Here is a 576716-nt window from a genome sequence, read left to right as displayed (position 1 = left end):
TTTTGCACAGCGGCTGTTGGGTGGGATTTTATCACAGCAATAATTGGGCTGCTGCTTCCATCCATGATGATCTGTTGGGGGTTGGGGAACCGCAAATGTTATGCTCTGCAAGTAGAAGCATTTATGGAAATCTAGGGTTGCCAATTTTGGGTTGGGGAATATCTGGAGATTTGGGGGATGGAGCTGAAAACAGTGGGGTTTGGGGAAGGGGAGGGACTTCTTCAGGGTATACTACCAGCGTCATTGAGTCCACCATCCAAAGCAGCCATTTTCTCCAGGGGAACTAGAGCTACCAGCCTCCAGATGGGGCCTGGAGATCGCCTGGAAATACAACTGATCTTCATACTACAGAGATCAAGTCCCCTGAAGAAAATGGCTGCTGAGATCCCTCCCCTCCCAAACCCCTATTCTCCCCAGGCTCCACCTCGAAATCTCCAGATATTTCCTCACCTGGAATTGGCAATCCTAGTCTAGACTGCTCTTCGGCCTGACCCAGCCGGCTTCTTGTTGTGCTTTCATTTGGAGCAATAAATTGGGTCAATACAGCCAACGTTACTGATTGGGAATGAAGTGAGGCAGAAAAATCAAACAAGTGTGTACAGAGCTTACCAGCAACTACTGCAGAGGCGATCAATTCACATTTGTTTTTCTGTGGTTCTTCAACACCACCACCCCGCTGTTGCAGTGCCATTTGCAGTCAAACCAGGCTCGATGGGATAGTGTTGTGCTTTTTCTTGGGAGTGGTTTGTCTAGGCAGGCAAGCTCCCCTTTTTGCATGGGGAGTGCAACAGTTGGAAAGCCAGAGGGGGTGGTAGTAATTTTAAATTGTGGTTTTCAATGTGTTTTTAAAATGCATGTGTTTTTTAAATTGTGGTTTTTAGCATTTTTAAAAAATAATTGTTGTTTTACTGACATAGTAAGATGCCTTGAGTTCCACAAGGCAGAAAGGTGGCTAATAAATGTTATAAATAAATAAACAGGTAGAGGTAAAGGTAGTCCCCTGTGCAAGCTCCAGCCCATTTCTGACCCATGGGGTGACATCACATCCCGACGTTTACTAGGCAGACTATGTTTACGGGGTGGTTTGCCAGTGCCTTCCCCAGTCGTCTACAATTTACCCCCAGCAAGCTGGGTAATCATTTTACCGACCTTGGAAGGATAGAAGACAGAGCCAACCTTGAGCCGGCTACCTGAAACTGCCTTACATTGGGATCGAACTCAGATTCTGAGCAGAGCTTTTGACTGCAGTACTGCAGCTTACCACTCTGCACCATGGGACTCCTAAATAAATAGGACTGACTGGCACCCTTTTGCATGCAGTGCTGTCTATGCCTTGGTTGGGGTTGGGGACCCCTGCCCTATGGTTTGCGCAAAGCATGGACAGTTCTCTGTCCAAGCTAGCCATGCTGCTACTGGGAGCAGCTCAATGAGGGAGGCACCAATGAATGGCAGAGGGATGGCTCACTCCCAGCCATTGGTGACATACCTTGAACCAGTCGTGGTTGCCAACCTCCCAGTGGGGCCTGGAAACCCTGCAGAATTATGACTGATCTCCAGACTACAGAGATTGGTCCCGTGGACAAAATGGCAGCTTCAGAGGGCAAGCTCTAGGTGGATCACATCCCTGCTGAGCTCCCTTCTCTTCCCAAATCCTCCCCTCCCCAAGCTGCACCCTCAAACCTCCAGGAATTTCCCAACTTGGAGTTGACAACCTCAGGCAGACGTAGCTGCAGTTAAAAGCACAGGAGCAAGAGTGGTTGAAAAGTTGGCCACCCCGTATGAAGCCACCCTGGAAGCTGGCAGGATTTGGTCTCGGCAACTGTGCATTGCCTATCCCTTCTCTCCATGCCCCCTTAAAATCCAGCATCTCCTAGGTGGTGATTTCTCCCCCATTATCTGCCATGGCCCTACAGTATGTATCTCCACCACCACCCCGCCCCACACAACATGCCAAGCCAGCGTGTGCATTTGAATTCCCCTCCATAGTCCTCTTCCCTGCAGCAACTTCATCTGCAAAGCATTCGACAAAAGGGTTTGCCACCAGCAGCTATTAGATAAGTGGAAGCCGAGCCCACAATTAAAAATCTTTTTCTAAAATGCTAATGGAAACCCTCGACTGCCAGCAGCCTCTTTGTTCTTCCCCAGCAGTCCAAAGCATGAAAGGTTGCTTGGGGGATAGAGAGCTGGCACATTGGTTCCAGAAGCTGGGGAGGGATCCCTCTAAGCAGAAGGATAAAGGGGTGGGGAGAGAGAGGGCAAGATGCAGCAGAAAGGGATGTTCAATGCTCATTCTGTGGCAAAGGTAGTTATTTTGGCTAATCTGCCCAATCCAAAGGGCTTAGCATAGGTAATTCTGCCAACTTTTTGAGCTGGTCTCTCTAGCTGTCCCTTCTGGAGAAGTGTGCTGTGGCTCATGAAAGCTCATACCCTGCCAGAAACGTTGTTAGTCTTTAAGGTGCTACTGGACTCTTGCTCTTTTATACTGCTACAGACAAACATGGCTACCCATCGTGATCTATCTTCAATACCAGTTTGACCTGCAAGAAATCCATTCCTGTAAGCCACCCAGCCCCACTTTGAGTTGGAGTAAGAGCGACTCAGCGTGCCTGGACATTGGGGGGCGCTATGTTACTCTTAAGTTTGTAGTTGCTGTTTCTTTAATGAGATGTTGCTGTTTGGCTGAACTTGGGGGCTGCACTCTAACTCCTCCTTCTCCTTTCTCAGCAGCCGTTTTGTCTCTCTGCTCTTTCCACATGGTCTGCAAAGGAGGCAGACGTTTCTACAGGTCTCTCCTGCATAAACCATACAATCATACTCGCACTCACATGACGCTGGATTAGCTAGCCACTTGTATAGGGTCATGTATTCTTTAGATGAGGCTTTCTATCTTTTACCAACTGCAACAAGAATGTTAACAAACTGAACCTAAATAAAATGTACTTTCTACTTTTCTTTTGCAATTTACTTCTTGGGAAGACTGAATTTATTGCACTCAATATCTCGCTTCCATGACTGGGCAAACTCTGCTATATTAACCAAATATAAAATCCCAACACTTTGTTGCTCTGCTTTACCCAGAATCTTTGCTGTTAGATTCAAATGTTTTTTATCATTCTTTGTCATTCACATGGTCAGCCCTGTGCTTTTTAAACATCCAAGAAACCATTTGGGGTGTAAGTACAGTGCTTCCGGGAGGGATGGTGGTATAATGTAGCCTGATCTCGTCAGATCTTGGAAGCTAGGGTCGGTACTAGGGCTGTCAAAAAAAAAAATTCGGTACAGTTCGGATTCGGCCGAATTTGACCCTTGTGGGTTCGGTACGTGCCGAAGTCCGAACTCCCCCGCTTCGGATCCCCGGTAATTCGGGGGGATCCGGAGTTCGGGGGAAAATTCGGCCCCCGCACGCCTTCAGAGGGATTCCCTGAAGGCGCACGGGGCCCCTTTAAACTGATCTGCGCCTCCCAGCTGGGATGCGCAGGTCAGTTTAAAGGGCAGCCCGCCCCCCTTCAGCGGGCTCCACTGGAGAGGCTCGGGCTGCCCTTTAAACTGATCTGAGCCTCCCAGCTCCCGGCCGGGAACTCAGATCAGTTTAAAGGGCAGCCCGCGCCTCTCCAGCGGAGCCCGCTGAAGGGGGGCGGGCTGCCCTTTAAACTCATCTGAGCCTCCCAGCTGGGAGGCGCAGATGAGTTTAAAGGGCAGCCCGCCCCCCTTCAGCGGGCTCCGCTGGAGAGGCGCAGGCTGTCATTTAAACTCATCTGCACCTCCCGGCCGGGAGGCACAGATGAGTTTAAATGACAGCCCGCCTCCCTTCAGCGGGCTCCCCTGAAGGGGGGCGGGCTGTCATTTAAACTCATCTGCGCCTCCAGGCTGGGAGGCACAGATGAGTTTAAATGACAGCCCGCCTCCCTTCAGCGGGCTCCCCTTCAGCGGGCTCCCCGGCCGGGAGGCACAGATGAGTTTAAATGACAGCCCGCCTCCCTTCAGGGGAGCCCGCTGAAGGGAGGCGGGCTGCCCTTTAAACTGATCTGAGCCTCCCAGCTGGGAGGCGCAGATCAGTTTAAAGGGCAGCCCGCGCCTTTCAGCGGGCTCCCCTGAAGGGGGGGCCGAATTGGCCGAATTTATTCGTGAACTCCCGAACTCGCTGAATTCGGCCCTCCCGGTTGCCCGCCAGATTTGAGTTCGGATCCGTCCGAACTGAAAATCACCGAATCAGGGGAAATTCGGTTGATTTTCCGTTCGGACCGAACCGAATTGACAGCCCTAGTCGGTACTTCAATGGGAGTCCACCAGTGAAGACTCTGCAGAGGAAAGCAATGGCAAACTGCCTCTGCTTCTCACTTGCCTTGAAAGCTGCTTGCTGGGGTCACCATTAGTCAGATGTGACTTGATGGCATTTTTATACTTATGTACAGTATCTCAGTTTACTCTTGTTTTATTTCTGGTTCTGTTTTATTGTACCAAAGTCATGGAGAGCAAATTGTTGTTCAAAATCTAGCACTTCCCTAACAAGCAAACAACAGGGGGGGCGGGCTACCCTTTAAACTGATTTGTGCCTCCCGGCCGGGAGGCGCAAATCAATTTAAAGGGCACCCCGCGCCTCTTCAGCCGGCTCCCCTGAAGGGGGGCGGGCTACCCTTTAAACTGATCTGTGCCTCCCAGCCGGGAGGCACAGATCAGTTTAAAGGGCACCCCGCGCCTCTTCAGCCGGCTCCCCTGAAGGGGGGCGGGCTGCCCTTTAAACTGATCTGTGCCTCCCGGCGGGGAGGCACTGATCAGTTTAAATGGCACCCCGCGCCTCTTCAGCCGGCTCCCCTGAAGGGGGGCGGGCTGCCCTTTAAACTGATCTGTGCCTCCCGGCCGGGAGGCACAGATCAGTTTAAAGGGCACCCCGCGCCTGCTTACTGATGGCCGAATTTGCTGGATTTATTCGCGAACTCCCGAACTCGCTGAATTCGGCCCCCCCGGTTGCCCGCCAGTTTTGAGTTCGGATCCGTCCGAACAGAAAAGCGCCCAATCGAGGAGAATTCGGTTGATTTTCTGTTCGGACCGAACCGAATTGACATCCCTAGAGTAGGCCAAGGTCACCCAGCTGGCTTCATGTGGAGGAGTGGGGAAAACAACCCGGTTCACCAAATTAGAGTGCACCGCTCATGTGGAGGAGTGGGGAATCAAACCAGTTTTCCAGATTAGAGTCCACCACTCTTAACCACTACACCAAGCTGGCTCTCTAAGCCATTACACTACTTGGCCACTACACCACTCACACTTAGTTCCAGATGATTTATAAACAAACACTGATCCTTGTGGGACCCCACTGCTTACTTCCCTCCATTGTGAAAACTATCCATTTATTCCTACTCTTTGCTTCCTGTCATTTAACCAGTTTTTAAGCCATTAGAGGATCCATTCTTATGATGGAGTCTTTGGTAAGTGGAGTGAGCAGGGGTGGAGCCCCTAGTGTTAAATATTATTATCAGCCCGGTTTGGGGGTATGGCTATTTATCCACCTCCTGAATGGAAGGATAAAATCTTGATAACTACAGAAATGGCTATGCATGGAAGCAAACAGGCCCTGGAGCATATGCAGTCTTCCCCATCAGTACTGTATAGAGGGGCTGAAGCCATCATAACTCAGCAGAAGAGGAGGGGGAGGGGACCGGCCTGCTCCGCCACAGGAGGGGTCTCCGGAGACAGCATGTCTCAGCTGGAGCCAGCACAGTGGAGCTAATTCCCATCTGCAAACTGAAGAGAGGAAGAAATTAAAGGCTGACCTACATTTGTAAAGTGCCCTTTGAAAAACAGAAGTAGTAGAAAGGTAGGGTTGCCAGGTTCGTCTTTGCTACTGGCGGGAGGTTTTGGGGGTGGAGCCTGAGGAGGGCAGGGTTTGGGGAGGGGAGGGACTTCAGTGCCGTAGAACAAAGCTTCTCAAACTTTTTCCACTCGCGACCCCTTTTTGCCCAAGAAATTTTTAGGGGACCCTAGCTATGTAGGTATATAAAATAGGTATACAAATCAAACATTTACTGATAATAAACCATAAAGAAATTCATTTTAAAACAATTCTTTGGTATACATATAATTTTACCATTTATTACAGATGAAAGCAAATTTGCATACTAATGAGATGGATTCTTTTTTACATAAAGAATTAAATCTTGGCTGAATATTTCATACTGCAGGACGTAAAGCATCTTCAACGTTTATCAGAGTTGATCTATATTTTGATTTTACAATCGTCAATGCTGAGAATACATAGTACAAAATGGCAGAAGTGTGTTTAAGGCCATTTCAGAAATTGTTGGAAATTCTGTCCTAATCCCAAGCCAAAATTCATTTAACGATTTTTTAGGAAGCTCAAGTTTTAAACCTGTGTCGCTTGATAACTCAGCAAGTTCTTCTTGAGCTTTTAATGGCAGATGATTGAAGTTTTTTATTTCAACTGAGTAGGGTTTATGAACCCAATTTAGTTTTTCAGAATCAAAATGTGAAGGGTGTAAGCTCCTGACCCTTCGAACCAGAAATCACCACAGAGTCATATAGAATCCAAGCAGATGGCTTTTACTGGTCAAAAAGGCAATACAGTGCATACAGGGAACTATGGCAGCTATGAGAGTCTCACTAGTCGAACGATAATATAAGGCAGTAAATGGCGGGAGATTATACAACAACAGCATACACAGACAGAGTCAACTTTCCCAGGAGCAGTATTCCCAGGCCTTGGTATGTGTGGTCGGCCTTGAGGCTAGACAGTACAGTACCGACACAGAAACAATACTGAAACCGAGATAGCAGCCTGACATCCTGCTCCCCTTAAGGCCCCCTCCCAGTCTGTAAGGGGGATGGTCTGTTCGGGTAGGCAGTGTGAAAGGCATCGATTAGTTTGGGGGTGGAGACATCTCGTGCGCGAACCCATTCGTCGTAGGCAGGGGGGAAGTGTTTCCAACGGACCAAATACTGTAGGTTTCCATGGTGAACACGAGAGTCAAGGATTTTGGAGACCTCGAAGTGCTCCTCCCCCCCCACCATAATGGGCTGTTCGGGGGGCGGATCGGGATGCCATTGTGGAGAGGCCGTATGGGGCTTCAGGAGGCTAATGTGGAAAACGGGATGCACACGCCTCAGGGTTTTCGGGAGAGCTAGTTCCACTGTGACAGGATTAATGACCCGTGTGATCGGGAACGGGCCAATGAATTTAGCATTGAGTTTAAGGCACGGACGGGTGGAACGTAGGTTTTTGGTGGAAAGATAGACCAATTTACCCACTCGCAGTTCGCCCCCGGGGGAACGATGTTTATCAGCTTGTGCTTTGTATTTGCGCTTGGCTCGGTCGAGATTGTTAACGAGCCAAGGCCAAGTGGTACGGAGGGTGTGTGCCCAGGAAGCAACGTCAGGATCTCCCTCCCCTTCCACATTATTTCTGGGAGTAACAGGACCAAAATCCTGTCCATACACTGCATAGAATGGGCTAAAACCTGTAGATTGATGTACAGCGTTATTGTAGGCATATTCTGCAAAAGGTAACAGTTCTACCCAGTTATCTTGGTGGTAGTTTACATAACAGCGTAAATAACATTCAAGGACAGCATTTACACGTTCAGTTTGACCATCGGTTTGAGGATGGTATGCAGTAGACAATCCTTGTTCAACCCCTACCAACTTGAGAAATGCTTTCCAAAACTTGGAAACAAAACCACTGCCGCGGTCACAGATTATTTTGCGCGGAAACGAATGTAATTTGAAGATATGTGTCACGAAGAGGCGGGCCATTTTTTGAGCAGAGGGGATCCCTGCGCATGGAACTAAATGGATTTGCTTGGAAAACAAATCAGTAACAACCCATAATACAGTTTTTCCCCCGCTGAGAGGGAGATCAGTCATAAAGTCCATAGCAATCACTTCCCATGGTCTGTTGGGTGTTTCTAGAGGTTGCAGTAGCCCCGGGGGTTTGCCTTGTGATCGTTTTACTGTGGCGCAAACAGGGCAGCTGCGAATAAAAGAGTCAACGTCGGAACGCATTCCCCCCCACCAAAATTGTCTGCGCAATAAGTGGAGAGTTTTTAGGAATCCAAAGTGTCCAGCTGTTTTTACTCCATGAGCTAAGTGTAAAACGTCTTTTCGAAGTGCCTTGGGTACATACAATTTAGAGTCTTTGTACCATGAGCCTCCCTGTTCCATTACCCCAGGGGGTAGGGTGTGAGTGGAGCGTTCAGAAAGGCAGTGGTCCCGAAGGGTGTTTAAAAAGGATTCGGAGATGGGAACCTTGGCGGGAACCCCCCCCCGGCTATAGTAGTCTTAGGACCAGCAATGGGGGTAGTGCTTACGTGCGGTGGCGCGCAGATTGTAGGCGGTAGGGCAGCCGGTGGGGTTGGAGGAGTGCAATCGTCGGTTCGTTGTTGTTGCGAGGGCGGTTGGGTAGCCGCTCGGGTTGGAGGTGCTGGAGAACTGGATCTGGGATGCTGTTGCTGAGAGCGAGTTTGCACGGCCAGTACAGGAAGGGCTCCCCTTTGCGTAGGGGTGAACAGAGAGTCAGTTGGTCTCTCGAGTTTTACCGGGTATTGTGGCAACCGGGAGAGGGCATCTGCGAGAACGTTTTGCTTCCCAGGAACATGCTTTAGGACGAAACGAAACTGAGTGAAGAATTCAGCCCAACGTTGTTGTTTTGCTGATAGTTTATGGGACCCCGTGAGGGCAGCTAGATTCTTGTGATCGGTCCAAACCTCGAAGGGGATATTGGACCCCTCTAAGAATTGTCTCCATAGAGTCAGGGCATGGTGAACGGCCGCTGCCTCTTTCTCCCAAATGGGCCAGTTTAATTGTGCGTGCGCAAATTTCCTCGAAAAGTAAGCACACGGGTGAAGAAGGCCATCCGGACCTTTCTGGAGGAGGGCCCCTCCCATAGCTACATCGGAGGCATCGACTTGCACAATAAACATTTGGTTTGGGTCCGGGTGCTGTAGTACGGGTTCGGATGTGAAGAGGCGTTTGAGAGCCACAAACGCGGCTTGGCATTGATCAGTCCACAGGATTTTTGCGGAGGGTAAGGTAGCTGTGTTTGCTTTCCCTTTGGTTTTTAGTAGATCAGTAATGGGTAGGGCCACTTGGGCGAAGTTAGGAATGAACCCTCGATAAAAGTTCGCAAATCCCAAAAACTGTTGCACTTGCTTGCGGTTGGTGGGGGGAGTCCAATCGAGAACGGCTTGGACTTTGACAGGGTCCATGCGAAGACCTTGGTGGGAGATTATGTATCCTAGAAATGTGAGCTGGCTTTGATGAAACTCGCATTTAGCCAGTTTTGCAAAGAGTTGGTGGTCGCGCAGGCGCTGCAGAACTTCTCGGACTAGAGTTACATGCTCTTCCATGGTTTTTGAATAAATAAGAATGTCGTCTAAGTAAACCACCACCCCGCGATACAGCAAGTCATGAAGGATTTCGTTGATGAGTTGCATAAAGACCCCCGGGGCCCCTTTTAATCCGAACGGCATCATGAGGAATTCATACATACCGAAACAGCTAGAGAAGGCAGTGAGGTGCTCATCTCCTTCGCGGATGCGGACTCGGTAGTAGGCTTCTACCAAGTCTAACTTGGAGAATACCCGGCCCTCCTGTAACTGTCCCAAAATGTCAGATATTAATGGGATAGGATAGGCGTTGGTTTGGGTAACCGCATTGAGTTTCCTGAAGTCAATGCATAAACGAAGGTCGCCCTCCTTTTTTCGGACAAAAAACGCGGGGGCCGAGTTCGGGGCATTCGATGGGCGAATGAACCCTCTGGCGAGGTTTTTGTCAAGGAAGTCCCGGAGAACAGTGCGCTCGGAAGCGCTCATAGGGTAAATTTTACTTTTGGTTAATGTGCAGTCCTTGACCACCTCAATTGTACAGTCCGAGACCCGGTGGGGGGGGGTAAGGTATCACATTCTTTAAGGTCGAAGACATCCGCAAAGTCTCGATATACGTTAGGTAGGACTGGCAGTGCTGGGACATCGGAGGCCAATGCTGGGACGGGCGGATATAACAGCGCAAAGTTTTGTCGGTGCTGCTCGCACATGGGGCTGGCGAAGGAGATAGTGTTTGTTTCCCAGTTAATACTGGGACTATGTCCTTTAATCCAGTTAATACCCAAGACCACTTCAAAACGGATAGGGGCTATAGTGAAGTCTATTTGCTCCCAGTGGGAGCCAATTCCCATTGCCACCCCTATGGTGCGGTGATCAACTGGACCCCCCTGGAAATGGCTCCCGTCCATTTGGGCAAATTGGACAGGGGCGGGTAAAGCCTCAGATTCGGCTCTGAGTGCAGCAAAAGTGGCTTCGCTTATGAGAGTGCGACAGCAACCGGAGTCGATTAGTGCTTTGACGGGTAGTTGTGGGCCACCGTTAAGGTGTTGTAAAACTGCATCCACGTAGACGGTGGAGTCCACTTCTTTGATTTTGCTAGGAGCATTTGGTTTAGCAGGAGGATCCTGAGAGGTCTGTGGAGACGCTCCATTCACCACAGACCGGAGCCGTTTTTTGACAAGTCGAGGGGAGATTCCAGGTTTAAGGCTGGAGAATTCCAAGGATTTTCCTCATCCGAAGAGGGAAAGTTGTCCCCCAATGGGGCACTTGTAATCCGAGACCCGGCGGGGTCGTTGGTAGTAGGCAGGGAGGCTGGGTCTCCGGCATGGAGTGCAGAGGGTGTGGGTCTTCCCGGAGCTGCGCTGCGGGTGGCCGCGGTGCCTCTGCGTGGTGGACGACCTCTGGCGCGGGTTGTCGTGCTGGGACAAAATAATTCATGGCGGTGCGGGCAAACAGCTGCAAAGTGGCCCATTTCTCCGCAAGTAAGACAGGCACCTCTCTGAAATCGGGCTTCACGTTCCTGGGGCGGATGTGGAGGATTTCGTGGGACGGGCGGTGGTGCCTTGGATTGAGGCTTTTGGGTGCCTTTTTCCTTGTGCTTTTGACAGACTAGGGAAATAAAGCGTCGGCGGCTTTCCACTTCCTCGGCCAATAGAATCCAGTCCTCAAGGGTATCGGGATCGCCCCGCATGTATGACCAGTTCAGAACGTCAGGGTGCAAGGCTTCCCTGAAATGATGAATTAGGGTGGTCTCGGGCCAACCTACAATTTTACTTGCCAGTCGTTGAAATTCATCGGCAAATTCTCGAACTGTAGCAGAGCCTTGTTTTAGTTGTAAGAGTTCCGTTTTGGCTCTTTCCGCCAGGAAGGGGTCTTCAAACCTCCTTCTCAGAGCAGTCATGAAGTTGTTGAGGGAACTAATAGCCCGAGAGCGGGTGTCTGGGCTCGTAAGAGGTGAACCTCCTCACTTGGGCCACCAGTAAGATGAGGTTTACTGGTCCGGAAGCTCGTGGCCCATTGAGAGCTATCTCCATAAAGATCCTCGTCTTCAGACTCTCCTGAGTCTCGACGTCGGTCAGCCAAACGGCGTGCGCGTTGGGTCGCGCGCGACGGGACAAACGCCGGGGAAAAAGACAGACCTGATAGCCCTTGTACCGTGTCCTTGGGGCGCGTATCCATTTTCGCCCGATCCCTAACCCTTGCTGCTGCCGCCTTGGCTGCTTCAGCAGCCTCTCTCTCTCTTGCGACCTTAGCCGCTTCGGCGGCATCCTTATCCGCAAGAACTTTGGCGTTCTCAAGTCTTAGGGCAGCCTCCGCCGTAATGCGCGGTAAAAGTTCTGTTTCCAGGAGTGAGAGTATGGGGTCGGGTTCCCCGCCCAGCAAGGGTTGTATTCGGACCGCCAGTGCGGGTGCATCGGCTCCAAAAGTCGAGGTCAAAGCTTGAGCCAAGGTGGCTACCGGGGTGTCCTTTGTACATTCCACAAGGAGAAGAGCAGTGCGAATAGCGACTCGCTTGGCTTCAGCCTGACAGCTGGCCGCATCCGGGATCAGGGAAAAACCCTCCGGCGGGGCTCCTGCCATGGTAGAACTAGAGGAAAGAGTCTCTCGAGAAATAAGATTATCCAAAAGTCCAGTTAGTACTTGTAAATCCTCAGTTGCCAACCGGGCATCGTCCAGTAATTGATCCAAGTCTTGAAGATCTAAACGAGTATCAGTATCCTCCGACGTCAACATCCAGAGAGTCCCTTTAAGAGATTGCCACTGTTCCTGTACCAGTCCCCTCAAGCGGCAAACCTCTAGGGTGGTTCTGAAGAGTTCAGCGACTATGTCCTGTAACAGGGTGGGATCCTTCCGAGAGGAATCCAGGATAGTAGGTCACTCGGAGAGCTTCTCAGCTCCAAGCGACAGGCGAACCCCCCTGGGCTCCAGCCTGACTAGTAGTACAATGAAGAAGGTGAAAGATAGCTGCCATAATGTAAGCTCCTGACCCTTCGAACCAGAAATCACCACAGAGTCATATAGAATCCAAGCAGATGGCTTTTACTGGTCAAAAAGGCAATACAGTGCATACAGGGAACTATGGCAGCTATGAGAGTCTCACTAGTCGAACGATAATATAAGGCAGTAAATGGCGGGAGATTATACAACAACAGCATACACAGACAGAGTCAACTTTCCCAGGAGCAGTATTCCCAGGCCTTGGTATGTGTGGTCGGCCTTGAGGCTAGACAGTACAGTACCGACACAGAAACAATACTGAAACCGAGATAGCAGCCTGACAAAGGGAGGTTTTTCTGAAAATGTGTCTCCAGGCACTTCAGATGATCAATTATAACTCTTACAATTAAATCTTTGGGAAGGTTATTTTCAATTACAAAATCATCTGTAGCTGTAAACGTTTCTAAAGAACCATTCTCCACCCTACTCTTCTATATGTTAACCTTTTTAGTAAAGTCCTTACGTTGGCAGGCCTGATTTGTAATACTGGCTTACTCAGCAAAAACATTTTTCACAAGCAGCATTTGGATTGACAATGTTTGTTTTTGCCATTGGCAAAAGCAAGAGACTAGAAATTATCTCTCGTCCATCTTATTAAACAAATTTTGCTATTGCTACTAAAGCCAATTATTTCTTCTTGCATAACCCAAAACACTACTAGTCATCCTGGACTATGTATTTTTAATAGTTCTGATTTATGCAAGGTGGGGAGAGTAGGTGAATGAGCTGTATGCAGTGAGTTTGGCATTTTACACAAAAAACAAACTACCAAGAGCTATCAGGATGGCACCCAAGATGCTGCCCTGACACAAAACAATCAATACCACCCACAACACAATGTTCAAGGAAACTGTTGATGAGTTTTTAATAATTAAACCTCAAGCTACAACCTGTTATAGCAAACAAGTTACCATAAATGGACCAGTTTGAAGATTAGAATCCAATTTACATGTGATCCATATGGACATTTCATCATATTACATCCTATTGTATTTGTTGCAAGCAATAGTTAGCTTAGGATGTTATGTTGTATGTATGCTTTGTATAATAGTTTGATTCACTCTCAATAGATATTGCATTTTACCAATGTCAGTGTCTGTACTGAGTATCTGGAGGTTCGCAACCTTATAGAGAGGGGATTGGGCAGTACATTGGGGGATATACGTTGGAGGGAGCGACTCAGCATGCCTGGACATTGGAGGGCACTACATCCCCCTAAGTGTATATAAATGTTTTCTCCTTGAATGGGATGTCCCTCTCTTTGACTTAAACTGGGAGCTGCCCTCTGACCCCTCCTCTCTCTGTGTGTCCATTGTTCTTCATGGCTCTTCATGGAGTTACACGTTGCTGCATGTCTCTCCTGTAGAAACAATGCCACATGCTTCCATACACATGATGCTGGATTAGCTGGCCGTTTATGACAGGGAAAGTGGACTTCAGATTAGGCTTCTCTCCTTTTGGCTGCAAAATGAATGTGAATGGAATCTACTTGACAAAATGCAAGTTTTACTTTTTGCAGTATACTTCTGTGGAGATTTATTTTACTGCAATCAATATCATGCTTCAATGACTGAGCAAACTGCAATATTAACCAAATATCCCAATAATATGGAAGGTGGATGGGAGATCTATTAGTCTGTAGAGGTTCCTCCAAAATATTCTAGAAACAATCCTTGTTTATTAGTGGGAAGGATGAATACCTTACCTTTGTAGGATAATTGGGTACAAGAAGGGCTATTTGAGTGCAGTGGGGAAAGAAGAAGCAGCAAAGTTCTTTTAACCTGTGTGCTCCCTGACCTGGATGGTCCAGGCTAGCCTTATCTTGTCAGATCTCGGAAGCTAAGCAAAGTTAGCCCTGGTTAGTACTGGGATGGAAAACCACCAAGGAAGTCGAGGGTTGCTACGTAGAGGTAGGTATTGGCAAACTACCTCTGAATGTCTCTTGCCTTGAAAACCCTACAGGGTTGCTGTAAATTGGCTGCAACTTGATGGCATTTTACATACAACTAGTATGCCAAACATGCCACAGATGCCACCCGATCCTGTGTCCAGGAAAGAACTCTACTCACCATGATGATGAATAGGGTTGCCAACCTCCAGGTAATAGCTGGAGATCTCCTGTTATTACAACTTATCTCCATCTGATAGAGATCAGTTCACCTGGAGAAAATGGCTGCTTTGGCCATTGGACTCTATGGCATTGAAGTCCCTCCCCTTCCCAAACCCCAACCTCCTCAGGCTCAGCCCCAAAAACCTCCAGCTCTTGGTGCAGAGGGACCTGGGAACCCTAATGATGAAGATGATCAAGGCCTGAAAGATCCTTCTTTTCTCCTTCCATGTTTTTTGTTTTGCTTTGGTTTTTAATATCCAGAGTTCTGTAGAACTCAGAGCTTGCCTACTGGGTTGTGTGTTCTTTTGCTTGATCTTATGACTTTTCATGACTTTTGTTTTCAGAACCTATGGAGTATCTTCCCTGTTATTTATGCACAGGCAGACACACACACACACATCTGGGATCAAAGGTGTGGCTTCAACAACATTGGCATCAATCCTGACACCTTTCCTACTGATTCTCACAAGCAGCTCCCGGTTTTGCAGGGACATGTTGCTTCCAGCTCTGGTTGCCATGGTGATTTTGGCAAGTCCTTTCAAACACAAGGTATATGTATTGGAGGGGCTGCCTCTCACTCCCCCTCCCAGCTAACCAGGCAGACTTTTAACAACAGCTGGACAGTTAAGCCAAGGAGGGGGAATTCTGTATTAACCCCACTGTTTGCTTGTGGACGAAGACCAGGAAGATGAGTCTCAACCCGAGCACCTTTTCTGCTGCAGAGTTTGTGATAAAACAAATGTGGCCTGAATTAATACATTTATAAATGACTGTATATTGGCACAGCTGGTCACAGCGCCATCTAGAGGTGTCATGATTCTGGATTAAGCTGGTGCAAGATGTAGATTTTGTTGCATCTATTTGGAACAGCAACCACAATGTCATCAGTTCATCATTCATACATTAACACACATGAAGCTGCTTTATACTAAATCAGACCAACAGTCCCTCAAGGTCAGTCTTGTCTACTCAGATTGGCAGCAGCTCTCCAGGATCTCAGGCAGAGGTCTTTCACGTCACCTACCGCCTGATCATTTTGGCTGTAGATGCTGGGGATTGAACCTGGGCTCTTCCACATGCCAAGCAGATGCTTTACCACTGAGCCATGGCCCCTCCCCATTCACACCAATAGAAAGTTGCTCCAGAAGTACAAAACAATAACTGTTCATCTCAAAACAGGGAACTTTACAAAGTGGGGGGGATGTAGTCAGTGTGGGAAAATATCTATTGGTTCTGATATTTTCCGATCCGTTAGCCAGAGCGCATTAAGCTCAGCAAACAGCAGAAGCTCATGTGCATGTGTGTTAGAAATAAAAAGGGAAGCAGTTTTTGTTTCTAATCAGACTAAAATCATTTATTGGTGAAATACAATACCGATAGGAAAGGACAAACAAGTCCCCTATCCTAATCTATCTTGCTAATTCTCTAGATAGAAAGGTTCCATCTTCCTTCCACCCATTGGTGGGGGAAGGGCTGTGAGCAGAGCGCACGGTTCCTACCGTCTTGCTTGGATGAGGGGCAAAAGGGAAGAGAGAGTGAGAAGGGATGTTTCCCTAACTATGTAACTCTAAACATCAAAGGAGACAGGAAATGAGGGTGAGGTGTAAACAGCGGATGTCCCTCTCTGTCCTGTCTATCTATCTGACTCTTTGGTAAGATTTCCAGTTAAGTGACACAGTATATAGTCCATATATTCCAACAGTCAGAGGGACGGTAATAGGGAGAATGAAGAGAGTCTAATTGCTTCAGGGCCCTGACCTGGATGGCCCAGGCTGGCAATAAGGTGAGCAAAAAGAGAATTTGCAGAGCAGATGGCCAAAAACATTAAGACAAACAGTAAGCATGTCTTCAAATACACCAGAAGCAAGAAACAGGCAAAGGAGGCACTTTGGCCTTTGAATGACAGAGGAACAAAAGGATTACTTAAGGAAGACGGGGAGATGGCTGATAAATTGATTGAATTCTTTGCATTTGTTTTCACTGAAGAAAATGGGTGTGTAGCCAGAGCCACTGTTTTTGGGAAGAGTATCTGAAGAATTGAGTCAAACTGAGGTGACTTGGATTACCTTTCCTTTCTCCCTTAGAAGCTCCTTGATTCATAAATCTTGAGCAGCATAATTCAAAATCTATTGTTTAAGGACTGAGATAAATTTTGCCTATGCCAATGTACCCTTAGGATCACTGTCACTTAATAAATTTGGTATGAGCTCAGACTCAAAGTTACTAGTGTGATCTGTTACAAGAATAACAACATATCTTGACCTTAGACTTGGTTTACCAGCACGGCTTCTGCAGATACTGGGAGATTTTAAGGGGAGGGAGGAATTTGGGGAGGATGCAACATTTGCTACTTTTTAGTCATCCTGCATGGAGGCTGATTTTAGCGACAAGTTATACATACTGATTAGCAGATCAATACACATTTGAGTTCCTAACAACCCTCAGGTTTGTGCCAGTTGGCCCTGAATTTTTTTTGCTTCATCATCCTAGAACTTCATCTCTTCTCACCTCTATGCTGGCCATTTGCCCGCCTGCAGCTGTTGAGGGGTTGAGAAGTAGAAGAATGGCAGGAAAGTAGTGATGCCAAAGGAAGTTCTCCGTGTCTCTATGGTCACTATGGTGAAGTCACTAGTATGTAAAGTCCCCTGTGCAAGCACCGGGTTATTACTGACCCATGGGGTGATATCACATCCTGACACCTATTAGGAAGACTGTGTTTATGAAATGGTTAGCCATTGCCTTCCTCTGTCATCTGCACTTTTCCTACAGCAAGATGGGAACTCATTTTACTGACCTCAGAAGGATGGAAGGCTGAGTCACCCTCGACCGGCTACCTGAAACCGACTTCCGTCAAGATCAAACTTGGGTCGTGAGCAGTGCTTTGACTGCAGTACTGCAGCTCTACCCCTCTAGCAAACCAAAAGTTTTGTGCTGCTCAAAAGTTTGAAGATTTTTTTAAAACACCCTACAGCTAGGCTAATGAAATTCTCACCCATCTCTTCTCTGTCTCCCAGGTATCATCGCCAGATGTTCTCGTGAGCCCGGTCTGAAGGCACATCTCTTTCTGTTTCCAAGCATGACTGGCTTTCTCTCTCTTGCTGTTTATCTCTCTTTCAAGGTAAACCAACCTGCATATTAGGATGTCAGATTTCAACCTGTTAATAAAATGATTTCTGTGGTCTGAAAAGGATTCCCTGCCTCTCCCTTCCGTCTTCTTCATTGCAAATGACTGTTTATGAGGCCTCAGCAGCTTCCCAATAACTGTGATCAAAGAACTTGATTGAATCTCAGAATTTGCCTGTCAGAGTCAGACATCCTACAATGGGGTGCGTTGCACCATTAACATGATGGAAGGCAGGTCTTGCACATGGCTTTTTATTAGAGGCATTTATATTTTTCAGAGGTGCCTATTCAGCCTACACAGGGAGTGGGAATTATACTGTTGATTGGGGGGGGGGGGTAAAAGGCAGGGTAGAGTTTATCATCAGTCTGACAAATAAGCTCCTGAGGTCAATTTTGTGGCAAGAATAACCACCAGGTGATGGCTGTGGAGGGGACCAAACCATAGGCCTGGGTCTCTGCAGCACCACATTACACAATATGCTAGAATTTAATGACTGTAACTTCCAATGTGTAATATGGCTCTAATAAGCAGCAGGGGGGGGCTGTCAGGTCCCGGGCGGGGCTAGGAGGCTGGGTAGTCATGCAGTCCAAGGTTGAGTTAGTGGAGATCAAAGCAGGAGTCCAAAGGTGTCCAGAAGAAGAGTTGTTAATCAAGCCGAGGGTCAGAGTGCCAGAAATTCAAGCCAGTCGGAGAGAGGGTCAGGAACCGAAGTGGATGCAAAGCAGTCCGGAAACTGAATTGTTGCTTCCACGGAGAAACCTTTCAACAGCCTGGGATTATATGACTCTCCGGTAGTGTGCTCAATAGCCCCATCAATTACCTAGCATGGCCCCTCTCAGTATTCAGGGCTTTGTGTCCGTCTATACTCCCATGCCTGCTTGCAACCGGTAGCTAAGTCTTTGCGTAATCTTTCCCTAAGCCTATCTATCCGTGGGGATGAATCTTCTATCCTTGCTGGCTGACTCTCCTCATCATCAATCATGAGAGGAGTGGGAACTTCTGACTCCGATGGAGGCAAACTGCCAACTTCAGAGGAGACAGAGGGCCCCACCTCTGCCTCTGTTACCAACTCAGCCGGGATCTGTGTCTGTTCAGTATCTAGATCCCTGCTGCTCACGACAGGGGCCCAGAATTGATCACAATTTCCTTACAAGGGTGAGGGAGGGTTCATTTCTCCCCTGTGCTGTTTCTTCACTTAACCCCCTCCCTCCCTGGCTGGTTTAAATTCGGGTCAGGTAAAAATATTCACATTGTGCTTGTCTTTTCTCCTTTCAGGCTTAAAGCCATGGAGCAGCCATTTTGTAGTCGCACCCACCACCCTGTGACAGAATTCCCTAAGGCTCAAAAATATTGGGGACCCTGAGGGCATTGGTATTATAAGAGAATAGGATTGTAGTCTATGTCCTTTTATGCAGGGACCAGGGATGTTTACCCACGGTCACCCCCGTCAACTGCTTCGGGGCTTCCTTTTAATTATGAATGCCTTTTCCGCCCCTCAAAGGTCTCCTTGCTCTCCCCGCATGTTTTGCTTGCATTTTCCAGATTCTGGCTAAAACAGCATCTGGAAAACACAGGCAAAATTGCCTGAGAGAGGACAGATAAGGCATGCATAATCAAAAGGAAGCCCCGAAGCAGTCGGGGGGTGGGGGGTGCACAGGAAAACATCCCTGCATAAAAGCATATTGCAAAGTTTACTGTACATATCACCTTGCTTTTACTACATTGTCACATGACTGTAACATGGGTCCACCAGAAGGACTCTCGAATACACTGCCTGTTCTATTTATGGACCACTTTGACCCAGCTTCCATGATGGATATTGAACAACTCCTGGGATCGGTGAAGGTCATGACTTGTGCCCCGGATCCTTGCCCATCCTGGCGTTTAAAATCGTATTAAGACCACATCAACAAATCCTTAGTATCTATGATAAACCAGTCACTAACTTAGGGCACCTTTCCTTGAGCACTCAAAGAGGCAGTTATCCACCCACTACTAAAAAACACCATCCCTAGCCAATTATCATCCTATCTCTAATCTGCCCTTCATAGGCAAAATGACTGAGAGAGCAATAGCAGACCAAATCCAGGTCTTCTTGGATAACTCATCTGCTGTAGACCCTTTTCAATCTGGTTTCAGATGGAACTGTGGGATGCAGACAGCTCTGCTGGCTTTCGTTGATGATCTCCATCTAAATGTAGGCAAAGGTCAGGCCTTCTTGTTGCTCCTAACATAAGAACATAAGAAAAACCCCGCTGGATCAGCCCATCAAGTCCAGCAGTCTGTTCACTCAGTGGTCAACTAGGTGCCTCTAAAACAGTGATGGCGAACCTTTTAGAGACCAAGTGCCCAAACTGCAACCCAAACCCCACTTATTTATCGCAAAGTGCCAACAGCTGGGCAGCGGGCAGTCCAGGGAAGGGGGGGGCTTTGAAGATGGGTGGCCTCCGTGGGGGTGGGGGGAGTCCCCATTGGGAAGCTTCCCCCGTCACGGAGGCCAGGTCTACCCATTGGTTTCTATAGAAACCAATGGGTAGACTTGGCCTCCATGGGTCGTTTCAGTCGGGAGGCCAGGTCTACTGTCATGCAAACCAATGGGTAGACCTGGCCTCTGGATGGAGATGGGTTTCCCCCCCATGGAGGCCAGGTCTACCCATTAGTTTGCATGGCAGTAGACCTGGCCTCCTGACTGAGACCCCCCCCCCCAGAAGACCAGGTCTACCCATTGGTTTCTATGCACATAGAAACCAATGAGTAGACCTGGTCTGCATGGGGGGGGGGGGAGAAGAAAGCGGCAGCTTGACTGTGCCCGGAAGTGGGGGTGGCGGGGAATGCGAGCCTGGCCCTGTCCGGGGCCAGGATCGCATGGGACAGGGGGGGCATGCTGCCTGCCCCCCCACCGCCCCCCTCCCAAGCGATCCTGGCTCTTTTTATAAATATATAAAAAGCACCACTTGGAGGGTCGCTGACTTAGAGAGAATCTAATCCCTCTACACCAGGGGTCCCCAACATGGTCTCTGTAGACGCCATGGTGCCCACCAAACCTTTTCTGGTGCCCACCAAGTATTTTTAGGGAATGGGTGGGGCCAGGTAGGGCTTTTGCCCAGCAAGGCTTCTGATTGACTACGGGAGATTTAATTGGCTGCGTGCAGATTCTTTAAAATATTGCTTTTGCGGCAGCTGCCACCACAGCACTAGGATCTGCACTGTGTTACTGAAATTAAGCTGTGGCGATCATTTTGTGATCCACAAAATCAGTGTGGTGTAATGGTTAACAGCGGTGGTTGGGAGCGGTGGAGTCTGATCTGGAGAACCGGGTTTGATTCCCCACTCCTCCACATGAGTGGCAGATGCTAATCTTGTGAACTGGGTTGATTTCCCCACTCCTCCAGATGAAGCCTGCTGGGTGAACTTGGGCTAGTCACAGTTCTTAGAGTTCTCTCAGCCCCATCTACCTCACAGGGTGTGGGGAGGAGAAGGGAAGGTGATTGTAAGCTGGTTTGATTCTTCCTTAAGTGGTAGAGAAAGTCAGCATATAAAAAACTACTACTACTACTACTCCACCTCCTCTTCCTCTTCTTTCTCCTCCTCCTCTTCTTTTTCTTCTTCTTCTTCCTCCTCTTCCTCTTCCTGCCTCCTGCAGCAGCCATTTTGTTGCTGCACACACCATGCTGTGTCATAATTCCCAATGTGGCCACAGGTTCAAATAGGTTGGGGACCCCTGCTCTACACACAGTCACATCTCCCCCTCCCCTCCCCAACTTAAAAATGTGCCTGGCTCTGAAGTCCCTCCCCAGATAAAACCACCCCTACCTCTGTCTTTAAGACTCTTCAGCTGATTGGACCACAGCCTTTTATAGTCAAGGGCCTCTCTCCAGAAGTGCAATCAGGTGCAGCAGCTGGTCATTTTCCTTGCCATGTTTTCTTGACCAGCTCCCCCACATGGCAAAGATTCACAGCGATCATCTCCTCTGTTAGTTCGTTGTCAGTCCGCTTGCTGTATGAAGGGACTTAATTGGAGATGGGAAGATGTGAATCACACAAGAAAGGGAGGGGGAGTGGACAAGCTGGTGTGTTTTATTTCCAGACCCCCCTTTCTCCTACCATCCTGAGCTCTCATGTTTCAATTAAACAGTTTGATTAAGAAAGATGACAGGCAATCAAGAGGAGGTTACCAGGGGCCAGTTTAATGCTGTATGTTGGCATATTAACCAGTGGGGGGAGGGGGCAAAGGGGGCAAAACACATCATAGGTGAATTGTTCCTCCCTTTAATAACTCAGCTGTACTATCTCTGTTTGGCAGGTTGGCAGCATGGAAATGTATCTAGATTACCTTAGTTTCTACTCCTACTACAGATCTTTAAGCAAAGGTGTGAAGTCATTACAAGTATTTGAGAGTCTCCATTCCAACTATCTGCCCCTTTGATTTCCTGCCTTTGGAAAAGAACGTTGGGTCAAAGGTGATAGAGCACATTCCTTGCATGTGGCAGGGCCCAGGGTTAAGTTCCTGGTACGCCAGTTGTCTGGAATCCAGGACTTCCTTAGGACTTCCCTCTAAAGATTGCAAAAGAGGTTGATAACAAAATAGTACATGACTTATTAAAAACAATGGTTATGTATGTGATTTTGCTGTCAAGTCACAGCTGACTTATGGCAGCCCTGTAGGGTTTTCAAGGCAAAAGACGTTTGGAGGTGGTTTGCCATTGCCTGCCTCTATGTAAGCTGAGAGAGTTCTGAGAGAACTCACCCAAGATCACCCAGCAGGCTTCATATGGAGGAGTGGGGGATCGAACCTGGAAGTCCAGATTAGAGTCAGTCAGTTAACCACTACACCATGAATAAATATAGTTTGCATTCTGCAAAGTATAGATTTGTTTCTGGCTGCCTCTGGCACTGCCCCGCTGCAAGTCAGAGACTGTGTGTGTGTGGGGGGGGGGGGGGAGGGATGGAGAGATACATGCCAAAAGCTAGATGTCCACATTTCAGACACTCAAATTTTTGTGGTGACCAATGGATACTAAACTGCAAATCTAGGCTTTGTATTTGCAACACAGAATTATTTTGGAAAGGCTTCACCTGGGACTCTTTTGTTACATTGTCTTAGGGGACAAGATAGCCTTTTATTAAAGTTATGCTTGTTATGGAAGAAGATGGAAAAAGAGAATTTTTCTCCTTCTCTCATAAAACTGGATCATGGGCTAACCCAGTGGCAGAAGACAGGAGAGCCAAAAATATATTGCTTCATGACAAGTCATTCATTTGCAGCATTCGCCGCTGTAGGATAAGGGGATAGCTACTCTCTAAATTTTCTTTAAAAAGGGATTAAAATTCATGAATGAGGAAAGATTGGTCAATGGCGATTAGGCATGGTCATTAAATGAAACCTCCATAATCAGTGGCAGTGAACCTCTGAATATTTACTGTGGTGGGGTAGCAGGAAAGTGCTGCTACCTTGACGATCAATTTATGAGCTTCCTACAAGGATAAAGGGGACCTCTGTTGGAAATAGGATGCTGGGTTAGATGGGCCTTTGGTCTGATCCATTAAAAGCCCTTTCAGAAGCTGAAACTGATTTAAGTCTGAGGTGCATAAGTGACCTCAGATAAAATGGTTCCTTTTGCCGATTTCACATACTGCAGCCTGTCCTCAACAAGCTATCCAATATTGGAGCTATTTTTGAAGGCCTGTCCCTTCTGCTTAGGGGTTCCTCTCTCTCCTTTCCTCCCCTCTCTCACTGTGTGTGTGTGTGCACGCTACAAAATCTGATAAAGAAAATAACCACTGAAGAACTGATTGAGGCTATTGCAAAGTTCAACACACTAGTCAGCCTAGGAGAACCGATAACATATTGCTGCGTGTTTGTGTGTGTGTGGACTTTGTGGAAAATAATTGCATCACCTTCCCCGTGGCCCTTTAATAAATTGAGTTGATTACTCATGTGAGTTAAGTTCAAGCCTTCTAGACATATAGATGATTACAATACCAGATTAGTGAGTTTTACCAAGACAGCTGGAGAGGTTTTTTTTAAAGGTATTAATAATACAATGGATGTTGAATTTTCCCCATTGACTGCTAAATGGCAGCAGAAAAGCAGGTCTCTCCCTTCCTCCTGCCTCAGCTTTGCTCCCCCAATCGCTGCTATTATCAAAGCAGATGAAAGGCTCTGGCATCAACTACAAAGTAGGACGGCAGCACAGATATTCATGGGTGGGAGAACTAATGCCGGAATTCCAATAGAGATTGTTTGAATTTCAGCACCATGTTTGGTGAACAGCTCTCACCATTCGCCTTTTCTGCCAGGGGAGCGCCCTTGACTTCAATAAACCAAATATCTTCCTTCCTTCCTTCCTTCCTTCCTTCCTTCCTTCCTTCCTTCCTTCCTTCCTTCCTTCCTTCCTTCCTTCATAGGAGAGTGTTGGAAGTGCTGTTCTAAGCCTTCCTTCCTTCCAGCAATAAACCAAAGAATATCTTTCTTTCTTTCTTTCTTTCTTTCTTTCTTTCTTTCTTTCTTTCTTTCTTTCTTTCTTTCTTTCTTTCTTCCTTCCTTCCTTCCTTCCTTCCTTCCTTCCTTCCTTCCTTCCTTCCTTCCTTCCTTCCTTCCTTCCTTCCTTCCTTCCTTCCTTCCTTCCTTCCTTCCTTCCTTCCTCTCTCCCGACTCTGCCTCTGCCTCTCGCAATCAAAGGGAGAGGGGAGGCGGTGGGTGTCCCCTTTCCATTTCGGTGGCGGTGGGCTGCCGGGGGTGGCGCCAAGGGGTGGGGGCCTGCCCCAGCCCTCCAGCGCGTTTCTGGGCTCCCCAGTCCAGGGTCAGCGAGCCGCCAGTTTCTCCCGCCAGCGCTTCCTCCCGGCCAGCTTTCCCCCCGGGAGTGGAAGGAAGGAAGCCTTGCAGCCGCGCGGGGGCTCGGCTGGGAGAAGAGCCGGCTGAAGAGCGGGGAGTTGCTTCCACCGGAGCAGGTGAGGCCGGCTTTCTCGTCTCCCCGCCCCCCGGCCCGTCCTTCCCTCCCCCCCCCCGGCAGGCGGGTTGAAAAGCAGGCCCCTCCCGCCGCCCCCCCTCCACTCGGTGCCACCCGGCCGGCCTCTGCGCACCATGAACAGCTCCCGGGCCGTGGTGGCGGCGGCTCCCCGGTGGTGGCGGGCGGCCGGGGGCGGGGCGGCCGGCGTGGTGCTCCCCTCGCTCCTGGCCGGGGTGGGCTTGGCGGGCCTGGCCGGCAACCTGCTCCTGGGGGCGCTGCTGGCGCGCGGGGCGCGGCGCGGCCAGGCCCCCCCGGCCAGCCGCCTGCTGCTGCTCAACCTGTGCGCCGCCGACCTGCTGCTGGCGCTCTGCTGCCTCCCGGCGCGTCTGGCCGCCTCGTGGCGGGGCGCCTGGCCCCTGGGGGGCTTCCTCTGCCGGGCAACGGAGTGGCTGCTGCACGGCTGCCCGGTGGCCAAGAGCCTGAGCTGGGCGGCGGTGGGGCAGGCCCACTGCCACCACCTGCGGGCGCCCCCCCGCAGCCGGGGCTGGGGCGGCCGGCGCCTGGCGGGGCTGCTGGCGGCGCTGTGGCTGGCGGCGCTGCTCCTGCCGCTGCCCCTCTTCCTCTTCAGCCGCCTGGAGGGCGCCCCCCCGAGCCGGCGCCTCCACTGCGTCTTCCGGAGCCCCCCCGACGCCGCCGCCTTCATGGACGTCTTCGGCAAGGTCTACCCCCTGGCGGCCTACCTGGCGCCGTCGGGCTTCACCTGGGCGTGCTACGGGCGAGCGCTGCGCCTGCAGGCGGCGAGGGAGCCCGCCCCCCGCGCCCGGACGGCCACCCGCCTGCTCCTGGCCCTCAGCCTCCTCTTCCAGGCCATGTGGCTGCCCGCCTGGGTGGCGTGGCTGTGGGAGCGGCACGGCCCCCCGCCGCCGCCCGCCCTGGGCTTCCTGGCCGAAGGGCTGGTCTTCCTCAACGGCGCCGTCAGCCCCGGGGTCCTGGTGGCCTCCTCGGAGGAGCTCCGCGAGGGGCTGAGCGGCGTCTGGACAGGACTGCGCTGCGGGAGACGGGAGCGGGGACCCGCCGGGGCCGGGGCCGGGCCGGACCCGCCGCGGGAGGCGGCGGCGGCGGCGGAGAAAGCGCTCCCCGACGTGGAGCACTTCTGGAAGGAGCGGAGGAGCGCGGCCGCCGGGGAGGAGAGCGACCCGGTCCCTTGGGAGCGCCAGGGCGAGCCCTGAGCGGGGCAGGGGACGGGCGGGCCGGCCGGCTGGCTGCCTGGGCTCCTGGGCTCTGCCTTGCTCGCCCACCCGACGCTTCTCATCCGGCCCCGACGCTTCGTTTGCGCCCCTTGGGGCCAAAGCGCCCGGTCGCTGGAGCCTCCTTTCTTCCCTGTTCCAGCCAGGATTCAGCCGGGATCGAACGCGCGGACGTTCTTCGAACGTTCGAAGAACGTTCGAAGAACGTTCGTGTGTTCGATCCTGGCTGGAACGTTCGAAGAACGTCCGTGCGTTCCATCCTGTTCGAAGAACGTCCGTGCGTTCGATCCTGGCTGGAACGTTCGAAGAACGTCCGTGCGTTCCATCCTGTTCGAAGAACGTCCGTGCGTTCGATCCCGGCTGGATCCTGGCTGGAACAGGGAAGAAAGGAGGCTCCAGCGACCGGGCGCTTTCGCCCTTGCTGGGGGGGGGGGGAGCCCAGCGCCGGCCAAACCCCCGCGCCGTGGAAACGCATCGCTTGAAAAGAACCGGGGGAGAAGCAGGGGAGAAGGTGAAGGAGGGATGGCGGGGTCGAGAGCACCCCGACACTTCCGTGGGGCGGGGCGGGCGGGGGGAGAACTGTCCCCGATCCCCATCTTTGGTGACAAAATGATCTCTGACCTGATAGGAGGCTTTTCTTAACTTGGTCTTTTAACGCTCCCCCCACCTCCCAGTTCTTTCATGGAAGGGGGAAATCCCGACAGACTCCCAGGGAAAGCGACGCCACCGACTCTTTATACCTGCGGTGGTGCTGGACTGCCGTTGGAGAAGTCTTGGGTTCTGATGTGACCCTGCCACTGATCCATAGGGTGGCCTTGGGCTGTTCCCCCACCCCTTCTGCAGCTCTCCACCCTGCTTAGGGATGAGGAGGATAACATTGATTTACCTGTAGCACCTTAAAGACTAACAAAAATATTTTCTGGTAGGGTATGAGCTTTCGTGAGCCACAGCTCACTTCTTCAGATCTGAAGAATCCCTACCAGAAAATAGTTTTGTTAGTCTTTAAGGTGCAACTGGACTCTTGCCCTTTTCTACTACTGCAGACAGACTAACACGGCTACCCACTGTGAATTGATTTACCTAGCAGGAATGTTGTAAGGATTTTTTTAAATTAAGTTATTTATAGTCCATCTTTCTCACCTGAATTGCAAGATACGTATATGACATTAGAACCCGCTACATAAATGCTACATATCTTAATTTTTTAAAATCCTTCCCCACTTTCCTTGGGGTGTATTCTCCAAAACGGAATGGAGGCTGTTTCCAAAGATGTTGGCAGATGGACTCCTGTTTCTCCCCATCTCCACTTCTAGATTCCAGTCCAGTAGCCCCTTGGAGACCAGCAACATTTCCGGGGTGTAAGATTTCAAGAGTCAAAGTTCCCTTCATCATATCTTTTTGGTCTCTAAGGTGCTCCTGGACTTGACCCTAGTTGTTCTACTGCAGACCAACATGGCTACCCTTTGAAACCTCTGGTGGGGTGTACTGGTTAAGAACTGTGGTTTGGAGTGGTAGACTCTAATCTGGAGAACTGGGTTTGATTGCCTGCTTCTCCACATGAGCAGTGGATGCTAATCTGGTGAACTGGGTTGGTTTCCCCACTCCTACACATGAAGCCAGCTGGGTGACCTTGGGCTAGTCACAGTTCTCTCAGAGCTCTCTCGGCCCAACTACCTCACAGGTTGTCTGTTGTGGGGAGGGGAAAGGAAGGAGATTGTAGACCAGTTTGATTCTACCTTAAGTGGTAGAGAAAGTCGGGATACAAAAACCTCCTCCTCCTCTTCCTCCTCCTCCTCCTCCTCTTCCTCTTCTTCTTCCCCCCCCAATATAACAATGGGAGACAAATGGGAAGCCAACCTTCATGGATTCTGTGATAGTCTCCTCCTGACAAGCCTTCAGATTGGAATAAGATTATCTTCATTTCCTGCCTTTGCCATGTGGATTAGAATGGATTCCTGGATGCACATGGACTGCTCAATGAATTTGGGAGAAGGGGTTGCCAGTGCTATGCAATAAAGGATGGATGGGAAAGAAAGACATCTCTCCCCATCAAAAAGTTACTGCAGACCCCGATCGAAGGGATCTCTATGCTAGCCCCTTGTAGTGGGAATGCAGGAGGTGAAGCAGGACTCCCTTCAGACTTTTCAAAGGGATCCAAAGTGTTGGAAATGTGGCTTGCCAGTTCCATATGTATATATACATGACTACTTTTGAGCAACCATGCCAATTTCCTTGGAACAGAGAGGCTGCATTGTCTGAGTGTGTAGGTAACTCACAGTTTATGTTGTAAGTGAAAGGGAGAATGTTGTAAGCCACCTTGGGTCCCCGTTGGGGAGAAAAGCAGGGTATAAAGCAAACAAACAACTAAAACTGCCATTTATTGATAAAATAAAAGGTTATATTCAACATTCTTAATTAACTCTTATTTTTTTGCCTGCCCTAACCTGGATGACCCAACCTAGCCTAATCTCATCAGATCTCAAAATCTAAGCAGGGTTGGCCCTGGTTGGTACTTGGCTGGGACAGCACCAAGGAAGTCCAGGGTTGCTACTCAGAGGTAGGCCTCTGTTGTTCTCTGTTGCACACCACCTCTGTTGTTCTCTGCCCTGATCTGGATGGCCCAGGCTAGTCTGATCTCGACAGATCCCATAAACTAAGCAAGATCAGACCTGGTTAGTACTTGGATGGGAGACCACCAAGGAAATCCAGGGTTGCTATGCAGAGGCAGGCAATGGCAAACCACCTGTCTGTCTCTGCCCAGACCTGGATGGCCCAGCTAGCCTGATCTTATCAGATCTCAGATAAGCTGGGTCAGCTGGGACAAAGGGTCGTTTCATAATTCTATTAATTGTAAATCATTTATATTTATTTATTTATTTACTTCATTATACCCCTCTTTTCTCTCCAGTGGGGACCCAAAGCTGATCACATCCACTCCATTTTACCCTCACAACGACCCTGTGAGGCAGGTTAGGCTGAGAGTATGTGACTGGCCCAAGGTTACCCAGTGAGCTTCCATAGGAGAGGTGGGATTTGAATGTGGGTTTCCTAGTCTGAGACTCTATCCATCTCTGAGACTCTATCCATCTTTCCACCAAGTTTAAGGAAGGTTGTTTCCAGATGACAAGGAACAGGGCATGAGTCATCTACCTTCCTGCCATCCCCCCTCAAACTCCAGCAATTAGTATTCAGAGATATACTGTCCCTGAATGTGGAAGTTCCATTATCAAAGCTAATAGCAGTCAATAGACCAGTTCTCCATGTTTTTGTCAAACCCTTTAAAACTGGTGCCATTTCCACATCTTGCGCCAGTAGCTGTGTAAGCTAATTATGGGATACGCGAAGAGGGAACAGCACTTTGTTCTTTGAATGAGCGGTCTGACTGCTCTGACCCCAAGAGCCACTGCGTCCAGGCAGAAGCTCCCCCCAATACTCTTTGGGAGCTACTGCTTTGGGAAAAGCACTGACAATTGTTCTGAAAGAAAGGAAAGCATTGTCATGCAGGGAGTGGGGGCCTTTTGAAAAGATACAGACGTTGCAAGGACCAAGGCATCCTTGGGAATAAGGATAATCTGAAGCCCATGGAAATGGAATCAATGGATTGTGTTTCCTGAATGTGCTTTGTTTGTGTGTGATTTCCCCCCCCCCCAAATAATAGACAATAAAAAGTGCCAAAGCTGGGATAGTATTTCTCTTGAAATCACCTGTCTGTGTTTTTATAGGGCCGGGTGGAAAGAGGGAACAAAAATATGATTCTTGGCCATGGAAACTAAAAGAGAGGTGTGAGGCTGCTATTTCAAACACACAAATGGAGTAAGTCCCACTGTGTGTAGACAGACAACCACAGGAAGCTCCTTATACTGAATCAGACCATTGGTTTATCAAGGTCAGTACTACCCGATCCTTTAAGAGATCCAGTCAGGAAACAGCAGGGACTGAGCTTGGGACCCTCTGCACGCAGAACAGAAGCTCTATCACTGAGCCACAGCCCCTCCCCAACTTATTTCCCTGTCAATATGAATAGGTTTAGCCTCCTATCTACACCTCAAAGAGCTGCAGCACAAAACAATGTACTAGTCATTCTAGTCATTCCCTGTCCATGGGAAAAAAGGAGGACTTTATTTCTGGGAGGGATCAAGAGAAATCTCTAACAAATTTCCAGCATTCCTCTCAAGACTCAGATCACAAATTATATGACTCTGCGAAGCTGCAGTCGATCATCAGTTCAGTCTTCTATCCAGATGCCGGATCGGTCATCTTGAACAGGCCAGATGCTGAATCAGACCTTGATTCAAGATCAGTATCATCTACTATGACTGGCAGTAGCTCTCTAGGGTCTCAGGCAGAGGTTTCATATCACCAGCTAGCTGCTCCTTTTGACTGGGGATGCTGGGGACTGAACATGGGACCTTTTGCATACAGGTAAGAACATAAGAAAAGCCATGCTGGATCAGACCAAGGCCCATCAAGTCCAGCAGTCTGTTCACACAGTGGCCAACCAGGTGCCTCTAGGAAGCCCACAACCAAGACAACTGCAGCAGCAGCATCCTGCCTGTATTCCACAGCACCTAAACTGACATACTCCTCTGATACTGGAGAGAATAGATATGTGTCTTGATTAGTATCCATTTTGACTAGTAGCCGTGGATAGCCCTATCCTCCATGAACATGTCCACTCCCCTATTAAAGCCTTCCAAGTTGCCAGCCATCACCACATCCTGGGGCAGGGAGTTCCACAATTTACCTATGTGCTGTGTGAAGAAATGCTTCCTCTTGTCTGTTTTGAATCGGTCACCCTCCAGCTTCAGCAGATGACCCTGCATTCTAGTATTATGAGAGAGGGAGAAAAGCTTCTCCCTGTCCACTCTCTTCACACCATGCATAATTTTATATACCTCTATCATGTCTCCCCTTACCCTCCTTACCCTTTCCAAGCTAAACGATCCTAAGTGTTTTAATCCTAAGTGCTCCTCATAGGGTAGTTGCTCTAGCCTCCTGATCATTTTGGTTGCTCTTTTCTGCACCTTATCAAGCTCTGCAATATCCTTTTTTAGGTGTGGTGATCAGAACTGTACACAGTATTCCAAGTGTGGTCTTACCATAGATTTGTACAAGGGCAATATGATATCAGCAGTTTTATTCTCCATTCTTTGTCTAATTATGGCCAGCATGGAATTTGCCTTTTTCACAGCAGCCGCACACTGGGTTGACATCTTCATCGAGCTATCCACAACCACTCCAAGATGTCTTTCCTGGTCTGTCGCTGCCAGCCCAGATCCCATCAGTGTATATGGGCACTTTCACACAGCCCAAATAATGCACTTTCAATCCAATTTCAATGCACTTTGAAGGTGGATTTTACTGTGTGAACTGGCAAAATCCACTTGCAAATGATTGTTAGGGTGCAGTGAAAGTGGATTGAAAGTGCATTATTTGGGTGTGTGAAAGTGCCCTATGTTAAGTAGGGATTTTCCCCCCAATATGCATCACTTTACACTTGCACACATTGAATCTCCTTTGCCATTTTAATTCCCATTCCTTCAGTTTGGAGAGATCCTTTTGGAGCTCTTCACAATCTGTTTTTGTTTTAACCACCCTAAATAATTTGGTATCATCTGCAAACTTGGCTACCTCGACGTTCACCCCCAGCTCTAGGTCACTGATGGACAGGTTGAAAATCCCACTGCTCACATCCCTCCACTGTGAGATTAGATGCTCTACCACAGAGCCATGGCTTAGGCGTAAAGGTATATTAGAGAATTTTTTTTTTTATTAGGAGATTTTTTTCATGGTAAGAGTTGCTCAACAGTGGAATCAGCTTCCCAGGGAGGTGGTGAGCTCCCCCTCACTGGCAGTCTTTAAGCAGAGGCTGAACAAACACTTGTCAGGGATGCTCTAGGCTGATTCTGCATTAAGCACAGGGTTGGGCTAGATGTCCTATGTGGCCCCTTCCCCGTCTCTGACTTCTATAAGATACAAGTCAGAATGGAGATCTCTGAGTCCTTGTACATTGTACCTCTGCATCCTGAGCTCCTTCTTTGCAACACCCGTCCCACCTTCTGACTGGGATATAAGGGCTCAGGGATCTCCATTCCTACTTGTATCTGACAAAGGGAGCTTTGACTTTCAAGAGCTTGTACCCTGAAAATCTTGTTGGTCTCTAAGGTGCTGCTGGACTACAGTGTAGCTGTTTTTTTTTCCTTTCCTGAAAGACTTTCAAAAAAGTTGGAAGAGAGGCTAGAGATAATCCTTGAAGAGTCCTTGAAAAGTAACTGGCAGAGATGAATGAACACATTTAATGTTTCTGGATTTTCTGAAGTTTTCTAAAATGCACCTGTCAACCCTGAGGTACTCTCCAGGAACCTCCAGGTCTTGTTGTAACGTAACCGAGGTTAGGTTAGTCTACTCAATGAAATGCCACAGCTTTAAAAGGAAAGCTGAAAAGGGTTTTATTTACAAGAAAACACAATTTAAAATACAAGTTACAGATAAAGCACACTGGCAATAAAACAAAAACAAACTATCTAATCAGACTGCTGACTAACTGATACTTAGCAGATATTCTTACTTACAGCTCTGAGTCATTCCTGGTCACAGCCTCACGGCTGGGCATAAATCTTGCGTAGCAAAGTTGCAGAGTAACAAAGTTCCAAGCAAATAAAAGCGTAGAGGTAGCAAGGCATCAGAATAAAGAATGAAAGGAAGACGAGATAGCCACCATAATACCTAACTGTAATTATGGATCTCTAGGCTGGGGTCAAATGATCCCTCTGGGCCAATCAGGGCCCTGGCTCGGGAGAACCCTCTAATTGGATCTAATCAGTTCTAACCAGTATTCTTCACACACCGGATCCCCTCTCCCAATATCTCACAGCTGCAATGTTTTACCCAATTAATCTGAAAGTAAATGTCCTTGAACAATTATCTCATTGACTTAACAAACAGCAGGTGTAGGCCATCAAGTCTCTGAAAACCGACTTTGGAAAATGACTGCAGCTAACACTTAGCATTTTAAGATGGAAAACTAAACTTTGGTCAAGAAAGAAACAGAATGAATCCCTCTGGCTTGACAGCACCATTGTAAGATTTCACAAATATCTATCCTTTTAAAGCAAATGTTTTAAACCCTGGCATTTGTCTTCTTCAGCCCACGAGCTACTAATTCCAGAATAGCCCATACATTTTTGTTCAGGCATTTAAAAACTCAAAGACAAGAACTGCGTTTTTGACATGGTGTTAATTTTGGTTTGACAAAAGTAGATTTTGGAAGTGAAGTAAGGTTCCTTCTGTTATTATTGGGGACCCTGAAACCATGGCAACTGGTTACTTCCACAAGAGAAGGAGCATCAGGAAAAAACAGGAACTAGGTTTCAGTGGGAAAAAGCCCCTTTGGCCTACCTGCCAAAGAAGGGGATGAATGGGAGAGAGATGAGGGCTGCCTGCCAAAGGACCTGATTAGCAGAGCTTAGAGTATCTCCCAGACCCTGACCTAGATGTCCCAGGCTAGCCCAATCGCATCAGAGCTTGGAAGCTAAGCAGGGTTAAGCAGTACCCTGGTTAGTACTTGAATGGGAGACCACCAAGGAAGTCCAGGGTGGTGATGCAGAGGCAGGCAATGGCAAACCCCCTCTGAATGTCTCTTGCCCTGAAAACCCTCCAAGGTTGGCTTTGACTTGATGGCACTTTTCACCACTAAAATGCTTCTTTAAATTACATTTAGACACCTTTGTAAGCTACGTAATGGGGTGAAAAGTGGGGTAATATACATTGCCTAAATAAAGAAATTACCTGACCTGGATGGCCTAGGCTACCATAATCTCATCAGCTCTCAGAAGCTAAGCATGGTCAGCCCTGGTTAGTACTTGGATAAGATACCTCCAAGGAAGTCCACAGTTGCTACACAGAGGCAGGAAATGGCAAACCACCTCTAAATGTCTCACGTCTTGAAAACGTTATGGGGTCGCCTCAAGTTGGTTGCGACTTGATGGCACTTTCCATCAGTAAACTGTTTAACTGTATTATATCTAGGTACCATTGGAAGTGAAAAGTGGGGTAATATGCATTGTCTAAATAAATTATTAATGACAGGGAGGCAGGGTTAAGTGAACCATTGATGATACTAAATTGGATGGGGAAGTTAATAGCTTGGAGGACAGGAATAGGATGCAGCTGGACTTGGATAGGATGGAGGATTGGGCCCAGGCAAATAAAATGAAGTTTAATAGGGAAAAGTGTAAAGTGTTGCACTTGGGTAGTAAAAATCTATATATATCAGAATGAAGAAGAAGAGTTGTTTTTTATATGCCAACTTTCTCTACCACTTAAGGAAGAATCAAACCAGCTTACAATAACCTTCCTTTCCCCACAACAGACACCCTGTGAGGTAGGTGGGGCTGAGAGAGCTCTAAGAGAGCTGTGATTAGCCCAAGGTTGCCCAGCTGGCTTCATGTGGAGGAGTGGGGAAAGCAACCCAGTTCACCAGATCAGAGTCCACCGCTCCCTGACATGGGAAGACAGATAATATTGATATTTGATGAAGCACCTTAAAAGCTAAATTCTGCAGAATGATTGGCAGTCACTAAAAACATATTGTGTAGACACTTTTCTTTGCACCTCTGGCTGGATTGGCCAAAGCAAAAATCTCTCCCAGCTGGAAAGGAAAGTAATCAAGAGCATGCCTCATTTAGCAAACTGTCAGCTTGACACGTTCCTTTCAGAAGGCACTTTGGTCCACGTGCCTGCAAATGATCAGAGTCTGCCCCCCCCCCTTTCGTAAAGGCAGCTCTAACACATTTATTATCTTTAGACTAGCACTTTTCCGGTCAAAAGCTCCGAGCTTCGCATGCATCGATGGAGGTAGAACTAGAGGCAGGAGGCCCAAGGGAAGGGCTCACAGCAATTTTGCAATTCTCTATGGGTTGTCTCTGGCAGGGAATGTCTAGAGGCTTCACATCTACATTCATGTGCCCTGTGATCTGTCTCTAATTGTGTCTCTGCCACTGTGAGGCACAGCTGGAAAAGTTCTGCAGATGCTTGTTCAGAGCCTGTTTCTGGAATGACCATAAGTTGCAGCTCTGCTGGAACATGACAGAGAGGAAGCAAAAAGTACGAATGAAAAATGTGCACTTATTTTGCGGTTACAGGTAGAGTGTGTGTGTAGTGCAGTCAAGTCGGTTCCGACTCATGGCGACCCTAAGAATCAGTGTCCTCCAAAACATCCTATCTTTAACAGACTTGCTCAGGTCTTGCAAATTGAGGGTCATGACTTCCTTTATAGAGTCAATCCATCTCTTGTTGGGTCTTCCTCTTTTCCTGATGCCTTCAACTTTTCCTAGCATGATTGTCTTTTCCAGCAACTCTTGTCTTCTCATAATGTGACCAAAGTATGATAGCCTCAGTTTAGTCATTTTAGCTTCTAGGGTCAGTTCAGGCTTGATATGATCTACAACCCACTGATTAGTTTTTTAGCAGGCCACGGTATCTGTAACACTCTCCTCCAACACCACATTTCAAGGAAATCTACTTTCTTCCTGTCAGCTTACTTCATTGTCCAGCTCTCACACTCATACATAGTAACAGGGAAAATGATGGCATGAATTAACTTGATCTTGGTTGCTGGTGACAAATCCTTACACTCAAGAATCTTTTCTAGCACCTTCATAGCTGCCCCTCCCAGACTCAGTCTCCCTCTGATTTCTTGGCTGCAGCCTTACACAGGGGAGAAACCATATAATTGCATGGAGTGAGTAAAAAGCTTCACTGAGAGTGTGCAACTTATCCATCATCAAAGAATTCACACAGGAGAGAAACAAAATAAAAGCCTAGAATGTGGAAAAGGCTTCAGTGTTAGTGGAGGTCTGATTTCCCATCAAAGAATTCACACAGTGGAGAAACCATATAAATGCCTTGTGTGAAGGAAAAGCTTCAGTAGGAGTAGAAGCCTTGCTTCCCATCAAAGAATTCACACAGCAGAGAAACCATATAAGTGTGAAAAAAGCTCCAGTGTTAGTGGAGGTCTTATTTCCCATCAAAGAATTCACACGGGGGAACCATATAAATGCCTTGAGTTCAGGAAAAGCTTCAGTTGGAGAAGCAGCCTTGCTTTCCATCAAATAATTCACACAGGGGAGAAACCATATAAATGTCTAGAGTGTGAGAAAGGCTTCAGTGTTAGTGGAGGTCTTATTTCCCCTCAAAGAATTCACACAGGAGAGAAACCATATAAATGCCTACAGTGTGGAAAAGGCTTCAGTGTCAGTGGAGGTCTTATTTCCTACAAAAGAATTCACACAGGGGAGAAACTATATAAATGCCTTGAGTGCAGGAAAAGCTTCAGTTGGAGTAGAAAAAATTCTCATAGGGGAGAAAACACAGAATTGCCTGGAGTGTGTAAAAAGCTTCACTGAGAGTGGGCACCTTCTCTGTGTGTGTGTTAAGTGGCATCAAGTTTCTTCCAACTCATGGCGACCCTATGAATCAAAGTCATCCAAAATGCCCAATCTTTGACAGCCTTGTTCAGATCTCGCAAGTTGAGGGCTGTGGCTTTCTTTATTGAGTCGATCCATCTCTTGTTGGGTCTTCTCCTTTTCCTGCTGCCCTCAACTTTTCCTAGCATGACTGCCTTTTCCAGTGACTCTTGTCTTCTCATAATGTGACCAAGATCTGATCACCTCAGTTTAGTCATTTTATCTTCGAGGGTCAGTTTAGGCTTGATTTGATCTATAACCCACTGATTTGTTTTTTGTTTTTTTGTTTTTGGCATTTCATGGCATCCATAACATTGTCATCCAACACCACATTTCAAAGGAATGTCCAACTTTCACACCCATACATAGTAATAGGGATTATAATGGCCTGAATTCCCAAGTTCGCAAGGTTGGAAGAGACCACAAGGGCCATCCAGTCCAACCCCCTGCCATGCAGGATCCCACAATCAAAGCACTCCCAAAAGATGGCCATCCAGCCTCTGCTTAAAGACCTCCAAAGACGGGGGACTCCACCACCCTCTGAGGCAGCGCATTCCACTGTCAAACAGCCCTCACTGTCAAAAAGTTCTTCCTAATGTTTAGGTGGAATAACTTTTCTCTTAGTTTAAATCCATTACTCCGTGTCCTAGTCTTTGGAGCAACAGAGAACAAGCTATTGGTTCTCGTAGGTTATCCAGGCTGTTTAACCGTGGTCTTCATTCTGATATATATAGATTTTTACTACCCAAGTGCAACACTTTACACTTTTCCCTTCCGCTGGCTAGCTGAATGGCGCCGGGGGGAGGGGTTCGGAGGGGGCTTGGAGCAGGAATCCTCCACCACTGGTGGGGCATAGTAACCTTAGACCAGATTGAGAATTAATATTTTAATACCCATAAATTGATCACTGCTATAGTTACTTTTCAGGTACTGGGCCAAAAATTTCCCAAAGTTACCTGTTGCTTATAACAATAGGGTCTATGCTTATATGTTTAAATGCACACAGCAGAGAAAATGCTGGAAAGATGACTACCCTAATCAAAATAATGGTTGGATTTGTAAGTGGGAGCATGAACCAAGATGGCTCTGAGCAAACAGCTTAAATGGACTGAAACTTGTTTCCTGATCTTCATACAACCAAGGAAAATAGATTGACTTCAATTTTAATACAAAGACAATTGGAAATGCAGGCAACACAGACTCATGGCTGTAGGGCAGGACAAGCTCAGTTCAATATTAGAGAAACCAAAATCACCTCCTTCAAGGCCAGAACAGAGATATTATTATGCTTGCTTAAAAGACATTGCAACAAAACTTGTGAAAGAGTAGTTGACTTTTCATTATAATAGATAAAGATAAAATATCTACCAACATTTCTCCCTTGATTTTCTTTTCTTTTTTTATTTCTTCCTTATCCTTCCAGTTAAGGAGAAGGCCTGGCACTCAGAGTGGATTGGGCTCTGGCACCAGTTTTTTTTTGTTTTGTTTTTTGAGATAGAAGGCTACATGTTTATTCCTAAGGTTGCCAGCTCCAGGTTAGATAGATGGGGGCAAGGCCTGGAGATGGCAGGTTTTGGGGAGAGGATGAACCTCCGTGGGGTATAATGCCATAGAGCCCATTATCTCCAGCAGGACTGATCTCTGGTATCTGGAGATGCTAGATTCGAGTCTGTTAGCGCCTTCGAGAACAGCAAGGTTTTCAGGGGATAATGTGAGGATGTCTGCTAAAATGTTTCGTTTCACTCTCGTCTGCTGAAATGTTTCGTTTTACTCTGCTGTTGGGTCTGGCCCGTACAAGCGGTCAGATCCTGGTTCAGGCTCTTGACATGTTTTAGGGCTGTCTTTGCTTTTCAGTTGCTCTGTGATTCCCACTCCCTGTTCCTCACCCCTCCCGAGTCCAGACCTTGAGTAGCTAACGGCCAGGCCGTGTTTAGACTCCTGTTTCCTCCTTCTTCCCTCCCTTCCCCTGTGCTCCACTATCAGATAGCATTTCCCAGGCCCTTTGATCTTGCACCTGTGATGTAATCGTGTAACCATGCTTTAAGTTAGGCTTTGCAGCCCAGGCCTGTATTGGCAGCTTTGAAGCTGCAGTGTATCCATGCTTACTAGATGCTCTCAATAAACGTTTACCTGCTTCTGACATGCCTGTCTGAGCAAGTGACTTTTTGAGACGACCTAGGTTGGCTTGAGGACCTGACAGATAAGCTTTCAAGGTATCTGACAAAGGGAGCTTTGACTCTCAAAAGCTTATATCCTTGAAATCTGGTTGCTGTTTTAGGTGCTACTGGACTTGAATCTAGCTGTTCTGCTGCAGAACAATCCTCTGAAACTGTTGTCTGGAGTTGTAATTCCAGGAGATCTCCAGGCTCCTCCTGGAGACTGGTGACGGGGAATTTATTGCATGTTCCAATGAGGGTTTCCCATTGAGGCACTCCAAACAAAACATAGCCATTAAAGTAATCCTATATTAAAAGCTTGAGCTCATTATGCATATAACTTTTATAGTTTTAATGACATCACTGCATTACTAGGGAAGAACTAGGACAGAACAAATATCCCATCCTATTAGACATAAGCAAATATTGATGTATTCATACAGATTAAAAACTGTATCTAACTTCTTGAAGCTGCAGGGAGGGTTAGTCAAAATTCTACTCTTTACCACCTTATCATCACTCAAGGATGGACGCCTTCTTAAACAGTTAGTCCTTTTAGAATACCAAAGCTCCTATTTTGCTTGTCTATGGGGCATAGATTGGATGCTCCTGGTTGACAGTGGGACATAGAGGAAGTGGACACCTTGTAGGTAAGTGGATTGAAGTTAGGTACCAATTTGCCAGGGTGTTGTGGCTTGGAAGTTTTTGTGAGAATGCCAGAAGGAGTTTTCTGCAGAACAAAACTAAGCCAGCATTCATCTAAAATATGGAGGGTTCACAAAGGTATTTAGAAACTTTACATAATTTTTGTTCAAATACAGAACTGGATTATTTCCACTCTGAATTTGGTGGCAGCCCAGCATAGGGATTTTTATCCATCCATCCATCCATCCATCCATCCATCCAGCCAGCCAGCCAGCCAGCCAGCCAGCCAGCCAGCCAGCCAGCCAGCCAGCCAGCCAGCCAGCCAGCCAGCCAGCCAGCCAGCCATTTTATTAATATTTCTTAGACACATTTCAACCTTGCAGAACTCAAGGCAGCTTGCAATGAAATTAAACAATGATTATAAAAACACATAAAAACCTATAATTTAAAATCTTAATTAGTAGTGCCAATAAATAAAAAATAAATTAAAAACAAGATTAGCCAAATGCAGCCCAAAATAAAAAAAAAGGTATAGCTCCACACCTACATGACTTTGTTACCATAAATAAAATGATAAGTACTATGTGGGAAAAGAAGGTTATTTTGAGATTCTACCCTTGTCCAAAAGAGGCTTCAACCTGTGAATTAGTTCTTGGAGGCAGGTGGAAAGGAAGAATGGCTGGAGAAATTGCTACAATTTGAAAATGCACCTGCTTAATAATTATATGCTTGAAAGGCTCATGGTACCTGACAAGATAGCTCAAACCCAAAGATCAGAGGGTTGGCTGGGTGATGGGTAATTTACTCATGTGGCTAGGATCCAGACTTTTCCAGCTGGTAGATGTTGGCAGGATTTGTCCAGGCATAATTTCAGGTGTGAGAAGTTATCATTTGGTTACCTCTGGAGTGGGCAGGGACCAGAAGTGGTAAAGGATTAGGACTGCCAATGCCAACCTAGGACATTCTCAGTGCCTGGGTAGGAATGCCAGTGTGGTGGTTAGAGCATCGCACTCAGATTGGGAGACCCATGTTCGAATCCCCACTCTACTATGGAGCTTGCTGGGTGACTTTGGGTCATTCTCACATTCTTAGCCTAACCTACCTCCATCCAGTCCAGCATCCTTTCTCACACACTAGCCAAAGAGTTCCTCTGGAGGTCCAACAACAGGGCATAGGGGACAAGGCCTTCCCCAGATGTTGCCTCCTGGCCCTAAATAAAATTACCAGACTTGTGTGGCAGAATGATGAATTGTGCATAAATAGACTAGCTAGGGTTTCCAGGCCCTGACCTGGATGGCTAGATCAATCTCATCAGATCTTAGAAGCTAAGTGTCATGGTCCAGCCTGTGCTCCACTATAGTGAGGACTCCTCGGAGGAAGAGTGACCCTGTGTGGCCAGCCCAAGGCTGTCAGCAGAGAGCCAGCAGGAAGACCAGACCCAGCCACTCTCGGAGGTGCAGCCACTAGGCAGCCCAGAGGCACCTCCTACACCAGAGGCAGAAGCCCCAGACCCTGGCCCCAGTTCTCCAGGGTCACCAGCCCCCGTCGAAGGGCTCTGCAGAAGACTGCACACGGGGATGCAGGAATGCAGGCGCAGTGCAAGATTGGCTGCCAGGTATAAGCTACATGGGGGAAGCTCAGATGAAGAGTGTTGGCAGGATGATTCCTAGAGGCAGGCATTAGCTATAAAGCTCCCGGGAGGGAGTTGCAGGGCGTGGTTGCAACTTGTTCACCACACGTGTAACCTGCTGACCCCGTTGTGATTGATTCCTGAACTTACCTGACCTTGGACTGAAAACTGGCTTTGGAAACTCCTCTGGCTCCCCATTGACCTCGGACTGTTTGACTTCGCTTCTGAATTTCCCCAGCCCTGTTCCTGACAGACGCTGTATCTTTAAGCCGGCCGCTGATAAGCAGGGCAGGGCTGTTGAAAACACTAAGCAGGGTAGGGCTGTTGAAAAAAAAATCATTTTAATTCGGATTTGGGGTTAAATTGCCTCCCCCCCCCCCCGAATCCCAAATTCCCCTATATCGGTATAGGTAGGAATTTGGATTTAAAATCAGGATTCCCGAAAAATTCGGCTATTTAAAGTCATTTAAACCCATTTGTGGCTTTCTGCAGCCCTGGGGGGGGGCATCTTTTGAGCTGGAGGTCCCAAATTTTCAGGGTAGCTTGGAGGGACCCTCCTTGCAAGAACTCCCAAGTTTGGTGAAGATTGGGTCAGGGTTCCGGAGTTATGGGGTCTGGAAGGGGTCCCCCCATCTGCCCATTGGAATGAATAGAAGCCGGTTTCATCCCATGCAAGAGGCTTGGATTTTAAAAGGACATTTTCCTGTGTGCTTGAAGCTGGCTCAATCTGCACATGAACCGCAAGGAGATTGCCTATTTTGCATTTGTATATGTCTACAGCTTATCCTCTGCAACTAGCTATTGAGAAACTGCCTTCTAACTAGCTGAAGAAAGGCGAGGCAAACAGATCTCCGTGCAGTTTGAACACACTGCAAATTTTAAATCACGAGAAGAGACCACAGGCCTGGCCTAACTCTGGCCTATGCCAACTCCAGGCCAAAGCAGGGATTAGAAAGCCAGAAGTCTTCTTCAGAGACCAGTGCTCACTGCCCAGACCAGCTCACAGAAGTTCAAATCATAAATTGCCCTGGAGGGGAGCTTTCTTTGTTTCAAATGAAACAAAGAAAGCTCCCCTCCAGGGCAATTTACGATTTGAACGTCTGACCTGGCCAGCAGAAAGAACTTAACTCCCTGGTGTCAAAGAAAGCAGGAAGGCGTGTGGGATTCCCCCGAACTTGCAGAATTTAATCAGTGTTTCCCCAAAGCTGCTTAGTTCGGCTTCGGGAATCTCCAGCATTTTTTTGCCTTCTGTTCATCCCAAACTTGGAAGACACAAATCAAACTGAATTTGGCTGATTTCTAGTTCGGGATCAACTGAATCGACAAGCCTAAAGCAGGTTAGTATTTGGAGGGGAGACCACCAAAGAATTCCAGGGTCGCTATGCAGAGGGAGGCAATGGCAAACCACCTCTGAATATCTCTTACCTTGAAAATCTTATGGGATTATCATAGGGTTGCCAGGTCCTCCCTCTCCTCTGGTGGGAGGTTTTGGGGCGCAGTTGAGGTAGGGATCACGTGCACATGGCTGCAGCACTTCCGATTTACACCTGGAAGTGCCGTGGTGCAACAGGAGTTTTAGTGGTAAAAGGCCCGTTGCGATGCGGCGCTTCTGGGTGTAAACTGGAAGTGACACAATCGCATCAATACGGCTGCACGCACACGCGATCCCTGCTTCCGAGTCAGGCAATGGATTGGTGGGCAATTGCCTGCCAATCTAAGCAACCTGGCAACTCTAGGTCGCCATAAGTTGGCTGTGACTTGATATCACTTTACACACCCACACAGTAGGGTTGCCAACCTCCAGGCAACTGAAGAGAAACATCCACTCACTTACAGACACGGATAGGATACTCAGCCAACAAGAGGCTCGCTATATACATCTTTTTAAAACGGAACATCCACATGGTTTAAACTCCTCTTTAGATCTTACTAGTTTCATCTAATATTATATGCCTTAAATATTATATGCCTTAAATGTTTCCCTTAAAACTTTTATATCATGTGCCTTTAATAATTTTTTTGTCACCTTAATTAACACCACCTGGTGTAGGAAAAATTTGTCTTTAATTACCAATTATAACTATGAGGTTTTCACTACTGACATACGAGTCTACCCTAGAACTGCAAATGCTGTGGTCTGGTAAGATCACATTTGTCTTGTTGTTCCATCTCTTGGGTTTGTTCAGGCATGTTGTTGCCTCTTTCCATATTGTATATTATTTGTTTCAGACGGATTATATGCATGATAAATTTCATTCTCAGCATACGGATCTACCTTGCTGATCCAGTTTGAGGCAATTTTCAGCCTTATTATCCAGCGACCCTCGGGTCGGCTGGCAAGACAGCATCTACATTTGATTCTTCACCCATTTTTATTAAGAACTGTCTTACACCATTCTACCAGCAAGTTTTTGATTTAGAAGCACATTAGCGTCCACTGCAGTCCTTTCAGTTTCTACAGTTCGCATGCTCCACGCTTCCCCCTCCGAGACGTACCATTTGGGACGCCGTTGCTTTTGCAACCAGAAGTGGAGCTTTGGATCTTGTTACCTTGGCACCATTTAGCCTTGCCTGGTTTATAACTATAGACTCTATTCTCAGTTATATCAGTTCTTAGACACGAGGGGGAACTTTGTATATCTTTTTGTATATTCCTTAATATGCTTGATTACATGTTTTTGACTCTTTATATTCTGCACTTGTATTGCTATCTTGAATAGATTTAGATTTCAACTACAATTTTTGTGGCTTGTGTGCTTGTTATATTACTTGTTATTATCTTGGGGTGCCTGCTTCTGAGGTTATCTGCTTTCTGGGGTCACAATAGTTTTTATCTGCAATTGGATTTTGCCCAGGAAATATGGGTTGGGAACTCCTTCATTTAATATTCCTGATGGGCATCTTAACCTATGCAGAAAGCTGGTTAAACTCTCAGGCTCTTATAACGGAGCTGTATGGCATTCTGATTTGTAATTATGTGATGGGTGAGCTTAAAACCCAAGCGACTTGAATGTACTGGCCACAGAACAGCCGGCTAGCCGGCTTTTTATCCATTGTGGGGCAGAAACAAAATGAGCCATTGACTCTCCCTCAGTTACCTTCAACGACCTAGAAAATTTTGAGCCGGCCTCTTGAAGTAACATATATATTTCCCAAATACTACTACTACTACTACTACTACTACTACTACTACTACGTTCCCTTTTCTCATGTATTTCAATTATTACTTTGTTTAAAAGCCTATGTGCTCTGTAGGTTTCCTTGAATAAATGAACTACTACTACTACACATTAAATGCACAGTTTAAACTTTGGGTCAAAATTGTGTTTTAATTTTTGGGTTTTTTAAAATTTCCCCTCAATCTCTCTTTTTAAAAAATATTCCCATCCTCATTTTTATTTTTACCAAACATCTTTGTGTACATTATCCTTGGACTTTTTTAACGCTTTGATAGTCTGTTCCTTCACACAGTCATTAAAAACAAGCCATTAGACATAAGTAAAATAGAGACTATGCATAAAACAAAAGCACAGCATTTTAAAAGGCTGGTAAAATAAAAACCCCTAATTAAAAGCCTGGGTAAAATGTGTTCTGGACTGGCACCTAACACAAAGTAAAATAGTTGTCAGGTGAGCTTCAAGGGGGAGAGCATTACAGAGGCAAAGGGCCACCATGGTAAATGTTTTGTCTGTAGTCAGTATCCATCTCACATCTGCTGTTCCATATCACTCTGTGGCTCAATTTCCCCCTCAGTCGCAGATACTGGCCTGTAATTCAGTCTGCAACCCTCTTTTTCTCTCAATGACCAGACCACCATTCTGAGGAACTGGTGGCAGTTTTTCAAACCAACTTTCACTTCCAACTGTTACCAACTGTCTCCCAACTGCTGTAACCAACTGTCTCCCAACTGCCAGTTCTGCAGCCTCTCCCTCATAGGGCTGCCAACTCATGCTTAGGAAATTCCTGGATATTTAAGGGCAGGCTAGCTGGATCTTGTCATATCTCAGAAGCTAAGCAATGTGGACCCTGGCAAGTATTTAGATGGGAGATCTCCGAGGAAGTGACGGGTCATGACGTGGTGGCAGGCAATGGCAAACCACCTCTGGATGTCTTTTGTTAATTGAAAACCACACCAGGGGTCACCATAAGTCAGATGTGATTTGACAGCAAAAAACAAAATCAATAACAAAAACTTGGGGAGGGACTTCTGTTTCTCCTAGACTCTGTGGTATACCACAGAGCCTGTTATCTGAAGCTGCCATTTTCTCCTGCGGGAGCTGATCTCTGTTGTTTGGAGATCAGTTATAATTCCAGGAAAACTCTACCCCAACTAGAAGTTGCCAGCCCTATCTCCCTGTCCCCCTTTCCCCACTGTAATAATAATAATAATAAAAATTCTAAGGATTTTAGGGTCCCTTTCTCCATTTTGTGTTACATTACTGAATACCAGTTGATGGGAGAGGGGCAGCAAAGGGCAACCTGTTGACTCCACATCCTGCTTTCCTGTTTCCTAGAAGAGTCAGGATGGCTGCTGTTGGATGCTGAGCTTGATAGACCCTTTATTAAACCCAGCAGGGCTTTTAAAAATGTTCTCTTGCCAAAAATGGATTTCTGACATGGGTTTGGATCCCAATGACAGTTTCTGCTGATGGAAGGGGAGTGGGTGCTTTTCACCTTTTCCTTTCCTGCTGCAGACTTCTGATTCCCTGCCCACATGCTGTTCCCCTGGGGTGGGTGGTGGGTGGGAGGTCACCCTTTCCTCAGAAGTAGCATTTCAAAGGGTATTCTGGGCTTCGGTGGATGGAAATCCCTTCTGTTTGTGGGAAATCTCTAGTGGAATCCAAGTCATGGTTAGCTCCAGAATATGGTAAATGAAACCTTTTCTCTATAATTTGAAAATGCTACTATCTAGTGGTTCATGTCGATATTGCAAGGGGCTCTTATCATAGATTATAAGCATACTCTTTATGGGATTCTAGACGAGACAGACCTCTCACCTGTGATGTGCCCCTCAGGTTTGTGGTAGCTGAGTCACATCTTGCATCTTACCCAAACCCAGCAGTCTGTGCAATTACTTTACTGTGCTAACTACTGAGATTCAGCGCTGGAGCACAAGACATTGTTTTTCAAGCTTCGCAGCGTAATGTTTCAAACTACGAAACAATGGGAAGGATTTCCTGATCTTCGTCCGTCTCCAAAGATTCACTCAGATGCACAACTTGTAATAACTAGAGCTAAAATAAGAAAATAACGTTCTGGGCATATGCGATATGTTACTGTACTGAGGCAGCAACCAATCAGGGAGTAGCATAAGATAAAGGGTGAAGGTTCTGGAATGTGCCACATCAAAGGGAAGAAGGTCTGTTGAAGTTGCTGGAGAAAGAAGTAGATTCATGAAGAAACTAAGGCCAAGAGAAGAGAAATTGAGTAAGGAGCCATAGTATGGTAAGAACATAAGAAAAAGTCCTTCTGGATCAGACCAGAGGTCCATCCAGTCCAGCATCCTGTTTCACACAGTAGAAAACCAGCTGCCTTGGAATACCAACCAACCAAACATGTAGGCCAAGGCCTTCCCTGATGTTGCCTCCTAGTGCTGGTATTCAGCAGTCTATGCCTTTGAATGTGGAGGCTCTCTTTATTCATGGCAGGTAGCCATTGATGGACCTCTCCTCCAAGAATCTGGCTATAAGAATATAAACAGATAAATTGCTTCTTTTTTGTTTGTGCCGTCAAATCATAGCTGACTTATGGCAACCCTGTAAGATTTTCAAAGCAAGAGACATTTGGAGGTGGTTTGCCAGTGCCTGACACCACATCAAGACCCTGGTATTCATTGGAGGTTGCCCATACAAATATAACCAGGGCCAACCCTGCTTAACCTCTGAGATCTGAAGAGATCAGGCTAGCCTGGGGCTATCCAGGTTAGGGCAGGTGAATTGCTGGAAGGGGTTAAATCCAAGAAACATACACCTGAATCTACCTTTTAGCAAATCAAAACATTGGTCCATCAAGGTCAGTATTGCCTACTCAGACTGGCAGCTGCTCTCCAGGGTCTCAGGCAGAGGTCTTTCTCATCATCTATTGCCTGGTCCTTTTTAGCTGGAGGTACCCGGGATTGAACCTGGGACCTTCTGCATGCCAAGCAGAGGCTTTTCCACTGAGCCATAGCAACACAGGATGAATAAAGGAAGTGATATGCAATATTTGATTGAAAAATGGGCCGCTGATTTAATAGGATTAAAAGGACCTGCAGTGGGCTAGAAAGAACCCTGGTTAGTTATCTAATTCCCAAACCAACTACCATAGGGAGCAGCTTGCAATTCAGTGGCCAAGAAATTCTCACTGCCTCATTCCATTGGGTGAGTGAGACAATCAGGTGTCCCAAGGGGGTTTCTGTCCACCCTGAAGGGATCTCCTCCAGAAAGATGTCCCAGTTGACCAATATCCCCTTCTTCCCTTTACTCTTCCTGTTTCCTGCGACCTGTGTAACATATAACCAAGTTAGAGTTGATCCATTTTGATCTCAAGATCGATCCTCTGCAAAACCTGGCAGAATCCCCCAATCACTGGCAGTTTGTCTCACAGAGGGAAGAATTCCATACTCCATTTCTTGGTGACTTGATAACATGGCGAGAAATAAGAGGAATGCATGTGAATTTCTCCCACTGAGCTCAGAGGACATCTTCAGCAGCGGGTGTTTACTTTCCTATGCTCAGGGAGAGGCAGGATCTAAAAAACTTTGCTTCCTGTCCCCTGGGATAGGACCGCCACTGACATCCAGTTCTCCTCCTGCCTCAGTGGGAGAAGCAGGCTAAGTAGTTAGCTCCTAGCAGCTTCTCAGATTTTCTATTTCTATTTCTACTTTTATTTCTCCCTGGATTGTCTTCTTTGTGCTTTTTGTACAAGCTTGGTTTTGCCCATTTTTGCTGTCCGTTGCCTTCTTCGTCTTAGTCTGTTCAGCTTCTCTCCCCCCTCCCTCCACCCCTCGTTATCCAATCATGTTGGAGATCAAAGAGAAAGGAACAGAAGAGCTCTTTTCAGGAGACAAGGAGACAGTGGAGGGGCTTTTATCCAGCCACAAGGCAGCGGAGAAAGAGAGCCGAGGCGAGAAGGACGCAGTCGGCCGGCTTGCTTCAAAGGCGGCTTAACAGAAGTGAAAGGAGAAGTCAGGGAGCGTTAAAAAGGGCGTGAAAAAAGCATGCCCAGATAAAACGGGTGCTGCAACTCCCCGTTTGACCCAGAGGGGTAACGAGGGCAAACTACATCCCTGTATTGCCGGCTCCAGTGAGACTCCTGCTACAGGGACCGACGCGGGTAATGGGGCAGGCGAACTGGGCTTCATAAATCTGTTGAGACAAGCCCTCAGGGAAGATTGGCTCTTGTAGGTTATCCGGGCTGTAGACAAACTCTTCCTCAGGGAAGAGTTTGCCCAATACGGGATTCCTCTTGTGAGGTCCCTATGGGGTCTAGGGCAGCCTCTCCTAATGTAATGCTTACTGGCCGCTCAGATTCAGAGGCTGGGGGATGTTCTGGAGATTCTAGCCATGCCTGGCCAACCAAGGCAGCTAGGAAGGCTGCATACCCATCATCATCTAATAGGGCAAGGTCTCCTTCCCCTTCTTCTGCAGAAAGTGAAAGCGAAGAAGGGGAACTTTCCACTGGGGACGACTGAAGGGGAAAATGCCCAGGGTCAGACCTGTCTTTTTGTAGAGGAGGACTATCAATCCCTGCTAGTTAAGGTCATGGCAGCTTTAGACCTTCATGAGGATGAGGAGTCAGAAGCTGTTAAAAGCAAAACAAAGTTCAGGGGCACTAAGGAGTTCTTTGCCAGACTAAGGTCTCATACTCGCACGGTGCCTTTCCCTGAATACTTTGAAGATCTTCTCAGAGCAGAATGGGAGAACGTTCGCTAGCAGACAATTCCCATCTTCAATCAAAAGGATGTATAATTTGGAGTCGTGGGCATTGCACCTCCTGCAGGTTCCCTTGGTGGATGCTCCTGTTGCTGCCCTGCAGTCAGCAGGACTCCTCTCTGAGGATGGAGCGGGCAACATCAAGGACCCTTTAGATAGGAAAACTGAGCTGGCTTGTAAGCGTGCGCATGAAGCCTCTGCCCTGTCAATTCAGGCATCTGCCACATGTGCCCTATTCGCCCGAGCTATTATCACGTGGGTCAGGAAACTAATTGATTTGGTTCCCCAGGAAAACAGGAGAGTGTTAGATGGCCTCCAGCGGGTGCTGAGGGCTGTCAACTTTATGGCAGATGCTACCTTGGACTCCATGACCTTGTCTGCCAGGTTTCTGGCTGCTTCTTCACTCTCTAGGAGGGCCTTATGGATCAGATCTTGGTCAGCCAACATCGGGTCCAAGTCCATTCTTCTGGGTTACCCTTAAGAAGGCGGCCTCCTAGAGGCTAGATGACATCCTCATGGAAACGAAGAATAATAAGAAAGCCCTGCCGAAGTTTATCAGGAAGGAAGGTAAGGGATCTTACTCTTCTTCCTTTCGCCCATTTCGTGCATCGCACACCCTCACCAGGCCCAGATCAGACGGGAGGCAGAACAACTGGAACCCTGGCCGGGGCTCCTTCTGCAGGGGTGCCAGATTCCATAGGGGTTCCCAATTTCACCAGAACGAAGACAGATCCAACAGGTTCGGTGAAAAGCCGGGCAAGCAATGACTTCATAGGATGCCCGGTGGGGGGAAGACTTCAGGAGTTTTCCAGTGCTTGGGACTCGATTCTTCCAGATGCCTGGGTGCGAAACATCATACACCAGGGCTACAAGCTGGAGTTTTGGAAATCCCCCCAGACCACTTCCTTGTTTCCTCCATTCCCTCAAGACCAGACAAGGTAGCCCAAACCCAGGCTGCGGTGGACCACCTTTTAGAGATCAGGGCAATTGAGCCCGTACCTACCTCAGAGCAGTGAAGCAGGGTGTACTCCGTCTTCTTTAAGGTCCCAGAAAAGAACGGGGATTGGCGAGCTATCCTGAACCTGAGGCACGTAAACAAGTTCATTCGGCTCAGGCATTTCAGAATGGAGACCCTCCGTTCTATTGTGGATGCCTTTCACCCTCACACCTATTTGACGTCCATAGACCTGACGGAAGTGTACTTACACATCTCAATTCACCAACACCATTGCAGGTTTCTCCAGTTTACTCACTGGCGCCAGCACTTCCAGTTCCATGCCCTCCCCTTCGGCCTTTCTTCAGCTCCTAGGGTCTTCTCGAAGATTCTGGTGATGCTTGTGGCCTGCCTGAGGGAGGAGGAGATTTACATTTTCCCCTAGCTGGACAACATCCTGGTGAGCACGTTGTCAGAACACCTGTCACTCCAGCACACGGAGGTCGTCCTTCGCACCCTGGAATATCATGGCTTCCTAGTGAACCGGAGCAAGTCAAATCTTCAAGTCAAACCTTCTTGCAAGAACCCCCAAGTTTTGTAAAGATTGGGTCAGGGGGTCCTGAGATATGGGGCCCGGAAGGGGTCCCCCCCATCTGCCCATTGGAATAAAGCCATTAAAAACACATTCGCAGCTTTCCACTCGCAAAGAGATCAAGCCCCCCCCCCAAATCACACTCCACAGAGGCAATCAAGCCCCCCCAACAGAACAGCCCCCCTGAACCAGAAGACGCAAATTCCAAATGAAGGAGAAGAATGGGCCAGACAGAGAGAGACTCACTGACATGGGATGTACTAAAACGAATGACAGGCTAGCCCATTATAAACAACAGGAGTGGCTGCACAGCCCATTAGAAACAATAGGAGCCAGCCAGAGAGAGACTCTGTTAACCCACAGTTAACTCCAGACGAAGTTGGCAACCGGTGAAAACAGCAGAAAGCACAGTCCCACACAGAGGCAATCGAGCCCAACCCCAGCAGAACAGGTAAACCCACCCCCCTTTGGCTTCCCCCCTCACACACACACACACACACACACACACACACACACACACACACACACACACACACACACACACAGAATCTCCCCCCTCCTAAATACACACACACAGGAAAAAAGTTATAGAGAGAAGCCCCAAAATGGGTCACTGTGGATGTCTTCTTCTCTTCCATCAGGAGCAGGGACTGGGAGTCAGGACTCAGGAGTAATCCAATATGATTCTAGCAGACTCACACACACAGACTCTCTCTGGCCATTTACGCATGGGAGGTTTTGCGTTGGATTTGCCACTCTCTAGAAGAACATTAAGGATCGCCTGCTCCCAATCATTCCAATGGGTGGATGGGGGGGACCGCATAACTCGGGGGGCCCTGACCCAACCTTCACAAAACTTGGGGGTTCTTGCAAGTAGGGTCCCTCCAAGCTACCCTGAAGGTTTGGGACCTCTACCTCCAAAAATGCCCCCCCCCCCGAGCCATGGAAAGCCGTGAATGTGTTTTTAATGGTTTTATTCCAATTGGGGGGAAAGCATAACTCGAGGGGCCCTGACCCAATCTTTACAAAACTTGGGGGTTCTTGCAAGTATGGTCCCCTAAAGCTACACTGAAAGTTTGGGACCTCTACCTCAAAAAATGCCCCCCCCCGAGCCGTGGAAAGCAGTGAATGTGTTTTTAATGGCTTTATTCCAATTGGGGGGGACCACATAACTCGAGGGGCCCTGACCCAATCTTTACAAAACTTGGGGGTTCTTGCAAATAGGGTCCCTTCAAGATACCCTGAAGGTTTGGGACCTCTACCTCCAAATTTGCCCCCCCGGAGCCTCGGAAAGCCATGAATGTGTTTTTAATGGCTTTATTCCAATGGGGGGACCACATAACTCGGGGGCCCCTGACCCAATCTATACAAAACTTGGGGTTTTTTGAAAGTAGGGTCCCTCCAAGGTACCCCGAAGGTTTGGGACCTCTAACTCCAAAAATGCCCCCCCCCGGAGCCGTGGAAAGCCACGAATGTGTTTTTAATACCTTTATTCCAATTGGCTATTTGAGGGGGGACCCCTTCCGAGACCCATATCTCGGGACCCCCTGACCCAATCTTTACAAAACTTGGGGGTTCTTGCAATAAGGGTCCCCTCAAGCTACACTGAAAGTTTGGGACATCTACCTCCAAAAATGCCCCCCCCCGGAGCCATGGAAAGCTGCAAATGTGTTTTTAATTGCTTTATTCCAATTGGTGATTTTTGGGGGAACCCTTCCGGGCCCCATATCTCGGGACCCCCTGACCCAATCTTTACAAAACTTTGGGTTCTTGCAAGAAGGGTCCCCTCAAGCTACACTGAATGTTTGGGACCTCTACCTCCAAAAATGCCCCCCGGAGCTGCAGAAAGCTGCAAATGTGCACATGCACCCCCCCATGGGGATCTCTCTCTCACACAAACAGACACACTCTCTCTCTCTCCCCCTGGGCCGTGCAGCAGCTGGGCTCATGCACTCATCCATGACTGATTGGCCAGAAGAAGACCCAGCTTGGCTACCAATTGGCCGCGAGAGAATGCTGATTTGGGGGTGCCGAACTTGTACGAATTTATCCAGCGTCCGCCCGAACTCGCCGAGTTTGGTTCATCATTTTCCCGCCTTTTTTGACTTCAGTTCTATCCGAAGTAGAAACCGCCGAATCTGGGAAAATTGTGCTGTTTTTCTTGTCAGATGGAACCGAATCGACAGCCCTAATTTCTTCCACCGGACAAAATTGCATCGATTGGAGATCTGGCCCAGAGGATCATCCTTTCCAAGACATCCGGCCTATCTTCCCTCGTCAGACTACAGGGTCTAATGTTGTCATGTATAGATTCGGTCCCATGGGCCAGACTTCACATAAGGGACCTTCAGTGGTTTTTAAAACCCTACCAAATTCAGATTTTTCAAAAGAGAAACCCACGTCTTTCCACAGGACAGCCTAAAACGGTGGACCAAACTTTCCAAGCTGGCCAAGGGCTGGAATTACCTGCATTGCTCCATGACGCAGATTTTCAGAATGCAAGCTTGTAAGGTTGGGGGGGGCGACCTTGCACCAACCGTTTCTCAAGGTATGTGAAACCGTCTCTCAATGTGAATGTCCTTCAATCAAGAAACGGTTTTACTGCACATGCTCAGTAGCCTCCTATTCCATTACCTTATTTGGACTTCCTCTTTCAGGAGACTATTTTGCTAACTATAAACAATCAGTTTTAAGTTTTATCATCACTCTATATATTCAATTTTAGTATCATTCTCATCTACAGAAAAATACATTTCATTTGAACCCATTCATTAAGTTCTAGGATCTAGCATTCATGTTTAAATCATAAAATACAATTATAGTTTACATTACAAGATTATCAGTATCACATGAGTAGATAGAGAGCATATCTGCATGTGAAGTCATTGGAATCTGACATTCAGTTTCTGCTTTTCAATAGCTATTTAGGACACGAGTAACCGTTTCTCATTCCAGCAGCCATATAAGTCATGAGAAACCGTTTGTCATCTGGGAAGGTCTTTGGTAATAATAGAATAGAATGCTGCTGGAAAATTACTGAAGCCTCTGATAGAGTAATAGAAGCAGAAGCCTCTTGCATAGAATATTCTGCTTCCTTTTAAAAGGAAATTAAACCTCTTTATTGCAGTTTGTATGTGTAGTTGCAGTTTGTATGTGTAGTTGTGTTATATTCTGAATAATTCTGCATATGTACAACATTAATATCATGTTCATGTGCTCCAATATGTCAAAGCCTGTAATAATGCGGCTTTCAGCAGAAGAGTGCTCCAGTCAGTAGTTCCTGATGAATAACAAAATTTCCCTCCCAGATGTCTCCAGCTTTTGAAGATCCTGCTGCTGAAGATGTCCTCTGAGCTCAGTGGGAGAACGGAACCTTGGCTTACCTGTGAAGGTTCCTTCTACACTGAGGGAAGAGGACATCTTGCCCGCCCAGGGTGAAGAGATGTCTACGGAGTGGAAAGAATCTCTGCAGAGTTGGAGGTCTCTCACAACATTTTTTGAAAAATACTCACAACTACAGTTGATAGAAGGGGAGAGTTCCTACCTTACCTTCTTTCCCTGTTTTTTAAAAAAAGAGTTATACATGTTTGTGTTTTCATGGTTCTTGTTTATCTGAATGTTTGTCATTACCTGTTTGTTCACGCCATTTTTCTGAGTTATCTTCTCACCGTGGCTGTTTCTTGTCTCTTGTGGAATATGTTTTCTGCTTTACCTGCTTTGGAAATCCTTGAACTGGATGACAGAGGGTGGTACTAGCCTAGGGGACAGGAAGCAAAGTTTTTTAGATCCTGCCTCTTCTGAGCATAGGAAGGTAAACACCCGCTGCTGAAGATGTCCTCTTCCCTCAGTGTAGAAGGAACCTTCACAGGTAAGCCAAGGTTCCGGTTGACAGTTTCCAGGTGGAAGGAATGGAGATCTCCCAGAATTACAATTGATCTCCAGACTACAGAAATGAGTTCCCCAGGAGAAAAAAGGCAGCTTTGGCGGGTGGACTCTTATAATATCACATGACTGCTGAGCTCCCACTCCTCCCCCAAACTCCATGTCCTCTGGCTCTACCCGCTAATCTCCAGGATTTAGCAACCCTAGTGCATACGCATGTTTAACATCAGTTTGTTTTTTAAAAACCCTCCCTAAATTGAAAAATTCCAAATCAGAGCCAGTTCTGGAGAGAGAAGAGGAGGAGTAGAGTCCAAGTGGGTGGAGTGCAGTGAGTAAGTAGGGATGCCAGCCTCCAGGTGGGACCTGGGGATCCCCCGGAATTAAAGCTCATCTGCAGACTACAGAGATCTGTTCCCCTGGAGAAAATGGCTGCTTTGGAGGGTAGCATTGTACCTCTCTGAGGCCCTTGTCCTCCCCAGGCTCCATATCCAAATCTCCAGGAGTTTCCCAACCAGGATCTGGCAACTCTACCCCCCATCCCCCACTGCTTGCCAGGGGGTACATGACAATCCTAGCAGTAAGGGAGAGCTGGAAAACTGAGTACTTAACACATACTAGAAGGAGGAAGAGATAGTGCTAAGTGCTGGTGTTGGGGGGTGGTCACCAATTGCTGTGCTGTCCCTCCTGTTCCCATAGCAAGTATGATAGAATGTAGTGCTGCCCACTCTGGTTTTGGAAATTCCTGGAGATTTAGGGTGGAGAGGGTGGCGTTGGGGAGTGGTAGGGCCTCAGTGTGGTACAATGTCTCCAAAGCAGCCGTTTCTTCCAGGGAAACTGATCTGTGTTGTCTGGAGGTCAGCTTTAATTCCAGGAGATCTTCTGGCCCCACATGGAGGCTGGCAACCCTAGTCCATACCCACTACTTTTCAGTGCATCTTAATTCTGAGAAATCATATTCAGGATTGGGTTATTAAAAAGACCACATCTGAACACAGAAAGAGGAGGAAAAACAGAACTCAGCTCTGTAATATGGTCCCACAGGTAGAACACACTGGTGACAAAGCCCCCTTTGAAATAAGCACAAAGAATGCAACCCAAAAAACATGGTAAGTTACTTTTAATTTCTCTTCAGAGGAGTATATTTCTGATAGTTATAGTGGTTTTTCAGTGGAACAGGCTCCCTTGGGAGGTGGTGGCCTCTCCTTCTTTGGAGGTTTTTGGGCAGAGGCTAGACAGCCATTTGACAGCAATGCTTATTCTGTGAAAGCAGGAAGGGATAAGCAGGAAGGGATAAGTCAGTGCCTGGCTATTGTGGCCCTTTCCTCCATGCCCAGGGAAACAACAATCGCCAATTTTCCTCTAGGCCAGATTGACCAGTGATTGACCAGAGAGACACTGTCCTTCAGTGTTACTCCTCTGAAGATGCCGGCCACAGCTGCTGGCGAAACGTCAGGAAAGAAAATACCAAGACCATGGTTACACATCCTGGATAACCTAGAAGAACCAATGACCAGGGATCATGCAGGATTTTTTTTTTTTTTTGGCCATTTTCTGGGCATGCAGCAGGGATAAGATTGCCAACCTCCAGGTACTAGCTGGAGATCTCCTGTTATTACAACTGACCTCCAGCTGATAGAGATCAGTTCACCTGGAGAAAATGGCTGCTTTGGCAATTGGACTGGCATTGAAGTCCCTCCCCTCCCCAAACCCTGCCCTCCTCAGGCTCCACCCCAAAACCTCCCACCAGTGGTGAAGAGGGACCTGGCAACCCTAAGCAGGGGTCAATGAGGGCATGGGGGGGGGGAGTTGTGAATTTCCTGCATTGTGCAGGGGGTTGGACTAGATGACCCTTGTGGTCCCTTCCAGCTCTATGTTTCTATATATTCCTGATTTATATTAGTTTTAACGTGATTCCCCACTCCACCACATGAGCAACAGACTCTAATCTGGACAACCGGGTTTGATTCTCCACTCCTTTGCATGAAGACAGCTGGGTGACCTTGAGCTAGTCACAGTTCTTTCAGAACTCTCTCAGCCCACCTACCTCACAAGGTATCTGTTGTGGGGAGTGGAATGGAAGGCAATTGTAAGCCGCTTTGAGACTCCTTAAAGGTAGAGAAAACAGGGGTGTAAAAATTGTTGGGTCTTCCTCTTTTCCTGCTGCCCTGAACTTTTCCTAGCATGACTGTCTTTTCCAGTGACTCTTGTCATCTCATGACGTGACCAAAATACGATAGCCTCAGTTTATTCATTTTAGCTTCTAGGGTCAGTTCAGGCTTGATTTGATCTAGAACCCACTGATTTGTTTTTTTGGCAGTCCACGGAATCCGTAACACTCTCCTCCAACACCACATTTCAAAGGGATCTATTTTCTTTCTATCAGCTTTCTTCATTGTCCAGCTTTCACACCCATACATAGTAATAGGGAATACAATGGCATGAATTAACCTGATCTTCATTGCCAGCCAGTGACACATCCTTGCACTTCAGAATCTTTTCTAGCTCCTTCATGGCTGCCCTTCCCAGTCTCAATCTTCTTCTGATTTCTTGGAGGTCCCGTCTTTGGAGGTCTTTAAGCAGAGGCTAGACGGCCATATGACGGGAGTGGTTTGATTGTGATATCCTGCATGGCAGGGGGAGGGTTGGGGTCACTAGGGGTGTGGAGGGAGGTAGTTGTTAATTTCCTGCATTGTACAGGGGGTTGGACTAGATGACCCTGGGATTAGTTAAAAAACAAACTAAATCGTCCGCATAAGCTTTGACCTTAAAATGATTTCTCCCAAGTTGACAACCTATCATATCTTTATTTGTTCTAATCTTCCTCAATAAAACTTCTAACGTTAGGATAAACAATAAAGGTGAAAAAAGGACAGCCTTGTCTTGTGCCTTTTTGGATCTCAAATTGTGCTGTTAAACTACCATTAATCAACAGTCTCACTGTTTGATAAGTATAAATATTTCCAATAGCTGATTGAAAATTTTGACCCAAACCCATATATTCTAATACTTTTTTCATAAATTTCCAATTTACATTATCAAACGCTTTTTCTGCATCTAAAAATATCATTGCAATGGGCGTAGTAACAGATTCAGCATATTCTATAAGATCCAATACTATTCTAACATTTTGACTAATCAGTCTACCTGGAAGAAATCCAGCTTGATCCTCATGTATAACCTGATTCAGTACAATTTTCAATCTATTTGCTAAGATAGCTACATAAAATTTATAATCATTATTCAATAAAGAAATTGGTCTATAGTTTTTGACATCCAATAAATCCGAGTTTGGTTTTGGTATTAATATTATGTTTGCTTGTTTCCAGGTATGCGGGATGGCTCCCCTCTGCAAACAATGATTCATTACTCTTAATAAATATGGAGACAGTTGTTCAATAAAAGTTTTATAATAAAATGCTGTAAATCCATCTTCGCCTGGTGATTTATTTAGTTTACTTTTACCTATAACTGTTTTTAATACTTCCATAGTTATTCTAGACTCCAATAGTTCTTTATGTTTTTGTGTGATTCGATCCCATTCACATTGTTTTAAATATACCTCTATTTCAGTCTCTGAGACAACATTTTGTCTATAAAGATTTGAGTAATAATCTATAAAAGTTTCCATAATTTTTTGCTTGTCTGTTATTGTTTTTCCATCTCTCTTTATTTTTATAATTGGTGGTTTCCTCTCTTTAGTTTTAAGTTGCCACGCTAATAACTTACCCGGTTTATTGGCATGTTCAAAAAATTTCTGTCTATTAAACATTATTTTTTCTCTATTTCTGAGGTTATTAAAAATTCACATTGATATTGTATTTTTTTAACTTCTCCATCTGTTCTTGTTTAGATAATTTATCTTGTACTTTTCTTAGCTGTCTCTCTCCCTGTTTAATTTCCTCTAGAATCTTCTTCTTTTGCATTTCCCTCTCTCTGAACCATTGTGAATGTTGTTGTACTAATAATGCTCTTACTACTGCTTTACCGGCATCCCATACTATTTCTTCTGATATCTCTTTATCTACATTCTCCAAAACATAATTCTGTATGTCTATTTTTAATTTGTCTACTATCTTCTTGTTTTTCAATAAATATTCATTTATAGACCAAGGTTTATTTCTCTTATCCCCCATGTTAATTTTTATTAAAATCACGTTATGATCAGATAATACCTTTGTTAAAGTCTCAGGAGTTTCAGAGAAATTTGTAATACCTTTAGAAAGCCAAAACATATCTATTCTTGAGTGAGAGAAATGTCTAGATGAATAAAAAGTGTAATCCTTTTTGTTACCATTCATCAATCTCCATATGTCAAACATTTCCCACTGTTCTATAAGGTGATTAAAAATACCTGGTAGTTTACCCTCACATTTACCCTTTTTCTTCTTTGCAGATCTATCCAACCTTGGATCCATCACTCCATTAAAGTCTCCCATCCAAATCATTTTTCTTTAGCATGTTCAGCTAATATCACTGCCAACTCATTATAAAACATTTTTGATTACTATTAGGTGCGTAGATGCCAACTAACAATATTTTTTGAAAACCACTTACAATTTCTACCAATAGGATCCTTCCCTCCTTATCTTTATATAGAATTTTAGGTTCTAGTGTCAAAGGAATATATATTGCTATACCATTTGTTTTTTTTCTTCTTTTCATTACATGATGTAAATAATTTACCCAATTTTAATTGCTCCAATCTTATAACAATCTCTGCAAAATCTTTTCTTTTCCTCTTCCAGGAATCTCCTTCATTAACCTCACTGGTGTACCTTCTATTGTGAGTGGAGACGCAAAATGCTTATTCAAAATCAGGTCCCGGCGACTTCTAGAAAAGAGTTGAACTAAACAATCCCTTAGTCAAAAAGGGCAAGAGTCCAGTAGCACCTTAAAGACTAACAAAAATATATTCTGGTAGGGTATGAGCTTTCGTGAGCCACAGCTCACTTCTTCAGATACAGCTAGAATGTGAATCCATCGGTCTTTAAGTAGAGTATGTAAATGTGAATAGCAGGCTTGATTGGATTAGGTGTGATATGCAGAAGAGTCTGTGATGTCCAGGGGAGAGATGGGTGTGGAGAAATCAGCATTGGTAATGGGCCATGAATGCAAGGTCTTTATTCAGCCCAGGTAAATGCATTGACTTTAGTTTGAATATCAACTGTAATTCAGCAGTTTCTCTTTCCAATCTCCCTTTAAAATTCCTTTGTAAGAGAACTGCTACTCTTAAATCTGCAACAGAATGTCCTGGAAGGTTGAAATGTTCACCCACTGGTTTTTGAATATTGTGGTTTCTGATGTCAGACTTATGTCCATTTAATCTTTGTCTAAGAGACTGACCTGTTTGTCCAATGTAGATTGTGGAAGGGCATTGCTGGCATGTGATGGCATAAATCACATTAGAAGATGAGCAGGAATATGAACCTGAGATAGTATGGCTGACATTGGTGGGTCCAGAGATGGTGTTCCTAGAATCTATATGAGGGCAAAGTTGGCACCTTGGTTTGTTGCAGGCCTTGGTGCCAGAGTCCATGTTCTTGTTAAGTAGTTTATCATCATGGGTGAGAAGTTGTTTTAGGTTAGCCGGCTGTCTGTAAGCAATCCCTTGGAACTTTATTTCTTGTTGCATAAGCAGAGTTGATTCTGTAGGCTGTTATGATCATTCCTTCCACAATTGCTTCTTCCTCCTGGAGAAATTCAGTCAGCAGCAGTTTCAGATAATTTTTTAAGTCCTTTCCCTCCAGTTTTTCTTTGATGCCATGTATGCGAATCCAGCTCTCCTTTATTTTTAATTCTAACATTGCTGTGTGGTTGTCTCATTTTTGTTCTCTCTCTTGACTCGCCTCCGATGATAATTCCAGAGCATCAACTCGTTTTCTGGTTTTCTTGTTGTCCTTTGAATGTTTCTGGAGTTTTGCCTCTACCTTGTCTTGTCTCACGGTCAGAGATGAGATAGTGTCTTTCAAAGCAGAAATGGCAGCTGTATTTTGTCCAACAGCCATTGTATTTTGGTTTAGGCCTTGTTTGACTGATTCCATCTCCTGCTTCACTGAAGTCACCTCCTGAAGTGTTTTAGTCAGCAGTTCATGTAGAGAATCCAGGGTAACACCAGGTTTTTTGAGTGCCATCTTTGCAGTCACAGTTGTCTCTGTTTGTACTGGAGAAGTGGCTGGTGAGACAGCTGGGCTGGTGACAGAGGCTCTTCTTTGAAGTAATAGGGATTGCTGAATCTGAAGCTGTCTAGAATCCTTAATAAGTCCTCTGGGATGCTTTTCAATATCTTTCTTTTCTTTTCCTTTCTCTTTTTCTTTATCTCCCATTCCCAATAGATAAGACGGCTGTTATTTGTAATCCAGAAGAAAAGGAAGGGGGGGGGTGATGCTTATTGTTTAGGTCATCAGTTTAAAAACACATTTATCAGTGGAACTTCTCTTGGTTCAAAATCCGGACCAGAAAGAGTACCTTAGCATATCTATTTGTTCAATCTGCAATCATTTGCCAGTTATTCAAACTTTTTCTTTATCTCCCATTCCCAATAGATAAGACGGCTGTTATTTGTAATCCAAAAGAAAAGGAAAGGGGGGTGATGCTTATTGTTTAGGTCATCAGTTTAAAAACACATTTATCAGTGGAAATTCTCTTGGTTCAAAATCCAGACCAGAAAGAGTACCTTAGCACATCTGTTTGTTCAATCTGCAATCATTTGCCAGTTATTCAAACCCCCTCCGATTTTTAACTTTGTTTAAACAGTTAATTAAGCTGGAAGAGCTGAATTTCCAGTGCGCCACAACTGGCAAAAGGCCAAGTTTCGATTTGGATTTGTTAGAGAGTCTTAGAAAAAGTTCCTGAATGCTTTTTTATTCTTTAAAAACACTGTCAGACACCTCCGTGATAGCTGTTTTTAATAAGCTTTAAAAAATGAGAAAGAAACCTTGTTTGTGCGATCTGGGTCTCCTCGCCGCTTTTCCCCGGCTGCTCAAACTTTAATGGCACCACCTCCCTTGCTCACCCATCCAAACATCTGTTGCTGCTTCTGAGGCAGCGGGCGCTCCTAGGACGGGAAGCTTGGCAGCGCTGCAGTCAGCATCCCCTCTCTTTCAAGGGGTGCTCCGTGCCAGGTGCTGGGGGGGCGGATTCCCTGCCCCCGGGCCGCTTTGAGCGCAGAGCGCGATTGTTCGCGCTTTCATGGCATTCCCCCTGGATCCGGAAGTCAGCTCATCAAATTCTCATAGCAAAGTTAGAAGGCTAACAACACACTTGTTTGCAATTAACCAACACTGGATCTATTGCTCTAGCTTCACATGAACTGTGGGGTTGATAGGTAGTCCTCAATTGTTGGTACTTTTCCTAACCAACAGTAGAACCTTACAGAATTTATGTAAGAGTGCACAGATTAAAATGCATACATATGATTAAAATCATTAATATGCAACGATGGAGCATCGATACAAGATGGTAGAGGCTGGTGGGAAGAAGACACCTCATGCTGTCTAGCTGACTGTTTCCTTGGAGGCAGGGACAGCAGCAACATGAGGATTTGGGGATGTCAATTCATTCCTGTTTTGGTTTCTTGGGGGGGGGGATTAATTCAGGATCATTTGCTTTTTTGCATAGTATTTATTTAATTTATTTATATCCTGCCTTTCTCCCCAGTGGGGACCGAAAGCAGCTTACATTATCCTCTCTCCTCCATTTTATCCTCACAACAACCCTGTGAGGTAGATTATGCTGAGTATGTGACTGGCCCAAGGTCACCTAGCAAGCTTCTATGGCACAAGTAGGGACTCGAACGTGGGGTTTCTAAGATCCTAGTCAGACACTTTAATTACTACACCACACTGGCTCTCATAGACCTCTTATATTTAGGGTTGTCTTCCTTTTGCTTAAATGTGATACTGTGTTCATCTTTTTTGAACAGCATAGTCTATGATATGGTCCCACATATAGAACAGATGACAAGATGAGAAATTCTGTGCAAAGAGCTTCAAGTCAAGGCTCCAGGAGGTCAGGTATGATCATCGCAGCAGCAAAGATTTCATGAGTTTGCAAGTTGAATATGAGATTATGCACCTGCTGTTTATGCCATCCTTTGTCTTAGATAAGTTAGCTGGAACAGTTACAGAAGGAGGCCTGAGAAAATGTTTTTAGGAGTTCTGATTGGCCTTCTTATTTTGGTATCTCAGATGATCTCATAAGCATTTGCTGGTTGGTTATTTGCATCTTCTCTTATTAGAATAACCAATTCGATATTTAGAAGTAGTCACATGATTGTGAGAATCAACCTTAGAGAACGATAAGACTGATAATTTTACCTATAAATAAGCTGTCCTGTAAGAAGCAAATCAGATTTCCCGACTGAACTCTCAGAGAACAGAGATTTAAGAAGTAAAATCCCTGGGTGAGATATTGGGTTCTTTGGGCTTATTTGATAATCCCTAAAAGCAGAGACAGAAGGCTAAAACCTGGTATGTTTTAAATATTACTATCAATTATATGAATCAACAGTGTTAGGAATTCTTATCTTATTAGCATGTATGTCTACCCTTTCTATTGGGTTAATTAACGTATGTCTTTATTTTTCATGTCTTGCTTAATAAAAAGAATATCTTCATTTTTAAATAAAAGATAAAAATATTCTATAAGTGTTGGCTTGGTTGCTGGTTGCTCAAAAAGAGAAAAACTTGGACTCACATCCAGAAGATTATTTTGTATTATCAAAAGTCAGAAAGAGGAGTTTCTCTCTCTGCCATGGTAAAGCATAGAGAAATATTGTAGCTGTTGTAGTATTTCATTAGCTAAGCTTTTGAAGAATTGTCTGGTGCAGTCTCTCTGGTATTGCATGGAAGGTTTCTCATGCTTTATGTTTCTTCTTGTATTTTTTCTTCAAGGTATCTCTCTTCAGTCAAGGATTGCAAACTCCAGATTGGGGAAATTCCTGGAGATTTGGGGGCTGGAGCCTGAAAGGGCAGGGTTTAGGGAGGGAAGAGACTTAAGTGGGGTATCATGCCATGGATAAGGTTGCCAGCTTGACCAAGCTCCATAAAAGAGCCTACCATTCCCTGGGAAAGCTGCAGAAAGTTAAGCAAAGTTCCCAGGAGATGGTGTTGCCACTGCAACAAGCCATTGACTTGATTAAGTATGGCAAGCAGGCCATGGATCAAAAAAATCAAGAAGCTCAGGAGAATCATAGAATCATAGAGTTGGAAGGGACCACTAGGGTCATCAAGTCCAGCCCCCTGCACAATGCAGGAAATTCACAACTACCTTCCCCCACACACCCATACTGACCAGAAGATGGCCAAGATGCCCTCCCTCTCATCATCTGCCTAAGGTCACAGAATCAGCATTGCTGACAGATGGCCATCTAACCTCTTCTTAAAAACCTCCAGGGAAGGAGAGCTTACCACCTCCTGAGGAAGCCTGTTCCAATGAGGAACAGCTCTGTTAGAAAATTCTTCCTAATGTCTAGACGGAAACTCTTTTGATTTTATTTCAACCCGTTGGTTCTGGTCCGATGTTCTTGGGCAACAGAAAACAACTCAGCACCATCCTCTATATGACAGCCCCTCAAGTATTTGAACATCGTTATCATATCCCCTCTCAGTCTTCTCCTCTTCATGCTAAACATACCCAGCTCCTTCAACCTTTCCTCATAGGACTTGGTCTCTAGACCCCTCACCATCTTTGTTGCCCTCCTCTGGACACGTTCCAGCTTGTCTACATCTTTTTTAAATTGTGGTGCCCAAAACTGAACGCAGTACTCTAGGTGAGGTCTAACCAGAGCAGAGTAAAGCGATACCATCACTTCTCGTGATCTGGACACTATACTTCTGTTGATGCAGCCCAAGACCGCATTTCCCTTTTTAGCTACCGCATCACACTGCTGACTCATGTTCAGTGTTTGGTCTACTAAGACCCCCAAGATCCTTTTCACACACACTACTGCTCAGACAAGTCTCCCCCATCCTATAATTATGCATTTGACTATTCCTACCTAAATGCAGAACTTTACATTTGTCTTTGTTGAAGTGCATTTTATTAGTTCTAGCCCACTTCTCCAGCCTGTCAAGATCATCTTGCACGTTGGCTCTGTCTTCTACTGTATTTGCTACCCCTCCCAATTTGGTATCATCTGCAAATTTAATAAGCATCCCCTCTATTCCTTCATCCAAATCATTTATAAAGATGTTGAACAACACAGGGCCCAGCACACATCCCTGAGGAACTCCACTAGTCACTTCTCTCCAAGTGGAAGAGGAACCATTAACTAGCACTCTTTGGGTACGATCTGTCAACCAGTTGCAGATCCACCTAATAATACTAGGATCTAACCCACATTTTCCCAATTTGTCAACTAGAATACTATATGGAACCTTATCAAAAGCCTTACTGAAATCTAGATAAACTATGTCTACAACATTCCCCTGATCCAGCAAGGACTGGCTGTTTGATGATTTGTTCGAAAACTTTTCCTGGTATAGAAGTCAAGCTGATGGATCGGTAGTTACCTGGATCCTCCTTTTTCCCCTTCTTGAAGATGCGGACAACATTTGCCCACCTCCAATCTTCTGGCACCTCACCTGTGAGCCAAGACTTTTCAAAAATAATGGACAGAGGTTCAGAAATTACATCTGCAAGTTCTTTGAGTACCCTTGGGTGCAATTCATCTGGCCCAGAGGATTTTGTTTCATTTAAAGAAACCAGGTGTTTGTGCACTACCCCAATGGCAATTCTAGGCTGCAAATCCCTTTTCTCATCACATGTTCTGTTTATGCCATGTTGAGCACCACTTCCCTCATGAGAAAAGACTCAGGAAAAGTAGGAATTGAGGAGTTCTGCCCTCTCTTCATCTCCTGTTACAATTTCACTTTTCGGTCCACACAATGGGCTTATCTTGTCCTTGTTCTTACTCTGTCCATAGGAAAAGAACCCTTTTTTGTTGCGTTTAGCATCTCTTGCTAGCCTAAGAAGCTGCAGGAGATGTGGCTAATATGGAAGAAGAGGCAGCCAATGGAGCAGAGGGAGCCTGGTGGAGAGAGTCAGATGGAGATTGAATTCTGGCCCTGGGCCTGTCCCACAGCCTGTCCCAGAAGCTTCAAGTCACCTGCCAGAACCTCCTGGCCAATGTCTAGGACCTCCCTGTTTCTCTCCAGGAAAAGGTGCAGCAAACGTACAGCAAAAAGGCAGAACTGCAGGCAGCCTTCTCCAGTGCGTGATCCTTCCAAGGTATTTCCAGTGACCTCTTGGCCCAGAGCAAAGAAAAGATGGCCATGGCTCGGGAGGCACTAGATGAACTTCTGGAATATGTGGCTGGGAATGCTCCCCTCACCTGGGTTGTGGGTCCTTTCTCTCCTGCTGGAACTTTGACAGTGACATTGACAGAACCAAAAGAGGAAGTGAAGATGGATGCCTGAAGAGTTGTCAGCCTCAGACTTGAGGGATCTCGCTGGTCTGTGGCTTTATTGTTCCTTGCTGCCACCTCTGCTACATTCACGTCTTGCAGCTCCACTTTGCCGCGACTTCGCTTTGCCGCGTTATTGCTTCTATGGATTTCTGCCGCGCTTGAAGTCTGTTGGTTGGTTACTCAATTTGCTGTTTTGATGCTCCAAGAAGCCAGCTTGGATTATTTGTACATTTCAGTGATTGCACACAGTCTAATTGTAGACTTTTCACTTGTTGTACTGAGTTGTGTTGGAGTCACTATTCAGTGACTGATGTTTACATTGGTTTCGGAGCTTTAATTATGATATATGGTTTTTGAGTTGAGTAATCAGTGCTTATGATAAACCTGATGATGTTTTATGAAATTGTGTGATACACCTGTATTACCTTTGGTCATAGTTACTGCATTTTTGTTCATTATTTCTAATTTACAACCTACAGGTGGTGGCTGGAGATCTCCTGCTATTACAACTGATCTCCAGCCGATAGAGATCAGTTCACCTGGAAAAAATGGCTGCTTTGGCAATTGGACTCTATGGCATTGAAGTCCCCCCCTCTCCAAATTCCTCCCTCCTCAGGCTCCACCCCCAAAATCTCCTGGTATTTCCCAAGCCAGAGCTGGCAACCCTAGCCATGGGGTCCAGCCTCCAAAGCAGCCATTTTCTCCAGGGAAATGGATCACTGTAGTCTGAAGATCAGCTGTAATTCCAGGAGATCTCCAGGCACCACCTCCAGGGCAGCAACCCTACTGGGAACTGAATTCCCAGAAGGGATCTTGTAACTTGCATCTAGAGTGAACATCCATGTGATGAACCTGGATGTGACCTTGTGACTTTGTAATAGACTTCAGCCACAAGCTTGGTTTTATTCTAAATGTTTTCTCAACAAAGCAAGGAGAGTTTCTTTGCTTTACAGCTCTGTGATTTTGTTAGGGCTCTTGAGTCCCTCTGATTTCAAAGGAAAAAAATTAAGCATGCACTTAAATCTCTCTTGGTGAATACAATGGGACGTGATTTGGGCTGGATCCTGCAATGCATCTTTGTCAGTACTTAGCATATACCTCATTATTAATATGCCTGACCGGCTGGGTATTGGCAATTGTTGTGCTGCAAACTCTTGTCTGTTAGTTGAACAAATGCAGGCCTGACCATTTCCTTTAGTTTTCAATTTAGCAAAACATGTAGAAGAAGCCATTTCATTTTTTATTTTTATTTTTGCTGTCAAGTCACAGCTCACTTATGGGGACCCCGTAGTGTTTTTTAAAACAAAAAACATTCAGAGGTGGTTTGCCATTGCCTGCCCCTGTGTTAAGACCCTGGACTTCCTTGGTGGTCTCTCATCCAAATACTGGCCAGGACCAATCCTGCTTAGCTTCTGAGATCTAACAAGAGCAAGCTAGCCTGGGCTATCCAGTTCAGGGCATCTCAACATAGCCCTGTGATCTAGTGGTTACTGTATTGCTTTGGGATGGTCAAAGATACCCTTTATTTCCATGTGTCTGTTGTAAAAGGAATTATTCCTTTATGGGGGGATCAGTCTTTACAAATGTTTTACGTTGATTATAATTTTTGATTTTGTTGTTTCGTTTACAGTGTCCTTCAGCCAGAATAAGCCAGATGTTCCCCTCAGCGGCAGTAAGTCAGGAACCCAGAGACATGGCTCACAGCACCAGCTGGGGGAAACGCCATCCACCTCTGGAAGGAGCAGTTCTGGTCTGTAAGCTGCACATTCACAAGTGACTTATGGCACAGAGAAAGAATGCAAGGAAGAGACAGAAAATGACCTTGAGGGGGAGGGACAGCATCAGGGGAAAGGCTTTAAAGCTGGTTGGGCCCAGGAGCCTCAGAAAGCCAAATAACAGAGCATAGGCTGCCTGGGAAGGAGTCCAGGTGTGCTCCCTGGAGGACCCAGGGTCAAGGTCACCCCACAGCTAGGCTGCCAGGATCCACCATGGGCCCCCAGACAGAGATTCCATCTGCCTCCTCAAATACCCTAATCCAAACGAAATATCATAACAAAATTAACCTCTTGACTGGCTGTTACCATGTGTGTGTTAAGGGCTGTCAAGTCGCTTCTGACTCATGGTGACCCTATGAATCAAAGTCCTTCAAAATGTCCTATTGTCAACAGCCTTGGTCAGGTCTTGCAAACTGAGGGCTGTGGCTTCCTTTATAGAGTCAACCCATCTTTTGTTGGATCTTCCTCTTCTCCTGCTGCCTTCAACTTTTCCTAGCATGATTGCCTTTTCCAGTGATTCTTGTCTACTCATAACATGATCAAAATACGACAGCCTCAGTTTAGTCATTTTAGCTTCTAGGGTCATTTCAGGCTTGATTTGATCTGGTTTGGTTTGGTTTTTTGGCAGTCCATGGTATCCTTAACACTCTCCTCCAACACCACATTTCAAAGGAATCTACTTCCTTCCTATCAGTTTTCTTCAATGTCCAGCTTTCACATCCATACATAGTAATAGGAAATACAATGGCATGAATTAACCTGACCTTCATTGCCAGTGACACATCCTTGCACTTCAGAATCTTTTCTAGCTCCTTCATGGCTGCCCTTCCCAGTCTCAATCTTCTTCTGATTTCTTGGCTGCAGTCTCCTTTTGGTTGATGATGGAGCCACAATTTCAACTTCCTCATTGTCAACCTTAAAGATGAGTAATTCTCCTGTAGTCATTACTTTTCTGTTGGGGGTGGTGGTTGGAGTTTTTGTGTAAGTAGTGATCTGTGTGAGTTGATTTCTGGTAGACCTTGTGACCTGATTCAAAGTTTGTTTTACGGCTGACAAGGGTATCAAGAAATAGGAGTTTACCCTCAATTTCTTTTTCCATGGTAAACTGAATGTTTGGATGGATATTATTGAGATGGTTTAGAAAGACCATTAATTTTTCTTCACCATGGCTCCAAATAGTAAATGTATCATTCACGAACCTGAACCAGACTGTAGGTTTGTAAGGTGCTGATTCTAATGCTGTCTTTTCAAAATATTCCATGTAAAAGTTTGCTATTACTGGACTGAGAGGATTTCCCATAGCTACTCCATCAATCTGTTCATAAAATTCTTTATCCCATAGAAAATAACTTGTTGTCATACAATGGTGAAATAAGGTTGCTATATCTTCCGGAAAAATCTGATTAATCAATGAGATTGTGTCTTACTGGAACCTTGGTAAAGAGGGATACAACATCAAAACTGACTAATATATCCTGTGGATTGAGTCTCAACAGACTGATTTTGTTGATGAAAGGAGTTGAATCTTTGATGTAAGAAGTGGGTTTTTTGATGTCCTGTAGGAGGGTGGTCAAATATCTAGCTAATTCATATGTTGGGGAAAAGAGGAATAATCAAAACATTAATGGACCATGCAAAGCGGATCTGTGAACCACAGTTTCTCAAGGAAGAAATTAATAATCTAAATCATGCGCAAGTGCACGCATGTGCTAAATCAAGTTGGTCGCTGTACTCCGAGCTCTCCTTTGAACTAAAGTATTTATAGCTCAAAAGAATGTAAATAGGGGAGTTCTAGTATATACTAATGAGATAAGAGGGGAGCAAAACCAAGAGATGCAGTGGAGATTAAATTTTGTGCGGTAAGACTGTTTTATTTACAGCTCTTCTGTAAGGAAACGCCTCGCGGTGGCAAACAGCTTACTCATTACTCCCCTAATTAACTACTAAAGATGGCAGACAATATCAGGGAACTGTCAGAGCAAATAACTGCTCTTCAAAAAACAGTGATAGCATTTCAAGACAAAATAAGTGAAGAAATTAAGTTTATAAAGGAGGACGTAGCCAAGGTGAGGAAGAAGATAGCAGGAATTAAGCAAACAGCTTCTTCCGCCAAAGAACTTGCTCTAGAAAATGAACAGAAGATTGCTCATTTAACCTGGCAGATTAATGAACTTTCAGACCGTAATAGAAGGGCTAATTTAATTCTGGCGGGATTTCTGAAGAGATTTCTGCCAAGAGTTTAGAAGGGACTCTTAGGGAGTGGTTTGAAGATAATGGAGTCAAGGTTCAACTTGACAAAATGGAACGAGCACATCGCTTGCAAAGGAGTGGGAGGGATGGAGCCCCCCGAGATGTTATTATTAAATTTTCAAGAGAAAAAATTCAACAACAAGTATAGAAAGAATTAAAAAAGAAGAAGGATTTGAGCTTCAGAGGGAGAAGAGTTTGGGTGAGACAGGACTTTTGCCAAGAGACTCTTAAGAAAAAGAACTTAATGCGTCCCTATGCCCAAAAGCTGCTTATAAATAATGTAAAATTCTCTTGGGGCTACCCATTCTCAATAATTATATTTAAAGATGGAAAGAGACTTATAGCACATAATACTTCTGAAGTGAAAGAACTACTTAAACAGCTGGGAATTAATGCAGAAGACATGAGAGAGCAGGAAATGGAAGAAGAAGCAGAATTCTGTGAGGACCCCGAAGAAGGAGATTCAGGAAGAGCCGAAAAACGCCCCAGGACAGATTCGCGCAGTGGTACTACCTAAAAGGGATGTATACAAGCGTGAATTGAGCTAATGTTTAATATTTAGAGTATTAAGGAGAGGGAGGAGAGATGTGCACTCCATGAGGTGGAGAGAGGGGATGATGCATTCTCCCCAAAAGGTTTCTCAACCACAGGGGTGGGTGGAGAAGGGGAGGGGTTGGTTAGTAAACTATATAAAATATCCATAGCCACAGTGTCCCAAGGCCCCAAATAATAAGGAATATGGATAGGTCAATAAGACTACTTACACTGAATGTCAATGGATTAACTTTGGATCCTAAGAGATACAGGCTATCTAAATTGGCGAGAGACCAAAAGATTGATGTAATATGCCTCCAGGAAACACACAAGAAAAAAAATGACAGAAAGCCGCTGTTAAATGACCTGGCCTGGGAGACATTAGCAGAAGCTAGAAGTGACACTAAAGTCAAAGGGGTAGCAGTATTGATTCATAAGAAATTTAAAGTGGAGGAAGTGGAAAAAATGGTAGACAGAGATGGTAGATACTCGCTAGTCAAATTTAAACTGGAAGGTAAGAGGTATACAATACTAAATATTTATGCCCCAAACAAAGGACAAAAGAAGTTTTTATGTAGAATATTTAAAAAAACCAAACAATTCTCAGAGGGGGAAATTATTATAGCAGTGGATCTAAATATTGACATTACAAAAGACAAAATAATTTATCTGGGAGAATGGGGACTGAAAGAGGCGCACGAATTTATGGACTTACAACCCAAACCTACTCACATAACCAGCAGACATAAAACAACATCATGTATAGATTACATAATCCTAGGAAAGAGTAGCAATATGAACATTAAAGGAATTAAAACTCACTCAATCTAGATATCTGACCATGCTCCAATAAGTGTCGAAATAGAATTAAATTGGCAATAAACAAATTAAATCAGTTATTAGTACTGCATCATAAATTCATAATCTTAAATAACCACTACATGATTACAGTACAAGTGTTCAATGTTGTGATTGAATCTCAGGTTTAATCACTAATGATCTATGCATATCCCTATACCTGGGTTCATATACAATGTATAAATATATCCAATAATAATGTCATTGCCGTTAATAGTACTACAGTAGGTCTAATGTTAATAATGTCAACTGAGTTTAAGTGATGTAGCATATACGCTAAATTACGTTATACAGTACGAGATCCATACACACAGGCCTACATGCAAGTGAGGTGACACTGTGGCAGAGGTGACTGCAATACTAACCCAGGGATACTAAATCAGAGACAAATCACACTGTCCATTTGTAACACAATAACATTGCAGCAAATATTATTTTATAGTTTAGTACAGTCTAGACTACTGTGTAGTAGTATTTATTTATGGAAAGTCACTTAACATACACAGATTAGCATAGGGCCCCTATTCTAGTGGGGGCCCCGGGCAAGTGCCCATCGGGGCCATATGTTAAGATGGCCCTGCTCCTTAAGCTCCATCCCAAAAACCTCCCACCAGTGGTGAAGAGGGACCTGGCAACCCCACTGAGGAAGCTCCATAAAGCCTGTGCTTGAAGTTGGTTGCCAACCTCTAGGTGAGGTCTGGAGATCTCAGAAAATGATGATAGAGATCAGTTCTCCCACAGAAAATGGCTGAGGGTGGACTCTATGGCATTAAATTTACTGAGATCCTTCCCGTCTCCAAACTCCATGCTCTCCAAAATGTCCTCCCCAAAATTGCCAGGAATTTCCCAGCCTGAAGTTGGCAACTCTAGGTAAAGCTCAGCTCTGGGAAGGTCCTGGGTTTGCGTTATGCCCTACTGTTTGATCCACAAGACCAAGTGTGGCAGAATGGGCTGCTCAGACTTGCAGGCCCTATTCCACTCCTGCCCTCTCCCAGGGATTCTCAACCTCTCCTGGAGGGGATTGCCTCTCTCTCTTTCTGGGTATCTGCTGCCATCACCTGACCATTGTAGGAGTTGCCCATGGGGCAGGGGGCAGGGTCCCCCCCAGTGTCTCTTTCAAACCCTCAGACCTTGCCTTGGTGTCTCCCACTTACCCTTCTGGGCACCACGGGGACAAGATACTACCTGGGGTTGCCAGTGAAGAAATAGCTACCGTACTTGCCAACTGCCAACCTCCCTCCCTCCCGGGGGCCCCTTGTTTTACATAACATGTTCAAAGCTTGAGGAGGTCTATGTGGTACAGAGAACGATGGTCAGCATTCAAAATTAAAAAGTATTTATTAGAAGTAAAATATTTCCAAGCATACTTTTAGCACAACAACAGATTGAGCCAGGGATTCAAAAGAACTGAAACACCATTCCTCTCCCTCTCTTTCCCTCTCTCTATACATGCCCTATTAAAAAGTTAAAAGTCCCCTGTGCAAGCACCGGATCATTCCTGACCCATGGGGTGACGTTACATCTCAACATTTTCTAGGCAGACTTTGTGGGGTGGTTTGCCAGTGCCTTCCCCAGTCATCTTCCCTTTATCCCCAGCAAGCTGGGTCCTCATTTCACCGACCTCGAAAGGATGGAAGGCTGAGTCAACCTTAAGCTGGCTACCTGAAACTCACTTCTGTTGGGATCGAACTCAGGTCATGAGCAGAGTTTGGACTGCAGTACTGCAGCTTACCACTCTGTGCCACGGGGCTCTATACATGCCCTATTAGATGTTGGAATATAGGACAAGCTTTTAAACTAAGGATATTGTAAGTCTCTACTGAATTTCCATTACTTGGAAGTTTTCATCAGTGCCTGAGGCCAGCACATGGTCAAAATGCCTGCCTCCTCCAGGCCTCAGATCAGCTCTGTCTTCCTTGAATGTTCCAGCCAAAAAAAGCCCTCTTCCCTGCATCTCAGCAATTTTAATCCTTCAGTTTCTCCACCCACTGACCAGGTCAACCTGAGTCAAAGAAGTTTTTCCTGGAGCCTCCAGGAACTTTCTTTCTTGAGCCCTTTCTCGCATTTTCAAACCCCAAGTCTCTGGTCCCTGCTTGGGAAAAGAAGAATGGGGAGAACTTGACCCACTGCTTTGTCTCCTGATACCTCCATCTGCATTTCTAAGAAGGTGGCTGAGGTGGGGCAAGAAAGTGCTTGCCATGCCTCTTGCCTTCCTCCTGCCAAAGGAAAAAAATCGTTAAAAGGTTGCCTGCAAACCTCAAGGGAAAAGAAGCTCACTTCTTCACACCAGGCAAAATCTCTAGAAGGCCATATAAGGTAGGGAACAGTGGCGGTTGAAAGTTTGATTTATAGGGTTGCCAGATAAAATCTATTGCATAATCATAGGATGGGGGAGACTTGTCTTTGCAGTAGTGTGTGCGAAAAGGATCTTGGGGTCTTAGCAAACCAAACACTGAACATGAGTCAGCATGCTAAAAAGGCAAATGGGATCTTGGGCTGTACCGACAGAGGTATAGTGTCCAGATCACACAAAGTGAAGGTATCACTTTACTCTGCTCTGGTTAGACCTCACCTAGAGTACTGTATTCAGTTTTGGGCACTCCAATTTAAGAAGATGTAGACAAGCTAGAACATGTCCAGAGGAGGGCAACAAAGATGGTGAGGGGTCTGGAGACCAAGTCCTGTGAGGAAAGGTTGAAGGAGCTGGGTATGTTTAGCCTGAAGAGGAGAAGACTGAGAGGGGATATAATAACCATCTTCAAGTACTTGAGGGGCTGTCATATAGAGGATGGTGCCGAGTTGTTTTCTGTTGCCCCAGACTGTCGGATCAGAACCAGTGGGTTGAAATTAAATCAAAAGAGTTTCCATCTAGACATTAGGAAGAATTTTCTAACAGTTAGAGAGGTCCCTCAGTGGAACAGGCTTCCTTGGGTGGTGGTAAGCTCTCCTTCCCTGGAGGTTTTTAAGCAGAGACTAGATTGCCATCTTTCAGCATTGGTGATTCTATGACCTTAGGCAGGGAATGAGAGGGAGGGCATCTTGGTCACCTTCTGGGCATGGAGGAGGGGTCACTGAGGGTGTGGGGGGGAGGTAGTTGTGAATTTCCTGCATTGTGCAGGGGTTGGACTAGATGACCCCAGCGGTCCCTTCCAACTCTATGATTCTATCATCCAGGTAGGAAAACTCCTGAAGATTAGAGGGTGGAGCCTGGGGAGGAGAAGGACCTCAGTGGGGTACAATGCCATAGAATCCATCCTCCAAAGCATCTCTGTAGTCCTCCAGGGAAAATGATCTCTTTCAGAGCTTCTTTGAGCTTGAAAAAAACAACCATCCTCTTCTATTGGGCATTTGGCAAGGTGGATTTTATTCTCTTAATGTTAGATTGTTTATTGTGCTGGATCCCAACTATGACTCCTGCTTCTAACCATTGCCTTTTTGGTTATTGGCTTGTTGTAACTTTTATGGTATTTTATGGTTGTATGGGATCCATTCTTGTGTTAAATTATTTTGAATTATTTCAGCTTTAACTTTGTTAGCTCACGCTGAAAAGTTATCTGTAATTACATATAATGAATAAATAATAATAAATAGTGCTGACTGAAGCAGGATTTTCTTGCCTCCTTCTCTTCAAGGAAGGAATCTGAGTAATCGGATCAAGCGGTGCTTAGCGAAGCGTCGGATTCGACTGGTTGCCTCGTTGATAGTCCTGCTTTCGGTTCTTCTTCTTTTATCGTCTATTCTGCTGTGTAAGTTAACTTGAACCCTGATAGTTAAGAAATATTTTCAAAATGCTTTCCCAAAAAAGAGGACATGATGCAATCTCTGTAACTTTGACCCCTCCCCTTCCCCAGTTTCAGTCGGGGAGTTCATGCTGTGTTGACTGTCGCTCCTCTGACCTGGATGGCCCAGGCTAGCCTGATCTTGTCAGATCTCAGAAGCTAAGCAGGATCAGCCCTGGTTAGAACTTGGATGGGAGACCAACAGGGAAGCCCAGGGTCACTATGCAGAGGCAGGCAACAGCAAACCACCTATGTTAGTCTCTTGCTTTGAAATCCCTACTGGGCCACCCTAAATTGGCTGCGACTTGAGGACATTTTATGCACACACATTCTGTTGCTCATGCTTACCAACCAGTGGGGAAACCTAGAATTTAGTTACTGCATACAGACGATGGGAACTTGCCCAAACAGCCAGCACAATCCTCTTTCCCCACTTGCAATTCTTGACCCTGCTCCATTCTCTCCTAAGCCTCAGTTCCTGGCTGAGACTGCCTTCTTTCCTAGGGTTACCAACTCTGGGTTGGAAAATTCCTGGAGGTGTGGGGGTGGAACCTGGGTTTGGGAAGTGGAGGGACCTCAGTGAGGTGTAATGCCATAGAGTCCACCTTTCACGGCAGCCATCCCTGTTGTCTGGAGATGAGTTGTAATTCAGGCCCCATCTGGAGGCTGGCAGCTCTATGGCATCCTTCTCACATTTCCAATAGAGTATCTTTAGGAAGAACACACTGGGGGTGGGGAGTAATTGGGAGCCAGTGTATTGTAGTGGTTAAGAGTGGTGATTTGGAGCGGTGGAATCTGATCTGGAGAACTGGATTTGACTCCCCACTCCTCCACATGAAGCCAGCTGGGTGACCTTGGGCTAGTCCCATTCTCTCAGTCCTACCTACCTCACAGGGTGTCTGATGTGGGGAGGGGTAAGGGAAGGTGATTGTAAGACAGTTTGATTCTTCCTTAAGTGGTAAAGAAAGTCGGCATATAAAAACCAACTCTTCTTCTTCTTCTTTTATATATGGTGAATATAGCAGAGTTTGCCCAGTAATGGAACCATGAAATTGAGTGCAGTCAAATCAATTCTCCCAAGACATAAACTGCAAAAAAAGTAATACTTACATTTATTCACGTTGATTCTGTTCACATTCTTGTTGCACTTGATAGAAAAAATTGGAAGCCTCATCTAAAGAATACTTATCCCTAAACAAGTGGCTAGTTAATTCAGCGTCACATGAGTGCAAGTATGATATATTGTTTCTACAGGAGAAACCTGTAGAAATGTCTGCCTCCGTGCAGGTCCATGTGGACAGAAGGAGAAGAGACAATGGCTACTGAGAGAGAAGGAGGAGGGGTCAGAGGACAGTCCCCAGGTTCAGACAAACACGAACATCCCATTCAAGAGATAACACCTACATACTTTGAGTCAATTACCCACCCCCCCATGTTCAGGCATACTGAATCGCTCTTACTCCAACAGGGGGCACAATTTTTCTTCTGCCAGACCCACCTCCTAAAGGGTAGGTTCTTCTCCTGGGGTACTTATCAGTTAGGGTTGCCAACCTCCAGGTGGTGGCTGGAGACCTCCTTGGATTACAATTGATCTCCAGATGACAGAGATCAGTTCCCCTGGAGAAAACGGCTGCTTTGGTAGGTGGACTCTATGGCATTATACCCCATTCCCTCCCCTAACCCACCCTCCTCAGTTTCCATCCCCCCCAAATCTCCAGGTTTTTCCCAGCATGAATCTGGCAACTGAATTCCCAGTCCTTCTTTGCTCCTTGCGGCTACAGTCGTGCAGCCTGGGGAGGACAGGGACCTCAGTAGGATGCAATGCCATAGAGTCCACCCTCCAAAGCATCCATTTTCTCCCGGGGAACTGATCTCTGTAGTCTGGAGATGAGCTGTAATTCCAGGAGATGCCCAGTTCCCACCTGGAGGCTGTCAACCTTAGATGGATGCAACCCGCATTGATTTCAGCAAGCTTCATCCCTTTGTGGCACTTAGTAGCAGCTGATTCTTCCCACACACCCATCACAGGAAATGCGAGCTGGAAATGGTAAGCCCAATACACAGTACTTCTATGGTATTTCCTTCAGACCTTTGTATAGTCTGGGAACAGGCATCTCCAGCTACCTGCTGCAGCAACAAACATCCTGCCCATTAAAATGTTCCACCCTACACAGCCACCGAGACTTCTTTGCTCACTGCCAACTTGACCTCAGTGGGAGAAGTTTTGCATAAGCCCTCTGCATATTTTCCAAATCTAGGGTTGCCAATCTCCAGGTGTTGGCTGAAAATCTGGGATTACAACTGATCTCCAGACAGCACATATCTGTTCCCCTGGATAAAATGGCTGCTTTGTAAAGTAGACTCTATGGCGTTATGCCCCATTGAAGTCCCTCCCTTCTCCTAACCCCACCCTCTTCAGGCTCCACCCTCACAATCTCCAGGTATCTCCCAATCTGAAGCTCACAACCTTATCCAAAGCACTGCCATATGCAGGCATTGGAAAGAATCTCCAGGGTAAGGCCAGGGGAGTCCTCATTTAAATGCAGCATCGAGGAGACTCTGGGTCACTATCCCACCTGGCTAGAGCCTACTGTGTCTGAACAACACATGTCTCTTCTTCCTTCCTCTTTATTAGATCTTGATGTACTTAAAAAGCAAGCTGAAAAAAAACACGCCGCAGAAAGAATCCAGTATTTTATGGCACAGTATAATGAATCCAACAAAGATAAGAATGGTAAGTAAATTAGTTATAACAGGAATGATGAGAAACTCGGGATGCCAACTCCAGGTGGGAAATTCCTGGGAATTTTGCAGAAGGGCAGGAATGGAGGAGGGGAGGGACCTCAGCTGGGTACAATGCCATAGACTTCACCCTCCAAAGCATCCATTTTCTCTAGGGAAACAGATCTCTGTCATCTGGAGATCAGTTGTAAATCCAGGAGCTCTCCAGATCCCAACTGGAGGCTAACAACCCTGTAAGGACTCCTGAGTCTCTTTCCACCCAGGAAAGCTTATTTCTAGATCCATAATTTCATTTGGAAATAGGGGAGAGGATGGGATAGGAAAGGTATGGGGTGAGTGTAAGGTTGCCCTGGAAAGGTATGGGGTGAGCGTAGGGTTGCCCTGGAAAGATATGGGGTGAGCGTAGGGTTGACTTCCAAATTCCTTCTCCAAGCTCTTCTGAAAATTCCCCCTCCCATACCCAAGAATTCACAAGGCTCACCCAACATAGAAGTGAGTGTTTATTGTTTATTGTGAGCCTGTGTATTAGCATGATAGTACTTCATAAGGTACTGCATATGTTTATCCAGCTTTTCAGGCTCCACCCCCTTCAGGCTCCAACTGAGCAGAACTTTCATAAACTTCCTGATCTTTCTCTGGGATCACAAGAGCCCTGCTGGATCAGACCAGTGGTCTATCTAGTCCAGTATCCTGTTTCACACAGAGGCTAATTCTTCTGGAGGTCCAACAACAGGCAATAGAGGTCTAGGCCTTCATGAGAACATCAGAAAAGCCCTGCTGGATCAGGCTAGTGGTCCATCTAATCCAGCATCCTGTCTCAAAGAGGGTGCAACCAGTTTCTCTGAAGGGCCAGCAACGACATAGAGGCCAAGGCCTTCCCCTGATGTTGCCTCCTGGCACTGGCTCAGGCACACATAGGTGTCATAGAGTTGGAAAGGACCTTGTATGTCATTTAGGCCAACTGCCTTTTCAGAATGGAAAATTCAGTCTAGAGTATTCCTGACAAACAGTTGTTGAGGAACAATCAACCACACTTCTAGGTAATTGTTTGCATTGCTAAAATGCTCTTATCCAAAGGAAGTTACTTTTAATGTTCAGCCGCAGTTTAGCCTCCTCTAATTGAATCCCTTTAGATCTAGTCTTGCCTTCCAAAGCAGCAGAATGGAAGTCTTAGTCTTCTTCCACATGACAGTTCTTGAGAGTGTCTCCTCAGTCATATCTTCTCCAGGGTCAATATAACAAATTCCTTCAACATTTCCTCAAAGAACGGTTTCCAAATCTCTGATGATCTTGGCTGTGTTGCTGTGAACCCATACCATTTTTTTTCTTAAATTATGATTTGTGAATTGGACAGACAACTCTAGAGCCAGCAGGGCAAGTACAGACTTGTCTGCCTACCTCCCCCAACCCTATGCTAGGTGACACTGCAAGAACAGTGAGAAGGAAACAGCCTCCTTAGCATATGTGATAACGTCCTCCTTTCAGGCCACCTGGAAGCTGATAGCACAGCCTCTTCAATTACCTCAGTAATTAGAACTCCATTCAAGGAACTTAGAATCCTTCCTCTACATACCCCGATGTCCAGCTAATTGTTAAGTTATTGATGGCCCATGGATCATGATTGTGGTTAGAAAGAATCAGGTCAAGCACACAATAAAACAGAGTCAAAGACTTTTCTCTTAATCAATAAAAATCCTTTACTTTCCTAAACAGGGTAGGTTAAATGGGGTGAAAACAAATAACAATCTTTCTATTTAGTTCCCTATAAACTTGCTAGAAATGCTAGCAGGTACTAAGGCTTAAATCCCTGTTGTCTGTGTCCCAGCTCAGGAGAGCGGAGAACAGGCATCTTGCATCTGTGAGATTCAAAAAGCAACTGAGCATCCTGTCCTAAACTTTCACACCTTTAACAAAGGAACAGGGTAATAAACAATTCTGACTCCGTGCACGTTTGCAATGGCGATTTGCTAACCAATAGAATGCTTACATCTGTTATTTCATCATCACCTTGAGACTATCTAAACTGTTGATGTAAACAAGTTAACCCTTTAACTGCCCTGACAGAAATGGAAGTCGCATTGAATCCCCAACACTAATACCATCAAGTTGCAATATAACCAAACTCCTCTGAGTCACCTCCTCCCCTTCCTGGGAACCTCTCCCCAAACATCTTCCCTCATCTGGAAATCAACAAAATACTTAACAGTACTTAATCAGCAGGACCCAGGTATTGTTCCTACCTGCTGTCCTTTCTTACTCAAACTTCTAAAGTAATCAAAGAGTGGAACTTCCGGGTCGGAGACGAACGACGACGACAAGAGCGGTAAGCGCTCTGGTGGAGGGCTAAGGGGGGGAAACCACCTCCCCCCCGCTCCAGGCAGCACCCCTTGATGGAAGAGGGGGTGTGGAGAAGGTGGCTGCAGGCGCGCCATCCTAGCAGCTGTCCTTACCGAGATATCGGCGGGGACAGCTCGGACGTGCTGCAGCTGAGCAGCGGACGCCATACATTCCCTTTCGGATAGCCGGGACGAGCCGCAGGGATTCTCTGATTGTAACACAAGTGCAAGTAACCCTACTACTCTTTTTTTTATGGATATTCACAACTGAGGTGTCTAACAGGATTGGCTCTGAATAAACCTTCTACAATTGGTTCTTGTAGGTTATCTGGGCTGTGTAACCGTGGTCTTGGAATTTTCTTTCCTGACGTTTTGCCAGCAGCTGTGGCAGGCATCTTCAGAGTAGTAACACTGAAGGACAGTGTCTCTCAGTGTCAAGTGTGTAGGAAGAGTCAGAGAGGGGTTGGGTACAACCTTCTACAACTTTTGCTACAACTTTAGTAATGCTTTCTGAATTGAACTTGGCTTTTTTCCAGTTCAGTTGCACAGTTTAAATTCTAAGTGCCATCTACAGGAATTTAACAGTACAGGGAGGGGGAAACAGAAGTGGAAGAGAATGAAGGTTTAATAAATGCAACAATCCTGAAACTAACTATTCTCTAAGGTCTGGATATTATAAGTGGAGTTTCCATTTGTAGTTGGGAATATTGACATTGATGCTGATTAATTAGCTCAGTAGAGCCCATCCACCCCCCTTTCTCTTTTTCTGTGGAGTACAAATACAACAGCTCAAACTAATGGGTGACAAAAAAGATAAACATAATCAAGCCATCATTAAACAGCATAATTTGCAGCAGGTTTCACAAACAAGGAGAACCTCGGTGTCTAACATATCTGTGATGTCAACAGCTCCCTCTCCTCCAGCAGCACCTTCAGGCTTAGCTAAGATGGCACCTAAACCAAAACTTCCTGAAGATACTCTTAATTCACTGCATGAGATGATGACTAAGTCCTTACAAGAAAGTGCTGCCATCAAGGAAGCAGTTAACCAAAAGGCAGTTGCTATTTCTGCCTTAAAGGATTCAATTACCTCTTTAACCTTAAGACAAGACAAAGTGGAAGCCAAAATGCAGAAGTGTACTCAAGAGACCAAAGAAGTTAAGTAAAAGGTGTTCAACTTGGAACTTTCAGTGGAGAATATGCAGGAGAGAGAAGAAAAGAGAGAGGACCACATTGCTATGTTAGAACTTAAAGTCAAAGAAAATTTTATTCATGTACGTGGTCTAAAAGAATCAGTGGAAGGAGTGGATTTAAAAGGTTTTTTAAGGTACATTTGGCAGCATTTCTTCAAGAAGACCAAGGTATCACTGAGGGAATGATTGTGACAGCTTATAGAGTTAATTCGGCCTGCGTCAGAAATAACAAGGTGCCAAGAGACTGTTTGATCCAGCTTTTTTCCAGAAGTCACCGAGACCTCATTTTGAATCAACACTACAAGAGTCCACTAACAATAGATGGCGTTCCTCTAAGAATCATGAAAGAGATTCCTACCAGGCTTTTAAGGAAAAGAAATTTTTTTGCTGAGATTGTGGAAAGGCTGAAGCTTAATGTATTCAACATAGACAGGAGTATCCTCAAGGTATTTCTTTCTTTTTCAAAACAAGAAGATACAAAATCACTGACAGTCTTAAAGCTGAACAATTTTTAAGAAGATATGACAAAGATCTCCCAAAATCTTCGCGGCCTGTTCCAAAGGACACACCAGAAGAGGACTAGTCTGACCTGGCAACTGGAGGTGGACAACCTGTAGAAACACCAGAAGAGGAGTCTATCTCAGAAGATAATGATGCCTGAGCTGTTTTTCTATTCAAGATGGGGGGAGGGTGGGGGATGAAATAATGTATTAAAAATGGGGGAAAATAGGGATGGGAAGGATTATGAATTGAAATTTTTAAAATATTGTCATGGAATATTAATGGTTTGAATTCTCCCAATAAGAGGAGAAAGGTGTTTCATCATTTACAAAAATCTAAAGCTAATATTTTTTGCCTACAGGAAATACATATGTTACCCAAGGATGCAATGAGATTAGAGAATCTGAAATTAGGGAAATTATTTACATCTTGCAATGAAAAGAAAAAAGTTAATGGACTGGCTATGTATGTTCCTTTGATACTGGAACCAAAGTTAATTTATAAGGATATCGAAGGTAGAATTCTATTAATAGAAATTACATCTGGATATCAGAAAATATTACTGGTTGGTATTTATGCTCCTAGTATGAAACAAAAAACTTTTTTTAATGAATTAGCTCCAATACTGGCTGAGTATGGTAGCGAGAAAATGATTTGGATGGGGAATTTCAATGGGGTAATAGAACCAAAATTAGACAGATCTGGGAAGAAAAAGAAAGTGAAGTGTAAGGGTAGGCTGCCTGGTATTTTTTCTAATACGCCAAATCATTGGGAAATGTTTGATATTTGGAGATTTATAAATGGAAGTAAGAGGGGTTATACATATTTTTCACACAAACACCTTACCCATTCAAGAATAGATATGATATGGCTTTCTAAAACTTTAATGAATATTGCAGATAGCCCGGAGATTTTGCCTAGGGTATTATCTGATCATAATGCCATTATGATAAACATTAGGACAGAAGGTAAGAATTATAGAGTATGGTCAGTAAATGACTACTTATTAAAAAAATAAAAAGATTGTAGAACAACTAAAAATAAATATTCAAAATTATTTTATTGAAAATGCTGATAAGGGGGTTTCAGATGGGATGGTATGGGATGCTGGTAAAGCAGTAATTAGAGGTTTTTTGATTCAACAAAATACGAGGTGGTTTAAGATGAAGGAAAAACAAAAGAAAATAATATTAGAGACAATTAAGTTAGAAGAAATACAAATGAAAAGAGCTCAAGATAAATTAGATAAGCAAGAGAGGGCTAACAACTTGAAACAACTACTACAACAATATGAATTATTAATAACTACAGAAATAGAAAATAAAATTATGTTTAATAAGCAAAGATTTTTTGAACATGCTAATAAACCTGGCAAGTTGCTAGCCTGGCAAATAAAACAAAGGGGGGAAAAGACACCAATAGTCAAAATAAGGAAAGAAAGTAAAATAACAACAGATAAACAGAAAATAATTGAGACATTTGTAGACTATTATAAAAATTTATATCGGGAACAACCAACCTCAGACAGAAATAGATGTGTATCTGAAGCAATTTAATTGGAAATGTATATCACAAGAACAGAAGGGTTTTTTAGATTCTATTATAACCCTCGAGGAATTAAAAATAGCAATTGGTAAAAGTAAAGGAAATAAATCACCGGTCCAGATGGATTTACGGCATTTTATTATAAAACTTTTGAAGAACATTTTGTTTACAAAATGGTTCTATTCCACAAACCTGGAAACAAGCAAACATAGTATTAATACCAAAATTGGATACAGATTTATTGGAAGTTAAGAACTATAGGCCTATTTCATTGTTAAACAATGATTATAAATTATTTGTTGATATTTTAGCCATAAGGTTAAAAAAGGTACTAAATGAGTATATACATGAAGATCAAACTGGTTTTCTACCTGGAAGAATGATTAGTCAAAATGTTAGAACGGTGATAGATTTATTAGAGTATTCAGAGTTCACTCCAATTCCAATGGCTATGATTTTTTTAGATTCAGAGAAAGCTTTTGATAATGTAAATTGGAAATTTATGGGAAAAATATTGGAATATATGGGATTGGGTATTGGTTTTAAAAAAGCAATTGAGAGTATATATACCCAACAAACAGCTAGACTTATGGTTAATCGAGTACTATCATCACCATTAGAAATTCAAAAGGGCACCAGACAAGGTTGCCCTATTTCACCTTTGTTGTTTATTTTAGTTTTAGAAGTATTATTGAATAAGTTTAGACAAGGTGATAATATTGTAGGTATAAAAATTGGGAGGAATCATTATAAGGTAAAAGCATATGCAGATGATTTAGTATGTGTTTTGACTAACCCTAATTGTCAAATGGAATAACATTGTAGAAGTCTATAGAACGCTTGCTGGATTTAAAATAAATAGAAGTAAAACCAAGATTTAGGTAAAGAATATGACTCTATCACAACAAGCAGATTTAATTAGCAAAACAGGTTTTACTATTGAGTCTAAAGTTAGATATTTAGGAATTTGGTTAACTTCAAATAATCTTAATTTATTCCAGAATAATTATCTAAAAATTTGGCATCAAATTGTTAAAGATTTTAAACATTGGGAGAAAATACCGTTATCTTTATGGGGACGGCTCTCAGTAATTAAAATGGTGGTATTACCTAAGATGATTTTTTTATTTCAGAATTTGCCGATTATAAAAGGAGTAAAGATTTTTAAAGTTTGGAAGAAGGATATTTTGAATTTTCTATGGGGAAAAGAAAGGCATAGGATAGCTTATAATAATTTAATTGAATTAAAAGAAACTGGAGGATTGGGTCTTCCAGATTTAAGAACATATTATGAAGCAGCTTGTTTTGGTTGGTTAAGGAATTGGATATTATTGGAGAATCCTAGATTATTAGAATTGGAAGGATTTAATATAAAATTTGGTTGGCATGCATATTTATGGTATGACAAAGATAAAATAAACAAAGATTTTAATTCTCATGTTATTAGGAATAGTTTATTACAAATTTGGAAAAGATACAAAAGATATTGGGAAGTTAAAACACCAGGATGGATTAATCCTATAGAAGCATATATGAAAAGGGGAATGCAGCTTAATTTAGATATAGGTAACTATAGGGATATTATTGAGGATTGCAGGGATACTTGGATTCTTAAAACAAGAGAAGAATTTAAGATTGGAGATTGGTTTATGTACTATAAGTTAAAGGATATATTTAATAAAGATAAATTATTAGGGTTTAATAGAAATAAATCTAAATTGGAAGTAATATTAAATTTGGGTAATAAAGGTCAAATAACAAGGATGTATAAATTTATAATAGAAACAAATTTAGAGCAAGAGAGGATTAAACCAGTCATGATAAAATGGATGAGAGACTTGGGATATAATATTAATCTTGAGGTTTGGGAAAGATTATGGAAAACAGAATTTAAATTTATAATTACTAATGAAATAAGAGAGAATATGTGCAAGATGTTTTATAGATGGTATATCACACCAGTGATGGTAAGTAAATTTAAGATGGGAAATTCTGATTTATGCTGGAAATGTGGAACAGAAAAAGGAACCTTTATGCATGCTTGGTGGGTTTGTAAATTTTTTAAAAAATTCTGGAGAAAAATAGTGAGAGAGACAAACAATTAATTAATAGCAAAGTAAATATGGACCCAGCTTTTTGTTTATTAGGAATTCCTAGAGAAAATATGAATAAGAATGATAGAGTCATATGCCAATATAGTTTTGCTGCAACTAGGATGGTTATTGCTAAATCTTGGAAGCTTGTAAATAGACCTCTAATTAAGGACTGGAGGGAAAAGCTATGGTTATATATGCAGATGGCTAAATTAACAGATTCCCTGCAGGGGAAGGATATGGAAGATTTTAAAACTATGTGGTCCAAAGCATTCGCATATTGGGATAAACTGGCAAAAATTAATATTGTGTGTACAGTGAACAAGTTGTAGATTCAGTTTTGTAATTTCAATTAATGATAAAACGATTTATTAACAAACTGTTTAGACACTTCTCTGGAAGTTCAACACTGTGGTGGGAGGGTTTAAGAGTACACTGGTGGAGGGAGGTGGGAATATAATGGATAAGATAATTGTAATATGAATGTAATAACTGTATGTTTGGTTATTTTTTGTGAATTTCTTTATAGAGGTATCATTCCTATTATGTAGCTATCTATACTGTTACATTTTTTCCTCTTTTTTATTTTCTTTGTTGTTTGTATTTTGTTTTTTCTCTTTGTTTGAACATTTATTAAAAATCTTAAAAAAAAAACTAACCAAAGAGCAATCAAACTTTTGTTTCTGGCAATGTTTGGTTGCCAGTGAAGTCATAGCATCCCAGCTAGGCTTAGGGGTATAAATATGGCCCCTCTCACAATGGCAAAGTGTGAGCGTTTTCTTGGATCCAAAACACGGCGTCCTGTTCTTGCATGTACAGTCAGGTTGATTCTCCCTTAAGTGGTAGAGAAAGTTGGCATATAAAACCAACTCCTCCTCCTCCTCCTCCTCCAGGGAAACTGACTTCTATCAGCTGGAGATCAGTTGTAATACCAGGAGATCTCCAGCTAGTATTTGGAGGTTGTTAACCCTACTAGCGGCTGTCCTAAGATGCTAAAAACCCTTGGCCAGCCCTGAGCATTCTATTTTCTTTTCCTCATGTTTGTGATATTTCGGCATCTTCACTAAGCATTAAGGAGGCAGAGCTGTGACATATGCTCCTTAAGTCCTTCTTAACTCCTTTTCCAACACATCACCCAGTTTACACCCGCAGCAAATGCATTGTGTGTGATTCTTTCCAGAAAGAAATGAAACATTGCACACACCTTCCAGATTAGTGGCCTCAGAAGCCACCCTTATACCACTGGCCCACATCCGAACTGCTGGTTCTATGGATGGACTGTCCAGCTGTTTGTTCCTTGGCTCCTGTCTTGCAGCAAGGTTGCCTGTCAATGCAGTGTAGTACATAGTCTCTCTCTCAGTCTCTACCTACCTTGTGCTGCTTCTAAACCTATTAGTTTTAAGCAGGTAACTAAAATATTTTTAAAATAGACCACATCACAACAGCTGTGAAAATAGATCATGAGGGCATAACATTTCACTACTATTAACTTCTAATAAAACAGGTTATGTCTCTGCTTGAGCTATATTTTGGAGCAAAGGAAAGGTATTGTAGATAGAGTGGACTTAGGACCCTGGTTCAGTTCCCTTCTTCTACCACAGGAGTTAGGTGGGTGGCCTTGGGCCTTTCACAAACACACCACCTGGCCTACCTCACAAGGTGGTTTTTGTGAGAAAATGGAGGAAGAAGAAGAAGAAGAGTTTGTTTTTATATGCCGACTTTCTCTACCACTTAAGGCAGAATCAAGCTGGCTTACAATCTTCTTCCCTTCCCCTCCCCACAACAGACACCCTGTAAGGTAGGCGGGGCTGAGAGAGCATGACTTGCCCAAGGTCACCCAGTGGCTTCATGTGTAGGAGTGGGGAAAGCAACCCAGTTCACCAGATTAGCCTCTGCCACTCATGTGGAGGAGTGGGGAATCAAACCCGGTTCTCCAGATCAGACTCCACCGCTCCAAAACCGTGCTATTAACCACTACACGCTGGCTGGGCAGGAGGGCAGAATGATGCTCTAAAAGCCAACTGGGGGAGAAAAGCAGGATATAAAAGCATCGTCCTCCCTCCTCCCCTGATATTTCTTTAAATGTGTTTCCATTCAAAGCAGCAATGTTTCTATTGTGAAGCTGTGCAATTGCAGAACAATGAGAGGAACGGAATGTAGCATCCTAGATTCATTCTCCTGTTACCACTGTTCTCTTATGTAGGCTTGTAGATCTCCTGGAATTACACCTCACCTCCAGACAACAGGGATCAGTTCCCCTGGAGAAAAAGGCAGCTTCAGAGGATGGACTCTGTGGCATTAGACCTTGCTGAGGTCCCTCTCAGGCTCCACCGTCAAATCTCTGTGCATTTTCCAACTCATTGTTGGCAACCCTACTCTTACCCTTTGTCAGATGCTTTGCTACTTGGGGCTGTGACTCTTTGTTTAGGGGATTCCTTCCTTAGGGGCTGAGGGAAATCAAGGCTCCAAAGATACCCACCGTGAAGACCACCTTTGGTCGGGGGCATTCCTGATGAACTGCTGTGTCATGTGTTTCATTGCTGACTCATAATAGAGGGGGGCAGAAGTCCTTTTCAGATGACATAACTGTGGACAGATCGGTACACTTCCAAGGGGAGGGGTCCTAGGGGAAGGGCCCCACCCCACCCAATTCTTAAATAAAAGCATGCTTCCCTTCTCCCTTGCTAGGCATAGCCACCTATCTACACTATGAGTGTAGTACTGGCAGCCCCGTGTGATGTACAGGCCAGAAGGTTATGGCTGTCTGAGATCTCCCTGACTTGGATTTTTTAAATCATTTTTAGAGAAAGAAGCCATGGAGGCAGTTAGCGTAATCTTGGAGGTCATCAATGAACAAAAAGCAATAAATGAGCTTGTGGAACAGTCGATTGGTAAGTGATGTAGAATAATCTGCATGCAAGAAATCCCACCTGCTGTGAAAATGTCTTTTCAGTACCACTAAAGGCTAAAGGCCCCTTCGCCCAGGATTCTAAGTGATCTTCCAACTAAAAAGGCTACTTAATTAAACTATAAACTGATTTAGCAGATAAACAAAGCAATTAGAAAGAATTGAATGGCACAAATGGCTACCAATCGACGGCTGCGGCGTAGAAGGGGGGAGGAGAAATTCTTCACTTTTGATTCTCCATTCCTTTACCCTAGGAGAGTCCTCCAGCCACATTTTCATTCAGGAAGTGGCCTTTCTAGGAAGACAGGAAATAACAGTGGGCTGTTGGGCCGGATGTGCCCCACTCAGTGTAGCTGCAAAATAAATCCTACCCTCTTTAATCATAGAGTGGGAGCTACGGAAAGTCCACTGCCTTACAACTCCTTGTATACTTCCTGGAATAAGTTTTAAAGCCAAGCCAGAGTCTTCCAACAACTTAGTAGCTATTTTGCACTGAGTTACCTGCTTATATTCAACTTACTAGTCTGAAAAATATAAAAGTCACAGACAATCTTGGAAATTAATCATCAAAAGATACAAGAAATGTTGGCCACGCAAACCAAATTATTAAAGAAGAAGTTTGAACAGATTTCCATTCAACAAGAACAGTCAGCTATACAAATGACTTTAATTATTACTCAAAAATGTGATGGCATAATAAATGAGATCAAGGAAATAAAAGATCAAATTACAGTAATGAAAAATGGCATGAACAAGATGGAATTTACAGTTAAAAACATCACTGAAGAATTGAAAGAAGTTAAAATGGATGTGAAATCTCAAGCACAACAAATTGAAGCAATACGACTTCAGGAAGAGCGAGTGAAGGACCAACTAGCTGTTTTGGACCTGCAACTGAGAGAATCCAACCTGCGTATACATAATCTGCCTGAAAGACTAGGGGACACTAGAGAGACTATCATAAAATCACTTGCTGATATATTTCATTTAAATGAACAAGAATTAAATCACGCAATAAACAAGATATACAGAATCCCCTTGTCAACTCGAGTACAGAAAACAAAAGCTAGAGAGATCTTGATCTCCTTTTTTGACATCAGGATGAAAAAACATCATTATGAAACTTCACTTGGAGAATCATCTAAGTGTAGATGATACACTGTTAATAATTCTCAAAGACATTCCTCGTCACCTGATTGCAAAGAGAAACATCTATAAAGACTTTACTGAGACACTGAGAAATAAGGGAATAAAATATAGCTGGTTGCTACCACAAGGACTTCCCTTCACCTACAAACAGGTTAAACATGCTGTCAACTCATTGGAAGATATTAAAAACTTTTTGACAAGAAATAATGAGCTGACAGATCCTACTACAGGAATACAAAAAGAAGAATCAACAGCCCAAGGAGCAATGGGTGAAGATTGTCACAGACAAGAGACCACTTCAAGAAAGTATACAGATGGCAACAGAAACTCCAGACAGAAGAAAAGGTTTAAAAAGAAGGGCTAAGAAAGCTGGAAGAATACCAATTTGACTCTTAATATGGGAAATGGGGGGAGTAGAGGAATAACAATATCAAATTAATTTTTTACTTGGAGGTATATAAAGCCTCTTAAGATCTAATCCATTATAACATGACAGAGATGAATGACTGGAGAAAATTATGTCAATGTGTTTTGTTTTGTCTCTGTTTTTTCTTTTTTTAATGGTTTTCTTCTTTTTTCTCTTTTTATTATTAATATTATATTAATATTACTCATCGAAATGTATTAAATAAGGGGAAAATATAATATTAAAATAATAACCTATTAGTATTAGAAAATATTAATACAAAGGAGATATCAGATTTATGTAGGGAGGGAGGAAGTCGGTGGGGAAGTCAAATATTAATTATATTTAATATTGAAGTCATACACCTAATATTTTTTTATTTTTTTATCAATTCAAAGATTGGTATGTAGGATGTATTGTCAAATGAGATGTATAGTAATTTTTGGAAAAAAGATAAAAATATATATTAAAAAAAAGAAAATAAAACAGCCATTATTATAATGCCACATATAGATCTATGGTGCAGCCTCATTTGGAATTCAGTGTGCAGTACTGGTCACTGTATCTCAACAAAAGACATTGCAGAGCTGGAAAAAGTACAGAAAAGGGCAACCAAAATGATTAAGGGAGCTGAATTTCTATTTTTTCTAGCTATCTTCAACAACTCATCTTCAACTAAAATAGTCTGAATCTCAAACAAAATGTCTCAGTCAAGACCATTCTTCTAGGCAAGTTCAGACTTAATTTTATATGATTGCTGTACTCCAGTGTTATCTTGAAAATCAGATCCTGACATTACAGCAAATATTGTCGAAGGCTTTCACAGTCAGAGTTCATTGGTTCTTGTAGGTTATCCGGGCTGTGTAACCGTGGTCTTGGTATTTTCTTTCCTGACATTTTGCCAGCAGCTGTGGCCGGCATCTTCAGAGGAGTAACACTGAAGGACAGTGTCTGTCTCAGTGTCAAGTGTGTAGGGAGAGTAATATATAGTCCGAAAGGGGTTGGGTTTGAGCTGAATCATTGTCCTGCAAAAAGTATCAAAGGTAATGTGCTAATCATTGTCCTGTAAGTATCAAGGTGTGGTATGTTAATATGGAACCATTGTATCCTGAAGTGATCTGTTAATGTGTCAAATCCAAAACTAATCTGCATGGCTATTGTTGACTGTAGTCTTTGTTAGTCCGGAGGTTTTCAGGACAGGAAGCCAAGCCTTATTCATTCTTAAACTCTCTTCTGTTAAAGTTGTGCTGATGTTGATTAATTTCAATGGCTTCTCTGTGCAATCTGACAAAATAGTTGGTAGAATTGTCCAGTCTTTCAGTGTCTTGGAACACAAACAGGGACACAGACAGGATACAGGGTCTGTCCTTTTGCCCCTAATAAAAGTAGCATTGCTTAGGATCACCTGCCTGGCCGTGTGTGCTTTTTGGGATGCTAGGGACAGACGCCTGAGTCTGACACCACACCTTTCTTTTCCCCTCTCCCCGTGCCCTCCCCCCCCCCAGCTGGCGTTTGAAGCTAACCTCCGAGCAGCCTGCTGCCTGGATCCCCGCCATCAGTGGGATCTGCGCACTTCCATCTGCCACAAATCTCCACCCGGCAACCTTTCACCAGGTGAAGGATTGAGGGCTGGAAGCACGCAGCCTTGGTGCCAGACGGGGCCGCCGCCACTTTGCCTCTGATGGTAGGGATCCAGGCAGCAGGCTGCTTGGAGGTGAGCTTCAAACACCGGCTGGGGGGGGGAGAAGGTGCCGCCGCTGCTGCTGTTGCTCTCCCCGCTGGGGCTGGGCAGTGCCTTCTACCCGGCGAGGAAAGGAGCCGCCACCGTTGTGCTGCTGGGGCCTAGAAGTCTCCCGGCAGGGAGTCTATCCAGGCACCCTGTACGCACAGGCAAGCTCCTTCCTCTGTTGCGTGGCTTCCATTTAAATCACAATAACAGAAGAAGGAGTTCTCCTGGGAATGTAGCGAGAGGGGGAGGGGTCAACACGCACTTGTGCAAAGCACATGCGTGGGGACCTCACCAATTTGCTGCATTCCCGGAAGAAAAGAGGGAGAAAACTCCCATGCATAAATGGCCAAAATCACCCAGATCTGCTCTTCGTTAGATGCTGGTGTGAATATATGTTCAGATTATTTTCCTTTGGCACCTGCTTGCTCGATTTATATGGATATGTTTCCCCTTATGGAGCCCAAGGATGTGGACAAGATTCTTGGACAGGTGAGACCTGCTACCTGTGTTCTCAACCCTTGCCTTTCCTGGCTGGTAAAAGCTGCCATGGGGGGCTGGCCAAGTGGGAAAAGGGAATGGTCAATGCTTCCTTGAGGGCAGGAGTTGTGCCACCCATGCTCAAGGAGGCAATGACTAGACCTGTTTAAAAAAAAAAAAAAAAAAAAAACTCCCCGAGCCCTACTGTTGGAGAAGGTCTGGCCAGTATCCATCCTTCCATTGTTGGGCAAGGTGCTTGAGCGGGTTGTTGCTTCCCAGCTCCAGGGACTCTTGGAGAACACTGATTTTCTGGACAATTTCAATTGGGTTTCAGGTTGGGGTTTGGAACAAAGGCTGCTTTGGCCATCTTGGTTGATCACCTCTGCCAAGAACTAGACAAAGGGAATGTCATCCTGCTGGTTCCGCTGATCATTCAGCAGCCTTCAGTACTATTGACCATAGTATCCTACTGAGCTGCCTCTCAGTGCCGGGACTTAGGGGCACTGTGTTATGATGACTTGAGTCCTATGGTGGGGGTTTGGTCTCAGAAGGGGTGCTGCTGGGTGCCACAGGGTTCCTTCTTATCCCCCATACTGTTTAATATCTGTGTTATCACCAATATGCAGAGGAGACTATGCTACATCTTTTTTTTCCCCTAATTCCAATGATAGTGTTGATATTCTGAACCAGTGCTTGGAGACAGTAATGGGCTGGATGAGGGTGAACAAGCTGAAACTTAATCCTGACAAGACAGAGGTTCTCTGGCATAATAGAAACTGAGAAGACCAGGGACTTCAGATCTCTCCTGTCTAGGATGAGGTTATACTCTCCTTGAAAAGCCAGGTTTGTAGCTTAGGAATGCTACTGGACAAAGCACTCATCTTAGAGAAAAAGGTGGCTGCAGTGGTTAAGAGTGCTTCTGTCAGCTATGACTGTTCTTGGTTCAGTCAGATCTAGCCACAGTGATCCACGCCATGGTAACATCTAGACTGGACTATTGCAAATATGCTCTACTTGGGGCTACCCTTGAAGAGTGATCAGAAGCTACAGCTAGTGCAGAACGCTACGGCCAGACTGCTGGTTGGGGCTAGTGTGGGATCATGTGACTGGCTGCCGATTACACTCCTGAGCCAGCATGGCTCCGGACTGGGGTTATCTGAAGGACCGTCTTCCCCAATATGTTCCAGCCTAGGAATTAAGGTCACAAGGAGAGTCTTCTGATGTGATGCATATTGGGACAAAAAAATCCCAACTTCACATATACACTGATGGGATTTGTGCTGGCAGCAACAGACCAAGAAAGGGATCTTGGGGTGGTAGTGGATAGCTCAATGAAGATGTCAACCCAGTGTGCGGCGGCTGTAAAAAAGGCAAATTCCATGATGGCCATAATTAGACAAGTAATAGAGAATAAAACTGCTGATATCATACTGCCCTTGTACGTATCTATGGTGAGACCACACTTGGAATACTGTGTACAGTTCTGGTCACCACACCTAAAAAAGAATATTACAGAGCTTGAGAAGGTGCAGAAAAGAGCAACCAAAATGATTAGGGGACTAGAGCAACTGTCCTGTGGGGAGCGGTTAAGATGCTTAGGGCTGTTTAGCTTGGAAAGAAGGCGGCTGAGGGGAGACATGATAGAGGTCTATAAAATTATGCATGGTTTGGAGAGAGTGGACAGGGAGATGTTTTTCTCCCTCTCCCAAAATACTAGAACACGGGGTCATCTGCTAAAGCTGGAGGGTGAGAGATTCAAAACAGATAAAAGGAAGTATTTTTTTCACACAATGCATAGTTAAATTGTGGAACTCTCTGCCCCAGGATGTGGTGATGGCTGCCAGCTTGGAGGGCTTTAAGAGGGGAGTGGACATATTCATGGAGGAGAGGGGTATTCATGGCTGATAGTTAGAATGGATACTAGTCATGCTGCATACCTATTCTCTCTAGTATCAGAGGAGCATGCCTATTATTTTGGGTGCGGTGGAACACAGGCAGGATGGTGCTGCTGCAGTCGTCTTGTTAGTGGCTTCCTAGAGGCACCTGGTTGGCCACTGTGTAAACAGACTGCTGGACTTGATAGGCCTTGGTCTGATCCAGCAAAACCTTTCTTATGTTCTTATGTCTCATCAGTCAAAGAAGCTCGGTTGGTAGGTACACAAATCAGGGCTTTTTCAGTGGCAGCTCCACAGTTATGGAACAACCTCCCCAGGGAGGTGTGCCTGGCCCCACTCAGTGTCGATTTTTTGGAGGGAGTTGAAACCAGTTTCATTTAGGACTGAATTTAGTTACGTTTACTAGCAGTCCTGAGTTGGGATTTTAAATTTTGGGTTTTATGTATTTTATGTTGTAAGCTCCATAAGAAAGAAAAATGGCTAATAAATGTTTTTTTAAAAAATAACAAAAATAACAAAACATGTAACTCATACACACACAGCCAAATATTTGCAGACCTACAAGATAGCTTCTACTGAACACTCTTTCTTGTTCTCCTTCTTTTCTTTTTCTCATAAATTCCTTACTTGGCTGAAAGATGAAATCATTCAAATGTTGAAGGATGGCTGGAGACCATATAAAGGACACCTGTATTACTTTGAAGACCGTGAAGAAAATTTTGAATCTGCTAAAAAGGACTGTGAAGAGCGGAACTCCTCATTAGTTCTTATTGGGGAAAGCGATGAGGAGGTGAGAAGAACAACTGAGTACGTCAAAGGCATGAATAACCCTTCATAGATGGAGAACTATTTTACAGCCCTATTATGAAATTCTGTTGCATTTCCATGGTGCTTGTAGCTGGACATCCAACTAGTTCTTGCTTTTCTTTGGCCTCAGCAGAAACCCAGTGCTCATGAGTTGAATTTAAGTCCCATTCTCTCACAAACCAGTCACACCAGTGAGTGCTGGAAGGGAATGATTCTTATAAAGTAGAACCCTCTGTTTAAGGAGTCCATGTACGCTAGTGCTGTCGATTTGGGTCATCCCGAACCGAAAAACAGCCGAATTCCCCCTGATTCGGCGGTTTTTAGTTCGGATGGAACTGAACTAAAAAAAGGTGGGAAAACGGGGAGCCGAATTCAGCGAGTTCGGGGTGTTCAGTGAATAAATTCGGCAAATTTCAGGGTTCAGCGCAGCAGCATAACCGTCCGTAAGTAAGCAGCATTCTCCCGCGGCCAATCAGTGGCCAGGCTGGGTCTTCTTCTGGCCAATCAGTTGCGATTGAGTGCATGAGCCCAGCTGCTGCGCGGCCCAGGGAGAGAAAGAGAGAGTATCTGTTGGTGTGAGAGAGAGATCCTCCTTGGGGGTGTGTGCGTGTGCACATTCAAGCCATTCCGTGGCTGCAGGGGGCGCATTTTTTGGGGTAGAGCCCCCAAACGTTCAGCATAGCTTCAGAGGACCCTTCTTGCAAGAACCCCTAAGTTTTGTAAAGATTGGATCAGGGGGGCCAAAATATGGGCCCTGGAAGGGGTCCCCCCACCCTTAATGTGCATCTCTGACAATGGGGGTTTGCAATTAGCAGAGCTTGCCTCCCACGCCCAAAGCTCTCAGCCCCAACAAACAGCTGAGCTGCGGGGAGCAAGGGCAGGGCAGGTGTGAAGAAGATGGAACAGAAGACATCCACAGTAAGACCCATTTTGGGGCTTTTCTCTATAATTTTTCTCCTGTGTGTGTGTGTGTGGGGGGGGGAAAGCAGAGTCTGTGTGTGTGTGGGGAGGGAGCAGTTTCTGTGGGTGGGGAAACCAAAGGGGGCTTTCGCCCGTTCTGCCTGGGGGTGAGTGCCCCCTCGAGTCTCTCTCTCCCTGGTTTGAGGGGGGGGGGCTTCAGTTGTGTGTCCTCAGGTTTTCCCTCATTCATAAGATGGTTAGGTCTATTTTGATGCTTGCTCAAAAATGGTTTTCAAATTGTGACTTAAAGAATGCATTTGCCTGGTCCCGAGTCCGATGCAAAAGGGGAAATTCCACCCCTCCTGCTCCTTATGCATAGCTAGTGTGCCTCTGTCCCTTTCCATGGTTTGCAAACTCCCAGGCGTCACGTGTTGCTTTGCATGGTTGCAAACGTGTTGCTTTGCATGGTTTGCATGGTTGCAAACATGTTGCTTTGCATGGTTTGCAAACTTCTTCACACCTGCCCACCCTTGCTCCCCCAGCTCAGCTGTTTGTCGGGGCTGGGAGCTTCGGGAGTAGGAGGCAAGCTCTGCTAATTGCAAACCCCCATTGTCAGAGATGCACATTAAGGAGGGGGGACCCCTTTCGGGGCCCATATCTCAGTCCCCCCAACCCAATCTTCACAAAACTTGGGGGTTCTTGCAAGAAGGGTCCCCTCAAGCTACGCTGAAAGTTTGGGACCTCTACCCCCAAAAATGCCCCCCGAGCCACGGAAAGGCGCGATTGTGGTTTTAATGGCTTTATTCGGCTGAATTTTCCCCCGAACTCCGGATCTCATGCTGAATTGCACAAACCCGAAGTGGGGGAGTTCGGACTTCGGCATTTCCCGAATAAAAACGGGCTGAATTTTGCCGAATCTGAATTTTACCGAATTTTTTTTCCAACAGCCCTAATGTACACTCAAGGCTGCCTTCTACTGAATCAGACCATTGATGCATCAAGCTCAGTGTTGTCTACTCAGACTGGCAGCAGCAGGTCTCTGGGGTCCCAGGTGTAGGTCTTTCACCTCACCTCCTATATAATTCTTTCAACTGGAGATGCCAGGGATTGAACCTGGGACCTTCTGCATTCCAAATCGATGCTCTACCCCTGAGCCATAGCCCTTCCCTTGTACCTCAGTCAGTGCTTCTGGATGAAGTCCCAGGTGGTCTCTGGTGGCTGCTTCTGCTCCATCTAAGTTTCCTCTCTCTTTCAGGAAGGGAAAGCAAGTTGTCTCCCCCCCAATCCCTTCCACCTCCCCAACTGCACCACTACATGGCAGTGAGTTCAAGAGAAAAAAAAATGTTCTAGGGCTTAAGAGATAGCATACCAAGGAGACCAGAACAACAAACAAATATGATCCACTTTTTAATGTAAAACCAAACCAAAGCCTTCTGCTCCAGCCAATGAGATGACAGTGTGATTGGGGGGGGGGAGACTTTTGAAAGGAAGACATACTGCCTTTTTTGGAGGCAAATCCTATCTATGGGGGTTACCGCACTTTGTATTCCCAGCGATGTATTAAGAGTTTGAAAATGTAAAAAACATCGCTTTAAAAGGGTATTTGGATACCACGGTTTATAAATGGTTGGAAGACGTCTTCACAGCTAAAGGGGCCAAACGAAGTGCGAACAGTATTTTTTATAACGTTTTCAAACCCTTAATACATCGGTGGGAATACATAGAAAGTGCGAACAGTAATTTTTATAATATTTTCAAACTCTTAATACATAGCTGGGAATACAAGTGCGGTAACAGCCTATAGCTCTGCTGAACTGGTCAATGTTCCTTTCGGTTGTGTATCTGCTGAGCCATGACATATCTGCCCTCAGACAGATCTGAATCAGTATCATAGAGTTGGAAGGGACCACCAGGGTCATATAGTCCAACCCCCTGCACAATGCAGGAAATTCACAACTACCTCCTCCACACCCTCCCAGTGACCCCTACTCCATGCCCAGAAGATGGCCAAGATGCCCTCCCTCTCATGAACTGCCTAAGGTCATAGAGTCAGCATTGCTGATGGATGGACATCTAGCCTCTGTTTAAAAACCTTCAGGGAAGGAGGCCTTACCACCTCCGGAGGAAGCCTGTTCCACTGAGGAACCACTCTTAGAAAATTCTTCCTAATGTCTAGATGGAAACTCTTTTGATTTAATTTCAACCCGTTGGTTCTGGTCCAACCCTCTGGGGCAACAGAAAACAACTCGGCACCCTCCTCTATATGATAGCCATTCCAGTACTTGAAGATGGTTATCATAGCCCCTCTCAGTCTTCTCCTTTTCAGGCTAAACATACTCAGCTCCTTCAACCTTTCCTTGGTCTCCAGACCCCTCACCATCCTTGTTGCCCTCCTCTGGACATGTTCCAGCTTGTCTACATCTTTTTTAAATTGTGGTGACCACAACTGAATACAGTACTCTACGTGAGGACTAACCAGAGGAGAGTAAAGCAATACCATCACGTATCTGGACACTATACTTCTGTTGATGCAGCCCAAGATCGCATTTCCCTTTTTAGCTACTGCATCACACTGCTTACTCAAATGTTTCCTAATATATATTACTAATTCTCAGTATGTTCGAATATGCTCCTTCATCACCTTTCCCATAACAGCCAGCCAGATACTTCCTGGGATTCAGTCATCACGGCATGAAATCAGTGCCTGTGCTTCACCACTAGGCTTTCAGCCAATGGGATTTAAAGGGGTGACTGTATCTGAACATAGGTGCTCCATTGAGCTTTGGGGCTACCAGCACAGGCAGACTTCTTAAATTTCAATTTAAAGCTACCAGAAGTGGTAGACACCACCACATTTTGATGATGACAAAAAAAGAGAAGTTTTTATATGCCTACTGCTTCCACCACTTAAGGAAGAATCAAACCAGCTTACAATCACCTTCCCTTCCCCTCCCCACAACAGACAGCCTGTGAGGTAAGTGGGGTGAGAGAGCTCTAAGAGAACTTTGACTAGCCCAAGATCACCCAGCTAGCTTCATGTGGAGGAGTGAGGAAACCAACCCGGTTCTCCAGATGAGCTCCCACCATTCATGTGGTGTGGGAATGGAGACCCCTCAGCACTTGTATCTGATGAAAGGCCTTTGACTCTCGAAAGCTCATATCCCAAAATTTTTCTTGGTCTCTGAGGTTCTCCTGGACTCAAATCTAGCTGTTAACATAAGAACATAAGAAAGACCCTGCTGGATCAGACCAAGGCCCATCAAGTCCAGCAGCCTGTTCACACAGTGGCCAACCAGGGGCCTCTAGGAAGCCACAAACAAGATGACTGCAGCAGCACCATCCTGCCTGTGTTCCAAAATAATAGGCATGCTCCTCTGATACTAGAGAGAATAGGTATGCAGCATGACTAGTATCCATTCTAACTAACAGCCATGAATACCCCTCTCCTCCATGAATATATTTACTCCCCTCTTAAAGCCTTCCAAGCTGGCAGCCATCACCACATCCTGGGGCAGGGAGTTCCACAATTTAACTATGCGTTGTGTGAAAAAATACTTCCTTTTATCTGTTTTGAATCTCTCACCCTCCAGCTTTAGCAGATGACCCCATGTTCTAGTATTTTGGGAGAGGGAGAAATTTTTTTTGCCCCAATAGGCATCACTTTACACTTACTCACATTGAATCTCATTTGCCATTTTAATGCCCATTCTTCCAGTATGCAGAGATCCTTCTGGAGCTCTTCACAGTCGAATTTGCTGAATTTATTCGTGAACTCCCGAACTCGCTGAATTTGGCTCCCCCGTTTTCCCGCCATTTTTGAGTTCGGTTCGTCCCGAACTAAAAACTGCTGAATCAGGGGAAATTCGGATACGGATTGGCATTAGAAGAAATGTTTGTTTTTTTTTAAACCCATCCCTGAATTGTGCCTTTGCAGCAGCCACACAGGAAGCTGCCTTCTACTGAATCTGACCCTTGGTCCATCAAGGTCAGTATTGTCTATCTATACCGGCAACAGCTCTCCAGGGTCTCCGGTAGAGGTTTTAACATCACCTACTCTCTGGCCCTTATAACTACCCTTTTTATCTACCCTTGAAATCTATACGCAAATGAAAGATCATGCAACATTTATTTATTTCTATTTCAATTTATACTCTGCCCTCAATCTACCATCTGAGGCCGGGCTCGGGGTGGCTAACATCAGCAAACAACATACAATATAATAAACATAAATACAGTAAAACCATCATTATAACTTTAAAATTATTAAAACAATATCCTGATTTCTAATCACTTAAATATTTAAAAGAAGAGGTGCTTATAACAGATGTAAAGGGCCATGGTGCCCTGGAGAAACAGTCAGGACCCCCAGATGTAATTTAACAAAGGAAGAAAGGGGGTAGCGAGGCAAGCGCTTATGACAGCCCATTGCTGCCCTCAACTATAGGCCTCGTAGAGTAACTCCGTCTTGCAGGCCCTGTGGAAATCCTTAAGATCCCACAGGACCCTGTTCTCATTAGAAAGGGAGTTCCAACAGGCCGGGGCCATGGCAGAAAAAACCCTGGCCCTAGTTGAGGACAGCCCTCCTTGGGCCAGGGACCCCCAGTGGTTATTATTGTGTGTGTTAAGTCGTTTCCGACTCATGGCGACCCTATGAATCAGTGTCCTCCAAAGTGTCCTGTCTTTAACAGCCTTTGTCAGATCTTGCAAATTGAGGGCCATGGCTTCCTTTATAGAGTCAATCCATCTCTTGTTGGGTCTTCCTCTTTTCCTGCTGCCTTCGACTTTTCCTAGCATGATTGTCTTTTCCAGTGACTCTTGTCTTCTCATAATATATCCAAAGTACGACAGCCTCAGTTTAGTCATTTTAGCTTCTAGGATCAGTTCAGTCTTGATTTGATCGAAAACCCACTGATTTGTTCTTTTGGCGAAACCCACTGATTTGTTCTTTTGGCGGTCGAGGCTATCTGTAACACTCTCCTCCAACACCACATTTCAAAGGAATCTATTTTCTTCCTATCAGCTTTCTTCATTGTCCAGCTCTCACACCCATACATAGTAAAAGGGGATACGACGGCATGAATTAACCTGATCTTGGTTGCCAGTGACATATCCTTACACTTAAGAATCTTTTCTAGCTCCGTCACGGGTGCCCTTCCCAGGCTCAATCTCCTTCTGATTTCTTCTGATTTCTTGGCTGCAGTCTCCTTTTTGGTTTCAGGTCCACCGGTTGTTATTAGTAGATACCCCAGAGTAAAGCACTCTGGGGTGTGTGCCAGGAGAGACTGTCCTGCGGATACGATGGTCCCACACCATGTAAGGCTTTATAGGTTAAAACCAGCACCTTGAACCTGATCTGGTGCTCCACCGGGAGCCAGTGCAGTTGGTATAGTTCTGAATGTGGGCTCCCAAGGGGGTTCTGGTGAGGACACGCACCGCGGCTTTTTGTACCAGCTGGAATTTCCGGATCAGTCTTGAGGGCAGCCCTATGTAGAGTGAGTTACAGTAATCCAGTCTGGAGACGACCGTCACATGGATCACTCTGCCTAGGTCAGGGTGGGAGATATAGGGCACCAACTGCCTGGCCCGGCAGAGATGAAAAAAGGCCGCCTGGGCCACGGCTGTGACCTGAGCCTTCATTGATAAGAGGCATCAAGGGTCACACCTAGTCACATGACGGTAGGCACAGTTGTTAACTGAATGCCATCAAGAGCCGGGAGTTGGCATGCCACCCCAGGCCTTCCCAGGCCAAGCCAATTAAATCGATGGATTTAATTTCAGCCGGGTCTGTCTCAGCTATTGAGTCACAGCCCCCAAACACCTGACCAGTGTGTCCAGGGTGGAATCTGGATGGCCATCCATCAACAGATAAAGCTGGGTGCCATCAGCGTACTGGTGACAACCCAGCCCGAAACTCCAGACAAGCTGAGCAAGTGGGTACATATAGATGTTATATACCATAGGGCCGAGGATTGCTCCCTGTGGAACCTCGCACACCAAAGGGTGCTGTTATGGTTATACATGTATGGTTAAAGGTATGGATTATTGACAATTTACAGCATTGATCTACAGTCCAAGTTAACATTTAAGGTTTCAAAATTGAGCCTGCAAATAAAGACAGACACTTGAGAAAAACAAGTTGTTTATGAGACAGGATGTTAAACCACAGAAACCACAAAACAAGGTCAGACATTGGATAGCTTGTCAAGGTTACTGATAAGTTCCAGGTAGTAGAAAACAAGTTCATCTATCTTTGCTATTTACCCTTGCTTTCAAGTCAAACGAGAATAACAGGTTTATTGGTTCTAGTAGGTTATCCGGGTTGTGTGACCGTGGTCTTGGTATTTTCTTTCCTGACATTTCGCCCACAGATGTGGCAGGCATCTTCAGAGGAGTAACACTGAAGGACAGTGTCTCTCAGTGTCAAGTGTGTAGGAAGAGTAATATATAGTCAGAAAGGGGTTGGGTTTGAGCTGAGTCATTGTCTGCAAAGTATTAAAGGTAATGTGCTAATCATTGTCCTGTAAGTATCAAGATAATGTGCTAATGAGGGTGTGGTATGTTAATGTGGAACCATTGTATCCTGAAGTGATCTGTTAACATGTGGAATCCAAGGCTATTGTGGACTGTAGTCTTTGTTAGTCTGGAGGTTTTCAGGGCAGGAAGCCAAGCCTTATTCATTCTTAAACTCTCTTCTTTTCTGTTAAAGTTGTGCTGATATTTATGAATTTCAATGGCTTCTCTGTGCAATCTGACAAAATAGTTGGTAGAATTGTCCAGTCTTTCAGTGTCTTGGAATAAGACCCTGTGTCCTGTTTGGGTCAGTCCATGTTCAGCCACTGCTGATTTCTGAGGTTGGCCAAGTCTGCAGTATCTTTCATGTTCTTTTATCCTTATTTGTATGCTGCGTTGTGTGGTCCCGATGTAAACGTGTCCACAACTGCAAGGTACACGATATACTCCTACAGAGAAGAGGGGGTCTCTCTTGTCTTTTGCTGATCGTAGCATCTGTTGTTTTTTCTTGGTGGGTTTAAACACTGTTTGTAGGTTATGTTTTTTTCAAAAGTTTCTCCATCCTATCAGTGGCTCCTTTAATAAATGGCAAGAATACCTTTCCTATGGGAGGCTGTTTTTCCTGAGTTTTCTGATTTTTGTTTGGTTTAATGGCCCTTCTGATTTCATTTCTGGAATAGCCGTTTGCTAGCAGTGCGTGATTTAGATGATTAATTTCTTCTTTGAGAAACTGTGGTTCACAGATCCGTCTTGCACGGTGCATTAATGTTTTGATTATTCCTCTTTTCTGTTGGGGGTGGTGGTTGGAGTTTTTGTGTAAGTGGCGATCTGTGTGAGTTGGTTTCCGGTACACCTTGTGACCTAACTGAAAGTTTGTTTTACGGATGACAAGGATATCAAGAAATGGGAGTTTACCCTCAATTTCTTTTTCCATGGTAAACTGAATGTTTGGATGGATATTATTGAGATGGTTTGGAAAGTCCATTAATTTTTCTTCACCATGGCTCCAAATAGTAAATGTATCATCCACGAACCTGAACCAGACTGTAGGTTTGTAAGGTGCCGATTCTAATGCTGTCTTTTCAAAATATTCCATGTAAAAGTTTGCTATTACTGGACTGAGAGGACTTCTCATAGCTACTCCATCAATATGTTCATAAAATTCTTTATTCCATATAAAATAACTTGTTGTCAAACAATGGTCAAATAAGGCTGTTATATCTTCTGGATTCCATCCCACTCCGACCCATTGTGAGCGCCATTGGTTCCCCAACATATGAATTAGCTAGATATTTGACCACCCTCCTACAGGACCACATCGGAAAAACCACTTCTTACATCAAAGATTCAACTCATTTCATCAACAAAATCAGACGGTTGAGACTCAATCCACAGGATACATTAGTCAGTTTTGATGTTGTATCCCTCTTTACCAAGGTTCCAGTAAAAGACACAATCTCATTGATTAACCAGATTTTTCCGGAAAATATAACAGCCTTATTTCACCATTGTTTGACAACAAGTTATTTTATATGGGATAAAGAATTTTATGAACATATTGATGGAGTAGCTATGGGAAGTCCACATAGCAAACTTTTACATGGAATTTATTTCAAGACACTGAAAGACTGGACAATTCTACCAACTATTTTGTCAGATTGTACAGAGAAGCCATTGAAATTCATAAATATCAGCACAACTTTAACAGAAAAGAAGAGAGTTTAAGAATGAATAAGGCTTGGCTTCCTGTCCTGAAAACCTCCAGACTAACAAAGACTACAGTCCACAATAGCCATGCGGATTAGCTTTGGATTCCACATGTTAACAGATCACTTCAGGATACAATGGTTCCACATTAACATACCACACCCTCATTAGCACATTATCTTGATACTTACAGGACAATGATTAGCACATTACCTTTAATACTTTGCAGACAATGACTCAGCTCAAACCCAACCCCTTTCTGACTATATATTACTCTTCCTACACTCTTGACACTGAGAGACACTGTCCTTCAGTGTTACTCCTCTGAAGATGCCTGCCACATCTGTGGGCGAAATGTCAGGAAAGAAAATACCAAGACCACGGTCACACAACCCGGATAACCTACTAGAACCAATAAACCTGTTATTCTCGTTTGACTTGAAAGCAAGGGTAAACCGCAAAGATAGAGTAACTTGTTTTCCACTACCTGGAACTTATCAGTAACCTTGACAAGCTATCCAATGTCTGACCTTGTTTTGTGGTTTCTGTGGTTTAACATCCTGTCTCATAAACAACTTGTTTTTCTCAAGTGTCTGTCTTTATTTGCAGGCTCAATTTTGCACGGTCACACAACCCGGATAACCTACTAGAACCAATGAACTCTGACCGTGAAAGCCAACAATATTTTAATAACAGGTTTATTTGTCTTTTTGGGTTAATAAGCCTTTAAGATGAAAGTGTGAGAATGGAAATGTATTTTGAGAAAGGCAATATGTTTGGGTTATTCATATGACAGCTGTTTGTCTGATATGAGATCAAAGGTTGGGAAAGATGTTCAAAAAAGGGATGTTTTGTCTTTTTATACATTTTGATGTCTGAGAATGTCATAACAATTTCTTGCTGGTTCTCATAGCCAAAAGTATATAAAGGGGCTTGAGATTGTGAGAGGTTGGATATTCTTGGCCAGGCAGGCTTGCATGCTGTTTGTCTGAGAATTATCCCTGGCATGACACATTGAAGGGTACGTAACTTTACTGTATTTTTTCATTGTAATTTTTACTGTATTTCAAATCTGTGTTATTTTATTAGAATCTGTTAGATTTTTCTATGTAATCTACTTCTAATATACACTAGTGAGTTTTTTATTAGTATTATTGAAGCTTTTACAATAAAAAGGAATTTTTTTGAAAATTCAAAGTTGTGTCATTGCTTGAGGTGGCTAGTTAAGTAAGATAACAATATTTTTAGTGAAATATAAGTTCTAGAAACATAGCCATTTATCAGAGCATCTGATCTGCGTCAGTGCCGCTGTGATACCTCTTCCCCAAGTGCAACCCTGTCACTTACCATGGAGAAAGGAGTGCAGCCATTGAAGGGCTGGGCCTCGGATTCCAATGTTGGTGAGACGGTTGTCTAAAAGATCACAATCAACCATGTTGAAGGCTGCTGAAAGATCTAATTAAATCAGCAGCCTCGACCCACCTCAATCCAGTTGTCAATGGAGATTGTCTGAGAGGGCGACCAGAACCGTCTCCATCCCATGGCCAGGGCGGAAGCTAGACTGGAGGGAAATCCAAGGCTGATGACTCCTCCAAGAATGCCTGAAGTTGCTTGGCCACCACTCTCTCAACTGCCTTATCCAGGAAAGGTAGATTCGACAACGGGCAGTACTCGGACAGATACCTAGGATGGTTTTTTCAAGAGTGGACACACCGTGGTCTCCTTCAAACTCCCAGGGAAGACCCCTGTGCTAAATGACAGGTTGATGATTTGTCCCAGGGGTGCACACTGCATCCCAACTGACTTTCACCAGCCAGGATGGGCGTGGGTCCAGGAGGCAAGTAGTGGGCCTCACTGCCATCAGGATCCTGTCAACATTGGCCTGGGAGAGTCAACCGAATTGGTCCAATATTGGATCTGAAGATGAGCAAGGGACTTCCAGTTCATTAACTGTATCAATGTTGGCAGGGACGTCATGATGGAGTGACAAGATTTTATCTCTGCCCCTACTGAAACAGCTGCACTGGTTGCTGATTAAGTTCTGGGTGAGATTCAAGGTGTCGGTTATTCCCTTTAAAGCTTTACATGGCCTGGGCCCAGTATATTTGAGGGACCACCTCCTTCCATATATTTCCTCATGATTGGTCTACTCTTCATCAAGCGGTTTGTTGAGGGTGCTGGGACCCCATGTAGTCTGTCTGTCTTTCACCAGGTCTAGAGCATTTTGGGTGGCAGCTCCTTCCTGGTGGAATGCTCTGCTGGGGGAGATCCGTGCCCTTTTGGATTTGTCTCGGTTCCACAGGGCTTGCAAAACGGAACTCTTCCGACAGGCATACCTTCAAGTCTAAGCCACTGGTTTGGTCTGTTACCCTCCGTGTAACTGCTGGCCAAGTTGATTCTTCTGACTCATAATGCTGAATACTGTAATACTGTTATGTTGGTTTTGATTTTAGATTTTTGTGATTTTTATTGTATTGTAAACCACCCTGAGCTTTGTAAGTGCAGCATAGAAATCTAATAAATGAATCAACTTATAGAGCTGGAAGGGGCCATACAGGCCATCTAGTCCAACTTAATGGAGGATCAGCCTAGAGCATCCCTGACCCGTGTTAGTCCAGCCTATGCTTAAAGACTGCCACCTCCCTAGGTAGCTGATTCCACTGTTGAACAACTCTTGCTGTAAAAAAATATCCAGCCAGCACCTTTCTGCCCGCAATTTAAACTCATTATTGTGAACTCTATCCTCTGCTGCCAACAGGAACAACTCCCTGCCCTCCTCTAAGTGACAGCCCTTCAAATACTTAAAGAGAGCATTCTTGCCCCCATCAACCTCCTCCTCTCCAGACTAAACATTCCCAAGTCCCTCAGCCTTTCCTCACAGGTCTTGGTCTCCAGGCCCCTAATCACCCTGGTCACTTTCCTCTGCACCTGCTCCATTCTGTCTCCATCCTGTTGTGCCTGTTGTGTATGTGGGGCGGGGGAAGGAAGGGCAATTATAAGCTACTTTGAGACTACTTAAAGGTAGAGAAAAGTGGAATATAAAAACCAACTCCTCTTCTTCTTCCACATTCAAAGCTGAGTCTTGTCAATTGAGCCATGGCCCCTCCTAGGGTAGCCAACCTCCAGGTACTGCGGAGAAAAACGGCACCTCTGTACTTGTACCAAAAGGTTTAGAAAAACAGTACAGGAAACTGTATATACACAAAGTGCAAATATTTATAAGCTACTGAGGTGAAACATAGACCATATACGTGACATATATACAACACAATTATATACAATATGTACAGTTCACACAAAAAATGTAGAGAAATTTCCAAAGGTCTCAGCTGAGTACCACAAATATATAGAGGAAGTTCCAAAGGTCTCAACTGAGTACCAAATGAATGCTAATATTGTAATCCTTGTGTAAAGTTCATATAGAGCCACAATCATCGATGGATACGGCCGTTTCAGATCCACAGCAGTGGAAATCTTTCTTCAGTCCTTAATACAAAAGTGCTGTTACGTATTCATCATTCCTTTCCACACAGGGTAAGTATGAGCAATCAGAAGTCAGTAAAGTACATCACATTAGCTGCACTATGTGATGTACTTTACTGACTTCTGATTGCTCATACTTACCCTGTGTGGGAAGGAATGATGAATATGTAACAGCACTTTTGTATTAAGGACTGAAGAAAGATTTCCACTGCTGTGGATCTGAAACGGCCGTATCCATCGATGATTGTGGCTCTATATGAACTTTACACAAGGATTACAATATTAGCATTCATTTGGTACTCAGTTGAGACCTTTGGAACTTCCTCTATATATTTGTGGTACTCAGCTGAGACCTTTGGAAATTTCTCTACATTTTTTGTGTGAACTGTACATATTGTATATAATTGTGTTGTATATATGTCACGTATATGGTCTATGTTTCACCTCAGTAGCTTATAAATATTTGCACTTTGTGTATATACAGTTTCCTGTACTGTTTTTCTAAACCTCCAGGTACTAGCTGGAGATCTCCTGCTATTACAACTGATCTCCAGCTGATAGAGATCAGTTCCCCTGGAGAAAATGGCTGCTTTGCCAATTGGACTCTATGGCATTGAAGTCCCTCCCCTCCCCAAACCCCACCCTCCTCAGGCTCCACCCCCAAAACCTCCTGCTGGTGGCAAAGAGGGACCTGGCAACCCTAGCCCCTCCTCAATCTTGTGAACACACATGAAGCTGCCTGATACTGAATCAGACCCTTGGCCCATCAAGGTCAGTATTGGCTACTCGGACTTGAAGCAGCTCTCCAGCATCTCTAGTTAAAAGGTGCTGGGGATTGAATCTGGGGCCTTCAAGGGAGCTTTGACTTTTGAAAGTTTATACCCCAGAAATCTTGTTGGTCTCTCAGGTGCTACTGGTCTCGAATCTAGCAGTTCTGCTGCAAACAAACATGGCTACCCTCTGAAACAACATGGGATTAGAATATAAGCTTTCATGTAGAAACACAATCCTATTTCCTAAATTGTTTGCATGGCAAATCATGGCAAATTACAGTATGATGAAACTGCAAAGCATTTACAAATTCCTTGAACCAGAAGGGGTTGGACAAGGAGCATAGAATGCCTCAAAGAATCTTTGTGCCATATGCCAGGAAGCCCATGTTTCATTAAGAGTCCAACTTTGAAATTTGTGTTTTTACAGAAATTTTTGGAGACTGAAATCCTGCGAAGAAGCAAGAAACCTAGCGAGAGTTACTGGATTGGACTTATGAAACATTACGTATGGAAGTGGATAAACAACCAACCTATAACGACGCAGTGAGTTTCTCAAAAAAACGTATCTATGCCCTGTGTTTTAGAACTTCCATAGAAATGTTTTGTGTGCGTGTGCTTTCCAGAAGGCCGTAACTGAGATCTTCATATTGATATGCACTGTGGACCAGGATTTAGGTTCCAGAAAATCTGGGGTTTAATTTTGGGGGTTTCTAGAAGGCCACATGTGGTGGATGTGGAATGGTAGAGTCCAATTTTGTCAGATCTCAGCAACTGGATCAGTACTTGGAAGGGAGCCCTCCAAGAAAGGCTCTGCAGAGGAAGGCAATGGTGAACCACCTCTGCTTAATCATTTGCCTTGAAAACCCCACCAAGGGTTGCTGTGAGTCAGATGCAACTTTACGGCCCTTTCACACACAGAAAAGGCCACATCATAAACAATTGTCATGAAGTAGTGTTTACTATTGTATTTTGGTCACGTCATGAGATGACAAGAGTCACTGGAAAAGACCGTCATGCTAGGAAAAGTTGAGGGCAGCAGGAAAAGAGGAAGACCCAACAAGAGATGGATTGACTCAATAAAGGAAGCCACAGCCTTCAATTTGCAAGATCTGAGCAAGGCTGTCAAAGATAGGACATTTTGGAGGACTTTCATTTATAGGGTCGCCAAGAGTTGGAAGCGACTTGATGGCACTTAACACACATACAGTGTTTACTATTTGAAAGATGAACTTCTGTAGAGTATCATCTGAGAGAATGAGCTGCCTAAAGAGTATTCACATCACAATTACAAGATAATGTATGGGTAGAGCTTTTAATGCTAAACACACTCTATAAAACCTATTATTTTTAAAACTTCATGGCAAGTAGTGTTTAGTGTTTGAGTTTGATGGTTGCTTCAGTTTCAAGAAGGGTTGCCAACTCTGCTTTGGAAAATTCCAGGAGATTTTGGAAAGCTGGATTCTGGGGAGAACAGGGTTTGGGAAGGACCTCAGCAGGTTATAATGTCATAGAGTCCACTGTCCAAAGCAGCCATTTTCTCCAGGGAAACTGATCTCTGTTGCCTGGAGACTGGTTGTAATTCCAGGAGATCTCCAGGCCCCACTTGGAGGCTGGCAACCCTAGCTTCAAGAGATAAGCCATAAAGAACATTTAAGTAAACAGGGAAGAGGGGCTGTTACTCAGTGGTAGAGCTTCTGCTTGGCATGAAGAAGTCCCAGGTTCAATCCCTGGCATCTCCAGTTAAAGGGACTAGGCAAATAGGTGATGTGAAAGACCTCTTCCTGAGACCCTGGAGAGCCGCTGCCGGTCTGAGTAGACAATACTGACTTTGATGGGTTTATTGAATTGACACAAAGGCATGAACAGCTGCGTCCAGGGTGAATAACTTCCTGGTTGCCTGAGGTGTGTTCTCTTTGGTGCTGATACCTCAGGGGGGCTTCCGCTGGATCGTTAGTCATGCAGATGGAGGGGGAGGCTGGTTACGTGTCTAGTTGTTCCTTGCGAAATGGCATCTGCTGCACACTCGAACGGGATTGCAGGAAAATGGATTCCTTCTGGTTCACTCGGAGGGGCCGCGCTGCCTGTGGATCCTTAGTGCCTGTCTCGTGGGACGGTGCGTGAGCTCTCCCCTTTAGCGTCTGGGGCTTGCTGTCTGTCTGGAACGGTGGCGACATGTATCTTTGGGGTGGCCAGGTAACACAGTCCGGTAGAGGGCCACTGCCAGGTAACAGGTGAACCCCCCAACTCTAGACCAAGCTGATAATTAATATTTTAAGTTGATCAATGCTATCATTACTTTTCAGGCACTGGGCCCAACATTACCCAAAATCTTATGATAACACAGGGATCTGTGCTTATATACCCAAATGCTCAAACAGCCTCCGATGCTGGCAAGATGGAAAATGTACTGAAAAAAAACAATGGATTTGCAAGTGGGAAGGTGATAAGAGATGGCTCTGAGCAGAAACCTTAAATGAACTGAAACTTGTTTCCTGATCTTCATACAAGCAAGGAAAATAGATTGACTATTTTCAATTTTAATGCAAAGATGACAGGAAATGCAGGCAACACTGACTCATGGATGTAGGGTGGGAAAAGCTCAGTTCAGCACCAGAGAAATCATCTCCTTCAAGGACAGAACAGAGATGTTCTTATGCTTGCTTAAAAGGCATTGCAACAAAACTCATGAAAGAGTAGTCGACTTTCCATTGTAATAGATAAAGATAAAATATTTACCAACATTTCTCTCTTGATTTTTTAAAATTTCTGCCTTTCAATTAAGGAGAAGGCCTTACTCTCAGAGAGGACTGACCTCTGACACCAGTTTTTGTTGTTGTTGTTGTTTTGAGACAAGAGCCTACACATTTATTCCTATGGTTACCAGCTCTGGGTTAGTTATGTGGGAGTGAGGCCTGGAGAGGGCAGGGTTTGGGGAGGGGACAGACCTCCATGGGGTATCATGCCATAGAACCCATTTTCTCTAGGGAAACTGACTGCTGTTCTCTGGAGTTGCTAGATTTGAGACTATTAGCACCTTTTCAGGGTATAAGCTTTCAAGAGTCAAAGCAACCTGTCAGGTGTCTAAGAACATAAGAACATTAGAAAGGCTCTGCTGGATCAGACCAAGGCCCATCAAGTCCAGCAGCCTGTTCACACAGTGGCCAACCAGGTGCTTCTAGGAAGCTACAAACAATTGCAGCAGCACCATCCTGCCTAAGATAATAGGCATGCTCCTCTGATTCTGAAGAGAATAGGCATTGATGGAGGCAATCACCTGTTCACCTATGACAGTATATATAAAGGTGGCAAGTATATATAAAATGGCTTTTAAGATGAACCAAAGAAAATCTCCCGGTAAGGTCTGGAGGATTTCAGAGAGAAAAAGGACACAAGCTGAAAATTTGTCCATAGTCTGTGAAACTAGAGGTCTTCTGCTTTTTCTCTGCGGTTACGCTAGGAATTTCCTGCTCTGAGCTCATGGTCGCAGACAGGAGAATCTAAAATAAGCAGAAGGGCGGGGAGAATAATGTAGAGACTTAGTCTGCTTTGAAAGTATATTCAAGCTAATAGGAATGTTTCACACACACACACACACACACACACACACACACACACACATATATATATTAAGGATAACATAGGGAAAGCATAAAACATGGAACAGACAAGATTCTCCTCTTTCCCCTGGCTGAAAAACCAGGCAGGCTGCCTGTGAAAGGGTTGATGGATTAGACTTGCATGACATGAGAGTCTTTACTGAGTTAGAGGGCCAAGAGTGGAGGCAACAGGGAAAGGAGAGAAGTGACCTGGTCCAATTGATGGATGAGGGCATTTCATCCCGAAAATATCTCTGTCCACTGGCCTCTGGACTCAGGAAGACTCTTGCAGAATCCCACCAACCCAGACAACGGGTGAAAAAGGTCAAGAACCATATATGGAGTCTAAACACAAAGGCTTGGGAAAGGAGAAGTGAACCTGACAGCTCACTGAGATAAGCTTAGCAATTGTTAAGAGCAAAATAAAATTATGCTTAGAGGAATATATATATAGTAAAAGCAAGCTTGAACTTAATAGTTAATAGAAACAGTATATTAAAGCCATATATTGTAGGTATTAGCTTATGTAGAAATCTTATAAGAAAACCAAGTTAGCAAAGATTCAAAAAGCCAGTTGCTAGGAAGAATTAAGAGACTTCCCGTTTTTCTGCACAAACCTTGTTTCACAGACTCTGCTCTGCAGACAGCCAGCTAAAATAGACAATGCAGCCAGGGCAAAAGTGAAATGATTTTTGAAAGGAGCTTTTAAATAAAATACAAATTAAATGCTAGTTTAAGATGTACAATCCATGAATGCTATAGGTAAGGAGAGCTGCGAATGAGAGAGTTAGTGAACCTTTACCCAAGGTTAAATGGTAAAACAAGGTAGAACTCCTTCTGGGGCTAGATAGGTAGAGACATTGAACAACCCCCAAATGTCACTGTTAGCTTGCACAGTCTCTTTCTGGAGACACTATACAACACAGTAAGAACTACTGTAAGAAAACAGACTGCAGAAATACACTATTTAGATAAAGAATGTTTGTGCAAAGCCCTTAAGTCTGATAAGTTTGGAATATTGAAGTAGTTTGTACACAGGATGTCTGCTTCGTGGTTTAGATTGGGAGAAAATTTCAAATACCTTCAATTATTGATTTCTGGACTTAGCAATAAGTTACTAAAAGATTTCAGGGTCCCATATAAAATTAATAAAAGGTTAAAAGTACAAGACAAGACTTAAGAAATAGAAGTCAGACTGTGGTCAGAGAAGGGAGGGGGGAGTCTGGACTCTACCCAAGGAGTCCAACCGATGGTCGTTGGGAAAATGGGGAAATGAATAGAAACCAGACAGTCACAAGGTCACAAAAACATCAGAAATAACCTAGATTGTCAGTAAGTGTTTTGCGAAAGATAACCACATGGTCATAAACAACTCAAGGGGACATGAGGACTGAAACTGTTCAAATCAGCAAAACAGTAACCATGTTTAGATGGGAAGCGGGTGACTGCATGATGTCAATGTATGCCATTTATGGATAGTAGGACGGCCGAGAGAGTCTGTAACTTGGTGAAACCAATCAGGAGAAGCCAAGAGGGCTGGTGTTCGGGCATCTGTAGGGCTGAGCCTCTGAAGGGCTATAAAAGACTGAGAACTGCTTCACTGCTTTGAGCAGCTAGAAGCACTTGCATGTGCTAAGCTGTATCCCATTTATTATGGCCAAATAAATGCTTCAACAGATCTCTCCGTGTGTCAGGCCTGCATTCCTCTGCTCACAGCAGCCTGTCAAACTGAGAATGTTTTGCTTTCGGGGCCTCTCAAGGTCGAACCTGCTAACTGTTGAATTCCCGTGGGAACGGCTCCTCGTTGGGAGGGGGGGTACCGTGACCCGTTGTGACTCATGCTTTCCAATATAGGCCTGGTACTATGCTATCCATTTCCAGTCATGCCAATTTACCTGTTAGCTCTGCAAACCTGTATGTTTTCCAATAAATCAGCTCTCTTTTGGACTTCTCGTCTGTGGATGCTGTTTGTAAGATTACCACGGGGACAAGTGCTCACACTGTGTCTGGTCTTCCCTATCCCTAAGTAAGATTGGGTAAAGGGGATAAGAGTGTTGATTATTGATTATTGATTAGTATTTCTGACAGTATGCATCATGACCAGTAGCCATTTTGACTAGTAGCCAAGGATAGCCCTCTTCTCCATGAAAATGTCCCCTCCCTCTTAAAACCTTCCAAGTTGGCAGCCATCATCACATTTTGGGACAGGGAGTTCCACAATTTAACTATGCGTTGTGTGAAAAAATGCTTCCTTTTATCTGTTTTGAATCTGTCACCCTCCAGCTTCTACAGATGACCACGCGTTCTAGTATTACGGAAGAGGGAGAAAAACATCTCCCTGTCCACTCTCTATAAACCATGCATAATTTTATAGACCTCTATCATGTCTTCCCTTAGCCACCTTCTTTCCAAGCTAAACAGCCCTAAGCGTCTTAACTGCTCCTCATAGGACAGTTGCTGTAGTCCCCTAATCATTTTGGTTGCTCTTTTCTGCATCTTCTCAAGCACCTTCTCAAGCTTCTCAAGCAATATCCTTTTTTAGGTGTGGTGACCAGAACTGTACACAGTATTCCAAGTGTGGTCTCACCATAGATTTGTACAAGGGCAGGATGATATCAGCAGTTTTATTCTCTATTCCTCATCTAATTATGGCCAGCATGGAATTTGCCTTTTTTACAGCAGCCGCGCACTGGGTTGACATCTTTATTGAGCTATCCACTACCACCCTGAAGCGGGTCAGTGCGTTTCAGTGCCTATACTCTTAGAATCGACCCCTTCCTGAGAAGAAATATGTTATCTTATTCAGTGAGACACCTAATAAGCAAGACTCAACTGCTTTCTTACTGGAGTAAGCTTTTTATTGAATTGCTTCAAAAATATGTAAAATATGTACAGTATTAACATAATGTAGTATGTATGCACGTAGATGGTTACGAAGTCTTTAAATGTTACAAAAATTCAGACATTATGAGTCTTAAACATGTTCTTGTTGCAAGCAATCTTAAACAATCTATTTTATATCTCTATTTGAGAATATCAAACATTAAACAGTAATAACATATTATTCATATTCATCATTCAAATAATATAACAGTTACAGAAACTGTTAGTAAAAATGGTTAGTTCAGTGAATAAGATCTGATTTAGTTAAAAGTATCTTAATTCAAAGTATCTAGAATATCATTGTAATAAGTAGGCATACTTTACCCAATCATGTTATCTGTGAAACTCCCCAATACAGCAGGACTAGAGAGATCTGAAAGTTTCCAGTCCATGTTAAGGATGAATAGACCTTTAAGGTCCTCTATTTGTTGTTATAGTCTCTGAATATCTCTGGTGTATGCAAAGGCTAGAGAAATCTCTGATTATTCTCTAAGTTCATGTAAGAACTGAATTCATGAGCCTATAGAGCATATTTTCAGTCCATGCCAGGACCAGGTCCATGAAACTATAGAAAAATATCTGAGTGTTCTTAGCCTATGAGAGGACTGAGTCTAGGAGTCTCTCTGTTTTTCCAATATCAGAGAGATCTGTGTGTGAACCTCTAGTTCCATGTGAAGACTAGAGAGTTCCATGAAACTTTAATCTACACAAAGATTAAAGAGTCCTGTGTAAGACCTTAGTCTAAGGGAAGTCTAAGAACTTCCATGTCTGCAATAACTGAAGTGTCCATATAAGGGCTAGATAGATCTTAGTGAAAGCTCCTTAATCTATGCTAGAATTAAGGAAATCTCAGTGCCTCCATACAAGGGATGGAGAGATCTATAAGAAGTGAGCTAGGGAGCTCTGAGAACCTCCATGTCTATGCAAAGACTTGGTAGGATCTAAGCTCCTCCAGTTCATGAGGACTGGAAAGCTCTAAGAGCCTCAATCTACGCAAGGATCAAGGTCTGAGAGCTTACATCCCGCGCAAGGGATGCAGTGATCCATTTAGGCCAGAGGGCAGCCGCTCGCCTCCCTCCCCACAGAGAAGAGCAAAAACTGCCAAAGGGTGGAGGCAGCGGGGGCTGGTGAAGCCGCCGCCACCTGCCTCCCCCGGCCAGAGCAAAGGAGAAGCCATCAGAGGGTGGAGGCGGCGGGGGCTGATGAAGCCGCTGCCGCCCACCTCCCCCCTGGCTTGAGAAGAGCAGGAGATGGTGGGGAAAAGGAGTCACCGCCCTCTGCGCTCCCCTTCCCCAGGTCGAAGTGAGAGGAAGCCAAAGGCAAATGGAGGGTGCGGTGGCTCCTTTCCCCAGGCGCCGCAACCTGCACTTGCTGCCAGCTTCCCCTCTCCTCTACCTGCTTCCAGCCGGGCGGGGGGAGGGGAGAGAGAGGCACGAGGTGCGGGGGAGGAAAAGGTGCCACCGCTGCTGCTCCTACTGGGCCGGAAGTCTCCCAGCAGGGACTCGACCCAGAGGAGCACGCATGGGCCGACTCCTTCCTTTGTTACACGACTTCCATTTAAGTCATGATAACAGAGGAATGGGTTCTCTTGGGGATATAGCAAAAGTGGGAGGACTGAACGCGCATGCGGGCAAAGCACATGCGTGCAGACCTCCTCAATTCGCTGCATTCCCGGGAGAAGAGAGGGAGAAAGTGGCCATGCGTTAATGGCCTAAGTTTCTAAAAGCCAGATTCCAGGAAGTCTGGATTCTGGAAGAGTACTCTAAAAGAGTCTCTTGGCCTGTATTCCAAAAGGAGTTACATGGTCAGGCATGTCTAGGCTTGCCTAGTTTCAAATACAAGACAAGCCTCTAATGGTGTTTTATTAACTTTAAATAGGAAAATTTTACAAATCCATCTATTCCATGTGTTTCTATATGGCATTTATGTGTTAGCCCATAATAACCCCAAGATCCCTTTCTTGGTCTGTCACTGCCAGCACAGATCCCATCAGTGTATATGTGAAGTTGGGATTTTTTGCCCCAATATGCATCACTTTACACTTGCTCACATTGAATCTCATTTGCCATTTTAATACCCATTCTTCCAGTATGTAGAGATCCTTCCGGAGCTCTTCACAGTCCGATTTTGTTTTAACCACCCTAAATAACTTGGTGTCATCTGCAAACTTGGCTACTTCACTGTTTAACCCTAACTCCAGGTCATTGGTGAACAGGTTGAAAAGCACTGGTCCCAACACAGATCCCTGAGGCACCTCACTGCTCACATCCCGCCATTGTGAGAACTGACCATTGATTCCTACTCTCTGCTTCCTATTTTTCAGCCAGCTCTCAGTCCATAAGAGGACTTGTCCTCTTATCCCATGACTATGAAGTTTGCTTAGCAGTCTTTGGTGGGGGACTTTGTCAAAAGCTTTTTGGAAATCCAAATACACAATGTCCACAGGCTCATTCTTGTCCACATGCTTATTGACGCTTTCAAAAAACTCTAATAGGTTAGTGAGACAGGACTGACCTTTACAGAAGCCATGCTGGGTTTTGCTCAGCAGACCTTTCCCTTCTATATGCTTGACAATTATATCTTTAATAATGCTTTCCATCAATTTGCCCGGAACAGACGTTAAGCTAACTGGCCTGTAATTTCCTGGGTCCCCCCTGGAACCTTTTTTATAAACGGGTGTTACATTGGCCATTCTCCAGTCCTCTGGTACAAAGGCTGATCGAAGGGACATATTACATATCTTTGTTAGAAGTTCAGCAATTTCCCTTTTGAGTTCTTGAAGACCTCTAGGATGAATACCATCTGGTCCCTGTGACTTGTTAGTTTGCAGTTTGTCTAGACGTTCTAGGACTTCCTGCCTTGTTACCACTATTTGCCTCAGTTCCTCATTCTCCCCTCTCCAAAATCTCTGTTCAGGAGAAGGAATCTGCCCTGTATCTTCAACAGTGAAGACAGATGAGAAGAATTCATTTAGTTTTTCAGCAATCGCTTTATCCTCCATTAGAGTTCCTTTCCTCCCATTGTCATCCAATGGTCCAACTGCTTCCCTAGCTGGTTTCCTACTCCTAATACACTTAAATAATTTCTTATTTTTTGTTTTGATGTGTTTAGCAATATACCCCTCAAAATCTTTTTTTGCATCTCTAATTATCTGGCTGCATTTCCTTTGTGCAAGTTTGTGTTTGCATCTGTTTGGGCAAACCTTCCAGTTTCTGAAGGAAGACTTTTTCCCTCTAATTGCTTCCTTCACCTTACCCGTTAGCCATGATGGTGACCTCTTGGATTTATTACTACCTTTCCTGACCTGCGGTATACAAGCTAGCTGAGCCTCTAGTAATGTGGACTTAAGTAACCCCCAAGCCTTTTCCAGATATTTAACCCTCCTAACTGTTCCTTTCAACTTCCTCTTTACCAGTTTTCTCATTTTAGAGAAGTTCCCTCTTTTAAAGTCAAAGGTAATTGTGTGAGATTTCCCAGTCACTTTCCCACTTACATATAAATTAAATTTGGTGCCACTGTGGTTACTATTGCCAACTGGCTCAAATACGTCCACATCCCGTACTAAGTCACTGGCAGCGCCTCAGAGTATTAAATCCAGAATCGTCTCCCCTCTGGATGGGTCTATGACCAACTGTTCTCTTTGGCTTGACTGGAGCATACATTTATCCAATCAATATGAGGGAAGTTAAAATCTCCCACTATTACTACTTCATTACCTTTACATGCATCCCTAATTTCATTCTCCATCTCAAGATCACCCTGAGCCATTTGGTCAGGGGGCAGATAGAATGTCCCCAGTACTAAATTACCTTTGGGGCCCGAAATTTTCACCCATAAGGATTCTGTGGACAAGTCTGCCCTTTTCATGGTCTCTAGCTTATTAGACACTATGCCTTCCTTGATATACAAAGCAACACCCCCTCCAATACGGCCTTCTCTGTCATTTCTATACAGTTTGTAACCAGGGATGACCATATCCCACTGGTTCTCTCCCCTCCACCAGGTTTCTGTAATGCTCACAATATCTATGTTTTCTCTTAAAACCATGCACTCTAACTCCCCCATTTTTGCTTGGAGGCTTCTAGCATTAGCATAGAAACACCTCCACACTGTTTCTCTCTTTCAACTTGCCTGGCATGTGCCTTTGGGCATCTTTAATTGGCTATCCAGCATTTCCCCCCATCCCCTTTCATGTCTAAGTAATTCCCATGTGGGCAATCTGAAGCAATTTTCCCTTTGTCCGTGTGCACTGAGTTTGCCAGAAACCGGATGCTTCTCAGCTCCTGTCAGCTTTCCCCCCAGGTTCAGTTTAAAAGCTGCTCTGCCATCTTTTTTATATTATACGCCAGCAGTCTGGTTCCATCCTGGTTCAAGTGGAGCCCATCCCTTTTGTATAGGCCCGGCTTGTCCCAAAATGTTGCCCAGTTCCTTACAAATCTAAAGCCCTCTTCCCTGCACCACCGTCTCATCCACGCATTGAGACTCACCAACTGGGCCTGCCTAGCTGGTCCTGCACGTGGAACAGGTAGAATTTCTGAGAAAGCTACCTAGGAGGTCCTGCCTTTTAGTCTCCTGCCTAGCAACCTAAATTTGGATTCCAAGATCTCCGGACGACATTTCCCCATGTCGTTGGTGCCAACATGCACCACAACCACTGGCTCCTCCCCAGCACTATCTACAAGACTATCTATATGACGGGTAATGTCGGCAACCTTTGCACCAGGCAGGCAAGTCAACATGCAGTCCATGCACCCACCAGAAACCCAGCTATCTACATTCCTAAGGATTGAATCCCCCACTACAAGAAGCCCCCCTCCCCTCTGAGGCATATCCTCGGTACAAGGGGATATCTTTTCATCCACCAAGGAAGAGGTCCCTTCTAAGGCACCACATCCCCTTACCTCAGTGAGATGGCCTCCTTCCCATCATCCATGACTGGCAGGTTGCTGTCACCTTGGGACTGGGATGTGACTATTTCATCCCCGGAGTCCTTACTCACCTCTCTCTCTGCCAGCCTCAGCTCATCCAGTTAAGCTACCTTGGCTTCAAGGAAGTGAACTCGCTTCCTGAGAGCCAGGAGCTCCCAGCACCGAGCTCCCACCCACGACTTCTGTCCAGCAGGCAAATAATCATACATGTGACACTCCATGCAGCACACTGGATAGACCCCCGACCCCTGCTAGCTTTCTACCTTCATAACTGGTATTTTATTAATTAATTTATTATTATATTATTCTTTGGTGTTGTAACCCTGCCTTTATTCCCTTGCACTCTTCCGGTACCAAATAAGAAAAGAGTGCTGAGGTTCCTTGCCCTGCAGCTATCTGGTGCTAATTCACATGGATATTCAAGTTGCTCGGTACTCCAACTGGATGGAGATAATTACTCTGCCAAGATAACAAGATTTTTTACTCACCCTACAGATCCCCAGACACGATCCACAGGGCAAGAGCCCTTGTGCTCTCGAGCCAAAGGCTCGCACTTCTGGCGAGCAGGAGCCTTGCAATTTAAATGCTCACAGCCCCGCCTCTCACACACAAGCTCCACCCAGCACCAATCAAAACAACCCCATTTTACAAGGTAACAATCATGCTTTCAGGCAGCATTCAACCTGTAATCACCCACTGGCACAACAATCACAACCCTCTCCCAGCAAACCTCAATTAAATTCTCAGTTTAATTAGGCTTCCCAGCTGTTTTAAGAAGGGCAAAGTTTAGGAAAGGCGAAGTTTAAACTCACCCCTGCCTGCAGTCCCCAGCTCAGCTCATCTGAATCAATATCTAATAAATAGGGTTCCCATTTGCCTGGTTATGGCAGGCAATTTCCTGCCAATTAACCAGGCTGCCCACCGCCCCTCAGCTGGTTTGCAAGTAGAAGCAGGACAGCTGAAGGCGGGGGGAGTGATCTGCATGTGCAGCATAATGATGTCACTTCTGGCCTGTGTCTTGGGAGGAAATGCAGCTTGCAAAAAAGGCATAAGTTGGTTCGCAGTTCGTTCCTAATTCCCAGTTCTTATTCACATTTCCTAGTTCCACATATATTGAGGACAAGTTAAAAGCTTTGAACCCCAAACTACGGTTTGGACCACCATACATCATACCCCCCACATTTGGGGTACTCTGCCCTCCAAGGGGACATGTGCTGGGTCCTGGTCCAAAGCCAAGTTCTTGTGCCAGCTACTCTAAAGTGAGGTGCCCCCAGGACAAATGCATATACAGACACTGGGGGCCAGCTGCACCCCAAAACTATATTTGGACCACCCCAAAACACATATCCTGACACTCCATGGTGATACTTTCTCCCCAACTGCTACCCTCTGTCCCTGACCATGGAGAAAGGAGTGCAGCCATTGAAGGGCTGTGCCCCGAATTGCAATGTCGGTGAGGTGGTGGTCTAGAAGATTGTCTGGGTTGAAGGCTGCTGAAAGATCTAATAAAGATCTAATAATATCAACAGCCCTGACCCGCCTTGATCCAACTTCTGACGCAGATTATTTGTGAGGGTGATCAAAGCGGTCTCTGTCTAGGGTTGCCAGGTCCCTCTTCGCCACTGGTGGGAGGTTTTTAGGGTGGAGCCTGAGGAGGGCAGGGTTTAGTGAGGGGAGGGACTTTGATGCCATAGAGTCCAATTGCCAAAGTGGCCATTTTCTCCAGGTGAACTGATTTCTGTCGGCTGGAGATCAGTTGTAATAGCAGGAGATCTCTAGCTACTACCTGGAGATTCAACCCAAATAATTACAGCACTAGGCTCATACAATACGATTCCAAGAGGAAACAAACAAAATGGCATTGTCAAAGACACCAATAGGACTACAAACTGTCAAATTGTCACCCTCCTATACATAGCAATCACAAATAAACCAATATTATAAGGCAAGATTATAGACCAAAATGATAATAATGAACCTAAATAGTAAAGAAGACTTGCAATCGGGTAGGCGAAAAACAGTCCACAGTTCTTAATATGAACAATTCAACCCGGCTGGCCTCCGTGAGTTGGTCATGTGCAGTATGTAGGAATGAAACAGAGAAAATAACTGAAAAATATAATCCAATTCATGCCATGTAGAAAAATTGAGGGTGCAGATGAAAGTCCAACTTGAGAATCTACAAGTAGAATAGGAACCTGAGATCTACATAACTCTTGCAAGTTTTGCAAAAGGGCTTCATCAGCCTAAACAATATGATGGACACAGGTCTAGGAGGCATGTGGTGGGCCTCATGGCCATTAGGACTCTGTCAACTTTGGTTTGGGAGAGCCGATCGAAATGGTCCCATATCGGACGTGAAGTCAGCTAAGGGGCCTCCATGTTAGCAGGAAGGTCATGGCGAAGCGACAAGATTTTATCTGCAAAATACTTCATGAAAGCCTCACAGTTACTGGCCAAATTTGGATATCCCTCAGAGGGATGTAAGTGACCTAATTAATTTAAACAACAATGCTGGGCAAGAGCTCGTGGATGCAATGGAGGCCACATAGTAACATTCTTTGTGGCCTTCATTGCCACCTCATAGGCTTCAATAAGATGTTCTTGTAGCTAGGGCTGTTGAATTAAAAAATTTCGGTATAGTTCGGATTCGGCTGAATTCGGCCCGTCTGGATTCGGGATATGCCGAAGTCCGAACTCCCCCGCTTTGGGTCCGTGCAATTCGGGAAAGTTCGGGGAAAAAATTCGGCTGAATAAAGCCATTAAAAACACAACCGTGCCTTTCCACGGCTCGGGGGGGCATTTTTGGGGGTAAAGGTCTCAAACTTTCAGAGGAGCTTCAAAGGACGCTTCTTGAAAGACCCCCCAAGTTTTGTAAAGATTGGGTCGGGAGGGCTGAGATATGGGCCCCGAAAGGGGTTCCCCCACCCTTAATGTGTATCTCCGAGCAGAGCTTGCCGGCGCACAAAGCTCCCAGCCCTGACAAACAGCTGAGAGCAAGGGCAGGGCAGGTGTGAAAAAATTTGCAAAGCAATACAACTGCAAAGCAACACAAGCACGCAATGCAACACCTTTGCAACAGTGCAAAGCAACACCTGACACCTGGGAGTTTGCAAACCATGGAAAGGGACAGAGGCAGCTAGTTATGCATAATGAGCAGGAAGGGGTGGAATTTCTCCTTTTGCATTGGACTTGGGACCAGGCAGATGCATTCTTTAAGTCACCATTTGAAAACCAGTTTTGAGCAAGCATCAAAATAACCTAACTGATCTTATGAATGAGGGAAAACCTGAAGACACAAAACTGAAGCCCCCCCTCAAACCAGGGAGAGAGAGACTGGAGGGGGAACACACACCCCAGGCAGAACCGGCAAAAGCCCCCTTTGGCTCCCCCCTACCCAAAGAAACTGCTCCCTCCCCACACACACACAGACTCTGCTTCCTCCCCCCACACACACACAGAAAGGAAAAATTATAGATTAAAGCCCCCAAAGGGGTCTTACTGTGGCTGTCTTCTGTTCCATCAGGAGGGGCTGGGCGGCTGGGTAATTCAATATGATTCCATTTGTATCCAATATGAGATCCATATGTATGCATCTCTCGAGGGTGATCCATTCATCCCAATAGGGAAAAGGGGAAAGCTTATATCTCGGGCCCCCCTGACCCAATGTTTACAAAACTTGGGTGGTCTCTTAAGAAGCGTTGTCTGAAGCTCTGCTGAAAGTTTGGGGTCAGCACACCCAAAAATGCGTCCCCTGCAGCCACGTAAAGAGAAAAGGGGGGAGCCGATATTTCTGCCCCCACTGAACCCATCTTTACAAAACTTGGGTGGTCTCTTAAGAAGGATTGTCTGAAGCTATGCTGAAAGTTTGGGGGCTGCACCCCCCAAAAAGCGCCCCCTGCAGCCATGGAAATGGAAAAGGGGGGAGAGGAAAAAGGGGTGGAGCCCATATCTCGGGGGGCCCTGACCCAATGTTTACAAAACTTGGGAGGTCTCTTAAGAAGGCTCATCTGAAGCTCTGTTGAAAGTTTGGGGTCTGTACCACCAAAAATGTGCCCCCTGCAGCCATAGAAAGAAAAAAGGGGGGAGCCCATATCTCAGGACCCCCTGACCCAATGTTTACAAAACTTGGGTGGTCTCTTAAGAAGGCTTGTCTGAATCTCCGCTGAAAGTTTGGGGTCTGTACCCTCAAAAATGCACCCCCTGCAGCCACGGAAAGGAGCGAATGTGCACAAGCACCCCCCCCCACACACACAGGAGGATTTCCCTCTCTCTCTCTCTCTCTCTCCCCCCGGCCGGGCCGCACATCAGCTAATTCCTCCAGTATTCAATCCTGACTGATTGGCCAGAAGGAGACCCAGCCTGGCCACCGATTGGCCGGGGGAGGAGAATGCTGCTTACTGACGGTTATGCTGCTTACTGATACCCCGAATTTGCCGGATTTATTCGTGAACTCCCGAACTCGCTGAATTCGGCTCCCCGGTTGCCCGCCAGTTTTGAGTTCGGTTCGTCCCAAACTAAAAACCGCCGAATCAAGGGAAATTCGGCTGATTTTCAGTTCGGGCCGAACCGAATCAACAGCCCTACTTGTAGCTTCATTGTAGCTTCACCACCAAACTCGTTCTAGCTGTCTAAGTTCCCTTTTCATACTTCGAAGCTCTGCGATGTATCATGGAGCTCAGTTGACATGGGAGCAAAGAGGGTGTAGGTAAGCTGGAGAAATGAGTAATCAGGGAAAGAACACATGGGACCCCAAGTGTTGTAGGGCCTTTGATCCCCTGAGCACCCTTGAGGAGAATTTTGAGGAATATTGCTTGATATTAAATCCCAGAGGTAGCAAGAAGAGTGCTTCTTCCATTTGGGGATTATGGATCATGGCGAATGCACATGAGTGGAAATGCATGTTAGAGAGTATGAGTGAAAGGGCAGTTAAGGCAGAGCAGAACATGGAGGCATGTGTGAGAAAGTCTGACTGATTGCCTGCAGTATGGTTTACTTGTGGAGAAAAGCTCTCTGGCAGCAAGATTTAGGGAATCACAGGAAGAAGGGTAGCAGGCTAAGGCCACTATGCAGTCCACTCAGCAGGAAGTACTTCCCTTAGAAGTCAGCTGGAGGAGGCCAGGCCAGGCAAGTGGCGAGGTTCCTTGCCTGACGGAATCAGGGACAGAGTGTATTTGTTGGTTTGTTTTTCAGATTTCTAGCCTGCCTTCCCTGGCCGCAGCTGGCTCAGGGCAAGTAACAACATCTAAAACCTTACAATTCATAATAACATCAGTAAACAATTCTATAAATCCCTATAGCATAAAACAATTAAAATAAGACAATCAAAATCTACAGTTTTCATTGTGCTGTGAACAATGGAGCCTGTTGTGCCAAGAGAGAAAGTTGGAAAAGGCAGCTAAACTTGCATAGAGGCTTAATTGCTTCTGTCCACTGCGAGAACCATTTGGCTCTCTCTCTCTCTCCCCCAGCATGACATTTCCATGGGAGACACCAGATCTTGCCCCTGTAGCTCCTTCAAAGACCAAGATGACAGCAAGTGCTAATAACAGAGGAGTTCCCCAATGGGATGAAGTTAAAGAAACTGTGCAGTGGTAACCACAGACTCCAGAGCGATTGCGAACCAATTTGGACCTTTTCCCGAAGAGATTGTGATTGCTTGGATGGCAGCCACTTCACAAATGTACCCCACAGCAACCAGGGTCGATTTAACTCAGCTTGCCAAAATGCATGTGCCCAGCCCTAATGCACTGGCCATTGAGGTAGGAAGCTCTTCCAGGAAATTAAACAACTTAGAAAGTTATCCCTGGATGAGGGAAAATATACGGTTAGTTTGCCCCATCCAAATCCCTGAAATGATATTTGTTATGGAGAGACAGGTGCAAGGCGATAATCCTGAAGCCTATGTAGGGAGGAAGGAATTTGCTCACCATAGTTGCAGAAATACTTCAGACATGGAAATTATCAGTTGAATTATGACACTTTTAAGAGCCAGGAGTATGCTGGTTTAAGTGCCTGGCAAGAATGATTCTTGATCCAGGGTGTCAAACTCAACTGTTAAGATGGCAGGATATGACATAAATGTCACTTGTTCGGACCGGGCCATGCCTCGCCAGCCAAGAATGAAAGTGGGTGTGTGTGGCTGCTTTGGCTGGCTTGCGGGCCTTATGTTTGACACCCCTGCTCTAGATCCCACAGCCATAGCATGGAAAGACTTGGGCAAGAAAATGGGCATTTAAAACCCAGACTAAATCTTCCGGGAGTACATACCATGAGCCCATACAAATGGTCACTCATGCCAATAATGGTCCCCACTCTAAGTTCATTACAACTGCTCACCACCACCACAATGGAGGAAGAAACCACAGCTTTAATAACGACAACTATTCCAATGGTGGGAATGGAAACCAGAGATGGCAGGAAAAAATTGACCACCCCGACCACTATCGTAGGGAGCAGCTTGCAATTCAGTGGCCAAGAAATTATCCCTGCCTCATCCCATTGGGTGAGTGAGACAATCGGGTGTCCCAAGGGGGTTTCTGTCCACCCTGAAGGGATTGCCTCCAGAAAGATGTCCCAAATGACCAATATCCCCCTCTTCCCTTTACTCTTCCTGTTTCCTGTGACCTGTGTAACATATAACCAAGTTGGAGTAGATCCATTTTGATCTCAAGAACGATTCTCTGCAAAACCTGGCAGAATCCCCCAATCACTGGCAGTTTGCCTCACAGAAGGAAGAATTCCATTCTCCATTTCTCGGTGACTTGATGACATGGCCAGAAATAAGAGGGGTGCATGTGAAGGTTGACAATTTCCAGGTTGGGGGAATGGAGATCTCCCAGATTACAATTGATTTCCAGACTGCAGAAATCACTTCCCCTGGAGAAAAAAACAACAACCAGCTTTGGGGAGTGGACTCTTATGACTAGGGCTGTTGATTCGGTTCGGCCCGAACTGAAAATCAGCCGAATTTCCCTTGATTTGGTGGTTTTTAGTTCGGGACGAACCGAACTCAAAAATGGAGGGCAACCGGGGGGGCCGAATTCAGCGAGTTCGGGAGTTCGCGAATAAATCCGGCCAATTCGGGGCCGTCAGTAAGCAGCATAACTTTCAGTAAGCAGCATTCTCCTCCCCCGGCCAATCAGTGGCCAAGCTGGGTCTTCTTCTAGCCAATCAGTCAGGATTGAGTACTGGAGGAATCAGCTGATGTGCGGCCCCGCTGGGGAAAGAGAGAGAGAGGGAAATCCTTGTGTGTGTGTGCGGGGGTGCTTGTGCACATTCGCTCCTTTCCGTGGCTGCAGGGGGTGCATTTTTGGGGTACAGACCCCAAACTTTCAGGGGATATTCAGACAAGCCTTCTTAAGAGACCACCCAAGTTTTGTAAACATTGGGTCAGGGGGTCCCGAGATATGGGCTCCCCCCTTTTTCTTTCCATGGCTGCAGGGGGCACATTTTTGGGTGTGCCGACCCCAAACATTCAGCGGGGCATCAGACAAGGCTTCTTAACAGACCCCCCAAGTTTTGTACACATTGGGTCAGGGGCCCCCGAGATATGGGCTCCACCCCTTTTTCCTCTCCCCCCTTTTCCATTTCCGTGGCTGCAGGGGGCGCTTTTTTGGGGGTGCAGCCCCCAAACTTTTATCATAGCTTCAGACAATCCTTCTTAAGAGACCTCCCAAGTTTTGTACACATTGGGTCAGGGCCCCCCGAGATATGGGCTCCACCTCTTTTGCCTCTCCCCCCTTTTCCATTTCAGTGGCTGCAGGGGGCACTTTTTGGGGGTGCAGCCCCCAAACTTTTATCATAGCTTCAGACAATCCTTCTTAAGAGACCACCCAAGTTTTGTAAAGATGGGTTCAGTGGGGGCAGAAATATCGGCTCCCCCCTTTTCTCTTTCTGTGGCTGCAGGGGGCGCATTTTTGGGTGTGCCGACCCCAAACTTTGAGCGGAGTTTCAGACAAGTGTTCTTAAGAGACCACCCAAGTTTTGTGAACATCGGGTCAGGGGGTCCCGAGATATGGGCTTTCCCCTTTCCCCTTTCCCCTATTGGGATGAATGGATCGGCCGATCCTGTGTGTGCATCTCCAGAGCAAAACGTCCCGTGCCTAATTGGAATCATCTTGGATTATAAGTCCTCCCCAGCCCCTCCTGATGGAACAGAAGACAGCCACAGTAAGACTCCTCTGGGGGCTTTAATCTATAATTTTTCTCCTGTGTATGTGTGTGGGGGGGAAAGCAGAGTCTGTGTGTGTGTGGGGAGGGAGCAGTTTCTGTGGGTGGGGGGGGGAGCCAAAGGGGGCTTTTGCCGGTTCTGCCTGGGGTGTGTGTTCCCCCTCCAGTCTCTCTCTCCATGGTTTGAGGGGGGGCTTCATTTTTATGTCTTCAGGTTTCCCCTAAGATCAGTTAGGTTATTTTGATGCTTGCTCAAAACTGGTTTTCAAATGGTGACTTAAAGAATGCATCTGCCTGGTCCCAAGTCCAATGCAAAAGGAGAAATTCCACCCCCTCCTGCTCATTATGCATAGCTAGCTGCCTCTGTCCCTTTCCATGGTTTGCAAACTCCCAGGTGTCAGGTGCTGCTTTGCACTGTTGCAAAGGTGTTGCATTGCGTGCTTGTGTTGCTTTGCAGTTGTATTGTTTTGCAAAATTCTTCACACCTGCCCCGCCCTTTGCATGTTTGCAAAGGTGTTGTTTTGCAGTTGTGTTCCTTTGCAAAGTTCTTAGCACCTGCCCCGCCCTTGCTCTCATCAGCTGTTTGTTGGGGCTGGGAGCTTTGTGGTGGGCGGCAAGCTCTGCTCAGAGATACACATTAAGGATGGGGGGGACCCCTTTCGGGGCCCATATCTCAGCCCTCCCTGACCCAATCTTTACAAAACTTGGGGGGTCTGGCAAGAAGGGTCCTTTGAAGCTCCTCTGAAAGTTTGGGACCTCTACCCCCAAAAATGCCCCCCCCAGAGCCGCGGAAAGGCGCGGTTGTGTTTTTAATGGCTTTATTCGGCCGAATTTTTTCCACGAACTTTGAATTCCCGCCGAATTACACAGATCCGAAGTGGGGGAGTTCAGACTTCGGCATATCCCGAATCTAAACGGGCAGAATTCGGACGAATCCGAACTATACCGAATTTTTTTTAATTCAACAGCCCTACTTATGACATCACTTATGACTGCTGAGCTCTCTCCCCTCCCCAAAGTCCATGTCCTCTGGCTCCATGCACAAATCTCCAGGAGTTGGCAACCCTAGTGCATGTTCACATTTAACATCAGTTCATTTTTTTAAAAAAAAAATCCTTCCCAAATTTAAAGATTCCAAATCAAAGCCAACTCTGGAGAGAGAAGATGAGGAGTAGAGTCCAAGAGGGTGGAGTGAAGTGGTGTGCAGTAAGTAGGGATGCCAGCCTCCAGGTGGGACCTGGGGATCACTTAGAATTACAGTTCATCTTCAGACAACAGAGATCAGTTCCCCTGGAGAAAATGGCTGTTTTGGAGGGTGGCATTGTATCTCATTGAGCTCCTTGTCCTCCCCAGGCTCCACCCCCAAATCTCCAGGGGTTTCCCAACCTGGATCTGGCAACTCTACCCTTCTGTCCCCCACCAGTGGCCAGGGGGGACCGGGTAAACATAGCAGTAAGGGACAGCTGGTAAACTGTGTACTTAACATATCCTAGGAGGAGGAAAAGATGGAGCTAAGTGTGGGAAGGGGACAGCTACAAAGATGGTGGGGGTCATCAGTTGCGGTGCTGTTCCTCCCGCTCCCATAGCAAGTATGATGGAATGTAGGGCTATCAGCTCTGGTTTGGGCAATTCCTGGAGATTTGGGGGTGGAGCCCCTGGAGGATGGGGTTTGGGGAGTGGCAGGACCTCAGCAGGGTGCAATGACATAGAGTCCACCCTCCAAAGCAGCCGTTTCTTCCAGGGGAACTGATCTGTGTAGTCTGGAGATCAGCTGTAATTCCAAGAGATCTCCTGGCCCCACCTGGAGGCTGTCAACCCTAATCCGCACCCACTACTTTTCAGTGGGGCTTACTTCTGAGAGAGCATATTCAGAATTGGGTTATTAAAAAGACCACACTTAGCAGAACAGAGTAAGAGAAGGAAAAACTGAGGATAACTGATAGTTGTGGGCTACTAATGCTGATAATTGACCACCATTAAGCCATCTACTGAACTGAATGGGATTTATGTGGTTGAGGAAGATATCATCTCAATGCCGATTTCCTTTCCAGAATCTTCTACCATGACAGACACAATGTATGGGGGGGGGTCTGGGAATGGCCACGGATGCAGTGACCTCTGCTGCTGCGCCCGAGTCCATCCTGGCCCCCCTCTCAGCCACAGCTGCAAACAGTGTGGCTCTGGCCTTTACTCCAATGCCTGGAACAATGGCTGGGTGTCGATCAAGGCAAGCGGCAGGCTCTCCGGGGAGGGCAGCAAGAATCCCCTCCCTCCCCAACAACACAGCATGAGCTCTCAGGGACAGGACGAGAGCCAGGGGGAGGAGCCGAGTGGCAGGACTGGACCGCAGTCTCAGCCACCCCCTGCTAGGACCAGAAAACCCTAGCCTGTACTTACCTGGGGGTACAGACAACCAGGCCCTGCATCAGCCCCAGCCAGACACTCCATCACCCCGACTGGAAGAAGAGGGCTGCGGGCCGGTGGCAGAGCCCGGCTCTCTTAAACCAGTAGCCCAGAGATAACACAGGATACAAGGCAGGGAAGCAGAGCCACCAAATGTCTACACTAGGGAGGTAAGATCCCAGGTGGCTGGGGAGTAGGTGGACTGGCAGGGCCGGGCACGCTTACTTACAAGGAGCCTCTGGACTTCAGGGCGACTGCGGACCATACCATGGGGGAAGTGGGGAATCACAAGTCGTAGGGAAATGGGCAACAGCTGGGTGAAGGGGGCGGAGGCTGGGATGGATCTAGTGGGTGGAGAACAGGATGGGGATAAAAGGCAGGGAAATGAGACAAGGAGGGGAGAAGAGTGGACTGAAGCCTGACCTGGGGACAGTGATGGGCGGATGTCCAGGGCTGTAAGACAGGTGAAGCATTGTCTCCACGGTCTTCACCCTTTCTGAGGCTGGCTCAGGTGAGAGAAGCAAAGGCAGTCAGGACGGAGGTAAGAGAGAAGGACTCCAAGGGCGACACTAGGGTTGCCTGGTCCCTCTTTACCACTGGTGGGAGATTTCTGGGGATTTTTGAAGCCTTTGGAGTTTGAGGTTTGGGGAGGGGAGGGACTTCAGTGCCATTGAGTCCAATTGCCAAAGCAGCCATTTACTCCAGGTGCACTGATCTCTATTGGCTGGAGATCAGTTGTAATAGCAGGAGATCTCCAGCTACTACCTAGAGGTTGGCATCCCTAGGCGATGCCCAGATGTACACATCTGAAGGCCAAATATACAAACAGTGTTCTTTGTGATATGGTCCCACAGGTAGAACACAGGTGGTGACAAGGCCCTATTCAAAATAAGCACAAAGAATGCAGCATCAAAAACCTGGTAAATTACTTCCACTTTCAATTAATCTTCAGAGGAGTATATTCCTGATAGTTAGAGCAGTTCCTCAGTGGAACAGGCTCCCTTGGGAGGTAGTGGGCTCTCCTTTGGAGGTTTTTGGGCAGACACTAGGTGGCTATCTGATGGCAATGCCGATTCTTTGAACTTGGGCAGATCATAAGAGGGAGGGCAGGAAGGGATAAGTCAGTGCCTGGCTATTGTGGCCCTTTCTTACATGTCCAGGGAAATGCTGATTGCCACTTTGGGGTTAGGAAGTAATTTTCCTCCAGGCCAGATTGACCAGGGATCATGGAGGTGTTTTTGTTTGTTTTGCCATTTTCTGAGCTTGGAGCAGGGGTCACTGAGGGCATGGGGGGAGGTAGTTGTGAATTTCCTGCATTGTGCAGGGGTTGGACTAGATGACCCTGGTGGTCCCTTCCAGCTCTGTTTCCTTATATTCCTGATTTATATTAGTTTTAACGTGAATCCCCACTCCTCCACATGAGTGGCAGATTCTAATCTGGAGAACAGGGTTCGATTCCCCACTCCTCCACATGAAGCCTGCGGGGTGACCCTGGGCTAGTTGCAGTTCTCTCAAAACTCTCTCAGCCCCACCTACCTTTGGTGTCTCTTGTGTGGTGAAAGTGATTGTAAGTCACTTTGAGACTCCTTAAAGGTAGAGAAAATCGGGGTATAAAAACCAACGCTGCTTCTTCACTGGATTGTGCCAATTTCAGATGCATGGGACAAATTGCCTGGATTTCATGCATAATAGAATCTTCAGACAGTATAATGGTGGAATGCTCGTCCTGGACTTGCGCAGGATGGACAGAGGAAGCAACCAATAAGGGAGCAGCTAAACCAAAGGGAGGAGTTCTGGAATGTGCCACCTCAAAGGGAAGGACAATTGAAGCCACTGGAGGAAGCCGCAGCCATAGGAAGAAACCAAAGCAGAGAGAGGAGTAATTGATTGAGGTGCCACAGTTTCCAGGCAGGGGAAGCTCTGGGTTGGCTGAAGCCAAGAAACATTACCTAGCACACACCAAGTAATTATGGACCAGAGATGCAAGGTTTTGGTTGGAGAAATGGGCTGTAATTTCCTTGTTGCTCAAAAGATCTTTGATGGGCTAGAAATAAGTCTGTTAATTTGTTGATCTCCCAACCCCCAGTGGAATACTTGTCAACTTGTAACCAAGCGGCTGCCTTGTCCCAGGTCTGGCTGACCCACTCTGCTCCTGCTGGTCAGTGAAGACAGTAGAGGGAACACATCTCAGTAGAGGGAACGTATCTTGGTCATCTTCTGGGCATGTAGTAGGGGTCACTGGGGGTGGAGATAGTTGTGATTTTCCTGCATTGTGCAGGGGATTGGACTAGATGACCCTGGTAGTCCCTTCCAACTCTATGACTCTGTGATTCCAACCTCAGAAACACCTAACTTTTGCTGGTCTCTTCGTTGCCGTAACCTTAACAGTAACCCTTCCTGACCACCACCACCCAGCCACTTAGATCTAGACTGGTGAGGGCGTCAGGCCATCCACGGTAGACGGGCTCCATTCTGAAGGATGGGCCTAAGCAGGCCTTGATGTAAGCCTATGCCTCAGGGCAATCCACTAACATTTCCCCCTTCCCTGCATTGTTCCTGTCAGCTGAGGCTTACTTAAAACACAGCACAGCTGTGGAATGCCCTCCTCCCTCTAGTCTCTGACACTTTGTAGTGCTTAGCAGGGTAAGAAGATACCTCATTCCTCAAACCCCAGGCCAATCTGGATCACTGTGGGGTGAATATCCTACTCAGTCACTAAGTAACTGGCTACAAGACCTGTGCTATAATAGATGAGAGGGATGTCAGGGGCCCAGCTGCCTGAATCAGGTTGGGCCTGGAGATCAGTTCCTCTGGAGGAAATGGCTGCCTTGGTGGGTAGGTTCGATGGTGTACATTGCTGAGGTCCCTCCTCTCCCCAAATCCTGCCCTCTTGGGGATCCCCTGCAAATCTCCAGGAATTTTCCAACAGTTGGCAACCCTATCTGGGGAAGTACACCCCGACCTCTTTATCCCCTACCAAACCCCATCTTCTATTAACAATCTCATGGGATGTGCAGTTAGAAGACAATTCTGCAATTGCTCACCTGCTTCTGGCAGCTGCACACAAAGCTCAGGATGCTGCTGTTGACTGACTTTGGTCTATCAGGCTCACTGTTGTCTACACTGACCAGCAGGAGCTCTGCAGGATCTCAGGAACACAAGTCTGATATTTCAGCTGTTTCTAGAAAAAAATTAGTGGGGTAGGGGCCTTGGGGAAGTGTTGTTTTTTGTTTTAAACCCATCCCCCCAGGCCTTCAAATCTCTAAGTAGAGTACATCATGGTAGCTGATCAAAGATTCACAGCAAGGTTATAAGGCTATCAACACAGTTGTTTGCAGTTAACCAACACTAGATCTATTTAGCTGCACATGAACTGTGGGGTTGAGAGGTGGTCCTCAATTGTTGGTACTTTTCCTAACCAGCAGTAGAACCTTACTGAGTTTATGTAAGAGTGCACAGATTAACATGCATGTATATGTGTGTTAAGAGCCATCAAGTTGCTTCCAACTCATGGCGACCCTATGAATCAACGTCCTCCAAAATGTCCTAACAGCCTTGCTCAGATCTTGCGAATTGAGGGCTGTGGCTTCCTTTATTGAATCCATCCATCTCTTGTTGGGGCTTCCTCTTTTCCTGCTGCCCTCAGCTTTTCCTAGCATGACTGTCTTTTCCAGTGACTCTTGTCTTCTCATAATGTGACCCAAACACAATAGCCTCAGTTTAGTCATTTTAGTTTCTAGGGTGAATTCAGGCTTGATTTTATCTATAGCCCACTGATTTGTTTTTTGGCAGTCCATGGTATCTTTTACACTCTCCCCCAACACCACATTTCAGAATCTACTTTCTTCCTATCAGCCTTCTTCAATGTCCAGCTTTCACACCCATACACAGTAATAGGGAATATGATGGCATGAATTAACTTAATCTTGGTGGCCGGTGACACATCCTTACACTTACACATGCATACATATGATTGAAAGCATTAATATGCAAAGATGGAGCATGGATGCAAGATGGTAGAGGCTGGTGGGAAGAAGACACCTCATGCTCTCTGGCTGACTGTTTCCTCAGAGGCAGGGACAGCAGACATCTGAGGATTTGGGGATGTGAGTTCCTGTTTTGATTTCTTGGGGGAGGATTAATTCAAGATCATCTGCTTTTTTGCATAGTATTTATTTACTTTATTTATATCCTGCCTTTCTCCCCACTGGGGACCCAAAGCAACTTACATAATTCTCTCTCCTCCATTTTATCCTCACAACAACCCTGTGAGGTAGATTATGCTGAGAGTATGTGACTGGCCCAAGGTCATCTAGCAAGCTTCCATGGCACAAGTGGGGATTCGAACCTGGGTTTCTAAGATCCTAGTCAGACACTTTAATCACTACACCACACTGGCTCTCATAGACCTCTTACATTTAGGGTTACCTTCCTTTTGGTTAAATGTAGTACTGTGTTCATCTTGTTTGAACAGAATAGTCTATGATATGGTCCCACTTATAGGACAGAGGACGAGATGAGAAGTTATTCTGTTCAAAGAGCTGCAAGCCAAGGCTCCAGGAGGACAGGTATGATTGTCGCAGTAGCAAAGATTTCATCTTTTTGTTAGCTAAGTTTGCAAGTTGAATATGTGATTATGCACCTGCTGTTTATGTCATCCTTTGTTATAGATAAGTTAGTTGGAACAGTTACTGGAAGAGTCATGAGAAAATGTTTTTTAAGAGTTCTGATTGGCCTTCTTATCTTGGTATCTCAGATGATCTCATAAGCATTTGCTGATTGGTTATTTGCATCTCTTATTAGAATAACCAATCCTATATTTAGAAGCAGACACATGATTGTGAGAATCAATCTTAGAGAATGATAAAATTGATAAGGCTAAAACCTGTTTTGTTTTAAATATTATAATCAATTATTATATGAATTAACAATGTTAGGAATTCTTATCTTAGAATAGAATTATAGAGTTGGAAGGGAATACCAGGGTCATCTAGTCCAACCCCCTGCACAAGGCAGTAAATTCTGAACTACCTCCCCCCCACACCCCCAGTGACCCATACTTCATGCCCAGAAGATGGCCAAGGTGCTCTCCCTCTCATGATCTGCCTAAGGTTATAGAATCAGAATTGCTGACAGATGGTCATCTAGCCATCTTATTAGCATGCATGTCTACGCTTTCTATTGGGTTAATTATCTTATGTCTGTATCTTTTTAACGTCTTGCTTAATAAAAAGAATATCTTCTGTCAAAAATCATAATTTTGGTATTTTGGAGATTCAGCTGTAACTGTTCAGCCTGGCAGAAATTGTTCAGTTTTATCAAAGCTCTTTTCAAACCAACTCTAGTTCTAGATAAGATTACCACGTTGTCTGCGTACAAAAGAACCGAGATATGTCGGTAAGCTATTTTCTGGGGTGTAAATCTAAGTCGCTCAGCTCTCTAACTAGCCCATTAATGTAATAGCTGAATAATGAGGGGGCCAAAATGCAGCCCTGCTTGACCCATTTTTTGGTATGCAGTGTTCTGGATAGATGTCCTTGTCCGCTGCACTTTACCTTTAGAGAGGTGTTGTCAGCCTACTATTTCCTAGATCTCAATATAGCCCTGTGATCTAGTGGTTAATGTATTGCTTTGGGATGGTCAAAGAGCTCCTTCATTTCCATGTGTCTGTTTTAAAAGGAATGATTCCATTACTGGGGGGGGGGGTAATTTTTTTTACAGATGTTTTACATTGATTTCAGTTTTTGATTTTGTTTTGTTTACAGGGTCCTACAGCCAGAGTAGGTCCGGAGTTCACCGCAGCGGTAGTAAGCCAGGAACCCAGAGACATACCTCACAGCACCATCTGGGGCCAGCACCATCTGCCACAGGCAGGAGACCCGGTCTGTAAGCTGCATATTTACAAGTGACTTGTGGCATGTAGAGGGAATGCCAGGAAGGGCCAGAAAACAACCATGACGGGGACGGACAGCATCAGGGGAAAGGCGTTAAAGCTAGTTAGGCCCAGGAGCCTCAGAAAGCCAAATAATGGAGCAGGGTTTTTCTGGGAAGAAGTCCAGGTCTGCTCCTTGAAGTACCCAGGGTCAAGGTCACCCCCAGCCAGGGCTGCAAAGACCCACCGTGGGACCCCGACAAAGATTCCATTGCCCCCTCATATGACCCTGATCCAAACCAGATATAATAACAAAACTAATCACTTGACCGGCTGTTACCATGCATCTATAACAATAAAAGAATCCACATGTCCATCTGTCTGTTCATTTATGGCAAACCTAACTCCTCTGAAAGTAAAACTAAATAGTCTCAACATTGGCGACCAGCCTCAGGATGAACATGGGAGTCCCAGGGCCCAAAATGAAAGGAATGAGAATATCGTGGCCCAGGTTATTTCCAGATTACTCCCCCCACATGCACACATGTAATTTACAATGGAAGCTAAATGAAGTTCTGACTTCTGTTCCTCATTTATTACCACTAAGGCAGATTACCATTCAGTTTTCATGCATGTAAAGGGTGGAGGGGGAGAGCATCCTTTTACGACTGTGATAGATGATGGGGAAATATGAACTCCTCCCTTCCGTTCATAATATTAACAAAGGTTTGCTGCTATACTACTATTAAATACATTTTAAATTGCCAGCCAGGACAGATGAGAAGGAGTGCAAAGACTGAAAAACAGAGGAGGAAGGAGAAAAATTAGAAGGGAGGATAGAGGAAGACAGTTCATGAAAGACAGAGAGCAAAATGTCAAAAAGGGCAAGAGTCCAGTAGCACCTTAAAGACTAACAAAAATATTTTCTGGTAGGGTATGAGCTTTCGTGAGCCACAGCTCACTTCTTCAGAGAGCAAAACGAAGGAGGAGAAAAGTCTAAAAAAAATAGAGAAATGAATGAAAATACAATGAACATTTATTTACTTCTTTATTTTGCTACAACACACTAATAGGGCTGCACCTTTACAAGATCTGCATGTGCACACAAAACTATGGCGCTAGGTGGAACTAAAGGAAGAGGGTAATAATAGACTGTTGGAGACCATGACCTTGTTACTAATGTTAAAATGTTACTAATCTCCAGATGATAGAGATCAGTTCTCCCACAGAAAATGGCTGCTTTGGGTGGACTGTATGGTATTCTACCCTACTGAGATCCTTCCCCTCTCTAAACCATTCCCTCTCCCAGCTCCACACCCAAAATCTCCAGGAATCCCCCCACCCGAAGTTGGCAACCCTAGGTACAGCTCAGCTCTGGGAAGGTCCTAGGTTTGTATTCACGGACTGCTGTTTGATCCACAAGGCCAGTCAAAAGCTCTAGAAGGTCATGTAAGTCAGGGAACAGTGACAGTTGAGTGTCTGATTTATAGGGTTGTCAGATCCATGTTGGGAAATGCCTGGAGATTTGAGGGTGGAGCCTTGGGAAGATAAGGATCTCAGTGGTGTAAAATGCCATAGAATCCACCCTCCAGTCCAAAGCATCCATTTTCTCCAGGGGAACTGAACTCTGTAGCCTGGAGATGAGATTCCAGGGGATCCCCAGGTCCCACCTGGAGGCTGGCATCCCTATTGAATGTTCAGTCTGTCTGCATTAACCCCCTCATTTCTGAAGCCCCTGAGCAGCTGGCAAGGGACAGATTGAGATGTCGGCAAGTGCTGATTTCAATAGGTTGTCATGCCAAGCAGATGGCAGTGGAATGATTGCAGGACCACATTCACTGCTTGGATCTTTTTCTTGATGGAGCCTAGCTCCTGGACACCCAGGGGGACTGATCTCTTTCAGAGTTTCTTCGAGATTGAAAAACAACAACCATCCTCTCCCATTGGGCATTTGGGCAAGGTGGATTTTATTCTTTTAATTTCAGATTGTTTATTGTACTGCATCCTGACTATGACTCCTGCTTCTAAACTTTGCCGTTCCTGGTCATTGGCTTGTTGGTACTTTTATGGTATTTTATGGCTGTATGGGATCCATTCTTGTGTTAAATTATTTTAAATTATTTCAGCTTTATCTTTACTGGTAGCTCATGCTGAAAAGTCATCTGTAATATTGTATAATGAATAAATAATAATAAATAGTGCTGACTGAAGCAGGATTTTCTTGCCTCTTTTTCTTCAAGGAAGGAGACTGTGTAATCGGATCAAGCGGTGCTTAGCAAATCATTGGATTCAACTGGCTGCCGTGTTGGTAGACCTGATTCTGCTTCTTCTTGCTTTCATGTTTTATCAGCAGTGTAAGTTGAACCCTGACAGAAAAGAAATGTGTTCAAAATGCTTTCCAAAAAAGAGGGCATGATGCAGTCTCTGCCCTTTGACCATCCCCATTTCAGTAGGGGAGTTCTTGCCATGTTGACTGTTGCTCCTCTGGCCTGGATGACCCAGGCTAGCGTGATCTCATCAGATCTCAGAAGCTAAGCAGGGTGGGCCCTGGTTAGTACTAGGATGGGAGACCACCTGGGAAGCCCAGGGTTACTATGCAGAGGCAGGCAAGGGCAAACCACCTCTGTTAGTCTCTTCCCTTGAAAACCCTACTGGACCACCATAAATTGGCTGCGACTTGACGGCACTTTACGGACACACACCTGGCTTGAGCCTACTGTGTTTGAACAACATCTCTTGTCTTCCTTCCTCTTTATTAGATCTTGATGAACTAAAAAAGCAAGCTGAAAGAAAACACGCCGCAGAAAGAATCCAGCATTTTATGGCACAGTATAATGAATCCTACAAAGATAAGGATGGTAAGTAAATTAGTTGTAACAGGAATGATGAGGAAACTGGGGATGCCAACTCCAGGTGGGGAAATTCCTGGGAATTTTGCAGAAGGGCAGGAATGGAGGAGGGGAGGGACCTCAGCTGGGTACAATGCCATAGACTTCACCCTCCAAAGCAGCCATTTTGTCTAGGGAAACAGATCTCTGTCATCTGGAGATCAGTTGCAAATCCAGGAGCTCTCCAGATCCCAGCTGGAGGCTGACAACCCTGTAAGGACTCCTGAGTCTCTTTCCACCCAGGAAAGCTTATTTCTAGATTCATAATTTCATTTAGAAATAGGGGAGAGGATGGGTACATTGCCCTGGAAAGGTGTGGAGTGAGCAAAGGGTTGACTTCCAATTCCTTCTCCCAGCTCTTCTGAAAATTCTCCTTCCCATACCCAAGAATTTGCAATATTCACAAAATATAGGAGTGCTTACTGTATATTGCGAGCCTGTGTACTAGTATGATAGCACTTCATAAGGTATGTGCATATGTTTATCCAACTTTTGAACCAAGTAGAACTTTCATGAGCTTCCTGATCTTTCTGTGGGATTGCAAGAATATAAGGACAGCCTTGCTGGATTAGACCAGTGGTCCATCTAGTGCAGTATCCTGTTTCACACAGGGGCCAATCAGTTCTTCTGGAGGTCCAACAACAGGGCATAGAGGCCTAGGCCTTCATGAGAACATCAGAAGAGCCCTGCTGGATCAGGCTAGTGGTCCATCTAGTCCAGCATCCTGTCTCACATAGGGTGCAACCAGTTTCTCTGGAGGGCCAGCAACGGCATAGAGGCCAAGGCCTTCCCCTGATGTTGCCTCCTGGCACTGGCTCAGGCACACATGGGTGTCGTGGAGTTGGAAGGGACTTGTCATTTAGTCCAACCTCAATAAAGGAAGCCACAGCCCTCAGTTTGCAAAATCTGAGCAAGGCTGTCAAAGATAGGACATTTTGGAAGACACTTATTCATAGGTTCGCCATGAGTTGGAAGCGACTTGACGGCACTTAACTCACACACACACTGAAGCGGGTCAGTGCGTTTCAGATGACTATGCTCTTAGAATCGACTCCTTCCTGAGAAGTGGTATGTTATCTTATTCAGTTAGTCACACACTAAGCAGGACTCAACTACTTTACTCACATAAAAATGAGTCTTTTTATTGAATTGCTTCAATGTAATTTAATGTATATATGCAAGTATTACAAAGTCTTAAAATTCAGTAACAATGTATACTATAAAGCAAGCAAGTTCTACACACTATTCAGTTTTAAAATCCAGAGCTTATAATATAACAGTTAAAGGTCTGATTTAGTTCAAAAATTCTGATTCACAATATCTAGAATAATATATTTAAAGCCATACATACACAATAGCCAATGTTCTGAGACCCTCTGAGAGAGGTCTGAGATTCTAGCCCTTCTGTGCCTTTATTTATACTGTTTAAGTCACCTTCAATGGGCTTGAACCTTGAGCTTGAGCAGGATACAGTTGTACTGCACATGCTCTGTGGCTTCCCTTTAGACTACCATATAAGGACTTCCCCTTCCACCAGGCTATTTTGCTAAATTTTAAACAGTTTTGAGTCTTGTTATCTATATTTTTAATTTTACCATCATTCTCATCTCCTGGATAATATGAATAAAATGAACCTATTTATAAGTTTCTACCATCATTTTATCATATTAAAACCCAATATAATATTACAGTACATTAGTCAGCAAAATACAAGGTTGTAGGACAAACGTTGTGAAGGTGATGTCCTTTTAGTACAGGAATACAAGCATAATTCCTGCATGACACTTCAAGAATAGAATGCAAGCAGTGTTCTAGGTCCTTCAAGGATAAAGGACGAGCATTAATCTAGGTGAAATTTAAGTCTTTCAAGGATAAAGTGCAAGCATAGTTCTGGCTTGTCACATTTGTCCTTGGCCAAGAATGCTCAGGCTCGTATCTTTTTAAATGGGCTTTTATGAGCTGTTAGGGTTTTACATTGAACAATTCTGCACATGTACAGCATTAATACAGTAGTTTATATGCCCTAATATGTCAAAGCCTGTAACAACACACACACAGTTCCTGTTTGGAGGGTCCATGGCTCAATGGTAGGTCCTCTGCTTGATATACAGAAGGTCCTAGGTTCAATCTCCAGTATCTCCAGTAACTATCAGGTCATAGGTGATGTGGAAAACCTGAGAGACCCTGGGAAGCCACTGCCAGTCTGATAAGACAATACTGACTTTGATGGACTAAAGGGCTAATGCAATATTATTATGCTAATTAAAGAGGTCTACTTTAATTTGGGGAAATTAGCTATGGACACACAATGAGCTTTGCTAGAGGCTGGCGTATGGAACCTTTAAGACCTATTTCATAGGGATGATTACATCAGTATAAATACCCTCAATAAAGAAACGTTTTATAAATTTTAAGGACTTTATTAAAAATATTTAAATTGCATACACACACATAGAACCCAATACATTCAAGAACTAGGAAATAAAAAGGAAGGAGGGGTGGACATAAGGATATGAGGTTCCCAGGGGAAATATATTTACCAGTCAGACAAACAACATAAACGCATAAACGCCTGCCCAATGTATTATGCTATGGCCCCAGATCCATACTCTCTTTTGGTGTCCTGCAAAAACTCAAAACTAACACCAAGTTAGGGGGGGTAGTTAATACCCCGGAGGGTAGGGTCAGAGTTCAGAATGACCTCGTTAGACCGGAGAGCTGGGCCATAAGCAATAAAATGGATTTCAAAAGGGAGACATGTAAAGTAGTTCACCTGGGCAGAAACAACATAAGGCACAGGATGGGAGAGAGTTGGCTTGACAACAGTACATGTGAAAGAGATCTGGGAGTCTTAGTGGACCACAAACTGAACATAAGTCAACAGTGTGATATGGCGGCTAAGAAGGCCAGTGAAATTCTGGGCTGCATCAATAGGGTATTGTGTCTAGATCAAGGGAAGTAATACTACCACTGTATTCTGCACTGGTCAGACCTCACTTGGAATACTGTGTCCAGTTTTGGGCTCCACAATTTAAGAAGGATGTTGACAAGTTGGAGCATGTCCAGAGGAGGGTGACCAGAATGGTCAAAGGTCTGGAATCCATGCCCTATGAGGAGAGACTTAGGGAGTTGGGTTTGTTTAGTTTGGAGAAGAGACGGTTGAGGGGAGACATGATAGCCATGTTTAAATATCTGAAGGGATGTCATGTTGATGAGGGAACTAGCTTGTTCTCTATTGCTCCAGAGACTAGGACATGGAGTAATGGATTTAAACTAATAGAAAAGCGATTCCACCTAAACATTAGGAAGAACTTTCTGATGGTGAGGGCTGTTTGACATTGGAATGTGCTGCCTCGGAGGGTGGTGGAGTCCCCGTCTTTGGAGGTCTTTAAGCAGAGGCTAGATGGCCATCTGCCGGGAGTGCTTTGATTGTGGGATCCTGCATGGCGGGGGGAGTGTTGGGGTCACTGGGGATGTGGGGGGAGGTAGTTGTTAATTTCCTGCATTGTGCAGGGGGTTTAACTAGATGACCCTGGTGGTACCTTCCAACTCTATGATTCTATATTAAACCATGTCCAAATGAGGCCTGATATATCCCCTTAATGCCATGGAGCGCCACCTGCTGATCCATTGCATCTGTACGTCCAGCAACCCCAGTCTTGCAGCAGATGTCGCAGCCCCAATATGAAAAGAATGTGCCCAAAACTCATTGGCAGGTAAACCCATGCCTGCTAGTCCCCAACGAAGAACCCGTATGAATTGGAAGCACGTTAAAACCATGCCGTCCTCATGAATAAACAAAACCCTGGGGGAAAGAGGTTGAATCCTAAGAAACTGCCTCATAATTTTTACTGGGCACGGATCCACCCCTCCAGCTTCATGGAAGCTTAACGTCATACCCTTTCCCTGTTGGTCAGTTTTGGACTGACGTATCAGCAACTGCAATTGTCATTCAGTTATTACCACGTCATCCAAATGGACGGCCCGCCCAGACTTATCCCTGGTAGACCCCGATACCAACTCACCCACTCTGAGGACCCCATAAAATGCCAGCATGAAGGCTGCTGAGAACAAGGTAACCTCAAAAGCTGACCAACAGATGTTGGGAAGGCCCATTATCAAATGCTTTAGGATACCCTCCGTGACTGATCTACGCTTGTCTTGGCAGATAGGGGTGGCACGACACCAATCCATGTTAGTGTGCCTTGCCACAAAAGAAGAGCAAGGATCATCATGTCCATACGTTTTGCTAAAAAATAACATGGCAGCCATGTGCACCTCCATGGTCTTTACTGTGGGCCAAATACCAGAGAACCATCTGTTGAGGCAGTGGCCAAAAGTCTGAGCCCCCGGAAGCCTTTGAAAATGCCAGGAAATTTGCAGCAGCCTTTGTATAAGAGCACAATGTAGCAAGAGATACCGAACTGAAGACCCCTTGAATTAAGATGCTTCTACAAAGGGCCATAACTCCTTCAGAAACTCCTTGGGCAAAGGGTCCGCTTCCAGTGTTAGGCTGCGAAATCTCACCTGCTGGAGGCAAGATAACGAATTGGCTATTCCATTGTCAACCCCGGGGACATGACGAGCATGAAACATGATGTTTGCCATTAAACATATCAATACGAAGCAGTGCACTGAGTGCATGACCCTCATGGATTTGGATTAACCACTGGCACCACCACTTGGTTGTCGCACCAAAATTGAATGCATTTGTTTCTGAAATGTTTTTTCCAGATAACAACTGCAACCACTAAAGGAAATAATTTTAGAAAAGTTACCTAACAATTCCTGTCCCCACCCAGTGGCTGGGCCACCGCTGAGCGTACCATTTGCCATTAACGTATATACCAAACCCGATGCTCCCTGACGCATCAGATTATACATGCAAATCTTGCCCCAGGACCAATTGCTCTTACCAGAGCGATACTCCATTAAAATTGTCCAGAAAATACAACCATGTGCGGGCATCTTCTTTCTTTTCCAGTGTCAGCTGAATATGGTGACATGGGATCAGGCAGAGTTTGCTTAAGAACCTACAATAGCGAAGGAAATAGAGAATGAATACTGTTTGATCCTGCAGATTGAATGTATGTTTATTTATTTTTCTTTCTAGTTTTAGCCTCTGTAATTTTAGGATATAATCAAGCATTCTAATTTTACCCACATTTAGTATTTGTTCGGATATTAATTAGTTATACACTTTGATGATCTTGCCATTTTTAACCATTTTAACCATTTAACCATTTTAATAGCAAATCTATTTTGTATTTGTTTTTTTAATACTATCTAATTATACAAATTTGCTTTATTTGATGGTCTATGATTGTAAATAAATTATTGATTGATGATGATGTGGGGACAACCCCAGCAGTGGCCCTGGCCATGCAGGTGCAGAAGGCCCTCCATGGTGCAACCACCCTGCAGGCCAAATTCAAGTGCCCGATGGAAGACTGCAACTCCCTCAAGGCACGTTTTCTTCTATTTAACAAAAGCATCAGCAATGCCTTTAAAGCCAGTAAGTTTTCTTCTGGTAAGCGTGACTTGCCCGCTATGGTATCGATCTCAATCCCCAAAAAGGTCAGCTTGGAAGTAGGACACTCTGGTTTTTCCACACCAGCGGGACCTCCAAATCTGTCGCCAATGCTTGGAAAGTGGATAACAGAGAGCTGCGTGTCACAGATCCAGCAGGGCTCTCAAACAAAAAGTAATCCAAGTAATGTGTAAACGATGCTAACCACGTACTGTCCTTTAATACCCATTCCAGGAATGTGCCAAAGGCCTCAAAGGCTGCACATGCTATGGAAGCAGTTTTTGGACCGGGCACCACTGCATGTCTTTTTGCAGAAGACAGTCTCTGGTGTGTGAGGGATGTGTAATGTGGGGTGCTCCAAAGATTGTTTTTGGGTGCAGCTGAACCCTAGTGTCTGTATGTGCATTTATGCTGGGGGCACTGCACTTGGGAGCAGCTGGCACAAGAACCAGACTTTGGACCAGGACCTGAAGATCGCCAAGATGCCCTCCCTCTCATGAATTGGCTTTCACTTTGTTTTCCTGATGATACACTGTGGAGTCAGTGTCTTTACAAGATTTCCTCCTTTGCTTTTGCAAAGATTCCATACGTCATTTACGTCTTTGTTTCTTTATAAGCTCAGATTTTTTTTTGCTTTGAACTTATTTATTTCTATTTCATGTATTGTATCCTTTGGCTTATTACGTTGTTTGGGCACTGTGCTCTGAATAATGGGTTCATATTTGCTCATTAGGACTCTGTGGTTGTTAACAATCAATTTAATAAAAATGATTTTTTTAAAAAAAGGAAACTGTGGTGACTGTCATAGAATCATAGAGTTGGAAGGGGCCATACAGGCCATTTAGTTCAACACCCTGCTCAATGCAGGCTCAGTCTAGAGCAGTGGCTCCCAACCTTTTTTTGACCAGGGACCACTAGGACTTTTTTGTTCGGTGCAGGGACCCCAAGGTTCAAAATAAAAATTCTGGGAATTTGAAAATAAACTTTAATCATAACTGTTAGTTAAACATTAAACTTAGAATTATATTTGAATATATATATTTTATAATAGAGAACTTTTAATTGAAAATATTAATTTATTATGGGTTTATAACTTTGTTTCGAGGACCTTAATTTAGTTCTCACGGACCCCTGGGGGTCCATGGACCCCTGGTTGGGAACCAGTGGTCTAGAGCATCCCTGACAAGTGTTTGTCCAGCCTCTGCTTAAAGACTGCCAGTGAGGGTGTCAGGCTTTTGCCTTTCAGCTGGAGCAAAGGCTCTTGACATGAGTTAGGCCAGGTTCTGGCCATACGTCAAGTCCTTGGTTCTCATGCCTATGAGTGTCTGTGTACAGTTTCGCTCATCCTGTTTTCTGCAGCTGTGGTAGTGTTTAGTCTATCTTCCTGGGAACCGCTTATCTTGGGGTTTCTTAGCAATGTTTACCTTTTCAGTCCATAGTGCTTTAAGCATGTAACCTGCCTGTGTTCCCCATTACTAGCCTCACCTGCCTGTAGGCAATCAGCCCTTTAATCTGTCTTTTGCTCCTAATTAAGTATTACTGATTCAGAGCTACCTGCCGGGGTGAGTTTGCTTATGGGATGCTAGGGACAGACGCCTGAACCTGACAGAGGGGGAGCTCACCACCTCCCTAGGTAGTTGATTCCACTGTCGAACAACTCTTATTGTAATTTCCCCCCCTAAATATCCAGCCAGTACCTTTCTGCTCTCAATTTAAACCCACTATTCTGAGTCCTATCTTCTGCTGCCAACAGGAACAGCTCCCTGCCCTCCTCTAAGTGACAATCCTTCAAATACTTAAAGAGAGTAATCATGTCCCCCCACAGCCTCCTCTTCTCCAGACTAAACATTCCCAAGTCCCTCAGCCTTTCCTCATAGGGCATGGTCTCCAGGCCCCTGGTCATCCTTGTCGCTCTCCTCTGTACCCACTCGAGTCTGTCCACATCTTTTTTTAATTGATGCCTCCAGAACTGCACACAATACCCCAGGTGCAGCCTGACCAATGCAGTGTACAGCAGAACTATGACATCTTGTGATTTGGATATTATGCCTCTGTTGATGCACCCCAATATCACATTAACCTTTTTTGTCACTGCACCACACTGGTTACTCATATTTAATTTACGGTCCACCCGTACCCCAAGATCTTGTTCACACACAGTGCTACCCAGAAGTGTATCCTCCATCCAGTATGTGTGTCCCTCATTTTTGTTACACAGATATAGAACTTGGCACTTATCCTTGTTGAATTGCATCTTGTTCACATCCACCCACTTTTCCAGTGTGTTCAGGTCTCGTTGAATTCCATCTCTGTCTTCTGGTGTGTTCGCTACTCCTCCCAATTTGGTGCCATCTGCAAATTTAATGAGTAGTCCCTCCACACCCTCATCCAGATAATTTATAAAAATATTGAAAAGTACTGGACCCAGAACTGAACCCTGTGCCCCCCCCCCCGGACACCTCTCTCTATTCAGGGTACACCAATATACTTGTGGCATTTGTTATACTTTTGTTCTTCTTTTTTGATCATAATAGAGTGGGGCAGAAGCCTTTCCAGATGACATATCTGTGGACAGATCAGCACATTTCCAAGGGGAGGGGCCTAGGGGAGGGGCCCCATCCTCTTCTCAAATAAAAGCATGCTTCCCTTCTCCCTTGCTAAGTGTAGCCACTCACCTACATGCACAGAGTACTGGCAACTCCCCATGATGTCATATGTACAGGCTAGAAGATTATGGCTATCTGAGATCGCCCTGACTTGGATTTTTGCTATCTTTTTTAGAGACAGAAGCCATCAAGGGAGTTATACCAATATTGGAGCTCTTGGATGAAAAAAGAGCAAGAAATGAGCTTGTGCAACGGTCAATTGGTAAGTGATGTAGAAGAATTTGCATGCAAGAAATCCCACCTGCTGTGAAAACTCCTTTTCAGTACCACTGTTGAGGTGAAAGAGTCCATTCCCTTTCCTGTCTCTGGCCACTCTAGTTGATGTGAGGGTCTTTTAAAGATGTCATTCTGTTTAATTTTCATTTCCATAGATAGCATTTGATCTTTTCCCCCTTCATTGCTTTAAATGGAAAATATGTACAACTAGGGCTACTGACTTTGTTTCATTCCCCCATTGAGGTGTCCATGTCATAGTTCTTCTCCGCACTGAGGGATACTGCCTGTCAGACTACAGGCAAAACAGAGGAAGAATGCCACCTTCATAGGCAATTAAAGGCAAAACTGAATTCCAACTTTTAACATACACCCCTTTCAACTAGAATGAAACTCTCCTGGACAGTATCCCTCACTCAAGGGGGGAATAACATGGTAGTCTGAGATATTAGACCCTTGGAGAAGGCAGGCAGAATTGCACAGTGGCCAGTGGCTTGCAGTCTGCGTATCCAGACAAGCAGGCAGGTTTAAAGAAGGACAGAGAGGAGGCAATTTGCAGCTAATACAAAACATATTCAGGGTGCTGAAAACCAAGGCTGGCTGTGAAGAGATCCGGGAGGATCGCCACCAATTGGGTGAGTGAGCAGTAATGTGGCAAATGCAGCTCCATTATGGTAAGTGTAAGGCGAGGCACACTGGAGCAAAAATCCCATACCCTCATTAGCACATTATCTCAATACTTACAGGACAATGATTAGCACATTACTTTTGCAGGACAGTACTCAGCTCAAACCCAACCCCTTTCTGACTATATATTACTCTTCCTACACACTTGACACTGAGAGACACGGTCCTTCAGTGTTACTACTCTGAAGATGCCTGCCACAGTTGCTGGTGAAACGTCAGGAAAGAAAATTCCAAGACCACGGTTACACAGCCCGGATAACCTACAAGAACCAATGTTTTGTATGGTTTGGAGAACAGGACTCTGAACACATGACAGCCCACTGTGATCAATTTGCTACTTACTTTGCAGACAAAATCTCCCAGATACGCTCTGGGTTAGATGCTGGTATGAATAAATGTTCAGATTATTTTCCTTTGGCACCTGCTTGCTCGATTTATATGGATACCTTTCCCCTTATGGAGCCCGAGGATGTGGACAAGATTCTTGGACAGGTGAGACCTGTCACCTGTGTTCTCGACCCTTGTCTTTCCTGGCTGATAAAAGCTGCCGTGGGGGGCTGGCCAAGTGGGCAAGGGGAGTGGTAAATGCTTAAGAACATAAGAAAGGCCCTGCTGGATCAGACCAAGGCCCATCAAGTCCAGCAGTCTGTTCACACAGTGGCCAACCAGGGGCCTCTAGGAAGCCCCCAAGCAAGACGAGTGCAGCAGCATCCTGCCTGTGTTCCACCGCACCCAAAATAATAGGCATGCTCCTCTGATACTAGAGAGAATAGGTATGCAGCATGACTAGTATCCATTCTACCTAACAGCCATGAATACCCCTTTCCTCCATGAATATGTCCACTCCCCTCTTAAAGCCCTCCAAGCTGGAAGCTTCCTTGAGGGCAGGAGTTCTACCACCTATGCTCAAGAAGGCAATGACTAGACCTGTTTTTTAAAAAAAACTCCCTGAGCCCTACTATGTTGGAGAAGGTCTGGCCAGTATCCATCCTTCCATTGCTGGGCAAGGTGCTTGAGCAGGTTGTTGCTGTCCTTCAGTGTTACTCCTCTGAAGATGCCTGCCACTGCTGCTGGCGAAACGTCAGGAAAGAAAATACCAAGACCACGGTCACACAGCCCGGATAACCTACAAGAACCAATGAAAGGGGTATTCATTGCTGTTAGTTAAAATGGATACTGGTCATGCTGCATACCTATTCTCTCCAGGATCAGAGTGATGGCGTTCAGTAGTTTTGTTAGCCACCCAGTCCAAGTGAATACGGCAGAGTCAAGCACAGTTTAAATTAGTGCTATTTATTATACAGTGAATCAAAGTGCTTCGGCGGTCTCTTTCTCCATACGCCCCACACCACTGTACAGATATCATACAGTTATATACATTACTGACTCAGTCTATCAGCCAATCCACTGATAGCTGCCCAGCTCCCAGGTAAAACCTGTTCTGTCCAGTTTTCCTGCAGAGTCATGATGAGCTGACAATAGTCATCACTTCATCATGTGATCTCAGCTGTCAACTAGCTGTCTCCTAGATCACCACAATCTGCTTACTTTCTCGTCTATAATTTCAACACAGAGGAGCATGCCTATTATATTAGGTGCTGTGAAACACAGGCAGGATGGTGCTGCTGCAGTCGTCTTGTTTGTGGCTTCCTAGAGGCACCTGGTTGGCCACTGTGTGAGCAAACTGCTGGACTTGATGGGCCTTGGTCTGGTCCAGCAGGGCCGTTCTTATGTTCTTATGAAATCTTTTGAGGGCTTCTTTGCCATGAGTCCAGACAAAGAAAATGTCATCAATGAATCTTAAGTAAAGGAGAGGTACCAATGGGTGGGAGTTCAGAAAACGCCATTCTAGATCTGCCATGAAAATGTTGGCATACTGTGGAGCCATGCGGGTGCCTATAGCTGTGCCACTGATTTGAAGGTATAACTTGTCACCAATCCTGAAGTAGTTGTGGGTGAGAACAAACCTGCAGAGTTCAGTGGCAAGATCCTTTGTTTGGGGCATAGGAACAGGTCTTAATAAATAGGAACAATTCTTAATAAACACACAAATACGTACTAGCAAACAAGAACAAACCCCCAAAGAGCCATGTAAATTGTAAATTGTAATATGATACAACAGGAAGGTAGGACAGGACTGTTCTTCAGCTGCCATTGTAATTGAGCCCCTCATGTGGGCACTGGTTGCCTGGGGGGGCTCAGCCCCCTGGCCAAGTATGAGGGGCTCAAGCCCCTCAAGCCCCCCCCCCCAATAGTTTAAACCTATGATTATACTCCTCTTGAAAAGCTAGGTTTGTAGCTTGGGAATGCTACTGGACACAGCAGTCACCTTAGAAAAACAGGTGGCTGTGGTGGTTAAGAGAGCATTCTCCCACCTCTGGCTGGTGAGTCAGCTATTATTGTTCCAGAGTCAGTCAGATCTAGCCACAGTTATCCATGCCATGGTTACATCTAGACTGTACTACTGCCATGTGTCTACTTGGGGCTACCCTTGAGGAGTGATCAGACTGTGACTCCTATACTACAGCAATTACACTGGTTGCTGATCAACTCCTGAGCCCCATTCAAGGTATTGGTGTTGACCATTAAATCCCAGCATGGCTTGGAACTGGGGATATCTGAAGGACTGTCTTCTCCCATGACCCTGCCTGGGAATTAGGGTCACAAGGAGAGGCCCTCCTGACTGACTCATCAATCAAAGAAGCTTGGCTGGTGTGTACATAAATCAGGGCCTTTTCAGAGGCAGCACCACAATTATGGAACTACCTCCCCAGGGAGATGCACCTGGCCCCCCTCACTGTTGATCTTTTGGAGGCAGTTGAAAACAGTTTCATTTAGGACTGCATTTGGTTACGTTCACTAACATTTCTGAGTTGTCGTTTTAAATTTTAGTTTTTATGTTTTTTATTGCCTTTATGTTGTACTATATTTTATGTACTTTATGTTGTAAGCTGCCCTGGGCCCCATAAGGAAGAAAGGTATTTTATTGCCTTCATGTTGTACTTTATTTTATGTACTTTATGTTGTAAGCTGCCCTGGGCTCCATAAGGAAGAAAGGTGGCTAATAAATGCTTTTAAAAAATTAAATTGATAATAAAGTATGCAATTCATACACACACAACAGCCACATCTGTGCAGACCTACAAGATAGTTTCTATTGAACACTTTTTCTTGTTGTTCTTCCTTTCTTTTTCTCAAATTCCTGACTTGGCTGAAAGATGAAGTCATTCAAAAGTTACAAGATGGCTGGAGACCATTTAAAGGGCACCTCTATAACTTTGAAGACAAGGATGAGACTTTTGATTATGCTGTGAATGACTGTAAAAAGCAGAACACCTCAATAATTATTGTTACGAGCGATAAGCTGGAGGTGAGTACATGAAAGTCATGAAAAACCCTTCATAGATGGAGGACTGTTTTACAGCTCTATCATGAAGTTCTGTTGCATTTCCATGTTGCTTGTACATAAGAACATAAAAAAGCCATGCTGGATCAGACCAAGGCCCATCAAGTACCGCAGTCTGTTCACACAGTAACCACCCAGGTGCTTCTAGGAAGCCCACAAACAAGATAACTGCAGCAGCAGCATCCTGCCTGTGTTCCACAGCACCTAATATAATAGGCTCCTCTGATACAGGAGAGAATAGGTATGCATCACGACTAGTATCCATTTTGACTAGTAGCCATGGATAGCCCTCTCCTCCACATCCTGGGGCAGTGAGTTCCACAATTTAAATATGTGTTGTGTGAAGACCTGGATATGCAGCTAGTTCTTGCTTCTCTTTGGCCTCAGCAGAAACCCAGTGCTCAAGAGTTAAATCTAATGCCCATTCCCTCACAAACCAGCCACACCAGTGAGTGCTGGAAGGGAATGATTCTTATAAAACAGAGCTCCTTGTTTGCATTCTGGAAAAGGATAAGGAGGTGAGAAGAACAACTGAGTACATCAAAGGCATGACTAACCCTTCATAGATTGAGGACTATTTTACAGCCCTTTTATGAAGTTCTGTTGCATTTCCATGTCGCTTGTACCTGGACATCCAACTAGTTCTTGCTTTTCTTTGGCCTCAGCAGAAACCCAGTGTTCAAGAGTTGAATTTAAGGACCATTCTCTCACAAACCAGCTGCACCAGTGAGTGCTGGAAGGGAATGATTCTTATAAAGTAGAACCCTCTGCTTAAGGAGTCCTTGTACACATAAGGCTGCCTTCTACTGAATCAGACCATTGATAGATCAAGCTTGGTATTGTCTACTCAGACTGGCAGCAGCAGGTCTCTGGAGTCTCAGGTGTAGGTCTTTCACATCACCTCCTATATTGTCCTTTCAACTGGAGATGCCAGGGATTGAACCTAGGACCTTCTGCATGCCAAATAGATGCTCTTCCCCTGAGCCACAGCCCCTCCCTTGTACCTGAGTCAGTGCTTCTGGCTGGAGTCCCAGGTGGTCACTGGTGGCTGCTTCTGCTCCCTCTAAGTTTCCTCTCTTTCAGAAAGGGAAAGCAAAGGGTCCTTTCGCCCCCCCCCATCCCTTTCAGCTTCCCAACTGCACCACTGCATACCTATAAGGCAGTGAGTTTAAGAAAAAAATGTTCCAGGGCTTAAGAGGTAGCATACCAAGGAGATCAGTGGAGTGGGCTTTCAAGAGTGAAAGCTGCCTTCATCAGATGCAGGTAGGAATGGAGACCCCTCAGCATTTGTATCTGACAAAGGAACTTTGACTCTCGAAAGCTCATATCCCAAAAATCTTCTTGGTCTCTGAGGTGCTCCTGGATTCACATCTAGCAGTTCTTCTATGGATGACAATTGAATCCCTTAGGCATATTTGTTGCTCTTTTCTTTACCTTTCCCAGCTCCGCAATACCTTTTGGGTTATGCAATGACCAGAACTGATGAACCAATCTGGGGGCGGAGACGTGGTGATGCGCAACCCACTAATTGTAAGCAGGGCCAAAATGTTTCCACCAAACTAGGTATTGGAGTCCCCCCCTGTGGATGCGGGAGTCAAGGATTTTGGACACTTCAAAGTGTTCTTCCCCACCCACCACGCGAGGCACTTCTGGGGGGACTTCAGGGTGCCACTCAGGCGAGGGGACATGTTGCTTCAAAAGGCTAACATGGAAAACGGGATGGACTTTTCTCAGAGCCTTAGGGAGGATGAGTTCCACCGTTACTGGATTGATGATCCTCGCTATGGGAAAAGGGCTAATGAATCTTTCACTGAGTTTCTTGCTTGGGTGCAGGGATTGCAAGTTTTTGGTGGACAGGTACACTAAGTCCCCCACCTTGAACTCCCACCCTGGAGAACAATGTTTATCGGCTTGGGCTTTGTATCTTTGTTTCGCCTGTTCCAAATTTTTCTGCAACCACGGCCAAGTGGTTTGAATTGTGTGCACCCACTCAGAAACGTCTGCACCTCCCTCCTCCCTCGAAACATCTACACTGCCCAGAGGGCCATACTCTTTCCCATGCACAATGCGAAACGGGCTGAAACCTGTAAACTAATGCACAGCATTGTTATAGGCATATTCTGCAAAGGGTAAGAGATTCACCCAGTCATCTTGATGGTAATTGACATAACACCGTAAATAGCATTCCAACACAGCATTTACTCATTTGGTCTGTCCATCGGTCTGAAATGCACTTGACAACCCCTGCTCCACCCCCACCAATTTGAGAAAAGCTCTCCAAAATTTGGTTACATATTGAGGACCGCGGTCGGAGACCACCTTGCGCAGAAAAGAATGATATTGAAAGACATGTGACACAAACAAGCGAGCCAATTTTGGGGCGGCGGGCAAACCTGTTAAAGGAACCAAATGCACTTGCTTAGAAAACAGATCTGTCACCACCCACAGTACCGTTTTCCCTTTACTGAGGGGGAGATCAGTCATAAAATCCATTGTAATAACTTCCCATGGTCCTGCGGGAGTTTCCAAAGGTTGCAACAATCCGGGAGGTTTTACTGGGGGCTGTTTCGAAGTGGCGCAGATGGGGCAACTGCGAATGAACAAGTCCAGGTCTGATCGCATTTTCGGCCACCAAAATTGTCACCTGAGCAAGTGCAATGTTTTAACAAATGCAAAATGTCCTGCAGTCTTGGCTCCATGCGCAAGATGCAACACCTCCCTCCGGAGTACTTCCGGTACATACTGTTTGGTATTTTTAAGGTAGAGTTCCCCGCATTGGTCAAGATCTGAGGGGAGCATACTGGCCGAACACTCAGCTTGGTACCCTTGGACTAAGGCGTCTCTGAAAGAAACGGGTAGTCCCTCTAGGAGAGGATCGCTTGGAGCAGAGTTAGAAAGTTTGTGAGGCTCCCTTGGGGGAGAGTCAGCGGGTGCTTCCCCCGTCGCTACAGTCGGCGGTACTGGGCACAAGGGGGTGAGCGTTTTTGGTGAGCTAGTGGGCACTTCCGCCACTTCTGGTGAGTGTTGTGTTTGAGCACTGGTCTGCACGGCTAACATGGGCAGTCCCCTCTGTGCGGGAGTGAAAAATGACTTTGTGGGGAGCTCTAGCTTATTGGGATACTGGGGAAGCCGGGATAAAGCATCTGCCAGCTGGTTTTGCTTTCCCAGGACGTGTTTTATCACAAACTGAAATTTGGAAAAGAAATCTGCCCATCTTACTTGTTTAGCTGAAAGTTTGCGAGCTCCTGTCAGGGCTTCTAAATTTTTGTGATCAGTCCAGACCTGGAAGGGGGTGTCTGCCCCCTCTAGGAAATGTCTCCATACTTCCAAAGCATGTTTCACTGCAGCCGCCTCCTTTCCCCAAATGGGCCAGTTCAGTTGGGATTGGGAAAATTTCTTTGAAAAGTAAGCGCACTGGTGTAATTGCCCGTCGTCTCCCTTTTGCAACAAGGCTCCTCCCATGGCTACTTCAGAAGCGTCTACCTGAACAATGAAAGGTCGTTGACAGTCTGGATGCTTCAGCACAGGTTGAGTGGTAAACAACCATTTGAGAGTCTCAAAAGCACTTTGACATTCCGCCATCCACTCTACCCGAGCGGACGGCTGAGTTGCTGCGTTCCCTTTCCCCTTGGTTTTAAGGAGGTCAGTGATGGGCAACGCAATTTGCGAACCCGAGAAATTGTTGGACTTGCTTCCGGGTCGAGGGTGGCTCCCAGTCCATTACTGCTTGCACCTTTTTGGGGTCCATAGCCAGTCCCTGGTGTGAGATTATGTAACCCAGAAAAGTTAATTGGACTCGGTGGAACTCGCACTTGGAGACCTTAGCGTAGAGTTGGTTCTCTCTGAGACGCCGCAGTACTTCTTTGACCATGGCAACATGTTCTTCGTAAGTCTTGGAGTAAATCAGAATGTCATCTAAGTAAACCACCACTCCTTTAAACAACAGGTCATGAAGGATTTCATTAATTAGTTGCATGAAGACCCCCGGGGCCCCTTTCAACCCCAAAGACATTACTAGGTATTCAAGCATTCCAAAACAACTGGAAAAGGCAGTCAATGGCTCATCCCCTTCCCTAATTCTAATACGATAGTATGCCTCGACCAAGTCCAATTTGGTGAAGATGCGTCCCCCTTTTAGTTGGCTTAACAAATCGGGAATCAGGGGAATGGGGTAAGCATAGGTTTGAGTGACTGCATTGAGTTTGCAAAAGTCAATGCATAAGCGCAGGTCTCCCGTCTTTTTGCGCATGAAAAAGGCTGGGGTGCAGTTCGGTGCGGTGGAGGGACGGATGAAACCTCAAGCTAAGTTTTTGTCCAGAAATTCTCTAAGCACAGTCTTCTCTTTGGGGCTTATGGGATGAATTTTACTCTTGGATAAATTGCCCTCCCCCACCACTTCAATGGCACAATCCGATTGTCGGTGGAGGGGGGTAACACATCACACTCTTTGACATCAAAAACATCAGCAAAGTCCACATACTCAGGGAGAAATTGAGAGGTGTCGAGAGAAACACTCGATGACGGTCACACTGAGGTTGGGTGAACTCAATCGTCTTGGCTGCCCAGTCTATGGTGGGGCTGTGTCCACACAGCCAATTTGCTCCCAAAACTACTGCATAACGAATGCCTAGTACTATAGTGAAGTGTATTTGTTCCCAATGGTGCCCTATTCCCATGGCTACCCTGCCAGTGCATCGGTCTACTGCCCCCCCCCCCCGTATGTCACTGCCATCAATCAGAGCGAATTGGACAGGTTGGGGTAGACAGACTGCTTTCACGTTTAGGGCTTTGAACGTCTCTTCGTTAATTAGGGTACGGCCACAACCAGAGTCTACTAGTGCTTTGACAGCAATTTGCCCCCGCCTTGTAATGTTGTAAAATCACATCTAGAAAAACTGTGTCCTCTACTTCTCTTACCATCAGCGGAGCTTTGGGTTGCACGGGTGCAGGGGTCTGTGGTATCGCTCCCTCTACCGCAGACCCAGTCTGTTTTTTGGCTGCTCGAGAGCAGGAACCAGGTTCAATGCTGGCGTTTCCCAGGTCGCCTCCTCCTCCGACAAGCCAGTGCTGTCCTCAATCGCGGCAGCGGTATTTGTAATCCGGACCCCTGATGGGATAAATAAAGACGTCATTGTAATCTGTGACTCGGAGGGGTCGAGCAGCTGGGTAGTGAAATCCCTGGGGACCCCTGCATTGAGCATAAGAGCAGGGGGGGCCATGCGCCCGGCAGTGGCGGCACATCTGGTAGCCACGCTCCTCTGACGGTTGTCTCTACCTGCCCGAGTTGTACTCCCAGGGTGGGGACTCGAAACTGGCCGTTCCAGTCGTGCTGGGCAAGCTGCCGCAAAATGGCCATGGTCCCCACACACAAGGCAGACTCCACTCTGGAACCGTTTGGCACTCTCACTGTCGGGAGCCGGCCTCCGGGGAAATGGAGCGGGTGCCTGTGGTTTTGGCGGTGCGTGGAACTGCCATGATGCTGTTTTCTCAGCCCTGTGTCTGGAAAGGGCAAGGAATTGCAGACGGTTCTCTACTTTTTCCGCTAGTAGTATCCATTCTTCAAGGTTAGGTGGGTCCCTTTGCATGAACCCCCAGTACATGGTTCTTGTAGGTTATCCGGGCTGTGTAACCGTGGTCTTGGTATTTTCTTTCCTGACTTTTTGCCAGCAGCTGTGGCAGGCATCTTCAGAGGAGTAACACATGATTACCCAGTTCATGATTTCGGGATTTAGACCTTCCCGAAAGTATTGTATCCATGTGGCTTCACTCCAGTCAACTATTCTACTAGCAAGGCGCTGAAATTCACTTGTGTACTCTCTGATGGACTTTGTGCCCTGGAGCAGTTGGAGAATGGCAGTCTTAGCCTTTTCGCCTCGGAAGGGATCCTCGAAGCGTCTCCGTAGCTCTCACATAAAGTCATTTAAAGTCTGTACAGATTGGGCCCATAAATCGAATTGTTGAACCATCCATTCTGCTGCCTCTCCTTCCAGCAGAGACGACACGTACCTGACCCGGCTATCCTCTGTGGAAAAGGTGGGCCCTTGCTCTCTCATGAAACTGTCCACTTGATGCAAAAAGTAAGGCAGCCTTTCCACTGACCCGTCAAATGTCGCTCGCAAGTCCCTTTGCGGGGCGTAAAGGTGTGGTTGCGGGGCAGGCCTTACTGGTTGTGCTTGTGGATGACCCGGAAGTGTGGGTCCCCCGGGCGGTCCAGGAGCCAGTGCACCAGGCAGTCCTGGAGTGGGTTGTCATGGTGGGGCGGGTCCCGGCAGTGGCATTTCTGGTTGACCTGGTTGTCCAGGTGGCAGCGGGGCCGGTACAAGAGGTTGCGCCTGGGAACTCCTGTCAAGGCTTTGGCGCCGCCGTAGATCTGACTCCATGACTGTGGCCTCTCCTGAGTTTAGATTAGAACCATAAGTTCATATACAAAACTCTCTACAATTGGCACAGCCAGAGAGACTTTAAACAGCTTTAAGCTAACACATAGTATTTCTATATTCAGCATTGCTGTCTAATACTAAAAGGAACATGCATAGCATGTACATATACAATGCCTGATATTAATGATGATCAGAGGTCTTCTTTATAGCTAAGAATACTGATAGAAGTCTTTAAGGATTCAAGACTTAGAAAATACAGATACTTTGGGATAAATTTATATGTTCTTGTAGAATCTAGATACCTAGAGGTTTGCAGATGACATAGCAAGATATATTGTCTTCTGTATGTTTTGAATGATTTAAGTTAGGATGCTTCTAACCAAATCTTTTTCCAAAGAATTAACCATATTTTGACAGGATTTCTGTAACGTTATATTCTGAATGAAGGTGCATTCCACTAATGATACTTTATGAGATGTATTCTGACTAAGATACTCCTTTATGGAGGCATAGAGACTGTGAATGATTACTTGTTATATCTTGTTGCATAAACATGTTTAAGACTAATGATGTCTATATAATATTTTAAGACTTTGCAACCAAAAGCATATATTATATAATGTAAATAAATGTGTTTTTATTATACTTATACTCTTGTCCAGTATTATAAATTTATTGGCGTGTTCAAGAGATGTCCTAGGAACCGTAACAAGTTTCTAGGAACCGTTGATTCTGGTCTAGTGGTGTCTCGTTGAATAAGATAACATATTCCTTCTCAGGAAAGGGTCCTTTCTAAGAGTGTAGGCACTTAACGGCCCGAACCGCTACAATACTGGATGACTAAAAGCAACAGCTGTGTGGCTGCTGAAGACACGGATTGGCCTTAGGGCACTCCTGAGATATGCCTTTGCAGCAGCCACACAGGAAGCTGCCTTCTACTGAATCTGAACCTTGGTCTATCAAGGTCAGTATTGTTTACCTATACTGGCAGCAGCTCTCCAGGGTCTCTGGCAGAGGTTTTAATATCACCTACTGTCTGGTCCTTTTAACTACCCTTTTTAGCTACCCTTGAAATCATCCAGTCAGCATGCAAAGGTGAAGACAGATCTGTAAAGGGAATGAGAAATTATTCTGGTTGCAATACGCAACCCATGCAGTTGGTGCATGCCCCCCAATTAGCAGCTTTTCAAGTTTGTGATGAGTTGTCTATCTGGGTGTGACATTTTCGAGGAGGTGCAGGGGCAGCTCAGAACCTTCGCTTTCCATGGGAAGAAAGGGGACAGTAATCCTGGAGTGCTGCTTTCACAGTATATTAAGCGTTACTTCAGTTACTAGGGTTGTGCATATCGATAAACCCAAACTGAAACTAAACCTGAAATTAGCCATTTTGGCTTCGTTTGGGTTTACCAAACTGTTGGGGAATAGACAGCGAGCTTCGATATGTGTCAGACAGACAAGGGTTAAATTGATTGTATTGATGCTGACCAGTTCAAGAAGGTGATGTAATCGCCAATGTGGCAATTAGCTATTGGTCAGTGAGGATCAGTTGTAAACATGTTGTTTGTCACGTACCAGAATCTGCATATTACTGCTTTTCTTCCTTTGTCTAGGAGAGAAAGCAGTACCCAGTTACCTTTTGGATCTCAAACAGAGAGGATGGGGCAATTCAGTCTTTTAGAGGTGCCATATGATTAAGTTTAGATTCCTGCCAGTTCTTTTCTGGCACATTTAGGGAACTAGAGATGTAGTAAGGATTTATTGTTTTAAACTCAAGTTTACCCTACCCTATTTTGATAGAGAGTAAAGTTTGTTTTGCTAAGACAAAGGACTTTGTCTGTTCATTGCGTGCGTGTGCCTTAATTGACTTTCACCACCCATAATCAAACGATCCATAATCCTCTGAGAAGGGAATTTTCCCAACAAGCCAAACACCGAAACCCGGGAAGCTGCCCAAAGCCAAATATTTGGCTTTTTGGGTTTCAGCTAGTCGCCTTCTGCAGAATCTTTTGTGGCCCTTGTTATGCTTTAAAGGAGAGCTATCTCCTTTCTTCATGTTTCTGCCCCCTGGCTGATTGCCAGGGCAGCAAGAGGGAGGGAGCAGGCATCTTGGCCAATAGGAAGGCTCACTGGAGTTTCCCATTTGGCCAATGACAGCCATGCATTTTGCATGGCTGCAAAGCCAGCTGGTGCAGTCTACCTTGACATTTGCAACAGAGGACAATCTACAAGGGGGAGGGAGGAGGGCCAGTAATTCTTAGTGGCCAGTAGGTACCCAAGTAAGGAAGACAGTGTTCTTTGGCAATCACAGAAGGTGTTTTTTGGCTGGAATTATTTTCAAACTTTTCTGCACTTGGCCAAAGACTATAAAAGCAGGTCTGGTTCCCAGACCAGGCCATTCCTCAGAGGTTTGAGAGAGTTTGGTGGCAAAGCTTGGCTTTAGCTCCTGCTGCCCGATTCTCCCTCTGCATTCGTGGATCCTGGTGCCCCATCCTGACCTGCTGGATTACTACCTGCTGCTTGAATTGGATTCCTTCCTGCCTGGTGCCTGGAGGAGAAGACATCAAAGGGTTTGAGGGGGGACCTTGCCAGTGAGGAGGAGGTGGGGGGCCCAAGCAGCTACTCTACTGCTTGTCCCCCACCTCCCCCAACCTGCTACTTCCACACACACCCCCGGGCAACTGCCAAGATGAGCCGGGAGATGGAGCTCATCGGGCGGACAAGGCACATGAGAAAGGACATGGCGGCTGCAATGGTGAGGGAGTACCTTGAGCTGCCCTACAAGTCACAGTCCATGAGTCTGCTGAACTACTGGGCCCTGAGGGAGTCGGTCTCGCCAGACCTCTCTCTAATGGCCCAGAAGTTCCTCTCTTGCCTTCCGATGAGCGTCCAGAGCGAGTGCGTTTTATTCCCCATTTGGGTAACATACTCGGATAACACAATAATTGCAGTTTGGTGTTAAATGTTAAAAAAGACATGTCTGGCTGCGTATTCGTTTACTCTTCTTGTTGCTTTACGGCAGGGGTAAGGAATGTCAGGCCCGGGGGCCATTTAAGGCCCACGAAATCATTTGTTCTGGCCCTTTGTGGGTCCTGGCAGATCTCTAGCTCAGAAGGATCTAAGACTGGTGATCCACCCACTCCCGCAGACAGGAATAGCCTCTGTTCAAGGCAGATGTGAGTTTGTTTTGCTGAGAAAAGTAACCTTTTCCCCTCCTTGCAGAAGAGTAATTAACTATGGAGCTGCTAGGACCACCCAAGAAACTGTTAACCGTTTCCCATCTGGGCCATGGAGAAATGTATTCCCTCTGTACTACAAGAGGTGTTGGGATGGAAGTGGCAACAATGGCGGGGTTAAAGGGGGCAGTGAAGTAGTCTATCACTGTACTTTTATGGCTAGATTTTTAGATTTTGCGATTCACTAAAACCCACATTATATAACCAGTCATACCTTTCAGTGGAGTCATGTTGGGGAGCCTTCCCACTGCCTAATGGGTCACAATCAAAATGGGAGAGGTCTCCAATTTTGCACAATTTTTAAACCCTTTATATACGTTTTGGAGTTGTTTACTGCAAAATCATGTTTTGGGAATATTTCTATGCTCTCACAGATCAAAGACATATGAAATGCATTAATTAAGCAAAAACATGTTTGATCTTAATCTCTGTCCTTGATCCCATGTCCGACGGACATATGAAATACAAACATGTCAAAATACAAACATGTCAAAATAACAAGGTCCCTTCTCATGTCTTACTTCAAAAAGAGTTGACCACAATAACACTAAACAACTCATTATTAAAATGCATATGGCATTTCCATATACTCTTAAAAGCCAAACAGAGTCATATGAGTAAGACATCTCCTTTCCTGTTCCCATTGGGGGGGAAGTAGAATGAGCCAGACTGAGAAGGTCACTTTAACCATTTTTTCTTCTTCTCTCTGCTCTGAGCTAGCAGAGGATGGACCTAAACAGTAAAACCACAAGACTTTGTATCACAGGTTCTCAGACATCTGGCTATTTGCTGACAGCATAGCCTGCACTGCCATCCTTTCATTTAAATGTACTTTAAAAGCCAGTCAATGCTCCCTTAGGACAAATTTGAAAATTTATTTAAAATCATGTTGAAGTTTGCCATAAATCCATACTTTTAACACAAAATATATTGAAAAACCATAACACAGGGCCAGAATGTGCGGCGGTGGCGGGGGGAGTTCTTAGCCAGTGGGTCCTCATTTCATCCGCAGGAGCCGGCTGTAGAGTCCGGCCCCGACCATGCAGAGCAGGAGCAACTCCGGCATGCAGCTGGGCAGCTACGCCTGGCTGGTGCAACAGACCATTCTGTGCCACCAGATGGGCGAGTGTGCCACCGGTTAGATGCCTGCCTGCTTGCCCGTGTGGAGGGGTCATCTAGGACAGCTGCCTGCTTGGGGCTTGGTCGGCTAATTTTTAAGTTGATAATTTTGTTCTGCCTGCAAATGTTGTTATAAATATCCAAATGGCGGAAAAAAGGTTCTCTACCGCTGCTGTACGGCCTGACCTTGTTGCCTTCGTCGTGTGCCCAGTGGGCTGCATGGATTGCTTGCTGCTCTCTCATCTGCTTTGGTGCTTGCTCAGTTCTGTGTTTTATGAAAACTTGCATTGGTACCTTTCAGAGTAGACTGATTGGTTTAAAGGTGAAGTAACTTTGATGACAACTGCTCGTTTTTCCAAGGATAACTTATGCCTAATATTATAAATGGATGAAATCCATGTGGGAAAAGACCCTTAACATTAGCATAGGAAGATCACCTAAATTCAGGTATTTGCGAAAATAAGTCAAGGAGAGATAAAAGCCCTTGAAAATCAAATCAAAAGAAGCAACCATCTGCCAGTTAGAGCAAACCTAGCCTCATGGCTCAAATACAGGATACTCCCAACGTGTGTCGGGTCAGGAGACTGTGACAGGACTTAATCATTAATCATTGCTCCGTTGCTCAGTGGTGCAACACAGCCCTGTGGGAGGGGGGGGCACAGGAGATTTTGGTTTTCCTCCAGTCCCCCTTTTTCCAGCAGATGAACAGTTTCAGGTGAGTTGCCCCTGTGGGCATCTGACTGCAAGTCACATACCTGTGACCCAAAATGACTTGAGCGTATCCTTTTTTTGAGCCCTAATTAAACTCATAGACACTTGTCAACATGGGACATGGTGCTACTGGGTATGGGAACTTCTATGTTCAGCGGCAGTAAACCTCTGAGTACCACTGGCAAGAGGCAGCATCAGAGGAAAGCCTCGGCCTCTGTGCCCTGTTGTTGGCCCTCCAGAGGAACTGGTGGCCACAGCATGAGACAGGATGCTGGACTAGATGGACCCATTGATCCAGCAGGGCTCTTGTTACGTTCTTATGATATGAAATACAGCTTGTTTGCTGTGGCTTCATGCTTCCCCTCTTTTCCCACCTCCATCCTCATGCTGAGTAATGAAGTTCAATTAATGCTTCCCTGTTTAACCAAGTTTTAATATTCTGCGGTGTCAAAATGAATAACCAACAGGATTTAAAACCAAGATTTAAAACACGGATTAGCTAGTTTTTCAGGGTATAAAAAGTTGGAAGTGAAGGACTTTGCGCTGTCTCTTAACCTCGTACTCCAGAGGGGGACAAGACTAGTGAGTCAGAGAGATTGAGGGGACAAGACACTGGGGCATCCTTTCTCTACTGCTCTATCCCTTTGATGTGTAGATTGCTACTCTTAGGGAAACTTCCTTCCTGTTTCTTCACCACCTCCTCTCACACACTGGCACTCTTCTCCATCTTGCCACCATGAGGGAAGGACGGATGTCCTGGATCTCCCTCCATCCTAGTTAGTTAGAATAGATAGGCAACTATACTTTATCCTGTCCAGAAATTGATTTCCTACAATAAATGAAGTATATTGGTTAAATAGACAAAAGGCTCCTAGCAATTTGTTCCTGGCACACACAGAGGTTTGGATGGGCTTCTCTGCGCACAACAGCCTTTGTGCATTCTGCTAATGTAAAGAGGGATTTGGGCATAACAAAGCCCTCACAATCCAACAATAAGGTTTTGACAGGAAAGCTCTAGGAAAACTTTGACTCTAGAGCTTATACCCTGCAAATCTTGCTGCTTTTTAAGGTGTTATTGGACTCGAATCTGGTTGTTCTACTGCAATCCAACATGGTTCCCTCTGAAACAATCTGGGATTAGAATATGAGCTTTCATGGAAAAACACACTCCTATTCCCTATTTTTTTTTTCATGGCATACAATGGCAAATCATGACAAATTAGAGTTTGATCAAACTGCAAAGCATTTACAAACTCCTTGAACAAGAAGGGGTTGGACAAGGAGCATAGAATGCCTCAAAGAATCTTGGCACAATATGCCAGAAAGACCATATTTCGTTAAGAGTTTGTCAAAATGCCTCAACGTAGCCCTTATTTCCCAAGGGAAAAAACTGAGTGGCTCTCCCAATCCAACTTTGAAATTTGTGTTTTTACAGGACTTTTTGGAGGCTGAAATCCGGCGAAAAAGCCAGAGGACTGGGTCAAGTTACTGGATTGGATTAACTAAACAACTGCAATATCTGTGGGTAAACGGTGATAAATTAACACTAAGGTGAGTTTCTCAAAAAAAAAACTTATCTATGCCCTGTGTTTTAGGAACTTCCATAGAAATGTTTTGTGTGTGTATGTGTATTTTCCAGAAGACCATAACTGTGATCCTCACATTGATATGCACTGCAGACCAGCATTTAGGTTCCAGAAAATCTGGGGTTTAATTTTTAGGTTTCTAGAAGGCCATGTGTGGTAGATGTGGAATGGTAGAGTTATAGGGGGTTACCGCATTATGTTGAAAACGTTATAAAAAACATTGCTTTAAAAGGGTTTTTGGATGCCACGGCTAAAAAATGGTTGGAAGATGTCTTCACAGCTAAAGGGGCCAAACAAAGGAGGTTACTGCATTATGTATTCCCAGCGATGTATTAAGAGTTTGAAACTGTTATAAAAAATACTGTTCGCACTTTGTTTGGCCCCTTTAGCTGTGAAGACGTCTTCCAACCATTTTTTATCCATGGCATCCAAAAACTCTTTTAAAGCGATGTTTTTTATAACAGTTTCAAACTCTTAATACATCGCTGGGAATACATAGAAAGTGCGAACAGTATTTTTTATAACAGTTTCAAACTCTTAATACATCGCTGGGAATACATAATGCGGTAACCCCCATAGTCTGATCTTGTCAGATCTCAGCAGCTAAGCTGGGTCAGCACTTGGGAGCCCTCCAAGGAAGACTCTGCAGAGGAAGGCAATGGCAAACCACCTCTGCTTAATCATTTGCCTTGAAAACCTCGCCAAGGGTTGCAATAAATCAGCTGCGACTTTACAGCACTTTACACACAGAAAGAAGGCCATGTCATAAACAATTATCATGAAGTAGTAGAAAAGGGCAAGAGTCCAGTAGCACCTTAAAGACTAACAAAAATATTTTCTGGTAGGGTATGAGCTTTCGTGAGCCACAGCTCACTTCTTCAGATACCAGCTCACTGCTTCAGGTATCTGAAGAAGTGAGCTGTGGCTCACGAAAGCTCATACCCTACCAGAAAATATTTTTGTTAGTCTTTAAGGTGCTACTGGACTCTTGCCCTTTTCTACTACTGCAGACAGACTAACACGGCTACCCACTGTGAATTATCATGATGTAGTGTTTAATATTTGAAAGATGAACATCTGTGGAATATCAGCTGAGAGAATGAGCTGTGGTCTAAAATATCCCCAGTTCAAGGAGGCCTTAGGTCACTGCATTATAGGGGTGGTGATGCTGGCATAACTCAGGGTACTCATGTCATGATCACAAGATAAGGTATGGGAAGAGCTTTGAATGCTAAGCACACTGTATAAATACTATTATTTTTGACAGTTCATGGACAATAGTGTTTAGTGTTTGAGTTTGATAGTTGCTTCAGCTTTAAGTAGGACTGCCAACTCTGCTTTGGAAAATTCCAGGAGATTTTGGCGGGGTGGATTCTGGGGAGAACAGGGTTTGGGGAGGGGAGGGACCTCAGCAGGCTATAATGTCATAGAGTCCACCATCCAATGCAGCCATTTTCTCCAGGGAAACTGATCTCTGTTGCCTGAAGACTGATTGTAATTCCAGAAGATCTCCGGGCCCCACCTGGAGGCCGGCAACCCTAGCTTCAAGAGATAAGCCACAAGGAACACTTAAGTAAACAGGGAAGAGGTCAACAGCAAGTCACCAGATGCCCCATCACACTTCCAACTTGGCGACACACCTGCAGTACCTCACAGTAGAGTGTAGCTACTGCGATTCATGTGAAGATATGAAAACATTTTAAAATAATTGTTAACTGAATAAATATACGTTTTCATAACATTAGACCTTAAGATATATTTTCTTTTTTTTTATTTATAGTCGGCCTTTCTTGCTAAGACTCATAGTGCATTACCAGATATAGTGCAATCAGATAGCATAAACCAGGGTTCCCTAACCGTTTTTAGCCTGCAGACACCTTTTGAATTATGACAATGGATGGTGGGAGTAATCACAAAATGACTGCCCCAAGAGACGGCGCCAACCGCAAAATCTCCTGGAGTAAGGTCACACATAACTCTAATAGTAACTCTTCATAAGAACATAAGAAAGACCATGCTGGATCAGACCAAGGCCCATCAAATCCAGCAGTCTGTTCACATAGTGGCCAACCAGGTGCCTCTAGGAAGCCCACAAACAAGATAACTACAGCAGCATTATCCTGCCTGTGTTCCACAGCACCTAATACAATAGGTGCTCTTCTGATCCTGGAGAGAATAGGTATGCATCATGACTAGTAACCATTTTGACTAGTAGCCATTTCAAGCAGAAGTTCTGTTTAACTGGATATTTGTTAGTATTTGGTTGGGCAACCTCCAAGGAAGTCCAGGGTTGCTTCACAGAGGCAGCAATGGCAAAGTCACAGGGACCAGACGGTATTCATCCTAGAGTTCTTCAAGAACTCAAAAGGGAAATTGCTGAACTTCTAACAAATATATGTAATATGTCCCTTCGATCAGCCTTTGTACCAGAGGACTGGAGAATGGCCAATGTAACACCCATTTATAAAAAAGGTTCCGGGGGGACCCAGGAAATTACAGGCCAGTTAGCTTAACGTCTGTTCCGGGTAAATTGGTGGAAAGAATTATTAAAGATAAAATTGTCAAGCATATAGAAGGGTAAGGTCTGCTGGGCAAAACCCAACATGGCTTCTGAAGGGTAGGTCCTGTCTCACTAACCTATTAGAGTTTTTTGAAAGCATCAGTAAGCATGTGGACAGGAATGAGCCTGTGGATATTGTGTATTTGGATTTCCAAAAAGCTTTTGACAAAGTCCCCCGCCAAAGACTGCTAAACAAACTTCATAGTCATGGGATAAGAGGAAAAGTCCTGTTATGGATTGAGAGCTGGCTGAAAAATAGAAAGCAGAAAGTAGGAATCAATGGTCAGTTCTCACAATGGCGGGATGTGAGCAGTGGGGTGCCTCAGGGATCTGTGTTGGGACCGGTGCTTTTCAACCTGTTCATCAGTGACCTGGAGTTGGGGTTAAACAGTGAAGTAGCCAAGTTTGCAGATGACACCAAATTATTTAGGGTGGTTAAAACAAAATCGGACTGTGAAGAGCTCCGGAAGGATCTCTACATACTGGAAGAATGGGCATTAAAATGGCAAATGAGTTTCAATGTAAGTGTAAAGTTATGCATATTGGGGCAAAAAATCCAAGCTTCACATATACACTGATGGGATCTGTGCTGGCAGCGACAGACCAAGAAAGGGATCTTGGGGTGGTAGTGGATAGTTCAATGAAGATGTCAACCCAGTGTGTGGCTGCTGTAAAAAAGGCAAATTCCATGCTGGCCATAATTAGACAAGGAATAGAGAACAAAACTGCTAATAATCATACTGCCCTTGTCCAAATCTATGGTGAGACCACACTTGGAATACTGTGTACAGTTCTGGTCACCACACCTAAAAAAGGATATTACAGAGCTTGAGAAGGTGCAGAAAAGAGCAACCAAAATGATTAGGGGACTAGAGCGACTGTCCTATGGGGAGCAGTTAAGATGCTTAGGGCTGTTTAGCTTGGAAAGAAGGCGGCTAAGGGGTGACATGATAGAGGTCTATAAAATTATGCATGGTTTGGAGAGAGTGGACAGGGAGAAGTTTTTCTCCTTCTGCCATAATACTAGAACACGAGGTCATCTGTTGAAGCTGGAGGGTGACAGATTCAAAACAGATAAAAGGAAGTATTTTTTCACACAACGCATAGTTAAATTGTGGAACTCCCTGCCCCAGGATGTGGTGATGGCTACCAGCTTGGAGGGCTTTAAGAGGGGAGTGGACATATTCATGGAAGAGAGGGGTATTCATGGTGTTAGTTAGAATGGATACTAGTCATGCTGCATACCTATTCTCTCTAGTATCAGAGGAGCATGCCTATTGTTTTGGGTGTGGTGGAGCGCAGGCAGGATGGTGCTGCTGCACTCATCTTGTTTGTGGCTTCCTGGAGGCCCCAGTTGGCCACTGTGTGAACAGACTGCTGGACTTGATGGGCCTTGGTCTGATCCAGCAGGGCCTTTCTTATGTTCTAAAGTACCTCTGCTTGTCTTTTGCCTTGGAAACCCTACCGGGTCACCATAAGTCAGCACTTTCAACCACCACCAATCTATCCGTCTTGACCTGAATGGCCAAACTAACGAGTTCTCTTTAGATCTTGGAAGTTAAGCAGGGTAGACCTTGGTTAATACTTGGATGGGAGACCACCAAGGAAGTCCAGGGTCGCGATGCAGAGGCAGGCAATGGCAAAACCCCTCGGAATGTCTCGTGCCCTGAAAACCCTGTGGGGACATCATAAACCAGCTGCAATTTGATGGCACTTTCTGTAAACACTACAGAAGATGGTATGCAGGGGGTGAGACTACACAGAAAAAGCAAGTGAGAACTACAAGAATCGTTTCAGTGGATTACAAGTCTATTTCATTATAAAGGTGTCCTCCTGGACTGTTCCATTCTCTACTACAGTTCTAATCTCTTATTTAAAATGCCCTCCTGAGCAATACAGTTTCCTACATTCTGTGGAATGATAGAACCATGGGGGCCTTCCTGATGGACTCAGGCAGGATCTTCCACAAGGTGGGAACCATGACTGGGAATGCATGTGGACAGGCAGCTGCCAAATCTTACCTATTTGCAGCGTGGTGCCTTTAGGAAGCTTTGAATGGGTTAGTGAAGCTGTCATGGCAGAGCATAGTGGGAAAGGTATGTGGTCCTACAGGTATGTGGGTCCAAGGCCATTCAGGGCTTTGTAAGTGATAACCAGAATTCTGAATTGGACTCTGTAACAGATCAGTAGCCAATAGGTGTGATTGCACTGCCCAGGCTGTGGCATTCTGCACCAGCTGGAATTTCCATGTAGTCTGCAAGGTCAGACCCCTGTAGGGACCACTACAGTATTCTAGCCTTGAGGTAACCATAGCATGGATCCACATGGCCAGGTCAGTTAAGTCAAGCACTGGGGGCTCACCTTCTGGGTAGTAAGAAGGTGGTAGAATACCCTTTTTGCAGTTGCATAACTTGCTTCTCTGGCAATATGCTGGATCCAGTATAACCTTCTAAGCTCTTAACTGAGTAAGCGAGTGTCAGCTGGACCCCATCAAAGGTGGGCTGGGCTCTTTTGTCACAGGGCTGGCCCAGCTTGGGGTGAGGGATCACTGGCCCACCTAGGGTTGCTAAGTCCCCACTGGCAACCAGTGGGGGATGGGAGGGCGGTGCAAGCACACTGATCTCACTTCTGGATAGGGTTGCCAGGTCCCTCTTCACCACTGGTGGGAGGTTTTGGGGGTGGAACCTAAGGAGGGTGGGGAACAAAAGTCCTCAGTTTGCAAGACCTTGAAAGGCTGTTAATGATAGGTTGTTTTGGAGGACATTGATTCATAGGGTTGCCATGAGTCTAAAGCGACTTGACAGCACATAACACACATGCAAGACCCCCACCTTGGAGGGCCCAAATCGGGGATTTCCCCACCCCTGGCAGGGGCGGGCAGCCCTAGGCCTACTAATGCTCTTAATGGCCAATCCCGTCTTCTTGTGAGGTTAGTTAGGCTGAGAATGTGTAACTGGGACAAGGTCACCCAGCAAGTTTCAGTAGCAGAATGATTTGAGACCCTAGTCGTGAGCTTTAACCACTGCATCACACTGGCTTTGGTGGGGTGGATGCTGGTGAACAGTAGCAAGTACCAGGCCTGGGTGAATCACAAAAATCACATAGTAGAAAATGGCCTGGTGGTTGCTACCAGACCTGATCAATCCTCCCTCAAAGGCCCAAACAGCTCTTGAATGGGCCCTCCTCCACCTTTTACTCATAAAAACCAAAATTGGAAAGTTAGCAATACTTTTGTTGCTTAGAAGTAGCCACTGAGGGCAAGCAACCTTTTATCATTTTGGAGGTTTTTAACCCACCCATTTTTTTATTTTTTTTTTGTAGATATCAGATTTTATTTTTCTGATCTGTAGAAATATCTGTTTTCTCTGTTCATGGCTCCAGTCTCTGGTTTTAAGAACCCATGAATTTGGTTGTGTTGCAAATCAGATACTTTGACAAGCAGGGAACCCACAAGGACTTGCAGGGGGCATCTCCTTTCTCCCTTCCCCACCTCTTTCCATTTTCCTGGCAGCCCTAATAATCTCCCCTTTCCCTGCTTCTTTCTCTCCTTCCCACCTACCCACTAACTTATCATTTATCTGCCCTTCATCTTAACCTACATGTATTACTTTTTTACTTCATTTCTAGCCTGCTTTTCTCTTCAATGGGGACATAAAACAGCTTACATCGTTCTTGTCCTGAGATGCGTCCCCAGGCTGCCGCCCTGGGACTAGCCCGACCCCTGAAGCTTACCCAACCTACGGCCTTATGAGGCCTCCTTGAGGCTCCACCTGGCTTAAACGTGGGGCCTTAGTCCTGAGCGCTACCCTAGTCGGGCGAGAGTGGCGCAATGGCTGCAGGAAGAGTGCAAGGTCTGCCCCAGCTGGAGCAACAAAGGGAGGGAGCAGCCTCATGGCAGGGCCTTCAACAGTGGCAACCCCGATGGCTCAAAGTAGGCCAAGCCGACTGGGGCGAGGAGAGAGCCCCGCAGCACAAGTTCCACCACCCAACAGCTGACAATGGAAAGGAGGAGACCTCCTCGAAGCTCACGCCAGCAGTGTGTAGCCAGGAAGGCCCCTGATGGGGCTTCCCTATATGGACTCAGGGTTAACAGAAAGTGGGTGGGATCCAGGAGTCTCAGCTGCTCTCTATATACAGCAGTAAGGCGCCTCGGCCAGGGAGGAAGGAGACTGTCCGCAGGCACCACAGACGGGTAACGTGGCAGTCCAGAGCTTGGAGGAGAGGTCAGATTCCTCCAACTCTGGTTCTGAGGCCAAGGAAGCACCTGCCAAGAGCAACCCGAGAACAGTGGAGGGACAGAAGCCCCACAATTCTCCTCTCCTCCATTTTATCCTCACAACCACCCTGTGAGGTAGGTTAGGCTGAGTGTGTGTGACTGGCCCAAAGTCACCCAGTGAGCTTCCACAGCAGAATAGGTATCCAAATCTGGGTGTCCCGGATACTAGCGTGAAACACTAACCAGTACACTGGTATTCATGGGGTGGCTGCTGTTGAGCAGTAGCAAGCAGCCTGGGTAAGTCCTTCAAGTCACTTAGTGGCTGCTACTGAGCCTGGCTCGGATGAGTAGGGTTGCCAGGTCCCTCTTCGCCACCAGTGGGAGGTTTTTGGGGTGGAGCCTGAGGAAGGCAGGGTTTGAGGAGGAGAGGAACTTCAATGCCATAGAGTCCAATTGCCAAAGCAGCCATTTTCTCCTGGTGAACTGATCTCTGTCGGCTGGAGATCAGTTGTAGTAGCAGGAGATCTCCAGCTATCACCTGGAGGTTTTCTGTAACAACAAACACACCTATGCTGAATTTAACTTAGTTACAACAACAATCAGCACGCAGGCTCCAATACGAAATAATTACTCTTATTACAAGGAATATTTCCAACAAAAATAATTGTAATCTCCTCCAAAATAAAGAAGTTTACAACACTGTTTCAAAAGTAAAGCAGGTAACCAGTCCTGGTTAATTCCCCACAAAGGGGTACAACACAGTCCAAAGCTTAAGGAACACTAATGAAAAGTCCAAGTTCCTTGTGGTTCTCAAAACGTAATTGTGGTTACTTCACCCGGAAATAGTCAAAACAAAATTCTATGGAGGTAGTAACAATCCAGTTGTTGCTGAAAACAAAGTTGTAAGACGATACCTCTAGGTATTACCTGGAGGTTGGCAACCCTACTGATGAATCATAGAATTGGAAGGGGCCGTACTGGCCATCTCGTCCAAACCCCCTGCTTAATGCAGGATCAGCCTAGAGCAGTGATGGCGAACCTTTTAGAGACCGAGTGCCCAAACTGCAACCCAAAACCCACTTATTTATTGCAAAGTGCCAACACGGCAATTTAACCTGAATACTGAGGTTTTAGGTTAGAAAAAACAACACATACATTAACATCTTTTGCCTTAAAAGAAAAACACAATAACAGAGCTTTCAAGGATACAAACAACTTTTTATTGAAAGGTAAAAGTTTGCATTTGGCATGCTTTTGAACAATTAATGTTTGTTCAAAGCCCCTAAGCTGGGCGGCGGGGAGTCCAGGGAAGGCAGACGAGAGGGCTGCTCAACTTTCCCGCGCGTGCCCACAGAGAGGGCTCGGCGTGCCAAGTCCGGCACTTGTGCCATAGGTTCACCAACACGGGCCTAGAGCATCCCAGAGAAGCGCTTGTCCAGTCTCTGCAAGTGGGGGGGGGGAGGGAGCTCACCACCTCCCTAGGTGGCTGAGTCCACTGTCAAACAACTCTTACTGGGGAAAAAATGTTTCCCTAATGAGTCCTACCTCGAAGGTCTCCCTCAAAAGCCCTGGAAAGGGCCCTCCCTGTCCCGCTGCCTTTTCCCGAGAGAAACCATGCCTCAAATACTGCTGTGGTTGTCTACCAGTGGCCACTGCAAAGGGAGGCCAGAGGGAGGCCGGCACCGACAGGCTGATGTCACTTCCAGATGTGACATCTTCACATTGCTGACATTCACAGGGATGCTCTGGTACTAGAGAAAAACTATTTTACTATAGAAACTGTTTTACTATAGAATTTTGCTCAAATACTAGAGTGTCCTCGCAATTGTTGGTGACATGATGACGTCACGTCTGGAAGGAACGTTAGCATATTTACTCCAGCTTTGCTCCGGCCTCCCTTTGCAGCTAGCAAGTCTCCCCACCGGCCCCTCCGAATGGCGCCAGGGGGAGGGGGCTTGGTGTGGGAAATCCTCCACCACAGGTTGGGGAATGCCAAACCTAGGCCAAGTTGAGAATTATTATTTTAATACTCATAAATTTATCACCACTATCATTCCTTTTCAGGTACTGGGACCCTAATTTCCCAGAGTTACTTGCTGTGAAGAGAAGGGTCTGTGTTTATATACCCAAATGCAATGTGGACAGAAAATGCTGGAGAGAAGACTTCTGTGATGAACGGAGAGGTTGGATTTGCGTGTGGGAGGCTGATCCGAAATGGCTCTGAGCAGAAACCGTAAATGGCCTGAAACTTGTTTCCTGATCTTCATAGAAGCAATGAAAATAGACTGACTTCAATTTTAATACAAAGAAAATAGGAAATGCAGGCAACACTGACTCATGGATGTAGGGTGGGAAAAGCTCAGATGAGCATTAGAAAAACCAAAATCATCTCCTTCAAGGCCAGAACAGAGATGTTATGCTTGCTTAAAAGACATAGCAACAAAACTTGTGAGAGAGTAGTCGACTTTCCACTGCAATAGATAAATATAAAATATCTACCAACATTTTTCTCTTGATTTTATATTTTTGATTTCTGACTTATCCTTCAAATTAAGGAGAGGACCTTACTCTCAGAGAGGATTGGGCCCTGGCACCAGATTTTTGTTTGTTGTTGAAAGGGGAGGCTGCACATTTATTCCTAAGGTTGCCAGCTCCGGGTTAGATAGGTGGGGGTGAGGTTTGGAGAGGCCTCAGTGAAATATAATGCCATAGAGCCCATTTTCTCCACGGAAACTGATTGCTATTGTGTGCAGTTGCTAGATTCGAGTCTGTTAGTACTTTCAAGAACAACAAGATTTTCAGGGGATAATAATAAGAAGAGTTGGTTTTTACATGCCGACTTTCTCTACCACTTCAGGAAGAATCAAACCCGCTTACAATCACCTTCCCCTCCCCTTCCCACAATAGACACCCTGTGAGGTAGGTGGGGCTGAGGGAGCTCTAAGAGAGCTGTGACTAGCCCAAGGTCACCCAGCTGGCTTCATGTGTAGGAGTGAGGAAACAAATCCAGTTCACCAGATTAGCCTCCACCACTCACATGGAGGAGCCCAGTTCTCCAGATCAGACTCCACTGCTCCAGACCACCGCTCTTAACCACTACGCCACACTAAGCTTTCAAGAGTCAAATCTCCCTTTGTCAAGTATGTATAAGTTGTGAAATAAATAAATAAATATATATATATATATATATATATATATATTTCACAACTTAAAACAAAACAAAGCAAACAACAACATACATAAAAATGACTAAGTACCTATTATATAATATCCTTCAGCTACTTTTTGTAGCGGGTCTAAATCATTCCAAACCTGTTTACTTGTTTTTACAAATCATTTGTAAATCTAAGCTAAACACAAGTCTTTATAGGAGAAAGGGGACCTAGGCATATCCTCCCATCTTCTACAGTAGTTATGAATAATTGTAAATTAGAAATGAAGTAGGATCATGTAGTACAGGTAATATATAAATCTAAATGATTATATCTAGACTTCGAATCTAAAATAACAAGGAGACCTATTTAATGCCTGCAATAGCATTCTTTTTAAAATCTGATTACGCATTTTACTATTTTGTCACATAATCAAAGTACAGTTTTCAGTTCTTTTGGTATTCATCCCAAGATCTTTTATTCACAATGTTTGTCAGCCATCATTGCGTATTCTGCTAACTTTTCTAGCCAATTGTCTATTGATGGTGTTTTTTCTGTTTTCCAGTAACAGGCAATTGTCACTCTTGCTGCTGTTGTCATATATCTAAACAGTTGTCTTACTTTTATCCATTGCCGATGGCATTATTCCTAGCAGAATTGTTTTTGGATCTAGAGGAAAATTAATTTTCATTATTTTTTGTATCTCTTGATGTGCTTTGGCCCAATATTTCTTTTTTTTCCTGCAGGAGCACCAGCAATGAAAGAAGGTGCCATCAACTTCTATACATTTCCAGTAATGTCCATCCGTACTCTTGGTCATATTGTTGATATCTTTTGGTGTAACATACCACCAGCAGAACATCTTGTACCAGTTTTCTCTTAAGCTCTGGCTAGCAGTAAATTTTATTGTTTTAGACCACAGATGTGTTGGAAGTGAAGGCCTTTATGCTGTCTCTTAATCCCAGACTCCAGAGGAGTACAAGAGTAGTGAGTCAGAGAAATAGAGGGGACAAAACACTGGGGCATCTTTTCTCTACTACTCTGAACTATCCCTTTGATGTGTAGATAGCTGCTCTTAGGGAAACTTCCTTCCTTTCTGCTTCTTCCTCACCTCCTCACTTGCACAGGCACCTCCTCTCCATCTTGCCACCATGAGGGAAGGACGCATGTCCTGGATCTCCCTCTATCCTAGTTAGAAAGAATAGATAGGCAACTATATTTTATCCTATCCAGAAATGGATTTCCTACAACGGTATATTAATTAAATAGACAAAAGGCTCCTAGCAATTTTGTTCCTGGAACACACAGAGGTTTGGATGAGCTTCTCTGCGCAAAATAGCCTTTGTGCACTCTGCTAATTTAACAAGGATATGGGCATAACGAAGCCCTCATAATCCAACAAGATGTTCCCAGCTCTGCAGGTCTGTTTTTTGTGCCAAATTTTGCATCCATTTAATCATGCATGGTTTAATCTGTTCAGTTTCCATGTCAAACTTCAATAAAAGACTATATATTCTTCCCAGAAGGTGGTCTTTGTCTTTGTTAATCAATTTTTCAAACTCTTTTAAGTCCCTAATATTGCCTTCTTCCAAGCAGTCTTTCCTTATCCTTGAAACTAGTTGACAGTAAGTCAGCCATCCTAATTTTTTTCCCTCAGTCTTGATTTCATTCCAGGTCTTAATTTTTCCATTTGAAGTGGCCATGTCTTGGTATGCTATATAGTCCATTGTTTTTCTTTCTGTGGTGGTACAGTATGCCTCTGTTGGTGACATCACCAAAGATGGGGATGGACTTAATCTTTTTTTGACTGTTATCCAAAACTTAAAACAGGTTGTCCTTTATCACTTGTTGCGTTCCCATGTTGTGGTAATTTGCAGCTTTCCAAAGCTGATCGTGCAGTCTTCCTTCATTTCATCTTTTTCCAGTCTGGCTAATTTCAAATCTGGGTTTGACAAAGGGAGCTTTGAGTCTCAAAAGCTTATATCCTAGAAATCTGGTTGCTCTTTTAGGTGCTACAGGACTTGAATCTAGCTGTTCTGCTGCAGAACAACCCTCTGAAACTGTTGTCTGGAGTTGTAATTCCAGGAGAAATCCAGGCTTCTCCTGGAGATTGGCAATCATATTTATTCTACATGTTAGAGGTAACTGTTTAGGAGGGACTTAAGTGCTTCCAGTTTGTGTCTTGTGAAGAAATGCAACTTGCAAAGAGGATTGAATGAGGACAGAACTGGAGTTTGGCAAGCAGGGCTACAAACAGAACAACCTGGAAAAGGATTGATTGAGGTAGGGGTTCCCAACCTTGTTGATCATGTGGGCACTTATAAATTTTTGAGAAGGTGATGCCCCCGAGACCCTCAACCCCCAGGGACCTCCTTTTGTGCATGCATACACCTAAATGTGGGGCTAGGATTGACAGAAAGATTCTGAATTGAACTAATATCAAAAGGCATGAGTAGGGTTGCCAGGTCTCTCTTCACCTGTGGGCAGGTTTTTGGGATGGAGCCTGAGGAGGGCAGGGTTTGGGGAGGGGAGGGACTTCAATTCCATAGAGTCCAATTGCCAAAGCAGCCATTTTCGCCAGGTGAACTGATCTCTATCGGCTGGAGATAAGTTGTAATAGCGGGAGATTTCCAGCTAGTACCTGGAATTTAGCAACCCTAGCATTGAGTCATTCGAAAGGAGAACAGGAATGCAGGGCAGCTCCTCTGTCAATCATGCAAAAGCCCACCCTAAGAGGGATTCAGTTAGGGGCTATTTCCCCCAACGACCCCGGAGCCTCCTCCCAAATAATTTGATCTCAAGTAACAACCCAGATTTCTAAAATAATAAGTAACAGGCCAATTCCAGTAATTTCGTCAGTAACTAAGCAACTACACAGAAAGGTTCCCACCCTTCCTCCATCATGACAAGTACCTCCCCACCAATAGATCTAACTTGCCAGTCTCCCTCAGGGACCATTTTTGAGACTTCTCATGCACAAAAGGAAAACTCCCCTCTACTACATAGACAAAGGTCTTCTTTTCAGGCTGGCTCATCCTTGAAAGATTGCATTTTTATTATTCTCACATTCCAATGCCAACACCCCTTTTCTTCCTCATTCCAGGCAAAAAGGTCTAAAAAGTTCCCCCATCAGCCCCAATTTTTGTAGCTGGTTTTGGACTTATCCTGTTAACCCAACCATACAGTTGGCCCCTCATCTCTCTGCTCTCAGCTCTTCACTCCACCTGCCACTGCACTTCCCTGCCCTACCCAGTCCTGAAGTTTTGCTCCCGAAGCAGCTTTTCGTTGCCAAGGACATCCCCCATCTCTTTCCCTGTTTCTGATCAGGAACTGGTTTGTATGTTTTTCTTGTCCGTCATATAGGGTCGCCGACCTCCAGATACTAGCTGGAGATCTACCGCTATTACAACTGATCTCCAGCCGATGGAGATCAGTTCACCCGGAAAAAATGGCTGCTTTGGCAATTGGACTCTATGGCATTGAAGTCTCTCCCCAAACCCCGCCCTCCTCAGGCTCCACCCCTAAAACCTCCCAATGGTTGCCAAGAGGGACCTGGCAACCGTACCTTCATAGGATTATTCCCTCTTTTAGGAAGGCAGGCATGTTTTGTGCTTTATTTCTGTTTTCCATTCTGTAACTTTCATTTTGTTCTATCACATTGCATAAATTAATTTGGTTTCTCTTCTGTTTATAAAATAAAATCTCCTTCTGTTTAAGAGACTTTTTCTCATTTATCCAGATCTCATTCTGAATCTTGGTATACACAGGCTAAGATCCCAAGTATTGAAGTACTGAAGTATTGATCCCAAGTATTGAAGGAAAGAAAGGATAAACAGTATTGTGGTTGGAGTCTGCTACAGACCTCCTGACCAGGGTGAAAAGGTGGATGCTGCCTTCCTTGAGCAGCTTAACAGGGTATCCGAATAACAAGATCTGGTAGTTATGGGAAACTTCAACTTTTGTCTAGATTTTCTAGGACACTGGTGCTTTGCTTAATGTTCTTAGGCCAGAACTAGCTCAGGAAAAAATCACTATAGCAGAACACATAGACTTCACTAGAAGAAGAAAGAAGAAGAAAAAGAAGAAGAAAGAAGAATTAGTTTTCATACCCTGCTTTTCTCTACGTTTAATGAGTCTCAAACCAGCTTGCAATCACCTTCCCTTCCCCTCACCACAGCAGATACCTTATGAGGTAGGTGGGGCTGAGAGAGTTCGGGGAGAACTGCGACTAGCCCAAGGTCACCCTGCAGACTTTATGTGAAGGAGTGGGGAATTGAACCTGGTTCTCCAGATTAGAGTCCACTGCTCTCATCCACTAGGGCTGTCAGTTTGGTTCCATCCGAACCGGAAACCGGCCGAATTTCAGCTGATTCGGCGGTTTCCGGCTCGGATGGAGCCGAACCACAAAAAAGGCCGGAAACCGCTGTGCCGAACTCGGCAAGTTCGGAGGACCGCGGAAAAAGTTCGGCAGGTTCGGCGTCCCCCAAACCTGCCTTTTCCCGCCTTTAAAGAGCTCTCAGAAGGCAAGCAAACTTGCCTTCCAGAGAGACAACCTAACAAACCCAGCTCAGTTTGGCCAATAGGTGGCCAAACTGAGTCTTCTTCTGCCAATCAGAGAAGGGATTCTCACATTTGAACCTCTTCTCTGAATTGGCTAGAAGAGATAAAACCCCTGGCTGCTAGTACTCACCTTCCATTTGCTGCTGCTGCTGCTGTGCTGCTGAACCTTTGGCTCCTGACCTGAGGTGACCTGCTGCCTGCTGCTCCTGGCTAGAATTGTACTAGAATCTTCTCCCACCCTGACCTGACTGCCTGCTCCTGCCTGCTGGAAGAGAAGACATCCACAGTTTGACCCATTTGGGGGCTTTCTCTAAAACTTTTCCCCTGTGTGTGTGTGGGGGGGGGGGGAGCAGATTCTGTGTTCTGCTGGGGATGGCCTTGCAATTTGATTGTGTTTGTGTTCCCTTTGTTTGGGACTGAGATTCCTGCTGCTTTAGCTGGTTGCCAACTGTGCCTGGAGTGAGCTTTGTCTCTCTGCCAGGGCTGTGTTTCTGTGTTTCTCCCTGTTCTGGTTTTTTGGAGGGTTTCCTGTTCTGCAGGGGGTGGCCTTGCTTTGGATTGCCTCTGTGGGGGATTTGGGAGTCTGGGACTGAGATTTCTGCTGCTTTAGCTGGTTGCCAACTGTGCCTGGAGTGAAGTTGTTCCTAACTCTTTTTTGATCAATAGCTTTAAGCGAAGTCATTGTTGATTAATAAGATCTGTTAGGGAGTGTCTGGGTTTACATTGGCCCCTCACATTTAAACCGTAGGGGCAGGGCTGGTCAGCTTCGTTCTCACCAACTAAGCTCAGCTAGTTCTTTAAAAGGGCAAGGGATCTTGATTTTTAAATAGATTAAAGGGTCAAACAGTTGTTGAATAGCCTCTGGCCTGACTTGTGGCTGGGGACGGCTGCTGCCAGAAGATTTAGTCAACAGTGAGGGAAGAGTGTCCATCCGTGCAGAGAACACTCCTCCTGGTTCCTGAGGGAACCATTGTTGGAGCGCAGATTTAGATAGGCTTTGAGGTATCCAAGGCATTACTTCCCCCTTTTAAAAAGGTTTAGAAATCCATCTCCAGGGCAGTGTGACAGGTTAAACTTAGACAGGTCTCTAGACCAGGTTCACCAGCTAGTTTTATTTTTTTTAAAACCCAACAAACCAGAAGTTACTAAAGGTTAGGTTAGGGCCTCTTGTTGTTTGGGAGAAAATCCCTTAGTTGTCTTTGGGTTGTCAGGTCAGGGACTGATCCTAGGCCAGGACAACTAGCTAGGCCATTAAACTTCCTCCCTGCATTACAGGTAGCCAGAGTTATGCCCAGGGGAACAATGAGTGGCAGGGGTGCAGGTAAGAGGGCCCCCGGGGGAAAGCAAAGGAGAAGACTAGAGGGGGGAGGGGAGGGGGTGGGCTTCGGCTTGCCCCCAACCTGCGCTGGGAGCACCTCTGGAGGCGCCTTCCAAGATCCAGTGGTGGATCCTCTTTCCCGAGGGGGCCTCTGGAGCTGCCACCCCTGCATAGTTGACGGCAGGTGCTGGCACTGGGCTGGGGTCTGCTGCCCTTCAGGCTGTCCCTCCTCCTCCTGCTGCCATTGTTGAGCCTTTCCACCAGCCGCGGGGGAAGGAGGAGGAGCAGTTCGAGGAGGGTGGCGTCAGTAGGGCACCAAGAGGTGGGGTTAGGGCAGCGACGAGAATAGTCATTTGTTTCCTCGGCAAGGTGATCACTATAGCCTAACGGGTTGCCAATCTCCTGGACTGGTCATGGCAACCCCGGCAGATGTGTGCAGCAGCCTCTCCAGACCAAGTGGCAAGCCTGTGCCGCCATGGAAAGGACTCCTCTTCATCCCTCGAAACCAGCAGTCAAAGAGCATCAGCCAAAGTAGTCCCTCCAGCCTCCGGTGAACCAGAGGGAAGCCATGTTCCTGTATAGGCTCTATTCCAGCTGCAGCCATGTCAAGAGAAGCAGAATGTCAGGAAATCAGTGTCAAGCACACACACCCCTTGCAACATCCACCGCTTAATGGATCATCAGCAGCCATCCAGATATCATGATGACTCATTCCTCCACCTCAGCAGCAGCGACCCCAGGACATTTGCACAGATCGCACCCATTGTTCCTGAATGCTAATCTCGTCAGCAGAGAAGTTCCAGTTGCAAAAGCCATTGGAATTAGAATAGATTTCCAAATTCTCACTACTCCACCCCAAGCCACAGATTAAGTCTGTTGTCACCTTTTGTCACCTGGGAACCTAGGAGGGGTGAAACCCTTCTCCCTGCCCCCAGAAAAACAGTATAACTGGGGTGCTCTCAGCCCATTCGCTCTCTCTCCCTTGGGCCTTCCCCTCCATACTGCCTGGCACTCTGCCAGAGTGGGTGTTCATGCTTGGACACCTAGCCCCCCCCCCGTCCCCTTTTTATCCCCCAAAGCTGCATGGAATTCAGGACGGACTACTCTGCAAGAGAGGTGCAGTATATTTCCTCCTCTGCCTGCCACATGGCAAAAGTCTCTTCATTCCTCTTTTTGATTCCTAGACTCTGTATGTTGTGTGATGTGTATGTGTAGTTTTGTATGTGCGTGTGAACATATAATCTGAGTAAATTACTTTTAACCTAATTCCATTGCTTCTGCCTCTTTACTGGTCATGGTATGGACTCTGGTAGACAAAGGTTGCATCCCAGCTCAAGTTATACCCATTGCCGGTTATTGATTCGCTATTTCCCCCATATAACAATTCATAACCGGGCATTTTGGCTAACATCACCGTGGACGATTTACCCTATCGTCTAATGGAGAAGGTTGCCTTCCGGAGGCTGATCCACTACCTGGCGCCCTGCTACAAGTTCCCAGCTCACTTCACGATGGCACAGACCATTGGGCCCTCGTTGTACAGGGCCGCCAGAGCTTATGTGAAGGCACAGCTGTCCCGCGCTGCCGGGAAAACTGTGCACTTTACATCCGACCTGTGGACAAGCCAGCATGTGCAGCACGGGTTCCTCTCCCTCACCGCACACTGGTGGCAACCCATCAACCTCATAGTGGGGTGGGGGGTGGGGAGCAGCGCTAGGCAGGGAGAGTGCCACCAGGCTGGCTATCGAGAGGCTATGCTCCACGCGCAGTTGTTCGTGGAGGCACATACGGCAGCCAACATCGCCACTGCCCTGAGGGCAAAGTTAGAGTCCTGGGTAGGCAGGGATGTCGCCATGGGCTTCATGGTGACGGATGGCGGCACAAACATCAGGGCGGCAGCAGGGGCATTGGGCCTGGAGACACGGATTTACTGTGTGGCCCACCTTCTCCACCTCGTGGTCAAGGATGGCCTGGGCTCCCAACAGGAATCCAGACTGGATGTCGCGACCCGTGAGTTCTGGCATCTCATCATGAAATGCTGGCAGCTTGCGAGTCACTTCTCTCACAGTATGACTATGCACTGCATGAGATTCAGGCCCAAGAAGGCGTGCCAGAGCACTGCCTGAAGGGTGATGTAGACACTCGCTGGAACTCCACCCATGCCACGCTCAGGCGTTTGATGAAGCAGAAGAGGGTCCTCAGGGCATTGTTCTAGGAGACTGATGCCCTGGTACCTGAGAGGCAGCTCAGATGTGACGAATGGCTGGCTATCTCTCAGACTGTGACGGTCCTTGAGCCCTTCAAGGAGTGCAAAGACATGCTCTCCTCTGACACGGCGACGCCGGCTCTGTTCACTCCCATGACGAACATGCTTTGTGAGAGTCTGGATGCATTTCTGGAGCCGGCTGAAGAACATGCAGAGTTGCTTCCAGCAGTGTGCGACCTCGTGCGGAGGCTACAAGACGGTTTGACAACCCGTCTTATGCCTGTCTCCCAGGAGCCGGTCTACATGTTGGCGACCATGTGCAACCCGCACATCAAGGGCAGCATCGCCGAGCGGGCCAACCAGCAGCTGCACTGGAGAGACGAGCTCTCCCAGCGTGTGCAGCGAGTACAAGCCAAAAGGGGCAGCTACTACCTGAGCTACTAGGTCATGAAGGAGTCGGTCTGGCTGGACCTCTGTGTAGTGGCCCAGAGGCTCCTCTCCTGCCCTCCGACGAGTGTCCAGAGCCAGCGCCTTTTTTCTGATTTGGGCGACATGATCAGCCCACACCGCGCAAGCCTGGCATCCTGGCATGCAGAGTAGTTGGTCTTCCTCAAGATCAACTTGCCTCTGTTTGGCTTTCCAGACCTAGACTTTGAGAATGCATGAGGTGAGCACATGCTTGTGCCTGCATCTCCTCGGGGCCTGCCTTGGGAAGTTTGGGTGAAGTGCTCTTCCCTGATTAAAAAGTCATCAGCCTCAGAAAGAAGTGGCAGGTCACATTCCCAGTTGGATTGGCCCTTGGCAGTCTCCCCTTGCCAACCCATAACGCCACCCTGACCCCACCCGCAAGTACACCGAGGCCTCCATTAACCCTTCGTGGCCGTGTGGCACATTCTTGGTTCACTCACTCAGCCCCTTCAACTCATCACCACAGGGCCTACACCAAATTTGACATTGATGCAGCCGCACCCAAACCTCAGAAACCTACAGAATGGCAACAGCATCATGAAGGTCATCAAGTGTGTTATGTACCCCTAAACTGTCTTCTTTGAGGGGGTAGGAGGTGGTATTAGGGTGGCCTGTGGATTCTTGAAGTGTGCTGTCTGTGTGCCTTAACTTTCTTTGCAGGGGTGGGAGGTGGGAAATGGAATAGAAGACCCAGTGATGATGAAAGGCGGCCGCAGCAGCACCACACTTTCCACCTGGTGGACTGTGTGATCATGTGCGATACTGCAGAGAGAGGAGGATCTAGGTGCGACCAACCCCCTCCCTCTCACCGTCTGAGGCCTTCCTTCCATGGGGAAAATGTGGATTTGTGTACCTTTGTGGCATGGTCTACAATTGGGTTTCTCTGTCTGTTTGTGTGGGGGGGAGGTAGCCAGCTTCCTGCGAAGTACTTTGCTGGCTGTGGGGGAGACCCTGAGACTGAGTTGACAGATTGCTGAACTGTGGTGAACTGTGCTTGCTTCCTAATGAACTCTTGGCTTGCCTCGCCAGTGTGATTCCCGCCTGTGGGGGGGATCCAGTGTACTTTGGCTGAAGTTAGCTTGGGTTCCTAGAGTGTTGTGTCGCCTCACCTGTGTGATTCCTGCTTGCAAGGGGAGGGGGCAGAGGTTGGGTGCAGGCGTGGCCTCCTGGCAGTGTTCCAGTGGTGCAAGTCCCCATACCGGTGTCCTGGGAGGCTTTCCCAGGGTGTTCCTGGGGGCAGAGCTGCCTTTAGGCAGCTTCCCAACCCCTTTCACCACAGTGGCGTAGCTACAACATTTTTTTGGGGTTTCGAAGCCCTGTTGAAGTCTATGAGAGAATTTTCCTTTTTCTTCTTTTTAAAAGAAGTTAAATTTCTTTTCAGTGGCTGGGAATGGCACTGCCAGGCCACCTTCCCGGCTGCCTTTCTCCATTTTCTGTTACATTACTGAATACCAGTTGCTGGGAGAGAGGCAGCAAAGGGCAACCTGTTGACTCCACGTCCTGCTTTCCTGTTTCCTAGAAGCGTCAGGATGGCTGCTGTTGGATGCTGAACTTGATATTAGATCTAGCAGGGGAGGTAATCTTTCAGAGGTAGCATTTCAAAGGGTATTTGGAGCTGAAGCAGGAGAAAGGGAAGCCAAGAAGTCCCACTCTGTGGAGGGAAATCCCTTCTGCCTCTGGGAAATCTCTGGTGGAATCCAAGCCATGGTTTGCTCAAGAACCTGCTAAATGAAACTTGTCCCCTATAAATTTGAAAATGGTATCATCTAGTGGTTCATGTTGATATTGCAAGAGCCTCTTTATAATAGATTATAAACAAAAAATTTTGGGATGCTAGACAAGACAGACCGTTCATCTGCTCTTGTCTTCGTTTCTGTACATTGGGAGTCTTTAGGAAACATTACAGAATGAAAACATGAACTTTTATGTTAAATGTTACCATCCCACCATTCTTGAAGAATTCCCCAAATTTAGCACCCTCCCCCCAAAAAAAGATTTTGTAATTGAGAATATGAACACACATGAAGCTGCCTTATATTGAATCAGACCCTTGGTCCATCAAAGTTAGTTTTGCCTACTCAGACCAGCAATGGCTCTCCAGGGTCTCAGGCAGAGGTCTTTCACATCACCTACCTGCCTAGTCCCTTTAACTGGAGGTGCCAGGGATTCAACCTGGGACCTTCTGCATGCCAAGCTCTACCACTGAGCAATGGCCCTTCCCCAGACGTAACCCTCAGCAATGGGCTGATGATGTAACAACATGCTTCTTGCTCTTGAGAAAGTATGGAATGTTATGTGAAAATGAGTACCTGATCAGTGGGCAAAAGGAGAAAGCAGAAGGACAAGGAGAAAGGGGCTTTCTTACCCATCTAAAGCTTATTGTACACTAAGGTGACTGATATGCGCCCTCTAACAAGCTCTGGACAAGCCTGAACCATCTCTAGAAGCTAAGATGATAAAGCTGAGGCTATTGTACTTTGGTCACATTATGAGAAGAAAAGAGTCACTGGGAAAGACAATGATTGTTGGATATTAGGCCCTTGAATCGTTTGATTATGGCTATGCAAGAGTCAGAGATTGCACACAATAACCAGACAGAGACTTTCCTTGTTTTAGGAATCAAAAATCTTTATCTAAAGGAAAGGTAACTCGGATGAAAACAATAAATCCTTTCTACACATCTAGTTTCCTATAAACTTGCTAGAAATCCTAGCAGGCATCTAAGGCTTAATCCTTTTGTTCCATCTCTGCCCCTGAGAGCAGAGATGTTCCATCTTGTCAGTGTAAAATTGAAACGGCAAGTAAGTTCTAAACTTTTCCTCTCTTAACACAGGAAGAGGGCAATAAAACACAATTGTCTCTACATGACCTGAGAAATGTTACCAATGGCCGATTAGCTGACCAATTAGCTAAAAGACACATTGTTGTTACATCATCATACTGCATCTGTATAAACAGTCAATACAAACAATTTAACTCTTTGCTGTCTGACAGAAACGAAGCTCGCTATCTATTCCCAACACTAATGCTTGGGAAAACTGAAGGCATCAGGAAAAGAGGAAGACCCAACATGAATAGGGTTGTCAACCTCCAGGTACTAGCTGGAGATCTCCTACTATTACAACTGATCACCAGCCAATAGAGATCAGTTCACCTGGGGAAAAAAGGCTGCTTTGTCCATTGGATTCTATGGCATTGGAGTCCCTCCCCTCCCCAAACCCTGCCCTCCTCAGGCTCCGCCCCCCAAAACCTCCCACTGGTGGCGAAGAGGGACCTGGCAACCCTGAACATGAGATGGATCGACTCAATCAAGGAAGCCACGGCCTTCACTTTGCAAGACCTGAGCAAGGCTATTAAGGATAGAACATTTTCGAGGTGATTAATTCATAGGATAGCCATAAGTCAGAAGTGACTTGACAGCACTTCATACACAACAAGCTCTTGCAGTAAGGAGAGAGCTGAGGAAGAAAAATGACCTCTCACCTGTGATGTGTCCCTCAGGTTTGTGATAGCTGAGTCGCATCTTGCATCTTACCCAAATCCAGCAGTCCGTGCAATTGCTTTATTGTGCTAACGACTGAGATTCAGCATAGGAGAGCAAGACATTGGTTTACAAGCTTCTGAGGTTAACATTTTCAGACTATGAAGCTATGGAAAGGATTTGCTAATCATTCGTCACTCTCCCATGATTCACCCAGGTGCTCAACTTGTAATAACTAGAGCTGAAATAAGAAAATAATGTTCTGGGCATATGTGATACGTCACTGTACTGAGGCAGCAACCAATCAGGGAGTAGCATAAGATAAAGGGGGAAAGTTCTGGAATGTGCCACATCAAAGGGAAGAAGGTCTGTTGAAGGTGCTGGAGGAAGGAGTACATTGATGAAGAAACTAAGGCCAAGAGACGAGAAATTGAGTAAGGAGTCAAAGTATGGTAAGAACACAAGAAAAAGCCCTCCTGGATCAGACCAGAGGTCCATCCAACATCCTGTTTCACAGTGGAAAACCAGCTGTGCTGGAATACCAACCAACAGAACATGTAGGCCAAGGCCTTCCTTGATGTTGCCTCCTAGTTCTGGTATTCAGCAGTCTCTGTCTTTGAATGTGGAGGCTCTCTTTATTGACCATGGCAAGTAGCCATTGATGGACCTCTCCTACATGAACACATGAACACGGCCTTATACTGAATCATACCCTTGGTCTATCGACGTCAGTATTGTCTACTCAGACTGGCTGCGGCTCTCCAAGGTCTCAGGTCTTTCACAGGTCTCCAAGGTCTTTCACATCACCTACTTGCCTAGTCCCTTTAACTGGAGATGCCGGGGATTTAAGCTGGGATCTTCTGCATGCCAAGCAGATGCTCTACCACTGAGCCACGGCCCCTCCCCAATATAAACACATAAAGCTGCCTTATACTGAATCAGACCTTCGGTCCATCATAGTCAGTATTGTCTACTCAGACCGGCAGCGGCTCTCCAGGGTCTCAGGCAGAGGTTTTTCACATCACCTACTTGCCCAGTCCCTTTAACTGGAGATGCCGGGGATTGAACCTGGGACCTTCTGCATGTCAAGCAGATGCTCTTCAAACTCGGCCAAAGCCCTTCGTTATACTGAATCAAACCACTGGTCCATCAAGGTCAGTTTTGCCTACTCAAGCTGCCAGTTTTGCAGACTGGCACTGCTCTCCAGGGTCTCAGGCAGAGGTCTTTCTCATTATCTATTGCCTGGTCCTTTTCAACGGGAGGTGCCCAGGATTGAACCTGGGAACCTTCTACATGCCAAGCAGAGCCTTTTCCACTGAGCCACAGCAACACAGGATGAATAAAGGAAGTGATATGCAATCTTTGGTTGAAAAATGGGCCGCTGGTTTAGTAAGACTAAAAGGATCCACAGTGGGCTAGAAAGAACCCTGGTTAGTTATCTAACTCTCAACCCAACTACTGTAGGGCAGCTTGCAATTCAGTGGCCAAGAAATTCTCCCTGCCTCGTCCAATTGGGTGAGTGAGACAATCAGGTGTCCCAAGGGGGTTTCTGTCCATCCTGAAGGGATCTCCTCCAGAAAGATGTCCTAGTTGACCAATATCCCCTTCTTCCCTTTACTCTTCCTGTTTCCTGTGACCTGTGTAGCATGTAACCAAGTTAGAGTAGATCATTTTGATCTCAAGATCGATTCTCTGCAAAACCTGGCAGAATCCCCCAACCACTGGCAGTTTGCCTCACAGAGGGAAGAATTCCGTACTCCATTTCATGGTGACTTGATGACATGGACAGAAATAAGAGGAGTGCATGTGAAGGTTGACAATTTCCAGGTGGGGGGAATGGAGATCTCCCAGAATTACAATTGATCTCCAGACTACAGAGATGAGTTCCCCAGGAGAAAAAAGGCAGCTCTTATGATATCACTTATGAGCTCCCTCTCCTCCCCCAAACTCCATGTCCTCTGGCTCTACCAACAAATCTCCAGGATTTGGCAACCCTAGTGTGTGTGCACATGTAACATCACTTCATTAAAAAAAAATCATCTTAAAATTTAAAGATTCTAAGTCAGAGTCAGCTGTGGAGACAGAAGAGGAGGAGGAGAGTCCAAGTGGGTGGAGTGAAGTGAGTAAGTAGGGATGCCAGCCTCCAGGTGGGACCTGGGGATCCCCCAGAATTAAAGCTCATCTTCAGACTACAGAGATCAGTTCCCCTGGAGAAAATGGATGTTTTGGAGGGTGGCATTATACCCCACTGAGGTTCTTGTCCTCCCCAGGCTCCATCTCCAAATCTCCAGGAGTTTCCCAACCTGGATCATGCAACCTGGAGAAGACTGAGAGGTGATATGATAACCATCTTCAAGTATTAGAGGGGCTGTCATATAGAGGATGGTGCTGAGTTGTTTTCTGTTGCCCTAGAAGGTTGAACCAGAACCAACTGGTTGAAATTAAATCAAAAGAGTTTCTTTCTAGACATTAGGAAGAATTTTCTAACAGTTAGAGCAGTTCCTCAGTGGAACAGGCTTCCTTGGGAGGTGGTGGGCTCTCCTTCCCTGGAGGTTTTTAAGAAGAGGTTGGATGGCCATCTGTCAGCAATGCTGATACTATGACCTTAAGCAGATAATGAAAGGGAGGGCAACTTGGCCATCTTTTGGGCATGGAGTAGGGGTCACTGGGGTGTGTGGGGGGAGGTAGTTTTGAATTTCCTGTATTGTGCAGGGGGGTTGGACTAGGGTCCCTTCCAACTCTATGATTCTAACTCGACCCCCCCCCCCGTCCCCTGCATGACTACATGATATTTGCCTTCAAGAAAGAAACTGTACTCTGACAAGAGACTTTTTTAAAAAAATCGACTTTATTACACAAGTACTCTTACAAGAAACTTCCTTTGGAATACCTCTTTGTATATATGAATATGTGTTTTTTGTAGGTTTATGTGCACACTCTGGTTTGTTTGTATATTTATGTGGTAGCTTATAAAGAGTTTTTGCACTTTGTATATACATCTTTCGCTCCTGTACTGATTTCCAAATCTTTTTGATACTAGTACAGTGGTGTCTATTTTCCTTCCCCACCTGGAGGCTGGCAACCCTAATCTATACCCACTACTTTTTGGTGGGGCTTATTTCTGAGAAAGCATATTCAGGATTGTGTTATTAAAAAGACCACAATTAGCAGAACACAGTAAGACGAGGAAAAGCTATGCAGAACTGACGGCTGTAGGCTAAGCAAGCTGATAATGGACCACTATTGAGCCATCAACTGAACAGAATGGGATTTATGGGTGGCGGGGGGCTTTAAATATGACATTGATCTGAAGGCCAATTATATGAACAGTGTTCTTTGTAATATGGTCCCACAGGTAGAACACAGGCAGTGACAAGATCCCATTCGAAATAAGCACAAATAATGCCACCCAAAAAACCTGGTAAGTTACTTCCACTTTTAATTTTCTTCATAGGAGTATGTTCCTGACAGTTGGAGCGGTTCCTCAGTGGAACAGGCTTCCTTGGGAGGTGGTGGGCTCTCCTTCTTTGGAGGTTTATGAGCAGCGGCTAGATTGTTCACCCCCTATCTGTCCCAGCACCCCGGTATGCCATAACTTCATATGCGACCAGAGCTAACTGGGAATGTCAGACCACTGATCTGTCAAGGTGAACCAAACTTTCCAGGGCTCCGTAAGCCATCTTGGTGACCTGTGTAAAGCTTTGGACACTGTAAGGCAGAGATGGGTTGTCTTGCATTCCTGATAAACTGATAGCCAACACCTTAATCCCATCAGCAATTAGAAGCTATTCATCGAGCTCTGACTAATCTGCTTTGCATATCTAATTCACCTTTCAGCTCCATCTAACTTGCAGAGTAAATTAGCCAGCCACCTCCTGTCCACTCCTCCCTTCCTGGGTAAACTGGGTAAACTGGTATAAACTGGTATTTTCCTATATCTGAAACTATATGTTGAAGTTGTTAACCAATATTTAATGAGGTAAACTAAGCTATTCTTCTCCATTGCCATTACCTCATGTCCTTTCATACTTTAATATCTGAACTACTCAAGGAGTAATTAAACTTTTGGTCCCTCGCAAAACCCATTGTGTTGCCAGTTAGCATACTGCCCCAGGGCTCGCTTTGGGTATAAGTACTGCCCTTCTTGCCATTCAGATGTGTGCGTGTTTCCTGGATCTTACACCCACCCCCTGCCTGTGTGCTGGGATACTCTCTTTCACTCCCAGAAACGCTGGTCGTTTCTCTGCTTCTCATCTTCAGGGCTGCTATCAGTGGGATGTCACCATTCTTTGGGACAGGTAAATATCACCTTCCAACTCTCTCATGTCCTTGTGTCCAGCGTTTCCTCTCTTTTATTTCTTAGGCTTTTGAGTGTATTGGGTGTGTGATTCTGCTGTTGTACGTGTGTGTGCTGAAAATTATTTCCAATAAAATCTCTTAAAATTATAAACAACGCTTCTCATTTATGAGTATTTCCACTGGGATGCTCATCCTCGTAAAATTAGGAGAAAAAGATCTCGTACCCCTCCCTGTGGCTAAGCATAGTCTCTAAAAGCTAATTCCTCTATCTCAAGCAGAGACCATCTATAAGGGGTAACAAGATCGCCACCTGACAGCAATGCTGATTCTGTGAACTTAGGCAGGAAGGGCTGCATCATTGTTTGGCTCTCATGGCCCTTTCTTACATGCCCAGGAAAACGTCAATCGCCACTTTGGGGTCAGGAAACAATTTTCCTACAGGCCAGATGGGGCAGAGATCTGTGAGGGGTTTTTTTTGTGTGTGTGGCCATCTTCTGGGCATGGAGCAGGGTCACTGGGGTGTGTGAGGGGGAGGTAGTTGTGAATTTTCTGCATTGTGCAGGGGGTTGGACTAAATGACTCCTGAGATCCCTTCCAGCTCTATGTTTGTTTGTATTTCTGATTTATATTAACTTTAATGTTCATACTATATTGATATCTTTACATATAATCTAAAAAAACAAGCGAAACCTAAAGGGAAGGCTAATAAGAAAAAGGAACCAGGAAAAAAGAAGGCAGATAAGAAAAAGGAACCAGGAAAAAAGAAGGCAGATAAGAAAAAGGAACCACCACAAGAGGACAGTCAGCAAGGTCAGTAGAAGTCACCATTAGGGCTGTTGATCTGGTAAAAACCAAACCAAAAAAATACAGACTAAATGCCAATTCGGTATGTCACAGTTCGTGCTGTTGAAATGACTAGACTCTTAGAAAGGACCACTTCCTGAGAAGTGATATGTTATCCTATTCAGCCAGTCACCCATTAAGCAGGGACCAACTTTTCTTACCTAATGTAAGCTTTTTCTTGAGATGCGCCAATAAATTTATGAAAAGTGGGTATCATTAATAAAAACGCATTTATTTACATTATGCAATATATGCTTGTAGGTACAAAGTCTTAAGATATTATATAAGGTTAGACATCATTAGTCTATGTTTCGGTTGCAAGTAATCATTCACAATCTCTATGCCTCTATAAAAGAGCATCTTGTCTTAATACTATAATGGTATTTCATTTTAGAATATATTTCAGTTACAGAAATCTTGTAAAATATGGTTAGTGCAATGCACATTCATTCAACATATAAAGTTACAGAAATCCTGTCAAAATATGGTTATTACTTTGGAAAAAGACTTGATTAGAAGTATCTTAACTTAACATTCAAAACTTCAGAATATTTCAGTACAGAAGACACACTATACCTTGCTGTGTCATCTGTAAACCTTTAAGAATCTAAGTTCTATGAGATTAGATGAAGTTGTCCCAAAGCATATACACTTTTTATGCCTGGACAAAGTCTTAAAACCTTAAAGCCTTCTTTCAGTACTCTTAGCCTCTGGAAAGACCTCTGATCATCATTAAGATCAGGGATATCTATATGCATACTATACATGTTTCTTTTAGTATCAGACAGCAATGCAAAGCTTATGTAAAAGCCAATCAATACACTATGTGTTAGCTTTAAGCTGTTTAAATTGTCCTTTGTAAGACTCTTATGAAGTCTCTCTGGCTGTGCCAATCTTAGAGAGTTCTGTGTGTGAACCTATGGTTCAATATAATCTGTGTATGCACTGTGTATTGTGTCAGCATTGTGCATTTATCACAGAGTACGGAGATTCTCCTTTCTCGTCAGGAACATCTCTGGCTTCTGCTCTGAGGAGGTTCATAATGTCCTCTGTTAATTAGAGGAACTAATCTGACACTATCCCAGAGATCTATCTTTTAGTCCTATATTCATTAGGTTTTACAATCTTCATGCTTGCCAGCATTGAGAAGCCAAACAGGTAGATAGATCTTTGTGAAATGCCATTAATCCCTATTAGGATCAATGGGCTCAGTGTTCCAAATATGGAAAGATCACAACACTTAGATTCCCATTCAAAGGATAGGAATTCTAAGGGCTCTATTCCTCTTTCAGGAATAGAGCAGCCTGCTAGTATTCACTTCAGACATCCAGCCTCAATGAGTACTGAACATTCTGAAATGGATCTCCTTCAAAAGGAGTTGCCAGCCCCACAAAAAGACTGTAAATATTAGAAGGCCTCTGAGAGCTTCTGTCCATGCAAGGATCAGAGTCTCAACGTTTTACATCTCAGGCCTGAGATGGAGAAATGTTACGTCCGGTCAGCTGCAGTCTGCCCATCAATAACATTCTGAAGATCTGGCTGTCTTGTCCTGCCTTATATACATTTCAAATCAGTGTTATCAACACATCTGCAGTATGTGTTGTTGCCCCTCCGTTGTGGGTTACAATTCCACTGTTGAAATGTGTATTACAAGGGAAGCACTTTATACTTTGGTTCGCATCTTTTCTCCCTCCTAGGAGGAGACAGTTGCTTCAACACTTTACCGGGAATTTCCCTGAGCTGCAAGGATAACATTACGTTGGTACTGTCTTATCTATTCCTCTGGCAATGTTCCCAGAGAGTGCAGTGAAGCATTCTTCCACAGAAAGACCTTGACTATAATTCGATTTGGTTTACAGACAGGCTTCTAAACATTTCTCATTTAGTCATTTGAGGTCATTGTAGGGTTGCTAAGGGGTTTCTATGGAATTTCAATGGCAAAATCATCAGGGACCATAACAGGTAAATTTCTGGTTTGGGTATACTGAATCAGCAAAATCTGGGAGGTTGGCAAAGCCGAATTTGCCATTCCCGAATATCCGGCTTTCTACGGCTCCTGCAGAGGCATTTTTGCAGGTAGAGGTCCCAAAGTTTCAGGGTAGCTCGAAGGGACACTCCTTGCAAGAACCCCCAAGTTTGGTAAAGATTGGGTCAGGGAGTCTGGAGTTATGGGGTCTGGAAGGGGTCACCCCATCCTCCTCCATTGCAATGCATTGGAAAAGTGGCTGTGTTCAGACTCTTTAATGTGACCTTAGCAATGTATTTCAATGGGGAAGCCGGGCTTTAAATGGTGGGAAAGTTCACCCTGCACCTCCACAGAGACAAAGGGTATCACATAATATCTCCATGGAGGCACCAGGCGAACTTTCCCGCCCACCGTTTAAAGCCCGGCTTCCCCATTGAGATACATTTCAAAGGTAAAGGTCCACTGTGCAAGCACTGGGTCATTCCTGACCCATGGGGTGACATCACATCCCGACATTTTCTAGGCAGACTTTGTTTATGGGGTGGTTTGCCAGTGCCTTCCCCAGTCATCTTCCCATTACCCCCAGCAAGCTGGGTCCTCATTTTACCGACCTTGGAAGGATGGAAGGCTGAGTCAACCTTGAGCCGGCTACCTGAAACCAACTTCCGTCGGGATCGAACTCAGGTCATGAGCAGAGCTTGGACTGCAGTACTGCAGCTTACCACTCTGCGCCCGCCACAGGGCTCTTAGAGATACAGTAGATCAGATTAAAGAGTCACACAGCTACTTTGCCAATGCATTTCCAAGGGGGAGGATGGGGGCGACCCCTTCCAGACCCCATAACTTTGGACCCCCTGACCCAAACTTCACCAAACTTGGGGGTTCTTGCAAGGAGTCCATTCAAGCTACCCTGAAAATTTGGGACCTCTACCTGCAAAAATGTCCCCTCTCCTTAGCCGCAAAAAGCAACAAATGTGTTTAAATGGCTTTAAATGGCCGAATTATTCAGGAATCCCGAATTTAAACCTGAATTCCTACCTATACCGGTATAGATGAATTTGGGATTCAGGATTTCCCGGGGGGGGGGGGGAGGCCATTTAAACCAGAATCTGAATTATACCTAATTTTTTGAAAATTCAACAGCTCTAGTCACTATGTAGGGTTGCCAACCTCCAGGTGGTGGGGGATCAAATAACAGCAGTAATAAGCAAATACAATGTTAGTTTGCAAGTGTGTCAATTTCATTCACAAAATATATCAAGAACAATAACGTGCAAGGACAGAGATGTAGTATCAAATGCACATACAATATAACAACAATTCGTGGACAGATTCACAGATCAATAGATTCTGTGATAGAGAATGTAAAGTGCAAAAGTTCCAACCGGATTGTGCCGTTTAATGTCCCAGTATGAATGGTTCAATATAATATTGAGCTTGTAGCTTTGTGATTTCTGTATGACAATTTTTTAGACGTGGTTCCTGTGGTACCAATATCGTCTCTCTACAGGGATCCAGTAATTCACCTGTTTCGATTTTGTATAATCTTCCTTAGGAACAACATGGACTGCTAAGTAGCTTGTTCACATGTCGTTTGTCTCCCACTATAGATCTCCCACTATTACAACTGATCTCCAGGTGACAGAGATCAGTTTGGAAGGTGGACTCTATGGCATTATACCCCATAGAAGTCCCTCCCCAAAATCCACTCACCTCAGGCTCCACCCCAAAAAACTCCAGGTATTTCCCAATCCTGACCAGGCAATCCTACCACCATGCCCAGTATCTTGCCTTGTGGTACAGAGAGGAAAGGCCCAAAACTCGTCACACTGCCTGTGGGCCCAGGGGAGTCATCAAACCTAACACAAGCTCCATGTCACAGCAACCTGGGAAGCAAAGTAGAGTTGCCAACTCCAGGTTGAAAAATGCCTGGAGATTTGGGGGAGAAGAGCTGAGGAGGCAAGGGACTTCAGTGGGACAGAACTCAAAAACCTCTGAAGCTGACATTTCCTCCAGCTGCGGGCAGCTATGGGTTTCCATCAGAGCTGGCCTCCCTACCTCCCACCCTCCCCGGTTGCTGTAAATGGTTTCAACTAAATTGTGGGGGTCTTGACTGTTTCTTTTAGGCCCTACAGTGGTCCCTATGCCTCAAAAATAAGCACCATCTGTTTATCATTTTCATATGGAGCAGTTATATTGTTTTATCTTTATATCGTGATTTTAGGCTATTTTACTGCTTTTAATGTATTAAGTATCATGTTGTTATCAGCCCTGAGCCCGGCCTTGGCTGAGAATTGAAGGTGGGATTAAAAAAAATCTAAATCTAAATAAATAAATAAAACCTCTGCTATCTGGAAAAATTCTGGGATAACTCCAGGCCCTTCCTGGAGTTGGCAGCCCTATCCCAGAGGCAGCCTAAGGATGCTGTACTACCTGGGATGAAACAGGCAGCAGCACCTCTGGCTTGTACAAGAAAGAGGCCACAGACTGAGGAAATGCCATAAAGCCTGTGCTTGAAGTTGGTTGCCAACCTCCAGGTGAGGCCTGGAGACCTCCCAGAATGACGATAGAGATCAGTTCTCCTACAGAAAATGGCTGATTTGAAGGATGGACTCTTTGGCATTAAACTTTACTGAGATCCTTCCCCTCTCCAAACCCCACCCAATCCAACATTTCCAGGAATTTCCCAGCCTGAAATTGGCAGCCCTAGGTACAGCTCAACTTAGGGAAGGTTTGTGTTCACGCGCTGCTGTTTGATCCACTGTCACAGCTCTGAACATAAATATCATATAGAAGAGTTTGTAGAATTCTCCTATTTAAAGTTCATAAGTATTGCCAATTAGAGGCTTGTCTTTCATTTAAAAAGTAGACAAGCCTAAACATTCTCTTGCCAAGGAATTGTACTGTTGTACTCTTGTGCCAGAATTACGTTCTGCACTCTCTGTCCTTGAACGTTTCCACTTTCAGAAATACTTTTTCCTTTGACCTTTTCACACTCTCAGGAATATATTTTGCTTATGACCTTATCCTTGTACTCTGGCAGTATTTTTGCTAACTGTGACCTAATGATGTAATGTAATAATGTAATGTGATTTTATATTGAGTTTTAAGGTTTTAATATGAAAAAATGGTCTTAGAAGGTTAAGGAAAGATTTATTTTATCGTGTTCTCCAGAGAATGAGAATGCTGGTAAAATCAAACATTATAGAAACATAAAAAAGACACAAACTGACTGTTTAGTTTGTGTGGCTATGGTCAGCAAATGACCTGATGTGGACAGGAACTCCTTATATGGTAAGTACAGAAAAACTGCTGCCCCAGGGAACGTACAGTTCATGTGCAGTTTTGCACAAACTCATAGTATATCTCTCAAGATCAGATAAAGCCGTAAAACTAAATCCTGCCAAGGGCAGAAAGATACTGATCTTGAAGGATATAAAAGGAGGAGCTTTCTAGCCAAGAGTTAGAGAGTCCCTTACAGGTTAGAACCCTCTGGCCTAAATGGATCTCTCCATCCCTTGCATGGGATGTAAGCTCTCAGACTTTGATCCTTGCGTGGATTGAGGCTCTTCAAGCTTTTCAGTCCTCATGGAGGAGCTTAGATCTTTCCAAGTCTTTGCGTAGACATGGAAGTTCTAAGAGCTCCCTAGCTCCCTTCTTATAGATCTCTCCATCCTTTGTATGGAGACACTGAAATCTCCTTAAAGCCTAGCAAGGATTAAGGGGTTTTCACTAAGATCTATCCAGCCCTTATAGACATGGAAGTTCTTAAGACTTCTCTTAGACTAAAGTCTTACACAGAAGACTTCTCTTAGACTAAGGTCTTACACAGAACTCTTTAATCTAAGCATGGATTAAAGGTTCATGGAATTTCTAGTTCTTGCCCAGAGGTCTCTCAAACAAATGGAGGGACTCACAGACTCAGTCCTCTCATGGGCTGAGAACTCCCAGAGATTTCTCTATGGTCTCCTGAACCTGGTCCTGGCATGGACTGAAAACATGCTCTATAGGCTCATAGACTCAGTCCAGGCATGGACTGAGAATGCTCAGAGATTTCTCTAGCCTTTACATATACTAGAGATTCTCAGCGACTCCAACAACAAATGGAGAGTCAGATCTCTCTAGTCCTGATAGACTGGGGAGGTTCACAGATGACATGATTGGGTAAAGTATGCCTACTTATTTTATGATATTCTAGATACTTTGAATTAAGATACTTTTAACTAAATCAGCTTATTCATTGAACTAACCATTTTTACAAGATTTCTGTAATTGTTATATTTTCTGAATGAAATATTATTACTGAGTCAAGGTTTGGAACTCTCATAAAATAAACAATATTATATTTAAGATTTCTTGCATACATGAACATGTTTAAGACTCATAATGTCTGAACTTTGTAACATTTTAAAACTTTGTAACCATCTACATGCATACATACTATATGATATTAAGACTGTACATATATATACATATTTTACACATATTTTTGAGGCAATTCAATAAAAAGCTTACTCCGATAAGAAAGCAATTGAGTCCTGCTTATTAGGTGTCTAACTGAATAAGATCATACTTCTTCTCAGGAAGGGGTCGATTCTAAGAGCATAGGCACTGAAACGCACTGACCTGCTTCACCACAAGGCCTGGCAAAAGCTCTAGAAGGCCATGTCAGGTGGGGAACAGTGGCAGTTGAAAGTCTGATTTATAGGGTTGCGAGATGCAGGTTGGGAAACTCCTGGAGATTTGAGGATGGAGCCTGGGGAGGACAGGGACCTCAGTGGGGTACAGTGTCATAGAATCCACCCTCCAAAGCATCCAGTTCCTCCAGGGGGACTGATCTGTGTAGTTTGGAGATGAGCTGTAATTCCAGGGGATCCCCAGGTCCTACTTGGAGGCTGGCATCCCTATTGAATATCTGATCTCTTTGCATTAACCCCCTCATTTCTGAAACCCCTGAGAGCTGGCAAGAGATGGTGGTGGAGTCCCCGTCTTTGGAGGTCTTTAAGCAGAGGCTGGATGGCCATCTGTCGGAAGTGCTTTGATTGTGGGATCCTGCATGGCAGGAGGTTGGACTGGATGGCCCTTGTGGTCTCTTCCAACGTTGTGAACTTGTGAACTTGAGATCCAGAAGTCAGCAAGTGCTGATCTCAGTAGGTTATAATGCTGAGCAGATCACAGTGGAACGTTTGCAGGATCACATTCACAGCTTGGATCTCTTTCTTGATGGAGCCTGGCTCCCGGACATCCAGGTGGCAGCTGTGGGCATGCGTACCTTTGACCAACTGAGACCCTGTGATAGACAGCCTCTGGGCATCACAACAAATGCCAGCCTACTGGGGGGTGGGGGTGGAAAGTGCTGTCAATTTGCAACTGACTTATGACGACCCTGTAGGATTTTCCAGGCAAGTCATTCAGAGGTGTTTTGCCATTGCCTGTCTCTGCCTAGCAACCCTGGACTTCCTTTGTGGTCTCCCATCCTAGAACCTGGAGGCGGGCAACACTAAGAAGGTGTGTCGAGGAGGGTGGGGTGCCAAGAAACCATCTGGCCATCAGAGGACCTTCCTGGAGGAAGGCGACTCGGTCACAGTTGCCCATGAAGTGGTGGCTGCCAGCCTGCACTATGGTAGCTGTCTGTATGTTAGGGTGCCGTAACAAAGCTCTCATGAACTAACTGGTTCAAAAATGTGTCTCTTGACACAATCTGGTTATGCCAGCTGTAAGTCAACTTCAGTGGCTTCCAGTTGGTTCCTAGGCCCAGTTCAAAATGCTGCCGCTGACTTTCACAGCCCAACGTGTCTTAGGATGAAGGTTCCTCAGCAAACACCTTCTCCGGTAGGAACCTGTTCCCACACTGAAGCCAGCTGGTGAAGTTGTATTTTTTGGCCTCCTGCCTTCATGTGTTTGGGTAGTAGGCATGCATAACGGGGCCTTTTTGGTGGTGGCATCAGTACTTTGAAATCTTGTTCACGCAGGATTCATGTCGGGCCCCTTTCTTCCGGAGTTTCTTTGAGGTTAAAAAAAACAACCACCCTCTTATATTGTTTCCCAAATTCAAATCAAGTCCCACCCCTTTAAATGCTGCTCTGTAGTTGGCTGACTTGCAGTACTCACCCTGAGAGAAGAGTTCCTTCCCCCCGGACCCAACTGCCACATAAAAAAGCATTTTAAAAACAAAAAAGAAGCAATCTGAAAGGGGGGGGGAGAAATCCAAGCCTCGTTTTTTAAAAAGCCTTTCTTCTTCTCAGAAAGAGCTCCGAGGTAGCAGGAAGCAGGAAGCACTTGAATCCCTGCCTCTTTTCACACTGCTTTGTGATTGGCGGTGAGAGAAACCAATCTTCTGTGCTTCCCCTGTTTAGCTATCTGCATGCTGCCTTGAAGAGGGGTTTGGAAAAGGGTGGGGCAAAGCTCAACCCAAGAACAGAGTATGCATGCTCTGTGACTCTGGAATGAGCCAGGATGAACGGTTTAATTCGGGCCAGAAGAGGAATGGGAAAAGCCTGGTTCGTTTTGTGTTGAAACAGCGTTGAGCTTCCAAGGAGTGAGGTAACATGCATACTGAAAAATTTGATCCTGGCTGAAACAGGGAATAAAGGAGGGTAAAGTGACCATGCATAAATGACCTATGACTCCTGCTTCTAAACGTTGCCTTTCCTGGTTGTTGGCTTGTTGCCACTTTTATGGTATTTTATGACTTTATGGGTCATCGTGATATATTCTAGTGTTAAATTATTTTAAATTATTTCAGCTTTATCTTTACTGGTAGCTCATGCTGAAAAGCCATCTGTAATTACGTATAATGAATAAATAATACTAAATAGTGCTGAATGAAGCAGAACTTTCTTGCCTCTTTTTCTTCAAGGAACCAAACCGTGCTTAGCAAATCAATGGATTCAACTGGCTGCCGTGTTGGTAGTACTGATTCTGCTTCTTCTTGCTTTAATATTTTATCTGCAGTGTAAGTTGAACTCTGACAGAAATATTTTCAAAATGCTTTCCAAAAAAGAGGGCATGATGCAGTCTCTGCCCTTTGACCCCCCCCCCCAATTTCAGTAGGGGAGTTCTTGCTGTGTTTACTGTTGCTCCTCTGACCTGGATGACCCAGGCTGAACTCGTCAGCTCTCAGAAGCTAAGCTGGGTGGGCCCTGGTTAGTGCTTGGATGGGAGACCACCAGGGCAGTCCAGGGTCACTATGCAGAGGCAGGCAAGGGCAAACAACCTCTGTTAGTCTCTTGCCTTGAAAACCCTGGTTTGCCATAAGTTGGCTGTGACTTGACAACACTTTACACACACACACACACACACACACACACACACACACACTGTTACTCATGCTTACCAACCAACTGGAAAACCTACAATTTAGATACTTCACATAGACCCTGCTCCTTTCTCTCCCAATCCTCATGTCCTGGCTGAGACCTCCCTCCACCTTCAGGTTACCAGCTCTGGGTTGGGAAATTCCTGGAGGTTTGGGGGTGGAGCCTGAGGAGGGCAGGGTTTTGTAATGGAGTCCACCTTTCATAGCAGCCACCCCTGTTGTCTGGATATGAGTTGTAATTCAGGCCCCACCTGGAGGCTGGCAACCCTATGGCACCTTTCTCCCACTTCCCATTGTGTTTCTTTAAAAAGAGAATTCTGGAGGTGGGGTCAAAATTTTTCTTCTGCCAGACCCACCTTCTGAAAGGGTAGGTTCTGTTCTTGGGGCGCTTCTCAATTAGGGTTGCCAGCCTCCAGGTGGTGAAACTGTTTGGGTGTTCTTGGGGCAGGCTTTTTCACTGTATGAACTAACTAAATAAATGGCACACCTTACAGTGTTGTTATGAGGATAAAATAAGGGATGGGCATGACTGCATCAACTGAAAAAAGGGGGGGGAGAAAAGAAACTCCACCTGAAAGTAGATCAAAACAAAAGGGGTTGAGCCAAACACTACTAAAATATCAACAAATATATCTGTTTTATTAATATGGTACACAATTATGTTAAAAACAGAGCCTACAATGTAGGCTAACTAAAAACAATAAACATTTACATACAACACATTCACAGTTGATGTGTGTATGTATATATATATATATATATATATATATATATATATATATATATATATATATATATATATATATATATATATATATATACACACACACACACACACACACACACACACACACACACACACACACACAAACAAAATACATTAGGGCTGTCGATTCGGTTCGGCCCGAACTGAAAAACAGCTGAATTTCCCTTGATTCGGCGGTTTTTAGTTCGGGATGAACCGAACTCAAAGCTGACGGGCAACCGGGGAGCCGAATTCAGCGAGTTCGGGAGTTCACGAATAAATTCGGCAAATTCGGGGCGTCAGTAAGCAGCATAACTGTCAATAAGCAGCATTCTCCTCCCCCGGCCAATCGGTGGCCAAGCTGGGTCTTCTTCTGGCCAATCAGTCAGGATTGAGTACTGGAGGAATCAGCTTCTGTGCTGCCCGGCTGGGGAGAGAGAGAGAGAAATCCTCGTGGGGGGGTGCTTGTGCACATTTGCTCTTTTCCGTGGCTGCAGGGGGCGCATTTTTGGGGGTAGAGACCCCAAACTTTCAGCGGAGCTTCAGACGAGCCTTCTTAAGAGACCCCCCAAGTTTTGTAAACATTGGGTCAGGGGGTCCCAAGATATGGGCTCCACCCCTTTTCCCACCTTTTCCATTTCCGTGGCTGCAGGGGGCGCTTTTTTGGGGGTGCAGCCCCCAAACTTTCAGCATAGCTTCAGACGAGCCTTCTTAAGAGACCCCCCAAGTTTTGTAAAGATGGGGTCAGTGGGGGCAGAAATATGGGCTCCCCCCTTTTCTCTTTCCGTGGCTGCAGGAGGTGCATTTTTGGGGGTGCAGCCCCCAAACATTCAGCATAGCTTCAGACAAGCCTTTTTAAGAGACCCTCCAAGTTTTGTAAACATTCGGTCAGGGGGTCCCGAGATATGGGCTTTCCCCTTTTCCCTATTGGGATGAGTGGATCACCCGATGCTGTATGCATCTCCAGAGCGGCAAATCCAAGGCAAACCTCCAGTGCTTAAATAGAATCATATTGGATTACCCAGTCCTCCCTCCCAGCCCCTCCTGATGGAACAGAAGACAGCCACAGTAAGAACCCTTTGGGGGCTTTAATCTATAATTTTTCTCCTGTGTGTGTGTGTGGGGGGGGAAGCAGAGTCTGTAGGTGGGGGGGAGCCAAAGGGGGCTTTCGCCCATTCTGCCTGGGGTGTGTATGCCCCCTCAAGTCTCTCTCTCCCTGGTTTGAGGGGGGGCTTCAGTTGTGTGTCCTCAGGTTTTCCCTCATTCATAAGATTGGTTACGTCTATTTTAATGCTTGCTCAAAACTGGTTTTCAAATGGTGACTTAAAGAATGCATTTTCCTGATCCCGAGTCCCATGCAAAAGGGGAAATTCCACCCCCTCCTACTCCTTATGCATAGCTAGCTGCCTCTGTCCCTTTCCATCGTTTGCAAACTCCCAGGTGTCAGGTGTTGCTTTGCATGCTTGCAAAGGTGTTGCTTTGCAGTTGTGTTGCTTTGCAAACTTCTTAGCACCTGCCCCGCCCTTGCTCTCAGCTGTTTGTCGGGGCTGGGAGCTTTGTGCGTGGGCGGCAAGCTCTGCTCAGAGATGCACATTAAGGGTGGGGGGACCCCTTTCGGGGCCCATATCTCAACCCCCCCTGACCCAATCTTTACAAAACTTGGGGGTCTTGCAAGAAGGGTCCTTTGAAGCTCCGCTGAAAGTTTGGGAGCTCTACCCCCAAAAATGCCCCCCCTGGAGCCGCGGAAAGGCGCGGTTGTGTTTTTAATGGCTTTATTCGGCCGAATTTTCCCCCCGAACTTTGAATTCGCGCCGAATTGCACAGACCCAAAGTGGGGGAGTTCGGACTTCGGCATATCCCAAATCCAGATGGGCCGAATTCGGCCAAATCCGAACTATACCGAATTATTATTTTTTTCAACAGCCCTACAATACATACAATGACCAAACTAAGACCAGACACGTTTTGGCCATATCTAGGCCTTCCTTGGTGGTCGTACATAAAATATACATTTTGATATCTCCATTAATGTAATACAAGGTAAAAATATACATAAAAGCCTTTTATTTTGTTTGGCTTTGTGTAAGAATGTTTATTCTATGTGTATTAAAACATGGGTCACATCTCATACCTTGTATATGATGTCAAGCTGCTCAGGATGTGTACACATCAACAAGCTTGAAAGATGTATACACACTTTGAGAAGCTTGACATCATATACAAGGTGTGAGCTGTGAGCCAAGTTTTAATACACATGGAATAAACATGACTGTGCACGCCATTTGCTTGGAGTAAAAGGGAGATAAAAATATTTCCCATCAATAGGAGGTGGTTGTGTCTTTGGCCGCCTGTGATGACACAGGCATTCACACAACCACGTTCCAAGCAGGACTTGGTATCACCATGGATTTGCTACCTGGGAAGCACATGGTATGAAATACGTAACATTCTAGTTTAAGCGTTTGGCCCCGGAATAGCAACACCACCAGGAAGCAGGAGATCTGCATTCTACACCACCAATGAATAGCTATCATACCTTGAATGTTCTCCCAATCAGATGTTTGGGAGAGGCCCTTTACTGAAAGTGTAAGAATGAGGAGAAGAAAGATGAGGCTAGGGTTGCCAACCCCACCTTCCTCCGGCTCCACCCCCCCCCCCCAAATCTCCAGGTATTTCCTAATCTGGAGCTGGCAATCCTATCCAAAGCACTGCCACATCCAGGCACTGAAAAGAATCTCCAGGGTAAGGCCAGTGGAGTCCTCATTTAAATGCAGCCCCGGTACCGAGGAGACTCTGGACCACAGGGTTGGGGTCACTGGGGATGTTGGGGGAGGTAATTGTTAGTTTCCTGCATTGTGCAGGCGGTTGGACTAGATGACCCTGGTGGTCCCTTCCAGCTCTATGATTCTATGATTCCCACCTGGCCAGGGCCCACTGTGTCTGAAGAACATCTCCCTTCTTCCTTCTGCTTTATTAGATCTTGATGAACTTAAAAAGCAAACTGAAAGAAAACTCGCCATAGAAAGAATCCATCATTTTATGGCACAGTATAACGAATCCTTCCAAGATCACAATGGTAAGCAAGCTAGTTAAAACATGAATGGTGAGAACCTGACGATGCCAACTCCACATGGGGAAATTCCTGGAAGTTTTGCAGAAGAGCAGGATTGGAAGAGGGGAGGGACCTCAGCTGGGTACAATGCCAGAGTTCACCCTCCAAAGCAGCCATTTTCTCCAGGGAAACGGATCTCTGTCATCTGAAGATCAGTTTTAAATCCAGGAGCTCTCCAGGCACCAACTGGAGGCTGACAACTCTTTGAGGACCTCAGGGTCTCTTTCCACACAGGAAAGCTTATTTCTAGGCTCATAGTTTCACTTGGGAAAAGGGAAGAGGATGGGCATATTGTCCTGGGGGAAGTGTGGGGTGAGCAAAGGGTTGACTTCCAACTCCCTTCTCCCAGCTCTTCTGAAAATTCCTCCTCCGGTACCCAAGAATTCACAATGTTCACCCAACATAGGAGTGTTTATTGCATATTGCGAGCCTGTGGATTAGCATGATAACACTTCATAAAGTACATGCATATGTTTATCCAGTAGAGCTTCCATGAGCTTCCTGATCTTTCTGTGGAATTAAAAGAACATCAGCCCAGCTGAATCAGACCGATGGTCCATCTAGTCCAGCATCCTTTCTCACACAGGGACCAACCAGTTCCTCTGGAGATCGAACAATCCATCTCTTGCTGGGTTTTCCTCTGTTCCTGCTGCCTTCAACTTTTCCTAGCATGATTGTCTTTTCCAGTGACTCTTGCCTTCTCATAATGTGACCAAAGTATGATAGCCTCAGTTTAGTCATTTTAGCTTCTAGGGTCAGTTCAGGCTTGATATGATCTATAACCCACTGATTAGTTTTTTGGCAGACCTCGGTAGCCATAACACTCTTCTCCAACACCACATTTTGAAGGAATCTACTTTCTTCCTATCAGCTTTCTTCATTGTCCAGCTTTCACACCCATACATAGTAATAGGGAATACTATGGCATGAATTAATTTGATCTTTTATATCTCTTTCATGGCTGCCCTTCCCAGCCTCAATCTCCTTCTGATTTCTTGGCTGCAGTCTCCCTTTTGGTTGATGATGGAGCCAAGGCATAGAAAGTCTTCAACAATTTCAATTCCCTCATTGTCAACCTTAACGTTGAGTAATTCTCAACTTTAATGCTTTTATTAATACAGTAAAACTGCATTGGTGTTTTTTGCAACTGAGCAACACTAATGCTTCATGTTCAGTTTGTGATGGAGCATAATCCCAAAATGCTTTTCATATGTACCATTGTCAAGCAAGGTGCCTCTGCGTTTGATTCTTGTTGCCCAAATGCAGAATTTGCAATTCTCTGCCAAATTTCTGTTTATTTCTAGTTGAGCCAAGTGTAACCCAGTATATATAAACCCCTCTCCCATTCCCCCCTCCCAGATGGAGAATCAGGGCTGGTTCAAATTGTTAACTATGAGCTTCACACAAAGACAACATGAGGTCTCAACTAACTTTTCTGGAGACCTAATGATAAGACTGGAAGTATAATTAGAGAGCAAAAACTACTTGCAGACATCCTGGCCTGGATGCTAGCCACCAAGGCATAACTCCAATGGCAGAGCAGAGAAATTGGAAATATACTAACTAGGGTTGCCAACATCCAGGTAGGGCCTGGAGATCTCCTGGAATTACAGCTCTCCTCCAGACAACAGGGATCAGTTCCCCTGGAGAAAATGGCAGCTTCAGAGGGCAGACTCTGTGGCATTAGACCCTGCTGAGGTCCTTCCCCAGGCTCCACCCTCAAATTTCCGTGAATTTCCCAACCCATTGTTGGCAACCCTACTCTTACCCTTTGTCAGATGCTTTGCAACCAGGGCTGTGACTCTTTGTTTAGGGGATTCCGTCCTCAGGGGCTGAGGAAAATCAAGGCTCCAAAAAAACCCACCGTGAAGACCTCTTTTGGTCGGGGACATTCCTTAGCAACTGCTGTGTCATGTGTTTCGTTGCTGACTCATAATAGAGGGGAGCAAAAACCCTTTACAGATGACATATCTGTGGACAGATCAGCACATGGCCAAGGGGAGGGGCCCCATGGGAGGCCCCACCCACCCCCTTCTCAAATAAAAGCACGCTTCCCTTCTCCCTTGCTAGGCGTAGCCACCCGTCTACATGCACAGAATACTGGCAGCCCCATGCAATGTCATATTCACCAGGCCAGAAGGTTATGGCTGTCTGAGATCTCCCTGACTTGGATTTTTGCTATCTTTTTAGAGGTAGAAGCCATTGTGAGTGTTGGAGAAATATTGGACCACATCAAGGAACAAAAAGCAAGAAATGAGCTCTTGAAACAGGCAATTGGTAAGTGATGTAGAAGAAGCTGCATGCAAGAAATCCCACCTGCTGTGAAAACGCCTTGTTGTCAGTACAACTGTTGAGGTGAAAGAGTTCATTCCCTTTCCAGTTTCTGGCCACTCTAGTTGAAGTGAGGGTTTTTTAAAAATGTCATTCTGTTTAATTTTCAGTTCCATACATATTGTCTTTGATCTTTTTTCCCTATTTGCTTTCATTTTTTCATTCTGTCCAATGGAAAATATGTACAACTAGGACTACTGTCTTTGTTTTGTCCCACGTTGAGATGTGCATGTCATAGCTCTTCTCTGCACCAAGGTATACTGCCTGTCAGACTACAGGCAAACCAGAGGAAGAATGTCACCTTCATAGGCAATAATTGAATTCCAACTTTTTACACACACACATCTTTCAGCCAGAATGAAACTCTCCTGGACACTATCCCTCACTCAAGGGGGAAACCACCACACAAAGAAGGCCAGAAGGATGGTGGAGAATATTCTAGTGTCAGAGGCGATTCAGTTTTTCACATGATGGTCTGAGATATTAGACCCTTGGAGAAGGCAGGCAGAATTGCACAGTGGCCAGTGGCTTGCAGTCTGCGTATCCAGACTAGCAGTCAGTTCTGAAGAAGGACACAGAGGAGACCATTTGTTTGTATTCTCACTCCACACCAGAGGTGTATATATGGAGTGCACATCATATCTTGGGCTGTATGTTGTAGGCTTTGTCAACTGAGTCAAATTGAAATGATGAGAGGTGAACTTCTAGACCTGTTGGCAAAACTAAAAACCAGGGTCCTGATGGCATACACTCCTTGTTTTCATAGAGTTGGGACCACCAACCCCCTGCACAGTGCAGGAAATTCACAACTACCTCCCCCAGTGACCCCTACTCCATGCCCAGAAGATGGCCGCCCTCCCTCTCATCATCTGCTTAGGGACATAGAATCACCATTGCTGACAGATGGCCATCTAGCCTCTGCTTAAAAACCTTCAAGGAAGGAGAGCTTACTACCACCCAAGGAAGTCTGTTCCACTGAGGAACAACTCTGTTAGAAAGTTCTTCCTAATGTTTAGATGGAAACTCTTTTGATTTAATTTCAACCCGTTGATTCTGGTCTGACCTTCTGGGGCAACAGAAAACAACTCAGCACCCTCCTCTCAATGAGATGATCAAGTAAAGTCACTAACCAGCTAGTCCTGGGCTAAATTCTACATGTGTTAACATGTTAGACTTTGACAGTCAATCCTAGCTAAGCCATTCCATCTTTTCAGGGTTGTCTGGGGCCTACTGGGCCTCCTGCCTGCCCTGGGCTATTCCCAGATGCCACCCTTCTCCAGGCCTCTTGTTGCTGCCCAGCTGCCTCCTCACCTCCACTACTAGCATCACCTCACCTACCTTCCTCAGCAGCTGGGAATGGTCAGCTGATGCAATTGTGCAGGACCATTGCACTAGTTCATGGGAGACTGAATTTTCAAGCAGGTGGCCATTACTGACTGTGAAAAGGTAATTAATTTTAAAATGTTCCTGGTGGGGGGAGCATTTTTTGAGGTAGAGTCACCAAATTTGCAACATAGCTGCAAGGGATTCTTCTTGCATGAACCCCAAAGTTTGGTAAAGTTTGGGGCAGGGGGTCCGGTTTTATGGAGTCCCGAAGGGTTAGCCTCCATCCCCCCTAGAAAAACATTGTAAACTTTACCATGCATGGACGGGCGGGGGGGGGGGTGATCCTTTCCAAACCTCATAAAATCGGACCCCCTGACCCAATCTTCACTAAACTTCGGGGTTCATGCAAGGAGAGTCCCTTGAAGCTATCCTGAAAAATTTGTGGACTCTACCTCCAAAAATGCTTCCCTTAGAGCTCATTTTTAAAAAAATCCCATACTGAAAAGCCTGGGGAAAGCTGAAGCTGAAAAAAGCCGTATACCTGATCCGGCAATCGGCTATTCAGCTTTGGCTTTATTCCCAGGTTTTGGTATCTGGTAAAACTGAAACCCAAATATTGCTGAAACAGTTAATTTTGAAAAATATTGTCGAGGGCTTTCACGGTCAGAATTCATTGGTTCTTGTAGGTTATCCGGGCTGTGTGACCGTGGTCTTGGTATTTTCTTTCCTGATGTTTCGCCAGCAGCTGTGGCAGTCATCTTCAGAGGAGTAACACTGAAGGACAGTGTCTCTCAGTGTCAAGTGTGTAGGAAGAATAATATATAGTCAGAAGGGGGTTAGGTTTGAGCGAAATTCATAAACATCAGCACAACTTTTACAGAAAAGAAGAGAGTTTAAGAATGAATAAGGCTTGGCTTCCTGTCCTGAAAACCTCCAGACTAACAAAGACTACAGTCCACAATAGCCATGTGGATTAGCTTTGGATTCCACATGTTAACAGATCACTTCAGGATACAATGGTTCCACATTAACATACCGCTCCCTCATTAGCACATTATCTTGATACTTGGACAATGATTAGCACATTACCTTTAATACTTGTAGGACAATGACTCAGCTCAAACCTAACCCCCTTCTGACTATATATTACTCTTCCTACAGACTTGACACTGAGAGACACTGTCCTGCAGTGTTACTCCTCTGAAGATGCCTGCCACAGCTGCTGGCGAAACGTCAGGAAAGAAAATACCAAGACCACGGTCACACTGCCCGGATAACCTACAAGAGCTAATTTTGAGTTTATTTTCGGTTCAGGTTTATTGATATGCACAACCCTAATCCTGACAAGGCACAGGTTCTCTTGACAACCTTGAAGTCCTCTCCAGGAACCCCAGAGCTTGTTGTAACGAAAACCGAGCATAGGTCAGTCTACTCAATAGAATACCACAGCTTTAAAAGGAAAGCTGAAAAAGGCTTTATTTAAAAGAAAATTCAAAATACAAATTAAAATACAAGTTACAGATATGGCATACTGGCAATAAAATAAGAAAATAATCTATCTAGTGAGAATGCTCCCTAGCTGACACTTAGCAGATGATCTTACTTACTGCTCTGAGCTGGTTCTGGTCACAGCCTTGCAGCTGGGCATAAATCTTGGGTAGCAAAGTTGCAGAGTAACAGCGTTCCAAGCAAAATGAGGCGTAAAGGTAGCAAGGCGTTGTAGAGAATCAAAGTAAAGAAGCATAGAGGGGGAAAGGAAGATAACCACCATATTGCCTTAATGCAATAATGGATCTCTAGGCTGGGGTCAGATGATCCCTCTGGGCCAATCAGGGCACTAGCCTGAAAGAACCTTCTAATTGGATCTTCCCAGTTCTAACCAGTATTCTGCACACACCGGAGAGTGAGCTCATCTCCCCTCCCAATTTCTCACAGATGCACTATATTCCCCAATTAATCTAAACGTAAGTGTCCTTGAGTAACTATCTCGTTGGCCTAACAAGCCGCAGGTGCAGGCTGCTAAGTCTCTGATAACCGACTTTGGAAAATAACTGCAGCTAACACTTAGTATCTTAAGATGGAAAAGTAAACTTTGGTCAAGAAAATAAAATGAACATTTCTGGCTTGACACGCCCCCTTCTAAGAGTTAACTCATTGACCAATGTTAATGTGGTAACTCCACAAATACATATGACAGTTACATTGCAATCCTACATAGCTACTAACAATACAAACATAAAGAAAAAGTCAAGCTACAGTAGCATTTGAAAATACATTAATAAGCAATGCAATAATACACAGAAAAATTCATTCTTCACCCTCTAATGTCAACTTAGGGATTTCACAATTTTATTCTTGAGCTACTTAACTGGCAAAATCACACTAGCCCTGTCTTTATACAATTTTAACCTGTTGGCATGCAACACTGTTGGCTTGCTGTCAGAATTTAACTCTTTAACCAAGTAATTATAATGCTGTAGCACTTGAAGTACCTCATAAGGGCCAGACTACACGACTGACACCTTAGTCACATGTTCAATTGACAGAACTAAAACCTTATCTCTGACAACAAAAGATCTATGCCTTGCATGCTCGTCTTGAAAAAATTTCTGTTTCCTCTGTGCAGCCTCCAAATTAAAACCAGCTGCCTGCCTGACCTTCTCTAGAGGATCCTTTAACCTATTCATATAGTCCACCACATTCTTAGAACAGTCAGACAATGCACCTTCCCAATCAGCTTTAAGCAAATCTAAAGGCCCCCTCACATTACGACCATACAATAATTCATTAGGACTAAACTGAAGACTTCCCTGTGGGACATCTCGATAAGCACACATAAAATAAGGTAAAGCAGTGTCCCAATCTTTGTGCTCTAGAGCAAAACATTTCAGCAAACGACCCAAAGTTTGAATCATTCTCTCTGTTAGGCCATTAGCTAACTGATGGTAAGCCATAACAGGAAGATGGGTAATTTTTGCAATTTCATTAAGCTTAACCATAAGATTAGCTATAAAGTTCTTGCCCCTGTCTGTTACTATAGTCTCTGGAAAGCCAAATGTACTTGCAAATTCAAGAACAGTCTTAGCCACTGCCTATGCTGTTACTCTACTCAGGGCAAACGCGACGGGATACCTGGTTGCGTAGTCCACATAGACAACAATGTATTGTTTACCTGACCTGGAGGTTAGTAACGGGCCTAACACATCGAGCCCTACTCTTTGAAAAGGAACAGTAACCACTGGGTAAGGGTGCAATTCAGCTTTAGTCTTATCCTTCCCAAAGCCAACACGCTGACAAATGTCACAACTGCCTACATATTCTTGAACTGATTTTGTAAGTCCATTCCAATAGACGTTGTGCTGGATCTTTGCTGTAGTACTCTTAATTCCAACATGAGCAGCTAAGGGGTTGTCATGGGCCAATTTGAGGACTTCCTCTCTATATTTCCGAGGAATCACCAAAAGCCTTGCTGTGGCCCAATTTTCTGAGCTCCCTTTCAGTATAATCTCCTTGTACAACAGTCCATTATGCCACACAAAATGACTGGGGTTATCTATTGTCAGAGGTTGAGGGTCATTGGCTTGCTCTCTACAAATCTGTAAAGTCTCACACATCATCTGGGCTTGTCTAAAGTCCTGCACCGTAGCAGAAAAGCTTGAACTCTCAGTGAAGCGACTAGCAAACTTTTCCAGCCGTGTCTGAGCCATAGCTTGTTCTTGCTCACAATCTAATAACAAAACATTACCACTGCAGCTCTCAGAAAGATTTTCAATCCCTATAGGAATCTCAGCTGGGCAAGTGTCGTGGTTGCCATTCTTCCGGCCTGGAGAATCAGCATTTTCCTCCCCGCCCCCTTCACGATTAGACTCACGGTTTGCCTGAGACTTGGTGATTACTGGCTGCATCTTGGCACATTCAAATAAAAGATCTCCGCCTACAATGAAATTATTTTCTCTTTGCTCATGCACTAGGACTAACTTAGGCCCATTCCAGTGCCAAAATTGCACATGGATCTCCACTACAGGCATGTGTTTTATCTGTGATTCAAAAGCTTGAACTTTCAAGAGCCCCACGGGTTTCAAATCAGTCCCTTCCAGCACTTTTCTATGAATCGAGCTGATATCTGCGCCTGAATCGACAATAGCCGCCATTGCCTTGTGATGATTTACAATCACTTGCTCAGTTCTCATTTGTTCAACCCACACTTTTTGTTCTTGAGGAATCAAAACATCAGTGTCCAAAACTTTAAGCTTGCTAACAACAGCAGTAAGTCCAACCTGAGCAGAAGATTTCTCACTCCCTTGATTATTAGCTGGTTGTTTTTGTAACTCCCTTCTGTTAGCAATAAGTCCATGAGGCCAGTTTTGAGGAACTGAATGCCTCTTCACTACTTGACTAGGTAAAACATCTGGTGCATACTGTGTATCCCAGTCCTCTCCACTTTGCTGTTCTACTGGGTCAATAACACTCCCACCAATACATTGGACTTTAGCTGGGGCTTGTGGTTATTTACTTCTCCATAAAGGACAGTCCGTTTTAACATGTCCTGAACGATTACAATTGTAACATGTTTGTACAGATGTTGAGCTAGCCAGTGGTTGATTTATCTTCTGGGAAAAGTTTCCAGCAGGATCAAACTGATTGCTGGGCCTAAACTCCTTGCCCTCCTGCTTCCTCATCTCAGACTCCTTAGAGAAAACAGTGGCTGCAGTGGTTAAGAGTGCTTCAGCCACCTCTGGATGGTGAGTCAGCTATGACTGTTCCTAAGTCAGTCAGATCTAGCCACAGTGATCCATGCCATGGTTACATCTAGACTGGACTGTTGCAATGTGCTCTACTTGGGGCTACCCTTGAAGAATGTTCAGAAGCTGCAGCTAGTGCACCTAGCTCCCAATCCACTCCTGAGCCCAGTTCAAGGTGTTGGTGTTGACCATTAAATCCCTGCAAGGCTTGGGACTGGGGGTATCTGAAGGACTGTCTTCTCCCATATGCTCCTGCCCAGAAATTAAGGTCATAAGGAGAGGCCCTCCTGACTGTCTCATCAATCAAAGAACCTTGACATCAAGCCCCAAAAGGAAAGACGCCCCAGATCGTCAAAGAAAAAATGAAGAGAACGGAGAATCATCCAAATTGAGTGAGGCAGCAGCGTACTAAAAGTTGAGATGGAGAAACTACAATTAATTTCTTTGAATGTAAATGGACTCAATTCCCCTATTAAAAGAAACAAAATATTTCATCAATTGATCAAACAAAAAGCGAATGTAATTTGCAAACAGGAAACATATATCAAATGAACTCATGAACATTTACTAAAAAAACAAAACATTAGGACATGAAGGGGTTGCTTCAGCTAAGGAAAAAAAGAAAGGAGTTCTCATTTACATAAGGAATCCACATCTTCAAGTAATAACTGAGATTAAAGATCCAGAGGGAAGATATCTTTTAATTAAACTACGATCGTCGGAAGGCAAAATTTTGAAGTTGATGTGTATCTACTCTCCAAGTAATGGAAGGCAACAATTTTTTGAAAAAGTATTCAAATTATTTTTGAAGAACAAGAAGGGGAAATAATCATGATTAGAGATATGAATGCCATATTAAACCTGAGGAGTGATAGATCCAAGAATCACAAGGGAGGCCGTTTACCAAAACTAATTAAACAAAATATGGACTTATTACAGATTCAAGATGCTTGGAGATCTAAAAATAATCAAAAAAACAAGGTTATACCTTTCATTCACAGAGACATGACTCCTATTCCCAAATTGATATGTGTTGGATATCTAAGACATTATTGAACAATTTAGAAACTGTGGAAGTTTTACCAAAACTGTTGTCAGACCACAATTTACTTGAATTGATTTGGAAATATGAGAGAATGGGAGCTAGAAGATGGAGACTTGATAACAATCTACTGCTGAACAAAGAAATTGCTTTACAATGTAAGAAAGAACTGAAATTTTTTTTTGAGATAAACTGTACATTGGAAGTTTCAGCCAGAATGGTCTGGGACGCGAATAAAGCTTTTATGAGAGGAAGATTAATTGCTATCAACTCTAAACTCAAAAACAAAGAAGACAGCGCAGACAATCTTTGATAGAGGAGCTACAAAAATTGGAAGAACAACATGCCAAAGATGGCAAAAGAAATACTCTGAAAGATAGAAAAAAGATAAAAATAAAAATTGACTTGTTGGACACAGAAGAGATGCAAAAGAAAATCTTATTCGCAAAACAGAAGTTTTTTGAACAGGCAAATAAGCCAGGAAAATATTTGGCCTATTATATCAGGAAACAAGTGGAGAAAAAGATGATAACGGGGGTTAAGATATTGGACAAAGTCAGTTTTAAAGAAAAAGATATTACAGAACAATTTACAAAATACTTTGAAAAAGTGTATCAACTTCATTTCAAAGGTCATAAACAAGAGGAAATTGAAAACTATATGAAAGACTCCAATGTAAGAACATTGGAGAAAGATGACTCATGGTGGAGTCAGAATATTACTATATCAGAGATTACTTCAGCTATTACAAGACAGAAAACAGGAAAAGCACTGGGACCAGATGGCTTGACAGCACGTTATTACGAATGCTTTGAAGAAGAATTAATTTTACATCTCCAAAAGTTACTAAATGAAATTCCACAAACTGGAAAATGCCCTGACTCATGGCAAGAAGCCCATATCACATTAATACATAAAGAAGGCAATGATCCTCAGAAACCAGGTTCTTATAGACCAATATCATTATTAAATGTGGATTACAACATTTTTGCTTCAGTATTGGCAGAGAGACTGAAAAAGAAAATGAGACAAATAACACATCCAGACCAGACGGGTTTTATTCCAAAAAGACTTATGCGAGATAACATACGCTTTATTCTCAACGCTATAGAGCATACCAAACAGTTGAAAAGGAAAGCGGCTTTTATTTTTCTGGATGCTGAAAAAGCCTTCGATAATATCCACTGGGATTTTTTATTACAGACTCTTCAAAAGTCAAATTGCGGTGATAAATTCTACAAATGGATACAGAGCATCTATCAAAAACAATCAGCGAGATTAGTTATCAATAATAAATTATCAGAAAAGTTTGAAATTAAAAAGGCACTAGACAAGGATGTCCACTTTCACCTTTACTATTCAATATGGCTCTTGAAATATTGGCAAATAGAATAAGACAAGATGAGAAAATAGGTGGACTGAAAGCTGATGGAGAGGAGTATAAATTGAAATGTTATGCTGATGATGTGGTTCTAACATTAGAGAACCATACAGAATCAATTGAACATCTTATGGATGAATTAGAGAAATATGGACAAATATCGGGATATAGGATAAATAAACACAAGACAAAGATTATTTTGGAGAATTTGAGCAATGCGGAAAAACAAATCATATAAACTCTTACAGGATGCGAGATAACAGACGATCCAGTTAGATATCTTGGAATATACATTACTGGGAAAAACCTCAGATTGATAAAAGACAATTATTTCAAACTGTGGTTGACAATACAGCAAGACTTAAAAAGATGGACTAAACTTAATTTATCATGGATGGGAAGCATTGCAGTTGTAAAGATGAATTTGTTACCAAAGCTATTATTTCTTTTTCAAATGCTCCCAATTCAAATTGAAAATAAGACACTGAAAGAATGGCAGAGACAGATTAATAAATTCGTTTGGGCAGGAAAGAAACCAAGAATCAACTACAGAATTATGCAAGATGAGAAGAGAAGAGGTGGACTTGCTTTACCAAACATTAATCTTTACTACCAAGCTGCTGAATTAGCATGGATAGAGGAGTGGATAAAGAAGCCAGACCAAACAGCTTTGAATATTGAGAAGGGAATCTGGACCAAAGGATTTCATTACTATCTATGAAAAGCTAAGAGTAAAGAAATTTTTGGAGAGAAACATGTTATTAAAGATGGACTAATGAAGATATGGCTTAGAAATAGAAACAGACTGAGTCCGACGCCCCCACGAATAATGTCCCCCATGGATGCATATTTGTCTAAGGGGGAGAAGAAGAAAGTAGATATGATTATATACCAAGATATGTTGAATGACCAAGGAGACATAAAAACAGGGAATGAAATTAAGATGAATAGAAACACTGACTGGCTGACTTATAATCAAATGATTATGAAAGCACGACAAGATTGTTCATTCCAGGGTCTGATAAGAAAAAAAAAACAGAATTTGAAGACCTAATTAGTAAGGAAACAGATCATGTTTGGGGGGAAATTTATAAGCTTTTACTTAAAAATGAAACAGAACAAGAACAAGTTAAGACATGCATGGTGAAATGGATGGAAAATTTTAAAAAGAGGATAACTTTTCAACAATGGGAAAGACTCTGGACCTAATCTATCAAATTTACAGCTAGCAATAATTTACGTGAAAACTGGTATAAACAATTTTTCAGATGGTATATCACACCGATGGATATGATAGCCGCTGTTGGAAACGCAAAGACATAGACGGAACATATTTTCACATGTGGTGGACATGCAAGAAAGTTAAGAAATTTTGGATACAAATCCATCAAAAAATGCAGAAAGTTTTAAAAATTAGATTCCCGATGAACCCAGAGATCATGTTATTAGGAATTGAACCTGATAATTTGGACAGAAACACGGGAGAACTATTTGGCTATATGACAACGGTGGCCAGAATAGTACTGGCAACATTGTGGAAACAGGAACATATTCCAGACGTGGAAGGGTGGCAACAGAAAATGGATGAATTTGTGGTGATAGCCAGATTGACTAGTTTGATGAAAGAGAAGACAACTGATGAATTTCAACGAAAATGGGAATGTTATTTAGATTATGTACAACAAAAGGGATAGATTGTTAGAAGCAAAATTTAGACTATATAAAACGTAATAATTAAAATAGAAGGAATTTATTATATAAATTATAAAGATAATGTTGAAGACTTTTGAGATGTAAGAAGAAAGACTCCCCAATGTATGTGTGATCATATGTTTTTTTGTTTGTATATACTGAAAATTTTAATAAAACATTTTTTAAAAATCAATCAAAGAACCTTGGCTGGTGCGTACATAAATCAGGGCCTTTTCAGAGGCAGCCCCACAATTATGGACCGACCTCCCCAGGGAGATGCACCTGGCCTCCCTCGCTGTCGATCTTTAGGAGGCAGTTGAAAACAGTTTCATTTAGGACTGCATTTGGTTAAGTTTACTAGCAGTCCTGAGCTGCGATTTTAAATTTTGGTTTTTATGTATTTTATGTACTTTTATGTTGTAAGCTCCATAAGGAAGAAAGATGGCTAATAAATGTTTTTTAAAATATAAAAAACAACAAAATATGTAATTCATATACACACAGCCAAATCTTTGCAGATCTACAAGATAGCTTCTACCGAACACTCTTTCTTGTTCTCTTTCTTTTCTTTTTCTCATAAATTCCCGACTTGGCTGAAAGATGAAGTCATTCAAAAGTTGCTGGATTCCTGGAGACCATTTCAAGGGCATCTTTATTACTTCGGAGACATGGAAGAATCTTTTGAGTTTGCTATGAATGACTGTAAAAAGAAGAACTCCTCAATAATTGTTATTAAGAGTGATAACGAGGAGGTGAGTACATGAAAGGCATGAATAACCCTTCATAGGTGAAGGATGATTTTACAGCCCTATTATGAAATTCTGTTGTATTTCCATGTTGCTTATACCTGGACATTCAACTAGTTCTTGCTTCTCTTTGGCCTCAGCAGAAACCCAGTGTTCAAGTTGAATTTAAGGACCATTCTCTCACAAACCAACTGCACCAGTGAGTGCTGGAAGGGAATGATTCTTATAAAGTCGAACCCTCTGCTTAAGGAGTCCTTGTACACATAAGGCTGCCTTCTACCGATACATCAAGCTCTGTATTGTCTACTCAGACTGGCAGCAGCAGGTCTCCATGATCTCACGTGTGGGTCTTTCACCTCACCTCCTATATGGTCCTTTCAACTAGAGATGATAGGGATTGAACCTGGGACCTTCTGCATGCCAAACAGATGTTCTACCCCTGAGCCACAGGCTCTCCCTTGTACCTGAGTCAGTGCTTCTGGCTGGAGTTCCAGGTGGTCTCTGGTGGCTGCTTCTGCTCCCTCTAATTTTCCTCTCTCTTTCAGAAAGGGAAAGCAAGGGGTTTTTCCCCCTCATCCCTTCCACCTCCCCAACTGCACCACTGCCTACCTATATGGCAGAGAGTTCAAGAAAAAAAGGGCTTAAGAGGTAGCATGCCAAAGAGATCAGAACAACCAGCAAATATGATCCACTTTTGTTTATATAAAACCAAACCAAAGCCTTCTGCTCCAGCCAATGAGATAACAGTGTGATTGATGGGGGCGGGAAGGAGGGGGCGGGAAGACTTTTGAAAGAAAGACATGCTACCTTTTATGGAGGAAAATCCTGTCTATAGCTCTGCTGAACTGGTCGATGTTCCTTTCAGTGTATCTGCTGAGCCATGATCTACCTGCCCTCAGCCAGATCCAAACATTTCCTAATATATATTATTCTCAGTTTGTTCTAATTTGTTCCTTCATCACCTTTCCCATACCAGCCAGCCAGATACTTCCTGGAACTCAATCATCAGGCATGAAATCAGTGGCTGAACCTTACCACTAGGCTGTCAGCCACTGGGATTTAAAGGGGGGCTGTATCTGAACATAGGAGTTCCATTGAGCTTTGGGGCTGCCAGCAGTGGACAGACTTCTTAATTTAAAGACACTAGAGGTAGTAGACACCACCACATTTTGATGAGGGAAACAATATAAGCTATCACATGCTGAAAAAAGGACCTCCCCCCCCCCCATCAAAATCTGTATTCCATCACATTCATTAGGTGTCTCCATGAGAAGGTACGAAAATCTCTCAATTTCCTCCATTTGGAAATAATTTTACAAATATCTTCCATGGTTCTGAGCTGACTTTTTTTCCTAATGGAAATGTCCCAACTCCTTTAGCCTCTTCTTATATGGATGATCATTTCAGAGAGTAGCCGTGTTGGTCTGCAGTAGAAGAGACTTATTCAAGTCAGGAAACAAAGAAGATTTTGGGAAGAGTGAGCTTCCGAGAGTGAAAGCTGCCTTCATCAGATGCAGGTAGGAATGGAGACCCCTCAGCATTTGTATCTGACAAAAGGGACTTTGACTCTCAAAAGCTCATATCCCAAAAATCTTCTTGGTCTCTGAGGTGCTCCTGGGCTCAAATCTAGCTGTTCTTCTATGGATGACAATCGAATCCCTTAGGCATATTTGTTGCTCTTTTCTCGACCTTTCCCAGCTCCGCAATACCTTTTGGGTTGCACAATGACCAGAACTGTGCACCGTCTTCTCAAATGGCATGATCCAACTGGCAGTTTGATGTTCAAGCCCCTTCCTGTCTTTCTTGATCACTACAGCATTTTGAAATAACATTTCCACTCAACTGTATTTGGTGAAACCCTGTGATCTTTTACCTGGGTTTTTAATGCTAGTTTCAAATCTCATCAATTTCTGCCCTGTGAAATTGGGACCTTTTGCCCATTTAATTGAGTCTCCTGTGCCATTTTGCTGTTAGCTGAACCATTTGAGCACCTGAACACACAGAGACCCAGGTTGGAATCCTCATTTTGCTGTGAAATGTATTGAGTGAAACCACACAGCAAGTTGGTTATATACTGAATAAGACCACCTGAATGAATCGATGTCAGCCATGCCATGAGGATAAATACATTGAAACTGAACCCAAGTAGATGGGAATGATGTTGTTTGTATTTGGAAAAAGTAGCCCCTTGAATTAAGAAGAGGGGGGATATTACCTAGTGAAAAGGTTAGACTGGATAACTAAATGCAACAGCTGTGTGGCTGTTGGAGATACGGATTGGCATTAGGGCAAGTGTTTTTTGTTTTTTTTTAAACACACCCCTGAGCTATGTCTTTGCAGCAGCCACACAGGAAGCTGCCTCAAACTAGACCATCGGTCCATCGAGGTCAGTATTGTCTATCTAGACTGGCAGAAGCTTTCCAGGTTCTCCTGTAGAGGTTTTAACATCGCCTACAGTCTGGCCCTTATAACTACCCTTTTTAACTACTCTTGAAATCATTACGGAAATGAAAGATCATGCCACATGTATGTATGTATTTATTTATATTTCAAGTTATACTCTGCCCTCAATCCACCATCTGAGGCCGGGCTCAGGGTGGCTAACATCAGCAAACAGCACACAATATAATAAACATAAATATAGTAATACCATCATTATAACTGTAAAATTATTAAAACAATATCCTGATTTCTAATCACTTAAATATTTAAAAGAAGAGGTGCTTATAACAGATGTAAAGGGCCATGGTGCCCTGGAGAAACAGTCAGGACCCCCAGATGTAATTTAACAAAGAAAGAAGTGGGTAGGGAGGCAAGCGCTTATGACAGCCCATTGCTACCCTCAACTATAGGCCTAGTAGAGTAACTCAATCTTGCAGGCCCTGTGGAAATCCTGAAGATCTTGCAGGACCCTGGTCTCATTAGAAAGGGAGTTCCAACAGGCTGGGACCAGGGCAGTTGAGGACAGCCGGACACTCTTTGGGCCAGGGATCCCCAGTGGTTGTTATTAGTAGATTGTAAAGCACTCGGGGGGTGTCAGGAGAGATGGTCTTGCAGATACGATAGTCCCAGACCATGTAAGGCTTTATAGGTTAAAACCAGCCCCTTGAACTTCATCCAGTGCTCCACCTGCGCTGGCATAGCACTGGCTAAATATGGGCTCCCAAGGGGGTTCCGGTGAGGACACGCTGCAGCTTTTTGTACTAGCTGGGCCTTCCGGAACAGACTTGAGGGCAGCCCTATGTAGAGCGAGTTACAGTGACCCAGTCTGGAGATGTCCGCCACATGGATCACTGTGGCTAGGTCAGGGTGGGAGAGATAGGGCACCAACTGCCTGGCCCGGCGGAGATGAAAAAAGGCTGCCTTGGCCATGGCTGTGACCTGAGCCTTTATTGATAAGACCATAAGAACATAAGAAAGGCCCTGCTGGATCAGATCAAGGCTCATCAAGTCCAGCAGTCTGTTCACACAGTGGCCAAACAGGTGCCTCCAGGAAGCCCACAAGTAAGACAACTGCAGCAGCACCATCCTGCCTGCGCTCCACGGCACCTAATAGTATAGGCATGCTCCTCTGATACTAGAGAGGTATGCAGCATGACTAGTATCCATTTTAACTAATAACCATGAATACCCCTTTCCTCCATGAATAGGTCCACTCCCCTCTTAAAGCCTTCCAAGTTGGCAGCCATCACCACATCCTGGGGCAGGGAGTTCCACAATTTAACTATGCGTTGTGTGAAGAAGTACTTCCTTTTATCTGTTTTGAATCTGTCACCCTCCAGCTTCAACAGATGACCTCGTTTCTAGTATTATGGGAGAAGGAGAAAAGCTTCTCCCTGTCCACTCTCTCCATACCATGCATAATTTTATAGACCTCTATCATGTCACCCCTTAGCCGCCTTCTTTCCAAGCTAAACAGCCCTAAGCGACTTAACTGCTCCCCATAGGACAGTCGCTCTAGTCCCCTAATCATTTTGGTTGCTCTTTTCTGCACCTTCTCAAGCTCTGTAATATCCTTTTTTAGGTGTGGTGACCAGAACTGTACACAGTATTCCAAGTGTGGTCTCACCATAGATTTGTACAAGGGCAGTATGATGTCAGCAGTTTAATTCTCTATTCCTCGTCTAATTATGGCCAGCATGGAATTTGCCTTTTTTACAGCAGCCGCACACTGGGTTGACATCTTCATTGAGCTATCCACTAACACCCCAAGATCCCGTTCTTCATCTGTCACTGCCAGCACAGATCCCATCAGTGTATATGTGAAATTGGGATTTTTTGCCCCACTATGCATCACTTTACACTTGCTCACACTGAATCTCATTTGCCATTTTAATGCCCATTCTTCCAGTATGTAGAGATCCTTCTGGAGCTCTTCACAGTCCGATTTTGTTTTAACCACCCTAAATAATTTGGTGTCATTTGCAAACTTGGCTACTTCACTGTTTAACCCTAACTCCAGGTCATTGATGAACAGGTTGAAAAGCACCGGTCCCAGCACAGATCCCTGAGGCACCCCACTGCTCACATCCCGCCATTGTGAGAACTGACCATTGATTCCTACTCGCTGCTTCCTATTTTTCAGCCAGCTCTCAATCCATAAGAGGACTTGTCCTCTTATCCCATGACTATGAAGTTTGCTTAGCAGTCTTTGGTGAGGAGCTTTGTCAAAATCTTTTTGGAAATCCAAATACACAGTGTCCACAGACTCATTCCTGTCCACATGCTTATTGACACTTTCAAAAAACTCTAATAGTTTAGTGAGACAGGACCTACCTGTACAGAAGCCATGTTGGGTTTTGTTCAGCAGGCCTTGCCCTTCTATATGCTTGACAATTCTATCTTTAATAATACTTTCCATCAATTTACCCAGAACAGACGTTAAGCTAACTGGCCTGTAATTTCCTGGGTCCCCCCTGGAACCTGTTTTTTAAAATGGCTGTTACATTGGCCATTCTCCAGTCCTCTGGTACAAAGGCTGATCGAAGGGTCATATTACATACCTTTGTTAGAAGTTCAGCAATTTCCCATTTGAGTTCTTGAAGAACTCTAGGATGAATATCGTCTGGTCCCTGTGACTTGTTAGTTTGCAGTTTGTCTAAATGTTCTAGGACTTCCTGCCTTGTTACCACTATTTGCCTCAGTTCCTCATTCTCCCCTCTCCAAATTCTCTGTTCAGGTAATTGTGTGAGATTTTCCAGTCACTTTCCCACTTACATATAAATTAAATTTGATACCATTGTGATCACTATTGCCAACTGACTCAACTACATCCACATCCCGCACTAAGTCACTGGCAGCACCACAGAGTATTAAATCCAGGATCGCCTCACCTCTGGTTGGGTCTATTTTTTAAAATATTTTTTTTATTATTTTTCAAAATATATAAGCAAACAGTTCAACAATTAATAAAAATCATCGAGAAAAAATAAAAACAATGAATTATTGTTGAAAATACAAATATATTTAAATAGAATATAAAGACTTCCCCTTCATCTACTTCTATCTCATTATAAATTCATGTACTCTTTTGTATAAGATTCTAATCCTAATATTGTCACATATAAATGAATTTATCAAAATCAAATAAAATATAGATTCATGTTATCAAATCATATATAATTATTGCCTCTTTAAATCGACCTTGTTATAATAACTATATATTTTAATATAAAAGCATCCCTAATAATAGGAAGAAATTGATTAGATCAATGAATAACCCTTAAATTCCCCCATTTGAAGTACATTTTCACAATAAATTCTCCATGCCTCCCATTCACCCATAAATTGTGTATTGTCTTTTTGATTTATCAGTGCCGTAAGTTTTGTCATTTCCACCAGTTCCAGCATTTTTTGTATCCAATCTTTTTTGTCTGGAATGTCCGTTGATTTCCATTTAGCTGCATAAATCAATCTTGCAGTAGTGGTGGCATAAATTAAGAATGATCTCTGAGTTAAAATAGAGTCTGGTATCATACTAAGTAACATCATCTCAGGTGTTTTAGGTATATTGTTCTGTATAATCAATCTTATTTCATTATAAATCATGTCCCAAAAGTTTTTTGCTTTGTCACAAGTCCACCACGCATGATGAAATGAACTCATTTCTGTGTTGCACTTCCAACACTTTGGGGACATTGATTTGTAGATCGTTGCCATCTTTTTGGGTGTTAAATACCACCTATACATCATTTTGTAAATATTTTATCTTAATGATTGAGCAAGAATAAGCTTCATGTCTCGAGACTAAAGTCTTTCCCATTTATCCAATAATATATCATGGCCCAGTGTTTGTGCCCAGGTAACCATAGTAGGTTTTATCCGTTCTTGCTCACAATAAATTTCTAATAATAGTTTATACATCTTGGATATTAGGTGATCATTTGTAACCAGTAAAAGTTTTTGAAAAATTGATTTATTTTTAGAAAACCCTGTTTTCAAGTCCTGAATATAAACAGAGTTTATCTGATGGTATTGAAACCAGGTCAAAAGATTCTTTACTTCATCATAGTCTTTCAGTGAGCATTTATTACCTTCCCACTTTATAAGGTCTTGATACGTGATTAATTGTGTGGGCCTAAGTGGTCTTAATGTCAACATTTCTTGTGATGATATCCACATCGGTGTCTTTGGTTCAAGAAGATGTTTGTATTTCTGCCATGTTTTAAATAAAGAGGATTTAATTCTATGTTGCTGAAATGATGTATGCATTTTAATTTTATCATACCACAGATAACCATGCCAACCCCCTCTGGTTGGTCTATGACCAACTGTTCGAGGGCACAGTCATTTAGGATGTCTAAAATTTTTATCTCTTTGGCTTGACTGGAGCATACATTTATCCAATCAATATGAGAGAAGTTAAAGTCTCCCATTATTACTACTTCATTACCTTTACATGCATCCCTAATTTCATTCTCCATCTCAAGATCACCCTGAGCCATTTGGTCAGGGGGGCGATAGAATGTCCCCAGTACTAAATCACCTTTGGGGCCCAGAATCGTCACCCATAAGGATTCTTGGACGAGTCTGCCCTTTTTATGGTCTCTAGCTTATTAGACACTATGCCTTCCTTGATATACATAGCAACACCCCCTCCAATACACCCTTCCCTGTCATTTCTATACAGTTTGTAACCAGGGATGATCATATCCCACTGGTTCTCTCCCCTCCACCAGGTTTCTGTAATGCTCACAATATCTATGTTTTCTCTTAAAACCATGCACTCTAACTCCCCCATTTTTTCTTGGAGGCTTCTAGCATTAGCATAGAAACACCTCCACACTGTTTCTCTCTTTCAACTTGCCTGGCATGTGCCTTTGGGAATCTTTAATTGGCTATCCAGCATTTCCCCCCATCCCCTTTCATGTCTAAGTAATTCCCATGTGGGCAATCTGAAGCAATTTTCCCTTTGTCCGTGTGCAATGAGTTTGCCAGAAACCAGTTGCTTCTCAGCTCCTGTTGGCTTTCCCCCCAGGTTCAGTTTAAAAGCTGCTCTGCCACCTTTTTTATATTATGCACCAGCAGTCTGGTTCCATCCTGGTTCAAGTGGAGCCCATCCCTTTTGTATAGGCCCGGCTTGTCCCAAAATGTTGCCCAGTTCCTTACAAATCTAAAGCCCTCTTCCCTGCACCACCGTCTCATCCACGCATTGAGACTCACCAACTGTGCCTGCCTAGCTGGTCCTGCATGCGGAACAGGTAGCATTTCTGAGAAAGCTACCTTGGAGGTCCTGGCTTAGTCTCCTGCCTAGAAACCTAAATTTGGATTCCAAGATCTCCAGATGACATTTCCCCACGTTGTTCGTGCCAACATACACCACAGCCACTGGCTCCCCCCCCAGCATTATCTACCAGACTACCTATATGAAGGATATGTCTGCAACCTTCACACCAGGCAGGCAAGTCACCATGCGGTCCATGTACCCCCCAGAAACCCAGCTATCGACATTCCTAAGGATTGAATCCCCCACTACAAGAAGCCCCCCTCCCCTCTGAGGCATATCCTCGGTACGAGAAGATATCTGTTCATCCACCAAGGAAGAGGTCCCTTCTAAGGTACCACATCCCCTTACCTCAGTGAGATGGCCTCCTTCCCCAAGGGCTCCATCATCCGTGACTGGCAGGTTGCCGTCACCTTGGGACTAGGATGTGACTATTTCATCCCCAGAGTCCTTAGTCACCTCTCTCTCTGCCTGCCTCAGCTCATCCAGTTGCACTACCTTGGCCTCAAGGAAGTGAACTCGCTTCCTTAGAGACAGGAGCTCCCTGCACCGAGCATACACCCAGGACGTCTGTCCAGCAGGCAGATAATCATACATGTGGCACTCCATGCAGCACACTGGATAGCCCCCCGACCCCTGCTGGCTTTCTACTAAAGCGGGTCAATGTGTTTCAGTGTCTATGCTCTTAGAATCAACCGCTTCCTGAGAAGAAGTATGTTATCTTATTCAGTTAGACACCTAATAAGCAGGACTCAACTGCTGTCTTACCGGAGTAAGCTTTTTATTGAAATGCTTCAAAAATATGAAAAATGTGTAAATGTATGTACAGTATATATTACAGTATGTATGCATGTAGATGGTTACAAATGTTACAAAGTTCAGACATTATGAGTCTTAAACATGTTCATGTATGCAAGCAATCTTAAACAATCTCTATACCTCTATACGAGAGTTTAAAACCTTGGCTGGTTCACCTTTAAATGAAAGACAAGCCTCTAAATAAGACTGTGCTTATGAACTTTAAATAAGAAAATTCTACAACTTCTGCTATTTGATCTTTGCCCGTTACACTACCTTCATAACTGGTATTTTATTTATTAATTTATTATTATATTATTCTTTGGTGTTGTAACCCTGCCCTTTATTCCTTTGCACTCTTCATGTATCAAATAAGAACTGAGTGCCGAAGTTTCTTGCCCTGCAGCTATCTGCTGCTAATTCACATAGATTTTCAAGTTGCTCAGTACTCCAGCTGGATAGAGAGAATTACTCTGCCAAGATAACAAGATTTTATACTCACCCTACAGATCCCCAGACATGATCCATAGGGCAAGAGCCCTTGTGCTCTCGCTCCAAAGGTTCGCACCTCTGGCGAGCAGGAGCCTTGCAATTTAAATGTTCACAGCCTCCACCTCTCACACACAAGCTCCACCCAGCACCAAAACAACCCCACTTTACAAGGTCTGCATTTTGATTCAGCTGAGCTGGGGACTACAGGCAGGGGTGTGATAAGGAGGCATCAAGGGTCACACCTAGCCACATGACAGCAGACACAGGTGTTAATTGCATGCCAAGAGGCAGGAGTTGGCACACCACCCGGGGTGACCAAGCCACAGGACCTCTATCTCTGATGGATTTAATTTCAGCCAGCTCTGTCTCAGCCATCCAGTCACGGCCTCCAGTCACTTGACCAGTGTGTCCGGGGCAGAATCCAGATGGCTGGCCATCAACAGATGAAGCTGGGTGCCTTCAGCATACTGGAGACAACCCACCCTGAAACTCCACAGTCTGGGCAAGGGGGCACATATAGATGTTACATACCATAGGGCTGAGGACTGCCCCCAGTGGAACCCCACACCAAAGCGTGTCACTGCAATACCTCTTCCCCAAGTGTAACCCTCTGTCCCCGACCATGGAGAAAGGAGTGCAGCCATTGAAAGTTCAGTTCAGGTACCTTTATTGGCATAACACCAATAAAGTCTAGGCCCTGGATTCCAATGTCGGAGAGACAGTTGTCTAAAAGATCGTAATCAACCATGTTGAAGGCTGCTGAGAGATCTAATAAAATCAGCAGCCCCGACCCCCCCCCCCAATCCAGTTGTTGACAGAGATTGTCTGAGAGGGTGACCAGAGCTGTCTCCATCCCATGACCAGGGCAGAAGCCAGACTGGAAGGAATCCAAGGCCGACGACTCCTCCAGGAATGCCTGAAGTTGCTCGGCCACCACTCTCTCAACTACTTTATCCAGGAAAGGTAGATTCGACACCAGGCAGTAGTTGGACAGATACCTAGGATATTTTTTTCAAGAGTGGACACACCGCTGTCTCCTTCAAATTCCCTGGGAAGACCCCTGTACTAAATGACAGGTTGAGGATTTGTCCCAGGGGTGCACGCACTGCATCCCGACTGGCTTTCACCAGTCAGGGTGGGCATGGGTCCAGGAGGTAAGTGGTGGGCCTCAGAGCCCTCAGGATCCTGTCAACATTGGCCTGGGAGAGTCAACTGAATTAGTCCAATATTGGACCTGAAGACAAGTTAGGGAACTCAAGTTCGTTAATCAATGTTGGCAGGGATGTCATGGTGGAGTGACAAGATTTTATCTCTGCCCCTACTGAAACAGCTGCACTGGTTGCTGATTAAGTTCCGGGTGAGATTCATACTGTAAAAAATATCCAGCTGGTACCTTTCCACCCGCAATTTAAACCCATTATTATGAACCCTATCCTCTGTTGCCAACAGAAATAGCTCCCTGCCCTCTCCTAAGTGATAGCCCTTCAAATACTTAAAGAGAGCAATCATGTCCCCCTCAACCTCCTCTTCTACAGACTGAACATTCCCAACCCCCTCAGCCTTTCCTCATATGTCTGGGTCTCCAGGCCCCTGATCATCTTGGTCACTCTTCTCTGTTTCCGTTCCATTCTGTACCCATCCTGTTGTACCTGTTGTGGAGGGGAGGGGGAGAGGGAAGGCAAGGCGATTATAAGCTGCTTTCAGACTCCTTAAAGGTAGATAAAAGTGGGATATAAAAACCAACTCCTCTTCTTCTTCCACATTCAAAGCTGAGTCTCAGCAATTGAGCCACGACCCCTCCCCAATCTTATGAACACACATGAAGCTGCCTTATACTGAATCAGACCCTTGGCCCATCAAGGTCAGTACTGGCCACTCAGACTGGAAACGGCTCTCCAGAGTCTCATACAGAAAAAGGTCATTTATATAACGTACTGCCTGGTCCTTCTAACTGGAGATGCTGGGGACTGAACCTGGGTCCTTCAAGGGAGCTTTGACTCTCGAAAGTTTATACCCAGAAATCTTATTGGTCTCTTGGGTGCTACTGGTCTCGAATCTAGCAGTTCTGCTGCAAACCAACATGGCTACTCTCTGAACAACATGGGATTAGAATATAAGCTTTCATGGAGAAGCACACTCCTATTTCCTAAATTGTTTGCATAGCAAATAAGAGCAAATCATGGCAAATTAGTTTGATGAAACAGCAAAGCATTTACAAATTCCTTGAACCAGAAGGGGTTGAACAAGGAGCATAGAATGCCTCAAAGAATCTTTGTGCCATATGCCAGGAAGCCCATGTTTCATTAAGAGTTTGTCAAAATGCCTCAATGTAGCCCTTATATCCCAAGGGAAAAAACTGAAGTGGCCCTCCCAGTCCAACTTTGAAATTTGTGTTTTAACAGGAATTTGTGGAGGATGAAATCCTGAAACGAAGCAAGAGGGATGGGGAGAGTTACTGGATTGGATTAGTAAAAAATTTCGTATGGATGTGGGTAAACAACCAAACTATGGGAAATCAGTGAGTTTCTCAACAAAACGTATCTATGCTCTGTGTTTTAGGAACTTCTGTAGAAATGTTTTTTGTGTGTGTGCTTTCCAAAAGGCCATAACTTAGATCCTCATATTGATATGCACTGCAGACCAGGATTTAGGTGCCATCAAATTTTAGGTTTAATTTTTGAGGCCATGTGTGGTGGTTGTGGAATAACAGAGATATAGTCCTCTTTGTCAGATCTCAGCAGTTGGATCAGTACCTGGAAGGAAGCCCTCCAAGGAAGACTCTGCAGAGGAAGGCATTGGCGAACCACCTCTGCTTAATCATTTGCCTTGAAAACCCCGCCAAGGGTTGCAGTCAGCTGCAACTTTACGGCCCTTTCACACACAGAAAAGGCCATATCATAAACAATTGTCATGAAGCAGTGTTTACTATTTGAAAGATGAACTTCTGTAGAGTATCATCTGAGAGAATGAGCTGTGGTCTAAGATATCCCCAGTTCAACGATGCCTAAAGAGTATTCATGTCACAGTTACAAGATAATGTAGAGCTTTTAATGCTCAACGCGCTCTATAAAACCTATTATTTTGAAAGTTCATGGCAAGTAGTGTATGAATTTGATGTTTGCTTCAGCTTCAAGGAGGGTTGCCAACTCTGGTTTGGAAAATTCCAGGAGATTTTGGAGGGCTGGATTCTGGGGAGAACAGGGTTTGGAGAGGGGAAGGACCTCAGCAGGTTATAATGTCATAGAGTCCACTGTCCAAAGCAGCCATTTTCTCCAGGGAAACTGACCTCTGTTGCCTGGAGACTGGTTGTAATTCCAGGAGATCTCCAGGCCCCACCCGGAGGCTGGCAACCCTAGCTTCAAGAGATAAGCCACAAAGAACATTTAAGTAAACAGGGAAGAGGTCAACAGCAAGTCACCAGATGCCCCATCACACTTCCAGCTTGGTGACACATCTGCAGTAGCTCACAGTAGAGTGTAGCTACTGTGATTCAAGTGAGGGAAAGAACATTTTAAAATCATTATAAACTGACCAAATATACAATGTTGGCATAAAACTATACCTCAAGATTTATCTGCAAGGAAAGACAGTTCAAAAACATAACAATGGGAAGGAGACAATCTTAAATAAGCTGCCAAGAAGAAAGACCTGTGGACTAAGGTGTCACTACACTAATGCACAGAGCATGGGAAATAAGCAAGATGAACTAGAACTTTTAATAGTACAAAGAAAATATGATATAATAGGCATTACGGAAACCTGGTGGGATGAGTCTTAATTGAAGGGTATAACCTATTTCAGAGAAATAGACCAAATCGGAAGGGGGGAGGAGTAGCATTATACGTTAGGGATGATTACACCTGCGAGGAGATCCAGGACTTAAACGCTGGGACCCAGCTTGAAACCATTTGGGTAAAAATTAAGGGGGAGAAAAATAGTGATGTCCTTGTGGAGGTATATTATAGACCCCCAAGCCAAACTGAAGAGTTAGATGATGCTTTCCTTGAACAGATGTCCAAACATTCAAAAAAGAAAGATGTGGTAGTAATGGGAGATTTCAATTATCCTGACATCTGTTGGAAGGCTAACTCTGCCAAAACAACTAGGTCCGACAAATTCCTCACTTCCCTTGCAGACAACTTCATAGTCCCAAAAGTGGAAGAAGCGACAAGGGGAACAGCCATTTTGGATCTGATCTTAACCAATAATGATGACTTGGTTTATGGGGTAGAAGGAGTGGGATCTTTAGGTGGGAGTGACCATGTTCTCCTGGAGTTTGTTATACAGCAGAAAGGAGAAGCAAGAAATAGTCAAACATGTATTCTAGACTTTAAGAAAGCTGATTTCAATAAATTTAGGGAACTACTGGGTGTGATCCCGTTGGTGAGAATATTGAATGAGAAGGGAGTGCATGAAGGATGGGAAATTCTTAAAAGGGAGATATTGAAGGCACAATTTCAGTCAATTCCCACGAGGAGAAAAAAAGGTAAGAGGTTTGAAGAAACCAGGGTGGATGTCTAAAGAACTTTTGGTTGAGATAGGATTTAAGAAGGGCATGTACAAGAAATGGAAAAAGGGAGAAATCAACAAAGAGGAATTCAAACTAGTAGCCAGCACATGTAGGGAGAAAGTCAGGAAGGCTAAAGCGCAGAATGAGCTCTGGCTAGCCAGGGAAGTTAAAAACAACAAAAAAGAGTTTTTTGGTTATGTCCATAACAAAAGGAAGATCAGGGTAATGATCGGGTCATTGTGTGGAGAGGACGGTGAGTAATTAACAGGGGAGGCAGAAAAGGCAGAATTACTTAACTCCTTTTTTATACCAGTCTTCTCCCAAAAGGGGAATAGCGCTCAACCTGGGAATAATGGAGCAGAGGATGCAATAGGGGAATCACAGCATAGTATAGACACTGAGATAGTATGGGAATACCTGGCTACTCTTAATGAATTCAAGTCTCCGGGGCCGGACGAACTGCATCCAAGGGTGTTAAAAGAACTGGCTGAAGTGATTTCAGAACCACTGGCAATAATCTTTGAGAATTCATGGAGAACAGGAGAAGTTCCAGCAGACTGGAGGAGGGCAAATGTGGTCCCCATCTTCAAAAAGGGGGGGGGAAGAAATCCCAAACAATTATCTCCCAGTCAGCCTGACATCAATACCAGGTAAAATACTAGAGCAGATCATTAAACAGACGGTCTGTAAGCACTTAGAAAGAAATGCCGTGATCACTGACAGTCAACATGGGTTTCTCAAAAACAGGTCATGCCAAACTAATCTCATATCTTTTTTTGAAAGAGTGACAAGTATGGTAGATGAAGGGAATGCTGTGGATGTAGTGTACCTTGATTTCAGTAAAGCCTTTGATAAAGTCCCCCATGATCTTCTTGAAACAAAGCTAGTAAAATGTGGGCTGGACACTGCTACTGTTAGGTGGATTGGGAATTGGTTGACCAACCGAACCCAAAGGGTGCTCATTAATGGCACAACTTCATCCTGGAGAGGAGTGACCAGTGGGGTACCACGGGGGTCTGTCCTGGGACCGGTACTATTTAATATTTTTATAAATGACTTGGATGATGGAATAGAGAGCATGCTAATCAAGTTTGCAGATGACACCAAGTTAGGAGGGGTAGTTAATACCATGGAGGACAGGGTCAGAGTTCAGAATGATAGACTGGAGAGCTGGGCCATAAGTAATAAAGTGGATTTCAACACGGAGAAGTGTAAAGTACTTCACCTAGGCAGAAACAACATAAGGCACAGGTACAGGATGGGAGAGAGTTGGCTTGACAACAGTACATGTGAAAGAGATCTGGGAGTCTTAGTGGACCACAAATTGAACATGAGTCAACAGTGTGATATGGCGGCTAAGAAGGCCATTGCAATTCTGGGCTGCATCAATAGGAGTTTTGTGTCTAAATCAAGGGAAGTAATACTACCACTGTATTCTGCATTGGTCAGACCTCACTTGGAATGCTGTGTCCAGTTTTGGGCTCCACAGTTTAAGAAGGATGTTGACAAGTTGGAGCGTGTCCAGAGGAGGTCAACCAGAATGGTCAAAGGTCTGGAATCTATGCCCTATGAGGAGATACTTAGGGAGTTGGGTTTGTTTAGTTTGGAGAAGAGAAGGTTTAGGGGAGACATGATAGCCATGTTTAAATATCTGAAGGGATGTCATGTTGATGAGGGAACTAGCTTGTTCTCTGTTGCTCCAGAGGCTAGGACACAGAGTAATGGATTTAAACTAATAGAAAAGCGATTCCACCTAAACATTAGGAAGAACTTTCTGATGGTGAGGGCTGTTAGATGGTGGAATGCACTGCCTCGGAGGGTGGTGGAGTCCCCATCTTTGGAGGACTTTAAGCAGAGGCTGGATGGCCATCTGTCGGGAGTGCTTTGATTGTGGGATCCTGCATGGCGGGGGGAGGGTTGGGGTCACTGGGGATGTGGGGGGGGAGGTAGTTATTAATTTCCTGCATTGTGCAGGGGGTTGGACGTGATGACCCTGGTGGTCCCTTCCAACTCTATGATTCTACTTGCTTTATTTATAGTTGGCACTACCAGATATAAATCAGTACAATCAGATAGCATAGCACAAGGTCCTTGTGCTGTGGTGGCAACTGCTGACAAAGCAACTTTTAAAAAACCTCTGTGGTAGAGGCTGTTATTACCATAGAGATTTGCCCAAATTCCAGTGTCTCCCTCGATTGTGCTGCCAGAGCCCGGGGCTCATTTTAAGCCCTGTAAGACCCTCATTGACCAGTAGGATGGCGCCAGGGGAGGGTGCCCAAATTGGGGGATTTCCCAACCTGGCAGGGGTTGGCAGCCCTAGGCCCACTGGGAGGCCAGTTCACCCTCCTTGTGAGTAGGGTTGCCAACCTCCAAGTGGCAGCTGGAGATCTCCTGCTATTACAACTGATCTCCAGCCGACAGAGATCAGTTCATCTGGAGAAAATGGCCGCTTTGGCAATTGGACTCTATGACATTGAAGTCCCTCCCCTCCCTAAACCCCGCCCTCCTCAGGCTCTGCCCCTAAAACCTCCCGCCAGTGGCGAAGAGGGACCTGGCAACCCTAGGTTACTTAGGCTGAGAATGTGTAACAGGGCCAAGTTCACCCACTGAGCTTCAGTAGCAGAATGAGGCCTCCAGACCCTAGTGAACTCTCAACACTTCACCATAGGGCTGTCAAAAAAAAAATTCGGTACAGTTAGGATTCGGCCGAATTTGACCCTTGTGGGTTCGGTATGTGCCAAAGTCCGAACTCCCCTGCTTCGGATCCCCGGTAATTCGGGGGGATCGGGACTTCGGGGGGAAATTCGGCCCCAGCGCGCCTTCAGAGGGATTCCCTGAAGGCGCGCGGGGGGCCTTTAAACTGATCTGAGCCTCCCAGCTGGGTTTAAAGGACAGATCAGTTTAAAGGACAGCCCGCCCCCCTTCAGCGGGCTCCGCTGGAGAGGCTCGGGCTGTCATTTAAACTGATCTGCGCCTCCCGGCCGGGAGGCTCAGATCAGTTTAAAGGGCAGCCCACGCCTTTCAGCGGGCTCCCCTGAAGGGGGGCCGAATTGGCCGAATTTATTCGCGAACTCCCGAACTCGCTGAATTCGGCCCCCCTGGTTGCCCGCCAGTTTTGAGTTCGGATCTGTCCGAACAGAAAATCACCGAATCAGGGGAAATTCGGTTGATTTTCAGTTCGGACCAAACCGAATTGACAGCCCTACTTCACCACACTGCCTTTGGTGGGGTGGATGCTGGTGAATAGTAGAAAGCAGCCAGGTGTGGGTGAATCACAGAAGTCACATAGTAGAAAATGGCCTGGTGGTTGCTACCAGACCTGATGAGTCCTTCCTCAAAGACCCAAACAGCTCCAGAACTGGCCCTCCCCCACCTATTACTGCCCCAAACCAAACTTGTAAGGGTAGTAATATTGTTGTTGATAAATGATAAATTCCTTTTATCATTCTTGAGGTTTTTAACCCATTCAATTTTTGCCAGTGAGGACAAACAACAGGAATTCCTTTTATCATTCTGGAGGTTTTTAACCCATTCAGTTTTTTTGTAGATATCAGATTTCATTTTTCAGGTGTGTCGAAAGATCTGTTTTGTCTGTTCATGGCTCCAGTCTCTGGATTTAAGCACCCACATATTTGGCTATGTTGAGAATTAGATATATTGGCAACCAGCGGTTGCTGGGGAGGTGGGGGGACTTAGTAGCTACAAAGGGAGGCCAGATGGAGGCTGGTTCAAACGGGCTGATGTCACTTCTGGGTGTGATGTCATTACGTCACCAACAACCGTGGGGATGCTCTGGTATTTGGGCAAATACTCTACGATAGAAGCTTTTTTTATTATAGAGTTTTGCCCAAATACCAGCGTGTCCTTGCAATTGTCAGTGACATTATGACATCACTTCCTGAAGGGACATCGGCATGTTAATTCTAGCGTCCCTCTGGCCTCCCTTTTCAGCTGGTAAGTCTCCTCACTGGCCAGCTGAACAGAGCCAGGGGGAAGGGGCTCAGAGGGGGCTTGGAGCGGTGAATCCCCCAACTCCAGGCCAAGTTGAGAATTAATATTTTACTTTAATATTTAAATTGATCACTGCTATCATTACTTTTCAGGTATTGGGCCGATCAATACTCAAGGAATAATAGTGATAATGATACAGGGAACTGTGCTTATATACCCAAATGCACACAAAAATTACAATGCTGGCAAGATGGATCCTGTAATGCAACGAGAAGTTGGATTTGCGAGTGGAAGGGTGATAAGAGATGGCTCTGAACAGAAACCTTAAATGGACTGAAACTTGTTTACTGATCTTCATACAAGCAATGAAAATATACTGACTTTAATTTTAGTATAAAGACAACAGAAAATGCAGGCAACACTGACTCATGGATTTAGGGTGGGAAAAGCTCGGTTCAGCATTAGAGAAACCAAAATCGCCTCCTTCAAGGCCAGAACAGAGATGTTCTTATGCTTGCTTAAAAGGCATTGCAACAAAAATTGTGAAACAGTAGTCAACTTTCCATTGTCATACATAAAGATAAAATATTTACCAACATTTCTCTCGATTTTATATTTTTGATTACTGCCTTATCCGGAGAAGACCTTACTCTCAGAAAGGACTGGCCTCTGGCACCATTTTTTTTTTTTTTTTTTTTTGAGAGAGAGAGAGAGGCTACAGATTTATTCCTATGATTACCAGTTCTGGGTTAGTTATGTAGGAGTGAGGCCTGGAGAGGGCAGGGTTTGGGGAGAGGAGGGACCTCCATGGGGTATAATGCCATAAAACCCATTTTCTCCAGGGAAACTATTGTCTGGAGTTGTTAGATTTGAGTCTTTTAGCACCTTTTCAGGGTATAAGCTTTCAAGAGTCAAAGCTCCCTTTGTCAGGTATCTGTTAAATAGGGTTCCCATTTGCCTGGTTATGGCAGGCAATTGCCATAACCAGGCTGTCTGCCACCCTCAGCCAGTTGGCGGATAGAACCAGGCCAGCTGAAGGGGGAGGAGCAATCTTCACGTGTAGCATGATGAGGTCACTTCTGGGTTTATCCCAGAAGTGCCAGCATCATTATGGGGACGTGCTAGCAAATCTCCCCCCAAAACTCTATGGTTTCCAGAGAGTTTTTGGAGGACAGTGCTAGAGCATCCTGCACGATGTCAGGGTAAATCTCAAAGTAACGTCATTCCACTGCTTGCACATATCACAGCCCACAACCCCGCCCCCATGAAGCTCCTGCTGGTGGCCAGGGGGGACCAGGCAACCCTACTGACAAAGGGAGTTTTGACTCTCAAAAGCTTATACCCTAGACCTGAGGAACCACCTGCTGAAGAAAGGGCTGTGAGACCACCACAACAAGGGCGTAAGGTTCAGCATGGATATTCTTGTCCAGTACAACCAGCAGCAGATGAAGGTGATTCTAGACACACAAGCAAGCATCATGTGTTTACCCGACAGCTGGAGGACAAAGAACGAGATCCCTGTGAAATGGACTACAGTCAACACAATAAATGGGGGTAAGGAATATGACCTATATTTTCTGATTTTGACTTTAGATGGGTGTAAAATACAAACTGAAGTTATTTTCTATGATGGGACTTCAGCTATAGTTTCTATTAAGGATGTTCCTTGGAGAAGAGACTCAAACTTAAATTTGACTATTAAGCTGCCTATAGACGAATATCAGAATAATATCATACAAGAGTCTCAACTATCTGAAAAAGGATGTTTGTGTTTAAAAAGTTTTTTTTCTTTCAAAAATATGATGCTGTATTCCAAAAATGGGAAAATCAAACAGGAAATGTAAAAGAAATGCAAATCCATATTGCTACTGGCACAAAAATGCCCAAGGCTCAGAAACAATATCATATTAACCAAAAAGCCAGAGTTGACATTCAAGTTGTGATTAATGACTTTGACACAGGGAGTGTTAGTTCCAAGAAGTAGCCCTATGAATTCACCAGTATATCCAGTTCCTAAGCCTGATGGACGATGGAGAATGGTTATAGATTACAGAGAAGTGAATAAGGTAATGCCAACTGTTGCTGCTCAGAACTGTCATTCTGCTGGAATACTGCATAATTTGGTGAGACACAGGCTCAAGACCAAACTGGATCTTGCAAATGGCTGTTTTGCTTGCAACATCTCACCTGAAAGTTATTGGATAACAGCTTTCACCTGGGAAGGTAAACAATACCAATTCACAAGAATTCCTGAAAGTTTTGTAAATTCTGCAGCTTTGTTTTCAGGTGATACAATTAAAACTTTGCGTGTCATACCTAATGTATTTGTTTATGTGGATGACATATATTTTTCTAATCCTACTGAAGAGGAACACCTGGATACTCTGGTAGAGGTGTTGAAACGTCTCCAAAGAAGAGGGTATGTCATATCTTTGAAAAAATCTGAAATTGCTAAGTCTACTGTTACTTTTTTGGGATTTGAAGTGACTAATACTGGTAGAGGCTTAACCCAGAGGTTTAAAAATAAAATTTTGTCTCTATACCCTCCAAAGACTTTAAAACAGTTACAAAGCATTTTGGGTGAACTTTGCCAGAAATTTTGTTCCAGACTTTGTTGAGTGCATAGCACCTCTCTATGGACTGATTTCAAAATCTGAGAAGTGCTATGTGCCTTGGACTTTAGAACACCAAGCTATACTGGATGTTTTGATTATGAAAATCAATGACTCTGAATATCTGGAAGCCAGAGACTCCAGTAAGGCTTTGGATGTCAAGTTTTATATTTCTCCTACAGCTGGCTACATAAGGTACCATAATCAAGGTTCAACTACACCAATACTGTTTGGTAACCTTATTTTCTCAACTACAGAAAAGAAATTTTCTCCTACAGAGAAGCTTCTCACTACCATGCATAAGGCACTGCTTCAAGCTTTGGATCTTGCACAAGGACAACAAATCCATGTCTACTTTCCACTGTATTCGCCTCAAAGACTACAGAAGATTACTCCAACTGAACGTAAGGCTTTATCTGGGAGATGGCTTAAATGGCAAGCTGATTTTGAGGACCCTAGGTTTGAATTTCATTATGATGAAACAGTTCCACAATTGGAAAGTTTACCTGAAGTGAGAGAGACTTTGTCTACTAACGTGTTACTTCCAACATTACCTTTATCTGACTATGCAGCTGTCTTTTATACTAATGGTTCAGCGAAAAGGAATCCTGATCCCAAGAAGAGATATTCTGCAAGTATGGGAATAATACAAGGACATTTTAATTCTGATAATGAATTTATTGTTGATCCTAAATGGAAATTTCCTTTGGGGATTTTCTTCACCATATGCTAAAATTTCAACTTTATTGTTTGCTCTGCAGACTGCTACATTGAGAAATGGTCCTATTCGTATAGTAACTGATAGCAACTACTTAGCTAAATGCTATAATGAGGACTTGGAAACATGGATTTCCAATGGGTATAGGACCAATAAGAAAAGACCTTTGCAGCACATAGGTTAATGGAAAATAATTGCGCAAATTGCTCAGAAATGTCCCTACATCCAAGTGATGTATGAGCCTGGACATAGATCATGAAACCATTCCTTGCATTCACAAGGAAATATTTTGGCTGATGATTTAGCACAACAGGCTAGCCATTTTATACATACCATAGACACAAACAACCACTGTTCCTATTGTTGTCACAGATCTAATATGTTGTCTTGATGTACCTAATCCTCCTGGGTATCCTGTGAAATATTCTTATGAAAGAAATGATAGATATTAGTTACTATGCCTGCAGGGAAATTTGTACTTCCAACATGCATTAATTTAATTTTAAACTTCATTTATTTTTAATCTGAAGGAGCAAATAAATGGCTGAGTGGTAGCATAAATTGTTATTCTTACCTAACAGCCCATTCCTGAGGTTTCAGGTGCTGTGTCAGATGGGGAGAGGCGCAGCAATGGTGCAGCCGGGAGGGCTCCTAAGGGGTTTGGCCATGGCATGCGTGGCCACAGAAAATAGAAGTGAGAGTGCGAGGGACGTGGTGGAGCCACCAGGGCAGCCGCGCCACTGGCTGGGTCCAGCCAGAGCCGTCACATTGTCGAGGCTCACTTCCGGGGGAGGAGCGTCATGGTGGTGGAGCAGAGCATGGACAGTGGGTGGGAGGGCCAGGCCAAGGGGCGGGATCAGGCCCTGAGTGATTAGTGCTGTGGGAAGGTTGGGGGCAGGGCCCAGGAGGGAGGAGGTGGGACCAGGGCGGGAGGGAATGGCCAGGAGCTCTCCCGAGGGGGCTGGGACTGTGGCTGCCAAGAGAAGCAGCTGTGACGGAGACATGGGTTGCTGTCCAGCCAGCCCCCATCTCCACGATCTCCACCCTGATCTCAAGCACCACACCGTCTCATTGCACGACCGCCATGGTGCCTTTTGGGGTGTCGGCACCAACCCTGAGGGTGCCTGAAGGGGGTGTTATTGTTGCCCTCAGTGCCCCAGGGCTTCCTCCATCCGTGGGCACGGGGGCCAGGTTCAGGGCCCCCCGGGAGTGGGGGGTTGAGGCAGCGGGGGGGGGGTGCAGCCATGGCACAGGGCAGGTTTTCCAAGGCCCCCAGTAATCCAGCCTGCTACTCTGCAATGGTTGGGGTCATCCCCAGCATCGCTGACAGATGGCCCCTGGAGGCTGTGACCTTGGCCACCAAGGTCTCTGGTTGGTCATCTCCCGTCACTCGTGCCTGGCCTCCAGGAGCTCCCTATCAATGGCAGCTCACATGGAAAAGGTTGGGGGAAAGGTTGCGTGGGCTGGGGGCTGCTTTCTGCCTCCTGCCTCCAGGTCTGCGGAGTGTCAACTAGCACCTAGTTTGGGAGATGGCCATCTTGTGGGGCAGCTTGTCAGCCGGAGACATTCCATGCAGGAATGTGGAAACGGTCTCCACAGACATTAGTCCACAGACATTAGTCTCATGGGTGGGGGGGGGGGATAAAAGACTGCAGCAGCCCAAGGAGATCTGTGCAAGGGGTGAAAAGGCTGTTAGGGTGGGTGTTTTTTCTTTTCTATTTAGGATTGTCTCCAGGGGAATTGATCTTTGTCACCTGGAGATCAGTTGTAATAGCTGGAGATCTCCAGCTACTGGATTAACCAGTGCTAATCAGTATATAGTTAGTGCTGTGTTCCGTATGGAAAAATACTGAAATAATGAACAAAATTTACAACTAAACCTAGTTTGCTTTTACTGGATGTTGTATATACTTCATACAAACTTAGTCATATGGCTTTTCTCATACACATACATACAGATTTATACATCTGAATACACAGGCATAATATGCCCTTGCAATTTTTCCAAATCTGGTGTAATTGCCAAATTTCTATGAGCATTACTTGCCCTTACAATCTATGCTGTTCCATATGCCATGCCAACTTTATTTCCCGGGATTGGGTAAAGTTTCAATAATCTCTATCAAAGTATCAACTGAATTTGAGACAACAGCCTTCCCCTGCCGGTCACTTTTCAATTGTGACCGGCAGGGGATGGCTGTTGCCTCAAATTCAGTTGATGCTTTGATAAAGATTATTGAAACTTTACCCAATTATTTAAAGTGTGTTTTAAACTCACATGCATCTTTACAGGATTTCAATAGGATAGGCCAGTATCATTATCACTATACTGCAGGGGTGAGCTTTAAAGGTCTAACATTCATTCTATTAGTAAGTTCATGGCCAAGGCAACAACTGAAGCAGGGTTTAGTGCATTTGCCTTCAGAAGAGTTAGAAAGGGAGATCTCACTTTCCTCTACTTATAACTAGGTTTCCACTGTCACCAGAGGCATCTGCCTCACCAACTCCCTCTCTATCCCTCTTAATCAATAAATCAATCAAGTGTTTATGTATTCCTGTTCTGGCAGTAGTGTGACAGACCGATCAGCATGAAGGTGGGGTTAGAGGGATGACACTAAAGATCCTTCTCTAAAATTTGTGAACTCTAAAGTTTGTGAACTCAATAAAACAAGTGGTTTATTTCTCCCTTTTTTCTAATGTTCCAGTTCATGTTGTTGCCAGATATTTTGACTATAATGTGCTTATGGTAGTAGGGGAGGTGTAAGTTAGCCAACCCTTTCAGAATTCTACTTTTCACTCACCCACCCTCACACTAGGGCTGTTGATTCGGTTCGGCCCGAACTGAAAATCAGCCGAATTTCCCCTGATTCGGTGGTTTTTAGTTCGGGAGGAACCGAACTCAAAAATGGCAGGAAACCGGGGAGCCGAATTCAGCGAGTTCAGGAGTTCACGAATAAATCCGGCAAATTCGGGGCCGTCAGTAAGCAGCATAACCGTCAGTAAGCAGCATTCTCCTCCCCCGGCCAATCGGTGGCCAAGCTGGGTCTTCTTCTGGCCAATCAGTCAGGATTGAGTACTGGAGGAATCAGCTGATGTGCGGCCCGGCCAGGGAGAGAGAGAGAGACAGCGAAATCCTTGTGTGTGGGGGGGGTGCTTGTGCACATTCGCGCCTTTCTGTGGCTGCAGGGGGCGTATTTTTTGGGGTACAGACACAAACTTTTCAGTGGAGCTTCAGATGAAGCTTCTTAAGATACCCCCCAAGTTTTGTAAACATTGGGTCAGGGGGTCCCGAGATTTGGGCTCCCCCCTTTTTCTTTCCAGGCTGCAGGGGGCGCATTTTTGGGGGTACAGACCCCAAACTTTCAGTGGAGCTTCAGATGAAGCTTCTTAAGATACCCCCCAAGTTTTGTAAACATTGGGTCAGGGGGTCTCGAGATATGGGCTCTCCCCCTTTTCCCTCCCCCCCTTTTCCCATTTTTGTGGCTGCAGGGGGCGCTTTTGGGGGGATATAGCCCCCAAACTTTCAGCATAGCTTCAGACAATCATTCTTAAGATACCACCCAAGTTTTGTAAAGATGGGTTCAGTGGGGGCAGAAATATCGCCTCCCCCCCTTTTCTCTTTCCGTGGCTGCAGGGAGCACATTTTTGGGGATGCAGATCCCAAACTTTGAGCGGAGTTTCAGACAAGTGTTCTTAAGAGACCACCCAAGTTTTGTGAACATTGGGTCAGGGGGTCCCGAGATATGGGCTTTCCCCTTTCCCCTTTCCCCTATTGGGATGAATGGATCAGCCGATCCTGTGTGCATCTCCAGAGCAAAACGTCCCGTGCCTAATTGGAATCATCTTGGATTACAAGTCCTCCCTAGCCCCTCCTGATGGAACAGAAGACAGCCACAGTAAGACCCCTTTGGGGGCTTTAATCTATAATTTTTCTCCTGTGTATTTGTGTGTGTGGGGGGGAAAGCAGAGTCTGTGTGTGTGTGGGGAGGGAGCAGTTTCTGTGGGTGGGGGGGAAGCCAAAGGGGGCTTTCGTCTGTTCTGTCTGGGGTGTGTGTTCCCCCTCGAGTCTCTCGCTCCCTGGTTTGAGGGGGGAGGTTTCAGTTGTGTGTCTTCTGGTTTTCCCTGTTGCAAAGGTGTTGTTTTACAAGGTTGTGTTGCTTTGCAGTTGCTTTGCAAACTTTTCAGCTGTTGTCGGGGCTGGGAGCTTTGTGCGTGGGCGGCAAGCTCTGCTGAGAGATGCACATTAAGGGTGGGGGGGACCCCTTTCAGGGCCCATATCTCAGCCCCCCCTGACCCAATCTTTACAAAACTTGGGGAGTCTTTCAATAAACGTCCTTTGAAGCTCTGCTGAAAGTTTGGGACCTCTAACACCAAAAATGCCCCCCCCCCAGAGCCACGGAAAGGCGCGATTGTGTTTTTAATGGCTTTATTCGGCCGAATTTTTTCCCCGAACTTTGAATTCCCGCCGAATTGAACGGACCCGAAGTGGGGGAGTTCAGACTTCGGCATATCCCGAATCTAAACGGGCCGAATTCGGCCGAATCCGAACTATACCGAATTTTTTTAAATTCAACAGCCCTACCTCACACCACAATTCACACAGCCTATTAGGATCCTGTCTTTGTACACTTCTATGAGTCCCACACTCAGGGAGCGGCAAACACTCTACTATATACCACACAGGAATTCTTAATTGTATATTTTTCTACCAAACTAACAACTTCTCCAGACTTTTTTTCACCCCTCTTTTCCAAAAACCTCTCTCAGCCTCTCCCCTCAACAGCCTCTCAAACCCTTTTTTTCTTCATCCAACCAGCAGTCTCACTCTCCGTAATCAAACAGCATGCACCTTGCACCCCCCACCCCGCCTCTCTTCTTCTTTTTCTTCTTTTTTACCGCTGGGACTCCAACTTTAAGAATATAACCAATATACATTTAGCTTACAAAAACACTGAATTATTAACTAATAAACATTTCAGAAGTCAGTAATCATTACACAGTGACTTCCAATCACAGTGCAATCTCTCTGTTGATACAATACAATTGCTAATATATTAAGTAGTACATTGCATTACAAAAGACCTATTTCTTATGTGGCCTCCTAGACACTTTAAAAGGAAAGCCCAGATTTTCTGGAAGCGAAATCCTGATCTGCATTTTAGCTTCACTGCATGCAAATATGAAGAGTTCTCAGTAGAAACCTTTGAGAAATCATAATGACATTTCTAACAAAATTCCTAAAATGCAGGGCATAGAGGAATTTTGTTCAAACACTCACTACTTTGTTGGATGCTCTATCTTTAGACTATATCAATAAAAAGACTGCCGACTTTTTGGTTCCAGCTGAATATAGAGTTCCTATATTTCATACACTCCCAAAGTCTCTCACTGCATAAGTCTCTCACTGCTCCTCCCGGGAGACCAATAGTCAGTGCTGTAGTTTCTCTCCTAGAACCTTCATCTAAGTATTTGGAGTCTTTCCTGCATCCTTTTTCTATTGACACCCCGTCATATATCACCGACACCAGAGACTTCATTAGAAAAGTTGAAGGCTTATAGATCGCCCCCCCTCGGTTTTTGCCACCTTAGACGTCACAGTCTTATATACCAACATCCCCTTGGATGAAGCCCGCACTATTGTTCAGTCCAGTCTTTCTACCCGTTCTGTTCCTGATCCTCCTACTCATTTTTTATTATCCTTATTGGACATTATATTTGAACACAATTTTTTCAGGTATGGACGTCAGTTCTACTTACAGACAAAAGGTGTCTCTATGGACGCCTCTTGCGCACCATCAATTGCAAACCTATATATGTCTAATTTTGAAAAGGAACATCTACTTTCAGAATCTTCAATTTTTCATGACCATGTTTACCTTTATTTTAGGTTTGTTGATGATTTATACTTCATTTGTAAATCCCAAGAATCTTTTTTGGCTCTTTCTGAATGGATGAACACTTTAAATTCCCACCTAAAATTTACGGGCACCTCACACGACCGTACAATTTCCTTCCTTGATGTAGTCACAACCAGATCCTCTAACATCACTATTACTATAGATGGAGCAGGCATGCTTGAGACCCATGAAGACAGGCTTGAGACTTTGGGGGACTCTGAAGGAGTGACACAATAGCACCCGGTATGAGGAGAGGGGACCAGCCAGATGGAGCCAAAGGTAATCCAAAATGGATTACCTCTCCCTCTCCCAAGATTCACCCAGGTCCTCAACTTGTAATAATTATAGCTAAAATAAGAAAATAATGTTCTGGGCATATTGATATGTCACTGTACTGAGGCAGCAACCAATCAGGGGGTAGCATAAGATAAAGGGGGAAAGTTCTGGAATGTGCCACATCAAAGGGAAGAAGGTCTGTTGAAGATGCTGGAGGGAGTAGATTGATGAAGAAACTAAGGCCAAGAGAAGAGAAATTGAGTGATGAGCCAAATTATGGTAGGAACATAAGAAAAATTCCTTCTAGATCAGACCAGAGGTCTATCTAGTCCAGCATAGTGTTTCACAAAGTGGAAAACCAGCTGCCCTGGAGTAACAACGAAGAGAACATGTAGGCCAAGGCCTTCCATGATGTTGCCTCCTAGTTCTGGTATTCAGCAGTCTCTGCCTTTGAATATGGAGGCTTTCTTTATTCACCATGGCAGGTACCCATTGATGGACCTTTTCTCCATGAATCTGGCTTTTCATGGCCAGAGACATTTGGAGGTGGTTTGCCATTGCTGACTCCAAGTCACGACCCTGGTATTCCTTGGAGGTTGCCCATCCAAATACTAACTAGCGCCAACACTGCTTAGTTTCTGAGATCTGATGAGATCAGGGTAGCCTGGGGCTATCCCCATCAGGGCAGGTGAATTGTTGGAAGGATTTAAATCCAAGAAACATACACCTGAACCTACCTTATACTGAATCAAACCATTGGCCCATCAAGGTCAGTACTGCCTACTCAGACTGGCAGCTGCTCTCCAAGATCTCAGGCAGAGGTCTTTCTCATAATCTATTGGCTGGGCCTTTTTAACTGGAGATGTCTGGGATTGAACCTGGGACCTTCTACATGCCAAGCAGAGGGATTACCCATCATATAGGTACATATAGGGGACATTACCCATTATATAGGTAGTCTGGTAGATAGTGCTGGGGAGGAGTCAGTGGTTGTGGTGCATGTTGGCACCAACGAAATGGGGAAATGTAGTCCGGAGGTCTTTAAGTATATTAGGAGTAGGAAACCAGCTAGGGAAGCAGCTGGACCATTGGATGATAATGGGAAGAAAGCAACTCTAAGAGAGAATAGATTGCTGAAAAACTAAATGAATTCTTCTCATCTGTCTTCACTGTTAAAGATACAGGGCAGATTTCTTCTCCTGAACAGAGATTTGGGAGAGGGGCGAATGAGGAACTGAGACAAATAGTGGTAAGGCAGGAAGTCCGAGAACGTCTAGACAAACTGCAAACTAACAAGTCACAGGGACCAGACGATATTCATCCTACAGTTCTTCAAGAACTCAAATGGGAAATTGCTGAACTTCTAACAAAGATATGTAATATGTCCCTTCGATCAGCCTCTGTACCAGAGGACTGGAGAATGGCCAATGTAACACCCATTTATAAAAAAGGTTCCAGGGGGGACCCAGGAAATTACAGGCCAATGAGCTTAATGTCTGTTCCGGGTAAATTGATGGAAAGCATTATTAAAGATAGAATTGTCAAGCATATAGAAGGGCAAGGTCTGCTGAGCAAAACCCAACATGGCTTCTGTAAAGGTAGGTCCGGTCTCACTAAACTATTAGGGTTTTTTGAAAGCGTCAATAAGCATGTGGACAGGAATGAGCCTGTGGACACTGTGTATTTGGATTTCCAAAAAGCTTTTGACAAAGCTCCTCACCAAAGACTGCTAAGCAAACTTCATAGTCACGGGATAAGAGGACAAGTCCTCTTATGGATTGAGAGCTGGCTGAAAAATAGGAAGCAGAGAGTAGGAATCAATGGTCAGTTCTCACAATGGCGGGATGTGAGCAGTGGGGTGCCTCACGGATCTGTGTTGGGACCGGTGCTTTTCAACCTGTTCATCAATGCCCTGGAGTTGGGGTTAAACAGTGAAGTAGCCAAGTTTGCAGATGACACCAAATTATTTAGGGTGGTTAAAACAAAACCGGACTGTGAAGAGCTCCAGCAGGATCTCTACATACTGGAAGAAGTATATGAAGAGATTTGTGTGAAAAGACTGCTGGGCTTGATGGGCCTTGGTCTGATCCAGCAGGGCCTTTCTTATGTTCTTATTTCCACTGAGCCACAGCCACACAGGATTAATAAAAGAATGAGATGCAAATGTTGGTTGAAAAATGGATCACTGTTAAGTAGGATTAAAAGGATTCACAGTGGGCTAGAAAGAATTCTGATAAGTTATCTTACTCCCAACCCAATTACTGTAAGAAGCAGCTTGCAATTCAGCGGCCAATAAATTTTTCCTGCCTCGTCCAATTGGGTGAGTGAAACAATCAGGTGTCCCAAGGGGGTTTCTGTCCGTCCTGAAGGGATCTCCTCCAGAAAGATGTCCCAGTTGACCAGTATCCCCTTCTTCCCTTTACTCTTCCTGTTTCCTGTGACCTGTGCAACATATAACCAAGTTAGAGTAGATCCATTTTGCAGCAGGGATAAGATTGCCAACCTCCAGGTACTTGCTGGAGATCTCCTGTTATTACAACTGACCTCCAGCTGATAGAGATCAGTTCACTTGGAGAAAATGGCTGCTTTGGCAATTGGACTGGCATTGAAGTTCCTCCCCTCCCCAAACCCTGCCCTCCTCAGGATCCACCCCAAAACCTCCCACCAGTGGTGAAGAGGGACCTGGCAACCCTAAGCAGGGATCAATGAAGGCATGGGGGGGAGTTGTGAATTTCCTGCATTGTGCAGGGGGTTAGACTAGATGACCCTTGCGGTCCCTTCCAGCTCTATGTTTCTATATATTCCTGATTTATATTAGTTTTAATGTGATTCCTCACTCCACCACATGAGCGACAGACTCTAATCTGGACAACTGGGTTCGATTCCCCACTCCTTTGCATGAAGACAGCTGGGTGACCTTGAGCTAGTCACAGTTCTTTCAGAACTCTCTCAACCCACCTACCTTACAAGGTATCTGTTGCAGGGAGTGGAATGGAAGGCAACTGTACGCCGCTTTGAGACTCCTTAAAGGTGGAGAAAACTGGGGTGTAAAAACCAACGCTGCTGCTGCTTCACTGAAATAGATCCTTTGTACCATTTTCAGAATGATGGAACAAATTGCTTAGATTTCATGCATATTAGAATCTTCAGACAGTATAATGGTGGAATGCTCGTCCTGGGCTTGTGCTGTGTGTGGAATGCAGGATGGCCAGAGGAAGCAGCCAGTAAGGGAGCAGCTAAACTAAAGGGAGGAGTTCTTGAATGTGCCGCCTCAAAGAGAAGGACAGTGGAAGCCACTGGAGGAAGTAGCAGCCGTGGGAAGAAACAAAGGCAGAGAGTAGTAAATGATAGAGGTGCCACAGTTTCCAGTCAAGAGAAGCTCTGGGTTGAAGCCAAGAAACATTACTGAGCACACACCAAGTAATTATGGATCAGAGATGCAAGGTTTTGGCTTGAGAAATGGGTTGTAATTTCCTTGTTGCTCAAAAGGTCTTTGATGGGCTAGAAATAAGTCTGTTAATTTGTTGATCTCCCAACCCAGAGTGGAATACTAGTCAACTTGCAACCAAGCGGCTGCCTTGTCCCAGGTCTGGCTGACCCACTCTGCTCCTGCTGTAGACAGTAGAGGGAACACAGACCTCACTTGGAATACTGTGTCCAGTTTTGGGCTCCACAATTTAAGAAGGATGTTGACAAGTTGGAGCGTGTCCAGAGGAAGGCAACCAGAATGGTCAAAGGTCTGGAATCCATGACCTATGAGGAGATACTTAGGGAGTTGGGTTTGTTTAGTTTGGAGAAGTGAAGGTTGAGGGGAGACATGATATCCATGTTTAAATATTTGAAGGGATGTCATGTTGATGAGGGAACTAGCTTGTTCTCTGTTGCTCCAGAGACTAGGACATGGAGTAATGGATTTAAACTAATAGAAAAGTGATTCCATCTAAACATTAGGAAGAACTTTCTGACGGCTGTTGGATGGTGGAATGCACTGCCTCGGAGGGTGGTGGAGTCCCCGTCTTTGGAGGTCTTTAAGCAGAGGCTAGATGGCCATCTGTCAGGAGTGCTTTGATTGTGGGATCCTGCATGGCAGGGGGAGGGTTGGGGTCACTGGGGATGTGGGGGGAGGTAGTTGTTAATTTCCTGCATTGTGCAGGGGGTTGGACTAGATGACCCTGGTGGTCCCTTCCAACTCTATGATTCTATGATTCTATGACCTCTTTTTCCCCAACCAAAGCCCACCTTCTATTAACAATCTCATGAGGTGTGCAGTTGGAAGACAATTCTGCAATTGCTCACCTGCTTCTGGCAGCTGCACACAAAGCTCAGGATGCTGCTGTTGACTGACCTTTTGTCTATCAGGCTCACTGTTGTCTACACTGACCAGCAGGAGCTCTGCAGGATCTCAGGAACACAAGTCTGATACTCCAGCTGTTTCAATAAAAAAAATCGGGGGGTGGGGGAAGGAACAAGATTTTTTAAATCCAAGAACAAGATTTAAAAAAAAAAAACCTCACCTTTACATCTTTAACAAGAGTATCTCATGATAGCTCATCAAATTCTCACAGCAAGGTTAGAAGGCTAACAACACACTTTTTTGCAATTAACCAACACTGGATTTATTGCTCTAGCTGCACATGAACAGTGGGGTTGATGGTAGTCCTCAATTGTTGGTACTTTTCCTAACCAACAGTAGAACCTTACAGAGTTTATGTAAGAGTGCACAGATTAACATGCATACATACAATTAAAATCATTAATGCAACGATGGAGCATCGATGCAAGATGGAATTGGCTGGTGGGAAGAAGACACCTCATGTTGTCTAGCTGACTGTTTCCTCAGAGGCAGGGACAGCAGCAACATGAGGATTTGGGGATGTCAATTAATTCCTGTTTTGGTTTCTTGGAGCGGGGGATTAATTCAGGATCATCTGCTTTTTTGCATAGTATTTATTTAATTTATTTATTTCCTGCCTTTCTCCCCAGTGGGGACCGAAAGCAGCTTACATAATTATCTCTCCACCATTTTATCCTCACAACAACCCTGTGAGGTAGATTATGCTGAGTATGTGACTGGCCCAAGGTCACCTAGCAAGCTTCCATGGTACAAGTAGGGACTCGAACGTGGGGTTTCTAAGATCCTAGTCAGACACTTTAATTACTACACCACACTGGCTCTCATAGACCTCTTATATTTAGGGTTGTCTTCCTTTTGCTTAAAAGTGATACTGTGTTCATCTTTTTTGAACAGCATAGTCTATGATATGGTCCCACATATAGAACAGATGACAAGATGAGCAATTCTGTGCAAAAAGCTGCAAGTCAAGGCTCCAGGAGGTCAGGTATGATTGTCACAGCAGCAAAGATTTCATGAGTTTGCAAGTTGAATATGAGATTATGCACCTGCTGTTTATGCCATCCTTTGTCTTAGATAAATTACATTGAGGGGAAAAAGTATTTGATCCCCTGCTGAATTTGCCCGTTTGTCCTCTGACGAAGAAATGACCAGTCCATAATTTTAATGGTAGGTCTATTGTAGTTGTGAGAGACAGAACAACTACAGGAAAAACCCCAGAAACACAGAAGACAAACATCAGAGATAGATGTGCATTATAATGAGTGAAATAAGTACCATACATACTCGAGTATAAGCCGACCCGAATATAAGCCGAGGCACCTAATTTTACCACAAAAAACTGGGAAAACTTATTGACTCGAGTATAAGCCTAGGGTGGGAAATGCAGCAGCTACTGGTAAATTTCAAAATAAAAATAATGACAGGCCGCAGCTTAGTTCCATTAGCCAAACATGAAAAGAAGTGCTAACGCAACACAACGCAGCGTGTACATTATGAGCCATAACACGTGCTCCCCCGCCCCAGCCACGCCCCCTCATCCTACGCTGTGCGCACGCTCCCCCTTGGCGTCGGGCACCTCCATTCCTCCCCCTCCTCCTCCTCCTCTTCCATCCTCGCCGCTCCGTCTTTTTTCCCCCTCAGCGGCAGGGGAACTCTCTGAGGAGGAGGAGGGGGCTTATGATAAACCTGATGATGTTTTATGAAATTGTGTGATACACCTCTATTACCTTTGGTCATCGTTGCTGCGTTTTCGTTTGTTATTTCCACTTTACAACCTACAGGTGGTGGCTGGAGATCTCCTGCTATTACAACTGATCTCCAGCCGATAGAGATCAGTTCCCCTGGAGAAAATGGCTGCTTTGGCCATTGGACTCTATGGCATTGAAGTCCCCCCCCTCCGAATTCCTCCCTTCTCAGGCTCCACCCCCAAAATCTCCTGGTATTTTCCAAGCCAGAGCTGGCAACCTTAGCCATGGGGTCCATCCTCCAAAGCAGCCATTTTCTCCAGGGAAATGGATCTCTGTAGTCTGAAGATCAGCTGTAATTCCAGGAGATCTCCAGGCACCACCTCCAGGGCAGCAACCCTACTGGGAATTGAATTCCCAGAAGGGATCTTGTAACTTGCATCTAGAGTGAACATCCATGTGATGAACTTGGATGTGACCTTGTGACTTTGTAATAGACTTCAGCCACAAGCTTGGTTTTATTCTAAATGTTTTCTCAACAAAGCAAGGAGAGTTTCTTTGCTTTACAGCTCTGTGATTTTGTTAGGGCTCTTGAGTCCCTCTGATTTCAAAGGAAAAAAAATAAGCAGGCACTTAAATCTCTCTTGGTGAATACAATGGGACATGATTTGGGCTGGATCCTGCAATGCATCTTTGTCAGTACTTAGCATATACCTCATTATTAATATGCCTGACCGGTTGGGTATTGGCAGTTGTTGTGCTGCAAACTCTTGTCTGTTAGTTGAACAAATGCAGGCCTGACCATTTCCTTTAGTTTTCAATTTAGCAAAACATGTAGAAGTAGCCATTTCATTTTTTATTTTTATTTTTGCTGTCAAGTCACAGCTCACTTATGGGGACCCCGTAGTGTTTTTGAGACAAAAGACATTCAGAGGTGGTTTGCCATTGTCTGCCCCTGTGTTAAGACCCTGGACTTCCTTGGTGGTCTCTCATTCAAATACTGGCCAGGACCGACCCTGCTTAGCTTCTGAGATCTAACAAGAGCAAGCTAGCCTGGGCTATCCAGTTCAGGGCATCTCAACATAGCCCTGTGATCTAGTGGTTAATGTATTGCTTTAGGATGGTCAAAGATACCCTTTATTTCCATGTGTCTGTTGTAAAAGGAATTATTCCTTTATGGGGGGGATCAGTCTTTACAAATGTTTTACGTTGATTACAATTTTTGATTTTGTTGTTTCGTTTACAGTGTCCTTCAGCCAGAATAAACCAGATGTTCCCCTCGGCGGCAGTAAGTCAGGAACCCAGAGACATGGCTCACAGCACCAGCTGGGGGAAACGCCATCCACCTCTGGAAGGAGCAGTTCTGGTCTGTAAGCTGCACATTCACAAGTGACTTATGGCACAGAGAAAGAATGCAAGGAAGAGACAGAAAATGACCTTGAGGGGGAGGGACAGCATCAGGGGAAAGGCTTTAAAGCTGGTTGGGCCCAGGAGCCTCAGAAAGCCAAATAACAGAGCATAGGCTGCCTGGGAAGGAGTCCAGGTGTGCTCCCTGGAGGACCCAGGGTCAAGGTCACCCCACAGCTAGGCTGCCAGGATCCACCATGGGCCCCCAGACAGAGATTCCATCTGCCCCCTCAAATACCCTAATCCAAACCAAATATCATCACAAAATTAATCTCTTGACTGTCTGTCAAGTCGCTTCTGACTCATGGTGACCCTATGAATCAAAGTCCTTCAAAATGTCTGATCATCAACAGCCTTGCTCGGGTCTTGCAGATTGAGGGCTGTGGCTTCCTTTATAGAGTCAACCCATCTTTTGTTGGTTCTTCCTCTTCTCCTGCTGCCTTCAACTTTTCCTAGCATGATTGCCTTTTCCAGTGATTCTTGTCTTCTCATAACGTGATCAAAATACGACAGCCTCAGTTTGTCCATTTTAGCTTCTAGGGTCATTTCAGGCTTGATTTGATCTAGAACCCACTGGTTTGGTTTTTTGGCAGTCCATGGTATCCTTAACACTCTCCTCCAACACCACATTTCAAAGGAATCTATTTTCTTCCTATCAGTTTTCTTCAATGTCCAGCTTTCACACCCATACATAGTAACAGGAAATACAATGACATGAATTAACCTGACCTTCATTGCCAGTGACACATCCTTGCAGTTCAGAATCTTTTCTAGCTCCTTCATGGCTGCCCTTCCCAGTCTCAATCTTCTTCTGATTTCTTGGCTGCAGTCTCCCTTTTGGTTGATGATGGAGCCACAATTTCAACTTCCTCATTGTCAACCTTAAAGATGAGTAATTCTCCTGTAGTCATTACTTTTGTCTTCTTGATGTTCAGCTGTAGTCCTGCTTTGGCACTTTCTCTTTTAACTTTTAGCAGTAGTCGTTTCAAGTCTTTGCTATTTTTGCAGGTAATGTAATATCATTGGCATATCTCAAATTGTTAATGTTCCTCCCACCCAATTTTCACTCCACCTTCATCTAAATCTAATCCAGCTTTCCTAATTATATGCTCTGCATACGGAAAGAGATAGGGAGATAAAATACATCCTTATCTAACACCTTTGCCAAACCATTCTGTTTCTCCATATTCTGACCTAACCGTGGCCTCTTGTCAAGAGTACAGGTTGCGCATCAAAATGATCAGATGTAGAGGCACACCCATTTCCTTTAAAACCAGCCATAGCTTTTCATGATCCACACAGTCAAAAGTTTTGCTGTAATCTATGAAACACGAGCTAATTTCCTTCTGAAATTCTCTCGTATGCTCCAGTAACCAACGTAAATTTGCAATATGATCTCTAGTTCCTCTTCCTTTTCTGAATCCAGTTTGAACATCAGCCATTACTCGATCCATATATGGTAAAAGTCTATGTTGTAAGATTTTGAGCATCACTTTACTTGCATGAGAAATTAATGCGATGGTCCAATAGTTATGGCAATCTTTGACGTCTCTTTTCTTAGGAATTGGAATGTAAATGGATCATTTCCAGTGTGTGGGCCATTACTTTGTTTTCCATATTTGTTGGTATATTCTTGTCAAGATTTTGATGGACTCCGTTTCTATGGCTTGGAATAGCTCTACTGATATCCCATCTGCTTCTGGTGATTCGTTTCTCCCAATTGCTCTCAATGCAGCTTTCACTTCACTTTCTAAAACTTTCAAAAGAGCCTGCTTGGAAGGAATCTGTCATCCTTTCAACTCTTGTATAGTTCTTCAGTGTATTGTTCCCACCTTTTCTTTATTTTGTTCTGTTCAGTTAATGTATTTCCATGTTGATCATTCAGCATGCCTAACTGTGCTTTAAATTTGATTTCTTGGATCTTGTGGGACAGATCTCTTCTCCCTTTTCTGCTGTTCCCTTCTATTTCTTTACACTGGTTATTATGATACTTCTCTTTGTCCTCTACATGTGAGTCACTGGAATGCAGCATAGAGACTTTTGAGTCTGTTTCTGTCACCTTTTACTTTTGCTTCTCGTATATCTTGGCAATTTTAAGAGTTTCCACAGTCATCCATTGAGGCTTTTCATTTCTTTTGGCTGCAGGAATAGTCTTTGCACATTCTTCCTTGATAATAGGGCTGTTGGAAAAAAAAATTCGGTATAGTTCGGATTCGGCCGAATTCGGCCCGTCTGGATTCGGGATATGCCAAAGTCTGAACTCCCCCACTTCGGGTCCGTGCAATTCGGCGCAAATTCAAAGTTCGGGGAAACAATCGGCCGAATAAAGCCATTAAAAACACAACTGCGCCTTTCTGCAGCTCCGGGGGGGCATTTTTGGGGGTAGAGGTCCCAAACTTTCAGCAGAGCTTCAAAGGACCCTTCTTGCAAGACCCCCCAAGTTTTGTAAAGATTGGGTCGGGGGGGCTGAGATATGGGCCCCAAAAGGGGTCTCCCACCCTTAATGTGCATCTTTGAGCAGAACTTGCTGCCCACTCACAAAGCTCCCAGCCCCGACAAACAGCTGAGCTGCAGGGAGCAAGGGCGGGGCAGGTGCGAAGAAATTTGCAAAGCAACACAACTGCAAAGCAACACAACCATGCAAAGCAACATGTTTGCAACCATGCAAAGCAACACCTGACACCTGGGAGTTTGCAAACCATGGAAAGGGACAGAGGCAGCTAGCTATGCATAATGAGCAGGAGGGGGTGGAATTTCCCCTTTTGCATCAGACTCAGTCGGGACCAGGCAAATGCATTCTTTAAGTCACCATTTGAAAACCAGTTTTGAGCAAGCATCAAAATAGACCTAACCGATCATATGAATGAGGGAAAACCTGAGGACACACAACTGAAGCCCCCACTCGAACCAGGGAGAGAGAGACTCGAGGGGGCACACACACCCCAGGCAGAGTGGGCGAAAGCCCCCTTTGGCTTTCCCCCCCACCCACAGAAACTGCTCCCTCCCCACACACACACAGACTGCTTCCCCCCACACACACACACACAGGAGAAAAATTATAGATTAAAGCCCCCAAAGGGGTCTTACTATGGCTGTCTTCTGTTCCATCAGGAGGGGCTGGGAGGACTGGGTAATCCAATACGATTCCATTTAAGCACGGGAGGTTTTGCCGCTCTGGAGATGCATACAGGATCGGGTGATCCATTCATCCCAATAGGGAAAAGGGGAAAGCCCATATCTTGAGACCCCCTGACCTAATGTTTACAAAACTTGGGGGGTCTCTTACGAAGGCTTGTGTGAAGCTATGCTGAATGTTTGGTGGCTGCACCCCCAAAAATGCACCCCCTGCAGCCACAGAAAGAGAAAAGGGGGGAGCCCATATTTCTGCCCCCACTGAACCCATCTTTACAAAACTTGGGGGGTTTCTTAAGAAGGCTCGTCTGAAGCTATGCTGAAAGTTTGGGGGCTGCACTCCCAAAAATGTGCCCCCTGCAGCCACGGAAATGGAAAAAAGGGGAGGGAAAAGGGGTGGAGCCCATATCTCGGGACCTCTTGACCCAATGTTTACAAAACTTGGGGGGTCTCTTAAGAAGGCTCGTCTGACGCTTTGCTGAACGTTTGGGGTCTCTACCCCCAAAAAGTGCCCTCTGCAGCTACGGAAAGGAGCGAATGTGCACAAGCACCCCCCCAGGAGGATTTCTCTCTCTTTCTCTCCCCAGCCGGTTCGCGCAGCAGCTGATTCCTCCAGTACTCAATCCTGACTGATTGGACAGAAGAAGACCCAGCTTGGCCACCGATTGGCCAGGGGATAATGCTGCTTACTGACGGTTATGCTGCTTACTGACGCCCTGAATTTGCCGAATTTATTCGTGAACTCCCGAACTTGCTGAATTCGGCTCCCCCGTTTTCCCTCCATTTTTTAGTTCGGTTCGTCCTGAACTAAAAACCGCCGAATCAGGGGAAATTCAGCTGTTTTTCGGTTCGGGCCGAACCGAATCGACAGCTCTACTTGATAATATCTCTAGTTTCCATCCATAGTTTCCACCCAGCACTTTTGGTTTACATTCACTTTAACTTAGTAATGCAGATCTGTTCATTAGATGGTCTTTAAACTCTTCAGGAATGTTGCTTAGATTGTATTTTTGCGCTATGAATGTTCTGGTGCTTTTCTTCAGCTTTATCTTGATTTTCAATATTAACAATTCATGATCTGTACCACAGTCGGCTCCTGGTCTTGTTTTAGCAGAGAGAATGGAGCTTCTCCATCTTCTGCTTCCAATTATCTAATTTATTTGATTTCTGTACTGGCCATCTAGTGATGTCCATGTATACAATCGTCTATTTGGTTGCCTGAAACATGTGTTTGCAGTAAACAAATTGTTATCTTCACAGAATTCTAGGAATCATTCTCCTGCTTCATTCCGTGCTTCTAGCCCAAATCTGCCAAAAACATTTGATTCTGCTTGGTTTCCTACTTCTGCGTTCCAGTCACCTATGTTTATCAGCACATCTTGTATAGGTATGTGATCAATTTCTTCCCGAACACTTGCATAAAAACTTTCAGTTTCTTCCTCATCAGCATCTGTAGTTGGGGCATAAACTTGAACGATGGTTGATAGACTTTCCCTGAAGTCTGATTGATATTACTTGGTCAGACTTTGCATTTTAGCTCCTGACTGCCTTTGCTACATCTTGCCTCACTATTAAAGCAACTCTGTTTATTCTATTTTTGTCATTCCCGAGTAAAACACTTCGTAATTTTCTGATTGAAAATGTCCTAATCCAGTCCACTTCAGTTCACTTACTCCCAGGATTTAAAGGTTTAAATGTTCCATTTCTTGTTTTACAATTTCAAGCTTACCTTGATTCATGTTTCTCACATTCCATGTTCCTATTATATTTGTTGATCAGTTTTGGACTTTCCTTTTGCATCCATTCACATCAACCACTTAACGTCCTTTCAGCTTTAGTCCAGTCGTGTCATTAAGAACAGTGCTACTCGTACTTGTCCTCTGCTCTTCCCCAGTAGCTGATTGCCATCTGACCTGGGGATCCCATCTTCTAGCACTAAATCTTTTTTTCCATTTTGGATTGTCTCATCATAGGGTTTTCAAGGTAAAGGTTGGTCAGATGTGGTTTACCAGTGCCTTCTTCTGTGCAGTACTAACCAGGGTTAGCTGTAGTGGCACTGCCAATGTCTATGAAAGATCCTCCGCCAGTGTCACCTTCCACTACTGCTGCTGCCCAGTAGCTAGCCTTCAAGGATTCCTCTGCCCTCATCCCCATTGGAACTGCCTGTTCTCTTCTGCGAATGTGGCCATTGATCCCTTAAGGGGGTGGATGCATCTTCGTCTGGTGTCTCAGCTGTGACCATTCTGTCTTGAGTGACTCTGCTAGGAGTTTAGTCTCTTGGTAGAGTCTGGACCCCTTACGGCATTGCTCCCAGCTTTGCTGACACACACAAACCTCTTCACCACATTAAGGTGTGCGTCCAAAAGGGTGGGGGCTGTAACTATACTTCTATAATAATAAAAGAATCCACATGTCCCTTTGCCATTTATGGCAGGCATAACTCTTCAGAAAATAAAACCAGGAGTCTCAAAATTGGCCACTAGCTAGGGTTGCCAACCTCCAGGTACTAGCTGGAGATCTCCTGCTATTACAACTGGTTTCCAGCCGATAGAGATCAGTTCCCCTGGAGAAAATGGCCATTCTGGCAATTGGACTTTATGGCATTGAAGTCTCTCCCCTCCTCAAACCCCACCCTCCTCAGGTTCCCCTCCAAAATTTCCAGGTATTTTCCAACATGGAACTGGAAACCCTACACCGGCCTCAGGATGATTGTGGGAGTTCCAGGGCCAAAAATGAAAGGAATGGGAATATCCTTGTGCAGGTTATTTCCAGATTACTCCCCTCACGTGTACGTGTGCAATTTACAATGGAAGCTAAACTAAGGTCTAACTTTTGTTCCTCATTTATTACCACTAAGGCAGATTACCATTCTATTATCATGGATGTATAGGGTGGTGGGGGAGAGCATCCTTTTAGTATTGTGATAGATTAAGGGGAAATATTAACTCCCCCCTTCTGTTCATAATATTAACATGGATGTAAAGGCTGGAGGGGGAGAGCATCCTTTTACTACAGTGATAGATTATGGGGAAATATTAACTCCCCTCTTCTGTTCATAATGTTAACAAAAGATTGCTGCTTTACTAATATTAAATACATTTTAAATTGCCACCCAGGAAGGATGAGAAGGACTTGAGACAAAAACTGAAAATCAGGGGAGGAAGGAGAAAAATTACAAGTGGGGATAGAGGAATAGCAGATCATGAAAGGCACAGAGCAAAATGAAGGAGGAGAAAAGTCTGGAAAAGGGTTAGAGAAATGAATGGGGGGGAAATGAACATTTATTTACTTCTTTATTTTGGGGAGAAGCCTGGAAAAGATGAGGAGGCAAGGGTCCTCAGTGGAGTATAACCCTCTGAAGCTGACATTTCCTCTGCTGTCTGGAAAAGTTCCAGGATATTTCCAGGCCCCTTCTGGAAATTGGACGCACTATCCCAAAAGCAGTCTAAGGATGTTGTACTACCTGTGAGGAAACAGGCAGCAGTTCCTCTGACTTGTAAAAGAGAGAGGCCAGACTGAAAAATTAAGTTGCCAACCTTCAGGTACTGGCTGGAGATCTCCTGCTATTACAGCTGATCTCCAGCCAATAGAGATCAGTTCACCTGGAGAAAATGGCCACTTTGTCAATTGGACTCTATGGCATTGAAGCCCCTCCCCAAATCCCACCCTCCTTAGCAGGGCCGTCTTAACAGCATTATGGGCCCCTGGGCAAGCCGGTATGCTGGGGCCCCTACGACAACCACTCACAGGAATAAAAAGTAAATGTTGTCGAATGCTTTCACGGTCAGAGTTCATTGGTTCTTGTAGGTTATCCGGGCTGTGTGACCGTGGTCTTGGTATTTTCTTTCCTGACGTTTAGCCAGCAGCTGTGGCCGGCATCTTCAGAGGAGTAACACTGTCCTTCAGAGACACTGTCCTTCAGTATTACTCCTCCGAAGATGCCTGCCACAGCTGCTGGCGAAACATCAGGAAAGAAAATACCAAGACCACGGTCACACAGCCCGGATAACCTACAAGAACCAAAAAGTAAATGGTCGATAATATTAAACATATATTTATTTTACGTTCTTGTAGGTTATTCGGGCTGTGTGACCGTGGTCTTGGTATTTTCTTTCCTAACGTTTCGCCAGCAGCTGTGGCAGGCATTTTCACAGGAGTAACACTGAAGGACAGTGTCTCTCAGTGTCAAGTGTGTAGGAAGAGTAATATATAGTCAGAAGGGGGTTGGGTTTGAGCTGAGTCATTGTCCTGCAAAAAGTATCAAAGGTAATGTGCTAATGAGGGTGTAGTATGTTAATATGGAACCATTGTATCCTAAAGTGATCTGTTAACATGTGAAATCCAAAGCTAATCTGCATGGCTATTGTGGACTGTAGTCTTTGTTAGTCTGGAGGTTTTCAGGACAGGAAGTCAAGCCTTATTCATTCTTAAACTCTTCTTTTCTGTTAAAGTTGTGCTGATGTTTATGAATGTCAATGGCTTCTCTGTGCAATCTGACAAAATAGTTGGTAGAATTGTCCAGTATTTCAGTGTCTTGGAATAAGACCCTGTGTCCTGTTTGTGTCAGTCCATGTTCAGCCACTGCTGATTTCTCAGGTTGGCCAAGTCTGCAGTATCTTTCATGTTCTTTTATCCTTGTTTGTATGCTGCGTTTTGTGGTCCCGATGTAAACTTGTCCGCAACTGCAAGGTATACGATATACTCCTGCAGAGGTGAGGGGGTCTCTTTTGTCTTTTGCTGATCGTAGCATCTGTTGTATTTTCTTGGTGGGTTTAAACACTGTTTGTAGGTTATGTTTTTTCAAAAGTTTCTCCATCCTATCAGTGACTCCTTTAATAAATGGCAAGAATACCTTTCCTATGGAAGACTGTTTTTCCTGAGTTTTCTGATTTTTGTTTGGTTTAATTGCCCTTCTGATTTCATTTCTGGAATGAAGTTTGCTAGCAGTGCCTGATTTAGATGATTAATTTCTTCCTTGAGAAACTGTGGTTCACAGATCCGTCTTGCATGGTCCGTCAGTGTTACTCCTCTGTAGACGTCCCAAAATTTCTGTGTAGCTTCAGGGGACCCCAAGTTTGGTGACCATCGGGGCAGGGGGTCCCAAGTTATGCAGTTCCCCCTCCCATCCACCCATCCAGATCCTGTGCATCTAGAGAGTGGCAACTCCAAGGCAAAACCTCCTGTGCATAAATGGAATTGTATTGGATTACTCCTGAGTAATTGTATTGGATTACTTCTGACACCCAGTCCCTGCTCCCGATGGAAGAGAAGAGTAGACATCCACAGTAAGACCCATTTTGAGGCTTTTGTCTATAATTTTTTTCCTGTGTGTGTGTATGTGGGGGGGGGGAAAGCAGAGTCTGTGTGTGGGGGGGGGAGCAGTTTCTGTGTGTGTGGGGGAAGCCAAAGGGGGCTTTTGCCCATTCTGCCAAGGGGGGGTGCCCGCTCACCTCTGCGGGAGTGTGTGTTCTGCTTTTAAAGTTTTAAAGTTTAAAGTTGAGTCTGTGCAGCAGCTAGTGAGTCTCTGCGGGAGTGTGGGCTGTGCTCTGCTTTTTTTTGCCCCTAGCCTGGGGTTGAGTCGTGTGACGGTACGGCTTGCGTGAATCTCTCCCCGGCGCTGCTGGGCAACCGCGCCTCCTCCTCCTTAGTGTTTTTCCCGTTTGGGGTTGAGCCGAGCCGTACTGGTTTGAGAGGGGGGGTTTCGCCCATTCTGCCTGGGTGTGTGTGTGCCCGCTCGAGTCTCGCTCTCCCTGGTTTGAGGGGGGGCTTCAGTTGTGTGGCCTCAGGTTTTCCCTCATTCATAAGATCGGTTAAATCTATTTTGATGCTCACTCAAAACTGGTTTTCAAATTGTGACTTAAACAATGCATTTGCCCGGTCCCGAGACTCCCGACTCCCGAGTACAATGCAAGAGGGGAAATTCCACCCCACCTGCTCCCTATGCATAGCTAGTGCACCTCTGTCCCTTTCCATGGTTTGCAAACTCCCAAGGTCGCGTCACGTGTTGCTTTGCATGGTTTTGCAAACTCTGGGTCCAAACGGTCTATTTCTATTCATTCCAATGGGCAGAGGGGGGACCCCTTCCAGGCCCCATAAGTTGGGACCCCCTGCCCCAATCTTTACAAAACTTGGGGGTTCTTGCAAGAAGGGTCCCCTGAAGGTACGCTGAAAGTTTGGGATGTCTACCTCCAAAATCCCCCCCCGAAGCCGTGGAAAACCACGAATGTGTTCTTATTCACTTTATTCCAATGGACAATTTTGGGGGGACCCCTTCCGGACCCCATATCTCAGGACCCCCTGCCCCAATCTTTACAAAACTTGGGGGTTCTTGCAAGAAAGGTCCCTTCAAGCTACGCTGAAAATTTGAGACCTCTACCTCCAAACATGCCCCCCCCGGGGCCGCGGAAAGGTGCAAATATGTTTTTAATGGCTTTAAACAGCCAAATTTATTCGCGAATTCTGACCTTGGTTCTGAATTGCACAGATCCGAATCGTGGGAGTTCGGACTTCGGCATTTCCTGAATAAAAATGGGCCAAATTTTGCTGAATCCAAATTTTACCGATTTTTTTTTCAACAGCCCTAGACCCATTCTCAGGTCACAAAGGGGAATTAGTCTCTGAGGTTGAGCTATTCTGGTAGCAAGGAGGTGTGGAGGATTACAGCCACTGAGGTGGGGTAGTCGGAGAGAACTGGAAGAGGGATTTTGGATATTTCCCCAAACATCTGTGAGTTCTCTGAGGAGGGAAAGGAACTCAGACTTCCTTCGCTCCTGTGAGCTAGGCTAAGAACAGAGTCTGTGAATCTGAATCTAAGAAAAAGTTCTGAGGGACAGAGCTAAGCTTGAAACTAAGAACGAAAGGAACTTGAGTTAAGAAAACACCTAAGCTATCTCTCTGAAGTAATCTTCTGTATATAAATCCCTCAAAATCCCTTGGCTACCCCCTCTGCCCCCAGTTCAGAGCGGGGCCCAAGTGGAACGGCAACTTTTCATTCAGCACCTCCTTCAGCATTATCGGGATGTGCCTATGCTGACTCCGGAAAAGCCCCAGATCACTATCGACGCCAAGGTGGAATTGACCTCTGCAGCGGCTTCTATCGATCCTGTCTCTCCTGCCCCTGCTGGCAAGGCGGAGGATGTGTCGGCGAAAGTCTCCCGGCTCAAGCGTTGCTTGGGTTCCCGGCGCTGCTCTCATTTGAAAACTCCTTCTGGCTCTGTGCACCTCTCTGATTCCCAATATAGCGATCAATGCCGGTCGAGCTCTCGACACCGATCCAATTCTTGGCACTGTTTGTCTTCCCAACGCCCGTCGGATCATCGACGCTGGTCAAACTCCCAACACCTGTCCGATCATCAATGCCGATCAGGTACCCACCGCCTGTCCAATCATCGCAGCCGCCCTGATTCCCATAGTTGACGCCGATCGACTAGAACCAGATCCACTTCTCGATGCTGATCCACCTCTCGACACCGATGTTCTCGACGCTGATTCAGCTCTTGTTCATCATCCACGTATTCTTCCTCGACCTCTTACTAGGGTGCTTGGCGTGATAGGTGGGAGTAACATAGCCACTCTTCCTCTATGAGCTCTCGACACAGGCACCACCAACGCGGCCGTGGGAGTTGTTCCCCCTGCTGCCAATGCCAACACAGTTCACCGCACTCTAAGTGCCGTGACGATTCTCGACACCGATCTTCCCATCGGCATCACCATCGGCAGCATGACGATTCTCGGTGCCAAGGGGCTTCCCGAGACCGAGGAATGCCTAGACAAGAACCCCTTTTGGAGATCCTTCCTTCCAGGTCTCCTTCTATTTCTAGAGACATTGTCCACTCAGAGTCAGAAGTGGTCACGTACATCAATACCCTTCCTAGAGGACACTGTGGGGGACACTAAACCTGTTTCCCCTGCGGGGGACGTTAGGCTGTACGCAGAACAGTTAATTCGCATGGCTAAAACCCTGAATTTTGATTTTCGTTCTGAGGATTCTGGGCCCATAGATTCTATTATGGATATCTTACATTCCCCGGATGCAGGGCCTGTTGCCCTTCCCATAATTAAAAGCATTCTGAGGGTAGTTAATGCTAATTGGGCCAAACCTGCTTCAGTTTCCCTCTTTGTCTAAAAGAGTGGGAAATCCTTTATCAGCACGCCCCTCCAAATTCAGTAGTGGTTGAAGCATTACCGAGCAACTATAGATCGGGGTCTCATTCCTCGCCTCAGGATCGAGAAGGTCACAAATTGGATGCGTTGGCAAGGAAGGTCTATACATCAAGTGTCGTGGGCCTCCATATTTCCAACTTCCTCGCAGTTATGGCGAGATATCAATACGCTCTGTGGGATAGAATTTCCCCCCAGATTAGCATACTGCCTGAGGACCAGTGCCCTTCGGCCAAAGCTGTTCAGAGTGAGGGTATGACACTAGCCAGGCAGCAGTTAACCGTGGCCCACCATGTTGCGGATTTGTCTAGTAAGTCTATGGCCTCATCGATAGTCCTACATAGACATGCTTGGCTTAGACAATCTGCGCTGCCATATGGCACACGGTCGCATATTGAAGACTTGCTCTTTGAAGGTACTTTGCTCTTCAGCGACCAAACTGACAAATTTCTTGATAGGCTCAAGAAAAATAAGTCAAACACAAAGTCTCTGGGTATCACCCCTAATGTACCGGCTTTCAAGCCAAGGTACTTTGGTAGGCAATCTAATCAAACAGTTTGAGCTGGAAAAAGTTAAAATTACAAATATATAAATTTTAATAAGATGCACATGTAGATTAAAAGCATAAAATTCCTAGTAAAGGCAAAAACTTACACATTCAGTATATACAAACATAAACAACTGTGATGTACAATCTTTCTTTGACCAATATGAGATCCAAAAAGGACCTGGATAGGCCTTCCTCAGTGGTCAATATAAAATTATAACTTATCACACATCCTAATATTACAATCATAACATAATGGGCAGTAAGAAATATCTAAAAGCCCTTCTAGTACAGTGAAGCTCCCTGTGAATTTTTTTTTTTAACCTAATACACTGCTTGATGCATCCACATCCTTAAGAACCTGGCATACACCAGAACGTGAGACAGTGAAGCCAGGTTTTAACGTATAAGAAATAAAGAAATTTTAGAAAGCCTAGGCCTCATGGTGAATTACAAAAAATCTCGCCTGAACCCCTCAAAGGCCCTCGATTTCATTGGTGTCCGCCTGGACTCTGGTATGGCCAGGGCACATCTCCTGACACAGAGAATACGAGCCATTCAAAAGTTGGTAACCAGATTCTCTAGGAACCGATTTCAGACAGCCCATAAGATACAAAAATGTCTAGGTTTTATGGCCTCCACCACTGCTGTAGTTATATTTGCATGCTTGCAGATGCACCAATTGCAAGATTGGTTTCTCCTTCCGCCTTTCGCCTCAACTTTGACCCACAGCACATGAAATTGTCCATCACCAGGTCCATCATTCGCTCTTTGGCCTGGTGGTCCCTGGAGTCAAATCTCTCAGCTGGTGTTCCATTCCAGGTTCCCACCCCTCAAGTACACTTATTCACTGACACCTCCTTGTTGGGATGGGGAGCCTATTGCTTGGATCTCTGGGCCCATGGCACCTGGTCAGATAGGGAATCCTCCCTACACATAAACTTACTAGAGCTTCATGCCATTATTAGGCTTGCTCTCTGTTCCTTTGCAGAAGTCCTGGACGGCCACCTTGTTCAGGTCACAACAGACAGCTCCACCGCCAAGATTACGTCAACAAGCAGGGCGGCACAGGGTTCATTTTGCTCTGCAAAGAGGCCATCACGATCTGGGAGTGGACCATATCACACGGCACCACATTAACAGCCATTCACATCACAGGCAAAAGAAACACCCTTGCAGATACGTTAAGTCATCGTCCAGACGGCATTCACAAGCTCTCTGTCGACCCGCACTGTCTCCAACAATTGTTCCTCAGATGGGGCACCCCTCAGGCGGACCTCTTTGCCACCCAGCATAATTCAATTTGCCCACAATTTTGCTCCTGAGCGGGAGCGAGCCCAGGGTCCTTGGGAGATGCATTCCAAATGAGCTGGTCGGGCACTCTGTTTTACCTATTTCCACCCTTTCCTCTTCTGAACAGGGTCATAGCCAAGATCAAGGCGGACAGGACCAACTGCATCTTAATAGCCCCATTCTGGCCCAGGAGGTCCTGGTTTCCAGTTCTGATGTTCCTAGTGCAGGGGGAGTACGTTTCCCTCCCCATGGTAGCTCCCCATGTCCACTCCAGCAGCAAGTTGGTGGCCTGGAGAATACAGACATAGGTCACTGGTCTGACAGGGTGACCCAGGTGTTATTACATTCACTCAAATCGTCCACTAGACACTTGTATGATGCCCTTGTACAAATCTATGGTGAGACCACACTTGGAATACTGTGTATAGTTCTGGTCACCACACCTAAAAAAAGATATTACAGAGCTTGACAAGGTGCAGAAAAGAGCAACCAAAATGATTAGGGGACTAGAGCAACTGTCCTATGGGGAGCAGTTAAGACGCTTAGGTCTGTTTAGCTTGGAAAGAAGGCGGCTGAGGGGAGACATGATAGAGGTCTATAAAACTATGCATGGTATGGAGAGAGTGGACAGGGAGAAGTTTTTCTCCCTCTCCCATAATACTAGCACACGAGGTCATCTGTTGAAGCTGGAGGGTGACAGATTCAAAACAGATAAAAGGAAGTATTTTTTCACACAATGCATAGTTAAGTTGTGGAACTCCCTGGCCCAGGATGTGGTGATGGCTGCCAACTTGGAAGGCTTTAAGAGGGGAATGGACATCTTCATGGAGGAAAGGGGTATTCATTGCTATTAGTTAAAATTGATACTGGTCATGCTGCATACCTATTCTCTCTAGTATCAGAGGAGCATGCCTATTATTTTGGGTGCGGTGGAACACGGGCAGGATGGTGCTGCGGCAGTCGTCTTGTTTGTGGCTTCCTAGAGGCCCCTGGTTGGCCACTGTGTGAACAGACTGCTGGACTTGATGGGCCTTGGTCTGATCCAGCAGGGCCGTTCTTATGTTCTAAATGGAAGCGTTTCTCCTTGTGGGCTGCTAGCAAAAGTTTATCCCTGTTTATTTGCTCCCTTTCCTTTATTTTTGACTATCTGATCTGTCTAAAAGATGCTGGACTTTCCAACTCTTCAATTAAAGTGCATTTGGCCGCCATATCGGCCTTCCATGTCGACAATGACTTCTTCTCTATGTTTTCACACCTATATTTGACGAAGTTTTTATGGGGACTTACCAACTTATATCCACCCATGTCCCCTCCCATTCTGCAGTGGAGCTTATCACTGGTCCTTTCCCAGCTGATGAAGCATCCCTTCGAGCCATTAGCCACCAGCGACCTCTCCCTACTTTCCTATAAAACTGCCTTCCTAGTCGCCATCACTTTGTCCAGAAGGGTCAATGACTTGGCAGCCCTCTGCCATTCCCCTTTGTTCACCAAATTCCACTACGACTGTGTGGTCCTGAGACCCAGACTTTCCTATCTCCCTAAGGTGGTCTCATCTTTCCATCTCTCCCAAGACATTGTCCTTCCGGTTTTTTTCTCAAATCCCTCCTCCGATTCTGACCGAGCGTTACACTCCTTTGACGTCCGTAGAGCCCTTTTATTTTATCTACAAAGAACCACAGACTTCAGAGTGGACAATAATTTATTTATTTGCTTCAGTGGTCACCATAAAGGTCGCAGGGCTTCCCCTCAGACTTTATCCAGATGGATTACCTCAACCATTAGGCTTTTCTATGAATGTGTGCATGTCGAGTGTCCATCAGTGATTAAAGCACACTCCACTAGAGCATATGCTGCCTCCGTCGCCTTTTCCTCCAAGATCGGCCTTCGAGTCATTTGTCAAGCTGCAACTTGGTCGACTCCTTCCACGTTCAAGAGGCACTACGCTGTCCTGAATGCTCACCCTGTATAACATATTACAATTGTTCCTAATCCCCTTTCCCTTTTTTATTCTGTGTTATCTTGAAAAACCTAATAAAAATATTTTTAAAGAAAATGAGGCACTACTCGATTGATGTGTACTCCACCAGAAAGGCAGCAGTGGGACATGCTGCTTTGCAATCCTTGTTTTGGTGACTGTCCCACACCCACCATCTGGGTAAGCAAGCTTTCTACTCTCCCAATGTGGGACTACATAGAAGCCACGCAGATAAAAAACAGAGTTTCACTTACCTGTAACTGTTGTTCATCTGATGGTCTTCTCTGCAGGCACATATCCCCCCCTCCTTCCCCACTGTGGGACCTCTCCTCAAGTCACGGGAGTTGGTTCCATGGTGGCAGGTTGGAGAACTGGAGGGAAGAGCGCTCCTCCCCCTTGGTCATGGGACTGTTTGGGCAAGAAGGCTACATGGCCCAAGGGGAGGGGGAGCGCTCTTACTTTGATTCTTTCAGAAAGCCAACTAATCTTTAACCGTGGCTGGCCTGAACATGCGCAGTCCCAATGTGTGCCTGCATAGAAGACCACCAGATGAACAACAGTTGCAGGTAAGTGAAACTCTGTTTTTACTGCTGCTCTTAGGTCCGCACTTAATGCTACTCTTATCTAAGCACTTCTTATCTCCTCCATCTAAACTCTTCTTAGACTCTCTAGCTGAGATACTTGTCAGTGCCAGCCAAGGTATTCTCCAGCCAAGACTGTTTGTAGTACTCTCAACACCATCAAATACTAGCATTGATATATGGTACTTTCTTTAATATACATTTAACAGTTTAATATAATTACCACATAATTGTAAATTGTAATATCAATATCATATAATTCTAAAGGTTCCAATCCCAGGATTATTTGCCTTTATAAAAAGTACATAAGACTTCTATAAGCATACATCATAATGTTTCTTCCCTTAGCATTTCACAAGCATTTACTTTTTCTTGGCATTGGGTCTGATGTGTCTCTAATGATTGTTTGGAGATGAGAAATCACTATGACAAACACAGAGCTATTTAAAACAAACAATGAGCAACTAGGAAAGGACTAGGTTACATATCTTGCTTATCTGCTGTAACACTGTCCATTTACTAAGTTTGTTTATATTGCTTATGTTATGCTTTGATCTTCTTCATGATCTTGTTACAATATCATCAAAGCAGTCAATTCTATTAATAGTTTTGTTATATATAAAACATTCAATACTACTCATAGTTTGATACATTAACAGCGCATTCCTGAGGTTTCGCCTCAAAACCTCTTGGAGGCGGCGTGACCTCGCCACCAGCGTAAGTGCGTGTAATCGTGCAATTACACGCACTTAACGCTGGTGGCGAGGCCAGTCCCGCCGGTGGCTGACCGCCGTAGGACCGCGCCTCACCCCTCCACTAGCACGGCCTCTCCATGGCGCAAGCCACTGCATAGAGAGGCCGCACCGATGCAGGGGGGTTTTGGGGGTGGGCCGGGGGGAGAAGCCACCAGTTAGATGACTTCCTATCCCTGTTCGGCCCAGTACGCTGGCGCTGGGAACGGCAGTGCTGCTCCTGCTTTTTGAACCAGCAGAGGTCCCTGAGAACGGCTTTTTTTTTTGTTTAACGGCGTACGGGAATCGGCTTAGGAATAGGCTGTAATTGTATAATGACTATAGTATAGAACCTATAACATCTCAATATAATAACTAGAGTTTATAAGATTAATATTATAATTTTCAGCATCATATATTTTCTTAGTTAAGTCTCTCCCTTCTAGTACCCTTAGTTACACAGAAGAAGGTAGTTACGCAGTCATACTGTATTTAGTGCATATTGATGTAAGACTTGGCACTTGGTATTTAGATAAGACTTGGCACTTTTCCTGGAATTGCCAAGGTCTTATACTGTCTAGCTTCTTGAACTAGTGTTAGGGAGAGAAAGCCTTCTGAGAATAATTCAGACACATTTTTGCTGCTCCCACGTTAGAGAGAAGTCCCTTAAGGATTTTAAATGGAAACCCTCAATGATGCCAAAATGGGGAATTTTTGCAAATATACACTATTTTACATGTACACAATGATCACATATATCAAAGCCTGCAACAGCATCCCAACAAATGCAAGCCTATGGGGTGGTGGTAAGTTCTGTCAAATTGCAGCCAACACGGGGCAACCACGTAGGGTTTTCAAGGCAAGAGACAGAGGTGTCTTGCCATTGCTTGCCTCTGCATAGCAGCCCTGGACTTCCTTGATGATCTCCTATCCAAATCATAACCAGAGCCAACCCTGTATAGCTTCTGAGATCTGATGAGATTAGGCTAGCCTGGGCCATCCAGGTCAAGGGGGAGTGTGCAAAATATTCAGTGGCATCAGCTAATGGGAGTTTGTGGAACATTTTGGAGAGGGTAGGGTGAGGAGAGTTAGAGAAAAAGTGGGGTTTTTTCCTTTGATAGGCTTGGAGGAGCAACAGAGAAAGAGGGAAAACTACCAGGAGAGTAGTTAGGTAGTTAAGGCTTCACAGGGTAAAGGAAAGGGTCTCAGACATCTTTTGTTTAGGAACACAGGGCTCAGGGGCCGATGGAGAGGCAGGAATACAGCAGGCGTTTTGTGTTACCTTGGGTAAATGGTGGGTCAGGGGCTTGTGAGGGGATTGAGGAAAATATCCCAAGAGACAAGTCAACCCTATTTCCATAGCTTGTAGTTCTTGGGCTTAGGGAGAAGTTCCAAGAAAAAAAAATCATTTTCTCTCTGTCTCTGAAACAGCCTGCCATTTCGGTAAAGCTGTGTCTATATGTGAAATTGTAACTGTTCTGAAGCAAAGTTCTGCTATCTCTTGCCTTATCCACTAAGCCGCTAGGCATGAGCAAAGGAAGACACAATAACTGATTTGTGTGTGTGTGTGTGTGTGTGTGTGTGTGTGTGTGTGTGTTGTGAAAGGAACTGAGAAAGTGACAATACACTTATTGTGTGTGTATAGTGAGAGGACGTGTTGGTGTGAATCACTCCAGGGGAAGCGAGGAGGAAGAGTAGAATTTACCTCAGATTCCTTTTCTACCTCCCCAACCTTCACCTATGATGAAGCATGCAATCCAGCATAGTTATTTATAAGCATTGCCACAGTGGCCCCTTGCAACCCAGGCCTTAATGAAATGAACTCAATCACATCCACTGGAAGGTGTGGGTTGCCTAAATCCAGGTTTGGAAACTCCTGGAGATTTGGGGAGGATAGGGACTTCAGTAGGGTATAATACCATAGAATCCACCTTTCAAAGCAGCCATTTTCTCCAGGGGAACAGATCTCTGTCACCTGGAGATCAGTTGTAATTCCGGGAGATCTCCAGGTACCACCTGGAGGTTGGCAACCCTAAGAAGGAATGACAAGCAGTGTCATGAAAGCATCTGGCCATCAGAGGACCTTCCTGGAGAAAGGTGACTTGACCACAGTTGTCCATGAAATGGCAGCTTCCAGCCTGCACTATGGTAGCTGCCTCTACCTGAGGCAGCCTTAAAAAAGTTCTCAGGGACTTCAGCTGGTTCAAAATGTGTCTCTTGACTGAGGTCTGCTTCTACAATGCGGCTATGCCAGCTGTAAGTCAACTTCAGTGGTTTCTAGTTTGTTCCTGAGCCCAGTTTAAAATGCTGCTGCTACGGACTTTCACAGCCCAAAGTGTCTTAGGATGAAGGTTCCTCAGCGAACACCTTCTCTTGTGCTTTATCAACAGAAGTATAGTGTCCAGATCACATGAAGTGATGGTATCACTTTACTCTGCTCTGATTAGACCTCACCTAGAGTATTGTGTTCATTTTTGAGCACCGCAGTTTAAGAAAGATGTAGACAAGCTGAAATATGTCCAGAGGAGGGCAACAAAGATGTGAGGGGTCTGGAGACCAAGTCCTATGAGGAAAAGTTGAAGGAGCTGGGTATGTTTATCCTGAAGAGGTCAAGACTGAGAGGTGATATGATAACCATCTTCAAGTACTTGAAGGGCTGTCATGTAGAGGAGGGTGTTGAGTTGTTTTCTGTTGCTCCAGAAGGTCGGACCAGAACCAGTGGGTTGAAATTAAATCAAAAGAGTTTCCATCTAGACATTAGGAAGAATTTTCTAACAGTTAGAGCGGTTCCTCAGTGGAACAGGCTTCCTCAGGAGGTGGTAAGATCTCCTTCCCTGGAGGTTTTTAAGAAGAGGCTAGATGGCCATCTGTGAGCAATGCTGATTCTATGACCTTAGGCAGATCATGAGAGGGAGGGCACCTTGGCCATCTTCTGGGCATGGGGATGTTGGGGGGTATTCCTGCATTGTGCAGGGGGTTGGACTAGATGACCCTGGTGGTCCCTTCCAACTCTATGATTCTATGATTCTAGGATCTAGTAGGAACCTGTTCCCACACTGCAGCCAGCTGGTGAAGCTGTATTTTTTGGCCTGCTGCCTTCAGGTGTTTGGGTGGTGGGCACACATGATGGGGCCATTTTGGTGGTGGCATCAGTACTTTGAAATCTTGTTCCCCCAGGACCCATGTCTGTCCCCTTTCTTTAAGTGCTTCTTCAAGCTTGAAAAAAACAACAACCACCCTCTTCTTTTGGCATTTGGGTAAGGTGGATTTTATTCTCTTAATTTCAAGTTGTTTATTGTGCTGGATCCTGGCTATAGGTACTTTTTCTAAACTTTGTCTTTCCTGGTCATTGGCATGTTGCCAGTTTCGTGGTACTTTCTGGGATCCATTCTTGTGTTAAATTATTTTGAATTATTTCAGCTTTATCTTTACTGGTAGCTCATGCTGAAAAGCTACCTGTAATTCTGTAACGCCAAATAGAGGAGCCTCCTTTTATTGGGGGAAATTAGCTGGAGACTGGTAAATATTTGTGAGAGGTTGGCATGGAGCTCTTTAAACAAAATTTTATGCACATGAGCGCATCAGTGGAAATGGTTCCAATAAAGAAACTTTTATAGATGTCAAGGTTTTTTTTAAAAAAAAAGAGTAATCAAATTTGTTTCCACATTCACAGAAAACACACAAATCCCGATACACACAGAACTAGAAAAGTGAAGGTATGAGGGGGTGCACACAAGGATTAGAGGTTCCCAGGGGAAAGTATATTTACCATTCCGGGGAGTGAGGTCCAGATAGAGGCAGTTACGGAGAGATGAGTAACAACCAGCGCTCTCACAAAGAAAGGAAAACTGTAAATGCAAGTACAGTGGCTCACGTTTTGGATCCAGGAAAAATGTTAGCAATTCGCTATGGTGAACAGGGATATACTTATACCCAGAAGAGGAGGCATGGTCTTACTGCACCTGGCAATGTCTGGTAATGGCATGTCATTGCCAGTGGAAAAAAGGTTTGATTGCTCTTGATTAAATTAAGAGTATGAGGAAGAATAGAAACAGGAGATGAAGTAGATCAGAAACAATGTCTAGGTACTTTTGGCTAAGTACCCCTGAGCATTGGCTATAGAGCTTGAGATGAAGGCTTGGTCTGGGAAACTGTTTGCCAGGTGAATCAGAGGGCTTGGCTAGCAACTTGATGAGATTATTTGTGTCCATCCTGATTCTCTGAATGGAGTTCTATCCCTAAGGAGATATAGTGAGGTATGCCTGATCTGCTGCAGGAGAGAGCTAAACCAATCCTGAATAAGTCTGTCTTTTGTCCTTTTGTTTTCCAAGTTATGCCAGATGTCCTCTCCAAGGGGAAACAGGCAAACAAGCCTGAACTTGCCCAGTCAGCTCTGCAGCTTGGCACACAAGATGGATGAGAAGAGACCCCTTTTGTCTCTGGCTATACAGCAATGTTCCATCTCTGCACACTTGCTCCAGTCCTGAACACCTTGCCTGGTGTACCAGGGTAGCCTAGGGCTGTCAGCATGCCACAACAATTCCTTATAATGAATAAATAATAATAAATAGTGCTGACTGAAGCAGGATTTTCTTGCCTCTTTTTCTTCAAGGAAGGAGACTGTGTAATCGGATCAAGCGGTACTTAGCAAATCATTGGATTCAACTGGCTGCCGTGTTGGTAGACCTGATTCTGCTTCTTCTTGCTTTAATGTTTTATCAGCAGTGTAAGTTGAACCCTGACAGAAAAGAAATGTGTTCAAAATGCTTTCCAAAAAAGAGGGCATGATGCAGTCTCTGCCCTTTGACCCTCCCCCCATGTCAGTAGGGGAGTTCTTGCCATGTTTATTGTTGCTCCTCTGACCTGGATGGCCCAGGCTAGCCTGATCTCATCAGATCTCAGAAGCTAAGCAGGATGGGTCCTGGTTAATACTTGGGTGGGAGACCACCAGGGCAGTCCAGGGTCACTATGCAGAGGCAGGCAACAGCAAACCACCTCTGTTTGTCTCTTGCTTTGAAAACCCTACTGGGTTGCCATAAGTCGGCTGGGACTTGACAGCACTTTACACAGACACATACTGTTGCTCATGCTTACCAATCAACTGGGAAACTACAATTTAGATGCTGCATATAGGCCATGTAAACTTGACCGGACAGCCAGAACAATCCTCTTTCTCCACTTGCAATTCTTGACCCTGCTCCTTTCTGTCCTAAGCCTCGCCTCCTGGCCAAGACCGCCTTCTTCTTTAGAGTTACCAACTCTGGGTTGGGAAATTCCTGGAGGTTTGGGGGTGGAGCCTGGGGAAGGCAGGGTTTGGTGAGGTGAAGGACTGCAGCAAGGTGTAATGCCATAGAGTCCACCCTCCATTGCAGCCATTCCTATTGTCTGGAGATGAGTTGTAATTCAGCCCCTACCTGGAGGTTGGCACCCCTACAGCATCTTTCTCACACTTCCCATAGCGTATCTTTAGGAAGTGAACTCTGGCAGACCCACCTCCTGAAAGGGTAGGTTCTTCTCCTTCTCAGTTAAGCTTGCCAACCTCCAGGTGGTTGCTGGAGATCTCCTGGTATTATAACTCATCTCCAGACAACAGAGATCAGTTACCCTGGAGAAAATGGCTGCTTTGGTAAGTAGACTCTATGGCATTATACCCCATTGTCCACCCCCTCCCCTAACCCACCCTCCTCAGGCTCTAGGTCCCCCAATCCCCCAAATCTCTAGGTATTTCTCAACTTGAAACTGGCAACCCTAGGTGAGGGGCTGTGGCTCAGCAGTAGAGCATCTGTTTGGCATGCAGAAGGTCCCAAGTTCAATCCCCTGCATCTCCAGTTAAACGGACTAGGGTAGTAGATGATGTGAAAGACCTCTACTGAGACCCAAAGAGTGGCTGCCAGTCTGAGTAGACAATACTGACTTTGATGGTCCAAGGGTCTGATTCAGTATAGGGCAACTTCAAGGAGGCTGAAGTTGGTTCCCAGTTCCTTATTCACATTTCCTGGTTCCTGAATGATATTGAGGACAATTTAAAAGCTCTCAACCCCAAAATACGGATTGGAACACCACATATCATATACCCCTACATTCAGGAGACTGTGCCCTCTGAGAGAGGACATGCTGGGTCCTAGTCCAAAGTCTGGTTCTTGTGCCAGCTGCTCCCATGGGGGTGCCCCAAGGACAAATGCACATACAGATACTGGGGCCCAGCTGCATCGCAAAACAATCTTTGGACCAACCCAAATGACACATCCCCACACTTCAGAGACTGTCCCCTGCAAGAAGACATACAATGGTGCCCAGTCCAAATACAAGTTCTGGCACTACTGGCTTCTTTTTGGGTCCCCCCCCCCACCAGAAACCTGTATTGCAAAGAAGATTTGAATAAGGAACTGGAAAGGATGTGTGCCTTCTGCACCCCGAAGGAAAGTTTGGACCACCACATATCATACACCCCCACATTCAGGAGACTGTGCCCTCCGAGAGGTTGTATGCTGGCTCCTGGTGCAAAGTCCAATTCTTGTGCCAGCTGCTCCCAAGTGGGTGCCCCCAGGACAAATGCACATACAGATACTGGGGCCCAGCTGCACCGCAAAACAATATTTGAATAGGGTTGCCAGGTCCCCCCTCTCATCCAGTGGGAGTTTCTTGGGGCAGAGGTGAGGGAGAGATTGTACGCACTGACACTATCGTGTCACTTCCAGCTTACACCCAGAAGTGCTGCATCGCAAGGGGCCTTTACCACTCAAGCTGGGAGTTTGAGTGGTAAAAGGCCCGTTGTGATGTGGCGCTTCCAGGTGTAAACCGGAAGTGACGTGGCACAGTGGGCAAGCGTACATGCACACATTGCCGGCTAACCCTCAGCTGGTCAGTGGGCAGCCAGGTGGATTGGCGGGGGCTTGCCCGCCACCACCTGGCACTTTGCAACTCTATCTTTGGACCACTCCACGTTACACATCCCCAAACTCCAGAGGCTGTCCCCTACAAGAAGACATACAGTGGTGCCTAGTTCAAACATTGGTTCTGACATCACCAGCTTCTTTTTGTGCCCCCCCCCCAGAATCCTATACTGCAAACTAGATTTGAATAAGGAACTGGAACAGTTGTATGTACGCTGCACCCCAAAATAAAGTTTGGACCACCACATATCATGCACTCCCAATTCAGGGGACTGTGCCCTCCAAAAGGGTGCGTGGGCATGGGTCCAAAGTCCGATTCTTGTGCCAGCTGCTCCCAAGTCAAGCACCCCCAGGACAAATGCACATACAGACACTGAGGCTCAGCTGCATGCCAAAACAATCTCCGGACCACCCCAAACAACACATCCCCACATTCCAGAGACTGTCCCCTGCAAGAAGACATAGAGTAGTTCCTGGTCCAAAGACTGGTTCTGGCACCACTGCCTTCTTTTTGGGTCACCCTCCCTAGAAACCTGTATTGCAAAGAAGACTTGAATAAGGAACTGGAACAGTTGTGTGCTTCTGCACCCCAAAAGAATGTTTGGACCACCACATATCATACACCCTCACATTCAGGTGACTGTGCCATCTGAGAGGGCACATGCTGGGTCCTGGTCCAAAGTTCGGTTCTTATGCCAGCTGCTCCCAAGTGGGTGACCCCAGGAAAAATGCACATACAGACACTGGGGCTCAGCTGCACCCTAAAACAATCTCTAGACTACCTCACAATACGCATCCCCACACTCCAGTGACTGCCCCCTACAAGAAGACATACAATGGTGCCTGGTCCAAACACTGGACATAGTACCACTGCCTTCTTTTCACAACCCCCCCCCCAAAAAAACCTGTATTGCAACAAAGATTTGAATAAAGAACTGGAACAATTGTGTGCTTTCTGCACCCCTGATTAATTTGGACCACCACAAATCATACACCCCCAACATTCAGAGGAATGTCTTCTCCAAGGGGGTGCCCTGGTCCAAAGTCTGGTTCTGGTGCCAGCTGCTCCCAAGTGGGGTGCCCGCAGGGCAGAGATTTGGCCCCAGGGTGGAGATTTGTGCCATGCGCCATGCACATGCGCCATGCACATACAGACACTGGGGTTCAGCTGCACCCAAAAACAATCTTTGGAGCACCCCACATTACACACCCCCACACTCCAGAGACTCCCCCCCTGCAAGAAGACATGCAGTGGTGCCCAGTCCAAAAACTGGTTCTGGCACCACTGGCTTCTATTTGGGTCCCCACCGAGAGGTCTGTCATTGAAGATTTGAATAAGGAACTGGAACTACATGCTGCCTGCACCCCAAAATAAGGATTGGACCACCACACATCATAAACCCCCACATTCAGGGGGCTGTGCCCTACTACAGAATGTAGGCTGGTGCCTGGTCCAAAGTCTGGTTCTCATGCCAGCTGCTCCAACGTGGGGTGCCCCCAGGACAAATGCACATACAGACACTGGGTCCCAGCTTGGCAGTCAGAACTTGATTCTTAATAACTTTGAACCAATTTTCAGCATTAGAATTTCTGGCTCTGGGTTGGGGGCACATTTTGGCCTGCAGCATAATTCCACTCCATAGTGGCCATGTCCAAATATATTTGGAGAGGAGTTTCTTCATTTCAGTGTTGTAGTAGACATTGGGTTGTAAAGCACTGTTCAGTAACTAGGGATGCCAGGTCCCTGGGAACCAGCGGGAGCTTTTGGGGGGAGGCTGAGGGCGGAGATTTGCGCCATGCCATGATGACATCACATCTGGGTGTCATGCGGCGCGGCACTCCACACCCTGTCCCAGCACTTCTGGGAGAGCCACCAGAAGGCTTGGGGGAAAACCCTCAACATGCAGGAGAGCCTCACATCATGCATCCCTGCCTGGGCCCCAAGCCCCCAACAGCACACTATTCCTGGCAGCAGCCTGCTTGTAAGGGCAGCAGGTGAAGAGGAAGTGAGGTCATTGCGGGGCGACACTTCTGCCTGCCAACCAGCTGAGGGGCAGTGGGCAGCTTGGTTATTTGGCGGATAATTGCCCACCATAACTGGGCATATGGTAAACCTATCAGCAACTCATCTTTGAAGTTGTCTTGTGGGATTAATTTTATTAATGGTGATATATGATATATAGGATCCAGTGGTATTTTCATGATGTCATCTTTCAAGTGAAGATCTTGATGACTTACTGATATTTTTTGGTTTTTCAAATCCTCTTGTACAGTGCTAGGGTTGCCAGGTCCCCCCTCTCCTCTGGTGGGAGGCTTTTGGGGCAAAGCTGAGGGGATCGCGCTCACGCACCTGCCCTGATGCATGTGCACGTCACTTCTGGTTTACACCCGGAAATGCTGCATCGCAAGGGGCCTTTTACCACTCAAACTCCCAGTTTGAGTGGTAAAAGGCCCCTCATGATGTGGCGCTTCCAGGTGTAAACTGAAAGTGACATGCCGTGGTGTGTAGGCGCATGTGCATGTTTGCCTGGCCACCCTCAGCTGGTCAGGGGGATGCATTGGCGGGGGTTTGCCCACCACCACCAGGCAACCCTATACAGCAACCCTATACAGTGCTGACTGCCACCTTACAAGCTTCCATAAGATATTTAGTACCAAATATTATGGTGACATTTAATAAGTTCACCACATTCTTGTATTGTTTTTCGATTTTGCAGCAGTACAAATGATTAGATGAAAAAAATTCTTCACTTCTCTTGAAAGTTTTAACTTATTGACATGTCCAACTACAAGTTTTATCATATGTGCTGGGCAGATACGTAGTACTGTGAAATTGATCATTCTGTCATTAACACAGACTTCTTAACACATGAAGAGGTACTGAAGTGGTGTCATATGACTGAAAACCTCTGTGACAGCATGTATTAAAGCCCAGCTGTGGTCACATTCTATTTTTGAGGCTTCAGGTGCCGCCCAGTGACTTGAAATGTATCATGTGCAAATAATGCTAGCCAGTGAGAAATAGCAGGAGTGTTCTGGTCGGAGGTGAGCATCTCTGTTACTGGAATTATATGTGATGGGTCTGAGGGGACATTTGTGCACAAAGCTTAGTATAAAATGTGGTGTTTAATTGCTGGTGGCTTCTTTACAACAGATCCAGTGGCATCAAGGTATAGCTCACATAAGCCTACTCTCTGAAGATCTGACAGCAGGTGAAGCTGCACTTCCATACACATGTATAATTCAAAGGTGATACAGCAATGTATTGTTCATATGAATAGCCTGTTTTATAAACAAAATGTTCAACAGCATCCTGGTTCTCTTGTATGTTAATCAATACAAACAAATTAACCCTTAACTCTCTGACAGAAACAAAACTCCCTTTCTATTCCCAACAGAATGCAACCCCTTGTTGGGTACAGTCCCCTGAATGTGGGGGTGTATGATACATGGTAGTCCAAACTTTGTTTTGGGGTGCAGAGGGCATACAACTGTTCCAGTTCCTTATTCAAATCTACTATGAAATACAGGTTTCTAGGGGGCGACTCAAAAAGAAGCTGGTGATGCCAGAACCAATGTTTGGACCGGGCACCACTGTATGTCTTATTGTAGGGGACTGTCCCTGGAGTGTGGGGATGTGTATTGTGGAGTGGTCCAGACAATGTTTTGGGGTGCAGCTGAGCCCCAGTGTCTGTATGTGCATTTGTCCAGGGGACACCCCACTTGGGAGTAGCTGGCAAAAGTACCAGACTTTGGACCAGGACCCAGCACATGTTGCCTTGTAGGGCACAGTCCCCTGAATGTGGGGTATATGATATGTGGTGTTCCAATCCTTATTTTGGGGTGCAGAAATTTTAAATTGCCCTAGGTATCATTCTGGAACTAGGAAATGTGATTAAGACACTGGGAACTTGGAACCAACTTCAGCCTTCTGCAGCTTCATGTGTTTATTCTCAGTCCTATGCTCCGTGGTGCTGCAGTCAAATCTGAAGGTAGCAGCATCCAGAAGAGACTTCAGATAAGTTTGGTTGGTGATCCAGCTTCCAAGGCATCATGAGTGCCAGGGTGGCAAAGTGGTAAGAGTGCTAGACTCAGCCAAGAGAGGTTTAGGTTCTGATTAGGGCTGTGCATGCGGTAAATACCAAACTGAAAAAAATACCAGATAAATGCCATTCCAGTAAATTTCTGGCTCGGGTTTACCAAATCTGTAAAAGCCAGGAGGTTGGCAAAGCCAAATTTGCCATTCCTGAAAAAGCCAGATAAAAATCCAGCTTTTTGGAGAATGACTTTCCGCAGCTCCTGGGGATAGAGGTCCCAAATATTCAGGTGGCTAGAAGGGACTCTCCTTGCAAGAACCCCCAAGTATGGTGAAGATTGGGTCAGGGGGTCTGGAGTTATGGGGTCTGGAAGGGGTCACCACCATCCTCCCCCATTGAAAAGCGTTGGCAAAGTGGCTGTGTTCAGATTCTTTAGTGTGATCTTCTCAGTGTATTTCAATGGAGGAGATGGATTTTAAAGGGTGGGAAAGTTTGCCCCGTGCCTCCATAGAGATTGTATCTCTATGGAGGCACGGGGCAAACTTTCCCATTGTTTAAAGCCCATTTCCTCCATTGAAATACACTGAGAAGATCACAGGAGATCTGCATTCCAGGCCACCAGTGAATGGCTAACTTAAAAAGGTAAAGGTCTCCTGTGCAAGCACCGGGTCATTCCTGACCCATGGGGAGACGTCACATCCCGACGTTTTCTAGGCAGACTTTGTTTGCGGGGTGGTTTGCCAGTGCCTTCCCCAGTCATCTTCCCTTTACCCCCAGCAAGCTGGGTACTCATTTTACCGACCTCGGAAGGATGGAAGGCTGAGTCAACCTTGAGCCGGCTACCTGAAACCAACTTCCATCGGGATCGAACTCAGGTCGTGAGCAGAGCTTTTGACTGCAGTACTGCAGCTTAACACTCTGCGCCACGGGGCTCCTAATGGCTAACTTAACCTGAAAGTTTTCCCAGTCAGATCTTTAGGAGAGACCCTTTGCTGAAAGTGTAAGAATGAAGAAAAAAGGGAGGAGACTAGGGTCTAAACCAGTGGTTCCCAACCTTTTTTTGACCAGGGACCACTAGGACTTTTTTGTTCAGTGCAGGGACCCAAGGTTCAAAATAAAAATTCTGAGAATTTGAAAATAAACTTTAATCGTAACTGTTAGTTAAACATTAAACTTAGAATAATATTTGAATATATATTTTTATAATAGAGAACTTTTAATTGAAAATATTAATTTATTATGGGTTTATAACTTTGTTTCATGGACCTTAATTTAGTTCTCGCGGACCCCTGGGGGTCCACGGACCCCCGGTTGAGAACCAGTGGTCTAAACTGATAAAAGGAAGTATTTCTTCACACAATGCATTGTTAAATTTTGGAACTCTCTGCCCCAGGATGTGGTGATGGCTGCCAACTTGGAAGGCTTTAAGAGGGGAGTGGACATGTTCATGGAGGAGAGGGGTATTCATGGTTACAAATAAAGGTCAATACGAGTCATGATGCATACCTATTCTCGCTCTGAGAGAGAGAAGGGCGTCTTCAGCTTGGGTTATTTTTCATTCCTTATTCTGGGAGGCAGGTATTTAAAGGAACAGCTAAATTCCTGTCCCCAGGAATATAGCTCCTCCTCTGCCAGGAGCTTCCAGTTTCGTTTCCTGCCTTGATGGGAGAGCAGCATTTCTCTGATGCTCTACTAGACCAGTTAGGGAACTGTTACTTCCTCTGTAGTTCGCCATCTCTCTTTAGTTTGTTCCTCCCTGTCTTGTGTCCTCGTCTCCCCTCCCCCCTTGTTCCTCCTCTGCTCCTCTGCTGGCTTGTCCCCTGCCGATGGAGCATGGCGGCGCCACTGAACGATGAGTACCTCTTGTCTCCAGATTTAGACCCCAGGCTTTTACTCATGGCTCGTGCCAGCCAGGACAAGTCTTGCGATAGCTGCGCCTCGGGGCAAACAGCTCCCACAGAGCCCCAGCTGGGCTCCAAAACGCAAAAAGAAAGGAGAGCTGCCCAACTCGGATAAAGCCGAGAAAAGCAGCAAGAGGAAAAAGAAAGAGAGTGAGGCAAAAAAGAAGGGGAGCCGAAGAGGCATGGTACGGCTCCTAGCCGTTCACCTCAACAAAGCGGCGTGGCTTCTAGCCTTCTCAGAGCGCCCCAGGCTCACACCTCCATGCAGTCAGAGCAGCCCGCTGCAGCCTCTGCCACACTTCTCAGAGCGCCCCAGGCTCACACCTCCATGCAGTCAGAGCAGCTCGCTGCAGCCTTTGCCACACTTCACCCTGAGACCTCCCAACCAGGCGCAGGATTGGCAGGTGCCAATCTCCAGTCGGCGGACGGTAACATACTCCCCCATGCTCCTGATCCCCGAGGGGAGAGAGGACTTGCAAGTCTCAAGTCAGAGCTTGTTGATTTGGTGAGAAGCATGTTTGCAGGGTCTGCATTTTTCCTCCCCAGCTGTGTCTATTCAGGGTAAGGCTGGTACCTCTCAGGAGGGCAGCCGAACTGCACCTTTTCCACCGGGAGCTCGAGGTGCGTCTAATTATCCATGGCCCACTAGTACAGCCACAAAACTTCCCCCCAGACATTTTGACATTACTATGTCCCCTGATTCCTCGGAAAGGGAAGGTGGAAACAGGGAGGAGGGGGAGTTTTCCTCCGACGAGGATTGCCCTACTGCGGAGGAAAAGCAAACCAGACTATTATCACAAGAGGATTTTCAGAGCCTGTTAACCAAGGCCTTCGCAGCCTTAGGCCTCTCTGAAGATACAGATTCTAGCAATACTGACAAACTGAAGGGCTCCAAGGAGTTCTTCCACAGGCACTCCACTCTGGATAGGACCATCCAGGTGCCTGACTATTTTACAACCCTCATGCAGGCTGAGTGGGATAAGCCTATGGCTCCCAAACAATTCCCTGCTGTTACCAAAAGGTTTTACTCCCTCTCCAAACCTGCCACGCAGACTCTCCAGCTACCCCTAGTGGCGGCTCCAGTCATAGCGCTCCATTCATACAACTTGGTTGCCAGGGATGGCATGGGTTCCTTAAAGGATCCTTTAGATAGGAAGGCTGAATTAGCCTTAAAAAGAGCTCACGAGGCTTCTGCCTTGTCCCTCAGCGCCTCGGTCTCTTCGGCCCTGATATCTAGAGCCTCAATTGTGTGGGCATGTAAACTAAATCAGCTCATCCCTGAGGGGAAGAAGGCCTTGCAGGGAGTGTCTAGAGTGCTCAAGGCGGTTACCTTCCTTGAGGACTCTACTCTAGATACACTATCCTTTTCCACCTGCGCCATAGCCACCCAAGCAGCAGCTCTTTGGCTCTGTCCATGGCAGGCTGACCTCCATTCCAAGACAGAACTCATGGGCTTCCCTTATCAAGGAGTTAAGTTGTTTGGGGACCAATTAGACTCCATCCTTGTGGAAACAAGGGATAAGAAGAAAGCGATGCCCAAAAGCTACCGAAGGGAACAGAGGAGATTCAATAGCTCCTTTCATACCTCTCATACCCTCTCCAGATTTCGGAATGACCAAAGGAGGGGTCAGTGGTATTAGCCTAGAGGCTCCTTTCAGAGGGGAGGATGCTTCTCTAGAAATTCTCGATTTTCGGCATCAGGTACCAACCGACAGGCCGCAGCTCCTCACCCGAACAAACAGTGACGGCACTTCTCCTCCCGTCGGAGGGCGCCTGAGCCAATTTGCCGATCGGTGGTTGACATCCAACCTCGACCAGTGGACTCTCCAACTTATCACTCAGGGTTACTCGATAGACATCCTCCACACTCCACCAGATCGCTTTGTGGCACATCGGTGTCCTTCCACAGGGGCCAAATTCCTTCGCACATTAGCGGCCGTCCAACATTTGCTCGATATCCACGCCATTGAGCCCGTGGAGTCATCTGAATGCTTTTCAGGCATCTATTCGGTGTTCTTTAAGATCCCCAAGAGGAATGGGGACTGGAGAGCCATCCTGGACCTCAAATTTGTCAACAGATACATCCAGTACAGGAGGTTCAGGATGGAAATGCTGAAGTCCATCACGGAGGCTCTTCGACCAGATGCATTTTTGACATCCATAGACCTCACCAAGGCCTACCTATATCTGCCCATACATCCCAGTTATTGGAGATTTCTGCGATTCCTGTTTCACCACTGCAATTATCAGTTTCGAGCACTGCCCTTTGGTCTCTCATCAGCCTCCCAGGTCCTCACCAAGGTTCTCGTGGCCCTGGTGGCATTGACCCGCAAGCAAGGGATCCAGGTACACCTGTAACTAGACGACATTCTTATCTGCGCCCCCTCCAGGGAGTTGAGACTGTCACACACCTCGCTTGTCCTAAAGATCCTGGAGGAACACGGATTTTTAATCAACAGGGACAAGAGTCATCTCCAGCCCACTCAACAACTGCGGCACCTTGGGGCCTTGATCGACACAACCCAAAACCGCTTCATTCTACCTCGGGACAAGGCGGACAAGATCTCTGCGCTAGCCAACAACATCTTGCGGTCGCCAGCAGCCAAACTCATGACGTTGGCCAAGCTTCAAGGCCTGATGATCTCCTGCATTCCCGCAGTTCCCTGGGTGCAATTCCACACAAGACCACTCCAGTGGCTGCTTCGACTATTCCAACAAGACATTGCCAAAAAGAGGAACAGGACTGTTCACCTGCCCAAACCTTCCCACCTGGATCTTCAGTGGTGGGTCAACAAGACCAATCTTTCCAAGGGGCTAATCTTCCTTCATGCACCGCCCGAACAGCTGTTCACAGACGCAAGTCTCTCCGGCTGGGGAGCCACTTTCCACAATCAGCCTGCTCAGGGTCTTTGGGACTCACAGGAAAAGATGCACAGTGTCAACTGGCTGGAACTAAGGGCCATCTTAAAAGCGCTCCTCCACTTTGCACGGCTCCTGGAGGGGGTTCACCTCCTGATACGAATGGACAATATTTCCGCGAAGGCACACGTGAACAAGCAGGGCAGTTCCAGGTTCTCCAGCCTACACAAGCAATCCACCTTAATACTCACCTGAGCGGAGGTGCATCTGGCCTCGATATCAGTGGAACACATTCAGGAAATCCTGAATGTCCAAGTGGACTGGCTCAGCTGCCAACACCTCGACGAGGCTGAGTGGCAACTGAACCCAGGGATCTTCCGCCAGATGACGCTCAAGTTCGGCAGTCCCACAGTGGACCTGTTTGCAGCACATCACAACACTCAACTGCCACGCTTTTTCTCTCGCTACTGACATCCGAATGCAGAGGTGATGGATGCGCTGCTGGTACCATGGCCCCCGGGGCTACTTTCCACCTTTCCGCCTCTACCTCTGATACCCAGAGTCCTTCGTCGGATCAGGATGCTCAAAGCCACCGTCTTCCTTGTGGCTCCAGATTGGCCACGACGCTCATGGTTCCCGGCGCTACAGGAGATGTCCTACATGCAGCCATGGCATCTTCCAGACACGCACGACCTGCTCCTACAGGGACCAGTCTGCCATCCGGACCCGGAGTGGTACAAGTTGACCATCTGGCCATTGAAAGGGGTGTCGCGGGAGCTGGCGGATTGTGCCAACGGCCAGGAATGACCACCAGTGCCACCAGAGCTAATAGAAATGCAGTTGTTTATTTTTACAGTGCTCAAATACATACACTCTTTCCACCATAATCTCCCAACACAGACTCATGGAATCTAAGCTATTTATACACAGTGCCACCACTAGGCATTAATTAGTGAGTCAGGCTGAGTCACCCTCCAGGTGCAAACATCACCTGAGCTTCTGGCCTCAACTGGTTCTAGCCAGTGTAACCAGGCCTCCTAGGGGCTTTCCATGCTATTGCAGCATTCCAGGTTGACAGTTAGATCCCCTCAATCTAACACCTGCTCTGTCACAGCTAATACGACAGCCTTGCATATTCCGACAAGGGAAAGGCTCCTAGACCACGGTTACAAGCCTGATATCATCAACACTATCCTTGCATCCCGTCATCCTTCCACAATTTGCATTTATAATACCTCTTGGAGGGCCTTTGCGTCCTGGTGCCATGGGAAGTGTGTAACCCCTCTGAAGCCCAAGGTAGCAGACATCCTTTCCTTTCTCCAGGAGGGATGCAGGCTGGGGCTGAAATGCGCCACTATGCGTAGACAGTTGGTGACAATTGCCACCTTAATTCCTCGGACAGCAGGCTACCTGCTAGCAAAACCTCCCCATATCAAAGCCTTCCTGAAAGGGGTACAATCCTCATCTCCGGCTGTAATTCATCGGTTTTCTACATGGAAGCTTCATACAGTTCTCTCCACTTTAACTAAGGCTCCCTTCGAGCCCCTTCCTTCCATTGATCTCAAATGGCTGCAGATGATGGCCCTGTTTTTAACAGCCATAACGGCCCACAGGGTTTCCGAATTAGGAGCATTGTCTATCTGGCCTGGCTTGTGTGAATTTCACAAGGATAAGGTAGTTCTTCACACTGATCCCACCTTTGTGCCAAAGGTGAATACACACTTTCATCGCAAACAAGAAATTGTGTTACCCACCTTTCTCCTAGACCCGGCATAACCAAGAGAACATAGGTGGCGATCATTAGATTTGTGCAGGGTCTTGAAAACATATATCAAGCGTACCCAACCTATGCGAACATCGGACTCCCTTTTCATCACCTTAATGGCACCAAATAAGGGAAGGGCCATGTCCAGGGTTGCTATTAGCTGCACCATCAAAGGCTGTATAACTCAGGCTTATAAAACCAGTGGCCTACCCAGGGCATCATGGCCCACTCTGTTCGAAGTGCAGTCACTTCAGAAGCCTTGGGCCGTCACGCATCCATAGAAGAGAACTGTAAAGTGGCCACCTGGTCGTCAGTCTCCACATTTGTTCGCCATTACAAATTTGATTCTATTTCAGCAGCAGAAGCTGCATTTGGTAGAACGGTGTTACAGTGTGTGATGGATACCTAGACTGTCCCACCCAATAGGGCATAAGCTCTTGTAGGTCCCAAGCTGAAGACGCCCTTCTCTCTCTCAGAGCGAGAATGAGCCTTGGATCACTTACAGTGAAGGCTCCTTCTGCTCTGAAGAGACGAAGGGCGTCTTCCCCTCCCAATGTTTACTCATAGCACATTGAGGATCACACATGCGTTAAAAAAAAAGAGAGAGAGAGAAAAGGAGATACACACAGAAATAGCCTTAGTACTATCATTTTATTATAATTTGGGGGCAGTTCCAGTTCCCTTTACTCCCACCTTCAGGAGGGGTTATCCTGTCAGATCAGGGCCATAAAGTAAATGTTTTTTGTTACTTACCTTGTGCTATGAAGTCCTCCTGTCTAGTGTTACCTGTCTTCGGCTCGTAAATCACTGGAAGCTCCTGGCAGAGGAGGAGCTATATTCCCGGGGACAGGAAGTCTGCTGTTCCTTTAAACTCCTTCCTCCCAACATAAGGAATGGAAAATAATCCAAGCTGAAGACGCCCTTGTCTCTTTAGAGCAGAAGGAGCCTTCACAGTAAGTGATCCAAGGCTCATTCTCTCCAGTATCAGAGGTACATGCCTATATATTAGATGCTGTGGAACACAAGCAGGATAATGCTGCTGCAGTCATCTTGTTTGTGGGCTTCATAGAGGCACCTAGTTAGCCGCTGTGTGAACAGACTGCTGGACTTGATGGGCCTTGGTCTGATCCACCATGGCTTTTCTTATGTAGGGTTGCCAGCTCTGGACTGGGAAACACTTGGATATTTTGGGGGTTGAGCCAGAGGAGGGTGGGGTTTGGGGAGGGAAGGGACTTCAATGGAATATAATGCCATAGAGTCCACCTTCCAAAGTGGTCATTTCCTTCAGATGAATTGATCTCTGCCACCTGGAGATTAGTTGTAATAGTGGGAGATATCCTGCCACTGTGGTTGGCAACTCTAGATGTGACTGTCTTGTTGGGCCTAGGGCTGCAAAAAACCCCTCCCAGCCACTGGTGGGGGATGGGGGTATAAAGTTGCCAGATCCAGGGTGGAAAACTCATGGAGATTTGGGAATAGAGCCTTGGGAGGACAGGACAGGAGTCCAATGCCATACAGTCCATCCTCCAAAGCATCCATTTTCTCCCAGGGAACTGATTTCTGTAGCCTGGAGATGCTCAGGTCCTACCTGGAGGCTGGCATCCCTAGATGGACCCAACCTCCAATGATTCCAGCTAGCTCCATCCTTTTGTGGCTCTTAGTAGCAGCTGATACTTTTTTCCCCATAGGAAATGCAGGCAGAGTATAGGGTTGCCAGGTCCCTATTTGCCACCAGCGGGAGGTTTTGGGGTGGAGCCTGTGGAGGGGAGGGTTTGGGGAGGAGAAGGACTTCAATACCATAGAGTCCAATTGCCAAAGTGGCCGTTTTCTCCAGGTGAATTGATATTATTGGCTGGAGATCAGTTGTAATAGCAGGAGATCTCCAGCTAGAACCTGGCAACCCTAGCAGGGTATGATAAGCCCAATATATAGTACTTCTACTGTATTTCCTTCAGACCTTAGAACAGTGCATTGTGATCACAATGTCTGGGAGCAGGAATCTCCTGCTACAGCAACAAACAGTGTGCCACCCTACACAGCTACTGAGACTTCTTTGCTCACTCACTCAGCTGTGTTGGTTGCTATTTCCCAACTTTGCCTCAGTGGCTTCTCAGACATGCTTAAACAATAAAGAGGTGCTGAAGCTCATGTGCCAGGAATGCACACCTCCTACCCCTCCAACCCCAAAGATCAGCCTTCTGCCCCAGATTGGTTAGGGAAGTTTTGCATAAGCCCTCTGCATATTCTCCAAATCTAGAGTTGCCAACTTCCAGGTGGTGGCTGGAGATCTCCTAAGATTACAATTGATCTCCAGGCAACAGATATCTGTTCCCCTGGAGAAAATGGCCACTTTGGAAGGTGGACTACGACGTTATACCCCAAACCCCACCCTCCTCAGGCTCCACCCCTCACAATCTCCAGGTATTTCCCTATCTGGAGCTCACAACCTTATCCAAAGCACTGCCACATGCAGTGTAAGGCCAGGGGAGTCCTCATTTAAATGCAGCCCGGGCACCGAGGAGACTCCAGGCCACCTGGCTTCAGCCCACTGTGTCTGAACAACATCTCTCTTCTTCCTTTCTCTTTATTAGCTCTTGATGAACTAGAAAAGCAAGCTGCAAAAAAACGCAATGCAGAAAGAATCCAGCATTTTATGGCACAGTATAACGAATCCTTCCAAGATCAGAATGGTAAGCAAGCTAGTTAAAACATGAATGGTGAGAACCTGAGGATGCCAACTCCACATGGGAAAATTCCTGGAGGTTTTGCAGAAGACCACGATTGGAGGAGGGGAGGGAGCTCAGCTGGGTACAATGCCAGAGTTCACCCTCCAAAGCAGCCATTTTCTCCAGGGAAACAGATCTCTGTCATCTGGAGATCATTTATAAATCCAGGAGCTCTCCTGGCCCCGACTGGAGGCTGACAACCCTTTGAGGACTCCAGGGTCCCTTTCCACACATAAAAGCTTATTTCTAGGTTCATAGTTTCACTTGGGAAAATGGGAGAGAATGGGTACATTGCCCTGGGGGAAGTGTGGGGTGAGCAAAGGGTTGACTTCCAACTCCCTTCTCCCATCTCTTCTGAAAATTCCCTCTCTCGTACCCAAGAATTCACAATGTTCACCCAACAAAGAAGTGAGTGTTTACTGTATATTGTGAGCTTGTGTATTAGCATGATAGCACTTCATAAGGTACTTGCATATGGTTATCCAGCTTTTGAACTGAGTAGAACTTCCATGAGCTTCCTTATCTCTCTGTGGGATACAAGAACATAATGGAAGCCCTGCTGGATCAGAACAGTGGTTCATCAGGCCTTATGTTTGACACCCCTGATGCAGGATGAGGATTTACACAGGCAAATTGGTTTCAGAATGGTAATAGGTTGATCAAAAACCAATATCGAGTAGGCACTTCACACAAATATATGTACAAGAGAGAATTGGTTATTTTCAGATGGTAACACCAAATTCACTTCAAAATGGTGGATACTTGTTTTCACTGAGAGGCTTGCTTTAGTTTATCAGTTGCTTATTCAGATTCACACAAGTTTACTTAAATCCCAAGGTTGCTTCAGATTTCTGGAGAAAGGAACTACATGAATCACTTCACCAGTTTAATCCTTAAACTGGACTGGGTTCACTCGGGACTCCACAGCCCTTTAGGGATGCCTCAGTACACCTTGAGTTGACTTCATTCTCTCTGGTTTTGAGAACCCTCTTTCCCTCAGAGCTATCTTTCAATTTCAATACCAAGATGCACTCTATACACTCAGAGTTGATGTCCGATATGAACCAGTTGCTGACTCTGTCTTGGTCAAACAACCTAAATAGTGTTCCTTTTCATTTTAACTCCTGAGGACAAATCTTCCTCAGACAGCCCACAGCTCTCACTTGCTGCTTTGAGCTGTGTCCGTACTGAACTCCAGTGCTGAATTAACTCCCTCCCTGAGTTCTGAATGGGACCATTTCATTGGCTATTTCCAGAATTCCTTTGCTGTCAATCAACTGGCTCCTAAGTCCGAAGAACTTCCCTGATTCTTGCATTCTTCGCATTGCCTCCTGGAACTGGCTGAGGCACAAATTGGGGTCACAGAGTTGGAAGGGACTGTGTATGTCATTTAGTCCAACTGCCTTTTCACCCTTCTCCAAACCCCACCCTCCCAGGCTCTACATCTCATGGCATTTCCCAACCAAGAGTTGGGCTCATACATGGCAATTCTGGGCACAGAGGGTTGATTCTGGGCGTGGCAGCGGTGTAATCACCCAGTCCATTGGGGGTGGGGAATGCCTGGCTAGCAACTGTTCTAGGGTGCTGAAGACCCTTGACCAGCCCTGAGCAGTCTGTCTCCTCTTCCTCAGCTTTGTAACATTTTGGCATCTTCACTGAGCATTAAGGAGGCAGAGTGCTGAAATATGCTCCTTAAGTCCTTCTTAACTCCTTTTCCCATACATCACCCAGTTTACATCTGCAGCAGGTACATTGTGTGTGCTTCTTTCCGGAAAGAAATGAAACCTAGCATGCACCTTTCAGATTAGTGGCCTCAGAGGCCACCCTCATACCACTGCTGGTTCTATGGATGGATTGCCCTGCCATTTTATCCTTGGCCCCTGTCTTGCTGGAAGGTTAGCTGTCAACGTGGTGTAGTGGTTAAGAGTGGTGGTTAAGAGTGGTGGACTTTAATCTGGAGAACCGGGTTTGATTCCCCTCTCCTCCACATGAGCAGGGGAGGCTAATCTAGTGAACTGGATTTCCCTACTCCTACACATGAAGCCAGCTGGGTGACCTTGAGCTAGTCACAGCTCTCTCAGCCCCACTTACCTCACAGGGTGTCTGTTGTGGGAAGGGGAAAGGAAGGTGATTGTAAGCTGGTTTGATTCTCCCTTAAGATAGAAAAAGTCGGCATATGAAAACCAACTCCTCCTCCTCCTCTTCCTCCTCCTCCTCCTCCTCTTCTTCTTCTATATCATCTCTCTTTCTCTCTCTCTCTCTACCTACCTCATACTGCTTCTAAACATTAGTTTTAAGCACATAACTAAAATATTTAAAAAACTAAACCACATCAGATCAGCTGAGAAAATACATCTCAAGGGTACAACTGAAAGAGCAATAGATCTACTATTATCTTCTAATAAAAGAGCTTGATCTATATTTTGGGGCAAAGGAAAGGTGTTGTAGATAGAGTGGTGGACTTAGCGCCCAGGTTCAAATCCTTTCTTCTACCATGGAAGCTAGCTGGGTGACCTTGGGCTTGTCACAAACACTCCATCCGGCCTACCTCACAGGGTGATTTGCTGAGAAAATGGAGAGCAGAATGATGCTCTAAAAGCCACTTTGGGGAGGGGCAGTGGCTCAGTGGAAGAGCATCTGCTTGGCATGCAGAAGGTCCCAGGTTCAATTCCCAGCAACTCCAGTTAAAGGTGATAAAGGCAAGTAGGTGATGTGAAAGACCTCTCAGCCTGACACCTGGAGAACCGCTGCCGGTCTGAGTAGGCAATACTGACGTTGATGGACTGATTCAGTATTAGGCAGCTTCGTGTGTTCATGTGTTCAGCTGGGGGAGAAAAGCAGGATATAAACACATTGGCCTTCCCCCTCCCTTCATTTCTTTAAATGCCTTTCCATTTGAAGCAGCAATATTTCTATTGTGGAGCTGTCCAATTGTGAAACAAATGGAAGGAGCAGAATTTAGCACCCTGGATTCATTCTCCTTTTACCAGTCTCTTAGGTGGGCTTGCCAATTTCCAGGTAGGGCCTGGTGATCTCCTGGAATCACACCTCACCTCCAGACAACAGGGATCAGTTCCCCTGGAGAAAATGGCAGCTTCAGAGAGTGGACTCAGTGGCATAAGACCCTGCTGAGGTCCCTCCCCAGGCTCCACCCTCAAATCATCATGAATTTCTGAACTCATTGTTGGCAACCCTAGTCTTACCCTTTGTCAGACACTTCGCAACTTGGGGCTGTAGCTGTTTGTTTAGGGGAGTCCTTCCTCAGGGCTGAAGGAAATCAAGGCTTCAAAGATACCCACTGTGAAGACCTCTTTCGATTGGGACGTTCCTGATGAACTGCCGTGTCATGTGTTTCATTGCTGATTCATAACAGAGGGCGGCAGCCCTTTTCAGATGACATATCTGTGGACAGATCAGCACACAGCCAAAGGGAGGGACCCCATGGGAGGCCCCCCCATCCCCTTCTCCCATAAAAAACATGCTTCCCTTCTTCCTTGCTAGGCATAGCACCCCATCTACACACACAGAGTACTGGCAGACCCAAGTGATGTCATATGCACTGGGCCAGAAGGTTATGGCTGTCTGAGCTCTCCCTGACTTGGATATTTACGATCTTTCATAGAGGCAGAAGCCATGGAGGGAGTTGGACTAATATTGCAGTCCATGGATGCAGCAAAAGCAAAAAATAAGCTTGTGCAACAGTCAATTGGTAAGTGATGAAGACGAATCTGCAAGTGATAACCAGAATACTGAATTGGACTTTGTAACTGATCAGTAGCCGATGGGTGTGATTGCATGTCCCAGGCTGCAGCATTCTGCACCAGCTGGAATTTCCAGTTAGTCTTTAAGGTGTTGATTTTGACCATTAAAGCCCTACATGGCTTGGGACTGGGGGTATCTGAAGGACTGTCTTCTCCCATATGTTCCAGCCTTGGAATTAAGGTCACAAAGAGAGGCCCATTTGACTGTCTCATCAATCAAAGAAGCTCAGTTGGTGGGTACACAAACGAGGGACTTTTCAGTAGCAGCCCCACAATTATGGAACAACCTCCCCAGGGAGATGCACCTGGTCCCACTTACTGTAATTTTTAAGAAGGCTGTTGAAAACAGTTTTGGTTAAGTAAAGGTAAAGGTCCCCTGTGCAAGTACCGGGCCATTCCTGACCCATGGGGTAATGTCACATCCCAACGTTTACTTGGCAGACTTTGTTTATAGGGTGGTTTGCCAGTGAGCAGAGCTTGGACTGCAGTACTGCAGCTTACCACTCTGCGCCACAGGGCTCCTAAGTAAACGTAACCAAATGCACTTTAGCGCTGCAGTTGGTTAAGTTTACTAGCAGTCCTAAATTGTGGTTTTAATTTTGGTATTTATGTATTTTATGTACTTTACGTTGTAAGCTCCATAAGATAGAAGGCTAATAAATGTTTTTAAATATAAAATGAATAACAAAATATGTAATTCATACACACACAGCCAAATCTTTGCAGACCTACAACATAGCTTCTACTGAACACTCTTTCTTGTTCTCCTTCTCATTTTCTCATAAATTGCTGACTTGGCTGAAAGATGCAGTCATTCAAAAGTTACAGGAGGGCTGGAGACCATTTGAAGGGCACCTCTATTACTTTGAAAACAAAGAAGACCGTTTTGATGCTGGTGTGGAAGACTGTATAAAGCGGGAGTCCTTGATCATTCAAATTAAGTCTGTCAAGGAGGAGGTGAGCAGAACCCCTTCTAGATGGAGAACGACTTTACATCCCTATTATGAAATTATGTTGCATTTCCATGTTGCTTGTACCAAGACATCCAACTAGTTCTTGCTTGTCTTTGGCCTCAGCAGAAACCAGTGCTCAAGAGTTAAATCTAACATATTCTCTCACAAACAAGTCCCAGTGAGTGCTGGAAGGGAATGATTCTTACAAAGTGGAACCCTCTGTTTAAGGAGTCTTTGTACACAGGAGGCTGCCTTCTACTGAATCAGACCACTGAGCTATCAAAGTCATTATTGTCTACTCAGACTGACAGCAGCAGGTCTTCAGGGTCTCAGGTGTAGGTTGGGAGGGACTGTGGCTCAGTGGTAGAGCAACTGCTTGGCATGCAGAAGGTCCCAGTTTCAATCCCCAGCATCTCCAGTTAAATGGACTAGGCAGGCAGGTAGGTGACGTGAAAGACCTCTGCCTGAGACCCTGGAGAGCCGTTGCTCGTTTGAATAGACAATACTGACTTTGATAGACCAAGGGTCTGATTCAGTATCATAGAATCAGCTGTGTCATGCAGTAGCTCAACATGAGTCAGCATTGTGATGCAGTTAGGGCTGTCGATTCTGTTCCATCCAAACGTACTTTCTACTTCTACTTCGGATGGAACCGAATTCAAAAAAAGGAGGGGAAACGATGAGCCGAATTCTGCGAGTTCGGCACTATCGCAGAATAAATTCAGCACATTCGGGGGCTCCGAATCAGCAGCATAACCGTCAGTTAGTAAGCAACTAGCAGCATTCTCCCGCGCATTCTCCCATGGCCAATGGTGGCCAAGCAGGGTCTTCTCCTGGCCAATCAGAACAGGGATTCTCCCCTTTGAGTTTGCCAGGAGAAGAGTATAAAAACTCCTGTCCCTCCCCTCCCAACTCGAGTCTGGAATTCCTTCCATTTCGGTGGTGCTGCTCCTGACTCTGAGAGACCCCGATTCCTGCTTACTGGAATAGGACTGGATTGGATTTACTTCTCGTCGCTGCTCCTGCCAGAAGACATCCACACAGTTTGATTTTGGGGTTTTCCCTCTATACCTTTTCTCCTGTGTGCGTGTGTGTGGGGGGGAAAGCAGATTCTGTGTGTGGGGGGGGAGCAGTTTTTGTGGGTGGGGGGGAAGCCAAAGGGGGGGGGTTGCCAGTTCTGCAGTGGGTTTGTGTTTGTGCCCGGTCGCCTCTGCGGGAGTTTGCTTTCCGCTTTTTTTTTTCTTCCCGTGGCCTGGCCAGTGAGTTTGGTCCATGCAGTGGTGCGCGCGTGCGCAAGTCTCCCTCCACTCGCCAACTGCCCCGCCTCCTCCTTGGGTCATTTGGAGGTGGTTGCCAACTGTGCCTGGAGTGAGGGTTGTCTCTGTCTCTCTGCCAGGGCTGTGTGTGTTCCCTTGGTTTATCCCCATTCTGATACTTTAGGTGGTTGCCTGGAGTGAGGCTGAGTGTTGTTGCTACTTCTGTTTTGATCAACGGCTTCAAGCGAGGGCGTTGTTGATTAGTAAGATCTGTTAGGGAGTGTCTGGGCATACATTTAAACCGTAGGGGTAGGGCCGGTCAGTTTTGTTCTCACCAACTAGGCTCAGCTAGTTCTTTAAAAGGGCAAGGGATCTTGATTTTTAAATAGCTTAAAAAGGTCAAACAGTTGTTGGGGCAGCCTCCTCGCTGCCAGTACATTTAGAATTCAACTGTGAGGGAAGAGTGACCTTGCAGGGAATAGAAAACTCCTCCTCCTGGTTCCTGAGGGATCCGTTGTTGGAGCTCAGATTTAGATAGGCTAAATCTCCTAGGCGTCACTTCCCCCTTTTAAAAAGGTTTTCAAATCCATCTCCAGGGCAGTGTGAGTGGTTCAGTACTCAGAACCATTTTGGATCCCAAACAGGAAGGATGGGGCATTTCTGTTCTTTAGAGATGCCATGTGCGTAAGAGTAGATTCCTGCCAGTCGCAAGCTGGCAAGTTTAGGGAGCTAGAGATGTAGAAAGGATTTATTGTTTTAAACTCAAGTTTACCCTACCCTGTTTTTATAGTGAGTAAAGTTTGTTTTGCTAAGACAAAGGACTTTGTCTATTCATTGTGTGTGTGCTTTAATTGACTTTCACCAGCCATAATCAAACGATTCATAACCTCTGATAAAAGAATTTTCCTAACAACTTCAATGAATGCTTCCCTGTTTAACCAAGTTCTAATATTCTGTGGAGTCAAAATGCAGAACTTAATCAGGATTTTAAACTAAGATTTAACCAACTTGGAGTCCAGGAGCACCTTAGAGACCAACAAGATTTTAATGGCATAAGCTTTCAAGAGTCAAAGCTCCAGGGAAACTTTGAAAGCTTATACCCGGCAAATCTCGTTGCTCTGTAAGGTGCTAGTGGATTTGAATCTGGCTGTTCTACTGTAGTCCAACATTGCTGCTCTCTGAAACAACTTGGGGTTAGAATATGGGCTTTCATGGAGAAACACACTCCTATTTCCTAAAATGTTTGTATGGCAAAAATGGCAATTTAAAGTATGATCAAACTGCAAAGCATTTACAAACTCCTTGAACAAGAAGGGGTTGGATGAGGAGCATAGAACGCCTCAAAAAATCTTGGGGCCCATATGCCAGGAAGCCCATGTTTTGTTAAGAGTTTGTCAATATGCCTCAATGCAGCCATTATATCCCAAGGGAAACAACTGAAGGGGCCATCCCATTCCAACTACAAAATTTGTGTTTTTACAGGAATTTTTGGAGGCTGAAGTCATTCGAAGAAGCCGGGAAACAGACCTGGATTACTGGATTGGATTAAAAAAACGTGCCTTATGGAGTTGGGTAAATGGTGACACAGTAGAACCAAAGTGAGTTTCTCAACAAAACTTATCTATGCCCTGTGTTTTAGGAACTTCCATAGAAATGTTTTGTGTGTGTGTGTTTTCCAGAAGGCTGTAACTGAAATCCTCACATTGATACGCACTGCAGACCAGCATTAGCTTCCAGAAAATCTGGGGTTTAATTTTTAGGTTTCTAGAAGGCCACATGTGGTAGATGTGGAATGTTAGAGTTATAGTCTGATTTTGTCAGATCTCAGCAGCTAAGCTGGGTCAGTACTTGGAAGGGAGCCCTCCAAGGAAGACTCTGCAGAGGAAGGCAATGGCAAACCACCTCTGCTTAATCATTTGCCTTGAAAACCCCACCAGGGGTTGCTATAAGTCAGCTGCGACTTTACAGCACTTTACACACAGAAAGAAGGCCATGTCATAAAAAATTGTCATGAAGTAGTGTTTAATATTTGAAAGATGAACTTCTGTAGAGTATCAGCTGAGAGAATGAGCTGTGGTCTAAGATATCCCCAGTTCAAGGAGGCCTTAAGTCACTGCAGTATAGGGGCGGTGATGCTGGCATAACTCAGAGTATTTAAATCACAAAATCACACAAGGTTGGAAGAGACCACAAGGGCCATCCAGTCCAACCCCCTGCCATGCAGGATCCCACAATCAAAGTGCTCCCGACAGATGGCCATCCAACCTCTGCTTAAAGACCTCCAAAGATGGGGACTCCACCCCCCAGCCCCCAAGGCAGGGCATTCCACCGTCAAACCGCCCTCACCGTCAGGAAGTTCTTCCTAATGTTTAGGTGGAATTGTTTTTCTCTTACTTTAAATCCATTACTCCGTGTCCTAGTCTCTGGAACAACAGAGAACAAGCTAGTTCCCTCATTAACATGGCATCCCTTCAAATATTTAAACATGGCTATCATGTCACCCCTTAACATTCTCTTCTCCAGACTAAACAAACCCAGCTCCTTAAGTCTCTCCTCATAGGGCATGGATTCCAGACCTCTGACCATTCTGGTTGCCCTCCTCTGGACACGCTCTAACTTGTCAACATCCTTCTTAAATTGTGGAGCCCAAAAGTGGACACAGTATTCCAAGTGAGGTCTGACCAATGCAGAATACAGTGGTAGTATTACTTCCCTTGATCTAGACACAATATACTCCTATTGATGCCGCCCAGAATTGCATTGGCCTTCTTAGCCGATCATGTCATGATCACAAGATAAGGTATGGGAAAAGTTTAGAATGCTAAACACACTGTATAAAGTCTATTATCTTTGACAATTCATGGACAATAGTGTTTAGTGTTTGAGTTTGATAGTTGCTTCAGCTTTAAGTAGGATTGCCAACTCTGCTTTGGAAAATTCCAGGAGATTTTGGCGGGGTGGATTCTGGGGAGAACAGGGTTTGGGGTGGGGAGGGACCTCAGTAGGCTATAATGTCATAGAGTCCACCATCCAATGCAGCCATTTTCTCCAGGGAAACTGATCTTTGTTGCCTGGAGACTGTAATTCCAGGAGATCTCCAGGCCTCACCTGGAGGCTGGCAACCCTAGCTTCAAGAGATAAGCCACAAAGAACATTTAGGTAAACAGGGAAGAGGTCAACAGCAAGTCACCAGATGCCCCATCACACTTCCAACTTGGCAACACATCAGCAGTAGCTCACAATAGAGTGTAGCTACTGCAATTCATGTGAAGATAAGAAAACATTTTAAAATCATTATAAACTGAATAAATATAGAATCATAGAGTTGGATGGGACCACCAGGGTCATCAAGCCCAACCCCCTGCACAATGCAGGAAATTCAAAACTACCTCCCCCCCCCCCACATCTAGTGACCAGAGGATGGCCAAGATGCCCTCCCTCTCATCATCTGCCTAAGGTCACAGAATCAGCATTGCTGACAGATGGCCATCTAACCTCTTCTTAAAAACCTCCAGGGAAGGAGCACTTACCACCTCCCGAGGAAGCCTGTTCCACTGAGGAACCGCTCTGTTAGAAAATTCTTCCTAATGTCTAGACAGAAACTCTTTTGATTTGATTTCAACTGGTTGGTTCTGGTCCGACCTTCTTGGGCAACAGAAAACAACTCAGCACCATCCTCAATATGACAGCCCCTCTAGTACTTGAACATGGTCATCATATCCCCTCTCAGTCTTCTCCTCTTCAGGCTAAACATACCCAGCTCCTTCAACCTTTCCTCATAGGACTTGGTCTCTCGACCCTTCACCATATTTGTTGCCCTCCTCTGGACACGTTCCAGCTTGTCTACATGTTTTTTAAATTGTGGTGTCTAGGGCTGTCGATTCGGTTCGTTCTGAACCGAAAAACCGCTGAATTTCCCCTGATTCGGCAGTTTCTGGTTCGGAACGAACCGAATTAAAAAAAGGCGGGAAATGGGGGGTTTGGCAAATAAATTCAGCAAATTCGGGCTTCGGCTTTTTTCCCCCGTGCACCTTCAGGTGGCTTTCCTGAAGGCGCGTGGGGGGCCCTTTAAACAGATGTGTGCCTCCTGGCCGGGAGGCACAGATCTGTTCCACCACCACCACCCCGCGCGCCTTCAGGGGGCTTCCCTGAAGGTGCACGGGGCCTCCCAGCTGGGAGGCACAGATCTGTTTAAAGGGGCCCCCGCGCGCCTTCAGGGAAGCCCTGTGAAGGCCTGCGGGGGGGCGGATTTTCCCCCGAACTCTGGATCTCGCCCAAATTTCGGGGATCCGAAGCGGGGCAGTTCGGACTTCAGCACGGCCTGAATTTAAAAGGGCCGAATTTTGCCAAAGCTGAACTGTACTGAATTTTTTTTCATCAGCCCTAGTGGTGCCCAAAACTGAACACAGTACTCTAGCTGAGGTCTAACCAGAGCGGAGTAAAGCGATACCATCACTTCGCGTGATCTGGACACTATACATTTGTTGATGCAGCCCAAGACTGCATTTGCCTGTTTAGCTACCGCATCACACTGCTGACTCATGTTCAGTATTTGGTCTACTAAGACCCCAAGATCCTTTTCACACACACTACTGCTCAGATAAGTCTCCCCCATCCTATAATTATGCATTTGTTTTTTCCTACCTAAATGCAGAACTTTACATTTGTCTCTGTTGAAGTGCATTTTATTAGTTCTAGCCCACTTCTCCAGCCTGTCAAGATCATCCTGCATCTTGGCTCTGTCTTCTACCGTATTTGCTACCCATCACAATTTAGTGTCATCTGCAAATTTAATAAGCATCCCCTCTATTCCTTCATGCAAATCATCTATAAAGATGTTGAACAACACAGGGCCCAGCACAGATCCCTGAGGAACTCCACTAGTCACTTCTCTCCAAGTGGATGAGGAACCATTAACTAGCACTCTTTGGGTATGATCTGTCAACCAGTTGCAGATCCACCTAACAATAATAGGAACTAAACCACATTTTCCCAATTTGTCAACTAGAATACTATGTGGAACCTTATCAAAAGCCTTACTGAAATCTAGATAAACTATGTCTACAGCATTCCCCTGATCCAGCAAGGTAGTAACTTTCTCAAAAAAGGAGATAAGATTAGTCTGACATGACTTGTTCTTGAGAAACCCGTGCTGGCTCTTAGTGATCTGATCCATCCTTGCTAAATGCTCAAGGACTGACTGTTTGATGATTTGTTCGAACACTTTTCCTGGTATAGAAGTCAAGTTGATGGGTCGGTAGTTACCTGGATCCTCCTTTTTCCCCTTCTTGAAGATGGGGACAACATTTGCCCGCCTCCAATCTTCTGGCACCTCACCTGTTTGCCAAGACTTTTCAAAAATAATGGACAGAGGTTCAGAAATTTCATCTGCAAGTTCTTTGAGTACCCTTGGATGCAATTCATCTGGCCCAGAGGATTTTGTTTCATTTAAAGAAACCAGGTGTTTGTGCACTACCCCAATGCCGATTCTAGGCTGCAAATCCCTTCCCTCATCACATGTTCTGTTTATGAAGAAGAAGAAGAAGAAGAAGAAGAGTTGGTTTTTATATGCCGACTTTCTCTGCCACTTAAGGGAGAATCAAACCGGCTTACAATCACCTTCCCTTCCCCACAACAGACACCCTGTGAGGTAGGTGAGGCTGAGAGAGCTGTGACTGGCCCAAGGTCACCCAGCTGGCTTCGTGTGGAGGAGTGGGGAAACAAATCCAGTTCACCAGATTAGCCTCCGCCGCTCTGTGGAGGAGTGGGGAATCAAACCTGGTTCTCCAGATCAGACTCCACCGCTCCAAACCACCGCTCTTATCCACTACACCACGCTGGCCATGTTGAGCACCACTTCCCTCATGAGAAAAGACTGAGGAAAAGTAGGAATTGAGGAGTTCTGCCCTCTCTTCATCTCCTGCTACAATTTCACTTTCCGGTCCACGCAATGGGCTTATCTTGTCCTTGTTCTTACTCCTACTCTGTACATAGGAAAAGAACCCTTTTTTGTTGTGTTTAGCATCTCTCGCTAGCCTAAGTTCATACTGAGCTTTAGCTTTCCTCTCCCTACAAGCAATAGTTATTTGTTTATATTCCTCTTTGGTTATAAGGCCCTCCTTCCACTTCCTAAATGAGTCTTTTTTATTTCTCAATTCTTTAAAAAGCTGTTTATGGAGCCACCCTGGCCTCTTTAGGCTCCTCCCATTTTTCTTTCTCATAGGAATGGTTTGGGATTGCACCTTCAGTATTTCATTTTTAAGAAACTCCCACCCTTCTTGAACTCCCTTCTCCTTAAGTATTTCCGACCATGGGATTCTACCTAGCATAAGGTTAAGTTTGTTAAAATTTGCTCTTTTAAAGTCCAACCTATATGTCTGACTACATACAGGTTTTCCTTTCCCCAAGACTGTAAATTCCAAGAGTACGCATGGATGAGTGAAGCTGTCATGGCAGAGAATAGTGGGAGAGGTATGTGGTCCTGAGGGTATGTGGGTCCAAGGCCATTCAGGGCTTTGTAAGCAATAACCAGAATATTGAATTGGACTCTGTAACTGATCAGTAGCTGATGGGTGTGATTGCACGGCCCAGGCTGCAGCATTCTGCACTAGCTGGTATTTCCAGGTAATCTTTAAGGTCAGACCCCTGTAGAGACCACTACAGTATTCTAGCTTGGATCCACATGGCCAGGTCAGTCAAGTTAAACACTTATTACCTTCTAGGTAATAAGAAGGTGGTAGAATGAATGCCCTTTTTGCAGCTGCATTAACTTGCTTCTCTAGCAATAGTGCTGGATCCAGCATAACCTCCTACGCTCTTAACTGAGTGAGCAAGCATCAGCTGGACCCCATCAAAGCTGGGCTGGGCTCTTTTGTCACAGGCTGGCCCAGCTTGGAGGGGGGCGAGAGATCACTGGCCCACCTGGGTTGCTAAGTCCCCACTGGCAACCAGCAAGGGATGGGGTGGGGACTTACCATCTGTGGAGGGAGGCCAGCAGCTGCTTGCCGCATCACCTGTGGAAGTGATGTCATCACATTGACAACACTGAGGGAGATGCTCTGTTATTTGGGGGAAAACTCTATAGTAGAGGCTATTTTTACCATAGTTTTGTCCAAATACCAGAGCGTCTCCCTCAATGTGGCTGACATGATGACATCACTTCTGGGAGTGATGTTATTGTGTTGATGGGCTGGGGGCTCATTTTAAGACCAGTAAGACCCCCATTGGCCAGCGGGATGGCACCAGTGAGAGGGTAGGAACTGTCATTTCAAAGCTGACCAGGAGGTATGCCAATGCTCTTAATGGCCAATCTGTTGTACTTGGGCCAAGGTCACCCAATTAGTTTCTAGAAGGCCACCCTAGTCATGAACTCCCAACACTGCACCACACTGACTTTTGTGGGGTGGATACTGGTGAATAATAGAAAGCCGCCAGGCCTGGGTGAATCTCAAAAGTCACATAGTAAAAAATTGCTTAATGGTTGCTGCCAGACCTGATGAGTCTTCCTTCAAAGGTCAAATCTGCTCTGGAACCAGCCCTCCCCCACCTTTTACTGCCCCAAACTAATTTTGGAAGAGTAGCAATACTTTTGTTGCTTAGCAGTAGCCACTGAGGGCAGGCATTCCTGCCAATCCCCCCTTTTTTAGATATCAGATTACACTTTTCAGGTGTGCAGAAAGATCTGTTTTGTCTGTTCATGGCTCTAGTCTCTGGATTTAAGCACATACAGATTTGTCCATGTTGCAAATTAGCTATATTGACAAGCTAGGGACCCGCAAGGACTAGCAAGGAGCATCTCATTTCTCCCTTCCTCACTATTTTCTCTTTCCATATTCCTGGCAGCCCCAAAATCCTCACCTCACCAAAATCCTTCCCTGATTTTTCTCCTTCCCACCCCCACCCCCTATCTTTTGTCTGCCCTTCTTCTTAAGCTATATTTATTTACTTCACTTCTAGCCTGCTTTTCTTCTCAATGGGGGCCTAAAGTAACTTACCTCATTCACCTCTCCTTCATTTTATCCTCACAACCACCCTGTGAGGTAGTTTAGGCTGACTGTGTCTGACTGGCCCAAAGAACCTAGCGAGTTTCCACGGTGGGGATCCAAACTGGGGTCTCCCAGACCCTAGTCTGAAACACTAACCAGTACACTGGATTTTGTGGGGTGGCTGCTGTTGAGCAGTAGCAAGCTGCCTGGGTAAGTGGTGTAGTGGTTGAGGTGGTTTGGAGCGGTGAACTCTGATCTGGTGAGCTGAATTTGTTTCCCCACACCTACACATGAAGCCAGCTGGGTGACCTTGGGCTAGTCACACACTCAGCCTCATCAACCTCGCAGGGTGTCTGTTGTGGGGAGGGGAAGGGAAGGTGACTGCAAGCCAGTTTGATTCTTCCTTAAGTCGTAGAGAAAGTCAGCATACAAAAACCAGCTCTTCTTCATCATCATCCTTCAAGTCATGTGGTGGCTACTACTGAGCCTGGCCCCAATGAGTCTTCTCTCAAAAGCCCTGGAAAGGCCCTCCCTGTCCTGCTGCCTTTTCCTAATAGAAACTATGCCTTAAATACTGCTGTGGTTGTCACCAATAACCACTGAGAGAATCTGCTTCTTAATGCTACAGGCTCTCCTTTTATCATGGGTGGGGGGTTAACCTTCATGTTTTTTTATTTAGCAGATGTTTCTGCAAAAGGAGGCTGGAGGGAGGCTGGTGCTGACAGGCTGATGTCACTTCCAGGTGTGACATCATCACATCTCCAACAATTGTAGGGATGCTCTGGTATTTGGGGGGGGGGAACTCTATGGTAGCAGCCATTCTTTACCTTAGAATTTTGCCCAAATACCTGAGTGTCCCCATGACTGTTGGTGATGTGATGATCTCACTTTCGGAAGTGACATTACCACATTGACACCGGCCTCCCTCCAGCCTCTTTTTGCAGCTAGTATGTCTCCCCGCTGGCTGGCTGGATGGACAGCGTCAGGGGGAAGGACTTGGAGTGAGGAATCATCCCCCACTGTTGGGGGAATGGCTAAATGTTTTAATACTCATAAACTAATCACTGCTATCTTTACTTTTCAGGTTCTGGGCCCCTGGATTCCCAAAGTTATTGTTTACTAGAGAAATCTGTGGTTATATATCCAAATGCACAGAAGACAAACAATGCTGGAAAGATGAATACTGTGACGAGCTGAAAAGTTGGATTTGCGAGTGGGAAGGTGATAAGAGATGGCTCTGAGCAGAAACCTTAAATGGACTGAAACTTGTTTCCTGATCTTCATACAAGCAAGGAAAATAGATTGACTTCCATTTTAATACAAAGACAACAGGAAATGAAGGCAACACTGAGTTATGGATGTAGGGCGGGAAAAGCTCAGTTCAACATTAGAGAAACCAAAGTCATCTCCTTCAAGGCCAAAACAGAAATGTTCTTATGCTTGCTTAAAAGACATAGCAACAAAACTTGTGAAAGAGTAGTTGACTTTCCATTGTAATAGATAAATAAAAATATTTACCTACATTTCTCTCTTGATTTTATATTTTTGATTTCTGCCTTATCCTTCCAATTAAGGAGAAGAAGGCCTTACTCTCAGAGAAGATTGTGTCCTGTGACCTGTTTTTTGTTTGTTTGTTTTTCAGAGGAGAGGAGAGGCTACACATTTATTTCTAAAGCTGCTGGCGCTAGGTTAGATAGGTTAAACTTATACCACAAGGGGAAGTAGACAATCAACATAGGGATTTAAATGAAGGTCCACCTGGGAGGGCTGGGTGTAAAGGAGCCTAGTGGAAAGTATAAGGGAAGGAAAGACAAACAGTATTGTGGTTGGAGTCTGCTCTAGACCTCCTGGATGCTGCCCTCCATGAGCAGCTTGACAGGGTATCCAAACAACAAAAGCTGATAGTTATGGGAGATTTCAACTTCCCTGATGTGTGCTGGGAGACAAACTGCAAAGCAACCACAGTCAAACAAGTTCCTCATCTATTGTCGAAGGCTTTCACGGTCAGAGTTCATTGGTTCTTGTAGGTTATTCGGGCTGTGTAACCGTGGTCTTGGAATTTTCTTTCCTGACGTTTCGCCAGCAACTGTGGCAGGCATCTTCAGAGTAGTAACACTGAAGGACAGTGTCTCTCAGTGTCAAGGGTGTAGAAAGAGTAATATATAGTCAGAAAGGGGTTGGGTTTGAGCTGAGTATTGTCCTGCAAAAGTATTGTCCTGTAAGTATCAAGATAATGTGCTAATGAGGGTATGGTATGTTAATATGGAACCATTGTATCCTGAAGTGATCTGTTAATGTGTGTAATCCAAAACTAATCTGTATGGCTATTGGTGAATGTTGTCTTTGTCTGGAGGTGTTTCAGGGCAGGAAGCCAAGCCTTATTCATTCTTAAACTCTCCTCTTTTCTGTTAAAGTTGTGCTGATGTTTGTGAATTTCAATGGCTTCTCTGTGCAATCTGACAAAATAGTTGGTAGAATTGTCCAGTCTTTCAGTGTCTTGGAATAAGACCCTGTGTCCTGTTTGTGTCAGTCCATGTTCAGCCACTGCTGATTTCTCAGGTTGGCCAAGTCTGCAGTATCTTTCATGTTCTTTTATCCTTGTTTGTATGCTGCGTTTTGTGGTCCCGATGTAAACTTCTCCACAGCTGCAAGGTATACGATATACTCCTGCAGAGGTGAGGGGGTCTCTTTTGTCTTTTGCAGGATGGAGAAACTTTTGAAAAAACATAACCTACAAACAGTGTTTAAACCCACCAAGAAAATACAACAAATGCTACGATCAGCAAAAGACAAAAGAGACCCCCTCACCTCTGCAGGAGTATATCGTATACCTTGCAGCTGTGGAGAAGTTTACATCGGGACCACAAAACGCAGCATACAAACAAGGATAAAAGAACATGAAAGATACTGCAGACTTGGCCAACCTGAGAAATCAGCAGTGGCTGAACATGGACTGACACAAACAGGACACAGGGTCTTATTCCAAGACACTGAAAGACTGGACAATTCTACCAACTATTTTGTCAGATTGCACAGAGAAGCCATTGAAATTCACAAACATCAGCACAACTTTAACAGAAAAGAGGAGAGTTTAAGAATGAATAAGGCTTGGCTTCCTGCCCTGAAACACCTCCAGACAAAGACAACATTCAACAATAGCCATACAGATTAGTTTTGGATTACACACATTAACAGATCACTTCAGGATACAATGGTTCCATATTAACATACCATACCCTCATTAGCACATTATCTTGATACTTACAGGACAATACTTTTGCAGGACAATACTCAGCTCAAACCCAACCCCTTTCTGACTATATATTACTCTTTCTACACCCTTGACACTGAGAGACACTGTCCTTCAGTGTTACTACTCTGAAGATGCCTGCCACAGTTGCTGGCGAAACGTCAGGAAAGAAAATTCCAAGACCACGGTTACACAGCCCGAATAACCTACAAGAACCAAAGTTCCTCATCTGCCTGGCCGACAACCTCTTTCATCAAATGGTGGTGGTAGCTATGAGGGGCTCAGCCATACTCAATATTGACCAATAGGCAATGAGGTGGTAGATGAGTTGAAGGTGGTGGGCACCTTAGGGGGAAGTGACCATGTCCTCCTAGAATCCCTTTTGCTGTGGGGAACCAAGGAATTCCATAGCCACATGTGTCTGTTAGGTGGGGGTGAGGCCTGGAGAGGGGAGGCTTTGGGGAGAGGAAGGACCTTAGTGGGGAATAATGCCATAGTGCCCATTTTCTCCAGGGAAACTGATCACTGTTGTGTGGAGTTGCTAGATTCAAGCCTATTAGCACTGTCAAGACCAACAAGATTTTCAGGGTATAAGCTTTCAAAGTATCTGACAAAGGGAGCTTAGACTCTCAAAAGCTTATACCCTAGAAATCTGGTTGGTCTTTTAGGTGCTAATGGACTCGAATCTAGCTGTTCTGCTGCAGAACAACCCTCTGAAACTGTTGTCTAGAGTTGTAATTCCAGGCGATCTCCAGGCTTCTCCTGGAGATTGGCAACCCTATTTATTCCACATGTTGGAGGTTTAGGAGGGACTTAAGTATTTCCAGTCTGTTGTGAGGAAACATTTAGAAATACCCTAGAAATTGACATCTAAGATGGTGCTTTGGTAGGAGCAACGAGCTCCTGCTGCCCTGCTGGCTCCCCCACCTAAATTAGGAATAATTTGGCCTTACCCCTCCTAAGCCCTGACCTGGATGGCCCAGGCTAGCCTGATCTCGTCAGATCTCAGAAGCTAAGCAGGGTCGGCCCTGGTTAGTATTTGGATGGGAGACCACCAAGGAATACCAGGGTTGCTGTGCAGAGGAAGGCACTGGCAAACCACCTCTGTTAGTCTCTTGCCATGAAAACCCCAAAAGGGGTCGCCATAAGTCGGCTGCGACTTGACGGCACTTCACACACACACACACCCCTCCTAAAACAAGAGCTCTTGCAAGCTCAGTCTCTCACTATTCCAACAAGAAGGAAACATGGTAGGGGATCCAAGAAGCCAATGGGGATGAACAGAGAACTCCATGATGAGCTAGGGGAGAAAAAGGAAATGTCCAAGAAATGGAGGGAAGGACGTTCATCTAAAGAAGAGTATCTGCGGGTTGCTAGGCACTGTAAGTCAGCCATCAGAGAGGCGAAAGCTCTCAGTGAGCTGATGCTGGCCGGAGAGGCTCAATACAACAAGAAAAGCATCTTCAGATATGTGAGGAGCAAACTCAAGGGAAACGAGGCCATAGGCCCGCTATTGGGTGAAAATGGAGCAACTCTGACAGAGAGAAAGAAAAAAGGTTCAATGCATATTTTGCCTCAGTTTTCTCCCTGAAAAAGATAACAGGCTCATCTAGAGATGATAGTAGGCAAGGCACGGCATCTGGGCTGCTGGTTGACACGGACAGAGAGGTAGTTAAGAAGCACCTGGCTGCAGTGCATGAGTACAAATCCCCTGGGCCAGGCAGTGTGCACCCGAGAGTGCTCAAAGAACTTTTTAGAGAGCTTGCAGAGCCTTTGTCCATCATATTCCAGACCTCTTGGAGTACAGAAGGTAAGTCACAAGATTGGAGGAGGGCGAACGTTATCCCAATTTTCAAAAAAAAAAAAAAAGGAGGAGGGATGACCCAGGAAACTACACACCAGTTTGACCTCTGTCCCAGGGAAGATACTGGAGCAGATATGAAAGAGATCTATCTACGAACATCTGAAAGACAACTTGGAGATCTGGGGAAGTCAGCATGGATTTGTCCCCAACAGGTCCTGGCAGACCAACCTTGATTCCTTCTTTGATCAAGTGACGAGCTTACTGAATTGAGGGAATGTTGTTGATGTTGTTTACCTAGATTTCAGTAAGGCTTTTGACGGGGTTCCCCATGATGTTCTGATGGGTAAACTAGAGGACCGTGGACTGGACCCTAGGATAGTTAGGTGGATAGGGAAATGGTTGGAGAACTGTACTCAAAGAGTGGTTGTCAATGGCATTTCATCTCAATGGAGAGAGGTGTCCAGTGGGGTGCCACAGGGTTTGGTTCTGGGCCTGGTACTTTTCAATATTTTTATAAATGATCTGGATGCAGGTATGGAGGGACTACTCATTAAATTTACAGATTACATCAAATTGGGAGGAGCAGTGAACACACCAGAAGACAGAGATCGAATTCAATGATATCTGAACACAGTGGAAAAGGGGCGGATGTGAACAAGATGCAGTTCGTTAAGGATAAGTGCTGAGTTCTACATCTGGGTAACAAAATTGAGGGACATGCATACTGGATGGGGGATACACTTCTGGATAGCAGTTCATGAGAACAAGATCTTGGGGTACGAGTGGACCTTAAGTTAAATATGAACAGCCAGTATAATGTAGCAACAAAAATGCTAATGTGATCTTGGGGTGCATCAACAGGCATAACATCCAAATTGCAAGATGTCATAGTTCCGCTGTACACAGCATTTGTCAGGCTGCACCTGGAGCACTGTGTACACTTCTGGAAGCCTCACTTTAAAAAGGATGTGGACAAAAAGGAGCGTGTGCACAAGAGAGCGACAAGAATCATCAGGGGCTTGGGAAGTTGAGAATGTTTAGTCTGGAGAAGAGGAGGTGAGAGGGAACATGATTACTCTGTTTAAGTATTTGAAGGGCTGTCAGATAGAGGAGGGCAGGGAGCTGTTCCTGTTGGTAGCAGAGGATAATAGGTTTAAATTGCCGGCAGAAAGGTACCGGCTGGATATTAGGGGGAAAAAATTTTACATTACGAGTTGTTCAGCAATGGAATCAGCTACCTAGGGAGGTGATTAGCTCCCTCTCACTGGCAGTCTTTAAGCAGAGGCTGGACAAACCCTTCTCAGGGATGCTCTAGGGCAGGGGTGTCAAACTCATTTGTTAGGAGGGCCAGATATGTTATAAATGTCCCTTGGTTAGGCCAGGCCATTGTACCAAATAAATAAATACCATAAAATGTAATGCAAGATTCTGGAGATACAACAATCTTGCCAGCCCAGATCTGGACTGTGTGTGTGTGGGGGGGGGGGTGCTGCCTTGGCTGGCGAGCTCACAGCCCTCCCCCAGTCCACAAAGGTTGTTTATTCATGGGTACTTTAACTCATGTCCCCCACCCCCCATCTTTCTTGTTTGTTCCTTGGAGTTACGCATGAGTTTTTCCTCCATTAGAGATGACCTCGCTGCCAGCCCTCACAAATCCCAGGACTTCCCGTTCCTCTGTTAACCTGCCTCTTCCCTCTCCCTTGAGCTCAGCCCGGGTGAAATCTCTGTGCATAAAGCAAAGTGTGGAAGAGTTTCACTCTCAGCCAATTACAAAGCAGCATGTCCAGAGGCGGGGATTCAAATACTTCCAGCTTCCTGAGAGTGCTTTCTGAGCAAAAGAAAGGCTTTTTAAAGCCAAGGCTTGGATTTCCCTCCCCCCCCCCCCCGTCACTTCTTTTCAGATTGCTCCTTTTTTGTTGTTGTTGTTCTTAAAATGCATTTTTATGCAGAAATTGGGTTTGGGGGGGGAAGGAACTTTTCTTTCACTACAGCCAATTATGAAGCAGCATTTCAAGGAGCAGGGATTCAAATACTTCCATATTTGAGTTTGGACTCAAGTTTCAAAAGCATCCTTTTTTTGCTAAAAAAAATAAGAAGTGCCATTTAAGAAAATATTTGCTGACATTGCCCCCACCCCCAGCCAATTGGTGGCCAATTTTACAGAGATATTTCAGCATTAAACCCACAATTCTCTCAAATGTATCAACACAGCAATATATTGGGAATTTGGTATATCGAAAAGTTGATTTAATTTTTTTTTAAATGACGGCTTTTAGTGGACAAAATTTTGGGTTTATTTTCAGTTCGGGTATTTTGATATACACAACCTTAGACGTGATAAAAGTGCTCCTTGCAAATCCACTGCAAGTGTGTGCCGGCGCAAGGTGACACAGAAAGGGGGAATTCAACATGAATAACTTCCGAAAAGATGTGGGGCACTTCCAGTTGGATTACAGGGCTAATGAGCAAGCATAAATGACTTTGGAGTTCATTTTATTTGGGCAATGTGTTTCCTGCCTATGAACTTGTTCTCCTTGATTTCTTGCCTGCCTGTGAGGATGTTCAGCCAGCTACATGGACCATAAGCTGCTACCAAGCCCACTGATTACGGATGCCAACTCTGTTTGTGGGAATTTGGTGGTGGTGCCTGGAGAAGGGAGATACTTCAGAGGTGTATAATTCCATTGAGTCCACTCGTTCAGGAAAAATATTTATGTCCATGATATTACAATGTATTTTTTGTAAAATTATAGCAAACTACAACCCTTACTGGATAGATCCTTTGTGCCATTTTCAGAATGACGGGACAAATTGCCTGGATTTCATGCATAATAGAATCTTGAAACAGTATAATGGTGGAATGCTCGTCCTGGGCTTGTGCTGTGTGTGGAATGCAGGATGGACAGAGGAAGCAGCCAATAAGGGAGCAGCTAAACCAAAGGGAGGAGTTCTGGAATGTGCCACCTCAAAGGGAAGGACAATTGAAGCCACTGGAGGAAGCAGCAGCCATAGGAAGAAACCAAAGCAGAAAGAAGAGTAATTAATTGAAGTGCCACAGTTTCCAGTCAAGGGAAGCCCTGGGCGGGGCTGAAGCCAAGAAACATTACTGGGCACACACCAAGTAATCATGGATCAGAGATGCAAGGTTTTGGCTTGAGAAATCAGCCACAATTTCCTTGTGGCTGAAAAGGTCTTTGATAGGCTAGAAATAAGTCTGTTAATTTGTTGACCTCCCAACCCCCAGTGGAATACTAGTCAACTTGCAACCAAGCGGCTGCCTTGTCCCAGGTCTGGCTGACCCACCCTGACCCCAACCTCAGAAGCACCTAACTGTATTGGTATCTTCATGGCCATAACCTTAACCCTAACCTTAACCCTTCCTGACCACCACCACCCAGCCACTCACCATCTGGACTGGTGAGGGAATCAGGCTGTCCACGGTAGATGGGGTCCATCCTGAAGGACATGCCTAAGCAGGTTTGACATAAGTCTATGCCTCAGGGGAATCCACTAACAATTCCCCCTTCCCTGCATTGTTCCTGCCATCTGTGGCTTACTTAAAACACAACACGGCTGTGGAATGCCCTCCCCCCTCTAAAGTGTCATAGTCTCCAACACTTTGTAATGCTTATAGGGTAAGCAGATACATCATTCCTCAAACCTCAGGCCAATCTGGATCACTGTGGGGAAAATGTCCTACTCAGCCCCTAAGTAACTGGCTATAAGACCTGAGGTATAATAGAGGAGAGTGAGGCCAGGGGCCCAGCTGCCTGATGACTAGGGTTGCCGAACTTCAGGTGGTGCCCGGAGATCTCTGAGATTTTCAGCTGATCTCCAGGAGACAGAGATCCTCTGGAGGAAATCCCCAAATCTTGTCCTCTTGAGGATCCCCCCCAAATCTCCAAGAATTTTCAAACTTCAAGTTGCCAACCCTATCTGTGGAAGTACACACCGACCTCTTCATCCCCTACCAAACCCCACTTTGTATGAACTATCTCATAAGATGTGCAGCTGTAAGACAATCCTGCAATTGCTCACCTGCTTCCAGCAGCTGTATGCAAAGCCCAGGATACTGCTGTTGACTGACCTCTGGTCTGTCAGTCTCACTGACCAGCAGGATCTCTGCAGGATCTCAGGAACACAGATATCTTTCCAAGGCTGATACTCCAGATGTTTCTACTGTGGAAATTGCAAGCGTTGAATTTGGTGCTGTTTTAGTGCAAAGCATGAGACTACACTGACTGAAGTGATGGGTACACCCTCTGCCTGGGCACCTTCTGGATAGGGTTGCCAGCTCTGGGTTGGGGCATTTCTGGAGATTTGAGGGTGGAGCCTGGGAGAGTGGGGTTTGGGGAGGGAAGGTAGGAGCCTCAGTGGGGATGTGATGCTATAGAGTTTATCCTCTAAAGATGCCATTTTCTCCAAGGGAACTGATCTCTGTAATCTGGAGATCAGTTGTAATTCTGGGAGATATCCAGGGCCCCACCCGGAGGTTGGCAGCCTTACTTATAGCTGAGCCAGAAGATGCAAAGATAGAGAGAGGTGAGCTAGATCATACACTTTAACCATTACACCACCGGCTCTCATAGACCTCTTTTTACATTCAGAGTGGTCTTCCTTTGGGTTAAATGTGGTACTGTGTTCATCTTGTTTGAACAGAATGGTCCATGATTTGGTTCCACGGATAGAATAGAGGAAATGAAAAGTAATGCTTTGCAAAGAGGTGTAAGTCAGAGCACCAGGAAGACAGGTATGATATTTCTACTTGTATTTTTTCTTCACAGTATCTCTCTTCATTCTAGGGTTGCCATCTCAAGATTGGGAAATTCCTGGAAATTTGGGGGTGGAACCTAGGGAGGACAGGGTTTAGGAAGGGGGGATCTAAGCAGGGTATCATGCCATAGAGTCCCCCCTCCAAAGTTGCCATTTTCTCTAGGGGGACCTGATCTCTGTCATCTGGAGATCAGTTGTAATTCTGGAAGATCTCCAGGCCCTACCTGGAAATTGGCAACAGGGCTGGCGGCCAAGAGGGTGCGAGAGTGGGGGGGCAGGGCTGAGGGGGCTGGGAGACCCCCCCATGGTGAGGGAGGAGGCTGGGGGGCAAGGGAAAGGAAGGGGAGGCCTTGGGAGGCTGCCCCTCATCGGGTGGGGGAAAAATTAAGCATGCACTTAAGTCTCTCTTGCTGAATTCAATGGGTCTTAAAGGTGTGTGATTTGGGCTGGATCGTGCATTGTATCTTTGACAATACTTAGTATATACCTCATTATGAATATGCTTTACCAGTTGGGTATTGGCAGTTGTTGTGCTGCAAACTCTGGTCTGTTGGTTGAACAAATGCAGGCCTCACCATTTCCGTTAGTTTTCAAATTTGCAAAACATGTAGAAGTGTTACTCAGCTATGTTCTCACTGTTCCGTCCTTGGAGAAGAGTCCTTTTGAATAGCTGGACAGATGCTCAGAAACATCTCCAAACAAGTTGATGGTCCACAGTTTTGATACGCAGATTTCTATGCAACATTCCTCTAAGCTCAGAGAAGCGCTCACCTCATACCTGCTTAGCTTCTGAGATCTGACGAAAGCAGGCTAGCCTGGGCCACCCAGTTCAGGGCATCTCAATATAGCCCTGTGATTTATTAGTGGGATGGGCAAAGAGACCATTTCTATGTGTCTGTTTTAAAAGGAATGATTCCTTTACCGGGGATGGTGGGTTCATTCTTTACAGATGTTTTACATTGATTTCAATTTTTGTTTTTGTTGTTTCTTTTACAGTGGCCTTCAGCCAGAGTAGGTCAGGAGTGTCCCTCAGCAAGAGTAAGTCAGGAACCCAGAGACCTACCTCACAGCACCAGCTGGGGCGAACACCCTCCGCCACAGGCAGGAGAAGACCCGGTCTGTAAGCTGCACATTCATGGGTGACTTATGGCTCAGAAGGGGAAGGACAGGAAGGGCCAGAAAATGACCATGAGGGGGAAGGACAGAGTCAGGGGAAAGGCTTTAAAGCTATTTGGGCCCAAGAGCCTCAAAAAGCCAAGTAATGGAGCAGGGGCTGCCTGGGAAGGAGTCTAGGTGTGCTCCCTGGAGGACCCAGGGTGAAGGACCTAGCCAGGACTGCCAAGATCCACCATGGGCCCCCAGTCAAAGATTCCATCTGCCCCCCCTCCAAGCTAAATATCATACCAAAACTAATCACTTGACTTGCTGTTATCTATAATAATAAAAGAATCTTCATGTCCATCTGAATGTCCATTTATGGCAGGCATAACTCCTCAGAAAATAAAACTAGGAGTCTCAACATTGGCCACCAGCCTCAGGATGATCGTAGGAGTTCCAGGACAAAAATTGAAAGCAATGGGAATATCTTGGCCCAGGTTTTCTCCAGATTACTCCCCCCGCATGCACGCACATTATTTACCATGGAAGCTAAGCTAAATTCTAACTTATGTTCCTCATTTATTACCACTAAGGCAGATTACTATTCTGTTGTCATAGATGTAAAGGGTGGAGGGGGAGAGCATCCTTTTACAGCTGTGATAGATGATGGGGAAATATGAACTCCTCCCTTCCATTCATAATATTAACAAAGGTTTGCTGCTATACTACTATTAAATACATTTTAAATTGCCAGCCAGGATGGATGAGAAGGAGTTGAGACCAAGACTGAAAAATTGGGGGAGGGGATAAAAATTAGAAGTGAAGATAGAGGAATGGCAGATCATGAAAGGCAGAGTGCAAAATGAAGGAGGAGAAAAGTGTGCAAGAGAAATGAATGAAACTACAACGGAGGTGTATGTACTTATTTATTTTGCTACGACACCTTAATAGGGCTTTACAAGGTCTATGGAGACAAAACTATGGAGCTGGGTGGAAGAGGGAAGTCATAGACTGTTGGAAAAGGGAAATCACAGACCTTACTTAGAGGCTGCACCCTGGCAAGGACCTTAGCTTGTCCTGCCTGGTTTTGCCTTGCTGCAATCCTGGCTAGGTCAATGGCCTTAACAGGATCTGGGAAGCCAGGGTTTCCCTCAGCCTCCTAGTCAATGTTGCAGAAAGGCCTGCCCAGCAGAGTCAGAGCAACTCCTATTTACTGTGCTCTGCCTTCCCTGCACCCCCAGTTGCTGCAGTGCAGAACGGCATTAGGGGGTGGGGAACGTAAATGCATTCCATGACTGCAGCATGACACTGGCTTCAGAGGCCCTCACACTGACTTGGACCCCAGGAATTTTGTACCCCCTGCCCTCCCCTCTTGGGACCCTTTCCCCAGCTTTTCTTCAGGAGCTCAGATCTCAGACCGCATTCCCTTCTGACACGGAGTTTGCCCTGCCAGGCTAGGGTCAGGCTCCCGAAAAGGAGGCTCCACCACCCTCCTAGGGACAGACAAGGAACATCAGCAGTGAAGACAGCTGACTATTGCGGATCTAAGTGGGATGCAGGGTTGCCAACTCTGATTTTAAAAATTTCTGGAGATTTCAGGGTGGGGACCGGGGAAGGCAGCCTTTGGGGAGGGAGGAGCCTCAGCAGGCTATAATGCCATAGAATCCAGCCTCCCAAGCTTCTGTATTTTTTTTCCCCAGGGGATCTTTGTAGTCTGGAGATCAGTTGTAATCCCAGCAGATCTCCAAGTCCCACCTTGGGGTTGGCAGGTATAGTTCGACACATTGAAGCCAGATGCTTGCTGTAGATGACATGAACAGAATTTTCTTTCCTCTTGTCTTTCAAGTGAGGCGTTCTCCCATATGGAATCGTTTTAATGAGTCTCGCAAGTGTAAATTTTTCACCATTGGGATGACCCTGCTCCTGTTTACTGGCGCTATTGCGATGGTTATTCTGTGTAAGTGGAATTCTTCCAACAAGGAAAAACTTTCAGAGTTACCCTGGCTTGCTTCCTTTCAGTGTCAAGAACATTTCTCAAACAGAGAGACATGATGCTAAGACCTCTGGTTTTCCATTGATTTCAGTGGGCAAGTGAAGGACAGTGAAAGCTTGGTTAACCACTATCCGTGGCAAATGGAGGTTGCCAGCTAATCAAATGTTGCTGGTTAACAAAGCTTTTCCCTGGTAGGAAGAGGGCAGCAGTGTGCCAGCAGGTGGCATGAATGCCTTGGACCCAGATGGGACCCACAGCCCCCTCTGTCACTGCCTGCTTCTCTCTGCTGCCCTCTTACCACTAGGGTTGCCAGCCGAATCCCCACTCGGCTATGGAAGATTGCTGAGTGACCTCAGGCCAGTAACCCACTCTCTGCCTAACCTGCCTCACAGGGTTGTTGCGAGGATGAAATGAAAGAGGAGAGAACAATGTAAGCTGCTTTGGGAGAAAGATGGGGGCTTAAAGGAAGGAAAGCAATGAATAAAACTTGCTTGGGTGGGAGGGGTCTCAGGAGAGGCACCTGGATTCCAAGCATGCCAGTTACACAACTTGACCAGTTAAACGGGGGCTGGAGAATGAAACATTTACTGTATATGAAGGCTTTAGCGTTGGTCATGGACAAAACATCAGGCTTCTGTGCCAACAAATGAGTAATGATCACACCCTGAACACGCTAGAAATTACCATTGGGAGTGGCCTTTAGGTGAAGGTATAAGAGTGGGAAATCAGTGGGCAAGTCTGTCGCTCAACACATCCTTTATTAATTGCAACAACTTCCACCACTTCCTGTAGTAGCCTCTGTAGGAGAGAGGGTGTTTTAAGCCAAATCACCCCATTTTGTAATCCCTTCAGAATTTAGCTGGGTCGTTAAGATCTGAAATTTGGGGGAGATGAACCTCTCTTTCCATCTGCTGCAGCAGTGGAAGTCCTGCTCACTGGTGTGCATAGGGTTGCCAGCTCCAGGTTGAGAAATTCCTGGAGATTTTGGAGGTGGAGCCTGGAGATGGCTGGGTTTGGGGAGGGGAGGGACTTCAGTAGGGTATACTGCCATAAAGTCCACCTTCCATTTGCTCCAGGGGAATTGATCTCTGTCTCCTAGAGATCAGTTGTAATCCTATTTTTGAGATCTCCAGCCACCACCAGGAGTCTAGGGATTCAAAATAGTTCCTCGTGCTTATGTATGGAAGTTAAACAACAAAGCAGGCACTGATGGCATAAACAAAATATATTCAATGAAAGGATATGCCAAAAAATGTTCCAATGCAATAACAACAATATGCTTCAAAGCAAAATTAAAGTCCCATAAAATAATAAAGCCACACAGGAATCCTTGTAGATAGCAGAGGAGACCTGAGCCGGAGAGAGTAGCCGTCCCAGCGAGAATCCACGCTCCTGGCAGCAGCTTGCGAAGCGGGCACAGTGAAATCCTGGAGAGCGTGCTGGAAGGGCTGGGGAAGCCCGATATGTAACCGGGAAAGTATACAGGCAGAAGGTAAATCTGCTGATTCCGAACAGATTCACAGGCAGGGTGTAAACCTGCTTATCCCAAGATGGGAATCCGGTATAAATCCCATTTCGCCTTAGCTTTATCCATCGGAAAAGTTTTCTTACCGGTACATGGCGTGAGATGAATATCTATCTCATAACGCCAAAGCACATAACTGGCAGTTCAAACGGATAGCTGATCTTGAATGCTCTCCAGGATTTCGCTGTGCCTGCTTTGCAAGCTGCTGCCAGGAGCGTGGATTCTCGCTGGGACGGCTACTCTCTCCGGCTCAGGTCTCCTTTGCTATCTACAAGGATTCCTGTGTGGCTTTATTACTTTATGGGACTTTAATTTTGCCTTGAAGCATATAGTTGTTAATGCATTGGAATACTTTTTGGTATATCCTTTCATTGAATATATTTTGTTTACACCATCAGTGCTTGCTTTGTTGTTTAACCACCAGGAGGCTGGCAACACTAGGCCCGGCCACCACCCTACACAGCCACTTAGACTTGTTTGCTCACCATACTAGGGTCATCCGCCATTACCATCTGCCACCTTTGCCTCCATGGTTGCTCAGAACTGGCTAATTTCTAACAACAAATTGTCTCCCCTTCTCTGATTTGAAAGATACGTGCCCCCATGTCCTCATTCAAATGCACCCCAGACCTTGGGGAGGGGGTCCTGAGCCACAGCCATCCTTGGCAGCAGCATCCTGTATTAGAACAAAATAACCAAGAGTTGTGTGGCTGCATGCGACAGAACAGTTTCTTTTTTCTTGGCTTCTTGATTAGATTTTCGAAGGCTGAAAAAGCTGTCGGAAAAAGGAAGTTCTATAGCGGCCATTCGTAAATTCATGATTCATCACAATAAATCCTTCGAAGGGAAGAGTGGTAAGTGACTAACGATAGACTGAACGCTCAAAATTTCTCCCTCCAAGACCCAGAGAGTGCAGTTCCAGTCTCACAGCCTCATTGGATAAAAGGGTAGGGCAGTGGAGAATTGCAGTGGGAGACCCCTCCCTGGTGTTCACCATTTTCAGAAACATGGGGTTTGGGAACCTGTTTTTGGTGAAGCAAAATGTGTAGAAAATCCAGATAGGATACCCACAAACTATTTCCACAGATTTTATCCAAATTGGTTTGGAACTTCCTTGAGCTTTATGCTTTTACTGTGGGGAGGCTGGCTGGTGACTGGAAATCCTAGAAGACGAACATAAAGGTGGAGGAAAGCAGGAGTATGTAAAGACACATGAAATATAGAGTTTAAGCAGGAATGTTCCTAGCTATTAGCAACTCTGGAAAAGTAAGGCCGACATCCTTGGGTGCAGTTTCACTGCAGTTTCTTTAGGTTCCAGTTTCACTGAAAGATCAGTGTTCCTCTGGCATCTGGCAAAGTTTCAAGTCCCCATACTTGATTTTGCCATTTCAGATTTAAAACTGCCATTTCTGCTGTTCGCATTGCAGTCAAAACGGTTTGCTAGATGTCAAGTCTTGAACAGAGAAAGACGCCTCATTTAGGGTTGCCAGGTCCCTCTTCACCACCGATGGGAGGTTTTTCGGGCAGAGCCTGAGGAGGGCGGGGTTTGGGGAAGAGAGGTACGTCAATGCCACAGAGTCCAATTGCCAAAGCAGCCATTTACTCCAGGTGAACTGATCTCTATCAGCTGGAGATCAGTTGTAATAGCAGGAGATCTGCAGCTAGTGCCTGGAGGTTGGCAACCCTAATCTCATTGCTGAGACAGACCGCTGGCCCATTTAGCTCAGAATGGTTGATCCTAATTGGCAGACCCACCCAAAGGTCTTTCTCAGCTATGCTCTGAGAAACCAACAGCAGATTCCTGAGAATCGTGTAGGGGAACGGCGGGGAGAAGGCACAGGCAAGCCGCCTCCTAAAACCGTTCCGGCTACACCGATAAACAAAAAAAGCCATTCAGGCTGGGAGGGAGGGTGAGCAGATGGGAGGGGAGGGGAGGGGCCATGGCTCAGTGGTAGAGCATCTGCTTGGCACGCAGAAGGTCCCATGTTCAATCCCCGGCATCTCCAGTTCAAGGGACTAGGCAAGTAGGTGATGTGAAAGACCTCAGCCTGAGACCCTGGAGAGCCGCTGCCAGTCAGAGTAGACAATACTGACTTTGATGGACCAAGGGTCTGATTCAGTATAAGGCAGCTTCATGTGTTCGTGTGTCTCTGCTGTCTGGAGTTCAGTTGTAATTCCTGAAATGCTGAGCACAGAGACATTTGCACTGTCTTGAGAAAGCCTGGGGATGAGGGACACCTTTTGACTCTCTGCAACAAAGCTACTCAGTAGGAACCATGGAGATGCCTTCAGGATCCCAACTGAGTGGGAGCCAAGCATGTTTCCTGCCCCGGGAACCCACCCACTGCTGCATTCTCCGTCACTCCATCGTCGTTTCTCTTGGCTGCCCAAGTTGGAGTGCAGAAGCGTGTTGGGGACTTGCTTTGAGATAGAGAGATATGACTGTTTGAGATTCTCCTGACTTGTATTGTTGCAAAATATTTAGATGCAGAAATACTTGCGGGAGTTCAGCAGTCAGCAAATTATTTGTTGGACTGGAAATCACGAAACGAAGATATTCAACGTGTGATCGGTAAGTCGATCTGTCTGGGTGCAAAAGAACCCAGTTACCAGGAACCCACCTAGGAATTGCCCCTGCATGGAATGTCCTTTTCTAAACAACTCCTAAAGTGACCAAGTCCATTCCCTCCTGTGCATCTGACCACTGTAGCTGAAACTAGAAATGTTGGATTTTTCTGTTTCGTTTTGTTTACTTGTCATTTGTTTTATTTTTTAACAATAAAACTATTAGTACTTTCTTTGTTATTATATTCATAGGTGTTTTTTTTCCTTTTCCATTTTTTTCTGTTGGTTGCCATGGGAAACATATAATCAGACCCAAACATCTTGGGATTCCTCCCAAAAGGGGATGGTGGTGGTGGGAAGTGCCGTCAAGTCATAGCTGACATGGCAACCCCATAGGGTTTTCAAGGCAAGAGATGTTCAGAGGTGATTTGCCATTCCATGCCTCCATGTGGGCTGAGAGAGTTCTGAGAGAACTGTGACTGGCCCAAGGTCACTCAGCAGACTTCATGTGGAGGAGTGGCAAATTGAACCCAGTTCTCCAGATTGGAGTCCACTGCTCTTAACCACTACACCATGGTTTCACAATTCCTTACCACATGATATTGTCTGCCAAATTGCAGGCAAATAGGAGAAAAGATCCCAATTTTCCAGACAATTAAAGGCAAAATTCAATTTCATATATGATGACATCTAAGAGGAATGAAATTCCAAGAAATTGTATCCCTCAACCACAGACATACATCCTCTTGAACTTCCTTCTCTGACCTTGCCTGATGTGTAGATTACATGCAACATGAGCTTTAGCCCAGTCAACATGGTTGTTCAAAACTTTCACAAATTGTATTTTTGGGTATATTCATACCTCAAGCTAAATTCCAGTGTTTCCTGAGGGAGGAAAAGTCCCACCACCCCGCAAAAAAATCCTGCTTGTGGTGGCAAAAGACGTTGTATTTCATACTACCCAAACACTCAGAAAACTGAAAACACACATGAAGGAGAAAACCCTTTCTTTAATCATTGCTCATACTGTTTGTATCGGATATTTCTGCCACTGTGCTGCCCCCAGACAGAGTTGTTAATAGATTTTTGAGTATTTTCTAGTAGATTTTCTAGTAAATCACAACTTAGGTTTGTATTAGTAATATGCTAGGAAATAGTACTTGCCCTTTTAGGTGCGTACTAGTTATTGTCGTTTTAGGAAACCCCAGTAGTCACATGTCTTTGTATTAGTTCACTGATTGGTCAGGCGTAGGCTCCAACTTCCCTGGGGGAAAGTGCCTTTTTTATTGTTAATGAGACTGGAGGAAGAGAGAGATGTATGAATTCATTATCTTTTCACTGAAAGCTACAAACTGGACTATCATCTAGAAAAGGATTGCAGATCTCTTCTAATCTGGTTGTGAGTAGAGCTGTCGATTTGGTTCGTCCCGAACCGAAAAACCGCCAAATTTTCCCCGATTCAGCGGTTTCCGGTTCAGATGGAACCGAACTAAAAAAAAGGCGGGAAAAGGACTCGTCGAATTTGACAAGTTCGGGCAAACGCCGAATAAATTCGGCAGTTTTGGCGTTCCCCGAACCTGCCTTTTCCCGCCTTTAAAGACCGCCCCGCTCGGTTTCCTCAGAGTCCCAGGAAACTGGGCGGGGCGGTCTTTAAACTGCTCCATGCTGCCTGGGCAGGCAGCGCAGAGCAGTTTAAACCCCCACTGCCCCCCTTCCCGGGAGTCCCGGGAAAGCCAGCGGTGGGGGTTTAAACTGCTCTGCGCTGCCTGCCCAGGCAGCACGGAGCAGTTTAACTCCCCCCCCCGTGCTTCCCGGTCCCGAGGCTCACCTGTTGGGCAGTGAGCAGGGAGCACAGAGCAGTTTAAATACCCCCCTGCTCGGCTTCCAGGGACTCCCTGGAAGCCAGGCAGGGGGTCTTTAAACTCCTCTGCGCTGCCTGGGATGGCAGCCCGGAGGAGTTTAACCTGGGGGGGGAGGTTAAACTGCTCTATGCTGCCTGCCTAGGCAGGCAGCACAGAGCAGTTTAAATACCCCCCGCCCGGCTTCCAGGGAGTCCCTAGAAGCCGGGCGGGGGTCTTGAAAGTGCTCTGCGCTGCCTGGGATGGCAGCGCGGAGGAGTTTAACCTGGGGGGGGGAGGTTAAACTGCTCTGCGCTGCCTGCCTATGTCATAGGACTGGTCATAGGACCATACATGAGGGAAAGATTTTTATTTCTATTTCAGTCACTCCAATTTTTATACCTGAAAAAAGTATTAAACAAATGGCAAAGAATTTTCAACTTCACTGGGGGTAATAGAAAACCTAGAAACTCCTTAAACGTCCTGCTTAGAGCTATAAGGGAGGGAGGCCTTGCTGTCCCTCGCCTGAAGACTTACGGTGCCACAGAGCAGCACAACTTCGTGCCATCATTTATTATGTAAATGGAAACAAACCAAGGAGCCCCTTAGAGGTTTTGGAGTCACAACATTAAATAAACCAAACTATATATATGGGGAACTAAATCATTGCATAACAGGGACAATATCCAATCCTTATTTTTCATAAATTAAAATATGGGATCAATATCAAAAGGCACTTGCTCTTGAGAATTCTATTGTTCCAGCATTTCTTCGTCAGGAGAATTTCCCACCAGCAAAGCAATTAAATATAATCTCAGGATGGCTTCATCATGGTTGTTACAGATACTACAAGCTCCAATCTAAAAGTCATTTTTTGGGAAAAGAAGCCCGGGGGGGGGGGGAGGGATTCCGGGCTTGAAAATTTGTTGGTTGTATTATTTCCAACATAGAAATAGGTAGATTTTATTAAAGTCAACAGAAGGGCAGATACTGCATTTGAAAAACTGATGCTTGCCCCTGATTTCGCAGGTAAAGGTATCTCAAAAGTGTACTCTATGAAATCATTCTTAAGAATAGGGTAACAGTTATAAATACCCTGACTTGGATGGCCCAAACTAGCCTGATCTTTTCAGATCTCAGGAGCTAAGCAGGGTTGATCCTGGTTAGTACTTGGATGAGAGACCACCAGGGAAGTCCAGGGTCGCTATGCAGAGGCAGACAAGCGCAACCCACCTCTGTTAGTCTCTTGCCTTGAAAACCCTCTGGGTCGGCATAAATTGCCTGCAACTTGACAGCACTTTACACACACAATGGTTATGAACACATGGGAAAGAGACCTTGAAGTCCTTTTAACTGATAGTGACTGGAATGATGTCTGAACATCAAACAGATTCACCTCAGAAGCATTAAATATCCAAATTTTATCCTTCAAAATTTGGTCAAGATGGTATCTTACCCCACAAAAGTTGCACTATATCTGTACAAAGATTCCAAATGCATGTTGGGAAAAATGTAAACAGATAGGATCTTTCTGTCCTTGTTGGTGGCAATGCCCAACGATCCAACGGTTTTAGAACAAAGTACTTATGGTGATTTATAAGATCAGTGATGTGAAGTTAGAACTAGATCCCAAGTGGTTATTATTGGCTCTACCTTCTAGAAAGGATATCGATACTCCAAAGCTTAAACTTATTTCAGCTTTATTGGCGATGGCACATTTGTGTATTGCAGCAAATTAGGAAAAAGATACATCATGTTTAACACTGTGAAAGCTTAAAGTTTGGAATCTTATGGTTATGGAGAATATCTCTTTAATGGTTAATTCTACGGATTCAGATTCTAAGATATCACTTTCTGGTAAAGTGGATGCCTTTTATTTCTTATTTGCAGGGAATTAAATGTCATGAAGGGTAGGAAATCCCCTCCAAATATAGGTTTCTTTCTTCATAGTTGTTTAATTTATATTCCCTGAAATAGTGTATTTTACTTGGTTGGTCTAATGAGCATAGGATTTAATATTATGTCCAAAGTCTTCGCTTTGCTATATGTGTTGTGATTTATTTGAATTTTGCCCTTACTTGGATAGTCCAGGCTAGCCTGATGTTGTCAGATTACAGAAGGTAAATCCTGGCAAACATTTGGATGGGAGATCTCCAAGGAATAGCAGAGTTGTGATGCAGAGGCAGGCAATTGCAAACCACCTCTGAACGTCTTTTGCCTTGAAAACCCCAATAGGAGTCGCCATAAGTCAGATGTGACTTGACGGCAAAAAAAAATGTCATTTTCACTTCTATTAAAAATATATATATTTAAAAAAATTTAAAATATGAAGACCTACATAGACATACCAGCGGCCTTCCACTGAAGCCCATCTCTTGTCTCTTTCTTTCTGTTTCTCTCTTCCTAATACTCTCCTGGCTCGGATGAAAGACAGCACCATTGAAAAGCTGCTCACAGGCTGGAAGCCATTTGGAGGGCACCTCTATTACTTCTCTAAATTGATGCTGTCCTTCGTCGATGCGTATAAGACTTGTAAAGACAATGGAAGCCTAGTAATTGACATAGCCTCAGTTGAGGAAGAGGTGAGCTAGGGTTGCCAGCTCCAGGCTGGGGAATACCTGGATATTTTGTGGGTGGAGCCAGAGGAGGGTGGAGTTTGGGGAGGGGAGAGACTTCAGTGGGGTATAATGCCATAAAATCCACCTTCCTAAGCAGCCATTTTCTCCAGGGGAACTGATCTCTGTCACCTGGATATCAGATGTAGTCTGTTTGGTATTGGAAACGTTTTGCAATCATTTAATCTCCATGTTATCTGCAACTACTTATACAACACTGTTTCCTTTTTCTCTGTTTCAAGGACCACTTCCCCTGTAGTACGGATATGTAAGACATTGTTCATTTCCCCCCCCCCCATTGTCCACACCCACTGAGTTGTTCATCTTCCTCCCACCCACCCCTGCCCTCTCCTCCCACCAAGCATTTTCCGTGCTTTTTAAAAAATTAAATGCATTTGGACTAGCAAAGGAAGGTTGGAGTGCTGGACTAACTCTCCCTGTTGATTTATGTGGGGTCCCAGTTTATCTTTTTCCTGATATCTTATTTCCTTTAAGTGCATCTTGTAGCTTATTTCATCTTGCAGGAGACAAAACCACAGGAAATTTTGTTCCTAACCATTCCCCCCTTCCCCCTTCCCCTTCCCCTTGAGACACTTGAGACTTGGCTGACAACCGAATCCACTTTCCCTACAGCCACACAGACACATTTTGCCTTAGAACTGTGGCATGGGATGGGAAGGAGCTACTACCTTCCCCCCAAACTAGGGTTGCCAACTCTGTTTTGGGAAATTCTTGGAGAGTTGAGGGGTGAAGAATGGGGAGGGAGCTCAGTGGGGTATAATGCCATAGATATGGTTGCCAGGGCCCTCTTCGCCACTGGCGGGAAGTTTTGGGGGTGGAGCCTGAGGAGAGTGAGTGGACCACCCTTGGGGAGTCCACCTTTGGGGAAGGTGGACTCTATGGCACTGTACCCTGCTTAGGTGTCCCCCCCAAAAAAATCTCCAGGTATTTCCCAACCCAGAGCTGGCAACCCTAGCAATAGAGTCAGCTGCTCAAAGCAGCCATTTTTTCTCCAGATGAACTGATCTCTGTAGTCTGAAGATCGGTTGTAACAGAAGGAGATCTTCAGAGTCCACCTGCAGGTTGGCAGCCCTACCAGCCACACGCCGTTTTCAGAAGCTGAATGGGCCAAGCAGGGAATTACTGATATGTCAGAGTGGTACATGCTAGGAATCCTCTGCATGCTGCTCCAAAGTTATATAACTAACTCCCTGCTGGAGTTATTTCAGCTCTGGAAAACAGCAGAAAAGCAATGTCTAGTTTCGCCCTGAGTGAGGGAATGATTATCTCCTTGGGAAATTGCCCTGAAATGCTTTGAGAGGAGAACTTTGCACTCCAGTTTCCAGCTAGGACTTTGTGTTTCTTGTAGGACTTTGTAGAAAAGGAAACATCCAAAGACCGTTTACCTTACTGGATTGGACTTGTGAACATGAATGGCATATGGATGTGGGTGACCGACAAGCCAATGACGACCGCGTGAGTATGTGAACAACATTTCGAGTTGTTTTTCTTGCAAAAAAAAAAATCCTTGCTGCTTGCATTGAAATTTAAAATCCAGCACTGAATTTGGCTTTCAGAAAACCCGAGCTATCGTGGTTGCTTATATTGTCTTTACTTTTTTTGTCTTGTTAGTCCTATTGCATGGTTTAATGGATGTCTTCTGCTGTATGGTTACATTTTAATCTCTATATTTACTTGAGTCTCAGGGAGAATGGTAGGCTATAAAAAAGCTTAACAAACATCTAAATATTGTCGAAGGCTTTCACGGTCAGAGTTCATTGGTTCTTGTAGGTTATCCGGGCTGTGTAACCGTGGTCTTGGAATTTTCTTTCCTGACGTTTCGCCAGCAACTGTGGCAGGCATCTTCAGAGTAGTAACACTGAAGGACAGTGTCTCTCAGTGTCAAGGGTGTAGGAAGAGTAATATATAGTCAGAAAGGGGTTGGGTTTGAGCTGAGTATTGTCCTGCAAAAGTAATGTGCTAATCATTGTCCTGTAAGTATCAAACCAAAAGTACCGAACAAAAATCAGAAAACTCAGGAAAAACAGTCTCCCATAGGAAAGGTATTCTTGCCATTTATTAAAGGAGTCACTGATAGGATGGAGAAACTTTTGAAAAAACATAACCTACAAACAGTGTTTAAACCCACCAAGAAAATACAACAAATGCTACGATCAGCAAAAGACAAAAGAGACCCCCTCACCTCTGCAGGAGTATATCGTATACCTTGCAGCTGTGGAGAAGTTTACATCGGGACCACAAAACGCAGCATACAAACAAGGATAAAAGAACATGAAAGATACTGCAGACTTGGCCAACCTGAGAAATCAGCAGTGGCTGAACATGGACTGACACAAACAGGACACAGGGTCTTATTCCAAGACACTGAAAGACTGGACAATTCTACCAACTATTTTGTCAGATTGCACAGAGAAGCCATTGAAATTCATAAACATCAGCACAACTTTAACAGAAAAGAGGAGAGTTTAAGAATGAATAAGGCTTGGCTTCCTGTTCTAAAAAACCTCCAGACTAACAAAGACAACATTCAACAATAGCCATGCAGATTAGCTTTGGATTACACACATTAACAGATCACTTCAAGATACAATGGTTTCATATTAACATACCATACCCTCATTAGCACATTATCTTGATAAAGCCTTCGACAATATTTTGAACGCCTCTACGGGGAGGAAATATTTCAACAGACCCAGAGATTGGAACAAGAAAGCACATCTACTTTGTTCTTTAACTTTTCTACTGCGATGCAGAGACACAGGAACCATTCCATCTTTTCTCATAAGTAAAAGAATCTTTAAAACTTCACGAGCTCACCGCATTTATGACCATCTAGAACGGGTTCTCTTACGAGAGAGAATTCACACTACCCGCAGAGAACTTGCTGCCACAGACAAGGAGTTGTTTTCCTTACATATCAATACTAGCCACAAAATGAGAAGCCATGATTGGGACAAGATTGATAATCTCACCTACAGAAAAATGGAACAGGGGTTAACCAGCCATACTTCCAGACAGAAGCAAAAGTTTAACAAATTACAGGAAAGAAGACAGACCAGTCCAAAACTTGACAACAAACGGATTATCTTCAATCTGACAGACCGACAACTCTCACCTGAAGAAACTTCCATCTTAGCTAAGGGAGGAAACTTTGCAGTCACTCCCACCCAAATTCCAGTGGAAGACATCATTGCAAATGTAGAATCTGCCATTCGTAATCTACCTGAAGAAGATGCTGAGGAAATAAGAGGAGAGACAGCAAGAATTCTACGAAAAGCAAAGCCCCCTGCTAGCAATATAACACGCAAGGAGAGAAACGCCATCAAGACCCTCAATGCAGATCCAGAAATCATTATTCTACCAGCTGACAAAGGCAATGCCACAGTGATCATGAAAACAGAAGAATACAAAAAGAAGATTGAGGAACTTCTGGACCCTGCCACATACAAAAAACTAAAACAAGATCCAACTTGCAAAATTACCAGGAAAACTAGCATACTGATCAAGAATTCCACTCTTCATCCGGACACACACAGAAAACTATGCAAGACAGAAGCACAACCACCACGATTATATGGACTACCTAAAATTCATAAGGATTCCGTTCCACTCCGACCCATCGTGAGTGCCATTGGTTCCCCAACATAAGAATTAGCTAGATATTTGACCACCCTCCTACAGGACCACATTGGAAAAACCACTTCTTACATCAAAGATTCAACTCACTTCATCAACAAAATCAGTCCGTTGAGACTCAATCCACAGGATATATTAATCAGTTTTGATGTTGTATCCCTCTTTACCAAGGTTCCAGTAAAAGACACAATCTCATTGATTAACCAGATTTTTCCAGAAGATATAACAGCCCTATTTCACCATTGTTTGACAACAAGTTACTTCCTATGGGATCAAGAATTTTATGAACAGATTGATGGAGTAGCTATGGGAAGTCCACTCAGTCCAGTAATAGCAAATTTTTAAATGGAATATTTTGAAAAGACAGCATTAGAATCAGCACCTTACAAACCTACAGTCTGGTTCAGGTTCGTAGATGATACATTTACTATTTGGAGCCATGGTGAAGAAAAATTAATGGACTTTCTAAACCATCTTAATAATATCCATCCAAACATTCAGTTTACCATGGAAAAGGAAATTGAGGGTAAACTCCCATTTCTTGATACCCTTGTCATCCGTAAAACAAACTTTCAGTTAGGTCACAAGGTCTACCGGAAACCAGCTCACACAGATCGCTACTTACACAAAAACTCCAACCACCACCCCCGACAGAAAAGAGGAATCATCAAAACATTAATGGACCGTGCAAGACGGATCTGTGAACCACAGTTTCTCAAGGAAGAAACTAATCATCTAAATCACGCACTGCTAGCAAATGGCTACTCCAAGAATGAAATCAGAAGGGCCATTAAACCAAACAAAAATCAGAAAACTCAGGAAAAACAGTCTCCCATAGGAAAGGTATTCTTGCCATTTATTAAAGGAGTCACTGATAGGATGGAGAAACTTTTGAAAAAACATAACCTACAAACAGTGTTTAAACCCACCAAGAAAATACAACAAATGCTACGATCAGCAAAAGACAAAAGAGACCCCCTCACCTCTGCAGGAGTATATCGTATACCTTGCAGCTGTGGAGAAGTTTACATCGGGACCACAAAACACAGCATACAAACAAGAATAAAAGAACATGAAAGATACTGCAGACTTGGCCAACCTGAGAAATCAGCAGTGGCTGAACATGGACTGACACAAACAGGACACAGGGTCTTATTCCAAGACACTGAAAGACTGGACAATTCTACCAACTATTTTGTCAGATTGCACAGAGAAGCCGTTGAAATTCATAAACATCAGCACAACTTTAACAGAAAAGAAGAGAGTTTAAGAATGAATAAGGCTTGGCTTCCTGTCCTGAAAACCTCCAGACTAACAAAGACTACAATCCACAATAGCCATACAGATTAGCTTTGGATTTCACACATTAATAGATCACTTCAGGATACAATGGTTCCATATTAACATACCATACCCTCATTAGCACATTATCTTGATACTTACAGGACAATGATTAGCACATTACTTTTGCAGGACAATACTCAGCTCAAACCCAACCCCTTTCTGACTGTATATTACTCTTCCTACACCCTTGACACTGAGAGACACTGTCCTTCAGTGTTACTACTCTGAAGATGCCTGCCACAGTTGCTGGCGAAACGTCAGGAAAGAAAATTCCAAGACCACGGTTACACAGCCCGGATAACCTACAAGAACCAATAAACATCTAAATGTTTGCAAACATTTCTAGAAGTTTACATCCAAAAACACAAAGTTGTACTCTACGTAAGACAGCGGCTAACTGAATGAGTAAGGTTCTCAGGTGCCTGTTAATGGCAGGCAGTCTCCTGGGGATTCCTGCCTCTGGCAGCCGACACTCAGTTGTTCGACAGGTGGAAGCAGGCCCACCAAAAGAAGGGGAGCAGTTGGCGTCCTTGCACAATGACGTCACTATTGGAGCGATGCAGATGTCGCCGGCATTGCACCAGGGGTACACTCTATCACTTTCCCCAAAACTCTATAAAAACCATAGAGTTTTGGGGCAAGTGCTAGAGCACCCCCTGTTGTGATGCTGGTGCTTTTGCATCGCATTGGAAGTGACATCATCACATATTGATGCCAATCACCATCCCCTATACCCACCTCCCAACACCTCCCACCAGTTGCCAGGAGTGACCTGGCAATCCCATGAATGAGCTATTGTCATTTTGAATGTGTGACAGGCGTTACTGTGTATGCTTAGAGACACATTTACACTAGATATGAGTCAATGTGAATAGGGCCCTTCAGAGGAATCAGAAAGGAGGCCACCTGGCAGGAAGGGGGCTTGTTTGGAGCCAATCTTCGTCTGACCAGTGGTATATGGCTAGGGTTGCCAACCACCAGATACTAAAGGAAAATAACAAGCACTGATGGCTACTGGAAACATCAATAAGACTTTTTATAATTCAGTCATAAAAATCAAACCTTATACAGTGAAACAGATATGCTATACAATCTTAAGAATACTAATATTGCTAATATAATTATACAGAGGAGTCTTAACACATACATACCAAATGCCAGTGAATAATATCACATCTGTCATGAGGAAGGCTTGTAGCATTCTTAACAATGAGTACTCATAGCAATGCTTAAATGTGCTATATTGCCAACAGGTGCAACTAGCATTAAAGAAACAGTACATTTTAGAAACAAGAGAAGGCCTTGTGCCAATTACATGTTCAAAGCTACCAGGTCATTTTACAAAAAACAGGAATAATCATAGGCTGTATTCAATCCATAAGGAGACATTGTGTTAAACATAAAAATAAAGCGATTTTCTTGTTGAGACAGAAGTCTGTCTATATTTTGTTTTGTGTGAGGTTTGGGTGCATATTGCCAGATCACAAAGAACTGAATGTCAGTGTCAGCATGTCTCATTTCATTGTAATGTGAAACCAAAGGGGCCTCTGCCACGTTATTGCGAATACGTGACCTGTGTTCACCCACACGTAATTTAATGGGTCTAGTTGTCTTTCCTACATAAAGTAGACCACATGGACATCTCAATAAATAAATAACATTTTTGCTATTACAGTTTGAGAAATGTTTTAATTTAAAACAAAAATTAGTAACAGGGTTGGTAAATTCTTTTACTGGCAAAGAAAATGGGCACATGTTACATTGTCCACATCTATAATGACCCAATGGAATAGTAGAAGATTTTTTAAGTAGGGCGTCTGTATGAATTAATTGATCCCTTAAAGAGGAAGTCTTTCTATAGCCAAATCTGGGCTTTATAGTACAGCCAGGAATTTCCTGTACTAGATGCCAATGTTTATATATGATATTTTGAATATCCCTGGTATGGGTAGAAAATTGTAAAGATGAGGTAATCCCTTGAAACACACTTTGCCTTCTTTGGTCACTAATTAATGTAGAACGATCCATGTTATCCACTTTAGCTCTAGCTTGAGAAATCACTTCATGTGGATAACCTCTAGAAAGAAGTACTTTGGTCAAATCATCAGCTGCTTGATTGTAAATAGCTTGTTCTGTAGCATTCCTACGAAGCCTGAGGAATTGACCATAGGGTAGGTTTTGCTTTAAATGTTTTGGGTGAAAAGAGTTATAATGAAGGAGTGCTCCTTTGTCTGTGATTTTTTTAAATGGTTGCACTGATAAAGTTAAATCCGAGGTAACAGCCACAGTTAAGTCCAAAAAATTGATTTTGTTTTTGTGCATCTGTCCTGTCCACTGAATATGTGGATTTTTTGAATTAAGCCAGACTATTAATTCATCATAGTGTTGCTTATTATTTAGGACCATGAAAGCATCATCCAAAAAACGAAAATAAACCAAAATATTAGAAATGAAAGGACAATTACTGTACAAAAAGGATTTTTCATAATCTGCCATATATATATTGGCCAGAGAAGGTGCACACGAGCACCCCATTGCTACTCCCTTGACTTGTAAAAAAATATCATCCTGGAAACGAAAAAAATTATTCTCCAATACTAAGTCAAGGAGATCCAACAAAAAATGAGAAGGAGGAATTTTTTCCATACGTGCCTCCAGCAAATCAGAGACAATAGCCCTAATATGATCTAAAGGAATATTTGTATAAAGGGCTATAACATCCAAAGTAACCAAAATTGAGTCCTTAGGGATGGAAATGCCTTCAATTTTATTTATAAATAGGCCTTCTCTTGTTTCTAAAATGTACTGTTTCTTTAATGCTAGTTGCACCTGTTGGCAATATAGCACATTTAAGCATTGCTATGAGTACTCATTGTTAAGAATGCTACAAGCCTTCCTCATGACAGATGTGATATTATTCACTGGCATTTGGTATGTATGTGTTAAGACTCCTCTGTATAATTATATTAGCAATATTAGTATTCTTAAGATTGTATAGCATATCTGTTTCACTGTATAAGGTTTGATTTTTATGACTGAATTATAAAAAGTCTTATTGATGTTTCCAGTAGCCATCAGTGCTTGTTATTTTCCTTCAACTCTGTTATTATAGCACGAGGGACGATTTTTGAATTGTATAACCACCAGATACTAGCTGGAGATTTCCTTCTATTACAACTGATCTCCAGCCAATAGAAATCAGCTCATCTGGAGAAAATGGCCGCTTTGGGAATTGGACTCTGTGGCATTGAAGTCCCTCCCCTCCCCAAACCCTGCCCTCCTCAGGCTCCACCCCAAAAACCTCCTGCTGGTGAAGTGCCTGGTTGTCTTATAGAGTCCAATGATAGACAACAAGGAGGAGGGTAAGTTAAAAGCAACAGTTCTTTATTTAGCTAAACACAGAGCTGGGGTGAGTTAACCACAGATAAGGCACAGGGTTACTCACCAAGGAACAAAGGAAGGTCAGCATCATTTATGCATTAGAATGGGGCAGGCCCATAGCTGCTTACAAGCAGATTGATACACAAAAGCACCAATACACGTTAGGTGTCTACTCTATGTTAATTAGCATAGCCTATAGATATTGCCCGAAGGCGCACTTGGGAAAGTGCTTGATCTTGTGAGCTAGGAAACTTGTGAGCTAATCACATTCCTAAGGTTAGAGGTAATTCAAAGACAGCTTTCTCTCTACTGGTGAGAGGCAGTACCAGGCATGCAAGTGTAATCTGTTGGCATCTTATAGTTGTGGATGCCAACGTTCCCAAACATGTCTATGTGTATATATGTGTGCATAATGTTTTATACCAGCCCTTATATCTGGGCACTACACTAGTGGTGAAAAGGGACCTGACAACCCTTCATATGGCTTGAGAAGGCAATTCCAATTGTCTTAGTTAGATCAGTAATGCATGAGAGAGATTTTTTTGCAGGGGTGATAACGTTAATGCGGCAGGCTCTTTATGTGACTAGGGTATGTTGATTAATTGCTGACAGGCTTTGGTTAATAATTAGGGGTCCAATTTGTTGGAATATCTATCGTGGGGATATTCCGGTATTTAGCAGAGTGCCTTAAGCTTAGCAACAGCAGAAGCTACACGTGCGTGCGTGTGTGAAAATAAAAGGAGCATCAGTCGTTTGCTCTAATCAAACTAAAGTACATTTATTGTTGAAATACACATTGGATAGGAAAGGACAAACAAGGGTCCCCCATCCTAATCTACCTTGCTAAATCTCTAGATATAAAAAGGTATCTGCCTTCCACTCCATCTTGGGGTGGGAAGGCCTGGACGCGCGGAGCGCCCGGCTCCTAGGTCTTGCTTGGATGAAGGGCAAGGGGGAAGAGAGAGAGAGGGGAAGTTTCCCTGACAATATATATCTAAACATCAAAGGAGACAGGAAATGAGGGTGAGGTGCAACTAGAGATAACCTCCCGTCTATCTGACTTGACTCTCTAGTCAGTCCCCCCTCTAAATGTGCAGGCAAGTGACACCGTCTAGAAGGGCACATTTTCCAACACAATTTGCCCACTTGTGGTGGGAGACCTCTGGCCAGTTGTAGCCCATGCCCACCAATGCTCAGTTGATCGATGGGCGGAAAATGGGGTTGCATTTGTCCTGGGGAGAAAAATTAAAAAGAAAAACCAGGCCTCGGCTATTTACCAGAAGCTCTGATCACAGTGTTCCTGGCCATTCCTAGAGCTACCAAGAAGTGAAAGTAGTAGAAAAGAGCAAGAGTCCAGTAGCACCTTAAAGACTAACAAAAACATTTTCTGGCAGGGTATAAGCTTTCGTGCGCCACAGCTCACTTCTTCAGATACAGCTAGAATGTGTATCCATCTGTCTTTAAGTAGAGGAGAGTGAATTCAGACAAGCATTAGTATGTAAATGTTAACAGTATGTAAATGTGAATAGCAGGCGTGATGGGATTAGGTGTGGTATGCAGAAGAGTCTGAGATGTCCAGGGGAGAGATGGGTGTGGAGAAATTAGCATTGGTAATGAGCCATGAATGCAAGGTCTTTATTCAGTCCAAGTAAATGCATTGTCTTTAGTTTGAATATCAACTGTAATTCAGCAGTTTCTCTTTCCAATCTCCCTTTGAAATTCCTTTGTAAGAGAACTGCTATTGTGGTTAATTAGTTTATCATCACCCATGATGATAAACTACTTAACAGGAACATGGACTCTGGCACCAAGGCCTGCAACAAACCAAGGTGCCAACTTTGCCCTCATATAGATTCTAGGAACACCATCTCTGGACCCACCAATGTCAGCCATACTATCTCAGGTTCATACTCCTGCTCATCTTCTAATGTGATTTATGCCATCACATGCCAGCAATGCCCTTCCACAATCTACATTGGACAAACAGGTCAGTCTCTTAGACAAAGATTAAATGGACATAAGTCTGACATCAGAAACCACAATATTCAAAAACCAGTGGGTGAACATTTCAACCTTCCAGGACATTCTGTTGCAGATTTAAGAGTAGCAGTTCTCTTACAAAGGAATTTCAAAGGGAGATTGCTTGTCTGAATTCACTCTCCTCTACTTAAAGACAGATAGATTCCCATTCTAGCTGTATCTGAAGAAGTGAGCTGTGGCTCACGAAAGTTCATAGCCTGCCAGAAAATATTTTTGTTAGTCTTTAAGGTGCTATTGGACTCTTGCTCTTTTCTACTACTGCAGACAGACTAACACGGCTACCCACTGTGAATTATCAAGAAGTGAAAGAGTAGCTATAGGAATCTCTAGGAACTCTATGGTCAGAACTTTCGGTAAGTAGCCAAGGCTTTATTTATTTTTTAATTTTTTAATTTTTTTTCTCCTGTGTCTGACTGCCCCCCCCCCCACATACACACACACACTCACACTACCCTCCCGCCAGTAGTATGGTTGCCAGGTACATGATAAGGCTTGGATTCTCTCTCTGCAATGGCTATTTCTTAGGCTTTCTCCTTCTGGTAACTCTTGGTCTTTTGACATCAAAATGACCAGAAAGTGTTCATTCCATGTCAAGCTGACCAGAAAGTGTTCATTCCATGTCAAGCTGAAGAGGGGAAGACAAACTAAGGTGGAGTCTTCATGGCAAAAACCAGAGGAGGAAGGGAAGAAGAGAGGAGTGATAATACAAAATGTGTTTATTGCTAGGTGTACACTCACCACTCTATACTGTACAGTGTACATCTGGATTGTTTAGTGCTGTCTTTCTTTTTTCAGCTTCTGGCGTGATGGAGAGCCGGACAGCTGGGGTGGATTGCAAGAATACTGTGTTGAAATTCAAAGATGCTCCACAAAGAGAAAATGCTGGAATGATGTTCCTTGTTACGAAAATAAAAAGTGGATATGTAAGATGAAGCCTGATGCAAAGTGGCTGTGAACGGAGGACTTACGGTGACTGAAAATGGGGCGCCAAGCTCCATGGAAGGCAAGAAGATGGATCAAGTCCAGATGTAATACAGAGACAGTGGGACTAGAAGTAGCACCAGCTCATGGATACAGGGTGAAAAACACTCAGTTCAGCATCTGAGCACTCAAACTCACCTTCCTCAAGAGCTTGTTTTGTGTGCTTCCAAGATTTAAACACAAAAGTGAAAGATAGCCTGCTTTTTATTGCAACAGAAGCACATAATATCTATCAACATTAGTCTTTTGACTTTGTGATTTCTGGCTGGTCTTTCAGATCAAAGAGAAGACAGATCTCCTCAAGAGGCTTGGACCCTGGCACTAGGGTTGCCAGGCAGCTGGTGGAAGGGCTATGGGCAGGAATATGGGGGGCACGCTGGATGTGGCATCACATCTCTTCCAGTGAAAAGATGGAAGTGACATAAGGTAGCACTAGGAATTGGCAGAAACTCTAAGCCTTTTCCTTTTTCAATCTGTGGGCACATTTGGAATAATGACACTGCATGGAGAGCGCAGCAACAAAATGGCTGCCCCAGGAGGCTGAGCCAGTCACAAAATGAGTGCCACAGCTTAACTTCACTAACACACAGTTGCGATCCTTGTGCTATGGTGGCAGCTGCAGCCAAAGCAACATTTTAAAAAATCTGCACAGGAAAAGACAAAGGAGAGCAAGATGCAAGGTAGTTAATTTAGCTCTTCTAGGTCCTTATGCATTTTGCAATTTGCTTCATCAGGGGATCTTTTATAGAGATTTCTCAGCTCCCATTTTCAGGAGAAAATAAGGCCGCATGAAACAGATTGCAAAATGCATAGGGATCTAGAAGAACTAAATAAACTCTACCATGCACCTTGCTCTCTTTTGTCTTTCCTGCCACTGGTATGGCTGCCCCAAAATGGCTGCTGAAGGAGATGGAGCTAGCCACAAAATGGCTGCTGCATATTACCTTCAGTCACACAGTTGCTGCCAAAGCAACATTTTATTTAAAAAAAAACCTGCACAGCCAATCAAGACTACAGCGGCAAATCAGAAGCCTTGCTGGCAAAGCCCCACCTGGCCCCACCCACTTTCTATAAACACTTGGTGGACATCAAAAAAGGGTGCCATGGCACCCATCAGCACCCTGCTGGGTCTCCCTGATCTAAGAAGTCCTTAGTTACTGGCCTCCATTTGGCTTGGATGCATGGCATTTTCCAATGCACAGTTTTGAAAATAACCCATGTTTGGCAGACATTCAAGTGCTACCAACTGATCAAAAAAGGGTGATTGGGTCACATTCTGATCTCGTCATTTGAGCACAAGAAGTTCAACCATTGAATATGTTTAACATCATCCCTCGTTAACATGTTTAGAGCCGTAGACCAGCCTGCTGGATTCTGAGATGAGGAAATCTTGTTGGGTGTTTGAGGCAACCATTGAAGTATTTAGTTAGGTTGTCTGTATGTCCAAGAAAAGATGGGCTGTATTCCCTCTAGGAAGTGCCTGGTATCACCATTGGTTGAGATGGGGCAGATGCCATGCCCACCCCTGCTGTGAAATCACTGCTTTTTATTTCTCAAAACTTGCAAACTTCACACAGCAGCAAAGTGAAAAACCTAAGCTTTATTACTTTATGGTAATGGATTACACTAGAATGCAAGCGGTTGCCCTCTCCAAGAGATAGGGTTGGCAACGCAGTCCTGTCATTTCTGGTTTACTTTTGGAAGCGCTGCAGCACAATGGGACGATTTACCACTCGAACCCCCATTGGAATGGTAAATCATCCCATAGTGCTGTGACACTTCCGGAAATAAACTGGAAGTGATGAAATATTGTCGAAGGCTTTCACGGTCAGAGTTCATTGGTTCTTGTAAGTTATCCGGGCTGTGTGACCGTGGTCTTGTTATTTTCTTTCCTGACGTTTCGCCAGCAGCTGTACAAGGCATCCTCAGAGGAGTAACACTGAAGGACACTGTCCTTCAGTGCTACTCCTCTGAAGATGCCTGCCACAGCTGCTGGCGAAACGTCAGGAAAGAAAATAACAAGACCACGGTCACACAGCCCGGATAACCTACAAGAACCAATGGAAGTGATGAGATCACATTGCTTGTAGCCACATGTGTGTGCTATTCTTGCTGTGAGCCAGCCAAAGGATTGGTGGACAATTGCCTGCCATTCCAAGCTACCTGGCAACCCTACCAAGGGACAATATGTCTGTTTTCATCACACTCCTCCTCTCTCTGTTAACAGCAAATCAAGGAGAATTGGGGGGAAGGCATATCAGCATGTCACAGGTAAAGCAGGAAAAGGTCTTGCAAAGGTTACGTTGGATAGGGTTGCCAAAAAGTATGAATTTTTATTATCTAATATTTATGGCTAATAGGGTTGTGCAAAAAAAAAAAAACCCTTTGATAAATTTCAGGTTTATTGGGGCCAATTATTGGGGGGGGTAAACCCAGAATAAGCCGAATACAAATACCAGTAAATATCGGTATTCAGCTTTATTTCTGGGTTTACCGAAAAATTCAGGTCTATTATAGTCTATGGAGATTTTTTCTGAAGTTCCTGTGGGGGTATTTTTTTAGGTATTTTTGAGTCACCAAATTTGCAGTGTGGCTGCAAGGGACTCTCTTTAGATAGCCACCGAAGTTTGGTGAACTTTGGAACAGGTGGTCCAATTTTATGGGCCAGCAAAGAGGTCGCCCCCATCCTCCAGGCATTTGCAAGCCAAGCTGTCCATTGGTTTTCAGGTTCAGAAGTTCAGCGTTGCTGAGGACTGGTGGAAAGAGCCAATGGACAGGCTGGTGCCTCAAAGTCTGGGCGTTCCCTTCATATCTGGGGTGCATAGCATGATGTCTATGCAAATTAACTTCCAAACTAAAGGGGAAAGTTTAAATGCAAGAAAAAAATAAGTCACATAAAATATTTCTTTTGGTGGCAAATGACATCCTGTGAACAGTCCTTTATTATAGTCATAAAAAATCTGATTTCAAGAGATGGTCATGGTGCGGGGAAACAAATCCTCTACTCGGGGTGACCTTCAGTTTGACAGCAGGTTTTCAGAGGGGGGTGGTATTTCAGAGACAGCTGAAGTCTTGACCATGGGAGCAGTCTGAAAGATATTGCTCATCTACATGAATGAGGGAGTCTCCTTTGGAAGCCTGGTGGTGTGAGAGGCTGTTGAAGCCAGTTCTTTTTAGTTGGAGGGTATATCCCTCTGGATAGGACTTGGTGAGCCCAGTCTTTTTTTAAAAAAACCTTATGCTTGATCCTGGGCCACCCACTGAATGGTTGGTCAGACCAAGCTGGCTCCGATTCCATGATCCTGACCTCAAAGGGGCCCTAACTATGGGGCCCTAACAAAATCAGTCAAAATAGATAGAAAAATCTGAGGAAAGGCGAACACCCGAACCTGAAAAAGCCAAATAATTATTCGGCTTTTTTGGGAATCACCAATTTGGCTTCGGGGAGATCTGCAGGTTTCGGCATTTGGTAAAACTGAAACACAAATATTGCTGAAACCACTAATTTCAGGTTTATTTTTGGTTTGGTTCAATATGCACAACCCTAGTGGCCAATGCTATTATAAAAGAGTGCAAACTGTTGTTCTAGAAAAAAGCCCTTAGATGTTCTTTGTACCTTGCTCTCCCCACTACTGGAATCTTGTGTTGGTGCATGCTGCAGATGCTTCTGGCTAGGAAAAGCACTCCAAATAAAAATATGAAAGGCACATTTTCTGTTCTTTGGTTTTAGACTGTAAGGTACAATTAAAGTGAATTTCTCTGATCCAGCGAGTCAGCAGCAGCTGAATTCATCTGTACAAATTGACCTTGAATCAAGCCAAAAATGGCTAAGAGATAGACTGAATGCTTCCTAGTAGGAACTGTTGGCCAAGATGAGGAGAGTTTTAATTTGCCAGGAGATTGGGAAGCAGCAGCCTTGCTTGCTGAAGTCTGTTGAAGAGAAACTATAGACAAGAACAAAAGAGACTCATTGATTCAAGTATTAACAATAAGAGATTCAATAAATAAGTGCCACAAATAGAGAGTGAGGAATGCTTTTAAAACAGAGTTGGTAATGAGGAGAGAAGCCAATACATCCTGACTCTCTCAGAAGTGGGAAACCTTTTAAAGGGGCCACTGGTCGGCTGTCAGTGCTACCTGGTACATGATTCTTTGCAGTCTTAACCTCCTAATTCCTCAGCTACTTAAAGTATGGAAGAATCCTTTGACTGTCTCCACAGTGAGGGGATCTTACCAGAAGCTGCTAGCCACAGGCAACAGGCCTAGGAGTAGGAGGAAACATGCTGCCTCAGAACTAGTACCACCAGGTATAAGACCAGGTGAAAGGTACCATTAGGCTTAAGCACAGCAGGCATTACCACAAGAGGTCAGCTCTGGTCTCCGTGGTCTCCTTGGACTCCTGTTTCTCCCTTCTAACACACTCAGCAATAATTTGTGATCAGACAGGGAGACAGTCAAGGACAGACCAGCTGGAAGTTCGTAATCTAGACAAGGGAATTTGGCAAACTTAGTTCACGGGAAGGCTGACAGTTCGGGTGATGGAACCAGGTGTACCATCATATCCTAGGATACCAGGGGAACCAGGTACCCCCACAAGCCCTCAACTAAACAATGCATGTGCAAAGAGCTTATTAATATTATTAAAATGTAACCAATGAAACAAAGGGATATACTTGTGGGTTGGAGTTAAGATGTTGTAAAATGATGTAAGTTGTATGTTATATCCAATAGGATGGCCGGAAAGAATGGAAACTCCTCCCCCTTTCTAATGGGAGGTTGGAGGAGGGAATATTGCATACGGGACAGTAGGGAATAAAAGGACAGACCGCCCGTCAAACCTTTGAATTGGTCGACCGAAAGGTGCCAATTCCCGTTTGATTGTAATTAAAACGTTAAAACAGATTTCTCTGGCCTCAGTCTTCATTTCTTTAAAATGGAATAAGAGCCTTTGGCGTTTCTGACAATACAAAATAATAAACAAACAAAGTGAAACTGTGGATAATGTCTCTCTACCAGAATAAGTAAATTGAAATAGAAAAATGAGTGGTCAAAGAAGAAAAGCAGAGCCAAAGGGTAGAAGCCAAATGGAAGGGACACCATGAACTGTCAATGAAGAAAGCTTTCATTCATAAATGTATCGAAAGTGCGGCTAGGTGCACAGGCACAGTAGAAGCTAATTAGGTAATGATGACTGGGAACTGTGTGTTCAGAAATTGTATCTTTATTCAAATGGAAAGTTGAAAACCTCCAGACCTGTCCTGAAAACCTATAGTATGATTCAGATTCAGCATGCTTAAATATTGAGAGTGCTGTGATTTGTTTTGTTTAGGTGAAGACATGAAGCAGCCATAAGCTGCAGAGGTGGAGTTCCGGAACGTATTGCATCAAGGGAAGGACAGTTGAAGCTGTTGGAGGAAGTAGCATCCACAGGCAGAAACTGAGGCGAAGAGAAAGTGGTTGAGGAGCCTGTACATCCTCACAGAGGAAGTGCATGGAAGGGAATAAAACTTGAGCAGCGGCATTGGATCCACACTGAGTAAACAAGGAGGCAGGACACTTTGAAGAATGGGCCACAACTTTCCTGAAAGAATCGGCAGAAGGCTAGAAAGAACTCTTGATACCTCATCCAACTCACAACCCCCAATGAAGGTATGAGAAAATGTGGTGGCTGAGATAGGTCCTTGTCTTATCCCATATCCTGGAGACTCACTGAGCTCCAAACATAAAAGCAGTTTTGAGTATTACTTCTGCCTCTGCAGAGTTACAAACCAGTTTTGCTGAGGGAGGGTTTGTCCTGTTCCTCCCCCTGCCCAAACACACGTTGAGTGAGTGAGGTGGCCATGCCCCAATGTGGACCCTGAAGAGCTAGCCCAGGAGCACCCAATCTTTTGGGGGCCCTGTGGGATTCGGAGAGTGGTGGGCACAGCCACAAAATGGCAGGCACAAAATGGTTGCGGCAGCTCTCCTCCAGTCACACAGTGAAGATCCTGTGGTGGTAGCTGCTGCCAAAGCAACATTTTAAAAAACCCAGCCCAGCCAACCAAATTTCCAGTGTCCAATCAGAACTCTTGCTGGGTAAAAAGGCCACCCAGCCCCACCCATTCTCTAAAAACATTTGACAGGCACCAAAAAAGATGTCAGCGGGTACCATGGCGTCCACTGGCACCATGCTGGGAATCCCCAGGCTAGCCTAAGGAATCTACCCTCTAAGTGACGTATTAACCAATATTCTCCTTTCCCAGACTCTTCATGCCAGCTGTGGCCTATTTAAAACATAACCTAATAAATCCACCTGGAGGAGTAAGTTAGACAAAAGATTTTCCTTCCCAATAGAGCGATTGAAAGCTGCAAGGAATAGTATTTGGAAAGTTAGCTGTGAACAGTTTCAAAGTAAGATCTTAAACTGGGGGTCACAACCCCATATGGGGTCACATAATTGAATGCGGGGGTCGCAAGAAATTTGGCGATATCAAATAGGTAAACAAATCAAACATGTACTGATGTTCTCCCTCTCCCGTAATACTAGAACGCGAGGTCATCTGTTGAAGCTGGAGGGTGACAGATTCAAAACAGATAAAAGGAAGTATTTTTTCACACAACGCATAGTTAAATTGTGGAACTCCCTGCCCCAGGATGTGATGATGGCTGCCAACTTGGAAGGCTTTAAGAGGGGAGTGGACATGTTCATGGAGGAAAGGGGTATTCATGGCTATTAGTTAAAATGGATTCTAGTCATGCTGCATGCCTATTCTCTCTAGTATCAGAGGAGCATGCCTATTATATTATATTAGGTGCTGTGGAACTCAGGCAGGATGGTGCTGCTGCAGTCGTCTTGTTTGTGGTCTTCCCAGAGTCCCCTGGTTGGCCACTGTGTGAACAGACTGCTGGACTTGATAGGCCTTGGTCTGGTCCAGCAGGGCCGTTCTTATGTTCTTATATATACCTATATAGCTGGGGTCGCATAAAAAATTTTCAGGCAAAAAGGGGTCTTGAGTGGAAAACGTTTGAAGCCCTGCTATAGGTGACCAGGTAAAGCCATGTTGCATAAGAGTCCCCTTTCTTAGTGGCTAGTACTATGGCGCTGAATAGCATGGCAATGCAATCTGTTTGACTTATTTCTATATCTTTGTCCTTTCAATTGCATTGTGAATATTCTTATTTTTCCATTTTTTCCTTTTGTACCCCTCCTTTTATAAAATAAAAAAGAGTTCCCTTTCCCACATCCAACGGTCATTTGGGTATGTCCTTGTATGGTTTATGGGAAGGTAACAGAAGTCCTGACCACCACAAACTCAGCCAAATACTACCTTCAAAAGCCAAGGCTGATTTTTCTCCAGAATGTTAGTTTCTAAGGGCTGTGGCTCAGTTGTAGAGCATCTGTTTGGCATTCAGAAGGTCCCAGGTTCAATCCCCGGCATCTCCACTTAAAGGGACTAGGCAAGTAGGTGATGTGAAAGACCTCTGCTTGAAACCCTGAAGAGCCACTACCGGTCAGAGTAGACAATACTGACTTTGATGGACCAAGGGTCTGATTCAGTATAAGGCAGCTTCATGTGCATGTGTTCATCATGGTTGGTAGCTTGCTGCAAGGGGGCTAGCTTAAAGAAGCTTCCCAAATTTCCCCTTGGGTCATCACTTCGAAGAAGGGGAAGGGCTACCATGTTCCGTTGTTTTCCTTTGGATTTATGGACAGCATATCTATCACTGCCTGTTACCTTAGATAGCCAAATGGGTATTCTGTGTTCAAAGGCAGACTTTTATTTTACTTGTTTATTTAAAACATTAGGTACCTTTCTACTTGACAGGAATTCAAGGTGGCTTGCAGTAACGAAACACAATCTAATACATAAAAACCACTAATTTAAAATCAACCATTTAAAACTGCCAGTAAGCAGAAAAACTGAAAACTAATCAGATGCTGTCATGAATTAAACCATCTTCAGTTGCCTCTTAAAGGTCAAGAACAAGGGGGCCAGGCACACCTCCCTGAGGAAGTTGTTCAATAATCATGGGGCTGCTGCTGAAAAGACCCTCTCACATGTACCCATCAAGCTAGCTTCTTTGGTCTCTGGGGTGGTCAAGAGGGCCTCTCCCTGTGATCTCCATTCAGATACCTTGGTTCCAAGCCATGTAGGCTTTAAAGGTCAAAACCAACATGCCTCAGATGGTCAAATGCAGGGGAGATGTCAGGAAGTGGAGGCTATTGTATATGAGCCTTGCTTGTGGGCTTCCCAGTGTCATCTGATCCTTTGCTGTAGGAAGCAGGATGCTGGGCTTCATGGGCTGCTGGTTGAATACAGCATGGCTTCTCTTCTGATTTTATGTATATTCTCAGTCCCAGAACTGGCAGAGGGCCTCTAGGTTTGTGATGCTGGGGAACATCCATGCCAAGTCCTGTTGTTAAGAGTGACTGAGGATGTCATAGAATCATAGAGTTGGAAGGGACCATAAAGGCCATCAAGTCCAACACCCTGCTCAATGCAGGATCAGCCTAGAGCAGGGATGGGGAACCTCAGGCCCGCGAGGACATTTTCAGCGGCCCCAGGGAGCTCCAGGGCCCTGCCATTGAAACGCGGCCCAGCACAGCCCTCCCCGAAACTGTTCCGGAAGCTGCAGCGTGCAGGAACGCAGCGGCACCCTTTAAACCTCCTCTAACCGCCTGTCAGCTGTTGGGCGGCGGGAGGGAGGCGGGGAAGAGGAAGAAGCCAGCTGCATGGCCACAGGTGGGTGAGGCAGGAAGCCTTCAGCCCTGCTGGGCCCTGCGTGTGCGCATGTGGGGGGAGGGGAAGGCAGTGTGTTGGCGCTCCACCCTGCCGCCCCCCTTGAAGGCCTCCACCAGCAGCAGCACCGAGCCTAGACCAGAGGGCGGCGGCGGCCTGGAGCTGGACTTTTGGGAGCCGCCTGAGTGGGACGAGGAGGAGGAAGGCGGCGAGGAGGAGCTGCTGCTGGAGCCTGGAGGAGGAGGCCCGGCCTCATTGATGCTGGCCTCTCCACTACTGCCGTTGTCCCCCGGGATGGGCTCGGTGCTGCTGCCTCTGGCGGAGGCCTTTGAGGGGGGCGGCAGGGAAGAGCGCAAACACACCGCCTTTCCCCCCGCGTGCATGCAAGGCTGAAGGCTTCCTGCCTCACCTGCATGCACGCGGCTGGCTTCTTCCTCTCCCCCCCTACCCAAATCCCGCCCTCCTCAGGCTCTGCTCCAAAAACCTCCTGCCAGTGGCGAGGAGGGAGCTGGCAACCCTATTGCTCCATTCTGTCCACATGCTTTTTGCAGTGAGGCCTCCAGAACTGCACACAATGGCTGTCATGACTGCTAAGGGTACATTCCATATTGCATCTGCCCAATGCATTCAGTAGGACACACTGGATTTGGTGGTCTGTTCTGGGTGGGAAGATGATAATCTGAAAGTGGATGGGGCTTCTAGTAGTTCCACTGTTATGTTCAGGCCATTACCGTGTAAAGACTGAGCCTGTGGCTTCTCTGTGTCAGGTGGCTGACCAAAAAGGATGGTCAGCCACTTTCTAAAGTTGATAGATACAGATGGACTAAGTTCTGACATCTTTGAGGGATTTTCTCAATTTCGTGGGTGACAGACCTGCTGAATCACTGCTTGATCTCTGGAAGGGAGAATAAACTGGGCACAATCACTCCTTAGAACCTACTTTCACTGATCAGTAGGGTTGCCCACTCTGGGTTGGGAAATACCAGGAGATTGGGGGTGGGCTGGATCCTGAAGAGGACTGGGTTTGAGGAAACGAGGGACCTCACCAAGGTATAATGCCAGAATCCACCCTCCAAATTAGACATTTTTGCCAGGAGAAGCCATTTTCACCAGGAGAAGAAATATCTGTTGTCTGGAGATCAGCTGTAATTCTGAGAGATCTCTAGGCCTAGCCTGGAGATTGGCAGCCTTACAATTACAACCTATGTGGCTCCATGGTCTACTGAGATGAAGCAGCAGGAGCAGTCAGCAACTTAGCCTAGCCCAAAAGATGGCCCCTTATGTTGATACAGCTGATCTAGCCATCTGGATCCACGCCACAGTAACATCGAGACTAGACTACAGCAATGCACGGTATGTTGGTCTCCCCTCAAAATTAACTCAGAAACTCAAGCTGGTGCAGAATGCTACAGCTCAGCTATTATCGGGAGCTAGGTGGAGCATGCATATTACTCTCATTCCGCAGGCACTTCACTGGCTGTGCATCAGTAACCAGGATCAATTTAAAGTATTGGCTGTCACATACAAAGCCCTTCATGGCCTTGGACCCTCATACCTGTGAGACCACCTCTCCCCCTATGCTCTGCCACAACAGCTTCACTGATTGGAGCAGGGTCTTCTGCAGATGCCAACCTGCAAATGAGGAAAATCAACAACTGCCCTTGCACATACATGCCTTCTCCATTGTGGCCACCACCTTGTGGAATGGCCTGCCTGAAAAGGTCAAGACCCACTCTCATGGCTTTCCACAAATTATGCAAAATTGAATGATTCAGGAGGGCTTTTCTATGCAGGCAATAGGGTAACACTATACAAAGTGCATCACAAAGTTACTTAGGTAAGTTATTAAGGACTGTGGTCTATACTACTGTGCAGAGCTTGTTGAAACTACGCTCCTACTATGAAATGTTTGTATCATTTGATGTGTCATGTTAATACCTATGCTATGCTTTGCTTCAGTTCTGTTTTTAGACTTCTAGTTGGTTCTACAACCTTAATTCCTATTGCGTTGTTTATTGACTGTCCCATCCGTTGATTGTATTGACTCACTCTGTGCAATCCACCTTGAGTCCAAGTGAGAAAGGCTGACTACAAATAACGTAAATAAATAAATAAATTGAGAAAATAGTTAGAATGACTCACAAAACTGCAAGTATCATAAAATCATAAAATGGAAAGGGGCCATGCAGGCCATTTAGTCCAACCCCATGCTACTTAACACACACACACATGCTTAATGCAGGATCAGCCTAGAGCATCCCTGTATGAGAGTGTATCTCATCTGGGTACCTAATCCATACAACATTTCTTGCTTCAAAAGTGAGGCTAGAACAGGATGGAACAGGAAGTTCTATTTGTTGACTTCCTTACAGGCAAAGAACCCATTATGACTCCTTTTCAAAGCATATTGCTTGAACGCCGTAGTCCATGATATCATCCCACGGAGAGACTAGAGGAGGACATGAAAACATCTGTAAGTCAGAGCTCCAGGAGGACAGGTAAGTTGCTTTTCACAGCACCTTTTCCCCGGTTACTATTTTGGGGCGAAACGTGTTCCCTACTGTCCTGTCTTTGCCCAGGACCCTTCTGAGCCTGGGAAGTGACAGTCCTGTGAGGACCTCATAACTCATGTCTGACGGACAGTCTCCCTGGAACCTAGAAATGACTAAAGGACTTAGTAAGCTGTCTCAGACTACAGCCATAAGATCATTTTTATCTTGAATGTGTTATGACAACGAAGAGGACTTCTTTGTGTCACACACTCATGCTTTGTTAGGACTCTTAGGGTTGCCAATGCCAAGGGAGCTGATCTCTGTAGTCTGGACTCTGGAGAGCAGTTGTAATTCCAGAAGCTCTTGAAGCCCCACTTGGGGGTTGCAAGTTGCAACCCTTGACCCAACGTCTTTGAGTTCATAGCTTTGAATGGATCCTACACCTCACCTTTTGCCATTCTTCAGAAGTGTTTCATTATAAGTGCACCTGATGTAGTATAGATGGGGCTCTGTCAGTTGTTGTTTTACATTGATTTCAGTGTTTGAATTTTCCCTTTTTCTTTTCTTTTACAGTGGCCTCCAGCCAGAGTAGGTCACAGGTGCCCCTCAGCACGAGTAAGTCAGGAACCCAGAGACCTACCTCACAGCACCAATTGAAGCAAACACCATCCAGCCCAGGCAGGAGAAGACCCGGTCTGTAAGCTGCACATTCAGAAGTGACTTGTGGCACAGAGAGGGAACACCAGGAAGGGCCAGAAAACTACCATGAGGGGGAGGGACAAAGTCAAAGGAAAGGCTTTAAAATTAATTGGGCCCAGGAGCCTCAGAAAGCCAAGTGAAGGGGTAGGGGCTGCTTTAGGGTTGCCAGGTCCCTCTTCACCACCAACAGAAGGTTTTTGGGGCGGAGCCTGAGGAGGATGGGGTTTGGGGAGGGGAGACTTTGATGCCATAGAGTCCAATTGCCAAAGTGGCCATTTTCTCCAGGTGAACTGATCTCTATCAGCTGGAGATCAGTTGTTATAGCAGGAGACCTCCAGCTAGTACCTGGAGGTTGGAACCAAATAATGCACTGGTATTAATTAGACTAGCTGTAGAAAGAATAATACCAAGCTCGAGGTTGTTCAAATTGAAACTTATATTCTAAATTCTAACCGTGCAAAAGTGAAAACCAAAAATCAAAGGAAACTTACTACTATAAACGTCATGCAAGGAACAAAATTAGCACAAAGTAGTGGGTGGCTCTGCTTCTTGTGGCATCCATTTAGTGGCTGGTCCCATCTCCTGAGGGAGCCATTTTGTGGTCACCATTTTGTGGCTGCGCCCATCATGCCGTGTCAGAATTCCAAATGTGCTTGCAGGGTCCAAAAGGTTGGGGAAGCCCGCTCCAGAAAATGAGGAGCCACCACCTTCCTGGGGTCAAACAGGGAACGTCAGCAGTCAAGCGCCCATAACATGCTATTCCTGTCCCATAAGCCTCCTCTATTGTCCAGCCCCCTGGAAAAGTCTAGCTACCCAAGGGTAGAAAGTTGAGTATTGCTGATCTAACTTGTACACACTGAAGCCGGATGCTTGTTATAGATGACATGAACAGAATTTTCTTTCCTCTTGTCTTTCAAGTGAGGCGTTCTCCCATATGGAATCGTTTTAATGAGTCTCGCAAGTGTAAATTTTTCACCATTGGGATGACCCTGCTCCTGTTTGCTGGCGCTATTGCGATGGTTATTCTGTGTAAGTGGAACTCTTCCAACAGGGAAAAACTTTTACAGTTACCCCAGCTTGCTTTATTTCCATGTCAAAAACTCTTTTAAACTAAATGAACAGACGATGTAAACCATGCCACGTTTACTAATATTAATTTATTTAGGTTATTTCTATGCTGCCTCCTCAGAGTCAAGGCAGCTTATGATTAAAACAACATAACAATATAAAATCAAACCATAAAAAACAAATCCATTGAGAATGTGTGTGTTAAGTGCCGCCACATCCTTTCTGACTTATGGCAACACTATGAATTTATGTCCTCCAAAACATCCTATCATTCACAGCCTTGCTCAGGTCTTACAACTGAGGGCTGTGGCTTGCTTTATTGGGATGTTTATAGGGGATGTTTATTGGGGATGTTTATTGGGATGTTTATTCTATTGGGAATAAACAGCACAAAAATTATCCATAAAACCCAATGTAAGTGATTTAAAAACTGATAAGATAAATCCTTAATTGAAACCAGCCAAGATCTTTCAGAACAGAAAGACTATAGGAAGAAGTGTGGTCATTAGACCTGACCTCCATTTATATTCCATCCCGTTGCGCTTCTCCACACCAGCACTTTTGAAACAGATTATTATTTACAACATGTATATCTCACATTTCTGCCCAATCGGGGCCACTAAGGCAACTGTAGAGGAAGGGAGGGGCTGTTTTAAACCAAAACTACACTTCTATCAATATATCTGATTCTCAACATGGTCAAATGGATACTTAAATCCAGAGACTAGAGCAATGAACCGAAAGGACAGATCTTCCTACAAATCCGAGAAAAGCCCCAGTTCAACAGAAAAATCTGACATCTATTTTTTTTAAATGGAGTATTAACCCCTCCCTCTTCAATAGAAGCAGAGTCTGCAGCTTTAAGAAATGAATATTGTCAGTGGCTACTGCTAGACAACCACAACAATATTTCCAGGAAACCACAAAAGTATTGCCAGCATTCAAGCCTTAGGTTCTATCAGTAAAAGGCAGAGAGAGGAGGCAGGCCCTTTCCAGACCTTTGAGGGAGCAGTGATCAGGGCCAGGCCCACCGGTAACCACCAGACTACTTGCTGCCATGTGGTTTGCATGACTCTCTCAAGCCCAGCTGCTTGCTACTGTTCAACAGCAGCCATGCCACAAAAGCCAGTGTTGTGTAGTCAATTAGAATTGCAGACTAGGATCTGGGAAACACAGGTTCTAATCCCTACTCTGCTGTGGATGTTCACTCAATGATCTTGGGCCAGTCACACGCTCTCAGCCTAACCTACTTCACTGGGTTGTTGCGATGATAAAATGGAGGAGGAGGATTCAAGCGGTTTTGAGACTCCATTGTGGAGAAGCACGTGGTAAAAATGAAGCAAATAAATAATAATTACAATTGAAGACGGAGGGATCAGATAGAAGATAAGTAGGTTGGTCAGAAAGGAGAAAAGTCACACACTCTCAGTCTAACCTACCTCACAAGGTTGTTGTGATGATACAATGGAGAAGAGAACAATGTATGCCACTTTGGGTTCCCATTGGGTAGGGAGGCAGGATACAAATGAATTAAATAGGTAAAATAAATTAATAAATAGAACCCAGGGTTATCCACGGAAGTTGAAGAGTGGGAGATTCAGGACAGACAAAAGTATGTACTTCATCACACAGCACATAAAATTGTGGAACTCTCTGCCACAGGATGTGGTGATAGCTGCCAACTTGGAAGGCCTTAGAAAGGGAGAGGACACCCTCACAGGGGACGGTACTGTCAACGGCTACTAGTCATGATTGATCTCTGCTCCCTCCAGTACCAGAGGCAGAATTATGCCACTTTGGAGTCAACTGTTGCAGTCATCCTGCTTTTTTTGCTTCCCAGAGGCAGCTGGTGAGCTAGGTGGGCCTTTGGTCTGATCAAGCAGGGCTCTACTTATGTTCTCATTCAACCCAGTCCCAGCTCTTGAGGGAGGGGTAGGCTCTACAAGGCCACAATCATACCTTGCAATTATATACTGGGTCAGAACAGTGTTTCATTTTTTCTTTCCTCTTTATTAGATTTTGATAAACAGAAAAAAAAAATAATGGAAAAACCCAGTGCTATGATAGTCATTCAGGAATTTATGATCTCTCAAAACGAATCCTTCAGAGGGAAGAATGGTAAGCAATTAGTTCCAGTGGGGATACTCAGCGCCTCTCATTTTTCAAGCCCTGAGGTCACAACACACCCCACCCAGGAGATCTTATTTCTAATCTTCCTTAGACTCATTGGGGAAAAGGGAGTGGGAGTGGGGTGGATTGCATCAGAAAAGTGGAGTGCTGCAGACAGGGTTGCCAACCTCCAAGTAGTAGCTGGAGATCTCCTGCTATTACAACATCTCCAGCTGATAGAGATCAGTTCACCTGGAGAAAATGGCCGCTTTGGCAACTGGCCTCTATGGCACTGAAATCCCTCCCCTCCCTCCTCATTGCCTGCATAGCAATACTGGACTTCCTTCCTTGGTGGCCTCCCATCCAAGTACTAACCAGGGCCAACCCTGCTTAGCTTCTGATATCTGACAAGATTGGCCAAGCCTGGGCCATCCAGGACAGAGCCCACCTTCTTTGGCAACTGTTAATGTGAGGGTCTCCCTGGAATTCTCCTGGAATTAGTACTGATCTCCCGACTATGTATTCCCTGGAGGAAATGGCTCCTTTGAGGGGGGATTCTCTGGCATTATATCCCACTGAGCTCCCTACCCACCCCAAACTCTGCCCTCCTAAATCTCCAAGAATTTCTCAACCAAAGCTGGCAACCCTAAACTGGAGATGTATGGCAGTCCTTTCAGGAATCTTCTTTGTGAAGTGCCGATCACACGTTCTCAGGAATGGAGGACTGTTTTTGCACTGACTGCCTCAATGCTCCTTCATGGAACGTAAAGGGATTCTCTTTGGGACCTCAATGGAGTGGGGAAGGGGACTAAGCATGTCTCCTCCTCCCGGGGACCCCAGCCACTGAGAATGAAGGGGGCTGTTCTTTGCACGGGCCCATCCTGGGTTCCATTGCTTGGTCACTCCAGAGGATAATAGAATGTTAGGGACATTTCTCCTTTTGAGATCCCCTGACATGGATTGTCACAAATTTGCAGATTTGGAAATACTTGACGGAGCTCAGCGTTTAGCAGAATATTTATCCCAACTGCAATCAAGAAATGACCAAATTGGACAGGCAACTAGTAAGTGACTCTGCAACCCAGAGTCAGAAGTATTCGCCTGAAGGGATTCACCCATACTTTGGAACTACACAAGCTACAAATCCCCTTTCTATAAAATGCTTAAAGTGACAGCCACCCCCTGCCTGTTTATCTGTCCACCTGTTGTGCAGCATGGGAGGTGCATTTTTCGTTTAATTTTCTGTTTAAAATCTCATTATTTTATTTGTATGTTTCATTTGACATTACATTCATTCACCTGTTTTCCATTTCACGGTTGTTCCCTTGGTTTCAACGAGAGATGCATACATCTTTATTTTCCATTTGAGTGAGAAAGAATTTTCTAAGAACTGAACTTCTTGCCAAAGAATCCAGCCTATCCAATTACAGGCAGATATAAGAGACATGCTGCATTCAAGGTCTGTTAGAGGGTGGAATAGGGAAAGCAACTGAACAGCCGACTTGGTGATCAATAATGGATATGACTATGGTTGCCAACCTCTAGATGGGGCCTGGAGAGCTCCCAGAATTTCCACTGGTTTCCAGATGTCAGAGGTCATTCATTATAATTTATTGCAGTCCTTGACCTGTATTACAGTGTTAAAACATCATTAAAACAACAATAGTTCAATACAACAACAACAAAAATAGCTGCATGAACATTTGAGCTAGTCAAATGGGTTTAAAACTCTGCATCAGCTTTAATATCGTTTCCCCATGTCTTACATATCTCTAGACAGAATTTAGCTACTTGTATGGATTCCCAGTGGTTTCTGTCAGGTATTCCAGTTTAGCTGCATCAGATTCATCAAGAAGCCCAACTAACACTGGCTGGAGATATTTTGATCTGGCCTCCTTGGAATATGGACATCTCAGAAGCATGTGCTCTGTAGTTTCCACCTCCCCCCATCAAGTATAAACATAATCTTTCTGAGTAAGGGATCTTTTTGAATCTCCCTACCAGCATGGCAGAAGGAAGTGTCGCACACCCTGTCAAGGTAAATGCTCTTCTGCTGCTGTTAAATTCTCGTTTAGTTAAATAGGCTGCCAGGGCAACCAGCTCGGCTTATGTTTAAAATTTGGGGCCCTAAAGAGGTCTGCTTGCCACTCAATGTCTTCCACCCTCTGATGAGATCAGTCCCCCTAGAGAAAACAGCTGCTTTGGGGGTGGTCTCCATAGCATTATACTCTGCCCTCCCCAGGCTCCATCTCCAAATCTCCAGGAATTTCCAAACTGGAGTTCGCAACCCCAGGGATACTCCCAAGGGCAGACCTTGTGGCTCTCTCAGGTTGGTGGGTTCGGCAAGAACTCGTGTTCAGCAACTGATCTTTCTGAGCAGTTGAACCAGCTAAAATCCTATCCAGAATTAAGGCTGATATAGGTAGAATCTGGGAGAAGCTGTCCCACTCTTTCCATAGGACTTCTCTCTGGCCTAATGCTGCACAAATACACCTGAGTGATGATTCTGCCATCGTCTTGCACGGTGACAGGGGCATTGGTTGGGCACTTCTCCTAGGCTGTGCCATCTCCTTGGTGGTTTGATGTCACTGGTTAATTTGATAGTTGAGAAGGGAGCTCAGGGGGTGCTGGTTCATGGCTACTGCAGAAGGGCCAAATGGACTGTCTCCTTCCACACACCTCCAGGGAAGAAGAAAATCCAGAGAGGGGCCATGGAACCACATTCTGGCTAAGGAAAGGCCAGGTGCTTACCCTTCTCATCCTCCAGTGGAACACCCTTTCATTTGAATGAGGGCAGTCAATAACAAGCCCTGCCTTACAACTGCCCCACTCACTTTTTGAAATCTCCATGGGCATCAAGGGATGTACTGGTGGGTACCATGTTGGGCTACTGTGATCTGGAAGCTGAGGTAATAGGGAGAGCCTGGCAGAGCTGTGCAGCCTGAGCTTCCCAGACTTCATCCCGTAAACAGTCTATTTCTAAATCTTTCTGCTCCCCTTGCAATGAGGAGTCTGTTCCAGTCCTGGAGGTGTTTGTTTTTGTTTGTTTTTAAAGATACTAGATTCTATCATATTTTTCTTGGCTATTAAACAATCTTAATTTAATGAGAGGAGTATGTAATTCATTTGGGGGTGGGGAGATCTGTGCAGACACATAAGCGGATGTCTGCTAAATTCCCTCTCTCTTTCTTTGTCCTTGGCACACTTCTGGCTCGGCTGAAAGATGACATCATTGCAAAGTTGATTGAGGGCTGGAAGCCCTTTTCGGGAAATCTCTATTACTTCTCCAACTCGAAGACTTTTGATGATGCTAAAAAGACATGTGTAAAACAAGGGACTCATTTGGTTGACATTACCTCCCGGGCAGAAGAGGTAAGGAGAACAATGGGATACATTACAGGTTGGCATAGCCTTCCCGAGAATAAGGAAGATGATGAATGGACATGTTCATGGAGGAAAGGGGTATTCATGGCTACTAGTTAAAATGGATACTAGTCATGACACATACCTATTATCTCCAGGATCAGAGGAGCATGCCTGTTATCTTAGGTGCTGTGGAACATAGGCAGGGTGGTGCTGCTGCTGTCGCCTTGCTTGTGGATTTCCCAGAGGTACCTGGTTGGCCACTGTGTGAACAGACTGCAGGACTTGATGGGCCTTGGACTGATCCAGCAGGGCCTTTCTTATGTTCTTATGATTTCCCAGCTGATTCCTTTGCTTTCTTATAATCATCTTCTGCAGCTTCCCCACATTGCTTCACCTTCAGCAACCTAGTGCTTCTTGCTCCTCTCTTGTCCAGGTTAGGGGTATTTTCTGTGTTCTTATGGCACCTGTCAGTATTGCTATTAATGCTTATTCAGAACACAGAGGTAGAAGTGATAGGAAGCAAGCTGGCTTTTCAGTTGGCAGTACTGATCTCCATCCCTGGCTTTCTTGGCATGAGATGAGACTGGTGAGTGCTAACACACCATTGCCAGAGAACACTTTCACTTTGTGTTCTTTGCAGGACTATTTAGAGAAGGAAGTGACTAAGCGAGGTGGTTCGTACTACATTGGACTCCAATATGTTGGAGGAAAGTGGCAGTGGGTAACTGATAAGCCGCTAGAAACCAGGTGAGGCTGCAGACAACCTTTCTTGGTACTTTGCATTGTAGAAACTTTCTCAGAAATGTCTCTTTGATGTACTTCCCACAGGTTGTTTGTGGAAAGCTGTTTATATCTATATGGCCAGGCACTAAAATATGCCATAGGATCTGGTTTCCAGAGGCTTTGGGCTTCCTTTTTTAATGTATCATGGACACTAGTATTTCTACTAGGTCAGAAACAGTTCTCATTTAGCTCATGATGAGATGATATAGCGTGTATCAATTGTGTATCAAGAATCAATTGTGCATCAAGAATCAATTGTAGCCCAAGAGATTCCTGACACATGAACACATATAAAACTGCCTTATACTGAATTAGACCATCAAAAGAATGTGGGGGGAGGGAGGTGGACTGATGAAAGCTTCCATACTGGTATTTTACAGATATATTAGTCTCTCCCAAATAAATTTGGGATTTTTCAGGATGCTGAAAAAATGGGTATGGAAAAATCCCAGGAATATTTGGGATTGACCGGGAACATCAGGAACTGGTATTTGCAGGATCCCAGGACTGGTTTTTTTGCCTCTCCCCCACCCCGTGTTTCTGTGTCTCTTGGGGACTAGTGTCAATTTGCCAGGCTGCTTTAGGTAAGATTTTATCACCCCTTAATCATCTTGGTTGCCCTCTTCTGTACTTTTTCCTCCAGAGAAAAAGGGAAGGGGGATAGCAACAAAACAAGATGGTGACTTTATTGTCCTAACCAGAGCTACAGAATATCAAGATAAAACTAGTAGCTTCAAGTCTAGACAGTAACAGCCCATTCCTGAAATCCAGACCCAAAGGCCTTAGGAGGTCGATAAAGGCCTCCGCTGGCACAAGGGCCCACACCGCTGGTGTGCAGGCCCAGACTCCGGTCCCCAGCCGTCGCCGCAACAGTGCTGGGCTTGGATGCCGCCGCAGCCTCACACCAGCCTCCGGCTGCCGGCACAGGCCACAGCGGCGAGCCGGGAGGCATTCTGGGACCCTGGGTGGCGTTCCCGGGCCGTTCCAGCACCAGCTGGGGGGCGGGGCCGACATTAGTCGGCCACCCGAGCCATTTTGGCACGGGAATGCCCCTTTTGTTTTTGCAAAGATACACCAGCTTTTTGCTTTTTGCTAGCGTATCTCCCGTGCAACCCTATGAGGGTTGCACAGGTTTTGGGCGCAGGGTAGAGGTTTCGGCGGTGCTGCTGCATTGCCTCCTAAGCCCGGCACAGGCATACCTTTCAGGAATGTGCTGTAAAGCACATATGGCAGTTCTAAGCAGTGCAGTAATAAAAACCTGGTAGCAATTTATGTATGGCAATTGAACACATCAATAACAGCATTTATTTGCAAAGCTATAGTGTATATATATTTATTTATTTACCGCTTTTGCCAGAACAACAAAGCTATCGTGTTCAATTAACCCAACTGAAAAAGGCAGAAATCATACAGCAGCTACTGAAACATGCAAACACAATGTGCCAACACAGGCATCAACAGAGGGCATTAAATGTGGGAGTTTAGTGGGGGACTTTGAGGGAAAGCATGAGACCACCACTGAGACAAAGCATCTCTAAAGAAGGACACCCAACAAGTAGAACTCCCAAGCGAGGTCAGCATTGGGACAGGAAAGTTACACATTAGCCTTCTTGATGTAGGATCCTGCATAGTGTCCAGAAAGCAGCCTTACATCATTAACTATCAAACCAGCTATGCTGGTAGAATGGTAGTAGAACTGTATGTGTGCATTGGGGGGGGGGGGCTATCCAGTGTTTTGCAGAGTGACATATGTGTGATTATCTGACCATGAAACAGAAGTTGTGGGGGTGTGCTCAAGGTGCATCGCTCCTAGCTCTCAGGAAACAGGATTGTTTCCTTGAGGAGGGTTGCTGAGAGAGAAGCTGATTGAGACCAACAAGGATCTGTGAGTGAGACCCTGAGGGACCTCTAGAACTGTCCCATGAGCATTGATGGCTTTAAAAAGAGGGGAGGGTAAATATATTCATGGGGGAGAGGGTCCATCTATGGCTACTAGCAATTGTGAACAAAAAGAACCTCCATATACAGAAGCAGGCAACCTCTGAATACCAGTTCTAGGAGGTAGTATCAGGAGAAGGCCTTGGCCAGGATGCACTGTTTGTTGGTCCTCCAAAGCAAATGCGTGGCCGCTGTTTGCTGGACTAGATGGGTCACTGATCTCATCTTGCAGGATTCTTCTTATGGCAAGGGCCCTTTTGTATCTTCCTCCCTGACCAGTGCCAGGTGATTACAACTGTGAGATGTCAGGCCCTTTGTGGGTTAAGCTGGATGTCTGATAACACTGGCCAATGGCCCTCATGGGGTGGCTGGAATGACTGAATGAATATCCTCCCTGGTTGGATCCTAATAGGTCAACAGATGACGTTTTTCTGCCTGATGAAGAATTTTATTAGGTTTCCATTATGGGTCAGCATTGAGAGGGATGCCACTGAATTGCATAGAATGCTAAGTGCTTGTCCTGCAAATTCTCTTCATGTATCACCAGCCAAGGAGTGAAAAGCCTTGGAAAGTCACAGCAAGGAGTCTTGTGTGAAGCATAGTATTGCTCCCATGGGAATTAGGGTACTCCCTTGTGCCACTGCATTTTGGTGCATGTAGCCTGGTCACCGTTCTCATTTGATAGCAAACATGAAGTCTTTCCACAACCCTGGCTGTGCATGCCCCTGGGGTTGGGGGGAGCTCTAAAACATGGTTCCTAGCAGGGAAGGGGTTTTTGTCAAACAGAGACAGTGTGTGTGTATGTTAACCATTTTATTTAACTTGGAAATATAGTGGGAAATTGTACAAAAGTAAGTGTTCACCCGGTCTGCATTGATTGACGCTGTTTTTTCTTTTCAGCTACTGGAAACCACATATAGGCCGTGGGGGAGGGTGTGTGATAATAGGACAATGCACGAAAAAAGGACAATGTTGGGATATTACTGATTGCAAAAACACCAAGTCATGGATTTGTAAATTGAAGCCCGATCCAAAGTACCTCTGATTTGGTGCACTAAGATGACTCAAACTGATTTTCCGATCTTTATGCAAGCTGGCGAAATGAAGTTAAATTTCTTGTAAAAGCTGATGGCGATTCCAGGCAACCTACCACCTTATTGGCAATGGGGGGAAAGGAGTGAAGATCTCTGACTTGAGCAGACAAAATCACTATCTTCATGGTTGGAAAATAGACCTCATTTTGAATGCTTCAAAAAAAATTACAGCATGAAATGGGTCAATTATGGCCCACTTTCATTGCAGTAAATCAATGTAGAATATCTATCAACATGAGTCCCTTGATTTTCTCTTTGTGATTTCTGTTTTGCCCTTCAGATTCAGGAGAAGTCCTGGCTCCCAGAGTGGCTTGGGCCTGACACCAATTTTAAAAATGAATGTCAATGCATTTATTCCCCGTGTTGGGGAAGAACAAAATGTTGCTGTGTTTTCAACCCAGCTCCTAATAGGAGTACTCCATTCATCCTAGAACCAGAGCATTCTATCTGAGACAGGGGAAGTTTCAGAAGGGGAGGTAATATACCTTGCTTTCTCTAACCCCCCCCCCCATCAGATGCCTTATTATCGTTCTCTGTGTGCTCCTGGAATAGTGGGACCTTTTGGGAATTGTGGAACATTCTGGAAATCATAGATCGAGAATGCCTGGTATTAATTAATGATCAGGCCTTCCAGGCACCAGGGGTTCTAGAATGTACTGGGAAGGGGGGAATATAGCCCCAGTAGTTTCCCTTCTAATGTTTCTGATGGCACCACTTGGTTGCTTCTCATCAACAAACAGATGTCTGGGGTAGAGGAGGATTGGGGAAGGGGAATTCAGGGGAGAACCAAGAACCCCATGACCACTGGATCTCATTAGGTGTGCCACAGTGTCCTGAGATTTCATCTCTAATAAAACAAACTTTTTGATAATTCATCCTTCAAACCCTGAGTTTTTTCTAGATGAAATGTAAGGAGAGCTAGCCGGGGGACTCACACAACTCTGCTGTCATCACAAGGTTGGATTGGCCACTTTTCTGGGAAATTTCCTGGTGGAACACTGCCTTGGAGGGCTGATGGTAGCCAGGCACAAGTTAAGCCAAGTGATCATAAAATCATAGAGTTAAGCAAGTTAAGCCAAGTGATCATAAAATCAAAGTCAAAACAAAGCGAACCAGAAAAACAGAACAACCTTGGAAAGCCATCTGGCCTGTCCACTGTTTCTCCTGTTGGTGGTGTCAGGCCGTGCCTGACATTCTGCCCCCTCTAAGGCCCCCCCCCACCTCCCCTGTCAGATGGGGAAGGTTTATCTGGGTATGACGCATGGAACTGGCGGATAAGCCAGGGGGCGGAAACGTGGTGGTGAGCTACCCATTCATCGTACGCTGGACCGAAGTGTTTCCAATGAACCAGATACTGGAGCACACCCCAGTGGACACGGGAATTGAGAATCTTGGAAACTTCAAAGTGTTTCTCCCCCTCCCCACCATGCTAGGCACTTCTGGAGGAGTTTCTGGGTGCCATTCGGGCGAGGGTACATGTTGTTTAAGAAGACTAACATGGAACACTGGATGTACCTTTTTCAGAGCCTTGGGGAGGGTGAGCTCTACGGTTACTTTATTGATGATTCTCGATACGGGAAAAGGTCCTACGTATTTTTCACTGAGTTTCCTGCAGGGGTGCAGGGAATGCAGGTTTTTGGTGGACAGATACACAAGATCCCCCACCTTGATTTCCCAACCAGGCGAACGATGTTTATCTGCTTGAACCTTGTACTTTTGTTTAGCCTGTTCCAAATTCCTTTGCAACCACGGCCAGGTGGTTTGAATGGCTTGGATCCACTCACTTATGTCAGCGGACAGCGCAAGAATGCAGGACAAAATCAAAGGCTTTGAGGCAGGAGTACAAACAGGTGGTGGCACACAACAATACTTCAGGCAATAAACCCCAAAAATGCCAGTATTACGACCAGCTCCACAGGATATTTCATGCAGATGCCAGCATCATGCCCATTCATGTAGCTTAAAATATGGATGTATTGATATTTTTGCCCTTTAAAAAAAAGGGGGGGAACACAAATCGGGATGTGAGTCCTTGTGGAAGGAAAGGGAGCCTTGAGAAATTGGCGTGATTTGCATGAGAATGAGCAGAGGAGCGAGCAACGATCGGATCAAGGGGAGGGGAAATTAGCCCAACGTCATGCAGGGGGAGGGTCAACCCATCAGGAACACCACCCAGGAGAAGGAATACTGTGCGGCTATGCTAGAGGTGAGTAATGTCAGCCGAGGTGTTTCCCCAATGACTTGCGCAAGTGAGGGGCCTAATGCACTCAGTATATACTACGTTTAAAAAGTGTTTTATCCAGGTTAGATTGCACCTCATACCTCCCATTTCGGCTTGGAAATGCTTTGAAAGCGCCAGACATCTGTTTTTCCTCAAAACTCCTTTACCACGATGTATTTTGTTGTGTCGTTTCAAAACCGGCAATCCAAGGGGTGCATTCAGTTACACACGCTATTCAGTTCTCCTCCCCTCTTTTTGCAACACCCAATGAAAAGCCTTTCTCCTCCCATCCCACCTTCCCCCTCCCCTCTCATTTGCATCCACCAATCATCATTGTTACTTAATCCCCCCCAAGTGCTTGTGGTCTTACAAAGGAACTTGGGAACATTGGAACATTAGATCAACCATTTTTATTTGTGCAGGGTCCCCAATCAAACATTTCCTTCATATGGAATGTCCTTGAAGTGGATTTTGTAAGTGATTTGTGGGCTTGAGGGGGAAGGAATGCAGAGGAGGGCGAGGGCTGGAAAAGTAGCGAAATTGCTGCAAGTGGCAGATGGGGGAGGGGGAAGTAGCAGGAGGAGGAAGGGAGAGAGACTGATGGATAGAGAGAGCGCCTGCACACGCACACACACACACACACAAGTCAGGGCTCTCCTGCCGGCACAAAGTTTCTCCCCACCTGTTCCTCCCTTTCTCCCGCTGCCGGGGTTGAGCATGCCTCCCTGCTCTCAAAAAAAATTTTTTTAATATGCTCGTGCCAACAAAAAAATGCAAGATCGTTGGACCAACGCCTGAAAAGACGGCAGCTCTGTGATTAGCACTGTGCAAGAAACGGCTCATTTTGGGGGTTTTTTTGGGAGGGAAGCCTGCATAGGTTGTGATTAGGGTTTCCCTGCCATACAAATGAGGCAATTCTTAATGGCGTACAGTGTTCCTTCGAATCAATGATATTGGGTGTGCGTGAAAAAAAGGGGGAGGGGAGGCGGGGAAGCATCAGCAATGTAGAAATGATGCCGTGCTCCCCCACGCTCCTCCTTGCAATATGACTATATGATGATAAACCGTCTTGGGAGCATTCTTAACAGGCACAGTGCGATCAGAAATGAAGAATACGCATCCAAAACACTCACACCGAGCACGATGATAATATGCTGTAAATTGTTGGTGCGATAAGCCTCTGAGAAAGGCATTTTATGCTGCGGTTTTTTTCAAAGCTGCTTTCAGTGTGCGGCAAGGTCGGCGATGCGAAAAGGGCCTACGTTTGAATGAAGGGAAAACCAGCATACAGACAGCAAAAGAGAATAAGCCAGGATCTGGGGGTCCCTAGTTAAAAACCTTCCACTGCTGCGAACTCTCCAGGGGACCTAAGGTGAAATACACTCTTCCCAAACGCCAAGCCCCCATCCTCCCCCATGAAAATGCATTGGCAAAGTGGCTGTGTGACTCTTTAATCTGATCTAATGAAGCTCAATGGGGAAGCCGGACTTTAAAGGGTGGGTGGGAAAGTGCAGGGTGAACTTTCCCACCGTTTAAAGCCCAGCTTCCCCATTGAGATACATTGCTAAGGTCACATTAAAGAGTCTGAACACAGCCACTTTTCCAACGCATTGCAATGGAGGAGGATGGGGGCAACCCCTTCCAGACCCCATAACTCTGGACCCCCTGACCTAATCTTTACCAAACTTGGGGGTTCTTGCAAGGAGAGTCCCTTCTAGCTACCCTAAAAATGTGTGACCTCTATCTGAAAAAATGCCCCTGCAGGAGCTGCAGAAAGCCGGATATTCGGGAATGGCCAATTCGGCTTTGCCAACCTCCCGGATTTTGCTGATTCAGTATACCTGAACCAGAAATTTACTGAATTGGCATTTATTCGGTATTTTTTTTTGGGTTTGTTTTCTACCAAATCAACAGCCCTATTGTAAATCACCGAGAGCTCAGATATAATGGTAGCTGGCTTTGGATAAGCTCCTCTTTGCCAATCAAGGCTCTCTTGTTCAGCTATGCCCCTAAGGTTCCGAAAGCTTCACACTCTACAGTGTTGCATCTTATCACCATGGCTAGAACTGTGCTTGCAAGACACTGGAAACAAGAAACAGCCCTATCAATTCAAGAATGGGCTCAAAAATGTTTAGAGACATTGATAAAATTAACAGATTTGAGGAATGGAAAAGATGCCAGACAAACTGAGTTGATTTGGATGCCCGTGCTACAGAAGCTCTGTCATTATATTTAGTAAGATTTGATTTGTTGGTTATGTGGTTACTCTTTCCTTTGTACTCTTCTATGTGGATGACTGACTGACTGACTGACTGACTGAATGAATGAATGATTTTCAGGGAATAAGCTTGAGGAGAGGGTTGTGGCTCAGTGGTACAGCATTTGGTTTGCATGCAGAAGGTCCCAGATTCAATCCTTGGAATCTCCAGCTAAAAGGTTCAGCTAGGAGGTGGTGTGAAAGACCTCTGCTTGAGACCCTGAAGAGCTGCTGCCAGTCTGAGTTAACTATGCAAAATTTGATGGACCAGCATGGTGTAGTGGTTAAGAGTGGTGGTTTGGAGCGGTGGAGTCTGATCTGGAGAACCAGGTTTGACTCCCCACTCCTCCACATGAGTGGTGAATGCTAATCTGGTGAACTGGATTGGTTTCCCCACTCCTACACATGAAGCCAGCTGGGTGACCTTGGGCAAGTCACACACTCTCAGCCTCACTTACCTTACAGGGTGTCTGTTGTTGGGAGGGGAAGGGAAGGTGATTGTAAGCCGGTTTGAGTCTCCTTTAAGTGGTAGAGAAAGTCGGCATATAAAAACCAACTCTTCTTCTTCTTCAATGTTGGATTCAGTATAAAGCAGCTTCATGCTTTCAAGCTTTCGAGAGTTAAAGCTTACAAAGCGTATGCCCCAAAAATCTTGTTGGTTTCTAAGGTGCTCCTGGACTCAAATCAAGCCATCCTACAGACTGGAATGGCCACAACCTATTGATCTAACAGTGCATTCCTAAGGAGAGTTACTCCAGTCTAAGCCCATTGAAATGAATGGTCTCAGGCTGTGGTCTTTCACATCACCTACTGCTTGATCCTCTGAACTGGAGATGCCAGGGATTGAACCTGGGTCCATCTGCATGCCAAGCAGATACTCTACCACTGAGCCACAGCCCCTCCTTGACATACTTGTTCATTTTCTGGATGGCTATTCCATCAGGTTGGGTGTTAAAATGAAAAAAGTACATTCCAACTTTTATAGTTGGTCACAGTAATTGGCTTTTTATGGTTCAACATGATCCAGGTTCTCCTTACAAACCCATCTGTACCGTTTGTGGCAACTCTCATCATGCCAGTTGTGGGCAGTTAATGAAGGTACCATTAAGGTACAGTCTTGGCTTGATTCCCCAAAGGCCTCTGCTGTGTTGGTTTTGTCATCAGACCAGTACCTAGGAAGAAGAGCTTCAATTACACAGAAAAGCCAGCAAGAGAAGACTAAATATACAGCAAAGAAGACATACTGACAGATGGAGTCCTTAGGCGGTAGATTGGAAGGTGTCTCCTCTGACTATAGGTGGGGAGATCAGATTTCTTTATGCTGCTCTATTTTTTAAGGAAGGGAATTTCCTCAAAGTAAGAAGTATATATATCCAGCATGGAAAAGAGAGAAATAGACTCTAGGTCAGGGGTGTCAAATCTGCGGCCCGCGGGCCGGATCTGGCCCCTGGAGGGCTTTTATCTGGCTCCCGGAGCTAAGGCAGCTAGTCCCCCCTTCGCCCCTCCCCCGGCCTTTTCTGGGCTTCCTGGGGCCCGTGCATGGCCGGAGAGGGAGTGGGGAAGGCTTCTGCTTGGTTGCTCCAGGCAGCGGGGCTGCATGTGCAGCCCTGTGTGTGTGTGTGGGGGAAGCACCCAGTGGGGCACCAGCCAGCTCCAGGCCACCAAGGCGGGCCCCAGCAGCACCCCACCACTTCCGCACCGGGCGACCCGCAAAGAACTTCTCAGCGCCCGGAGCCTGGCAGGAGAGGAGCACGAGGACTAGGAGCAGGCGGTGGCAGCTCTCTCCTGGGAGCCTCCCGCCTCGCCCAGCCTGCCGGCCAAGCCCCCCCGTGTGGGGCTGCCACATCGCCAGCGGCTCCGCCCCACCGCCCCTCACCTGCTTCCCAACCTGGACTCAGGTAAAACCCTGTCTCAGGTAAAACCCTGTCTCAGGTAAAAAATGGTCCTACCCATTGTGCTGGTCACACTCTTGATCTAGTATTTTGTTCTGGGTGGGAGGAGAGTGATCTGAGGGTAGAGGAATTGATGATGGTTCCTTTGTCATGGACAGATGGACACCAGCTTGGGTTTAGACTTACAGGGATACCAAGACTCTGCATGGGTGGGGATCTATTAAGGTGATCCATCTTCAAGCAGTGGCTAGACAAACACTTTTCAGGGATACTCTAGGCTGATATTGCACTGAGCAGGGAGTTGGACTAGATGGCCTGTATGGCCCCTTCCAACTCTATGATTCTATAACCTCTGACACAATCGCTCCCAGGATCCCACTCTTAGGTGTTATAGCCAAGGTAGCCCCTGGGTTTACTGAGAGGCTGCAAGCAATGAAAAGACATAGAAGACATCTAGAGCAACAGTGGAAGAAGACTCGGCAAAAGCTCATTTTAAAGCATACTCCATGGCAGTGATGGTGGCAAAGAAACAATGTTTTTCCGCCACCATTGCATCTATAGATTAGACCAGCGGAGCTGTTCCGGAGGGTCAGAGGTCTGTTAGGATCTGACTTGCAGAAGGAGGTGTAGGGCTTGTAGGGTTGCCAGGTCCTCTTTGCCCACTGGTGAGGGATGTGGGGGGGTAGGGTTGCCAGTTCCAGGTTGGGAAATCCTGGAGAGAAATTGGGGGATGAAGCCTAAGGAGGACAGGAAGCTCACTGGGGTATATTGCCATAGAGTCCACCCTCCAAAGCAGCCTTTTCTCCAGGGGAACTGATCTCTGTACTCTGGAGATGAGCTGTAATTCCAGGGGATCCCCACCTGGAGGCTGGCATTCCTAACTGCTTAGCAGCCCGCTCAGGCTGTTTTGTTCAGCACTTTGTACATAAAATCTCTCAATCATGGGACTGCCTATCTGGACTGGGATTGGAAGGCACCATTCAGCAGTGGTTTCAGTACTACCTGGAGGGTAGATTTCAGAAGGTGGTGCTGGGGAACAGCTGTTCTGGCACTTGGCCTTTGGCCTATCGGGTCCTACAAGGTTTCATCTTGTCCCCTATGCTCTTTAACATCTACATAAAACTACTGGGTGAGGTCATCCAGAGATTTGGGCTGGGTTGTCACCAATACACAGATGATGTGCAGCTGTATCTCATGCTTCCAGTTGTTCCCAAGGAGACTGCAGGAACCCTGAACTGGCATCTGGAGGCTCTTTTGGAATGGCCGCAGGCTAATAAACTGAAGCTTAATCCTGACAAGACAGAAGTGCTATGATTGGGCAGAAGATCTGACCTGGGATCTGGATGGGGTTGCAGTCCCCATGCAGGAACAGGTCCCTAGCCTGGGAGTGTTCTTGGACCCAGGCCTACTGCTGGATATGCAGATGACAGCAGTGGCCAAGAGTGCCTTTTACCAATTTTGACTGGTTAGCCAGGGGCAGCCTTTCCTGGGCAAAAAAAGATCAGGTCACTGCAGTGCATGCCTTCTGAGATTAGGCAGGTAGCAACCCCAGAGTGGCCTTCTTGGTCATGGTACCAAAACTTGGGGACTCTGTCTCCAGGGAGATTTGTCTGTCCCCTTCAGTTGCTGTCTTCAGCCAATGAGTGGGGACTAGGATTGTGTAAAAATAAATTCAGTAAATTTCAGGTTCGTTTTTTTTTGGCCTGATTTTTTCAGTAAACCCAAAATAAGCTGAATATCTATACCAGTAAATATCAGTATTCAGCTTATTTTCAGTTTTCTTGAAAAATTCAGGCCCATTATAGTCAATGGGAATTTTTTTTGACGCGCCTGGGGGGGGATTTTTGGAGGTAGAGTCCCCAAATTTGTAGCGTAGCTGCAAAGGACTTTCCTTCAACGGTCACCAAAATTTGGTGAACTTTGGGACAGGGGGTCTAATTTTATGGACCCACGATGGGGTCACCCCCATCCTGCAGGCATTTGCAAGTCGAGCTGCCAATTGGTTTAGGTTCAAAAGTTCAGCGTTGCCAAGGACTGCCAGAAAGAGCTGATTCCAGGCTGGCACCTCAAAGTCAGGGGGCTGCGTTTGTTTTCTGGTCACAGGGCCTTTCAGCTACAATGTCCCAGCACCAGCTTTTTGGAAGTTGCAAAGAGATGCTGAGGTAAGTGGGAGGGCAAGAAATGTGTCTGTGTTCACCATTGCACAGTTTCATTTGTTTCTCCATGCAGGTTTTTTTTTAAAAGGGGCCCTAACAAAACCAGAAAGAAAGAAAGAAAGAAAGAAAGAAAGAAAGAAAGAAAGAAAGAAAGAAAGAAAGAAAGAAAGAAAGAAAGAAAGAAAGAAAGAAAGAAAGAAAGAAAGAAAGAAAGAAAGAAAGAAAGAAAGGGAGAAAGCACAGAGCCATGCCTCTGAGCAAAGGCGAATATTTTCGAACCCGAATGTCTAATCAGCTTTTTTGGGAATCGGCTATTTGGCTTCAGCTTTATCCCCAGGTTTTTGCACTTGCAAACCGAAAACCCAAAATTTACTGAAGGCTAATTTGGGGTTTATTTTCAATTTGGGTTTATCGATATGTACAACCCTAGTGAAGACTTTTCTTTCTTTCATTCGGCATTCCCTCAATGATCCATCCTTCCTAACCAATGTTTTCTATGTATTTTAATTGTGCTCTATGTATTTTAATTGTTTTGTATTTAAACTCTGTTTTTAAGTCTTTTTAATATTATTTTAATGATGAATGTTGGGGGATTGATTTAAATGGTTTTATAATGTAATTTTATCTTGTATATTTGAAAACATTGGCTGCCTTGGCAGCCCTTGTAAGGGCAGAAAGGCAGGATATGATTTTTCAAATAAATAAATACATAATGTTGGGATTGTCCTGTAAAAAAATCCCAAAGGGGGAGAGACCCTTCATTCTGATCCAGATTTTGGCAGGAAATCCTTCAGGCCTGGAGGTGCAGAATCTTTCTAATCTCCATTTCCCCAGCCCAAACTCACAGTTTCACCAACGTGGAGCCATCTGACCATTTCCATTTGCCTTCCTCATTTTCAAGTGTAAGGCCAATCCAGGAAGTGTGTGCAAGTTGAGATCTGATGAAATTCTGCAAAAGGAAGTACACCAACCAACCAAAAAAAAAAAAAACCAGGGAAACATGAGTGCTTAAGGAGGGATTGCATTGCAGTAAAGAGATGACATCTTCCCCAAAGCAGTGGAGGATCTGTGCCTTAAAAAGAGGAAGCAGGATTCTTTGCCATGATCATCCAAACTCCCTGCTAAGAAATGGTAGATTCTACTGGGCGGTGGGGAGGCTCATGGATCCAGAGCAACCTTTGGTTATATAAGATCTTGGGTTCACTCCAGGGTATCTCCAGTTAAAGATCTTGGTTAGCAGGTTTGGCTGGACACCTTTCTCTGCCCAAGAGCATGGAGAGCAGCACAACACCAAGCTGGAGAGACTGTTCAGATTCTACAGAAGGGATCTTCATGTTTTTATATGCCCTAAAGGGATAATGCCATTCATGTGACTTCAAGTTTTGCATTATTTATTCTACTTCAGCTTACCTTTGGGAGGGCAAGGTCTTGAACCCTTCAACTAGGGTAGCTCTGCATAGGATTGCAGTTTAAGACTCTCTGCTCCAATCCCTTTTGTGTGTTTACTTGGAAATAAGTCCGCTTAAGTTGTGGGTACAGTACTCCCAAGTAAGAGTTTTCGCATTACTTTCCCAACCTTTGCCAGACAGACAGAAACATTTATTGCGGCATTATGCCAATAAAAATTTAGAACATAACAACAATGTTACCGTGGATACATTCATATTGTTTAAAAGTTGTGTCATATTAATTTAAAAGGATACATATGGTTAAAATGTTTTACAAATTAGGCAAGAAATAAACATTTTGCCACCAATTCAGAAAAAAATTAGCTTCGTTTTTCGTTGTTTATTTGAACTTTATTTTACTAAACTTTGACGAAATTTATAAATTGCTGCGGAGAATTTGGCGACCTCACTAATTTGTTGGGGAATTTCATCCGAGGGGAGCTTCCTAATCAGAAGTTTTTCAGAGTAGCCCGAAATTTTTTCAAACGAGGACCGGGTCAACTTAGAGCGGGCAGCCTTGTAGAATGAGCATCTGAGAAACATACCACACCCTCATTAGCACATTATCTTGATACTTACAGGACAATGGTTAGCACATTACCTTTGTTACTTTTTGCAGGACAATGATTCAGCTCAAACCCAACCCCTTTCTGACTATATATTACTCTTCCTACACACTTGACACCGAGAGACACTGTCCTTCAGTGTTACTCCTCTGAAGATGCCGGCCACAGCTGCTGGCGAAACGTCAGGAAAGAAAATACCAAGACCACGGTCACACAGCCCAAATAACCTACAAGAACCAATGAACTCTGACCATGAAAGTCTTTGACAATATATATTCCAATGTTTCTATTTCCCCAGAGTTGCATGGACAGAGTCCCTCTGCTCTTGGGATCTTGTTATACCTCCCCTGTAATACCGCGGAGGGTAGAGCTGAACACCTAGCTAAAGTGAAAGCCCTTCTGTGGGTGTGGATTTCAAGGATGGAAAGGTATGCAGCTGGGGCTGGGATGTATCTAGTTGTAGGGGCAGACATAAATGCGGGTACCCTCATCAGGTCCCAACCTTTGCAGCATTGGTTAATTTAAAACCTCGCACAAAAGTCAATTCCTTTTGGCGTCTCTAATACGAAAGCAATATCTGTAAACCATTCCTGCCCGAGGGAAAAAAATCAAAATATAGGGCAAGCTGCCTGTATGTCTTAAAAGGGTGGCTTCTCTAGGCAGTAATATGTGCAAACTTGTGTGTTGCAAAGAACCAGTTCAGTGTAACTCTAAAAACGGCATTGGATATACAGTCAGACGTTGTCATCCTCTGCTTTGTGAGCACCTTGTGTCTGAGACAGTCAGTGCTGGCTTTTGATATAAAGCTGTATGTGGGCTGAACATGCTGTAGAATAGGGTTGGCCTGTGTGCAGGAAAAGAATGCAGTATGTACCTGTGAAGGGTCGGAGTGCCATCAAACCGTGAGAGTGGGGAAGGTTGTATTTGGCGAGATGTGCTTGGAGCAAGCCAAGTCCTGGTACCACTGGCAGCCTCTCATGGATTCTACTTAGACTCACACATTTACATTCCAGTTCCCAAGAAAGGAGACATCAAAGATTGCATCAACTATCGGACCATCACATTAATTTCTCATGCAAGTAAAGTGATGCTCAAAATCTTACAGCAAAGGCTGTTACCATATATGGAACGAGAAATGCCTGATGTTCAAGCTGGTTTCAGAAAAGGAAGAGGCACTAGAGATCATATTGCAAACTTACGTTGGTTACTGGAGCATACGAGAGAATTTCAGAAGAAAATCACCTTGTGTTTCATTGATTAAAGCTTTTGACTGTGTGGATCATGAAAAGCTGTGGCTGGTTTTAAAGGAAATGGGTGTGCCTCTACATCTGATTGTTTTGATGCGCAACCTGTACTCTGGACAAGAGTCCACAGTTAGAACAGAATATGGAGAAACGGAATGGTTTCCAATTGGCAAAGGTGTATTTCATCTCCCTATCTCTTCAATCTACCGTATATACTCGCGTATAAGCCGAGTTTTTCAGCCCAAAAAAAGGGCTGAAAAAGCCGAACTCGGCTTGTACGCGGGTCAATACGGTAGAGGGGGGATTAGCTCAAGGCAATGCAATCCTATGTGTTCTTCCAGTCTGAGCTCACTGGTTTCAGTGAGCTTAGACTGGAGCAACTCTACGTAGGATAGCACTGTAAACCTTAGGCAGGCCTCTCATTCAACCTCAGTCCTTTGTTTGCAAGAAGCAAATAATAATGATGATAGCCTACCTCACAGGGCTGTTGTAGGCAAGGTAATCACTGTGACATGCTTTTTACACTTAACAATGCTATCAAAATTATGAGTTGAATTATTGTTATGAAAATATTTGTACTGGGGGACAAAAGAACAGAGGAAGATGCCAGCAGAACAGAAGATGTTGGGGAAAGATCACAACCATCAAGAGGGGAACAAGACAAAGACTCTACCTGCTCTTCTTCATTGAGGACGGAGGTCAAGTGCGCATCTCTGGAAATGCAGAAGTTCTCAGCATCATACCAGGTTTTTTCTTCTTTGGAAAAGTAGTAGAGGCTCCTCCCATGAAGCTTCCAAGGCCCAGAAGAACTTCTCATGGCTTTATGTAAAAGGTCGCCTATGAAGGGAGAAGCACAAAGAGAAACGTGTCTGCAAGCAGATACTATGCTGCCAAGTAGTTCATCCAAACTACCACAAAGGATAGCTTTGGGGATCAACTGGATAATATCCCACATGCTTCCTACCCTGAGCTCCTTGAACAAAGGACAGGATCCAATGGTAATACATTTGTCCTCACATATTTCCACTGGGAAGACTCAATGAATAGGTCATTCTTGAGGGTGGACTAGCTGTAACATTTGAGGTTGTTGAATGCCATAACAGAGGGCCCTGACTCAGAATCGCTGGCATGAAGAAGGAGTCTCACCAATAATGCTGAGACCAAGGGAGATCCTCTCCCTCAGCTATGTGGGGAATGGCTTCAGAGTCTTCTTCTGCAGAGATCTCCATGGATGGTGAGGATGGGGAATCCACAGAGGCCAGGCTGCTTTCATCGTTCTCCCTTGTGATTGTTGTCCCTGCCTGTGTCCTTGCATTCCATGAGTTCATCCTCCTCCAGTAGTCCTTCATGTCACCCACATCCACCATCCTGCTATCCCTAGCAGTGGCCCAGATCACCATTCCCTGAGGAAGGGGCAGCCCCATCAAGCCCTTCCCTTGGGAGATTCTAACTGCCATTGAACCACCTCTCTGGAGCAACCTGACCCCAATGTCAAAGTTGGCTCTGCTCCCGGATCAGGACAGGCCCTGCCAAAGAGGGCAAGCAGTAGCCAAAGAGATGCCCTGCCACCACTACTGGGACTGGCAGACCTGGCATATCATGACCCTCCTGTGAGAAGGCTATCCTCAGATCAGGTCTGCCATCATGGGGCAGCTGCCAAAGCCCAGGGCTTCCGGTAGGGACCATGGTTTCTGACCCCCATCCACTCAGGTACCTCTCCTGCCACCTGTTCATATGCCTCTGCCTGCCCATTGAGTCCACCACCTGTGCATACAGCTTCCCCACACTGATGGGGAAGTCCATGCAGGTGGTTCAGAACTGCCAGACCCTGGCAGCCACCCTACCAGCTGCATTTCCTGGCCAGTGCTGTTGGGGAAAGGGCATGAGTGGAATGCAGGCAGCTGTGAGTGCAGGTAGTTGCAGGGCATGTGCGCAGGGCAGTCAAGTGGGTGACGTAAATGGGGGTGGGTGTAAAGGGAGGCACAAAGGGGGGCTGATAGTCGGCAATTGAGGGCTCCTGGGCACTGTCAGCCCAGGGTCTCCCAAAACCTGGCACTGGCACTGCCCCAGATGTTGCCATTCAGTTGTCATACGCTGCCTGGTGCAATCACCCAAATATCTATGTAAGAATTTCCCACTTAGCTTTGTGAATGTTGGGTTTTAAGCTGAGGGAGTAATTTTCAAGGGGTAAGCTCAGTTCCCAGATTCTGCTCAAAAGGTGTTAGTTTCTGTCTCTCCATTCCCAGCAGCAGAGAGAACAAAATAAAACAATTTGCAGGCTAATTAATTGGGGATGTGGAATGGTATGGCAGGGCCCGACCTCAGAGGCTAAGTAAAGTTGGTTCTCCAATGAGAGACCAGAGAGAGAGGCTATTTAATGAGGCTATTTAATCTTTGCCTTTTCCCACCCTGGTATATTTTTGACTTATGACAAAGTTGCAAAATACTAATGAACGCCACACTGTACACAAACACATTTGACAAGTATATTGTCATGTGTACTGCTTTCACATCTTATTTACGCATGCACCTTAATGTCACAGCTATCTCCACATCCACAGGTATTTTCGTATGTACAACAGGAATCTGGTATCTGTCCTGTTTTGACCAGCTGCAGTATGTTCTCTGCTGTTTCAAGTACAATGCTGGGATTGCAAGGGCCCAGCGATTTTACCCCGTAGGAGTGAGTTACTGAATTTGGCTGAGGTGATTTCCTTATAGAATCAGAGACTAGTATTCACAGTATTCATCAGTCTTAGACTTTGCATTCAACTGATGAAGAAAGCCATTCGTTGCAAATGTTTGCACAGATATATATCGCTTGTAACTTACACATTATGTCATTGGGATTCTTATTTTGATATGTGTAACATATTCCAGGCTAACCTCATCCCATCAGATGTGGGAAGCTAAGCAAGGTTGGCCCTGGTTATACTTGGAAGGGAGCTCACCAATGTAGAGGGCTGCTACACAGAGGTTGGCAATGGCACACCACCTCTGAACATCTCTGTAAAAAAGCTCTGATCTGGATGGCTCGCCTGATTCATTAGATATTGGAAGCCATGCAGGGTCAGCCCTGATAAGTACTTGGATGGGACACCACGAAAGAAGTCCAGGATTGCTACGCAGGGGCTGGCAATAGCAAACCACCTCTGAATGTCTATTGCCTTGAAAGCCCTACGGAGTTGCCATAAGTTAGTTGTGACTTGATAACACTTTCCACCCCCATAACATATTCTGAATAGCAACGTTTTGCGCACAGTGTGGTGCTAGTTAGCATTTTGCAATTGTGGTCATTGTACCCTATATATTCCTTTTTGTTTGCTGTTATTTTGACTTATGGGCAGAAGGAGCTCTCCCTTCAATTTTGAGGAGAAGCCACACTTTGAATCAATTGTTGGAGTCAGTTATGTTCGGGGCAGCCAATCTAATAGAGGCAGACATGCTCTAGCTATTCTGGAAGAAGATTAAACAAGAAATGAACATAAAACCTGGAGCCATTAAGATATTTTTGCCTATCTCTTTAACATCATACAGACAAATGGAAAATCTAAAGGAAAGAGAATTGCATTTTTTCATATTCAGTTTGCCTATACTTGGATATTGTTATATTTTGCTAGTCAGTTATATTCATCCATTGTTTGTTTATGTCTTTAGAGATAAAAATTTTCATGGGAGTCGGGTGGCTTTTGTTAATAAGACTGTGCAACAGCTCAATACCCAGGCCTTTTATGCACGGTCTGTTTCCACTGGATCTGCTGCTCTCTAAATGCACAGTATTTGCAGCCGAATTATCAAAACACAGTGTTCTCTCAACTGTTTTATTTGAAACTGACCTACACTCATTTTGAAACTGACCAAATAAGCAGCCTCATGGTATTCCAGCATTATTCTCTTGATAGAGTATAGGTTCTCAAACTGGGTGCCGCAGCACCCCAGGGTGCCGCGAGCGTATGCTAGGGGTGCTGCGGCAATAATATTTAATTTTCACTAAGATTTAGCAATTTAGCAGTAGAATCCATTTTTATAACAAGGCAACACCATTATCCCCTTGTCTATATGCTACGTCTGCCACTCTTCGGCCATTTTTGTGGTTGTGCGTCATTTGTTTCGAGTGGTACCGGCTTGTTGTCATCGCAAAAAAAAAAGAATCCAGTGGATTTGACGGTAAATTTGTATTCTTTTCTTTTAAGAGGCTGATTATTTAGCGCAGTGGTTCCCAACCTTTTTTGAGTAGTGACCCCCTTTTACAATTCCCAAGTAACCTGCGACCCCCGCCACATTTGCATGAAGCCCCCCGTTCCTTTTTACCTCAGGCTCGCCTCCCCCATTTTTTGGGGGGGTGAAGCAACAAGTGCCCCCCTTCTCCTTTCCACCTCAGGCGGGTCCCTCTGCTGGGGACCCCGAAGAGGAGCAACAAGTGCCCCCTTTCTTTTTTACCTCAGGCTCACCTCCCCCATTTGGGGGGGGGCAAAGAGACACAACAAGTGCCCCCTTTATCCTTTCCACTTGAGGCGCACCCCTCCATTTTGTGTGGGGGGGGGGGCCGAAGAGAAGCAACAAGTGCGCCTCCCTGATTTTCCCTCAGGCGCGTGCCCCCCGTCCATTTTGGTGCTTCTCTTTTCCCACCCAAAGCGGGCGAGCTCGGCCGGCCCTCTGGTCTCTGCAACCTCCTCCTCTTCCCGCCCCCGAAGGAGGAGGAGGAGAAGGAGGGAGGGCCGGAGCAGTGCTAGAACCGCCCGCCACGACTGGCTCCGCTTCGCCCTTCTGAGGGGGGCTGACTCACCGGCAGGGAGAAGAGGCGGGCGAGGGGTGAAGTTTCTGCCAGCCAGGGAAGCAGCAGCGCCTCCCGCGTGCCCCTCTGACTCCCGGTGCCGCTTCTGGCCGCCCGGCACCTCTCCTCCCCACCGCCGCTGAGGTAAAAGCGCGAAGGGGCTGCCGCGACCCCCCAGAAAACACCTTGGGGGTCGCGACCCACAGGTTGGGAACCACTGATTTAGTGAATATAATGTTTAATGTATGGCTAGAGACTGCGTACGTGCTTATATTTTCGTCATAGTTCCATAAAATTAAAAATGTTTTGACGAGAGGTTAGTTTTTAAGTTACGAGGTAGATGAATTTGCAATGCATCACATGTACTAACTCAGCAGATGTAATCAAAATCAGCCACATAGCCATGATACTGTTTCGGGAGGGGCCTGCAATGGAATGAAAATTTTTATTTATTTGAGTCCCTACTTTTATTGCAGAATTATGGACAATTGGCTAAAAACTGGGTCTTTAACATGGAAAGGTGGTAAACTCATTGAAGCTTCTGAAGCGACTGATTCAATGACAACCAGCATCGTCGGAGGAGACGAAATATCCCAGCAGACACCTGCGAACCTAAGCCATCCAAGTTGGTCTGCCTCAGTTCGCGGAAAGGCAACTCACGACCAAAAGGAAATCCGAGGAAAAATAAGAAAATATGATCCTAACTACCTCACGTTGTTTGGCTTTGTTCCGGTTGGGAACGAACAGGCACCGGAAGGGCAATGCATTAACTGTCATAAAATTGTTGCTAATGGCTGCTTAGTTCCATCCAAATTTAAAAGACATCTGGAATGCAATCATTCTGATTTAGTACATAAAGGTGAAGAAATCTTCAAACGCCGCACTTTATCTCTTCAGGCAGGGTCATCCATGATGGAGAGAATTTCTAAAAATGAAAATGAAAACGCAACTGAAGCTTCATTTATTGTCAGTTTACACATTGCAAAAGCTGGAAAGTCCCATACTATTGCCGAGACACTGATTAAACCTTGCATGAAGGATGTTGTAAGTTGCATGTTAGGTCCAGACATGGCCAAGAAGATTGATACTGTGCAGCTGTCAAATAGCACTATAAGCAAGCGAATTTACACAATTTCAGAGTCTGTGGAGAATGAGCTTATAAGAAGATTGAAAACTTGTGAATTTTTTAGTTTACAGCTTGATGAAAGTACCAACGTTGTGGGACTTGCTGTTCTTCTTGAGTTTGTGAGGTATCCATTCGAAATGCAAATAGAAGAACTTTTGATGAGTGAAGTGCTTGAAACTTACACCATTGGCGATGAAATTTTCAAAGCTATCGACAAATGTGTACAGAAAAATGATTTGGATTGGAGCAAGTGTGTGGATATTTGCAGCGATGGAGCGGCTGCAATGGTTAGAAAAGTGAAGGGAGCTGTGTCTAGGATGAAGCAAGTGGCAGGAAATGCCATCAGCAGCCACTGTGTCATCCATTGGCATTCTCTGGCAACTAGAAGGATGCCGCAAGATTTAAAAGTCATATCGGATGGTGCTGTGAAAATAATTAATCATGTTAAGAGCCGCCCGCTTCAAGCACGACTTTTAAAACTTACCGCCGAAGATCTGGGTATGGATCACTTCCACCTCTTGCTACACACAGAAGTGCGGTGGCTATCAAGGGGAAAATTTTTAGCCAGACTGTTTGAACTAAAAGATGCACTGGTGGTTACATTTACAGAGGAGCCTTTTATCCAACAATTAACTGATGTTGATTGGCTGCTTAAATTGGGATACCTTTCCAACATCTTTGAAAAACTAAATGAAACCACCACTTCTCTTCAAGGGAAAGGAGGAGCATAATTAGAGAAAATAAAAGCCTTGTGGAAAATAATTACATTTTTTAAAGCGTGTGTTGAGAGCAGAGACATCTCCAACTTTCCTCGGTTGCAAGAATTTGTCAAAACAAATGAGATCAACCTTCAAACCAACTTCCTCAAAATTGTTATTGCCCACTTGCAAGGTTTGGAAAGAAGCATAGTTGATTATTTTCCCGACATTGACTCTGATGACATTTACATCTGGATGATGAACCCGTTTTCCTGTGACCTGAAACATAAACCTACTGGAATGACGAATGAAATTTTTCAAAATCTGCTTGAGATCAGCGAAGACAGCAGTTTAAAACAGAAATACCGTGAAGGAAGCCAAGAAGAGTTCTGGATGCAGGTGTATTCAGAAAACAATGCTGTTGGCAAGGCTGCAGTGAAAAGACTTGTGTGTTTTACTTCAACTTATCTCTGTGAGTCTGCATTCTCAACGTACGCTTACATAAAAAACAGATACAGGAGCAAACTTTCTGGGTCAAGTGATTTGAGGGTAAAATTAACTAAACTTCCCATAAACATTAAGGAAATAATGAAAAATTCATCCAAACAGTTTCATTCATCGCATTAAAGACAACTGAGCATTAAATTTGCACTGTTTTTTCTTCTTTTCCTAAGTATTCAAACCGCTTTAAGGGTAGCTGTGCCGCAAAAAATTTTTAGCCTGACAAGGGTGCCGCGGCGAAAAAAGTTTGAGAACAGCTGTGCTAGAGTACTCCATAATGGCTTCGAGGAGAGGGGTTGGATAAGAGAGAGGGGAAAGTGAGAATTGGCATGAGGAGAAAAACCCAAAGTGACAAGTATAAACAATTAAGCACAGTCCTGGCATTTGATTTGGGACTGAGGCAAACTTTAAACTTGGGGTAAAACATCATCCTGAAAACACAGGGGAAATGCATGGGGAGAGTGAGGCATCTTTGGAAGGTCAGAAAATACATGCATAATTAAAACGAAACTCTGAAATAGTCGGGGAGTGACCACGATGGGAACAACCCATGCATAAAAGGCCCCAGAAATAGTAGTGACAGACTGTCAGGCTAGTATCTGGAAGACCTAGGTTTGAATCCTTGTTTGTGCCATGGAAGTTTGCTGGCTGAATTTGGGGTACTCACACACTCTTGGCCTGGCCTACCTCACAGGGGTGTTATGAGGATAAAAGAGAGGAGAGGCAAATGATGTAAGGCACTTTGGGTTCCCATTGGGGAGGAAGGTGGGATGTAAAATAAATAAATAAAGAAAGAAAGAATGGGCCCTGGCACACTGCTGCAAAAGAGATACTTACGGTACTTTTTTTTCTTGGCTTCAAAGTCCTTATCGGTTTCAATGATGGTGTTTGGCAGGTTCTCTACCGCTGAGGCTGCATCAGAGTCTAAGAGTATTCCCAGAATTAGACAGAGTGCCCTCACAACATGGCAGCCCTTAAATTTTAATCTCCCTTCTGGAGCACAACGTATCCTTTCCACCATCCTTCTCATACATTTTATTCCTTTCATCAGTTCAGTTTAAAATCCATTAGAGCTTGTTTAAAAGAAGGAGCCCTGAGATGGTCCATAGATATGGCCTAAAGAAGAACACATGAACACATGAAGTGGCCTTCTACTGAATCAGACCCTTGGTCCATCAAAATCAGAATTGTCTACTTAGACCAGCAGTAGCTCTCCAGGGTTTCAGGCAGAGGTCTTTCACATCACCTACTTGTCTCGTCCCTTTAACTGGAGATGCCAGGTATTGAACCTGGGACCTTCTGCATGCCAAGCAGATGCTGTACCACTGAGCCACAGCCCCTTGCTACTGAACCAGATCCTGGCTCCACCCACCACAGTCTGGTCTCCTCTGGCTGGCAGCAGCTCTCCATCTCGAGCAGAGAAAGGTCTTCCCCAGTGCCTCCTACCTGAGATTCCTTGAACTGGAGATGCCAGAGATTGAACCTGGGTACCTTTCACGGAACGCAGCTGCTGTTCCACTGAGCTAAAGCCCCTCCACATAGCTGCCAGGGTCATCAGGAGACATTTTGCCACCCCAGGCAGAAGAAGTGTTGGTTTTTATACCCCACTTTTCTCTATCTTTAAGGAGTCTCAAAACTGTTTACAGTCGCCTTCCCTACCATTCCCCCCACCAACAACAAGACACCTTGTGAGGTAGGTGGTGCTGAGAGAGTTCTGACAGAACTGCGACTGGCCCATGGTCACCCAGCAGGCTTCACATGGAAGAGTGGGGAAACCAACCTTGTTCACCAGACTAGAATGTGCCACCCTTAACCACTACACCATGCTGGCTGTCAGGTAGCAGAGCAGAAAAAGTCCAAGAACAGCTAGATTTGAGTCCAATAGCATCATAGAGACCAAGAAGATTTTAAGGATTGTGAACTTTCAGGAGTCAAAGCTTCCTTCATTAGATAGGGAGCTTTGACTCTTGAAAGCTTGGTGGTGGAAAGTGCCATCAAGTCACATTTGACTTATGGTGACCATAGGGGTTTCAAGGCAAAAAGCATTCGGGGTTGGTTTGCCATTGCTTTCCTGAGTAGCAGTCCTGGACTTCCTTGGTGGTCTCCCACCTAAGTACCAACCAGGGCTGACACTACTTACCTTCCAAGATCTGGGAAGATCAAGCTAGCCTGGCTATCCAGATACAGACCTCAAATGTTTATAGCCCTCAAAAAATCTTGTTGGTCTCTAAGGTGCTGTTGGACTTGAGTTTAGTTGTTCTAATGCAGACAAACATGGCTACCCTCTGAAAACATCTACATGAGAACCCCTTCATTCTCAGTAGCATTGCTAGAGAACATACGAACACCTCTCCGATCATGGGTACTCCTCACAGTTCAGTCATTTTCATGACTGCTTAGCAGGTTGGGCCAAACTTTTTTAAAGAAAGATATGGCTGGATTTTGCACTGGCTGTATCTTCATGCCCAGGTAGTGCACAAGAACTTGCCTCCATGAAGACTCATTCAACATGTGAGGGGAAGGAAATGGAAGAGAAAGGTAGGCCTCCCAAAGAGGTGTTGAGAGCCAGTATGGTGTAATGGTTAAGAGCAGCAGACTCTAATCTGAAGAACCAAGTTCGATTCCCCACTCCTCCACATGAAGTCTGGTGGATGACCTTGGGCTAGTTCTCTCCAAACTCTCTCAGGCCCACCTACCTCACAAGGTGTCTGTAGTGGGGAGGGGAAGGGAAGGCGATTGTAAGCCGGTTTGAGACTCCTTAAAGGCTGGCCCAGGTAGTATACCAGAATGTGCCTTTGCTAAGACTCTTTCAACGTGTGAGGGGAAGGAAGTGGAAGAGAGGTGGGCCTCCCAGAGAGGTGTTGATGGACATCAACCAACCATCAGGAACTGAGGCAGAGAAGCCCGAACTTTCAGGCTGATCTCAAAGAAGGTCCCAGGTTCAATCCCCAGCATCTCCAGTTAAAAGGACCAGGCAGTAGGTGATGTGAAAGATCTCAGTCTGAGACCGTGGAGAGTGGCTGCCAGTGTAGGCAATACAGACCTTCACGGATTGACAGATGATTCCGTATAAGGCAGCTCCAAGAGTGTTCATGTGTGTTCATTTATAGGCATCAGTTTCACAGGAAGGGGCCTGAGATTCCAAGAGGCAGTTTTCAGGACTCTGTTGGGGAAACAGTGTGAGAGCTGCTTCTTGGCCCAGATGAAGAGATGCGATGTTTGGGTCGTCGTGCTGGGCACGGCAGAAAGTACAGAAGCGACACCATCCAACGCTGGAGCTTCCAGGCTAGCCAAAGTACCAACTTTCAGACTGTAACTGCAGGGGTCTCTTGCTGTCTCTTTCCCTGTTGTCAAATGAGGATCTTTTCCTAAACCAACACCCACGCTTGCCCATTCACTTACCACTGCTTTGCTCAAGGTCTGGTCGGTTGAGTGAAATTGCCAGCCTCCTCTTCAGGTTTTGAAAAGGCTCATCGTAGGGGAACTTTTTTGCCTTTGCCTCCCTATCTAAAAATACAAGAGCCTATTATTTAAACCATTGCAACTATATTCCTATGTAATTCTCCCCCTGCCCCACCAACCCTTTTTACGATGATGTCAAACCCCAGACACTGATCTCATAGATCACACAGACTTGGAGTCTTAGCACAGATTTGGAGGAATATGAAGGATAGGGTAACATTTCACAGTTCTGCTGCAAGGAAAATCAGCAATTTGGTTCCGAGGAGACTAGAAATAAGTTGCTAAAGTGGTAGATGGGTGCAAACTGGACAGTAAACAAAACTATTTATAAAGAAACAGGGAGATGTTTAAGAAGTAGAGGTATCCAGTTGTAGAATACCCTTCCCAGAACAGGCAAAGGAGCAAATGAATGCCCCTCTCGGGGTTGAAGGAAAACTTCAAGCAGCTCCTTGGAAGAGCTCCTATTGCTCATGCGTATGTAGTGTAAATCCCTACCTGCAGGGATAGGACATCCTTGCTTCCTGTGAAACTGATTCCTATAAATGAACACACATGAGCACTCTTGGAGCTGCCTTATACTGAATCATCTGTCAGTCCGTGAAGGTCTGTATTGCCTACACTGGCAGCCGCTCTCCACGGTCTCAGACTGAGGTCTTTCACATCACCTACTGCCTGGTCCTTTTAACTGCTGGGGATTGAACCTGGGATCTTCTGCATGCCAAACACAGGCTCTTCCACTGAGCCACAGCCAAAATGACTGCACCACTGCTAGAATGACTGCTGGAATGCCAAACATCAAATACCATTTTCAAAAGATTTAAACCCCAAAAATGCATTTGCCATGAACCAGAGTACAATGCAAATTTTATTTATTTATTTATTTGTGTGTTTGTTTTAGAAAATGCTTATGCCCAATCACGGCCCCCGAAGCAGCTAACAATTAAGAGCTGTGCATTATAAAATAGATCATAAAACCAGCTGACGTAAAAAGTAAAAAGACAGACATTATCAGTTCTTCATTGACTGAACACCTGTTTAGAGCAGAAGGAAATAGTTATCAAAACGTATCAAAGACATGCTTGGGTAGGATGCAAAGACAGATAGCAGGCAAAGCTGAACTTACACTTCAAGAACATCAAAATAAATGCCACTAGGCTGACCAATGTTAGGATTACAATGATGATCCAAAAAATTTTTACTCCGCGTGAGAGGACAACGGCTGAGGTGGCACCAGCCTCTGGTTCTAGTTTTCCGGATGGCCTTCTTCCAGTTGGCGTTGCTGCTGGTTTTCCCGCTGGCTTTCCCGCTGACTTTGGAGCCATTGCTTGAAAGACAAAGGGGAAAGGACGTCCATGAAGGTTATACAGCACAGAAGAAAACCACCACAAGACTGCAGTCTGGTTTCTTGCATAAATGCATGAAGCTGCCTCATACTGAATCAAATCATTGTTCCATCAAGGTCAGTACTATCTACTCAGACTGGCAGCAGCTCTCTAAGGTCTCAGACACAGGTCTTTCACATCACCTACTGCTAGGAGATGCAAGGGATTGAACTGGGGACCTGCTGCATGCTAAGCAGATGTTCTACCACTGAGCCACAGCCCCTGCCTTCTTATTCCATAGTTCTGCCAGATGAACACTAGAAAGCATGAGCATTCACTGGCTGCAGTTCAAGGGACCATTTCTGACCATGTGAGCCTCGTCGAAAATGTCCTGCTTCACATGGCCACATTAATAGGGATGAGATTGACAGGTTTGTAAGATTTATATAGCTTAAACTTAGGTATATGAATATAAACCTGCAACTCTGAGTTTGGTGGAATGGGATGTTCTTGCTTAACAGGGCTCCTCAACCTAGACTTAGTGGAATGTTATTTACCCGGTGATGTTATTTACCCCCATGCCATGAAAAGCTTCACCTGCCCATTTCAACACTTGAAGCCTCTTTTTAAGGGACATTTCCCCCCAGATGGCAACCCTATGAAAGAACTGACACATAGTCCCTGGGAAATGGAAACAGAATGTCAAGTGCAGCTGCAGCAGGTGTCCCACCTATAGTGGGACCCCTCCCAGCTATTTCTCCTCTTCCCTGCCAGTGTTTCAATAGCCTTCATGGGGTAAATGGGGGGGGGGATGAGGGGAATACTGGCACTGCACCAGAAGTTACATCATGCTATCAGGGCCAGCATTCTAGGATTTAGCCAAAACTCTATGGTGTAAACCTTAGATTTAGCCAAAGCTCTATTGTGTGACATGCAGATGTCTCTTTTTTTTCTGGAAATGCTGTCATGTGCTCATGCAATGCCTGAACACCTGTCCCCACCCTCCTGGCAGTTCACCAGCAGCAGTTGGCAACTCCCAGGCAGCAGTTGACTTCTAGCTGGATGCAGCCAGGAAGGATTGAGCCAGGAGCTGCAAAGGGAATCTAGAAAGTGGTGGAACACTTGAGGAACATCAGGAGGAACTTTACAAGCAGAGGAAGACAAATGAGGAATTTAAATATCTAAACAAGGAGGAAATGGTCTGTGTGCCAGAGGGGTGGGCGCCAGAGGAAGCATTCAGGGTCTACTCAGCCTGCCTCAGCACAGGATCAGAAGAGGGCTCCCTCCTGTTGGTTCCACTGCCGCTTCCCTTCAGCGTTTCTTCCCCTGCTTCCCCTGCCTGCTTGATGCGACAGGCCTGCCGTAGCCCCCATCCCAATCTCCCATGCCTGTCTGGCCCACTCCCTTTGTCCTCTCTACAGGGCACATGAGCAGCCCATTATTGCCCGCCAGAGGCCTGCTGATTGGCTGCTCCCATCAGGCCTTTGAACACTGCTGGCTGAGAGGGATGGTGGGCTGTGAGGGTGGCCCAAAGGGGAGCTGTGCCTGGACAGGTCCTTGGCCATGCTATGGGCTCTGGCATTTATGAGACAATTAGGCTAATAGAGGCACATGTATCTTGCAGACTTTCACTATTTAAAGTTTATATGCAATAATAGAATACTCAATTAAGAAAGTTGGGCATAACCATTTAGTATATAAGTTGTATGTAATGGCAACAGTTTATATGCAATAATAGAATACTCAATTAAGAAAGTTGGGCATAACCATTTAGTATATAAGTTGTATGTAATGGCAACAGAAATGATTTTGTCCTTGAAATACTAGGCTGTGTATAAGATTTCCTCTGTTACAAGCCTTACAGTAGGAACCTGGCAAGCCTAGACATGTCTGACCATTTGACCTTGTTCAAAATACAGGCAAGAGTGATCGGTGATCTTATGGAACACTCCTGGAATCCAAACAGCAGCCTGCCTGATTACGCAGGATACTGCAGGATACGACACAAGTCAAGACACATGAACAGGCTGTGAGGCTATGATCAACAGGAAGAGGATCTTCCTTATATGGAGCAGGAAGAGAATCTCCTAACATGGTGTCCGTGTGGAATCCACACAATGGTGCATAACTGCAGAAATCAGAAAAGGGGCTATAGTTGTAGGCAAAATAAGAACAAATCCGGAAAAACCGGGTCCCAAAAACATATAAAAGGAGAGGCTCTTCAGGCCAAGTGGCAGAGAGTCTCTGACAGGTTAATACCCACTGGCCTGCATGGATCTCTCCATCTCTTGCGTGGGATGTGGGCTCTGAGACTTTGATTCTTGCATGGATTGAGGCTCTCAGACCTTCCATATGGAAATACTTCTGTCTAAGTATTTAGCCCTTGCATGGTCTGAGTACTTACAGATTTCTCCAACATTTACAAGTCTTCCTATAAGACTGGAGAACTCCCTAAACTGGGGGTTCCTTCCAGATAGCCAGCCCTTACTAGGACTGGGCGTCTGGGCTGGATACCTACAAACGTCTCCATCTTTTAAGTAAGATGGAGACTCTTAGAAACCATCAACCTTTGTGTGGATTCTAGGAGCTTAGATCTCTCCATCCTTTGTATGGAGGCACTTCTTGATGCTGACATGTATTGGGAAGTGTTCACTAGGATCTATCTGCCTTTGCATAGGCATTTCAGTCCTTACAGACATGGACTCACGGGTCTCTCCAGTTCTTCTATGAGCTGGGGATACTTGGAGTTTCTTGTTCTTTGCATGGAGTCAGAAAACTCTCTAACAACCAGGGAGGTTTCTAAACTCAGTTCTTACAGACTAAAGCCTTACAGAACTCTTTAGTCATTACATGGATTAAGGTCCATGGAGCTTTTGGCTCTTGCATTGAACTAAAGGTTCATACATAGATCTCTCTACCATTGGCACAAACAGAAAGACTTCTGAACAGAGTCTTACACAGAACTCTTTAACATTTACACAGCTTTAAGCTTTCACATAGCTTCTATTTTAGCTTTGCACACACACACACAATTCTCCCTGATCTCAGCATAGATCAGAGGCCTTTCATAAGCTGAGAACACTTAGATATTTTTCTAACCTGTGCATACACCAAAGATACTTAAAGGCTAAAATAACACATAGAAGACCTTAAAGGTCCATTCATTTTTAAACTATTCAGATCTCTCTATCCTGATGTACTGGAGAGGTTCACAACTGACATGATTGGGTAAAGTATCCCTGCTTGCTATTATATTCTAGATACATTGAATTAAGATACTTTTAACTAAATCAGAGTTTATGTACTGAACTAACCATTTTTACAAGATTTCTGTAGCTTATATTCTGGAGGAAATATTATTCTGAATGAAATATTATTACTGTTTTAAGGTTTGATACTCTCATATAGAGGCATAGAGATTGTTAAAGATTGCTTGCAACATGAACATGTTCAAGACTCATGATAGCTGAACTTGTGTAACATTTTAGAGATTTGTAACCATCTATATGCATATACTACATTATGTAAAATAAATTGTACATACAGTTATGTCCCTTTTCATAATTTATTGGCGCACTTCAAGAGAAAGCTTACTCCTGTAAGAAGCAGTTGAGTCCTGCTTATTAGGTGTCTATCTGAATAAGATAACATACTCCTTCTCAGGAAGGGGTCGATTCTAAGAGCATAGGCACTGAAACGCACTGACCCGCGACAGCCAGGCTCAGGGGAGGGGGCTGGACCATCCCTCCCAGCTTCTGGTTCACTGCAAACCCTTTAGATGAGCCTGGCTTCCCCCGCCTTCACAGGTTGCATGACAAACATATGGGCAGCTGCTCTGTACAAAGTCAACGGGGGCCCTCCTTGCAGGAAACCACACAGCCTTCCCCCTTCCTTTTTTTTAAAAAAATATTTTATTATTTTTTTCAATATATAAACAAACATACAACCACACTTACATTCATACAGTTTGTACTCCTTCGGAGAGTCTGTTTCATCTTACATCTCAAAAGTCTTTTACATTATATTCATATAGTAAAATCCATCTATTTAAATTAAGTTTTATGTAATCTTAATTTTACTTCTAACAAACTATCCCTTTTGTTGTACATAATCTAAATACCCTTCCCAATTTTGTTGAAAAACATCAATTGTCTTCTCTTTCATCAAACTAGTCAGCTTAGCCATCACCACAAATTCATCCATTTTCTGTTGCCATCTTTCCACGTCTGGTACGCCTTCCAGTTTCTCCAATGATGCCAGTATCAATCTGGCCGCCATTGTCATATAACCAAATAATTCTCCAGCATTTCTGTCCAAGTTATCAGGTTCAATTCCTAATAACATAGTCTCTGGGTTCAGCGGGAATCTGATTTTTAGAACTTTCTGCATTTCTTGATGAACTTGTGTCCAAAATTTCTTGACTTTCTTACATGTCCACCACATATGAAAATATGTTCCATCTGCATCTTTGCATTTCCAACAGCGGGTATCATAAGAGTCATCCATTTTCTTAATATCCATCGGTGTGATATACCATCTAAAAAATTGTTTATACCAGTTTTCACGTGAATTGTTACTGGCCGTAAATTTAATCAATTTTGTCCAAAGTCTTTCCCATTGTTGAAAAGTTATTTTCTTTTTGATATTTTCCATCCATTTTACCATACATGTCTTGACTTGCTCTTGTTCTGTTTCATTTTTAAGTAAAAGTTTATAAATTTCCCCCCAAAAATGATCTTTTTCTTTACTTATTAGATCTTCAAATTCTGTGTTCTTTCTTATCTTGCCCTGTGATAGACAATCCTGACATAAATCCATATTTTGTTTGACTAACTTTGGTAGACGGCCTCCCTTATGGTTCTTGGATCTATCATTCCTCGGATCTAATACAGCATTCATATCTCCAATCATAATTATTTCTCCTTCTTGTTCTTCCAAAATAATTCGAAACACTTTTTCAAAAAACTGTTGTCCTCCATTGCTAGGTGCATATATACACACCAACGTCAAAATTTTCCCATCTGGAAGTCTCAATTTGATTAAGAGGTATCTTCCCTCTGGATCTTTAATCTCGGTTATTACTTGGAGAAGTGAATTCTTGATATAAATGAGAACCCCCCTTTTTTTTCCTTAGCTGAAGCAACGACTGCATGTCCTAATTTTTTATTTTTTAGCAAATGTTCATGAGTTTGTTTGATATGTGTTTCTTGTATACAAATTACATCCGCTTTTTGTTTAATCAATTGATGAAAGATTTTGTTTCTTTTAATGGGGGAATTGAGTCCATTGACATTCAAAGAAATTAATTGTAGTTTTTCCATTTCAACTTTTAAAAAGCTGACAACTCGCTCAATTTAGATGATTCTCCATGCTCTGCGTCTTTCCTTTGGCGGTCTTGAGTATCTTTCTTTGGGCTTGATGTGCGAGAATCTTTCTTCTCCCCTTCTGTTTGCAGATCTCTTAATAGACTTATCTGCTTGTTGCTGATTTTTGACTATTTTTCTTCCTGTCGGGAGAAAGATTTCCAATCCTGCTGGGATGGTCCAACGGCATCTGATTCCTTTATTTTGTAAAACTTGTCTAAGCTGGTTGAACTATTTTCTTTTTTCCACCACTGCGCTTGGTAAATCTTGAAATATCTGAATTTGCTTGCCTTTATATTCTAGTGGTTTCTCTCTTTGTGTGTGTGTGTGTTAAGTGCCGTCAAGTCGCTTCCGACTCATGGCGACCCTATGAATGAAAGTCCTCCAAAATGTCCTATCTTTGACAGCCTTGCTCAGATCTTGCAAATTGAAGGCTGTGGCTTCCTTTATTGGAAGTCTTAAAATTTAGTCTTTTGTTATCTTCTGTGTGAATTTCACTAATATATCTCTTGGAACCTTATTCCTTGTAGCGTATCTGGAATTGATTCTATAGATATTGTATATTAAAATGGGCTGATCTTCTAGTTGTAAGTAACCTTGAATCAAATCAGTAAAGGCCTCCAATAGGTTAGCGGCGTTACTCACCTTGAACTGAAAGCGGTTGCCTCCGGAGCCTTCAGCCATAGCGGCCCCTAAAAAAGGACTGTCCAATAAATCCTCAAGAGCCACGGTGCATGCAACCCACTGCGTTAGTAAGGAAGTCCCTTCTTGGGTGAGCAGGGTCTGCTCCTCCAGCGCACCCCCAGCGGTACCGTTATTCAAGTGACGGAATTGGTTTAAAAGGTAGGACCTGGTGGCCTTCCTCCTTTCCTCATGCCGGTGCCGGTCGACCTCCCTCTGGGCACTCCGGATTCGATCCTCAGTCTCCTCTTGCAGGAGCTGTTGGAGGATTTCTCGAGTGGTGGAGGCCTTCGGTTGACCCCCTCACCCCGGTGGTCCTCTCCTGACGAGGAACCAGTGAACCCAGGTGCTGTTGCCATGCACTTTAGGGATGAGGCAAGAACCACATTCCTTGGAATAAAAAAAAGAAACTAAAATAAAAAAGAAAGTGAAAAGGACTTGAGTCCTATTGTAAGGTCTGAGTCCACCTGTCAAATCCCAAACAACAGAACATCCAGACAGAGTCGTCTAAGAAGCAGTTTATTTTGGAAGCATAAGGTATATAGCAGCAACTTACAGGAAAAGGTACGAGGACTCAAGTGGGGGGAAGCGGGCAGGTTGAAACATATACATCAGAAAGGCACCGTTGGATACCAGGCTGAGCCTGGTTCCCATGATAGATTACAGTTATGGCGCCGGGGCGCAGGCCATCATAACAAACCTCTGAGCTACTTTACCTTGACTCCAGCTGCGCTCTCAGCCTGGAGCTCACATCTGCCATAACCCGCCACAGCCAGCAACCACATGCAAAGTAAAACTAAAGGCCTTTTCCTTAAGGGATCATGCTAAAATAACTAGACAATACAATAAAGGAACGTCAACATGTTCACAACTTCTCTCAGCATCACACATCCATTAAAGAGATGGGACATTTCTTCTCCAGGCAGTTGGCAATGCTAATAGACACCCAATTGAACTCAATGGACTGTGAGTTCATCAGATTAGACCGTTGCCGCAATCCAGCTAGAAGGCACAGCCATGCAGAAGCAGGTTTCCATGGGAAGATTCCCAGCCGTGCTAAAGATGCCCTCAGCTGCTCCTACCAGTAAAAACATACTTAGGCAGATGGGACTGAGCCAAAAAGCTCCAGCCTCTGTCATACCCAGGCAGACTTCATCCACTAGTTACCAGCTTGTGGCCTTCTTGGTCTGCCCAATTCTGCCATGGCGCCACTGGAACTTTCTGGATCAGGGGTGTCAAACATGTGGTCCCTGGAGGGCTTTTCTCCAGGTCGCAAGACAAGGCAGCCAGCCCCCACTCCCTTTCTGGGTTTCCTGGGGCTGCAGCGGCCTCGCTTGCCCAGCCAGGACCCCCCCAATCCCATTCTGGTCTGAGTGGGGTAACAGTGCCCCACGAGCCCAGCTACTATCCTCCTTGTCCCTATTTGTCTTTCTCTCCTCTCTCTCTCTTTCATTATCTTTTTCTCTCTCTCTGTTTCTTTCTCTTCCTGTCTTATCTGTTTCTCTCTCTCTTTCTCCCTGTCTTTCTGGACTGGGGGAAGACTGCAGACTCGCCAACCAAGGCAGCCCCCCCAATCCAGATCTGGACTGGTGAGCCTAATGCGAGCTTGCCAGCCAAGGCAGCCACCCCACCCCATCCAGACCTGGGCTGGTGTGTCAGCTGTGGGCTCACCAGCCAAGGCAGTCACACCCCCAATTTAAAATGTAAAAAAAAAGTAATGCAAGGGACAAGAGATACTAACTTTATACAAGACACAGGCAAAGCCAATTAATGATATTTTTATTTTTTAATTAAAATACATACTTAAAACAATAACAATACATACTTAAAACAATAACAATAAGACTGTTAAATAAAATACTGTAAGAATGTTATTGTTGTAAACTTGTTTGTTTTAAGTAAAAAACAATAACATTTATTGACTTTGCCTGTGTCTCCTATAAACTTCCTATATCCAGTACCGGGCATTACATTGTATGGTATTTATTTATGTGGTACACATAGTCGACCCAACCAAGTGACATTTATGTTATATCCATCCCTCGTAACAAATGAGTCCGATACCCCTGTTCCAGATCCTTCCAGGCTCCGCCTATGACCAGCCTGGTTCTGCTCTGGTTCCACTCCTTGGCCATGTTCAAGAGAACCCAGGGTTGAGCAAAAGCTCGATTCCAAAAATAAGACCTTGTAAGCATTCTGTGTTCTCTGAACTTTAAAGGGTGGAAAGAATTAAATTGTGGGGGTATAAATTATGAGTTCCTTTAAACAAACAAAAACAAAACAGGGACATGGGTAGCATCCATTGCTGCATTCCAAATGTCAATTCAAAGCACAGGAAATTTTCCACATAAACCTTTATTAACTTGGGACTCCCAAGCTCTCAAAAAAACTATTTTTATCTCACTCATCCTTCAAGGATTTCAAGGTGGAAGAAGGTCCCCGGTTCAATCCCAGCCATCTCCAGTTTAAAGGTTCAGGTCGGAGATTATGCAAAAGACCTCCACCTCAAACCCTGGAGATCCGCTGCCTGTCTGAGTGGGCAATACTGACCTTGAGGGATCAAGGCAGCTTCATGTGTTTATCACATGGGACCATGCTGATGTAGCATTAGCCAAGGTAAAAGATACGGATGGGCTGCTGGGGAGTTCACATTCAAGAAACGAGGGGATGTGGCTCAGTGGCAGAACATCTGCTTGACATGCAGAAGGTCCCAAATTCAATCCCTGACATCTCCAGTTAAAAGGACCAAGCAGTGGCTGATGCGAAAGACCTCCGCTTGAGACCCTGGGGAGCTCTGCCAGTCTGAGTAGACCATACTGACCTGGATGAACCAAGGGTTGGATTCAGTATAAGGTTTCTTCATGTATGATGCAATGTAAACCAATAGGATGACATCCTATTGTAATAGGATGTAAATCCATACAATGAGACATCTAATCAGAAATGTAATGGTGCTGGGAATTGTGGAAATTTAGCAAAAAGGAGCTTACTACATCACCTCTCCATCCACTTGGCCACTCCATCCACTACGCTACGTTGCCCCTGTGCTGCTTTTAAACTTGCAACATCTGTCTTAAAAAATTTTAAAATACACAATAAAGCCTACATAGTAAATGACGAGAAACAGCCACACGTCCCTCCAAGGATCCCAAGTGGAGTTACCAGCTCTGGATTGGGAAATGCTTGGAGATTTGGGGATGGGGTTTGGAGAGGGGAGGGAGCTCAGTTGGAAATAATGCCCTACAGGTGATGTACTAAAAGGAATGACAGGAAAGCCCACTGGAAACAATGGGAGGCTTGAAGGCCCACTGGAGCAGGGCAGAAACTGACCACCATCCTTTGCCCCAGTGACTCCCAGTTCCAGGGCCTGGTCTCTTCCCTCCCTGCCCTCCACCCACCCATACTTGGTCAAAGGGTTCCCCCCCCCCCACTGCCTCAAGGAAGGAATCCTTGTGGCAAAAACACCCCTGGCTCCTGCGCACTCCCCATGATATCGCCAGTTCATGCTAACACACTTGCCAATCATCCTTCCCCAAGGTGTGAACCCACCTCCATTCCTTCCTTCCTCCCTGCTGCTCAGCACACATGCACACATGAGCGAGAAAGTCTCTGCCCTTTGAGAGGGTAGGGAAGCTAGACGGAATTGGCCACTCAGAGCTGAGTAACCTGCATGCAGACACAGAGCTTTTCCCCTGCTTGTGGGGCAGACTGGAATCCTTCCCAGAAGGAAGCATCAACTTCCTGGAACTCCGCACAATTTGTACACCCCACCACCACCACGTGTGTATTGGCGCATACAACAGAGTACACATGAACAGGTGGGGGCAGACCAGATCCAAGACCCCGAAATGGAAAGAACTCGTCTCAGCTGGGAAACACCTTGCCTCCTCAAGAGCAGACAATGCATTGGACCAAGGGGGAGTGAGAAGACCTTCCAGGATCTGATTTTGGACTTTGGTCAACCTCAAGGGGATCTTTTTCCACTGGAGAAGTCCCAGATAAGACAGCTCTGTCAAAGTAAACAAGGCTGTCATATTAGAGGTCTGACTGGCAGCATCTAAGATTGGGAGAATCTAGATGGTGCAAGGGCATGGAAAGTCCCTGGGTTAACTAGCCTAAACTAGATGAGGCCAGAATCTGATGCAATGCTCTGCAACAGGTGAATGACTCAGCAAGTGGTCTCATTGGTCCCTGGTGGTGGCAATGTGTATATATGTTCACAGAACTCTAACATCAGTGTTGGATGCTATTGTGGACAGTGTGTTATAGATTATTTACAGTGCACAGATATAACAGCAATCACTGCTTTTCTAGTAGCAAGTATCTCTTGTGGTTTGTTCTGGATCGTCTGCCTAATCCACAGGCTCCCGCAATAAGCTCTTCTCCCAGGGCCACTGCTCAGGAGCAGAACGGGTGGACGCTCGAATAGCCTCCCGGCCTTCTTCCCTCCCACTCTCAAATTACCCATCTCAAGGAAGCCATAAAAAGACTCAAGAATCCACATGTTCTCCACAACCTAGGAGTTTTATTTTGTTCCGTGATTATACATGACTGCCTAGGAAAGGGGGTGGGAAAGGAGGCATTTACACACTGCTGAAACAAAATAAGTCAATTAAAAAAAAACCAGCACATTTTCATCAGCACAAATGTACATACACAGCACAACTGCCCGTCTTGTTTGCAACATTTGGCATTGCATGATTAGTCCAGAGACACATCCATTTTCCCCACAGAAAGCTTTTCGAGTTCAACAGAATTTTAACAGCTAGCAGCTTTTGTTAGGTAAACTGCAACATCCATCCAGAAATTAGAGACCAGGGAGGAAAAGCAGACTGCAACAGATCCAGGGCTTGCTGGATCAGAACCAAGAATGGGCACTGCACTGCACTGTGCATCTGCACTGCACTGCACTGCATCTGCACTGCACTGTGTAGCAAGATACACATTCCTGCCGCACTGGATTTGGGTCAGAGCCAGAAGCTTCTTTAATCCAGAGGAAAACTCAGCCTAAACTTGGTGTGGCTTTCACAGTAGAAGAGCTGGAGGCTGGCATGTAAACGGCACAAGAAAAGGGCAGTGAAGGGGAGACCATCTGCCCCCAGGTAGTCTTGAAGCCCCACTAAAAAGGTCCACACCACAGGCTCCATGCTAGGCCTTTCCCTTTGCTTCTATCCAGTGGCCTTTTCCACACAGGTTACTTGACCCAGGTTGGATGCTGTGGGGAAACACCTGCATCCAGGCTATGCCATCAGTCCTTAATTTCACATGGATTAAAAGAGGTTTTATGCACAAGTCACCCAAAAAGCCACACAAACCACGTGGGAGATACACCAAGAACATCCACTGACACTTCAGCAACATGAGGACTAGACACTTGGGTTTGCAATCAATGTTGAGTAGACAGACAATTATCTCAAGGCCTAGGAATCAGACAGGGCCTGGATGCTGCCCACCTTCTCCCAACGGTCAAGGGGGCAGCTCTTCTTCCAGATGGTCATATTATTCTTCATCCCTCCATCAATGACCCATTCCCCTTACATTAAGATTCCCTCCCCCTCATACAGAAGGCTTCTAGTTCTGAAATAAAGTAATATTTTCTCAAATTTCCCCCTCTATACTGCATTCAGAATTTTTTTTCTTTTAGAGCCTCTCTTCATTTCTGCTAAGTGTTCTGGGCTCACTATAAAATCCCCTCTGGACCATTCAAAGGCATTTCTGTGACTTTGCAGAGAATTCCACCTCGAAGGTTGGACAACCAATGAGCAGGCAGGTTTGCTGACTGGTTTCCTTGGGGAGATTATCAAAAAACCACGTTTAAAATGTACCTTTAAAAATTATGCTTTCTTACAGCTTAGTACTAAGTGTAAAAGTTGTTTTAAAAGTTATTTTCCATTAAAAACAAATACAAATAAAAACAACCAGTGAATTTAAAAAAAAAAGAAAAGAGAGAGGTAATCCCTACACTGTAACACAGGAAGGGGGGTGGACACAATTTGAAGCCACCAACCCCACCAACATCTTCTGTGCTTTTATTAGGATGGAGACACATCTCAGCGTACCCATTCCCACATGGCAAAATATACACATCCTTGAACAAAATGCCACATGGGAATCAGTCCTTTCTGTGCAAATTAGTAATTAAGTGCTTTTCTTCCCTTATTTGGGCAGCACAACTGGAAGAGGCTTGGATCGTGGCCAAATAAGAAAAGGGCGGAGCCAAGCAAGATTCAGTGCCTCCTCATGTGCAATTTGCCTCTTCTAGAAAGATAGCATGATAGCCTTTGAGAGAACAAGATTGGGAATTTGCACCCACGGTTGCGCCCACCCGCACCATTCACCCTCAATTTAAGGGGGCTTGCACTAGACTGTTAGCAGAGGAAGGCCCAGATTGGCACACCTGGATGCTGTGTCTAACTCTGGATGCAGCTTTTACCACAAGAGCTTGAGCAGGGGCACAGCTTGCAAGCAAAAGGCAGAATTGAAGCATCAAGTGGGTAGCTGGCTCTGTGGTTCTCCCCCCCCCCCCACCTCACTAGTTCCACTTGGTCTTTATTCAGCGTTCTGGCCCAGAATATGAGGACTGGGTTTCCCTCTACCATGGGTCTCCCCAAGGGAATCAACCTACATCTGAAGTATCTCACTATTCAGAGACAAGGCTAAAATGCTTTCCCTTGAAATCCTGGCTTTCTACACGGAAGAAGCATTTCTCCAGAGTGATGCTTTTCAACCTGTGAGCCCCTCCTATGAGGCAAAGGAGCTCTGACAACATTTGGAGAACTCTATGACACCGTTGTCTTCTAACTGCTCAACCCTGCTCTTCAAAATGGGAAGAGGAAAATATATAGAGAGATAGCATTTGTCCAGCGCTGTCCCACCTCACAGAATTAGCCTGGTCTTTAAACATTTGAACAGAGAGAAACTGGCCAAGATGGCCAGCTTTGGGACTTCAGCTTAAGAGTGGCTAAACCCAACTACTGTTTGGACAGGCCAATTTATGATGTTCTGCCACTCTGCGCCTCTTTCCAGAGACAGACAAGGAGTGGGGCCATCTACAAACACTTGTGGCTACCAAAATCATCATCAGATCCTTTCTAACTACAAAGGCCAGAAGGGGAGAATGACCTCGGCTCCACGTTGGAACCATCCTCTGTAAAAAGAGGATTCTCTCTGTTGCACAATCTTCCCAGCAATTCCCAGCTACCCTGTCCAAAGCCCCCTGGATTCCTCAAGACATCTGCCTTCTGCAAGTTGAAAAATAAAAGCCCTTTCCTTCCACTCTGCCTCTCCTGGGTGGGCCATTCCTTCATGCCGACATAGCTATGGCTGGATTTTCAGGGATATTCTCCACTAATGAAGTCTGCCTCCAGAAGAGGGTCACAACACTGAAAAACAGGCTGGGGGGAGAAAAACAGTCCAGCTGCATCTTGTCTAGCTTGCTTTAAAAGAGGGACAGATGACTAATCACACACACAACTGGCGACAATGATAACTACACAGCTCTCAGGCATCCGATTCTTCTGGTGCTGCAAGCAGACGTCCTTAAATAACTGCCTGGATTTCCATCCTCAAAAGGGAGTGAAGTTGGAGAAAAACGATCCTCCTGTCTTGGCTCAGGCACACATGGAACAGCAGCATCCTGGACCAGCACTCCAAAGGGAGAGAAGTGTGCCATGTTCCAAAGAGCAACCCGGAACCCATGAAAGGGGCCCGGCTGGACCAGCAGCTATGAGCCCAAGTCCCACAGGAAGATTCACAGCATCACGGGGGGGGTCCAGCCAGCTGGAACTGGAGGTATCTTGACCAGCAGAATGATGGTGGTCACAGGACGAATGGCCGTGCCCCCTCCCCAAAGTCTCCAAAAAGGAACCAGAATGGCTGAAAGAGATCTCTTTTCAGCACTGTAGAAACCTGCATTGGGGAAGGACCCCCTCCCCGCCCCCAAAAGAGCCAAACTAAAATGTTCTGTGAGACATGAATCCAAGTAGTTCCCCCTGCCCCCCCAGTCCCCATCTCCTCCTTGTCCTAGCAGTTCTTGAGGCGGCTGTAGAGCTCCCGCTTGCTCTTCTCGCCAGCCCAGGTGCGACTCTTCAGGCGGAATTTGCGCAAGTCCTCCTTGAAATCCTGGTGGTGCATCGGGCGGTAGTTCTGGGGGTCACAGTGCACCTAGGGAGGCCAAGACACCTGTCACCACTTGGCAGCTACAAAGCGAGAGTAAGAGCAAAATTCTGGAACTGCAGGGGGGGTGTCGGCTGAATGCCATGTAGAAAGTGCATAGTGTTTTCTTTGGGAGCCAGCGTGGTGTAGTGAAAGTTTCAGACTAGTATTTGGGAAACCTGGGTTTGAATCCCCACTTGGGCCATGGAAGCTCGCTGGCTGACCTTGCACTAGTCACACTCTCAGCCTAACCTACCTCACAGGGTTGTTGTGAGGATAGAACATAGGGAGAAGAGAACGGTGTAAGCCACTTTGAGTCTTTACTGGGGAGAAAGACTTTTGAGTCTTTACAGGACATACGTTTGCTTATTTATTCATTCATTTGTGCTCCTTCTTTCTCCCCAGTGGGGACCCAAAGCAGTTTAACTTATTCTCCTCTTTTTTTATCCTCACAACAATCCTGTGAGGTAGGTTAGGCTAAAAGTGCGTGATTGGCCCATGGTCACCCAGCAAACTTCTATGGCGTGAGTGGGGATTTGAACCTGAGTCCCCCAGATCCAAGTCCAGCACTCTAATTTCTACACAACGATGGCTTCTCCACAAATTAACACATGTGCTGGTAATACCATAGCAATAGCTTCTTTGGGAACAGCAATATTAAAATCACCAGTAAAAATAACCACAGCCAGGAACTTGCCAGAGACAGGGATGGACTTCTGAGAGCTGTGACTGAGCAAGCAGAGAAGTGGGTTTGCTGGGAAACGCTGCAGTTCAGATTTAAATATTTAGATGTGTCAGCAAAGTTTAAATCTTGCCACAAATGGCCCACGTAAAAGCCTGGACCACAGGCACCGAGGTTCGCCTGTGATTGGTATCAAGTCTCGGCCATCTAACATGACTGACGTGCAGCACAGCAGCCCTGGCAACTATTGGTCAACTCATTATTCATGTATGTGGGGTGGAAAAATTTTCCTGGAAAAATACAGCAGAAATTTCTGCCCCACATTGCTGCAACGGAGTACGGTAAATGGAAAAACGCCATCCCCACAGCAGGGGTCCCCCACCGTGGTGCCTGTGGCCACCGTGGTGCCCAACAAGTGTTTTTAGGAAGTGGGTGGGGCCAGGTAGGGTATTTGCCCAGCAAGGCTTCTGAATGACGATTGGCTCTGCAGATCTTTAGAAGTGTTGCTTTGGCAGCAGCTGCCACCACAGCACAAGGATCCACACTGTGTGTTTGGAGGTAAGCCAGACAGAGACAGAAGGGCGCTTTTGTGGCACTTGGCATTCTGCTTACACCGGGCTGCCACCAGACTCCGTACCAGTGCAAAGTGACATGGGAGAGCCCTTCAACCTCTGCCAGAGCCCTGTTTAAAGAGAGCTTTGGGAAGTCCAAAGAATTCTCCCTGAAGATCTGGATAAAGGTTATTTGGGAGAGGTTCCCTGTGGGTATAACATGAATGCAAAGATGGTGATACAGAGAAGGCGATTCCTGGCACTACTCACTTGGTATTGGGGAAAGAATTCTTTATAGCCGCCTTTCAGGATGTACATTTCGGGATAGTGCAGAGAAGGGTAATCATTGCAAGTGCGGTCTTTTTCCCTGACAAAACGGCACCTTCAAAAACAAAAAGAAGAGGCCAGGTAAGCAAGAGCCACACAGCACTTTTCCTCATTCCAGGGGTTGCGAGCCGAGAGCAACTTACATTCTGGGGCCCCTCTCAGAAGAAAACTCGCAGTGGAACACGACGATGACCCTCTTTGCGGCATCAAAGGGCACAATTGGCTTTTTGAGCAGAAAGTCCTCTGCATCCTTCTCCAGGGGGAGGTTGACAGCGCCCTGGGGAGACAGGCAATGGAAATAGCAACATGAGAGGAAGACCGCCTCATTGAGCCAAAAGAAGACCCTCTGTTCCCTTACTCCCCAAAGCCAAACAAGCAAACCTCAGCATTGTTAACAGCATGAACAACAGGCAGCACCTAAAACCCAGGGGTCCTCAATGTGGTGGGGGTGGGCACCATGGTGTCCACCGACACCTTTCCTGTTGCCAGCCAAGCTTTTTTAGAAAGTGGCTTCTGCTCAGCAAGGCTTCTGATTGACTGGGCAGATAAACATCACTTTGGCAGCAGCTGCCACCACAGCACAAGGATCTTCACTGTGTGATTGAAGGTAAGCTGTGGCAACCATTTTCAGGCTGCTTCGCCTCCTGTGGCAGCCATTTTCTGGCTGCGTGCACCACACTATGTCACAATTCCAAAGGCACCCACTTGCGCAAAAGGTTGGGGACCCCTGACCTAAGCTATCTTTTGGCAGCAAGACACAGAGCTTGCCCATCCAGGGGCCGCTCACATGGGAGCCAGTGGCCAGTTCCCAAATGACATGCTCTCCATTCATTGGCTGCAGCATCAGGTGAAGAATCACACGCATCCAGGAGCCGCCAACAATTTACATCATGCTTGACAGTTCATACATTATGCTGAGGGAGCCCTCAAGTGACATGCTGGCTATGTCTGAACTAGCCACCTGGCATGGGAAAGCAGGAAGTCCTGGGCTGTGACAATCAGAATGCAGCACTGTCTGGTTGCTGGAGATACGGGAAGATTTCCAGCCAAACCCACCATTCGCCTCAGCCTACTGCACAGGCCTCTTTACTTATTTCTTTTATGCCCCACCATTCTCCCCTGTGGGGACTGAAAGCAGCTTACATCCTCCTCCTTTCCTCCACTACATTCACACAACACTGAGGTAGGTTACGCTGAGAGAAACTGGTCCAAGTTCACTCAGAAAGCTTCCACAGCAAGTGTGGAGATTTGGATCTGGGTCTTGAAGACCCCAGCCCAACACTCTTAAACCACTACACCATGCTCTCCCGTGAGCATGAAAGACTGTCAGCATTCTGCAAGTAACGCATCTTTGGAACTACCTTTCTACCCATGAAAGGCGTAATCAGAGATAAAAGCTCTCTCCCACTCATGCAAGGGCTGCAGACTGGAAGAACAAGAACATAAGAAAAGCCACGCTGGATGAGACCAAGTCTAACAGTCTGTTCCCACAGTGGCCAACCAGGTGCCTCTAGGAAGCCCACAAACAAGACTGCGGGAGCATTATCCTGCCTTTGTTCTACAGCCCTTACTATAACAGGCATGCTCTTCTGATATACTGGAGAGAACAGGTATGCATCACGACTAGCATTCATTCTGACTACTATTCATTTTGATGGGTTTTTTGCATGCTAGCCACCAAACACACCAGACTTGGCATTAAACAGTGCGGAAGCCCCACCTTGATGTGCCCCCCTTCATATTCGTACGGGTATCTGCAGTCCACGATCACGCAGCTCTCTATGAGGCTGCTGAACTGCCCGTTCAGCACGGCCACCATCTGAGGAGGAAGCAGAGAAAGAAACCCTGCAGCAACTCGGCTGAGACTTGTGCCCTTTTCCAGTGTTTGAGCCGATCACTCTGGACACCTGTCAAGTGTGTGAATACAGGGCTGGCCCACTTGCCGGATGAGGCAAAGCCTGCCTGGAATTCACTGCTGTTGGTCAACCTTCAGAAGAATCCGTGGGTGAACTTGGGGCTTCTTCCTGCTCAGTCAGCTTGCCGGGGTGGGGAGAGAAGCAGTTGCAGTAGTTTGGTCAAGATCAGATGGAGGTTACTATCCGCCTTACCATTTCAGGGGAGATGTACTTGAGATCTTGATGCTTCCCTTCCACCGTCTGCAGGAGATAAGCCTGGAAAGGAGGGGGGGAATTCAGATTAGCAGCAAGAGAGTGACCCATGCCAAGTGAAACAGGACAAGGCAGAGCTGAGACTCTGGCTGGTGCTATTGCAGACTCTTAAGCTAGCCTGCTGGGAGGCCATCAAAAGACAAAGAGTTGGTTTTTATATGCCGACTTTCTCTACCACTTAAGGCAGAATCAAACCAGCTTACAATCATCTTCCCTTCCCCTCTCCACAGCAGACACCCTGTGAGGTAGGTGGGGCTGAGAGAGCTGTAAGAGAGCTGTGACTAGCCCAAGGTTACCCAGCTGACTTCGTGAGTGGGGGAACCAATCCAATTCACCAGATTAGTGTCTGCTGCTCTTGTGGAGGAGTGGAGAAGCAAACCTGGTTCTCCAGATTAGAGTCCACCACTCCAAACCACCGCTCTTAACCACTACACCATGTTGGAAGAGGACCTTTTTAGTGGCAGCCTCATGATCGCAGAAGAAGATCCCCAGGGAGGTGCACCTCGTCCTCTCAATTTCCATCTTCAGGAAGCAGCTGAAGGCCATTTTATTTAGAACTGCTTTTTGTTTACGTTTAATAGCAGTCCTGAGTACTGGGTTTTCATTTTTGGTTTTATATTTTTAGTGAATTTGATTCTATGTGTTTTATCTAAATTTGTATGTCCCCTTGAGCCCCATAAGGAACAAAGGGAAGTAAAAACCCAGGGTTTCCCTCTGCCAAGCCCGTACCTTTGAGAAGTCGCCAATCAGTTCCCGGTGATCGTTGTCCAAGATGTTCTCAATCTCACTGGGACAGCAAGACTTGGAGCGCACCAACCGCGGCTTCTAGGAAGGACACAAAGAAAGACATCTCAGGACCCTCAATCTTGACAGTGTACCGAGGGCAGACTGAATGTCTGAACAACTCCTTCTAAAGACCACCTCCTTCATCCTCTGCTCACGAACTTCCCAGAGGCACCAAATTACAGTGATTTCCATGTTGGTGGCAAGCTTGTGTGGTTCCTTGCTGTTGGTGCAACTATGGGTACCATGCAGTGGAAACGGGGCTCCCACATAGGTTTCCCTGCCCGTTCCCCAGCAGTGGCTCCCCGCCTCCTCCCTGCACCACTGGGTTTTTTATTTTTTTAAAGACCCCCAGTGGCTGGGGGTGGAAACAGCCACCTCAGGACAGTGCCGGGGGAAATGGCTGCCATGTGGACAGAAAAATCTAAATTTCCCCACCCCTCACAACAGCTGTCCAGGCTTTACGCAGATCCTTCACGAAGCTTTCTAGCAAAGCACGCTTACTATCGCAGAAAAAAACTCCAAGAGGTGCACAAATGAATCATAACGCTGTGAGGAAGTGGGGGGGGGGGAGAGAAACCACTTTCTCACCCACACATGAACCTGCCTTACATTGAATCACATTATCCAGGTCAGTATTGCTTACTCAGACTGGCAGCAGCTCTCCAGGGTCTCAGGCAAAGACTTTTCACATCACTTACTGCCTGGTCCTTTTCACTGGAGATGCTGGGGATTGAACCTGGGATGTTTCGCATTGAAATCTGAGGCTCTGCCACTCAGCCAGATTGAACCCAGAGCGGATAACCCATGTGAAATACCTAGACTGTGCTCAGTTACATTAATCCTCTAAACTGCTGTGTAAGCCTAAGTCTCAGGCTGTAGTGGAAGACAACAGCGCCATCCTCCATTCACTGGAAGAAGATCCCTCCATTGAAAGTTTATCAACCAGAGCACGAGAAAAACCCACCTCCGGAGTGATACCAAGACAAAGGTACACTCCTACATCGAGCCCAACATGTGGCAGCCACCAGAAACATGTGGAGCTGGTCCATGCCAGGCCTGAGACTTGGCCACTTCCAGCAAATGCAAACAGCTCTCCAAGACCCTCACAAAGGGGAAGGCCTTTCCCTACACCAGATACCCGAGATCCTTTTAATGGAAGACTCCAGGGTTTCAACCTTTTACACATGGGAGAGATCATGGCTCAGTGGTAGAGCATCTGCTTGACACACAGAAAATCTAAATATCAATTCCTGGCATCTGCAGTTAAAAAGGACCAGGTGATGTGAAAGACTTCTGACTGAGACCCTGGAGAGCTGCTGGCAATCTGAGTAGACAATATTGACATTGATGAGCCGAGGGTTTCATTCAGTATAAGGGTTTGATTCATTCATTCATGTGTTCAGTAGCCCAGATTAGCTAGAGCTCATCAGAGCTTGGAAGCTAAGCAGAGTCAGCCCTGGTTAGTATTTAGATGGGAGACCACCAAGGAAATCCAGGGTCGTGATGCGAAGGCAGGCCAATGGAAAACCACCTCGGAATGTCTCTTGCCTTGCAAAACCCTGCAGGATCAACATTCGTCAGCTGCGACTCGACGGCCCTTTCCACCACCACCACCAGTGTTCTTTTGCACATCTAGCCAACAAGCCCATTTGTGCCAGAGCAGACGGCCTGAAGCCCCCATATTGGCACACGCCTCATCCATCCCTACCGGCTCCTCCGCCTGCTCTGGAATGGTGCTGCCAGCCAGACTCTTCCGCCTCTTTGTTTTCACTGGTGTGTCTCGGTCCTGAGGTCGGTCCAAGCGCTTCAGGATGGGCCGGATGACGCTGCTGGGCATGGACGGGGAGCGGAACAGACGGCGGCACTTGCTGGTCCCCACCAGAGCCTGCGAGGGGAAAGGGGCAGCACATCAAAAGGTGACTTGCATTTGCGTAACAGCTTTCGAGAATACCAACAGGTTGAGCAAGGGGCAAAGTTGCCCAATAAACACACCCCACACATGCAGAATTATTAATGTAGGATTTGAATCCCATGCACACTGCCAGAGCTGGCATCAGTGCAGGCCAGTGGCAGGGGTTAGCAGGCCAAACAGGAATTTGATGAGCTCGGGTGTCAGGGTGAACTCCCTTGGCATGCGAGCTTTCTAGATGCGGGAAGGGAGCAATCCATCAAGTAAGCCCCCTGCTGGCAGTCTGCAGTAATGCAGCACTGACAGAACAGCTGCCTCAGTGAGAACTAATCTTTGGCATAATTATAATTCTCCCCTTCTTGCCATATGGACAACAGGACAAAAAAAAACACAAAAAAAAACACCACCCATCCGTCACCAGTGTCTCCCCTTCCTAACTTCCTCACTGTACCCTCCCCATTCCCAAGGGACCCTTCTCCCCACACCCTGGCCCAAGAGAACTGCAACTAGCAATACATCCCCCTCCCCTCTCATGCACACATTTCCCATTCTAGATGCCCCACAGAAATGGGGAGAACCTCTGGTTGCTGGGCAGTGGCCACCCGATATAGTGAGGGACAAGGCACTTCTCCATAGAGTCATGCTACGGCTGTAGGTCATTGCTTGGCTCGTCACACCCCAGGCGAGCGAGCTGCCCTTGGGGACCTCCTGATCTCTGTGCAGCCTTCTAAGCATGAAGATATATATTTCAATTTCCCCCTAAACTCTTATTTCAACATTTCCGAAGTTTTATATATCTACCAGTTGCCACAATTACTTGTGGCACAAAGGGAGCCAGAAACGCTGTGCTTCCCCAATGTCCCACCAGGTGCTTTGTGGCCATCTTCTTGGCAGAAGGAACAGTCTTGCCCCTTCCAATACATCCAGTATAAGGCCCGACACACAGGGTCATGGTCAGTCCCTACTCCGAGGCCTATACCTCCACCTCACAACTAGCCACTTTACAACTAGCCTCACAACTAGCCATTTTACTTTCACCCCATCCTGCTGGGGGAAGACAGCAAGCACATGTCTAGGATTCCACTTGTATGGAATGTGTGTTGCGGGAAAGGGAAGAGGTCTCACATACCAGGCCAGATTCATCCTTCTCTCTCACGAGGGGAGCCTTCAGGAGGTTCTCCATACCCAGTGGAACAGTTGTGTCACTCTAGAGAAGGCATAAATAGGAGCAGGTCACCCACAGAGCCTCCCACACAGGTTAAGATACAATGGAAGGGCCACACAGAGCTCACCCTTCTGAGGGAGGCAGATTGCAAGAAGCACAAATGTCATCTCATTGTAGCAAAGCAGTGAAAAAAGGCAAACTCCATGCGGGGGATTATTAGGGTTGGTACTGAAAATATAATGGCCGATATTATAATGCACCTGTATGGAACTATGGTGCAGTCTCATTTGGGATACTGCGCGCAGCTCTGGTCACCGCATGTCAAGAAGGATATGGCAGAGCTGGAAAAAGTACAGAAAAGGGCAACCAAGATGATTTGGGGTTGGAACACCTTACCTATGAGGAAAGACGGAAGAGTCTGGGACTTTGCAGTTTAGAAAAGACAACTAAGTGGGGACATGATAGACGTTTATCAAATTATGCACAAGGTAGAGAGTGTTGACAGAAAGAACTTTTTCTGTCTCTCCCAAAATACTAGAACTTGAGGGCATTTCAATGAAGCTGATGGGCAGCAGATTTAAAAGACAAAAAGTAATATTTCTTTACACATCAAGTGATTAAAATGAGGAATTTGCTGCCAGAGGATTAGGAATGGCCACAGTCATAGACAGCTTGAAAGGGGAATTAGACAGATTCATGGAAGAGCAGTTATCAGTGGCTACTAGCCATGGTGACTGAAGGGAACCTCCACATTTAGAGGCAGTAAACACCTGAAACCCAGTGTCAGGATTATGTTGGCCAATGCATTGTTTGTTGTTATGTACTTATTCACAGAATCTGTGGCATTAGTCAATTATTTTCCACACACAAGATCGCCGGTGAACATTTGTAAATCAAGTGGCAAGCTGAAGAAGGAGTCGAAATGTGGAAGTATCTGGAATTCACATTCTTGCCAGACTCTGTGGGGTCTTCCACCATGCAGGGTCTCCCCTTAGGATCATCTGTGGTGGTCTTTCACGTTCTGTGTTCTCACTTCTGAATATTCTACCACGTGGACGTTTGATTTATTGAGCCCTTCTTTGGACTTTATTTCTTGGTGCATTGAGCATATCCATGGACTATATTGGCGGTCGTTTCATATCATACATGTTATGTATAGTATGTATTTGGTATTGGTAGAGTAGAAGTGGTAGGTTATAGCATATAATTGTTAAATGGCACTGTTTCTATGGTTATCGAACTATAGCGTATTTTCGAGTATTTGAGCCTCTGTGGTGCTTTTTTGGATTTAGCTTTGCATTTGCAGGATAGGTTTATTTAATTTTTTTGTTATTTTTACCTACAGAACCCAGTCAGGCTACTAGGAAGTATGCAGAATTTGGTTTTCCTTTGTGTGCAACAGAGAATGCAGAAGTGGAAGAATACAGAGTACAATCAGCAGCAGATGTCTCCTACCTTCATCTCTTCTTCGTCCATAATATCCATAAAGCCATCGTCATCAGTCATGAAAGAGGTCAAGGAGGAACGACGTAGGCAGACGGGGCTGTCATCCCCTGGGCTCATGTTTTCCTTCTGAGGGCTGCAATACTGGAGGGTGGGGAAGAGAAGAGATTTATTAATAGTGCTCTAGCAATGAAGTCCAGGCGTACCTATAAAAGACAGTCTGCATCTTTGTCAAAGTCAGGACAGCAAAACAGGGCAAGCCCACCTTCCTTCGGCTTTCACTTGAGTAGCAACCGCCCTTCAGAGCTGCAATTCCAGTGCTTGAGAACTGGAAGTTGGACTTTTCTCTTTCCATACAACATGCAGCCTATGTTGTTGTAGTAGTAGTAGTATATATTTTTAAAAAATAATATGAGCAATAGTCCAGCCCAATAGTGATTTAAATACCAATATGATCTCCAGGATACAGGTTTTTGAGAGTCAGTGCTCCCTTAGATATCTGGTGAAGGGAGCTTTGGTCCTTGAAAGCTCATACCCTAGATATCTTGTTGGTCTTTAAGGCATTACTGGACTCAAATCTTGCTTTTACTGTAGAGCAACACCAATGAAACTTGTTAAAACATACGCATATTGATTTAAAAAAACAAACAGCGCAGTCAATTTCTAGAATGCTGGGAAGTTGCTTCACTGGGGAGAAGAAAGGCATTTTTAACTATCAGCCCTGTATCCAACCAGTCTAGAGGCGAAGCCACATAGGTAATTTCTCCTCCAAGGTACACTCTGGGGAGGAAGGGCCAAAATAGTCAGTTGCTTTTTAAATAAAATTTAAATCTTAAGACAAGAGTCCCAGTTCTAAGCCAGGGGCCCAAGCCTTTTTGAGCCTGTAGGCATGCTTAGAATCCCGATATAATGTAGAGGGGGCGGTCACAAAACTGCTGCTGCAGGAGGCAGAACCAGCCACAAAACAGCTGCCGCAGCTTACCTTCAAGTCACACAGTGAAGACCCTTGTGCTGTAGCAGCTGCCAAAACATCTTTTTTTTTAAATCTGCACAGCAGATCAAATCTCCAGCAGCAACAGCTTTGCTGTGCAAGAGCCCCACCTGGCTCGGCCTACTTTCTAAAAACACTTGGAGGACATCAGGAAAGGTGTCGGTGGGTGCCACGGCACCCACACAGACCAGATTGGGGACCCCGGTTCTAAGCTATCCACTTGAAAACAAATTTCTGCATGCAGCTGTGAAACATTCTTTTCAAGTTAAAACCAGAAGCCATGCTAAACCGCACAGAGGCCTCCAAAATCGGCTCAAGGTCAGGCTCTGATGGAGTTATGAGAAGGGAGAGATCTATAAAATAAAAATAACACCCTGGCTGTTTTAGGCTATATGCCTTTCTGCTTCTCCCAAAAGACCATATTTGGTTGCATTCATAAGAAAACCTCCAAATTCTATATTCAACAGCCAATGTGCTCAATAAAAATTGAAGCCCTTTTTGCAGTATTTTGGACTACAGGATCACGATTGGCACCTCTGCCTTGATGCATCTGTTAAAGTTTAGCTCACAAGCGACTTAACAGCGTGCAACTATTTGCATTCTTGCACATGCACACTGTCTCAGCTACTGTACTCACCATGAGGTCTGGAGCTGAGCTTGGTCTCTGCGCAAACGGATCCTTCTCACCAGCAGAATACAGCCTGCTCAACGGCCGCAGGGGTTTCTTGAAGAGGATGCCTTCCTGTAGAAAAAGGAAGCAGAAGAATCCCACGACTTTAAGAGGGTGCAAAAAGGGATGTTTGCAGTGGACACCAAGAGGAAATCTTAGACAGATGAACCCACACAGACCCCCTTCCTCCTCACTTACGTCTTCTGTGTTGCCTTTGAGCCTAAAGCCCCGATGGTCCTCAGGAGAGCTGTTGAACTCCTTGGAATTAGAAATATTCCGCAGCAATGGACTGGCACCCAGAAGCCTCACCTGCAGAATCCGGCCACAAGAGAAACAAGTGTTCAGACCAATAAAGCCATTACCTTTCTCTTACTCAGGTAAGCTTGGGGCAAAACCAAATACATTTATAGAGCCTGAAAAGGGGAAGAGAGCATCTGGGTTTCTATAGATTGACTTTTGACTAACCAATTTGACAGACAAAAGTCAAGGATACAACCCATGAACATGTGAAGCTGCTCTATGCTGAATCAGATGCCACCAGGGTCAATACTGTCTACTCAGACTGGCAGCTCACCAGGTTCTCAGGCCAAGGTCTTTCACATCACCCATTGCCTGGTCCTTTTAACTGGAGATGCTAAGGACTGAACTGGGGACCTTCTGCATGGTAAGGAGATGTTAAGGAGATGCTTTATCACTGAACCACGTCCCTTCGCATGCCTCTGGGCTGCAACATAACATAAGCATCCCTTCTTCTGTTGAGGAAGCTTCCAGGTGACCTGTTCAACCCTTACGGCACCTCAAGGTTGGCATCTCTTCTTCAGGCATCCCAGCACCAACCAACACCAGTGGCACCACCCATGCAGCCGGTACACTTACTGGCAAGGAGTTGATTCGTCGGAAGGCAAAGGATTCACTGCAAAGAAGCAGAGACGAAGCCTCAGATTGCAATGGAGACAGATGGGGGCAGTAGAACTCTTCCCATGTGAACCAGTAGAACTCTTCCCAGGCTAGGAAACCCCCCAACCCTCAAAATAAAGCACCTGGCACCTACATTTCTTCCTGAAATGATCTTTTTCTACCTAGCAGAAGCTTGTCCTTGAATGAAGCTTCAAAGCAAATATATGCCTCCTCCCCTTTTTCAGGAAAGTGGTCCAGTCCAGGTTAAATCCATGAACCGGCGCTTCTAGTCTCACCAGTGAAATGCTTTCCAGCCATCATGATGGAGCCTCTCCTAAAACTTCAGACCTCAGAGAAGAGCCCACTCCCCCGCAACCACACCCCAGGATAATAAATCTATCTGTTCAACTCAATAAGCCTTGGCATGCTAGTGAGCTGTTAAGTGATGAAGGGAATACCCAATGGATATCTGGGACAGCTTTGCTACCAAAGGAGGGTCTGGAGACACCCAGGTAAAACCCAGACCAGTGGTTACTTGGAAGTAGTTACTTGGAAGTAGGGTGAGCAACAGAGTCACAGGACTGGTGAGAGCTGCCATGAGCCCATGTCAGAGACTTCCCCAGGGGGCGTGCACCTCCCAGAACAAGGTGCTACAGCAATTGGGAGTCGTTTGGCTCTTCTTCCACCCACAGTAGCTGCTGGCCTGCGATCCCTCTTTCCTTTCCAGAGCTCCTTCCCAGTGCTTGGATGAGGGCTGTGCACAGTCCTTTCAGTGACAGTCATAGAAATCCTCATGAGATTTCTCTTCTCATGAACACTCATGAAGCTGCCTTAATATTGAATTCGAATTTTTTGGGGGGTTGTTGGTTCATCAAGCTCAGTATTGCTAATTCAGACTGGCAGCAGCTCTCCAGGGGCTCAGACCAAATAAGAAGAGTTGGTTTTTATACCCTGCTTTTTTCTACCTTTAAGAGTCTCAAAGCAGCTTACAATGGCCTTCCCTTCCCCTCCCCATAAGAGACACCTTGTGAGGTAGGCAGGGCTGAGAGTTCAGAGACAACTGTGACTAGCCCAAGGTCACCCAGCAGGTTTCATGTGGAGGAGTGAGGAATCGAACCCAGTTCTCCAGATTAGAGTCTGCCTCTCTTAACCACTATACCACGCTGGCTCTTCCATAATCTATTACCTGGTCCTTTTAACTAGAGATGCTGAGGACTGAACCTGGGACCTTCTGCATGCTAAGCAGAGGCTCTACCACTGAGCCATGGCCCCTCCCACACCACTAGCAGATCAGCCCTCAATGTCATTTTATGCAAGAGCCAAAAACCTGGTTAGCAATTTGCCGCAAGTACCTGTTGAGGACTCTCCCTGATTCCAGCACTGTCCCCTCGAACCTGCCGGAGGAAGAAGACATGGAGTTAGTCCCTATCCTGTGAACACATTATAGGCACCGAGGAGCCTGGTGAAGGATCAGAGTTGAGCACATGGCAATGCCCCCCCACATCGGATTATGCTGTGCCATAGGTAGTGGAGAGCAAAAGACACTGCAAGAAAACATGGCCACCTCCAGGGGGACTGAAGCAACCTAATGCAAAAATGACTGTTCCCAAAAATAAAGGAGTAAGGGGAGAGAAGGCAGGATGCAAGGGAAGGAAGACAAGGAACACTTTTCTTAAGATAAATCAAAATATGGCCATCAGTCCCATAAATCTGAAGCAGAGCTTTCCCCTCCCTCCACTCCCAGGCTCTCCAGTTTTAGTTAAGGCACAAATCCAAAATTCTTGTTGCAATAGCCCTGATGGGTGGTGCACACTGCCCTTTTAATGAGCAGGATTCATATGGGGCAACTGGGAAAGGTTGCATCTCCAACCTTCTCCACCCCCCCAGCCCCAGCACACTGTGCATGCAAAAACACTGAGTTCTCCTGCATACTTTGAAAATCCCCCCGCAAGCTTTTCAAGAAGAGCGACTCTCTCTCCCCATTCTGTGGGGTGGGGCTGGGATGCCACTCAAACCACACCTAACCACAGTCAGACACCAACCTAGCTGAGCTCCAGAAGCAAAGGACTCTGCCTCCAGAGGTACGGGCAGGGATGTTCTTTAAACCGGGCCAGCGACAGTTGGGTTCTTTCCAAGTTCCCAGGCCTTCTGTGCATCACAAGAGGACTACATAGTGTGTGTGCGCGCACGCGTGTATGTGTGGACAGATGGGCCAGGAATCTCCTGAACGCTTTTGCAAGTCTGATATGCGACACTTCCTCCCACCAATCCTATCCAGGATTTCTCACCTCCAGACTTGGAAGTCCAAACTCCTATGGTGGTGGAAAGCGACTGAGGACAAACCCCGGAGGGCTTTCAAGGCAAGAGACGAACAGAGGTGGGTTGCATCCGCATCATGACCCTGGACTCCCTCGGCAGTCTCCTAGCCAAGTACTAGCCAGGGCCAACCCTGTCAGGCTAGCCTTGAACATGAAACTCCTATACCCCTGACATTTTCGGATGTTGTGAAAACTGTTAACGTGACGCTCTTCTCCCAACAACTCACCACTAGGCACCACCACCCATACACAGTTGCCTTCCACTGGGCCAGGCCAATACGCCATTCAGGCCGGCACCATCAGCCCTGCCACCCGAGATCTTTCTAGCCAAGGACAGACCTAGGGGGGTCCTTCCGCACGCACACATGCTCTGCCACCCAAGGGGAACGCCTCCTTCGCTGCCCAGGACTAGCTGCACCCACTGCTTTGCTAAGAGCTCAACCACCTGCAAAGGTCTTGGGGGGGGGGGTGGACTGCAAGCACCCCACAGCCAGGGTCCCAGTGGCTGGAGGCGAGGGAGGGCGTCTTCAGAGACACTTTAGGCTGCTCCTCCAACAGACATGCCAACCCGCCAGGCCCTTTTCCAAGGGGGGGATCCGCTCACCCGCGTGCTCGGCTGGGGAGGGCATTCCAGCTGCCTTAGCGCCGAATGGAAGCTTTTAAAAAAAGAATTGGGGGGGGGGGTAGAGAATAAAGGATTTCCAAGAAAAGAGGATCAAAGGGGCCCTTTGAGCACAGGCCTGGACCTAACGAGGGCATCCCCATGGCAACAGTTGCCGTTTGCTGCTTGCCACCTGTATGCAAATGACCCGTGGGGGCCACTGGGATGCCATATGTCAAGTGCCCCCAAACACATCCAACCCTCCTTATTGCTACCCCACCCCCCAGCAACAACCAGGAAGGCAGCCGTTTAACTGATGCCCAGCTGCAGAGTGCAAAAAATGTGGAGGTTTGGTTTGCATCTCAGACATGATGGAAAGAACCCCAGAGTCACGCTCTGAGATGCCATTTTCCCAGCCCCCTTTCTTTTAGATGCCAGGCTAAAACCCATCTTTTTACCCAGGCTTTCAATTAAGCGGCTTATCTTATCAGCTTCCTAAAGGTCTGCTTCAGTTTTAAGGCTATTTTTAACGCTGTTTATGGCCAGTGGCTTTTAAAAAATATTGTTACCTTATTTTACTTGTAAGCTGCCGCAAGCAAAACTGTGAAGGGTGGAAGAAATATTCTAAATAGACAAATAGGCAGCATGGTATAGTGCTTACAGTGTTGGACTAGGATTTGGGAGAGCCAGGTTCGAATCCCCATTCTACCATGGAAGCTTCCCAGGTGACCTTGGGCCAGCCGTACACTCAGCCTCATCTACCTCACGGGGTTGTTGTGAGGAGAAAATGGAGGAGAGAAGAATGGTGTAAGCCAGTTTGGGCCCCCTTTAGGGAAAAAAGGCGGGGTATAAATGAAGCAAATTAAGTAAGTTGAGAGGCAGCACAGAAATATCCTAAATAAGTAAACAGAACTGTTGCAAAAAATGGTTGCATCTTTGAGACAAACCATAACCAATGGCAGCCTTCAGCAAGCTCTTCCGGACATCAGTGCAGGCGTCCCAAGAACAAAATCGAGGGGAGCTGTGTGAACTACAAGGGCCATGGGTGGACATTCAACCCATACAATGCTCACCACCAAAATGCACTTTGGAAAGAGAAAGATGCTGAGCTTTGAGTGTATTACATCACCCTTCCTCCCCCCACCCCGTGTTTGCACTTAGCAGTCCATCCTCTCTACTAGGAGTATAAAATAAAACTTGATAGAAGCAGCAATATAATCAAAGCAAGAGGTCCCCTCTTGAGGACAGTTCACTTAGCACCCATGAATAAAAACCAGCACAGGCACAGATGGCACCCCCCCCCATTAATGGGGGTGGGGAGAAGAGTTTAAGATGCTCCATTTGTTTTAACTATCAAGGAATCTATACACTCACAACTATTGGCCTCTCAGAGCCGTTTTGTGATTCAGAGGCCAAAACGGGGAGCGGAGGAATTCAGACAGATGTTCCTTGCGGAAAAGAAAAGAGTTCTCGCCCTCTCTGGAGACCATCTGTCCAGCTATACATTCGCCAGCCAGCTGCTTAGCAGTACAAAAAACCCCAGGCAGGTGCAAAGCTTCGATTTCATGAAGGAGGGAGAGCTAGCAATTTATCTGGAATTTAACAGAACTATTTCGTCAACTGCAAAACTCAAATGTGCTTCCTTGAAGGTTTGAAAGCCTGAAAGATCATGAAGTGTAACAAGCACAAGGTACTGTCATGTTATATTACCAGATTACTGAAGACTGGCAGGAAAAGTACCAACTTAAAACAAAATAATTCAAGCTCTACCAGTAGTGTGGCAGATTTCAGTATGCTGGATTTCAATGGCCCTGACATGGACAGCCCAGGCTAGCCTGGTCTCGTCTTGGAGGCAAAGCAGGGTCAGCTCTGGTTGGCACTTGGATGGGAGACCACACAGGAAGTCCAGGGTTGCCATGCAGAGGAAGGCAACGGCAAGCCACCTGTAAACATTTATTTGCTTGAAAACCCTACTGGGCCCCATAAGTCAGCTGCGACTTGATGGCATTTTATACAAACACACACATTTTGTCCCGACTCTGATAGTCCAGTCTATCCCAATCTTGTCAGATCTCAGAAGTTAAGCAGGGCTGGTTAGTGCTTGGATGGGAGACCACCCAGGAAGTCCAGGGTTGCCATGCAGAAGCAGGCAATGGCAAACCACCTGTTCATCGCTTGCCTTAAATATTCTACAGGGTCATCATAAGTAGGCTGCAACTTAAGGGCACTTTCCACCACCTTCCCCCTGCAGAAGGAACAGTACCTGTGAAGCAAGAAACTGGCCTGGCTTCTCTCGAACAGCAGACATTTTTACTGTCACAGTATCCATGCCCCAAAGTGCAACACACCACCTGTTAAAGATCACTCAACACAGCCTGCTTCCAGAAGACAGCACCTGCCTCCATCAAGGCTACTGCACCCTCTTCCCCCTCCTGCCAAATAGGCTCCTGTCTACTCTAAAAGTACAGACCTTAACCCAACACCCCAATGAGAGCATTTCAGCGCATGCCTCCATCCACCATTGCATGAAAAGTCTCACACAATACTGAGAACCCTGCAGCAAAAAGGATCCCGTGGGACCTTTAAGGCTAACAAGTGATCGCAGAATCAACTCTTGTGAGTGGTAGCCAAACTCCTTTGGGTATCCTTGATTAAAAATGGGGACCTGCTCAAAGCCACACCTTGCAAGAGGTCCCATTTTCACTTTCAAGCACCAACAGAAGCAAGCCCTTAGTTTCATTTCAGCCTGTATGTTCTGCCCTTTTACACAAATCTGTTCTATAAAGGCAAAGGGCCAGCCAAAACCATCCAGGTTTCTTTAAGTTTGGTTCCAAGGATTTCTTTAGTAAATTATCCGAGTTACCATTTAAACCTTAACAAGGTCACATACATATTTTAAGAAATTTAACATGTTAATGTGCCCCAGAGGCAATCGTGTGCACAGACTATGAACAGCAAGGCCAGTAGCAGAAAATACATGTTCCCTGGGAAAAGAGGACCCTGGAATGCACAGGAAATCTTTACCAGTTTCCCAAGCCTTAGCAAAATGTCCATAGCAATAAACTTTAAGTGAATCCTTATTGGTTCTCGTAGGTTATCCGGGCTGTGTAACCGTGGTCTTGGTATTTTCTTTCCTGACGTTTCGCCAGCAGATGTGGCCGGCATCTTCAGAGGAGTAACACTCAGTGTTACTCTTCTGAAGATGCCGGCCACAGCTGCTGGCGAAACGTCAGGAAAGAAAATACCAAGACCACGGTCACACAGCCCGGATAACCTACGAGAACCAATGAACTCTGACCATGAAAGCCTTCGACAATATTTTGAATCCTTATTGTTTTAAAGATTAATGTTTCACATCCTACTTTCCTTAACAGCTGCAGAGAGTCAAAAAGGGCAAGAGTCCAGTAGCACCTTAAAGACTAACAAAAATATTTTCTGGTAGGGTATGAGCTTTCGTGAGCCACAGCTCACTTCTTCAGATACAGCTGCAGAGAGATTGTGAGGTTTGCTGCATTCAAAAGATCTCTCCCTCCTCAAATGTAAAGCCAAATTTTGCAATTTATTTAACACACTGTATTAGCCTGAGTTGTTGGGGTTTAAGTGTGCAATTCACAAATTTGGTGCCAGACAGACACTTCCAGAGTTTCAGCACAGTGAACTGTAACACAGAAAGCGCTGGAAGGCCTTAAAGGATGTTACCTTGCAAAGTTGTAAGGATTACAACAAGACAGTGAAAAGGAAAGTAGCATACAGATCCTCATTTCCAGTCCACCCTTGAACGCTACTGTTTCTATTGGAATGGGAAAGGAAACTGGAACAAGAGTACAGAGCAGACAGCTTATCAGGTGACACGCCAGTCACTTTGGAGGCACCGGGAGTTCCTGCACCCGGCACTCTGAGGACATTAGACAAGAGAACAAAGGCAGAGCTAAGCAACAAGCAGTAAATGGATTAAGGGATCTGGAGAACACATCCTAAACTTTTGCAAAGAGCAGCCGGGTGAGTAAGAAGGTCAGCAATCAACCCTAAAGAGACATTCCCCAGCAGACAGGCCCTCTCTGCCCCAGGATGCTAGCAAAACCCTACCAAGACTATCTTACCTGTATATTAGAGCACCCCAAAATAGACCCAATGATATTAAGATTAGCCCTTTAAGGCACAGTTATTTTTAACATTGGGTACCTGCCCTGTTTTTCCCCAGAAAACCTCCAGAATCCTAGCCATAGGAGTCCTGCTGGATCAGACCGGTGGCCCACCTAGTCCAGCCTTCTGTCTCACACAGTCCAACAACAGAGTCATAGAGGCTGAGGCCTTCTTCCCCCGGTGTCGCCTCCTGGCTCTGGGATTCAGCAGCTGACTGCCTCTGAAAGTTGTAGTCACCATGGCTGGTAGCCACTGATAGACCTGATAGCCTTTCGATAGCCACAGCTATACAGCCCTAGTCTTCATCTATTTGGACATCAAGCGCTTTCGAACAAAGGTCGCTAGTCCCTTCGTCACAAACAGCACAGTTCCCAGGATTCATCCACTGACAACCAAGTCCCAAGGTTTGTAAGGTAGGTCTACTCTTGACTGGGGCTTAAGTCAAACTCTCAGGCTCGGCATTCAGTAAAAAAAAAAATTGCAACTTACACGTCTTCAAATATCTCCACATCCGCCACAATGGGGGAATCCGGGGCAACACCTGTTTTGACACACAGATACCACGAGTCAAGACACAAGACAGAAAATGACAATGCTAAGTCTAGCTCCCATGGTTTCAAACCCTTTAGTGATCTGTGGAGGGACATCACCTGGAAAAAAATCACAGTGAATGGAGGAAGGAGCCTGGCAAAATTTGCAAAGGATTCACAGTAAGAGCTGCTAAGTGGGTAAAGGCATCCAGAGGGAAGAAAGAAAAAAAACTGGATAAGGATGTTAAGGTACAAAGTGCTCTAGTACTCTTGAGGAGCAAAGAATGTACTGATGCTGCTAGACAAAAAAGAGATCTCGTGGAAGGAAGGGCCTCTGGCCAGTTCCAGCCAGCTGGCATTTGCTATGAAACTGGAAGCACAAATTTGTACTCCCCTACACACGCCTCCTAAGCCAGGGATTGGAGTGTGGGGCAACTGCTTAAGTCGGCCCCCCAAAAAAGATTTTAAAAAGCAGGAAATATGGAACATGTTATTCCTTAGGAAGAGTTTTTGCAATCCCCACCTTCTGACATGGCTATCGCCTGAAGTTTTGGTTGCAGAATGTGGGACTGAGCACAGAAATAGCAGAATAGCACACATCCCACGGGATCCAGTTGGATTTAGAGCAAGATTCGAATCCAGTAGCGCCTTAAAGACCAAGGAGCTTCCCTGGATGTAAGCTTCCAAGAGTCAAAGCTCCCAGAGGCAGCTTTCCCTCCCTGCTCTCCCCACTGCGTTTTCAAATCTGAGATAAAATGGGTCCCTCAGAACGTGGGCAAAATGTGGGAAACGGCAGGGTGAGAGCGAAGTGACCTCTGATGGTCGGAAACGGGGTGCATTAGCCAAACAAAGCCCTGAAGTCACAGGAGGAGTAACAGTGAGAGAAATAACCATGCATGAAAGACTTATGTGAAAAACCCATCACCCGTACAAGATCAGCTTCCAGTCAGCACCACGTTTATGCAGGACTAAATGGGGCGGGGGGCTTGGCACCACACAGTATAGGAGAAAATGCAAGGCATTGGGAACAGCAAGGAGGCCCCCAGGGGGTAGAAACAGCAGCCATGGGCAGACAAGGAGGTTATGAGGACAGAGAAAGATAATATTGAGCAGGGGGCAGTTGGGGAGGGGTATCTCTCAGCTCAGGCCTGTCCTCTTTTTACACCCAACACCACTCCTTGGACCCCAGCAGCTGGGGAGGCCCAAACTGGGCAGAACTGGAGGTGCCTTCTAACTGGCCACTCAGTCAAATCCCTCTGAAGAAGAGCTGGTTTTTATGTGCCGACTTTCTCTACCACTTAAGGGAGAATCAAACCGGCTTACAATCATCTTCCCTTCCCCACAGCAGACACTCTGTGAGGTAGGTGGGGCCAAGAGAGTGTGACTAGCCCAACGTCACCCAGCTCGCTTTATGTGGAGGAGTGGGGAATCAAACCTGATTCTCCAGATCAGAGTCCACCGCTCCAAACCACCGCTCTTAACCACTACACCACGCTGGCTCTCAGCCCCCAATCTGGCGGCATTAAAGGCCCATCAGTTTCCAAGCTGCTCAGATTTTCTAGTTGGAAGCATTTGCACTACAAAGTTGTTTTCAATAAAGCTGATGCCCTGCAAGAATTTTTGCTTCGGCACAAGACCTCTCACTCATTAGTTCTCTTAGGGGGGCTGAAGGAGTTCCAGTTGCATTCAATGGCATAGCCTGGGGCTGGGGGTATATGCCTCCTGCAGGCCAGCCAGAGCCCTCTGTTCTGGGTGACTGAACCACTGTGGGGCAGAGGAAGAGCAGTTCAATGGGTGCTGCACTCCCACCCACCCCCATCCCAAACTGCACAGTGAAGACTAGCTGATTCCACCAGGAGCTGGGGGGGGGGGGTGAGCTGATGGCCAAATACTACTGACCCGAATCTGCAGACTCCGACGAGCCTGAATCCTGGGATGAGACCGAATCCTGCGAAGACCACTCCTGCTTCAACGCCATGCCCAGCTTCTTCCTCCTCTTTGGGGTTTCACACTCGCTGAAAGGAAAAACAAATTAAGAGCTTCAGAGCAAAGGTGGATGGATGTTTCAAGCCTTGGAACATGAGGAGGGTGAAATTATGGTGCCGCATGAAGTTGCAGAATGAAAGAGGACCCCCGGGGGGGCAGATCCTGCACAGCAATCAGCTCAGGACAGCATTCAAGAGTGACCAACAACAGTGCTAAACAAAGTTAAGCCCTTCTCAGGTTTATGAGACAGAAGAGGGAAGGAGAACATAATAAGGCCCCCAGGTTCTCAACTGGGAGGATGGTAGGGTATATGTGACCTAAAATAAAACAGAAATAAAATGTGGGAGCCCCATCAAGTCTAGATGGACCAGTGCCATGTGAGCGCACTGCTGCAAAAAACAGCACACCTTAGAGACTAACCTATTTCCTGTGGCAGATGTTAGTGTGGTCCAAAGTATACTGAGGCTGCAGCAGCCAGCGTAGTGTAGCGGTTAGGGTGTTGGACTAGGATTTGGGAGGTTCGATTCCCCGCTCTGCCGTGGAAGCTTGCCGGGTGACCTTGGGCCAGTCACACTCTCAGCCTGACCTACTTCACAGGGTTGTTGTGAGGATAAAATGGGGGAGAGCAGAATGGTGCAAGCTGCTTTGGGTCCCCATTGGGAAGAGAGGTGGAGTACAAATGAAGTAAAAAAAAAGATACTGCTGAGAACCGCTCTGCCCAAGACATCTTCCTCCCCCACCCTTTTTTCTTTTTAACATGAAAGCCAAGGAAGACTTTGGCCACACCCTGAAATCTAAATTTGCAGACTTGCAAGTCTGGACTGGCCTTAAAGATATTTGCCACAGTTCCCGTTTCATCATTTTGAAAAACTCCCACCCACGTTGGGGAAGCTCACTAATTCTCAGCCCCCTGCTTTCGATCAGACACCCCACAATTTGATATAAAACAGGACACTTCCTACAAACTTTGGGCCAATTCAGGTCATGGGCAAAGTGTTTCTTTTTTACTGGTCTTTTCCCTTCATCTAATTGCATCTCTGAGATACCAGCATGCCTGGCTTACACAACTGAGGCTTCCCCATGGCAGAGAACTTAATAAGAGGGGCAGCCCAGAGGCTGATCGGCCAGCCCAAAATATAACACTACCCCACAGGCATCTCCTCCACCCAAAGTGTTCCTCCCTTCCTAGTAAATGCGTGCAGTTCTCACACGTGCTCAGAGAGGCTATGGCTAAGGTCACACACACAAAAAGGGAAGAGTCATGGACCGCCCCCCCCCCATTTCACACCCAACACAGCCCAGCCCCCTCCACAAACACATCTGGATTTAGGCTGATCTGCCCACTGAGAACTGATCATTATCTTGGATCTTCTGCTGGGCAAGAAGGGCACAGCCTGGAAAGCGGCCATCACAATTATCCCAACTGCGCCGCATGACTTTTAAGAGGGAAAGGGATGCAGCCAGAACACCCCACAGCATTCTTTACAAGTGTGAGTGTGTGTGTGGGGGGGAGCTACCCCAGTGGAGGCCTTGAAGGAATAAAGGTGGCGAACTTATAAGCCCCCCACCCAAACACAAAGATCCAATGCAGCCCTTTGCGTTCTAGGTGACAAGATTTCAAAGTTGGCTAAATTATCTCACTGACAGCAAAACTCTGCACAGTTTGGGCACAATTCAGACTGAAAGGGTTCCTCAAGAGCCAGGGTTGTAAGACTACCACCATGCTCCCGCTGGCTTTGATGGTCAGCCCCCACGCTCACAGCATCCAGCGGCTTTTCTACGCGGGTCCAGCACTGGCAATTCCCTTGCATTTTATTTAATGCATTAAAGGATTTAATTCTCGCCTTGCAGCTTAAGGCAGCTCCTGACCGTTAAAACCAGGACTAAAAATAGCAAAACCCCAGATCTCTTTTCCGGACAAGCAGCGACACCCTTTACAGAGCTCAGCAGCCCCTGGGAGAAGCAAAACCCTGGGGCCCCATCACATGCAACAAACCCAGATGTTTGCTCCGCTGCACCCAGGATCAGGACGCACCCCCCAGGCAGGGGTTTCCTCTTGCACAGATGTGAGACCAGAGAAGGAAAAGAAAGCACAGCGCAAACCCCAGCCTCGCTGGAGAGATGCAAGGTCGAACAGGCGAGGGATAGGAAGCCATTCAAACAAAGGAAGGGGGTGGGGAGGAAGGGCAAAACAGGAACCCCGAAGGAGGGCAAAGAAGATGCACAAACATTCGCTCAGGGAAAGGGAGGGCAGCTCTCCCTTTCCTCCTCCTTCCAGGCTTTCTCTCCCCATTTCTGGAAAGGGCCAGATGCATGCGCGTGTTTACTCGGAAGCAAATTTCAAAGGAATGCATTTTAATTCCCACCCCTGCAGAAACACCATATCGTGACCTGGGATGGAATCGGGACCGCACCAGGTCCTTTCCTCGCGCCCTTTCCAAGGCACACTCGGGAGAAAGGGAGGCCTCGCGTTTGCAGCGGTGGGGCGGCGGGATAAGACAGCAGGGACCCCAGAACCGCGTGGAAAGCCCCAGGGTGCGCGACGGAGGCTCTGCCCGCCCGCCCCTCGCAAGATGCGTGTCCGGAACGGTTCACACGTTCACGCGGAAAAGAGCAGCGTGCAAACTCAGGGCCGGCCACGGCGCCTGACAGCCGGGCGGGATGAAGCCGCCCTTCAGCGAGGGGCCCACGCGGGCCGGCAGCTGCTCCAGATGTGCTCGGCAGGCGCAGCGCTTCGTTGCAAAGGAGCAATGCAGCAGCGCTGGGTGGGTGTGCGGGGGGGGGCTCTTTCTCCCCAGCAAAGAAGAGGCTTTTGCAGGTGGGAGACCAGAGCAACAGAATCCGGCTTCCATAGAGCCTCCGCCCCCCCCCCAAAAAGGTCCATTTGCAGGTGGGAGACCACAGGCCGGATCCTGCTTCCCTGCAGCCTTTGAGGGACCCCCACCCCATTGCTCTGCCCCTCCGCCCCGTCCCCCCTGCTCACCTCCCACGGCTGCACGCCAGCTGGTCCAGGCCGAGGGCCAGGTGGGTCACCGGCGACAGCAGCCCCTCGGCGGGGAAAAGCGACCTCGCCCCGGCGCGGGGCAGGGGGCGCGGCGCCTTCCTGGGCGGGCGAGGCTCGGCGCGGGGCTGGGGTGAGGCGGCGGCGGCCGGGGGGGCCGTGAGCTCCATCTCCCGCAGCAAAGGGGAGCAGGAGGAGGCGCAGCGCATGCAATTGTCCAAAAAAAAATTAACAAAGCCAATCAGCGCATGCAATTGTCCAAAAAAATTTTAACAAAGCCAGTCAGCGCATGCAATTGTCCAAAAAAAATTTAACAAAGCCAGTCAGCGCATGCAATTGTCCAAAAAAATTAACAAAGCCAATCAGCGCATGCAATTGTCCAAAAAAAATTAACAAAGCCAATCAGCGCATGCAATTGTCCAAAAAAATTAACAAAGCCAATCCGCGCATGCAATTGTCCAAAAAAATTAACAAAGCCAATGGGCGCGGGCGGGGGGGGGGCTGGAAGCAATTTCCTCGCGAGCCCAGTTTTTGGAAATCAAAGCCGCCCGGGGTGGCGGAGGGGAGGGAAGCAGCGAGGAGAGCCTGGGTTGCTTGCAAAAGCCCCCGCTGCAGGCTGCACCCTGCCCGGGGAAGCGGCTGCTCCGAGGCCCCTCTGCCTGCCTGCAGGGAAAGGGCTGCTGCCGGTGCAGCGGCTTTTGCAACGAGGCCTGCGGGGAGGGGTGGGGAAAGAAAGCCGCCCAGCTCCGCCCCACACGACGCCGCCCCTCCGCCAGGCCGGCCTCTATATTCGAAAAATAACAGCGCCAAGAGGCGCCGCGACAGCCAATGGAGAGAGCCTGCAAAAGGGAAAGGAAAGGAAAGGGCTCAGGGGGAGGGAAGCATGCAATGCAATGCAATGCAATGCAATGCAATGCAACAGCAGGAGCCCGAGCTGGTCTCAAGGCCGATGTTCCTGATAAAACGATGCCTGGTCTGGAGAGAGCGAAGAGGGAGAAGCTTTTCTCCCTCTCTCATAAATGTCACAGTCATGCTTCTTTCTGTTGCAGTGCCAATGCCAGGCTTGCAAGGCTTGCAAGAGTCATGCTGATGTCTGTGTCTATTTGGTTCTCGTAGGTTATCCGGGCTGTGTAACCGCGGTCTTGGAATTTTCTTTCCTGACGTTTTGCCAGCAGCTGTGGCAGGCATCTTCAGAGGAGTAATCTTCAGAGTAGTTACTCCTCTGAAGATGCCTGCCACAGCTGCTGGCGAAACGTCAGGAAAGAAAATTCCAAGACCGCGGTCACACAGCCCGGATAACCTACAAGAACCCATGAACTCTGACCGTGAAAGCCTTCGACAATATTCTGTGTCTATTTGTTTGGCAATTGTATCCATTGGTCTTGCTGTTCAGCCCAATGTGTTACTGCATAGAAGATCCATCAGATGAACAACAGTTACAGGTAAGTGAAACTCTGTCATGCTGTTCAGCCTGCCAGGAGTCCAGGCAGGCTCTTGACATGAGTTCGGCCCATTCCTGTGCGAGTGTTATCCTTTCAAAATCTTGTCGAAGGCTTTCACGGTCAGAGTTCATTGGTTCTTGTAGGTTATCCAGGCTGTGTGACTGCGGTCTTGGTATTTTCTTTCCTGACGTTTCGCCCGCAGCTGTGGCAGGCATCTTCAGAGGAGTAACCCTGGAGGACAGTGTCTCCCCGTGTCAAGTGTAACAGGGCCAAGTTTCATGGCGAAACGTCAGGAAAGAAAATACCAAGACCACGGTCACACGGCCCGGATAACCTACAAGAACCAATGTTATCCAAACAATCCAAGCTGCCCCCGCTCCTTCCTCCCCCCTCTGCTGTGACCTTGAGCGTCTAGCAGGCCGCTTCAATGTTATGGCCTGCTCACTCCCTACTTCCCACCAGGCACCATTATCTCCTATTTCCCAGGCCTCGCCGATGAGCACCTGGGATGACTCTATGCTTAAAGTGATGCTTTGTAGTGTGGTTCGCCATTAGCAGCTTTGGATTTGTGGATTGCTTATGCTGTATCCTGCGGCTCCTGAATAAACGTTTACCTGCTTTAGATCTGCCTGTCTGAGCGAGTGTCTTTTTGGGATTGCCGAGGTTAGCTGGAGAACCTCACAGTAATACCGGGATGCAGGGTCATCTGCTGAAGCTGGTGAGAGATTCAAAACAGATAAAAGGAAGTATTTCTCCACACAACGCATCGTTCAATTGTGGAACTCCCTGCCCCAGGATGTGGTGATGGCTGCCAGCTTGGAAGGCTTGAAGAGGGGAGTGGACTTCTTCAAGGAGGAGAGGGCTATTCATGGCTACGAGTTAAAATGGATACTACTCATGATGCATCCCTAATCTCTCCAGGATCACAGGAGCAGGCCTATTCTAGGAGGTGGAGCACAGGCAGGATAACACTGCTGCGCTCGCTCATCTTGTTAGTGGCTTCCTAGAGGCCCCTGGTTGGCCACTGAGTGAACAGACTGCTGGACCTGATGAACCTTGGTCTGACCCAGCAGGGCCTTTCTTGTGTTCTTATGATGGGGAGCTCTGAGCAGGGCTTACATGCAGCATCCTTAGGGTTGCCACCCTCCAGGTGGGGCCTGGAGAGCCCCTGGAATTGTAAATGGTCTCGGAGCTGCTGAGATTGTTCCCCCTGGAGAAAATGGCTGCTTTGGAGTACTAAATGATTCACAAAGTTAGTGGGATAAATTGTTGGGTACTGTACTGTGCTCGATACTACTGCGTAGAGGGTGCTGAAACTAGGTACCACACATTCCTGTTCCTGTTCAGAAATTCGAGCACTTATTTGCCTAAACCCGCTGGGCAAATAAAAAAAAGTCCCAAATTATTAATATTAAATTCAATACATAATTTAAAAAAAATAGTTTTAGATTTAGATAATACCTGCAAGTTCCTAATTTTAAGAACAGAAAGAATAAATTTAGCTACAGAGAGTGTTAACTCCCCTATCACTACCAGCCAAGAGAAAAGTGACCATCATTCCAGCAGACAGGACACTTAGCAATGAGGTGTTGTTTATTGAATGTCCCACCCTGCTTGTATTGACTGTCCACCTTGAGTCCATGTGCGAAAAGAAGACTATAAATGATGTAAATAAATAAATTTGGCAAAATACCCTGCTGAAGCCCCCCCCCCAAACCCCATCCTAGCCAATCTCTGACCCCAAAATCTCCAGGAATTTCAAAACCCGGAGTTGGCAACCCTGGTTATGACCTGAATGCCCTTGTCAGGACTTCCAAATATTCCACTACCTGTTCTTTAAAATAAATAAATCTGTAACTATCCCACATGCAGTGAGGTGGGAAAATCCCCTGTGTAAACCAGAAATGCATTGAAAATACACAATATTGTAGGCAAAATACTGTCCCTTTGTCTGGAACCAATTTCTCAAGAGTTCAGTTGGATGCTCTCAAGGTGTAGTATTATGAGAAAGGGAGAAAAAATCCCTTTGCCCATAATTGTGTAAACCTCTATCATGTCTCCCCTTAGTTGCCTTTTTTCCACACTGAAAGAGCCCAGATTCTCCAGACTTTCTTCATAGGAAGGGTGCCCCAAACCCTTGACCATCTTGGTATTCAAACAAATATGACTGCCAAAGAACACAAACCTATCTGGGCTGGTCCACCAAGATTGGCCAGGCCAGGACCACTTTGGTTTGTGTCCCTGTCTCCATCAAGAGTGGAGACAAACTCAGCTGCTGTTAGCTGAGCTTGCTGCTGGCAAGCCTGTAGGATCTGCCTCAGTTTCTCCTCCTGTGTTCCCATTAATTTCAGCCAGGGCAGCCCAGGAGGCCTTCCCACCCATAATGATTATTAACTAGCAAGATGCTCATATTAGGGGAGGGACTGGAGCTCAGTGGCAGAGCATCTGCTTGGCATGCAGAAGATCTCAGGTTCATCTCCATTATCAGACCGCTGCCTATCTGAGTAGACAATACTGACCTCGATGGGCCAATGGTCTGACTCAATAGAAGGCAACTTTGTGTGTGTTCATGTGTTAAGACGGGCACTTGGAAGCAACCCTCTGTGGTCAGAGCACCCTGGAAGCACTGCAAGTAGGGTGGCCAACCTCCCGGTGGTGGCTGGAGATCACCTGGGATTACATCTGATCTCCAGGTGACAGAGATCATTTCACCTGGAGAAAATGGCTGCTTTGGAAGGTGGACTCTATGGCATTATATTCCCTCTCCTCCCCAAACCCTGCCTTCCCTCAGGCTCCACCTCCAAAATCTCCAGGTATTTCCAAATCTGGAGCTGGCAACCCTAACTACAGGGCTTTTTCAATGGTGGCACTTGAGTTGTGAAATGCCCTCTGGGAAAAATCTGCTGGCCCTCTTCATGTTTTGCTTTTTGCTAAAATAAAGGGGAGAAGCAAGATCACAGCCCTGACACCTCAAAGGAAGAACAAAATTAAAATATGACAGGAAAATGTATGTGATAGATTGGTCAGTGAAATCTCGTCTTTTTAAGAGGACCTCTGAGCCATGTTTGAGCCTTCTGAGGTCTGGAAGCCTGTCGATAGTAGTCATCTGTTGCAGCTTGTTTTGTTGGTTTATTGAGTTCATTTATAGCCCACCATTCTCACTGATACTCAAGACAGATTACAGATATATACGTGTGTGTGTGTGTGTGTGTGTGTGTGTGTGTGTGTGTGTGCGCATGTGTGTATTCAATCAGACAGTATAAAACATAAAAGAAGCAGTTCAATAGGACAGGGATTACAGAAATTAGGAAAAAGGCAAACCAAAAACTATCCAAAGCATGACACACCATAATGCAAAAAATGGACTGCGTGGTTATAAAGTGCTGTCAAGTTGTAGCTAACTTATGATGACCCAACCATCATGGCTGGTTCTGTACCAACCGGAGCTTCCAAATTGACTTTAAGAGCAGGCCCTTGTAGTGTGCATTACAGTAGTCTGGATCTGAGGTTATTATGGCATGGATCCACGTGGACTGACTGCGCAAGTCAAGGTAAGAAGAGCCCTGCTGGATCAGCCCAGTGGTCTGTCCAGCATCCTGTCTCACACAGTGGCCAACCGTTTCCTCTGGAGGTCCAAAAACAGGGCATAGAGACAAAGGCCTTCCCCTGAGGTTGTCTCCTGGCACTGGGATTCAGAGGTTGACTGCCTCTGAATGTGGAGCTTCCCTTGAGTCACCATGGCTAGTCACCACTGATAGACTTCTCCTCAATGAATCTGTCTAAGCCCCTTTTAAAGCCTTCTGTGCCTGTGGCCACCACTACGTCCTCTGGCAGCAAATTCCACGTTTTAAGCACTTGCTATGTGAAGAAGTATAGGGAGCCATTTTCCAGGATAAATAAAAATGAATTGTCTGCTAGTTTCTATTCAGGATTGAATGTTTTAAAAGCTACTGCTTAAAATCTGATGCCATGATCGCAGTCTGTGATTGAAAAGCAGGAGAGACACGTTTGTAATAAAATGTACATGTTTTTATATATTGTTCTGGGGAGACTGGAGCATCTGGAATTCCTGGGTTTGAAAAAATCCAGCAAGTAAACCTCATGGAGGACTTTGGGAAATGTTTAAGGGATTTCAATTTAAAAAATTAGATTTCCCCCCCAACCCCCCAAAAAACTCATTCAAGAATAGTTTGTTTGTTGATTGCATCAGTAAATGGTTATTGTTGAGAATATACACAGAACAGGTGATCTCAGGTTGGTGAAATCTAAACGTTTCAGCCTAATGCCTTCAATACGAACACAGCCCTAAAATATACTTCAGACAGTTTAAATAGATTATGGATATTGCCCTCAATTACTGTATTCAGATATGCTAATTTTCAGGTACTAATTTCCTGCCCTGCCCACCTCTATGCCTATCTCCTTCCTCTAATCAAGCTGATTACATCTTCCATTGTACCTCTGCACCTTGACTCCAACTGTGTGTGTGTGTTAAGTGCCGTCAAGTTGCTTCCGACTCATGGCGACCCTATGAATGAAAGTCCTCCAAAATGTCCTATCTTTAACAGCCTTGCTCACATCTTGCAAACTGAGGGCTGTGGCTTCCTTTATTGAGTCAATCCATCTCTTGTCGGGTCTTCCTCTTTTCCTGCTGCCCTCAACTTTTCTTAGCATGACGGTCTTTTCCAGTGACTCTTGTCTTCTCATAATGTGACCAAAATACGATAGTTTCAGTTTAGTCATTTTAGCTTCTAGGGTCAGTTCAGGCTTGATTTGATCTAGAACCCACTGATTTGTTTTTTGTTTTGTTTTTTGCAGCCCAGGGTATCCGTAACTCTCTCCTCCAACACCACACTTCAACTGGCCCTTCCTTATAACACCTTTCCCACCCTCTGACCTGGATATCAGGGCTGATGAAGCTTCATTCTGTTTGTGAGCTTTGACTCAGGAAAGCTTCTGCCCTGGACAATTTGGTTGGTCTTTAAGGTGCTACTGGACTGGAAATATACTCAAAGTGTGCCCTGAGGACACATTCCATTCTGCTGACTTTGATAGAGAAGGGCAGGTTTGGTTGAGGTGTGTAGGAGAGCATACTTTTCAGACCACTTAATCTTACAGCCCATTCATTACGTGCCAAAGGATTGCAGTCTGGAGGGATTCACCTCTGATTCTCAGACAGAAGAGATGAAGATCACACCTCTTGGTCTGTCTATACAATTCAAAATGTAGGCTCTTGTGGCCTTAGTCTGCCTCCCAGCCCTGCAAGGAGCACCACAATTTAAGAAAGATTTAGATAAGCTGGAACGTGTCCAGAGGAGGGCAACAAAGATGGTGAGGGGTATGGAGACCAAGTCCTATGAGGAAAGGTTGAAGGAGTTGAGTATGTTTAGCCTGAAGAGGAGAAGACTGAGAGGGGATATCATAACCCTCTTCAAGTACTTGAAGGGCTGTCCCATAGAGGAGGGTGCTGAGCTATTTTCTGTTGCCCCAGAACGTCGGACCAGAACCAACGGGTTGAAATTAAAAGAGTTTCCGTCCAGACATTAGGAAGAATTTTCTAACAGAGCGGTTCCTCAGTGGAACAGGCTTCCTTGGGAGGTGGTAAGTGCTCCTTCCCTGGAGGTTTTTAAGCAGAGGCTAGATGGCCATCTGTCAGCAATGTTGATTCCATGAATTTAAGCAGTTCATGAGAGGGAGGGCATTGTGGCCATCTTCTGGGCACTGGGGATGTGTGGGGGAGGTAGTTGTGAATTTCCTGCATTGTGCAGGGGGTTTGACTAGATGACCCTGGTGGTCCCTTCCAACTCTATGATTCTATGAAAAGGAGTTTAAACCTCTTGTCCCCTCCCCCTTTTGATACACAAGGTGTAAAACGAATCATTCATCCCAGGTTGGTTGCTCCAGAATCTGAATAATCAGAGGCGTACTCTGAACGTGGAGGTTCCATTTTAGTAATGGTTGGTATTTGTTGATAAACTTCCCTTACCTCAATGTCTCTTTTCCCTTTTAAGATCTACTTTCACTAGCATATTCCATGGCAGAGATCTTCCCCCCCAAGACCCTGTCATATCAGCAATGCAAGCCAACAAACCTGGTGGGATCCACATGGGCTATGCTTGCTTGACACCTTTTCAGCCCTGTGGAACCAAGAGAGGAGTGTGGGTTGGACCACCCTCACATCTGGATGGGGGAGATTGGATAGACTAAAACATCACGTAGATCCCCAAAAGCCAAGCCCAGGACACTCACATTCGTGTAAACATGGATTAAAAACTGGTTAAACAACAGGAAGCCATGGAGAGGAAGCCGTGGGGAGGGGCCGTGGTTCAGTGGCAGGGCATCTGCTTGGCATGCAGAAGGTCCCAGGTTCAGTCCCCGGAATCTCCAGTTAAAGGGACTAGGGAAGTAAGTGATGGGAAAGACCCCTACCTGAGACTCTGGAGAGCCGCTGCCGGACTGAGTAGACAATACTGACTTTGATGGACCGAGGGTCTGATTCAGTATAAGGTAGCTTCATGCGTTCAAGCAAAGAGTAGGAATAAATAGACAGTTCTCATAACAGAGAGAAGTAAGTGGTGGGATCCATAATACAGCTGATATTATAATGCCATATCTCTAAACAGACATTGCAGAGCTGGGAAAAGTACAGAAGAAGGCAAGCAAGATGATTAGGGAGTTGGAGCCCCTTCCCTGTGAGGAAAGGCTGAAGAGTCTGGGACTTTACAGTTTAGAAAAGAGACGACTAAGAGGGGACATGATAGAGGTTTATAAAATTATGCACAGCGTGGAGAGAGCTCACAAAGAGAACTTTTTCTCCCTCTCTCAAAATATCAGAACTCAAGGGCATCCAATAAAGTTGATGGACAATAGATTCAGGAGGACATGCAGATTGAAATACTTCTTTACACAACAAGTGAATAAAATGTGGAATTTGCAGCCAGAGGGTGTAGTAATGGCCACAGGCAAAGACAGATTTAGGCAGATTTATGGAGGAGAGTTCCATCAGTGGCTGCTAACCATGGTAGTTACACGGAACCTCCACACTGAGAGGCAGTCAACCTCTAAATCCTAGTGCCAGAAGTCAATACCAGGGGAAGACCTCGGTCTGTATGATCTGTTGATGTCCCTCCAGAGGAACTGGTTGGCCACTGTGTGAGACAGGATGCTGGACTAGATGGACCCTCACTGGTCTGATCCAGCAGGGCTCTTATGGCTTCTCTTTCAGGGAATATGTGGGATTCGCTGTTGTGAATAGTTCTGCTTTTTAAAATTGGATTGCCAGCAGTGCTTTCATTTCTGAAACGACCATTGGGAATGAATATGAGGTTGTGCACATTTGTTTTTTCCATGTACAAGGTGGAACTGTGTTAAAAAAAACTGGGAGGGGGAGTTGATGGGATTCTATCTCAAAACTGAACTCCTTACTTTACTTTTGAATTTCTTTGAAGGTGACAGCCCAGGGGTCCTGTGAAGTAATTCTAAGTCTGAGAAACAGCCTGGGCCACATACTGGAAATCAGCTTATATTCTAGCCTTTGGGGTGGATCCCACCGCTATCTTACCACTCCACTGAGCAATGTTTGTTTTGCCGTCAAGTCACAACTGACTTATGGTGATGCCCATAGGGTTTTCAAAGGAAGAGATGTTCAGAGGTGGTTTGCCATTGCCTGCCTCCACATAAAAAGGGTAAAGGTCCCCTATGCAAGCACCGGGTCATTCCTGACCCATGGGGTGATGTCACATCCTGACATTTACTAGGCAGACTTTGTTTACAGGGTGGTTTGCCATTGCCTTCCCCAGCCATCTTCCCTTTACCCCCAGCAAGCTGGGTACTCATTTTACCGACCTCAGAAGGATGGAAGGCTGAGTCAACCTTGAGCCGGCTACCTGAAACCAACTTCCGTTGGCTTCCACATTAGGACCCTGGTATTCCTTGGAGGTCACTAGCAACTACGATCAAGTTGATTTATGCCACAATATTCCTTATTACTATGTATGGGTGTGAAATCTGAACAATGAAGAATGCTGACAGGAAGAAACTAGATTTCTTTGAATCTAAAATGACTAAACTGAGGCAATCATACTTTGGTCACATTATGAGAAGGCAAGAGTCCCTGGAAAAGGCAATAATGTTAGGAAAAGTTGAAGGCATCAGGAAAAGAGGAAGACCAGTCCTGAGACGGATTGACTCAATAAAGCAAGCCACAGCCCTCAGTTTGCAAGATCTGAACAAGGCTGTCAAAGATAGGACATTTTGGAGGTCATTAATTCATAGGTCACCATAAGACTGAAATGACTTGATGGCACTTCACACACACACACACACACAAATTTTGAGAGTCAAATCTCTCTTCCTCAGATACAAGCCCAGAAGGAAGAACAATTTGCATTTTCCCATTGATAACCCAGATTCCTGAGGCATTGTGAGAACCTTTGACTGTCTCTCCTTGATAGATCCATGATGAGATCATCTTTTTGTTGCAATGTGTGGCTCCTGTGTGATCAGCTGAAGTAACTGCTTTGAGGCCACACAGTTAACATGATCTGGTGATAATGATGTTGCTGAAGCCTTCGTTTCACCTCCCACCCCCCACACACCTTGAAATGGAAAAGAAATGCCCTTGAAACAGGGCTTCAAACAGACCTGCTAAGTCTCTAGATTTAATTTAGAGGCACCCATTGTTATCCATAAGGAAGGCTCCCCCACCTTCCTCAAGTATAGCAGGTGCCTTGACCTTTGCTAGGTCAAAACAGTAGCTACAGCTCAAGGACCATCATAGAAACATAGAGATGGAAGGTACCACCAGGGTCATCTAGTCCAACCCCCATGAACAATGCAGGAAATTCAGAACTACCCCCCAACACACACACACACACACACAGTGACCTCTACTCCATGCCAGAAAGAAAGAAAGAAAGAAAGAGAGAGAGAGAGAGAGAGAGAGAAAGCCCTCCAGGATCCCTGGCCAACCTAGCCTGGAGGGAAATTGCTTCCTGACCCCAAAGTGGTGATCGGCACTACCCTGGACATGTAAGAAAGGGCCAGGAGAGCCAAACACTGATGCAAACCTTCCTGCCCTCTCTCTCATGGGGCGAAAACGCATGGTCGCTTTGTGTGTGTGTGTGTAAAGTGCTGTCAAGTCGCAGCCAACTTATGGCGACCCCTTTTTGGGTTTTCATGGAGGGAGACTAACAGAGGTGGTTTGCCAGTGCCTTCCTCTGCACAGCAACCCTGGTATTCCTTGGTGGTCTCCCATCCAAATACTAACCAGGGCTGACCCTGCTTAGCTTCTGGTCGCTTTATCCTCCTTTATTCCCTGTTTCAGCCAGGATTCAGCCAGGATCGAACACATGCGTTTTCGCAGAACGTGCATTCGATCCTGGCTCAATCCCGGCTGAAACAGGGAATAAAGGAGGCTAAAGTGTCCATGAGTTTTCACCCAAAATCTGCCCAAGGTCACAGAATCAGCATTGCTGACAGATGGCCATCTACCCTCTGCTTAAATGCCAAATCTAAACTTGTGGCCTTCTCAAGGTTTTAATCAAGAACAGGGTTGTGATTGTTTAAAGTAATTAGGAGTTTAAATAAGTGCAGCGTGGATTTTACATTTATTTTCACAACATTGGGAGTCGCTTTTTGAGAACCTTGGTAAAAAATTATTTTTGTTGTTCCCCGGGAAGGCATCGTTAATATTCAAAACAAATTAAAGATGACATCCATTATTTCAGCATGGTGGCAATCTAGAGCAGAACCATTCTGTTTGAAGGATGTGGCACAGTACCTAAATGGGGATGAGATGCTTCTATTTTGGACAAAAGCTAGAAAATGTAAAGATGAAAGAGAGAGACACTGTTCTGTTAGCAGAGGGAAGAGGTCAAAGTCCAACACGCACATTTCCTGAATCTTCACAGGTGCCTGCTGCCAAATTTCCTGTGTAACCAGACAAAACAACAACTTGCTAAGAGAAGAAGGGAGGTTGTGTTTTTGCTTGGGACTGCAGGATTGGACATTGGCACAGCTGGGGGTGGTGTAGGAAAGCCACCCATTGCCTTGTGGAGCCAAGATCCACCTGCCAAGCGGGCTTTTTGCTCCAGTCTTGCAAAAGCGAATGCAGGCAGCTGCAATCAGGAATGCACAGAAGAGGACTCCTCTCCAGAACTGCACTGAAGTCTCCATGTCTTCCCCGGAAACCAATAAAACTTCCTGTTGCGTGGTTGCGTCATGGATTTAGCAACTATTTAGGGGGTGGGGCCAGCCATCAAGACCTGGTGACAAGTTCAGACCTGCCTGCCCTTTCTAATTTCATTGGGAGGCCAAAGTTAATGGTCTAATGGAGCGGGATTCCATTCTATTGTGGGGCGGGGGGCCCATCCCCCTGGCCTGTGGGGGCTGGAGGGGTCAATCCTTGTCTGTGTCCCTGAGATCCGGGGCTTGAGGTGACTGCTGGAACAGGCAGCGCATCATAAGGAAACATGACGGGCACCTTGGCTAACATATGTCACCTTTAGCAGAAGAGGACCGTGGTCAGAGGGCAGCTGGTGGGGTGTGGTGGGTGGGGTTGCCAACTCCTAGTTCAGAAATTCCTGGATATTTGGGGAGTGAATTCTACTAATGCTGAATTTTTTTGCACGTTGCACAGTTGCAACAAAGCACCAGAAAAAAAGTTTGGCAGTCTTTAAGCACCAGGAGCCTCAAACCGAGATGGCCAAATTATCAAGGAAAAGCCTTTATTTCTGTCATTCTGAGGCCTGAAGCTGAAAAGACCTGTGGTTGAGGAATATCAGCTGAAGACAGCTGATAAGTCACAGCCTTGCCCTGTCTGTGGATGCTCTTATAGAGAAGATTGAGATGTTCAAGGGGCTCGTCTTTGTTCAGGAGTGTGATCCATTCAGCTTTCATGACAGGAGAGAAAGTATTTCAGTTATCTGTTTGAGTACTCCTTTGTATCCATGACCTCCCTGTACACAGAAAGCTAGCGTGATAGAGAAAAAGCTTTGTGGCTGGCCTTCTGCATGCTGTGTTAAGATAGCTCTATGCATTACAACTCGTGCAGGAATGCTAATAGTGTGCTAGGGTTTTATGCAGTAGACATATGCAACATAATTTACTGCTGTTGTCACGGCCGTTGTTAGGGCTCAGGAAAGCTCCTACCCTGCCAGAAAATATATTTGTTAGTCTTTAAGGTGCTCCTGGACTTAGAAAAGGGCAAGAGTCCAGTGGCACCTTAAAGACTAACACAGATATTTTCTGGCAGGGTAGGAGCTTTCGTGAGCCACAGGCGCACTTCTTCAGATACAGCTAGAAGGTGAATCCATCTGTCTTTAATTCACAGCGGGTCGCCCTGTTAGTCTGTCTGCAGTAGTAGAAAAGGGCAAGAGTCCAGTGGCACCTTAAAGACTAACACAGATATTTTCTGGCAGGGGATGAGCTGCAGTAGTAGAAAAGGGCAAGAGAAAAGGGCAAGTAGTAGAAAAGGGCAAGTCCCTGCAGTAGTAGAAAAGGGCAAGAGTCCAGTGGCACCTTAAAGACTAACACAGATATTTTCTGGCAGGGGATGAGCTGCAGTAGTAGAAAAGGGCAAGAGAAAAGGGCAAGTAGTAGAAAAGGGCAAGTCCCTGCAGTAGTAGAAAAGGGCAAGAGTCCAGTGGCACCTTAAAGACTAACACAGATATTTTCTGGCAGGGGATGAGCTGCAGTAGTAGAAAAGGGCAAGAGAAAAGGGCAAGTAGTAGAAAAGGGCAAGTCCCTGCAGTAGTAGAAAAGGGCAAGAGTCCAGTGGCACCTTAAAGACTAACACACATATTTTCTGGCAGGGCATGAGCTTTGGTGAGCCACAGCTCACTTACATTGCAGCCCTAACATTGCAATCCTAAAGAGAAGGGCAAGAGTCCAGAAGCACCTTCAAGACTAACAAAAATATTTTCTGGCAGGGTAGGAGCTTTCGTGAGCCACAGCTCACTTGCATTGCAGCACTTACATTGCAATCCTAAAGAGAAGGGCAAGAGTCCAGTAGCACCTTAAAGACTAACAAAAATATTTTCTGGCAGGGTATGAGCTTTTGTGAGCCACAGGCCTGCCAGAAAATATTTTTGTTAGTCTTTAAGGTGCTACTGGACTCTTGCTCTTTTCTACTACTGCAGACAGACTAACACGGCGACCTGCTGTGAATTAAAGACAGATGGATTCACATTCTAGCTGTATCTGAAGAAGTGAGCTGTGGCTCACAAAAGCTCAGACCCTACCAGAAAATATTTGTGTTAGTCTTTAAGGTGCTACTGGACTCTTGCTCTTTTCTACTACTGCAGACAGACCAACACGGCTACCCGCTGTGAATGAAAGACAGATGGATTCACATTCTAGCTGTATCTGAAGAAGTGAGCCTGCGGCTCACGAAAGCTCCTACCCTGCCAGAAAATATCTGTGTTAGTCTTTAAGGTGCCCCTGGACTCTTGCCCTTTTCTAGGATGGCAATGTCAGTGCTGCTAGGATGCAGCTGTCGCCAAGCAACCCTGCTGTTGCCACGGCCGTTGCTAGGGCTCGGCGGAACTACCATTCCCAGCATGCTCTTGGCCCCGCCGCACCTGTGGGGCCGCGCGGTGCCGTTGCCATGGCAGCGCGTGCAAACAATATGGCCGCGCCCAGCCCTGTCGGCCAGCAGGGAGGCGCAGGGCTTTCGGCGCCAGCTCAGGGGGGGACTTAGAGGCGGTGGCCCCGGCAGGCCCCGTCAGCCATGGCCCACGGGGAGCTGGACGAGGAGGCCCTGCAGGACCTGTACAGCTGGGTGGACGCCATCCCTCTCTCTCGCCCCAAGAGGAACATCGCCCGCGACTTCAGCGATGGAGGTGTGGGGGGGGAGGGGGCTCTGAAGGCCTGGGGAGGGGGTCTGGCCGGGGCGTGGGGGTGGGGGGTGGGGGGGTGGGGGAGGGTCGCATGGCCGAGAGGAAGGGAAGTTGTGTCCTTGCTCTGTCTCCCTCCTAGGGTTGCCAACCTCCAGGTGGTGGGAGAAAACAATAGACACCGCCGTACAGGTATCGGGAGACTTGGGAATCAGTACAGGGGCGAGAATAATGTACACAAAGTGCAAAAATGTTTATAAGCTACTCCATGGATATAGAGACAACACAAGACAACGTACACAAAGCGTCCTACAAAAGCTGTATATAAATCTACAAAAGTACAAAAGGAGTAATTTTTCAAGGTTGTCTCAGGTATGAGTACAAATTCTTCTTTTGAAGGTAGATATCGTGTAGTAGGATAGAAACCACCAGTTTAGGATGGTTTCTATCTTACTACATGATATCTATCTTTGAAAAATTACTCCTTTTGTACATTTGTATATTTATATAGAGCTTTTGTAGGACTCTTTGTGTACATTGTCTTGTATTGTCTCTATATCCATGTAGTAGCTTATAAACATTTTTGCACTTTGGTTCTTGTAGGTTATCCGGGCTGTGTAACCGCGGTCTTGGAATTTTCTTTCCTGACGTTTCACCAGCAACTGTGGCAGGCATCTTCAGAGGAGGAACACTGAAGGACAGTGTCTCTCAGTGTCAAGTGTGTAGGAAGAGTAATATATAGTCAGAAAGGGGTTGGGTTTGAGCTGAATCATTGTCCTGCAAAAAGTAACAAAGGTAATGTGCTAATCATTGTCCTGTAAGTATCTTGATACTTACAGGACAATGATTAGCACATTACTTTTGCAGGACAATACTCCGCTCAAACCCAACCCCTTTCTGACTATATATTACTCTTCCTACACCCTTGACACTGAGAGACACTGTCCTTCAGTGTTACTCCTCTGAAGATGCCTGCCACAGTTGCTGGCGAAACGTCAGGAAAGAAAATTCCAAGACCACGGTTACACAGCCCGGATAACCTACAAGAACCAATGAACTCTGACCGTGAAAGCCTTCGACAATATTTTTGCACTTTGTTTAAATTTTTCTCGCTCCTGTACTGAGCTCCTCAACCTCCAGGTGGTGGCTGGAGATCCCCCGGAATTACAACTGATCTCCAGGCTGCAAAGATCACTTGCCCTGGAGACAATGACTGTTTTGGACTCCATAATGGTTATATATAAAACAAACTCCACCTGGGGGAGGGAGTTATGAATTTCCTGCATTGTGCAGGGGGTTGGACTAGATGAACCTGGTGGTCCCTTGCAGCTCTATGGTTCTGTGATTCCCCAGGCTCCACCCCCAAAATCTCCAGGAATTTCTCAATCCAGAGCTGGCAACTCTACTTCCCTGCCTTGTGTGGAATTTAGATTGGAAACTCCTTGGGGCAGGGGCTGCAATGCACATGTATTCATTTATGGACTTGCTTCATTTATACCCCTCCTTTATCCCCATGTTTATTTCTTTGCTGCATTTATACCCCACCTTTCTCCAGAATGGGCCCCCAAAGCAGCTCGTATACCTCTCCTCCATTTCCTCCTCACAACAACCCTGTGAGGTAGGTTAGGCTGAGAGCATGTGACTGGCCCAAGGTCACCCAGTGAGCTTCCACAGCAGAATGGGGATTCGAACTTGGTTCTCCCAGATCCTCGTCTGATACTCAAACCACTTCACCATGCTGGCTCTCAAACTGATCCCTCCCCACTTATTAGTGTTGCTACATGTGAAACTTTCCTTGCCATGCAGACACAGGGGTGTGCTTACCCAAGCTGCATTAAATTCAGAAAGGCAGCGTAGTCTAGTAGTGACAGGCAGTGGATAGACTATTAGCCTAGTACCTGGAAGACCTGGATTCAAATCCCCACATTGCTACAAAGTAATTTTGGTGTAGTTGGTCTCTCTCAGCCCAACCTACCTTTCAGGGTTACTGTGAGGCTAAAATTTAGGAGTGGAGAACCATGGATAGGGTTGCCAACTGGCCTGAAGGAAAAAATTCTATTCCTTGGAGAAAATGGATGCTGAGGAGGGTGGACTCTCTGGTATTGTACCCCACTGAGGTCCCTGCCCTCCCCAGGCTCCATCCCCAAATCTCCAGGAGTTTCCCAGCCTGGATCTGGCAATCCTACCTCCCCACCCCACCCCTGCCAGTGGCCAAAGAGGATCTGGCAACCCTAACAAGGTACTTTTCCACTCTGGGCAAGTTTCACAAACTGCACCCTTCTCCAGCCTGCCAGCGTTTTTTACACTTGGCCGAGCCAGCTGTGGCGCTCCTGGGAGCTTCTTCAAGAAGCTGGCAACTGTGCCCCCCCCCCCGTGCCTCCGCCCCCCTCCCCAACCCCCGTGCCTGGGGTAGCTGTCCACCTCCTCCCGCCCTGAGCTGGAATCCCAGGTATGTTTATTCAGGCAAGAGAATGTGGTGGTGGAATGGATTGCAGACCGCAAGGGGTGGTTTATGGTTCTGGATGATCCGCTGCATCAAGATCTCCCTGCAGGCAGAAAACGAGGGCAGCAAAGGAGAATGCTTCCACCTTCCTTTCCTTTCTTTTTGTGCTAGTTTTCCATTTGTGGGGAGCTTTTTAACCAAGGAGGCCTGTTCCAACATGTGATTTTTGTCACCCTACAGTCTGACAGGATGTCATCCATTGATTCTACTCCTTCCTCATTTTCCTCAGTCTGGTTTTTGGAAGTCCATTGCTTACATGGCCTGGAACCTGAACTACATTGAGTAGGGTGCCAGCTCTGGGTTGGGAAATATCTGGAGATTTGGGGGGGTGGAGCCTGAGGGGGGCAGAGTTTGGGGAGAGGAGGGACTTCAGTGGAGTACAATGCCATAGAGTCCACATTCCAAAGTGGCAGTTTTCTCTGGGTGAACTGATATCTGTCACCTGGAGGTCAGTTGTAATCCCAGGAGATCTCCAGTTACCACCTGGAGGTTGGCAACCCTAATAAGCCAGTGTGCTGTAGTGGTTAAAGTGTCCGGCTAGGCCCAAGTTCACATCTCTGCTCTACCATGGAAGCTCAGTGGGTGACCTTGTGCCAGTCACACATTCTCTGCCTCACCTACTTCACAGGGCTGTTGTCAGGATAAATGGAGGGGAGAACAACATAAGCTACTTAGGGTATAATTGAAGAAACTCTGGATGAAGCAGAAGTAGCCACACTGGGAGGTCCATGTCAGGGGGATCTAAGTTTTGCCTTTTCCAGCTGCAGTAGATGAAGCCTGTATGAAGATGGGTTGGAAAGGAGAGGCGTCTAAGGCAGGGCGTGGCTGGCAGCTCCTTTCTGTGGGTGGGGCCATAATTAGCTCCCTTGTTTCTTTTTGTTTCCCATCCAGTCCTGGCTGCGGAAGTGGTGAAATTTTACTTCCCTAAAATGGTCGAAATGCACAATTACGTCCCGGCTAATTCTACCCAGCAGAAACTGTCAAACTGGGGACATCTGAACAGGTTTGTATCACAGAGGAGGATTCTGAACTGGAAATCCAGCATTGCTGTAGATTCAGCAACTGTAAATTTTCAAGGGAGCCAGTGTGGTGGAGTAGTTAAAGTGTCGAACTAGGATCTGGGAAACCCTGGTTCGAATCCCCACTCCTGCCGTGGAAGTTTGCTGGGTGACCTTGGGGTAGGTAGTCACTCTCAACCTAACACACCTCACATTGGAGAGAAAGGCTGGATATAAATAAAGCAAATCAATCAATCAATAAAGAAGTGGAATTTTGAAGGGAAGGTTCTCTTGCCAGAAGATATATGCCAGTTTGGGGGTGAGGGTTCTGCCTGATAATGCACCCCCGAACTGGTGTGTGAATTTTGGTCCGGTTCAGGGGTGGGGGTTCTGCCTGATAATGGACCGCTCAAATTGGTATTTGAATTTTGGTCCCGAAGCCCAAGTACCCCTGTGGCCGACTCTCTTCTCTGTGGATCTTACCACTTTTTGCTACAGCTGCATTTTGAAAGACCTTCAGAGTCTCTTCAGCTCTGCAGGGAAATCCTTTCCCATTTTCTTGCAGCTCTCAATGACTTGGGTGAGTTGTAGGGTTTCCAGGCTCCAGGTGGCGGCTGGAGATGTCCTGGAATGACAACTGACCTCCATGCAACAGAGATCAGCCCCCCTGGAGAAAATGGCCACTTTGGAAGGTGGACTTTATGGCATTATACCCCACTGAACTTCCTCCCCAACCCTGCCCTCCCCAAGTTCTGTCCTTAAATCTTCAGGAATTTCCCTACCCATAGCTGGCAAACCTAGTGAGTTGTCAGATACTTCACAGGCCTGAGATATGCCCAGAGCTAGGCATCCAGCAGGCAGCGTGGGCTGCAGACGACCCAGTTTGCCTTGGGGGACGGGATCTGTATTCTTTAATGTTCTGGCTTTTGTAGGAAAGTGCTGAACAAGCTGAACTTCTCCATCCCAGAAGATGTGATCCGGAAGATCGCTCAGTGCTCACCTGGAGTGGTGGAGCTGGTCCTGATCCCTCTGCGGCAGAAGATAGAGGAAAAGCAGAAGCAAGCCAAGGTGTCATCCAGCTCTTACCAGGTCAGTAGTGGCCAGGAAGCAGCTAGTGCTGAGCCCCGCATAGGCTTTGGCAGCAAATCCGTCCAGGGTCTGGCTGCACCTTTTCTCAGCTTCACAAGCCCCACATACTATCAGGCACAATTATCCCTGTTTTGCAGACTGAGGAACTGAGGTCAGGACGGGAGTGTAGGTTTGGTCAGAAAGGGAAGGGAGTATGGTGTAGTGGTTAGAACAGGGATCCCCAACCTTTTCGAGCCAGTGGGCACCTTTGCCATTCTGACGCAGGGTGATGGGTGCAGCCTGTCACAGGAGGCGGAGCCAGCCACAAAATGTCTGCCGCTGCTTACCTTCTATCACACAGTGAAGATCCTTGTGTTGTGATAGCAGCTGTTGCCAAAGCAATGTTTTAAAAAATCTGCACAGCCCATCAAATCACCAATGGCCATCAGAAGCCTTGCTGGGGAAAAGCCCCACCTGGCCCCACCCACTTTCTAAAAATGCTGGGTGGGCACCAGGAAAGGTGTCGGCGGGTACCATACCACCCATGGGCAACATACTGGGGTTAGAGTGTCTGACTAAGGCTGGGGAGATCAAATCCCGCCTCTGTCAAATTGCCCCTTAGCCCTGAAACTCACTGGGTGACTGGGGGCTGATAACACTCTTCAAGCCCAGCCTCCCTCTCAGGGTTGTTGTGAGGTACAAAATGTATACCCCACCCTGGGCTCCTTGAAGGAAAGGCAGGATAAACAAATCTAATAAACAGCAATAGATATAATTTTTAAAAGCGCCAAAGAACCGAGTGCAACTCTTGAGTCGGGGGGCTGCTCCATCCTCTGTGATTCCAATTCCTGCAGTGAAAATCAGCAGTACAACTTGAGATGGTATCTTATCAACTTGAGCTGGGTCTTACAAAAGCCCATGCCCTGCCAGAAAATGTGTTAGTCTTTAAGGTGCAACTGCACTCTTGCTCTTTCCTAGTACAACTGCAGGTTGCCTTGTGTTTTTCCCCCCGTTAAACATGTTCATTTTATTTATTTAAATTATTTATAGTCCACTTTTTCTCACTGAGACTCAAGGCAGAGTGATAGTGGGAAGTGTTGTGAAGTCGCAGCTGACTTATGGAAACCCCTTTCCGGGGTTTTCAAGGCAAGAGATGTTCAGAGGTGGTTTTCCATTGCCTGCCTCTGCATAGGACGAGAAGAGAAGGCTTAAGTGCCCCCCCCTTTCTCATGCCACACATCTCTGATCTTCAAAGCAACCAAGTGATTTAACTTTTTACAAACACCAACAACGCCACATACAAGATTGTGGATTTCCCACATCACGTCAAAGTTAGCCATCAGACACTTGGGTCACAGAATAATTTTATTTTGTAAGCCACCTCCAGCAGGTTGCTGGAGAGGTGGCATAAAAAATTCTAAATAAATAAAATAAATATGAGGCGAAAATCAGTTGTTCCCATCACACCAAGCCAGGAAACCGCCCCCATGTTATCTTCCTGGCAAGCAGCAGAGGGCGCCCCTGAGCTTCTTCACCAGACTTTGGGAATGTAGACAGCGGATTAGGTGCAATCCTGAGCACCCTTAGCAGCAGGGGTGGCCTTAGTGATCCTGGAGTGCTGGGCAAAAGTGTACGCATGAACGCATGAAGCTGCCTTATACTGAATCAGACCTTTGGTCCATCAGAGTCAGTATAGCCTACTCCAGCAGCAGCTCTCCAGGGTCTCAGGCAAAGGTATTTTGCATCACCTACTTGCCGAGTCCCTTTAATTGGAGATGCCGGGGATTGAACCTGGGACCTTTTTCATGCCAAGCAGATGCTCTGCCACTGAGCCATGGCCCCAGGATAGGGCCTAGTATCACTGCCCCCCCCCCACTCCTACCAAGCAAAAAGGTGGGCAAAAGCCACCTTGGCTTCCAGAAGCCAGCTTCTTGAGCCCCAGATGAGGCCGGTACAAGCAGTGGCAGGATCATAAGAACATAAGAAAGGCCCTGCTGGATCAGACCAAGGCCCATCAAGTCCAGCAGTCTGTTCACACAGTGGCCAACCAGGTGCCTTTAGGAAGCCACAAACAAGACGACTGCAGCAGGACCATCCTGCCTGTGTCCACCGCACCCAAAACAATAGGCATGCTCCTCTGATACTAGAGAGAATAGGTATGCAGCATGACTAGTATCCATTCTAACTAATAGCCATGAATACCCCTCTCCTCCATGAATATGTCCACTCCCCTCTTAAAGCCCTCCAAGCTGGCAGCCATCACCACATCCTGGGGCAGGGAGTTCCACAATTTAACTATGCGTTGTGTGAAAAAATATTTCCTTTTATCTGTTTTGAATCTCTTGCTCTCCAGCTTTAGCAGATGACCCCGTGTTCTAGTATTATGGGAGAGGGAGAAAAACTTCTCCCTGTCCACTCTCTCCAAACCATGCATAATTTTATAGACCTCTATCATGTCTCCCCTCAGCCGCCTTCTTTCCAAGCTAAACAGCCCTAAGCGTCTTAACCGCTCCCCATAGGACAGTTGCTCTAGTCCCCTAATCATTTTGGTTGCTCTTTTCTGCACCTTCTCAAGCTCTGTAATATCCATTTTTAGGTGTGGTGACCAGAACTGTACACAGTATTCCAAGTGTGGTCTCACCATAGATTTGTACAAGGGCAGTATGATATCAGCATTTTATTCTCTATTCCTTGTCTAATTATGGCCAGCATGGAATTTGCCTTTTTTACAGCAGCCGCACACTGGGTTGACATCTTCATTGAGCTATCCACTACCACCCCAAGATCCCTTTCTTGGTCTGTCGCTTCCAGCACAGATCCCATCAGTGTATATGTGAAGTTGGGATTTTTTGCCCCAATATGCATCACTTTACACTTGCTCACATTGAATCTCATTTGCCAGTTTAATGCCCATTCTTCCAGTATGCAGAGATCCTTCTGGAGCTCTTTTTGTTTTAACCACCCTAAATAATTTGGTGTCATCTGCAAACTTGGCTACTTCACTGTTTAACCCCAACTCCAGGTCATTGATGAACAGGTTGAAAAGCACCGGTCCCAACACAGATCCCAGAGGCACCCCACTGCTCACATCCCGCCATTGGGAGAACTGACCATTGATTTTTACTCTCTGCTTCCTATTTTTCAACCAGCTCTCAATCCATAAGAGGACTTGTCCTCTTATCCCATGACTATGAAGTTTGCTTAGCAGTCTTTGGTGGGGGACTCTGTCAAAAACTTTTTGGAAATCCAAATACACAATATCCACAGGCTCATTCCTGTCCACATGCTTATCGACGCTATCAAAAAACTCTAATAGGTTAGTGAGACAGGATCCTGCTCTTCTTCCTCTTTCCCTCTCCTTTGAGGGGTTGGGGCTGTGGGCAGTCACACACCCCAAACACAGGGTTTGAGGCAGCTGCCTTTGATGCCTCTTGACTAAGACTGCCCCCATGAGCTGTTCCTGTTGGCAGAAGAGGATAGGACTCGCAATAATGGGTTTAAATTGCAGGAGGAAAGGTACCTGCTGGATATTAGGAAAAATGTTTTTACAGTAAGAGTTGTTTGACAGTGGAATCAGCTACCTAGGGAGGTGGTGAGCTCCCCTTCACTGGCAGTCTTTAAGCAGAGGCTGGACAAGCACATGTCAGGGATTCTCTAGGCTGATCAGGGGTTGGACTAGATGGCCTGTCTGGCCCCTTCCAACTCTATGAATCTATGATGATTGATTGCTAATAACCATCTTCAAGTACTTGAAGGGCTGTCATATAGAGGATGGTGTGGAGTTGTTTCCTGTTGCCCCAGAAGGTCGGACCAGAACCAATGGGTTGAAATTAAATCAAAAGAGTTTCCTGCTAAACATTGGGAAGAACTTTCTGACAGAGTGGTTCCTCAGTGGAACAGGCTTCCTTGGGAGGTGGTAAGCTCTTCTTCCCTGGATGTTTTTAAGCAGAGGCTAGATGGCCATCTTTCAGCAATGCTGATTCTGTGAACTTGGGCAGATCATGACAGGGAGGACAAGAAGGTTTGCATCAGTATTTGGCCCTAGTGGCCCTTTCTTGCATGCCCAGGGTAGTGCCGATTGCCACTTTAGGGTCAGGAAGCAGTTTTCCTCCAGGCCAGATTGGCCAGGGATCCTGGAGGGTTTTTTTGTTGTTGTTTGGCCATCTTCTGAGCATGGAGTAGGGGTCACTGGGGGTGTGGGGGAGGTAGTTGTGAATTTTCTGCATTGTGCAGGGGGTTGGACTAGATGACCCTGGTGATCCCTTCCAACTCTGTGATTCTGTGTTTCTACCTTGGACAGGGGCTCAGACTGTGCATCATAAAGAGCTTTGTGATTCTTTCCTTCATTTCATCACAGGCCTCCAGAGGTGGATGCATCTGAACATGGGAAGAGGCAGAGTATTCCCCTTGGGTCCTTCCCCAGCTCAAAATCACTCTCCCCTGAGGTTTTTTCAATCACGGGGGCGGGGGGGGGGTTGAAGGTTCCCGAATCTCTCCTCTTCATGGGTATGAAGACACTGTGGGGCATACAAATTTGAGTGAGAAACGGTAAAGAGTTGCTAGATCTAATTCCAAAAGCACCTTAGAGGTTAGCAAGATATCCCGGGGTATAAGCTTTCAAGAGTCAAAGCTCCCTTCATATCTGACTAAAGGAGCTTTGACTCTCAAAAACTCATACCTCAAAAATCTTTTTGGTCTCTGAGGTGCTCCTGGACTCGGATCTAGCTGTTCTACTGCAGACCAACAAGGCTACCCTCTGCAAAGAGTTGAACAGCCCATCCTCTCTGACTGTCCAACCCCAGGATATTTTGGATTTTTTTGTTTAAAAAGAGGATGAAATTATTGCAGAACAATGTTTACTGTGGAGTTTGAGTCTCCAGGTCTAACTGAAGTTGGTGGGGCTTTCTCCTGAGTAAAACCAACTATTTTGGGGAGGCGTTGTTTGCAACTTTATGTGCAGCTTCTTTTACAGTTCATGGGTATTTGAGCAGGTTTGCAGAACCTGATTGTTGGAAAGCAGGCAGATACACAGCTCTTGGGGCAAAAGAAGACTTTTACAGGTGCTGGGTAGCCAATGGTTGACTGAACGGCCCCTGGCTGCGATGCTAGAGAGCACAGTTCTCTGGCAGCAAGCCCCATGGGGTTCTGTGCTATCGACATGCACAGGATTGGGTTTTAAGTTCCCAAGTCCCAGAAAGAGACCCAGAAGGCTAGTGGCTGAAGGGTCCCAAGTTGAAACCATGGTATGCGCCATTAAAATGATCTCAGGGCCAAACCAGGGATGTGCTGGGGAAGAGGGATTTGGGAAGTTTGTACACGTGGCCCACTAAGGTGGTTGACCATTTGTCTGGGCTGTGCCCAATCAGTCTGCTGGAGGGAGCTCATATGACCAAACGCTTGCATGACAGACAAACTGAATCCCTGGGCATAAAAAGCTAGCATGTCAGCATCTAGTTTGCAATGTGCATGGAATTTCTTTTTGACTGCAAGAATTTTCCACCATGTGAGCCTCTACTTGCAGGCTGAAGTTTGCATACCTGGTTTACCTTCTCGATGAAAAGAGACCATAAATGAAAAAGTGCTCCAGGGAGAAGGCAGTGTGGGGGAGGGACAGGGGTTGTGGCGTGCACACACATAACGCCTCCCTTAGAAAATGACCATGGTCAGTCCACAACACCTGGGATTTTTGTTTCATGCCTTTTGCTTCTTTCCAGGGCCGTCCACCAACCCCAGTGGACTCCTGCAGCCTCTGCACCTTTTCATCTCCACAGCCCGAGGTGTCTGCCTTTTTCAGCCGCTGGTCTTTTGGGCCTGCTGGGGATCCCTGCTTGCTCCTTCTTTCTGCCTAGCTGAGCCAAGCCACCGGGCTGGGCAGGATTGGGACTGCCAGACACTGACCTCTGTCGCCTGGAGATCAGTTGTAATAGCGGGAGATCTCCAGCCATCACCTGGAGGTTGGCAACCCTAGGCAGGTGGGAGGCATGCGGGTGGGTGGGAAGGAAGGAGGGTGTGATCTGGGGCCTGGTGGTGGGCAGAGGACGGGAGGGGTGCCCTTCCTGCCCCCCAAACCTAGAATCGGCCTTCCCCCTGCAAGCTTCCTGTCCCTACAGCTCCCTCCTTAGATTGTTTTGTGTTGCTGTTCCTCAGTCGCTTTCAGATGTGCTTCTTGGCTGCTCTGCTACTGCTGCAGGCCTCTCTCTGCCCTGCTAAATGGTCAGACCCCAGCCCCTCCTCAGGGGCACTCAGGACGCACGCAGGCTGAGCCGCTGGTGGCAAGTTTGTGGGGAAAGTAACCTCCCCAGAGCAGGGGCGCTTTGATGAAAATTCCTAGAGGAAAGGAAATGTGAGCATAGGGCATGCAGACATTCATCTTTCTCCGATTCTTGTCACAGGAGCTGGGAATGCGTTCGACGCTGGAAGAGAGCAACTATCTGGACACAGGTAGGATGAATAAGAACAGGGCCCTCTTGTTTCGAGCCATGCCCCACCAGATAGTGTTGCCAGCCTCCAGGTGGAGCCTGAAGATCTCCCACGATTTACACCTGATCTCCAGACTACAGAGATCAGTTTCCCCGTAGGAACTGGACAAACACTTGTTGGGGATGCTCTAGGCTGAGCCTGCACTGAACAGAGGGTTGGACTAGATGGCCTGTCTGGCCCCTTCCAACTCTATGATTCTATAATTCTAAATAGCAGTTTCAGTGGATGGAGTCCATGGCATTATACACTGCTGCGGTCTTTCTCCTACCCAGGCTCCACTCCCAAATCTCTGGTAATTTCCCAACACAGGGTTGGCAATCCTACAATCCCCAGGATTGTCCTTAACATTTCAAAATGAATGGTGACCTTCCTCTGCACATGATACCATGGACTGATCTAGTCTTTTTATCAGCCCCCGTTGTTTTGCTCCTTAGTCATCTTTCTAAGGTATCCACACACACACCCAGTGAAACATACATGATGCTGCCCTTGTACTGAATCAGACCCTTGGTCCATCAAAGTCAGTATTATCTACTCACTGGCAGTAGCTCTTCAGGGTCTCAGGCAGAGGTCTTTCACATCACCTGCTTCCAGATCCTTTAAACTGGAGATGTTGGCGATTGAACCAGGGACCTTCTCCATGCAAAGCAGAGGCCTTTCTTCAGGCTTTCCTGATAGCAAAAATACTCCAATCCCTGGATTGTTTGGATTGCTCTTTCCTGCACATTTCCCAGCTCTTTGGAGGGAGAGAACAAGAATTGTTTTTATCTGGAGAAAAGTACCTTTCCCACGTTCTCCCAGTCACAGAGACACCAATGCGCCCATCCATCACCATAACTGCCACAGCATCTCTTGCCCCCTGCATCTCATCCACAACACCTCCTTTGGGAATTGAAAGTTGTTTGGGCAAAATGCTAGATCTCCTGGATCACCTGTGTGGCTCCTGGCCTCCAACACTCCGGATCCCAGGGAAGCCAGCCGGTTGCTCTCCTCTCTGGCCCTCACCCTGCACCCCATCTCTCTGCCAGAGGCCACATCATCTGTCAAAAGCAAAAAAAATGTTCCTGGGCAAACCGCAGAGCTCCCTGTGTGGGGCCGCATTCAGAAGCAACAGTCGCCATGCGACCATGACAGGTACAGTCATATCACAATGACAAAAACTGGGAAGATTGAGCCTGTAGAACATGTAGGTTTAATGCCTTTATACAAGTGGTGTTGCTCTTTTATTGCTACAGCAGGACTTCCAGTTTGGATTCCCATTGCAAGACATGCTGGAATACTTTATTTTTGCAGGAAAGGAAAGCCCGCTCAGCTGCAGGCAGACTTGGCCTCTGTTGTGGAGGCAGAATCTATGTCCCCTTTCATTGTCTCTTGTGTCTTACAGGCTATTCTTCAAAGCCCAAAACAGACTCCACTGGGCCCTACAACCAGGACTCCCCTGGATCTGAAAAGTAAGTTTAATATTGACTGGCAAAATGGGTACCACTGTGCATTGTGGATTCAACCAAGTCGTTGAAAGGCAGCTCAGAAGCAAGGCTGCCATTAACAATAGTCTGTATGATGGCATCAGGATTCTTTAGAAGTGATCTTTGACCGATGTGCACTTGTCCTCTTGCATATTGGTTAAACGCTGCACAGCAAGTATTGTGAGGAAACTGCATGCAGGACCACACCCAGACTCCTTTCTGAAGTGTTTAATCAGGTTCAATCCCAGCATCTCCAGTTGAAAGGATCTGGCAGCAGGTGATGAAAGACCTCTGCCTGAGATTCTGGAGAGCTGCTGCCAGTCTGAGTAGACAATACTAACCTTGATGGACAAATGGTCTGATTCAGTATTCATGTGTGTCCCACGCTGAGCTGCAAGCTGTAATGCCACACTGGCAGCACTGAAGCAGGGCAGAGAGCCAGGGAGGTTAGAATGATGCACACTTCCCCCATCTCTTTGGTGGGATGAAAATGTGACAAAGAGAGGAAAAGATGGGGAAGCAGGAAGAGAAAAGAGGGTCTCTGGCAGATTGGAATAAGGGGAAAGATGAGCAGAGCCAGACAGGAGGACAGGGGTGGGATGGGGTACTTCTCCCATTAGAATCCCATTTTTCCTCTGTTGTGGAACTTCAGGGCTCCCAAGAGATCTTCTGATCGGACCCAGATCTGTCAGTTTCAGCTGAATCACACCCATCCACCCCTTCCTGCAATGGGTGGGAATTGCCTAATAGCTGGTAGCACATGGCTATAAAGAAGATCTAGGTGAGTTCATGTAGGATAAGTCTGCAATCCATGATGGACATGTGGCAGGGGCAGTCTTCCTCTGAGCCCTAGAAGCTGGGGGCATACAATAGGAAAGGACGCCGTTGCCTTCATGCCCTCTTCATGAGCTCCCCCAGAGAATCTGTTTGAATTCTGTCTAACTGAGCAAGGAGGCTGGATGCCCTTCCTGGGGAGGAAGGTTGCTTGGAGGAACGCATGCAGGGGTGTCCTGCGCTTTGGACCAAAATGACTGTTAGAATGTTTCTCACCTCCAGGGGGACCAAAGGACAGGCCATGCAAACCGATTCCACCTTGCGCCTCCAGTTAGCTGAACGCGAACAAGCCCTGCTGGCATGCCAGGAGACTGTGCAGGTAAGGACCGCTTGTTTTCCTCTGTCTTCCTGGGAATTGCATGGCTTTGTTTTCCTCCACCTTCCCGGGGGCTCTGTAAATTTCTGCATTTAGGTAGGAAAAATCAAATGCACAATTATAGGATGGGTGAGACTCTGGAAGTCCCTTCCAACTCCATAATTCTATGATTTGCCAGGGAGAGCAGGATATAATAATAATAATAAATAAATAAATCCAGTACAGAGACCTGGGTGGAGGAAGTTGCTCTCAATAATGTGCATGTGTGTAAAGCACCATCAAGTCACAGCCGAATTATGGCAACCCTGTAGGGGTTTCAAGGCAAGTTCCCAATAATAGAGCAGCATATTTCATTTAAAAGCAACTTGGTTTTTTTAAAACTATCTTGCTTTATATCTGTGTATTATGGTTGCCAACCTCCAGGTGGCACTTGGAGATCTCCTGCTATTACAGTTGATCTCCAGAAGATCAAGATCAGTTCCCCTGGAGAAAACGGCTGCTTTGGGGGGTGGGGCTCTACGGCCTTATACATTGCTGAGGTCCCTCCCCTCCCCAAACCCCACCCTCCTCAGGATCCACCCCAAATTCTCCAGGTATTTCCCAACCCAGAGCTGGCAAGCCTGATATGTGCACACACACACAAAACACAGGCAAAGTCCAAATCAGAATCAAAGTAAAACCAATCCCCCCAACCTCATCTTTAAAAAAATAAATGGAAAGAACTTGGAGAAACCACCAAATATAGCAAGAGGCCTGATGTGCCAAATGCCTGCCAAGAAAAGGGCCGTTTCAACTGGGTAACTGAGCACCAACAGAAATGGGGTTTAGAGAGCAGGGCAGGGACTTCCAGAATCTAGGTGCCACCACAGATAATGCCCTGTCCTGATGGGGAAGGAATATGGAGAAGGTTTGGTCGATAGGTAGATGGGTATGAGGGGAAGTAGTGGTGCCTTGAATGTCTCCAGTGCTTCAACCCACCCTCATCTCTGCACAGCACTTTTGAGAGTCTGAGGCAGCCCGTTGGCCACGGTAAATCCACCAAGTGTTTGCTAGGCACGAAGGGCATGTTGGTGGCAGCGGGAGGCCAGCCCCCTCCCCACCCCACCAGGAGCTGATGGCACCGCTGAGAAATGAATCCTTCTCTGTCTTCCCTTGGCCCAGATCCTGCAGCTGAAGATTCGCAGGCTGGAGCACCTCGTGCACCTGAAGAATGTTCGCATCGATAACCTCTCTCGGAAAATGCAGCAAATGGAGCGGAAGTGAACGAGCCGGCTCAGGTGCCCACCCAGCTAAGACCCTCCAGATGATTTTAGCCTTTCCTCTCGTCCAAGAGTGCCCTTCCCTTTCCAAAGCCAGCAGCTGCCAGCTCCAGGAAGGCAGTCCAAACAAAGACCGGCAGGTCCAGCTCAGAAAGAATAACCTCTCCAAAACAGCCCCGGAGGCACCAGAGAGACGTGGTCCTTGGGGAAACCTGGATAAAGAACCAGCCTAAACCAAGTCCTGGGAAGGTTGTGTCCTTGGGTTCTGCAAGATGCATTGTGGTCTGGTAAAAACCCCGGGTCAGAGGGCGCAAACAGAGGTCGCGCCTGCTTGTGGCTGGTCCTTCTCCTTCAGTGTGGCCCACAGGGCCAGCCTTGCCACAACCAAGAAGGGCAGCCCCCCCCCCCCACCAGTCAGGATCCCCACCCCAGCTAGAGGGGTTGTGAGCTCCTCTGCTCTTTTTGCAGTCCCTTCAGCCTCGGTTCCGCTGGCCATGATGGAATGGGCCTGTTGTGAGTCAGCCCGCATTTTTGCTCCCCCAATGGCCAAGTTTTAGAGCCCCAGAAGGGCACGTTGGGCCGTCCTCTCTGTACTTGTTAATGAAGCCAGCCCCTAGCCTGCATCCAGCATGCCCATGTTGCTGGCAATCACCAGGCTTCATTTGGAGGCTTTGGAGCAGCCGAGGAGGTGGCGGGAGGTAGAGCCACAGGGAGCTGCTTTCAGCCTGGGTATCCAACGTCTGCCTCAGAGGGGCCTTCTCAAGGGACGGTCTGCTCCCTTTCTTGATCCTCTGTCCACCTTGAGTCCCCTGGAGGGGTTACCATAGCCTCAGAGGAACAGAACCCTCCTGCTAGAAGTACACATTCCCTGTGTGTGTGTGTGTGTGTGTGTGTCCGACATCCCAGACCTACCTTTTGGGTGGCGGGCACAACTACGTTTTGACCCCCACTGGGCCTTCTCCCTTTCCACACCTTCTGGGACCTCCTTCCTCTCCCTGCTCCATTAAGTTCTCCCCAGGGGTCTCTCCTGTTGTCATAGATGTGCAGATGGTGCTTCTGCCATGCGTTATATTGGAGGGGGGTGGCAACTGCACGGGGTGCTGAGAGGGAGATGCCACCCCTAGAAGCCTGTGGGAAATCAGCCCGCACAGGCTCCCTTGTGGTTGTGCATATAGCTGTTGCAAACATTGTGGGTGCATATTGATGCTGGAGGCACACACCCTGTGGTGCCAATGCACATAGATATGGTTGCATGAGACCCTTGGCCCAAAGTGCAGCCTGGCCTATTGGCAGATGCAAGTGGTGTGAATGCACCTTACAGACTGAGCTCTGCAGACACAAGTGGCATGAATGCACTTTAGTGAACCTGTCCTCACTCACCTTATGTAGTTTGGTTGCAGGTTTAGGGTTTGCAGGTAGTTCTTTTAAAAAGTCAAATAATTACTTATTTACACCAAACCTTCATGGTTGTAGGCTGGTGCTTCAGAGATTCATTCCCAGTTGTTCTGTGTGAAGTCCTGGCGTGTTTGTGTTCTATCTCATCTCAGGCACTCCGCCTGTTCCTCAGAACCTCCCATCTCCAAACTCTTCCTGGTGCTGACTGTATCTTGACCGGCCTCTCCACAAACTTGTTGCCCCCAAAAGCACGGAATTGGTGGCTGTGCTCATTCTGTCTCCCCCCCTTTTCTTTATTACAAGGGATCTCTAATTTAATTCTCAGCACCTTGGACATACTACAAATCCCAGGGTTCTCCAGAACGCTGGTGCAGAACTGATTTCACGGTGTCATCTGCAGGTAGCCTCTGGGCTACCATCTTGGTGGAGAGTCTGTCATCTTCCCTCTGATCTAGACAGCTAGACCAGTGTGTGAGGCACTGTGGTGCAAATGGCTGCGAATTATTGGGATCTATTATTACGTTGCAAGGGCTAGTCTTTTCTCAGGAGCTTGTCTTTTAGCATTTGCAGGGCTACCAAATGTGGAAAACAGAGGCTTTGGGGGCCAGGAGGTGGAGGCCTTTTGGCCCAACAGTTTTCAGTGTGAACAGAACCCACCTTTGTCAGAGTCTGGCGGTGTTGTGAGGCAGGCCTCCTCAGAGCCGGATTCACTGAACTGAATTCCAGTTGGGTACTTCCGTGGGCAGATCCGTGCCCTCTTGCAGACCCCAGCACCAGTGAACTCAACCTCAGTAGAGGGGCCAGAGACAAGACCAGCCCTTGGTATGATGGACCTACAAATCCAGTGCCTACCATAGACATACCTTTCCCTGGACTCTGTGGGATTCACTCTCAATTGGATCTGCTGGTGTACCTCCATGTGGACTACATTGTCAGTTGTATGGGTTGTCAAGCTTGCCACAAGAACCATTTCTAGTGGCACCTCATGCTCAGGAATTGCTGTTTACAGCTGAGAACTTTCTATAAGCAATGTATTCTCAGTGCCTCTAAATGTGCTGCTGTCATGTGGGAGATTCATAAGCCATACGCTTGTACTCTGCCCCACCAGCCAGCTTCCAGAAGAAATACCCTTCTTAACTATACCCAAAGACCTCTAGACCTGAATTGCATGCCCATTTTCCATAGTGAGATTGACCCGGTGGAATTTTCGGGGTGCGGCAAATCCTGGGTAAATGAAATAATGGAGCGAACCAACCTGCCCCACGAATTCCCACCAGGATGGTCTCTGGGCAGCTCCCTGGGCTGCCACAGTCTGGCTGTCGTGTTGCCTTAAGGAAATGTGGCTGCCATCTCAAACGGGAAGTTGCGAGCTCAGCGGGGAAGAAGCGTTAGGCCTCTGGCACACTCATCCCAGCTGAGCTCTGTGAAGGTTTTTCAGGTCATGTTGGCACACCCTGTAAGCCTTAGGTCCATGTTGGTGCACTGACAGGACTGTTGCCATGTGCCACAGTTGCCAGATGGAGGTGGGGGGGGGGAAGAGTGCTGCTCAGTGATTTTGACAAGTACAAGTGGGCTGCCTGAATGACTGGCACTTCCCATTTAGATTGTCATGATGATTAGTTGTTTGTAATCAATTGTTTTGCAAAGCTCATGTTGTATAATTTTGGGTTGTTGGGGGCATTGCTTAGTCTCCTCTCTATAGAAAGACTGTGTATAGGATTTGCTGATAGTAAAGATTTTACTCCTCCTTCCTGTTCTCACTTATTTGAAGCACTCAGGTAGAGAATCATAGAATCATAGAGTTGGAAGGGGCCATAGAAGCCATCTAGTCCCACCCCGTTCAACGCAGGTTCAGCCTTGAGCATCCCTGACAAGTGTTCGTCCAGCTGCTGCTTGAAGATTGCCAGAGTAGGGGAGCTCACCACCTCCCCAGGCAGCTGATTCCACTGCTGGACTACTTTCACTGTAAAAAATAAATAAATCCTAATATCCAGTCAGTACCTTTCCGCCCGTAATTTAAACCCATTATTGTGAGTCTTATCCTCTGCTGCCAACTGGAACAGCTCCCTGCCCTCCTTTAAGTGTGTTTGTGTGTGTGCCACCAAGTCACAGCTGACTTATGGCGACCCCGTAGGGTTTTCAAGGCAATAGATGCTCAGAGGTGGTTTGCCATCGCCTGCCTCAGCATAGAGAGAACTGTGACTGGCCCAAGGTCACCCAGCAGTCTTCATGTGGAGGAGTGGGGAATCGAACCCGGTTCTCCAGATTAGATTCCACCACTCCTAACCACTACACCACACTGGCTCATCTCCTCTAAGGGACAGCCTTTCCAATACTTGAAGAGAGGTCAGAGCCTCATCTGGCCCTTCAGTTGCTTAATAATATGTTACAGCGAGATTCAAGTCCAGTAGCACCTTAGAGACCAACGAGATCATAAGCTTTTGAGCATCAGAGTGGCCTCCTTCAGATACCTTCGACTGATGACCTTGAGGTGGGGAGAGCAAAGCAAAACCAGACACTTGCTTCCAGGCCTTTGGGTGGCATTTGCTCCACTCACAATTGTCTCTTGTCTTCTGGTCTGGAGAGCCTGGAGAGAGGGAGTCTGGCGCAATCTGCCCTCGGGTCTCTTCTCCGCTTTCTGGTCCCAAGGAGAATAAGAGCACTCTGCTTGGCAGAGGAGCAAAGGCCAAGGCTGTGGAGGAAACAAGACCCGTCTGGGCTGTCAGCCAGCATCGACACCCCCCCCCCCGCCCCCATTAGCGAAGGAGAGATCCTGATGAGATCACTCAAGAACAGTGGCAGCAGCAAGGAAACTTCTTGCTGGAGCCAGAGGGCAAATTACTTTTCCCAGAGGGAATGGGGTGGCAACAGATGGCAGAGAGCAGAAGCGACCTCTCTCTGACTGACAGCGGAGGCAGAGATGCCTCACACCAGCAGTGCAGGAGGGGCCGAGTGGAGTCGCACTTTCTGCAGCAAGCCCTCCTGCTGTGCAGAGCTGGACCACACCTGGGGTTGCCAGGTCCCTCCTGGCCACCGGCAGGGGATGCAGGGTTGCTCGATCCAGGTTGGGAAACTCCTGGAGATTTGGGGAAGGCGCCTGCAGGGGACAGGGACTTCAGTGTGGTACAGGGCCACAGAGTCCACTCTCCAAAACAGCCATTTTCTCCAGGGAAGCTGATCTCTGTAGTCTGGAGATGAGCTTTAATTCTGGGGTAACCCCAGGTCCCACCTGGCAGCTGGCATCCCTAATTGCACCAAGAGTGGAGGAGCTGTGCTGTGAATGGAAGAAGCAGGGCCAGCGTCGGCATAACCTCAGGTGGGGCAGCTGCCAGGGCCCAGGTTTTCTGGTGGGGCCCACTGCTCCTGGCACCCTCTGCCCACTCACTGGCTAGCCCTGCTGCGCTACCCATGCTCCCTGCTGTCCGCACTGCCCAGTGCTACTGGGGAAAGGGCTACAGGCAGCTGTGGGCATGGAGAGTGGGACTGCCTGCGGGCAGACAAGGAAAGGATGTGCAAGCAGGTGGCAGGGAAGGAGGGCCTGGTGGTGGGCAGAGGAGGGGAGGGGGCAGTGGGAAGTCTCTCTCCGGGCCCTCCAGAAACCTGGAACTGGAACCAGTCCTGAGAAAAAGCATCAGAAGGAAGAGAGAGCCAGGGGCAGGCGGAGAAAGCCTCAAGACAAAGCCTTTGGGCCTGGTTCCCCTGGAGGCCCTGCTGCTCAGGGAAAGGCCTGGCGGCTCACGGGGTTGAACACTCCGCCATACCCCCCCACAACAGTTCTTCTACAAGTGTGCATGGGATGTGTGTTGTCATATCCCTGCAAACATGTGAATACATGTTCCGATAAGCACAAGAAATTAGCTTGCAGGTTTGCGCAGGGAGCAGAAAACAGGAATCTTTAACCCCAAGAGGTGGCTGTGAGTAGCGTTTTCAGCAGAAAAAAGAAAACAGAGGCCAGATTGAAAGGTTCAAAAACAGGTGGAAGAAGAGACCAGTGGAGGAAGAGGCCGAGGGATGAGGCAGCGGCATCTCACAGCATTTAAAGAGACAGGAAAAGTGTCCAGGCTGGCAGTCTAGCAAAATTTGCAGGACCGCAGACGTAGAAGGTTCCTGCTCTATGATCTTGGGGTGGAGAGGAATGGGCAGCTGAATTTGGCCGATGAAGGACTTTTAAAGATCCAAACTCAGTCTCTGGACATGTGGAATGGGAACAATCCTGGAGGCACGTGCACAACATTTTCCCTTGCTAGTGAGGAACTCTAACCTTGGCCACGCTCACCTAAGGTTAGCAGCAAGAACTTCAATGGTAGACAGCCTCGTTTTGCAGAAGGCCTGATGCCCCACCCCCCGCACACTGCCCAAGCCTATTTAGCCAGTATGTGGCACATAAATACCTGCCATGTAAGCTTGCTGGGTAACCTCAGGCCAGTCGCACACTCTCAGCCTAACCTACCTTGCAGGGTTGTTGTGAGGGTAAGGTAGAGAAGGGGAGAATATTGTAAATCAGTTTGGGTTCCCATTGGGGGGGAAGTGGGTAGAAATGCAGTAAATAAATATCTAAATTAATTTGGCTTCACACATAGCTCATCTCTTTGAGCTTGGGATGGAATTCCCTTCCCCATCAGATTTACTTTCCTTTAGGGCAAGCAGCTGAGCTACAAACTGCTGCATCCTATCAATCATGGCTGATCTATGATTGCAACAAATAAAGTTAAGTAAGACACCTGCTGCCATTCTATGCTACCTTAGCGTGGTGGTAGATAGTGTCTTCATGTCAAAGCTGACTCACACCAACTCCTTGTGAGGTTTCTGGGCAAGAGACCCTCACTGGTGGTTTGCCATTGCCTGCCTCTGCACAGCAACCTTGGTATTCCTTGGTGGTCTCCCATCCAAGTACTAACTAGGCATGAGCCTGCTTAGCTTCCGAGATCTGGCTAGCCTGGGCCGTCCAGGTCAGGGCATGCTACCTTAGCACATCTCTTAATTTTTGCTCCTCTGTGAGGTAGGAAAAAGTAAATCTTTAAATCAGAAAACCAATTTTGTAGTAAATTATATTATTTGAACAGAAATAATCTGTCACAATAGGTTGGGCTATCTGAATATTTGGATATAACACTGAAAACACTGGACTTTTTAATGATGTATTATTGGCAAACACATTACAGCATACTTATTGTTACCAAAATAATTCTTATTTTAAAAATAAACATATCACTGAAAATTTGTTGTATGTCTAGAGTAGACAAGAATTATCATTACCTAATGCTGCTGATTATCTTACATAGCATTTTTCATGCTGTACATCCTTTCCAAAAGGATAAAAATCCAGAGTTTCCTTTCCCCCTCCTTTTTAGGGCTCTCAAAATTTGCCAATTTTTCATGCATTAGAAAAACTGAAAGAAATTCTTTGTGGGGGGATCAAACACTGGCGGTGAAGGTTCAACCCAGTGGACCCCAGCACCCCTCTGGCCTAGGGTTGCCAACTCAAATATGAAAAATTCCTGGAGATTTGGGGGCGGTGCCTGGGAAGTGTGGAATCTGGGGATGAGAGGGAGCTCAGAGGGGGTATGGTGTCACTCATAGGCCTTGTTTCTCCCAGACTTTACAGTATACCATAGAGCCCACCCTCCGAAGCGGCCATTTCCTCCGGGGGAACGGATCTCTAGTCTAGAGATCAGGTCTAATTCCAGGAGGCCTCCAGGAATAATCCTTTTGGGCCAGGATTATTTTCTACAAGGGATATACATCCCATAAGGGGCAACGCCAGCCCTGATATTACCAGAACTTTTTAGTTCAACATAATTTAGACGGGAAACGGCAAACGGGAATACAGCCAAGACTCGGCTTGCAACTGCTTTTGTTTTGAATCGTCTTGCGGCTCTTCATGCCTGCAAGTGACGCTCCTATTCGTTATACATCGGGAGAATCTACCCGGTGAAACTTTCAACACATTTCGGGACTTAATTGTTATTTTGTTCTGTTCTACAATAATTTTATTTGGGTTTATATAACCGCCAAGCTGTAAACACTGTCAATCTATATAAAGCGTATGTTGAATTGCTTCGTAGCCCTCAGTGCTTGCACTTTTCTCTTTCCACCTGGAGGATGGCAACACGACCTCAGGGGTGCCCAGCCCAGCCTGGCACAACTGCAGTGCCCAGGCGCAGCGAGGTCTGGGTCAGAGGGTTGGAGGAGAAGGGCCTTCACCAAAGGCGGTGTTTGGGGCGCCCACTCTCGGTTGGTCTGGCCTTGTTCGGCTAGGCACCCCCTGCCCCAAGAATTCCCTGCAGATGCCCCGGGCTCTACTTCAGCAAAGGGTCAGGTCGGCAAAGCGGCGTGCAAAAAGCGTGCAAAAAGCGTGCAAAAAGCACAGCGCTTCCCCCTGCAAAGCCCGGCTGGCGCTTCTTGCGCCTCTTGGCCGCCACGTGCAGGCGCCGCAGCCCTCCGCCGCGCGTGGCCACGCCCCCCCCTCCGCTCGCCCTCCTCGTTGGCTCAGCCGCCCAGCTCTGGCCACGCCCCCGTTCGAAACCGCCGCCGCTTTTCTTCCCGTGACGTCGACCCTCTCCGCCCCCGGCCAGTTGGCGACCAACGGGGCGCCGCGAAGGAAGCGGCGGCGCCGAGCCTCTTTGTTGCGAGGGCCAATGGGAGCGAGGGGGCGGGGCTTCCCGCCCGGGGCTTGGCTGGGCTCGAGGGCTGCAGAGCTCCAGGCGAGCAGAGCGGCCAGCAGCGCTCCGGCGACAGGGGTGGACCTTCCGCAGCAGTGAGTTGCTCCTCTTCCCCGGCTGGGGTGTTTGTGGACTTTGCAGCGCTCCGGGAAAGGGTCCCTGCCCCGATGAGGTTGCCCTCCCGAGCTGGGAGCTGGGGGCTGGATGCGCCTTGCGAGAGGGGCGTCTTTGCACGCCCCAAACTTTGCAAACCAGGGGTAGGGGGGGGGGGATAGTTCAGCAGCAGCTGTGCTTGGATCCCCAGGTCTCTCCCCCCCTTCCAGGTTTCCCTACTGTGATCTTAGCAGGCGCTTCTCTTGTGGCTTAACTCGGGGCAGGACCACACGAGGAGCTTTCTCCTGAGTCCGGCCCCTGCTCTGCCTGGATCCGTTCTGCAGCTTTCAGGGGGCTCTTTCCCCTCGCCCTGTTCCCTGGTGTCCCCCTCTCCCCCTTTTTTAAGAGGGGCGGTACCGCGGATCGAACCTGCAGCCTCCTGCATGCAAAGCTAATGCTTGGCTGCTGGGCTCCAGCCCCGCTTGTCAGTGGGAAGGGTCAGCGGTGTTTGTTAAGGGCATAAGAAAGGCCCTGCTGGATCAGAGCAAGGTCCAGCAGTCTGTTCCCTCCATCGTTCCAGGTGCTGTGTGATGAACGCCCTTTCCTGCAGTGTAGCTTCTGGCAGCCTCTGGCTTCTTGGACTCCTCGGGTGCTCAGGATGTGGACGTGCTTGCATTTTGCTCTGTGGCGAACCTCAGACCTCCTCACCCCAACGCCTCTCTCTGTTGTTCTTTTTTCCATGTGCAGAACACCTCTGCACTCTTTACCCCCACTCAAGGGCTAGGTGCTGTGTAGAATGGGCCCCTTTGGGCTTCTCTGTGCGCCATAACTCTTGGCCTTGCTTTGGAGCATGCTTGAGAAAGTATTTTCTTATGTAGCGGGAGGGGGGGAGATGCCCTCTAACACCTGTCTGCGTCTGCTCCACCGGATCACCCCCATTTTCATTTCGTGGGGGCTCTTCCGCATCCCAGGGACAGCAGATTACTGGAAGAGGCTGGTCAGGGCCCGGTGGGGTTCTCGTGGGGGTGGGATGGTCTTTGGCCCCTGCAACTGCCCCCCCCCCGTCTCACTTGTGCATCCTCCAAGACTATGTACCCCTCCTGGTGTTCCTGAAGTAATTCCAATAGCGTGCTAGGAGCTGTACACCATTTCTGTTCTGCGATGCTCATTTGCTCCCTCTGCTGGACTTGGTTTCATTAGTTGCTCAAAACCAGCCTTGGGAGATGCAGTCTACAGACGTGTGTTTGTCGTTGTGTGCGGAACCATGCCTCTGCATATTTTGCTTCTGTCCTGTCCCGATTCCTGGCCCCCTCCCCTGTCTTGTGCCTCTCATACGTGCCAACTCTCTCTGCCTTCCTCCATTTCTCTTTGCTAGTGGCAGAGTCGAATAGTTCTAAATGCATGCGTTGAAAGCTAAGAAAGGATTGCATGGGTAATTTTACTCCCAAGAGCTCCTAGAAACATGCAAGGGGGGGAGAGAAGAACAGCCTCCTTGCCTATTAAACCCCCCCCCCCCATGACTGTGTTCGGTGTTATACAGCCTCTGGTGCTGCAGGGCTTGTAACCCCAAATATCCGGCTTCCTGTTTAGCTGGTACCAGTTCTCTCGTTGATCTGTTTTCCGTTCTATTCTGAGTTCGTATCTCCTCTCCTTGCAGGAGAGCCAGCGTGGTGTAGTGGTGAAGAGCGGTGGACTCTAATCTGTGAACTGGGTTTGGTTCCCCACTCCTCCACTCGAGGGGTGGAGTCTAATCCTACCCCATGGTGCAGAGTGGTAAACTGCAGTACTGCAGTCCAAGCTCTGTTCATGACCTGAGTTTGATCCCGATGGAAGTTGGTTTCAGGTAGCCAGCTCAAGGCTGACTCAGCCTTCCGTCCTTCCGAGGTTGGTAAAATGAATACCTAGCTTGTTGGGGGTAAAGGGAAGATGACTGGGGAAGGCAATGGAAAACCACCTCGTGAAACATAGTCTGCCTAGGAAACATCGGGGTGTGACGTCACCCCATGGGTCAGTAATGACCCAGTGCTTGCACGGGGACTACCCTTACCGTACCCCTACACATGAGGAGCGGACTCTGATCTGGAGATCCAGGTTTGATTCCCCACTCATCCACATGCAGTCTGCAGAGTGACCTTGGGCTAATCACAGTTCCCTTCGAACTCTCTCAGCCTCACCTACCTCATAAGAAAAAAGAACATAAGAAAAAAGCCCTGCTGGATCAGACCAAGGCCCAACAAGTCCAGCAGTCTGTTCACCCAGTGGCCACCCAGGGGCCTCTAGGAAGCACCTCACAAGGTGTCTGTTGTCTGTTGTGGGGAGAGGAAGGAAAGGTGATTGTAAACCGGTTTGAGATTCCTTAAAGGTAGAGAAAATTGGGGTATAAAATCCAACTCTTCTTCTGTCAGAGACTTGAAGAGTTGGAGGGGGAAAAAGGGGGATTTCTCAAATATCAGCTATTGTATTCACAGTTGAGGAAGGCAGTGGAATCTCCTTCCTTGGATCTTCTGCTTTCCATTCTCTGTTCATAGCAGCTGATGCTCTGAAGGTGATGTAGCAGGGCAGGGTTTGCTTCAGGTAACCTGGATGTTTTGCACTGTATTTATTGGAGACCTCCGTATCTGGTCATTATTTGCATGTGGTGATTAGCGGCATTAAATTACTCTGCCTGGAAGACTTGTTGTGAGCCGCGGTCTACTCATGGACTTTAGAGAAACTCCTTCCATATAAGGAGTGAGCTGTAGGAAACAGCCGTAATACAGATATTTACTTTAAAAAATTGCATTCTCCCCTCTCCTGGCATCAGCCTTCCAAAGTAGCTGACAGCTGGTTAAACCATTTACAAGAACTGTGCTGGGTTGGTCCATCTAGTCCAGCATACTGTTTTTCACATTAGCTAGCCAGATTCATATGAAGCTGCCTTCTACTGAAACAGACCCTCAGTCCATCAAGTATTGTCTTCTCAGACTGGCAGTGGCTCTCTAGGGTCTCAGGCTGAGGTCTTTCACTTCACCTACTTGCCTAGTCCCTTTAATTGGAGATGCCGAGGATTGAACCTGGGACCTACTGCATGCCAAGCACAGGCTCTACCACTGAGCCACAGTCCCTCCCTTTCAAAGCCCCAGAAGCCCCCAGAGACTGGCATTTAGAGGTACACTGTGTGAGGGTCTCTGTCTTTGTGTCTCTGCTTTCCATCACCTGCGGTGTTATCAGTGAACTCGTGGGAGCAGTTCACACCTTCTGGTCTCAGGCGCCAGGCCTGATGGCCCATGTATCTTCCCCCCCCGCTGTTCTTCCTGCCAGTGCTCCCTCAGGCCGGTGCGGCCTTGGAAGTGTGATAGCCGCACCAGACTTCCTGGGATCCGTCTGATGTTTTGTATTATGCCAAGCTTGTAACTTCCCATAACAATAAGTGTGAACCCCAGTGCCCCAGTGCCCTGGAGTCAATATATTCTGTAAACCAGTATAGCCCCTCACTTGCAACTTTCTACCTGTGCCTGTCTCATCTCCTGAAGGCTTCAATAAATCTATTGTTTCTGTATCAACGTCTGAGCAACTGATTTGGAGAAGCAAACTCAGAGAGGGGGATCTCTCACATTAAGTTGCAAGTCTTTGCCTCTCGGACTGCAGCTGTACCGCCTTGGACAGAATGTCAGCCGACGAGGACACCACCCCTAACCCCGATGCCCCCAAGGAACCGGACGAGCCGGAGAAGCCGGACCCGAAGGAGGAGGGAGCCAAGCCAAAGAAACCGAAGGGTCGCGCCCCCGACCAAGATCGGGACGAACGTCCCCGGGGGCTTACTTATTGGCTGGACTCTCCCAAGGGCTGGTCGCTCTCGCGGACTGCGGCGAAGGATCGCCGGTTGGCCTTCCCCAGCACGGGACTCGAAGGGGACCCGGCCCGCAAAGAGGCCCTCATGGAGGAAGAACGAAAGCAGTGGCAGGAAGACCGCCGGGCTATGCAGGAGCAGATGGAGACCATGCAACGCGTAATGGGTGAGATGGCCACGGCCCTAGATGCGCTGAAGTTGCAACCTCCAGCCGGTGCTCCCCCAGACGGGGCGCCGGTAGTTCCGCCCGCAACCCCTGCCCCCCCGGCCCGTCGGGACCTGAAAGTCACGTATGACGGGTCGGGAGACCAGTTGACCTTTTTTATGGTCCAAGTAGACATTTTTATGCGGGAACAAGGCCGAACCTTCGTTTCTGAGGAGTCCCGGGTGCAGTACGTGGCTTCCTTACTGCAAGGGGAGGCGGCTGCCTGGATGGTGTTGCAGTATGAACTCCGCTCGCCGGTGCTGCGAACCCTGGACGAGTTCATGGTAGCACTCCGAAACCGTTTTGAGGACCCGACTCTGGGTGAGCGGGCTAAAGCCTCCCTGATGCAACTGCGCCAAGGGACTAAGTCGGTGGCGCAGTATGCAAGCGAGTTCCAGTCACTGGCTAGCCGAATTCTGGACTGGAGTGAAGCTACCTTAGTACAATGTTTCAGGGAGGGTCTCAACCCAGACCTCCAACATTGGGCCTTCATGCAAGGGAACCCCCCGGATGTGGAAGGTTGGGTTCGCCATGCTGCTGACATCGAGAATCGCAAACAACTCCTGAACTTGTCCAAGCAACGGCTTGGGCGAGACCCCAGGCCCCGAGGTGACCGTGGCCGGGAACTCCGGCAAGGGGGTGGCGGGGGTCTCTCGGCCGCGGAACGCCGCAAGCGGTTCGAGGCCGGCGTCTGCCTGATCTGCGGGGGAAAGGGTCACTTTGCATCGCAATGCCCCTCTCGCCCAGGCCGTCCGACCCCCCCCCGCCAAACCCAGACCGAGCCGACGAAACCGGCCACCGACAGCCAGCCTCGCCGCAGAAGTGGACCACTGAGCCGGCGTTCCGGCGCACCCTCCGCTCTCCACGCGCGCCCCCAGGATGGGGCATCCGACTCTACGGTCCCATCGGGGTCCCGGATTACAAATACCGTCTTTGATTCGGACGGCTCCCCGGAAGCCACCACCCCGTCCCCCTCTTCCAGCGAGGAGGAAGAGTGGGAACAGCCGGCAAAAAACGCCGTCGGTCTGCTGTAGAGGGGGCTCCGCAGCAGACCGTCCCTATCGTTGTGCAAGGAGCTCCACCGATGGTAAGCGCCCAAGAGGACAATGTATTTGTGCGTGTTCATCTGTCCCTACCCAAAGGGGGTCCCCCGTTAGAGGTCCCCGCGTTGGTCGACTCGGGGTGTGCCCGCACCATGATAAATGAGGAAACTGCCGAGAAGTTGGGTGTCCGGCGCAAGCGGCTTCCGGGACCCCTCCGTTTTTCCCAAATGGACGGGAGTGACTTTAAACGGGGCCCTGTGACCCACAGAACTGCAGCCGTGATTATGTCCGTGGGGGAACATTGGGAACGGTTGTATTTCACCATCGCCCCTATTGTAACCCCTGTGGTGTTAGGGATGAACTGGTTAAGGGGACACAATCCCTCCATTGATTGGGTTAAACGGGTGCTTTCCTTCCCCGAAAACCCCTGTGGGTTGCATGACAAGGAACGGGTACTCAGAACTCCAGCCGCCGCACTGGTAGGGTCCCCCGCCCCAGTCTCTCCTCAATTACCCTCTGAGTACTCGCAGTTTACTGATGTTTTCGATGTTAGAGAGTGCGACGAACTGCCTCCCCACAGAGAAACGGACTGTGCCATCGAGATTGTAGGGGAAGGCAAACTGTCTAAGGGAAAGGTTTACCCCATGAGCCCTAGTGAAAAGACTGTATTGCGAGACTATCTGGATGTCAATCTGGCGAGGGGTTTCATACGCCCCTCCAAGGCTCCTTATTCAGCCCCAGCTTTCTTTGTAAAGAAAAAGACGGGAGATTTAAGACTGTGTATTGACTTTCGCAGACTGAACGCAGTCACCCAGTCTAATGCTTACCCCCTCCCTCTTATTCCTGACCTTCTAGCACAATTAAAGGAGGGCCGAATCTTCACCAAACTGGACTTGGTAGAAGCCTACCACCGCATTCGCATCAAAGAAGGAGACGAACCCAAAACGGCCTTTTCCAGTTGTTTTGGGATGTTTGAGTACCTGGTCATGCCGTTCGGACTTTCGGGGGCTCCGAGTGTCTTTATGCAATTAATTAATGAAGTTTTGCATGATTTACTGTTTCGGGGGGTGGTGGTATTTCTCGATGACATTCTTATTTACTCTGAGACCATGGAAGAACATGTGCGCCTAGTGCGAGAAGTGCTCCAGCGGCTGCGGGAGCACAAACTGTATGCTAAGGTGTCCAAGTGTGAATTCCACCAACCTTCTATTACATTTCTGGGGTATGTGATTTCCCACCAAGGGTTGGAAATGGACCCCGCCAAGGTCCAGGCGGTGCGGGACTGGGAAACCCCCACTACCCGCCGCCAACTTCAACAGTTTTTGGGGTTTGCCAACTTTTACCGGAATTTCATTCCCAACTTTGCCCAAGTTGCGCTTCCCCTCACTGCCCTGTTGCGTACCAAGGACAGGGGGGCTAGCGCCGCACTCCCCTCAGCCCGTCTGCAATGGTCTCCCCAGTGCCAGCAAGCTTTTGAACGTTTAAAGCTACTTTTTTCATCCGAACCCGTTTTGGCTCACCCGGATTGCACCAAGCCCTTCGTGGTGCAGGTGGATGCCTCGGATGTAGCCATGGGCGGGGCCCTATTGCAGAGGGATGAGGGGGGACGGTTGAGGCCATGCGCCTACTTCTCCAAGAAGTTCTCCCAGTCCGAAATCAACTGGGCCATTTGGGAGAAGGAGGCAGCAGCGGTCAAACATGCCCTTACCATATGGAGACACTTCTTGGAGGGGGCCGAACTGCCGTTCGAAGTGTGCACAGATCACAAGAATCTTGAGGCTCTCAAGGGAGCTAGAAAACTCAATGCCAAACAAATTCGGTGGGCCCAATTTTTTGCAAAATTCCGGTTCACCCTCAAACATGTCCCGGGCAAAGAAAATGCCCTAGCTGATGCTTTGTCACGACTTCCCCAGTATCGCAACGATTTCGATCGCCCCGTCGACTCCCTGTTCACTCCCGAACAGCGAGGGGAAGTCCCTGGCTTGGCCGTCACCACCCGAGCCCAAGCCCGCCAACCGGAGACCCCCCCTACGCTCAAAGGTATCCCGGAAGCATTCCAACAGCGACTCCGGGACGCCTCCTTACAGGAGGAGGAGCACCATCTCCTCCCCACTGGCTTGGAACGAACCAACACTTGGTGGGTGCAAGGGGGGAAACTATATGTCCCATCTTCCCTTCGCAAAGAAGTATTGGGACTTGTACATGGGGCCAGGCTAGCGGGTCATTTTGGTTTCGTAAAAACGCTTCACCTGGTTCGAAGGCAATTCTGGTGGCCCGGTATGAGATCTGATGTTGAGTTGTATGTGCGCAGCTGCCCCACCTGCGCCACAGCCAAGAAACGGATGGGAAAACCCCCGGGGCTTCTCAAACCGCTTGAGAACCCCTCCCGTCCCTGGGAAGTCATCGCCATGGATTTTATCACCGACCTACCTCCAAGTCGGGGGAAAACGGTTCTCTGGGTTATCACAGACCTCTTTTCCAAACAGGTTCATTTCGTTCCATGTGCAGGTCTTCCTTCAGCCCAGGGCTTAGCTAAACTGTTCATCACGCACGTCCTCAGGCTACACTCGATCCCGAGGAAGGTCCTCTCCGACCGGGGGGTCCAGTTTGTTGCCAAATTCTGGCGGGCTTTCCTAAAGTTAATGGGAGTGGAGGAACAGGGCCTTTCTTCCGCCTATCACCCCCAAACGGATGGTCAAACGGAACGAGTAAATGCGGTAGTAGAATGTTATTTGCGTTGCTATGTAAATTTCCACCAGGACGACTGGGTCGACCTGCTGCCATTTGCCGAATATGCGTACAACAATGCGCCTCATTCCTCTACCGGCTTTAGTCCCTTCCAAGTTATATACGGGACGGATTTTGGCCCTTTCGGTTCTGCCCCCGTCTCGCCAGAGCTCCAGTCTACCCCTGATCTTCAGGAGTGGATTCAGGTGGTTAAATCCACCTGGCCATGGTTGCTCAAAAATCTGGAAAGGGCAAAAAGCAAGTACAAGGAACAAGCAGACAAACACCGGTCTCCGGGATGGGAACTCAAGGTGGGGGAGCAAGTCTATTTGTCCACCAAAAACCTCCGCTCTCTTCGCCCCTGCAAAAAACTGAGCGACCGTTATGTAGGACCTTTCCCCATTACCAGAGTAATCAACGAGGTTACCGTGGAACTGAGTCTCCCTAAGACTCTCAAGGGAGTTCATCCAGTCTTCCATATAAGCCTCCTCAAACCTTATGTAGCAGCTCCCCAGTTCCACCCCCCTCCCGCTCATGAGATTCCTACCGTAGTAGGAGGGGATACCCATTTGGAAATATCCAAGGTTTTAGATTCCAAATGGAAGAAAGGGAAACTGTTTTACTTTGTTCGCTGGAAAAACCTTGGCTCCGCTCATGACGAATGGGTGGCCGCACCCCACATGGCAGCTCCTCGCTTGGTCCGAGAATTCCACCTCGCTTATCCCGATAAGCCTCGTCCTCTCGGAGGGGGGCCTTAAGGGGGGCAGAATGTGAGGGTCTCTGTCTTTGTGTCTCTGCTTTCCATCACCTGCGGTGTTATCAGTGAACTCGTGGGAGCAGTTCACACCTTCTGGTCTCAGGCGCCAGGCCTGATGGCCCATGTATCTTCCCCCCCCGCTGTTCTTCCTGCCAGTGCTCCCTCAGGCCGGTGCGGCCTTGGAAGTATGATAGCCGCACCAGACTTCCTGGGATCCGTCTGATGTTTTGTATTATGCCAAGCTTGTAACTTCCCATAACAATAAGTGTGAACCCCAGTGCCCCAGTGCCCTGGAGTCAATATATTCTGTAAACCAGTATAGCCCCTCACTTGCAACTTTCTACCTGTGCCTGTCTCATCTCCTGAAGGCTTCAATAAATCTATTGTTTCTGTATCAACGTCTGAGCAACTGATTTGGAGAAGCAAACTCAGAGAGGGGGATCTCTCACACACTGCTTCTGAACATGGAGGTTCCATTTGGTCATCCTGTCTGTTGATCTCCAGTTAAAGGGACTAGGCAGGTAGGTGATGTGAAAGACCTCTGCCTGAGACCCTGGAGAGCCGCTGCCGGTCTGAGTAGACAATACTGACCAAGGGTCTGATTCAGTATAAGGCAGATTCATGTGATGAAAATGGTTCTCCATAAATGTGGCTAATCCTCTTTTCTAAGCTGGTGGTCCTAACTGTGACCAACACTTCCATGACTTATCTGCATGCTCGGAAATGACATCTCTTAAGTCACTGAAACCAACAACAGTAAGCCGCAAGCGTTGTCTCCCAGAAGCTCAGGAGATCTTTGGCATGGCATCCAAAAGACAATAAATTTGATGCCATGCAAATATTTATGGAGAAGGCGTTCTGTGTGTTGGCACCGCCCACTGGAGAGGGTGCTGATGCAGTTAATGCAGTTAATGTATATATACATGCAGTTAATGTATAGTCTGCCAGGGTTTAGAGACCAGCCTGACTGGATGGGCAACTCATTGGATGGCAAAGGCCATTCAGGCTTCCAGGAAAACAGGGTGTACTCCTAGAACCATGCCCAGAACCTGTGGGAGATCTCCAGATTGTGCAAGCACTGGAAATGGGCCCCAGCATCCATAGTGATGTCGCAAAGGATTCTAGACTTTGGTAGTATATAGGGTTGCCAGCTCTGGGTTGGGAAATTCCTGGTGACTTGGGAGCGGAGCCTGGTGAGGTCAGGGTTTGGGGACGAAGAAGAAGAGTTGGTTTTGATATGCCGACTTTCTCTACCACCTAAGGAAGAATCAAACTGGATTACAATCACCTCCCCCCCACACACACAACAGACACCCTATGAGGTAGGTGGGTCTGAGAGCTCTAAGAGAGCGGTGACTAGCCTAAGGTCGCCCAGCTGGCTTCGTGTGGAGGTGTGGGAAAACTAATCCAGTTCACCAGATTGGCCTCCTCCACTCCTGTGGAGAGTGGGGAATCGAACCGGTTCACCAGATTAGAATCCACTGCTCTTAACCACTATACCATGCTGGGGAGGAGAAGGACCTCAGCAGGGGATAATGCCATAATTCTCCAAAGCAGCCATTTTCTCCAGAGGAACTGATGCAGTGTTGGACTAGTGTCTGGTTCTAATCCCCACTTGTGCCATGGAAGTTTGCTGGGTGACTTTGGGCCATTCACGCAGTCTCAAGCCTAGCCTTCCTCATAGGGTTGTTGTGGGGATAAAATGGAGGCGAGGAGATCGATGTAAGTGGCTTTGGGGAGCATGATGGGGTATCAATGAATTAAAGAAAAAGCCTGTTGTTTGGAGAGCAGTTGTAAGTCCAGGAGATTTCCAGGTCCCGCCTGGAGGTTGGCAACCGGAATGATGTAGCTGTTTGTGGCTACAAATTATTGAGGCGGATGAAAACCTGACATGGCTCTATGAACGCAGTTGTGTGCCAGTTGTTTCTTTTGCCCCACCTTCTAATGCTCTTTGATTTGCACCTTCCTCGTGTGGCCCACCACCCTTCTCCCCATCCTCATTCTCCCCAGTTCCAATTTCTTTCTTCTTTCTCTCCCCCACCCCAGGCCTGCCAACCCTTCTTTATTGCTGCCATAGTCCCTGTCTTGTCCTGTATTGGTCTCTTCCCTCTGCAGATGTGAGTGGCATAGGCCATAAAGACTGAGGCAAGCTTCTTTCTCTTCCATGTTTGGGAATGACTGTCCACTCTGGAGGGATGCATCTGTGGCGCGTTCCCTGATGTTTGAAAGAACGGGGCAGCTTCCGTTTGCTTGCTTGGGTTCTGGGTATTCATCAGGCTTTGTAGAGAAGTCCCACAAAACAGGTTTTGGCTTCGATTCCTATTAATGTTGTCACCATCACAAAGCTGAACATATTCCTTTGCATCGTGGACTCTTAAAAAAAAAACTCTTCAGTTAATCTCTCACCCTTTAAATTTATGCTGGAAATGCCCAGTTATTTTCAGGGGAGTGGAGAGTAGTTTGGTAGAAGCACGAACACTCATGAAGCTTCCTTATACTGAATCAGAAAATTGATCCACCAAGGCCAGTCTTGTCTCTTATGAGCAGCAGAAGCTCTCCAGGGTCTCAGGCAGAGGTCTTTCATATCACCCACTACCTGGACCTTTTGCCTGGAGATGCCAGGGGTTGCACCTGGGACCTTCTGCATAAAGCAGATGCTCTACCGCTGAGCCACAGCCCCTCCCCTAAATATCTGCACAAAAGTTCTGCCTATCCAAACATATTGACAGCCATTAATGTCATGTACACGTGAAGCTGCCTTATACTGAATCAGACCATTGGCCCATCAAGGTCAGTGTCATCTGCTCAGACTGGCAGCTGCTCTCCAAGGTCTCAGGCAGGGGTCTTTCACATCAACTATTGCCTGGTCCTTCTTAACTGGAGATGCCGGGGATTGAACCTGGGACCTTCTGCATGCCAAGCAGAGGCTCTTCCTCTGAGCCCATCCTCATGGGGTTCATACACATTTCTGTTGTGGTCTTGCTGTGTCCTCTGGACCAACAGGTTTGGCAGGTGTCTGAAACAATACAGAAAAGAGATGCTTGCATGAGAAACATCTCTCAGGTTTGAGGGGGAGCCCCCCCCCCCTTGCCTGCAGCTCTGGCACCTCTGAATTTCTTGCTCCTCTGCATGTTAGATTTCTCTCCCACCTTTCTTCCATAACAGAACTCCTCCTGGGACCCCCATGTGGGCCACTTTGCGGAGGGGCCACCCTGGCACGAGCAGACAAGGATCTGCAGGGTGGCGGCATCACAGGGCTCCTGGCATTCACACACACACACACACACACACACACACACACACACACACACACACACAGCATCTGTGTCATGCTAGATTGGTTAGATGCCTGCAAGTGTCTCGTCCTGGGGATCCTCCTGGCTTGTCACACATCCGCCGTGAAGCAGGCTGGTCAGGAATTAAACTGCTGAATACCAGGGCTGGACCTCCAGACATGCCGCCGAAGTGACTGCTTGCGGTGGGACCTCTCGGTTGCCCCAGAGGGGCTTGGCTCATTGCCGGCCGTCACTGGCACAGGAGTTGGCTGGCATCCTCTGCTTGGGTCTGGCTGGTAGCAGTCTGAGCCCAGAAGGGGACTTATGTCCCTTTTGGGGGGAAGAAAACCCCCAGAAATTTTGAGGCAATAGATGCTTTGCTAGTCTTCCTATCACACCTAAACCTGTTTTGCTGCTTCACCAACGTAAAATGTGTCATGTGTAACTTAGCATATAACACTGTGTTTCTTGGAATATTTATGGAGTTTAAAAGTATAAATGCCTTGGTTTTCTAGAGGCAAAGTAGTAAATATGCCCAGTGCGGAAGCTAGAGGCAGCTGCAGATTGCTGCAACTGATGCTGTCTTGTGCATTTCACTCATTTTGAAAAGGAGAGAAATTTGATGGGAGGTTTTTTCCCCTGCTTCCCAACATTTCTGTGTTTTTTCCGCTGGGTGGGGAAGCTGCCCCCCGCCCAGGCTTACATCTCTAGGCCCAGGCGCTCAGTGACTGCTTTGAAGGGATGATTGAAGACCTCCTGTGTGGCCGCTCCTCTTCTGTTTTCCTTGGGCATTTGATTGCCATAAAAGGCCAGGAGGCTGATTGGTCTGTCATATTTTTGTCCCAGTCCGCCGCCGAGGAGTGCAGGATGGCATTCGTGATTATATCCTCTGAACAACCTTGTGAGGTAGGTTAGTCTGAGGGAATCAGCAAGGACCTCCCTGTGTGTGTTTCATAGCAGAGGTAGGATTTGAACCTGGGTCTCTTCAGCCCTAACCTGTGGCCAGCACACCACATTAGCTTTCCACAATAAAATCTCAGTGTCTTAATTCTAATTATTAGGCACAAATTTATGGCTTGTCAAGACTTTCCTGAGGGGCTGGCCTTTCTCTTCTAAGTCTGGCGAAGGTGTTCACCGGTGACCGAGCCAAATGCCCTTGTGCCTGACACTCAACTTTGCCAGCAGTTGCCTCCAAGAACTTCACTAGTGGATCATGAAGACAAAAATTTCTCTTATCACTTTTGCCCAGTATCTGGGATTTGGAGGTATCCTGCCTCCTCTCATGGAGGCTCCATTTAGCTCTCCTCTTTCCTGGCCTCCAGGAACTTTATCTTTGCCCTCTCTGAAGCCACCCTGTCGGTCTGTGGCAGCAGAACACCATGCCCATTATGAGAAGAATGAACTTCACTCTGCTGTTCTGCTGCCTCCGGCTGCTCCGCTTAAGCATCTTTCTGTTTCGCTGAGAGCATGCGAAAAGGGATGTGGCGGAGCGGTGTGCAGGGTGTCTCCCGTGGAGTGATGCGGGAGAGCATGTGCCAAGGTGGCAGGGCGCCAGCCTATGCAGCCGATTGCCTGGCTGCAGCTGGGCCCCTCCCTTCCCCTCCTGCAGGTTCCCTGGGGGTTTGGCTGAGGCCTTTGCAAGCGGCGGTCTGGGCAGGTGGGTGCCGGAGCCTTTCTCCATTAGGAGCGGTGCCAGGCCTTGCTTTAAAATTTTCATCCCTTTCTTTCTCACAGTCTCCCCCCCCCCCGCCCAAAATGTGTTTACGCAATGAAGCTACCTTTTGCCTGTGAAATTTTGATCTCCCCTTGGGGAACATCTAGAATGATGCTAGTTACAGAACAGGGATGATGTAGGAGGAGGGAGCCCGTCTTGCACTGTGGTTTGCACATGGGGAGGAAAGAGAGCCAGAGGCAAGAGCAGCATTCTGGGGTATCTGCAGGCTGTAAAGCCCGGGCTGGTTTTTTCCCCAGAGGCTGCTGGGAGTGAACACCTGACCTTCTGCCCAGATCCCAGGGACCTAGGAGTAGGCTGAGACTGAAATGTACTCTGTGCTTGCCCAGAGGCACTGTTGTGCACAGTGTTCGCTTTTGCGTATTCTAGGATTTCTTCCATTTAAACAAGGCCTGTCTCCTTCTGGGGATGCTTTAATGGCTGTTATTGCCGATGAGCTGGAGCATGGCCTGCTTAATCCCCTTCCCATCCTTTTCTTCCGCTTAGCCTGACATAGAGACAGTTTTGTAGGTGTGCCTGCCTGCGCCATGTCCCCTGGCTTCCAAACCGTGGCTTGAAAGGCTGAGGCTGTCCCTTTCTTGGTTTGCATCCTGGCAGCTTGCTGTGCTGTCTGAACTGGGCATTCTCCAGTGCTAAGCACGCTGTGGTTTGTAAACTCACTTCAGGCTGCTGTTAGGAGACAGCCCTGCTGCTGGCTGGTACTAAACCAAATCGGTTTGGTTCAGACTTTGCAACAAGCTCCGGTTAGGCGTGCGAGAAGGCAGGGGAACACACATGAACAAAGGAAGCTGCCATCAAGGTCAGTACTGTCTACTCAGACTGGCCAGCGGCTCTCCAGGGGCTCAGGCAGAGGTCTTCCACACCACCAGGTTGGCAGATCGAACCCAAAGAGGGCTTATTAATGGTTCTTCATCCTCTTGGAGAGGAGTGACAAGTGGAAGAACTTCTGACAGTTACATTAGTAAGAACTTTCTAACAGTTAGAGCGGTTCCTCTATGGAACAGGCTTCCTCGGGATGCGATGGAGGTTTTTAGGCAGAATATTGTCGAAGGCTTTTAGGCAGAGGCTAGATGGCCACCTGACGGCAAGGCTGATTCTGTGAACTTGGGCAGATCATAAGAGGGAGGGCAGGAAGGGTTGCGACAGTGCTCCGCTCTTGTGGCCCTTACATGCTCCGGGTAATGCCTATCACCACTTGAGGGTCAGGAAGGAATTTTCCTCCAGGCCAGATTGTCCCAGGGATCCTGGAGGTTTTTGCCTTCCTCTGGGCATGGAGCAAGGATCACTGGGGGAGTGGGAAGGAAGTAGCTGTGAATTTCCTGCATTGGGCAGGGGGTTGACTAGATGACCTTTAGGGTCCCTTCCAGCTCTGTTTCTACTAACTACTAGCTGATCCTTTCAACTGGAGATGCTGTGGATTGAACCCGAGACCTTCTGCGTTCCAAGCAGTGAGCTACAGCCCCTCACCAAAACACAAAGCTGCCATATCCTGAATCAGACCCTTGATCCTTCAGGTGCAGTATTGTCTGCTCAGACTGGCGGCTACTCTGCAGGGTCTCAGGCAGGGGTCTTTCATATTACCTGCTGCCTGGTCCTTTTTAACTGAAGATGCTGGGAGTTGAGCCTGGGACCTTCTGCATGCCAAAAGGATGTTCTGCCACTGAGCCACAGCCCCTCCCCGAAGGGGGAACTTCGCCACGTCCCAGTTATCCAAACCGCAGGGTCCCGATGGTCCGAAACTGAGCCTGACTGCCCTTTATCTGTCAAAGTTGCACCCGCATCCTGTTCCATTTAATCGATCAAGCTGAACCCTCCCTCTCTTTTTCATTTGCCTTTGATTTCTGCTACTTTGAGCCAACAGGGATCGTATTAAACTAGTTTGTTTCCCTGAAGGCTGACCTTGGAGCAGAACTGGAAAGAGAGAAACCTCCTCTGGTTTGCTTCTCCAGTAACCAGAGCAGGTCAAGGCCGTTGGTCTTTTCTCAAAGTTGTGAAAAGCGGGACTCTTCTTGCTATGGACTCCCTTGGTGGCCTTTTTTTGGGGGGGGGGGTTCTTGCTCTCTCTGAGCCTCCCCTTCCATTTGCAAAAAATGCGTGTCTAACGTGTGAGAGGGAAACAGCTGCCTTGTTATACGAGTGTGAAGTTGTGATTGTAGTGTGAAGCAAAAAGTGTGAGGGGGTGTGTGCATTAAAGACTGTGTCTATGGCAACGGAAATACTTATCTAGCAGATGGGATAGCTGGAAACTCTTTTACTTCAAAGCTCTTGAAGAACATTGCTTTTGGTTCATCTTTATTTATTTTCGTTTCAAAAAGTAGATTGTAAGCTCCTTGGGGCAGGTGCCTCTTTTTTCTTTTTGCTCAAGTTGCTTTGTAAGGCACCCTGTACATTGCTACTGACACAGAAATGAAGTGGGTTAATAGCGCATGGGATGTTTGTCCTGTGAGCAAAGTCTCTGTTAACATCCATTTTCCAGATGGTCCTTGGAGAGCTGGGTTCCATTCAAGGTAATCCATCAGCAGGAGGGGAGGCCTGCTGGAAGCTGCGTCGGCTTTCTAAGGTCTCCAGCAAGGGTGGGGCGGTGGCTCAGTGGTAGAGCGCCTGCTTGACAAGCAGAAGGTCCCAAGTTCAATCCCTGGCATCTCCAGTGAAAAGGACCAGGCAGTAGGTGAAGTGAAAGACCTCAGCCTGAGACCCCAGAGAACCACTGCCAGTCTGCATAGACAGTATTGGTCTGGATGGCCCGAGGGTCTGATTCAGTTTAAGGCAGCTTCGTGTGTGTCTCTAGCATTCTTGGTCCTGCTCTTTGGTATCTCAACTGGAGACGCCTGGAATCTGTCGGCAGCATTTCTATGTGGCTCCCTCCCAGTACAGGTTGGGCACATGTGGCTTCCTTGAGCATCACCTCTCACTGGCTTGTTGTCCACATGCTGGCTTGGGGACAATGTGAGATTGGGATCATCTCCTGACCCAGCGTTGGCCAGGTCTGTCATTTGGATTGGTTTTGTGAATGCGAGGGGTGCCGAGAGCCCTACAGCAGTGATGGGTAGATCTCTCGCTCAAGCTGGAACGTGTCCAGAGGAGGGCAACAAAGATGGTGAGGGGTCTGGAGACCAAGTCCTATGAGGAAAGGTTGAAGGAGCTGGGTATGTTTAGCCTGAAGAGGAGAAGACTGAGAGGGGATATGATAACCATCTTCAAGTACTTGAAGGGCTGTCATATAGAGGATGGTGCTGAGATGTTTTCTGTTGCCCAAGAAGGTCGGACCAAAACCAACGGGTTGAAATTAAATCAACAGAATTTCCGTCTAGACATTAGGAAGGAATTTCTAACAGTTAGAGCGGTTCCTCAGTGGAACAGGCTTCCTCGGGAGGTGGTGAGCTCTCCTTCCCTGGAGGATTTTAAGCAGAGGCTAGATGGCCACCTGTCAGCAATGCTGATTCTATGACCTTAGGCAGTTCATGAGAGGGAGGCCATCTTGGCCATCTTCTGGGCATGGAGTGGGTGTCACTGGGGATGTGGGGGGGGAGATAGTTGTGAATTTCTTGCATTGTGCAGGGGGTTGGACTAGATGACCGTGGTGGTCCCTTCCAACTCTATGATTCTGTGATTCTATGATTTCAGTGAGGCTGATACAGGAGAGCTTCCCACGGGGTGATGCCCTGTGCCCTTTCCAATGAACATCTCCTTGGGAGCCCCTCCCCCATCAGGTGCAAGGTGATCAGCATCTGAAACAGGGCCCTCTCTGTTGTGGCACCTAGTTGTTGGAACTCCTTCCCCACAGAGGCTTACCTGACACCGAATTTACAGTCTAGGCACCAGCCGAAGACATTTTGCTTCCTCTAAGCTTTTGTGCAGTTACCCCGCTCTGTACTCTGTGTTCAGACCAGGGTCTCCCAAATCCTAGCCCAACACTCTAACCACCATACCGCACTGTCCCTCTTGGTGGCGGTCAGTTTCCAAAAAGGGACTTTGTTTATTTGTTTGGGCCGGCACCGCTCTTTAGTTGGGTGGCATTCGAGTTGTTGGTGCTGCTTTAAATAGATTTTATGGGTTGGGTTGTTTTTGTACGGCTGTGTTTTCATAACCTCACCAGCCACCTCATAACATCTCTCAATGGAGTGTGCAGGATTTGGATGTCCTCAATAAAGTCCAGTTTGGGGAAGAGAGCAAGCACAGCGTGTGTTTCTGCTCCCCCCCTCCATGAAAAAGCAACCTGTTTGTTCTCTTGGCTCTTGTAATTTCTGGAAATCCTCTTTCTCTCTAGTGGCAGCCTCCAGCATGCATATAATAGCATTGTGTGTGTGTGTGGGGGGGGTGATGTGCGGGGAGAGCTGATTCACATTGTCTGCCCACACCCCTTTCTTTTTTTCTGAAGGGGAAATAATCTCTCTAATCCTGCCTTCGTGTGTATAGCTATGCATACGGAGCGCCCACATTGCATTATGTGCAGGATATGTGTGATTTTTTTGCTTGCACCGCTATGGAAGACGGGCATCTGTTGGGCATGCTTGTGCATCGGCCTTTAGCCTGCTTTCCAGCTTAGCTGTTGCTGCACCTTTAACACCTCTAACCTCCCCATCTACTTTACCTGCCCAAGGGGGGTGGTGGAGAATCTGGGTTTTGCTGTTACAGAAACCGTAGTGCAGTAAGGTATAATGTTCTCTTCACCAGCTCCATGGTAACAGGATAAGTGTGTTGGTCTCCTGCCAAGTGCACGAGAGAGAGAGGGCAGGATTCGCTCCGCCGTTGTTTGCACTGATGGTGCCTCTGTTTTCCCACCTTGGCTTCGTAACTCAAATGAGTAGAGACAGTAAACGGGAGGGAGAGAGAATGGAGCATCCTGCTTGGTGTTTATCATGGATAGTGGGCTGCTCAGTCTTTTGAGGGGCTGCTGGTACTGAATGCCAGCAGCAGGCAAAAGCGGCGTTTAAAATAGATCTCCTTTTAACATAGATCATTTTCCAACCCCGGAAAAAAGATGGAAACTTCTTGTGTTATAAACAGCCTTTTTGCAGCTGGAAGATGCTGAATTTTTAATACTTTTGTGTGCGAGCTTGAAAGGGCCTCGCTGGAGGGAATAACACAGAGGGTAACTTGCCGAGGGAATAAGCGGTTGGTTTTCTTCTTCAGCCAATTGCGTTACAAAATTAAACCCCAACGTCAGGAACCTTTTTTCCAGATGCACTTCTGGGCTGCTTCGGCTGGCATGAAATTTTTGATTGCAGGATCCTTCTCTCTCTCCCCCACCCCCATTCTTGGTAACACTCGTTTTCTTTTGTTAAGATGAATGCGGGGAGAGGGGGGAGCAACCCATGTCGGTTGCCAAATGAACAGGGACGGGCAGCCGGTGGGGCAGTGAACTTTGGTGGACGGGTGTCTGCTAAGTGCGCTTTGCCCAGAGGCCAAGGGGAGTGGGCGAGTGAAAAGATTTAAATCCCACCTTTCCGTAAAGACACACCCGAAGCTGCGTGCGGTACAATAAGGAACTGAGTTGCAAATTATGATTAACAAATAAATCAGGCCCAAATTATCTTTGAACTAACGCGGCCCGGTAGTCGGAGGGCGAGACACACCACTGATAGCTGTATTCACAGACGTATGAAAAACTGATTCCTGACCCTCTTTGAGGGGCTTATGCCAAAAGCTTGCCAAGGAAAAGTCGTATAACCGTCTTCCTATAAGAGCAGAAGAAGCCAAAGCAAGGAGTCTGGGGCGGGCGCCCTCAAAGGCTTACAGAATCTCTTGCCTCAAAAGCTTCCCTGAACTAGCATCCATCCACCCCCACCCCAGCAGAGTTGGCAGAGCAACCAGAACAATAGTTTGAAAGACTAGCCATATTGGCCGGCAGGATCTGACGAAGGTAGCTTTGACTCTTGAAAGCTTATACCTTGAAAATCCTAGAGTTGGAAGGGGCCAGACAGGCCATCTAGTCCAACCCACTGCTCAATGCAGGTTCAGCCTAGAGCATCCATGACAAGTGTTTGTCCAGCCTCTGCTTGAAGATTGCCGGGCTCCCCACTTCCAGTCTTATTGGTCTCTGAGGTGCTGCTGGACTCGGATCTAGCTGTTCAACCTGGACAAGTAAATTAAAGTCTTCAGGCCTCCTCCGTCCTAAAACAAGTTTTAGATGATGAACACATGAAGTCAACTTATAGCTAGTCAAGACCCTTAGTCCATCAAAGTCAGTATTGTCCACTCAGATTTTCAGCAGCTCTCTGGGGTGTTAGGTCTTTCATGTCGCCTACTGTTTGATCCTTTTACTTGGAGATGCTGGGGATTGAACCTGGGACCTTCATCCTCTGTGCTGTGGAAATTGTTCTCACTAAGATGCTTTACTGTTATGTCTGCCCAGAGCTTTGTTTTTGAACCAAAATGTGTCTTTGCACAAAAATAGCTCTTATCTGCAAAGGTCCTTTTAACATTGAGTTAAAGCAAGCAGGTTATCCGCCTTCACTTAACCTTCCTCTGACGGCCTTTCAGATAATGGGTTCTGATTGACTATTGGGGATTTATTTGATTCGCTGCACAGATCTTAAAAAAAATATTGCTTTGGCAGCTGCTGCCACCACAGCAGCTGCCACCACAGTACAAGAATCTGCGCTGTGTTACTGAACTTAAATTGTGGCAATTGTTGTGTGGCTGGCTCCACCTTCTGCAGAAGCCATTTTGTGGCACTCTGTTTCATAGGGATGTTGCCTGTGGCTTGGTGTGTGGGGTGGCCATTGCACGTTGGCAAGACTTGTGCGAAAGTGAAGTCCTGGCCAGGTGCCATGCTTGGGCATCTCTTAGGGGGTGGTCTTGTAGGGATGTGGGGTTTGGGGTATTCTAAAACTTATATGCGGATGGAAAAGTTGGTTGGTCTGTCCATGCAGCACTCTATTGAATAAGGACCTTGGAACAAGCAGCCTGCTTCAGTTGATGAGAAGAATCCTCTTCAAGCAAAAGGCACAACGGGCAGATAATGTTCTACAGACGCCTTGTCTGGCTGTCTCTTCTAGGTCAAGTTGTCTTCTGTTCTGCTCTGTTCCTATCCTTTTCCCTCCCCCGTTGCCTCCCAAGCTTAAAAAGCGTGCATGACCTTTAGGGGTTTTTTTTGTGCTGGAATCCAAGGAACTTGCAAACAATTTTTTTGGCAGTTAAAAGTGCTTTTCTGCTAGCAGACTCTTGTCTTGATTCACAATGCAACGTATCAGAACTGGCAGGCGCAAATGAGCTTTGGTGTTGAATCCAGGTTTCCCCCCCCTGCAGGGTTGAGGTTGTGGCGTTCTGAACATGAAAGGTGGCCTATAAAACAATCCATTTTTATCCACGAGCAGCCATCAGGGTTTTCTAGAACGTCCCAAAGGGGTTGGAGTGTCACTGCCTTCCCTTCAAAAGGATGAGCAGAACCAGTTTGGTTCCACTCCAGAAGGTTCTGGCCCAGATACCCATCTCCTCTCCAAAACGGTGGGGTCCATTTATGGAACTTCAGTGGTGTCACTTGGGGGTAAGTGGGGGGTAGGGGCTGCTCATCCGTATCCCCAGGCCATGCTAAGTTTCGTATCATGAAACTTCCAAAATAGGACTATAAAAAGTTAAAAACCATACTACAGAGACTTCCAAAATAGGCTTGGAAGCTGATAAAATGCAGTGAATCTCGGGTCTTGAAAAGTCGATTCAGGACAGACAAAAGGAAATGCTTCTTTACACAGCAAGTGATTAAAATGTGGAATTTGCTGCCAGGGGACGTAGTGGTGGTCACAGGCATAGATGGCTTTAAAAGGAGATTAGACAGATTCATAGAGGAGAGGTCTATCAGTGGCTACTAGCCATGGTGACTAAAGGGAACCTCTGCATTCAGAGGCAGTCAGCCTCTGAATCCTAATGCCAGGAGGCAATATCAAGGGAAGAAAGCCTCTATGCCCTGTTGTTGGGCCTCCAGAGGAACTGATTGGCCACTGTGTGAGACAGGATGCTGGACTAGATAGACCACAGGTCTGATCTGGCAGGGCTGGGAAGGGGGTGTGGCTCAGTGGAAGAGCCTCTGCTTGGCATGCAGTAGGTCCCAGGTTCAATCCCTGGCATCTCACATTACAAAAAGGACCAGGCAGCAGGTGATGTGAAAAACCTCCACCTGAGACTCTGGAGAGCCGCTGCCAGTCTGAGTAGACAATACTTACTTGGATGGACCAAAGATCTGACTCAGTAGAAGGCAGTTCATGTGACCCAGAAGGGCTCTTCTTATTTTCCTAAGTGAACGCACAGGAAGCTGCCTTATACTGAATCAGACCATCAAGCTACTTTAAATGTAAATTTAGGATTGAGGTTCGACCTCGCTTGAATTTTTGCAGTTGATCAGTTAAAGCTGCTTAGTAGTATACTGTGTGGATGGAAAGCAAAGCCTAGGATGCCCCCACTGGTGTGGGAACTCCCCCAGTACCTTGTTGATTCAAGATAAACAGGTGTTAGGCCAGGTAAGCAGAGAACTGGGAACTGGTTCAATTATTTTCTGTTTGAGAGCATGCTAAAAGTGTATGTGTGGGAAGTGCTATCAAGTTACAGCCAACTTATGGTGACCCCGTAGGATTTTCAAGGCATGAGACGAACACTGGTGGTTTGCCACTGCCTGCCTCTGTGTAGCAACCCTGGACTTCCTTGGTGGTCTCCCATCCAAGTACTAACCAGGGCTGACCCTGCTTAGCTTCCAAGATCTGCCAAGGTTAGGCTATCCTCGGCCATTGAGGCCAGGCTTACTAAAGGTGTGTGTGTGTTAAGTGCCGTCAAGTCGCTTCCGACTCATGGCGACCCTATGAATGAAAGTCCTCCAAAATGTCTTGTCTTTGACAGCCTTGCTCAGATCTTGCACATTGAAGGCTGTGGCTTCCTTTATTGAGTCAATCCATCTCTTGTTGGGTCTTCCTCTTTTCCTGCTGCCCCCAACTTTTCCTAGCATGACTGTCTTTTCCAGTGACTCTTGTCGTCTCATGGCGTGACCAAAATACGATAGCCTCAGTTTATTCATTTTAGCTTCTAGGGTCAGTTCAGGCTTGATTTGACCTATAACCCACTGATATATATTTTTTGGCCGTCCACGGAATCCGTAACCCTCTCCTCCAACACCACATTTCAAAGGAATCTATTTTCTTCCTATCAGCTTTCTTCACTGTCCAGCTTTCGCACCCATACATAGTAATAGGGAATAGGATGGCATGAATTAATCTAGTTTTGGTGGCCAGTGACATCCTTACACTTCAAAATATTTTCTAGCTCCTTCATGGCTGCCCTTCCTAGTCTCAATCTCCTTCTAAAGGTAGGGGGGATATTAATCAGTTTCTCCCCCCCCCCCAAAAAAAAAAAAGGGAAATAAGGAATTACTTCTCAGGATCTTCTGTTGAAAAAACAAAATAAATTGGATATGTGAAGGTCGTGGGATCCTTAGTTTATTCCAAGGGGAAGGCTGCTTGACCTTGATCCGAGAGCCCTGTTGCGTGTGACAGCTGGGCTGGTGGGGGAGGGGTTTCCACTGATGTTCTTGGTCTGGATTCCTCCCTCCCTCCTTTCTCTGGTTTTGTTTTTCCTCCTGGTCTTGATCCTTCACATTTCTCTTGTTGCTTGATTTAAAAAAAAAAAATCAACTCAAATGGGATTGCACAAGAAAATCATAATCTTAGTTGGCCAGAAACAGGAGGAGCTGGAAACGTCAGCCAGGCCTCTATTTTTATTTCTGACACATCCCATGGCAGTTGACACTAAAGACTTGTTGGGACATCTTGTGCAATGCATCTAGTGCCATGGGGCTCCAGAGAAACAGGGCCAGGAGAGGTGCTAATGAAATCCTTGTTTCTGGGATGTTGGTGGGGCACACAGAAACACCTTCCGTTGAGTCTGGCATCTGAGTCGGAGCAGGGGAATATGTGTGCAAATTGCTTCAGGGATGGGGCCATCTTGGTTGGAGGCCGAGGGTGGTGCGCGTGAACGTTTATAATGTGGTGGGCCGTTGAGTTTTGCATCGAGTTCTGCTTGTGTGTCAAGAGTATTGATGGTGCGTCATGGCTGCAACATAGAATCTATGACTCTATGTTGCAGCCATGACGCACCATCTGCTCGTTGCAGAAGGTCCCAGTGCCACCGTGTCTGTCTCTGTGCTTATGATCCCATAGGGTTTTCAAGGCAAGGCACTTCAGAGGTGTTTTGCCATTGCCTTCCTCCGCGTCATGCTCCTGGTATTCCTTGGAGGTCTTCCATCCAAATACTAGTCAGGACTGGCCCTGCTTAGCTTCTGAGATCTGGGAAGACCGGGCTATCCAGGTCAGGGCAGTTAAGGGATTCAATTAAAGGATCTCTGATATCAATGCTTGGGAAGACCCTACCAGGGGAGGCAATACTTGGTGAGATTGACCAGTGCTCTGAAGGCAGCTTGAGTTGCTGGGGAGGGGGAAAGCCTGTTCTCTGCATGAGTCCCTGGAGAGCTGGAATTGACAAGAGAAAATGGTCCTGAGCTGGGATCAGCCAGGTGGCCTGGCTCAGTAGAAGGCAGCTTCAAATGTCAGAGTTGCAAAAAAGTAAAACTATCTAAAGTTCTGCCAAAGATGGGAATACTTCTTTCAAAGTGAAAGTTTTACACAAAGAATGATGCCTCACAGTGGCATCCGATCATCTGAGCATCAGTGGCATCCGATCTTCCCTTCCCAGACTTGGGTAGTTCGTTGGTGAGAAGTGATGGCATCGCTGTTAACTGTGCTGCCCTGGTGTCTTTGGTGGGGGGCATGGCTCAGTGGTAGAGCTGCTGCTTGGCATGCGGAAGGTCCCCGGTTCAATCACTGGCATCTCCAGCTAAAAAGACCAGGCAGTAGGGGATGTGAAAGACTCATTTCTGCCTGAGACCCTGGAGAGCTGCTGCCAGTCCGAGTAGACAATCCTGACCTTGATTTTAGTATAAGGCAGCTTCATGCGTGTTTATGAGGGGCAGTTCTATGTGCTAAGCTAGAGTGTTCTCCCCCTGATCTCAGAGGACATCTGTATCAGCGGGGTGCTTTCCATCCTATGCTCAGGGAGAGGCAGGATCTAAAATCTTTCTTCCTGTCCCCTGGGCTAGGACCACCCACTGATTTCCAGTTCTCCTCCTGCCTCAGAGGGAGTAGCAGTGTTAGTCGTTAGCTCTTAGCAAACTTCTTTTTCTTCTTGGAATTTTTCCTACTTATTTCTTTTAATATTCTATTATTCTGTTATTCTTTTGTTTAGTCTCAGCAGCCCTCCTCTTAATCTTTAATCTTTGCCCCCCCCCCTCTTACCTTCTCCCTTCCCCACCCTCCCTGCTGGAGGCTATGGCGACTGAGAGTGAGAGAGGGAGCGAAGAGCTTATGTCGGGGAACGAAGAACAAGTCGCTGGGCTCCTCTTGCTCCGATTGGCCCCGGCCGCAAAAAAATTGCTGCGAGGAGGATCGCCCGACGAAAAGCCGCGGCGAAGAAGATTGGGCTTCAAAGAGCTGCACTGAAGGGGATCGGGCTTCAAAGAGCCGCCCTGACCAAGATTGGGCTTCAAAGAGCCGCGGCGAAGACGATCAGGCTGGGAGACTCAAATGCAGGCGTGGCCGCGCGTAAGCGGTGGCGAAAAAGGCGCGGGAAGACAATATGGCCGCTGCAACTCCCCGTTCGGCCCCTAAGGGTTACGAGGGCGAGACTGGCCCCTGTACTGCCGGCTCCAGTGGCCATCCAGCGACAGGGACCCATTCCGGTAATGCAGAAGCCTTTTCTTTGCCCCTTCAGTCGGGAAGTGTGGGTGAACGCAGTATGTTAGACCTAATGAGACAAGCCCTCAGAGAGGAGTTTGCCTGCTTTAGTGAGCCAGTCAACAGAAACTTGCCTAGTTCCTGGGCTTCCTCCCCGGCGACCATTTTTTCTTCCCATTCTGCAATGGATATGGAAGGGGAGGCGAGTGAGACTGGCCGTGCCTGGTTTACTAAGGCGGCCAGGAAGGCTCCATTACATTCAACAAGCAGAGGCAGATCCCCACCCCCCTCCTCTGATAGTGAAAGAGAAGAAGGGGAGTTCTCTTCTGGAGAAGAGAATGAAGGAAAGGATCCCCAGGGCCAAGACCAACAGTCTCGTCTGTTTGCTGGAGAGGATTATCAGGCCCTGCTGGCTAAAGTTATGGCTGCACTAGATCTTCATGAAGATGAAGAGATGGAGGCAGCTAAGAGCAAATCTAAGTTTAGAGGCACCAAAGAGGTTTTTGCCAGAATTAAAACTCATTCTAAGACAGTGCCATTTCCAGAATATTTTGAGGATTTGCTAAAAGATGAATGGGATAAGCCTCTCGATAATAAGCAGTTTCCAGCTGCAGTTAAAAAAAATGTACCCTCTAGAGCCAAGGGCTATGAGTCCTACAGACTCCTCTAGTTGAAGCCCCTGTGGCTGCCCTCCAGTCTGCAGGTCTAAGGACGGGGCTGGGAATATTAGAGACCCATTAGATAGAAAGGCGGACTACGCTGGTAAGAGAGCCCATGAGGCCTCTGCTTTATCAATTCAAGCGTCAGCCACTGCGGCCTTAGTCACTAGAGCGTCTATAATGTGGGTCAGAAAACTAATCGATTTGGTTTCACGGGACAACAAGAGAGTTCTGCATGGTCTGCATCGTGTATCAAGAGCTATGAACTTTCTCGCTGATGCTACCTTAGATTCCATGATGCTGTCGGCCAGAGCTCTTGCGGCCTCTGCGGTTTCTAGGAGAGCTCTTTGGCTTAGGGCTTGGTCAGCTGACTATGGTTCAAAGGCTATCCTGCTGGGATATCCCTTTGAAGGAGGGACACCTATTTGGTTCCAGACTTGATGACATCTTAGTTGAAACTAAAGATAAGAAAAAGGCTATGCCTAAGTTTATCCGGAAAGAAGGAAAAGCCCCTTACCAATCTTCCTTTCGTCCCTTTCAATCATTGCACACCCTGGCCCTACCTAGAGGGGACGGCGGAAGAGGCAACTGGTCTTCGGGAAGGGGCTCCTTCTGAAAGAACGTCAGGTTCAACAAGGGTTCCCAGTTCCACCAGAACTCAGATTAACCTGGCAGATTCTCCGATAAGCCAGGAAAGTAATGACTACCTATTCAGTCTGGGGGGGCGGGGGCGGGGAGACTTCGGTTCTTCGCAAGAGTTTGAGACCTGATTCAACCGGACTCTTGGGTCCAGAGAATACTCCACGAGGGTTACTCTCTGGAATTTTGGAAGATTCCATCAGACCGATTCATAGTTTCCCCCACTTCATCGAAGCCAGACAAAATGTTAAGAACACAATCAGCCATATATCATCTTCTGGAAATCAGGGCGATCGAACCAGTGCCACCCTTGGAGCAGCGCACAGGGGTATACTCCATATTCTTCAGTGTGCCAAAAAGAAATAGAGATTGGCAAGCCATTTTGAACTTAAAACACGTCAACAAGTTCATTCAGTTCAAACGCTTCTGGATGGAAACACTTCGCTCGATCATCGAAGCACTACGCCCACAGTCATACCTGACATCCATAGATCTGACCGAAGCGTATTTGCAGATTCTGATTCAGTCAGGACACCTCAGGTTCTTGCGATTTGCTCACAATCAAAATGTTCAATTTCGGGCCCTCCCCTTCTGGCTCACTTCAGCCCCCCGGGTCTTCACGAAGGTGCTGGTGACTCTCATGGCACTCCTGAGAGAGAAGGGGATACACATATTCCCCTATCTCAACAACATCCTGGTGAGCGCCCCGTCAGAACAGCTGTCAGTCAGACACACCAATGTCGTACTTCGAACTCTGGAGAGCCATGGGTTCCTTGTAAATTTGAACAAGAGCAAACTTTGCCCATCGAGAATGATTACCCACCTGGGGGTAATTATCGACATGAATCGAAACATGATTTTCCCTCCACCGGACAAGATCTCCACCATCTCAGCTCTAGTGAGAAAAGCCATCTTAACCAAGTCAATAGGCCTGTTCACCTTAGTCAGACTTCAGGGCCTCATGGTGGCCTGCTTCGGATCAGTGCCATGGGCACGCTTTCACATGCGGGGACTACAACTGTTTCTGAAGCCCTTTCAGTTACAGATAATCTAAAAGAGGGATGTCCGCGTCACCATCTCTCGTCCAGCGAGAGTCAGCCTCAAATGGTGGACGATTGCATCCAACCTATCCAAGGGACAGACTTATCTTCCAACCTTCACAACTCAGATTTTTACAGACGCCAGTCTGGAAGGATGGAGAGCAACCTTTCATCACCACATCACTCAGGGTCGCTGGAACCAGTCGGAAAGGAAGATGCATATAAACAGGTTGGAACTTCGAGCCATCAGAAAAGCCCTTCTAGAGTTATAGCCATTCATAGTAAATCATCACGTCTTGCTGAGAACGGACAACATATCGGCAAAGATCCACATCAACAAGGAAGGAGGGTCTCGTTCCTCCTCCGTGCATGCAGAGGCGGTGGCCATACTAAGCTGGGCAGAAAAACATCTGGCCTTGCTCAGGGCAGAGCATATCAAGGGAGAAATGAACACACAAGCAGACTGGCTCAGCTGTCAACAAGTAGACGAAGCAGAATGGGCACTGAAGAGAGATCTTCCTGCAGATAGTGGAAAGGTTCGGGCAACCTCTCGTAGACCTATTTGCCTCGCACAAGAATCACCAAACACCAAAGTTTCTGTCGAGATTTTACCATCAGAGGGCCGAGGCGGTGGATGCCCTGGAGTCCCCATGGCCTCAAGGTCTGTTGTACGCCTTTCCTCCTCTCCCAATTCTCTCCAGTGTTCTTCAAAAGATTCGTCAAGAGGAGGCATACGTGATCCTGATTGCCCCTCATTGGCTACGAAGACCTTGGTTTCCTGCATTGGTAGAACTGTCAGTTCAGGAGCCATGGCCTCTTCCAGCAGTTCAGGACCTCCTACAACAGGGACCTCTACTTCACCCGGATCCAGCTTGGTTAAAACTGACTGCCTGGGTCTTGAAAGGAAGAGGCTGTTAGACCTGGGATACTCTCAGAGGGTCGTGGATACCATGCTAGAGGCTAGAAGAGTGTCCACCAGAAAGATTTACAATTTCTCATGGAAGTCCTTCGCGTGGTGGTGTAGCCGGAAAGGTATAGAACCATTGTCCCTCTCTACTAGTGATCTTCTGGAGTTTCTCCAGGAAGGTGTAGCACAAAATCTAAAAGCTTCTACCCTACACAGGCAGGTAGCAGCGATAGCGACGGTGATCTCTCAGTTGGATGGTTTCCTAATCACTAGGCATCCCCACGTGTCTACATTCCTTAAGGCCGTTTCGCCCACGACCAGCCCAGTAATTCATCGCTTTCCCACTTGGCGATTGCACATAGTTCTCCAGGCCTTGACAAAACCTCCGTTTGAGCCACTTGAAGAAGCGTCCTTGAGCCATCTTAGGATGAAAGCCCTGTCCTAGTAGCGGTAACCTCGGCTAGGGGGGTTTCAGAGCTAAGTGCACTTTCAGCCAGAAAGAGTTTATGTGTGTTCCACGCCGACAAGGTTGTCCTATGTACCGATCCAACCTTCAAACCTATGGTAAACCCCAAGTTCCATAAGCAGCAGGTACTTCACCTACCTTCATTTTGTCCCAGACCATCTCATCCAAAGGAAAAAAGCTGGAACCCCCTAGATATGAAAAGAGAAGTATCTATCTGCGTAGGACAGAGTCCTTTTGTCATTCTGAATCCCTATTCACATTGGTCTCTCCACCCAATAAAGGATGTAAGATGTCTAATTCGTCTATCAGCAAGTGCATTCGCCAGTGCATTTACGTCTGCTATCAATACTGCAAGATTCCGGTGCCGTTGGGAATTACGGCACATTCAGTGCGCAGTGCAGCTACATCAGCAGCCTTTGATAGACAAGCATCCGTGGAGGAAATTTGCAAGGCTGCGACCTGGTCCACATTTGTTAGGCATTATAAGATAGATTCGTTCGCGTCAGCCGATGCAACCTTCGGGAGAAGAGTCCTCCGTGGCTTCAGATGAGTAATTCTGGATCCCACGCAATGAACTCAGCTTTTGAACACCCCGCTGATACAGATGTCCTCCAAGATCAGGGGGAGAACGGAACCTTGACTTACCTGTGAAGGTTTCTTCTACCCTGGAGGACATCTTGCCCGCCTGGGGCGAAGACTAGCATCGGTGATAAGATCTACGCTAAAGAACGGAACTCTACATGACTACAGAAGGAAGAAGTCAATTCCCTTCTTCCTCTTTCCCCATTGTTGTCAAATGGTTGTTACTGTTACTAATTACTGTCTCTAGTTTTTGTCGTTCCAGAGACTTTTCTTCCTTATTCAAAAAAAATTTATATATAGTTAGTTAATTAACTGCTTTGGAAGTCCTCGAACTGGAAATCAGTGGGCGGTCCTAGCCCAGGGGACAGGAAGAAAGATTTTAGATCCTGCCTCTCCCTGAGCATAGGAAGGTAAACACCCGCTGATACAGGTGTCCTCCTCCATCAGGGTAGAAGGAACCTTCACAGGTAAGCCAAGGTTCCGATTCCTCCCCGAACAGTATAAATTCATCCATACTCCCCCGCACCCACACATAGCAAAAAAAGGCACATTGGTTTGGCATATGTCTGGGCTGTGCTTCTGGATTGTAGGTGGTACTAGCATGACCGAAAGCTCCTCTAAGCTCCCCTGATGGGCTAATTTTCTAACTGCAAGGTTTTTTTTTTTTTTTTTTAAATGAGGATATGTTCCATTGTGTTGACCCTCTACCCACAGTGGAAAGTGGGAAAGTCCAGACCCAAGCTGACCATCAAGAACTATGTAAAGGTAAAGGTCCTCTGTGCAAGCACAGAGTCATTCCTGATCCATGGGGTGACGTCACATCCCGATGTTTACTAGGCAGACTTTGTTTATGGGGTGGTTTGCCAGTTCCTTCCCCAGTTACCCCTTTACCCCCAGCAAGCTGGGTACTCATTTTCCTGACCTCGGAAGGATGGAAGGCTGAGTCAACCTTGAGCCGGCTACCTGAAACCAACTTCCGTCAGGATCGAACTCAGGTCGTGAGCAGAGCTTGGACTGCTGTACTGCACCTTACCACTCTGCACCAAGAACTAGGCCGCAGCTCAAAATAACCCCATCTTCCCTGCTGACACCCTTAACAATGCCCCGAATCAGCAGCTGCCTCTTATCCCAGGCTACAGCAGTTTCTTCAAGGGGGAAAGAAAAGACCCTGCGTGTGTTTCAAAAAGTTCTCCTGCGAGCAATTTCCGAAAGTCCAGTTGTGTTAGCCTATTGAAGCAAAACCAACCACAGGTCCAGTGGCTCCTTAAAGACTAACAGCAATTCCTCCAAGCCGCCACTTTCCCTAAAATATTCACAAGGCTGAGGACATGTCGGCCCTTAGGACCCAGGGGGAGTGTCTGGGAGCCTCTCGGACGGGGCACTCCCCATCCAGGAGACTAGGGACGCTGGCGAGATTCGGCTCCTGCTTAGAAAGTCTTAACCGCGGCTCCTTATTTTTCTCTTCCCCCTTTTTTCGCATCTCCTTGCTCTCGAAGGCAGCCGGCTGCATCTCCATCGAGGATGGCCTCTTGCTGATCCAGCAGAAGTTCTACGCGGCACCGGAGCAGCGACTGTCGGTGGGGGAAATGGCTACGGCAAACAAGGGTGAGTTGGGACCAGGGCGGTACCCGAGTGGTTATCTGGATGCTTGTCACCATAGCGACCTGAGCATCCAGCGTGGTCTCTGGCTATTCCTCCATTTATGTCACAGCAGGGTTATTCCGTAGGCGGCGGCGGCTGCCACGTTCACAACCCTTTCTCCTCCCGAACTGACCTCCCCCCAACATAAGGGCTGCCCAGCTACCCAGGCGGAGCCCCCCCACAAACCCAACGTTCTGCTTCTGACAGTGTCCCACGAGATGAGTAGGAGGGTAGTGACCCTTCCTAGTTGTTCCACCCATCTGGTTGCTCAAAGGTATACTACCTCTGAGCTTGGAGGTTCCACCATGACTGTCATGGTGAATGGCTGTTGATAGAACCAAGCTGTTGCTAGTGCAACTGTTTCTGTGCAGTGCCCTTTCTGGATGGCATCTAAGCTAGCAGCAATTTCCATGTCGAGGGGAAATGTGTCCAAAAAGCAGAGAGGTACATTGTCAGGAATGGCTGATTGAAAGCAGAGCGGCTGAACTGTGAAGTTATTTGGATCTCTCTCTCCCCCCCCCCCCCACCCAGTCAGAAGATTTAGATAGCGAATTCTGGTGTTGAGGCTTCTGGGTGGCAGATTTTTCCGATTACCTTCATGGTAGCCTGGGCACTTAAAAAAAAAAACAACTTCATTTATATCCCTCCTTTCTCAAGACAGCTTATATCATTCTCCTCCCCTCCATTTTATCCTCACAGCAACCCTGTGAGGTAGGTTAGGCTGAGGCAGGGTGACAGGCCCAAGGTCACCCAGCCAGCTTCCATGGCAGAGTGGGGATTCGAACCTGGGTCTCCTAGAATCTAGTCTAACACTGTACCACGCTGGCTCTCTGCCTTTCTCTCTACAGTTTTGAGGCCAGGTTGTCTTGCGACTGGGGCCAGTGACGGAGACCCACCCCATTCTTCCCATTTACCATTTTATTGCATCTTCTCTTAACATTTTTCTACAAGCACTAGGGGTGTTGCCAGCTCCAGGTTGGGACGTTCCTGGAGATGTAATGGTGGGACCAGGAGAGGGTGGGCTTTGTGGAAGGGAGGGGCCTCAGTGGGGTATAATACCATAGAGTCTTCCCTTCCAAAGCAGACAGGTGAACTGACCTGTGTTGTCTGGAGAGGAGTTGTAATTCCAGGGGATCTCCACACTCCACCTGGGGGTTCCCAACCTTCTCTCCTCTTGCCTCCTTGGGCACCAGCTGTTGATATTTGTTCTGCTGTCCTTCATGGATTTGGGTGCAACCATTTGCTCTCATCAGATCTTGGAAGCTAAGCAGAGCTGGCCCTGGTAAGTATTTGGATGGGAGACCACTTCTTGGTCCAGCTTCTCTCTTAGCCTAACCTACCTCACAGGGTTGTTGTGAGGGTAAAATACAGAAAGAGGAGAACCGCCTATGTTGCTCTGACCTCTTTGGCAGGGTAAAAACACAATAGCTGGGGGAGCCGTTCTGCCACTGTGCTCTTTCTAGCTTCTGGATGAGTCTCGGCTCTTGTGGCCCTTTCTTGCATGCCTGGGGTAATGCCAGTAGCCACTTTGGGGTCAGGAAAGAGTTTTCCTCCAGGTCAAATTGACCAGGGATCCTGGAGGGTTTTTTTCTTCTCCCTCTGGGCATAGAGCAGGGAAGAGTGGGGAGGGGGAAGGTAATTGTGAATTTCCTGCGTTGTGTTGGGGGTTGGACTAGATGACCCTTGAGGTCCCTTCCAGCTCTTTGTTTCTGTGTGTGTGGGCATGCACACATGTGTAATTCGCTGATCTCTTTACTTAGGGGTCAGTTGCCGCCTGTCAGGCACCCCTAGAATCACCCCTGGTGAAGTAATGTGGGTGACATATTACTTTCTCTAAACAGACGCATTGGTGTGTAGGCCCTTTTATAGAGCCCCGTTGAGGGGAAAGCAGCTCCCTGGGATGGTTGTGCTGTTGCAGGACGGATCCCGTCATGCTGTTGAGGTCTCTGGAGCCAGAGCTGACCCTGGGTACGACCCCTCCCCTCCGCCCGGAGCTCAGAAAAGAAGAGCTGCAGCTGCATCGTTCTCCCGCCAGCAATTAGGGCTTCCTTCTCATCCAAGCCTACAGGGGTTTTGTATGCAAAAAAAAGCCAACCAAGCCAGCTGTCATTCTCTGCCTGTCAAATATGCAGGGATATTTTCCACCCAGTTCTTTGATTTTAGGGGTGGGCCGTCAGGAGTGTGCCCCGAATCAGCTTTGGGGAGGGGAGCTGAGGGTTTTTGTGGCATCTGCTTCCCTTTGACACTTGACTTTGCTTGCCTGTGGCTGAAGCCCTTGGCTGCCTCTCCCATCCACCCCCATTGGGTACCGTTTTCTCCTTCAGTGGGTAACTGTCCCTAGAGGGAGGGGGGGCAAGAAACAGAGATAATGGCCTGCTGGGGAGAGATCAAGAGAGGGGTAGCCAGGGACTCCAGTGTTCCTGTGCGCCTGTGATCCCCTACCAATTTCTCTGCTGGTTTCCAGGAAGCCTTCATGATTCTCACCATAGAAACGTAGAACTGGAAGGGACCTCAAGGGTCACGTAGTCCAACCCCCCCAAACAATGCAGGAAATTCACAACTGCCCCCTTTCATTCCCCCAGTGGCCCCTGCTCTTCAAAGTGGGCCATCTTTGCCCAAAAGCTCCTTCTGCGGCAAACCGGTGTACCCTCTCTCATGCCACAGAACGGCCTCTCTTTTTGTGCTCGAAAGCAACACACACCCCCAGGCCCTTTTGTATCAGCAAGTTTCCATGGGACAAAACTGTTGCCAGGAGAGATTAATGTTCCCCTCCCAAAGCAGGAGACGGCTGAGCTTTTCACATGTTGGAAATGAGATTCCATCTGATGCGCCTCTGCTTACCCTGGGAGCGGTGCATCTTTTTGTTTCCTCTCCCGCCGTCTCCTGGGCACCAGTCTTATCTCTCAATGCCAGCGTGGCATCTCTGGTGGAAGCTGGAGCCGATGGCCCTCAATGGCTGTTTTTCTATTGTAATGACAGCTCCCTCCATCTCTGGGCCTCTGTTTAATCTTGTCAGGCTTTTGCTTAGGACTCACGGCAGGGAATGACAGCAGGGGGGTGTTCTTTATGGCTTCCTCTGCAAGGTCAAATCCTGATGAGCAGCTGGGGTGGTCCTAATGCTGGCCAGGGTGAAGCAGCCCTTCCTGAGCAGTAGATCCTCATACTGTAAAAGGACATTGCCTCATCTATCACTCGACGAAATTATTACTTAGTACATTTGTATTCTGCCTTTCTCCCCAATGGAGACCTAAAGTGGCTTATATCCTTCTCCTCTCTTCCATTTTGCCCTCACAACAACCCTGCGAGGTAGGCTAGGCTGAAAGAGTGTGACTGGCCCAAGATCACCCAGCGAGCTTCATGGCACAAGTTGGCTAGAGATATGAGGCCTTTGTCATGTTCTGGTTCCAGTCTGGACCCATCTCTCTGGCAGCTGGTGAAACCCCACAGTCCGTGTGAACATGCACATACTCTATCCCAATCGGCCTACACAACGCAGGTACCATGGGCCACGAGCAGAGGTCATGTCTACGGCATCAAAGTGCTCATGAGGTCTCCAGGAGTGACAAGCCCACAAAAAGGTTGGCTGGCCTACCTGCCCTCAGGGCCGTGGCTCAGTGGCAGAGCATCTGCTTGGCATGCAGAAGGTCCCAGGTTCCATCCCTGGCATCTCTGGTTAAAAAGAACCGGGTCGGAGGTGACGGGAAAGGCCTCTGCCTGAGACCCTGGAAAGCCACTGCCAGTTGGAGTAGACAAGATGGACCTTAATGGAATGATCGCTTGGTTCAGTATAAGGCAGCTTTGTGTGTATTGAAGTCCAGCACTGTTTCCAAATGACTCTAAATACCCACATTTACTTATATTAGTCTGTCGTTCTCACTGGGATTACACAGAGTGAGTCAATACACTTAATAGGATGGGACATCCAGTCAACAATGAAATAGGATTTGGTTTGTGGAACCAACCAGAAATCTAAAAAGAATTTAAGCAAAGCGTAGGTGTTAACATGACACATAAAATGCTGCAAGGTTACATAGTAGGATCAAATTTACACCAAGCTGTACACAGTACTACAGACCACAGTCCCCAATAATTTCTCCAAGTAACTCTGTGAAGCCTTTTGCAACAGTCCAGCTCTGTTGCCCGCGTAGAAAAGCTCCCTTCAATAATTCACTTTTCCATAATTTGTGGAAAGCCATGAGAATGGGAGCCTTCCTGACCCCAGGCAGGCCGTTCCCCAAGGTGGGTGGGGGAAACAACAGAAAAGGCATGGGTATGGGCAGTGGTTGATTTTGCCCATTTGCAGGTTGGCACCTGCAGAAGGCGTTGCTTGGCTGAGCAAACCTGCGGATCATAGGGGAAGAGAGTCTTACAGAACTGAGGGTTTGAAGCCATGAAGGGCTTCGTATGTGATAGCTAATACATTAAATTGAGCCTAGAAACTGAACCTGCCTCATACTGTCATTGTTCTTTCATGGTCAGTATTCTGTTTTGACTGTTTGCTGCTCTCCAGGGTTTCAGGTTGGGATCTTTCACATCACCGACTCCCTGAGCCTTTTAACTGGGGATGCCGGGGACTGGACCTGGGACCTTCTGTGTGCCAAGCAGATGCTGTCCCACTAAGCCATGGCCCTGATTCCCTTCAGTCAGGACTCAGTGGGATTGTGTGTTTGCTTGTCCTACATCACTGGTTCTCGACAACCACCGTATCCTCCTGGGCTTCCTAGTACCAACGTACTTGTGAGGATCTGTGCATCTCTGGCTTCATTCCTTCCTGGAAGATACGCACCAGAAGGGGGTGCTTGGGGCCTCTTGTTTGACCCCGTAGTTGGTAGGGTGCTGCAAAGGTTTTATTCTTGATTCTGTGTGACATCTGCATGAAGCTCATTTCAGAAATCTGGATTATCTTCACCAATGTGCAGATGGCATGCAATTTTGGTTCTCTCCCCTCTGTCAAAATCCAGGGAGACTGTAGAATTGCTGAGGCAATGTCTGGATTCGGCAAAGGACTAGAAGCGGGGTTTTTTTTAGAAAAAAAATAAAATAAACTGAAACTTAATGCAGATAAACAGATGGAGGCGCTCTGGGTGGGGACAAAGGCTGATCCAGGAACTTCGATTGGTTCTGCGTAGTGTTACGATCTCCTGGGAAGATCAGGCGTGCAGCTAAGAGGGTACTTCTGGACCCCATGTTTGTTTGTCCAGAGGTAAATGTCAGCTGTTGCTTGGAACGCAGGCTTTTTTGCCAACTGTCTTGAAGAAAGCAGACCTTGCCATAGGCATACATGTGCCATGCCTTTTTAGCTTGGCTACTGCATAACACTCTATGTGGGGCTGCCCTCGAAGATGGATCAGAAGCCACAATGGGTATAAACCGTAGCAGCTAGAGTCCTAACCAGGGCATGCCACTGTGACTATATCAAGCCAGTGCGGAGCCATCTATCTTGGCTTCTAATTTGTGCCCAGGCCCCTGCAAGGTGCTGATTTTGACTCTTTAACATCTTTGTGGCTTTGGCTCTGAGCCCATAAAGGGCGGTTTATGTGATTTGTCCGACCTGGAACTTGAGAGGGAAACAAACAAACTGATCTGAACTGAAGTTGGGTTGGTGGGGGGGCTGAGAGAGGGGCCTCGTCTGCTGTCACCCCCGCGACTAGGGTCTCCAGGTCCCTCTTTGCCACAGGCAGGAGGTTTTTGGGGCGGAGCTTGAGGAGGGCGGGGTTTGGGGAGGGGAGGGACTTCTTTTTTATAATTTTTTTATTTTTCAAAACTATTAAACACATATTTCAGCAGATACAAATAAACAATAATCATCAAAATAGATAAAAAAAACATTCGCCAAGATTGTTGCATTCAATCATAGGTTAACTTCCCCTACGCCCTCCTCCATCTCAAAATAAATTTATATATTCTTTTGCATGAAAATTTCTAATCCGAATGTTTATTTCCATTATTTATCTATCCCTTACTATAACAAAAAACAAACCAAACAAGAAAAGAGGGTTAATAATTAATTCTATCTTATAATATAATAAAATAAAAAAAGACAATAATAATAAAAGGATTAATAGAACAAAGTAGCATTAATTACTTCCATTAAGAAATTTAATTTGTTTTAAATTCTCCATTCCTCCCTAACACCAATTCAATGAAATATTACTGGTAAATTTATTATCAAATAAAATCCATATCCATTTAAAGGGGAGGGGAGGGGCTTCGATGCCGATCCTCCCCCAGGAGCTGAAAGAGACCATGCCCACGCCTGGTTTAAGGACCTTCCTTCTCTGGAGGTCCTTCAAATTTGAATGAGAGTCTGCTGGGCTGTAGTGGTGGTATTACCACTTTGCTCTGCTGGTGGGAGAGGGGAGCAGCTCCCCACCCCCATATAATATATACTATGAATAGTTCGCAAGGTTTCTGATTCTATATTTGTAGAAGAAGACGAAGAGTTGGTTTTTATATGCCGATTTTCTCTACATTTTAAGGAGAATCAAAGCAGCTTACAATCACCTTCCCTTCCCCTCCCCACAACAGACACCCTGTGAGGTGGGTGGGGCTGAGAGAGTTCAGAGAGAGCTGTGACTAGCCCAAGGTCACCCAGCTGGCTTCATGTGGAGGAGTGGGGAATCGAACCCGGTTCTCCAGATCAGAGCCCACCGCTGTTAACCACTATGCCACCGCAGCTTTTAAACTGTGAAAGCCAAGGTGGGGTTGCCAACTTCCAGGTGGGGCCTGGAGATCTCCCTGTAGTACAACTGAGCTCCAGAGATCAGTTCCCCTGGAGAAAATGGCTGCTTTGGAGGGTGGACTCTATGACATTATACCCCAGGGGAGACTCTCCCTTCCCTAGGCCCCACCACCAAATCTCCCAGAATTTCCCAAACCAGAGGTGGCAACTATCAAAAGGCGAAATATTGTCGAAGGCTTTCACGGTCAGAGTTCATTGGTTCTTGTAGGTTATCCGGGCTGTGTGACCGGGGTCTTGGTATCAAAAGGCATTTTAAAAAAATCTAAATAAATATACTTGAGCATCTGTAGAGGCTGAGAGATGCCTGGGGTCCTTCTTTCGGGGCTAGGAAAACTCGAGAGGGCAGGGGGTAGAAATAGGAGAGATCCTGCAATTGCTGACAGTGCTAATATACAAAGGGAGTTTAAAAAAAGGTAAAGGTCCCCGGTGCGAGCACTGGGTCATTCCTGACCCATGGTGACATCACATCTCAACGTTTCCTAGGCAGACTTTGGTATTTTTGCGGGGAGGACGTGCAGAAAAGCGTCTCCTCCCTTTTATGGAGAAAAGTGACATAAAAATGGCCAAATAAAATCCCACAATCTTGTGCGGGGAGTGGGGGAAACCTCCAGTTTCTTGGAAACTCAGTGGGCCGTCAGCTTTGCCATTCACATGGACCGGGCCAGCGTTTGGTGCTATAAAATGGGCTTTCCTTCCTCCTCTGGGCATCGCACAGTCTTGGGGAGATTTCAGAAATGTTTTTTTTCCACAGCTCATCTTGTATGAGCTTCTTACCCTTGGCAGCCTTGTTTGGATTAACCTTTTTTGGTCTGGATTTCTAGACCCGCTATAATGACTCCAGGGTGTGGGATATGCTGCTGAGCGTTCATCAGAACGGGGTGCGAGGAAACAGCTGTATCGCAGCAAGCCGGCTGTACAACAGCATTCAGTCAGCAGCGGCTTCCTTTTGTGTTTCTTGTCCGAAGCGTCCTAGAGATTTAAGCCCACATCGATCCCTGTCTTCAGCCTGACCTGCTTTGCTGATGAGCATCTTGTGGTGTCTAGGTGACCCACATCAAAAAATAATATGTACTGAGTGGTGGGGAGTCATGCAGTTCTTCTGCTGGGCATTTTGTGACCTTGTAAGCTCTTTTAAAAAAAATATGCCCCCCTTCCCCTTTGGCATAGCAGTGTCCTGGAGCAGTTCTGTTTCGGTCTCCTTCTGAGAGCCGGCGTTGCATAGTGGATGGAGTGGCAGGCTAGGATCTTGAGTGTCCTGGGTTCAGATCCCCACTTCGGCCACGGAAGCTTGCTGGGTGACCTTGGGCCTGCCACAAGCTCTCAGCCTGGCCTACCGCAGGGCTGTTGTTGTGGGAGAATGGAGGAGGGGAGACCGATGTTTTAAAAGTTGCTTTGAACCCCAACAGGGGAGGAAGTGAGATATAAATAAATGCAAATGCATCCCCCTGCCATTTTGTCTATTTAAAATATTTGTCTGCCCACCTTTCTCCGTGGCATCTTTGGGGAGTCTGCCAGTAAGGTGAATCTGTGGCTGGCAACTCGGGCGCAGCCAAGCTCAGACTCTAGAGTTGCCAACTCAGTGTTGAGAAATTCCTGGAGATTTGGGGTGGAGCCTGGGGAAGGGAGGGTTTGGGAAAGGGATGGAACTAAGTGGGGTATAATGCCATAGTGCCAATTCTCCAAAGCAACCATTGTCTCCAGGGGAACCGCTTTTCAGTCTGGAGATCAGTTGTAATTTGAGAAGATCTCCAGGCCACACCTAGAGGTTGGTATCCCTATCAGGCTCCCAAGTTGTTCTTTCCACCACCCCTCAGGCCAAGCCAGCTGCTGGTGCCGTGCCAGCGTGGTGTAGTGGTTAAGAGTAGTGGACTCTAATCTGGTGGATCGGGTTGGTTTCCCCACTCCGCCACATGAAGCCTATTGGGTGACCTTGGGCCAGTCACACTTCTCTTCAAGCTCTCTGTGCCTCACCTGCCTATCAGGGTGTCTGTTGTGGGGAGGGGAAGGGAAGGAGATTATAAGCCTGTTTGAGTCTCTTTAAAGGCAGAGAAAATTGGGGTATAAAAACCAACTCTTCTTCTTCTCCTCCTTTCTTCTTCTTTCTTCCCCCCACCGCACTTTTGACCTGCTAGCGCTGCTTTCCCTTGCTTCTTGGAGACTGTTCCCAAAAATCTGCAGTTGGTCGATATTAATCCTCGTGTCACTGTGCTTTTCCTTCCGCAGGCACTAAGCCCAAGGCGGGAGGTGTCCGCTTTGCCCCAAACCAAACAGTGGAGGGCCCTTCCAGCCACGTCCACTTCGATGAGAAGCTTCACGATTCGGTGGTCATGGTCACCCAGGAGAAGGACGGGGACTTCCTGGTGAAGGTAAGAGCTGGGAAGCGTGCTCTTTGGCAGTACTTTTCTGTGCCATCCAGTCGCAGCCAACTTATGGCGAGTTGATCCCGTAGGATTTTCAAGGCAAGAGATGAGCAGAGGTGTTTTGCCATTGCCTGCCTTGCATAGCATCCCTGGACTTCCTTGGTGGTCTCCTATCCAAGTCCTAAGCAGGGCCGGATCCTGTTTAGCTTCTGAGAATTGAAAAGATAGGGCTAGCATGGGCCATCCAGCTCAGGGCATATTTACCTTGAAGTAATTCCTACTGTTTTGAATGGGGCTTACCCTTGGGTAACTGAGCAAGGATTGCCACCTATAAAAGTTGGAGGGGGTGATCCTGGGGTTTTGTGAATTTAGGTGGTGAACCTTTTTCAGTGGTTTTGCTGGGCCGGCTGTGTCCCTGCCCTCTTCAGTCAGTGGACTCCTTGGGACATGTCCTTTTGCATTGTCCTTATGTGTCCCAACTTAGGCTAAAATGGATAATACCATGTTTTAACAAATGGTCCGCGTTTTCTCGACCAACTTGGAGCAAAAGGTTCAGTTCCTCTTAGAGGACTCTGATCCTCAGTGTACTTATTTAGTTGCTCGTTTTTTGGAGGCTGCAGAGAACAGTTGCAGGGAGGTGTTTTCAGAGATGAGTCTTAAGTTTTATGGTTTTATTGTTCAAGACCTCACCGTCTAAGAACAGGGGGAAAGAGAGAGAGAGACCTGCAAAAGGGAGTGTCTTAGCTCCCACCCGTTGGGGATGCCACACATCCTCACACTAGGCACTTTGCAAACCAGGTCTGTGCTCTGTTCCCTCCATCGATGGTTTTTGCCAAGCATGGCATGTGCACAGGAGTTAGAGGTTTCTTCTCCACTGGAGGGAGAAAGTTGGTCTCTGCCCCGGGAACAGTTGCAGGTTGATAGGTTTGCTTATGTTGGTTTATTTTCTGCTCCATGGCTGTTTGGGGCTCAGCAATCCCGCCACCTCTGCAGATCTTCCTCACTTTGTCAGACATGGGCTTGCGGGAGGTTGGTCTGTGCATTCAGGGGAACTAGAAACATGCATCTACCATCTGTTTGGCGTCATCTGCTGTTCTAAAATGATTATTTGTGAATGTTTTAATTATGTTTGGTGTCCTCTACTGCTTTAAAATAATTATTTGTGAATGTTTTAATGATGGGTTTAGTGTTTTAATGAATATTTATTGTGCCTGTAGGCTGGTTTTAATGTCGTTACCTGCCCCGAGCCTGGCTTCGGCCAGGGAGGGTGGGATAGAAATTGAAAATAAATACATAGATTAGTTAAATAAAACAGATGAAAGCGAAGAGTCTTCCAGTGCTGGACGCATCCCGTTTTGCTTGCAAAGACTCACGGGATAGCCCCAGCCCCGGTTTGCAGGTTTGAACAGGCTGAGGATAAACTAGGGCAACTGCTTGGCCGCCGGGTGAAGCGGGATGCAGGAGTGGATGGACCGCTGGGTTGATCCGGCTGGGCTGGCCTTTGGCCCTTCACCTGCTTTCCTCATTAGCTGGATTCCTTCCAGGCTCCCTCAGAAGACAACTGACCTATTTCTGGACTTTTGTTCCCAAGCAAGTGGCCTACATAGAAAGGAAGCATCTGGACCAGCCAGGATGATGGGAGTGTTGAAATTAGCAAGTTCTTCTTTATAGCTTAGGGCAGGGGCGTTAAACTCAATTGTTATGAGGGTCGGATATGACATAAAGGCCACTTGGTTGAGCCAGGCCTTGCCAGCCCGGATCTAGTTTAGGGAGTGGCTGCGTTGTCTGGTTTGCGGGCCGGATAAGAGCTCTCAAGGGGCCGGATCCACCCTGCTGGCCTTATGTTTGACACCCCTGGCTCAGGGAGCTAGAGATGTCGTTCACTTTCGTCCTGGAGCGCTGTCCCAGGAACTGGGCACATGTGGGTGGCTCAGCCCTTGCCCAAACTAGCAGTGGTAGGCTACAATGAATGGCATCCTTCCTACATCCTGATGAGTTGTGTGTGGGAGGGGAGGGGCCATAGCTCAGGGGCAGAGCCTCTGCTTGGCATACAGAATGTCCCAGGTTCAATCCCCGGCATCTCCAGTTAAAAGGTCCAGGCAAAAGGTGAGGTAAGGGACCTCTGCCCAAGATCCCGGAGAGCTGCTGCCAGACTGAATAGACCGTCCTGACATTGATGAGCCAGTGGTCTAATTCAGTGCAAGGAAGCATTGTGTGTGTGTGTTCTGAGCAGGTGGGAATCTCCTCCCCGTCTCACGTTGCAGCCACAAAACATGGAATCTATCAGGTTGGATCTGGCACCTTTGTTCCACCGTTGGTGGTGCTCCTCTGGCTCCTGGAGCTTTTCTCTGATGCACGAGTCTGCACTGGATCCAGCCCCACTGGTTCCTTCTGAAGGGCTTTTGGAATAAATATGCACTGTTTTCTAAAATGCCCATTGGAATGCACAAACACAAGGGTGGCTGACCGCTCGGGATCTTCAGGGACTTGTCCTCAAACGGCCGAGCGGAAAAGTCTTGGCCAGCAGCCACTAAAGTGCATTGGGAAGGGTTGTGATTCTGCACCCTGACCAGCAAGAATAAAGCTTTCCTTTCCCAGTGGTAACAGGAATGCATGTGCTTGTGATCCTGCAAATTGCTAGGTTTCTTATTCCAGCAGCCGTTCAAAAGGAAGCCGGGTATTCTGGCAGCCATTCCCCTTCACTTGTGTTGGTATATTCCTGTTTCAAGGGGTCTCCAGGCCACTTGCCTGCCTGGTTTCCCCTGCTTCAGTCTCTTCCTGCGCCTACTTCCCAGAGCATCCCCAGGAGGAGGCGTTCAGCCGCGATAATGCGGCTTGGTGCCCTGTGGCAGCTGATGCCTGCAGCGTTTCCAGCTTGGGAATCCCCAGTGGGAGGTAAAACAGTGTCTTCAGCGGCAGATTTAATAGTTTCGTTTTAGCAGCTGGCACTTTGCACCTCCCGTCCTGCAGGTGTCTGCAGTGAGGCTGCAGGAAATATGGGCCCATGAGCCAAGTGCTGGGTGCTCTCAGAGCTGGTTCTGGGAACAAGACAATCGCATTTGACTCCAGGCAGGCTTGGGTACATTTTGTGTGTATTACGTTCCCCGTGGCGCCGAGTGTTCAGCTGCAGTACTGCACTCAAAAGCTCTGCTCACGACCTGAGTTCGATCCCGACAGAAGTCAGTTTCAGGTTGCCAGTTTATGACTGACTCAGCCTTCCATCCTTCCAAAGTTGGTCAGATGAGTAGCCAGCTTGCTGGGGGTAAAGGGTAGACGACTGGGGAAGGCAATGGCAAACCACCGATTAAATATAGTCTGCCTAGTAAACGTCGTGGTGTGATATCGTCAAATGGGTCAGTAATGACCTGGTACTTGCACAGGGGACTACTTTTAACTTTATGTTCGGTCAACTCTCTTCTGACTTACGGCAACCCTATGAATTAATGTCCTCCAAAATGTCCTATTGATAATAGCCTTGCTCAGGCCTTTCAGACTGAGGGCCATGGCTTCTTTGATGGAGTCACTCCATCTCATGCAAGGCAACATAAACTCACAGGTAAGTACAGAAATGGAAACCACGGGGCACATAAACCACGGATTCCGATGTCTGTACACTAATGCGCAGAGTATGGGAAACAAGCAGGAAGAACTCGAAGCCCTAATTCAGGAAGGGGATTTTGACCTAATAGGCATTTCTGAAAGTTGGTGGGATGTCATTCATGATTGGAATATTAAGATTGAGGTGTACAACTTATTTAAAAGGGACAGATTGATAAGGAAGGGGGGAGGAGTAGCACTGTATGTCAAACATGTTTACACTTGTGAAGAAGTACATGAATCTGAGCATGGTAGTGCAGTCGAGACTCTATGGGTAAACATAAAAGGAATAAGAAATAATCGTGATATTCTCATGGGGGGTCTGCTATTGACTGCCAAACCAGGCAGAGGACTTGGATGGGACGCTCCTAGACCAGATCACAAAGTTCTCAAAGAGACGGGACATGGTGGTCTTGGGAGACTTTAATTACCCGGATATCTGTTGGAAGTCAACGCTGCTAAAAATGCAAGATCCAATAAATTCCTGACTTGTCTTGCTGACAACTTCCTGTTCCAGAAGATGGACAGGGAAACAAGGGGGTCTGCTATCTTAGACTTGATTCTCACCAACAGGGAAGAAGAGGTCGATGAGGTTAAAGTAGTAGGCACCCTGGGTAGTAGTGACCACGTACTCTTGGAATTTACAAACTTGGGGAGAGAAAAACCTATACGTAGTCAGACATGTAGGTTGGACTTCAAAAGAGCAAATTTTAACAAACTTACTTATGCTAGGTAGAATCCCATGGTCAGAAATACTTAAGGAGAAGGGAGTTCAAGAAGGGTGGGCATTTCTTAAAAATAAAATACTGAAGGCGCAATCCCAAACCATTCCTATGAGAAGGAAAAATGGGAGAAGCCTAAAGAGGCCAGGGTGGCTCCATAAACAGCTTTTTAAAGAGTTGAGAAATAAAAAAGACTCATTTAGGAAGTGGAAGGAGGGCCTTATAACCAAAGAGGAATATAAGCAAATAACTAGTGCTTGTAGGGAGAGTGTTAGGAAAGCTAAAGCTCAGTATGAACTTAGGCTAGCGAGAGATGCTAAACGCAACAAAAAAGGGTTCTTTTCCTATGTACAGAGTAAGAGTAAGGACAAGGACAAGATAAGCCCATTGCGTAGACCGGACAGTGAAATTGTTACAGGAGATGAAGAGAGGGCAGAACTCCTCAATTCCTACTTTTCCTCAGTCTTTTCTCATGAGGGAAGTGATGCTCAACATGGCATAAACCGAACATGTGATGAGGGAAGGGATTTGCAGCCTAGAATTGGCATTGGGGTAGTGCACAAACACCTGATTTCTTTAAAGGAAACAAAATCCTCTGGGCAAGATGAATTGCACCCAAGGGTACTCAAAGAACTTGCAGATGTAATTTCTGAACCTCTGTCCATTATTTTTGAAAAGTCTTGGCAAACAGGTGAGGTGCCAGAAGATTGGAGGCGGGCAAATGTTGTCCCCATCTTCAAGAAGGGGAAAAAGGAGGATCCGGGTAACTACCGACCCATCAGCTTGACTTCTATACCAGGAAAAGTGTTCAAACAAATCATCAAACAGTCCGTCCTTGAGCATTTAGCAAGGATGGATCTGATCACTGAGAGCCAGCATGGGTTTCTCAAGAATAAGTCATGTCAGACTAATCTTATCTCCTTTTTTGAGAAAGTTACTACCTTGCTGCATCAGGGGAATGCTGTAGACATAATTTATCTAGATTTCAGTAAGGCTTTTGATAAGGTTCCACATAGTATTCTAGTTGGCAAATTGGGAAAATGTGGGTTAGATCCTATTATTGTTAGATGGATCTGCAACTGGTTGACAAATCGTACCCAAAGAGTGCTAGTTAATGGTTCCTCATCCACTTGGAGAGAAGTGACTAGTGGAGTTCCTCAGGGATCTGTGCTAGGCCCTGTGTTGTTCAACATCTTTATAAATGATTTGGATGAAGGAATAGAGGGGATGCTTATTAAATTTGCAGATGATACTAAATTGGGAGTGGGAGCAAATACGGTAGAAGACAGAGCCAAGATGCAGGATGATCTTGACAGGCTGGAGAAATGGGCTAGAACTAATAAAATGCACTTCAACAAAGACAGATGTATAGTTTTGCATTTATGTAGGAAAAATCAAATGCATAATTATAGGATGGGGGGGACTTGTTTGAGCAGTAGTGTGTGTGAAAAGGATCTTGGGGTCTTAGTAGACCAAACACTGAACATGAGTCAGCAGTGTGATGCGGTAGCTAAAAAGGCAAATGCAGTCTTGGGCTGCATCAACAGAAGTATAGTGTCCAGATCACGCGATGTGATGGTATCACTTTACTCTGCTCTGGTTAGACCTCACCTAGAGTACTATGTTCAGTTTTGGGCACCACAATTTAAGAAAGATGTAGACAAGCTGGAACGTGTCCAGAGAAGGGCAACAAAGATGGTGAGGGGTCTGGAGACCAAGTCCTGTGAGGAAAGGTTGAAGGAGCTGGGTATGTTTAGCCTGAAGAGGAGAAGACTGAGAGGGGATATGATAACCATGTTCAAGTACTTTAAGGGCTGTCATATAGAGGAGGGTGCCGAGTTGTTTTCTGTTGCTCAAGAAGGTCGGACCAGAACCAACGGGTTGAAATTAAATCAAAAGAGTTTCCGTCTAGACATTAGAAAGAATTTTCTAACAGTTAGAGCAGTTCCTCAGTGGAACAGGCTTCCTCGGGAGGTGGTAACATCGCCTTCCCTGGAGGTTTTTAAGAGGAGGTTAGATGGCCATCTGTCAGCAATGCTGATTCTGTGACCTTAGGCAGATGATGAGAGAGAGGGCATCTTGGCCATCTTCTGGTCACTAGGGGTGTGGAGGGGGTAGGTAGTTGTGAATTTCCTGCATTGTGCAGGGGGTTGGACTTGATGGCCCTGGTGGTCCCTTCCAGCTCTATGATTCTATGTGGGGTCTTCCTCTTTTCCTGCTGTTCTGCTTTAATGTCTTTTCTAGGGACTCTTGTCTTCTCATAACGTCACCAAAGTATGATACCCTCAGCGTAGTCATTTTATCTTCCAGGGACAGTTTAGGCTTGATTTGATGTAGAACTCATTGCTAAGACTTTTTGACGGTCCATGGTATCCGTAAAACTCCTCCAACACCACACTTCAAAGGAATCAGTTTTCTTCCTTGAAGATAGTTTCATAAAGTAGCCATGTTGGTCTGCAGTAGCATAGCTGTATTTGAGTCCAGTAGCACCTGTGTGCATTGTACCTCTGCTTCCTGAGTTCCTTCTTCACCTCACCCACGTTCTGACTGGGATATAAAGACTCAGATATCTCTATTCTGACTCGTATCTGATGAAGGGAGGTTTGACTCTTGCAAGCTTATACCTAGAAAATCTTGTTGGTCACTTAAGGTGCTACTGGACTTGAATCCAGTTTTCTTCCTGAAAACTTGCTTCATTGTCCAACTTTCATGTTCATACACAGTAACTGGGAATACCGGGGCTCTGGCACGGCGTTCTGTTGGAAACACTCCCCTGTAATCAGGTCCTTCCTCAGGACGGCTGTCACTCGTTGAGCCTCGGAGTGGATCTGTGTCGAGTATTTCCTCTGCTCCCGGCTGGGAGCTTGCACCAGGGGCGACGTCAAGGCTGGCTTGAGGCCCAGCGCTTTCGTCACTGGCTCTTTGTGACCGTATCAGCCTCCCGTTTCCCACTTGCTCGGCTGGCTCGTCTTTAAGTAGCGTAATTACTTCTGACGATTTGGACTTAAAACCCAATTATCTGAGCTTCGTTCCAGTAACAGCCTGGCTGCTGCAGCCGTTTCTGCCTCGATCTTCTTTGATGCTTCTCTCGTTTGGTGCAAAAATCAACAGGGAGGAAAAAGGGGCGAGTGCGGGTGGACTGGATCCAGCCTGCCCTCGGCTCCGTACTTTTTCTTTCGAGGCAGGAGGTGGGACGACCAAGGCGGAACAGTTTCAGGGTCACTTTTTCAATATGAATTCTGTCCCTTTCTTCTCCCAGAACATTTTGATCTTTTTCAACCTGCTTTTCAGTGGCTTCTGGTGCTATTTTTAACATCTTTGGAAAGCTTTTTTAGATTTTCCATTGCAGAGGGTGCAAAAGGCAGGTTCAAGAGCACTAAAACATTTATTTGTGTATATCCGCAAGTGGGAGGGTTCATGGCTCAGTGGTAGAGCATCTGCTTGGCATGCAGCAGGTCCCAGGTTCAATCCCCGGCATCTCCAACTAAAAGGACCAGGCAGTAGGTGATGTGAAAGGCCTCTGCCTGAGACCCTGGAGAGTTGCTGCCGGTCTGAGTAGAAGTAGACAATGCTGATATTGGGAAGGACTGTGGCAGAGCGGTAGACCATCTGCTTGGCATAAAGAAGGTCCCAGGTTCAATCCCCGCCTTTTCCAGTGAAAGGATCAGGTAGGAGGTGATGTGAAAGGCCTCTGCCTGAGACCTTGGAGAGTGGCTTCTAGTCTGAGCAGACAATACTGACCTTGATTCAGTAAAGGGCAGCTTCATGTGTTCAAACGCATATTCATGTACCTTTGAACATTTGAAGCCATTTTATTCTAGATTGGGTTGTTCTGTCTCACTTGGGTCTGTCCAAGGACTCATAAAGAGAGAGATCTTTTCCATCTGCTGCTGGAGGTCCTTCATGCTGGGGTTTGGACTGGCGACCCCATGCATGCGAAGCGCCTGTTCTGTCAGTGGGTTGTTGGCCCTCCACTTAAACCCAGTCCTATGGGAGTACATACATTGGGGTTGCCTCCAGGGTTTTGCTCCAGAACCTGTTGAACACCTGGGCTGTTGGCTTATGCACCCTGAACATTAACTCCAAATGCTGTTGTGAGCGGGGAGGTGGCGTCGTACTTTGAACCTAGGCTAAGGAGAGTCAGGTTCAGTTCCCCACTCCTTTAGAAACTCACCGGGTGAGTTTGGACCAGTCACTCTTTCTCAGCCTAACCTATCTCACTGGATTGTTGTTTTGCGGGTAAAGCAAATAGGGCTGAACCATATGTAGGACACCCTGAGCTGTTTAGTGCATGGCCAGGATAAAAAAGCACTAATAAATAATAAAGGGTCAACACAACAGATGTTTTCCATGACCCCTTGATGGAAGAGCTGGGATGTCATGAGGAGGTGGAGGGAACAGCCTTGTTCTGAAGGCTCTGCACATCCGGCCAAAGTTTGAGAAGTAGAACTTCATTCAGAGGGGGATGGAGGCATGCCCTCAGACCACTAGGCAGTGCTGCTGAACTACTCATATTGACAGTGGTGTTGACTGGCTGCTCTGAGAAACCATAGAGCAGAGTTTCCCAAACTTTCTGAGTCATGGAGCACTTTTCAGGTGAGAAATTTTTCACGGAGCATTAATTTTCACCTTGCACCTATGTGCTAAACCTAATGACAGTGGTATTTTTCTTTCCAGTCTCTTCATGGAGCACTGGGAGATGTTTCACGGAGCACCAAGTGCTCCTTGGAGCACAGTTTGGGAACCTCTGGCCTAGAGCATCCTCCTTCTAATTTATTTTTTATTTAATTCATTTGTACCCCGCCTTTCTCCCCAATGAGCACCCAAAAGCAGCTCACAGCATCATTCGCCTCTCCTCCATTTTATCCTCACAACAGCCCTGTGAGGTAGGTTAGGCTGAAAGAGAGTGACTGGCCCAAGGTCACCCAGCAAGCTTCCATGGCACGAGTGGGGATTTGAACCCGGGTCTCCCAGACGCTAGTCTGACACCCTTCACCACTGCACCACACCAGCTCTCACACGTGAGTAGAGAGCCTTGAGTTTTAGCTTTCCAAAAAAAGTGTTGCTTTCCCTCCCGGAATAGATTGCTCCCGCTTTTCTGTTCTCTGCCTCCTCTGCAGTCCCCAGAGGATCCTTTTGTGCTACAAAAGGAAGAACATCTGGCAGCCCAGGGCCTCTTTGATACGAAGCCTATTTTTGTTGTGTGTTTTCCAGCCTCACTGCTGGAAATTGGCTGCCGCTGCCCCCATTTCCATCTCTTTGTCCAACCTTAAAAAAAATAAAATCAGTCTCTCAGCTTGTTGTGAACAGGCCCACTTTGTAAGAGCTCTGTGGAACCTGCAAGCTTGTTTTCAGTCGCTCTGATTGATCTGATCCGTAAAGATGTCTCCCTCACTATGAAAGGTTAAGGAACAGGAGAGCAGGTGACAACTAGTGTGACCTTATGGGGAGCCAAGAGCCACGGCTGAGCCCAGAAGGAGCCCAGTCCGCAGAGCTGATAGACTTGGTGTGCTGACGAATGTGCGTGGAATGTCTTCCTTTAAAGCAAGAATGGACTTTTAGTCCATTAAGGTTGTGTGCTTGTGCTAGTGGGCCTGGGAAGGAAGAGAGAAGTTGGAGGAGGTCAGTTTCCAGTGGTTGGGAACACCTGGGGGTTGTACATCACTCTTTGCCCTGAGTTAATGAGCAGGCATTTTTCATGCACAGGTATGCAGGCTGTGTTTTTTCCTGGTGCCAGGCTCCTTTCTAAACTATTGATGGATAAACACAGTAAACGTGGCTTTTGGAGGAACTGTGTTACCTTTCTGATGAAGGGAGCTTTGACTCTAAAAATGTAATACCCTGAAAACCTAGTTGGCCTCTAAGGTGCTACCAGGCTCGAATCTCACTGTTCTACTGCAGTCCAACACGGTTACCCTCTGAAACCTTTTCTGTGCTATTTCATGGGAAAGCCAAAGAGGAAGGTGACTTCCCCCCCCCCCCACCTCCCCTTGAATTGCTTTTAGGCTCTGGGATTTTGGGAGGTAGTCGTCTTCTGTGTGGGTATTTTAGCAGAAAATCAGTTTCCCGGCAAGAGGCATAGAAATGTTGCATTCCTCTTTCAGCCTCCCAATATTCTTTTAGATGGCACAAGTCATGTTGGCTTATTTAGTCATATTCAGATGGCACAAATTAGATGGCCAGGGATCCTTTTTTTGCCTTCCTCTGAGCTTGGAACAGGGGTCCCTGTGAGTGGGGGAGTAGTTGTGAATTTCCTGCATTGTGCAGGGGGTTGGACTAGATTACCTTTGAGGTACCTTCCAGCTCTATGTTTGTAAGTGTTTGCCAACACCTTAAAATTATGAGGATGGCAGTTGGCAGATAATGGCCGTAGAGACATGTTGTGTTTTCCTCACGTATCTCTCCTGGGTCCATGCAAGTGGATGAGTGTTGTGGATTCTGTGCTGGGAACTTAATTTGGGACTATGGCACATGGGGAGGTGGAGCTTATGCATTGGATCCCTTTAGGGAGCCCTGAATATGCCTTATCTCAGTATATATGGATCTGCTCCAAGAGATCATATAACTTTTGGGGGCCACTTTAAGTTGGGCAAACAGCACCTTCTTCCGTAGTGCTGTGGTCCCAATCCAAATTGGGTCTACCCATGCCTGGGAATTAAGTTCCTAGCATGCAACTTTCAACACACATCTGATCAAGGGAAGACACAAGGAAAAGGTTAACGTGTCCTTAGGTTCTGAGACTTTGCAGGGATTCACACAAGCTTGTTCATTATAGCATTGTCAAGTGAATATTTGCATGTGTGAACTCGGCAAGTTACCTTGCGTCATCATTGCCTTTTTGTTGTGCTTGGTTCACTCGTGTGAGGTTTGCATGCGTGCAAGATACAGGTTTTAGCAGGGCCAGGATTGGTCCTCTGCTTGCTAGGTAAGCCCAGGGGGCTGGCCTCTCTGCACTTTGTCCACTATCAGATTTCATGCAAAACTTTGTGTGACCCTTGCGCATGGGTAGTGGAAAGGCCATCAAGCCTCAGCCAACTTATGGAGACACCATAGGGTTTTCAAGGCAAGAGATGACCAGCGGTGGTTTGCTGTTGCCTGCCTCTGCGTAGCAACCCTGGACTTCCTCAGTGGTCTGCCATCTGCATACTAACCCGGGCTGACCCTGCTTAGCTTCTGAAATCTGTTGAGATCAGGCTAGCCTGGAACATCCAAGTACGGGCAAAAGACATACAGAGGTGGTTTGCCATTGCCTGCCTCTGCATAGCAACCCTGGTCTTCCTTGGCGGTCTCCCATCCAAGTACTAACCAGGGCTGACCCTGCTTAGCTTCTGAAATATGCCAAGCTCGGGCTAACCTGGGCCACTGTCTCTTAACATTTGTGGGGTCAACTGAGTAGAAATTCCTGGTGGGTTGTACCCTCAGGTGCCTTAGTCTGGGTGCTGGGATATTTTGCAATTTATTTATTTTTCTTGGGGGGTGGGTGGGGGGAGAAAGGGCCTTGCTTCCCTGCCTGGTTTTTGAGTTTCCAAAAGTATCTGATTGGCTTCTTTCAAATGCAGGATGAGTTCAATCCTTGTCTCAATACCTGTGAGGCATTTCTGAAGGGGGTGGCTGGGCAGGGTGCTGCTGCCCCCAACCCAGCTAGCAACCACTGTGATACCTTGCCTTACCTGAGCATTCTCTGGGTGCTGGATGAATATTACAGGCACTCTCTGGGACAGCTGCTGCAATCATAGAATCATAGAGTGGGAAGGGGCCATAAAGGCCATCTAGTCCAGCCCCCTGCTCAATGCAGGATTAGTTTAGAGCATCCCTGACAAGTGGTCAGACTTACCTGGGCTGTGGCCCTTCTCCATTTGAGCCCTCTGTGGCTAGTATTGGGGAGAGGGCAGGGGTTCATTCCTCAAAGCTCTGCGTCATTTGCAAAGCTGAGCTCTCTTCTCGGAGTAATTTTGTTACTATTCTGATCCTTGCCTAACTGACTTTGAGTGTAAATGTGCATTTAGCTGCAATTATGCCTAATTTATATCCTGGCTGCTTCTCTCAGCTGCCAGGGCAGGATTTGTGTGCTGTTTTTCTTTTTATAAGCAAAGAAGTTTGGGATGAGTGTGAAAAGCAAGTGAATGAAGAGAGTGTCAAGAAGGGAAGGGTAAAAAGGAATCAGGGTCTAAAGATGAGCCCCGGGGGTTCTGGGCTGGGGGAGAAGAAATGCTCAGGAGACAAGGGAGACAAGCAAAACAGATTAGGCTTTGAAGACTGAAGATACCAAGATAAAACAGGAAGGAAGGTTGACAGGAATCAATGACTGATGAAGTTGCAGTTTGCCAGTTGTCCATATAGATCTCTACCAACATATCTAATTCTCGACAAAGCAGCCTCTTCTGTAGATACTTAAATCTAGAGATCGGAGCCATGGACAGACATGGCTTTGCTGGGGAGAGCAGGATATAAGAATAATAATTCTTTTAAAAAAGAACTTTCTTCAAACATGAGAAAAGTTCTTTTCTTGCAGAAAAACTTGAAATCTAAAAAAAAAAATACTGTGGGCCGTTGTGTGTATGTGTTAAGTGCGGTCAAGTCACTTCCAAGCTATGGCAGCCCTATGAATGAATGCCCTCCAAAATGTCCTGTCCTTAACAGCCTTGCTCAGATCTTGCAGACTGGGGGCCATGGCTTCCTTGATGGAGTCAATCCATCTCAGGCTGAGTTTTCTTTTCCTGCACCCTCAACTATGCCTAGCATTATTGTCTTTTCCAGAGACTCTTGCCTTCTCATAGTAGGACCAAAGTATGATAACCTCAATTTAGTCATTTTAGCTTGTAGGGAGAGTTCAGGCTTGATTTGATCTAGAACCCACTGATTTTGATGATCTCCATGATCTGTAAAACTCTCCTCCAATACCACATTTCAAATGAATCAACTTTCTTCCTTTCATCTTTCTTTATTGTCCAACTTTCACACCCATATATAGTAACGGAGAATACTATGGTATGAATTATCTAGATCTTGTTTTCCAGTGACATATCCTTACACTTAAGAATCTTTTCTAGCTCCTTCATGGCTCTTCCCAGTCCTTCTGATTTATTGGCTTAAGTTTCCGTTTTGGTTGATGATGGAGCCAAAGAAATAGAAAATCTTGAACAATTTCAGTTTCTCCTTCGTCTACCTTAAAGTTGTGTAATTCCTCAGTAGTCATTAGTTTTGCCTTCTTGATGCTCAGCTATAATCCTGCTTTCGCACTTTCTGCTTTAACATTCAGCAGTAGTCGTTTCAAGTCTTTGCTATTTTCTGCCTGTAATGTGGTATCATTGGCATATCTCAAATTGTTAATGTTCCTTCCCCCCATTTTCACTCTTCCTTCATCTAAATTTAATCCAGCTTTCTTAATTATATGTTCTGCATACAGATTGAAGAGACAGGGAGATAAAATGCATCGTTGCCTTCCACCCTTGCCAATTAGAAACCATTCTGTTTCTCCATATTCTGTCCTTACAGTAGCCTCTTGTCTTGGAGTACAGGTTGCACATCAAAACAGTCAGATGTTGCGGCACACCCATTTCTTTTAAAACCAGCCATAGCTTTTCATGATCCACAGTCGAAAGCTTTGCTGTAATCCATGAAACACAAACTGATTTTCTTCTGAAATTCTCCTGTATGCTCCAGTAATCAATGTAAATTTAAAAACAGCAAACAGGATAATAGAAGTAGCACCTGTATGTCTAAAGAAGCGTAATGAGAGATTTCACTTTCCCATCTGATTAGAGAATGTAATTTTAAAAGGGCTTTGCTTGTTCAGACTGTTTAGTGGCAGGGTTTTCCAGGTTTTATCTGTTAGAGGCTGTTTATTAACCTTTGAATCTGATTATACCAACAAGTAAGGCTGAAAATGTGTAGACACTTCTATGTTTTGTTGAAAAAAGAAATAGTTCTCTTTATTACGCAAGATAGTAGGAAATACAGGCATGTAAAAATTAACCTTACAATTACTGTAAAAATAAGCACTAAAATTATCAAAGTTCCTGCCTGCAAGGTAAGTTAGGCTGAATGGTTAGGTTAGGTTAGTGCTGAGGTGCTATGGAGCACAGGCAGGATACTGCTAATGCAGTCGTCTTGTTTGGGGGCTTCCTAGGCGCACCTGGTTGGCCGCTGTGTGAACAGACTGCTGGACTGGATGGGCCTGGGTCTGATCCAGCAGGGCTTTTCTTATGGTCTTATGTTTTAGTGCATGTGACTAGCCCAAGGCCACCCAGCGAGCTTCTTCGGCTGAGTGTGGATTCCAACCTGTACCTCTTAGAACCAAGCAAAACAAAATGGCAAAAATAATGACACAGGAAAAAGCCCTGAGACCTCCACCCTCTTTTTCCGGTCCCCCACAGGAGCACGAAGATGAGCCTCTAAAAGGAACATTTTTACAGGAACAGACAGATGAGAAGGAAAGCAAAAGACAATATGTCTCCGAATACCAAACCCCATGTCGTGAAGCATGCCAGGCAGTCTGGATTCAGAAAAGGAAGGGGTGGGCGTGGGAAGCTGCTAAGTGCCCGGGGGCATGCAAGATCAGGATGAGTCCAGAAGAGCTTTTCCTGGAGTGGGGGGGGTAGGTGCTGCACATAACGGTGGAGCCTCTTTACCAAAAATTAAAATCCAAAAGGAACCGGGGAGGGAGCATCATCTTGTGGCCTAAGCAAGGCAAGTGGGTTTGGCTCCCTGTACATTTCTGACAAACTGCAGCCAGATTTTTGCATTATGGATCCAGAGGTGGATTTGAGTCCAGTAGCACCTTAGAAATAAACAAGATTTTCTGGGTATCAGCTTTTGAGAGTCAAAGCAACCTTTGTCAGATCCAGAGCTGCAACTGCTGTGGCTACTGAAGGGGATCTCCCCCCCCCCCATGCCTGGGGGAGTGGAGTGACTGAGTGCATATGCACAGCTCATTCACAAGGTCACAGTGCTTCATGTACACTATCTCCACCCTTTCAGTGTAGAGGAAGGAGTGTGAGTGCCTCTGCCTCTTCTGTCATGGTGGAGGATGTCCTTTGTAATCTTTAGCATGTGAAGCTGCCTTCAGGTTCTGCCTTGCCGTCACCTTGTCGTGCCATCCTGAAATCGGTGTGTTTGCAATAGAGCCAGTCTAACTCTGGCCCTCCTTCTCCTTTCAGGTCGGCTTCCTGAAGATCCTGCACAAGTACGAAATCACGTTCCTTCTGCCTTTTGTGCAGTGTCTGGGGAAAGAAGTCTGTGCGGTACCCTTGCCGAACCTGAACCTTCGAGTGATTGACATTGCACCGGCATCCGAAGGTAAGCGTTCTCCTCCTGGTGTTGGTTGCTGTGCAGGGCAAAGGCAGGGGTGTTGTGCAGAGGCTCGCCTGCTCCTTGGCTATCCTACAACAGAGAATCAGTCTCCAAACCGTTCCCCTGCCCACCTGCCCCCAGACAAAATAAGACTTTGGGGGCAATTTTATGCGTGTCCCTTTCTGCTGCTCTTTCATTCCCCCCCCCCCCCGCTTCTTTTAATGGCATGTGATTGTCAGTTTCAGAGGGTAGCCACGTTGGTCTGCAGTAGAAGAGCTAGATTCGAGTCCAGCAGCACCTTAGAGACCAACAAGATTTTTGGGGTATATGGTTTCAAGAGTCAGAGCTGCCTTCTGATTAACAGAGCTTCAACTCTCAAAAGTTTATGCCCAAAAAAACTTGCTTGTCTCTAAGGCACTACTAGACTCAAATCTAAATGTCCTTATTAGAAGACTGAAGTTCTACCCGGCTTGGCTCCTAATAGGCTGACCTCCAACAAGGTAATTCGGACTCCTGTTCTCAAATGCAGCTGGCTAAAGCCTGCTGTCTCCCAGGGACGTTGTTGAGAGTGTGGCTGGGCCCCGGGCTTCCCTTGTCGTGTACTGTCCGTTCCCCTTTCCCCAAGCTTATCTGCTGGCAGCAGTAGCCCCTGGCTCAGGGGACTTCCTGGGCACTGCTGAGACGCAGTTCCTGTGGATCCATTCTGGCTCTGGATGGGTGAACCCTGGGAACACCCTCTCCTTGGCATCCTCGTTTCCTGGCTGCTGTAGCAGTGCCAGTATAGTCCTACCTGCTGCAGGTAAGTGCCAGCCCAGACCTCTTATGAGCCAGACCCAAACAGGAGGGGGAGATTAGACGTTGCTTGAGAGAGGTTTCTGTTTCGGAGCTGCTGGAGTTTGTGGGCACGCATGCTCTTGCATGGGGTTTTGGAATATCATTATATACATCTTTAAAAGGGGATTAAACAGATTCATGGATGATAGGTCTATCAGTGACCACTAGCCATGGCGATTAAAGGGAACCTCCAAGTTCAGGCAGTCAACCTCTGAATCTTAGTGCCAGGAGGCAACAACAAGGGAAGGCCTTGGCCTCTGTGCCCTGTTGTTGGACCTCCAGATGAGCTGGTTGGCCACTGTGTGAGACGGGATGCTTGACTAGGTGGACCACTGGTCTGATCCAGCAGGGCTCTTCCTTTGTTCTTTAAAGCCCTTTTTTTGATAACGTGACATTTTCTGTTGGAGAACCGACTTGGCTATCTCTTGTCTTGCTGATTTACAAGAGATGCATGTAGTTTCAGGAGGGTAGCCATGTTGCTCTGGCGTAGCGGAACTAGCTTCAAGCCCAGAGATCCCAAGACCTTAGAGATCAACAAGACTTCGGGATATACACTTGAATTGAAGCTCCCTTCGTTAGATACCTTCATCAGATAACTGTCTTCAAAAGACCTGTCTTTTCACAATAGGATTTAAAACAAAGCAGAGCTCGGTTCGAGTCCAGTAGCGGCCTAGAGACCAGCAAGGTTTTCAGGGTGTCAGCTTTTGAGAGTCGAAGCTTCCTTCGTCAGATACAAGTTGGAATGGAATGTACTGAGCCTCATATCCCAGTCGCAAGTGGAAGGGAAGCTGCAAAGAAGGGAGTCAGGATGCAGAAGTACAATGCAAAATGTAATGTAAAGAGGTGCGCCTCTTATGCACTTCCCAGCAAGCCATTGCCTGGCTCTTAGTTGATGGAAATATTTGGTGATGGACACACTGGAACCTGTCAGGGATGGAGGGGGGGAGGCTGCCTTTTATTCAAGTGGCAGCAATGCTGGGCAGGACCTGTTGACGGACAACAGTGATCAGGTGGCCGTTCCGCTGAGCAAGGAGCCTGCCCTTCCCCATGGAATGCAGAGGGGTGTGGTGCAAGAGCCGCCAATCGGTGTGTTATGCATCTTGGCATGAATGTCAAGATGCCTGACCCCCCCCATCCAGTGTTGTGGGGAGTGGGGGGTGGCAGAGCAACTGTCCTATGGGGAGCGGTTAAGACGCTTAGGGCTGTTTAGCTTGGAAAGAAGGCAGCTAAGGGGTGACATGATAGAGGTCTATAAAATTATGCATGGTTTGGAGAGAGTGGACAGGGAGAAGTTTTTCTCCCTCTCCCATAATACTAGAACGCGGGGTCATCTGTTGAAGCTGGAGGGTGAGAAACCCAAACAGATAAAAGGAAGTATTTTTTCACACAACACATAGTTAAATCGTGGTACTCCATGCCCTGGGATGTGGTGATGGCTGCCAACTTGGAAGGCTTTAAGAGGGGAGTGGACATATTCATGGAGGAAAGGGGTATTCATGGCTATTAGTTAAAATGGATACTAGTCATGCTGCATGCCTATTCTCTCTAGTATCAGAGGAGCATGCCTATTATCTTGGGTGCTGTGGAACACAGGCAGGATGGTGCTGCTGCACTCGTTAGTGGCTTCCTGGAGGCCCCTGGTTGGCCGCTGTGTGAACAGACTGCTGGACTTGATGGGCCTGGGTCTGATCCAGCAGGGCCTTTCTTATGTTCTTATGTTCAGAGTTCAGCCCTGACGGGTGTTTCAGACACCAGCTCATTTTACACCCCTGCCCCAAGATTGGAATGGGAGATACTGAGAATGAAGCTCACCCCTTCTTCCACCCATTCTGCCTTTTTTGGTACTGTGGAGCAGGGGGTCAGTTAGGGAACACACCCCCTTTCTGCTGGCATCAGCCTAGTTTTCTCTTGGTTTTTTATTTAATGTGACTTTCCTGGTTTGGGGTGTTCTTTTCTGGCCGTCTTTCCTGGGCCTTCGTGGCGGGGCAGGTTGTAAATTGATCCGAACCAGTCGTCTGCCCCTCCAGCTTCAGCCCGCAGTATGGTTGCCAACCTCCAGGTGGGGCCTGGAGATCTCCTGGAATTACAGCTGAACTCCAGGCTACAGAGATCAGCTCCCCTGGAGGAAACGGCTGCTTTGGAGAGTGTGCTGCACGGAATCATACCCTCCTAAGCTCCCTCCCTACCCCAATCCCCATCCTCCTCAGGCTTCATCCCCAAGTCTCCAGGCATTTCCCAACCTGGAGATGACAGCCGCAGCTGGCGGGAGCATTTTGGCTCTTCAATCTCAGGAGATTGCGGACTGTGAGCACTGATTGAGCTGCAGCTCCCAAAGGGTTACTTCCTGATCTCAGGACGATTGTAATGACCCAACTAATTTGTGCCGGGTCGGAAGATTTACTGCAAGAAGATGAGCAAACGGTTTGTGTGTTTCCCTGCTCTGGCCCCAGATGTCTTGGCTTGGCGCTGGCATTCATTTCTGTTCCAGCCACCGAGAACATCCCTGCACTGTCTGGTGGGGGCTGCTGCGGCATCGTTTTATCCTCTGCGTGGCTGATGGACGTGCTGCAACTGTGGTACGAGGCGTGCTTGTTCTTCCAGCGAAAATTGCCAGCTCTCCCTGGAATAGTTAATCGCTAAGTTGGTTCTCTCCCTGATCCTCTCCGTTCCTCCCCTTTCTCACTTCCCCTCTCCCCTCTGTGTTTTTTTGTGAATAGGGTGGGGGAACAAAGGGTCGGGCTGCTCGAACGGGATTCCAGATTTGCATGGGGGGGGGGGGTCCATTTATAGCCAGTTAGGTAGGGGCCATGGCTCAGTGGCAGAGCCTCCGTTTGGCATGCTGAAGGTCCCAGGTTCAAACCCCAACATCTCTCGTTAAAAGGACCAGGCAGTAGGTGATGTGAAAGGCCTCTGCCTGAAACCCTGGAGAGCTGCTGCCAGTCTGAATAGACAATGACCTTGATGGACAAACTGTATTCAAGTCGAGTAGGACCAAAAAGATGGTTGGGGTATAAGCTTTCGAGACTCAAAGCTCCCTTTATCAGATACAAGTCAGAATGGAGATCTCTGAGTCTTTATATCCCAGGCAGAAGGTGGGAGGGTGTTGCAAGGAAGGAACTTGTGCACAGTACCTTGGCATCCCATTGTAAAAAACTATATTAGAACAGAGAGGAAATGCTTAGGGGCAGAATATTAGCATAGATTTGCTTGAAAATGCAGTATCTGGGAAGCACAATCGAGGTATGCCTGTATCAGGGAAGCATGTGGGAATGTGTCGCAACCCAGGGCAAGTCAACTAGGGAGGCCTGTGGGGATCTCTCCCCTTGCAGCGGGTTCTGCTTCCCCTGCAGGCATTGCCTGGCGCCTCTTGTTCCTCATCCTCTGGCACGGCAGTTCCTGTGCTTGGCATTTCACAGGCTTATCTTGCCCTGTCGCTAGACAACCCGGCCTTGGAACTGTGACAGGGGTCACCCCGGTCTTTGGCCCCCTAATTATTTCTCCTTTGCCGAAGACCAAAAGAAGCACAAGCAGGAAGCGGAGGCTGTTCTGCCCTTTTTCTCAGCAACTGGCAGCAAGCAGAGGCTGCCTCAAGAAGGGCAGAGTTCAGGGCGTGCTCTTTGTTCAGCTGCCAACAGCATTGGCCGTGCGCTGCAGTCTGCCAGTGTTGTGTAAGCACCACTTTCTGGCCCAGGTTGTGTTTCCTTTTGTCCGGGAGAGGCCAGAACACAACATGTGCAGCAAGCGTCATGCCAACTCAAGGTGAATCTGTAGCAATTCCCTGCTGGGCACCGTGGCACAGAATCCTGGACCAGGCAGCAGGGTCACTTGCTGCAGTCATGGGGTGCTGCAGTCATGTGTTGCCAGAAGCCAGCTCTAAGACCTGCAGGCAAGGCTGGTCCTGGGTTTTTGCTGGCGGCGGTTAAGGGCATAGGAAGAGCCCTGCTGGATCAGACCACTGGCAGGATGGTGCTGCTGCAGTCATCTTGTTTGTGGCTTCCTAGAGGCACCTGGTTGGCCACTGTGTGAACAGACTGCTGGACTTGATGGGCCTTGGTCTGATCCAGTAGGGCCTTTCTTATGTTCTCCTAGGAATGATGCGCCAACCCCTTAACCATCTTGGTTGCCCTCTTCTGTACTTTTTCCAGCTCTGTGATGTCCTTTTAGAGACACTGTGACCAGAACTGTACACTGTATTTCAAAGGAGGCCCTAGCATAGATCTGTACAGGGTTATTATAATATTGGCCGTGGATTCAGTCCCTCTAGAATATCAAACCTCCCGGTCAGCACTACCTCTGTCTTGTCTGGATTCTCTCCAGCTTTTTTTCTGCCGTAGGCACCTGACCGCAGTCCCAAAGCACCTGTTGAGAACCCAGACAGACGAATCCGGAGGCTCAGATGATGAAATACAGGGCTGGTGTCATCTGCAGATTGATGACCCCCCAGTGGCAAGTCTGTGGGCAATCTCATTCAGCGGCCTCATGAATATATATTAAAGCTCATGGGTGAGCGAACAGAACCTGGCCCTCTTCAAGCAGCGGCTGAGTGAATGCTTGTTGAGGATGCTGTAGGCTGCTCCTGCATTGAGCAATGGGTTGGAAGGGGCCGCACAGGTTACCTAGTCCAACTCTGTGATTCTAACCCTGTGGCACTCGACAACACAAATCCCACCCAGTTGATTCGATGTCATCCTTTTTATTAGGGCTGGCCAAAATATCATAGATGGCATGCAAGCTTTTGAGTTCTCCAGAACTCTTCATTGGGCTGGATTTGCATGTGTGGAGTTACTGGTATCCACTACATTCCACACACACAATGACGCTGGAGTTGTCCCATGGAGTTTCTTGAAGCTGCCTGCCACAGTTTTCAACCCATTCCAGCCTCCAGATTAGCAATCCTCTGATGCTTTCAGTCTGTGTCCTTTGGGGGTATAACTCCGGTTTCCTGCTGCAACACCCCCCCCCCCAATTCTGGTACTTCAAGCCCCAAAGTCTATGGGGCAGCAGCATAGCGCAGGGCTGACTCAGCAGGGAAGAGGCCAGCTTGGTGTGCCTGGAGGGTTGGAATAGGGAAGAGGCCAAGCGGCCAGAGGGGCAGCCTTGGGAAGAGGCTGAAGCTGGGGTTTGGGGGCATTTCCCCCCTCCCGCCACAGCCTCATAGTTGACATCCCCCCCCCCGTCATTCTTTCTTGGCCTTGCTTGGCTGCTCTCTTCCCCTTTCTTCTCCCTCTCCTCCTCCCTCTCCTCCTCAGCCTTCACCTTTCACTTCCATTGTCGTCATCGAAATATTATGAAACAGCCACATGACGGCACCAATAGACTTGGTGGCTGTAGGAGGGTGGCTTCGGCAGGCACCGGATCGGTTTTGTATTCTGCAGAGCCAGAAAGGGTTTGGCTTTGGTCGTGCCGGCACGGCCCAGAATCCCTCAGCTCCAGGACATTTATCAAGCAAGGAGACCAGCTCCGTGGCTGTAGCGCCACCTTATCTAATCTGTGCTGGGCAGTCCTGCATGTGCTCAAGGACTGGCACTGCCGCAGCTCAAAGTCTGGATGCGGGTTCTGTGTGCTGAATGTCCCAGAATCGAGCCCCGGATTTTCCACTGGAGGGCAGAAAGAGAGCCTGGGCTCTGCTTGTGATCCTGAAGGGGTGCAGCCAGCCACAGGTCACAGTGCTGAGCTAGACACATCAAGGGTCAGATTCTCTGCTTCACATGTTCAGCATCACGGTAGGGCTGTTGATTTGGTAAAAACCGAACCAGAAAAATACCAAATAAATGCCAATTCGGTAAATTTCTGGTTCGGGTTTACCGAGTCCACAAAATCCAGGAGGTTGGCAAAGCCGAATTTGCCATTCCCGAATATCCGGCTTTCCGTGGCTCCTGCGGGGACATTTTTACAGGTAGACGTCCCAAATTTTCAGGGTAGCTAGAAGGGACTCTCCTTGCAAGAACCCCCAAGTTTGGTGAAGATTGGGTTAGGGGGTCTGGAAGGGGTCTCCCCCATCCTCCTCCATTCAAAGTGCTACCGTCATTCCCCCCTCCCTCGCTGTGCTACCTTTCCTGCCAGACTTTTTCCAGTGGGGCAGGAGACAAATGGTCACTGAGCCTTGGAAGCGCCTTGTTTTCTGCAAATGCCGGCAACTGCCTTCTTGACACTGCTAGCAGCTGATTGTAAATTACTTTCCCCCCTGGAGGATGGGGTGGGGCTTGGCCCTTGTGCGTTCTTCATGCCAGCAGTGGCTTTGGGGTTTGATCTGGCTGATTGGGCCCCTATTATTAATTTATTTAGATAATTTTATGCTGTGAATCCAGGAACCTGCCTGAGGCAGCCCCCAAAATAAAAATTCATAAAAGCAAAACTTTGAAGTTGGTGGAAAGTGCTGTCAAGTCACAGCCTACTTAGGGCAACCCATAGGGGTTTCAAGGCAAGAGACGAACATGGGTTGTTTGCCATTGCCTGCCTCTATGGAGCAATCCTGGAGTACAGACCAGGGCCTGCTTAGCTTCTGAGATCAGGCTAGCCTGGGCCATCCAAATCCAAGCAAACAAAACATTAAAAGGTATTAATTAAAACCCAACCCTACCCAGGGGGCAAGGGAAGAAAACTGAATCCCAACAACAGTGTGGGGCCAGGATGGGGGCAAGCGGCTGGCATGGTAGTTAAGGGTCTCAGGGCAGAGACCTGGTATCCGATGATGGGCGCTTTGACCCTGAAAGCCTTATACCCTGGAAGTAGGGTTGCCAACTCCGGCTTGGGAAATCCCTGGAGATTTGGAATTGGACTCTGGGGAGCTGGAGCTCAGTGGGGTATGCTGCCATAGAGCCTACCCTCTTTAGAAGCCATTATCTGCAGGGGAACTGTTCTCTATAGTCGGGAGATGAGTTGTAATTCCGGAAGATCTCCAGGCCCAACCGTCAGGTTGGCAACCCTACTAGGTGCTAGGGGGCTTGAATGAGGGCAAAGGCAGGTCACTCTGGGGTGGGGGAGCAAAGGCAGAGAGCCCTCCGGGGGTTCAGTGTGTCTCTTTATACCCAGAGATATCCTACATCCCCCTAATGGGTGATGAATTACAACTAATATTGAAGCTCAAGACTATGCATTCTCCTGGACTTAATAGGGATCTGGGATTCCTGTCTCATTATCAATGCTAATTTCTCCACGCCTACTGTCCCTCTGCATATCACACCTGCTAATGACATTTACTTACTTTTCACATTTTCATTGCCATTGTGTGTCTAATTCACTCGTCTCTACTTATGGATAGATGGTATCACATTTTATCTGGATCTGAAGAAATTAGCTGCGGCTCACGAAAGCTCATACCATGGCAGAAATCTTGTTGGTGTTTAAGGTGCTACTGGACTCCTGCTCTTTTGTAGAGGTAGCCAGGAAGTTTGGATTGCAGCCGAGGAGTTCCAGTCGGCTCTGGACCGGCCGTGGCATTTCTTTCCCCGAGAACAAGCTGAGGCTGGCTCCTGGCCCGCTGGAGTCTGTTTGCCACCCAAGTTGCTGTGACTCCTGGGAGCCTGCAGAATATCGTGTTTCACATAACCCAATTAGCAGCCCTCTGCCTGCTTCATTGCAATTCCCCTAACCAGCAAGCAAAACAGGACAGCTGCCTTTGTTTCATCTAGTGGTTTCGAAATGGCCGTGCCCTTGGCAATTCTCCCATCCCTGTAACTGAGCTTCTGCCCCAGAAAAAAATGCCAGTTATGAGAGTGGAATAATTCTGCAGTTAAGGTACACTTTGGCTCCTTCTACGTGTTGTTTGGGTGAGATGAGCCAAAGTGTTGAAGCCCCACACCTGGAACCTCTCCTGACCAGTGTGACCAGGTGATTGCCTGCATATGAAGCTGCCTTCTACTGAATCAGTCCCTTGGTCCATCAAAGTCCGTATTGCCTTCTCAGACTGGCAGCGGCTCTCCAGGGTCTCAGGCAGAGGTCTCTCACATCACCTCCTGCCTGGTCCTTTTACAATGGAGAAGCCAGGGTTTAAACCGGGGACCTTCTGCATGCCAAGCAGATGCTCTACCACTGAGCCATGAACCCTTCCTAAATAACATTGCCTTATAGTGAGTTAGACCCTTGCTCTATCAAAGTTATTATTATCCACTCAGAAACTGGCAGAGATCTTTCACATCACCTATGGCCTGATCCTTTACTGGAAATGCCGGGGGTTGAACCTGGGACCTTCTGCATGCCAAGCAGATGCTCTACCACTAAGCCATGGCCCCTCCCCTGGTGGTAGCTCCACTTTGTGTCCTCTCAACCAGCTCCTGGCAATATGCGACTCCCCTCCCTGAAAAATTCCCCAAGTTTTTGCAAGGAGTTCAGCAAAAAACACTGCTCTTCTGCCTTAGCCCTAAGGTGTTAGGCTGGCCCCAGAGGCACCGCCCACCTGTAGGGCCAACCCCCGCGTTCTTGAAGCCGAGCCTACAACAAGGAGGACTAGCAGCTTGCTATTGGAAGAGGAAAATTGCTGCCAGCAGGCAGGCCTGGAAGGGGGTTGTTCTGGTCCTCTGATGTGGCAGGATACTCTAGACCTGGGTAAATTCCAAATCCTTTGCAGATTTCCTCTCTGTAGCAAGAAAAGTCCGGAGACCTGTTATTTCTTCATCACCTCTTTAAAAGCTCCCTGTCTGCGTTTGGGCGTCAAACATGCAAAGAGCTCCAGATAGAAACAGGAGTGGCAGGGTGTTGTTTTGTGCCGAACATCTGACAGAGGCTCTGGCATGTTTTATATTTAGCTTCTGAAGGGAGAGAATGAAACGCTGCATTAGAGAGGATTATGGCCGTGCCTACATCTCAGTCACAGGAAACATGTGCCATGTTGAAGTGTCCTGAGGAGTGCCAGGGAACTGAAGGGAACAAATCCCCCCCCACACACACATGATATATATATATATATACACACACACACACACACACACACACACACACACCCCAGCCTTCTACCAGAGCCTTGAAATATGAATGTGTTTTTCCCCGTGCCCTTGGCCAACCGGCTTTCTTGCTGAACAAGTGTATGAGGCCAGGGGCGAGGCAAGCCAAGATGGTGCCATCTAATGTTGTGGGGCATTCTTGAATGTTCGGCCAAGAGAGGAATGATGCTTGTCGGATGTTAAATGATGGTGCTGTGGCGGCGGGAGGTGAGAGGAGACCGTGACTCAGTGGTCGGGCATCTTTTTGGCAGGTTCATTCCCCGGCACCTCCAGTTAAAAAAGGGCGAGGCAGTAGGTGATGAGGAAGACCTTTCTCTGCCTGAGACCCTGGAGAACTGCTGCCAGTCTGAGTAGACAGTACTGACCTTGGAGGACCAAGGGCCTGATTCGGTGCAAGTCAGCTTCTTATGGGGAGGCTTTACGGCTCACTAGGAAAGCAACTGCTTGGCATGCAGAAGGCCCCAGGTTCAATCTCCAGTTATAAGGTTATAAGGCTCAGGTGATGTGAAAGATCTCTGCCCGTTTCTGAGTGGGTAATAATGACTTTGATAGAGCAAGGGTGAGACTCACTGTAAGGCAATGTCATTTAGGGAGGGTTCATGGCTCAGTGGTAGAGCCTCTGCTTGGCAGGCAGAAGGTCCCAGGTTCAATCTCCAGCATCTCCAGTTATAAGGTTATAAGGCTCAGGTGATGTGAAAGATCTCTGCCAGTTTCTGAGTGGATAATAATGACTTTGATAGAGCAAGGGTCAGACTCACTGTCAATGTCATTTAGGGAGGGTGAGACTCACTGTAAGGCAATGTCATTTAGGGAGGGTTCATGGCTCAGTGGTAGAGCCTCTGCTTGGCAGGCAGAAGGTCCCAGGTTCAATCCCCAGCATCTCCAGTCAAAGGGACTAGGCAAGTAGGTGATGTGAAAGACCCCTGCCTGAGACCCTGGAGAGCCGCTGCCAGTCTGAGTAGACGATACTGACTGATTTGATGGGCTAAGGGTCTGATTCAGAATAAGGCAGCTCCATGTGCTTTCGAGGCAAGTGAGAAGCTGAGGAGGTTTACCATTGCCGCCGCCTTCAGAGTCTACCTCTGCAGTCTCCCTTCAAAGTACCAACCCTGCTTAGCTTCTGAGATCTGATTCAGTTGGGCTACACCATGCCACCTTCGCTGTGGCTGGCCAGACTCCTCCTCTAAAGAAGCAGTCTAACCCCCAGTCAGACAGCGCCTTCAGTTAATACTCTTCACAACTTCATGTCCGGCATCAGCAGGAGCAGCAAAGTGAGCAGGGTGTTGTGGTTAGAATGTCAGACCGGATTCTGGGAGACCCGGGTTTGAATCCCCATCCTACCATGGAGGCTCACTGGGTGAATGTGGGCAACTCACGCCTGCCTAATCTACCCCACAGGGCTGTTGTGAGGACAAAACGGGGAAGAGGATAATGTAATACAAGCTGCTGCGGTTCCGTTGGGTGGAAAGGTTTGGGTATAAATGAAGTAAATGAAATGTTTTTTGGGGGGGAAATTCTCAATGGTAGTATTTGCTTGGGGAGGGGGTTCTCGGTGGGTGGGGCATCTGCACTGCATCTAGAGGGTCCAGATTCAGCCCTGGGTTCGTCCAGCTGAAGGGTCTAGAGTAGCAGGCCCTGGGAAAAGAGGCGCCCTGGGTGCGAGACCTTGGAGAACCGCTATTCAGGGGCCTTTGCTGCTTTCTTGGTACATGGGCCATACCTTGGGCTTGGAGGTAGAGGTGCCAATAGGATCCTCAGGGCAAGGATCAGGCCCAATGAGCTGAAGGTCTGCATGGCAGCTAAGGGGGGCCGGGATAGTTCCCCCGACTCTCAAGTACCGGAGGTTCCCGTCAGCCTGTTGCATCTCTGCAGCTTCTTGTGGTGGAGGAAGTGTGTGTGTGTGTTCATATGCCGCTTCTGCAGAATCCGGAGGAAGCTGCTTAAGAAGGCTCTGGGCATTCTCCCGCCTCGAGGGCTCGGGAAGGTTGGCACCAAAGGTGCTTGCGTCTGGCATTTGCTTTGCAGATATTGATCTTCTGCCGTGGGCCAGACGTGAGAGGAATGCTTTGCTCTGCAGCGAGCCGCCCTTTTTGGAAAGCCGGTTTACCACTGCAGGATCCCTGATGGTCTGCCGCTCCCCCACCCCTGTTCTGTAGCTAGGGCAAGTCTAGGGTGCTCCGGAGTGTATGTTTGCTGCCTTTATCTCTCCTGCAGCCTCTTCTTATTTCCTGTCCAATTGAGCCACAGATAAGCACAGGAGGGTTGCTTTCTGGCTGCTGTATTTTAGCCAATTCACACCGGGGACACTGCGAGACTCTGTGCAGATGCTGGTATATTCTAGAAAGAGGGTGAGACTTTATCCCCACATCGTATGGCTTCCTCCTCCTGCATTTATCACTCGTGTGAACGTGGCCAGAGCACGGATCATATTCCCTTCCCCAACACGCCTGCAGCCACAGCAGACCAGAGGACGACCTTCTTTTCCAGAAAGCGAAGCTGAGGGAGGGGTCTAGCCCCACCTAGGATCGCCAGCTCTGGGTTGGGAAATTCATGGAGATTTGGCAGGTGGAGCCTGGGGAAGACAGGCTTTGGGGAGGGGAGGGACCTCAGCAGGGACGTGAGGCCACAGAATCCACCCTCCCAAGCTGCCATTTTCTCCAGGGGGTAGGACCTGGTTAGTACTTGGGTGGGAGACCACTAAAGAAACCCAGGGTTCCTGCAGAGGCAGGCAATGGCACGCCTCCCCCCACCCTCCGCCGGAACATCTCTTGCCTTGAAAACCCTACAGCAGGGGTCTCCAGAGCAGAGCCCGTGGGTGCCTGCTGACACCTTCCGCCAGCCAAGTGTTTTTAGGAAGGGGCTGGGGCTGGGTGCAACTGGGCAGGGCTTTTGCCCAGCAAGACGCTTGGTTGGCCAGTGGTAGGCATGCAGGGTCGTGGCTCTCTTCCTGCAAGCCCAGGCAATCCAGACCCCTCGAACTCCTGCCCAGGCCTCTCATTAATTACTGAATCCGTCTTTGGGACCTTGAGGGCTAGAAACGTGCTTTTAAAGGGTGCCGAGTTGTACTCCCAGTACCAGTTACCCCCAGTTCTCTGCCGTGGCTGTGCTGTGCGCATGATGCTCAAGTAGAGCGCAGATCATCTTCCCACAACGTAGCTCATGTTTCCCATAGTCGTCGTAGAGAGAGATCTGCTAGCCAGGATTGGTTTTTGAATCCGGGGGAGCTAATTTAACTGAGCCTCTTTGGTTGGGAGAGAGGATGCGGTTTGTCACTGGACGCTCCCTCTTAATTTGCACGGTGCCTTAGTTGCGTTCCTTCTGACAGCAAACCCAGGCCAGCCAATTGCTTTCTTCCCACTGCAAATAGGGAGGCGGAGAGTTCTCCGGAGGGCGCTTCGGGATTGACCTTGAACCCTGCACGCTATGACCTGCACAGGCCGTGCTGGTTTGGAGAAGCCTCCCTGCAGAGCTGAGCTCCCAGCTGCCCTCCAGATGGTCTTATTAGCCGCCTCCTTTGCCAGGCCAGGGGTGAGATCTTCCCCTTGAGTGCCCATCTGCTACCGCCATGCACATCTGCGAGAAAGAGAGGTTTTCTGCCCCTTCTTCCTTTCTTGACTCAGATGAATCAGCTGTTTGTGGAAGGCGAAGGGCTTCGGGCGAGGGGAGCCAAAACAGAGCCACCGTTTGAAAGCACTCCCCAGTCCGCTGCCTTGCTGAGAGAGAGAGAGAGAGAGAGACCCGTTCTTCCTGAAAAGAAATTACTTGGGAGTGCAAATTGGAGTTGTCATCCTCCAGGAAGTGGCTGCAGGTGGTCTGGGAGTACACCTGGTCTCCAGAAGACAGAGACCAGTTCCCCTGGAGAAAATGTCTGTTTTGGAGGGAGGGGGGAGAAACCACTGATAGAAGACAGGGGAAAAAAATGTGCGAAGCACCAGAGGTTACAAGGCGTTTATCTAATAACTTGTAGCTACTCCAAAATTGTACCGAATAGTAATAACAACAAAGGTTCAAATTAATTGCAAAACATGTATCACAGTATATAAATAATGATTCAGTATATAAATAATGATTCATTATTTATATTCTGTAATACATGTTTTGCAATTTATTGTTACTACTATTTTGTAAAATTTTGGAGCTGCTACAAGTTGTTAGGCAAACGGCTTGTAACCTCTGGTGCTTCGCACATGATGTCCAGCAGCTATCCCTTCCCCCCTCCCCCAGAGCGGTGGAGCTGTGCAACTCCAGCAGGGCAGCTGGAACTGCAAAGCAAACTCCCCCTTCTTCATCAGAGCCATTCAAGTTCTGCCCTCTGGCTAGGGTTGCCAACGCCAGATTGGAAAATTCCTGGAGATTTGGGTGTGGAGGGGAGGTAGTGACCTCAGTGAACAATGTCATAGAGTCCACCCTCCACAGCTGCCATTTTCTCCAGCGTAGACCCATTTTCTTAAGATGTGAGCTGTGGCTCACGAAAGCTCAGACCCTGCCAGAAATTTTGTTAGTCTTTAAGGTGCTACTGGACTCTTGCTCTTTTCTCCAGGGGAGCTGATCTCGGTTGTCTGGAGATGAGCTGTAATTCCACACAAAGGTTGGCAAGCCTACCTCTGGCCAAGCAAGACGAATGAGCAGTGGTACATGTGTGTGTGTCCCTTTTGCAAGACCCCCCCCTTTGTTTTTCTGTGACTCTTTGCCTGCGTCCAGGGGGGAGCAACTTCCATATTCGGATTCACCCCTTGACACTAATTGAGACTTATCAGTCAAAATGGGAAAGGACCCTCTTGGAGAAATCACAGTCTATCAGATGTTCACCTTGCAGCTTACTAGCTGTTGGTCTTGTAAAAGCAGAACCCAAAAATCAAGCAAGGCTTTGGGGATACTGAACTTCAACACCATTTAAGGTCTGTTGTAAAATACTGTTTTTTAGAAATAAGAAATTTGTGCCATTAAACTATTTAGCAAATTTATTAATGCCCAAATACAGGAAACCTTTCGCTGTTCCATCTGCTCTTTTAGAAGGGAGATACCATGGTGTGCCGTTCCATGAACGTATATGCTTGTATACAAGTGAGGAAATAGAAAATGTTGGGCATGTTCTGCTACATTGCCTCTTCCATAAAATAATCTCAGATACGCATTTTATCATACTGTTCCTCCAAAGTACCCCTGGAAGATTGGAGGAATGGGTATACCTCCCTTCTAGCAAATCTTGACCCTGGAACTACAGATAGAGTTGCTAGATTCTGTGCAGCCCCCGGAATCTCCCATGGGTTAAAGTTGACTCAGTGAAATATATCGTGTTACTTTTAATATTTTTAATGTAATTGTCCAAAGAGCATCTGGTTGTCCTCCACCAGGGCCTTTTCAGCTCTGGCCCCAGCCTGGTAGAACACGACACCCAATGAGATTGAGGCCCTGCGGGACTTAAAGCAATTCTTCAGGGCCTGTAAAACAGAGCTGTTCCACCAGGCATATGGTTGAAGACAGCCACGGTTTTCCATCTGGTTGGCCTCCCCCCACCCTTTCTCCTTGCCCCACCTCTGCTACACTCCCACAAATTGATATGTTAGACTGTACTGCTATGGTTGAAGGCACCTGGTTTTTATCTGCTGTTGTAAATGCTGTGTATTTATGTATAATTTTAAACTGTTTTAAAAGGTTGTGAGCTGCTCTGAGCCTGGTTTTGGCTGGGAAAGTGTGGCCTATAAATCCAATAAATTATAATTATTATGTAAATATTTTGGTATTGTATTTTTGTACTGTTGGTCTGTGACCGTAATAAATAATGACAACACATATTGATTTGAAGTAGCCCCCCAGTTCTTTGCCTCTGAACTGGAAGCGTATTTGAAGATTGACTTGGAGCACTTCTCGCCGGCCTTTCTCCAAAACTGAGCTCAAGGTTGGTTACCTGAGGGCTACACTAAGACTGCCCACACGTTTGTAACTGGACTGCTGCAGAAATGCCCTGGAAATTTCTCTGCATCCATTTGACAAAACCGGCCAGCCCCTCCCTCCCTCCGCTGCAGACATGCTGGGCGCCTTCTGCGTGATTCTTCAGCCTACTTGAAATTCGGCCCATGTTTACATCTCAAAATGTCGGGAATTGGACAGCCGTTCATTTTTCAGACGTTGCTGCTTTGCAAACACCGGAGCTTGAAAGCCGACCTTGCATGACCTGCCTTCCTCATCCGATAGCGAGAGTCCCCTTGTAGCTCAGGGGCAGAGCCCCTGCTTTGCACGCAGAAGGTCCTAGGTTCGATCCCCGGCATCTCCGGGGAAAAGGTTGTCCGGTAGCAGGACAGGGAAAGTCCCAGCTCTGCTGGAGGGCTGTACCGATCAGAGCAGGCTGCCCTGTGTAGACGGACCAGTGGCCTGAGAGAGGCACATTCCCTTTGAATGTTGGTTGATGCCTACTCAAATAGTATCCTGTCCAGTTTGACCTGGTTAGATATAGAGGCAGGACTTCAAAGAAACCCTGGTATCAATGTAGACTTCAAGAATTCCTCTTACTACCCACTCAGCATGGTATAGTGGTTAAGAGCGGTGGTTTGGAGCGGTGGACTCGGATCTGGAGAACTGGGTTTGATTCCCCTCTCCTCCACATCAGCGGCGGAGGCTAATCTGGTGAACCGGGTTGGTTTCCCCACTCTTCCACACGAAGACAGCTGGATGACCCTGGGCTAGTCACAGCTTTCTTAGAGCTCTCAGCCTCACAGGGTGTCTGTTGTGGGGAGGGGAAGGGATGGTGATTGTAAGCCGGTTTGAGTCTCCCTTAAGTGGTAGAGAAAGTCGGCATATAAAAACCAACTCTTCTTCTCAGTTACAAGTCTACAGTATTTGTTAAACATGAGATTTCCCTATATATGAGATTTTTGTGGATACATTTGTATTTAGATATGATCTGAGGTTTATGGTGCTCATCAGAAGCTTTTCGCTGGGTAACACTTTTTGCACCCCTGAGGAAGGCTGTAGCCAAAATATGTTTGAAGTTCTGTTGATTTTATTCTTGGACCGACTGAGTATGTGTTAAAATGGATATAGCTCTGAATAAATTCGTTTATTTATCTGCCATACTGCTAAGGGTTTTATATACAGCAGAGCAACTTTTTATGGTTTGTGTGGTCTGTTGGGCATTATGTTAATGCAATTAATGGTTGATTACAATTTATTTTTAGTTTTGTTTTTCACCTGGCGGAAGGAACAGTTGGGAGACAGTTGGAAGTTTCTGTCGCGATGGGGGTTTGTTATCTGCGTTCCAACTTGCGATGCGCAGCCAGGATTCAGTCAACCCACTGTGCGTAGTAGGATTGCTTGGTCTGGAAGAGTGATTCACAATGCACCTTAAAACTATTCCTCATCTTTGCACTGCTGTATAGAACCCCAAGTTCCTGCGTCCCCTGCCCCCACATGCAGGCAATATCCATGGCCTGTTTCTGGTTCATGGACCTTCACTCATGGAGACTATTCCAGTTTAGAGGAGCATATAAAAAATTCTCTGTGTCCAGACCTTTTTATATAGGACTAAAAATTGATTCTGTTCTGCAAGCCAATGATGCCATGGAACGTTAACTAACATTCTTACTGGTGACAGTCAAGGTGTCCACACTTCTGCTGACTTTGTTCAGGTCAATGGGGCTTATTAGGAGAATTCCCTGGTGGATTGTGTCCAAAGAGACAAGCGTGTTGACTAATTGCTCTCCAGGCAACTGAGGATCAGGATAGTAATAAGATAAGATTGTTAGGGACCAGACATTTGTCCCAAAATAAAGTGGTAAGCTGGTAGTCGGCAGTCTATGGTCTTTCAGCACGGAGAGAGCTTTTGCTTACCACCACGGCCAGCAGCCACCTTACTGCCCCTTTCTCTGTGTACATATTGGATGCCTTAAAAAGCCGTTTCGGCTGGTGGCTACTGCCACGTCTCGTCGCCGTGGTGTGCCAGTGCTCTTCCTCTCGCTTGGCTCGAGCCCGCGGGCTGCGCGGTGCTCCGGGGGAGTCCTGCGATCTCATCCGCTTCTCCAATCTGGCTGCAGGTTACAACATCAAGTGCGAGTACACGGCCCACAAAGAAGGGGTCCTCCGGGAGGAGATGGAGCTGTGCAGCGCATCCAACGACGGTGCCTCCGTCAAAGTGGTCGTGCAAGCCAGGGTGATGGGTGAGTCCCACTTCCACTGCCTGTGTTTTGGGGGCTGAAGAGCTTCCAAAATGCCCCCCCTTCTCCTATGTAAGGGGTCCCGTCTCCTCCTCTCTGTCTGCATCAGGGATCCCCAACACAGTGGGCACCACGGTGCCCGCCAGCACCTTTCCTGCCAACCGCCAAGTGTTTTAAAAAAGTGGGTGAGGCCAGATGTGGCATTTGACCAGCAAGGCTTCTGATTGGCCACTGGATAATTGATTTTTTTAAAACGTTGCTTCGGCAGCAGCTGCCTCCGCAGCACAAGGATCTTCATAACGTGACCGAAGGCGAGCTGCGGTAGCCATTCTGTGGCTGGTTGTGCCTCTTGGGGCAGCCACTTTGTGGTCACGCCCACAATCAAAGATTCCCAAAGGTGCCCAAAGGCTCAAAAAGGTTGGGAACCCCCGTCTACGTTGGCGCTCATTCCGGCTTTCGGCTGTGATCCAAAAGGTGTTTCCCAGGATCCCTCCAAAGGGTTCGAAAGATTCTGGGTTTGGGTTGCGCACTGATAGAGTTGCACAAAGGGACCCAGCATTCATTGTGAGGTTCAGGTCTTGCGTCATGAGCTGGCGGTTGACTCCTCGCAGCGTTTGGGGCTGGGCAACGCCCGTCTCTTGGAGCTCTATTAGCTGGGCCTCGCCCACAGTGGGGGGAGGTGGGGCTTGGCTTGTGCCAATACAAACAGCTGCTCCAATGGCACCCAGCCACACGATCCCAGCCTGGAGACGCTCTGGCTATCTCAGCATCTGCCTTAATATCCGGCTGTGGTGAAGGGTCCCCGGTGCCCAGGAAATTAAATCTCCCCGCTGTGCGTTTGCTCGAGCGTCTCCCGTGCTCAGGGAGGCTGTAGCCAAAATTAAACGGAGGAGTTGCTGAGGGGTGTTAATAGTTTCTGCTAAGTGCAGATGGGGCAAAGCCTTGCAATAAAATGAGAAAGGGGGATGAGAAAGCACGCCAGCTGCTGCCGTAGGGATGCCAACTTCCAGGTGGGGCCTTGGAGACCCCCCCGGAATTACAACTGATCTCCAGGCAACAGAGCTCAGTCCACCTGGAGCAAATGGGCCCTTTGGAGGGTCGGCTCGACGGCATTACACCCCACTGAAGACCCTCCCCTCCCCAAGCCCCACCTTCCCCAGACTCCACCCCCACATCTTCAGGAATTTCCCAACTCAGAGTTGGCAACCCTGGGTGGGGGTTGACAATGGCACTCTGCTTGTCCCCCGAAGCCATTTGTTTTGCATGACGTGGGGGCCGAGTCTGCTCACACTTTGTCACACCAATGTGCAGTCCAGGGTTTGCGGGGAATTCAGTTTAAGCCTTCCCATTGGAAAGAGGGGGCTGGATCAGGCGGACTCTCCATCTCTTCTTCCCAGCATCGTCTTCTGCTCCTGAGCCGCTGGGGTGGGGGCTTGCTTCTGATTCTGGTTTCCCCCCCCCTCCTCTTGCAGACCGCCACCATGGCACGCCGATGCTGCTGGAAGGGGTGAAGTGCATCGGAGCAGAGTTAGAGTATGACTCGGAGCAAAGCGAATGGCACGGGTTCGACTAGGCCGGATCTCCGCCGTCCCCTGCAAAGCCCGGTCAACTTTCTAGGGTTTTATATACATATATATTTTCCGGTTCAGCTTGAAATTTAAAAAAGAAAAAAAAAGCACCTCCTCAGCTGTTTACTGGCTGCCAGCTGCAGAGCGTTCTTGTTTCATGCCGGCCTCATGGAGCTTGTCTTGTGGGTTTGGGTGCTGCTGTGTTTACTTCTGCCCTCCCGTCCACCCGTTACGTCCAGACCCCACACCGTTTGCCCTCTGCTTCTGATGGGTGGTCGCGGCTTCCAGGGGACAGGTGAGGCACGGACCGGCACCCCGTCATCTCTTCAGCCTTCAGTCTCCATCTGTGGCACGTGAAAGTGATGTGCCTGCCGACCTCACGAGGGGGGGGCATGTTGAGTTGTGTTCTCTTCCAGTTTAGTGTTGTTTGCAAACCTGTCCAGAGTCTGCAGCTGCAGCTGAAAGAAGATCAAGCAGCCCCACACCAAAGAGGTTCCTCGCTCCCCTGGCTGAGGTGCGCTTCAACTGCGCAACTAGGAAGCTCTGGTGTAGAACGGCTGCCCGGCGCACTTCTGACCTGTGGGCTGGGCGGGGAAACTCTTCAGCTGTGAAAAGCTGGTGGAGGGGGACGACGACAGGCAGCTTGAGTTGATCTGGACAGTTCTGAACCACCCCGTTGAGTGCTAAAAGGCTGATTCCAGGGGGCGGGGGGGGGGAGATTTGTCCCGCTCCAGAGATTTGGGTTGAGCAATTAAGAGTTTCCTGCATTACAGTAGAAACACTGGCAAGGCTTCTAACATGCCGCTCTTTCTTGTAAACTGCCCCCTGGAAACCGGGGCAGCTACATGACCATTGGCTGGGGCAGGATATGCCTCTTATTCCCCCCCACCCTGCCCCCGTTCCCAAACTGAACCGCAAGCAGATTAGCTGAAGTGGTTCCAATTCACTTGTTTTTTGTGTAGACCTGCCTAAGTAGATGACAGGTGAACTGTTCAGACAGCCCCTTTTCCCCCCAAAGGCGACGAGTCCCGGAAAGGAGCGACAGCGCCCGGTTACCGGCCAAGCGGTTTTGCTGATCGGCCCCCAGTTCTCTCAGTTGTGAGGTTTTCCTTAAAAGTTGAGCCCCTTTGAGGCCTTTTGAGAGATTGATGAACGATCTCTTTGTTGCAAGCCATATGGTGTCTTGAAATGTGTGCGTGTTTCTCCTTTTTACTGCTTTATTTTTTACAATGTTCAAACCCCCCCCCCCAAACCCAACCTCTCCATTCATTTTAAGCCTAGACTCTCAATTCCCAACACATGGCATAAATTCCGGAGGAATTCCGTTGGCTCCATTGTTCGAGGGGCTCGATGTGCAGGGGACCGTACTCGGAGCCGAGCTTGCCTCCCTCTTGGCATCCTTGCCCTGTTCGCCCGCACAGGCACAGGCTTGGGTGGTTTTCCCAACTGCTGTTGAGGCAAGTGGGCTTCCACATGGCAAGCCCCCCAGTTTCCCCTGCCCCAGTGCCTTGGTGGCAGCTGCCATCTCTTCACCCCATTGCGACTTTCTCAAGTTTTCTTAAAAAAAAAAAAATCACCACTTGATTATTATTAACTACACACCGATTATAATATCAGGTCCTCAAAATTGTCAGTTTTCATTTTTTTAATTAAAAAAAGTTAAGCCTCCAGCCTCTTTCCCCCCAATGTCCCCCCAATGTCCCCTTTATTGCAGAGATATAAGGGGACATCGAAAGAAGGGAAGGAAGGAATTCAGAGAATCTGAAACACAGATCGCTGTATCATTATAATAATATTCAGTGGCCAATTGAATAAAGCAAGAAGTGCCCACCCCCAATCCCAAATTTCCCAACCACGTAGCCATCCAGGCTTGGCTGTGAGCATTTGCAAAACCGATTTGGGGGAGACTGGATAAAATCCAGGGAAACCCCACAAAGGCATAAATGCACCCCAATGCTGTAGGGGAGCGGTGGGGGGGGGGGAAACACCACTTCCCAACAGCATTGAACCCCCTGTGTCAAGTACCCCGTGTGGAAATGCCCCCATTCTGTTGCACTGAGATCCTCTCCTTTCCTCCACCGTTCTTGAGGGTGGGAGGGTGCTGGCAAATAGGATTGTTAAAAGATTCCTCCATGGGGGGAGCAGCTGCCAGCTGCGTCAGTCCCTGTGAAATGCGGCACCCGCTGTACCAAAGGCTCATGAGGGGCAAGAGAGACGTGATCAGAAACTCCCACTTCTTGTTTTCAGCATTAGAGCTGCCCAGGAAAGGGGGGTTAGGTTGGAGTGACGGTGCTGGAGAAGAATTTTCAAATCTTTTCCCCATCTTTTTCCTGACTTCAGTTGCCCCTCCCTCAGCCTGGACATTTCCCTGTGGGGCAAAACCCAGCTGGGGAGGGGGGTAGCAACTTAGATCAGGAAACAGATGCCAAAAGCGGCACCTTTCTGTCAGCGTTGCTTCCCCAATCTCCAGCAGTTCGGGTTTTTTGTTTTTGATGTAAAGTGCAACACTGCCGGATCGTAGATCTCCACCCCCACCCCACCCCAATAAGTCCAGGTCTTCTTTGCTGATGAAAGGAGGAATGTCTGATGTCAGGATTGTCCCACAAACTTTCCCCCTCCCCGCTGCTGATTTCTTAAATGTCTTCTTTTGTTTCAAAGAAGACACATGGTACACAGAGACCAGGAATGTCATTTAGTTATGAAAGAGTTATGTTTTTTATGTGCCTATATATAAATACATACATGTAAAAAAATGTGTCATTGATTTCTTTTCTTTTTTTTACAAGTGTTAGGGACTACAACACTTCTATTGGAAAAAGATATCTGCTTCAGTACCCTCGCCACCTCTACATTTTGAGGTGCTCGGGGTTACCGAGATCCTTCTGCAAGACAGAAGAAGGGCCAGTTCTCAAGGTGTTTTTCAAGTTTACACATTTTTGAGGAAGGGAAACTCCTTTGGGGGCAGGAAAGCACTTTGGATTCCGCTCTGTGTCTTGGAGAGACCACCAGAGATTACTCTTTGCTGCCACAAGCTAGACCCCTCCACACACAACCGTTGCTTTTGGGAGAAACCAAAAGTCCATCATTTTATAGCAGATGCCTTTTCTGCCTCCCCTGTGTCTTTCCTTCAGCATCTGGAGACAGGGAGTCTGCTGTTTTGAGCCATGGAGCTAGCAGTGACAAGGAGCATATCCTTTGTTCATTTTGTCATCTCCTATACCACTTAACCCAGCCAGTTTGGTGTAGTGGTTAGAAAATATTTCAAAGCACTATGCTCATTTTAAAAGGCAGCCTGTTAAACAGAGCTGCTGTCTGAAACTTGTAAGAGTTACTGTCAGAGTTGTGCGTAACCTCACGCCCTGACATTTTGTGGCTGGCTCCGCCTCCTGCGGCGGCCATTGTGTGGCTGTGCCCACCACCCTGTATCAGAATTCGAAAGCTGCCCACAGACTCAAAAAGGTTGGGGGCCCTTGGATTAGATAGAGTGCCAGACTAGGGGCTGGGAGACCCAGGTTCAAATCCTCTCTGTGTCATGAAAACTTGGTTGTTGACCTTGGACCAGCCGCGCACTCTCAGCCCAGGCTACCTCCCAGGGTTGTTGAAAAGCACAAAGTGGAGGAGAAGAGATGGGTGTAAGCTGTGTTGGGTCCCCGTTGGGGAAGAAAGGTGGGGTATAAATGAAGCAAATAATGCCGAATTGGGCCATTGGGTGGTGAGTGGCAGGAGTCTCCTGGGCCTTGGGCAGAGAAGGCCGCTTCCCAAGCCTGCGATGTGCGGGGCCCAGGGCTGCCACTCCAACAGCATTCAAGAAAGACTCTGGCCATTTATTCATGGAAGGTTGTGCATTGGATTTGTCACTCTTTAGATGCACTTTTCCCCCATCCATATTCTCAAAACTCAACAATAAGCCGCCACGCAGAGTTTTGAGACTTCAGATGGGGAAAATGTGCATCTATAGAGTGACAAATCCAATGCAAAACCTTCCATGAATAAATGGCATCTGAGGGGCTTATTTTTCTCTCACGTTCTTCTTGGGTGAAACATGTTAACTGCCCAAAGGCTCACCCAAGCGGCGTGGCATTCAGTGTGCTATCACAGGAAGAGGGAGGACTTAGTCACAATATAGAAAAATAAAATTTGGGGTTGTCAAAAAAAGTGAGGGCTTTTCTCCCTCCCCATAGAGGCTGCTGAGGAGCAGGGCCAAGAAGCCTTGAGAGCAGAGGGCCCCGACCTTTCCCAGCCTTTCCCACTCCCACGCAGACACCCTGCGCAAAGGTGCCTTGGAGAGGAATGGGACACAGCTTTCAGGGAACTGTCCTCCGTGTCTCCTGCAGCAGAGCAAAATCACCAGGCACAGCGGAAGCCGATCTGGCCGTTGGGCGCCTGGCCCCTGGCCTGAGGGGACATCTGGGTCTCCACTCAGAGGCAGGCCTGCCTCTCCCAGCGGGTCCAGAGCCTGGCTGCACATGGCAGGCTCCATGTGCTGGTGCGTCTCATCATCAACAGTGATGCTTAAGGATACTCCAGGCTTCATGGTGGCAGAGCCTCTGTTTGTCATGCAGACGGTCTCAGGTTCAATCCCCAACATCTCCTGTTGAAAAAGGTAGGTGATGTGAAAGACCTCCGCCTGAGACTCCGGAGAGCAGCTGCCAGTCAGAGCGGACAATACTGAGCGTGATGGACCAAGGGTCTGATTCAGTGTAAGGCAACTTCATGTGTGAAAGAAGTATCCCGGGTAGGAAGAAAGTAAATCCTTCCTTCTCTCTAACATAAAATAGCTTTCCAAAGGGCAAAAAAGGACTTGGATATTTTCGCTTATGGTATTTTTAGTATCACTAGATTTAGGTGAAATTTGGAAGCTGCCCTGGTTAACTGTTCAGCTGAACGACGGGGTTGTTCCAGTTGCCACTCTGACATGCGGGGGGAGGCAGCGGCACCTCCGTACGGAGACAGCTCCTGGAGGAGTCTTGCTAGAAACTGGCCGCTTCAGAAGGTAGGTGGCTTTTCCATACTTGAACTGCAAGTCAAAAATCCACCAACCTGCCCTTCTTAAGAGTCCAGAGTGGCTGTGGCTCAGTGGTAAAGCCTCTGCTTGGCAATGCAGAAGGTCCCAGGTTTGTCCCCAACATCTCCAGTTAAAAGGACCAGTCAGGAGGTGATGTGAAAGACTCTTTTCTGCCTGAGACCCTGGAGAGCTGCTGCCGGTCTGAGTAGTCAGTACTGACCTTGCTGGACAAAGGGTCTGCTTCAGTTTAGGAAAGTTTCGTGTGAAATCCGGAGAGGGTCACATTATGAGAAGACCAGAGTCACCGGAAAAGACAATCATGCTAGGAAAAATTGAAGGCAGCAGGAAAAGAGGAAGACCCAACAAGAGATGGACTGACTCAATAAAGGAAGCCATGGCCCTTAATTTGCAAGACCCGAACAAGGCTGTCAAAGATAGGACATTTTGGAGGACTTTGATTCATAGGGTCGCCATGAGTCAGAAGTGACTTGAAGGCACTTAACACCACACACAATCTTGAAGGTTCATCTTGCATTCCGCTGACAGAGCCGTCCAGGGAGTGGTTTGCAAATGGCATCCCAGCCTGTTGAAGCGGGCCCAGGGGTAGCAATCACATGACCCTCAGGCCTGGGTTGTGTGTGGGGGAAATGCTGAGGAAGGAGGGGGTGTTAAACAGTCCTGAGGGACGGGGAAAGGGGCATAGCAGTCCGCTTCCTCCCCAAGGTTTCCATGGTCTGAGGCGTTAGTTGGAAAGGAAATCAATGGAGGCCCTCACGGTCTTGGAGGTCCGGACGTCCATGGCTGTCACCTTGATCTCTGTGTCGCCGAACTGCATGCTCGCCCGTATCTCCCGCCGGCTCCTCTTGGGTGAGTTGGATTCGTCCAGCTCCTCCAAGTCCAGGCTGATGGTGCCACATTTCCGCACGCCGGGCTCCGTGATATAGACCACGTCATCCGTGGCACAGCAGTAGATGTTGATGATGATCTTGCGCTGCCCTGCCCGCGCTGGGCAGTAGCTCCTTTGCACCACCTCGCCCAGAGCCACCGACTGGTCCACCGAGACGAACTTCTCGAAGATGTCCGTGCACCACTTCTTCCCTTCCTTGACCAGCAGCTTCTCCCTGGGGTGCTTCCCCTCCACAAACTTGTTCAGCACCCCGACGCCGTAGGTCAGGGGCGACCGGCGCACCCGAACGATGGTGGGGTCCAGGCCGAACAGCACCGCCCCTTTAAGGATAGTCAGCCCCACATCCTGTGGGATGATGACTCGACAAATGCCACTGAAAGCTGATTGGACAGCATGCTGCAGCATGGCCGACTCGGCAAAGCCTCCCACCAGGAAGAGGAACTTGATTCCTTGCACTTCCGGTTTCTTCATGAGGTCATCTGGAAGAAAGGAGGGCGGAGAGGTTAGAGAGAGAGAGACCACCACACTGGCCAAAATCTAAATAGGCGGGGAGGGGGCATTGTATGTCCCCAGCATTTCCTCTGAGGACGGATTTGGGGATTCTGATTTAAATGCTGTGCTGGAAGAGGCAAAGGAACTCCCCTGTGGGACTCAGAATGTAGACAGATTCTCATTGAACCAAGCTACCTCCCCACCCCATCCAGAACCCACAGGTCATTTATGCATGGTGGTAAGCTCTCCTTCCCTGGAAGCGTTTAAGCAGAGGCTAGATGGCCATCTGTCAGCAATGCTGATTCTATGACCGTAGGCAGTTCATGAGAGGGAGGGCATCTCAACCATCTTCTGGGCATGTAGTGGGGTTCACTGGGTGTGTGTGTGTGGGGGGGGAGGCAGTTGTGAATTTCCTGCATTGTGCAGGGGGTTGGACTAGATGACCCTGGTGGTCCCTTCCAACTCAGTGATTCTATGATTCACTCGCCATCACTCCTCCAATGACTTCGGGTCTTTGTTTTGATTATGCATGCTGTTTCCGAATGTCAGAGATTGCCTCGATCTCCCCCTGCGTTTCCCCGCGTTTTGTCCTTGTTTTTAAATTTGAGATAAAACAGGTCTCTGAAAATGCGGGCAAATGCAGGAGGAGAGCGAAGTGACTTCTGACAGTTGGAAATGGCATGCATAATCAACACAAAGACCCAGAATCTTTGGAGGGGAGACCGCGAGGGAAACAGCCATGCATAAAGGGCCACAGTGAAGTTCTGTAAATCTACATCTCCCTGCCTCAATCCTTCCATAATGTGGACATCCTATTGTCACCATCACAGGGTTATGAAGTGGCTCATGACAAGGCTTCCAAGGCAACCCTGCACACCAAGGTCTCCGTCCAAGGAAACCATCCACAAGCAAAAGCCCGTTTCTACTTTGGGAGAGGCTCCGCTGCCGGTGATAGCTGTCGCAAGTCGGGGAGTGGGAAGAGTTGGGCATTCCTGCCCCCACTTGCTGGGTAGCATGACTTGAAGGTGTGCCACCTAAGGGTCCTTTGGCCCACTCCCCAAGAACACATGGAGGTTTGGCACTGAATCTGCATGAAGCAGGAAGCCACGGCTGATCCCCGCTTGCTGGTCAGGGTGTCCACAGGCTACTTAAGGCTTCTTGAGAGCCAGTGTGATGTAGTGGTTAAGAGAGTTGGACTAGTATCTGGGAGACTGGGTTTGAATCCCCACTCATGCCATGGAAGTTCACTAGGTGACCTCAGGCACTGTGGCATAACCCCCCACCCAAGAATACAAGTCCTGAGATTCTGGGGCTCACCAATGTGGTTAATGATCTGGCAGATGGTTGGCTGGAAGAGCTCGTTCATGGCTTCAGAGGACATGCGGAGCATCCCTTGGGAGGACCATTTCACCAGGTTCACGCTGGGGAGGGGGGGCAGCGCGAGAAAAAGAAAAGACATTGTGAGTCAGGAGGGGGAATTTGGTCATTCTTTTCTCCATACTTGCTAACCCCCCACCCCCAAGCAGCCCTGGTGAATGGGAAGAAGCAGCTTGACACACACACACATGGGCCCTCTGCTCAAAACCACCTCCCTCAAAGATGCTTTTCCACCTGCAGAGGGGAAGCTGCAGAAGCCTCCCACACACACACACACCCAAAAAGACCCCCCAAAAAGCAACCTGGAGAGAGTTACTAAAAGGCTGGAGAAGGAAGGGGTCAGCAGCCTGCCCCCTCTCCTTTTCTCCATTCCAATTTGCATCCCACCAAGGATCTCGGAAGCTTTGCAGGGCCGGCCCAGGTTAGTATTTGGATGGGAGACGCCCAAGAAATGCCAGGGTCTACACAGAGGCAGCAATGGCAAACCACCTCAGGACATCTCCTGCCTTGAAAACCCTACATGGTTGCCCTTAAGTTGACTGCAACTTGACTGTGCACAATTTATTATGCCCTGACCTGGATGGCCAGGCTAGCCCAATCTCATCAGATCTCAGAAACCAAGCAGGGTCAGCCCTGGTTAGCATCTGGATGGGAAAGCCCCGAAGAAGTCCAGGGCAGCTATGCAGAGGCAGGCAATGGCAAACCATCTCTGAACATCTCTTGCCTTGAAACCCCTATAGGGCTGCCATAAGTCAGTGGCAACTTGATGGCAAAAAAAGAGGACTGTTTGGGGGTCTGAAAACTGAAAAGTCCCAGACTCTTCAGCCTTTCCTCCTAGAAATATGACACCCCAACCCCCCTAAACATCTTGGTTGCCTTCTTCTGTACTTTTTCCAATGTCCTTTTTGAGATATTGTGACCAGAACTGTACACAGTATTCCAAATGAGGCCACACTATAGATCTTTACAGGGACACTATAATATTGTATTTTATTTTCAATCCCTTTCCTAATAATCCCTAGCGTGGAGTGGGCTTTTTTTCCACCACTGCTGCACATGGAGTCAATGTTTTCATCGAACTATCCACTACAACTCCAAGGTCCCTTTCCTTCTCTGACTTCTCAGCCCAGACCCCATCCACATATGATTAAAACGATTGGGGGGGGGTGTTGTTCCAATGTGCATCCCCTTACAGCAACCAATGTTGAACTTCATTTGCCGCATTGTTACCCGCTTTCCCAATACAGAGAATCTGTCCCAGAGCGAGCACTGTATGTGGGGAAGGGGGGAATGGAATAACACCACCATTCCCTAGGGCACCCAGACCCAGGGGGAGAAAGCTGGAGACCCTGACTCTTGTAGCCCCACCTGCTGCGCTTGAGGGCCGTCTCCACATTCTGGCCTCTGTGTTTTCGGTAGAAGTCGATGAAAGAGAAGGGCAGAGAGATGTTGAGAGGGTTGTTGCGATGGGGAGCGGCTGTCCGCTTGCGGGCCTCGAAAGCGATGGTCAGGTCGACCCAAGCGGCTGGGCGTTTGGCCTTGAAGGTGGCGATGAAGTCCTCACCGAAGATCTGGCAGAGCAGCTTCTCGAAGGCAAGGTCCACGCCCACAGCCCCGTAGGGACCCCCTGCACGACACCCCCACAGGACAGGGGAAAGTCAGATAAGCAGGCAGAGGCTACCGTAAGGAGTGAGCTACGATTCATTCTTCCGCCTACATTTGGGAATGCATTTTGGGGCAAAGTGCACCATGCTCAGGTGCTGGGTGAGATTGACCATGATGGCACAGGGCTTTACCACATTCTCATTTCCCTCGTTTGTAAGTTCCTGTTTCTAAGGGAGTGGGGTTCTGTCCCACATGTGTTTTGCTCCCACTAAGTGTCGACTCGATATTACACCGGTTTATCTCTGCCATAAAAACCTGCAATTTAAATATGCAGGGAAATATGCCAGACATAAATAGGTGTAATATCAAATAAACCACTAGAGGGAACAGACCCCCTCCCTGAAGAAACGGGAACTTACAAGGGAGGAAAATGAGAATGTGAAAAAGCCCACATCCTCTGAGGTGGTTTCCACACGGGAAAGGGCTTTTGTGGCTTCCCCACTACTGCAGAGGCTGCTGAAACTACACAACCACAATGGGGCTTCCACACGGCAGGTTTCCCTGCACCCCACTCCCTTGGCAGTGGCTACCCCCTTGGCCACCAGAGCCTTTTCATTTTTTAAATCAGCAATATTATTATATTGCTATAACAATCTGTGTGTCCAGTTCTTGGAATTGCCAGCATTCATTTTTTTAAAGTCTCTGTTCCTTTTTTTTAATAGAGATACTTTCATTGTGGTCTAGAAACTTTTGCTTTTTAAAATGAGAGCTGGGTATTCAAAGAACCATCAACAGAGATTATTGCATTATATTTATATTTAACTGCCATTTTTAAAAATACCCCACTACTAGGGTTTCCAACCTCCAGGTGGTGCCTGGAGATCTCCCAGAATTAGAACTGATCTCCAGACTGCAGAGATCAGTTTCCCTGGAGAAAATGTCTGTTTTGGAGGGTGGACTCCCTGGCATTATACTGAGGTCCCTCTCTGCCTCAAACTCTGACCTACCCAGGCTTCACCACCAAATCTCCAGGAATTTCCCAGCCCAGAGATGGCAACCCTAGAACCCAAATTTGGGAGAACATAAGAACATATGAAAGACCCTGCTGGATCAGACCCAGGCCCATCAAGTCCAGCAGTCTGTTCACACAGTGGCCAATCAGGTGCCTCTAGGAAGCCACTAACAAGACAATTGCAGCAGCACCATCCTGCCTGTGTTCCACAGAACCTCATATAATAGGCATGCTCCTCTGTTACTAGAGAGAATAAATATGCAGCATGACTAGTATCCATTTTAACTAATAGCCATGAATACCCCTTTCCTCCATGAATATGTCCACTCCCCTCTTAAAGCCCTCCAAGCTGGCAGCCATCACCACATCCTGGGGCAGGGAGTTCCACACAATTTAACTATGCGTTGTGTGAAAAAATACTTCCTTTTATCTGTTTTGAATCTGTCATCCTCCAGCTTTAGCAGATCACCCCGTGTTCTAGTATTATGGGAGAGGGGAAAAAACTTCTCCCTGTCCACTCTCTCCAAACCATGCATAATTGTATAGACCTCTATCATGTCTCCCCTCAGCCGCCTTCTTTCCAAGCTAAACAGCCCTAAGCATCTTAACCGCTCCCCATAGGACAGTTGCTCTAGTCCCCTAATCATTTTGGTTGCTCTTTTCTGCATCTTCTCAAGCTCTGCAATATCCTTTTTTAGGTGTGGCGACCAGAACTGTACACAGTACTCCAAGTGTGGTCTCACCATAGATTTGTACAAGGGCAGTACGATATCAGCAGTTTTATTCTCTATTCCTCATCTAATTATGGCCAGCATGGAATTTGCCTTTTTTACAGCAGCCGCACACTGGGTTGACATTTTCATTGAGCTATCCACTACCACCCCAAGATCCCTTTCTTGGTATGTTGCTGCCAGCACAGATCCCATCAGTGTATATGTGAAGCTGGGATTTTTTGCCCCAATAGGCATCACTTTACACTTACTCACATTGAATCTCATTTGCCATTTTAATGCCCATTCTTCCAGTATGCAGAGATCCTTCTGGAGCTCTTCACAGTCCGGTTTTGTTTTAACCACCCTAAATAATTTGTTGTCATCTGCAAACTTGGCTACTTCACTGTTTAACCTCAACTCCAAGTCATTGATGAACAGGTTGAAAAGCACCGGTCCCAACACAGATCCCTGAGGCACCCCATTGCTCACATCATGCCATTGTGAGAGAAGGACCATTGATTCCTACTCTCTGCTTCCTATTTTTTAGCCAGCTCTCAATCCATAAGAGGACTTGTCCTCTTATCCCATGACTATGAAGTTTGCTTAGCAGTCTTTGGTGGGGGACTTTGTCAAAAGCTTCTTGGAGAGGCCTTGGCTAAGTAGAAGTGCCCCTGTTTGGCATGCAGAAGGTGCCAAGTTCAATCCCTGCCATCTCCAAGCAGCAGGTAATATGAAAGACCTCCGGATACCCGCCGCTAAGTCCGAAAGTGAACAAGAGTCACCCTGATGGACCCACGTTCTGACCTAGAAGGCCCAGTGATCATTCAAAAGCACAAGACAGCAAAAATCTACATTTGCAGCAACCTGGATTTGGGAGGGTATTTTTTAAATCATGCGGTGTGTCAAAGAGGAAATATCTGAGCAAGGAATGCTGGAAACCCTAGAAATCCATACTTCTCTGCTCCACACCTTGGCACTACTTTGCTGTTTCAAATGTGACCACCAGAGGGCACTCAAACACAAAAAATACAGTCCAAAGGAACTTAAAGCTGTGAGATGTACCAGGGCAGAATTCTGGGCCGCCTTTGCCACCAGGCATGGCAGGATGGCGCCAGGCTAGCCCGATCTCATCAGCTCTCAGAAGCTAAGCAGGGTTGGCCCTGGTTAGGACTTGGATGGGAGACCCCCAAGGAAATCCAGGATCACTGCACAGTGGCAAGCAAGGGCAAACCACCTCTGAACTTCTCTTGCCTTAAAAGCCCTAGGGGCTATAGCCTGATCTCATCAGATCTCAGAACCTAAGCAGGGTTTGCCATGGTTAGTACTTGGATGGAAGACCGCCATGAAAGTCCTGGGTTGCTATGCAGAGGCAGGCGATGGCAAAAGACCTCTGTTAGTCTCGTCTTGGAAACCCTATGGAGGGTCTCCGTAAGTAAGCTGTGACTTGTCGGCCCTTTCCACTACCAATCTATCGGTCCGGACCTGGGTGGCCCAGGCTAGCTTGATCTCGTCAGATCTCAGAAGCTAGGCAAGGTCTGCCCTGGTTAGGACTTGGAGACCCCCAAGGAAATTTCAGGTCACTATGCAGAGGCAGGCAATGGCAAACCCTCTGGGGTTCCCACAAGTCTTCTGTGACTTGACGGCCTTTCCACCACCACGTGGTGGGGAAGGGCTTCCCTTTACTTTTCCAGTTGCAACATAACATTGCACAAGCTCTTGGGCTACTATGGAAATGCAGTCTGCACATGCACAGAGGCGCTCTGCAGTGCTACTTCACATCTATGAAATCTGAGCTCCCCACCCCCCCCTCACCCGGACCTGTTCACAAGTTACAGTACAGTAGAAAGTTTCTCCAGAGCATTTTGGAAAGCTCTCTCTCTCTCTCTCTCTCTGTGCAAGTCCTGCCCTGGTAGCCCCTCACATATAGGGTTGCCAACTTCCAGGTGGGACCTGGAGATCTCCTGGAATTACAACTCGTCTCCAGACTGCAGAGATCAGTTCCCTTGGAGAAGACGGCAGCCTTTCAGGTCTGGCATTATATGCTTCTGAAGTCCCTCCCCAGACTCCACCACCCAATCTCCAACAATTTCCCAACTGAGAGTTGGCAGCCCTGACCTGCCCAGTCAGGAAACACCAAAGCCACTAAAGGAAGCCGTCCTTGGCTCTGATCAGACAACACTTTAGGCAAGCAACAAGGGAAGGGTCCCTGCCCCAAGGATCTTACAGTCCCCATGGGGGAGTGAAGGGGAACCGGGACAAAGATGCCCCATCACGGCCTCTCGCAAGACCCACCTGACGCTTTGTAGAGCTCCTTCAACGTCCCCTGGGGCTGCTCAATTTGGTGCACAGTCAGATCCACCGTCCCGCCTCCACAGTCGGCCACGATGTAGCGGTCTCCTATGGGAATGAGGGGAGGAAAAGGAGGCACGGCGCTTAGGGGAGGCAAGCAGCTGCTACCCAAGACTCTTCTGCTGCAGGATAGTCCCAAGAACCATGGACGGGGGGTTGAGTAAGACTGAGGAGACCCAGGTTCAAATGTCCACTCTACGAAGTTCAGTAACTGACCGTCACTCAGCCTACCCTACCTCACAGGGTTGTCGTAAGGATAAAATGGATGCACAGAGAATTAAGTACACTACCCTGGGTTTCTTAGAGGGGGGATGCGATAACCAGCAGGCCTGACCCAAGACTCTCAGACAATGGGGTTGCCCACCTCCAAATGGGGTCTGGGGCTCTTCCAGAGTTAAACTGATCTCCAGACTACAGAGATCCGTCTCCCCTGGAGATAAATGAACAAGCATTGTGCACGAATGCTCGGTCCCCATGCAGTGTGCTGCTGGCCATTTCTGCACCTCTGCAGAGAGAGGTGTTCGTGCAGCACGGAGCATGGGCAGGGCCTTGGCCCACGATCTGGGGAAATGCAGACAAGATGTCCCTAATTCCATTCCTGAAATGCTGCAGGATGCCACGGGGGGGGGGGGGGGCAGGTCCCATCCCAGGCATCATAAGGTTGCCAGCCTCCAGGTGGAGCCTGGAGATCTCCCAGAATTACAACTGATCTCCAGGCTGCGTAGTTCAGTTCCCCTGGAGAAAAGGAGGAACTAGAGTATTATATCCCACTGAGGTCTGTCCCCTCCCAAAATCCCACCTTCTCCAGGCTCCACCCATAAAATCTCCAGGAATTTCCCAACCCAGAGTTGGCAGCCCCACAAGTCAGCAGGGATCCTGGGTCCCCATGAAAGCATCCGCCCTGCCTGCTTCTAGGGAGGTGTCTTGCCCATCCCGAACAAAATTCAATGCCGGGGCCTGGCCTGGCCCTTGGCGGTTTCCTGAAGAGGGAGGCCACCTGGGAGAGGCTCCAAAGTCAACAAGGCGCTCTTGTCACCCTTGCCCAGAGCTGGCTTATCAGATGGAGACTCTCGAGGGGAGGCAAAGGCCTTCCAAGCACGCCAGGTCTGTTTGGATTGCCGGGAAGAATGACTTGCTCCCCCCCTCCTCTGGGGAGTGCCTTCTTGGGGGGGGGGAGATCTCAGAGCTCCCTCCTCTTGGATCTAATTCGACCGCCCTCGCTGATACAGTCTCTTAGCAGAGTTTCCGGGGGTCCCCATGTCGGTCTTCCAGAAGATTGCAAACTTTTCCAGAACAGCTAGATTGGAGTCCAGGAGCACCTTAGAGACCGACGAGATTTTGGGGGTGTGATCTTTCGAGAGTCAAGGCTCCCTTCGTCAGATGCGAGTTGGAATGGAGATCCCTGAGTACACCTTATGACTGGGATATAAGCCCCCCCCCCCAAATCTCCAGGGATTTTCCAACCTAGAACTGCTGACCCTAACAATGCAGGCACATATCTTGACACTTCTGCAGAGACCACTCCCCCCCCCCGCCACAGGGACAGTACATCCCCCCCCCCAAGCTTAGAAGCATATTAAAAAGGCAACTGCCCAAATGGTTTCAAGGAAGGCAGAAATTTTTGGAAAACTGAGTGTGAGCACCTTTTTTGAAATGGAAAGAACTGCCTGGTTATTATTAGGGGAGGAGGAAGCCACGTTGGGCTGTCTGAGCCCCCTCCCCCCCATTTCTCCCCATTGTTGGGACAGCCAGACGGCTTTTCCTCTCCCCGCTCGCTCGTGGAAGGTTCTCCCCTCTGGCCGGACGCACAGTCATTTGCACAGAGCAACGCACAACCAGCAGCCCATGATCTCAGCCTCTTTCCCACTTCCGAAAAAACGGGAAGGGGCCACACCCCTGAATGAGAGCAGCCTGCCGGTGGGAGGTCGGGTCTCCCCCTCCCCCCATAATCTGCCAGGAGGCAGGGCCACTTTGGGGGCCAGAAATCAGCCTGCTAACCAGCAAAAGAGTGAAACTGCTTTTACGCCTATGCCTCATTGCACTGGGTTTGTATTAATTCTTTGCAGGACACCTAAAGAGATGCACAAAGCCCTAAGCAAGACTCTCCCCTAAGGCTTGCCATACCAAAAGGGAGAGAGGGGGGAGTCAGTTGGTAGGGTTGCCAACTGCCAGGTAGTAGCAGGAGATCTGCTAATTCAACTGATCTCCAGCCAACAGAGATCAGATCACCTGGAGAAAAATGGCCGCTTTGGACATTGGACTCTATGGCATTGAAGTCCCTCCCCTCCCCAAACCCCGCCCTCCTCAGGCTCCGCCCCAAAAACCTCCCGATGGTGGTGAAGAGGGACCTGGCAACCCTATCGGTTGGGGAAACAGCCCATGGAGAAAGGGTTAAACACTCCCTTCCCCTCTCCCCCAAATGCTTCTTCCCCAATCAAAATAGCACCTTATTGAGTAGTTTGAGGCCCTACCACTAGGGTTGCCAGCTCTGGGTTGGGACATACCTGGAGGTTTTTGGGGTGGAGCCTGAGGTGGGTGGGGTTTGGGGAGGGACTTCAATGCCATAGGGTCCAATTGCCAAAGCAGCCATTTTCTCCAGGTGAACTGATCTCTCAGCTGGGGATCAGTTGTAATAGCGGGAGATCTCCAGCTAGTACCTGGAGGTTGGCAACCCTGCCTGATGCCCTTCAGGGCTCTGGGCTATTTTTGCTCATTTATTCCAGGCATTGCTAAAGATACCCTGGAGAGAAACACTTCCTGTGATCCAAGCAACAAAGGGAGAAAGGTCACCGCCAGAGCCTAAAAATAACATTGCTGAGTTCTTGCAACGGAAGTGTTAGCAACACTGACGCAGAATTGCAGAAGGGGAGCCAGGCCCGCCAGGATTCCCCCCACCCCAAGTGCAATTCCACCCCCTGAAACCCACTGAAGTCCATGGGCATAGGAGGGTACCATTCCGCTTAGCAGAGGGGCAGTGAGGTATAGTGGTTAAGAGTGTTGGCCTAGTATCGGAGGTGACTGGGTTCCAATCCTCATAGCCACCCAAACAATTCTGTTTTATTGACTGATTGATCTACTTCCTTGATCCACAATGGGAACCCACACCAGCTTACATTCCTCTCCTCTCCTCTGTTTTAACTTCACAACAACCCCATGAGGTAGGTTAGGCAGAGAGTGTGTGACTGGTCCCAAGGTCACCCAGCAAGCTTCCAGAGAAGAGAGAGGATTTAAACCCGGCTCTTCCAGATCCTGGTCCAGCACTCTAACCGCTACCCCACACTGTCTCTATGGTCAAGAGAAGCTCTTTCCTCTGTGTCTGAGTCTTGAGCCCCGAGCATCCTGTCAATCCCCCCATGCACAGTTTCTGGGAACAAGTCGCCTCAAGGGGCCATGTCCTTTTACCTGGGGTGGGCAAAGTCCCCACCCCACCTGAGTTCCCCCGGTCAGCTCCTACCTGCCTGCATTTCGGCCCAAAGCTCGCCCACCCCAGACTCCACCAGGAAGGTTCTGCTGTGTCGGCAACGTCGCAGCTGCTCTCGGGCTGCAGGGGGAAAGAGTCAGGAAGTCACAGGAACATGTCAAAAGCCCTGCTGGATCAGACCCCATCTGATGTCCCACCCTATCTCTGTTACTATGGGGGAGGGGTAAGCAGTAGCCATGCACCCCTCCCCCTGCAAGTTCAGGCTGGACACAAAGCCAGCCTGCAAAGTTCCAGCTGTGACCGCCGCCTCTCAACCCAGCAGGCACCAACATTAACGCAGCCAGCCAAGGGCTTATTTCTGTCTGGATTCCCTCCCTAAGGAGACCCACCAGGCTTGGCCTGCTGGGGCAGCTAGAAAGCTTAAGAACATGCTTGATTTTTTTAAGGATTAAACAAATGAATGGAAGGAAACCAGATGTGCAGATCTCCCGAGAAACTCAGCTACGCTGCTTGAAATTCACTTCCCCACAGAAGTTTCCCCCACGCAAGGCCAGTCAGATTTGCCCCAAAGTTTCCTTTCAGCAGAACTGAAGAGGAGGATTCTTGCAAGGCATTCCTGGTAAATGGCGTCCGTTTTCCTTAAAGGCAGCCACCTGCCCCAGATACGTGCGCATTTCAGTACAACACATTACCAGCAACTGACTACATGAAGTCTGCAACTGACAAGCCTGTGCTCCCACCAAAGCTACGCACACAGTCCCACCCACAGCGACCTCCCGAATAAGCAGCCCTCTCTTACCCTGCCTGAAGCTGGAGTCAATGGGAAGGTCTGGTGTGAGACCGTTGGCCTGGGGCTTGTAGCCCAGGTCTATCAGCTGGTTGAGCCGCAGCTTCCGGCAGTAGATGGAGGCCGCTTCAGGCTCCAGAGCGATCAGGAGCTGCTCCGGGGTGTCTGATGGAACCAGCCCAGCCTGAGAGAGCAAAGGGAAAAGGGGGAAGGCAGTCATCTGATAAGCTGGCCAACCTCCAGGGTGGGTAGGGGGGTACCTGGAGATGGCCTGGAATTACAACTGAACTCGTGGAGAAAATGGCTGTTTTGGAGGGTGGGGTCTGTAGCATTATACCCCACTGAGGTCCCTCCCTCCCCTAGCCCTGCCCTCCTCTGGTTCCACCTCAAATCTCCAAGGAATTCCCCACCCAGAGTTGGCAAACCCTATGATATCTGGGTGCCTGCAAGTACCATCCGGTATGGTCAGGGTGGCTTTGATCTGCATGCCCTTTCTTGAGATTTGACACTCATGGCTAATAACGCTAGGAGTTAGATTCTGCCCCCACCCCCCTCCCACCCCCCCGTGCTCAAGGAAATACAGATGGTGGCTAGGGTTGCCAGCTGTGGGTTGGGAATACCTCGAGCTTTTGCGGGTGGAGCCTGGAGAGCATGGGGTTCAGAGAGGGGGCACCTCAGAAGGGTATAATGCCATAGAGTCCACCCTCCAAAGTTGCCACTTTCTCCAGGGGAACTGACCTCTGTTGTCTGGAGATTAGCTGTAAAAGCGGGGGATCTCCAGGCCCCACCTGGAGGTTGGCACCCCATGATAGCTCCCACCACCACCACTCCATTTCAGGATGGATCGATCCAGTTTGTGTCACCAAGGCCTATAAAGCCACCGGAGTTTTGTGCCAAAAATGACAAGCAGGGGACAAATATGCTTCTTGGTATCTGGCAAAGAGGGCTTTGGCTTTCGAATGCTGATACCCCGAAAATCTTGTTGGTCTCTGAGGTGCTCCTGGACTTGAATCTTGCAATGCTTCTGAGTGTAATCTATAGAAAGGGCTGAGCTGGAGGCAAAAATCATGGCCAGGTTTTAGTTTTTCTTTTCGTTGGGAGGGGCTGCCTCTCCCCAAAGTTGCACTCCTTTCCTTTTGAAATAGGCCCAGCAAGGGAATCGTGAGACCATCACACCCAAACCACGCTCCAGAGGGCCTGCTGCCCACGGCTTGGCTTGCGGTCTTGGCTCTTCGCACCCTTGCAAAGTCTCTGTGCCACGGAAAGCTTCCAGACCATCCGAGGGGCTCGGGTGGGGCCGTGGCTCCAGGGCAGAGGGCATGGTTGGCAGGAGGAATGGGGGAAATTCCGTGCCCAACACGCCAGTTAAAGGGCCGCAGGAGAGCCGTTGCCAATCCCAGCCAGAGACACAGGCTTGGTCTGGCAGCTTCATGGGCACGGCTGACCAAGCTCCAGGAGGTAGGGTTGCCAACCTCCAGGTAGGGCCTGGGGATCTCCCAAAAGTACCGCTTTTGATCCCAATGGGTAGCCGTGTTCGTCTGTCTGTAGCAGCAGAAAAAAGCAAGAGTCCAGTAGCACCTTAAAGATTAATTAAATTTCTGGCAGGGTATGAGCTTTCAGGAGCAACAGCTCACTATTTCAGATATCTGAAGATTAACAAAAATATTTTCTGGTAGGGTATGAGCTCATACCCTACCAGAAAATATTTTTGTTAGTCTTTAAGGTGCTACTGGACTCTTGCCCTTTTTGACTACTGCAAACAGACTAACACGGCTACCCACTGAGATATCTGAAGATGTGAGCTGTGACTCACGAAAGCTCCTGCCCTGCCGGAAATTTTGTTAGTCTTTAAGGTGCTACTGGACTCTTGATCTCCAGGTGACGGACATCAGTTCCCTTGGATAAAATGGCAGCTTCGGAGGATGGACTCTGGTATTATACCCCACAGAGGTCCCTCGCTTTCACAAACTCTGTCTTCCTTGGGCTCCACCCCCAAATCTCCAGGAATTCCCCAACTTGGAGTTGGCATCCCTACTGGGAGGGGACTTTTAACCTAAAAACAAACAAACACCCAGCCCTTTCACCCACACAGAGTCACTTCCCGTATGAAAATACAGCTCCGCAAAGATACAGCTTCCAAAAGAAAGTCTGGGGGTATCCAAAAACAAATGCTCCAGAAAGGCTCTCAGCCACAGGGCAGAGCCAGCTGGGCATCAGGCACACCGCAGCAGTTCCTCAACGCTGCCGGGGCCGTTCCGGCCTCGATTCTTTGCGTGGAGACGGTCCCTGCCACCGCTGGGCTGTTCTTGGCTCCCTGCTGGAGCCAAACGTGGAGACGGGAGGGCTGAGAGAATCCAGAAACTGTAAGCCGAGAGCAGCCAAAACCACGGAGCGGGGCGGGCGCCTCCGAGGCGTCTGCCCTTCTGCATGCTTTGTGCGAGCGCCAGCCTCTCCGTGCAAATTAACGGGTGCTGCAGACAGTCCGCCACGCTCCGGGTGCCCCCAGGCAGAGAGGCATTCCTGGCCCTAACTTTCCTATCCCCCTGCAGGATGCTTACAGAAAGTAAATAGGGAAGAAGAGAGAAGCTCGACTGCTGACTCTGGGAAGCGATGCTTTTCCTGGCCGTTCCTGGGGAAGCCAAAAAGGGACCAGCCTGCTTTACCTTTGGCTCAGTTCTCCAGATTGGGGGACCCTTTGGGTCTGGGGGCTTCTTCCAACGGGTTGGGTTGCCAACTCAGGTTGGGAAATTCCTGGAGATTTAGGGGGGGAGCCTGTGGTTCAGGATCTAATGCCATAGAGTCCACCCTGCAAAGAAGAAATTTTCTCCAGGGGAACTGATCTTTATCACCTGGGGATCAGTGGCGATTCCTGAAGATCTCCAAGACCCACCAAAAGATTGGCAAACTTGTCCAATGGGCATATGGGGCTGGACCGGGAGAGGCTGGGATTCTGCAGTAGGATTTATTTGTTTCCTTCATTTGTATCCCAACTTTATCCCCAGCCGAGGCATAAAGCCGTTTACATCATTCTCCTCTCCTCCACTTTATCCTCACAACAACCCTGTGAGTTAGGTTAGGCTGAATGTGCATGACTGGCCCAAGGTCACCCAGCAAGCTGTCTCTCTGCTGGGACAGCTGAGCCAAGCAGCAGGAAGAGGCTCAGGAGAACCACGCGGTTTAGACCCCCAACGCTCACCAGATATGCGGCCTCTCTCATGAACTGCTTGGCAGGCTGTTTCCAGATGGCCGGCACCGTGATCACCCACCGGATGGCATCTTTCTCTGGCAATGCCGGACACTGGTCCTTAAGTTCCTGCAATAAGAGAGGGGGGGAACACTTGCCCAGGTACCTCGGCAGAGGCACACCGGTGATGAGATGACAGAGGCACACCAAAGACTGGATGGCAGAGAGGACCGTGTCCTGAAGAAAGCTTGGCAGCAGCAACTGGATAGTGGGCCAGACACCGTCCACGCGTGCGCTCCCCAAAACAGGGCCGGCCACAGAGGATGGCCCAGCCAGGCATTGGCTGAGGGCCCCAAAACACCCGGCCATTTTGCTGCAGCACCCATCAAGCTGTGCCAGAAGACCAAAGATGCCTGCAGGTCCAAAAAGGTTAGAGGCCCCTTTCTTAGACAAGAATAAGGCAAAGAGAGGTGTGACGATGCACAGGGAGGGATCTTGGGAGACAACCGGAAGGGCGTGGGTGCGTGCAAGTAGGGCGCCGTCTCTTTACAAGCCAAGGACTGCACCTACCCTCCCCACCACCACTCTGCTGCCGCGCACCAATCTGCTACCTGCATGGCTTGCCGTTTGAAGAAGCGGAGGGCGTGAGCAAAGACCTCCCAGGCTAGCACCTTCTTCCCATTGATGGCTTCCAGTTCAGTTTTCATAGTCAAGTCCTGGGACCAAGAAACAAAAAAAAAGAAAAAGAAAGCTCAGCCGCACACCTAAAGCCCCAAAGCTCCCTTTTCCTTTGCAAAGGCTGTCTGCAGATGCTCAGAAGCAGGGCCGGTTCCATGTTTGGATGGGCCCTGGGCAGAGAGAACTCAGGACCCCCTCCCCTCCTATGCTCCTTCACCAGGACCTCTGCTCACTCCTCCCTTCCTGCCCCCCATGTACCTCCCCCCACCTGCCTGTGCATCCCTCCCCTGCCTGCTCATGACCCCTCCCACAGCCACCTTCCTGGCCTTTCCTCAATGCCCCTGGGAGGTGTGTGCAGCTAGGAGCAGGGTTGCCAACTCCAGGTTGGGAATTTCCTAGAGATTTAGGCGTGGCACCTAGGGAAGGCAAGTTTTGGGGGAGGAGGGGACCTCAGCGGGGTAGACTGCCATAGAGACCACCCTGCAAAGCAGCCATTTTCTCCAGGGGAGCTGACCTCTGTAGTCTGGAGATCCGTGGAAATTCCAGGAGATCTCCAGTTCCCACCTGAAAGATGGCAACCGTACCTAGGCCTGCCGCTGCTGTGACCATCACCATCTGCACACTCTGGCAGTGTTGGGCATCCCAGGTAGCCAGGTGCACAGGAGGTGGGGGGCTTGCAAGCAAGTCGGTGAGGGAAGGGCAGGTAGGCAGGTGGCAGAGGGAGGTGTGTGGCTGGGCGCCCATGGCAGCAGGCCCTGCCAGAAGTCCTGGGCCCTAGCAGATGCCCCCACTCAGGGTATGCTGGCGCTGGCCCTGCTCAGAAGCACTCTTGCATTTAGGGAACCACGGCCTCTCGATCCCTGTCACCCTGTATCTGGAACTGATCTCCTGGACTGGGAAACTTGGTACAGTGTCTCGGTCCCTTTCCATCACCACCCCCCTCCAGAAATTTAGAGTGACCAAAGATTAGCTCACGCTGGTGCTGTGAATCTTCATTTTGAACTTTTCAAAGTACAACCAGTCCCGCGCCTCCTCCGGATCGAGGTCATGATAATAATCCCGGGCCGTGTATCCGAAGCTGTGGAAAGAGCCTTCCGGAGTCAGCAGCAGGCTGGTCGGCGTCTTCTGGTTGGCCACTCCAGGGTCTCCACCTTCCCATTTCCTATAGAGAGCCGGTGTAGTGTAGTGGTTAGAGTGTCAGACTAGGATCTGGGGGACCCAGACTCGAATCCCCGCTCTGCCATGGAAGCCTGCAGGGTGACCTTGGGTCAATCACACCCTAAGCCTAACCAATCTCGCAGGGTTGTTGTGAGGATAAAATGGAGGAGAAGAGAACGATGTAAGCTGCTTTGGGTTCCCATTGCGAAGAAAGGCAGGGTATAAGTGAAGCAAATAAAAATACACGGGGAGAGTAGAAAGTAGGCATTTTCCTTTGCACCTTAAATGGGATGTTTCCAGATCAAAGTGGGGTATTCATCCATTGGTAGGAATCTCTCCACGTTAAAAGTCAGGGCGGGCGTGCTTCCCCAGGTGGGTTAGCACAAGCACTAAAGCAAAATCCAGTGCAAATGGGAAATTTGGCAACAGAGTGCAAAATGCAAGAAGTCAGAGGTTGAAGTTTTCAACTTAGACTTGGAAGGATATAATAATAAATAAAAGGTGGTAGTAGTCGTAGTAGTAGATACATGAAGGTGACCCTGAAATTGTGTTGACTAATATGAAAGTGATTCTGCACACACACAAAGTGTTTCATATCAAGTCAAACCCTTGGTCCAATATTGTCTACTCAGTCTGACAGAGGCTCTCCAGGGTCTCAGGCTGAGGTCTTTTGCATCATCTACTTGCCTGGTCCTTTCAACTGGAGATGCCAGGGATTGAACCTGGGACCTTCTGCATGCCAAGCAGAGGCTCTGTCACTGAGCCACAGGTGCAGACAAAGGGAGCATGAGAACTATTTAATATGTGAATTGGCCCTTTTAACTCTAACCACAAACCCACACAACCTGAGAGCCCCACTAAAGTGGAATTGTAACCCCCAGACCATTTCGGCTCCGGAAAATAGCCCATTTTTAGGATTGCTAGCACTGGGTGGAGAAATACCTGGCGATTTTGAGTGGGGTGGAGCCTGGGCAGGGTGGGGTGTGGGGAGGGGAGGGACTTCAGCAGGGTGTAATGCCATAGACTCCACCCTCTAAAGCAACCATTTTCTCCAGAGGAATGAATCTCTGTCATCTGGAGATCAATTGTAATAGCGGGAGATCTCCAGGTGCCACTTGGAGGTTGGCAACCCTAGACAATTTGTACTGACTTCATTCACTGAATCAAATGCTGCTGTGAATCAGCCATCAAATACCATCAGGTACTGACTGCTGCTGCATGTCAGCTGTCAGGTGATGGCTGTCCTGCAAATTGTGATTGTCAAATGCAGATGCTGAATTTCCCCATCGGATCCACAATGTGTGCTGGGGAAGTACATATTCACCAATACATCTTGCATAGGGGAATTTTCAGAAAAATTGCGTATGTGGGTGGGGGGTGGGGAGATCCATTCAGCTCTCCTGCATTTATTTCTGCTGGCGCAGCCAGTACCTCATCATGTGAATGGCCTCAGGGTCGTTGGCAAAGCTGAACGCGTAGCCGCTGGACGTCGTACCAAAGTCAACGGCCACCACTACGGAGAAGGGAGCCGGCCGTTGAGTCCGGATTTCGTTCCTCTGGAAATAGAAGGCAGAGAGCACTGATACTTGGGTGAAGGGTCCAGAGTATATAGGTGGGGCTGGAGATCACCCAGAATTACAACTAATCTCCACAGAGATCCGGTGGGGAATCCTTGTCATAGCCGGTCTGTAATCTGAGAACAAACAACCCACCGGAAGCAAAGCCAGGCTTTGCAATACACATTCCCCGTTGAAAGCAGAAGTAAACTCTCAGCTATCAACCATGGGGGCCCATAGCGCTTTGGGTTTGGGCCACCTGCAGCAGAGAAGTAGACGGGGAGGCTCTTCTACAGTCACCAGTTCTGCCTTTGATGCCACCTCCTACACCAGGGGTTCCCAACCTTTTAAAGCCTGCGGCCACCTTTGAGATTCTGGCACAGGGTGGTGGGCTTGACCACAAAAAGGCTGCCACAGGAGGCAGAGCCATACACACACACATACACACACACACACACACACACACAGGAAGTCCAAGTAAAAAGGAGAAGAGAGGTGATTTTTAAAAAATCAACTGGGAAGGAGTGAGAGAATAAAACCAACACTACGGTGGCAGCTGCAGCCAAAATGTTATTTTAATGTGCACAGCCAGGCTGATGTCCAGTGGCCAATCAGAAGCCCTGCTGGAAAGAGTCCCACCTGATTTATAAAAATCCATGGCTGGAGCTAGAAAAGGTGTTGGCAGGTGCCCACAGGCGCTACGCTGGGGAACTGTGCCCTACAGGCATATCAATGGGTGCACGCATGCACGCGCCCACACACCCAGCAGGCTGCTTTCCCCCCTAGAGCCAGAGTGGTGTGATGGTTAAGAGCAGCGGACTCTAATCTGGACAATCGGGTTTGATTCCCCACTCTTCCACATGAAGCCTGCTGGGTGACCTTGGGCTAGTCACAGTTCTCTCAGCCCCACCTACCTCAGAATTCCAAAGGTGCCAACAGGCTCAAAACGGTTGGGGACCCCCGGCTTAGCCTTATGTCTTGCTCTCTGTAAGACACCTGAGACTTGGGAGGGATCGGTTTCTAAAAGGCATCCATTCTTTTCACTTACCGGTGACTGGGACGGGGTGAGCGGCGCAATGCTACAGCTTTCATTGTGAAGTCTAGGAGAATTTGATGGAGACGGGGTGTGGGGACGCTCGCTGCCGTTTGTACCTGGCAAATAAGAAGACACAGAAAGGCTTGAGAACTAGAATTTCCCTCATTTCCGGGGATGAGTGCAAATCCCCTCCAGGTATCCACAAACGGAAGTTTTTGCCTCTCAGCTACTGGTAGCCCAACAAACAGCTAACATAGGCTGGATTCTTGTGGACTAGTGACTTATTTGCAAGACAAATTGTATGGTCTGACTACATTTCATATTTTTTCGCATAAAATGCCACCTGGACATGGGGAGGGGGAGAATGTAGACATGGGGGTTTCAGCTCAGCATTTTTTGTTACCTGCAGATTTTGAGCTCCCGTGCATCAGTTTCCCCACTGCTGTACTGGGTAGAAAAGCCGTATTTATATAACACCTCACTCAAGATGACAGCCAGCTGGGTGTGGTGGTTAGTGTTGGGTTAGGATCTGGGAGACCCGGGTTTCAGTCCCCACTCTGGGTGACCTTGTGTTAGTCACTAACTCTCAGCTTAAACTACCTCACAGGGTTGTTGTGAGGGTAAAATGTAGGAGAGGCAAACACGGTGAGCTGCTTTTGGCCTCCTTTAGGGAGAAAGGTGGGTTATAAATCAAGTCAATAAATAAATGAGGTTGTAACTAGTGTTCATTGAAATGTCATGGTTAATGACTCTCTCCTTGAACAACTCCATCAATGTCGGCAGGATCTGCATTCCTTACATCTCCCACGTACGTTTTTTTCTGCTGCCTGCCAAAATCTAATTACTTGTCAAAATTGCATGGTTTCAAAAACCCCTTCCAAAATGATGAGGCAGGCAGGCTGGCTGGCTGAGCAGAGGACAGACAAACCCTTCATTAAAATCTGCAGCCAACCTGAAGCTGATGAGGCTGAAAACAATCTGCTTAACCTTTTCCCTCCCTGTTCTTTAAAACTGCAAATCAAACACTGCTTTTCCCCCTCCCCATCACAAGGGACCAGATATTAGCTCCCAGTAGAATAACAATAAGCCCTGACCTGGATAGCCCAGGCAAGCATCAGATCTCAGAGGCTAAGCAGGGTCAGCCCTGGTTAGTCCTTGGATGGGAGACCACCAAGAAAGTCCAGGATTGCTACGCAGAGGCAGGCGATGGCAAACCACCTCTGTTCGTCTCTTGCCTTGAAACCCTACGGGGCCGCGACTTGACTGCACACAATTATTATGGTCCAGGCTAGCCCAAACACATCACATCTCAGAAGCTAAGCAGGGTCTGCCCTGGTTAGTGTTTGGATGGGAGACCACCAAGGAAGTCCAGGGTTGCTACATGGAGGCAGGCAATGGCAAAGCACCTCTGTTCGTCTCTTGCCTTGAAAACCCTTTGGGGTCACCTCAGTCAGCTGTGACCTGAAGGTACTTCCCACCCCCACCAGAATAAAATTCCCCAAGAGAAAAGCGTGAAGCGGCCTTTCTGCCTTTCCTCCATCCTGACTTGCAGCTTTCCCTTGATTGATTTCTTGTTGAAAAGGAAGGGAGGGCTGGAATTCCAGCAACTGCAGTAGAGGATGCCTCGTGGGCCCATTCCAGCACACGCCAGCCACAAGCAAAGACCTTGGCAAGTTACTCTGACAGGTTAGCCGAAGTGTATAATGGTAAGGAAATAATATGACAGATGACCTCCATGAGAGGGGTTCTTCTACCAGCTTTGGAGAAGCTGTTAAAGCAGTTTTCGGGCTCGGGGGGAGACCACCTACGGTTGCCAACAACGGAGAAAAAATGCTTTGCGTGCAGAGGGTCCCAGGAAATATTAATTTATTAAAATATTTATTCCCTGCCTTTTCTCTTGGCTCAAGGAGGCTTGGGGAAATGGGCAGATGAAGCTTGTCAAAGCATGGAAGCCAATAACATCACTAGGTAAATAACATCCCATCAAGCCTCGATTAAAGGGGCAGGACATATTTCCCCCAGGTTGTTGGCCACCCTTGGTGTATGTCATTCTCCCCTCTTCCATTTCATTTTCACAACAACCCTGTGAGGTTGGTTAGGCCAAGGGAGAGGGAGAAAGAGCTATTGGCCCTAAGTCACCACCCAGCAATTTTCCATGCAGAGTGGGGATTTGAGCCCGGGTCTTCTAGATCCTTGTCCGACATGCTAACTACTACACCACACTGCTTCTGCTCCATCATCCAGCTTTGTGCCATCCTGTGACTGGCAGCATCTCTTGAGGCAGAGGGAAGCCCAAAGCCTTCACACTCAGGTCCTAATGCCAAGGACGTAGGGGCCAGTTAGAGGACCGGCTGGGGCTCAGTGGAAGAGTCTCTGTTTGGTGTGTGGAAGGTCCCAGGTTCAGTCCCCAGCATCTCCAGTTGAAAAGGACAAGGCAAGTAGGTGATGTGAAAGACCTCAGCCTGAGACCCTGGAGAGCTGCTGCCAGTCTGAGCAGACAATACTGACCTTGATGGACCAAAGCCTTGACTCAGTAGGAGGCAACTTCACATGTTTTGCATGTTCGCGGCTCCATTACCACCGAAAACTGCCCCCTCCAATGCCAATACGGAACCAGAAAAATCTTGAACTCTTGATTCTATCAACTGTATTTCTATCCCACTCTTTCTCCCATGAACTCACGGAGGGACATCTAGTTCTCCCTCACAACAACCTTGCAAGGCAGGATAGGCCAAGAGAGAGCGCGCGCAATTGACCCAAAGTCACTGAGTCAGCTTCATGGGTGAAAGCAACTGAAGCCGAACTAGTCTATACGTGACAGCAGGATGGTGTCTCAACTGTTTTTGAATGGGGAGGGCTCGTTTCCGAGGGGGAGGGCTAGGGTCAAGTTACAGGGGGTGCAGCAGGGGTTGCTAGACCTTCCCCGTTTTCCCCTGCAACAGGGCGCACGCAGTGCCGGAGCTCAGAGCATGCTGGAGGCCTCCTCTCTCACCCACGCAAAGCAAGCTGCATGCGCCAGACACGTCTCCCCACCCCGTCGTCACATAGACCGCACTCCAGCTCCCCCAGCCATGGCACATGGTTTCAATTAAGGGAGCAAGTTAATTATTCTCTTCCCGCCCCATCTCACCCCCCCCTCCAGCTTCGGTGCTCCTCGGCTGACAGGATCCAGCTGTTGCTTTGGGGAGGGAGGGAGGAGGGGGGGTCAGCTTTCACTTTATCGGTCAGAATCTGCACCCCTGGCAGTGGGGCCTCTCTTGGAGCTGGGGGGGGGGGAGGCGGGACTCTGCCAAAGAATCTGAGCGGCTTCGCCTTCTCTTGCATTCTCTAAGGTGTGTGATCCACTGGGGAAGTTCTTCTGCACAAGCCCCACAGAATTCATCTCAGGGGAGTGTGCACAAGAGAACTTCCCCAGTGGACTGAGACTAGAGTTGCCAACTCCAGCTCAGCAAATTCCTGGAGATTTGGGAGTTGAGGCAGGGGAGGACAGGGTTTGGGGACATGAGGGACCTCAGAAGGGTATAATGCCATAGAGTCCACCCTCCAAAGCAGCCATTTCCTCCAAGGGGGACTTATACCTGTAGTCTGGAGATCAGTTGTACTACAGGGAAATCTCCAGGTCCCACCTGGAGGTTGGCAACACTAGCCCCCAAGGTCAGCTCTCATTGTCTCCCACTCTACTTAACGGTGCTCCAAATCTGCCATCTGGGGCTTGCCTCATCTCATGCGCAGGCTTGACCCACAACTTGCACAGGAGGCGGAAAACATGGAACAATTAAGGTTGCCAACTTCAGGTTGGGAATTCCCTGGAGGTTTGGATGGGGAGCCTAGGGAGGGCAAGGTTTGGAATAGGGAGGAAGCTCAGGGAGGTGCAATACCGCTGAATATGCCCAGCAAAGTTGCCCTTTCCTCCAGGGGAACTGTTCTCCATAGTCTAGAGATCAGATGTAATTCTGGAAGATCTCTGGGCCCCACCTGGAGGCTGGCAACCCCAGTCTTCAAAAGACTTTGGCTGTCGGTCTGTCAGGAATCCACTTTTTGTCCTTTTCCACTTACAACTCCTGGGGTTTGCAGCAGGATGCTCTTTGCAAGGAGTCAATGACTGGCGCAACATGGGCATCGCGGCCTCTTTGACTGTTCCCTAAGTGAGTTTCGCTGTCTCCATCGGCTGTTGTGTTAATATTTCATTGGGTACAAAAAGGGGAAGGATTTTTTAACAGAGGATTTTTAATGGAAGGGCCCTTGGGAAGGCTCACCCCGCAGGCTCCCCCGGGGGTGGGAGGGGCAGAGAGATGAACTAAAGAGGGTCTCTGATTTAAAAAAAAAATAGTTGCTTAGGGGTTAAAGCAAACAGAAATGAGTTCATAACGCTGCAAACCAGAGGACTAGCAAAATGAAAAAGGAGCTCGGAGAAGACAAGGCCAGGTGTAAAGGAGGAAGCGCTCCAGGTACGACCCTGTGATGGTTGTGAAACTGCAATTCAATGGGCACCCCAAAATGGGCACCATTTCAGTGGAGGCGCCACTGAGAAGGTCAGAGGAAGCAGTTGTGCTAGCAAGAGTTCCCCCCCCCCCACCTTGCTCCAGTATTTGCGGGCCCAACTGAATAAACCACAGTTGGCGGGGTGGGGGTTGGAGGTTTAGAAAAGCAGCAGCTGGTAAAATTTCCTCCCCCAACCTCAAGGCATTCCTGGTTGGGTCCCAAGCCTGAATTCTGACCAGTTGCTCAAAAAATCAGGAACAGGGTCAGTCTTTGGCTGCCACATCAGAATGTGTATGTTTGTGTGTGGGGGGGGGTTACTTTTTCTTTGGCTTGGTCTGAGCTAGGCTTGCCAACTCTGGGCTGGGAAATTCCTGGAGATTTAGGGATGCAGCCTAGGAAGGGTGGGGTTTGGAGAGGGGAGGAACCTCAGTGGGGTACGATGCCCCAGAGTCCCCTCTCCAAAGCAGCCATTTTCTCCAGTGGAACTGATGTCCGTAGTCTGGAGATCAGCAGGAATTCCAGGCGATCGCCAGCCCCCACCTGGAGGTTGGCAACCCTAGTCTGAGCTGGGACTTCATGCCCCAGATTGACAAACAACGAGGTGAGCAAACTGCAGTGTGGGAGGGAGAAATGTTGATAAATGGTCAAACTGGGCACCCAGTGCTATAGGCTGGGAACCAGGGTGGAATTAAGTAGGGTTGCCTGTTCTGGGTTGGGAAATACAGGAGATTTGAAGGCACAGCCTGGAGAGGGTGGAATTTGGGGTGTGGAGGGACCTCAGCAGGGTATAGTGCCATACAGTCCACCCTCCAAAGCTGTAATTTTCTCCAGGGGAACGGAACTTGGTCATCTGGAGATCAAGTATAATAGATGCCACCTGGAGGTTGGCAGCCCCAGAATTTAGACATACTGAGGCCCTAAGCTAGGTCCGGTTTAAGAGGACCCATAGCATTAACCCCCCTCCCAACAGTAATTTAGTAATTATTTTGTCTTTAGGAGCCCCTCATAATCTGAAGTTCTAAACTGTAGTTTACTTAGCTTGTGCATAAATCCAACCCTTCTGGAGCCCAAAGAGAAGATAAGAACACATCAAAGAGCTCCTTAGGGACCTGGGCCAGGCCAGAGGAATGTTGCTCTTCTTTTCTTTTGAACAACAAACACACACACACACCATATGCCCTATCCCATTCTGTTTGTGAAATTCCCTGTCTCCTTTCTTACAGGGATTTTTTACCTATTTGGGCAGCAGGAAGACCCCCACAGTATTTGACGGACTCTAGACAGCCGTGTCAAGAAGAGGGAAAAGTGCGGTTTGATATCCAAATCTCGGGGAAATTCCTATGGGAAAGACCCCTAAGATGGAAAAGGTTCCCCAAAAATAGGAAGTCTGAACACCTCGGATGTAAAGCCTTCTTGAGCTCACACAAAGGTGTGGATGCTGACAGTTGTCAGGGATGCAGGGAACCAGCCGTTCTTTCAAGCCAAGCGCTTTCCTTAAAATGAAGCTGATGGACAGAAACCCATTCTGGGTTTGCAAGGGATGTGGCAGAGCTAGTTTGAATGAAGTGCCAATGTCTGCAGCTGCCCTTGAAGACAGCCCTGCAAATGGCCCTCTGTTTCAGAGATGAGCGTTCTCTGGAGGACCCTCCCGGCTTCCCCCAACCCTCTGGCCAAACGCTAAGCCGGCGTCACGACGTGCCCCTCCTGTGCCAGGCAAGGTGTCTTACCTATCTGGAGAGTATGCATTGCAGGTTCCCCAAACACAGACATCTTCACATCACCTTTCCAGCTACAAAAGAACAAGAAGAAGCTGGTCAGCTGGTATTCCAACAGGAGCTTCATAGAGATGCAGTTATAAGGTCTAACTCAAGGGTGTCGAACTCATTTGTTACGAGGGCCAGATATGACATAAATGTCACTTGGTCGGGCCCGGCTATGTGTACCATAGGATTTAATGCCAGGTACTGGAGATACAAACTTTATAAAAGACACAAAGCCAATTAATGATATTATTTTTTTACTTTTTTTCATTTAAAATACAAACATGCTTGACACAATAACATTCTTACAGTGTTTTCTTTTATTTAACAGTCTTCGAACACTGACACCTCGGGATTGGCTGGGGGCTGCCTCATGGGCTGGATAAGAGCTCGAAGCTATCTGAATTCCAGGGTCCCACCTATTTCTACAAGGCATTATCCTACCAAGCCCACTAATACCTGCTTTGCAAATGTGCCTTACTCCAGACAGGCAGTTAAGTGATGGGAATAGTTTGTACTTGAATATACATCATTTATATATTTGGTTCTCGTAGGTTATCCGGGCTGTGTAACCGAGGTCTTGGTATTTTCTTTCCTGACGTTTCGCCAGCAGCTGTGGCAGGCATCTTCAGAGGAGTAACACTGAAGGACAATTCACTGTCCTTCAGTGTTACTCCTCTGAAGATGCCGGCCACAGCTGCTGGCGAAACGTCAGGAAAGAAAATACCAAGACCACGGTTACACAGCCCAGATAACCTTCGAGAACCAATGAACTCTGACCGTGAAAGCCTTCGACAATATTTATATATTTATTTACATTATTCATAGTCCTTTTTCTGCACTTATTTTCTGCACTTGATTTGCCTTTTCTGCACTTGATTTTTGGCAGCTGAATGTGTAAACTGGCTTCACTAAAGAAGACTTTGATTGAACGTAAGGTGAGAAGACAGGAGACCTCTGTTTGGGGTCTTCTATCCGTGTAGCCTAGTGGTTAAGAGGTGCTGTGATCCACAGGGGGACCTGGATCAATCTCAGCTGCTGCCATCAATTCACTTGACGCAAGCCTCTCTCAGCCTTAGCCCGTTCACAATTTGGGGACAGTAATACTGTCCTACCTTACAAGGTTGTTGCACTTATTACTGGATAATATATGTGAATTTCTTTGAAGTATAGAAAGTGTTCTATAAATATTGAATATATAAAATATGCATATCCTGCCTTTCTGGAAGGCATATATTCAAGGTAACCTACAACGAACTCCATTTCTATCAGTAAAAATAATAAGCGAACTATTCAAACAATTAGATTCAAGTCCAGTAGCACCTTAGAAACCAACAAGAGTTTCAGTGTGTAAGCTTTTGAGAGTCAAATCTCCCTCTCTAAGATCTTAAGTTGATACTGGACTAGAATCTAACTGTTTTACTGCAGACCAGCATGGCTACCCTCTGAAACTATATTACATAAGAACATAGGAAAGGCCCTGCTGGATCAGACCCAGGCCCATCAAGTCCAGCAGTCTGTTCACACAGCGGCCAACCAGGGGCCTCTAGGAAGTCCACAAGCAAGACGACAACTGCAGCAGCACCGTCCTGCCTGCGGTCCACGGCACCTAATATAATAGGCATGCTCCTCTGATCCTGGAGAGAATAGGTATGCAGCATGACTAGTATCCATTTTAACTAGTAGCCATAAATACCCCTTTCCTCCATGAATATGTTCACTCCCCTCTTAAAGCCTTCCAAGTTGGCAGCCATCACCACATCCTGGGCCAGGGAGTTCCATAATTTAACTATCTGTCGTGTGAAGAAATACTTCCTTTTATCTGTTTTGAATCTCTCACCCTCCAGCTTCAACAGATGACCTCGCATTCTAGTATTATGGGAGAGGGTAAAAAACTTCTCCCTGTCCACTCTCTCCAAACCATGCATACTTTTATAGACCTCTATCATGTCTCCCCTCAGCCGTCTTCTTTCCAAGCTAAACAGCCCTAAGCGTCTTAACCACTCCCCATAGGACAGTTGCTCTAGCCCCTTAATCATTTTCGTTGCTCTTTTCTGCACCTTCTCAAGCTCTGTAATATCCTTTTTTAGGTGTGGTGACCAGAACTGTACACAGTATTCCAAGTGTGGTCTCACCATAGATTTGTACAAGGACAGTATGATATCAGCAGTTTTATTCTCTATTCCTCGTCTAATTATGGCCAGCATGGAATTTGCCTTTTTTACAGCAGCCGCACACTGGGTTGACATCTTCATTGAGCTATCCACTACCACCCCAAGATCCCTTTCTTGGTCTGTCGCTGCCAGCACAGATCCCATCAGTGTATATGTGAAGTTGGGATTTTTTGCCCCAATAGGCATCACTTTACACTTACTCACATTGAATCTCATTTGCCATTTTAATGCCCATTCTTCCAGTATGCAGAGATCCTTCTGGAGCTCTTCACAGTCCAGTTTTGTTTTAACCACCCTAAATAATTTGGTGTCATCTGCAAACTTGGCTACTTCACTGTTTAACCCCAACTCCAGGTCATTGATGAACAGGTTGAAAAGCACCGGTCCCAACACAGATCCCTAAGGCACCCCACTGCTCACATCCCGCCATTGTGAGAACTGACCATTGATTCCTACTCTCTGCTTCCTATTTTATTCCAACAATAAAATCTGTAATAACAGGTAAGAGCTTGAAGCACAAATATAAAACCTGCAAATAAAACACACCAACAGCCAGCATCCTTTCAGCCCTCAATCACAGCTGGAATCAGGATAAAACTCTCTGCTCAAATGAATTTATTTTGACACATTTCTATTCCTCCTATCCCCAAAGGGCTCAAGACAGTGAACAACAGAGATCAAATAATTAGACCCAAAAAATGCCAACAAAAACGTATCAAATATCAAAAGGTAAAAGCCCAATTCTCCAAACACCAGCAGCAAACGTTTTCCCTTTAAAGAGAAACACAACTAGAATCACCAAACAGAAAAACAAAGCAAATTGTCCTCAATATGAGCAGAAAGCCCTTGGGAAAGGAATTGGCCGATAAACCCTCCTGAAAGACCACCGTGAGGCTGCAAGCTACTCCAGAGGGCTGTTGCTGTGCAAGAACCAGCCCAGTAGCCAGTGGAGGCCAGGTTGGCAAAGCTAAGGGAAGAGAATGGTGGGGTGGCACGCAGGGCTATGCCCAGAGAGGCTTTCCTTGTATCCTGATATATGCAGGGCAGCAACACTAGCCATTCTGATAAGGGGTCCCTAGGCTAGGAAGGGCTTTTGACCTAACAACCAGGAAGAGGCAGAGGAAGAAGAATTGTTTTTTATATGCCCATTTTCTTGACCTTTTAAGGAGAAACAAATCGGCTTACAATCTTCTTCCCTACATCTCCCCACAACAGACAACTTGTGAGGTAGGTGGGGCTGAGAGAGTTCAGAGAGAACTGTGACTAGCCCAAGGTCACCCAGCTGGCTCCATGGGTAGGGGTGAGGAATCAAACCCAGCTCTCCAGATTAGAGTCCACCGCTCATGTGGAGGAGCGGGGAATCGAACTCAGTTCTCCAGATTACAGTCCGCCTCTCTGAACCACTACACCACGCTGGCTCCCTGATATGAAAAATGCACCTGTCAAGCTCTTCCTGACCGGGAACATTCCCTACAAACAGAGAGGCAAAAATGGATCAGCCTGCCTCATGATAGACCTGGCTGTGAACACCATGAGGATGCAGGTCTCCCTTTTTTAGACAGTGGAATATATGCAAAGAGCACCCATTCTGAGCTCTCAGGTTCAGCACTCACTTGGGGTGCACATCTGGGACATCTCTCTCTCTCTCATGTTATAGTGCAGTGGTCCCCAACACAGTGCCTGTGGGCACCATGGCACCCACCAACACCTTTCCTGGTGCCCGCCAAGTGTTTTAAGAACGTGGGTGGGGCCAGGTGGGGATTTGGACAATAACGCTTCTGCTTGGCCATTGGAGATTGATTGGCTGAGCAGGTTTTTAAAGATGTTGCTTTGACAGCAGCTGCCACCAAACCACAAGGATCTCCATCGCGTGACTGAAGGTAAGCTGTGGCAGCCATCTTTGTAGCTGCGCCCACCACGCTCTGTCAAAATTGCAAAAGGTTGGGGACCACTTTTGTAGTATGTGCAGACTTCAATTCGTTTGCTCAATTCTCTATGTTAACTGGTATGCCAGCGTTTGTTTATTTCCTTCATACCCCTCCTTTGGGGACCCAAAGCAGCTTACATCGTCCTCCTCGCTTCCATTTTATCCTCACAACAACCCTGTGAGGTAGTCTACGCTGAGAGTTAGTGATTGGCCCCAGCTCACCCAGCAAGCCTCCATGGCAGTGGGGGGAATCAAGTCTGGCTCTCCCAGATCAACACTCTAACCACTACACCACACTTGTAGGATAAGATTTTTTGAAAAGAAGAAAGCAGCTAACACCACCAGGGCTCACCCCATTCAAACATAAGGCTCAGTTCTTCACATCACTCTCTCTTCCGAGGTCCAAACTACATGTGAAGCCGGAGTTCTACAATGGGATCCCCCAACATTAAATTATTCATTCAATGTTGGGGGATCTCATTGTAGAACTCTGACTTCACATGTACAGCTTTTGCCAGAATAAACAATTGCAGTCTTAAACAGGATTATTAAAGGGTAGGTAACAAATATCTCTGTAACTTAACAGAAACATATTAAAATGACAAAATAAATACCTTTAAAAACATGTCCTAAAATTTACATAAGAGTTAATTGTGACCAGTATTGACATTATCTAAACTGATTAGAAATATCTATCGTATTTTGGTCACATCATGAGAAGACAAGAGTCGCTGGAAAAGACCGTCACGCTAGGAAAAGTTGAGGGCAGCAGGGAAACAGGAAGACCCAACCTGAGAAGGATTGACTCTATCAAGGAAGCCACAGCCCTCAACTTGCAAGATCTGAGCAAGGCTGTCAAAGATAGGACATTTTGGAGGACTTTGATTCATAGGGTCGCCATGAGTTGGAAGCGACATGACGGCACTTAACACACACTCATATTGGCATTATCATTAGAGATCTCTCTCGAACTGATCTTGATTGCCACTGAGCAAAATTTAGTGACTTGGGAAAGGCAAAAAGTGTCCCCTTCCCACAGCAGAAATTTTATTTCCTCTTCATCTGAGACAAACTCCCTTAGGTTCACAAGAGGATGAATCAGCTTCTGTCTAATATCCTTATAAAAGTTACACATAAGAATAATATGGCAAGAATCTTCAATTTCTCTGCCCCCCCACATCATTTAATGCCACCTCAAACAGCAGCCGTGCCATCCCTCAGGCCGGAAGATGGATGTGGCACTGCAGGGGTTAACTCTTCTGCACCCCTGGTTCCCCTTCTGAAAGTAGGCCTTGGAGGATGCTCTGAGATGGGGGTGGATCAGCTACTCTTATAATGCTCCCTTCTCTTCGCTATCAGGGCTAAAAGAAGCTGAGGGGGGGTGGGGGTGGCACCAGATCTAGTAAGGGAAACAATACGGGGAGAAATATTCAGGACGGTAGCCATGTTGGTCGGCAGTAGAAGAGCAAGATTCGAGTCACACACACATGAACACATGAAGCTGCCTTATACTGAATCAGACCCTGGGTCCATCCAAGTCAGTATTGTCTACTCAGACCGGCAGCGACTCTCCAGGATCTCAGGCTGAGATCTTTCATATCTCCTACTTGCCTGGTCCCTTTAACTGGAGATGCTGGGGATTTAACCTGGGACCTTCTGCATGCCAAGCAGATACTCTACCACTGAGCCACAGCCCCTCCCCTGCAGCACCTGAGAGTCCAGCCAGTTCTCCAGGGTATAGTTATCAAGAGTTAAAGCTCCCTTTGCCAGATACCTTTGCCAGATACCAAACCATACCTGCCAAAGGGAGCTTTGACTCTTGAAAGCAAATGCCCTGGAAATCTTGTCTGTCTTTAAGGTGCTGTCAGCAGTGGAAAGCGCCCGCAAGTCACAGCTGACTTCACAGAATCCTAGAATCTTGGAAGGGACCACCAGGGGCCATCGTCCCCCCCACCCCCTGTGAACAATGCAGGAAATGCAGGACTTGTGGTGACCCTGTAGGGTTTTCAAGGCAAGAGACAAACAGGCATGGTTTGTCACTGCCTGCCTCTGCGTAGCAACCCAGTGGTCTCCCATCCAAGTACTAACCAGGGCCAACCCTGTCAGGCTAGCCTGGGCCATCCAGTCAGGGATCAGGTGCTAGTGGTCTCAAATACAAAGGGAAAGGAGCTAGAAAACAAGCCAAAACCTTCTCTAGTACCTCAGCTCTGATCCATGAATCCACACCCCCAAATTGCATGTGGAATTGCGTGTGCTCCATGCACAGGTTCACCCTGAGGCGATTCAGAGGAGGGCCATTCCAGTCCCTCCAGCCCTTCCTGAGTCCACTTCGGCCAGCACCTGGGAAACCAATTTTCTTTGGACTGTTTTGGATCTACATTGGAATCTCGCACAGCATGGGAGCATGAACACTTTTTGTTAGGGGGCAGCGCATCCTGGGATAGGTAGTGTTCATGGTGTTTGGCTTCCTGCGATGGCCGGGGAAGTACAAAATAGCATGCACATATGAGGAGGGGAAATATCCGTTTGAAACCTCAGTTCTAAACACCACATGATGGCTGAAGGGAGACTGGGAAGAACTCGCATGGGGCGGGGGTCTCTCCTTTCTTTCCAACATACCCCCATTTATCTTCCTGGGGTAATACAGGTCCCTCTGGATTACTGGACATGACTACACAGGCTGGATAAATGAAGCTGCCTTATACTGAATTAGAATATCAAGATCCACCAGGGTCAATATTGTCTAAGACTGGTGGAGACTCTCCAGGGTCTCAGGCAAAAGTCTTTCACATCACCTCCTTCCTTAGCACAGAGATGCCGGGGATTGAACCTGGAACCGACGCACTGCCACTGAGCCACAGCTCCCTCCACCCCATGAAGCATCTCCTATTCTCCTCCAAGAACAGAGGAATGAGACCCCCCTTCCTGGTTCCTCTAGAACCAGAGGCCAAGGGAGGCCCCCTAGCCCACACCAGTCCAGCTGATCCAGACTAGCCAGCAACACTCAGCCATTTCCGAGTGAGGCCCTGGCAACCCAGCCGCAAGACTCGCTCGGGTCTCCCAGAACAGGAAAAGGTGGGCTGAGGTTGGCACCTAATTCTGTAGGTCTCTTGTGCTTTCACCTGCGGGGTGAGTGGCGGGAATTCAGCCGACGTGCTTGCCTGTGTAGAGAGGTACCCTGGACTAGAGGAAAGGGGCCGTGGCTCAGTGCTAGAGCCTCTGCTTGGCATGCAGAAGGTCCCAGGTTCAATCCCCAGCATCTCCAGCTCAAGGGACCAGGCAAGGAGGTGATGTGAAAAGACGCTGCCAGAGACCCTGGGGAGCCGCTGCCGGTCTGAGTTGACAATACCGATCTTGATGGACTGCTGGCCTGGGTCAGCTTCATGTGTTTCATGCGAAAGCTGGGGATGGCTCCAGAGGCCACCCAGGGAGAAGAGCCAGTGGCCCCAACGCCGCCACACCCCCAAAGCCCATCTCCCACCAGCCTCAGCCCCACCGCCCGGAGCCGGTCAGGGAATCCCCACGAACTGCCCCGCTGGATCCGGCCCCGTCGGACCCCAAGGCGGCGCCCCTCGGCGCGCTCGGGGTCTTCCTCCTGCCCTCAGCCAGCCGGGCTGGTCCCGATCCACGGGCCTCTCCTGCAGCCCGTCCTCCTCCAGCCAAGGGGCTTCCTATTGCGGCTCCCCCGCCCCTCCCGCACAGCCGGCCCCGCTCTCAGCCGCACAACTCTCTTGCGAGGCAGGCCGCCGCGGGAGCCCTTCGCTCCGCTCCCTCGAGCCGGGGGAGGCCTCGCAGGGCACGGCGCCCGGGCGGAGGGGCTTCGGCCGGGGCCCCCTCGCCCCCGCTCTCCGCGCCGGGGCTTGCATGGGCGGGCAAGCCGCCCTCCCGTCCCGGGAGCTCCCGGGCGCCCCCTGCCCAGGCCCGGGCAGGCCAGGGGTCGGAGCCAGGCCCCCAGACCCCCTCTCCCGCCCGGCGCGCCCGCAGCAGCCCTGCAAGACTCGGGCCGCACGTCGGGAGGGACGCTCGCCCGTGTCCGTGCCCGTGCCCGTCCCGGGGGGCTTCGAGCCCAAGAGAGCCGCTCACCTGGCACGCCGGGGCCGCGTCGCCCGCACCAAGCAGCCCTCCTCCGCCCCGGCTGCCCTCCGGCCCCCCAGCCGCCCTCCCCTCCCGGGCCAGCCCAGCCCAGCCCAGCGCAGCGCAGCGCGGCTTCGGGTTGCAGGCTGCAGCTGCAGATGTGCACGGGAAGGGGCGGGCGGAGGCGCGGGACGGGGGGCTCGGCCGGCAGGAAAGCAGCCCACCCCGACGACGCCCAGCCGGCCTTGGCCAGCGCCCACGCCCCCCCCCCTCTCTCTCCCTCCGGGGGCCTCTGCTTTTGCAGGGCGCGTGCAGAAGAGAGGTGCCCCCCGCCCCGACCCCCGCCGCCAAACGACGGGCCTGGCACCCAGCGGGAGAATGAGCAAGAAACAGAGGGCGGGGGGGGGGGACACCCTCTTCACAGCTGGTTCAGGGGTGGGTGAATATGCCTATGCCCCCCATGGCTGCAGGAAAGCCCCCTTGCAGGTATGGAGGGGAAACCACCCGCCCCCCGTGCTCTGCCCTGTTCAGGTTTGCATTCGACGCGGCTGCGGTGGGTTCTGCCCTTCCTGCCTGTCCTGATCCTGGGATCCTGCCTGGCGCTTGTTGTTCGTTCAGACCCCCAAAGTAAGCCCAGAGCCAGCATGGGGTAGCGGTTAAGGTGTCAGACCAGGACCTGGGAAAGCCCGGTTCGAATCCCCGCTCCACCGTGGAAGCTTGCTGGGTGACCTTGGGACAGTTGCACACTCCCTGGCTGGTATTTGGATGGGAGACCTCCAAGGAATACCAGGGACTTGACGCAGAGCCAGGCAATAGCAAACCATCTCTGAAGGCCCCTTGCCTTGAAAGAGAGAGAGAGATGCAGCTCTGGATGGTTCCACGTTTGACTGGGCTAGTGGGCTGTTTTTCCAGTCTCCATCACTCCCATCTCTGGTGTTCTGCTATCTAGGGAGCCAGGAGATACCAAGCAGTGTGTCAGGAGTCAGGAGTCCAGGCAGGCTCTTGACATGAGTTAGGCCCATTTCTGTTCAAGAGCATCTTTCGGTTTTGTTTCCCTGAGCTGTTCAAACTATCCCCGCTCCCTGCCTTCCCCCCCCTGCTCTGACCTTGAGTTGCAAGCAGGCAATTTCAGTATTATGGCTTGCTCACTCCCTGCTTCCCACCAGGCACTGTTATCTCCCAATTCCCAGGCCTGCTTGATCTTGCACCTGGGGTTGCTTTGGCTTAAAGTTATGCTTTGTAGAATGGATGGTCATTAGCAGCTTTGAATCTGTGGATTGCTTTTGCTTTACCTGCGGCTCCTGAATAAACGTTTACCTGCTTTAGACCTGCCTGTCTGAGCGAGTGACTTTTTGGGATTGCCGAGGTTGGCTGGAGAACCTCACACAGTGGTGCAGGTAGGTGATTCTAGACATCCTGGTCCTGAGGCATTCCCCCCCCCCAATTAAATGGTAATGTATGCATCAAATACAAAGCTACCACCTACTTTGGAGGGGGCTGCTGATCCCACAAGCTACTCCTGACATCTCTGGTACCAGGTCCACAAAATTCAGCTTGGGCAATTTGATTCTGACTGAAAAACCAATCTGGGTGTTGGAGGGCCTTAGGCAGCCCCTTCCCCTCCTGATGCTCCAGGCAGGAGACCCCTCCTCAAGTCACTCCTGAGTCACTTCCTGTTGGGCCCTTAGTCGCAGCAATGAGCACTTGTTATTTTCAAGAGACCTTGGCATTACATTGAACACCAAGTACCTGAGCTGAAATGTCAGAGACCTTTGCACCCTTGCAAGGGTCACAGGATCAGAGAACTGCAGCCCTTATTGAAAACTATTTACCTATTTTATCTCTCCCTTTACAACAACCCTGAAAGGTAGGGTGCTGGCCCAAGGTCACCCAGAGAGCTGTGGATGTTTAAATTTGGATCTCAGCTGTCTGAGTCCAACAATCTAACCACTACACCATACTGGCTTTGTGGCTGTGGTCTGGCCAATATGCAAAAACAGATTGAAATTATGAGTCATTTTGTTTGCTAGAAAGCAGATGACTACTCTGCTAAGCATTCTTTCGTGGATGATGATGAAGCAGCTGAGATGCTACCTCAGACGGGCCGTGCTGGTCTGTTCCCATGCAGCTGCTCTTAAAGCCCCCGCCGGATCCCTCCCTCTTGCATTCCACAGGCCAGAAATCTCTGGCCACTTTCCCCATCCTGGCAAGGAGTCCAGGCATGAGGCACCATCTTCCTGTCCGGTGCTGAGAGACCCACAAAAAGGAGACGGGAAACAGAGAGGAAAAGGAAGGACAAGTGGCAAAGGGGTGCCTGGAGGCCAAGCCCACTAGAGCCGTGGCACGCTCAGACAGGAAAGGGGGCTCTGAAGGTCATCCAGCAAAGTAAACCCCAGATGTCGCTGAATGGATTATTTCACCCACCTCTGGCACCAAACCGAATAGTGCAGAAGGTGGATGTCAGGTTCTAGGACTCCGTTGCCTCTCAGGAATCATCCACTTTACTCCAGACGTTAGCAGAGAGTTTAAAGTAGAATTTATTTGAAAGGAAGGGTACAGTAACCTATGAAACACAACGTTACAATGGCGCCAAATCATTTGGAGGGTATTCTTATAGAGTACCCACACTAGCATGTTTACAAGTAACATCTTTGAAATGCAAAACATCAGAGGTTCCCCAATACCAAGAGAGAGAATTCACACCTTAAGATCAGAGCAGGATTACAATCAGGAAGTCACTTTGAAGTGGAGATCTCTCGAGCCTTTTGGCTGTTGCCTCTTCCTTCCCACGGGAAGGAGAGATGAAACGAAAGCCACCTCGCTATCCCGGGTCCGATTGCATGCCCTCGCTGACACTCCGCCTCCCCAAAGGCCCCCCCTCCAGATTTCCTGGTTTGTCCGGGTAATGGCGATGGAAATCCGCTACAAGGGTTGGAGCCTGTACGTGAACAGCGGACACCCACTCATCGTGACTGGAATTTAAATGTTTCCAACGCACAAGATATTCCAGTCGGCCCCTGCGCCTCCGAGAATCGAGCACCCTGGAGATTTCAAAGTGCCGTTCGCCCTGTACCATGATGGGAGTTGCCGCTTCGGGTTCGGGGTGCCATTCTGGTGCTTGTAGAAAGGGTTTTAGTAGACTCACGTGAAACACCGGGTGCACCCCTTGTAAGGATTTGGGTAGCTCCAGCTCTACCGTAACCTCATTGATAACTCTGGAGATAGAAAATGGGCCCACAAACCGTGGGCTCAATTTTTTACACGGGCGTAAAGACCTGAGGTTCTTAGTGGAAAGATACACCTTTTCTCCGACCCTCAATTCCCACTGAGGTGTTCTGTGTTTGTCTGCTTGTAGTTTGTACCTATCTTTAGCCTGTTCCAGGTTTTTTACAAGCCAGGGCCAAGTGTTCCTCACTGTGTGAGCCCATTTAGACACCTCGGGGGGATCGCCTTCTGGCGGGGTGGGTACAGCCCCTAATGGTCCAAAATCCATTCCATAAACTGCTTTGAATGGGCTCACCCCGGTTGCAGAGTGCACCGAGTTATTGTAGGCATATTCTGCCAGTGGCAGCAGATCAACCCAATTGTCTTGGTGATAATTAACAAAACAACGCAAATAACATTCCATCACCGCATTAACCCTTTCGGTCTGCCCATCCGTCTGGGGGTGATAGGCAGATGACAAACCCAACTGCACACCTACAATTCCTAAAAACGCTTTCCAGAACTTGGACACAAACACGGAGCCCCTGTCACTCAGGACCTTCCGTGGAAATCCGTGCAATTTGAATATGCAGTGCACAAACAAGCGAGCCAGTTTATGTGCAGATGGCATCCCTTCACACGGTACGAGATGAACTTGCTTAGAGAAAAGATCCGTGATTACCCACAGGACAGTCTTCCCCTGACTGGATGGGAGGTCTGTTATGAAATCCATCCCAATCACTCGCCAGGGTGCCTCGGGAGTTTCTAGGGGCTTTAATAATCCCGGGGGTTTTCCCATCAAACGTTTACTAGTTGCGCACACAGGGCAGGATTTGATAAATACTTCGATGTCTTGGCGCATCCCAGGCCACCAAAACTGTCTTCTTATTAGGTGTAAGGATTTAGCAAACCCAAAATGTCCCCCTATTGTTGAACTGTGGCTCCGTTCCAATACCTCCCGCCTCAGTTCCCTGGGTACGTAATGTTTGTTCTTACAGATACCGTTTTTGTCCGTCATCTGGGACGGGATAGATTCTTCCTCCCGCTCCCGTTGAAGAGCCTCCCCCCACCTTTTCTTGACTACCTCCGGGAGGCTTTCTGGAACTGCCCAGAGGCGGGGAATGGCGACATCCGACCCCGGCAAGGGGGTGGGTACCGGCCCTTCAGCCTGTTCCCTTCGCTCTATTTGGGAGATTCCCCCCCCCTCCCCAGCGGTAGTGGTTGAGAGTTCTCCGGGGACTGCTGGGGATGAGGAGGTGGGAGCGACCACTTCACGAGGGGAACTCGAACTCGAGTCCTGTGCCGCCGCGCGGCTTTGCGCTCTGGTCAGAACTCCTGCACTATTCCCCTCTGGAGTCAAACCCAGGTGTTCCCGTGTGAAAAGAGA

At 46.7% G+C, this 576716-nt stretch overlaps 5 protein-coding genes across 6 annotated transcripts; 3 read left to right on the top strand and 2 right to left on the bottom strand.

Annotated features, from left to right (window-relative positions):
• Window positions 1-24650: 24650 nt before the first annotated feature.
• Window positions 24651-25745, top strand: LOC130482884 (G-protein coupled receptor 151 protein-like). The gene has a single exon (XM_056855761.1). It carries the CDS (start codon window positions 24651-24653, stop codon window positions 25743-25745), a length of 1095 nt encoding a protein of 364 aa, XP_056711739.1.
• Window positions 25746-274709: 248964 nt separating this feature from the next.
• Window positions 274710-532596, top strand: ADISSP (adipose secreted signaling protein). Of its 2 annotated transcripts, XM_056855232.1 has the most exons (6): window positions 274710-274715; window positions 488152-488188; window positions 497190-497332; window positions 512805-512943; window positions 530741-530863; window positions 532333-532596. In XM_056855232.1, exons 2-6 carry the CDS (start codon window positions 488170-488172, stop codon window positions 532431-532433), a joined length of 525 nt encoding a protein of 174 aa, XP_056711210.1. In that variant the 5' UTR covers window positions 274710-274715; window positions 488152-488169; the 3' UTR covers window positions 532434-532596. The 2 variants fall into 2 exon arrangements, with proteins under 2 accessions (XP_056711210.1, XP_056711209.1); XM_056855231.1 differs by lacking the exon at window positions 274710-274715 and having other exon boundaries at window positions 488086-488188.
• On the bottom strand, window positions 395360-419829 carry CDC25B (cell division cycle 25B). Its single transcript, XM_056855760.1, has 16 exons — window positions 419642-419829; window positions 416572-416687; window positions 414632-414683; window positions 408408-408474; window positions 407060-407119; window positions 406382-406492; window positions 406151-406255; window positions 404535-404666; window positions 403044-403121; window positions 401714-401890; window positions 399949-400044; window positions 399160-399222; window positions 398772-398870; window positions 397195-397328; window positions 396995-397106; window positions 395360-395500 (listed from the first exon to the last, which is right to left on the bottom strand). Exons 1-16 carry the CDS (start codon window positions 419827-419829, stop codon window positions 395360-395362), a joined length of 1731 nt encoding a protein of 576 aa, XP_056711738.1.
• SPEF1 (sperm flagellar 1) lies at window positions 433832-448865 on the top strand. The gene is made up of 7 exons (XM_056855230.1): window positions 433832-433943; window positions 437332-437443; window positions 438371-438527; window positions 444899-444947; window positions 446371-446437; window positions 447509-447605; window positions 448764-448865. Exons 1-7 carry the CDS (start codon window positions 433832-433834, stop codon window positions 448863-448865), a joined length of 696 nt encoding a protein of 231 aa, XP_056711208.1.
• A 5579-nt stretch (window positions 532597-538175) lies between the features above and the next one.
• HSPA12B (heat shock protein family A (Hsp70) member 12B) lies at window positions 538176-561828 on the bottom strand. Its single transcript, XM_056855759.1, has 12 exons — window positions 561765-561828; window positions 557721-557824; window positions 556548-556672; window positions 554934-555120; window positions 553892-553996; window positions 553293-553409; window positions 550109-550280; window positions 549343-549429; window positions 545832-545936; window positions 541578-541836; window positions 540150-540253; window positions 538176-538819 (listed from the first exon to the last, which is right to left on the bottom strand). The coding sequence occupies exons 1-12, from the start codon at window positions 561826-561828 to the stop codon at window positions 538176-538178; spliced, it is 2073 nt and encodes a 690-aa protein (XP_056711737.1).
• Between the last annotated feature and the right edge of the window lie 14888 nt (window positions 561829-576716).

The sequence above is a fragment of the Euleptes europaea genome, chromosome 9, assembly GCF_029931775.1.
Source record: "Euleptes europaea isolate rEulEur1 chromosome 9, rEulEur1.hap1, whole genome shotgun sequence".
In the NCBI taxonomy this organism is placed as follows: Eukaryota; Metazoa; Chordata; class Lepidosauria; order Squamata; family Sphaerodactylidae; genus Euleptes; species Euleptes europaea.
Note: the sequence above shows the minus strand (reverse complement) of the source record. Positions and strands in the feature narration are given on the sequence as shown.

Bases quoted from the DNA above. Each gene is read 5' to 3' on its own strand.
- CDC25B (XM_056855760.1), bottom strand. From the start codon at position 419,829: ATGGAGCTCACGGCCCCCCCGGCCGCCGCCGCCTCACCCCAGCCCCGC. The intron at 397,329-398,771 runs GTGGGGCTTCCG...CTGTCTCCCCAG, and splicing joins ATGAAGGGGGGCACATCAAG to GGCGCTGTCAACCTCCCCCT. The intron at 397,107-397,194 runs GTAAGTTGCTCT...TTGTTTTTGAAG, and splicing joins TCTGAGAGGGGCCCCAGAAT to GTGCCGTTTTGTCAGGGAAA.
- HSPA12B (XM_056855759.1), bottom strand. From the start codon at position 561,828: ATGCCCATGTTGCGCCAGTCATTGACTCCTTGCAAAGAGCATCCTGCT. The intron at 549,430-550,108 runs GTAAGAGAGGGC...TTCCCCCTGCAG, and splicing joins TGACTCCAGCTTCAGGCAGG to CCCGAGAGCAGCTGCGACGT. The intron at 545,937-549,342 runs GTAGGAGCTGAC...TCATTCCCATAG, and splicing joins TTGGGCCGAAATGCAGGCAG to GAGACCGCTACATCGTGGCC.
- LOC130482884 (XM_056855761.1), top strand. From the start codon at position 24,651: ATGAACAGCTCCCGGGCCGTGGTGGCGGCGGCTCCCCGGTGGTGGCGG.
- SPEF1 (XM_056855230.1), top strand. From the start codon at position 433,832: ATGGCCCACGGGGAGCTGGACGAGGAGGCCCTGCAGGACCTGTACAGC. The intron at 433,944-437,331 runs GTGTGGGGGGGG...TTTCCCATCCAG, and splicing joins CCGCGACTTCAGCGATGGAG to TCCTGGCTGCGGAAGTGGTG. The intron at 446,438-447,508 runs GTAAGTTTAATA...TCTCACCTCCAG, and splicing joins GACTCCCCTGGATCTGAAAA to GGGGACCAAAGGACAGGCCA.
- ADISSP (XM_056855232.1), top strand. The intron at 497,333-512,804 runs GTAAGAGCTGGG...TTCTCCTTTCAG, and splicing joins ACGGGGACTTCCTGGTGAAG to GTCGGCTTCCTGAAGATCCT. The intron at 512,944-530,740 runs GTAAGCGTTCTC...ATCTGGCTGCAG, and splicing joins CATTGCACCGGCATCCGAAG to GTTACAACATCAAGTGCGAG.